This window comes from Paroedura picta, chromosome 2 (assembly GCF_049243985.1).
Source record: "Paroedura picta isolate Pp20150507F chromosome 2, Ppicta_v3.0, whole genome shotgun sequence".
In the NCBI taxonomy this organism is placed as follows: Eukaryota; Metazoa; Chordata; class Lepidosauria; order Squamata; family Gekkonidae; genus Paroedura; species Paroedura picta.
This window is the reverse complement of record NC_135370.1, coordinates 63,831,023-64,407,738: the sequence shown is the minus strand read 5'-3', so window position 1 is coordinate 64,407,738 and position 576,716 is coordinate 63,831,023. Positions and strand designations below refer to the sequence as shown.

The 576,716-nt window shown below is 42.7% G+C and overlaps 6 protein-coding genes, 2 long non-coding RNA genes and 1 pseudogene across 15 annotated transcripts in view; 4 read left to right on the top strand and 5 right to left on the bottom strand.

Moving 5' to 3' along the window:
- ADCY5 (adenylate cyclase 5) overlaps window positions 1-193,065 on the bottom strand; it is a 285,163-nt gene extending 92,098 nt beyond the window's left edge. For 2 of the 3 annotated variants that reach the window (XM_077320440.1, XM_077320441.1), the window contains exons 1-3: window positions 190,539-193,064; window positions 35,313-35,462; window positions 26,578-26,699 (exon numbers count right to left, since the gene is read on the bottom strand). In XM_077320440.1, the coding sequence (XP_077176555.1) occupies window positions 26,578-26,699; window positions 35,313-35,462; window positions 190,539-191,618 (1,352 nt within the window). In that variant the 5' untranslated portion in view covers window positions 191,619-193,064. Of the gene's footprint in view, window positions 1-26,577; window positions 26,700-35,312; window positions 35,463-190,538 lie in introns of all 3 variants that reach the window. The other variant, XM_077320443.1, reaches the window with a different exon arrangement.
- On the top strand, window positions 145,027-171,318 carry LOC143829481 (uncharacterized). Its single transcript, XR_013228163.1, has 4 exons — window positions 145,027-145,219; window positions 151,660-151,825; window positions 169,609-169,739; window positions 170,765-171,318. It is a non-coding gene; the product is annotated as an uncharacterized LOC143829481 (long non-coding RNA).
- Window positions 193,066-203,427: 10,362 nt separating the features above from the next.
- HACD2 (3-hydroxyacyl-CoA dehydratase 2) lies at window positions 203,428-251,276 on the bottom strand. The gene is made up of 7 exons (XM_077320439.1): window positions 250,938-251,276; window positions 236,858-236,975; window positions 233,597-233,615; window positions 229,324-229,412; window positions 218,803-218,924; window positions 217,805-217,983; window positions 203,428-210,670 (listed from the first exon to the last, which is right to left on the bottom strand). Exons 1-7 carry the CDS (start codon window positions 251,090-251,092, stop codon window positions 210,588-210,590), a joined length of 765 nt encoding a protein of 254 aa, XP_077176554.1. The 5' UTR covers window positions 251,093-251,276; the 3' UTR covers window positions 203,428-210,587.
- LOC143829478 (ras-related protein Rab-13 pseudogene) lies at window positions 241,867-243,215 on the top strand (annotated as a pseudogene).
- A 5,389-nt stretch (window positions 251,277-256,665) lies between the features above and the next one.
- On the bottom strand, window positions 256,666-497,010 carry MYLK (myosin light chain kinase). 4 transcript variants are annotated; one of them, XM_077320437.1, is made up of 32 exons: window positions 496,712-497,010; window positions 430,096-430,268; window positions 403,504-403,711; window positions 400,989-401,037; window positions 398,520-398,685; window positions 396,050-396,215; window positions 389,575-389,611; window positions 388,438-389,000; window positions 387,524-387,727; window positions 386,216-386,350; window positions 379,164-379,316; window positions 362,485-362,625; window positions 361,700-361,897; window positions 356,349-356,595; window positions 348,715-348,795; window positions 347,300-348,333; window positions 329,042-329,158; window positions 324,012-324,083; window positions 308,489-308,539; window positions 307,398-307,525; window positions 303,166-303,319; window positions 295,198-295,500; window positions 292,731-292,781; window positions 292,554-292,647; window positions 290,414-290,617; window positions 281,743-281,960; window positions 277,203-277,326; window positions 266,484-266,636; window positions 265,123-265,246; window positions 264,424-264,553; window positions 262,210-262,341; window positions 256,666-259,080 (listed from the first exon to the last, which is right to left on the bottom strand). In XM_077320437.1, the coding sequence occupies exons 2-32, from the start codon at window positions 430,258-430,260 to the stop codon at window positions 258,830-258,832; spliced, it is 5,853 nt and encodes a 1,950-aa protein (XP_077176552.1). In that variant the 5' UTR covers window positions 430,261-430,268; window positions 496,712-497,010; the 3' UTR covers window positions 256,666-258,829. The 4 variants fall into 4 exon arrangements, with proteins under 4 accessions (XP_077176552.1, XP_077176553.1, XP_077176551.1 ...); XM_077320438.1 differs by lacking the exon at window positions 496,712-497,010 and adding an exon at window positions 435,335-435,487; XM_077320436.1 differs by lacking the exon at window positions 496,712-497,010 and having other exon boundaries at window positions 292,554-292,644.
- Window positions 497,011-518,358: 21,348 nt separating this feature from the next.
- LOC143829467 (tetraspanin-6-like) lies at window positions 518,359-530,301 on the top strand. The gene is made up of 7 exons (XM_077320432.1): window positions 518,359-518,522; window positions 520,691-520,879; window positions 523,522-523,596; window positions 525,397-525,492; window positions 526,864-527,013; window positions 527,611-527,694; window positions 530,106-530,301. Exons 1-7 carry the CDS (start codon window positions 518,448-518,450, stop codon window positions 530,172-530,174), a joined length of 738 nt encoding a protein of 245 aa, XP_077176547.1. The 5' UTR covers window positions 518,359-518,447; the 3' UTR covers window positions 530,175-530,301.
- A 6,270-nt stretch (window positions 530,302-536,571) lies between these two features.
- CCDC14 (coiled-coil domain containing 14) lies at window positions 536,572-556,268 on the bottom strand. 3 transcript variants are annotated; one of them, XM_077320430.1, is made up of 13 exons: window positions 556,232-556,266; window positions 552,849-552,907; window positions 552,359-552,434; window positions 549,486-549,558; window positions 549,260-549,400; window positions 548,188-548,433; window positions 547,987-548,081; window positions 545,925-546,507; window positions 544,380-544,521; window positions 543,378-543,457; window positions 541,423-541,641; window positions 541,204-541,336; window positions 536,572-537,791 (listed from the first exon to the last, which is right to left on the bottom strand). In XM_077320430.1, the coding sequence occupies exons 5-13, from the start codon at window positions 549,378-549,380 to the stop codon at window positions 536,834-536,836; spliced, it is 2,577 nt and encodes an 858-aa protein (XP_077176545.1). In that variant the 5' UTR covers window positions 549,381-549,400; window positions 549,486-549,558; window positions 552,359-552,434; window positions 552,849-552,907; window positions 556,232-556,266; the 3' UTR covers window positions 536,572-536,833. The 3 variants fall into 3 exon arrangements, with proteins under 3 accessions (XP_077176545.1, XP_077176544.1, XP_077176546.1); XM_077320429.1 differs by lacking the exon at window positions 556,232-556,266 and adding an exon at window positions 556,042-556,112; XM_077320431.1 differs by lacking the exon at window positions 549,486-549,558 and having other exon boundaries at window positions 556,232-556,268.
- Window positions 556,269-557,974: 1,706 nt separating this feature from the next.
- LOC143829473 (uncharacterized) lies at window positions 557,975-562,129 on the top strand. The gene is made up of 3 exons (XR_013228161.1): window positions 557,975-558,112; window positions 561,776-561,906; window positions 562,037-562,129. It is a non-coding gene; the product is annotated as an uncharacterized LOC143829473 (long non-coding RNA).
- Window positions 562,130-562,136: 7 nt separating this feature from the next.
- On the bottom strand, window positions 562,137-576,511 carry LOC143829468 (ropporin-1). The gene is made up of 6 exons (XM_077320433.1): window positions 576,360-576,511; window positions 575,065-575,191; window positions 572,551-572,668; window positions 568,284-568,445; window positions 563,945-564,120; window positions 562,137-562,501 (listed from the first exon to the last, which is right to left on the bottom strand). The coding sequence occupies exons 2-6, from the start codon at window positions 575,178-575,180 to the stop codon at window positions 562,435-562,437; spliced, it is 639 nt and encodes a 212-aa protein (XP_077176548.1). The 5' UTR covers window positions 575,181-575,191; window positions 576,360-576,511; the 3' UTR covers window positions 562,137-562,434.
- Between the last annotated feature and the right edge of the window lie 205 nt (window positions 576,512-576,716).

The window sequence follows — 576,716 nt, the reverse complement described above, 5'->3', positions numbered from 1 at the left end:
ATAGGGTTGGGTGCTTCACCGTCCAAATCAGCCGTTCATGCCTGAAGCAGCCAGTACTGCGGCACGGGAGGGGTGGCACCGATGCCGGAGCACCAGTCGGCGGCGCCTCCCCCCCCCCCGCCCCATGGCACTGGCTGCTTTGGGCACGAACGACCACTTTGGACGCCAAAGCGCCCAATCTTAATGGGGAACCGTAGTCTATTCCTGGCAAATAGCTATCCAGTACATGTTTGGAAAGCTCCAGCTAAAGCTTTCTACCCTTCCTTTTTAAAGGGGTATTAGACAGATTCATGGAGAATAAGTTTATTGGTGATTACTAGCCACATTGACCAAAGGGAACTTCGATATTCTGAAGCCACTAAATTTCTGCATCCCAGATTCAGGAGGCAACATCAGGGATAGACTTGGCCTCTATGCCCTGCTTTTGTAGTTCCAGGGGAATGGTTGATCACTAGATGGACTCCTGTTCTGATTCAGCAGGGTTCTTCTTATGTTTTTATGTTCACCTCATTCTCCTAACACACCTCTTTCATGTAAAAATAAAACCTACTCCTCACTTTATGTGTGAATGGAGTCAGGGACAAAGCTTCGAATAGGCACATGTGGTTGCTTCATCATGTCTAGTCTGAGTCTGGCTGCATCCTCATGGTGATAGTTCTGTATGAAGCTCTCATTGCTGCTGCTGCTTATGCAGCAGCATTCACGGTGACCATGCAGCATACAGCAGTTTTCGCTACCTTTTCTGTATTGCTGTACAGCTTTGTATGGCTGTCACTCCTCACCACCACAGGAGCATTTTCCAAAACATATGGTAATGGCTACATTGCTATTTCACAGTAATGTTATAACAACCTAGTGCCAAAGTCTACCAGGTTCTGCTGAATTCAGTGTTTCCCCCCCAACAAAAAAGAGTCTATCCTTTTGTACTGCAGAGATACAAGGTGTTCCTTTACGTTTCCACAATGAAAAGGGCTTTCTTTTAAAAACGGAAGCTGAGAATTACGTTTTAAAACGAAAGCTGAGAATTCAGTGTGATTAGAAGATCATGGGGAAACAGCAGCAAAGCAGGGGAAAACCCAGAATGTGGATGATTAGGCGATGACATAATGTGGATGCTCCAAAACGACATTCCAGCTTGGAAGCCAAATCAGAGCACAACCTCTGTGTAGAAGTAACACCAGAATTTAGCTTTTAGTACAATAAAATACTTTGTTTTAAAAGGTGTGCATTAAAAAAAAAACCTCTCTGTGTTTTCATTTGTGTGTGCCTGAGGCAACAGGAAAATTATTAAAGAATGGGTACAAGCTTTCTGTTTGACACACTGAACTCCTCTAGACCAGTGGTCCGCAACCTTTTTCTTGTTGCGGCCCGCTTCCAAGGGGTGGGGGGAGAGAGCGACCCGCGGCGCCACACATGCGCAGCAGCCCCACACAAACGTGCATGCATGGAGCTGCCGTGCATGCACGTTTGCGCTCTCGGAGGGGGCCACAGACCGGGGGTTGATGACCCCCACTCTAGACCATTAAACAAGTGCATTTTTACAGAATCAGTTTAGATAGCTGGAGACTTCTCAGCTTGTAGAGATGAAAATTTATCAGAACACACCACCAATCTGATTATCTGGCCATGCAAATGAGTATTAAATGAAAGAGAGATGTTTATATGTCAACATCATTAGACTCGTTTTCTAAGTTTGCTCAGATCAGGCACACATTCTTTGCCACAGACATGGGAGCACAAATAACCTTCTTTGAAACAAGAAAGCTGCTTCTAGGATGAACAATAAGACAAGGATTGCTTTGCCCAGGGTTTGTTTCCTCTATCCATGTGATGTTTAGCAGAAGGAGAAAGCAAAATAATTATCAGCTCAAGAATTCACCACCATACGCATCGCTAGAGGCTTCTGTCTGATGATCATGCATTCCAAGCTCATCTTGCCTAAATGAAGGCTGAGAATATCAAAGAAGAAAAACGTCTCAGCTGGACCATGTGCCTATTTGCAAGAATCACAAGAATGGAGGCCCCCAAAGAATAACATGCTTAAGAAAAACAAAAGGGCTGCATTCCATCCTAGCTTCTAAAATGCAGTAATAGCTAAGATTCAAAGAACAAAGCCATGAGCTTCCAAAAACTCTATTTACCCCCCTTGTCACATTTTTGTTTGTTTATTTATGTTATTGATACATTGCCTAGAAGACTCAGTCAGTTATGTTAGCACTTGGACCAGAGCATTCTATCAAAAAGCAAAACGTTAATTTTGAAGTTGCTGGCTATTATAAGAATGAACAACTTTTAATATGCAATTTATGGGTGGGACACTAAAAGTATATTGCAGTGTGCACAATGAGACAACTCCTGCCAAGTGTGATAGCAACTGTCAATTAACAGTGCAATCCTAAGAACACTTTGGCTGGAGAAAACCCCACTGAATGGACCTGAGAAGGATTTCTCTCTAATAGTGCTAAGTTGATGGCTAGCCCAGGGAAGCCCAAGTCTTGTCAGTTCTCAGAAGCTAAACAGGGTCGACCTCAGCTAGTATTTGGATAGGAAATCTTTAAGGAACACTGGGGGTCATGATGTGGAGGCAGGCAATGGCAAAACATCTCCAAACATAGCTTGTCTTGCTGCCAGTCACTCCTAAGATCTCCTGGCTATACTACATACACTCCACATGATAAATAAATAAATATCCTAAGCAGAGTTAAACTCTTCAAAGTCCATTGAAGGGGCATGGCACAATACGTTATTTTAAATGTCACAAAAGGCAAACAAATAGTTCTACCTTGCCCAAAAGTCATCTTCAAAAGTTGACCTTACTCGTATAGAAGCAATTTTTCTGTGCCCTACCAGTATAGAAGTGATTTATCTATTAACATGCCTAAGGTAACATTTAAGTAGCCAACATGTGGTCAGAGGTTGATGCAAGGACCTGCGCTGCAGAATTGTCACTTCCCTTTCAAGGACCCAATTGTTGGATCATATCATTCCAGCTACATGAAAGTTGCTTGCAGAAAAGTAGCTCTCATACCTCTCGGGTGACATTTAAAAGCCTCCCGCAGAGACATGGAACCCTAAGTTTTGTTGTTGTTAGGTGCGAAGTCGTGTCTGACCCATTGCGACCCCATGGACAATGATCCTCCAGGCCTTCCTGTCCTCTACCATTCCCCGGAGTCCATTTAAGTTTGCACCGACAGCTTCAGTGACTCCATCCAGCCACCTCATTCTCTGTCGTCCCCTTCTTCTTTTGCCCTCGATCGTTCCCAGCATTAGGCTCTTCTCCAGGGAGTCCTTCCTTCTCATGATGTGGCCAAAGTATTTGAGTTTCATCTCATGATCTGGCCTTCTAAGGAGCAGTCAGGGCTGATCTCCTCTAGGACTGACCGGTTTGTTCGCCTTGCAGTCCAAGGGACTCGCAAGAGTCTTCTCCAGCACCAGAGTTGAAAAGCCTCAATTCTTTGACGCTCGGCCCTCCTTATGGTCCAACTTTGGTCCAGCCATACATTGCAACTGGGAATACCATAGCCTTGACTAAACGCACTTTTGTTGGCAGGGTGATGTCTCTGCTTTTTAGGATGCTGTCTAGATTTGCCATAGCTTTCCTCCCCAGGAGCAAGCGTCTTTTAATTTCTTTGCTGCAGTCCCCATCTGCAGTGATCTTGGAGCCCAGGAAAATAAAATCTGTCACTATCTCCATTTCTTCCCCATCTATTTGCCCTAAGTTTAAGGGTGTCTATTTCTGGAGAGAGGATTTAATATAACTTCTCATCTTCCAAGAAAGACAGCAGACAGAAAAGCAACCTGCTGATGACCATGGTACAGGCCCAGCAGGAGAACATCAGGAAATCACAAGAAAATACTGGATCATTTCTTTCTGAAATACAATGACCACTGCAGAAGTCAGAAATCTTGAAGATTTTAAAGCAAGCCTTAAAATAGCTCTTTGAGCACTAGGGAGAGATATTCAGTTACATAAAAGGAGCAGGTACACAAACAATATTTGTCACCACTGAGTCCCATGGTGTTCCTTATCACAATGATAAAACAGCTGGACACCAATTGAACAATTTAGCTCAACACAGTGTTACAGAACGACAGAAGTAAAACTGGCTTTATATTATGGCCTTCCCAGTCCTGGCTTCTCACTGTGCTTCCCAAAACAACTTACTGCTGTTATGGTGACAGTTTATATACACAGTATCTGTTGCTCTCACACCAGTGATCTGGATTTTAGGGTTCTATTTAATGCAAAGAAAATGAGAGTATTCCATGTCACTATATGTATTTTTATCATTTTGTATTGATAAACTCTTGGAAACCAGCACTTCAGTACAGGAATAAAATGTGTGTTATAATAGTTTGGACTTGAAAGGAAGATCAATTATGAACCACAGCCTGTGCCGTATCTTGGCTCTTTGTGTATGTAGATTATTCATGCACAAATTATTCATGCACTACACAGTTCAGCTATATGATATACACTGGCACCAACTAATTTATTGTCCTACAATGTGTCTGGTAGTACAGGCAGTTTCCTTAGCTTAGTTATTGCCTCCTTGTGAAGAACGTCACTAGTTATCTTCCAGTATAATTCTGGTATGCAAAAAGCATCTAATCCATAATAAGCCTTTTTATAGATCAGAGTTATACCAGGAAACAACCAGTGACGGTCTCCATGAGGTGTCAGTGACTAAGCTAAGAGAACTGCTTGTGCCACCCACCCCTTATAGCAAACAAAAGAACTGGTGCCAACAACATATACAGTAAGTGCACTGCAGCAATAACCTGGGAAAACAACATTAACTATACCTGCTCCCAAATTTGAAAGGCAATAACAAATCTGTTGGAAGTGTGAACGCTGGAATTATGCAGGATGCGCCAATCAGTTCCCCAAGTTGCAGTTACAGTTTGGGAGACCATTGATTAGTCTACTGTTGCCATTGACGTTTCCTTGGTCCCAGTATGTAGCAAAACGTAGGGAAAACCAGGGATAGCAATGGTATTTTGTATCCCCGTCCAAATCTGTCCAAAGTGCTTCTAACATTCCTGACTTCAGTGACTTAGGCTCAAACCATATGTGTCAGGAGGACATAGAAACTGTGGGGAACTTACTTCCTCAAGCACCAAGGTCTGATTCAAATCATGGTCACAGTGCTAGAGAAGGGATTTAGCCTTTCCCTCCCATGTGTCGTTTTGGGAAGAGCAAACAGCATGAGGGGAGACATGGCCGCCTCACTGACTTGCACTTGACCTCACCAAGATGGGGTTAGTAACAGAAAAATGTTTAGAGAAATTAAAAGGAAGCCAGGTGAAACATATGCCCAGCTAGGTTGTCATTTAGACAGAACCTTGAACAGGTGAGTTGAGGGAAGTAAAGCAACGACGTTAGAGGAACTGAAGCAACCGATAGGCTTAGAACAGTCCTACAGGCAAGTTCACAATTTAGATGGTTCCAGAGGGAAGCCCCCCCTAAAAACAGTGGATGAAACCACCACTTTATTGGATGAGCTTGCGGGGGATTTGGAGGGTGGTTTCCAACTTCCATCCAGAAAGACAGTGTTTGGGGTACCTCGGGGAAAAAATTCAGTAATCTAAGACTAACCCTGCAAATTGGAATATTTCCACATAAAAACAGAAAGAGAGGGATGATGTTATAACTGTCAGCAAGGACAGATTCATGCACTCAACATTACTCAAGAATGTGGAAACAAAACAATAACAAATCACATGCACAATATATTTAAAAAATTAATGTTGATACAAATCTTGTCCAAACACAACCCAGAAAACAAACAAACAAACCCATGGGGCAACACACAGAAGGGAACCCACATCTCTTGCCCTGGGAAGATTGCCATTCTGCCAACGGTTCCACATGCTGAATCACATTATCCCATCATAACTACACAATACCCATAGCAACCACTATCTAGAGCATGATGTATTTCACACACAACAGGCTTTAGTGCTTGTATTTTAATAAAGCTGCCTTTTACAAATTGATAATGTAAAGTGAAGGACCAAATCACATCAGATCTTGTACAAGCTCAGCTACATCTGTTCCAGAAGACCAAAGCCTCCAGAAGTCTGGATTTGCCTACCACAACCTGTTCCATTTTAAATGAAGCACAATAGAGATATTTTGCAAAACAGTACTGCCTGGAAAAAACGGGTAAAGCTTGATGCTGGACAGAAAACAATTCCCACTGAATAACTGGCCTAGTTTCCCCCAAACAATGCACTGAACAAAAATAGAAACTGATTTACATGCTGATGCTAATAGCTTTATTTATAGGGCCATGGAACAACAAAGGCCTGCAAATGCAGCCCTGGCTTAAGAAACTGGACACAATGGAAGCAACTGACAACTTTCTGATGCTCAGAGCTTGGGGAAGTTAGTAGGTTTTTGTTTTTATTTTAGGATAAGACTGGTCTGGCCTGGAACAAACAAACAAAAAAACACACACAAACACACACACACACCAGGACAGAGATTTTCAGACTGGGTTGCCTAAACACTGCCGAGATTTAGGAGGAGAGGAGGGAGATCACAAAGCAGGGCAAGGGGTTGTCCTAGGTCAAATGAAGCTGGACAGGAATGTGGTGTCAGGAACTGGACAGTGATGAAAAGCAAAGCAGGAGAGTTAAATAGATCCTTGCTCTTATATACAGCACAAGGGAACAAGTGCTACATTCAAACTCTCTAACAACAGATCCTTCCTTCCCATAGAATGAGATCCTTGCTGGATGTTTACAAAAAAGACCCAGAGGAGTTCCTACAGGGTCTATATCTTTAAAGCTGATTTCAGGGACACAATTAAATTGAATGAATTATAACTCAGGTCTGGCATCTAACAAATTTTAAACCCGCTTCACCTTTTGGAGTGTGTGTGTGTGTGTCTTCAAAATGGTTTAATTTAATAAAAGAGCTAAGCCTCAGCACTGTGTAGTGACCAATTTTTAAATGTCACGTTTAAATTACATGCTGTCCGTTCCCTACAGAAATAAGTCCTGCAGAATCCAATGGTACTAATTCCCAGGGAAGATGGCAGCCTTCATATATTTGCTTTCAGAGGCTGGCTAGCCCTAGTTAATTTATTCTGAAGTCAATCAAGGATGGCTCATATTGGAAATTGGAAAGGTGAAAGACTCAGGGCTCCTTTGCACACTGAATTTTTAGCATCTTTAAACCGCCCGTGGCGCCACGGGTGCCACGGACTAAATAATTCATTAAGGAGCCTTGAGGTGGGCTTTGTCCGTGATGAGGAAGGGTCCGGATTGGACCCTTCCTCATGACAGACAATCGGAGGGACCAATTGGCAGGCGCGAAGCGCCTGCCGATTGGTCCCTCCGATTCCCAGCCCCAGCAACTGTGAGCCGCGCGCAGCTGCTCCCGGCCTGACGCGGCGAGAGGCGCGAAGTTCGCTCCGCCGGCCGGCAGAAGGCTCCGGAGAGCCTCGGGTGGGTGGGTGGGTGGGTGGGGGGACGGGAAGCCTTCTGTCGCCCGGAGGAGCAGCCTCGCAGCGTCGTAGACACTGCGAGCCTGCTCCGCCGGCCGGCAGAACGCTCCAGAGAGCCTCGGGTTTCAGCTCAAAAGAGACCTATTGGAAATGTCAGAAGGCTCCGGATAATAAAATGGGGGCTAGGAGGACTCGGGCACCCTCGGGTGGGGGGTGGGCCGGGAAGCCTTCTCTCGGCCCACACAGACCCCTTTCGCCATCGCCGTGCCCTTGCCTGAGCCCTCCTAGCACCCATTTTATTACTCTTTAAAATGGGCATATAATCTAGTAAGGGAATAAAACTATAGTCTACCGATGCTAAGACTATGTCCTTATAATGTATTAACCTCCTTGCTGGATCAGACTTTTTTTAGCCTAAGCTGCAGTCTCTATCCATTATTCTTCCTGGCATAGATAAAATCACACTAAAGCAGACTTTGATGTCTTTTACATTATTTTTAAAGTTGGCTTCTTAGTGAATCTGCTTTAAAACAGAATCATTTTGGAAGGTTCTGAAAGCAATTGCTAATATTCATTTTGAATTCTATTGGGTCATTCTTTTCAAATCCAAAGGTTTTTTTTTTTTTTTTGCTATTGGAATTTACTATTTTAAATCAGTTCACATTTTGCTTGTGAGAACAAGCCTTCCAAACATTATAAAGGCATCTACAGGAAAGCAATGAGCCACCCAGGAATAAAGGGAGAAGTGGCATCATCAAGCCATTTCTCTGAATGAATGAGTTCTAGTTCAAGGTACTTGAAAGTGAAGTAGGTGATTAGTTCCAAAAAGAGCTTCAGAACTGCAGACCAAGTGCTAGTTGACATGTTGACCCACACAGAAATAGAATCTAAATTGAACTGGTGAAATCGCACCTTGTGAATACCATCCCATAATGTAAAAGATATAGAAAGCCTTTTCATTTCATAGAATTCTTCTATCAGTTCCAAGTGCACAAAAGTGAATGCATGTCCCAGCCCAGGCTGTTCCAACAAATAAATAAATAAATAAGTCCCTCGTGTGGCTTGTTCAGGGTGCACGTTTGCTCCTTCCACAATTTTTATTCCAAAAATATGTCTATCATGGTCACTTCAGCAGAATAGGAATACTGAGGCAGATGAGAAAAATATACTATTAGTTATTGGCCTATTCAGTCATTGTTCAGGGAGTAATCTCAGCTGGGATCCCTCATGCTTCTTCATCATGGCTGGCCCAAGGGGTTTTGGTGCCCTACACAACTGGCCAGTTGGAATCCCACTTCTCTGCTGTGAGGGTACAGAGCTAGATGGCCACCCAGCCACTGCAAGCATAGCCTGGTAGGTGCCCAGGCAGTGGGAACTGCCCAGCATTCCTCCCTCCCTCCCTTAGGCTGCTGGGGAGGACGGAAAGGCAGCATGAGTGAGCAGCTACCCCAGCAGCCTGTGTGCAACAGCAGTTTGCCATGGGGTCTGTGGCTACACTTTGTCGTGCAGGCATGCATTGCCTGGGGAAGGCAGATCAGCTGCGGCAGTGGCAGCACAACCGTTGCCACGCTGCTTCCTCTCTCCCAGGAAGGCCGGTCATAATGACTGAAGCTGCTGCCCTGTCTGTACAGGCACACACTTTGCTGTCGAGGTGGCAAACCAGCTGCAGGAGCCATGGCAGTCTCTGCTTTCTCTGCCGGGCACCAAGTGGTGGCAATGCACCAGGCTGTTTGCTTCTTCAGGCCATGGCTGAGTTGGTCACTTCCACGGGAAGGGTTCACTTGGCACCCTTCCAGCTGTGTCAAAGACTGGCACCTCAGATGACCAATTAGGTCCCTCTTGTGCAGGGTGAAGTTGTCAGCAAGACAAGTCAAGAATTGATTGGATTTTCATTTTAGCAGAGCTGGTCTTCCAACAGATATTGGGTAATTGAAAGCTCCCATGACCACAAGGTATTAACTCTCTGAGAATTTTGTAATCTGGTCTAGGAGCATCTCATCCAAGTCCTCTGCCTGGTCTGGTGGTCTATAACAGACCCCTACCATAATCCCAGTATTATTTCCTACTCCTTTTTTTTTTACCCAAAGACTCTCAGCTGAACTCTCATGCCCAGACACATGTATTTCCTCACAAGTATATACTTAACATATAGTGCTACTCCTCCCCCCTTCTTTATTTTTCTGACCCTTTTAAATGAGTTGTACCCTTCAATCCTATTATTCCAGTTGTGTGAGTTACTGTTTACTTCTTACTTCTGGTATTCCAGGTGAGTGTACATCTGTATTGCAGACTGAGGGAGTGCTGACATTAATTTGAGACATTCTGACTTACTGACTAGTCCTAATAACAATTAGGAGGCAAAGTTTCTAAAAGGCGCTCTCATTAATTTAAATATTTATTTGGGCTGTACTGTAAAAAGGCCACTCCCCTTTGTTATTCTACATTAATAAGTCTGGAATAATTACAAGCCCCTAGTTCTAAGCTCCCAAGCATTAATATTGATTATACTTTCCTCATGAGTAACAGAAGAGCACAAAGAACTATGCAACACCCCAATTCCTAGTTAAATGGCATGAAAGGGTTAAAAATTCACATTAACTTGGTCTTCAGTTTAATTCCTAAAGAAGATGAGTTGTTTTTTTGTACCCAGCATTTTACTACCCGAAGGAGATTCAAAGCGGCTTACCATCTGCCTACCCTTCCTCTCCCCACAACAGACACCCTGTGAGGTAGGCTGGGCTGAGAGAGTGCTGAGAGAATGATGACTGGCCCAAGGGCACCCAGCTGGCTGCATGTTGAGGAGGGGGGAATCAAACCTGGTTCTCCGGACCAGAGGCCACTGCTTTTAATCACTACACCAGAAATTACAACTTAATCCAAATAGTGTTCTGTAACTTCCACATGCATCTTTTTTTCTTACTCTTTTGTCTAATTTCCTGACTGTCATCATTAAGCCAGCTAACACTCCTTTAGACACTGACCGTGCCTTTCACAGACATCTGTGCAAAGAGTGGCCAGCTAGGTGTGAATTATAACATCACAGAACCTTCTGTAATTGCAGATAGAGATAGACCGCTAAGTGACTGCAAAGTCATAACCACCTGCCGTTTTTGCACCTAGTGATGCTAACTATATTTGTACTAACAAGCAGCTGGGCTTTTGATTTTCTCTGTAGTGCAGGACTGCACACTTGAGAGATTCCAGTCAACAACCAATACCATGCATAGCCGGACTACTGTCTTTAGAGTCCCATCCGCTTACGGATAGCAGTAGCCCAGGCAGGTCACTAACACAGATGTCGCTTTCAAGGAGTGATCAAGCACACAAGTATAAATGGCAAATGCCACTCTGTTGCAAGCTGTATTGGACAGCACAATGTTACATCACACTCCCTCTTCAAGAACACAGACGCCCCCCCCCCACCCTCCTGTAGCCCAATGTTCTTCTTCCCTGTAAATTGCAGAGTTGAGCTAAAGAGGACAAAGTCAGAGCCTTCCTTTCCTTGGTGGGATTATGATCAGAAGCAGTTTATTACAGTAGTGCATGTTGCACATGCTATGGGCCCCACGATTCCAGGAACCCTGCAGTGCTGCATGGTTTGGGGGCCTTCACACTGTGTTTGTTAGGAGTTTCCATACTTATGAAGCTTGTGGACTGCAAGAATGAAAAAGGGGCGATGTGCATGCTCTCCTAGTAGCTGCGCATGCACATTGCTCATTCAGCAAGCGTGTAGACCACAAGCTGCGTAAGTGTGAAGGTTCCCTGAGATACTGGGGCTTTGTGCTTGTGTGTCCCACTAAGGTCCAAGAAGTGTTTTCAGCAAAGTGAAGCTGTCAGTTGCTTCCTAAGTTCCTTCTATCTCTGGCAGGGGAGGCCCACAGTTACTTGCACAGCACAAGTAACAGAACCAGTTACTTGCCTGCTAAGGCCCTGCAAATCCTTAAACCAGGCCTGATTATGATGTATCTTAGCCACAGAAGAGCAGGAAAGAGAAATTCTGTTGTCTTACCTGGCCCAAATGCCTTCAGTAACCTCCCCAGGATCCAGTTTTCAGGATTTTCATATATATCATTGCCAAGACAAGTTTCCCCATCCCATAATTATATATTTTATTTTTTCCTACCTAAATGCAGAAATTTACATTTATCTCTGTTGAAATTCATTGTATTAGTTTTAGCCCAGTTTTCCAGCCTGTCATGACCTGGTATCTTGACTCTGTCTTCTACTGTATTAGCTACCCCTCCAATTTAATATCATCTGTAATTTAATGAGCATTATTCCCTTTTGTTCCATCATCCAAGTCATTTATGAAGATGCTGATCAACACAGGGCCCAGGAGAAATCCCTGAAGCACTTCACTTTTCACTCCTCTCCAAGAGCATGCATGTGGTGCTCAGCAGGATATGCATGGAGCTAGCACAGGGGCAGTCAAACTGTGGCCCTCCAGATGTCCATGGACTACAATTCCCATGAGCCCCTGCCAGCGTTCACTGTCAGGGGCTCATGGGAATTGTAGTCCATGGACATCTGGAGGGCCACAGTTTAACTACTCCTGCTCTAGGGTGTTCCAGTCCAAAGTCAGAGATGCAGTCCAAGGTCGAGGCAAGCAGCTGTCAGGAGCATAATCAGAACACAGCCCAAGGTCAGGGCAGGCAGCAACTGGAAGCATGGTCAGAGGCTGGGCCAAGCATCAGGCAGAGGGTCAAGGCATGGTCCAGAAGCAGTCTAAAGGTCCAACAGGCTAAGGTCAGAGTTTCAGCACAGACTGTGTGGGTTGTGGGCAAAGGTGAACCAGTAGTCAAACAGTGCACCCAGACTGACCCGCAGTTGCAATCTATGGCAATCCCCAAGTCCTGATCCTGGAATGACTTCGAGCAACTGGGTCCCTGCATTCAGTCCTCATCCTGCAAAGCCAGATTTCTAGTCTCCTGAGAAGTCCTCCTGTGCCAAGTATTGACTCACTGACAATGAGTAAGAATTAACAAGTACTCTTAGGGTGTGATCTGTCAACCAGTTACAAATCTACCTAACAGTAATAGGATCCAAACCACATTTTACCAACTTGTCAAAAGAATGTCTTGTGGAACCTTATCGGAAGCCTTACTGAAATCAAGATAAACTGTGTCCATAGCATTCTCCTGATCCAACTCTCTCAGAAAAGGAAAGATGGTTAGTCAGTCATGACTTGTTCTTGAGGAACTTGTGCTGGTTCTTAGTAAGCACAGCCATCCTTTCTAAATGCTCAGGGACTGATTGATGATTTGTTCTTATATCCTTCCTAGTATAGACATTGAGCTGACAGGTTAGTGATCTTCCTTTTCCCTCTTCCTGAAGATGGGGACAGCATTTGCCTGCCTCTAGTGTTCTGGTACCATGCCTGTTCTCCAAGAATTTCTCAAAACTAATGGACAGAGGCACTGAAAGGATCAGCGTTTAATACCCTTGGATGAAATGCATCTGGCTCTATGGACTTCATTTCACTTAGAGATGGTTCTGTGAAGGTTCAAGGGGGTGGCAGGTTACAGTGGATGAGTGATAGGGTTGTGAGTGTCCTACATAGTGCAGGGGATTGGACTAGACGACCCATGAGGTCCCTTCCAACTCTATGATTCTATGATTCAGATGCTAGATGTATAGGTACCACACCATGCCTATCCTAGGCTGCGATTCCCTTCCCTCTCCATGTGTTCTTTTTGTCAGGATGAGAACCAATTCCCTTGCATAAGAAGACTAGGGCAAAGTAAGCATTGAGCGGTCCTGGCTTCTCCACATGACCTGTTTGAATTTCACTTTCCTCTTCCCACAATGGGCCTACTGCTTCCTTATTCTTATATCTGACTCTGAACATAACCAAAAAAAACCCCTTTTTTGTTGTGTTTAGCGTCTCTCACTAGTTTAAGCTCATACAGAACTCTAGCTGTACTAACACTCTCCATAAAAGCACTGGCTGTTTATATTCATCCTAAGTTATAAGAAACTCCCATTCCTCTTTAGCTCCCTTCTTTTTAGAATCACAGAATCATAGAGTTGGAAGGGGCCATATAGGCCATCTAGTCCAACCCCCTGCTCTACGCACGATCAGCCCTAAGCATCCTAAAGCATCCTAGAAAAGTGTGTATCCAACCTTTGCTTGAAGACTGCCATTGAGGGGGAGCTCACCACCTCCTTAGGCAGCCTATTCCACTGCTGAACTACTCTGACTGTGAAACTTTTTTTCCTGATATCAAGCCTATATCGTTGTACTTGTAGTTTAAACCCATTACTGCGTGTCCTCTCCTCTGCAGCCAACGGAAACAGCATCCTGCCCTCCTCCAAGTGACAACCTTTCAAATACTTAAAGAGGGCTATCATGTCCCCTCTCAACCTCCTTTTCTCCAGGCTGAACATTCCCAAGTCCCTCAACCTATCTTCATAGGGCTTGGTCCCTTTTAAGCATTTCTGACTGTGGTATTCTACCCAGCATAACTTTACATTTGTTAAAATTAGCTTTTCTAAAGTCCAACCTATATCTGACTATGTACAGCTTTTCCCTTCCCCAGGATCTTAAATTCCAAAATTACATGGTCACTACAACTCAGGATGCCCAGTATTTTCACCTCATCTACCAGGTCTTCCCTCCTGGTGAGAATCAAGTCCAAGATAGTCCTTGTATCCTTCTCCACTTTCTGGAAAATAAAACACCTTCATGCACAGAAGCCCATGACTGGACTCTGAGCAGGTGGCACACACAGAAACCAGCCTGGAAGAGACTGACTATGGAGTCAGTAGGGCCTCTCAACAAACCTAGGAAGACAGGCCAGGTCTCCATCTTGTTTGGGCTTCACTAGATTTCTTACATTTCCTCCTTGCCCAACTGACTGAGCTAAATGTGCACGATATCTAAATCACGCCCCCCCCCCCAGCCAAAGACCATTAGAGGAAGGAAAGGAATATCCCTTCCAGGTACTAACTGCAACTTCTTTTGTCTCTCTTGCCCAGTGTAATTTCTGCCTAGCAGCACCTCTTATCCCCAAATGTCTTCCCCCAGTCCTTCCTGATAAAACAAAGACAGGGCCATTAGCGACACATTACACCTAGCCAAGGTATTGTTCTACTTGATGAGATTACTCCACACCTCCCACTCTAGTGACCTCACTGTTCAAACCCACCTATCAGGTACTCATAATATCAGAGACCAATCAACAATCACGGACCTCCCAGTGGGCAGTTCTGGGGTTGGCCCGGGAATTTCAAACACTATATCAAGCCTTGCGCACACCCTGTGTGTGTGTGTTTTACCTCCACACACACATCCTGCCCACCCCTGATGTCATGAACCCTGTGTTTTGGCTGCCTAGATCCAAGAAAGGTGCAGTATCTTGAACTTGTCCCCCTGTAGAACTTAGTGTATGTATGGTTTTGCTTATGTGTGTGTTTTGAATGTACCCTGATATTTTCCCCAAATAAATCCCGAGTGTAAGCTTTTGTCTTCTTCATTTAAGAAGGGCTTCTTCCAAGGAAAGGACCCCGTAAAAATTGGTAGTAAAAGATCCTGTGTTACCCCTGCCTCTTGCCATATTCATGATTCCCCAGCAATTTGGGTAACAAAGCTGTCAGCAAGACAAGTCAGGAATTTATTAGATCTTTCATTTTTAGTGGAGTGACTTCCAAAAGATATCCAGGTAACTAAAATCCCCCATGTATACTATGACCTGTCTCTTTGAGAACTTTGTAATTTGGTCTAGGAGTGTCCCATCCAAGTTCCCTGCTTGGGTTGGTGGCCTATAGCAGACCCCTGCCATATCACTATTATTTCTTACCCCTCAACTGACCTTCCATGCTCAGATGCATATATTTCCTCATAAGTATACATATATTTGTCTATCCCTCTTAAACAAGCCGCGACCAGGGCCAGGGCCTTTTTGGTGTAGTGCGGACTTCTAATCTGGCGAGCCAGGTTTGATTCTGCACTCCCCCACATACAACCAGCTGGGTAACCTTGGGCTTGCCATGGCACTGATAAAGCTATTCTGACCGAGCAGTGATATCAGGGCTCTCTCAGCCTCACCCACCTCACAGGGAGTCTGTTGTGGGGAGAGGAAAGGGAAGGTGAATGTAAGCTGTTTTGAGCCTCCTTCGGGGAGAGAAAAGCGGCATGTAAGAACCAACTCTTCTTCTTCTACCTGGTGGAATGAGCTCTTGGAAGGGGTATGGGCCCTGTGGGAGCTTTCGGCATTTCACAGGGCCTGAAAGATGGAACTTTTCCACCAGGTCTATGGTTGAGGCCAGTGCAGAGAAAAGATAGGATGAAGCCCCTAAAGACACTCCACCACGCTCCGTTCCATCAGTGGTGATCAGTAGATGTTCCCCTCCTGCCCTAGTGGGGGGAGTTGTCCCGCTGTGGGGGACCATATGTACAAGTATTTGTTAATGTTAATTTTTAATTTGGATTTAATGGGAATTTTATTGTATTACAGAGTTTTATTTTGTAACCCGCCATGAGTTGGGGTGCCGAGAGCAGCAGGGAACAAATCCCATATCTTTAAACAGCCCGTGGCGCCACGGGCGCCACGGACTAAATAATTAGTTAAGCCCCCTTGAGGTGGGCTTTGTCCGTGATGAGGAAGGGTCCGGGTTGGACCCTTCCTCACGACAATCGGAGGGACCAATCGGCAGGCGCGAAGCGCCTGCCGATTGGTCCCTCCGATTCCCAGCCTGAGCAACTGCGAGCCGCGCGAAGCGCCTCTCGCTGCGTCAGGCCGCCGCCCCAGGGAGCCTGCCTGCCTGCTGCCTACAAAAGCCTGCTGCCGCCGCCGCCACCAACGACACCGACGACCAGCCCGCCGCCGGTGAGTCCTAGCGCCCGCTGCATTTCCCTGCAGCGGGCTTGCTTACTAGTAATAATAATAAATAAATTGTACCCCTCAATCCTAATAATTCATTTGTGTCATCCCACTTTTAGGTCATAGTTTCTTTCTCCTACTTGATTCCCATTCTCCATACATTGGGGTTGAGACATCAGAATCCATGGTTTATGTGCTCTGAATATTTATTTCCTGTTCTTAAGTAATTCTGTATTTCATTAATAGGTCCCTGCCTATGTGTCCTTTCCTGCACATCTCCGGTTACTGGCATCATAATAGACTTTGAATTTTTGTCTCCCAGAGTGTGTTTTTCTGTCAAACTCTCAAAACTGTTAGACATCTTGCTGTAGCCTTCTAATTTAGGGAAATACAGTGTAGTGTAGAGCCAGCATTTTAAGACACGAGTAGTAAGAAAGCCACAGTGTTGCACATCTAGACTCCATAGGGGGTTTCCAAGAAACAAATTATCATTTCAGAAAGCCTCTCCAGGATAATTTCAGGGGAGAAGCTGTGCTGCTGTGCAGTGGAAGATCTTGATTTCAATAGCAAAGAAACATATTTCTAGCAGCTTGATGAAGGAATTTTTGACTTTTAACAACTTGTACCCTGATAATCTTGTGGATCTCTAAGATGCTATTGAGCTAAAACCCAAGTGTTCTCTCTGGGGTATCTTTCCCTTTTTCCATACATGCATACTTTACTACTACTACTACTACTACTACTACTACTACTACTACTACTACTACTACTACTACTACTACTACTACTACTACTACTACTTCGATTTATAGCCTGCCACTCCCCTCAGGCTCATGGCGGGTAACAACATATAAAAACCCATAAAACCCCTAATACATAAAAACATCCTACAAAAACAACTACACCGTCCAACCCAACCAACCCGACAGTGGCGGCATTCCCAGGGAGGCGGCCAGGGAACACTGCATATATAGCCCTGAGAGGGGAAGGGGGGGCCAATCTTACAAGGAGGGGCCGGCCTCAACCATTAATTCATAACAAAAGAAAAATGCAACAATTATAGCTGAACCTGGTTAAACATAAGCATCTACATTCATTATAAACAGCAATACCTGACCTAAACCCATCCAGCCAACTTCATACAATATAATCAAAGCAAAAAAGAAGGATTAGCCTACACAATCTGCAACACACTATGCCCGGTTTAGCACCTAGCTTTGCCAGAGACTTGCTGGGTACCTGGGATACTGGTAATCATCTTTCAGGTCGTCATGTGCAGCAGATTGGAAGGTTATGCTTAGCTTTATGGGTTGCAAATTGTGCTGTCGTACATCACAACCAAGCTGTGAGTGAGGTGGCAAAAGTGTGTGTATGAGGGGGAGATGGAAATATATGCTCTAACTGGGGATGAGACAAAGACTACTTTTCCACCAAGATATTTCTATACTGACAATAATTCTCTGTTTTATAAGAACCAACTCTTCTTCTTCTTTTAAAAACTGTGTGTGTGTGTGTGTGTGTGTATATATATAACAAAAATATTAAGCACTTAAATCATGCATATAAATTATACAGTAACAGAGACACACTTTTCCAATATTAATTAAACACTTGACAGAAAAGAGATGTTCAGTCAGAATCCAATATTAACAAAGGAAAATATTTCTCTTACTATTTTAACCATAATTTCCTATTCTCATTATCGCACAATGCCACATCTTTGTAAGCCTCTCTATATCTTGGAGATCTTTACCATAAAGTTAACTTTAATAACTTCTACATTTCTTTAGCTTGTTTAACCAATCTTCTTTTAATGGTCTAGGTTTCTATTTCCAGACTCTGGCAAAAACCAGCCTTGCTGCTGTCATTAAATATGAAGCAACAATCTGATATTGTTTTGGAACAGATGTCATATATTTAAGTGAAATGAGTTTAATCATTTTTATCACTGAGAAACCTGTAGGGTAGCATTTTTACCTTCCAGGGCATTCAGGAAAGGGACTTCAAAGTTTTATTGCAAAGGAATTTCAGAAACAAACTGGAATGGAAGATTGCTGAATTACAAATTATTACAACACTCAGGACAATGAAACCCCAGGGCTTAAAAGATATGTTGGATTCTTATCTCACGACACATACTAAGTCACTCAGTTCTTACATCTGTTTGTCAACTTTTTAATTATCTGTACAAGGGGCCAAGCTCACTGCATTCAGGAATACAACAGGCGCTAGATTAGGGAGGCGGAGTGGAAGAACTCTGTGGACAGCCCCCCCTCCCCAGGACCTGGAAAGGCTGCAGGCAGCTGTTAGGGCAGGGGTAGTCAACCTGTGGTCCTCCAGATGTTCAGCAAACACTGGCAGGGGCTCATAGGAATTACAGTCCATGAACATCTGGAGGACCACAGGTTGACTATCCCTGTGTTAGGGGACTCACCGGAAGGGGCAGCTCTCACGCAGCAGGGATCTGCAGCCTCCAAGCCTCAGAGGGAAGTGGAAGGAGGAGGGGGTGGTCCGGGGTGGGGGACGGAAAGTGATTGGCTGGCCGTTAGACAGGCAAGCCGGTTGGAGGAGGAGGAGGAGGTACTCAGGGGCAGGACAGACGCCCTGAGTGGGTGTTAAGAGCTGAGTGGCACTTAAGCAATGAGGCAGGCTTCTCCTCCAAGCCCTTCCCAGAAATATTTAGTGGAACAGATGCTAATTTGCTTCTACTCACAGGTTTTACCAACTGCTTTAACCCAATGTGAGCTATAGTTGGCATTCAGGTCCTGATGCATCTTTAATCCAATTAGCCCTTCTTGGCATCTATCCTGTGATATGTAATGCTTGGCAATGTCTGTTTCAGTGTATCTGAAGAAGTGTGCATGCATGTGAAAACTTATACTCAGCATTAAACTTTGTTGGTCTTAACAGTGCCACTGGACTCAAACTTAGTTCTGTTGCTTCAGACCAACATAGCTACCCATCCAAACATATTTTCAGAGAATGACCTTTTATGATCTCAGACCTTTTATGCACAGCGGCAGCCATACCAGGTTGCTGGTGGTTTCTTGTTGCAGGGCAGCATGCCCTGCCATTTATTATGTATTGACAGGGGAAGATTTTCCCTGGCGCACAACTCCTGGGTGGAAAGGTTCCACTGCACTTCACTGCAGCAGTGTGTGTGGGGGGGGGAGAGTCAGAAATTACTTCCACAAAGGTGGGATTTTGTGTCAATGCTCTGTTAACTCTCTCCATCCCATGCATAATTCTATAAACCTCTATCATAACCCCATTAGTTGTCTCTTTTCTAAACTGAAAAGACCCAGACACTTCAGCCTTCCCAAATAGGGAAGGTGCTCCAACCTCCTAATCATCTTGGATACCCTCCTCTGTGTTTTTCCTAGCTCTGCAATATCCTTTTGGAGATACAGTGGCTAGAACTATGCACAGTATTCCAAATTAGATTGCACCACAGATGCACACAGGGGCATTAACAATATTGGCCATTCTGTTCTCAACCACAGCCATCCTCCCTGTGCTGAGAATGTCCGGATCTTCCTGGCCCTGACCACACTGGTGCCAGGGCCTCTGTCACAGTTAAAGTTTTCCGGATAATGCTGGCTTTCCTGATGTATTTCAGCAATACAACATTCTATTGAAAAATGTAAATGTAATGATGTGTTCATTGCTTATGGGAGACTGTGGTGACTGACAAGTTTCCATTGCTGTTGGAAGGATTAAGAGGAAGTGAGCTCATAGAAGCCAATTTCTCTTTCTGCTTCCCAAATTCCTACAGTGCCAAAGTCTCATGCACTTTAGAAAAGAACATGTCTGACATGGCACAAGATGGACATCAGCCAAGCCCCAAGGAAACTCTGATCAATGTTGAGAAAATCCTGCAGTTGGGCTTGGAGGACGCATCATGCAGGATGCATTTCCTCCCAAATTAATTATCCTGTGTCTTGGAGTAACAGTAAATTCATCTAGTCCCTGAACAGACAAGTGTGTGTGTTTGATAATAACAATTCCATTATCTATTTGCCATCAGTCATATAATCCTCCTTTGCCTCTCTAGGAACTCACCACTGCATAATTTTTAGATCCACGGTCCAGAAACCACAAAGTCATAACAAAAGTGATGAAAGCTACTGGTTGTCTAGCTTTTTTCATGTGCACATTTCATTTCAATATATATGTAAAAATTATCACTGCGACCCTTTCCGCACTGGTGGAGCTGCTCTGGGCTGCTGCTGGTTCTTTGTGACAAAGCAGTTTGCCCCGCCACTTCCTTTGTCCCCCACGGTGGACCATTTTTGCCCCCCCCCTATTTCTGCCTCCACAAGAGGCAAAAAGGTTTCGCTGCACTGCTGGTGGGCAGGGGCCTTTTCTTCTGTTTAGGAATGCTGTAGCAATACTGCATTCCTAAACAACAACAAAAAATGTCCCAGGCAGCTCAGCGGTGCACAGCACCATGGAGCCATGCAGGGGATTTGTGCCCCTTCTGGGACACTGTAGTAGGCCCAGGGAGGGGGAAGAGCCCAGCTTGCCCTGGTATAGGCCCTGTTAGTGCCCAGGGCAAAAAAGGGAGCACAGAAATTTCTCTGTTCTGTTGCCATGAGGCAATGGAGGGCCAGGGCCAGGCTTGCGCCAACATCATGTGGAAGTGGGGATTAGTTCCGCTATCAGACAAGTGCTGGCCCGACTTTTAATCATAATGCGGAAAAGGCATGGGTCACAATTTAACAGTGAAGAATAATCAAATATCTAAGGACAATAGATGCTTGTCTGATTTCATGTTTTTCTTTTTTGTCTTTTATTTATCTGGTTTTGCAGTAAAAATTAGGCACTTCTCCAATATGGAAACAGAACTGTATGAACCATTTTTCCCAAGACAGTCTGATTATGTAAGATGCTTGAGAATAAGCCAATTGTACCCCTTATCCTGAACTCATAACACAAAGAAAAACCTCATCTCTGTACCCAGCACACACTGCTGTCGAAGTACAGGAATGTCAGAATTCTCCCGTTGCTAACTAATCTTTGTTGGTCTTAAAGGTGCTATTGGGCTCAATTTTTGTTGTGCTACTTCAGACCAACACGGTTACCCACTTGAATCTAATTTCAGGTTGCGAAAGTCGCAATGCTGCCATTAGGAAAATGAGTGGTAAGTACGGAGGCTGGAGCCTGGGAGGTGGGAATTATGTTATCACTGACCTCTGGTCTGAGGGGAGAGATACAAAGCAGTTGCCCAGACCAGCAACATTCCAGATCATGACTTATACAAAATTGTGGTAAGAAGCACTTTCAAAAAAGCTTCCAGGTCAGGACTGCTTCTGTGATAGGGCTGCCAATCTCTAGGCAGAGCTCTTAATTTTCCTTCAGTTACAGGCTAGTCTCCAGACTACAGTTTCCTGGAGAAAATGGCAGCTTCAGAGAGTGTCCTCTATGACACCACATCCCTGCTGATTCAGTCCCCTTCTCTCCCCAAACCCACCCTTCCTAGGTTCCAGTCCCCAAACTCCAGTAATTTCTCAATCTGGAGTTGGAAAGTCTATATCTGGGCCTGAGAAATAAGGGAAAAGAAGAACAGATCACACCACAAGCCTGCAGATGAGGGATGTCATTTTGAAATGTTCCCCTATGCAAAATCAGCTTCCGGTGGGAAAACCAGCACAGCAAACAAATAGAACTTAGCACCTTCCTTCCTGATGTGCTAGCCTTCTACTTGCAAGGAGAAGTTTGTGCAAAAACCTTCAAAGCACGCATCGTGCATCCACAGACTGAAGTGTTACAATCTGTTCTGCCCTCTTAGGAGTCTGCTACCTCATTCTCCCCCATGGGTCTGAACCACACACACACATCCCATCCTGACTTACAGGATGCTGTACCAGGCCTGACAGGAATCGACTAAACACATGACAGAATGGTAGAGTGCAGACGGTCCCCCTTCACACTTTAACATTCCTCAGCTTAGGTGTGCTGGGGACGGTTTCCAGTAGAAAGAGATAAAGGCTGATACAGTAGTGAAAAATCAGATATACTGATTCTCAGACAGATTGGACTACTGTGCTCAAATCACTTAAAAAGAAGAAAGTAAACTACAAATTGGTATGTTTTGGTACATTAAACAAATAACGTTGGGAAGCTATGCATATATTTTGTTTGCAGAGGTGACAGGCATAACTGCTGTATTTCTGGAAATGGTAGTGAACTTAAGACTGTTCAGGTGGTCTCCTTAACAACCCACAACAGTAGGTTTACCTTGATGGGGTTTATTTCTCAACAAACCTTTAAAAGCTCAAGTGTCTTTCTTACCACGCCTGGATACTATCTCCAAAAGGAACAACACAGTAAGATAGTTTAGAGAGGAATGTAAATGGTAACCAACCTTTGTTTTTCATCCCAACGGCTTCTCTCTTTGATGACTATATTTGACCCATTCCAGATACCATTCAGGGATTATTGTGGCAAGGGGTGACCATAAATAGAAACACTGAACATTTTAAATTTCAACTTGGAAAGGATTAGGTAAACCTCACAGCCTTATCATATATTAGTGTCTTTATGTCTGCTGTAAACTTTTACAGGATGAAAAACTGACTCCTCCAGTGGCACGATTCATGTTGTTTACTTAGAAAAGTGGACTGCTGGATCCTGAAAATTCTGTTTCTCACTTGGGTTTCTGACAATGACCTTTATGTTTCACACAGAGACGTGGGAAAGAAACATTTATGCTGCAAAGTTATTTTTATTCCAAATGTACTTTCTCTTTCAGAGATACTTATTGTGAGTGGGAGTAACCCTTCAATAAACGGTGATCACTCACATCACAAGTGTGTGTATAAATTGATTGCCACCTCTCCACACACAGACTGTGGAACAGAGTGGACCAGAAATCTTTGTGTCAAACAAGATAAGAAAACATCAGTCACAGGCAAATTAGCCCCAGAAGAGGGAAGAGGCATACTGAGGGGGCAGCAACTTGAAAGAGACTCAGCAACACAACAGAAAGGAAAGTGCAGGAGGGATTGGAAGCCTGGCAGGTTTGCAAAGAGGCCGCTTTGTATAGATGAGGACCGAGTGACATCTTCGTGACAGCAGGCAGCTCTAGAAAAAGAGGCCTCTCTTAACAGGCCTCTCTTAGGATCAGCTATGAAACAAAGCAGCCAAATGCAGACTGCGTAAGCATCAGAGAAGGGCAGGGCAGGGACAGTCACTGGAGAGGGACGAAAAGGCGGCGAACGAACAGTATTTATTTAGATATTTATACACTCCTTTCTCCCTCTGTGGAGGCCCAAATAGTTTACAACACTGTTCTCCCCTCCTCCATTTCATCCTCACAACAACAATCCTGTGAAATAGATTGGGCTGAGAGGAAGCAACCGCCCCAAGGTCACACACAGAGGTTCCACCTCAGAGTAAAGATCTGAACCTGGGCTTCCCCAGATCCTAGTCTGATCCTAACCACTTCACCATGCAGGTTTCACCGTTTATTGTTTTCCTTCTCTTCTACTCACTTCCATTTCAAACGTCACTAACATGATGTCAGGTTCCATGAAGAATGCCAGGGATAGGTGGCCCATCACAGTGAAGACCTGCCAGTCAGCTTTGAATGGTTTAACACATTCCGTATATGGTGACGGGCAATCATGGCCTGCCTTTCTACCCAGAACGTAGAGCAGGAGTGCAGAAGCTCACAGTGAGGTACAGTAAGTACTTTTAGATGTCACAATACAGCACTATTCACCACAGGGAGTTTTGTTTTGGTGGGATTCCCATGGCAACTGTACTCAGCACATTTATATAGCTTGTGTTGTTTACTCTGCTGCCTAGATCCCTATTTTCAAAACTATGTTTTAGGTAGAAAAAATGGAAATGGTGAAGCATAAGGAAATTGAGACTACATGACCTTGTATTCTGAGAGACTCACACAGGGCCGTGTGTGACTCCTAAACGGCACCTGCTATTCAAATATTTCCACACTTTGTCTGTATACAAGGGTGACACTCTTGCTTTTATTTTAACAAAAAAACAAACAAAACATCCAGGCACTGCAAGGACTGTTTAGCTCTGTGTCCAATATCTCAGTCTGCACTTGCACAATTCTACAGATGCGACAAATTTACGCAACTCTCTACATACTCCTTCACTCATGGTTGGGAAAGAGTGTAAATTGGCTGCACAAGATGTCTACGGGTCATGCCCATATGTGGTCTCTATTGAACAAACTGAATTTTCACTAACAAATAAGCCTATGTACAGACCTTCTTACAACCGTGTTCATGGAAAATGAAAAACCTAGGGTAAGGTTTTCGCAATTTACAGTGTGAGAAGAGATCTTAGTCAGCCAAGCACAAGCGATATACACCCTTCAGACAATAGAGCCATGTGAAAATAAATTATTTACCACTTTCCTTCTAAAGTACTACTGCTTGGAAAGCTCATAGAATAATTAAGACATAACAATAAGCCTTCCCCAATACTTAACAACATCAGAATCCGAACTATTATTTGAATATAACAAAAATGTCCTCAGACTAAATTATGTCATCACTCAGCTTTCTTCTTTCTCTTGTGACAACATTATCATATTGAACTGCTCTCCTTTCTTCTTGGTACATTGGCCTCCTTTTAGAGCTGGTTAATTTGTATACACGATATTCACAAACAGGAGTTCAGTCCAGTCCAACATTAGAGAATCTGCTCTGATCCTGGAAGCCTTATTTCAAATAGTGTCACATAGATAAAAAGACTGTGTCATCAACACAGGTTGTTTCTAATTTTAAAATGCCAGCTGCAGTTATGTGGTATAATACTTGGATTTCAGTTGATTAATTTTCAATTAATTTGATGAGATTGAACCAGTCTACATTTAAATAGGCTATGAAGTGATGTGTTACTACATTGGGACTGAGCCATTTAGAGGCTAGGTCACTGGTTTCAGTCCTTTGTAGATGGCAAATCAAGCTGATCAGATTAATCATGCATGGAATCGCCACAACCACGGCAGGGAAATCCTGCATAGATAATTTTTCAAATCCCATGACTGTCAGGGGAGTCATAAGGGTTAAAGTGATTTTCCACTTCTCTGAAATGCACATTTGAGCTCTCTCTTCTAAAGTGGTTGAATTGGATGAAGAAAGCCAATAATTAGTACATTTAAATGAAATGTACACACCCTTAAATCCACTGATCAGCTAATACTAATTGTTATAAATTTTATCAGATTACATATATAGTTCCAAAAATATAAACAGTCAAATTAAATTAACACGTAAATTATGAACACAGCAAGTAATAATTAAACACATGAGCAAAATGGAAAACCAAAATTATAACAAAGGCAGGGTTGCCAGGTCGTTCTTGGAAACCGGTGAGGGATGGGAGGCCCACCCAATGTACAGCAACATGTCCCTATTACTGACCATGTTACCAGGAAGTGCTATCATCATGTCCAGGTGATGCTCAGGTACTTGGGCCAAAGCTCTATGGCCAACTAGGCTTCTAGGCTCAAGTTTTGCCCAATGCCAGAGTATTGCCCCAACGTCCATAATGTGGCAATGTCACTTCCTGGTCATGTAGGCAGCAATGTGGACAGGGCACTGCACATGGGACAGACCTCCCTCTTTTGGGAGGTAACTTTCCCCCCCTCCATTGGCCAGCTGATAGCCAGTGGAGAGGTGAGGCTTGGCAGCAGGGGAACCTGCCTCAACCAAGGGGTCTGGCAACCCTGTAAGAAGGAAGGCACAAGGCCAACACATTCAGTGAGAGGATCCCATAATTCCACATGGAGAAGGCTCTTAAACTTTTAGATAGAGGTACCACAAGAAGGGTTATTCATGAGTTCTTAGCTGATAGACAAGGTTAATGTAGAAGAAAGAAAACTTGGGGCACAGGTTCACAACTTCCCTCCAAGATGACTTTTGACAAGTCACATCCAAAATAGTGAATCACTTTTGTACTTTGCACCCAAATGCAAAAGGACTAGGTGCAAAGGGTGAAGGCCAGAATCTGGCCTGTTGATTTAGCTTACCTCCATCCATCTGTCCAAATAAATGCATTAGTTCTCTTTCTTTGAATGTAACTTGAGATTTTATTTCCTGCTTGAAGGAGATAAACCTGTATTATTCCAAAAATGTATTTCTCTACCCTTAGTACTGCTTCCATCCCATTTTCAAGCATAAACAGCTCAAGGAAAAACATTTCAGAGGTACATATTTTGCTTATCTCTTTCCTCTGTTGTTGTAGTAGGTTTTTTACACAAAAAGACAATGTGAGTGTGATATGGGTGAATTCCACTTCTCTCAGTCTGTACTTACCTGACATTATCATGCTTCTGGATGTAAATTTTATGAAACATCATATCTTCTTTTTTGGCATTAATGTCGGCTTTCATCTCCATGGCAACGTGACGAGGAAGTACAGAGAGCAGGAGGCGCTCCTGTAGTGTGAGACAGATGAATTAATTAAAATACTTGCTATCTATTTAATAACACAAATGCACATCTCTTTGCATCTCATGTGAGAGAAAAGAAGCCATTAATTCTGAGATACATGGGCACAACCCACAATGTTTCCCAGGATCTTCTTTCACTCCATAATAAAACAGCAGAGGGTATCAAAGCCAAACAGATGTCTTTCAGAGTTTCAATTTAACTTCAATTCATAATAGCGGACATCTGCAATGTAGCTGTTCTGTTAGAGGTTGGCCACACAGAATGGATGCATATTGTCACTTTGTTCCTTGCAATTTCATGCCACATCGAGACTTACACTAGGATGATATCAGTTGCAAACCTCAATGTATCAGTGTGCTTAGGTCCAAACTAGGCATCACTATGGCTTCCAACCTCATTTTACAGGATAACCTAGCCATTTTAATCCTATGCGATCTTGTTTACCCTTGTTCATTTTCAAGAGGTTCTGGGGTAGAAACAAAATTGCATGTTGCTATTCTAGCACAGCAGGTTATGGCCCATGGCTGTCATAACAACAACACAAACTCAGAGTCCTGCTTAGAAACTCAGCAGTTTATTGAGGAGACTACAAACGGCTGCTGGATGGCTCAGGCAGAGTCGCCTGAAACTCAACCCCTCCAAGATGGAGGTCCTGTGGCTGGGAAGAAGAGGGCAGCACCAGGAAGCATGTCTCCCATATCTGGAGGGTGTGCAATTAACACCTGCACCAGTTGCCAGGAATTTGGGGGTGACATTTGATGCCTCCCTTTCTATGGATGCTCAGGTCACTAAAGTAGCTCGGACAGCTTTTTTCCATCTTCGCCAGGCCCGGCTGCTAGCGCCCTACCTGTCCTCAGAACACTTGGTCACAGTGATTGATGCAACAGTCATTTCCAGACTAGACTTCTGTAATTCGCTCTACATGGGCTGGCCCTTGTCTTTGATCTGGAAGTTATAGCTGGTACAGAATGCGGCTGCTAAGATCCTCACTGGGACGTCTTGGAGGGCCCATATTCAGCCGGTGCTACATCATCTGCACTGGTTACCAGTCTGTTTCCAAGTCAAGTTCAAGGTATTGGTATTAACCTTTAAGGCCATAGGCGGCCTGGGTCCCACTTACCTGCAGGACTGCTTGGTTGCTTACGACCCCCGCAGAGCCCTTCGCTCTGCAGGTATGAATCTACTGGTTGTCCCGGACCCACGGGACGTTCTCCTGGCCTCGACCCAGGCCAGGGCCTGTTCGGTCCTGGTCCCAATCTGATGGAATGAGCACCCGGAAGAGCTGAGGGCCCTGCCGGAGTTATCAGCTTTCCACTGCAAGAAGGAGTTCTTCCGCCAGGCATTTGGTTGAGGCCAGGGCAGTTCCCCGGTGTTCCAAATGAGGATCAGTAGCTATTAGATCTGCTCCCACTCTCACCAAAAGTTATCTGGCCCACCAGGCTGAACAAGGGGGAAGGGATTGGAGTTGTGATCACTGCTGCCTTTGTGATGTTAAGCTTGGGAAGATTTTATTGGGGGTTTTATTGTGTTTTAATGTTTTATGATATAAACCGCCGTGAGCCCATTCGGGGAGCGGAGGTCTATAAATCGAATAATAAATAAATAAATAGGACGCTTCATTGCTAAAGCTAAAAACATACAAAAGCTTCCCCCACCCCACCCCTGTGCCATTTCTTTCTACAGTCTGTGATCTTGGAGAATGCACCTTCTTATCTTCAAAGGTATGCAGAGTTTGCATCTTGACACCTAGAGGCAGGAAAGGACAGCCATAACATTCAGAAGAACATGACAGGAGCCCAACTGACCCAGGAGTCTGGGAAACAAAGAGGGGGTCAGAGATGGGAGGGAACCTTTTGAAAGCTCCTTAGAGGATCATGGGGCTCTGGTCAAGACAGTCAGGGCATGAGCAAAAGGCAACCTCGACAGTTCCCCTGCTGCTTTTCCCAGAACCTGGTATTCAGAGGTTCCACTGAAATCATGGCTGATAGGAGATGGACCCAACCTGGATGGTGCAGGCCAGCCAGATATTAACAAACCCTGGATGCTAAGCAGGGTCAGCCCTGGTTAGTACTTGGATGGGGGACTACCAAGGAAGTCTAGGGACACTACACAGAGGCAGGCAATGGCAAACGACTGTTTGTCTCTTGCCTTGAAAAACCTATGGGGTCAATGTAAGTTGGCTATGACTTGCCAGCATTTTACATACAGTGTTTGAGAAGCTACAATGGAGCATGTAGGAGTTTGGTGGAGCTGATGCACGATGTGGTAAGATGGGTGAGACTTGTGGTAAGCCAAGGAGCGGAGGGAGAAGTTCATGTTGCTTTTCCTTGCAGACTCATCAGGAGGCAAAAAGCCACAATGGAGCAAAGGGAAAATACAAGAGGGATTTCCCTGTGAGAAGGGCTGCAAATGTGAGATTTACCATCCCGCGTGTGTAAGCAGGAAGCCACTCACATTTTACCCCTTTGTGTGGAAATGGCCCTAGTTTTAGAGGCACAAACTTCCCCATCTTCTATTTTACAACTTAGAATAGATGCAAAAGCAATTCCTCTAACTCACTGACATAGTCAAATGGACTGACTGGAATCCTATAACCCTTTCCCCACAGCTCATTAATTTGTATATAGAGGACTAGAGATTAAAGTAAAATTGGGGCTAAGAAATGGCAGGATCTGAGGATACCTGCACACAGTACTGTAAAAGAAATCCTTAAGTACTCTGGTTATTAAATTTCCCCCCGTGTTTTTAAGCAATTTTTGAACTCATACATCTCTCTTTCTGCACATGGATGATAGTGATCTTTTCAGAAAACAGAGAAAGGAAACTGAGAATAATTTCTGTAAATATTATCTCATTTTTTAGCATAGTGGATTTAACTTTCACAATTTGCTTGCTGTTTTAGGGTGCATGAGGAGTAGGTATTATTTGCCCACCACTTTAAACGATAACCACATGCAGCCTCCATTTATCTTTCAATGTCACTAATTATCCGTAAACTCTAATTTGGAAATTACTTACTCTTACTTTGCTAATATTAGTGGGGTGCCACATCTAACAATTGCCCTTAAAACCCACATATATGTTTCTAAAAAGTCAGAATGGACAGAAGTACACTAATGCAGTGGTCGCCAACCTTTTTATCACCGGGGACTGGTCAACGCTTGACAATTTTACTGAGGTCTGGAGGGGTGGTAGTCTTTTGCTGAGGGATGTTGCCACCGCCACCTGAGCCCCTGCTCCTGAGGCCCTGCTCCATGGTTTTCTGCCGGCACCCATTACTTCCCACCGCCTGCTGGGGGGGGGGCGCTGCCAGCAGCAACTGTGCAGTGCCGTGCCAAGGGGGAGCCCCAGCCATGGCAGCTGCTGGAGAGCACCAAAGGTGAGCCATCAACAGAGTGGCAGGGCAGCCCCCGAGGCAGCAGCCAGGGAGGAGGACGATGAGGAGCTGCAGCCCAGTACCGAATGATCCATGGACCGGTACTAGTTCCCGGACTGGGGGTTGGGGACCACTGCACTAATGTATAAAAGTATGCATACTTACATGATTTTTCACATTTTCCCTTTCTGTTTGAAAACACATCTTTTATAGATGGCCAGTTAGACATCCATTTGAGACCCTTCACTAATATGCAACCAAATGTAATAACAAGATTGCAAAATAACAACATGGAAGTTATATGGTTTGGAAAGTTTAGTGTCTGTACAGGAATTGTGTTACCAACTTTAGATGAGATTGTTCTGTCATTAGCGGATTCTCAAAGAGCTTGGGGGAGCCCTTGGATCCAATACTGCATATGAGGAAACAAGTCCGTGTTGTGTCGAGCAGGCTTTCTCACTTTTCACTCTGACTTGAAAACTCCACCCCTTTTTGGATACAGCCAATCCATGCTTTGGAATCATGCAACTAGATCACTACAATGCAGGGGCAGACCAGACAGACAAAATGGCTCTCAGAAAGGGCCACATTCACTCATTGGAAAGAGGACAAGGACCAGTCATGCAAGGCTTCCATCACCTTCCGCCTCACTGAAAACTGCCTTCTGCCAGCACAGTCAAGTGTGATTGCTGATGACCCCAGTCAGGCAAGCATGAGCCAGCAGGCCCAGGTGTCTGGGAGCCACCATGCCATGCCGCCTACCTCTACCTATGACCAGCATTTTTATTGGATAACTCACTTCTTAGGCAGAAGAGGGAGTGGCTTAAGAGAGGCAGACACCCAGAATCAGGGCAAAACAGTTCCTGCTGCAATGTCCTCTATATAGGGCTGCCTTTTCATATGACTCAGAAACTGCAATTGGCTCAGAATGCAGTAGCACATTTGTTGGCAAGGCTTGGTCAGTACTTAATATGGCAACACTGGATCAAATGCATTCAGTCAAATGCTCTGGTTACCAATTTGTTTCCAGGTCCAGTTCAAAGGGCTGGTCTTAATCTTTAAAGATTTACTTGAAGAACCATCTCTCCCATATGAGCCTGGGCAGCTCTATAATCTTCTAACTAAGGCTGGCATTCAATTCAGTGTCTAAGGAAATTGGATAATCTGAAGCCAGGCAGGAAGTTTTCTGTTGCAGCTCCATCTCTTTGGAATGAACTGCCAAATATTGTCAGAGCTATTCCATCCCATTCACAGGGCCATTCCGCACCGGGATCCATGTAGCAAATTGTTTGCTGAACGAAAAATCGCCATTTTAAATAGTGGAATTTGTCGTTATGCATACCTGCCTTTGTAGTGGAATCCAGTTGCGTTTCTATCGTTTCCCACAGGCTTCCGGTCTCGGCAAAAATCGCTAGAAAGGAAGCGATATTGCTGAGCTGTGTCCCGCCCCTGGCCGTCAAGCAGCCAATGGGCGGCCGTTATCATGCTCCCAAACAGCCCCTTTCTCTTTAAGGAAGGTTTAAAAAAAACACACACACACACCCGTTGCAACGAATATGCATTGATTCGTTGCAACGGAGAGACCCATCCAGCTAGCAGGTGATGTTTGAGCTGCCGTTTCATTGTTGCCACGCTCCCCCCGAGTGAAAAAAAAAATCTCCCCCCCTCACGGGTGCGATTTTCGGCCGAAAACAGTGTGAAAAATAAAGTGAAAATAAACCAGCAAATGGGCCTCTGCGATGCTTGTGCTTGGTGACTTTAAACAGAGGGACTGCAGCCGGGGAAGCTTTGCTGGGTAAATGAAGGCCTGCTGGTGCGTTGATCTCCGCTTGCTCGGAGAAAAAAAATGGCGATCGCTTCACCGGAAGATCAGAGGAGAGAGCCAGGGGGAGGGACTTTGCAGAAACCGCAACAATGGTAACTCACAGAACTTTCAAGTTAGTGTTGCAGATTGGTTGCAGGAGTGTAGTGCTTTCCGGAGGGTGAATCCACTTTTTGGGATTTCCCTGAAAGCGCTACAACGAAGCGCTTTTTGCGGATCGGTTTCAGGAGTGTTGCAGATTGTCAACGACATTGTGCATAACGGCAAAACTGTAGCGATTTCAATTAGTAACCATTGTGCTATTTTGGACGAATGCGGAACGGCCCACAGTTTAGGAAAACTGATAGAACTTTTTAGAAAAGAAAATTGAGTGAATGTTGCTTTTACACTGGCTCTTTTAGGAGAAGGTGATATTTTAATTATTTACAGTACATGCTTTTTTTACAGCTGGAAGCAGCACTGAATACGTAACAAAGTAATATAGTAATCTGTTACACAGAATATCATAAAAATGCAAAAACAACAATCACCACCACCCAGAAAAACCCAACACTTGAATAGGTATATCAGAATCAGAAGAGCTCAGAATGGTAGAATTGAAATTCCAGAGATTACATAAGAAAGAGGTGATTATACTGTTCCTGTTCACATTAGATGTGGGGGCCAAAAAAGGCATGCAGGGAGAACCTCATTTAACTTTCCTCCACTATTTTGTCTTTGCCTCCCATGAAGGCCCTGTAACAGATTGCTTAAAAAAAAAAGCTTAAAAGTGCTTTGCGGATAAAGGACTGTGAAGGGTTAATTCTTCACAGAGCCAGAGAGTGCTAAGTGACAGGCTGCTCCAAGAAATCTGATTCATGAGCATCAGTTGAGCAGAAAACGATTTCTGAACTGGATGCTAAGTAGAACAAAGTGATTTCCGCCCTAGCTGAGAAGTGTCAAGTACTGACAGTGTCTGAATCCAGGTCTGATTGAGAGCAGAGAACTGGAGGAAGTTGGAAAGAGTAGTAGGTAGTTAGGCAAAGATTCCCATTCAGGCCAGAAAAGGAAATAGATGTTCAAGTGAGAGAAGAAAGACAAAATAGGGAGTTAGCTCTGAAAAATGGAGAGACCCCTGGTCTGGTATAGTTAAAAACTGCCTTGTGAAACCTTAAGAGTCAGATAAAACTCAAGTACTGATGTATTTATAAAATGGGTCTGGGTAATAGATTGTTCTAGTGTACTGGAGTGTTTGGGAAACACTAGAACAAAAGCCTATCATCTTAAAGGTCACTGTGAATAGCTTATGAAACTCTCAATAGCCTGAAACATATGACCTAAAGTCTCTCTATATACTGATTCATATTGAGTTATCTCTGAAATTTTACCCTTGATTTCACCTGACCTTTCCTTTCTATGTTGAATAAAATATTTTATTAATTTGGAGTTTCAAAACACCTTGAGTACAGTTTAAATTAAAAGGGGCTCTTGATCTTTCCCTCAGTCCTGGGCTGAGCTAACAGCCCAAATAACTTACAAGATGGGACTTTTTCAGGGTAGCTCAATCAGAAAGGGAAAGAAAAATGGAGGGAAAATATTGCCTCTGGGGGAGGGAAGGGGATAGGGGCTTCATTCCCCCATAGCCTCTCTCCCTTCCTACCGCCTTTTCTTCTCTCTACCCATCAGCCAACGTATCTTTAATTTTTCCTTCAGTTTCTCCTATCTTCCTCCCCCTGGAAGCAGATGTGCAGTGCTAGTTGCTGGGCCAAGTCCGCATACATGATGGGAAACATACAATGACTTGAAAAGGGCACTTCATTCCCCCCTGTATCTCCCCTCCCCACACTATTTTGTCTTTCTCTTCTCCTGGCAACCCCATATCCTCACGTTTCCTTGCATCCTTCTCTCCTTCTAACCTACTCAATAACCTACTTTTTATTTGCATCCCACCTCCGACCTCCAGTTGGGGTCTGGAGATTTCCCAGAATTACAACTGATCTTGAGACAATAGAGTTAAGTTTCCCTGGAGAAAATGTCTTCTTCAGAGGGTAAGCTCTATGGCAGGCTTTCTCTATCAGGGTTTCGTGATGGCCCTTGAAGGGTTTCCCAAATATATAAATTTATTGGGTGGTATGACCATATATGGTCATGTTGACACCCCACCCCAAATGGCCACTGACGGGCCTGGAGGGGATGGGAAGGAGAGGGGGCCCAGGTGGGCATATACACAGCGATGCTTCCCATCCCTATTCTGTATGATTGTGCCATTTCTGGGGTTTCTCAAAGGCTGAAGAATGTTTCAGGAGGTTCTCAAGGGTAAAAACGTTGGGAAAAGACTGGTCTATCTTATCCCTTAGAGCCTCTTGTGGCACAGAGTGGTAAGGCAGCCGTCTGAAAGCTTTGCCCATGAGGCTGAGAGTTCGATCCCAGCAGCCGGCTCAAGGTTGACTCAGCCTTCCATCCTTCCGAGGTCGGTAAAATGAGTACCCAGCTTGCTGCGGGGTAAACAGTAATGACTGGGGAAGGCACTGGCAAACCACCCCGTATTGAGTCTTCCATGAAAACGCTAGTGGGCCAGCTGCACCCTGATTGGCCCTGCCCCTACAGCTCCCGCCCTCCCTCACCAAGCCCTCACCCCTTCCCTCACAGACGTGCCTGGCTGTTAGAGCCAGGCATGTCTGTGACTCCGCCGCTCCACGGCCTTGCAGGGCCCCAGGTAAGAGGCCTGGCTGCTGGGGAGTGGGGGGGGGGGGAGAACTTCCTAAAGGCCTGGAAAGCACACCCAGGGCCTCGCAGAGGCATGCTTGCCAGGCCCCCAGGAAGCGCTCTCTCTTCCAGATCCTAGTCTGTAACTACTACACCATACCAGCTTCTGTGAGACAGCATCTGTGGAACAGTCGCCAGCAGCTAGACCCAGGTGAGTCATGCAAGTCAGGTGGTAGCAAATTGCATGGTTATTGCTACTCCACCTGGCTTTAGCCAGTCTTCCTTCAAAGGACAAAACAGTTCTGTAAACAGCCCTGCCCATTCTTCCTGCCTTTTACTTACAGAAGAAAAGGTTTGGACGCTAGGAATAGCCATTGAAGTCATAGGGCATTTGTTTCTTAAAGCTACAGGTGCTGGTTCTATTATTTGGAAGGGGGGGTTAACCCCCCAATTAATATTTCAGATTTGTCTGGGGTTTTTCTCAGGCTTGGGCTTTGCTTGGGTAGTAATCAGCTCTGCTGTACAGACTGGTTCAGTGGTAGGACAGCACAGGTCTTGAGAATCCACTAGTTTCCATATGCTAGCATCAAATTACAGTATAGATAACTCAACTCCTGTTCATATAATGAAAGCTAATAATAACCCATTTACAATATTCAAGCAAAAACAAATTTCAATAATATTTCTACATGTATTATTGTGTTGTTGTTTTACCTGCTGCTGGTTTTCTCTCTGAGAATGTAACCGAGCTTGGATGCACTCCCTGGTCTCCTGAAACGCCTGTCTTTGGGACACTTCGGCTGGATAGTGTGTACATACTCCTACAATGTTTGTACAGGTGAAAATGAGGATGTTGGATACCAGCTGCAATTGGGATGAAGAAAGGGAGAGAAAGACAGAAATTGTTACATGCCTGAAACCAGAATAACAATACTATGAGATCAAACATGCTCTCCACTCAACTATATATAGTTCTTATACTTTTCCGACTCACGTGGATACTATAATAAGAACATGTCATATTTTGCATGCCTTTCTACTTTTGAGGTAACACCATCTCACAGCAGAGTATCATTCATACTTCTTTCTGTGGACTGAAGAATTTCTTTCCTTTCATAAATTTATATGCCACTTCTCAAGATCTGCTCAAGACAACTCGCAATAATAAAGCAACTATACAATAAAAATAATGATAAAATTATCCAAACCAATACTATCAAAAAATACCAATAAAAGCATCATTGAAAGTAATCCAAGGCACAAAAGCACATAAAACACAGAACAGTATAAAATAATATTAATAAAACAGTTTTTGGGGTAGCAGTAGGCCATAAAATAGCTAAGAAAAATTGAACCCTTTAATTCAAAGTTTATGTAAAGGCCTGATATTTTGGCCTGATACCTAAAGGAAAGTAGATGCCTAGGAAGTTTCAATGGTTATAGCACTCCAAAGGCAAGGTACCATCACCAAAAACGCACTGTCTCTGCAGGTTGAGAGCCCAGAGCTTGAGATGAAGAGTTCAAATGGCATGCTGGGAAGAGTGTGGGAAGAGGTATCTCTAAGTATCTGAGGCACAAGCTATTTAGGGCCTGGTACATAACAACCAGCACTCTGAATGATGCCCAGAAACCAAACAGATTCTTCAACACAGCGGTGATATGATCCCTGTATCCGGTCTCTAGCAATAACCTGGCTGCTGCATAGTTAGGGTTGTCCAAGTTGGGAAATATCTGGAAATTTGGAGGGTGGAACCTGAGAATTGCAGGATTTGTGGAGGGGAGGGACTTCATTGGGGTACAGTGCCACAGAATCTACCTTCCAAAGCAGCCATTTTCAACAAAACATGTGGTCAGATCACACTTTTTGCAGAACAGCTGACTGTCATTGGAGCATTAATTTCTTGCCTCACCCTTACCATGGCAGCCCAAATATTCCCCCAAATGCTGCTTCTTCAGGGCGCAATTTGGCTGCAGTCGGATGGGGAGGAAAGAAAATCACACTCCACAGACAGAAATCCTTCCATCTGGGGAAAAGGAGTCAAGCCCTTATGTTTCACTTAGCATATTTCCATAACAGGAAAACTGCTCCAAGGGATTCCATATGACTGAAGGTCTGTTCACATAACAAGTGTCTCATCCAAACTGATGCTTTTCCTTTTTGAAACTAATATTTTGCAAACATGGACAAAGCACATTTGTTATTTTTTCCACTCTGCTAAAATCAAAGTTGGTAAGCAGTAGTATCATCGAAGATACAATTTAAATGTTGCCACCCCTTCCTACTTAATCTCTTGCTATACAATTCTGTTTCAACTCAGAGGATTCCCCATAATAAAGTCTAGTTGGGGCCCTCACTTCTGCAGAACTGTTTCAACAACAAAAAAGACATTTTTGTAAACTTGAAAGTGAACTTTCAGGACCTGCGGAGCAAAGGGTTTTTTTGCACATCCACAAATAGAGTTTTATTTCATTATTGAGCTATCTCTCCATGAACTAAGCATCTCACCCCCACAAAACATCCAGTATTTCAATACACAATTAAGTCTGAACTTGTTTTTAAGTTGTTCTAGTGTAATACATGAGTACATTCAACTGTTTAAAGATAGAGTGTCAAGATTACTTCAAATAGATTAGTATCCTGAAGGCAACTGCTTTTATTTAAAGAATGTTTTCTTTCATTCTTCTTCTGGAGAACCTTAGAAGTGCATTCAGGTTGATCCATTGGTATATCAATAGACATTTATTTCATAGAAAGCCATTACCACCTTGTGCGGCTCTCGAGGCTTGGCTCTGGTACGCCAGGCAGCCCCCTCTCCCACCCACCCTGCACCAGCTAGAGTCCTGTCAATGCCCAGGCAAGCCTCGAGGGCCAGCTGGGCAGCGGTAGGCAGGCCCCTTGGCCACCCACCCCCGTACTGGGGCCACTGAAGCTGACTTCCATCCCTGCCGAAGTCCAGTGGCCAAATGGTGGCCACTGGCTTTGCCAGGTTTGTGGAGGGTAGGTCTGAGGGTGGCTGGCCAATCAGAAGGCACACCTTGCTGTGCGTCTTCTGATTCTCCTGGGGCCAGAATCGCAGGATGAAAAGGGCCCAGACAGCCTTTGCCCAGGAGGCTATTTCCAAAATATTAAATGGAACAAAAAGTGTTTTTTGTACACACACACACACACACACACACTGGCAGTCTTCAAGCAAAGGTTGGATACACACTTTCCTTGGATGCTTTAGGATGCTTAGGGCTGATCCTGCGTTGAGCAGGGGGTTGGACTAGATGGCCTGTATGGCCCCTTCCAACTCTATGGTTCTATAATTTATGATCTTTAAACCGCCCGTGGCGCCGTGGGCACCACGGACTAAATAACTGGTTAAGGGCTTCTAAGGTGGGATTTGTCCGTGATGGGGAAGGGTCCGGATTGGACCCTTCCTCAGGACAGACAATTGGAGGGACCAATCGGCAGGCGCGAAGCGCCTGCCGATTGGTCCCTCCCATTCCCAGCCCCAGCAACTGCGAGCCGCGCACAACTGCGGCTCGCAGTTGCTCCCAGCCTGATGCGGCGAGAGGCACAAAGCGCCTCTCGCTGCATCAGGCCGCCGCCCGAGGGAGCTTCCGGCAGTTGCGCGGAGCGCAGCTGCCGGGGCCTCCCTGCCTGGCCGCCTGACGCAGCCGAAAGACCGCCGCCCAGGGCAGCCCCCGCCCCATCAGGATGCTGTCGAACAGAGACCGCCGCCCGGGACAGCCCCCCCGCCTCAGACCACCGCTGCCGGAAATCTACAAATTTTAAAAGATAAAAATGGGGGCCCTCTAGTTGTTGAGGGGTTCAGAACTGCTGGCCCAGTTTAAATAAGGGATCACTGCTTATATATCTCAGGAAGTTTCTAAAAGACTGAAGTATGACACTGCTGTTCTGCTCCATAGGATCTGAAGTGCTGCAAGATCCTATCTTGTCTCCATAGCTACACACTTAGAACAGCGGTTCTCAACCTCTCTGATACCGCAACCCCAACTGCAGCAGTGGTGGGGTCGGCAGCGGTGCACACACACGTGGGCAGTGTGTGTGTACATGCGAGCGTGCGCATACATGCACACAATGGTCAGGCAGTGTGGAGGCGGCCACTGCAATGGCTCTGCTGCTGCCGGCCATCTGCTGCTGCCCACCGCCGCCTGCCACCACTGCCCCACCACCGCCTGCCGCTGCTGCCAGTCGTTGCCGCTTGTGGCTGCCACTGCTGCCCACCGCTGCCCCGGCCACTGCGGTGGTGGCAACCAAACTTGGGACCCCGAAAAGGGGGCCAGGCGACCCCAAATGGGGTCGCAACCCCTAGGTTGAGAACCACTGAGAGATCATAGAAAGCACTCAACACACTGACTAACTCCTGCCACCGATGATTAATGGGTGCACTTTATGTGCCTCTCTCTTAAGAGAAAAAGGCTTTTATATGATTTTACTGTTTATGTGATATTTATAAACTGTTGTAAGCAGCCCAGAGCCCTCTGAGAAAAGGCAGCATACAAATGCAAACATAAATAAATAAAAAGTTTTTCCTCCTCAGATCTCAGTGATAAAGTAAAATTTCTGGAGCCAGTAAGAGTCAATCCAGGTACAACTTATGTTAAAGGTAGGTGATCCTACTGAATTAGGAATAGCTAATTGTGAGGCAAACCAAACTAGTTTCTCTCAAGGGTTAACACGATTATTAAAGGACCACCTGGCATGCAGGTGTTTGTAATTTGGGCCTTCCTATTGGTACCATATTTATATCTTTCAGGGTTGGATTAAAAAATGAGTTGATGGGTTAATTATGAGAACCTGTGTTGGTCATATGGCTAGAAGGGAGGAAGAAATTAGGAGTGATTGCTAACAGTCTCTGGAAAGTTCCATCAAGGGAGACCTATGTGTGGAGCATTAAGATCACCTGATCTCTGAGGCCAAAAGACTACAAGTGGGGTACAGACCACAGAAAAGCTATGCTAATGTTATGCTTATGCTCTGCTAGTATGCTTTGATATGTTATGCTACATCATACAGTGCTCTAGGCCAGTGGTCCCCAACCCCCGGTCTGTAGACCGGTACCAGTCCGTAGATCAGTTGGTACCGGGCCACAGCTCCTCCTTGTCCTCCTCCCTGGCTGCTGCCCTGCCACTCTGCCACCGGCTCACCTTTGGTGCTCTCCAGCGGCCGCCATGGCTGGGGCTCCCCCTTGGCGTGGCACTGTGCAGCTGCTGCTGGCCGTGCCCCCCAGCAGGCAGCGTGAAGTCAGGGGCACTGGCAGGAAAGCAAGTGGAGCAGGGGTTCAGGCAGCGGCAACGTCCCTCGGCAAAAGACTACCACCCCCCAGGCCTCAGTAAAATTGTCAAGCATTGACCGGTCCCCGGTGATAAAAAGGTTGGGGATCACTGCTCTAGGTTACAGCTTGGACGCTTATTATACCAGAAAGCTTTTTAATTTCTTTGCTGCAAAGCAATAGAGACTGTAATGCATAGTAATATCCCTTTTTTAGACAGTTCAATTAACCTATAGCTTTATTTGTGTGCATTCTAACTCAAAGACATACAGGATTGAGTAGTCCTCAGGTGAAAAGCTGGGGGACCCAGGCTTAGGTTTTTCACAGTAATATATCTGTCCTGGACAGATAGAGCTACCATTCCTGAAAATGTAAAGTTTGCAGCTTGGAGGTACTCCTGTTCCTAATACTACTGCTTGATGTTCAAGTAGTATCCTTGGCTGGGAAAACTTTTTCAAACCTTGTTTGACATACTAGTTCTTCTCTTGGGTACAGGGATGTCAGCATCATAATGATGGTACCATCAAGACAGTAGTAGCACCTCTGAAAAGCCCTTAAAAGTGCAACTAATCAGAAATATTGGCAGCCCAGTAGTTTCCAGGTTCAGTTCAAAATGCTTGTTATAGTCTACAGATTCCTTAGCTGTCTTGGCTGACAGCATCTCATTTGAAAAGCATCTCATTTTATATGTGCCCCAAGGGCATAAACTCATTGGTAGAAATCTTGTTGGGTTTTCTCTGCCATCAAAAGCTTAGTAGTTCATTTCTAAAACCAGGGCCTTATTCACAATGGGCTCCTCTTTCAGGAACTGCCTAACAAGCAGGTTGAACCAGCTGATTTTCACTTGCAAAATCATAGGCAAGGTAAGCTACAGTGATTTATTAATTATCACTCTGGATTGCTCCTCTTTGGCTCCATTCTTCATAGATCAACATTCCTGTTCTGGATTTTAAATGTGATTTTAATTGTGGTTTTGTTGTACCTTAATTTGTTGAGTTGTCAAAAGCTCCTTTGGGAGCCATCTGGCTGAGGTCTGAGGTAATACTTGAAGAAATAAAGGTGTGTTCCTAGTTATAACTGTTTGAAAAACCCAGAAATAACCCTAATTGCAAAACTAGGTCTCACGGTTTAAAAGGAAGATGTCTGTCCCAAATTAAAATTTTAGACTAGACAAGTGAAAAGTTCAGGTGTACAGTATCTGGAAGGCAGATGAGAGACCTTTTCCAAACAAAAGAAAGACACTTGCTTTTATAGTAGTTCTAGCTCAACCCCAACTAATATTTCCAGACTTCATAACAGTAGCATATTGATAGTATAACAAACCTATATGACCTTTATTCTCACATCGAACAAAATACACTGGTTGTTAACCTCCTAAGAAATAGCATTTGTACCAGCTCTAAGCATCATTATCACCATCACCAGTGCTCTATTGCTTTTAAACACAAAGCCTACAGGCATATAATATCATAAATATTGCATAATTGTCTTGGTATTTAAGATGTAATTAAATCTGCAGAAGACACTAAATTGGGAGGGGTAGCAAACACATCAGAAGACAGCATCAGGATACAGGATGATCCTGACAGGCTGGAAATGAATTTCAATAGAGGGTGCTTAGGGGGACGTCCTGACACTATGTGTCTCAGTGTTAGTTGTCAGCCACTGGCTTCTATTGCATATTGGCTGTCAGATCCAACAAAATACTGATTTATACATTTACAGTGCAAACATAAGAACATGTTCCTGGGATTAAACCCCATCTAATAGACTTTCTCAGTAGATCTCCTTATGGTTACTTTCTGCAGATACTGCTAAACATCGGCCATTGATGTTTAGAAATTGTGAAAGGAAAATGCAGAATATAAAATATTTGTAAAATGATCAGATATCCAAATATTTGCTATTTCAGTTCTAATCCAAATAAGTAAAGATGTGGGGATTTTTAATAGGAATTCTTTGGAAGAATACATCTCCATCACATTTAGTTTAGCTTTTCCAAGGGAATTTTTTTTCCCTTTCAAGAGCTGTCCACAGTGTTAATTTGTCCCTCTAAACACTAAAAGGCTTGGGTAACAGTCTCGTGTTATGGTAATTTCAGGGGAAAGCCTGGTAGAACCACCACAAACACCAGCTTGCGTCAAGATGCTATGCCAGTGTGCTATATTTGTATTTCATTATTTAAACACCAGATGCCATTCAACAGAGAACTAAATGCAGAAGATATGTTAAAGAAGGGATGCTTTCAAAATGACCTTTCAAAATGACACAAAACCTGTGTCATGAATGACTGTGTATGATATTAATCTAGGGGAACTGGTGAAGAGGGAGTAGGGATAATAATTTTTTTAAACATTAGATGAATATTTTGCCTATCAGATTACAGACATATTTTCCTGCTGTTTCAGTGTTTTGCTACATTTCATTTTATGTAAAACAAATGTAGGCCAAAAAAAAAATCTTTCTCAAGCTAGACAGAGTTACAGGTAGTTCTAAATAAAAGGGCCAAATTAGATATAATGGTGTCCCCATGTTTTAATCCCAAAAAGGCAGATGTGCTAGTGGTGAGTAGAAGGTCAACTTTCTACTCTTGAATTTACAATAGCTTTCTCTGCTTCTTTGGTTTCTTCAGCTTTGGTTGATAACAGCTCCTCATACAGTTGATTGCACCTTACTCACCAATGTGGTGATCCAGCATACTTGACTTTGATCTTACCACTAATTCTAAGAAGTCCCAGTAATACAGCCACCATGGTAGTTTGGTAGCTTTCCAAGAAGACCTTCTGCAAACACAGAAAGTTTAAGCTTGTATCATTGTTAGAACTGTAGCTTCATTAGGCTGTACTGAAAAGCTTCATAAAGCCTAGTGATAAATAAAGTTTCATAAAGCCTAGGGAGCACTGAAGTATATAGATTTAACTAGCAAGAAAGCCCATTGCAACCAGGAATGCAGTGGGCGCTAGGATCCAGGGGACACCGACAGGTGCAGATCTCTCTCACACACACAGCAGGAGCCATAGGAGGTAATCAGGGCTCCTTCTTAGCAGGGAAGCCAGGGTCTTTGCAGTTTGGGGCAGTTTGGGGCTAGTTTGCAGTTTGTCTCTGTCTCTCTCTCTCTCCCCCTCGCAGCAGGAGCCATAGCAGGTAACCGGAGTCATCTGCGGTTTGATAGGGCTCTCTGTGTGTCTCTCTCAGGCAGGCGTCTGAGACCAAAGTGGCTAGTGTCCAGGGAAGGAGGGCAAGAGCTGGAGAGGGAGGGCCAATCAGGGTGTGGCCAGCTTTGCTGGCTGCACCCTGATTGGCCCTGTTCCATCTCAGACAGCCAGGACACTCTCTACCCCCAGGGCTGTTTCACAAATATTAAGAGGAACAATGGATAAGGATAACAACCCAAGGACAAATGAAGAGTCATTCTCAGATAGTACAAGAAAACAAGATCTTAGATTGGCTCACGCATCAACAATTAGTTTCAAGATTAAAATCAGAAATGGGGGAATTGAAGTCTACTCAGTAAACTTACTAAGTTCGAAACACTAATTAAAATGCAAAAAAAAAATTGTTAGCCCGGATTTATAAATATCTGTTAAAAATGGAAACAGAAAACAAACAAGTAAAAATCTACATGATTAAGTGGATGCAAAATTTTGGACAAAAATATTTAGAGGAATAGGAACAACTCTGGAGGAGAAACATCAAGATAACAAAGAGTCAACTGTTAAGGAAGGGATGGTTCAAAATATTTTATAGATGGTATATCACCCCTAAGGTGCTGGGTAAAATGCCCCCAAATGTAGATAGCAGATGCTGGAGGTGTCAAAAGACAGTAGGATCGTACTATCATATGTGTTGGAGGTGTGAAATTGCTCAAAAAAATTGGGTGAAGGTACACACACACACACAAAATGAAATGTATGTTTCCAATGAATGCTAAATATATGTTGTTATGTTTCTTCCCCCCAACCTACCTAAGCAGCTACAAGAAATATTCTTTTATGCAACAGCTGCCGCAATTGTAGTGACAAGATGGAGACAATCATCCCTACCAGGACCAGACAAATGGATAGACAAACTGACCACACTTGGATCAACAGCGAAACTGACGAGCATTTTAAATGAAGAGTCATCAGAACAGTTTCAGCAGCACTGGAAATGTCTACTAAAGTGCTAAGATACATAAAGAACAATGTGTTGTAACTAAAGGATGAGCCTGTAAAGGAAAAAATCATGAACCTCCTCCTACCTTTCCCCTTCTGTACCTGACATTCTATCCCTGTGTTTTTCTCTACCTTCTTTTCATATTAAAAATAAAACAAATATTAAAAAATAAAGCCTAGTGACAATTGACACTTTACAGAAACTTAAGAACCAAGAAACACCATATAAATAACATAGCCATGAATTATTGTCTAAACCGGTGGACCCCAACCGCCAGGCCTCGGCTCCCACCCCCCCTGCAGTACGAAACTTCCCAGGGCGCAAGCAAAAAGTGGCCGATTAGCTTGCAGCCCAGCAAGCTTCTTTTTGTGTGGGGGGGAGAGGGAAGCAGGGCCACACATGTGCATTTGTGCCACACACGGCCACAAACGGCATGCGCAGTGTAAGTGGTCAGGTGATCGCCCTCCCTACTGCCGCCGGTCCGCAGCCTTAAAAAGGTTGCGGACCACTAGTCTAATCCATGTATCCAAGTATCCAATTTTTGCCAAATTTTATCTGCCTTTCATTCTGTATAATTAATTTCCTTAGGTATGAATGTAGCTGGTTTAGGGTAGTATTTTGCACCAAGGATTCCAGCTGTAAAGTTGTTTGATGTGTGGGAATGTATTATCTCTCTCATGGCCTGGCTAAGAAAAATGGTATTTGGAGTGTTTTGCATTAAAATAAATGAATGTGGGGAGCCAGGGGAATGGAGGTTAAGAAGATGCAACGGTTCCTAGGTGTTTAGTCTTAGCAAAGGTTAAGAGATGTTAGCATCATTGTATCCTCAATAAAGAGATTTTCTTCAACAAGACAGTGCAGGGATAGTTGCAGAACAATCCAACAAGCACACCCAGAACAGTCTGACTTGAAAAGTAAATGATTCTGCAAAACAGCTCCACTGACATTTCATCCATAGTTAGATTTTGCCAGTCCTCTGTAGTGCTTGTTGATGTTGCTGAAGTCATTAGACAGTCATGATACAAAGCAACTAATTATGAATGTGCCTCAAAGCACTTTGCTTCTGGAAAGCCGGATGTGCACAAGCCATTCCAAATAATCATCGTGGATGACATTGTCAACAAAGATTCATACAAATTGCTTTGCAATAGTTAGTGGCTTGTACAAACCTCATGTCCTTGAGGAGTTTCATTAGTTTTCTGCTTGCTGCAATTACAAACTCCACATGCTCTCTTTTTCAACACAGGGGAACAGCTGTCTGCCACTGAGTTCTGCTTGCAATGACTCATGCACTATAGAAGAGCTCACAACTTCTCTACCATAATCAGCCTCTCTAATTAATAAAAGGGAGATTTTTCAATATAGTTACAATTATAGAAAATTACTAGGTATAGGACATTTTTCCTCCTCATAAGCCAGTTTCCCACAAATGACACTGCCCATCTTTTTTTTTTAAATGTTGTAAATTCATAATAGAGATGCAGAGCATGGGTAAAGGTACAAATATTCCTCACTACTGTTCATTTTGACTGCTATATTATTCTCTCATGGGAGGAGTACAACAAAACACAGTCTGGGGCACACAAGGAACTGTGGGGCTATGGAGCACTGACATTCAGCTTGTCTCAAGATTTTCTGTCCTCAACAGGCCAGTTTTATGGTTTTCTTTCCCTTTTATTTTAACTAACTTTTTTGGTACATCTGCACACTTCCCTCGCTACTGGCTTCTCATGTTGGATTTTGTTTCCAGTTTAAATTAGTTTGTATTTACCTTTGTATGGCTGCTAACTACATCTCTAAAATGCGGCTAGGAATAATTCACCAGAGGCTCACAAGATTCTGTCAGGAGATTCTAATGCAACAAATGAACAGATGGCAACTATTCTGGGATAATTGCCACATAAGCATTGTGTATACACAAGTCCCCAGTGTGTAACGTTAAACTTAAAATAATACAATTGAAAGGAAAATTACATTTGTTTAGAAATCATAAACATGTAAAGAGTATCTGACAAATGAGGGGGGAACTTTTATCAAATTAGTGTAGTTTCTCTTCCACCCCACATAGTTCCCTTGTGTTTTCTTGATATGTAGTCTGTTTGCCCTGTTGTGTGTAAATCAATAGCCATCATGCTGTGGCATGCCATTTTCTTCTCAGTCATCTGCTACTTTTTATTAGCCCATTATGCCTCTAGTTCTCCTTCTGTATTATAGAGCAGTGGTCCCCAACCCGGGCTGCAGCTCCTCCTCATCCTCCTTCCTGGCTGCTGCCTCGGGGGCTGCCTTGCCACTGTGCCGCTGGCTCACCTTTGGTGCTCTCCGGGGGCTGCCATGGCTGGGGCTCCCTCTCGGCGTGGTACTGCATAGCTGCTGCTAGCAGTGCTGCCAAGCAGGCGGCAGGAAGTCAGGGCGCTGGTGGGAAAGCAAATGGAGCAGGGGCTAAGGCGGTGGCGTCCCTTGGCAAAAGACTACCCCCCCACACCAGGCCTCAGTAAAAAAGCGTTGACTGGTCCCCGGTGATAAAAAAAGTTGGGGAACACTGTTATAGAGTACTTTGTATAATTTGAAGTGTGCATGGGTCTCATCTGCATAGGGTTACCAATCTCCAGGTAGTGTTTCGAGACCTACTATGGCAACTGATCACCAGGGAATGGAATCAATTTACGAGGAGAAAATTACAGACTAAGCTGGAGGGTGGACTCTATGGCATTGTACTCTGCTGAAATCCCTCCCCTCCTCATACTATACCCTTCAGGCTCCAATTCCTCAAATCTCCAGATAGTCCTTACTTGGAGCTATTGAACCATCTGAACTCCACTGGGTAAGGTCATTTCTGCCAATGTGAATTTCTTTTCTGCCAATGTGAATTTCTTTTCTGCCAATGTGAATGGCTTTTTTGCATCCACAGAAATATTTGTAGTCAAGTACAAAAAGATGTTAGTTGTTTACTTGGGCATTCTATCCTTGCGGGTGGCAGAACAAGCTTATAAATTTTCCAAGAGCTCCTAGGATTATGAATTTACTTAATCACATTGCTGCTTCTCAGGCTACTGTTCATTGTTCCATTATTGCAAAAGGCAGCTCAAATTCAGTGAAATCTTCAGTGCAATTGCTTTTAATTTAAGTAAGGAAGGTTGTGTTGTGGTGCTCAAGTAGTTTTAATGAATGTTCTCAAACACAATAAAAATTAAAACCCATTATCCCAATCTTCATTAACAGACATAGGTAAGGTATATCATTGCCTAAACAGGATATTTTTTAGATATCCCTCCCCACCTCTACACACATACCCGGCACATGCACAAATATTTTGACTGTCCAAGCAACATACAACTTGTCTTTCTTCGTAAGCCTTTGTTGGTAGAGGGAGAGGTGAGGATTCCATGAATTTGAATTCTCCTAATTGAGATTAGACACTGAGTTTCTGATGAAATTTGACTTACTTACTTAAGCATCTAGTAGCTGTTCCCTAGGGACAGAAGGGGATCTGATATGTCTTTGTCTGAGAGCCAGTTTGGTGCAGTGGTTAGGAGTGCGGACTTCTAATCTGGCATGCCGGGTTCGATTCTGCATTCCCCCACATGCAACCAGCTGGGTGATCTTGGGCTCGTCACGGCACTGATAAAGCTGTTCTGACCGAGCAGTGATATCAGGGCTCTCTCAGCCTCACCCATCCCCAGGGTGTCTGTTGTGGGGAGAGGAATGGGAAGGTGACTGTAAGCCGCTTTGAGCCTCCTTCGGGTAGGGGAAAGCGGCATATAAGAACCAACTCTTCTTCTTCTTCTTCTTCTTCTTCTTCTTCTTCTTCTTCTTCTTCTTCTTCTTCTTCTTCTTCTTCTTCTTCTTTGTGGGCTGTTCCAGCATCTCCAGGAGGAAAAGTTCCTTCCCTAATAAAAAGAACTTAAGACAAGACAATACTATGTTTCTGGCTAGTGATGTGATGTCTAGAAACAGTATTTGTCACACCTGTTGATCACTGCCAACATTCAAAAACTTTCACTGAGGTGCTGGGGGACTTATCCAATAAGGCATGGCAAGCTTCCTAAAGGAAGTTGCAGACATAAGTACATAATTGAAAGGAGAACCATAGACAGAGATGCTTTAGTATCAAAACTGTATGGGCAACTGATATCAAAAGCCTCCTTTCCTGGGAGTATAAGGCAATGTTCCAATTGCTGTAAGCAAGGAAGATCATGTGGGGATCTGTTGAGATTAATTCCTGAGGGGGCAAATGGACAGGGCAAGTCTTCTAAACAAACCAGTACATCACGTTCACTAAGACTCACTATGGACACCTTGTTCCCCTTTATATTGGTTTGACCTACAACATTTGTTCATAGGTACCATTGTAATGACTGGGGAAGGCACTGGCAAACCACCCTGTATTGAGTCTGCCATGAAAACGCTAGAAGGCGTCACCCCAAGGGTCGGACATGACTCGGTGCTTGCACAGGGGATACCTTTACCTTTTTTACCTTTACCATTGTCTAAAATAGGAAGTGCTCAGCCACAGACTTTTGAATGCATATTTAGAGCGCATTTTCTACAAGATCATCATATTCCCGGTGAGCACGTTCTATACTTTCTGCAGATTGTGTAAAATGGAGAAGTTCAGGAAAGGATTTTTAAAAAGGAATACTAGCATTTCAAAGTCTGTGAAATGTGTAGGCAGTTGTCCACATTATTGTACAAACTGTAGTTTTTGTTTACTAATTTTGAATCTCAGTAAGAAAGCCAGACTGTAAAGGAAATAGGTAAGTAAATGATACAGAAAGTAGACTGAATGCGCTAACTGATACTTGTAAATAGACAGCCTTCTTTGGTTAATGGTATGCCAGTTCAAAACAGTGTCCCCTTTCTTACCACCAGACATGTTATCTGGTGAAAAGTATATTGATTTGTAATATCTTCTTGCACTTTCTAATATCAGAATTATATGTAAAAACTTAAGATTCTGTGACAGCAGAGTATAGTCTTAAATATGGCTAGATGGGCACACTACCATCATCAGTATGAGTAACTTTCTCATTACTGTCAGAAATGAAAGCATATATACTGACTAGGCATCTGCAAAAAAACACACAAACAGTATTTTTGGTATATCGGACCTGAAAAATATTAGGGCCGTTCCGCATTCGTCCAAAATAGCACAATGGTTAATTGAAATCGCTACAGTTTTGCCGTTATGCACAACGTCGTTGACAATCTGCAACACTCCTGAAACCGATCTGCAAAAAGCACTTCGTTGTAGCGCTTTCAGGGAAATCCCAAAAAGTGGATTCACCCTCTGGAAAGCGCTACACTCCTGCAACCAATCTGCAACACTAGTGGGAAAGTTCTGTGAGTTACCATTGTTGCGGTTTCTGCAAAGTCCCTCCCCCTGGCTCTCTCCTCTGATCTTCCAGCAAAGCGATCGCCATTTTTCTTTCTCCAAGCGATCGGAGATCAACGCACCAGCGAGCCTTCGTTTACCCAGCGAGGCTTCCCTGGCTGCAGCCCCTCTGTTTAAAGTCACCAAGCACAAGCATCGCAGAGGCCCGTTTGCTGGTTTATTTTCACTTTATTTTTCACACTGTTTTCGGCCAAAAATCGCGCCCGTGAGGGGGGGGGATTTTTTTTTCACTCGGGGGGAGCGTGGCAACGATGAAACGGCAGCTCAAACATCACCTGCTAGCTGGATGGGTCTCCCCGTTGCAACAAATCAATGCATATTCGTTGCAATTGGTGTGTTTTTTTTTTAAACCTTCCTTAAAGGCTTTTTTGCCACCTCTAATCAGTCCTTCCTGTTGCCATTTCTCCTCTTACTAGGGTGGAAGAGAAAAGTGGGAAGGTTTGGCCCATGGTAAGCCCATGATGAGTTGGAGCCAAAGCTTAAGATGGAGTTGTGAGCTTAGTCTGCAATTGATTTAAGGTTGGGGCCCTTGAATATATCTTACAAACTTTCACTCCTAACTTTGGTAACATCATTAGTCATTAGACATTAATCATAAAAAATAAAAAAATAAAAATGGATGTATATCCTGACGCGATGACACATGTTTCAGTAGTAACAGGATGGACTTTGCATGTGTGACAGATACTAAACACATGTTCAGGATTCCAGAATTAACTCTGGTTGTTTTAAATAAGAAGATAAGACAGAGGGCTGTCATCTCTCTCTTGCAAACTTTTGTAAACACTTCTGAAACCTTAGTGTGTTAATGATACTCTATTTTGCTGGAAAAATTAGAGGAGGAGTACATTTTTCTATCATAACGTGATTAATATATCACCAAGTGGTTTTACACTGACCCTGAATAAACAAAAGTTAAAAGCACTGAAAGATTTGTAGAGCAATGCATTTTCCAACAATTTATTTAATTTTATAAGGTTAAATGCTTGAAATTACTGGGTTTAATTTGAGTTTAAGATGCATGTATCCAGATGTCTTAACTCCTCCCTGAAGTAGCAAACAAACTCTGTTAGGTCTGCACAGACCATTCTGATATATCACCAGATTGCTTTTTTTCACCAAGTCTATGTGCTTTCCATACATCCCAGAAAACATGAAAGCATATGCCAAGGAGATATTAAAAATTGGGAAATTTCAAAAGATTAATGGTGTTTCGGAGCTATTACTAAAATAACTCACTTGTTAGTCAAATAGCCAAGCTATTCATCAAACTTCACTAATCAACCCTACTGCTTGTTTGTTCTAGGGAAAAATGTATTTTAAAATAACAATAAACTAAGGGCATTTCCGCATGCGATAAATATACTGAAATGTTTGCCGAATGCAGGCAGCATATTCTGGATGCTTCACATGACATTGCCTACATCTGGCATCTTGGCAGCAGCCAGCTCGCTACGTTTTCCATTTTAAAGTGCGAGTTCGGGAATACCAAAAAGTGGTATTTTAGGTTGGATTCACCAACCTAAAAAGTGCAATTCACCAGTGGACAACCAGCAAAAGGAACATATGGTGGGTAAAATGCACGATAGTCAGCTGTGCTATGTCCTGCCCTTGCATCCACCCTTCCCCCTCCATTTCCTGCTCAGCGGAGGAGGCAGGGTACGGGTGATGGGTTGATGGTGTATGTGTGTGAAGCACCCCTGACTAATTTTCCCAGATTGAGACCGTTTACGCACTGGAGGTTTCATGCCGGGCTGCAGGCTGGAGTTTTAGTCATGGCAGGTTGCCCCACCTCTTCCTGCACCCACATGGGGGAGCATTTGGCCCAGTGTACCTCATCCATCCCAGATTTGTGTTCCTGCATGGAAGCTGGGGCAGTGAAGTTCCCAGTGCATAAATGGTCTGATTGGGGAGTTAGCTGGGGGGTGGCTGGGAGCTCGCCGGAAGCCTTTTGGCTGTTTTAAATTATGGGTGGGGGGGATCTGCCTCTGCCTCCCTCCCCATTCCCTCCACTTGATGTCTGTAGAAGAAGAAGAAGAAGAAGAAGAAGAAGAAGAAGAAGAAGAAGAAGAAGAAGGAGAGTCAGTTCTTATATGCCACTTTTCTCTACCTGAGGTTCAAAGCGGCTTACAGTCGCCTTCCCTTTCCTCTCTCCACAACAGACACCCTGTGAGGTAGGTAAGACTGAGAGAGCCGATATCACTGCTCGGTCAAAACAGTTTTATCAGTGCCGTGGCAAGCCCAAGGTCACCCAGCTGGTTGCATGTGGGGGAGTGCAGAATTGAACCCGGCATGCCAGATTAGAAGTCAGCACTCCTAGCCACTACACCAAACTGGCTCTGTGTGTGTGTCCAAGGGAGCCCCCGGCAGTCGCGCAAAGCGCGGCTGCCGGGGGCGCCTCTCGCCGCATCAGGATGCCGCCCGACGGAGCCCCCGGCAGTCGTGCGAAGCAGTCGCCGCCGAGAGAACGCCGACCAAGCCAGCCACTGCCCATCAGACCGCTGCCGCTGAAACACCGACACCGAAGAAACACAGCCAACAACAGTAAGTGCCTAGCGCCCGCTGCATTTAGCTGCAGCGGGCTTGATTACTAGTTCAACATAAAAATATTAAAAATCTTGGAATGATTGATTATCCGTCCAAAAACCTGATGATTCTTAGTTCGAATGAGCTGGATGTCATGAACTTCAGCTAGTCCTGTACAGTAGTCCTGTATTGCAGACTACTGTTCCTTCAGTTGCTCTATAGGAAGGGAAAATCTTTTACCGTATTTGCCGGCGTATAAGACGACTGGGCGTATAAGACGACCCCTCAACATTTCCACTCAAAATACAGTACTATGGGCCACTATGGGCAGCTATGTCTATCCCAACTGAAGTGCACCCGGCATATAAAACGACCCCCCCCCCCACTTGGAGGCATGTTTTTCAGGGGGGGAAAGTAGTCTTATACGCCAGCAAATACTGTATTTAATTTCCTTCTTCAGCTGGACATAGAGGAATCTGAAATTATCAACTGAAACAAAACAGGAGCTATTGATGTCTTGAACCAAAATTTAATGACAGACTGATGAATAATAATAGTAAATAATTGATAAATGATAGGTTTGGGAGCCTCAGTTCTAATCATAAGGTGGAGGAGGAGATATGTCACAGAATATCAAAATGGTTTCTAAATAATTTGATTTGAAGAAAATCAAGACATTCTATATAATAGCATACTATACTGGAGCACACCCTGTGTCTTCATTTATGGATGAAATAAAATTCAAAATGAGATATATTCTATGAATTAAAGATGTCACACTCAATCTGGGAATTTGGTAAATAGCATATTACAAATGTAGGCCTACAGAAGAGAGCAATAAAAATGATTAAGAGAAGGGAACATCTTCCCTGTGAAGAATGGTTTAAGAGGTTAGGGCTTTTAAAGAAATGACAACTGAGGCCCTTCCTTCCATACCCAGTGGTGCTAATCACCACTGTGGGATGGTAGGTGAATTTCCTCCAGGCCAGACTGGATTCTGGAGATTTTTTGGGGGTGGGGGAATCACTTGGGCATGACATTATGGTCACTGTGAGTAGACAGGTAGTTTTTGTGCCTTTCTAATCTGTTTAGATCTGTATTGAGCCTTGCCAATGATACTTTAAGAAGTCTTCAAGTTCCTGAAGAAACAGGCTCTCAAATCCCTATTTTAGCTGTTTTAATGATTCCTCTCAGTTTTGAGAAATCTGTCCATTAAAATGTTTGACAATTATGGAAAGTTCCAATCGCTAATAATTCTGTTAAAACAAAAGCTGAAATGTATATAATTTTAACGAGAACCTAATCAATCAAGGGAAGATTTCCATTTTCATGTGAAATATTTGTCTAAAGGAGTTACATACATGTGGCATGTAGCAGCTTACTGACTCAGGAATTCACATCAACAATTGTATGTTGATTTCAAGTGCTATTTTTGGTCTATGGCATTTGGTATATAGTAGATTCCAAAGTGGCCTGAGAGAATGGGGAATATCTAGCTTTCTCTATCCCATAGTTTTCCTTTAAAAATATTGACTTCTATTGCATGTTGTAAGAAGCTTGAAGTCACTTATGGGCCATGGAACCATGATAGAAAGGTTCAAAGAATCATAGAAAATAATAGAGTTGGAAGGTACCTCATGGGTCATCTAGTCCAACCCTGCACTATGCAGGACACTCACATCCCAATTGTTCATCTACTGTAACCTGCTACCCCTTTGCCTTTGCCACCTCCCGAGGTAGCCTGTTCCACTGAGAAACCAATCTGTCAGGAACTTCTTCCAGATGTTTAGATGGAATTTCTTTTGAATTAATTTCATCCCAGTGGTTCTGGTCTGTCCCTCCAGGCCAAGAGAGAACAATTCTTCTCCATCCTCTATATCAGTGGCCCCCAACCCCCGGGCCGTGGCCTGGCAAGGCCTCGGTGCCGGGCCGCGGCTGAAGCGGCCAATTAGCTTGCGGCCCGGCAAGCTTCTCACTGCGGTGGGGGGGTAGAGAAGCTTGTGGCCTGGAGGGGCGGGGAGAGGGAGCCGCGGCTGCCAGCATGCCGCCGGACGCAAACGCACATGCGTCTCCCCACACTCCGGTGCAGCGGTCCGTGGCCTGCAAAACGTTGCGGACCGCTGCTCTATATGGTACCCTTTTAAATACTTGAAGATGGTTATCAGATCCCCTCTCAGTCATCTCCTCTCTAGGCTAAACAGACCAAGCTCCCACAACCTTTCTTCATACATCTTGGTCCCAAACCCCTCACCATCTTTGTTGCCCTCCTCTGGACACGTTCCAGTTTGTCAACATTCCTTTTCAACTGGGGTGCCCAAAACTGCACACAGTACTCCAAGTGAGGCTGAACCAGAGTAAAACGGTACCATCACCTCCCGTGATCTGGACAAGATACTCCGTTTGATACACCCCCAAATCCCATTTGTCTTTTTAGCCACTGAGTTACACTGCAGACTCATGTTCAATATATGGTCTACTAAGACTCCTAGATCCTTTTCGCACAGGCTACTGCCAAGACAAGTCTCCCCCATCTTATATTGGTGTATTTGGTTTTTCCTACCTAAATGCAGAACTTTACATTTGTCTGTATTGAACTTCATTTTATTCAGTTTAGCCCACTTCTCGAGCCTATCAAGATCATCCTGTATTCTGTTGCTGTCTTCAGTTGTGTTTGCTACCCGTCCCAGTTTAGTATCGTCTGTAAATTTAATAAGTATCCCGTCTAATCCCTCATCCAGATAATTTATAAATATGTTGAACAACACAGGCCCCAGGACAGATCCTTGGGGTGCTCCACTTGTCACTCTTTTCCAAGAAGATGCTGAACCATTAACAAGTACCCTCTGGCTACAATTTGTCAACCACTTATTGATCCACCTGTTGTTATTTAAAAAAAATCTTTACACTATGCAGTCTTGATTAATGTTTGTAACAATGACATATATGACAAGTTGGGGCCTGCAAGACTCGGGGGGGGGGATCCCATCTCCCATGCACATAATCTCACCAAGCACAAGGCAGCCCTCAAGCTCTACAGCAGCTATTGTTGGGTTCAATGTGGATCCCTGCTGCAAGGACTAGCACATCCTCCGTACTCTCCCTCAGTTGCACTGTACCCATGCCTGATTCAGTTCTTGGGTTGCATTTCTGTTGGCACCAGTCTGTGGGGCTGCTGCAGCTAGGCTCAGGAGAATCTCTAGTCTCTCTGGCAGTCACTGCTGGACCTGGTGAAGCCCACCTATACACCACCTATGCCGGATCTAGCATTGCTCCTGGGCTTTGGCAGTGGCAAGCCCAGCAAAGCTCCTGAGCTGTGAGGCCATCCCTGCTGAAACCAGTGTGGATCCCTGAGGCTGCACATCCGCTGACCGCATGAGGTAAGTGCATTCTCTGAACAAGTTATTTTATTTTTCAGGGGATTTAACCTCCCCTCCCCAGGGGGGAATTTTTAAAATTTTCAGATTTTCCTGCAAATCCAGGGAGTGCACAACTTTTAAGAAAAATATGTTTAGCCACTTTTTGCCCTGATCCACAGATCTAGCTATCAGCAGATGGGGCCAAACAAGGCTAATAGTGCATGGATGTTTAGGTCCTGCTAAGAGATGCCTGTCCATAGAGTTTTCATGGCAAAGATACTGGAGTGGTTTGCCATTTCCTTCTCCATTGGATCACCTTTTGTCAGAGCTCTTTGCTATGCCCTGAGGATCATTGCCCATGGGGTCGCGATGGGTCAGACATGACTTTGCACCTAACAACAACAACAAGAGATGCCTACATGAATGACTTCCTGGGTAAATAATATATTTATATTAGTATACACAATATAAAGTTGGGGCAAATGTAAAATTTCTATACCAAATGTGGCACTTCAACAAACCAGGGAGATTAACTGTATGTAAATACTGCAGTACAAAATCATCTCTAACTCCTAGCGGAGCGGATTAAATAATCGGCTAAGGGCTCCGAAGGTGGGCCCTGTCCGTGATGAGGAAGGGTGCCCATAGGCCCCTTCCCCAGGACTGACACTTGGAGGGCCCAATCAGCAGGCTCGTGATTGGTCCCTTGCCGATGGACTAACTAATCAGGAGGCGCAAAGCGCCTCCCGAACTGCCCCCCTTCCACCTGCCGCCGCCATTGCCTCACTGCCATGCGGACCGGACGGCCGCTCTCTTTTGGCGCGCCCTCCGACCGCCCGCTGCCGCGCCCCTGCCACTGCCTCCCCCAACCTTGGCCTTCGACCACAACGGCAGGAGTGCCCCGCAACGTCACCCGCCGCGCCGGTGGATAGAGAATGGATAGGGCAAGAGATGCTACCATGTATTAAAATCCCAAGTAATAAAACCAATCACCCTCTGAACAGGCAACCCTTTCTGTGGCCTTGGTGAATGCCAATGGACAAGCCTGGCCTTTTCTATCCGCTCAGTTGGCTCCTCTTAGCTTGTAGCTCTTGCTCGATTTATTTGTGGCACCAATATGCTAATGTTAACCGACAGCTACTATTAAAGTGTCACAAGCGCTGTGTATACAATAACCCAGCTGGAGCTGCTATTGCAGTGGCAGCTGGAATTCAGCAGCAGACCACTCTTCCTAATCACAGGCAGTCTGGGGAGAAGATCTTCACAGATACATCTGCCACAAGAGTTCTCCTTTATCTTTCCTCATCTCAGTAAGATCTGTCAGGAAAAAATTAAAATAAAATAAATAAATATTGACCTTTCAGTATGCCCGAGTTTTAAAATCTCCTTGATTTCTTGGGGAAGGGAGAGGAATGGGAGGCGATTGTAAGCTGCTTTGAGACTCCTTTGGGCTGTGAAAAGCAGGGTATCCAACCTTCTTGGGTCTTGTGGGATTGATCTCTTGTTCTTCCTTTTTTGTTTCTCTCTATTTTGTTATACTGGTTATCATAATAAATGTTTGTCTCTACTTGCAGATCATTGGAACAGTGCATTTAGACGTCTGATTCTATTTCTGTCATATTTTACTTTTGTTTTTTGTCTATCTTTAGCAATTTTAGGAGTTTAATCTGTTACCCATCAAGGATTTTCTTTTTTATTATTTTTTAGCTTCAGAAATACTATTTGCACATTCTTCATTGATATCTCATGTTTCAATTCAGTTGTTCCAGTTCACATTCACTTGAACCTAATAATACAAATCCGTTCTTTACATGGCCTTTATACTCTTCAGGGATGTTGTTAAGATTATATTTTGCCACTATTTATGTTTTGGCTTTTTTCTTCGGCTTTTTTCCAGTTTTCACTATTAACCATTCATGGTCTGTACCACAACTGGTGCCTCATCTTGTTTTAGCAGAGAGAACAGAGGTTCACTATCTTCTGTTTCCGAGTATGTAATCTATTTGATTTCTATATTGATTATCTGGTGATGTACACGTATATGTTCACCTGTTTGGTTGCCTGAAACCCGTTTGCAATCAACAGCCGGTTGCCTTCATGGAATTTTATGTGTTGCTCTCCTGCTTCATAGTATGCTCCTAGCCCAAATTTTCTCACAGTGTTTGATTTCAGCTGGTTTCCTGCTTTTGCATGCCAGTCACCTATGATTATCAGCACATCTTGTTTAGATGTGTAATCGGTCTCTTCCAAGACACTTGCATAAAAGCTTTCAATTTCTTTTTTAGCATCTGTGCTTGGGGCATAAACTTGAATGATGGTTATGTTGATAAGCCTTCTATGAAGTCTGATTAATCTTGTGTGGTCAGACTTTCCATTATAGTCTCTGACTGCTTGTGCTACATCTCCCATCAGTATTAGATGAACTCTATTTCTTCTGTTTTTTGTCATTCTCCAGGTAAAACACTTTATAATTTTCTGACTGAAAATGTCCTAATCCAGTGCACTTTAGTCACTCACTCCCAGGATTGCAAAACTTAAATGTTCCATTTCTGCATTGAGCAGGGGGTTGGACTAGATGGCCTGTATGGCCCTTCCAACTCTATGATTCTATGATTCTATGATTTCTCATTTTATACTTCCATGCTTACTTTGATTCATACTTCTCATATTCCTAGCATATACGTTGAACATCTCTGGATTTTCCTTTTACATCCATTCATGCTAACAACAATGCCCTTTCAGTTTTAATCTAGCTGCATCTTTAAGAATAGGACTGCTCTGTTCTTCTCCTGTTGCGGATTGAATGCTCTCTGACCTGAATGTCTTGTATTCCGACACTATATCTATTTTTGTTTGGATTGTCCCATTCTCAAGGTATGTGAGAATCAGAAGTGGTTTACCATTGCCTTCTTCTGTACAGTAGTAACCAGGGTTAGCTGAAGTGTTATTGCCATTGTCGATCACAGCTTCTGAACGAACCCCAAATGCAGCAACAGGGGAGGGGGAACGTGAAGGAGAAGGCCATTTTGGTAGGCCTTCATTAAGCCCTAACACTTTGCCAACAGGAATTCTGCAATGCAAAAAATATTAAATGTTGAATACAAATATATTCCAATAGGGGTTGTTTTATTGTATTTCATGGACAGTGTTTTAGAGATTTTTTTGTGTAGTGAAGGGCGAGTTGGGGAGAGAACATTTTCTGTTTTTTTGTTTGTGTGACATAATCACTTTTTTACATTCTGTATTTTCTTCTCTATTATGTTTATTGTGAATATAAAAAAACTTTAAAGAGACTGCATAGTGCAGGGTTGGACTAGATGACCCATGAGGTACCTTCCAACTCTATTATTTTCTATGATTCTTTGAACCTTTCTATCATGGTTCCATGGCCCATAAGTGACTTCAAGCTTCTTACAACATGCAATAGAAGTCAATATTTTTAAAGGAAAACTATGGGATAGAGAAAGCTAGATATTCCCCATTCTCTCAGGCCACTTTGGAATCTACTATATACCAAATGCCATAGACCAAAAATAGCACTTGAAATCAACATACAATTGTTGATGTGAATTCCTGAGTCAGTAAGCTGCTACATGCCACATGTATGTAACTCCTTTAGACAAATATTTCACATGAAAATGGAAATCTTCCCTTGATTGATTAGGTTCTCGTTAAAATTATATACATTTCAGCTTTTGTTTTAACAGAATTATTAGCGATTGGAACTTTCCATAATTGTCAAACATTTTAATGGACAGATTTCTCAAAACTGAGAGGAATCATTAAAACAGCTAAAATAGGGATTTGAGAGCCTGTTTCTTCAGGAACTTGAAGACTTCTTAAAGTATCATTGGCAAGGCTCAATACAGATCTAAACAGATTAGAAAGGCACAAAAACTACCTGTCTACTCACAGTGACCATAATGTCATGCCCAAGTGATTCCCCCACCCCCAAAAAATCTCCAGAATCCAGTCTGGCCTGGAGGAAATTCACCTACCATCCCACAGTGGTGATTAGCACCACTGGGTATGGAAGGAAGGGCCTCAGTTGTCATTTCTTTAAAAGCCCTAACCTCTTAAACCATTCTTCACAGGGAAGATGTTCCCTTCTCTTAATCATTTTTATTGCTCTCTTCTGTAGGCCTACATTTGTAATATGCTATTTACCAAATTCCCAGATTGAGTGTGACATCTTTAATTCATAGAATATATCTCATTTTGAATTTTATTTCATCCATAAATGAAGACACAGGGTGTGCTCCAGTATAGTATGCTATTATATAGAATGTCTTGATTTTCTTCAAATCAAATTATTTAGAAACCATTTTGATATTCTGTGACATATCTCCTCCTCCACCTTATGATTAGAACTGAGGCTCCCAAACCTATCATTTATCAATTATTTACTATTATTATTCATCAGTCTGTCATTAAATTTTGGTTCAAGACATCAATAGCTCCTGTTTTGTTTCAGTTGATAATTTCAGATTCCTCTATGTCCAGCTGAAGAAGGAAATTAAATACAGTATTTGCTGGCGTATAAGACTACTTTCCCCCCCTGAAAAACATGCCTCCAAGTGGGGGGGGGGGGTCGTTTTATATGCCGGGTGCACTTCAGTTGGGATAGACATAGCTGCCCATAGTGGCCCATAGTACTGTATTTTGAGTGGAAATGTTGAGGGGTCGTCTTATACGCCCAGTCGTCTTATACGCCGGCAAATACGGTAAAAGATTTTCCCTTCCTATAGAGCAACTGAAGGAACAGTAGTCTGCAATACAGGACTACTGTACAGGACTAGCTGAAGTTCATGACATCCAGCTCATTCGAACTAAGAATCATCAGGTTTTTGGACGGATAATCAATCATTCCAAGATTTTTAATATTTTTATGTTGAACTAGTAATCAAGCCCGCTGCAGCTAAATGCAGCGGGCGCTAGGCACTTACTGTTGTTGGCTGTGTTTCTTCGGTGTCGGTGTTTCAGCGGCAGCGGTCTGATGGGCAGTGGCTGGCTTGGTCGGCGTTCTCTCGGCGGCGACTGCTTCGCACGACTGCCGGGGGCTCCGTCGGGCGGCATCCTGATGCGGCCCGACGGAGCCCCCGGCAGTCGTGCGAAGCAGTCGCCGCCGAGAGAACGCCGACCAAGCCAGCCACTGCCCATCAGACCGCTGCCGCTGAAACACCGACACCGAAGAAACACAGCCAACAACAGTAAGTGCCTAGCGCCCGCTGCATTTAGCTGCAGCGGGCTTGATTACTAGTTCAACATAAAAATATTAAAAATCTTGGAATGATTGATTATCCGTCCAAAAACCTGATGATTCTTAGTTCGAATGAGCTGGATGTCATGAACTTCAGCTAGTCCTGTACAGTAGTCCTGTATTGCAGACTACTGTTCCTTCAGTTGCTCTATAGGAAGGGAAAATCTTTTACCGTATTTGCCGGCGTATAAGACGACTGGGCGTATAAGACGACCCCTCAACATTTCCACTCAAAATACAGTACTATGGGCCACTATGGGCAGCTATGTCTATCCCAACTGAAGTGCACCCGGCATATAAAACGACCCCCCCCCCCCACTTGGAGGCATGTTTTTCAGGGGGGGAAAGTAGTCTTATACGCCAGCAAATACTGTATTTAATTTCCTTCTTCAGCTGGACATAGAGGAATCTGAAATTATCAACTGAAACAAAACAGGAGCTATTGATGTCTTGAACCAAAATTTAATGACAGACTGATGAATAATAATAGTAAATAATTGATAAATGATAGGTTTGGGAGCCTCAGTTCTAATCATAAGGTGGAGGAGGAGATATGTCACAGAATATCAAAATGGTTTCTAAATAATTTGATTTGAAGAAAATCAAGACATTCTATATAATAGCATACTATACTGGAGCACACCCTGTGTCTTCATTTATGGATGAAATAAAATTCAAAATGAGATATATTCTATGAATTAAAGATGTCACACTCAATCTGGGAATTTGGTAAATAGCATATTACAAATGTAGGCCTACAGAAGAGAGCAATAAAAATGATTAAGAGAAGGGAACATCTTCCCTGTGAAGAATGGTTTAAGAGGTTAGGGCTTTTAAAGAAATGACAACTGAGGCCCTTCCTTCCATACCCAGTGGTGCTAATCACCACTGTGGGATGGTAGGTGAATTTCCTCCAGGCCAGACTGGATTCTGGAGATTTTTTGGGGGTGGGGGAATCACTTGGGCATGACATTATGGTCACTGTGAGTAGACAGGTAGTTTTTGTGCCTTTCTAATCTGTTTAGATCTGTATTGAGCCTTGCCAATGATACTTTAAGAAGTCTTCAAGTTCCTGAAGAAACAGGCTCTCAAATCCCTATTTTAGCTGTTTTAATGATTCCTCTCAGTTTTGAGAAATCTGTCCATTAAAATGTTTGACAATTATGGAAAGTTCCAATCGCTAATAATTCTGTTAAAACAAAAGCTGAAATGTATATAATTTTAACGAGAACCTAATCAATCAAGGGAAGATTTCCATTTTCATGTGAAATATTTGTCTAAAGGAGTTACATACATGTGGCATGTAGCAGCTTACTGACTCAGGAATTCACATCAACAATTGTATGTTGATTTCAAGTGCTATTTTTGGTCTATGGCATTTGGTATATAGTAGATTCCAAAGTGGCCTGAGAGAATGGGGAATATCTAGCTTTCTCTATCCCATAGTTTTCCTTTAAAAATATTGACTTCTATTGCATGTTGTAAGAAGCTTGAAGTCACTTATGGGCCATGGAACCATGATAGAAAGGTTCAAAGAATCATAGAAAATAATAGAGTTGGAAGGTACCTCATGGGTCATCTAGTCCAACCCTGCACTATGCAGGACACTCACATCCCAATTGTTCATCTACTGTAACCTGCTACCCCTTTGCCTTTGCCACCTCCCGAGGTAGCCTGTTCCACTGAGAAACCAATCTGTCAGGAACTTCTTCCAGATGTTTAGATGGAATTTCTTTTGAATTAATTTCATCCCAGTGGTTCTGGTCTGTCCCTCCAGGCCAAGAGAGAACAATTCTTCTCCATCCTCTATATCAGTGGCCCCCAACCCCCGGGCCGTGGCCTGGCAAGGCCTCGGTGCCGGGCCGCGGCTGAAGCGGCCAATTAGCTTGCGGCCCGGCAAGCTTCTCACTGCGGTGGGGGGGTAGAGAAGCTTGTGGCCTGGAGGGGCGGGGAGAGGGAGCCGCGGCTGCCAGCATGCCGCCGGACGCAAACGCACATGCGTCTCCCCACACTCCGGTGCAGCGGTCCGTGGCCTGCAAAACGTTGCGGACCGCTGCTCTATATGGTACCCTTTTAAATACTTGAAGATGGTTATCAGATCCCCTCTCAGTCATCTCCTCTCTAGGCTAAACAGACCAAGCTCCCACAACCTTTCTTCATACATCTTGGTCCCAAACCCCTCACCATCTTTGTTGCCCTCCTCTGGACACGTTCCAGTTTGTCAACATTCCTTTTCAACTGGGGTGCCCAAAACTGCACACAGTACTCCAAGTGAGGCTGAACCAGAGTAAAACGGTACCATCACCTCCCGTGATCTGGACAAGATACTCCGTTTGATACACCCCCAAATCCCATTTGTCTTTTTAGCCACTGAGTTACACTGCAGACTCATGTTCAATATATGGTCTACTAAGACTCCTAGATCCTTTTCGCACAGGCTACTGCCAAGACAAGTCTCCCCCATCTTATATTGGTGTATTTGGTTTTTCCTACCTAAATGCAGAACTTTACATTTGTCTGTATTGAACTTCATTTTATTCAGTTTAGCCCACTTCTCGAGCCTATCAAGATCATCCTGTATTCTGTTGCTGTCTTCAGTTGTGTTTGCTACCCGTCCCAGTTTAGTATCGTCTGTAAATTTAATAAGTATCCCGTCTAATCCCTCATCCAGATAATTTATAAATATGTTGAACAACACAGGCCCCAGGACAGATCCTTGGGGTGCTCCACTTGTCACTCTTTTCCAAGAAGATGCTGAACCATTAACAAGTACCCTCTGGCTACAATTTGTCAACCACTTATTGATCCACCTGTTGTTATTTAAAAAAAATCTTTACACTATGCAGTCTTGATTAATGTTTGTAACAATGACATATATGACAAGTTGGGGCCTGCAAGACTCGGGGGGGGGGATCCCATCTCCCATGCACATAATCTCACCAAGCACAAGGCAGCCCTCAAGCTCTACAGCAGCTATTGTTGGGTTCAATGTGGATCCCTGCTGCAAGGACTAGCACATCCTCCGTACTCTCCCTCAGTTGCACTGTACCCATGCCTGATTCAGTTCTTGGGTTGCATTTCTGTTGGCACCAGTCTGTGGGGCTGCTGCAGCTAGGCTCAGGAGAATCTCTAGTCTCTCTGGCAGTCACTGCTGGACCTGGTGAAGCCCACCTATACACCACCTATGCCGGATCTAGCATTGCTCCTGGGCTTTGGCAGTGGCAAGCCCAGCAAAGCTCCTGAGCTGTGAGGCCATCCCTGCTGAAACCAGTGTGGATCCCTGAGGCTGCACATCCGCTGACCGCATGAGGTAAGTGCATTCTCTGAACAAGTTATTTTATTTTTCAGGGGATTTAACCTCCCCTCCCCAGGGGGGAATTTTTAAAATTTTCAGATTTTCCTGCAAATCCAGGGAGTGCACAACTTTTAAGAAAAATATGTTTAGCCACTTTTTGCCCTGATCCACAGATCTAGCTATCAGCAGATGGGGCCAAACAAGGCTAATAGTGCATGGATGTTTAGGTCCTGCTAAGAGATGCCTGTCCATAGAGTTTTCATGGCAAAGATACTGGAGTGGTTTGCCATTTCCTTCTCCATTGGATCACCTTTTGTCAGAGCTCTTTGCTATGCCCTGAGGATCATTGCCCATGGGGTCGCGATGGGTCAGACATGACTTTGCACCTAACAACAACAACAAGAGATGCCTACATGAATGACTTCCTGGGTAAATAATATATTTATATTAGTATACACAATATAAAGTTGGGGCAAATGTAAAATTTCTATACCAAATGTGGCACTTCAACAAACCAGGGAGATTAACTGTATGTAAATACTGCAGTACAAAATCATCTCTAACTCCTAGCGGAGCGGATTAAATAATCGGCTAAGGGCTCCGAAGGTGGGCCCTGTCCGTGATGAGGAAGGGTGCCCATAGGCCCCTTCCCCAGGACTGACACTTGGAGGGCCCAATCAGCAGGCTCGTGATTGGTCCCTTGCCGATGGACTAACTAATCAGGAGGCGCAAAGCGCCTCCCGAACTGCCCCCCTTCCACCTGCCGCCGCCATTGCCTCACTGCCATGCGGACCGGACGGCCGCTCTCTTTTGGCGCGCCCTCCGACCGCCCGCTGCCGCGCCCCTGCCACTGCCTCCCCCAACCTTGGCCTTCGACCACAACGGCAGGAGTGCCCCGCAACGTCACCCGCCGCGCCGGTGGATAGAGAATGGATAGGGCAAGAGATGCTACCATGTATTAAAATCCCAAGTAATAAAACCAATCACCCTCTGAACAGGCAACCCTTTCTGTGGCCTTGGTGAATGCCAATGGACAAGCCTGGCCTTTTCTATCCGCTCAGTTGGCTCCTCTTAGCTTGTAGCTCTTGCTCGATTTATTTGTGGCACCAATATGCTAATGTTAACCGACAGCTACTATTAAAGTGTCACAAGCGCTGTGTATACAATAACCCAGCTGGAGCTGCTATTGCAGTGGCAGCTGGAATTCAGCAGCAGACCACTCTTCCTAATCACAGGCAGTCTGGGGAGAAGATCTTCACAGATACATCTGCCACAAGAGTTCTCCTTTATCTTTCCTCATCTCAGTAAGATCTGTCAGGAAAAAATTAAAATAAAATAAATAAATATTGACCTTTCAGTATGCCCGAGTTTTAAAATCTCCTTGATTTCTTGGGGAAGGGAGAGGAATGGGAGGCGATTGTAAGCTGCTTTGAGACTCCTTTGGGCTGTGAAAAGCAGGGTATCCAACCTTCTTGGGTCTTGTGGGATTGATCTCTTGTTCTTCCTTTTTTGTTTCTCTCTATTTTGTTATACTGGTTATCATAATAAATGTTTGTCTCTACTTGCAGATCATTGGAACAGTGCATTTAGACGTCTGATTCTATTTCTGTCATATTTTACTTTTGTTTTTTGTCTATCTTTAGCAATTTTAGGAGTTTAATCTGTTACCCATCAAGGATTTTCTTTTTTATTATTTTTTAGCTTCAGAAATACTATTTGCACATTCTTCATTGATATCTCATGTTTCAATTCAGTTGTTCCAGTTCACATTCACTTGAACCTAATAATACAAATCCGTTCTTTACATGGCCTTTATACTCTTCAGGGATGTTGTTAAGATTATATTTTGCCACTATTTATGTTTTGGCTTTTTTCTTCGGCTTTTTTCCAGTTTTCACTATTAACCATTCATGGTCTGTACCACAACTGGTGCCTCATCTTGTTTTAGCAGAGAGAACAGAGGTTCACTATCTTCTGTTTCCGAGTATGTAATCTATTTGATTTCTATATTGATTATCTGGTGATGTACACGTATATGTTCACCTGTTTGGTTGCCTGAAACCCGTTTGCAATCAACAGCCGGTTGCCTTCATGGAATTTTATGTGTTGCTCTCCTGCTTCATAGTATGCTCCTAGCCCAAATTTTCTCACAGTGTTTGATTTCAGCTGGTTTCCTGCTTTTGCATGCCAGTCACCTATGATTATCAGCACATCTTGTTTAGATGTGTAATCGGTCTCTTCCAAGACACTTGCATAAAAGCTTTCAATTTCTTTTTTAGCATCTGTGCTTGGGGCATAAACTTGAATGATGGTTATGTTGATAAGCCTTCTATGAAGTCTGATTAATCTTGTGTGGTCAGACTTTCCATTATAGTCTCTGACTGCTTGTGCTACATCTCCCATCAGTATTAGATGAACTCTATTTCTTCTGTTTTTTGTCATTCTCCAGGTAAAACACTTTATAATTTTCTGACTGAAAATGTCCTAATCCAGTGCACTTTAGTCACTCACTCCCAGGATTGCAAAACTTAAATGTTCCATTTCTGCATTGAGCAGGGGGTTGGACTAGATGGCCTGTATGGCCCTTCCAACTCTATGATTCTATGATTCTATGATTTCTCATTTTATACTTCCATGCTTACTTTGATTCATACTTCTCATATTCCTAGCATATACGTTGAACATCTCTGGATTTTCCTTTTACATCCATTCATGCTAACAACAATGCCCTTTCAGTTTTAATCTAGCTGCATCTTTAAGAATAGGACTGCTCTGTTCTTCTCCTGTTGCGGATTGAATGCTCTCTGACCTGAATGTCTTGTATTCCGACACTATATCTATTTTTGTTTGGATTGTCCCATTCTCAAGGTATGTGAGAATCAGAAGTGGTTTACCATTGCCTTCTTCTGTACAGTAGTAACCAGGGTTAGCTGAAGTGTTATTGCCATTGTCGATCACAGCTTCTGAACGAACCCCAAATGCAGCAACAGGGGAGGGGGAACGTGAAGGAGAAGGCCATTTTGGTAGGCCTTCATTAAGCCCTAACACTTTGCCAACAGGAATTCTGCAATGCAAAAAATATTAAATGTTGAATACAAATATATTCCAATAGGGGTTGTTTTATTGTATTTCATGGACAGTGTTTTAGAGATTTTTTTGTGTAGTGAAGGGCGAGTTGGGGAGAGAACATTTTCTGTTTTTTTGTTTGTGTGACATAATCACTTTTTTACATTCTGTATTTTCTTCTCTATTATGTTTATTGTGAATATAAAAAAACTTTAAAGAGACTGCAAAAGACAGCTCCTAAAACAGCCGAATGGCAGGAAGCAAGCTGCTCCCTGTTGCTCAACAGCTTTTTTGACCTTTCTGCAAACCACCTTGAAGGGGAATGCAGCCTCTTTCAATGGGGTTTGCGGGGCTACAAATCACAAACTGGTTTGTTTTGTGAACACATCACCTCTTTTGGTTCATGGTTCAGTCAGAAACTACAAAATGAACCACATTTTTCTGGTTTGCACTTCTCTAATCTCAGGTCTCTCTCTCACTCTCACCCTATCTCATAGGGTTCTTGTTTAAGAATACAGTGGAGGAGAATAGAATGTTGTAAGACACCTTGGGCTTCCAGCTGGGAAGCCAGGTTAGTTTGTAACATCTGATGAAGTAAATTATGTCAGAATAAATTACATAGGTTTTAAAGTGTCTATGGATTCCTGTTTAGCTATAGATATGTATGCATTTTTTTCAAAAGCATGCCACCAATATAATCCTTTGACAGCCAATAATTGCAAAAAAAATATCTGGAGACAAGAAATGTATCTAAAGACAATAGAAAAAATATTTGTTCATTTTACATTGGGGAAAAATCTAGTAAGCCTAATAACCACGTATTGTAGGCACAGTTTTCATATTACTTCAGGTATATGGTCCAGAACTTTTCCATGTTCGAGTAATTCCATCCTAAGCAACTTCCAAGCAATATAATATATTGCTAACCAAACAAATCAACAGCTAAGCTTATTGATGTGAACATGAGGGTAGAATATGGCAATTTCTGAATTCTTTTAACATTCTCTATTCTACTTTTGTTATGGTATAATTAATTTAAATAATTAAAGAAAGATGAAGTGCTTATTTTCCAGTATGGACCATATACCAGTGTGTTAGGGGTGTTTTAAATTGTTACCAAGATAATCTAATTGACCTGCATTTTGGATTTAATTTATAAAATACATTAACTACATGTGAACCAGTTAATGTTGTGAGCTGTTCAAGTAATTTCTGGTCAAGACATTAATAAAAAGACTGCTAGTTAATCAGTTAAAATAAAGATTCTTGATATTTTTTAAAAGCCCCTCAGTATAGGAGTCTTTTTGAGATAGAGGACATCAAGATGATATAAGAGTTTATAAACAAAAGTTGCCACTCTGTTATTTTAAAAATAACCTTACATAGTGAACCCAATGGAGGCTAAAATTGGCCTCTAAGGACCTCAACATGCACCTTCCATCTTAACACCGCCCGTGGCGCCGCGAGCGCCATGGACTAAATAAAAGGGTAAGGGGTTCTGGGGCGGGATGTGTCCGGGATGAGGAAGGGTCCGGATTGGCTGCCGGGGGCTCCCTGCCCGGCGGCCTGACGCGGCGAGAGGTGTGAAGCGCCTCTCGCCACATCAGGCCGCCACCCGAGGGAGCCCCCGACAGTCCCGAGACGTCCCGTCCGCACTGGAGGGAAGGAGGCGAGCTCCCACGAAAGTTCCCGAAGCTTCCCGAAGCACTTTGCTTTCCCTTTCGCCCACGTCCAGCTGTGTCTGCAACCGTGTTCGCCTGGGCAGCAGATCGGTGGCGCCTCCGTAGTGCCGCTGGCCAGAGGAATCTGCTGGGATCTGGCAGTCGCACAGAGCGCGACTGCCGGGGGCACCCTCAAGCGGCCGCCTGATGAGGCGAGAGGCGCAAAGCGCCTCTCGCCGCGTCAGGCCGCCACCCGAGGGAGCCGCCGCCGACAGACCGCTGCCCGGGACAGACTGTAAGTACCTAGCGCCTGCTGTATTGCTCATACAGCGGGCTTGCTTACTAGTTTACCTATAAAATTGTTTCCTACTGATTAGCCAACTAAAGAACCCCTAGTGCCAGTTTAGTATGTGAAGAAAGATAGCAGTTAATTGTTGAGAAATTAATCTGATAGCTACATCTGAACTCTATAGAAAAACAAATATTGAAGTTTCTTTATGCAGCATTTAGAATCTTTGATGTATCTGTGCTTTGGCATGGAACCCCTCAAGGGAAAAGAAAGATGAACAGTATTGAAAACAAAACCCAAAATGAGACATGGTTTTCTTTATAGTTGTGAAAAACTGCACAGAGAACAGCAATATATTTATTCAAGAAGAAAGACTACATTCCTTTGTTTAAATACAGCGAAAGCTACACAGAGAAGCCTGGTTAATACAACATTCTGGCTGCAGCAGAACTGTATGTTTTAAATCTAAGTAGGAATTCTACGAAATTTGGCTGCAAACCTGTATCTAGTAATATATGCATGTTAAATCATGTTAATCTCAAAAGAATATAATGCATATAACATCATAGGACTGTAGTGTTTACTTGGAAAAAAATCAGTAAATTTAGAGGTTTAAGTTTGAAATAAATCAAAAGAACAACAGTGCAGACCCACAGCTAACAATTCAGGATAATTGCAGAGTAGAAGCTCTGTTAGCAAAATAAAAGTCCAATGGCACCTTAAAGACCAACGAAATGAGCTTTTGTGAGTCAGAGTTTACTTTTTCAGATATGTGGAAAGACAGTATTTTTGTGGATACTCAGAAGGAAGTTGACAGACAGTCTACAAAACACATGCTCCCCCTTAAAGGCCCTCCCTGGAGCCAAATAAGTCCTTCCCGTTAGGCAATTTGTCAGCACCAGTGTGAAATGCAGTTAAGGCTGACTATGATTTTCCTTAAACTAGGATCTGAAATCCCCTTAAACAACAGACAGATAATATTAGTACCCAAACCTCAGATCCCTGCAGGGGCATTATGACCCTGGCAGTTTTATTTTTGGCTCTTTCCTACTGTTTCCTGGAATGGAATCTGCCTGTGCAGACCTGCACACGGAGCTGACATTTCTATTCCTGGTCAGTTAGCACCAGTTCAGTTCCATTCAAAAGCACTGCCAAGTGTCAACAGGCACCCAAGCAAAAGAATTCCTCTCCGTCTCCTTTTATACTACCTAGATTCAACATGAACATAATCTGATAGCAAATTATATAATAAACCAAGCTCTATAGGCTCCCAAAGTTACCAGGGTCAGCAAAATCTGATCCTACCAGTTGTCTCCCCCATCAATTTATTTTGCCCAGATGTGTATCATTTTACACATATTTACATATGCCTGCCTATTTACCCTGTTTGGTGAGATCTGTATCATGTCCTTGATAATCAGTTTTTGATTTCACCATCTTGAAAACCATCAGTGGCTGGCACATGATTTGTTAACCGGTGTGATCGGAAGAGAAACGTTAGCAGGAAGCCAGAGCTACACCTGCTCTGCAAAGAAAAGATACATAATATGCTGTGGATATGTGAATAATAATATGAGTTGAAAAGATTTGCATACCATTTCCTACAAATTAATGTAGTTTAAAAAAATATTCTTAGACGCACCAAACTTGCATCTTAATCTATAGTAGGTTTGCCATTTCTATATTCACTCATCACAGAGTTAGGATTTCATGGTAAGAATACATACATACTTTTCTCTACAGTCCCCAATTTTTTCCTTTGTGGGGGCCATGTTTGACATCCAGGAGGTCCCAAATTCAATACACCTTGGATTTCACATTGCTCCTTCTGCCAGCCAGGCAGAAAGTAGGGTTCCCATCATCCAGATAAGGCTGGGGGGTTTCTTAGAATTACAGCTAATTTCCAGATGATAGAAATCAGTTCGACTGGAGGAAATGGCTACTTTACAGGGCAGACTGAATTCCTTCCTTTTCCCAGACACCACCTTCCCCAAGTTCCACCCCCAAATACCCAGGAATTACCCAACACAGAGCTGGCAAGGTTAGTATCTTTTGCCATGAATCCTAATATAAAACTCCCAGCAGATAAGCTATAGCAATAAGAAATTCATCTAACCTACTTTACCAAGCAATTTACTGAGCACTAACTAAGAAGAAGGGTGAGTAATTTCCAGGGTCCCAGTAACATTATGTCACCAACTGTTTGAAGTGCAAAGCAACCAGGCATTTGAAGTGCAAAGCAACCAGCATAAACTGGTCGTCTGTACTATGCTTGAATCATCCTGTCTTAATCAGCTGTCAAATTAGTTGCATGAATTCAAATCCAGAGCTTTAAGAATCTACATCACATATTGTATTAATTTATTTCTCTAGCCCAGAACAAGTAGATAACATTCTTCCCAAAGTCATGTGCAAGGGCTCATAGTTGAAAGCAAAATGGCTGATGGCCAACCATCAATCACGGAAGGAGATAAGAACTTTATTACCCAGGCAGATTCCATTCCATAATGGAATCCACACAGAACAAGGCATTCCAGAACGTTTAGTTTGTTGTGTTGTTCCTGCAAAGCATAAACATACAGAATGATTTTCGGGTCTCTTCCTGTGTGTTCTGAACCCGTCAGCTGTGCTGGCCTTCATCGGCAGCCTGTGGTGAACAGAAACAACCCCAGTGCTAGAGTCTTTGGAAGAAAAAGGAGGGAGGTCAGCATGCACAACAGAAGAAAAAACAGGAGAGTTCCATTTAAAATGCCAAAACATGGATGCACTTTCATTCCAAGACCTGGCTTTATAAACAAACAGATTTACATTGCAATCTCAATTAAAGGAAACCATCACAGAATATTTCAAGAGCCTTACATGGAAATATTATATACAGGAATGCAGGCTAAAGCTCACCCCAAGGGATAAAAGAGAAATCCAATAGCTGTCAGGGGAACCAACAAAGGTAATATGGATGTTTTGCTCTGTTAAGTGCTTGCTTACACAACCAGAGCCTCTGGAGGCCTCATGTAAAGTGACAATCTGCACTGAGCCTGTACATAGTTCACATATATACACACCAACTTAGTGGCTTGGTAGCTGGAAATAATGTTGTCAGATGTAACTAAAGACAGGGAGCCTGTACCTTTAACTATAGTGGAGAAAGTGCTGCATGACAAGGTGAGAACAGCACCACAATGATTTCCCTGGAACAATCCCTTCATGCCTTGCAAAATGATAATGGCTACTGTCATAAACCAAGCAACTAAGGTTGGCTGCAGTGGGGGCATCCCACTTACATGTTATAAAGCCCAGCTATGTCAGTGGGATTCAGCAAATGTAAACAAGCAAATCAAAGAACTGTGTCTCAGATGGAGGAAGAAGAGTTGATTTTTATACCCCACCTTTCTCAATCTAAGAACAAGGGGTCTCTCAGGAAGACTCTGGCAAACATAGTAAGATCCTGTGTATGACTGAAAGGAAGGAGATACTACTGAATGACAACCTTGTTGTGCAAGCTTGACCAATGGTTCCCAAACTTTTTCAGACCCCCCAGCCCTTGGCTCCATAAACTCATTCTCAGCACTTCCTACTCTGCTCTATAAAATTAATACTCAAAAAAGGGGTTTTGGGCAACCCACTAAGGAAGATAATAACAATAAAAATCAGAACACTAACAATGACTTGCACATTTATTCAAAATCTAATTAAATGCTTTTCATTTAATTTATTCAGCAAAATTAATGAACTTGATCCAGTGATGCCAGCTTTTCAAAGTCTGATAGCCATTTAGCAAGATTCTCAAAGACCACGTTTACTTTCTGTATCACTGTTCAGCTAATTCTTAATGCGATGGATGGGCTTGATGACTTGATACCAGTTTCCCAATCTCCGGTTTAGTGACTTAGCAGAAGTTTTAAATCACCACGTTTAGTAATCTGGAGTAATTTCCTAAGAAAATAATTTGCTTGGACAGTAGAAAAGAGCAAGAATCCAGTAGCGCCTTAAAGGCCAATTATGCATGGTGACCGGTAAGCTGGACCTCTGTCAGTATCTCTCAGTAGGGCAACATGCCCTACCATTTCTCATGTACGCAGGGGGGATGAAATCCCCCCGGTACACACAGTCCGCCCTGGAGATGTGTGTGCACATGCACAACTCTGGGGCTCAAAGGTCCCACTGCACCTTGCAGCAGCAGCAGGGGGGGAGGGGAGTGGGGGGTCCCACCACAGGATGGTGGGATAGCAGCATGCCGCTATCCCACCATCATGGGGGGGGGTAGAAACACCCCATTTGGCTCTGCATCACTGCAAAGCCGAAAGAGGCGTTTTGTGTCCCTGCAGGGACACCATAGGTATGTGGGGGACTATGCACAACTCAGGCCTGACCTCTATTGGCCTCTGTGGCAAGAAAGCCATCTGAAGCCCTAAAGTGGGCCGAGACCGGGAGGGGGCCTGGATGATGCCAATGTTGTGCATAAGTGGGGATTAGCTGCACTGTCATGCAGGCACCAGCCTATCCTTCCCTGCCCGTGTATAATCAGTCAAAGACTAACAAAAATGTCCAGCACTGAGACCGTTTATGCACTGGGAACTTCACAAATCGGGGGCAGATGAGGTGTACCAGGCAAAATGCTCCCCCATGTGGGTGCAGGAAGAGATGGGACAACCTCCCATGGCTAAAACTCCAGCCTGCAGTCCAGCATGACGCCTCCAGTGCATAAACAGTCTGTATGAGCTTTCATGAGTCACTGCTGCTTCTTCAGGTACCTGGAGATTCTGAAGAAGTGAGCAGTAATGTATAGTTCCTTTTAATCAATGTCTGAGTAGAATTTAAAAGGAAGCATTTGCTGAACACGTTGCTACATCTTGAGCGCACATGAAGAACGCAGGTAATAGTTATGTTAGTGCTAAGCAAAAATGGCAACCTCACCACTGGTTTGGCACAGGTTGTGCACAGAGGATCAAGCAACAATGATCACGTTCAGCAATTTGCAACAGTGTCTGTATTATTCTCCCTATTGTTGCAAGCATTTTTAGGGTTGCCAAATCCTTATAAGGGAATAAATGTTGCATGTGAATTTTGTAAATAAACTTTAGGGTGGAGCCTGGGGGAGGACAGATTTTGGGGGAGGGGAGGGGAGGAACCTCAGCAGAGAATAATGCCACCCAAAGGCCACCATCCAAACAGCCATTTCCCCTGAGAGAACTGATCTCTACAATGTGAAAATCAGTTATAATTCCAGCTCTCTAAGCCCCACCTGGAGATGGGCAACCATAACTTGTACAATGGGGACAAGGATATAGTTTGCAGTGGATATGGCTTCCATAAAGTGGAGGTTGCCATTCTAAAGAGCGTACTCTGCAGTAAGGTGCTCATTCCAGCCAACAGGAGAGAACGAAGAGTGGCACTGTACATCTTGTTGTTGTTTGAAATGCCATTCTTCATAAGGGAAGGTGTGTTTTACTTGGAGTTGCAGCAACATGTGCATGCAGATATGTGTATATGCATACATTCCATGGAAGATAACATTTCTCAAGGCTTCAGGTACCTACAAAACTGTAAAAAAAAAAAAAGATCTACCCATATTTTTGACAAGATCATGAGGAACTTGACTAACTCTAGAGGGAGATCTCTCCTTTGATGTCTCCATCTGCAATCACAACAGAGTTCCCATCTGGTGCCAGGTAACAGCTGGCTGGGTTGGCCCGGTCCTGTTTTATTTCTCTGGCAAGCATCATTTCTCTTGTGACTGAGCTAGAACTTGAACAAATGTTGTTTACACAATTACTTGATTAAGGCCTGTGAGGAAACAGTGTAGGAAAACTTTAAATGCTGTGAAAGCTGGCAGTTGCCAGAATACTGAAACTGTGCTTTACAATCCCACATTCCCATAGCAACTGCTAAGCATTACATTTATCAGAGAAAACTTATCTTGCTGCACTTACATTTAGCATATGCCAGTAATCTTTCTCTACTCAGTGTTCTTCAGCTACATTGCAGTGGTTTGAATTGAAAAGCCAAAGTAACCTACTAATCAGAATTGCATATAAGTTACCTTTTCAGATGGCAGGTAGGCCATATGTGTGTGTGTATATTCTATACAATGCCCAATTCTCCCTGATATGCTACTTTTCTACAAGATTTTCAAGCAGGAAAGCATTCAAACACATCATCTGTTCAATCTGAGATACAAGAATTGCAACATACAACCCGCTCTTGATCAGCAAAATTTGAAAATATTATTTTAAAACAAATTGATGCAAGAAATGTGTCCAATACAAAAACTATTAAAACTGTCCTGGGCCATCGCAGACGATCCTGAAAAAGCTAAAGATACCATTGAAAATAGGCTCAACTGCCTCTTTCTTTAACCAAGGCAAATGAAAGGCTGACTGACAGGGTTTGAAGTTAGATCATGACCTGTTAGCAGTCAGACCCCTCTTCTCGCAAAGTTTATAACTTAGAGAGGCAGAAACACCCTTCTTAAAATAGTGCAAGGCACTGCCTGGACTAAAATGGAGCAAAATGGATGCCATCCAGATAAGAGCCTGGGAAAATATTTTGTAAGGTGAGTCAGAGTGGCTGATTGGTTAATGAGCCCCTCCATACCCCGAGAGATACATAAGGGTAGGGCAATGAGTCTCCCAAACCTATTAACTCACCCTTAGACTAATCTAATCCATTTTGACCTTACTTCCTCTGCACCCACTTACCTTAATTAAGTGACAGTTAATCAACTCTCAGTTCTATTCACCAAGCCCATTAGCTCTCCTGTCTGGTACCTGCAGGGTCATCAAGCCTCTCCCAAATAATTGTCTACCTCAGGAAAGCTGATCAAATTATAGTTTGTTGGGTGAATACGTCAGCTTGCCCCAAGGTGTATTTTGCTCTATATCAAGAGCTCCTAGCCACCTGGGAAGTGTATGTGTGTGTGTGTTCTTGGAAATCACACTCCCAATCCTTTGGATCTTCTCTCCTTCTCCTGATGAAAAGCTGGTTGTTTTGCGGCAGCCTCTACTTCTTCCCTCCAAAACTGATAATCATAGCCCTCCCCAGATATTTCCCCTTTCTACCCTTCCTTTCCTTTCTCTGTGTTTATTGTGTGTTTTAATAAACCCTTTTCCAGCTGAACATCTACCTGGTTTATTTTAAGAGTTCTCATAAGAGAAAAATAAAATAAAATAAATAAGTGGAGAATCCCAGTTATCCCCTTTCACTTTCTCTCCTTTATGCTAATTTCCCCAACTAATTAGTAGACCACCTGTCAACCTCGGGATAGGGTCTGGTGTTCTCCCAGGATTAAAGCGACTGATCTCCAGACAATAGGATCAGTCCTCCTAGTGGATATAACAGCGGTGGAAGGTGAACTCTATGGCAGGGAGTAACATTATCAAAACATCTCAAGCCAAAATTTAGGATATGCGTCACCTTAGACAAGACAACAGAAGTTATAGTATGATGTACACATAAAGGATACAGAACTCTATCCTAAATTCAATGAGATCTCTGTGCTTGATGGCCCTCAGACAGCTCCTTCATGATTTATTTCCAGAAATTTCCCAATCCAGATGTGTCAACTTTAGAAATGGGTAGGCAGGTCAAAAACAGGGGAAGACACTACCTTGGTTCAGTATGTTTATTAGATAAGCAGAAAAAACAAGATCAGTACAACTTTTCTTAGTTCTGCATGAAACTCTCAGACTTAACGTTGACAGATTTTAAATATACAAGAGAGAAGCACCAGGGTGATTCAAGAATAAAAGAGTTTTTATTACGAAGAGATACAAGCTTTGTATAGAAAGAGATAGAAGAGTTAGATTCCTGCAGTGATTCTTCTGCTGTGGAGGCAAGCAGGGAGGAAGTGTGTTCAAAGGAGCAGGAAGTCTCCATTTGAGACCATCAGGACATAGGAGGAGACTATTTGACAAATATCAGGCAGTTCCTAATCTAACTATGCTAAATACATACTTCCTCCAATGTCTCCTACAGGATATTCTCCTTATGTTGTTAAATCAAACCCACTAGAGATCTAGTTTATTTTAACACTTAAAACAGGGTTTTTAAATAGCAAACATCCCACATCTTCAGTACAGGGATAATAATACTACCCTATTTTACAGAGCTCATATCAGGATCACAATAAAACAATGTCTGCACATATAATATAAATTATTATTAGTAGTATTCACTCTATCTTGTCACTTATTAGCAGTCAGTATCATTGTATAAACTGACAAATTTATCTGCAGTATTTTATTTATACCTTGATAATACAAAACCTATAAAAGGATACCTTTTCATTACTGAATTTACTTTAATTGGTTTTTGAATTTGTTCCCAGATTCTTATTAAAAAAGTCTACACTTGCCAGCTGCTTCAAGTTGAATAGTAATGTAATAATAATCAAAACATCATGAGCAGGAACTGCTATGAAACATGATTTTCATTATCTCTCTCAAAATTCAGTCCCTAATACCTATAAAAATAAAACCTAAAAATAAACTGGATAAAACAAAAAGCCAGGAGGTGAGCAGGCAGCTGTTGCTAGCTTGATGCTATCTTGTAACCCTTCTCTATACCAATGTATCACAAATCCTTTTATCTCCTAACAAGGGCAGACCAAGTACCTTGCGTGTACATACCTTTCAGGTGAGTTCATTTTACACTATAAAAGTTTTGCATTGGGCATCCTTACACAACACATTTAGAATCATAGAGTTGGAAAGGATCCTAAAGGCCATCTAGTCCAACTCCCTGCTCAAAGCATCCAAGATAAGTATCTGTCCAACTGCTGCTTAAACACTGCAATTATCTTTCTCAAGGAACTCTCAGAACTGTAGTACTCCATGGAGGGGCAAGGGATTCTTAAAACAAGATGCATAACCAGACACTCCTCAACAAACTACAATTTCCAGCATCAATTATGCAGAAGTCATAAGATGGAATAAAACTAATATAAACTTGCAGGCGTAACCAAAATACTGAGGACTACACAGGAAGCCCTTCATAGCCTTGGACCCTTATATCTGTGGGACTGACCCTATGCTTTGCCATGACAAATTTGCTCATCTGATCATGGCCTTGTGCAGGGGCTACCCTGTATATGGAAGAAATCAACAATTGCCCACACTAGTATTTTCCCTGTTCTCTCCTGGCTTTCCACCAACTACACAAAACTGAATTATTCAAGAGGATGTTTTTACACTTGTAGTGGAACTGTACTGTAACTAGGGTTGCCTGACCAAGTCTGGTAACAAGCAGGAGGCCCGGGAGGGTGGGGGGTGGGGAGAGGGCATGGGTTACTTCTAGGTAACCATTATGTCATTTCCAGGTAATCACAGATTTTCCAGTAATTTTTAGAATTTCCCATTGTCACTTTTGTGTTCTACCTACAAGTAGACCTACAAGTCAGCACAGAGGTAGTTGGTATGTGTGTGTTTTAATTCCTCCCACCACCACTTGGAGCAGAGTCAGGCAATTGCATGGATCAATGGGAGCAACCATAACTGCAACAAAATGGTTCATAAAGATGCTCAGATATAGCAGCAGGGACTGTAACTACACTACTGTGTATAGTCCATGCTGCCTGTTGCTGATCCTGCTATGTAATTTCTATATCATTTAACACCCAGCTTGGTGTAGTGGTTAGCAGTGCGGATTTATAATCTGTCGAGATGGGTTTGATTCCGCGCTCCCCCATGCGCTCACTGTGGCACTGATCAAGCTGTTCTGACCGAGCAGTGATATCAGGGCTCTCTCAGCCTCACCCACCTCACAGGGTGTCTGTTGTGGGGACAGGAAAGAAGGCGAATATAAGCCATGTTGAGACTCCTTTAGGTAGAGAAAAGGCATATAAGAACCAACTCTTCTGCTGCTGCTGTTCCTTTGTTGCAGCTCTTTTCAGTTTTCTGCTTGATTTTGAATCTCTGTGATCCAAACCCTATTCAGACTGCCTGCCCCGGGTAAGGATTTGGATGCTGTCCTCCTTGAGCAGCTCGATAGAATATCTGGGCCACAGGACTTAGTAATTATGGGTGATTTCAATTTCCCTTATGTGTGCTGGGAAACAAACTCTGCTAAGCACCCAGGGAGCACTGAAGTACTTTCTGGAGAGCTTGTGGAACGTTTGTCCTCTTGGGGGACTGGAGATGTGTCAGAAGACAGGAGGAGAGCAAATATCCCAATCTTCAAAAAAGGGAGGAGAGATGACCTGGGAAACTACAGGTCAGTGAGTTTGATCTCAGTTGCAGGGAAGATAATGGAGCAGATTTTAAAAGGGGCAACCTGCAAATACCTGAAGGACAATTTGTTGATCAGGGGAAGTCAGTACAGATTTGTCTCCAACAGATCCTGTCAGACCAACCTGTTTTCCTTCTTTGACCATGTGATGGTCTTACTGGATTATGGAAACTCAGTTGATGTTGTTTACCTGGATTTCAGTAAGGCTTCTCACAAGGTTCCTCATGATGATCTGATGGGTAAACTGGAAGGCTGCAGACTGGATTTTTAGATGGTTAGGGGGATAGGGAACTAGTTAAAAAACCCTCACTCAAATAGTTGTTGTCAATGGTATTTCATCAGAGTGGAGGGAGGTGAGCAGTGGGATGCCACAGAGCTCGCTACTGTGATCAGTACTTTTTGAAATTTGTATCAATTAATCCTCCAGAGCTTGTGCACCACAGATACAAAAACGCTGTTTTTTTGGCGTACGGTTAAAATGGCCAGCTAAAACCTCCGTGGGCATCGTTTCAAATCGGAGTGATGTGAAAGCTGCTCTGTGTTTGTGGTTAGTAATCTTAATTAGGTAAGAGGATCTATGGTGGTCATATTTAAACTGATTGTACCATGTTTGCTGAGTTGATTTTCAAAATTTGCATTCTGTCTAGCTGGGCATCACTTTTGAAAATCCAGTCTCTAAGGTGAGAGTTATTAGCTGATGGATTTAGGAGGTCATCGGGGATGGAGTAACGTGCACGAAGGCTATTAATAAGGCTATGCCGGGCTGGGTCCTTTGATAACATTATATTAAAGGACTGATGACTAAATTTGTTTGAGTTGGCTAACCTAAGGTTTTTCCACAATTTTACTCGGGCACTAAGAGAAGGCAAGCCCATTTCTGCCCTCATCAAAACAGCCGGAGTTCCCCTAGGTAGAGCTAGAATTCGCCTTAAAAAAATATTTTGAAAAGATTCTAGCCTAAGTATGATGTTTTCCTTCCATCCCCAGACCTCTACTCCATACAATAGATGGGGGATTACCTTACACTTGTATAATTTGAGGGCTGGATCAATGAGGAAGCCACCTTTTGTATAGTAAAACTTCAGAATAGTGCCCACTAAGCATGTTGCAGAGGCTCTTATGGTGTCCAGATGACGTTTCCAATTCAGGCTCTCACTAAATGTGATACCCAGATATTTAAATGAATTGCACTGGCTAACAGAATTTCCAGTTTAAACCTATAATTAAAGGTCCTATACTCTTCTACCAACAGGTACCGCTTCCTGCCCCCTCCAAATATCAACCTTTCAAATATTTAAAGAGAACAATCAAGTTTCCTCTTAATCTCCTCTTTTCCAGACTGAACATTCCCAAGTCTCTCAGCCTTTCCATGTAGAGCTGCATCCCCAGACCATCCTTATCACTCTCCTCTGCACCTTCACAGTTTTGTCCATATCCTTTTTGAAGTGAAGCCTCCAGATCTGCATGTAGTACTTCAGATGTGGTCTGACCAAACTGGTATACAGCAGGGCTATGACATCTTGCAATTTTGATGTCATTCCTCTTTTGATACAGCCCAATATTGCATTCTTGTTCTAATTTTCCCACTTTCCCAGCATGTTCAGATCTCATTGAATTTATTTATTTTATTTATTTATTTTTCAATTTATACCCGGGCCCTCCCAGCAATGCCGGCTTGTTCTATTTCTATCTTTTCTATCTCTATCTTTTTGGGTGTTTGCTAGTCCTCCCAATTTGGTGTCATCTGCATATTTAATGAAGATTCACCCCACCCCCTCATCCGGATAATTGATAAAAATGCTGAAAAGTACCAGACCCAGTATCAAGCCCTGTGGCACCCTATTGTGCCAAAAATTGTGCAAAACAAAACAATGGCCCACAGACTAGAAACACTCAATTTATATTCCTGTTTCAAAAACAGAGATGTCAAAGATTGCAGCAACTATCATATAACTCCATTAATATCTCATGCAAGTAAAGTGATACTAAAATCTTACAACAAATATTGTTAGTTTTGTTGCCATATATAAAAGGAGAAATGCTGGATGTTCAAACTGGATTCAAAAAAGGTAGACACACCAGAGATCATATTTCAAATTTATGCTGGTTACGAGAGCATTTCAGAAGAAAATAAATTTGAATTTCATGGATCCCAGCAAAGCTTTCAACTATGTGGATCACAGCATCTGACTATTTTGATATGCAACCTGTAAGTGGGTGATAGAATATGGAGAAACGGAATGATTTCCAGTTGGCAAAGGTGTCAGACATGGATGCATATGATCTCCCAATCTCTTCAATACAGAACAAATCATAAGGAAAACTGTATTAGATATACATGAAGATTGAGTGAAAATTGGTGAAAAGATGCTGTCACATTATTGGCACATAATAGAGAAGACTAATGAAATTTAAATCAAAAAGTACCAAATCAGGACTACATCTGAACATCAAAAAGACAGAAATGATGACATGACGTTAAGGTTGACAATGAAGAAACATAGATTGTTAAAGATTTTCTTATTCCTTGGTTCCATAATCAACCCAAATGTAGACTGCAACCAAAAAATCAGAAGGAGATTGGGAAGGGCAGCCATAAAGGAGCTGGATTATTAAGAGTAGGGATAGGGATGTATTGCTGATGACCAAGAAAGTTAATTCATGCCATAGTATTACTCATTATGTATAGGTATGAAAGTTGGACGATGAAGAACGCTGACAAGAGGAAAGTTGATTCCTCTGATATATGATGTGGGAGGAAAGTTTTATGGATGCCATGGACAACCAAAAAGACAACTAAATGGGTTCTAGATTAAACCAAGCCTGAACTCTCCTAGAACTTAAAATGACTAAAGTGAGGCTATCATACTTTGATTAAATGTTGAGTTCAGTGGCATCTTTAAGTCCAACAAAGTTTTACTCTAATTTTGAGCTTTCACTTCCTCAGATACTTTGATCACATTATGAGAAGGCAAGAGTCCCTGGAAAAGACAATAATGCTAGGAAAAGTTGAAGGCAGAAGGAAAAAAGGAAAACCCAACGTGAGATGGACTGAGTCAATAAAAGAAACCACAGCCATCAGTTTGCAAAACCTGAGCAAGGCTGTTAAAGATAGGACATTTTAAAGGACATTAATTCATAGAGTTGCCCTGAGTCAGAAGTGATGCAATGGAAACATAACACATGCAATTCTAACAACACCCTATTATTCCATTTATTACAGACAGGGAAGGGTTGGTTAAGGCTTGGTTAAGGCCAACTGATAGAAAAATGATAGCAGTGAAATTTGAACCGCAGATTTTGCAATTTGGAGCTCAGTCACTAAGCTAGAGGGGTTTTTTTTTTCTAATTTGCTTATTGTCTCCACCACTTTTCTCTCCATGGAGACACAAAGCAACTTGTTTTCAGCTCCTCCGTTTTATCATCACAACAACACTGTACAATAGGTTAGGCTGAGAGAGTGGGACTGACCCAAGGCCCCCCAGCAAGCTTCCATGGCAGAGTGAGGATTCAAACCTGTGTCTCCCAGATTCTAATCCAACACTCTACCTACTACACCATCCTGGCTCTCGCATCACATTGGCTTTACTACTTTTCAATAGAATGTCTTCATGAGAATATGCACTTTATTTATGGGACAAATTGCTACAACATATTGTGATCACTACCTGTTTTAATGACAGTCTCAGTCATAAAGGCTAGAGTTGGCAGTCGTTATAATCCTTGATTGCTAAAAATGGAACTGCCATATAATACTAGGCAATTCACTACATGTCATGGAAGAACAATGATGGAATGGCTATCATCATGACATACTTGTGAACAGGCCTGTAGCCAGAAAAAATGTATTGTGGGACAAATTACTACAGTGAAGGTGAGCATATCATTATCTATTTATTTTACTATGAATGAACCATGATGTAGTGCAAAGTCTCTACAAGGGATCATCATCATCATTCTACATAAAAGGTTAAACGATAATCCATTTTGTTTAAAACCAAATATTCCTTTCCTTTATTTACACATGACGAACAGCGTCTTGTAAAAGCATGAAGATCCCCACCCCCATATTGTCCCACTTCCACTTTCCTGGGTTGCAGAGTACCAAACGGGAATCCCCCCCCCTCATTCACCCATACTGCTGGGCATGAAATGAATTTGTCCACTGCTTTTTACTACCTGAAGTAGTCTCAAAGCGGTTTACAATCGCCTTCCCTTCCTCTCCCCAAAACAGAAATCCTGAGAAGTAGGTGAGGCTGAAAGAACTCTGAGAGAACTGTGATTGACCCAAGGTCATCCAGCTGACTGCCAGGGAGGAGTGCGGAAACAAGCCCAGTTCTCCTGATTAGAGGCTGCTGCTCATAACTAATACTTTGCTAACAGAGATTGGCTCTAATGCTCTAATGCTTTGCTAACAGAGATCACAGAAGTAGGTGCATGTTCTTGGATGAGTGGCCCCTTTGATTCACAACAGCATCTTACATTGAACTCGCCTATTTTGCACCATTAGCCTTGACCCTGTTTTACCATACTTACTTTTTTAATTGTACAAGTCTGAATTCTCCCTATAAGCTAAAATGACTAAAATATTGTACTCTGCTTCAACAATAATGCTAGGGAAAATTGAAGGCAGCATGAAAAGAGCAAGAGCCAACATAAGATGGATCGACTTGATCAAGGCAGCCACTGCCTTCAGTTTGCAAGGCCTGAGCAAAACTGTTAACAATTGGGCAATTGGGAGGTTTTTAATTCAGAGGTTCATCATATGTTAGAAGTGACTTGACGGCACTTCACACACACACCACGTTTTAAATAGGTAGACCACATATAATTTATAGAAAGTATGATTCCTTTATAATTTATGTGATTTATATCATTGGCTCCATGTTATACTGAAACTTCAAAGACACTATTTGAATTCCAATGGTGCCTTATATGGTTGCATCAAAATACAATTCAAATACACAACTCTTAGAAGAAATATTCTAATTTTCTGCATCTATCATTGTCCCTGAGGCAGACTTGTTTATTAAGGAATTATGTGAAGTTAAGCTTTAGTATCATAGCTAAAAGTCTAAGGGTTACAACTGCTGCATAATGAATCTTAAACTGAATCAATTATCTTGAGGGAACATTGGCCAAAAGTCAGGTAGACACCACCAAATAAGGAAAACCAAATTCCATAGCTGAGTAGATTAGCCCTAGAAAAACGATTTAGGCAACAAACCAGATTTTGTTTGTTTGTTATTTACTGCATATGTGTCTTGTAGCCAGGAGATCCTAGGATTGTCTGGCAGTCAGGGAAGACATGTTTGGAGGTAGTTTGCCATTGCCTGCCTCTGTGTCATGACCCTCATGTTCCTTGGAGGTCTTCCATTTACATACTAGCTGATTTTGTTGAACCTGCTTAGTTTCCGAGATCTGACGAGATCAGAATTGTTTCGCCTCACCAGATTGCTTTAGGATGCTTAGGGCTAATCCTGCGTTGAGCAGGGGGTTGGACTAGATGGCCTGTATGGCCCCTTCCAACTCTATGATTCTATGATTAGGAAACTCCAAATTTGAAAGGGGGATATTATTGGAAACTGAGGTGTATCAAAAGCATCCCCACACATAGTATATTAAAGTAGTCCATATGTATTTTTAATTATTTCAGATGTTAACATGATGGAATACCACCTTAAATAATTTCAAATTTCTTAAGCAGAAGAATTTCTGAAATTGGACTTACTTTGGTTATTGTAATTACTAGCTTCAAAGCTCATTCCTAAGAATGGGCCTTGAAAGGGTCCCCTGTCCCGGCCCCCGGCCAGGCAGTTTAAGGTGGCTTTGGGGTAGGTGAGAGCTGGCGAGCTCGTTAGCAGGGCCAGGACAGAGCTCCTTAGCAGGCAGTCAGCAAGCCAGGAGGCCCTCATTAGCAGGGCCAGCCTAGCAGGACAAGAGGCCCTCATAAGCAGGCCCAGCCTAGCAGGCCAAGAGGCCCTTGTTAGCAGGCCCTGCTTAGCAGGCTGGGAGGCCCTCGTTAGTGTTAGCAGGTCCTCCACCACCACCCTTCACCCAAGACCCTCTCCCCTTACCTGCTGCTGGCTCCAGCACTGAGGTGCGTCTGAGAGCAAAGAGGCTAGAGTCCAGGGACAGGGTTGGAGCTGCAGGGACAGGGCCGATCAAGACAAAGCTGGCTGCACCCTGATTGGCCTTATTCCAACTTGGACAGCCGGACATGTTCCACCCCCCAGGCTGTTTCACAAATATATAGAGGAACCATGGATATGGATGTTCTAATATTTTCCCTCCCAATTTTTTATACAGAGGTGAAAGGCAGGAGAGAAAGATTGGCTTTAAATGTCCTAATTGGTGTAGAAATTTCATAATAATAATATAATAATAGATGATTTATTTTTATTGAGGAGCAAGGAATCATTAGTTAATTTTTTTTTAAACATCAACACAGGAAGTCATTTATGGTCTATGCCTAATCTTTGGAGTTACATAATCCAGTTCAGCTGATGCTCATAGGACCTAGCCTCCAGAAAAGCATAGTTAATTAAATTTCATCAACCTTGTGCTCAGAGCAACTCAACTGCCTTGGGAAAATTTTATAACAGGTCTAAGAAAACAAAACTATCAGTCCTTAGTATTTCTTGTTCTTTTATTACATATTGTGCTAAAGATGCCTAAATAATGTATTCAAGGACCTCCTTAAAATGGAAGAAAAACATTTCTTCATTTGGATGGAAAAATATTGCAACAAACTGAATTGAGAGGGCTATAAAATATACTAAAAATAAAATTGTTGTCTCGACAGGATGAGGGTGAGTGGGTTGGAGGGCTTCCTTTCTTTTTGCAGATTGAGACTCAAGTGCAATGTGTTACCAAAAGCCCCTACAGTTTCATAGGATAAAGTACAGTAAAGGGGTACACCGGAAGACACTAATGGAATGAGTGGAATTCTAAACCTGCTCCCTAACCCTGTCGAGAATGAAGCTGGCTCATATCTGTGTAGCTACACCCATTTATCTGCAGAAGCCCTTCCTGGGTTCCATTTCTTGGATACACCAGAGAGTGACAGACTTCTGGAATGGACAAATGAAAGGGACAGGAAATTAGATCCTAGCAGGTGAGGCCCCCCCCATCAATGGAAAATTCTGCAGGTAATAATCATGGTACACATCAGCACTTGTAAAGGAACCTTTGTATATAAAAGACACAGAATGAGAGTGACTGTGCATAATTCCCTCTCACACAACTCCTGAAGGACAACGCTCGCCATGTAATCTCATGTCATCATATTTCAATCTGTACCTGTTTTCAGTGTAAAGGAACAATACTTTAGCAACTGGATTAAATTCATATACAGGTCAGTACAAGCTTTAATTGCCTTCTGCACTGCAATTAATGATGTCAATTACTCGCCAAAATGTTGCACTGGTTCTAGCATTCATTGCCTTTTTCCTGAAGAAACTGCAGCTTCCTTCCAAACTGATATGGTGCACTGAAGAGCTTAGTCTTTTCTTTCCCTATGCCAGTGGTCCCCAACCTGCGGGCTGCGGCCCGGTGCCGGGCCGCGAAGGCCATGGCACCAGGCCGCGGCTCCCTCTCCCCGCCCCCCCACAGTAAAAAACTTCCTGGGCCGCAAGCTTGCGGCCCGGGAAGCTTCTTACTGCGAGAGGGCGGAGAGAGGGAATCAGGGCCGTGTCGCGCATGCGATTTCGGCCGTGCATGGCGCATTCGCGCATACGTGGCCCGGCTGCGCCTGCACGATGCGCGGGCGGGGCAGTTGCCCTGCCGGTCCCCAGCCTCAGAAAGGTTGGGGACCACTGCCCTATGCTATGGACAATATAAAGGGTTTAAAATTCACCCTCTGGATGTATATAGCAGTGGTCGTGCATGGCGCATTCGCGCATGCGCAGCCGGGCCGCGCACGTGCGACACGGCCCTGATTCCCTCTCTCCGCCCTCCCGCAGTAAGAAGCTTCCCGGGCCGCAAGCTTGCGGCCCAAGAAGTTTTTTACTGCAGGGGGGGCGGGGAGAAGGAGCCTGGCGCCATGGCATTCGTGGCCCGGCACCGGGCCACAGCCCGCAGGTTGGGGACCACTGGTATATAGTATAATCCCTATTCAGATTGTACCATTCAGAATGCCAGGAGATCCTATTGCAAGTGCTTCAGTTGGAAAATAAATAAATTAGAGGGAGATTTGCCTAAAATCCTTCTCCTGATATGTCAGCTTTCCATGTGCAAAGGCTTTTTCACATCAGGGAACCCCATGATATCCCTGATCCAAAATCTAAATGGTACACTCTGACAGAACTGAAGTGTTTATATGTGAATCTGCTTCCACGTTCACAGTCACCTTGTTCTTGCAACAAGGAATTACTGGTCTATTGGTCATGCAAAAAAGAGTTGTTGAATTCAGATGACTGGCTAACTTCTGTGGAGTGAATGTGCACCATGGTCATGCCTAGTTTTCAGAATTATGTCATCAGCATCATCACTAACCTCTCCTGATTTGCTTCAAAATCAGAGCAGCCACTACTATTTATCTTCATCCAATTAACAAAAGCTGACTGTCAAAAAATGGCAACAGTGTAAAAGAGTGATAAATTATCTGACATCAGAAAACATCAAAAGTAATTCTCCCCCTTCCTTCTTTGAGTTTTAAAGCTCAAGTAGGGATGCCAGTCCCCAGCTGGGATCTGGGGATCTCCTGGAATCATATCTCAGGCTTTCCCTGGGGTTTCTTGACAGCCTTGGAAGGGTTTCACTGAGTGGGATGTAATTAATTTTAAATATATTTTTAAATTGTTAAAAATTTATCGTGAGATGACCATATATGGTCATGGTGACCTGCCAATAGCCAATGATGGGCCTGGAATTGGTGGGAAGGGGAGGGGCCCCAGGAGGGCATGTACACAGCTATGCTTCTCAACCATATTCTGCACAATTGCCCCACTTCTGGGGTTTCTTGAGGTCAGAAGAATGTTTCAGGGGTTTCTCAATTGTAAATTGAGTCTGACCTCTGTTGTGGGGAAGATAATGGAGCAGATATTAAAGGGAGCGATCTGCAAACATCTGGAGGACAATTTGGTGATCCAAGGAAGTCAGCATGGATTTGTCTCCAACAGGTCCTGCCAGACCAACCTAGTTTCCTTTTTTGACCAAGTAACAGGTTTGCTGGATCGGGGAAATTTGGTTGATGTCATTTACTTGGATTTTAGTAAAGCTTTTGACAAGGTTCCCCATGATGTTCTGATGGATAAGTTGAAGGACTGCAATCTGGATTTTCAGATCGTTAGGTGGATAGGGAATTGGTTAGAGAACCGCACTCAAAGAGTTGTTGTCGTCAATGGTGTTTCATCAGACTGGAGAGAGGTGAGTAGCGGGGTACCTCAGGGTTCGGTGCTCGGCCCGGTACTTTTTAACATATTTATTAATGATCTAGATGAGGGGGTGGAGGGACTAATCATCAAGTTTGCAGATGACACCAAATTGGGAGGACTGGCAAATACTCCGGAAGATAGAGACAGAGTTCAACGAGATCTGAACACAATGGAAAAATGGGCAAATGAGAACAAGATGCAATTTAATAAAGATAAGTGTAAAGTTCTGCATCTGGGTCAGAAAAATGAAAAGCATGCCTACTGGATGGGGGATACGCTTCTAGGTAGCACTGTGTGTGAACGAGACCTTGGGGTACTTGTGGATTGTAAACTAAACATGAGCAGGCAGTGTGATGCAGCGGTAAAAAAGGCAAATGCCATTTTGGGCTGTATCAACAGAGGCATCACATCAAAATCACAAGATGTCATAGTCCCATTGTATACGGCACTGGTCAGACCACACCTGGAGTACTGTGTGCAGTTCTGGAGGCCTCACTTCAAGAAGGACATCGATAAAATTGAAAGGGTACAGAGGAGAGCGACGAAGATGATCTGGGGCCAAGGGACCAAGCCCTATGAAGATAGGTTGAGGGACTTGGGAATGTTCAGCCTGGAGAAAAGGAGGTTGAGAGGGGACATGATAGCCCTCTTTAAGTATTTGAAAGGTTGTCACTTGGAGGAGGGCAGGATGCTGTTTCTGCTGGCTGCAGAGGAAAGGACACGCAGTAATGGGTTTAAACTTCAAGTACAACGATGTAGACTAAATATCAGGAAAAAGTTTTTCTCAGTCAGAGTCGTTCAGCAGTGGAATAGGCTGCCTAAGGAGGTGGTGAGCGCCCCCTCACTGGAAGTCTTCAAGCAAAGGTTGGATACACACTTTTCTTGGATGCTTTAGGATGCTTAGGGCTAATCCTGCGTTGAGCAGGGGGTTGGACTAGATGGCCTGTATGGCCCCTTCCAACTCTATGATTCTATGATTCTATGTAAAAAGGTTGAGAAATACTGCCCTAGTCTTATAATTTGCTGTATCCAGTTTCCAGAAGTAGCAGTTGTGGAAACTGGATAGAATACTGCAGGAAGCATCAGTTTGATGGCCACTGATTGGAACATTACTGCAGATTCAAGGCTCTCCAGGGCCCTTTGCATCTTGGTTATCTCTACAAAGTGAGTGCACCATAATATATGAGAATATATCTACATTCATCTGCTCTTCCATGCATCCTGGTAGTTTTCATTAATGATAACAAGAAGAAGAGTTGGCTTTTATACTCTGTTTTTCACAACCCGAAGGAGTTCCAAATGGAGATCCTGAGAGGTAGATAAGGCTAAGAGAGCTCTGAGAGAACTATATCCAAAGTTATCCAGCTGGCTTCTTGTGGAAGAGTGAGGAATAAAACCCAGTTCTCCAGATCAGAGGCTGCCACTCTTAACCACTGGCAATTTTTGATAAGCTTTGAACATGTGATGATGCATTCTATTTTTCCCCCAGTGCATATCACTGAACCTACATTTCATGCTTGTTAGCTTTTCATACGCTGCTTCCTACATAACAGATCATTCTTGCACTATTATTTGGAGAAAGAAGAAATCTGTGTGCCTAGGATACAACCGCCCTTTAAAAAGTCATTCAATTCCCATTGTGACAGACAAGCTTTCAAATAGACAAATGCCAGATGGAAAATATGTCCATGCTTAGTAAATGTTTTAGGAATATAAAACAATGTCTTCAGTTTTAAAACATTCCCTTTAATATTTCCGTACATGAATCATGGCTTCTTTTAATAACAATTCCAATTATAAATTGGGAATGAAAGGCGGGGGGGGGGGAAGCTGAACAAATTTCTGATGGTGGAAAAAAAGAAAAGATGCCATTCTAAATGCCAGAACACCTTTTAATCTGTGGATTGATATTACTCTGAGACAAGAAAAAAAAGATGCATTCTTTTCTGTCTCTACTACTGCTGATAGCAAATGTGATAGGCACTGTACTGTACAGAGAAACAACAAGGCCCATGTTTTGATCACTGGATGTCACCTGGCAGAAAGCTAATGAAGCCCTCGTGAGATAAGTGGGCTGCACGGTATGGTTAGAAGGCACTTAAGAAGAAGAGAAGGATTTTTGTACCCAGATTTTACTAACCAACGGAGTCTCAAAGTGGCTTACAATCGCCCTTGCTTCCTCTCTCCAGAAAAGACACACTGTGAGTTAGATGGAGCTGAGAGGGGGCTGAGAGAGCTCTGAGGGAAGCTGCTATGTGAGAAGAACCCTAACAGGACTGTGACTAGCCCAAGATCAGCCAACTGGCTGCATGTGAAGGAGTGGGGAATCAAGCCCAATTCTCCAAATTAGAGACCTCTGCTCTTAATCACTGCACCAAACAGAACCTTGCCGAAGTTAAGCAGGTCTGGGACTCATCTATACTTGGCTGAAAGGCCTCTTGGGAACCTTATGCATGTCGCATACATTTCCATTATGGAAGTAAAGATTAAAAAGCTGAGACTTACAGAATGTAAGTGGAAGCTGCTTGCAGAGGCAGATCTTTACCCAGTTTCCCCCAGCAGCCTCCTAAGTAGGGGGACAGTCTTGGGGAAAACATGTCATGCACCGGGGGACTCCACTGAAGGGGGGAGATCAGGCAAAGATTTCCCTCTTTCATGAGCAGAATTGCATGATGGGGGTGATTTTACCCCAGTATCCTCCCTTCCTCCATGTCTCAGAGTATTTCCTCTAAGAGGCTGTCCAGTTCCCCACCGTTAGCTTTTCAGGGGTCAAAGAGGGCTGAAGAGGGAGCAAGAGAAAATCCGTTCAAGGGATTATCACCCAGAAAGAAGAGGCCAAAAACTCACAGCCCCTGTTCATATAGTTTGGAGTGGTAGATAAATTCCTATCACCTTGCTACCCTTCTCCTTTTGATCTAATTCTATTCGTTGGGATGGGGAGGGATTATGGATTTAATCAGGGTTGCCGAAAACAGGTTGGGAAATGCCTGGGGCTTGGGAAAGGTGGAATTTGATGAGGGGAAGGACATCAGAAGAGTGTAATGCTATAAAGTTCATTCTAAAGCAGTCATTTCCCCAGGGCAACTGATCTCTGTCGTCCGGAGATGAGTTGTGATTCTGGGAGATCTCCAGAATACTCCTGGAGGTTGGCAGCCCTTGTAACTTATATTGTATTGTTTATTCCTGTACCGTAGGAGTCCCCAACACTTTTTGCACCTGAAGTAAAAGACTCATTGCTAGGGTTGTGTGCGGCAGCGTCCGAATCGGCTGTTCCAGGCTGACACAGCCAGTGCCATGCTGTGGGGGGGGAGGGGAGGCGCAGGTGCCAGGCACCGCACCTGCGTGTATGCGCCGAGTTATGCACCGGTGCCCACGCCTCTCCTTCCCCCCCTTGTGGCGCAGTGCTGGCTGCGTCGGCCTGGAATGGCCGATTCGGATGCCGCCACGCACAGCCCTACCACTAGGCCACCTAACAGAGAGAGGCAAGGTAGCTGAGCAGAGGAGAATTCATTCTGAGGGAGTTTTGCGATTTGTAGGGCCCCAGTGATTGATGTTCCGATGCAGCAAATAACCTTAAATAATTTTCACTAATCCTGACGTTTTGTGATAATACATTCCCACACAAATAAGTCCATTCAAAAGTACATTCATAACAATCCAATAACACCCATTTACTTCAACAGGATACAATGTCAGAAGAGGACCAGAAGCTTATCTTTTGTCAGATAAACAGAATAGTGTGTTAGATTCCTGAATAGAAACAAAGACAGTAGGGCTTACCCAGCCAATCTAGCAAAGAAGAGAAACAAATCTTTATGTAGAAATGCACTGAATTTCCTTATAGGGGCAAAAAATGTCTCGAACCGTCAAATTATATCAATTTTATGTCCTGTAGAAGAGAAAGATCTCTCTCTCTCTCTTTCTCTCTCTCTCTCTCGATCTGTGTGTGTGTGTGCGTGTGCGTGTGCTTGCATGCATGAAAGCATGCTAACAAATGCAGGGTGTATGAATATCAGATTTTAAATGCTTATTACAGAGAACTCCAGCTAAATAAAGCTTTTGTCCTAATAGAAGTTTCTCTTCCCTCACAGCAAGAAGCTTCAAGGAATGTGTGGAAAGAAAACACTCTGAAATAATTGCTTTGTTTGAACAAATCTCTTACATCGATTCCAATTAATGGTTTCAAAAAGCACTGATATGAGCTAGACAAAAGGTGGAGAGTTCTCTAGTCAAGGGAAGCAAATTATTGCATTTGTTCTGCAGAATCCAGCTTCTTCAATAGTGCACGCAGGACTCTGTTTTCCAGTAAGTCTTTTTAAACAGTCAGCAGGCAAGTTATGTTACACACTTCTGAGGGGCTTGCAGTGGCACAGAGACACTGCAGCTACTTGACAGTAATTAATTAATTTACAATTACATTTATAGGCCCTTAAGTTGGCTTACTGTATTATTTAAAAACAAACATTGTTACCAACAAGATCCCATTTAAAAATAAATAAATCAGTATACAAATTTAAAATACAGTACCAATTAGGCAAGAATAAAATCTCTTACTACAGAAAACTTCAAATGAGTAGCTGTGTTGCTCTGAAGTAGCACAATAAAATCAGAGTCCAGTAGCACCTTTAAGACCAACAAAGATTGATTCAAGGCGTGAGCTTTCGAGTGCAAGCACTCTTCCTCAGACTATGATCTTAGAATCATAGAATCATAGAGTTGGAAGGGGCCATACAGGCCATCTAGTCCAACCCCCTGCTCAATGCAGGATCAGCCCTAACCATCCTAAAGCATCCAAGATGCTTATTCACTGTCATGTAAGAAGATCATTGTCTGACGAAGGGTGCTTGCACTCGAAAGCTCACGCCTTGAATCAATCTTTGTTGGTCTTTGTTGGTCCTTACTGGACTCTGATTTTATTGTACAGAAAACTTCGAAGAGATGAATTTGTGCCATCTGCCTAAAACTTCCTACTGTATTAGCCTGGGTGATTGCCTTTGGGAGACAGTTTCACAGTTTGTGTGCCACGACAGGAAAGCCTTGTCTCTTTTTAGTGGTGGCACCCAAAATAATCTCTTTCTACTGTATTTTAATTCATCGTATGGAAAGAAGTCTATTTGGAAGAAAGTGCTCCCTTAAGCTAACCAGATCTAGGTTTATTATAATTCAGACAAAACATTCCAAACATATATGAGCACTGGGAAGATTAAATTAGAAACACGGATCACTGTGGTAAAGTGTTTAGGGAACTACATTGCAATCTAAGAGCTGCATCAAGTTCAGTCGTTCTGTGAGGGCTGCAGGATGATCTCAGACAATAGATTGATAAAGTTTCAAATTTTCCACAAGTGTGCAAGATGGTATCCACTAGGAACACTGGCTTACACCTTAGCCCTACAGAACTGCTGAGGAGATCAGAGCAGACTGAGCACTGAAATCTGTTGCCTTTGGAGTTTTGGGCACATTGAGCCAAATGGCCCAATTGCTTCATTTCAAGTATTAATTAATTAATTAGATTTTGGGGTAGAAATCCATGGCGGGGTACAATATATAAGATCCCCATTCCAAAGACAGAACTGAACAGACAACATGAGCTAGGATGAAATAAAACAAGATTGGCAGCGTAATCCCCCTTCCATCCCAACAGCCATCCACCCCCCAGGGTTGGGGTATGCTAGATTTTGCCACATAGCCCAAGGAGGGGCCCCAATGTTCCTAGCCCTGGCCTCCACCAAAGGCCTGGTGAAAGATTGCCGTTTTGCAGGCCCTGCAGCACTCTAATATCTCCACCAGGGCCCTTGGCTCTCCTGGGAGCTCATTCCACCAGGTAAGGGTCAGGGCCTGGACCGAAAAGTAGTGCCTGTTGCTGGTGCCTGGCCTTGGGAGGCTGCAGAGGGCCCAACTGCCATGAGGCCAAGTCTTAGATTTAAGCAGTGAGGAGCCAGGACCAGTAAGGAGTCAATGATGTAGTAGTGTAGCAGAGGCTGCCAGACTTGCTTGCTGCCATTAAAATCTACAATGCTAAAATAATTCCTCAGATTCTTTATGGAATCCCAATATGGATGGATGCGTTTAATAATAAATTGGAAAACATCCAATCTTCCTTTTCCGGACATCTAGTAGGAGTCGCAAACTGTGTGGCAAATCATACACTGGTCACAGAACTTGACCAGTAGAGTCAAGAAGCCAGGGCTTGGTTTCAGTCCTTTAAATATTGGTTAAATTCATTTTCATGATCAACCAGGTAGTTTGTTAATTAACTTTCTGAGTGACCCTTATTCTCTCAACTGGTTAAGTAAAATGTCAAAGAAACTTCAAATTATGGGTCTAGACATCTCAACCCTCAACATGCAAGATGAAAGGGTCATACTAAAATCAATATCGCAGAGACTAGAAGATCAGGATACTCAAGTTTTAGGCTTCTCTAATAACAGTGTATGTTCTCCCAGTTTCTGGAATATTCCTTTAACATACAAATCCATGCCCATGTATCTCCAAATTGTAGAGGCACACCCGTTAAGAAGAGCATTTCTATTAGCTCGCTTAAACATCTTTCCCTCAAATTTCATGCGAGGTAGATTTTTGAAGATCCCTCCTCAGGAGAGATACTGTTTGCATGGGTGTAGTGTCCCCGACATGTTGTACCACATACTTTTGGTGTGTCTTAAGTTTTATTTATGTCGTCGCCATTTAGCTAATTATATGAAGAAATTGAAATTCAGCTGTGTTGATGAGAAACAGAAGACAGGGCTGAGGTCTCGCTGTTTGGGACCACAAGGATTTGATAACTATTAGAAGGGATAGCTATTAGAGGGGATCTGATAGCCATCTTCAAGTATTTCAAAGGTTGCTGAAGCAGAGTTGTTTTCTCTTGCCCCGGAGGGACAGACCAGAACAAATGAGATGAAATTAATTCAAAAGAAATTCCGTCTAAACATCCGGAAGAAGTTCCTGACAGCCAGAGCGGTTTCTCAGTGGAACAGGCTTCCTCGGGAGGTGGTGGGTTTTCCATCTTTGGAAATTTTTAAACAGAGGCTAGATAGCCATTTGACGGAGATGCTGATTCTGTGAAGATTCAAGAGGGTGGCAGGTTACAGTGGATGAGCAATTGGGATGTGAGTGTCCTGCATAGTGCAGGGGGTTGGACTAGATCAGTGGTCCCCAACCACCGGGCCGTGGCCCCATGCTGGGCCGCAAAGGCCCTGACACGGGGCCGCGGCTCCCTCTCCCCGCCCCCTCCCATAGTAAGAAACTTCCCAGGCCGCAAGCTTGCGGCCCAGCAAGCTTCTTACTGTGGGAGGGGGGAGAGGGAAACAGGGCCGTGCAAATGCAATGTGCACGTGCCATGCGTGGCCAAAATGCGCATGTGCGAAAGTGCAGCGCATGCACGTTTTCTGCCACGCATGGCACATGCGCACATGCGTGGCCGCGCATGTGCACATGCGTGGCCGGGCAATCGCCCTCCCTGCTGCTGCCGGTCCCCAGCCTTAAAAAGGTTGGGGACCACTAGACTAGATGACTCAAGGTGTGCCTTCCAACTCTATGATTTACCCAAATAGCCTCTTCCTTTCTTTTTTGGAAAGCAAGAGGGAAATTTAACAAATTGTATTTCTGGGTGACTTTTAGAGTATGCAATTGTGCAGGAAAAATAAAAAATAAAATGCCTTCAAAACAATAATTATCACTTGGTTAGGCTCAATGATGAGTTCTGATCTCTATTCAGTGAGCCTCAGTGTGAATCCTTCTCCTCTTCTCTAGTCATTTCATCATGCCTCAGAGAACCAAGGCAAGGCTCTGCAAAATGTATCCCAAGTCTGAGAAACGAGTATGCTGCACCATACTTGATAAGTCAAAATCAGTAAGATGCTTTGTGCAGAAGGCTACAGCAAGCCAGCATGGATCCTTAAGTACTGGTACAATGTGTGGCCAATCCCTTTGAGATACATGCATGTGAATTCTGTATAAGGTTCAGACTCAGTGGCTGAGACCTAATGGAGTGTTTTCCATGCATGCTAGGATTTCTGCTTTAACAGGCTCTTTATTTTCAGGGATATCTGTAACAGAAATCCCACTCAATGAGTTTTAACTAATCTGACCCAGACTTTATTTTGATGTCTATATTAATAGGAGTATGTGATTGTGGGGATTTATGAATTATGTGTAAACGTGACTGAGGCACAGAAGGCAGGATTACAAAAGAACAAATGGATTTATTTAGTTCCTAGGCAGTCTTTAACCCTTGTGTTTAACCGAAGCTGCTGTCTGGATAGTACAACAGCAATGTAGCTTCACAGCTTTCTGTTGAGGCAACTCTTTTCTTTGAGCTTTTCTGCATAGATTCCTTTCAGTGGTTTTGGCTCCATGTTACTTCACTTTATCCCCCTGAGTTCTGAATTTATTTTTGTGCCATTAATTTTCACTTCTTTTATTACAACCAGCCAGCCAGCCAGCCAACCAATCCTTTCAGACAGATTTTCATGAACTCTATCTATCAAAACTCTTTACTACCAACAACTGCAATTCAAGAAGATTGGTTTCAATTGGGGGACAGATGTGGCCACAATCTGGCTATTTGTCAGAACCAACAAATATGTCCGGAGATCCAACCACAGAACTCTACATAGTTTCACTCTTTGGCCTTGGTTGGTCATCAAAGTTTGGTTATCCTCAGCATCTGACTGATTGCCATTTTGCCATTTTTGAGGTCAAGCAGATTTTTTTTCCACATGAAACTCAACAGAGAAAGAATGGACCTTGTTTTTTGGCATATTAGTTTACCATCTGCATTACTTTCAGTAATCATCTACATGTTATACTTGCTCTGTGAAGACAACTTCAAACAGCCTTTGGCAAAAAGTCTGCCATGGCTGTAGCTGTTACACTGGTTTGTAAGCCTCTATACCCCTAAGACAAAGTTTTGCTGCAGCAGATTCCCTCCCTAATTTGTCAAAGGTGTTTAGAATTCAGTTACAGTATTATCCCCTGCCCTTGGATAAATGAAAGCTGGTTCCCAGGATATAAAGAACAAACAAGAACAATTCACACCTTGGTTGTCTGTAATGTTTGATGTGTGGTTCAGAGATCTCACCTGTAAAATCCATAAACTACAGAATTAAACTTCAATATCTTAAAAGCCCCATAAAGATGAAGGGAAAACATGGATGGAGTATTCCTTCTTAAGTACACATCTAAGTAAAGAATGAATGCTACCTGTCATCAGACAGATGTACAGGTCAAGGGCCCATGATTGGCTACATTTTGGTCTTGAGGGTACACTCTGTAACAAACCTGAGCGTTCCTTGTGTAATGTGTACAATGGCCCCATTTATGTATTATGCATATCCTATACTCCATGTTTAGGATAACTACAAACTTGTGTGTATTAAAACAACCCTCCATTCCACATTAGTATAAATATTACAAAGCAAATTTATTTGGGTAGGAACATTCCTTCAATAATCCTGTCTTTCTCTAAATACACCACATGTGTTTAGTTTTGAGCATGTGCACAATGTGTACCGAATCGGTATGACAGAAACAAATGTTTCCTCAACATTGTTCAACCAATAAACATCTCTTCAAATTTGCTTTTAATCTTAGACACACCTGTCCCATCTGTTTTAGCTGCCTAAACAGCTCTCTGCAATTACATCTCTCCTTAAAACTATTTTTGAACAGTGCACAGCTGCAAATGTGATAGAAAGATGTCTAATTCTTCCACCTCAAATATGTGAAAAAATGCTTTTAAATACTATTTTAAAGAACTTGCTGCAGATGTCAGACACAAGAAAGACCCTCATTTTGTCAAATAGCATTCCAGATTTTCCAGCAGCTGGTCATATATAAACAAAGATTTCAATATAGGCATTATGGCTGCCCATGTTCAGCTTGCCTGCTGCCTGTCCTATCACCAGGATGCATACTCCTACTCATTGGTGAGAGAATCCAAAACATCTGCCAAAACAGAACAGGAAAAAACCCTCCACCAACTTCTAGAACATCTCTAGAAGCCCTTCTCCATCTACTGAGAGCCCAAAGGGGAGGTTTTGGGAGGCAACCTTGATCTCCTCCTAACATAGGGACCTTAAGTTACAGACAGAAAAGAAGATTTGGGATATACTTGAAACCTGTTCTTGGAAACAAATCCCTTGGGAACTGGGATCCCAAGGACCCGTCAACTATCTCACTGGGAAAAGTGCTTGCATGTTAGGACTAAAAGATGGTGAACAAAGCCTGTACAGATCAGTAGAGTTCTGCAGTGGTCTTGATGTGCCAATTATTTACTCAGTCTGGTTCTAAGTCCGAAAAACTGAAGCCCAAACGCTAGTCTCAACATAAGATGGCTGCCAACTATGTCCTCCATTTCTGTAACATCAATACATGATGTATTGGCATTTCCCTGCTTTCCTCCTCCTTCGCAAGCACTAGCCAATGATATGGAATGCAAAGAAATGATAAGTATCACATCTAATGTCACCTTTAGCTCACTGTTACCTTGTGATGTAGAGAGGAAATGTTGGTCAGTAACCATTATGATTTATGGCAAAGGGGATGAAAAGGAACCACCAAGAGTACAAGATTAAACAGATTTACATCCTTTTAAGCCCACAAGTAAAAAAGAGAGAGAGAGAGAGAAAAACTAATTTGTGACAAGAACAAGTTAACAGATATGTGATGAAGAAGTTTTGCCAGAAACAAGTGGGGTTACAAAATTCCTTTATTATAAACTCTCTTCTGATGAGATCTTCTTTTTGCTTTGCAGGAGGATACTGACCGCCTAATGAGGACACTGACAACCATAATTTGGCATAAGATATTTGACCACAACCTTTATTCAACATTGACTGTGGCAAGCATGAGAAGAGAATTTGCCCTCTTGTGGTCAGCCGACTACAAGGCAGCCTGCCCCTGCAGCCTGCCCCTCAATGGGTTGCATTGGCTACCCAGCCCAAAATCCTGGACATAATGGCAGGCTGAAAAAGGAGGGAGGCAACATGGAGTGACCCCTTTGGGCATCAGCCTCTGTTGGGTTCTCCTGCCCCCCGGAAATGATAGCCTTCCACTAGGATCTGCATCCGCACAGCCCCTTAAGGGCCCCCCAAATCTAGGGGAGGCCAGCATGCAAGCTTGACCACCCCAAACGTGATCCTTCCCATGCTCCACTTCCACCGGCTGTGACAATTAAACAATAATACAACCCCAACGTCTGACAAACAACCCAACAATTCATAAACAGGGAGAGATGGTGAATTAAGTGTCTTCGGGCACCCTAAGGGGGAAAAGAGGCCAAGCAATGTCAGGCCATCCTTTTAACAGATGCCTGGCTCGGCCATCACCATGCCAACGGACGTGCTGACCAAAGGATGTCGGTGCTGGGAGTTTTCTCCCACCAGCCAGGTCCCTGTCAGCATTCCTCCCCCACAGTGGCAATGACCCCTTTAGATAAGTCTTGGGGGATTATATTTCATGTCTTTGGATAACTTCATTTACCAAATGACAGACATCCTAGTTTTAATGATGTTTTTGAAATCATGTAGCTTTGCTTCCTGAAACCAGTCCTGACTTTAACTAATGGGTCCTGGAGACCTCAGCGAGACCTCAGCCCTGTCTTCTGTTTCTCATCAACACTGGACCTGTCTTGTAGCCATATTTCTCACCATCCTTTCTTGCACGTTACAGGCTATCTTCCTCGAGCTCTTTTATTCTGACTGGTGCCAAAGACAAAGCTAGGAGAGAAGGTGATCAGGAGGACCTGACCCCTGTACTTTTAATTGTTGCACAGCCAATTTTGACAGATGGGGTTTCTTATGCAGGGTTGAAAATGTTGTAATTGTCAAATACACAACTCTTAAAAGGCACAGGAGATTTGGCCTTCTTACAGTCTTGTCACCCAGAAATAATCTTTCAGCCCATTTCATATTTCACTATGATGTGAATTCTTGATTTTATTTTTAAAAAACCTGTCTCAAGAGGGTAAATATAACTTCCAATATTACATTTCATATGGGATTACTTCTCAAAAAAAAAAAAAGGACAGGCTTAGCTCAGAGTGAACCTTCAGTTCTTAACCTTCTCCAGCATTACAGTTTCTTGATAATTCCATCATAATACTAAAGTAAACACTCACACACAGAGGACACAGAGGTGCCTTTTTAAAGCTGAAGTACCCAAGCGAGTAAACAAGCAGGTATAATAAAGCACAAAAGAAAGCCACGGCTTCCTTATTTTTTGTTTGAATATTATTTTTAACACTGTCTCAAAGGCTGGTTTTGCCTACAAGGCTTTTCTACCTGCTGTGAAATGTCTAAACATTTACGTTCCCATGAAGGCATATGTCACTTTATCAGATGCACACTGGAAGATGAAAAGGCTTCAGTGGAGATCAAGAAAAAGACATGCTCTGGGGGACAAGATGTGGTTCATGCTAAAGAGTCAGTTTGTACATTGGAAAAGCTTCACAGGGCTGAGGGTTGGGAATGAGTCTCTTGTCAGTCATCAGTGGAAGCTGGAAAGAGGCCTAAGCCACACAACACTTCTTCAGGGGCAGTCTTAGCTATCCTGGGGTCTCAGCCAAAACTTGAGAATGGGGCCCCAAAATGTGTGCCCAGAAAGACGGGAGAGCCCAAAAAGGCATCCGCTCCAGCCCTCCTCTGGGTTGGATGCCTTCTTCATGGCACAGTCTGGAGCTTGGCTGAGCTGGTGATGATATCTTCTCTCTGATCAGCTTGATCTCCCACACACACCTACACAGCTTGTGGAGTAAGGGGCTCAGCTAAATGGCCAACCAGCTGCCTCCAATGTGTTCGTCTTAGGCAGTCAGTAAGGACAGCTGCCTCAAATGCTTTGGGCTTAACATCACTCCAGGTCATCTTATTTTGGTTCTTCTTTGAATGTATAGACCAACTTTGATTACAAATGGAATAAGAAAACAAATACCCATAGAAGTCAGAAGAACATAAGCTTCCGTGTTAAGAAATTCAAGCTACAACTAAAGTTAGGCCAAGAAACTCTTGGACATCATTAACACCATCAGGCCTAGCCACACAGAACAATTCTCTGTAGAGGCAGGGTATACAGTTCTCTGTATTCACATTTTGTGTTTATTAAACTAATGAAAGTGTAGGTTATCTGCCATTCTTCTACTGAAGCGATTAAGATATGCTTTACACATATCTTGTTTATTACATTACCATCCTTTTAGATGTTTGCCAACTCCCACTCACAGGACGGTCTTATGGGTTTTCAGTTCCATTATACTTTTCAGATGAAGCTGGCCTTTGTGTACAAAAACTCATGCTACAAGATGCATATTTAATTGGTGTTAGCAGTCATGTGATACTTTAAAAACAAACACAACTATTGTAGTATGAGTTCCCACAAACATGAGTCAAGTTTCTGAGATATATGTGGAAGGAAATGGAACTGCAGTCCCATGGGGCCCACCTCAAGAAAGATCTCTGCAGCAACAGGCATCAGTTGGGAGGACTAATTCTGATGTTCCTGTGGCAAACAAAGTATGTGCAATATGCAATACCCAAAGCTGATTTCAATCACCACCTTTCTTCTTACTGTGAATACAGGTACCAACCAATGCTCCAGTTCCATCTACATTGCTGAGGGAGTCCCAAGCCACTGAGAACTGCAACCAGTTATTGTATGAAGAAATTAATCAAAGCATTTCTAGAATCAGGCCTTAATATTTGGCATGCTTATTCAGATTGTGTCGCTTGAGGTGGAGGGAGTCCAAACAATGTTCTTCAGAAGTTTAATAAATAAATCTGAGTTTTATAATTAAATTAGTAAGTCATTGAAATGCAAATATTACTTTTATCCTGACCAAACTTTGACCCTAGCTATCATTACCTCATACTGGGATATTTATAGAATTCTTAAATCTGGTTTTAAAAACTCTTCAAGATTGTTAACAGTAGTTCAGATTGAAGAATGATTTGACAATGAAGAACAGGAGAAGGAAAACATACTGGAAATTTATACTTATTTGTACAGGAAAGATTAAATGTCTAATTTAAATGATTCCAAATAGAACACTGTCAAAAAGAAGCTTCTGTCTCCTATAAAAGAATCAGAAATTTTTCCAATGTAACTTTTGCTGGAGTATTTGCCAAGGAAATCTCTACAATTATGCCACAGCTGACGTGATTCAAATTAAACTGCAACAATAATTAAAAGCATTGATTTCTAAAATTAAATAATAAACAATAAAGTTCAATGATTCAAAATTCAGTAATGTAAAGTATTGATTTTGACTACAACTGAGTGAACATCTTTGTGGTCAATGAAAAGCCACTCAAACTCTCAAAACAAAATTCAGTTGGCATTTTTTAAAGTTCATGCAACTTACAAGAGGCATACATACAAAGATGCCAGTCTGTTCCTTGACATTTTCTGCCAAACCAAGTAACAAACTTCACCTTTTTTGAAGTGGGACAGTGACCTGCTGTGAAGATGGCCCTGACTGAGGCCATCTTGCCTGTAGTTACTGTCCTGAATCTTTCCGAGCATGAGAATTATGAGAATTGTGGTTATCAGAAGGCCAAGAAGACTCCACCTTGTTAAGGCTTTTGTGTAGGTCTACTACTTCTTTGTTTCTGGTGTTGTGTGAGAGATTTTGATGGCTTTAGCAGGTTCCTAATTCACCACATCCACTGGATCCCTAACTGGAACCTTCTCTGACCTAGATAGATAAGGCAAGCCAGATTCCATCAGATCTTGGAAGCTAAACTGGGCCAATTCTGGTTACTATCTGGGTGGGACACCTCCAAGGATTTGAGTGTTAATTCCTCCATGGAACACTAGAGGTCATGATGTGGAAGCAGGAAATGAGAAACTACCTCTGAACAACACTTGCTTGGCTGCCAAATAATCCATACATACCATACAATCAATCAATCAATAGTTCTTCATTTAGGTAAGAAAAATAATATGCCTCACTAAAGATCTGGGGGACTTAGTAGACCAGACACTGAACATGAGTCAGCAGTGTGACTCAGTGGCTAAAAAGGCAAACAGGATTTGGGGTTTGTATTAAAAGAATTATAGTGTCCAGATCACGTCAAGTGATGTTACCACTTTACTCTGCTCTGGTAAGACCTCACTTGGAGTACTGTATTCAGTTTTGGGCACCAGAACTGAAGAAAGATGCAGATGAAGAAGGTCCAGAGGAGAGCTACAAAGATGGTGAGAGGTTTGGAGACCAAGTTGTATGAGGAAAGGGTGAGGGAGCTTGGTCTGTTTAGCTTGGAGAGAAGATGACTAAGAGGTGATATGATAACCATCTTCAAATACTTGAAAGGCTGTCATATAGAAGATGGAGCAGGGCCGTTTTCCGTTGCCCCAGAAGATCAGACCAGAACCACTGGGTTGAAATTAATTCAAAATAATTTTCAGCTAAACATTTGGAAGAAGTTCCAGACAGTTAGAGTGGTTTCTCAGTGGAACAGGCTTCCTCAGGAATAAAGGCTAGATAGTCATCAGATAGAAATTTTGATTATATGAACTTAGGCAGATTGTGAGTGGGTGGGCAGGAAGGGATGTTCCAATGTTTACCCTTTCTTGCACAACCAAGGAATTTCTAATTGCCACTGTGGGTTGGTAGGTGAATTTCCAGGCCAGGCCAGGCTGGATTCTGCAGATTTTTGGTAGGGGATCACTTGGGCATGAAATTGAGGTCACTGTGGGTATGCAGGTACTTGTGAATATCCTGCATTTTGCAGGGGGTTGGACTAGATGACCCTGGATTCCAATGCCATGATTCTATGATTGTATAGTGAGTATAGGGGCCCTCTCCGGAGATTCTGGGCTTCCTCAAATCTTTGGTGTAGTGAGGGACTGTGGGGTAATCTTCCTACTGCCTGGTGTCCCTATCCAATGGCAGACCCCCTTGACAGAAGGAACCATGACTCAGGAACTATGTCCCCAAAGAGAACTGTCTCATTCCACCTCTTGTTTAGCATTCAGATATCAGCTACCACTTTTGTTTCAAAGGGTTTTCTTGCTCACTTTGTCTCTCTATAGAATTGACTCTGTTTAGAAATTCTTTACCTACTTTAATTGTTTTTAGTTGTTTTTATTTCTAGCTTAAATCTTGTGTAGGATTTAATATTATGCTACTGACTTTTGGGGCCCAATGGGTGAAGAATGCATTTCATAAATATTTAAAATTAGAAGCATTGTTAACATAGTTTTATATATAAAAACATTAACAAACAAATGGAAAACAATTCAACAAATGGAAAACAACTTTAAAAAACCTAAAAGATGTAAATGTATGTAGTAACTATATGTATATCTATGTTTTTTTCAAATGGAGTGTATCTCCTACTTTAAGAAACGTGTATACCAAATGCAGATTGTCACAGATTATGACTGCATAAGAAAGTATTTCAGTGTATATTCACAAGCAAAGGATTCATAGTTCATCACAGCTTCGCAACAAAGCAAAACAGAGACTTACGCAACTGATACAGGAAATGAAGTTGTGGACTGCACATTTGTTACCGCACACCAGTACTAGTTATGTAGGAACTAGTCACATTTCAGTCCTGTCACATTTCAAACAACCCAAAGAAGATATATTTAAAAGAGATACGGGAAGCAGTCGGCATATATGTGTAGGACAGGAAGCTAACTGATGTTAGGTTGTCAAGCTAATGTCCTCCAAAAGTCCCCGGCAAATATATTTGTTATCTGACTGGAGAGTGCAGTTGTTCCATTAGCAGTGAATTGATTCTCATACTTGCCAATTAGCTAATGGAGAAGTATTTTTCTCCTCCTTGTAAAATCTTGTTTGGGACACATTTCCGAGAGAGGGATTGTGCAACACAATGTTGACAGGTAGAGGTAAAATTTTCAATGCTTGTCCCAAATATGTGTGATTAAAGGGAATAAAAATATACCAAATATAATACTAGTCAAATGCTTGCTTTAGCCAAGTCAAAAACCAGTTCTGCCTCTTTATGGCAAGGTACACAAGCTTTCTATGTCAAGGCCAAAATAGTCTGGCAGCCTGCATTAATATGGGAAGCACTCTACAGTCTGGGCAGTCCATATGAATGGCCTTTATTTATTTTAAATATTTCTATGCTGCCTCAGCACCCTATTCAGGGTCCTTATGACAGCAAGCATTCAAACATTTCACATGTCAAAAAGCATCTGAAATACAACTATACATAAAATATTTAAAACACAACCAGGGAGGTGGGATAAGAGTTGGTGAAGGAACACCAAACAACACAAAAAGGTCTTTACCCACTGGCAGAAGACAACAACAGATGGAAACTGACGCATCTTCCTGTGGAAGTTTACATGTAGAGCCTGGTGGTAGATAACTGTCTGTCCCCCCACCTCCCACATCACTCAGGTAACCTATAAACTGTGTACAGATCTAAAATAATGAGGCACACCCAACAACTCAAGGGAAAACTTATGGTCAATATTCAAAAGCTCCAAGGCAATATTCAAAAACACCAAGACACAAAGAAATTTATGTGAGAAGATGAAATAACCATACCATAATTATTCTGACTGCAGACGCATTAGAAAAAACACAAAACTTTTAAAACATGGATTTTTTAGATTTATTCATTGGCACAGAGTCCCAGCAAAGACTTTACAAAATACAATTATCTAGCTTCTGGCATAATTAAAAAGGAAACAATTGTGCATAGCAATTTCTTGGCATGGCATGGTGAACATACAATGAGTATGGATAGTCAGATTTGGTTTAGACAGCTTGTGGAGCTATGTTTGTTTTCTGTATGTTCATTTCCCCTGTTTTGCAGAGCAAAGCAGAAGAACCAGACATGCTGAAAACAAGACTTAAGCAATGGTAGACGGAGCATTTTTACCTTGCTGAAAATAGCTTTGACAGCATGTGTTCCTTTACATTTTTCTAATTTTTCATCTGTCAAATCTTAGGCAGCTTTAATTGCATTAGTCTCTGATTCTGTAATCCATCTTTATTACATTTATTTGTTTTCTTCATTAACACCACTGCCTTTCTTTTCAATGGAAACCCAAAGCAGGCCAATTTAGCAATCTTAAAAAAGGTTTCTGGGGGATCTGGGAAACTACAGGCCAGTTAGTTTAATCTCTGACTGAGTCATTTGATAGAAAACATTACTAAAGACAAAATTGTCAAGTATATAGAAGGGCAAACCCTGAAGAAAAACCCTACATGCCTTCTGGAAACGTACGTCCTGTCTCACTCACATGTTAGGGTTCTTTGGAAGTCTACATGAATATATAGACAGGAATGAGCCGGTAGATATTGTTTATTTGGATTTCCCTCATGAAAGACTCCTTATGCCATGGCATAAGAGGGCATGTCATCTCACTGAATGGAAATCGATTAAAAAACAGGAAGCAAAGAGTAGGAACAAACCTCCAGTTCTCACTATGGAGGAATATGAGCAACATAGTCCCACAGGAATCTGTAGAAGAAGAGCTTTTTAAAATATAATCTGCCTTTCACAAACACATTTCCCTTCCTCTCCCCAAAACAGACACCCTGTGAGGTAGGTGGAGTTGAGAGAGACTGCTCTCCAAGAACAGCCCTAAGAGAACTGTAACTAGCCCAAGGTCACCAGATGCAGCTCCAGATTAGAGTGGATGACATCAAATAATTTAGTGCCGGGTCCCCCAACCCCCGGGCTACGGCCCGGTACTGGGCCATGAAAACCCTCGATACGGGGCCGCAGTGGGGGGGGGGAGAGGCACAGCCCTCAGCGTGCCAGTGGGCGCGCCTCCCTCCCCCTCACAGCGCAGCTATCTCTCCCCCCTGCACGGCACTCAAGCCTACCCACGCTGCAGGGGGAGGCATAGGTGCAAATGCGCAGGTGTGGCAGCTCCGTGCCTGCGCATTTGCTATGGGCAGCTTCTGTGAAAAAGGTAAAGTCCATGCTGGCCATAAAAAGAATAAACTGCTGCTATCATAATGCCCTTATAAAAATCTAAAAGGAGAGTAGACAAAGTTGTGGAGTAGCTGCTGAGGAGCTTGGGTGGGATGCTGCTTCAGCATGGCTTCCTATGGTAGTTGATTGGCCACTGTGTGGAAAGAATGCTGGAGTGGATGGACCTCTGGTCTGATCTAGCAGGGCTCTTCTTATTCACGCCTCCATTTTATACAGCATCAATCAATCAATCAATCAATCAAACTTTATTACAGTCGTTCAGACCAAGTTATATGAAGTCATTACATAAGAGACCAAAAGAATATGGTCATTTAATATAATACAATTTAAAACAGATCATAAAATAGATCTTAAAACGATACTACTTTAGAGCATCAGATTTTTATGGTGGCGGCACAACACCTAGCCAGCTGAGTTGTCGCCTGGGGGGACTCATCACTTAGCAGCCTCTTTGCTCGATCTACAACATGATGTTCTGGCAACTTTTTAAGAAGTGGTCCAATCAAGTTGCTACGAATGTCTACATAAGCAGGGCAGTGGAACAATATATGCTCTCTTGTATCAATTTTGCCACTCCCACAAAAACATTGTCTCAGTGTAAGGGAAATATTCGGAGCGAGGGTAAATGCCCTTCTTTGTTTACTTATTACCAGCTGAGACAGATAAGTGGCAGGGGCCAGAACATATCTTGTTTTAACTGAGGCCAAAAAAGGGAGCTTTACTCAGGTGAGTCAGGTTAGCCTGAGATTGTGTGACCAGCCTAAGGTCACTACGCTTATGCAAAAGAGTAGGAATCTGAAAATAAGTTTACTAGATTCTAGTCTGACACATTTATGCTGGTTTACTGCATCTATTATTTGTATGATACCATTTTAGTGCATTATTCTCTAATTTTGTATGACACCAAGGGGAGTGTCAGTCAGAGAAAGCAATTAGCCCTCAATTTCAGAGAGGCCCAGGTCACTTCTAGTCTTGGAAGCCCCTAACTATAATTGTTTTTAATGGTTACATGTGACAACAAAATACACTTCCCAAATAGGAGTAAGACATAATTTGTTTAGAAAATACTTTTCTAGCCTCTTTCTGACCCCCCCCCCCCGCCCCAGCTTGAAGGGCAGATCAAATATCCCTTTCTGTCCTTTCCACCCCAACTGGCCCCATTAACCTAACATCCTTGGCTCTCACAACTGATTACAACAAAAGAAAATGGATGGAAATCTGGAATTATAAGTGCAAAATCTTAAAGACAATACTCCCCCCTAGGCCTATTGACTTAAATTTATTTCAGAATGGAATTGTTTATCTTTATCTTCAGGATTGTTTATCTTTCACAGTTTTCTAAAATTCTGATTAGAGCACCCAAATTAGATCAGGGTTATGGGCACTGAGGAATGGCACAGTTCCTGAGGTAGACAATATGGAACAAAAGTTCTCACGTCTTGAGATCAAGGAAATTGGGCAATGCTGAACTTTGTATGACCCTTTAAAAGTGCAATAAAATCAGAGTCCAGTAGCACCTTTAACAACAAAAATTTGTTCAAGGTGTGAGCTTTCAAGTGCAAGCACCCTTTGTCAGACTATGATCTTCTTTCATGACAGGGAATATATAACAAAAATCAATTCTGTTACATCTGTGTCACAACCAAATACAGCCAATGATAATCCTTTGTCAAAACAGCCAATCAGTCCCCTAGAATTCAGTGTACTTTACAGAGAGAAACCAAAATGCTGCTATTAGAGATCAAAGGCTATCACCTCTCCATATGTTGCTTGCTCCATACAACTGTGAGACATTCCTTCCACGGAATTGCTGGTCACTTCCCAAGGACAGGGAGTCAAACTCAAAATTCCATTACAATGCCATATCTTATAGTCATATTATCTTTAAAGCGGCTCCTGATTGGGCCCTCCGAGTGTCCATCCAGGGCCAAGCAGCCAATGGGGAGGCGCGCAAAGTGCCTTCCTATTGGCCCCTCACCAGGACAGACCAAAATTCCATTCACCCAGCCCAGTCTGGCTGCCAGTCTGCTCCTGACCACCAAAGGGAGAGGAGGTCAGCAGGGCTGCCAAGGGGGATGAGAACAGAGGCTGCATCAGCCCTTTTCAGCCCAAGGCTGCCCTAACTGTCATGTCCAACTGCAAATTGCCTCAGAGTCCTGACAGAGCTGGCAGGAGGCTGCAGAGTGCTCCCCCTCCCCCCTTCAGGCCTGCTGGGAAGGAGCCTCTGACAGGCCCTGACTGAGGGAAGGAGGCCTTTCCAAGAGCAACGCAGGGGAGCCTGAGGGCCTTCCTTTTGAGGGGGGGGGACTTTCCCCTTCTGGCAAACAGTTGCCTGACAGGGAGGCCACAGAAAAGCCCCTTCTCACTTAAAATACTGCTCTGGCCGGGGGTTAGACACAGCCAAGCCATGTGTCTTTCTTCTTTGCAACTCTCTGCAGATTTGAGGCCACTGCACAGCGTTATTCTGCTCTTTTGTCTCCTGTTTCATCTGCACAACAACCCTGTGCAGTAGGCCTCAAGTCTTTCAGTTCAACAACAACCTGTGTGGGAAGCCTTAAATGTTTCTTCTCTACCACAACCCTGTCCAAAGTAGCCCTTTCTGCCTGGGGAGCTGATCTTTATACTCTGCAGGTGAGCTGCAATTCCAGGAGCTCTCCAGGCCACACCTGTAGGTTGGCTACCCCTGGGTTGGAAATATTCCTGGAGGTTTGGAGGTGGGACTTCAAAATCGTACAATGCCTCAGAGTCCAGCCTTCAAATGAGCCATTTTTGCCTGCAGTTGGTAGGGAGTGGTGCAGGAGTGTCCCTCCTGGCCTATGGGTTATGGCCAGCCCTTATCAGCAACTGTTTGTATTCTGGGGCGCAGACAGGCAGACCAGCATCAGTCCTGTGAGTCTGGAAAGTGCAGGAAGATCTAAATAAATATTTACAGCCTGAAACTGTAAATAGAGAACAAGTAAATGTCTGGAGACATATAGTAATTGAAATGACTTATTGGCCTGGCAAATAACCTTGGCCTGGCAAAAAAAAAAAAACAGTATAAAAAACCTTACTAAGGTCAAGACTGCTGTGCACAGACAGTCTTCCTCTTAGGGTTGCCAGCTTTCCTGTGAGGCTCGCTACCTCTCCTCCCTCATGTGGAGTCTGCTATGGGGAGAGAAAGGGAAGACGATTGGAAAATGCTTTGAGACACCTGAGGCCTGCTGGGTCACTGCGGCCCATTCCCAGTTCTCTCAGATCTCTCACAACTCCACATACCTCACAGGTTGACTACTGTGGAGAGACGAATGGAAAAGGTGTTTGTAAACCGCTTTCAGACTCCTTTGGGTAGTAAGCAATAGGGTACAAAAATCCATTCTTCTAAGGAGCAACCATGAAAGAAGCATGTGGGCACATAACATTTTACCAACAGTGAAAACATGGGAGACAGAAGGAACAGGGTGGACACCTGTGTACTCTGACTACCCCATGTGTAATAGGTCAGAGGGGCATTTCGGTGAATGTGGCCTAATTCACACAAGAAGGGAAATGACGCAGAACTGGGAGGAATTGGTTGCCATGTAATCTTCCCCTAAGAAGAGTCTCCAGTCTGATTTTCCCTTCACATATCTGAGGACATGGCTCTGGAAAGCTCATCTGTAACCACTATGCCATAATTCCCAAAGGTCAGTCCTCTCCCACACTCAACGAACATTCCACACCACAGGTTCTTGACACCCATATCTGTGAGTCTGGAAAGTGCAACACAACACACACATTCAACCCTATGCCCTTACAGACTGGACCACTCCACCCTTTCCTCTTCCCACTGCCAAGCTCTAGTGCCCGTTGTATTTTTGGAGACAACGGGCTTTGCCCCTAGTCACAAATAAAATACATAGTGAGGAATATGGATACACAAATTGAACAAGGTTAGCATGAATAGTGAGATAAAAAGCCTTTGTCTCTATTGAGTCCTGGGTATGTCATAGTATTGAGTTTTGTAATAACAGTCACAAAATCCCAATTAAAATAAATTGTGAGGAATGTGGATGCACAAGTTACATAAGGTTAGCATGCATAGTGAGATAAAAAACCATAAGGAGTTAGAGCTGGGTATCATCAGCGTACTGATGGCAACCCAGCCCGAAGCCCAAAACCAGCTGTGCCAGAGGGTGCATATAGATTTTAAAAAATGTGGGGGGAGTACTGCTCCCTGCAGCATCCCACAGGGGAGTGCAAAGGGGCCAGACAGTTTTTCCCCCACCACCACCACCCTCTGTGTCTGGCACTGGAGAAAGGAGACCAGCGACTGTACACAGTTTATGTATAAACACGTGATATGAGCAGTCGCAAGAGGCATTATTCAACTGACCACGGTGAACTACTGACACACTTTGCTGTTGCTATTGATTTTACATTTCCCTATTGATTGCACTACTCCAATGGAGGAATGCAGAATCCTAAAATAGAACCTAGGTCTCTCAAAACTGCCTTACAGATTTGCACATGTTCTATTTCCAGATCCCACTGATTTCCATATGGGAGAGCCACAAGGTTAGCCAAATATTCTACCACCTTTCAGCTTATCTTAAATTGCTGTGAATAGGGCAAAGCAGATAATCACATAAACCCTAGAAAATGCAAGGAAGGAGACAAAGAAACTTGAAGTCAGTGGAAGGTAATTCACAACATGTTGTGGGGCCTTGGACTGGGGTCTGCTAGGCTGCCATGCCATGAACACAACCACCCTTTAACAGCTCTAATTTAGCTAACAAGAAGAAATTCAGGTTCATTGTTGAGTGCCCTCAAGGACAAGCCCAATTTACCCAGCATAATCCCTCTCTTAACTAGCTGTCACAAGCAATAAAGCTTCCCAATGAGCAACTTGTTCAGAACACATCAGAAAACCTCTTTCCCATCACGTATTTAAAATACATTCACTGCAATTATGCGGCTACACATTTTCTTTTTAGTTTAAATTACTGCTATGCTCTAAGGCACGGGAGTCCTCAAACTTGCTGAACCAGTGAGCCCTTTTGGAGTTTTTAAAAAGGTAGCTAGCATTTGACCGCTGTGGGGGCAGGGTCAATCACAAACTGGCTTCCACAGAAGGGCCAATCAAAAAGTGACAGCCCATCACAAAAGTGGGAGGATCCACACCAAGATTCCTGATTCCAAAATGTTGGTGGCAAAGGTAGACCAGTGAGCCAGAGGGCATATGTTTCCAGACACCTACCCACATGCATGAAAGAGAAGCTACAAACTTCCTCTGTCCCCTTATTCCCACTATTCCGACATTCACTAAACAACTCAGGCCAGGGTTGACATGTAACTTGTTTGCTTGCTCTCCAAAGCCTGCATCTGAGGTGATATTCTAGCTTAAATATTCCAGAGAAAAATCGCTTTGCACTGTTTATTTGCCAATTTGGTGTAGTGAGGACTGCATGCTGGGTTCAATTCTGCACTCTGCCACATGCAGCCAGCTGGGTGACCTTTGGCTCGCCACAGCACTGATAAAGCTGTTCTGACTAAACAGTGATATCAGGGCTCTCTCAGCCTCAACCACCTCACAGGGTGTCTGTCTGTTGTGGGGAGAGGAAAGGAAAGGAAAGGCGACTGTAAGCTGCTTTGAGCCTCCTTCAGGTAGACAAAAGTGGCATATAAGAGCCAACTCTTCTTCTTCTTCAAGAAGATGGAACAACTATTTTTCTCTGCTTTTGTACTCACAATCACTGACAAAGCAGAGTTAGCACATGCATGTTGATCCTCCAATTACTATAACACAGAGTGATAAGCTACATATGTGGAAATGCCTTCTCAGTTTTGGTAGCTTTTCTTTCAAAGGTGCCCAAAGTCAAGGGATAGAGATCTTTCTGCTTGGCCACAGTATGCAATAAATAAAAGCTTCAGCAAATAACTCCCTAGTAAATGAATTGACCAAGAAACTCATTAGGAGTCACAGCCAGCAAACAAAAAACTTGCCTGCAGCATTTCATAGCCACAAACATGTAGCTTTAGGCTTGTTCAGCTGGAAGTGGGAATTGAAACAGAACTCTTACACATGGCAACCACATCCACAGAGGAAAATGTGCTTTCCCCTTTCAGCAGATGTTCAGAACCTCAGACAAACATGAAAGGAAACAATGGCATTCCAGCAATGCATGGGAGAAATGATCAGGAGCAGAGGTTTATGTACCCAGATTATTATGTTACATTCAGGTTTTGCCATTGGTATACAAAGTAGCCTGGTAACAAAGACATTTCCTACACATACTATGATATCTTAATCTTACCTCCCTCCAGTGAAAAAGATTAGAAGGTGATTTGCATGCCTGTGTTCCATGCTAGAGACACACAGTCAGTTTCTCACTTATAATTGATGTTTTGGAGGGAACTGATCTATCAGCTCTGGACAGGATTATCATTGAAATGCTAGGTTGAAAATTTTACCCTTGGACCAGAATTTATTGATGCAGAAACGAGTTGATGCAGTTGCTAAGAATATTGTCTTTCATTGGCATTTGATTGGTAAATTATTCTTCCTTCTGGACTTGGTAGGCCCTGCCATTCTGATTCATGCTCTATAAATCACAAGCTTCAACTAGAGCATACTGTGCGACCCCCTTTCTTAATCAAATCTCTCCCACTGAAGACTTATGTCTAAGGAATTTATGTAGAGGAAGACATTGGACTTCAACATATAGTGGAATGGAGAAATACAGAAATTCAGAAGTATTTGACATGGGCCCTGAAGAGAAGGGAAGTATGGAGAAAGAATGTAAACTTGGCCCTTGGTGTGGGAGTTGTTGGCGGACCATCTCACTAAATGGGGAGATATGGGCCAGTTATCATCACAGTAGGGTAGATACACTGCACATGCTAGTGGAGAGTGGAGGAGGAAAGATGGCTTGGGCCTGTCCCGCGGTGCATGTGGGCCTTTCATATCCTGCACTCTATAACACAGGGGTCACTGGGAATCATTTAGAAGTGGTCCCAAAGCTCTGGCTGAAATCTGGGACCCAATCTAGGACTGTGAGCTGATCTAAAAGTTGTGAATGAGGTCCACCTCTAATCCTCGAGGATGGGCCCAAGAGTATGTTTGAGGCAGACGCAGATATGGTGGCTTTTGATGGGGAGGAGCTAGAGGATCTCCAGTCCCCATTCCACAAATCTGCAGAGTCAGGTTCCTCCTCCAGAAAGTGCTGCTCCTTGGGTTGCTCAAGGAATCACTCATATTTGGAGTCTGGAAAAAGACTACGCATCTGTGATGAGGAACACTCCTGTGCATCCTCGCCTGCCACACCGCCCAAAGTAGAACCTGCAGGACTAACTCTGGGAGGGAATAGTCAACCATGGAGGGCTCCTCCATTTTTGGCACTGGACAAGCCTACACTAGGAAGTGTGCTTCACAATCTGCACCCTAACCCTCACTCGAGCCTGACCATGTATTTGCACTCTATCACTCATCTTTGGGGGGGGGAACAGAAAGGGAGTTTGATCTATGGGAAAGACAGCAATCACTCTCAAACTCTCAGTCAGGCCTGGCAGATAAGTCAGAGTAGGCATGAGACCTACTCAGGGTTTTTTGGGGGGTGAGGGAATAACAGCGGGGTGCCTATTACAGGTCACAACCAACCCTTGCAGGGGATGCCTCAATTGTAGTTGGATATAAAACAAGGGAAAGCCCCAAAGCACGGGAAAATCAAAAATTGTGATTAGTCAGGTAAATGACCCTGGGAGGGAGGGGAAAGTGGCAAATTAGATCTCTCCCAAACACCCCCCAAATTACCTCTTGACACCTATGACAGGACTTGCTGTCAGACTACAGAATGTCAAAGGGGGCAATGAGCATGCAGGTAGAAATGAAGGAGGGCTGTGCAATGGATGTCCTCCAAAGGCAGGACTACAGCCACAAATTGTTAAAAAGTGAGACTACTCAGGAAAACCCAACCTGGTCTGGGGGGGGGACACACACACAAAAGGGGATCCCAAACTGATTGCACCCTGACGCAGCAAAAGCAGTAATGTATGACTGGCTTCAAAGTGTGTCAATGGGGCGTGAGCAGGGGAAAGAAGGTGGAAAAGAGAAAATGAAAACTTGACTGGTAAAGGTGACCCTTTAAGGTAGTCCCATGTGTTATCTGGGGGGGGGGAGGAGGAAAAAACTCCATAATGGCATAGCGCTAAAAATAATCTGTGATTTTTGCAGTGTAAACTGTGGCTATCAATAGAAAAAGTGATCTTATGGTGAATTTGGGGTGAATCGATGCAAAAACCCTGAGGATTCATGAGGATCCAACCTTTGGAACCATGTTTTTGCTCCATGGTGTGGCCAAGAAGGTGTGGCTCTGTGATTTTTGTGGTATATGCTGTGGCTATTGATAGAATAGATGATCTTTCGGTGAGTTCTGGGTGACTGGAGACAAGAACACTGAGGATCCGTGAGGATCCATGCTTTGGAGCCATGTTCTTGTTCTATGGCATGGCCAGGAAGGCATGGATATGTGAACACACCCTGATGTGGAAGAAACAGTAATGTCTGACTGGCCTCCAAGTGTGTCAATGGAATGTGAGAAAGAGGGTGAAGAGGAACAAAAACTGTGCTCTATGAGAAAGCCACAGAAAATTAGTATAGGTGATAAGGTAGACCAACAAGTGATTGGGACGAGGGGGGAGGGGGAAGAAGGAAGGAAAAGAAATCTGAAAGACAGCAAACTCATTTGGCTATTCAGTGACAGCCACCCAAAATATCCAGACCAGATGAGAGGGTTGAAGCCACAGCCAGGACCACCCACCCACCCACCACACACATATAGACTAAAGGAAACTACTGAGACCAAACTGTGCCTCAGAGTCAGAGTGTTGGGGGGAGGGGAGAAACAGGATTTATTGGTGGTCTTTCAACCTACTCTCAGAAAGAAAAGTCAACGTTAAATAGGGTATCAAATTAACACTCAGGGAAAACACCACCTACATATGAAACGTGTCCCAGAAATGAAACTCTGGGTTATCTGCTTAAATGCTGAAAGTCAATAAACCGATTTGGCTGTGCAGCACCCAGACGAGATGAAATGCAATGGGCAAAGCCACAGCCAGGGAGGGACCCCCCACCCTTCACACACACACCTTCCCAAGTGATGGGAAAACCAGAAATAACATGTTTCCTCAAAGAAAAGTAAGGTAGAAATCTGGATTTGTGGGATCCTTCATCCCACTTTAAGAGACAAAATTAGGGTATTTAAACCAGAAGAGGTTTAAAAGGAAAACCCTTAAAGAACACCATGTTAAAAAAAAATATTTCCCCCTGCACCCAGACAGAATGTGTGTCTCTTCAAAGACAGAAAATAAAAGACATCTGCCTACACCCAGTGGAAAAGTCTAGCCACAGGCACAGCAAGGCTCCCATTAAAAGTCAATCCGGCTCCAAGTGGGGTGGGTCGGGGGCTCTGAATGCCAGCCAGAAATGAGCAGCCAAAGACCCACGAGTAAGGCTGAAGATGCTCCTTTTCTCTAGAACCACTCTATCTATCCCACAAAATTCTCTCCCTCCAAATAGCGACGTGACTCTCTCTCTCTCTCTCTCTCTCCCCGCTACCCAGTCCCACTGACAGCAAAGGAATGCAATGCTCTCTCATGTGGCCCCAGGCTCTCTATATACCCAGGCTCTCCCATTGAAACCAAAGGAACACTACTCCTGGCTAAAGAAGATGTCAATCAAGCTAGACAGGAAAACATTGGAGTAGCCACAGAAACAAAAAGACAACCCTCCCAAGCCCTGTCTAGGCCGGAAGACAGATTTCCGTGCACTTCACACGCTCAAGATGTGTGTGCCAAGGGAGGAAATTCTGCCTGTGAAAAAACCCACAAACACACACAGAAGGGTTGTGCACAGTCATTGGGGCTGTGGCCATACAAGCCCGGTTCACAACCCACAGACTACCCCATTTCATTGGTTTGCAGAGACCTGTGGGTTGGCTTGTGTCCATCTGTAAATGGAAGTTCCCGAAAGACATAGCACTCCACCCAGTACCTGGCATGCAGATCATTAGCCAAGGCCTCTTAAAACGTTATCAGAACCGAATCTTTCTGTACTTAGCACTTTCTTTACATAGAAGACCTATTCTATAACATTTCTCACTTAAAAGGTTTTTGGTTCAGACTAACTGATCATTTGGATGGTTGAATCTCCTACCAAAACCCCTGCTCAGAAAGCTGACCAAGATTGCCCCCAGACAAAGCCTCCTTCGCATCTGGAAACCACCCAATTTCCTTATTTGGAAATATTCCCCAGACTCTAGTCCACCATTGCCCTACCTTTCAACCTACACAGTAAGCCTATTCGCTCACTTTGCAAGACTGGAAAGAAGACACATCTGCCATTTTAGTGAATGGAGGCCATATACATGCACAACAAGCAAGAAATCATATACTCTTAATATATAGCGGAGTATGAAGTAGAATTTAAGGTGCCAGGGTGAAGAAACAATTACTGAATTCCAGCTACTAGCGCTACAGAAATCGTCCTTTAAACTGAATGCTGCCCACAGTCAATACCATCTGGTTAACGGGTAACTTTTATGTACTTATGACAATTTCCAGTGGGTTCTGGCATGTTAAATTGGTCTTGGGAAGGTCTCAGCCCATGTGCATATATAATCTCTGAACTACCTGGCTGAAACAAACAAAACCAGCAAAGTCACAATTGGCACTGAATACATGTTAAAGCACTCCCAATAACTGCTGAAATGCTGAAATGACCAACCAATGTTTAAAGAGTCTTAAAATTACATTTTCTTCTTCTACATTATACAAATGGAGTTTATACAAATGAAGTTTCACTGATAATACCTAACACTCTGTAAGCATTCTCTTGTAGGACTGGCTCAATACAGGTACCAAGGAAAAAGAGGAGAAAGAACTTAACCCCAAGAAATGAATCAAGGAACCAAAATGGTTAAAAGAATATGAGCCTGTAGACTACTGTTATGTTTATAATGAAAACACATGTATTTATTTACAAAGAAGGTTAAAAACATTAAAAGGCTGCAATTATAGACTCACATATTTAAAAAATCCAGTAGCAAACTGATGATCCAAAGGCCTAGACCAGTCACATTTCAGCGCTACCACCCTTTTCAGTTGTCAAGCAAATAAAAGCATTCATAAAATGTGAACAACGTAGGCTATAGATATACATTATATTCTATCAAATAATGAAAAGAACACCATAGGGTTTGTTGCCATATACACTGTGATCCAGGGTTAGGTAGGCATTGTAGACGCCTTTACATCTCTCACTATAGACCCTAGTCAGATACAGTGGTAGTAAGATGGTGACTTTATGCACGCCTTCCTTGCAGGGTCCAGATCACGAATGATCAAATAGCTTGCGGAGTCAATCACATGTATTGCACACAATACATACAATACATGCAATTGGCTCCACAACATATGCGTGGCACAAGATCTTGGGGGGAGGGATCCCAGGTGGGCATGTACACAGTATGCTCTGTGACTGTATTATGTATGATCGCACAAATCTGGGGTTTCTTAAAGCTTGAAGAATGTTTCATGGGATTCTCAACAGTAAAAAAGTTGAGAAAGGCTGAATTATATGTTTGGGGGAAATGAATGTTAGAGAGAATAAAACCAATTCCGTGGTGGCAGCTACTGCTGAAACTATATTACTTTAATCAGCTCTCTAATCAGGACCCCCACTTTCCCCCTCCCCGCCTACTTTCTAAAACCATTTGTTGGGCACCAGAGAAGGGTCCCCATGCATTACATAAAACAAGATATATTAAGTTACTGTTAAGTGACGTGCACTGAACTGCAGACTGTTTTCACATTAACATACAGCAGAGAAGTCAGTCATTTCTTTGCTGTTGTGCTGGGAAGTGCCACCCTCTCCTCTGGCAGAAGGCAGTGCTTTCTTCACACATATCAAAGGTTGTATCTGTCAGCTGCATGGCTAAACAAGCAACAAAACTTTTCAACCCAGTAAGAACAGAACAGCGTGGATTTTTGCTCTTGGATCTTCGGGTTGTTTTTTATGAGCAACAGAAGGAGATATGCCAATTGGCAAAGAAGAGAAGCAAATAAAATAAATTATCACAGCCTTGTGACAACATCAAGACTAATGGCATAAGCTTTTGTGAGTTCCTGCATCCCAAGAAGTGCTTTCTGGCTCACCAAAATGTATGTCACAATAATTTTGTTAGTCTTCAAGGTGCTACAAGACTCTTTGGTTTGGATCTTATAACATCACTCACCATGGACCTCTCTCCAACCACTGAGAGGCTTTCCTCTGCTGCCGCACTGATTTCCTTTGCTGCTAGTACTTCCAGGTGCATAAGAGCTCCATGGAAAACACTGAACTCACGCATGCAGAAGTGCCAAGAGCAGTGGAAATGAGCACTGCTGCAGAGGAAAGTTGGTACAGCAGCTGGAAAAAAACATAAGGAGAATGTAATCTGATCTAAGATTTTGTTTCACAGCAGACTAACACAGCTATCTCCTCTTGAATGAGGGTTTTTACTACCCTGCAGGATGAGAACAGCTTCCAGCACTTGTGCAGGCATTCCTAAAACATACACTGGCTTAACTATAGCAGTAACTGAGTCTCCTGAAAGGGCACACTGGAAATTGGTTCTTCTCTCCCCGAAGGAGCCTCAAAGAGGCTTACATTCACCTTCCCTTTCCTCTCCCCACAACAGACACCCTGTGAGCTGGGTGAGGCTGAGAGAGGCCTGATATTACTGCTCGGTCAGAACAGCTTCATCAGTGCTGTGCAAGACCAAGGACACCCAGCTGGCTGCATGTGGAGGAGGAATGGGAAATCAAATCCGTCTTGCCAGATTAGAAGTGGCCGCTCCTAACTACTACCCAATACTGTCTCTCTGGGAGGGGGTGGCATTTAATATCTCAAGCAGGCACCTCTTTCTTGTTGTTGTTAGGTGCAAAGTCGTGTCCGACCCACCGCAACCCCATGGACAATGATCCTCCAGGCCTTCCTGTCCTCTACTATTCCCCGGAGTCCATTTAAACTCGCACCTACTGCAGCAGTGACTCCATCCAGCCACCTCATTCTCTGTTGTCCCCTTCTTCTTTTGCCCTCGATTGCTCCCAGCATTAGGAGCATTGCTCCCAGCATTAGGAGTCCTTCCTTCTCATGAGGTGGCCAAGGTATTTGAGTTTCAACTTCAGGATCTGGTCTTCTAAGGAGCAGTCAGGGCTGATCTCCTCTAGGACTGACCGGTTTGTTCGCCTTGCAGTCCAAGGGACTTGCAAGAGTCTTCTCCAGCACCAGAGTTCAAAAGCCTCAATTCTTTGATGCTTGGCCTTCCTTATGGTCCAACTTTCACAGCCATACATTGCAGCTGGGAATACCATAGCCTTGACTAAACGAATTTTTGTTGGCAGGGTGATGTCTCTGCTTTTTAGGATGCTGTCTAGATTTGCCATAGCTTTCCTCCCCAGGAGCAAGCGTCTTTTAATTTCTTTGCTGCAGTCCCCATCTGCAGTGATCTTGGAGCACAGGAAAATAAAATCTGTCACTACCTCCATTTCTTCCCCATCTATTTGCCAGGAATTGAGGGGGCCGGATGCCATGTTATTTGTAGACTGGTAAGGCACCTCTTACCAGTCTACAAATATAATACCTCCTAAGTTTCCTTCTATGCATTTGTGCACATAGGGCAACCAATATCCAACAATGTTTCTAATAGGTTCCCAGTACTAAACAACAGCTAGTAACCTCTGTGTTACTCTCCTTAGCAACTAGTCAAATAGATCATTATATTCTGCTTGCCTGTCCATTTATCCTCTTCACGGCTGAAATAGAAGGAAGACTTCTTGAATCTCACACCCACCAGGTCCTATGGAATGCGACTGATGTAATGTACATAGATGTTTTAATTATTATAACTGGATTTTAAATGACTGATGGTTTTAACACATGCTGTTACCTGCCCTGAGCTGTCCAGAAAGGGCAGGATACAAAAATACAGTTTATTATTTATTATTATCCACAGCCTCAAACTGACACAAAATTCTTTAGTACCTGGCCTATTACAGCAAGCTATCAAATTGCTGCTACATTCCACTGAAGAGGTGGGTGAAATGACTCATTCGTTTTATATATAGACCTGTTATTCAAACGCTAACTAATTCCTTTCTCTTCCCTTTCTCTGAAAACCATCTCTCAGCCTATGCTTATACACTTGTACTTCCTTTTAAAAATTGGTAGCTCAAGAGAGTTTTTTAGGCTGAAATGCTATTTTTTAAAATCTTGACAGACTGTACAATAACAGAATATGGTGCCATCTTTACAGGTACCCCAAACAAACATCTATTGAAAAGAACAGGTTCACACTACACAATGAATCTGTCCACACTTCAGAATTGAAGTGTCCAGTTCCGCTGCGGTGAACATAGTTTTCAATGCTTCCTGTCACTTTCCTTCACATGCTGTTCTGACCATGGGGAAATTCATATGATTTTTTTATGTACAGGAAAGATACAGTAAGGTCAATCAACGTGGTGAGGAAAAATGTACTTATTTAGTTGGAAACTTTGTATGTAACTTATTCAGAGTCCGGCTCATGGTAGGACCACTATGGTATAGTATCTACTCAAATACAAGACTAATTTATTTCACAGATATGCCATAAAAAAGAGGAGTCATCTTAAACACAAGTCATCAGAATGTCCAATAATAATATTTTAAGGGTTGCTTTACATTCTACCATATGCGGCTGGCCTCACCGCTGAGAAAGAAGGGAGAAGGAATGCTGAAGATCACCTCCAGCCACAACCTCCCCTATTGGAATTTTAGTTGGGGACATGAATTATGATGTTTTAAAACTTTGACCTTCATATCTGTATTTATGTTGTTATCTGCCCTGATCATCGGAAGGGCGGGATTAAAATTTAAAATTATTGTTATCATCAATCATCATCATCATCATCATCATCATCATCATCATCATCATCATTGTCGTTGTTGTTGTTGTTGTTTTTATTAATCCTTTTGTGTAAATATGGTAGATGATTTTTTCAAAAGAGAAGGGCATTTGATGTCAGGAAGCTATATTAATCACCCCCTTCAAAGTACTGGACACCTGAGAAACAGTGGGGTATTACTATCAGTTTCATGCTCTACTGAAGGAGCTTCTCAGACCTGACTGCCAATTATAGAATCATAGAATAATAGAGTTGGAAGGGTCATCTAGTCCAACCCCCTGCACCATGCAGGACACTCACATCCCTATCGCTCATCTACTGTAACCTGCCACCCCTTTGTGCCTTCACAGAATCAGCCTCTCTGTCAGATGGCTATACAGCCTCTGTTTAAAAATTATCAGATCCCCTCTCAGTCGTCTCCTCTCCAGGCTAAACAGACCAAGCTCCCCCAACCTTTCTTCATAAGTCTTGTTCTCCAAACCCCTCACCATTTGTGTTGCCCTCTTCTGGACACACTCCAGTTTGTCATCATCCCTCTTCAACTGGGGTGCCCAAAACTGAACACAGGGCCCCAGTGAGGCCGAGCCAAGTCATACTTTAGCCACCAAGTCATACGGTTGACTCGAGTCTACTAAAACTCCTAGATCCTTTTCGTACATGCTACCCCCAAGACAAGTCTCCCCCATCCTATATTGGTGTATTTGGTTTTTTCTACCTAAATGCAAAACTATACATTTGTCCCTATTGAACTTTTGTCCCTATTGAACTTCATTTTATTCAGTTTAGCCTACTTCTCGTGCCTATCAAGATCTTCCAATATTCTGATTTTGTCTTCAGTTGTGTTTCCTACCCCTCCCAGTTTAGTATCATGTGCAAATTTAATAAGTATCTCCTCTAAACCTTCATCCAAATAATGTATAAATATGTAGAACTATACAAGCCCCAGGACAGATCCCTGGGGAACTCCACTTGTCACTCTTCCTCCACTTGTCACTTATGGAGACAGAAAGCTAGATTGGCCAGATTTCTTGTTTAAACCTGCAAGCTGTTTTAAATGCTCCCAATGAGTTCACAGATCCTGGATAATGTTTGCAAACTAGAATCTTCTAGGCCAATTTGAAGCCTTCTCACATCAGGCACTTTTTTGTCTTGGAAATATTGACAGCAATAGAGAGGTGAGGGTTAGGGATGGGTGATTCAATTTGGATAATACAAAATTAGCACTGATTCGAGTACTTCAGACTTATCTGAGCTTAACCACAAATCCCATCAGTTTTAATCAGTTGAATCAGAGAACCCTGAATCTATTGGGGCTTGATTTGACTAAAGAGATTTGGCTGAAGAGCCACCAAACAGCTGTTTGGGGTGCTCTTTAAATGTCCTCCCCTAACCCTTCCCTGGCAGTGTAGAGCCATCTCACTGTTGCTTGGGAGGGGGGCTAGGGAAAGGAAGAATGCACCAAACAGCTGACTCAGGTATTTGGCCGGCTCTTTAAATCCCCCCCACCCCTCACAGGTAGCACAAAGCTGATTCTGCACTCCCCGGGAGGGGACTGGGGAAGGAAGAGGTGGCTATTAACCCCCCAACAACTTTCTCTGGCAGTGCAGAGCCAATTCTGTGCTGCCCAGGAGAAGGCTGGGGAAGGAAGAGCTGGCTCTGCACTCTGTGCTTCTCAGAAGAGGACTGAGGGAGAAAGAGCCAGTTGCCAGCTCACATTGGGGAAGGGAGTCATGGGAAACTCTGTGCTCTGTCTCCCTGAACCTTAAGGAGCCTGTTGCTGGCTCACAACAGTGGAGGGAGGCACAACAGAGAAGGCAGGACCAGAGGAGGCATTTAAAAGGCACACCGAACAGCTGACCATATTTTGTCTAGTGCACATGTCTAGCTGAAGGTTAATGACAGAATAAGTCTGTTGAGAAACAAGATATGACTCACACATCCAAAATGGTCATGTCAACTGGATTTCAAGGCCATACCCAGTCTGGGCCCTGTGTATCAAAGGGACCACCTATATGTCCCCCAGGAGGCACTTTGCTTCTCAATAGCTAATCACCTGGTAATCCCCGGCCCAAAAAAGGTCCGGTTGGCCTCAGCCCCTGTCTGGTGGAATGAGCTTCCCAACAACATCAGGGCCCTAATGGAACTAAATCACTTCCATAGGGCCTGCAAGACAGAGCTCTTCCACCAGGCTAATGGCTGAGGTCAGTTTGACACGTAAATGTGCAAACAATAAAGGGCCTCCCATGCTGCAAACCAACAGCTCACTGCCAGCCCCTAATAGTAGAACCAATTGGGGGAGATCACCAATTGTATGGAAGATTAATGCTCAATTATTTTATTTGTTTTAATGTTTTACTGATCACTGGCTGTGCCAATGTAAAAATAAACAAACAAATAAATACTAAATGCATGCTGTGCTTCCATGGTACAAGCTATTCTGAATCAACAGTCAGTTACAGCTGGCTTGTGTGTATCTAGCCAGTGGTCTACATGGACCCATGCACATAAGTTACAGTATTTACCCTTATGCCGGGTAAAATCAAACGTCAAGAAGCAGGAGAATGCATGTTCCCCATTATTCCCTTACCCATTAATCATGAATTACTTTTTTGAAGGGTTCTCCCTCAGTTGCCATGTCTCCTCAAGCAACAACCCCCCAGGCTTCAGATGGAAGGCAATGTGGTCAGCATTTGTCAAGGGCAAACTTTGATCTGCGGTGAACATCCCTGAGCTAACTTCTGGCCTCATAAGTTAGCCATAATGAAAATAAACTGTGCTCTCATGAAATGCCCTTCTAGAAGACTCCCTGATAACATACAGCCAGGAAACTCACTGTGGCTGTCTTAACTGGTACGAGCAAGGGACATAATGTGCACCCCAGGGATTTACTATCCAAACTGCTATTTTTAAACTCTTTTGAGTATGGTCACTGGAGCAGGTTCCCATCTGTGTAACTTTGTTCAGGTTTGCCCCTTCTTTCTTCCATTTGCAATCCAAAAACTGGAAATAAATGAATTCCCATTTTACCCAAATCCTTCTCCATAAAAAATGTAGTCAACGCCTTCCAGAGTTTCTATATTTGTCATAACCTTGCTGTTTCTAGGAATTACTAGGACAAGGTATTAGGGAAGGCTGCCCACCAGCTACTTCCTTTGTATTTCCTAACTGACTTTCCCCCTACTTTCTATTGTGGCAAAATTAAAAGGCATGTCTTAGTCATGCATTCTTTTTTTTTTTACTTTCATTTTTGCCTGGAGTGCGTAGATGTTGAATAACTGTCACCTCCTATCAAGAGCTAAATTCTTCATGAAGTGATGGTTCGTTTGCCTTGCCTACTCCAAAACAGAAATGGGCAAGTCCTTTGAGTGTATTGCCATTCCGTGCCTAGATACTCATGAAATCAATGAGACGTCTTCATGCATGCCAGATAGCAGAATTTCACTGTTTGCCAGTTTGGGCACGGATACAGAAGGGCAACATGATTTTTTGTTAATGCATTTGTTAGATCAAATAGCTACTACCGCTCCTCTCTGTTTAATTTAAGCAGACTTACGAGAGTAAATGCGTCCCAATGTTTAGCCAGAATTGTTTAGCCACAACTAAAGAGCACAGCAGGAATCAGCCAGTCAGAAGTTTGGTTCTGGTTGTTGTGAGTGCATTCCAAGGCATTTTTGCCCATAGCAGAGAATGCATGTCTAAACCCCTTCCTCTTCTCATGGAGGATTTGGGGGGGTCCCCCTCCCACTGCACACCTCTCCATGGCTGTACTGTTCCTGGGGGTCCCCCATTTGAGATCATTTTGGGCTGCAGTAGGAAGTGACAGTTCATTACACAGATGGAAATCATTTCTGTCAGCAGAAATATTTCACAGTCTTAGAATACATGTCTTCACCCTCATAGTGCCTTCTGATTTTTGCTCTTCCTTGGACATCTGACCACCTAATGCCATCAGGCATCCTCGTTAAAAGGATAACTGTCAAACAAGCAGGCATGGGTTCTTACATCCCGTAACGTCAGAACATTTTTTGTGATGTTTTGATATATAAATTTTGTGCATGTTTTTTATTTCTGTTCTGGTGTGATTTAAAATACAGACCTCTAGAGTAAGAAAGAGGGATAATAGATGGGTGACTGAAATGTGTTACAAATGGATGGTAGCTTTATCTTAGGATGGAGAGTTGACTGGTTAGTTTTGAGAGGTTTTGTGTGAGAGACAGCAGGCAGAGAGTGCGTTTGAGGTGCCAAAGGGCTCAGCAAGCTGGAGAAGCAGCCCACCACTGAAGCTCACATGCAGAATGCACCTGCCCTTTGCCGCCCTAAGGTACCACGAAGCCTCAGCAGTAGGCTGGAGAGCCTCGGCTTCTCACGGGTTTGACTTCTTGAGGCAGCATCGCATTCCAGGAGGTGAGTGTGCTGTGTGCCCTTGGTCCGCCTCGTGAGTGCTTTTTGGCCCCTGCTGCCAGCCAGCCTGCAACACAGCCAAGGCACCCAGGACCTGTGAACACTGGGAGAAAGGTAGCAGGTCAGTTGGTCCAGGCTCCTCCTTCACTCCCCATGCCAGTCCTGCCATGGCTCTTCTTCCATGCCATGGCGGCCCTCATGGAGGAGAAGCTGAAGGCAGCAGTGCAGGCAAGTGGCACCTGCCTTCATCTCAGGCCTCCTGCCGATTGCAGTTTGGTTTGCCAGGACTGCATCGTCATTGTCCCCAGCAGCAGCCAGACAGTCCCTGTAGCTTTCACTGTTCCTAATATTTTTTAAAGTCCTTCATGTTACAAGCAGCAGTGTTGCAATGCGATAACATAGCATCATTATTTAAAAAAAAAACACCTGGGAGAAGGGTGGGTGACCAAGGACACATTATGATGAAATGAAGGACACAATTAAAAGAAAGGTGCAAGCAAGCAACATTTTGCATTAAAAACCTTTTGGAAAGGGGAAGAGAGCAAATCATCATGGGAGCCTGCCTGCTTCCAACAATGCTGAAAACATACAGCAAATTACAGCCCAGAACATGAGGGGAGGAAATCCCAAATGCAGAAAGCAAAGTGTCAACTCCCAGCATCCAATCGAAATTCAAAGTGAGGCCAAAACAAGATATGTCTCCTAATGCAGAAATGGTCTGAGTATGATGCTGCAAAGAATAAGAGAAACCTGTGTTCTGTTTGTAGTTTATGAGCTTAAGTGGCAAGTGAGCAAAATAAGTCTGTGTGGAAGTTATTATTCTAAGTGGTAAGTTAAAAAAATTAAGCTTTATGCAAGTTATTATCCTAAGGGGCAGGTTAGAAAAATAAGCTTTTGTGGCTAGATCTATTTAAAGAACTTTAGAGAAATAAGAACTGTGCCGCTATTCTGAACCATTATATACCGATCTGAAACTATTAGCCTTGTGACATTATACTGAAACTGTTGTGCTGATATAAATAAACTCTATTTTTGTTCAAGAGAAACAAATGCTTTATTTAAAGCAAGGATGTAATTTACATACTACATTTCGAAATTAAAACTTCTGGCTTGGAAGAGCCCATAAAATTTCTGGATCTTCTCTCTCTTTTTCCATCCCCTTTTGCATTTGTATAGATATTATTCCCCCTTTTCTCTTCTCACCCATAAAACTGAAGGAAAGAACCTAATATTGTGGGCCAAGTGGGATAACCTATATACTCACGTATAAGCCTAGTTTTTCATCACCTTTTTAACACTGAAAGAGCCCTTCTTGGTTTATACATGGGTATATACGGTAATTGTAATAAAAGTCTGTTCCAGCTAGCCAGTCGTTGCTCTGGCAGCTTGTAGTACATCAACAGTTTGATTGAGGGACTCTGATTTTTGTTTTCCTTTTGCCTTCACTTCTTCCTCTTAATCACTTCTTCCAAACTATTATTTTGGTTTCTGTGGGTGAAAAACAGGATACAAAAACCAGCTATTCATCCTCTTGACTTTTCTGTATTTTTTTTTTGGGGGGGGGGCTGGATGGGAGAGCCCATGATGATGGAGCATTTCCCACATATAAGTTTGGCCAGATTTTGTGGTAAAATTAGGTGCCTCGGCTTATATGTGGGTGAGCTTACATGCGAGTATATGCGGTATATGTTCTTCTATAGTTATGACACTCACGCTATGGAAAAAAGAAAATGCCCTTCATAAGAAAATGCCCTCTGATTGCATTGGTTAGCTCTTACCAGTTGACATAACAGTGTGGCTATTTATTGCAGAAATGTTCAAGATCACCTCTTAATAAAAAGTGATAATCAACAGCAGTGACAGAGGTTAACTAGACCATGAAAGCTAATATTTGTTTACTACTAATAGCTAATGGCCACATACTTCCCTCAGAAGAGCTGGAGGTCTCTGACTGCCTTGCCTATGAAAAACAGGGTATTGTTAAGACAAAATAATCTTCTGACCACAGCATTTATTTTTAAGTTAATATGTTATAATTTTCTCACACAATCCATGTGAAATCAACATTTATTTATGTGAAATTAAAAAACAAAACATTTTCCGTACAAGTATTTCCTTTCAAAGGATAAGTTTAAATAAAAAAATAGACTACCAGATACCCTTTTCCCAGATCATTTAAGTCCTAAATAATATTAGATCATTGAAGTCCTAAATAATATTAATAAATATTTCTTAAGAGAACACAGAGCTAAGGTTATCCTGCCTTTTAAATATTTTGATCTAGCAATCCTAGATTTTAACTTTTAAAATCACCACCTCTGCAGAACTATATTCCTTAGTTTTCTTTTCGGTTCCGAAATGTGTGGAGAACACCCATGGAAGGTAGGGTTGCCAGTTCTGCGCTGGGAAATACCTGAAGATTTGGGGGTGGAGCCTGAGGAAGGCAGGGGTTGGGCAAAGGAGGGATTGGAGAATGTCATGGTCTACCTTCCAAAGTAGCCATTTTCTCCAGCTGAATGGATCAGTTGTAATAGTGGGAGAGGTTGGTAACCCTAGAGATGGGTGAGAGAATCAGCTGTGTTTTTGTACACTGGGACCTTCACAAATAAGGGCTTACAAATTCTAAACTACCAAGTAACATCAGACTGCCATAGCCCAATTACAGCTATTCTACAAGTGGTAAAGCAGGTATGGCATATTGCTCAACAAGTGAGCCAAGCCACATACTACTAATCAAGATATATGCACAATGTATACTGAAAAATCACGCTTCCAGAAAACATCTTCTGATATTACATGTCGGGAACACTGACACTAAAATATTTTTTTATGAGAGTCAGTTAATCTACAGAGGAAGGGATCCATTGTATATGCTACACAACACTTACTGGACTTTGCTGGTATGAAGCTAAGAAACAGAACTTTCCTTGCAAATGGGTTGTCAAACAAGTATTAACCATAAATCTACAAAACAAACATTCTAATAAAAAATCATCTCATTTGCAACTTCAGCTTTCTGAGAGATGGAAGAAATGATCTTGAATGATTCTGTGTGACTGGGTTTCTTTGTGTGCCCTTTATGGTTGCTATATCAATTGTCCAAAAAAAGAAATCACTTTGAAGATGATAGCTTTAAAATAGCGCAAGTATTGTGGGACAGGGGAGGGGCTTTCCATTATGTTTCCAGTGTTTGGAAATGGAATAAAAATTATTGCAGGAGATTTTTTTTTAATTTTAACTTTGGACATAGCAACAAAATAAAAAGATAGCTTTATGCAAGGCTATGAATAGAGCTGGGCAGAACTGTTAAGAATAAGCAGAAACAGAAAAAACATTTTTGGCTAAAAATATTCCCCTTCTTACCTTACATGTTGATTTCAGCCTGCATTCCTTCTATAATGCAATTCTACTATACAACCACAAATGATGTATAATCTGCCAGAATGTTCACCAAGAGCCTTCTCACTAAAACTTCGGCAAACCTGTAGCTCTACTCACCCTGTCCTAGTAACATTTGGAAATGTTTGATTCACCATGGTAGTATCCCTTTAATTGCATCATTCTCCCCCCCCCCCAAGTTATAGAGGCAATCTTCTTTTATAAATCCTGGCCAGGGATGCTGGGGGGGGGGGTGTTGGGTGGACATCATCTGAGCGTGGAATTGGTGGGTGGACAGGTAGTTGTGAATTTCCTGCATTCTGCAGGGGGTTCAACTAGATGACCCTGGAAGTCCCTTACAACTCTATGATTCTATGAATCTACAAAGATAATGAACCCACAGTATTTTTAAGAACACCAGATTTGTTTCCATCTGCTGACTATAAACAACAAAGAAGATAATTGAATGTGATAAATTATTAATTTGCCACCTCTGATCTCCCCCCTGTAATAGTGTAATGATGAACAGCAATAGTAAAAGACGATAAAAACATGGCATCTGGCCCTCTCAATTCCTGGCAAATAGATGGGGAAGAAATGGAGATAGTGACAGATTTTATTTTCCTGGGCTCCAAGATCACTGCAGATGGGGACTGCAGCAAAGAAATTAAAAGACGCTTGCTCCTAGGGAGGAAAGCTATGGCAAATCTAGTCAGCATCCTAAAAAGCAGAGACATCACTCTGCCAACAAAAGTGCGTTTAGTCAAGGCTATGGTCTCCCCCAGTTGCAATGTATGGCTGCGAAAATTGGACCATAAGGAAGGCCAAGTGTCAAAGAATTGAGGCTTTTGAACTCTGGTGCTGGAGAAGACTCTTGCGAGTCCCTTGGACTACAAGGCGAACAAACTGGTCAGTCTTAGAGGAGATCAGCCCAGACTGCTCCTTAGAAGGCCAGATCCTGAAGATGAAACTCAAATACTTTGGCCACCCCATAAGAAGGAAGGACTCCCTGGAGAAGAGCCTAATGCTGGGAGCGATTGAGGGCAAAAGAAGAAGGGGACGACAGAGAATGAGGTGGCTGGATGGAGTCACTGAAGCAGTAGGTGCAAACTTAAATGGACTCCGGGGAATGGTGGAAGACAGGAAGGCCTGGAGGATCATTGTCCATGGGGTCGCGATGGGTCGGACACGACTTCGCACCTAACAACAACAAAATGCAAGAAATAAAACTTTATTTCAATCACATCCACCCATCTTTGTTAAAGAGCAAGAGACAGTTGTCTGAAAAGAGCTAATGATGACTGTTTAAAAGAATAGTCTACCTATACTTGATACTCCTGTTTCCCGTGGCACCGTTACAAGGCACCAGAGTGGGGGAAAATGCTGCAAAGGAAGAAGAGCAGCTGTCTGGAAGCTACAGCTGCTTGCAATAATGAATGCATGGTCAGAGGAATACTTGCCTCCAAAGGCAATATAAATATCTGTTCAAATGTACAGCATGTCAAGTCAGAAAATTGATTATACATATGCTGGAAAGAGAAGAGAAGTTGTAATAGTCAAGCAGAAATACAGAATAAAAAGAATGTTATGAAAGAAGCAGAAAGACCAGGAAATAGTTTGACAGCAACATTGCTCTGTTTACCACCATCACTGTGACTGTAATGCAGGTAAGCCGACATGTTACATACAAGGCTCATACAGGGTGGTAAAGAATACTTTTAACACAAAGGGGACATTATCAAACATCTGCTTCTTCCATTGTAAAACCACTTGCGGTAGTCTGATCTGATTCTCGTTTTATGCCACTATGGCTCAGACAGTAGCTTGCACTGTAACGGCTACAGGCGAAGGGGGTGTAATTGGCTAGCATCACAGAAGGCCTGTGGCTTGGAGCTAAAACATCTGTTTTGCATGCAGGATATCTCAGGTTCAATCCTTAACATCTCCAGTTAAAAGGATCAGATAGGAAGCAATGTAGCTGAAACTCAACCCCTCCAAGACTGAAGTCCTGTGGCTGGGTGGGAAGGGGCAGGAGCAGGCAGCGTGTAGGCAGTGTAGAGCAATTTACTCTGCAGGTATGAACCTACTGGTTGTTCTGTGCCCCCAGGAAATCTGCCTGGCCTCGAGCAGGGCCAGGGCCTTTTCGGCCTTGGCCCCAACCTGGTAGAATGAGCTCTCAGGAGAGCTAAGGACCCTGATGGAGATGTCAAGATTCTGCAGGGCTTGCAAGACGGAGATCTTCCACCAGGCGTTAGCTTGAGGCCAGGAAAAGGGTGCCTGGAGTTTCAATCTGGGGTCCCTCCCTATGGTTGGTTGCTATGGAAGATCTCATAATGTGATAACTGTGGTAGGCAATGGTGGCAGACTCAGCAGAGCTTTGGTGCTCTTTTGTGCTGTTTCTGCCATCTTGCTGTTACTATTGTTTTAATATTATGTTGTTTTAACTGGGGCTGGGGATGTTTTATTGTTGATATTGATTCTTGTTTTTATTGTTTTATTGTGAGCTGCCTCGGGCCGACAGTTGCCTGGAGAGGCAGGGAATGAATTAATGAATGAATGAATGAATGAATGAATGAATGAATGAATGAATGAATGAATGAATGAATGAATGAATGAAAGACCTCTAGTCATAGTAGGCCTGTGGTCCCCAGCCTTTAGAATTTGAATGCATGACAGTGGGTGCAACCACAACATGACTGTCACGGGAGGTAGAGATAATCACAGGAGGCAGACACAGACCCAGAATGTTAGAATGTCAGGAAGTGAAGTTATGCATAATTCTAAAAATAATTATTCAGCAATAGTGCTTTAACAGAATGCCTTTTAAAATGAACATAACATATCTCAAAATATTTTCTTTGCATACACACAGCTTCCTTTCAATAAAGATCCTCATGCTTTGATGGCAGCTGCTGCCCAAGTGACATTTTCTCACACCTGCACAGCTAAACTGCTCCCCAATGGCCAATCAGAAGTCCAGCCTACATCCTCAAAATGCTTGGTGGGTGCCAGGAAATGTCTCTGCAGACCTCAAGACATTCATGGATCCCTGGGAACAGGCTGTATTGACCATGCTAGATCAATAGTCTGATTCACTATAAAGCAATATTATGTGTTCATTTATCCCATCCTAGCAAGTAGGGGAGAAAGGAGCTAGCCCCTAGAATGTGATCAATAGATGAGAATTACCACAGGCTCTGTGAAATAATCTCCTGTGTAGCTCAGGTATTTCCTCAGAGCCTTATGTGACTACTCCTTCAGGGTAGAGGGCAGGAGAAATTCTAAGGGTAAACTGCTTTAGCACTTGCTTTTAGATTACTGAACTAGTAATTATTGAGAGTGTAGGTGAGAGAATAATAACAGGAAGCCAGATATATATGTTTCCAAGCCAATGGGCCTCTATATCTGTTTCCAAGGGCATAGAGAACCATCCCCCAAATATAACAAGAATACCCTCTTCTCTCAACACTGCAAAGTACCGCAGGGATGGCCAAACTGTGGCTCCCCAGTTATCCACAGACTCCATGGATATCTGGAGGGTCACAGTTTGGCTTCCCCTGATCAGGCTCCCCCTGATTCTGCACTTACTTTGTTTTTTCCATTGTGGATCCTGCTGAATTCAGATCAATTTGAACTTGGGTCTTCCTCCCCCCTCCCCCCCCCGGATTGACATAGAAAGTATTCTGCACTTGATTGGGGGAGCTCGGAGCAGGGAGGAGAGCCAAGCACAGCAGAAGTCTTTCTTTCTTTTCTTGAGCGAGGGGAGAGGATTGGAGACAGCAGAGGAGGGGGGAATAAAGAGGAGGAGGGAATAAATCCAAGAAGCAAATCTCTGCTGATAGAAGTTAGGGCTTCTAGAGCGCAGTCATGTTAAAACAAGCTTTACAACCAGGTACCAGAAAGTCTTTGAACTGATGCCTTGGCCACTCAGGGAAGACTGCTTTGCTATGAGACACAGAGAAGGAAGTTAATTCGGAAAAAGCAGAAATCTGTACACTTATTGATGGCTATTTTTCAAATATTGAGGGTTATATCCACTTCTGGATATTGTGGGGGAAAGGTAGGGTTACTCTGGCTCAATCATGCTTGTTGCAGGGGGAAAATGTAAAGCGCCCAAATCAAAATGGAAATCGAATTCAGTGTAGATGGGAGGGATTTATTTGGGTACAAAGTGAGTACAAAGCCCCGTGCAGACTACACCCTAGCATTACCCTTAGACTGTCTAATGCTCATGTGCTAACAGCAGACCAGCTGGGAACAGAAAAGGGAGGCCACTCATAATAGGACAGGGATGGGTGATTGTTTTCTCCAAGGCCAAGTTGCTCATAGCCCCTCTGTAGCTTCTAACACGGGCATGTTTTACTACTACTCCTTGAATCAGAAAGCACTTGATAATACATAGACACATTTGTAACTGCAGTCTCAATCCATTATTTTGAAAAACAGAACACAGCTATGAATTTTTATTTTCAGACACCAGTTCAAAAATAAAGTTATTCACACAGTCTGACATTTATGTACACACTCTCACATACACTATGGAATTGGTTGTCTGGATGAGGAGGAAGCAAATCAATTGATATGCATATAATCTTTCCTCTGTGTTTTCAGAAGGCATCCAGGGAAAGTTTGGATTCAGGTAGGCGGACAGCTTCTCAAAAGTGATACTTTTTAGAACTAGAAAGAGGTTTTTTTTTTAAAGTTTGCTGTTGCCCACTTATTTGCTATCATTTCTCCAAAGCAGATTGCACAGTGGTGCATTAGGCTTTTGCACACAACAGCATATAAAAACAAAGCTTTCATATCTCAAACAAATGTAAAAAAAAAAATAGCATGCAGAATGGCGATTTTTTTGTTATTGTTCCAAAGAAAAATTTGATGCTCCACAATATATTAGATGCCATGTTTGCCTTATGGAATTGGATTCAGCATTTATCACATTATTTCACATATTTTAAAATTGTTATTTACATAATAGGGAATAAGCTATTCTCAAACACTGAGATTTTCAGAAGCCATTATAAACTCAGTTAATTAACCAGCTACTTTGAACAATCATTTCATTTTATTCCCCCATGTTAAAGAGGCTGTTGAAATGCATTAAGTCTTCTGAGTAGAAAAAAGCAAAGGCATCTTCTTCAGCTCATGCAAATATTAAATGGCTGAACTCCGAGCAAAAGGTCACAAATGCATTTCTACATTTCATATTACAATCATTTTAACATCCAAGAACACTGGATTTTAACACTGATTCTGGCTGGGAGAGAAAAGGTATATAAATGGGAAAGGGGAAATGATGTCCATGTTGCATTTCAATGTGCTGTGTAGCTAGAAGGATGCTTTCAGCTTAAATGTAACACGTCTTAATTCATACACCTCCCACTCTCCTTCCAAAAAGTTGCCACCACTGCACTGAATGCAAACGATAAAACTGCTGGGATTAAGTCTCTGTGTAGCATCACCTTTGGTTGCCAGGCAACAGTTACAGCTTAATTTGTACTATGATTTGAAATAGACAAATCCCACCACAATGTCCAACTTTGCCATTATCCGTAAAATTATATAGCTAATGAATAAGTTTTGCTTGCTCCATGTGAAACCAAATATTCTTTTTAGAACAAAATGATTGCTATCAAATCAAATCAAATTAATATTTATTTACGGTCATTCAGACCAAAATTCAAATACATGCAATTAAAAACTAAATTTTTAAATTTAATTAAAAAACTAAATTTAATAAGAGAAAAAACAGTAATAATAGTATAAAAATTTTAAAGGATCTGGTGACATAAAAACTTTAAGATGTTAGATTCAATATTTTAAACATAGTTTAAGTTGCCAGTGACAATTGGCTCTTTGTACTTTTGAAATTGGAACAGAGAGAAATGTTCTGATCCACATACATAGTACGCAATTTCATGGCGGCAGTGCAAAATATAGCTGTGCAGAGAGTTATTTGCCTGTCTTCATCTTGAACTAGCACTTTAACTTTCTCCTCTGGGGAAGATCTTGGGTAGGTGTTCAAAATTGGCTGAATGAAGTTACATCTGATGGTATCATAGATGGGGCAGAACAGAAGCACATGTTCGTCTGACTCTATCCATCCGCTGGCACAAGGACAGAGTCGCTGAGCAAGGTGTGTGTGTGTGTGTGTGTTTGTAACGCCCCTCCAGCACAGCTGTAGGTAGAGCTGAGCATCTCACTTGGGCAAAGCCCCTTCTGTGGGTGTTAAGTTCTAGGTCTGACAGTTATGGGGCTGGAACAAGAAGAAGAAGAAGAGTTGGTTCTTATATGCCACTTTTCCTTACCTGAAGGAGGCTCAAAGCGGCTTACAGTCGCCCTCCCTTTCCTCTCCCCACAACAGACCCCCTGTGGGGTGGGTGAGGCTGAGAGAGCCCTGATTTCACTGCTCGATCAGAACAGTTTTGGTCACCCAGATGGCTGCATGTAGGGGAATGCAGAATCAAACCCGGCATGCCAGATTAGAAGTCCGCACTCCTAACCACTACACCAAACTGGCTTGTATTGGATCCTATCTGGACACAGAAACTCTCATGTTTTGGCTAGATTGCTTTGTCAACTAACATCCTTGGCCCTTTGTTTAATTATGGATTTAGCTTGATCATGGTGTAAGTTGGCTAGCTGTTGTTCCATAAAGTCAAGCTGTGATACTTTGTGCTTCACAGTATTTAGCCAAATTGACTGAAAGTTGTCTCTTAATATCAAAGCAGACAATTGCTTCGGGTTGTAGGTTAGCTTCAGCCACTAGAGGATCAATAAAGTATAGATCTTATCTTCCACACTTTGCATACTTGTTTCCAATCTCACCACCAGTGGGAATTTGAAATGCACTTTGGGAGAAGGATGATCTTCCTTAGAGATGTTGACTGCACCCTTTCCAGTAACATAACACTAGATGTTGGGGCTACTGAAAAGGAGCCATATAGCAGCTGAGAAAGTCTCTTGGCTCTGCAGAGCTCTAGACCAGCTGGCACAAAATATTTTCCCTCAGTTTGATAGAATTTGACAATGTTGTTATCCGATCTTTGGGCTTGCTCAGCAGCATATTGAAAGTCACCAGTCCTGTACTATCTTTTTGTGGCATAGTTGAGCCAACAAAAATAATTTGTATCAAGTATTGGCATAGGTTTCTAGTCTTACATTGTTAACCCTCCACATCACACCAAATGGAGGAGAATTCCAGAGTCCTGCTCCCCCCAAAAACACAAGAAAAAGATCCCAAAGAATTAAACCCTCTATCAAATTTCAAATATTCAATACAAAATGAATTGGAGAATCCCAATGACAAGTACAACTGATTTTGTAACCCAGATTATATTAAACCGATACTTGTACTTTATGTATAAGTATCATCAAGTCACGACCCTATTACCTTTTCATTAGAACAAGATGTAACAAAGAGCTATTATGCTTATTGAGAAGACTTCCCCAGCCCATTAAATATAAGCTGTATAAACACTCAAGCTTTCAAACGATTTTTAAAATGTCAGAGAGCACTTATGCATATAGCATCCATACTCTTGAAAAACTAACATAAAACTCTTAGTAGTGGTAACGCATACAATTTGAGGTTCTTGCAAACAATCCACTGTTTTGGGTATAATCCTTCATAGAATCATAGAGTTGGAAGGGATCTCCTGGGTCATCTAGTCCAACCCCCTGCACTGTGCAGGACACTCACAACCCTATTGCTCATCCACTATAACCTGCCACCCCCTTGAATCTTCACAGAATCAGCATATCCACCAGATGGTTATCCAGCCTCTGTTTAAAAATTTCCAAAGATGGAGAACCCACCACCTCCCGAGGAAGCCTGTTCCACTGAGAAACCGCTCTAATTGTCAGGAACTTCTTCCTGATGTTTTTTTTAATTAATTTCATCCCATTGGTTCCGGTCCGTCCCTTTGGGGCAAGAGAGAACAACTCTGCTCCATCCTCTACATCAGTGGTCCCCAACCTTTTTATCACCAGGGACCACTCAACGCCAGGGACCACTCACCGGGGACCACTCAACACCTTTTACTGAGGCCCGGTGGGGGGGGGTAGTTTACTCCTCTACTCTCAACCACTGCCCTAGCGCTCTCTGATCGCTATGGTAATGTTTAAACATCCCTTCAAAATAAGATACAGACACGCCACAACAATGAAGTGTGTTGTAAAGGGCTGGGGGGGGGAGGAGGCGTCCTTCGGGGCCCACCTCCAATTAATCGAAGGACCACATGTGGTCTGCGGCCCACAGGTTGGGGATCGCTACTTTACATCAGTGGTCCCCAACTTTTTTTATCACCGGGGACCAGTCAACACTTGACAATTTTACTGAGGCCTGGGGGGGTAGTCTATTGCCAAGGGACGTCATCACTGCCTGAGCCCCTGCTCCACTTGCTTTCCCACCGGCACCCCTGACCTCCTGCCACCCACTGTGGGGTGCTGCCAGCAGCAACTGTGCAGTGCCACACCAAGGGGAAGCCCCAGCCATGGCGGCCGCCGGAGAGCATCAAAGGTAAGCTGGCAGCAGAGTGGCAGGGCAGCCCCTGAGGCAGCAGCCGGGGAGGAGGACAAGGAGGGGCCACGGCCTGGTACCAACTAATCCACTGACCGGGACCGGTCTCCAGACCGGGGGTTGGGGACCGCTGCTCTACATGCTGCCCTACATACATACAACCTTTCTTCATATGTCTTGGTCTCCAAACCCCTCACCATCTTTGCTGCCCTCCTCTGGACATGCTCCAGCTTGTCTACATCCCTCTTCAATTGTGGCGCCCAAAACTGAACACAGTACTCCAAGTGAGGCCAAACCAGAACAGAGAAAAGCGGTCCCATCACCTCCCGTGATCTGGACACAATACTCCATTTGATACAGCCCCAAATCCCATTTCACTGAGAATACACAGAAATTACAAACCAAAAGTCCTCACAGGACCCCATTTTTTTTTGCTCCTAACCCTCTAGAGGACGGGAAGGCAATGCAAAGAGTGCTATTATGGAGACACTGGAATGGATCACACCCAACATTTCTTCTGATGGAAAAGGAGAATTACAGCTTATCTCCAGTCTATAAAGATCATATTCCCTGGAAAGAATAGATGCTTTAGTGGCTGGGCTCTATGGCACTGTACACCACTGTGGTACCCGTCTTAATCATCCCCAAATCTCCTGGAGTTTCCCAAACTGGATCTGGCAACTCATATCCTTCCATCCCCAGCCAAGGAAGAGACCTGGCAGCTCTAAATGATGAGAAGCATCCAAGAACACTCAAAAGAACACCTGCTTCGACAAAGAAGAGTTGATTTTTATACTCTGTTTTTTACTGCTCGAAGGAGTCTCAACATAGTTTACCATCAACTTCCCTTCCTCCCCCCACAACAGACACACTGTCAGGTATGGGGGCTGAGAGAGCTCTGACAGAACTACTCTATAGGTACAGCTCAAACAGAACTGTGATTGGCCCGAGGTCATCCAGCTGGCTGCATGTGGAAGAGCGGGGAATCAAACCCATCACTCCAGATTACAGGTTACCACTCTTAACCTCTACACCATGCTACACCACACCATTCTAAATTCTATGTCACCTCTCTCCCAAAGGACTCAGTTAACAGCAATAAAAACAAAAGGTGCATAAACAACAAAATTGAAAAAATATGACTCAACATTAAAAAACAAACTAAAAATACAGAGGATTTTTGAGATCATGTGTATCTAATTTTTTCCAATGTTTCTCCAGATGTATCTAATTTTATTAAAACTGTTATTTTATTTAAACTGCAACAGTTTGTGCATCCACATTCTTGCATTGCTCCTTGGGAAATGTGGTCTGTATGTATGCAGGAGGAGGGACTGTATTGCCTTGGTAACCATGCAATGTTCTGCTGCAGATGCTTCATCACGATGCTTTGATCCATGACTGGTTGCTGGAATGGCCTAATATTTATCATCATTTTCCCACAGAATGGATTGCTTAGTGAAGGAGCGGGAGAAAGCAGCAGCACCTCTGGCAAGAAGGTCAGTGCCACCTGTGAGACAGTTGGTAGCTATCATCATCAATTTAGAAGGGGTGCTCATTGCCATGGCTCACTTATTGCAGTTTCCTCTCCGTCCGCCTCCCCAGCTGTTTGTGCAGTTGCAAAAAGCACCATGTACACTCAAAATACATCTTGTTCCAAATTTTGTGTGCCTTGCCTCTGACCTTGGGGTATATATGACTTGGCCAACTATCCAGTAAATTCTGGGAATTTGCCAACCAGCTAGCTATCGGCCCGGTGTCTTGTGATATGATGAATGATGAATGCCATTAACAGTGCAGAAAAAAACTGCACATGCACTGAAATACATCTCATTTAATTATTAGCAAGTTGAGAGTACAGGGGATGCAGTCAAGGGTAGGCATTATGAGCTGTGGGATTGCCAGTCCCAAGGAGGGGGTTAGATTTCTCCCAGAATTCCAAGTAGTCTCCAGAGCACAGAGACCAGTTCGCCTGGAGGAAATGGCAGTTTCAGAGACTGGATGCCATCCCATCATATCCCTGCTGACTCCCCTCCCCAGTCTGTCCTCTCTTGGTACTGTCCCCAAATCTCCAGAAATTCCTGAAGCTGGGGTCAGCTATATATATTCTATGTAAATGTTGTACAATATATTATGTAAACAGCCCAGAGCCGCATGGAAAGGCCGTATAAAACTCTAAATAAATAAAATAAAGGCAGCATTATTAGTTTTTAATTTTATTAATTCCCCCACCTCTCCAGGGTTCTGATAGGGCAGGGAAGGGTTCCCCAACATAGTTCCCCAAGTTTTTCCTGGTGATAAGCGTTTTTAGAAAGTGGATAGGATGAGGCAGAACTCCAGGCCTTCAGACTGCCTACTGGAGATCTCATTGATTGGGCAGATTAAAACATTGTTTTCACAGCAAATTAAAACTATAGCAGATTAAAACAACATTGTTTCCACAGTGTAGGTTTTACTTCATTTGGACTTTCTCTGTGTATGCCTGTAGCTCTGCAGTGGACATTTTGTACTTGGCCCTGCCTCCTACGAGGCCATTTTGTAGCTGCACCCACTGCCCTGTATCCAAATTCCAAAGATGCCCACAAGCTCAAAAAGTTCAGGGATCCTTGGGGTAAAATAATATGGCAGGGAGTTTAAAATCACTGGTTTGCCATGAAATGTGTCCGCACCTGTTAATTTTTACCAGTAAGAATTTGGCTGCCAAATTAATCCTGTTTGTCTTTTAATGTCTGGTTTTCCTAATACATGATTTCCAACTCCACTTTCCCATCAGAATGCTACAGCAGACACTGGGAGGGCAGTAGCAAGGAAGGAAATATTTAATCTCTCCTTTGCCTATTAATCCTTATCTACAAACTTTCTCACCCTTTAGTCAGGTTTTTGTTTCATCCCTCAACCAAGGACACATTTGCACAAAATTGCCACACATGGGTATAATGATTGAGAGCAGTAATGTGTCAAGTCAATATCTAGTCTGGCCCATAATCAATGACCTTCTAGACAGAGAATCAAAGGTAGGTAGAACACCACTGTTGGTAATCAACAAGAACAAGAACAAGAACCCAGCTAGCTTTAGTATCTAAGCCTGTAGGAGTCAATCACTGGTGTTTCCAAAATAGTGATAGGTCATGAATCTCCTTCAGGAGACTGAAAACAGACTCCCAAAAGATGTGAAGGAGGTCACGAGCAGTCTCTATTTTTAGCAGAATTCTGTTTTTTTTTCTATGTTGAAACCACTTCTGATTTTGCTGGGCTCATTATACAAACAAACGGGAAGAGGATAAGAGTTCTCTTATTTCTCATGCAATTTTGGAGAGAGAAAAATCAGTAAATATAGTTGCACATTTGTTATTCATTATACAGTAAATATATATATATATATATATATATATATATATATATATATATATATATATATATATATATATATATATATATATATATATATATATATATAAACATCTGTATCCCGCTAACATTATAGAGGGGAACTATCAGACATGCTACATAATTCACACAGTTTATGTGACTATCTACTCAGCCATAAAGTACATAGTTTAGTTTGAATTTTGATGTTCCTCTCCCCCCATTGGTTGATACATACACATACCCAGTAAGAATGGGTAATGCAGTTTGGATAAGTGGAGAAGTGCCCAAATCAATTCTGATTTGGGCACTTTTCAGACTGATCTGAGCTGAAATGACCATCCCTGCACTTCAAATGGCAGAATTAGTGATGGCTTAATTATGACTCAGTGATTCAGCCAGTTTAAAGGAAGGAGGTGTGGTGTGTGGGGGGGAGAGACAGCATGCCAATCAGCTGATGTGTTATCATCAGCTTTTTATTGGGCCCTTTAAATGCCTCCCCCTGCTTTCTGAGACAGTGGAGATTCTCTCGGCTGCCAGTGGAGGAGGGAGAGTCACATGCAGAGGAAACAATTTGGACCATTTGAGATTCAGTCGGGCAGTTTGGGTAATTTGGATTCGGCATGAATCGATTCTGGCTGATTCTGAAACAATCTGATTTTTCCCCCCATACATGTGCCTGTTCTCAAGCACTGTGATTTCTGCCATGAGTTCATAATGTATCCTGTGGTTTTTGCTTTGAGTCAAATTGCACAATGGATACTGTGATCATACAATTGTTGAAGCCATAAGTTTGGGAATCATAGCAAAGGTGGGGAACACTCCCTTGCTGTCTCCTGCTCCTTCCAAAATCTATCAGACAGCAAACTTTTCACTCTCTACTCAGGGAGGTAAATGCTATTCACAACTATTCTCTAAGACACCCAGTTGGCTATATAGTGGCTAAGTTTCTGATTTTTTCTAAAGTGTAAATCTCTACTCTGGCATGGAAATTTCTGGATAAACTTGGGCCATTCACATGATATCAGTCTATCCTACCTCAAAGGACTGTGATGGGGATAGTGGAGGAGACGAGAACATTGCATGTTGCTTTGGGTCCCCTCTGGGGAAAAATAAGAGTATATTATATATATACTTCTATTCTCTTCAGTGATGGAAGGTGATCAGCAACAGTGCTCAGATGGTGAAGATTCACAGCTGTCCCAAGAATAATATAACAAGTGAATGCTACTTGGGGTGCTGTTCTGGTTCCTGAGATTGCCCAGCAGGAGCCTATTATAATTAACCACATTCTTTGAAATGCAGGTTAGTGGCCCTTCAGAAGGCTTACAACAAACGAGAAATCCATCAGTTTGTTTCATGAACAACAGTCACACAAGTTTAACCTTGATATTGAATAACTTTGTGGATTCTATTTCTGTCCAGCTGTGGTAATTTAAATTTGTACCCAAGAGGAACAGCTAGGTGGTGAGCATGCGATATTGATAACTAGATTATGTGATTTACTTAAGAATTTCCATTAGAAGTAATATCTTTACATATCCATTTTAATTTGTAATTTAGGTGGGGTTTGAAGAGCAAAAAGCCTATATTAAAAAATGCAAACAAACAATTAATTATTTAGTCCTCTCCAAGATGCTTTTTTCTTAGCACAGCATTTTTGAATGTTTAAATATACCCAGGTCAAATAAAATCACAGCATGTCATACTAAACGTCCTTACCTTAAGTGATGGGCCAATTGTAAACAGTAATTAAAAATCTAAGCCAAAACTAGGGTTCTTGTTTCTAGAGTCACCTGCCTCCATGATCTCCCCTGCCCCCCATTCACAATCTTATCATCACAGGGTAAGCTAGGCTGAGTGCTAATGATCTATTGAGCTAAATGGCAAGGAGAGAGACTTGAGATCCAGTGTAGTAGACTGGTTAAACATTGGGACTAGAAAAATACATTTGCATCATAACAACTGCTAAATTTAGGAAATATAATGCAGTGATAGCAAAAAATCATGTTAGCTGAATTCCTGTTTGTCATGCAACTGTTAAAGGTTTAGTAGCTGACACAGAAAAAGATTAGTAACCAGAAAAATGGAATACAAATTAAACTAAGCACATTTTCACACAGGCTTGCAGCCCTGGGTTCAGTGATCTTGGGAAGTGGGATTGTTTCCTGTTTCTCCTCTTGATTGTTCCATTCATCCTCATCCTGAACTGCCCCCTCCAGTTTTTCTCTAATCTTTCTTGAACCTGCTTTGCTGCAAACTGCTGAAAAATATTACAGTAAAGTTTGGATGGTTGCCATGTGGGTAGGACTAAGACATGGCAGACGTTTCCTTCTCCCACCACAGGGGCCATGTTAAAAATCTGCAGTTGAATATTGTTACATTGATATAACATTATAGCAACATGTGTAATCAGATCCCTGTATTCTCAGCTTTCTTTTTAAAGAGAAATGGGTCTCTTGTCCTTCCAGTGTAGCGATAAAAGGGGGAAATCACATCTCTGTAATGAAAGGGGGAATAATCTTAATTTTTTTTAAACGGAAGCTGGGAATTTAGAGAAACTGTTGCATGTACTAGTATAATATAACAGTATTCAATTGCTGCTTTAAAAAATATTGAAAAAGTCACAGTGGCCCAGAGGAGGTGGTAATGACTGCTCCTGGGGGACTGGGGCAGGCAAACTGTACAATTCATGGCACGTGGAAGCCCTGCTGCTGTTGTACAGTTTCAGTAGCTACACTGGCAAACAGAAATCATACTAGCTCATTGCCTTGTGGAAACAACCTAATATTTTAGGTGCTACCCAAAGTCAACAATTTATTATTGTACAGATACAGACTAAGAAAAGCACAACTCAGCAGATAACAAGGAATCTTCATTTGGCAGATATTTAGGTCTTAGGAGCTCCCTTGTTGGCTCAGACAGTATATTTATGTGCAGCACAAGTCTTGAAAAGTACTCCCTATACAAAATTACAAGTTTTACAGTATTTTACAGCACTGAGCCGAGTCTCTTAGACAAGATCTTGTCCACTGTTCAATCAACAAAGCTTTCTCATATCAACCACTTGGTTAAAATGGAACTGTAAGCAGTGGCAGTTGGGGAGGGAGGGAAGCAAGTGTATAGGTTAACATCCAGCAAGAGTTAATTCAATCACTGTGTGAAGGCTCCCTCGGGGTTAGGAACTTCCTTGGGAGGTAAAGCCTGCTCAAGAAGGTCAAGAGAGCCAGGGAGTGGGTGGAGTAGGAAAACAGGGGAGTAAAAGGCCAGATAAGGAGGAGAGATAACTGGCTGTCAAGGGCAGGAAACCAAACAGTGAGGTCTAGGGAGGTAATATTCCTAATCAGAACAGAAGTCTCTTGTGGCCTACCTACTGCAAAGCAACTCTGTGGCAAGGGGGCAGTAGCTAGAGGAATTGGGTAGAGAAATTGATCCTGGCTGTGTATTTATTAAATTTCTAGATTGCCACTCTTGGCCAGGCCAGCTCATGGCAGTTTCCAAAAAATATAAAACCAATTAAAACCCCAGTACATTATAACAGATCTTTGTCGGTGGTTGCTGCAAATGATAGCAGGGACCCAATCTTACTAACCCCAGTCTCCAGTCTAGCTTCAACCAAATGCCTGGTGGAAGAGCTCCATCTTACAGGCCCTGCAGAACCCAGATAGCTCCGGCAGGGCCCTCAGCTCTTCTGGGAGCTCGTTCCACCATGGAGGGGCCAGGACTGAAAAAGCCCTGGGCCTGGTTGAGGCCAGGTGTGCTTCCCGGGAGCCCTAGACAACCAGCAAATTCATACCCACAGAGCGAAGAGTCCTGTGGGGAGCATAAGGAGATAAGCGGTCCCGCAGATAGGTAGGATCCGGGCTGCATATAGCCTTAAAGGTCAAAACCAGAACCTTGAACTAGATCTGGAAGCTAACCAGCAATCAATGCAGCTGCCACAGCATCAGCTAAACATGGGTTCTCCATGATGACCTAGTGAGGACCCTTGCAGATGCATTCCGTACCAGTTGCAATTTCCAGGTCATGGACAAGGGTAGGCCTGTGTAGAGTGAGTTAGAGAAGTCTATTCTAGAAGTGACCGTTGCATGGATCACAGTGGCAAAATGTTCTGGGGACAGGTAGGAAACTAGTAGCCGTGTTTGGTGTAGATGGGAAAACGCCATCTGAGAACGCCATCATTGTGATCTGAGCCTCCTCCATTGACAGAAAGGCTTGGCAAATAGCTATAGCAAATTAGCTGTAACTAACTATTTGTAGCTAAATGATACTTCAGGACCTTGGGCAGAGAAGGATCTTTCCCAGCTCCTGCCACTTGAGATAATCTAATGAGGACTACATCTGGAAATTGGTGAGAAGAAAATGTTTTCTACTACTGAGAAAGATGCTCCTCTAAATAGGGTTACTAAATATCAGGTAGGGCCTGGAGATCTCCTGGAATTATAACTGATTTCCGGACTGCACACATCAGTTCCCCTGAAGAAAACGGTTAGCTTGAGGTTACCTTAGAGTGTAGACTCTACAAAATCATACCCTTCTTTCCCAAAACCCCACCCTCCCCAGGCTCCACCCCAAAATCTCTAGGGATTTCATAACCCATATTTGGCAATCCTATCCTTAAAGCATATGATCTGTTGGTGAGTTACAGCTTACTTTGTCAAGAAGGTAGCATAATATCTAAACAAACAATAATGTACCTGTGCATATCATTTAAAGTAAGTATTGAGGGCACTTCAGGACTATGTTGCTTTGAATCCTGATTCCAACAACCAGATTCCAACAGTTATGAATATTTCTCTGTCTTTAGCATCAATCTAATATTTATGTGAATTTAGGCAGATTGTAAATGGGTGGGGAGAAGGGACTGTGGTGTTGTTTGGCTCTCGTGGCCCTTCCTTGCATTCCTAGGAACATACTGATCACCACTTTGGGGTCAAGAGGCGAACTTCCTCCAGACCAGACTGGCCAAGGATTCCAGGGAGAGATTAGGGGGGCATAATCTGGGCATGGCATTGGGGTCACTGTGGGTAGGCAGATGGTTGCGATGACCCTGGAAATAACTTCCAGCTCTATGATTCTAACTTCCACAATCCCCATCGACCACCACTCGTGTCCCGGGGCAGCAATTCATCTCAAAAAATTTTTGTCCCTTCCTCACAGCTATCTTTGCATTCCTCATTACCTCAGGAAAAGGAAGCTGTTTCTTAAATCAGAATGAGAGGCTGTTGGGAAAAACAGTCCCTAATGTCAGAATTCCCGTCGCTATAGTCAGGTACTACATTACCTGATTTAAGTTTTTCGCACTGACAGCCATTTTGTTTTATAAATCTGTTCCATCAAACACAGTAATTTTTGCAATGGGGCATTTTACTCTCTTCCTGAATCATTCTATAATCTGGAATCCTGAATGGAATAGGCTCGTCTAAAGCAGCCTTTCTCAACTTTTTTACATCTGAAAAACCCCTGAAAATTCTTCAGGTTTCAAGAAACCCCAGAAGTGGCATGATCATGCAGAATATTGGGAAGCATATCTGTGTACATGTCCACTTGGCACTCTTCCCCTCCCCACACCCTCCAGGCCCATCTTTAGCCATTTTGGGAGGCAGGATGGGTCAACATGACTATGTATGGTTATAACCCCCAATAAATGTTTAACAAATTTTTAAAATATATAAAAATTAATTAACTCCTACTCATTCGGAAAAACCTTCCAGGGCAGTGAAGAAACCCCAGGGTTAATATACTAGGGAGACAAATCAGCAGGTTTGCAAAAGATCATATTTTAGGGATTGTCAGATGAGGAGGTTCTAAGTTTTTTTCATCTCACATAGTACAAACAGCTCTTCCATTTACAAACATACACCCAAATCTCTGCTTACTAACTCAGAAGTACATTTCACCACCACTTCTTCCAATACATTAAAAAACATACTCATTTCATCTTCATTTTCTGGGAAATTAGACTGCCTGGGGATTTCTGTACCCTTTAAATGTAGCATCATGCCAGTCAAATGCAAACTGAATATTCCAGCCCCTTCATATGACATCGCCCACATCTAGCGTTTGGCCCGCTGACTGCTCTCCATTGGATATAATGGAGGGATGGGAGCACCCTCTTCGGGAGCCCCTAGACGTGGAACCCTTAGACCAATCATTTTGAAATTTGGAGGGAAGTGAGGAAAGAACCTCCTGGAGCTGTATCTCAAACTCCCACCCCCCAGGCCCTGAGAAAGGCAGGAATGCTGACATTCCTATTATAGTCTATGGCGCCATAGAATTCCATGGACGCCAAAGCCAATGTGGCTGAATCGGGCCCTTCCTGCACAAGCCTACTCGTGATCCCATAAGAGGTGGCAGTCAAAAGCACTATGCATATATGATTCTATGCACAGGCATTGCAATGGAGAAATATGATTTTTTTTAAAAATAGTAGGCATTGTAGGACCGCTAAACTGTTGGAGAAAGGGGATTCATTGCCTGAACTGATTGACAGGCTGAAGCGCAATGCATATAAGGAGCATTGCTCTCTTCCACCTCTTCCAGCAGCAGGTAAGGAGAGTAAGATGCGCAAAAAGAAGGCAAGCAAAGGCGACAGCAAAAAGATGAGGAGGGCCGGGAAGGGGCCACAATATAATGTCGTGCTTTGCCATTCCATGGGAGTGATGCTATTTTTGCTAATGAGCTCCCTCTTTTGCAAATAAATAATACTCTGATTCAAAGACTAAATACAGAGGGATCAAGTAGAGTTCAATCTGCCTATATTTCTAAAAATGCCTGGGAGGGTATAATCTGAGCCCACCACCTCAATTCAAGGACAATTTATATACACAAACTCTAGCCAAGCTCTTTCCACCCATTTCTCTCTCTTTGTGGCTATGTGCTTGGATAGCCCGACCTCTACATTGCTTTGTCTATTCCAGCAAGATCCACACATATGATAACCCCATGCAGAATCCCAATTTTGCCAGCTGCATCCCTACAATTCCTCCTTCTCATATACTTGGTTAAATCAGAAATTACCTCCTATGTATCCGAGTTTTGTGCCAATCCCAAAGAGTCTAAATCTACTACAGTGTGAGGGAATTTTTCAGCTAGTTAAGTTAAAAATATTCCCTTTAAATGCCATAAAACACTTTCCATCTAGCTGGAACAAGGTCAGGATACAAAAGAACACCATGATCCCAAGAGAAGCAGTTCAAGTGTATGAACTCCAGCAGGGGGTGTACAGAACAGGATTAGATGCAGTGCAATTGAAATGGCCATGAGGAATCACAAAGAGATGGACTTAGTTATGTTAGGATAACCTCTGTTCCAGAAGATTCAAAATGGGGGAGGCAAGCAATGGAAAAATGCCTGAAAAGTCTCCTGTAGATTAAGTATGTGATAAGAAGATAGGCACCAGATAGAACCAAATGAGGCGTCATAAATGTTACTATGTTGAAATGTGCAGAGGAGGCAGACTAGTGCAGGAATTTAACTGACCAAGGGGAGTGTCATCAATGTACAATTGCAATCCACTACACTGTGTCACTTTCCTGGGGGAGTCTTGAGTGCCCAATAGAGTGAGGAAGAGAGAAGTGAGGCCCTTCTGTGTTTCCTCAGGAGCCATTTGGCAGTATGTTCTTTCCTACAGTGTCAAGAGCAATGTGACTCCAACTCTCCTGAGGAGTACTTTGTGGGCTGATGGGATGGGGAAAAAAGAGCTACCAACTACCTCTAGGCACGGCACAGAATGGCTTCCCTTTTGTTGCTTGTGCCTCAGGGTAGGGATTTATCTGAAAGAGGTGTGTAAATTACTGAGGACAACTGGCAACTGATCTGCATTCTGCTGCCCATATGAGTGGGGGTGTAGGATTGTGGTCTAGATTATTTAGGGACAAATATTATTCATCAAATCTATTATCCCTCATGTAGATTATTTAACTCACAAACACAGGCATGTTTACAGACACACATCTACCAGATATCCAGTTCAATACCTGAGTGAAAGGTGATACCCTCCATTGGTCCATTCATTGGAGCGACAAAGATTAAAATTACACACAGTTCATTATGTTTTATGCCTTCAAAGAAATATCTCTTGGCTTACATTCTTGACCTTCCAAGTTTAAAGGTGTAATCAATCTTTTTTTCCCCAAATGCTTGCCAGTGCCCATGTTATCTGTTTGGATAAGTCAAAAGTCTCTCTGTTCTGTGAAAGTGTATAGCTTCATTATTTATATTTTAGCAAGGAGATCTAGAGCATCTTCGGAACAGGTTATTATTAAATATATATGTTCTCACTGGCCCTTTTTTGCGTGTAAAGTCATCCAGGACATTAAACCTTACTCCTTCTGCAAGGGGTTCCAGAGATATTGATCAGAATAATGCAGAAGCTTACTTCTTTTATAGTCACCTCAAAAGCTCTCAGTAGCATACAACTAGGCATTATTATATAAAAGGCCTTTAGCAGTAAAACACCCAGTCCCAAACATTTAAAATGTTGAAAAACAAAAGCACTGTTTGAATTATGGAGAAAATGGTAGGGAAGGCCTTAATGAAATCTACAAACTTTACTTCTTGATCCCTCAATTTTACCTTCTTCCAGTGATTGTCATAAACTATATCCCAGAGTGGTCCCTTTAGAATGCTGGTCATCTCTACCATTACCAGGGGGGGGGGGAGTACAGATGCCCCACAGAGTAACTTCTGTATTCCTATATACTACTGTCTTTGGTTTGAGGCACAGCAGAGAAAGGAGGTTGGGTTCAGAGGATCTTTGCCCCCATATGACAGTTCTTGTGTCCCATCAATTAAATCAAACAAAAAAAACCCCACTAGAAGTCTTTAAACAAAGGCAAATTGTTTCTCTGCTAACATCTGAAGCTCACAGAGCTGCTTATGTGAAAGGCTCCGCAGCGTTCTCCGTACCCGTCACGTCATCCACTGTTACTATGCAATCCATAATACACTCGCTTGCCCTTCCCAGAAGTGTACATAGCAATCTACTTATCACACAGCCCACACAAAGTTTCCATTAGAAACAGTTGGAAAAATTTGTGGAAAAAGATTACTCAGAACAAAAGTAGGAAGAGAATCGTACTGATTTTTCCCCTTCAAGGCATGGGACCACATCAGTGTAGTAATTCAAAAAACACAAAGTCCTATTTCACATGTTCTTGCATCAGAAATAAAGTAAATGATATTTAATTATTTGTTTAAAGGGACTCTATAATTTTTTTTAAAGCCACTCTACAAAGGCAGAATGAATGTATACTTTTCAAGTAGCTCCAGTGGCTATCTTGGCCAGGAATGAAGCACATATGAATTCACTTATGCAAGCATATCCATTTGCATTGTGGCAGCCCCTTAGGACTAGTTTACACAAACACGCTGCGATAACCTCTTTCTTTTTATGTAGAAATGCGATAAATACATACACCGGTTTGAATTTGGGAAGCGAAAATGTGGCAGATTAATTCCTATGGACTGGCCGACCAGAGTGAATGTAGCGGGCACCTTCCCTGACCACATTCAAGAGTGGAAGAACATTCTGTTGCAGAGGGCATCTAGTGGATGTTAAAGCGTGCATCAGCTTTTAACTGTGTGGTAATTCTGGTTTTAATTTGACTGACTGTTCTGCTCCATTAAATCTCAGATATATCCAAGCCCCAACTGAGCATCTTTTTTGAAAGCTAAATATTATAGGAGGGCTAGCAAGGTGCTCAGCCTTACCCTCTGTGATCTTGGAAGGCTGCTTTAAGAAAGTTCCAGGAGCTGAAAGACTCTGTGCCTCCAGATACATCGACTGGACATGCTGCCTCGTAAGTTTTTACACATTTTGGCTTCCATCTCTTCTGGCTCTCTTTCTGCTGTGCTTACCCTCTCCAAGAAGTTAAGCTGTTGCACACCTACTGCTGGGTCTAACCATAAGAGTACAATAATCTCACAGCAATGCTTAAAAGCAGTTGATTTTTTGAAAGAGATGTTTGATTTTTATTTCTTTTCTTGTACTTTCTGTTGTTTCTTATATTAAGGTAAAGTAAAGGTATCCCTTGTGCAAGCACCGGGTCATATCTGACCCTTGGGGTGACACCCTCTAGCGTTTTCTTGGCAGACTCAATACAGGGTGGTTTTGCCATTGCCTTTCCCAGTCATTACTGTTTCTTATATTAGTACATCTTAAATTTTATTTATATAGTCAGTCAAGTGGTAATAATCTTAGACTGAAGCAAGTAAAGCAGAATGTCAAGTAAGTAGCAACTCTTTCCTCTCTTCTCAGTCCAGAGTAACTAATCATGTAAAGCAGTACTTGTGCAACTGGTGCACCTTTTCATGCAGCGAACCAGCCACATCACATGGCTTGTTAGGTGTTTGACAAATGCCCCTGTTTTTACAGTTCCAGTCAAGCGACACAAAACTGCAGAGTTACTGAAGCCTTGTTTGGCCAGTCTGCACAACTGGTAGGGTGCATTTGGCTTCATGGGTCACCCGTTATGAAAGCTTGGTGTCAAAGCCGTGCACAAGTGGGGGGTTGGGGGGTTTAACCCCCCCCCAAAGATGAAATAAAAGAAATAATGCAAAAAGCTAATCAGATCAATGAAAACCTAATAACAATGTTATAAGATAGAAAAATAAAATAAAAAGTGTTTAAAAATTCAAGAAAAAGTGAGAAAGAACTAATAAAGAAGTTTCACAAAGGTTCTGGAATATATTGTAACACACACATCCTTTAAAAATCCTGTCCATGGTCCTGCTTGGTGTATATAATAAAGTAACACACTGAGAAAACCCAAAAGAACATAATGTGTAAATTGAATCTTCACAAAGAGAAGCCATGCAGATGCCTTGCTCTGTGTCAGATACGCAAGTAAACTTGTAACTGAATGCTGCTCTCTTGAATAGCAAGTCACGAAAAGTATCCCACCTCAGATTTTTCTTTATTCATACCAAATTCATACAATTTGTGCTACCAGAATGTGGATGCCACATAAATTCTCCAGTAGACCATCACTTTATATCATGAGATTTATAGTGGCTGCTAAATATGAGCAGCCTGAATTCTAAGCCAGTCGGCATCTATTAAGCCAAACATGCTATAAATTGGTTGTTTGGCCATTAATTACCTCAAAGCCTGTCAGTATACAGGTCCCAATCAAACTTTAGAGATTTTGGCCCAGGCATTTAGGTTTTCATTGCAATTCTGCAAGGCTCATCTTTCACTTGAAACAAAGGTTTCTAACAGAGATGTGAGAACAGTGCTCTGTTCAAATTGTAATTTGCTTGCAAATTGCAGGCAGCACCTTTGAACACTTGAATAAAATGGCTGCTTTTTACTGACCACTCAAAATTGCTCCAAACAGCTCATAAAATCTGGCTCCCTGTTCCAAGCAAAACTGATACCACTTAATCACTGGAACAAGCTAGTCAAATAATAGGCCAAATAAACTGAAGTCTTTATTCCAGGAATATTCATTGCAGAAGCACGAAACAGTCATTTTGAGACAGAATAGGAAAGTGGCAAATGCCATATTCATTATGAGATTTCCATGGAAACTCATCATATTCCATTCAACACAATATGATGCTAAAACAGGCTGATTTGTGAGAGATAATGCTTTCTTTAAGAAAAATAGATGCACTTCTATAACAGGCAACATTGTGTACAAAAGCAAAGAAATGTATTGCATATATCTGAGAGCCTGTAGTTTGGTAACATGAAAGAAAGCAGTCAAAGAACAGGGAACAAGCTATAAAATCAGTGATGCTTACTCCTAGAGAGGAACTAAAATGAAGAAGTGTCCTTAAAACATTGATCACTCTTATCAAAGTCCTTGCCACACTGTTATTCACACCCAAAGTACTACATCGTAAGTAAAGCAGCACAGATTTTCTCTCACAAGGAAAGACCCTGCTATTGTTATGACAGTTTCTATTTCATGACTACAGGGATCACGTTTCCCTTTTGGATGCCATTAAAGGTATTTGTATTGTATTGTATTGATCACGTTTCACCAACACAAGATAAACTGAAGGCAGGGGAATGGATTTCCATCCGTCTGCCTTGCATTATTCAGTCTGTGTTCAACCACCTCACAGTCTTCTGAAACGGGGGGGGGGGGGGGGATGTTGGACCAACACAGGAGGAGGGAGGTGAAAAAGTTGTGCTAAATCAGGCTTTCTCAATAAGGGTTTCTTGATGGCCCTGGAAGGGTTTCCTGAATGGGTGGCAAAATGGCCGGTGACAGACAAGGACAGAGTAGGAAGGGGGGGGGGGCCTAGATAGACGTGGACCTAGCTGTGCTCCCCAACCATATTATACACAATTGTGCCACTATTGGGGTTTGTGAAGCCTGAAGAATGTTTCGGGGGTTTCTCAATGCTAAAAAAGTTGACAAACGCTGCACTAAGTGGATAGAAATTCTTCTGTCCACAGAAATGCTCCATTAGATCTGAGCCCTGTAATCTGTGCTGAGTTTCTTGCAAAAGAAAAGGCAAGATATAAAATGAGGTGAATAAACTTTAGCAGCCTCATCTCAACTCATGGTTGCTAAATTCTGTTTAGCAGGAAGGGAGGGAGGGAAGATGGCATGATGCATTCTGATCTCACCACATCTCAGAAGCTACGCAAGGTACTTGGATGGAAGGTGACCAATGCAAGAAGGCCATGGCAAACCACCCCTGCTTACCACTTGCCTTGAAATTCCCTTGCTGGAGTTGCCACAAGTCAGTTGTGACTTGATGACACTAACATACATATTTACAAGGACAAAGTAATTCAGTTTAAAATTAGTATCTTTTTGCATTTCCAGGGCATCATAATACCAACTGAATCAACAATGACAAAGCATAAATATGGAAGAGGCACTGCCAATTTCAACTGTGTAGTAGGTTTTTCTCAACAATGTTTTCTATGGATGTCAAAGAAATATTAGCTTAAAAAAAAGAAATTACAAGCAATATATGGCAGTAATTTTGCTTTATGGCTTCTGAGCAAATATGAAAGCAGCTACTCCTACTAAAGGACACAAAGTTATTTAAGGTACTGGCAGGTTTCACAATATATAGCTTTGACCTTTTCCATTCTCAATTGTTTTTTCCAGTGACTAAAGGGATTTGTTTTATGATCATAATTTAGCAAGCCTTGGCAGACATACAGAATCTCTTGGTGGCATCTTTCCCTAACAACTTCAGTTACAATCATAAATCTAAGTCACATTTGTCCAATGGCTGGTCAGCGGAGTGACAAAATTTAAGTCATAACTACAGTCCTTATTCTACAATCTGGTGATTTGTTGTAAAGAAACCATTGTTATGACTTGCATTAGTCTTCTTGTCACTTGAGTAACAATTCAGACACAAATGTAACCAAGAAACATAAATGAAGTGCAGTATAACCAGACACTGATACTTTATTTTCAGCTAAAAAAATATGAAACTGGGATGGTCTGATCTCCTGCATCTCCAAAACTGCCCCACAAAGCACATAAGATGAATCATTCTAAGCTGCCAGGTATTACAACTGTAAAAGGAACAATGCTCATATGGCGTATGGCGTATGTAAGAAGGTGAGCAGGTTCTGGTCTGTACTGTCACTGCTCTCACAACTTTTTACACATGATCTGGCGGTATTAGCATAGGCATTCACTTTACCCACTGAGTGAGGCCTGTTGTATAGGACCATGTGCATTCTTTTCCCAACACCTTTCAGCTGTTGCTTTCCAAACTGCTTACACAAGATATGGAATTCATTCACTACCATTCTGTGAATAAATACAGCAAGAGAAAGAAACTATTTTTGACTCATAACTAGGGTTGCTAGCTCTGGGTGGGGAAATACCTGGAGATTTAAGGGGTGGAGCCAGGAGTGGGTAGAATTTGGGGTGGGGGAGGGGCATCCCTACCCACGACTATTCTGGAACTCTGCCTCACATGGCAATAATTGTGTTTAGACAGAAATCACACATTAATCGAGAAAATAATCAGCAGCTTCCGTGAACATAAACATCTGATCATATCCCCTTCCAGACAATCTTCTATTGCCTTCTTCTGTTCCTTAGTACAAAAGACAATGACACAATTCAAATCGAACAACTAGAATATTGTTTGGCCATTAGGCCCAAGATCCAGGCTCATGGGCACCCTCTTCCCCATCTCCTGCCCTCATTCATTCAAATTCCCTTCCTCTTTCCTGGCAACATATTGTTTGATATTACATCTGGACTAGCAAAATACAGTTTGTGGTTGTCCTTCAAAGTAGAATCAGAAACTGAACTAACTGTAATTTCCATTTCTGGCTTAAAGGCTGAGTACAAAGAGTCTACCTGTTCAGATGTAAGGTGTAAAATATAAGTTGCTATGAATAGGTGAGCATAAAAGCCTTGAACCACAAAAAAGGTGGGATATGTTTTCATTAATAAAGTCACAAAAAAACAAATAGTGCACATAGGCCTAAGGATCAACCACAAACCAAGTCCATGAACATACAGGTAACACTTGTTCCCACACGTATTGCAATGGGCTCCCCACCTCCTCTTTTTTATGTATTGTAATGGTACACTAATTTGAAATAGCAATTACAACAATAATTTGAAAACAAAACATGATTCCATTGTTACCAGAGAGAGTGGAGAGTCAAAGGATGATGACAGTCAAGTAGGACCCACCCTATTCTGGCACTTAAGCCAGAAGCAGAAGAATGAAAGTGCACAGTATAAGCTTAATTAAAATGCAAATGAATTTTGAAGTTAGAAAACAGAAAACTGTTGGAGCTCAGTCCACAAAGGAAGCAACAGGTATAGCCATACCAGCAATTTACACAATGTGGTAGATATGAGGTTCTGGTTTCCATCCTTCCTCCACAAAGTGACCCAACTAGCTGCTGACTTGAGGACCTGATGAATAAGTATAAACCAGCTTTTCATCATTAAGAAGTTACAAAGCTGCACTGAAGCAACCCATTTCTCACTCCTGCAAAAATTCTGAGTGGGCCCAAACATCTGTTTTGTTGCTCATTCTTTAACTTCCCTTTGCTCAGGCATTGCATTCTCATCCCCTGTGGCCTGATTATTATTTTATTATACATCTCCGTGATAATAAGGGCCATAACTGGAGCCAAGAAAATGTTTCCCACAGTCACTGGCCTATGGAGACATTAATTCTAATTAGGCATCCCAGGAGGTTACCGTGAGCCACCACTAAACATTCATCTAAGCAATTTTAAAAATAGGCAGCTTTGGATGATCTCAACACTAGTGCAAGAGCAAAGAAAGACATTGGCCTTGTTATCACTGTGGATTACTCAGTGCCAGTGCTTGGGAAGAATACACTCAAAGTTAGGGGTCCAGTCAAAATTTCTCAGGGCTGTACTACAGATACCGAACTGTCTCTCTAATTTATGGATTCAACTAGAGACAGGCTTCCCAAAACTCAAAGCCAAAATTGCTTTTGCATCCATCTCTCTTTGGCTAAAGGCACACTGGGTATCTGTAGGGTTATTACCCTCAATTCTACGTGATAATTTCAAATCAAAGTAGCTTTGGGCTGCTGAGAGGGAAATTAAAAGACTTGGTTTTTCTTCTCTAACATTACTTAGAATGGAAAAAGACCAGTCAAAACCAGCAATTAAAAAAAGGATTGATAACTCGGAATGCCAAATAGATCTCGCATGCTCCCCTGACTGTTCTGCTCCATTAAATACCAGTTATATTCAAACCACAACTATCTTTTTTTTAAAGCTAAATATTTAAGCTAGCAAGGTGCTCGGCCATACCCTCTGTGATCATGGAAGGATGCTTTAAGAAAGTTCCAAGACCTGAAATACTCTTCCATTGTAATTCTGGGGAGGTCAAGTTCCATGTTTTCTTCAGGCGTCCTTTTTTTTACATCAACAAGGACCAGCTTCATCTTCCCTCTACTCAGGGATACCCCCAGTTATACCCCCAGTTGAAGCAAATATCAAATTCCTCCTATGAAGCCACACGGGTGGCTAAATACTGTGCTCATGCATTCAGTATATGTGAAAGACAGAAAGTTATATAAATGGTGATATAGAAGAGACATTATCAAATTTTAAGAATCCTTCATTTTGTTTTGTTTCTTTATAAAGAATGCTTGTTTTTTATTGTATATGTCAATCAACTTGTCTGGCTGAAGTGCTGTATTAATTAAATAGATGATAGATAGATAGATAGATAGATAGATAGATAGATAGATAGATAGATAGATAGATAGATAGATAGATAGATAGATAGATAGATAGATAGATGATAGATAGATAGATAGATAGATAGATAGATAGATAGATAGATAGATAGATAGATAGATAGATAGATAGATAGATAGATAGATAGATAGATAGATAGACAGACAGACAGACAGACAGACAGACAGACAGACAGACAAATAAATAAATAAATAAATACAAATACACTCTAAGTTAGTGTGAATGGGAAAGCTTAGTTGGTCTAACAATGGGTGCCCAAGCTAGCAAAAACCTTTGTTGTTCAGGATCATCATCTTCTGACTTCTTAGATTTCATCCCAGATTACCTGAAGATGGTTCTAAAGGATGGCTTGATGATGGCCAGTTGGTCATCCTTGCCTCAGGAAAAGGTTCAGTTCATTCTACTGAAAGGCAAGCACAGGAGGCCATAACTATATTCAGTAATAGCTTAACATGGTGGTAACTCCAAGGCTGCTGCCTCCAGCTTCTACCCCAACTGCAGCCAGCGTAGTGTCATGGTTAAGTGTGGCAACTTCTAATCTGGCAAGCCAGGCTTGATTCCCCTCTCCTCCACATGCAGCCAGCTGGGTGATCTTGTGCTCGTCACAGTCCTGTTAGAGCTGTTCTGACCAAGCAGTCCTGTCAGAGTCTCTCTCAGCCTCACCTACCTTACAGGATGTCTGTTGTGAGGAGAGGAAGGGAAGGCAATTGTAAAATGTTTTGAGACTCCTTCAGGCAGTGAAAAGTGGGCTATAAAAAACTACTACTACCACCACTGTACTCTCTGCACTGCAAACTAAGGAGCTGGAGCAAATAATGTTCCTTCCCTCTAACCAGTGGTACTCAATCTGGGGGTTGCGACCCCTTCGGGGGTCAAACGATCCTTTCACAGGGCAAGCAGCAGGGCGAGCAGCTTGGCCAGGGGGAGTGGGGGTTGCCGCCACTGTTGCCGCTCCTCATGAAGGCGCCTGCCAATTTATATATAATTTATAACCAATTTATATACAATCATGAACAATGGATCTTCACACCACTGGTCAATTTCAGTTTAATTACCGCGAAAGAACAATTGCATAATTTTATGGTTGGGGGTCACCACCACATGAGGAACTGTATTAAAGGGTCGCGGCATTACGAAGGTTGAGAACCACTAAACTCCTCAAACATCTTTAAATGTAACATGGCAACCCACAAGGTGTGAAAGACAACACTAAAACTAAGATTCCAAGTGCTGAAGTAACAGCAGCAAGTAAGTGAAGGGTTAAAATTACTCACTAAGAGAGAAAGCTTGAGTGACAAGCATCTCCAAGCACTCTCACTGGCCAGCTACATCTGAGAGGGAATTGATATAGTAGTTGTGAGCTGGAGAGAGATTATTCTGATTCTGGCTCAGAGAGAGAGCATTGTGATATAATCTGCCTGTGCCTGTGAATATCTGCTCTGTGGAGAAGAATTTTAGTCAAAGAAAAGATTTGTTACTAAAAACTGAAAGCAGATCTCTACAAAGTTTGGAGAACTGGAACAGAAATTTGACTGAGGGAATTTGGACTGTGAGGTGGTATTCCTAATTGGGGCCAAAGGAGAGGGAGAATTCTTCTAAGGAGACGAGGATCCCTGGCCAGTTATAAACAGGAAATCAACTGTGAGGATTTCCTTAGACTTGTGTGAGAAAAATAGTGCTTCAGACTCCTTAGAAGTCAGAGGGTAACAGGTACTTTGAGGAACTAGCAGAATGGTACCCACCTTCTAAAGACCTCCCTCTTATAGGGTGTTCAAACTAACAGTCCACCATGGAGGCACTATGCCACCCTGGACATACGTAGTATCCATGTAGTATCCATGTGTGTGACTGACTACATGCTATGCATGGTCTGTACGTATTTCAGATATTGGATCAAACTGTTTAACAGCAGTAGGCTACAGGCAACCACAGTGTTGTCATTGCTTAGATGGATAGTGATTCCATTTACTCAGAGTCTTTGCCCCCTTCAGTGAGTCATATGAACTGGCCCTGATTCTCCCTCACCCTGGCTATCCATATCACGTGACAACGGCACATTTTAATATGAATAAGAAACTATGTTAACTCACTTGTTGTCTGTGGCTGTTCAGTTCCAGTACAGACAAACCTGTGACCTGAGTTAGCAATCCAAGCAGACCCATAAACAGAAAGACAGACTAAGTGGTCAGGAAAAAGCCTAGCACAAAAGATTCCCTGAGGCGGGTTCAGTGTTCCTATTTAAGGAGACGCATGCACCTTATACAGTTTCAGCATTCCATGTGTGAAGAGTTGTCATTCTTTTGACAATACCTAGGCAACTGTCACAAGGAATGGCTTTCAACAGACTGATATGAGCCACCAAGGCAGGGAAGCTGCTTGAAGCCTGATAAAAGGTATCCAAAGCCACTCTTGTCATTTAAATTAGCTCAGTCAACTAAGACTCAGTGACATAGGCAGGAAATAATAACTGCAGCATTATGTTGTTTTTTCTTACAGTCCTATTCTCTTCCCATCCCACAGTGTCTCCTTCACCCACTAGAGTAACAGAATGTATATATAATGCAAATTCTGTTTACTAAGCTTAAATTTCCCCATCACTCACATGACAGAGAGGTTAGCGGCTCAGTGAATTCTCCTCACACGCAGCCTGTTGCTATTTGGAATGCACAAGAGGACCTGAGATAACCCACAGGCTGGTTCAAGACCTCAATTGAGAAAAAATGATTGATTATTAAATTCTAATAGGATGCATCTTTTCTGGCAGGAAAGAAATCTCACTCTGCTAGTCCATAACTGCAGCAGGCTGGTTTTAGTAGCAGTAGCGCTGAAGAGAAAGCATTTGGATTGCTGTTCAAACATAGTAAAATGATAAGGTCATATCGTCCCAAATTTGCTGAAACTTGGAGCCAATGAAAATCAGAGCAAGGACTAAAAGCAGGGAAGTTTTTAAGAGAACAGATATGGAAGAAGGGCAGAAGCAGGAAATATAGAAGCGTTTGCTTTATTTTGGCTCTTATTCAGTTTTTGCTTTAGGCCAGGGGTAGTCAAACTGCGGCCCTCCAGATGTCCATGGACTACAATTCCCAGAAGCCCCTGCCAGCATTTGCTGGCAGGGGCTTCTGGGAATTGTAGTCCATGGACATCTGGAGGGCCGCAGTTTGACTACTCCTGCTTTAGGCTCTCCAACTACAGCTACCCAAAGGACTGTTTTGTTCTGATCTAGAAAATGCAATTGCAGCATCTAAAATGTACAGACAAACCACAACAAAACCACAACATGTATTAGTCATGATGGCAGCCCTATATTATTATGGATATAAAAGTGGTCAAGAAATCACTGCACAGATGAAACAGAAATTTTTGGAATTCCATATCAGCAGAGATATGCATATCCTGAACAGACCCTGTTGCTTCAAAATTCCCTCAAAAAGTTAAAGAACAAAGCTGCAGCTAGAGTTCCCCATCAGTATGCAGACGTTTCAGGTAGAAGGAACCCAGAAGGTTAGCTGTTTCACTTACAGAGGAGTAGTCCTGAGTCGGGCTTGCAGATAACAGAGAGAATGAAAAGTGCTCAGGAGACTTTCAGACCCTATTGAGACAGCCTTTGGTAACTAGTTGCTAAAGGATTTTTTGCAATTTCAGACACAACTTTTAGCAACTGACTGCTAATGAATTCTATTTATCTTTTCATACAAAGGCACTTGCAACAAGTTAGCACAGCATGGTTGAGCCGCTTTGCTTGAGGTTCGCGACATTGTACAAGAGGTAGCAACTAAAACCATCCCAAAGAAAAAGAAATTCAAGAAATCAAAATGGCTGTCTGAAGAAGCTTTACAAATAGCTAAGGAGAGAAGGGAAGTGAAAGGCAAGGGAGAAAGAGAAAGATACACCCAACTGAATGCAGAATTCCAGAGAAAAGCTAGAAGAGATAAGAATGCCTTCTTAAATGAACAGTGCAAACAAATAGAAGAAAACAATAGAATGGGGAGGACCAGAGGTCTTTTCAAGAAAATTGGAGATATGAAGAGAACGTTTCATGCAAAGATGGGTATGATAAGGGACCAAAATGGTAGGGACCTCACAGAAGCAGAAGAGATTTTAAAAAGTGGCAAAATTATACAGAAGTACAAGAGCGAGCTTAAGATCCCTGATGACCACAATGGGGTAGTTACTGACCTGGAGCCAGACATCCTGGAATGTGAAGTCAAATGGGCCTTAGGAAGTCTGAACAACAATAAAGCTAGTGGAGGTGACAGCATTCCAGCTGAACTATTCAAAATCTTAAAGGACGATGCAGTAAAAGTGCTACACTCAATATGCCAGCAAATTTGGAAAACTCAACAATGGCCACAGGATTGGAAAAGGTCAGTTTACATTCCAATCCCAAAGAAGAGCAATGCCAAAGAATGTTCAAACTACCGCACCATTGCACTCATTTCTCATGCTAGCAAAGTTATGCTCAAAATCCTACAAGCTAGGCTCCATCAATATGTAGACTGAGAACTTCCAGAAGTACAGGCAGGATTTTGAAGATGCAGAGGAACTAGAGATCAAATTGCCAACATACGCTGGATCACGGAGAAAGCTAGGGAGTTCCAGAAGAACTTCTGCTTCATTGACTATGCTAAAGCCTTTGATTGTGTGGAGCACAACAAATTTTGGCAAATTCTTAAAGAGATGGGAATACCAGAGCATCTTATTTGTCTCTTGAGAAATTTATATGCAGGTCAAGAAGCAACAGTGAGAACTGAACATGGAATCACTGATTGGTTCAAAATTGAGAAATGAGTTCGGCAAGGCTGTATACTGTCACCTTGCCTATTTAACTTGTATGCGGAGCACATCATGAGAAAGGCGGGATTAGAGGAGTCACAAAGTGGGATCAAGATTGCAGGGAGAAATATCAACAACCTCAGATATGCAGATGATACCACTCTAATGGCAGAAAGTGAAGAGGAACTAAAGAGCCTCTTGATGCAGGTGAAGGAGGAGAGTGCAAAAGTTGGCTTGAAACTCAACATCAAGAAAACAAAGATCATGGTATCCGGCCCTCTCAATTCCTGGCAAATAGATGGGGAAGAAATGGAGATAGTGACAGATTTTATTTTCCTGGGCTCCAAGATCACTGCAGATGGGGACTGCAGCAAATAAATTAAAAGTCGTTTGCTCCTGGGGAGGAAAGCTATGGCAAATCTAGACAGCATCCTAAAAAGCAAAGACATAACTCTGCCAACAAAAGTGCATTTAGTCAAGGCTATGGTATTCCCAGTTGCAATGTATGGCTGTGAAAGTTGGACCATAAGGAAGGCCGAGCGTCAAAGAATTGAGGCTTTTGAACTCTGGTGCTGGAGAAGACTCTTGCGAGTCCCTTGGACTGCAAGGCGAACAAACCGGTCAGTCCTAGAGGAGATCAGCCCTGCCTGCTCCTTAGAAGGCCAGATCCTGAAGATGAAACTCAAATACTTTGGCCACCTCATGAGAAGGAAGGACTCCCTGGAGAAGAGCCTAATGCTGGGAGCGATCGAGGGCAAAAGAAGAAGGGGACGACAGAGAATGAGGTGGCTGGATGGAGTGACTGAAGCAGTCGGTACAAACTTAAATGGACTCCGGGGAATGGTAGAGGACAAGAAGGCCTGGAGGATAATTGTCCATGGGGTCATGATGGGTCGGACACGACTTCGCACCTAACAATAACAACAAAACCGCTTGGATCCATTTTCACCTCTTCTTGCTTCTGAATCACAGTTGTGTGCTGTTTAAAATAGCGCCACTCTCCCCCACCCTTTTTCACCATTTCTTGATTTTTTAATGTTCAAAATTTAGTGCTATAGTGTTAGATAAGAATAGCATTTCAGTGCTACAGCAGAAACACTGAAATGCCCCAGCAGCACTGAGATACATTGAGATTGCAGCTGTTGTTACATGGAGACAGGAGGAGAGAAGGAGCTCATTGGCCAGCGGGTACTCAGGTCAACAGTGATTAGTGTAACAGGAGTTGCTAACCACAAATGTCTATAGCAAATATCCTGATGTTCAACCAGCCATGCGGCCCATGAATGCCCAGATGTGATTGGTTGGTGACTTATTACCAAGAGAATTGCAGGTATGTATCTCAGGGAGTCAAGCTTCTTCTCTTTGTGAGTTGAAGGGTGGTGAGTGTTTTATATGGATATCTGGGAGGTTATTGGCTAAATGGAGACTAAAATGCATAGACAGTCAATAGCACCAAAACCACAATGTGCATTAGTCATGATGGCTGCTCTGTGTTCTGGATATGGAAACAGCACGGCAGCAAAGGTCATGAAATCTCGGCACAACTGAAACAGAAAATTTCAGAATTCTGTTTCTGCAAGAAAGTAAATATCACAAGGAGATCCTGTTCTTTCAAAATTATGTTAAAATATTTAAAGAACTAAGCTAGAGCTAGAGTTCCCTATCAGTATGTAGGAACTCCAGGTAGGAGGAGAAACTCAACAATTCTCAACTTAGAACTTTAAAAAAAAGTTTGAGGAAGATCACATGGTTAAAAAGGATGGGTGGGGGGAGTGTTTGAAATGGCCAGATCACTTCAGAGATGGCTCATTAACTGAATAAAAGTTGCTTTATAAAACCACCACACCTTTTTTTACAAGGTACTTCTAGGTCAGAGTCACATTTCCACCTGACAAATACAAGATTCTAGCAACTCCAGGCACTGGCTCAAAACCATAGATTATTAACTTTTACTACTGGAGAAACATGGTAGCTGTTGAATGAACCTCTAAGGATTGCGTCTCTTTTTTTAAAAAAGGAAAATGCCAGATTCTGCCAGATTAAGAGCCCATATGGAACCTAAACTCCTCATAAAAATTATTTGTGAACTCGTAAGACCACTGTAACTACATACACAGCCCCTCTGACTTCTGTGTGGATAACACAGAGGTAGACAGTACTGAAGGATGTCATACTTGGCCCTAATCCCTATGGCAGTGCATTATTTACAAAGTTGTTCTCTAGAAGCACTGAATATTAGTTTCATGTAGGAAATTATGACCTGCAGCAAGCATTCATAAAGTACCTGGTCTCTCTCTTGCACACACACAATAGTTAAGTGACAGTCCAGGGTTTAACAGATTATAGCCACAGGCCTTATTCCTATATTCATATATTTACTATAATTAGTAATTAGGTCATCTTAAAAAAAAACTCACCTTTTAAACTAGAAAATTGGTCTTGGCATGACCTCAGCAATAGATCTTGGTAAGATCCAAAATATAGATGGGCATTTTCAAGGGAAAGATTTAATGCTCCCTTGTCAGTTTTTCAGGGTAGATTCTCACAAATCCCTATGCAGTGGAGACTTTGTCTCTGCTTGATAGATGCAATAGAGACAATTGCCCCCCCTTTTTTTTACTGCCCCTTCATGTTAAATAGAGGAAGGTGCTAATCAGGCCCCTCCTCATGCATTTTCACTCTTTAGAAGTCTTCTTTCATCATGCTGAGAGTCTTCTATTGAAATATTTTTGGGATGATGGGCACAACAGAGTCTCATACGCTGTAGCAAAGTTCTGTCATATAGTGATCCATAAATGCAACTCATTTCTAACACTGAGTAATTGCTAACAATGTAGTTTTTATTGCCTGGTTTCTATTTTATATTTACATTTACTACACTACACTCTTTGAAAGTTATTTCATCATATGCATAGCTGATTAGACTGCAAAATCTTTAATGTATGTTTTATCAGATTTAACGTTTACTTGTATAGAACTTGCACAGCTTAATTGTCAAATGTGTTTTTTATTTGTATGTTGGAAATTTGCCTGTCAATAACTGCATTAAACTGATTGACACTTTTTAAATCAAGTTCACGGTCAAACCAGGCAAAAATAACATTTTAGAAAGCCCCAGTCATTATCAAGCTGATCCCTACTTTGTTAGAAAGGCAGAGGACAGACAAACTTCTGCTAAATCCTGGTTTCAAAGCTGCAGTCTGAAGGATTAAACTGCCACAAGAAGCAAGTTGCAAGAAGCATAAATTCTAATTGCTTCAGACAACACATGGGATGATACTCAGATCAGTTTAATTAAGGCAATGAGGGAAACAATGTTGTAAATCTACAGAAAATCAGGACTCATCTCACATGATCTGGCAGTTCAAAGCTATAATGCTGTCCCTACTAGGAAAAGGAATTTAAAACAGTCATTTTTAAAGGAATAGAGGAAAGGTGAAAACAGAACTGGACTCTAGTAAAACTGCAGAGCTGCGTTCCACTAAAGGTGTCTTTAAGCAGAAGCACAAACCCAGGCAAACACCGGATTTAGTAATCCCTGGAAGGTCATTTGTTCTAGGAATAAATATTTGCAAGGGAACATTTTTTTTCTTTTTGCCTTAATTGTCGGAATAAAGGTACTCTGACTCTAGTGGGATCTGAAAAAAAATTTTTGTCTTTTGGCTCCCTTGTCATGTAGAACATACATGTGCTAAATTGGGTCTTAATAAGAGATGAAGTTTTCTGAATTCATATTTAAACAAAGGTCCTACTTATGGCACTTTTTCATACCAATGGTGGCTGCCACTAAAAATGTTACAAAAGTAATTCCATCTTGGATAATGTTGGCACCAGCTTTTCCTCTGCCACTATTTCAAGGAAAGAAGTCCCTATAAAAAGCTGTAAGTACACTCCGCCATTTAACAATGGCTTCATGCCAAAGCCGATCTCTTGGGGAACATGAATCCTGGGAAACTTGGGGGCAGAGAATAAAGTAAATGGAATGTCACTTCAAGGCATTGTTTTAGAAAGAACGTCAAGGAAGTTCATGTACTATAGTAATTGGGTTGGGTTATCAATAGCCATATTTCATTGCAAAGAATGCTCTCTGGACAAAGAAATGAAAGATTGAGATCAGATATGCAAAACACATTGTGGTTTGCTTTCATTCTAAACAGAACTATGTGATTCACTTCATGATGTGGGGAAATGCAGCAAGATTAACAAAAAATAATGTTTTCTTGATCAGCTAGGCTAGAAAACAGGAGTGTTTTTCTGTTTGTTTGGATAAGCGGGAGGCGAGTGCCCAAATGCCAGATATCAAAAAGAATATCATGCATAGATTTTGGGAATCAATTCAAAGACTTTTCAAATGTGTTTTATGTTCCATGAACATCTTATTTTTATGAGATGGCAGTAAAGGTTTGATTCTGGATGTCTCTTTATCCATGGAAGCCCAGATTACAAATGTTGCTTGCCAGGCGTTTTACCATCCTTGCCAGGCAACACCTGACCTAGCCACAGTGATCCATGCAACAGTAACCTCCAAGCTAGATTTCTGAAACTTGCTCTACATAAGGCTGCCCTTGAAGATGTTCAAGAATCTCCAACTGGTCCAGAATGCAGCAGCTCAGGTCCTCATCAGGACCCAGTGGAGAGCATACATTATTTTTATTTTTATTTTATTATTTGATTTATAGACCGCCATTCCCCAATTAGGTCTCACAGCAGTTTACAGCATAAAATAATTAAAATACAATAAAATCCCCCATAAAATCCCCAAATTACACATATATCACACATCATACAGTGACAATAATCACAGTTCTGATCCCAATTTCCCTATGTTCAGGATGATGGGAAAATAACATTTAAGCATTTAGAGAGAGTGGGCACCAATCCGGTAGATCTAATATAATGATCCTGATGTTAGAGATCTCAGCATTGGAGGGAATCCTCAGATGGACTACAGGGAAAACTGCCCTCTCTCCCAGTTGCACTGGTTCAAGATTGGACACTGAATCAGATTCAAAGGTTTGACTCTTACTTTCAAAACCCAAACAGTTTGGGACCCCTGTATTTGTGGGATCGCCTCTTCCGCTTTGCCCCCAAAAGAATACTGAAATCGAGCAACCAAAATCTGCATAGGTTCTCTGGCCCTAAAGAAGTAAAACTGGCTTCAAATAGGTCCAGGGTGTTGAAGAAGAAGAAGAAGAAGAAGAAGAAGAAGAAGAAGAGTTGGTTCTTATATGCCGCTTTTCCCTACCCGAAGGAGGCTCAAAGCGGCTTACAGTCGCCTTCCCATTCCTCTCCCCACAACAGACACCCTGTGGGGTGGGTGAGGCTGAGAGAGCCCTGATGTCACTGCCCAGTCAGAACAGCTTTATCAGTGCCGTGGCAAGCCCAAGGTCACCCAGCTGGCTGCATGTGGGGGAGTGCAGAATCGAACCCGGCATGCCAGATTAGAAGTCCGCACTCCTAACCACTACACCAAACTGGCTCTATATTGAATAACTTGTTATTTATGTATTATATCGTTGTTTTTATCTGATGTTACCTGCCCTGAGTTGATTAGAGAAGGGCAGGATATTATTATTATTATTTTAGATAAAGTTAAAAATAGTTAAATACCTACCTTTTGTTGTCATTATATTCTGGCCCCTCCATATGATGTCACCAGCATGTAATGTCTGGGCAGTAAACGGCTGGCTACATCCTCCATTTTAAAACGCTAGTTGATGAACCCCGAAAAGTGATTCACCAACCTATGTAGCACTACCTAGTGGAGAGCAACCAGCAAGCAACCAGTGGAGGGAAGTTATGGAGGCTAAAACACATGAAAGGCACACCCACCTCCCTTTCCCAGGGCAGGGAACATCTTTTTAAAAATGTCTGAAATCTTGGAACAACAAATAGGCAGACAAGTGTGCAGGCAATGCCAGAATTTTCCCCAAACATTGTAGCACAAAGCATACGTTTCTTAATCTCCTCCCCCCCCCCAAAAAAAAATCGGGACCAAGATTAATTTTTTTAATTAACAAGACTCGTGATTCAAGAAGGGGAACTGTTCAAAAAGCATTATGCATCTATGATATCCATTCGGCTGGCGTAACACTATTTTTACAGGTGTGTGGAAATGACCCAGGTATTGTCAGGAGGAGAAGCTTGTTGAAGATTTCTTTTGCTTGCCTGGTGCTATTCCCTGATCATTCAGGTGGTTCTACACTCTCCATTTTGCCCTTGATGCCTGATCCTGAAAAACCAAGGGAAAGTGTGACCTAATATAGCTGAGCAGTCTGATGCACGTGGTATACATTTGGGGGGGGGGGAGGGTAGATAGTTACCGCTTTCCTAATGGGAGAGAATTACTTTCACATGGTATTAGTGGCCCTGAAAGGAAGAGAAGGCTTCTGGTTTGCTGTTACTGGAACAAGAGTGTGGGAAATTCCCAAGTTGATGTGCTGTCAGTGAATCAGACAACATTGGCTTAAATCCAAGTTCTTTGGGATACCTGGTTTGCTGACTGGTTGTAAAAACAAGTATTTAAATAAGAAGAAACAATTAAAAAGTAGGAACTACCTATAAATAATTTCTTCCTGGATATCTAAAGAAGAATGCTCTTTATTGCAGGAATAGTTTTTGCCATAAACTGCTAAAGCAGTTATTTATGCCTGGCACAAGCAGTATCTGGAGACCAGAAAGGGCTGATGCTTCCCTGCTGTTCCGGCTCTTTGTACACAGGGGACGGAGGCACAGAAACGGTAAAAATGATTTGCTGAGATTTGCACAACCACATGGCTATACTGCCCATTCTTTCGACCTTGCTTTTCCAGCACTTGCCTTTCCCTATTGTGCCCATTAGTCAACATGTTGGCAGAGGATAAACACTTGTCCCAGAGAACTATAAATCACAGCTTCTGAGATTTGATTCCCACTTGCAGACCCAGCCTGCAGTTATGTCCCTTTGGTTCTAATTTCTCTCCCAGTGAATTGCAAATCCAAGAAGGAAAGCTACTTACTGACAAGCTGGACATTTAGGGACTCCAGAAGAGGCTTTGAAAATTGAGGGGAAGTCCATGAGTCAATGGCCAAGCATAGACTTTTCATGTACATTCCATGTACAGTTGATCAGAGTAGGTTTCTATAAATGTTTGGTATGAATTACCTTTTTTTCCCCGTCCAACAAATGCATGTGATGAAGAAACACAAGCAGGCACCTGCTATTTTAAAAATCATGGGAGAAATGGGGGGAATGCTCACAGGAAGTGTGTCCACCACCACAGCTTCTCCACATATAGACCTTAAAGCAGCATATAGGTATTCCTCCTTTTCTGTACCCACAGTTGTTTCAGCTGAAAAGTTCTGCTCCTCATTTGGAAAGGAAAATGCATACCTATAAACAAGTGTCTTCTGAGCCAAATTATCCTGCTTTAGATCCCAGATCATAGTGAAATATCTAGCAAGGCTTTGGTTTCTCTTAACTTAACTTTCATCCCAGCTCAGAGTAGAGACCACAGTACAGTGGTCTCTGCTTCCAGTAATAAGAAGTCTCATGAGGGAAACACACAGGTACACTGGGTGGTCACTGCCAGCTTGGAGGACAGGAGGGGAGTGGGTGCTTCAATCCAACAATATTTCTCTGCAACATTTTCCTACCCAGACCTTCCCCCCACTTGTTGTGCACTCAACATGTTACACCTGAAACCCACTACAAGAAATGGAATTTCCTGGCTTGGGTACATTTTGGGAGAATGTTAATTTTGTTTGCTTGTTGTTTTTTTCAAAGCATTAATATACTTGCCCCAAGAGAACATACCCAGGAATGGTACAGATAAACACCGGCAAAACAGTAAAGAAAATTAGACGAAATAGAGGAAGTCCTAAAAGGAGAGGTCCACAGTGACTATGAACTATGTCCACAGTGACTATGAACTAGTCTCCATTTCAAGAAGAACCAGAAAGAATTGCTGGAATGCACTCAAAAAACATCGGCAAAGGCAAGAGAAGTTAGCAATGATGAAAGATCAGGTCATCATACTAAATTGCTCTCCGTGCAAGAAAGATATCTACCAATTCGGAATCTTTGGGTGTTCCTATTGTATTTTAAAGTAGCCACAGGGAGATGGGGACATGTTTGAGTGTGTAAGAGAAATGCTCAAGATCAGGGACTATTTTAAAATTAAACCAAAACATGAAGGCCAGTCCTGCTCCTTTCTCATTTTACTGCATTGTATTTTCTTTGAAAGCTGTTCTTCTTGGCCAAGCTCTGACACTAGTCAGCAGTGGTGGTGGGGAAATGAAGCTCAGGGAGGCAAGGCACTGGAAGATGCAGGGTTTACCTCCTTTCATATTTTCCAAAAATAAAACAGATTCTCCTATCACCTGTGGGATGATCCCAGGACCGTTTGCCCCTGGACGCTCCCCGGGACACATGTAAGTGCCCAGGGGGTGGGGGATTCCATTCCCGTTGGCCCGGGCCAATGGGAGCCAGCCGGGGGAGGGGTGTGTCTAAAGAATACTAGGAGCTGTGGCATCTTTGTTCTGATGGCATGCACACTAGTTTAAATTTTAAAATCCCTGTATTTACCCTAAGCTCTTTTGAAAAAAGATGGGATACAAGTATAATAAAGCCTAACAGATCCATATTCCAGATATCTCATCCATTTGGTGATCCACCTCTCACATAATGGTGAGTCCTGACCTGGTTTGGGAGGAATGGCTGTTGTAGCACAGTCAGCGGTGACTATAGGAAGGAGAGTGGTAGCAGCACATATGGCAGCACCACATTAAGCACTAGGCAAATTAAATTAGTGTCTTCAAAATAGCTCCTTCCTTTGAGACTGACTTCCAATTATACCCATTTAGAGATAAAGAGAGAAAGGCATTAAGAAGCCCCAATACACCTGGCGTTATTTCTGCTAGCAGTACTAATTGCCACACTGGGATAGTAAATAGCTCTCAAGCACAGTGCATTACAGAATGACTCTAACCCTAGGCAGAAATCAAAGCTGGAGTGGTAACACTAGTCTGATAATGCTGGTCTAATCTTAATGTTGCCTAGGAACTCAATCTGGAGGTCCTCTATCCAAGCAACATCTGTAGCAATATGTTCTTAGTAAAAGGGGCCAGCCAGAGAGAGGGAACAGCTTCTAAACACCAAATTGCCCATGGCATTCAAGGGAATCTTTTTCTCATTAATCTTCAACAATAGTCACCAAAGTTTAAAAGGTAACTCTTTGCATTGTTGTTGGAAGAAACAAAGCACGTAGCTGAACGTTTGCCAGTTAACATCTTTACTTATAGGTCAATGGTGTTTAAGATTTTTAGGAGGTGGTTGGATGACCACCTGTCAAGAGCATGTGGTTTTTAAGTTCCCTAGGAAAAGGTGTGTGTGTGGGGGGGGGAGCTGGACTGGCTGACCCTCTGTAGTCTTTTCCAACTCTGTGATTCTGAATATCTGATCCCCAATAATGAACACCAATGTTATATTAATGGGAATGGTTAAACAGAACCAGAAAAGGGGCAAAATATATATATTCTAAAATTCCAGGAATTTGTGTCATCAGTTCAGTTCCTATTGTGGTGACAGATAGGAAAATATAGGGATAGACCCCAGGATGTGAGAGAAGAGATTACCTGTTTTGTATGTCAGTAGTCCATTATTATGGCAACAGATCTTGTACCAGTGATACTCAGTGGCTCAGGAGCTACATATAGCTCTTCGACATCTCTTGTTGTTCTGTGCATTGTTCCCCTGTATGTCATCTGCCCTATGATTCAGGGAAATGGGCACGGTTCTTGTCCAGTAAAGCTTATGATCAATAGGTGGTCCCTACCTCATAAGAGCCGTTGCGAGAAGATCAAATCGGCTGCAAAATCTCCCTGGGGTGTTAATCCCATGCCAGAAATGGGAATAAATGTGGCATACTGTGACTTGTACCACTGTCTGATACAGATCAACCAGGGTGTGTGTGTATGAAGTATACTCATTACAAACTAGTCAAGGAATGAGAACTATAAAGAGGAAACAAGCAGAAATTAACATTCTGGCAAATCTACAGACTAACGGGAAGGGGGGGGATTTACACAGTCCAATTATATTTTAGGGCAGTTTTGACTACATTCACTTACTTACTTACTTACAGTCGCCTTCCCATTCCTCTCCCCACAACAGACACCCTGTGGGGTGGGTGAGGCTGAGAGAGCCCTGATATTACTACTTGGTCAGAACAGCTTTATCAGTGCTGTGGCGAGCCCAAGGATGCCCAGCTGGTTGCATGTGAGGGAGCACAGAATCAAATCCAGTTTGCCAGATTATGAGTCTGCACTCCGAACCATTACACCAAGCTGGTAAACACATTTTGTATTTTTCTAGTGATAAAGTTCACTAGAGTTAAACCCAGGGAAAACAACATCCAAGTAGGATGATAATACCCAGAGTTACAGCTCACCTCCAAAACCAGAGATCAGCTCCCCTGGAGAAAATGGATGCTTTGGAGGGTGGCATTGAACCCCAATGAGGTCTCTGTCCTCTCCAGGAACTATCCAAAAATTCCAGGATTTTTCCAACTTGGATCCGGCAACCCTAACTCTCATTCCCCACTGGTGGCCAGGGGGGACCTGGCAACCCTAGTTATAACTGCCATGTGGACCTTTTGAAGAAGAATGTGCAAGGTAAAAGTCAATCATTTCTACCTATAAATTGTGCAATTGACTGTACAAGAGATTGCTGCACCCATGATTTATGGTGAAGACAGTGTGTCTGCTCTTCTGTGCATCTGAGGAAGTCCACATGCTATGTGTTGCTTACATCCACATGCCTGCAGAAAATGCTGCAATGACCAGCCCAGTGAAGCCTGAGAAGCGCTCCTGTCATGAGCCTGTTGAAGGAAACTCGCTCCTGTTTCAATAACAGCTATCTGTCATCTTCCCATTCCTCAACAACAAACACTGTGCAAACTCAATTTGCAGTGCAATGCATGCATATAAAATCTCAGGGGAAAAATCCTCAACACATTCATGCAACTGGAAAAGTACCAGGTAGATTTTAATAGCTAACTGTTTCAAGACTGCAGAACTTTGAAATCCCCAAAGGCCAAGGGGAGCCTGCTTCACTGATCTCAATCCCTTCTCCTGCTTGTTTCAGGCTCTGCAGAGCTTCAAGTGCTTATTTACTTATTATGTTTCTCCTTTCATCCACAGTTCTTTAGGACAATTACATTAAACTACTATTTGTCATAATAGTAGTAAAATATGATAAGTCAACACCAGCATCTCCTGTCCTCCTTAGCTCCCCACCCACCAGGTCCAGTGGGGACATAGATGCACCTTGTAAAGATCCTCACACCAGGCTGGTGAAGGAGAGTAATGGGGCAGAAATGCCAAAAAGCTTGTGGTCCCACTTCCTCTCTGTATTGGCTGAGGTTTGTGGTCTCAGTGTCGATTGGCTGAGGCTTGTGATCTCACTTCCTGTCTCAGTGTTGATTGGATAATGCTTGTGAGCTCACTTCCTCTCTCAGAGTTCATTGGCTGAGGCTTGCAATATCACCTCCTGCCTCGGTGTTGATTGGCTGAGGCTTCCAGTCTCACTTCCTGTTCATTGGCTGAGGCTTGTGGTCTCACTTCCTGCTGCGGTGTTGATTGGCTGAGGAAGAGGGAGACCATTTAGGGATGCCCAATAGAGCCTAGAGCAGTGGTCCCCAACCTGCGGGCCACGGCCCGGTGCCGGGCCGCGAAGGCCATGGCGCCGGGCCGCAGCTCCCTCTCCCCGCCCCCCCACAGTAAAAAACTTCCCAGGCCGCAAGCTTGCGGCCCGGGAAGCTTCTTACTGCGGGAGGGCGGGGAGAGGGAATCAGGGCCGGCTGCGCCCGTGTGGGCGCGGCCTGATGTGCGGGCGCGGCCCACGAGTGTGGCCTGTTGCGTGGGTGCGGCCCGCGGTGCGGCCCGCGAGTGCGGCCTGATGCGTGGGCGCAGCCCGATGCGTGGGCGTGGCCCGCGGGCGCGGACGATGCGTGGGCGTGGCCCAGATGCCCTCGCCCAGATGCCCTGCCGGTTCCCAACCTCAGAAAGGTTGGGGACCACTGGCCTAGAGATCTCCCAGATTTACCCCAATGAACTCCTTCCTTTACCTAAACACTGCTGTCCTAAGTCTCCACACCAAATCTCCAAGAATGCCACAGGTCTGGCTAGGGACTTCAAATGGTCTGAAGGAAGATGCTAGTGAAATGGACAGCTGACCCAGCCCAGAAAGTACAGAACAGCCCGCACCTCCCTCTGTCTGAGGCTAAGGCAAGGCACTTCAGCCAAGCTGGGCCCTGGTACCTGATAGCTCACATCTAGGGTCCTACAGTATTGAACAGAGTCAAACTAGTAATTAATGACAAGGTTTTAAAATGGGATATGTTCACAATAGTTTACACCCATCAACAGATATGTAACTGTGAGATTATATATTTTTAATCAGTTGAAATTTCCAGGCTGTTTTCAAGGCATTCCAACAGGAAGTAATTTATAGCAGTAATGGCGGATGGTTTAATATACTCACATGAAATGTTGTTTTGTCGTTGCTATATATTTTTAAACCAAGCATCCTTGTTCACAAGATACAAATACTTCCACTAAATATAGTTTTTTAAAACAGGAAAATATTTGACAAATTAAACAACAACAACAACAACAAAATTGGTTCTTTCCCTTCAAAAAGAGGTACATGGTGGTCCACGCAGTTCTGATCACCAATGTTTCCCATGAGTGGATTTATCAAGATTTTTATTAGTACATACTTACAATGATCATGCTCAGGAGATTACAAACCCCTGCCCTTTAGTAGCCACACATGCACATGTGCTTAAATGAAAGAAGTAGAAATTATTTATTTTTCCATTTTTAAAGCCCTCCAAATCTAAACCATTACCACTCCTAAAACAAAATAACAGAATGTAGCCCCACCTTTGAGATAAGAACAAAGAATCAGTATCTTTTAGAGATGACACACGTGCAGGGAACAAATTTCTGACAAGTTATTCCCTAAGAGAAACATACAACAAGGCACCTACACAGATATGTGAGGGCTCGGTTTTATCATTACTTCCTCTGAATCATGGGTAGTCAACCTGTGGTCCTCCAGATGTTCATGGACTACAATTCCCATGAGCCCCTGACAGCGGTTGCTGGCAGGGGCTCATGGGAATTGTAGTCCATGAACATCTGAAGGACTACAGGTTGACTACCCCTGCTCTGAATTACTGCAATAGCCAGAAAGGCACAGAGTGTATAGTAACCTAAAACGGAAAGACAATGGCTATGTAGATTAACAGCATGGACCCCTGCAAGGGATTGTAAATCTCTACATAAAATACCATTTACCACTGATCAACAGAAATCCGTCTCAGTGGAAAAACCACACACCTGCATACTTAAATCCTGTGTTTAGTTTGAGGTTTTATTGAACTTGGCGGAGGGGGGGATGGGGACATATTTACATCAGCATGACTGCCTCCTTGCTTTTAACAGAGGAAATTGCGTCTCACTGCTATTAGAAACTCTTCATGCATGGAGTGAGAAGAGGGAATGGAACATTATTTCCTAGAAAACATTATATAAAGTGAGTTTTACAAGACAACTATACACACAAGTTAACGATGCCCTCCAGTAACGCAGACTAGCAATGCTTTATGTTCAAGTTTTATAGCAATAGGTTGGCTGTACTAATTAATGCCTTGTGTTTCATTACTAATGTGGTTCACCAGCTTTAACAAGAAGACAAATACTATGGGGGAAATGCCTGAATCCTTCAAACCAGTCAGCTGAAAAGAGCCAGTCAGAGATCAAAGACCCAGGAAATTGGCAAAAAGCTGTTTGCCTTAAAGGGTTAGTACAGGATTAAACAGGGTTAATGCTGGGTGAGACCTGCACAGTTTGTGGCATTCTAAGCAGTGACCTGGAAATCTCAGCCTTGTCAGATCTCAGCAACAAAGCAGGGTCAACCCTGACTAGTATTTGGATGGGAGACCTCCAAGGGATACCAGGATCATGACACAGAGGTTGTTGTTGTTGTTGTTAGGTGCGAAGTCGTGTCCGTTATCATGCTCCCGAAAAGCCCCTTTCCCTTTAAGGCAGGTTTAAAAAAAAATACACATTGCAACGAATCTGCGTTGATTCGGTGCAACGGAGAGACCAATCTAGCTAGCAGGTGGCGTTTGAGCTGCCGTTTCATTGTTGCCACGCTCCCCCTGAGTGAAAAAAAAATACACGGCCATGATTTTCGGCCAAAAATAAAGGGAAAATAAAGGGAAAAATAAAGGGAAAATAAACCAGCAAACGGGGCTGTGTGGTGCTTGGTGACTTAAAACAGCTCTGGAGAGGGACTGCAGCCAGGGAAGCTTCGCTGCATAACGAAGGCTCGCCGGTGCGTTGATCTCCACTTGCTCCAAGAAAAAAAATGGCGATCGCTTTGCTGGAAGATCAGAGGAGTAAGCTGGGGGAGGGACTTTGCAGAAACCGCAACAATGGTAATGCACAGAACTTTTCCGCTAGTGTTGCAGATTGGTTGCAAGAGTGTAGCGCTTTCCGGATGGTGAATCCACTTTTTGGGATTTCCCTGAAAGCGCTACAATGAAGTGCTTTTTGCGGATCGGTTTCAGGAGTGTGGCAGATTGTCTACGACGTTGTGCATAACTGCATTTTTGTAGCGATTTCAATTTGCCAAACTCCTGCTACAAAGAATCTGTGCGGAATGGCCCCTAGTGTCCTTTGGAGAAACTCCATCCAAATACTATCCAGGGACGGCCCTGCTTAACTTCTGAGATCTGATGGGAATGAAATGATACCCGAGGAAGGAAAATCCATGGAAGAACATCACATCCTACACTGCTAAAAAAAGCAGGGAGGATCAGCATGAGAAATGAGGTTTCCCACTTGCAGTGGCCATGCTCTGCACTTCCTTCCTCTTCTTCTTTGTTGGCACTTGCTATTGTTTAAATCTATCAGAAATTTCTTTAAAATTGCTATCTATAGTGCTCAGCCATTGTAAATGTAAATGGATGTTTTGTCCATTACAAATATACTGAAGATGCTGATAAACAAAACATATCTACTCTGCAGCACAAGTACCCAAGCATATCTTAGCAATTTATACTCTGCATCAAATAAACAAAATATGTTGAACAAATTAGTCTCTAGGCCATTCAAGGAAGACACTCCACCCCATGACTACTTAACATTGACAAATTCTGCAGATCCTCTGGCATATTTCCTAGATCAGGGGTAGTCAACCTGTGGTCCTCCAGATGTCCATGGACTACAATTCCCATGAGCCCCTGCCAGCATTTGCTGGCAGGGGCTCATGGAAATTGTAGTCCATGAACATCTGGAGGACCGCAGGTTGACTACCCCTGTCCTAGATGACTGTCCACAACTATGTGTGCTCAAAAATGTCTTTTTAGAGGGGGTGGGGTGGATAAAGGGGGGAATCAGATGCCAGCAAATTATAAACTACACCTATGTAATCCAGTGGATGGTAAGAACTAGCGGAGTTTTCCCTCTTTTGCAGATGGATGGTAGAACTGGTTTGCCTTGACTCAGCTTCTTATCATGTAACGTATCACAGCAAACAAGTTTGCATGCTGGGTAACCTGGGTAAAACAGTGGAAGGCAAAACATTGTGTACATGGCACATTCATGCATCTCACCACTGGATGCTGCATGCATGTGTGACCAGCCCCAGAAGTGCCCTACCCCAACAAATGACAAACATGCGTATGAAACTCTGCAGAGAATGGGATGCCATGCAGAGCCATGGAAGAGAAACAGTTCCACCTGTGGCCAGTAGCTTGCTTCTCAAACACATCCCTATTATTAATGCCAAGCAGAGGTTCCAGTCTGCAGCCTCCGGTATTTGACTCTCAACTGCATGCCAAGAACAGATAACAGCAAACACTGAGAAACTGCTGTTGCATTGACCAAGGCAAGAATAAAAATAACTTACCACAACAGGCAGACTACAAAAAGATAACATTTGCTCCCAATTACAGAGTAAAATAAGAAGTCAACTGATGATTTGTTAGCTTATCCCATTTTGGCAGGGGTCAAAAGTTCACACTGCAGTTCCATAAAGCTTTTTCCCATCCTGCCAGTGGACTTTCCTGATGCCAGACTTGACTGCCCCATCTTGTATACTGTTCACTGAATTGCTGCACAAGGTACTGTACTACTGTTTCTTCATGTAATTGTTCACAATAATGTGGAGTAATTAAATGCCACTTTTTTGTGTATGTGAACCAGGCCTATCTAAGTCTTCAAAGGAGTTTGAAAAACAGAGATTAAAAATTGCTTTAGGATGGTCACAAGCAACTCAATCCAGATTTGTTAAAATTCTGTTTCCAAGTTTACTCTCTTAAAATAATGTTATAGGCATTTTTGCAGTGGTGAACCAAACTTCAAAAATACATCATAAAGCTCTTACACAGGAGAATAAACTTTCTTGCAAGACATGCCTGAAAGTTACAGTAATTTAAATTTTGCATAATTACTACTACAGACTATTTCTAGAGTGCTTTAAAGCTTAAGCACTGTACAATAGTTAAAACAAATCCTGCCTGAAGGCTTACCATCTAATGTAGACAGACAATAACAATGAGGGAGAACGATAAAAAGCCAGCCAGTTCGCTAATGGCCAAAAGGTAGTCAAAACAGCTCCTGTCTGTTAATCAAGAACACCTCCCAACAGCATATGACAAAAAGGAAGAGGAGGATAGGAGACTCCATGTTTCATGAATGCTACTCATTGGCTGCAATTTCTCATTTTATTTTGTGCATTGTAGTAAGACAGGGAAATTGTTTTAAATGCAGAGACCAGCCTCTACATCTTTTAGTGGAAGGCGAACTTCCCAATAGGTTTCACACTAGGAGAAAAAATCCACTTGCATAAACATCCCTTGACTAAGGGCTTTCAAACTATAAACACAGTAAATGTCAAGAGAATCTATACAGAAAAGATTGTCCATTTGGACTGGCTGAGAAATGTGTGCATTCTTTAGTGAGTTCCACAGTATGCGTGCTCAAGTTTCCAGTTTTAGATTCTGCAAGACTACGGAACGCACAAATAGTATTCCATTTGCAGCCAGCATATTCTGAGCACAAGATATCCTGTGATGTGCTGTTTTTCAGCAAGGCAAAATTAAAAGAAACCCTTAAGATTATTTTGAGTCTAAATAAACCCTTTATAAAGAGAAGTTTCAACACAGCATACATTACTCCAGACACAGAATGCCTTTCCTTTGTAAAGCCTTAATAAATCTGCAGCGTTTCAGTTTTTGAAACTTTAACTGGGTCAGGTTTTTTTGTAGATCTGATAATATGACTGGGGGGTGGGTGGGAAACTGTTTAGTTCAAATATAATAAAACAATTACCAGAGGTACTTGTAAGATTAACTTGGTCAACTTCACTAAAGAATGAAAGAAGCAGACTGAGATTAATCACAATGCTATGAGCCAGTGAACTGATAACAGGTTATAAGCTATTGCATCCATTATTATTTAATATTAATTATTGTATATAATCTTATGTATGTGTGTGTGAGAGAGAGAGAGAGGGAGGGAGGGAAGGAGAGGGGGGGAGAGATTTAATTTTTAACTTGGAACCAAGAGCATTGGCCAGAAGATTACCCATTATATTGAAATGTAACTAAACAAATAAAGCATATTATAATGCCAGTCATAAAATGCATTAACAGGATTAGTAAACGTTTATGTGGAGTTGCCTTCTAAACAACAAGGGTGGGTAAGTGCCATAAGAAGGAAGAATCCCTTACTCCTGCATTTACTATGGGTTTAATGTCATTGTTTCATCCCAGTGCAATTGACCAAACAGGCCACACCACCACCTACCCAAGGGCATTCTTAATTTCACCAAATTTGACAGCACTTGACCAAAGTAGTTTGGCAACTGACAATATTTGACTGGCCAGCATTGATCAGTATTCCAGCCCCACTTAATAATCTGAGACTCCAGTGTGTATGGAATTAGGTTTGCCAGATCAACATTTCTAAAATAGGGCATACCCATGAAGCTTCATTTTCTGTTTTGTAGAGCTGACTTTCCCCCTTTGTGTATGTGAGAGAAGAGAACTTACATTGTGACATACCCTACAGCATAAAGAGATAATTCCTTCAAGCAAGTGTTGATATAAATAGAAGTAATAAGAACAGATTTCTGGCTCCCCGACTCACATATTTCAGGATAAGTGGCTATATAACTTACAATCAGTAGCAAAATTTGCATAAAATCTGACTGAGTCAGAGCAGTAACAAGGCACTTGCCTCAGGCACACAAAGCTGAAGGGCACAGGAAAATATATATATATAATGTGCATCTATTATCCTAAACCACCATACCAGGCCACATTTCTAAAAATTCAAACGGAACCAACCAAGCAGGAACAGCTGGACCATTAATTCAAAAGGGGCAGTGGCTGCCTTCATAGTGAAAGTAAAGCCTTACTGAACTGACTACCAGTCCTGGGTTTGCAGGTTGTCCTCCAGAGACTGTGTGGTGTAGGTAGGGGTTTAGAGTGGCAGACTCTTTTCTGGAGAACCCCCTCCTCTAGAATGAAGTCCGCTGGGTGACCTTAGGACAGTCAGTTTTCTCAGGACTATCTTGGCTCTACCTACCTCACAAGATGACCATTGTGAGGAAAGGAAGGGAAGGTTAGCCACTTTGAGATTCTCTAGGGTCGGGAACAGCACAGTATAAAAACCAACTCTTCTTCCGTCTAGTCTGCTTGTATTTCTGGACCTCAGCCAAATTCTCCCCTACAGCTATAGGGTGTTTCTCCCATTTTTCTTATAGATACAAGCACTTTGCTGGACCAAATAAATCAATCAATCCCATAGCTGGCTAATGCAAAACAATAAAAGAGGGTGAGACATAAGGAAAAATTTGCAGGCTTGCTCAATGGATTCTTAGGGAATTTATTGACCAATCAGAGACTCACAATAGTAGCAGAACCTGCTGCCCAGTCTCCCCTTGTAGCAGTGGGAAGGAAGTGAAGGCTAAGTCAATGGGTGTGGTTTTGCTTTGCTATTAAGTCATGGCTTTGGCTTTCTTTTTCCAAAAAAACCCCCAATATTTTACATTTCTCTTGTGCACACAGTGCAATCGGATTTCTTTTCATGCATTCCTTTTGCTTCTTGGCATGGATGCCCTACCTTTATTTATTTGTTTGTTTGTTTTATATGTATTGACATTCAAACCCCATAAAACCCCAATACGTAAACCCATAATGGCAGCAAAAAATCTAGCACAACAATCTACAGTTAGAATTTTTTGCTGCTAAGCATCATGTGAGTTTGTGGCACAGTAGGACTATAAGTTTGTTACCTGCCTATGTGATGGTAGGCTTCTTTAAACAGATATAAACGTAGGCAAAGTATTCAAAACATTACACAATTTGCAAAGCTTTTTTTTAAAAGGAAACTTACTTCTCTGGTTGGAATAATGCTGGAAGAATGTGTAGGATCCTTGCAGTGCATTGTTGTAAACAGTTACTTCAGTCAAAATCCATTGGTTTAGGGGATTATATCAAATTAATTCTGCATAGGATTGCACTGGCAGATAGGATTCCCCCTGCATTGGACTCTTTTTGACTTTTCCAGCCAGTGATATGTTTATTTACTTGGAAGTAAACTAAGTAGAACAGATTTTGTTCCCAAGTCAGCATACATCGAATTGCAATCTGTGCAGCTTTTAAACATTAACAATGCTTGTTACTCTTAGGTACATAAAGGAAATTAAATACAAAACTGAGAGCTAAGTCTAATTGGGTACTATTACCAAGTAGTTGGAGGGCTGGTTGGGGATAGAAGTGATTGGAAGGGATGGTGGAGACCACCTCATTTTTCCATTATAAGTCATCAAGTATGACAGTACAAAAAAAGATAGATTCAAGTGAGTAGGGTTAGTCTGAAGCAGCACAACAAAACAAAATCAGAGTCCAGTAGCACCTTTAAGACCAACAAAGATTTATTCATATAAAGATCTTAAAAATACAAAACAACAACAACCAACCAGGTAAGAGACTCTCCTTAGTTTTATCGTCATGTTATCTGTTAAGAAGCTAATTACTGTGCTTGTATGTTTTTAGCACGGGGGTCACCAACCCCCAGTCCGCGGCCCAGAAGGTCATGGTACCGGGCCACCGGCAGCCACGCCTGCCTCCTCCCCCCCAGCAAGAAGCTCACCAGGCCGCTTCTTGCTTGCGGCCTGGCGAGCTTCTCGCTGTGAGAAGGGGGAGAAGAGGTAGGTGTGACCGGCGGCATGCTGGCGACGCGAACATGCATGCACGTTAGCACCCCCTGCTGCACAAACGTGCATGCATTGCAACTGCGCATGCGTGTTTGCGCGCAGCTGCAGCACATGCGCAGCGCCCGGGCCGCCGGCTCTCCCCCACCCCCAGAGGCGGTCCTCAACCACAAAAAGGTTGGGGACCGCTGTTTTAGCATACAAAAGACAAGGATGGAGACAAAATCAGGGTCAATTTGCTCTGCCTCTGCCCACAATTTATTTTCAGTTTTGTAGTCCCACTGGGCACTAGCCATCACTGCAACTAGGCACTGCTAATTTGAAACTTTGCGTGGTATCATATAGGCTCATGTTTCCAAGCTGCTGGCTGCTGCACTCTGTCTGAGCACAAGGGTGGTTGCTTCGCGGCATTAGACGAAATATGAAAGAGAAACAGGTAAGATCCTACACGTCATCATTGCTAGTGGCTAATGTTCATTCCTGGCAAATAGATGGGGAAGAAATGGAGGTAATGACAGATTTTATTTTCCTGGGCTCCAAGATCACTGCAGATGGGGACTGCAGCAAAGAAATCAAAAGACACCTGCTCCTGGGGAAGAAAGCTATGGCAAATGGGCTAGACTCGGCACTGATAAAGCTGCTCTGACTGAGCAGTGATATCAGGGCTCTCTCAGCCTCACCCACCTCACAGGGTGTCTGTTGTGGGGAGAGGAAAGGGAAGGCGACTATAAGCTGCTTTGAGCCTCCTTCGCGTAGAGAAAAGTGGTGTATAAGAACCAACTCTTCTTCTTCTTCTTCAAATCTAGACAGCATCCTAAAAAGCAGAGACATCACCCTGCCCACAAAAGTGTGTCTGGCAAAGGCTATGTTCTTCCCAGTTGCAATTTATGGCTGTGAAGGTTAGACCATAAGGAAGGCCAAGCATCAAAGAATTGAGGCTTTTGAACTCTGGTGCTGGAGAAGACTCTTGCGAGTTCCTTGGACTGCAAAGTAGTCAGTCCTAGAGGAGATCTGCCTTGACTGCTCTTTAAAAGGCCAGATCCTGAAGATAAAACTCAGATACTTCAGCCACTTCATGAGAAGGAAGGACTCCCAGGAGAAGAGCCTAATGCTGGGAGCGATTGAGGGATAAAGAAGAAGAGGACGACAGAGAATAAGGTGGTTGGCTGGAGTCATTGAAGCAGTTACTTAAATGGACTCTGGGGAATGGACAGGAAGGCCTGGAGGATCATTGTCCATGGGGTCGCGATGGGTCAGACACAACTTCACAACTAATAACATAACAACCATGTTCATAAGCTTGGTTGTCTTAATAAATAAAAAGATATTTATTTTCAATGTTAAAGGTAAAGGTATCCCCTGTGCAAGCACCGAGTCATGTCTGACCCTTGGGGTGACGCCCTCTAGCGTTTTCATGGCAGACTCAATACGGGGTGGTTTGCCAGTGCCTTCCCCAGTCATTACCGTTTACGCCCCAGCAGCAAGCTGGGTACTCATTTTACCGACCTCGGAAGGATGGAAGGCTGAGTCAACCTTGAGCCGGCTGCTGAGATTGAACTCCCAGCCCCATGGGCAAAGCTTTCAGACGGCTGCCTTACCAGTCTGCGCCACAAGGGGCTCTTCATTTTCAATGTTAATGTCATTGAAAATACAAAAATCCAATTGGAAAAAATGGTCATACTTGATGTAGTTTAATTTTGTATTTTTTTTAACAATAGGAAGTACTATTATATTTGTTGACTGCCATTCCCAATCTGGCAGTTTACATCAGGCTTCTAATAAAACACAATACCAACCAATCCTAATCCATTCAACATTCTTCCCTCCTGCCGAACTCAAAGGGACCCACCAACTCCATGCCACAGGGGAGGGGTGTTCAGAGGAGGAACCCAACGGATGTTCTTCATCACCCAAATGCCTGGTGGAAGAGTTCCATATTGCAGGCCCTGTGGAACTGTGATAGCTCCGACAGGGCCATTAGCTCTTCCAGGAGCTTATTCCACCAGGCAGGGCTAGGACCAAGATGGCCCTGGCCCTGGTCAAGGCCAGGCATACTTTTTGTGGGTCGGGGATCACCAATCTATTCAGATTCACAAAGCTTATGAATTACTTAGCACTGTCAACTCCGGGAAATTCCTGGAGATTTTGAGACTGGCGCTTGGGGAAGGGAGGGTATCTGAAGGGGGTGGACTCCAGTAGGGTATAATACCACTGAGTCAATTCTCCAAAGCAGCCACTTTCTACAAGGGAACTGATCTCTGTCCTCCAGATACCAATTGTAATTCCAGGAGATTTCCAGGCCCCACTTAGATCAGTATACAGTTGTGTCAAATTGTGTTGTTATTATACCTGTTGTTTATGTATCTAGCTTTTAATAAAACTCCAATGAAAGCATAGGAGGACACAATTTTATATTCTTTCCTCAGTTGCAAAATTATGGCTCAGGGATGAGTGATCACTAAGGCTCCAGAGTGCAGCTTAGCTGCTATATTACAGCCTAAAATTTTATTTATATGCTTCATTTAAACCCTGACTTTCTCCCCAATGAGGACCTGAATCAGCTTATATCATTCTCCACTTCTTCACCCACCATGTAACGACGGCAGAGCAAGGATTCGAATCTGGATCCCCCAGATCTTAGTCTGACACTCTAATTCAAGTGTACTCACATCACAGCTCACAAAGAGCCATATTCACAGTTGCCATCAACCCCAAAAAACAGTCTTACTTCTATGCCTGTCCTGCAACTCAAAGGCCGATTCCACACCAACGGCACCACTCCAGGGTGCTGCCTGTGAATCGCTGCAGAGCTGCATGCTCTGCAGCTTTCTGTGTCCCCATGCAGGACACATTTCAGTGCCAGATCAGCACCTTTTCTGCCACTGTAATGTATCTCCCAGGTGATGCAGCTGCGGCAGTCAGGTTCTGCTGCAGGGGGTGGGGATAAAAGTTCTGGTCTGCCCCATAGTGCCACGAAGTGCTGAGAAGCTGACCAGGGCATTTTATGTCCCCTCCCAGCCTCCATAGGGCTCTTCCTGTCCACATGGGTCTGCCACGAGTCAGACCCTGTTGGCCCACGCAGCGCAAAAAGGGAACACTGATTCTCCCACATTCCCTTACCGCACACCAAATGACAGCCCGATTCAGGGCCCGGGTGGAACGGAGGAAACGTCATGTGGACCACGGGAATTATCCCCACGTCCATACTGAAGCTGCCCTGGCCTTTTCTGCCCATGAAGAATCACCCAAAGGAATACTTGCTCTTACATTTCAAGGTGTGAACAACTTGCCAGCCACCATTTGCTCTGGGCAAGGACCTTGCTCCCTTTCTTGAATCATGGGGCAGGCGTCACAATGGGGAATGAAACTCAAAAGAACCAGAGTTAAAATCTGAAAGAAACATGTGCCTCCCAAGCTACTAAATATCACCGCTCTAACCACTGCACCACACTGGACCTTATTCAACAAGAAGCTTTTCAGTTAATTAGTCCCTTAAATTCTACTAAGAATATCACTGGATCAGTGTGCAAGTGTATTCTTTCAAGAAACAACAACTCACAAACATATATATGATGGAAGCTATTAAGGAGTTGTGGAAAAGGGAACAATTAGATCCAACCCTCAAGATTCTATAGACTAGTGATCCCCAACCTGTGGGCCGCAGACCACATGTGGTCCTTCGACTAATTGGAGGTGGGCCCCGAAGGACGCCTTCTCCCCCCCCTGGCCCTTTACTCTATCCCCCCCAGCCCTTTACAACACACTTCATTGTTGTGGCGTGTCTGTATCTTATTTTGAAGGGATGTTTAAACATTACCATAGCGATCAGAGAGCATTAGGACAGTGGTTGAGAGTAGAGGAGTAAACTACCCCCCCACCGGGCCTCAGTAAAAGGCGTTGAGTGGTCCCCGGTGAGTGGTCCCCGGCGTTGAGTGGTCCCTGGTGATAAAAAGGTTGGGGACCACTGGATTCAAGCTAGTTAATATCTGCTTTCTCCCACTTTTTCCCTTTAACCAAAACCTTGATCACTTATTACAAGGAATGCAGGTACATCTGTTTATAATAGCCAGTCTGCCACATTCACTCTGCACCTGAAACCAGAGACCAATACTTGAATAAATGTGAGGTTCATGTTTCACATTCAGTTATTATTATTACTAAATTTATTTTCTGCCCTATCTTGTTAGACTCAGGGCGGATTACAGAGCTTACACTTGTAACATAAGAACTACCCAATACACAAACACACACACACACACACACATAATCAAGTGTACATTCTACATAAATTGTATGTGCATTAATGGTTACAGGGCTCAAATCTCAGCTGCTCTCAGCAGTCATGCAGCGTGCCTGGTCCTCATCTGGCCTTTGGCATCTTTTTCTTTTGAATTGTTCATTTATTCTTCCCCAACCAACCAAAAACCTCCCTGCATGGCGAATGGCATACATTTCCTGCTTTCATACTTGCCGTGTGCTGTTCAATTTACTAGATCCAGTGATCTACATCCACTGTGAAAAGGAATGAGTGGATTGTTGTTGCATCCCCAATAAAGCTGGTTAAAATCATATTGCTGGGGTCAAATATGTTTAATCAATGCAATTGTGTTGTTCTCAGACATCAAGGATCAAAAGAGTTAAAAGAGTTTTGTTGTGACATAGACATTCGTAAAAGGTCTAAATAGCTGGGAGCTTCCCATGGATCAGTTATAAAACACAGACACACGATAGTATAGCTGTTTCCAAACCATGCTCTCAGGACACTGCTGGAAAATGAAAACATTAGAATTTTTTTAAAAGGAGGCAGGAAAAACAAAACATAATTTTTGTGACTCCCAGGCATCTTCATGTCCAGGTCAGTGAACATCTAATATTAGCTTAACACCAGTTTCAAGTGGAGAGAAATACACATGGTTATACCACAGAAACAATTGTCAATGTCTAGTATGCGTATAGAGGTAGCACTTTTTAAAAAGTCCTCCAGACTCTGAGTGGGGTTGGTCTTTCAAGATTTGTGCCCAGATATTTTAGTGCTGCACCAAAAATAATCTTACCGCACAAAAAAATTGAAACAACAGAACTAGAACACATGAAGCTATGGACCAACATCATACATTGGGTTCTATTAAAACTCCCTCTTGACCAGCAGCTATATGAGTAAGAATAAAAGGAAAATGAGAGATGTTACTCCAATTTTATTCAAAGAGAAATTCAAAACAAATTTAGAGGTTCCTCTACAGGATTGGAAGATCCAAGAGAAGCCAAAAGAGCTGCTTGCTAAGATTACTTCTCAAGAGGTTCTGTACATTAATATTGTTTATAACAATTTATCCACATTTGGAAGGTCATGATGAATTTAGAGCATCAATCCAATTATGGAACAACAATTCTTGATGCAAAACAAGGCTGAAAATAGCAGCAGCTAAAAGACATGAAAACACTTGAATTTAGTTGGCTTTCATGCTTCCCCACGCCAAATCAGAAAAAAAAAACACATAAAAAAGAAGTATATGCATCCGTGGGGTAGTGTTGAAGAAAAATTAGATTTCCATGGTAACAAGCTACAGACTAGGTAACAAAAGCCTGTTAGTAGCTGTGAAGCAGTTGCCAGCAGAAATTTTAGAATCAGATGGCTGTAAACATGATCTTATCATCATCTGGGAGAACAACAGGTATATATATACTCAAGGGACTCCAGAACGCCTTGAGCATAAAAAGGGTCTGAAACAATCTGTAATAATTTGAACTGAACTAAACCTATATTAACGTAATGACACCAAGGAAGGATTGTGTTTTCCAGAAGAGCTGTAGGATACTGCTGCCCAATATAATACTTTCCCAATTATCAAAGTACACTAGGAATTTCCAAGATGGAGGGACTCCACAACTAAAAGAGACAAGGAGGACAGCCTGTCATTTAACCACAATACAGTCCTAAACAAAGAGTGATACTCTTAGTTATGCTCAGAAGATGTCCACGGAAGACAATGGGCTTGTTGTTGTTGTTAGATGCGAAGTCGTGTCCGACCCATCACGACCCCATGGACAATGGTCCTCCAGGCCTTCCTGTCCTCTACCATTTCTCAAAGTCCATTTAAGTTTGCACAATGGGCTTAGAAGGGTGCAACTCTGTTTAACTGCACTGTAGCTTGGTTATGCCACTTTATCCATAAAGATACTAACGAGAGAGGGATGGGATCATCTACCCAAATGATAATCCATTAATGCCTTAATTACTTAATCCAATGATACTCAAAGGATGAATCTATATGTCATGGATATATAACCATGTATGGATATGTAACCATGCCTGTATTGGATTCTGTTCACACAGAGGAATTTTCTTGTCCTGGTCAGAGGATAAAACAGGTTATATTCCAAACAAAGAAAACCACTAGTTGGTTCTTATTAAAATGCCTGTGAACTAATGTCTTTACCTGTACCTATTTACTTCCTGTGCCAATCTATTAAAGGTGTATAATACACTGGAGACTTAACCAACACAGGATGTCCATGTTTCAGGAGAAATTTCACAAAATCACAGGTTTGAGTACCTACAAGGCTACACATGTCAGTATGTAAGGGTGATGCCCATGGACCCAACAAGAGAGCTATGCATGATACATCAAAGCCATACAACTCACAATACTCCCTTGAGTTAACAAATTCCCAGGTGTTGTTTTTTATTACTGTACATGTAATGTATCACAACAAGTAGATACCTACTAACTTTGTGGAATGAATACTAACACATAAGGAAAGACCATTTTAAATGCCAAAACATGCCCAGAAAGGTTAAGCAAGTTGTTATTTAACCAAGCAGAAAGCTAAAATTGTTATAAATGTTGAAACAAAGTTTTTTGATTGCATAAATTGTATAATAGTAAGTCTTTATTCCCTCTTAGACACTCCTAAAGTAGGATAACTGTGGCATAACGGCATCCAATTCAATGTTTTAGTACACACAGTAATAAGCAAAGATTACTGTCCTAATTCACTTCCATCTTCTTGAACAAATGGTTATCAAATGAGCTTATGACCCTTATCAAGACCTACAAGTGTTTGCATACAGATCTTCAACAGAAAGAAACTAGTTTACTCCTAGCACATTGATGAACGCTTTCCTGTTCTACGCATCAAGTATGACTCCTGAACATTTTCCAATACCAACGCTAGCTTACTTACTAGGTGAAGCATCAGGAAATCAAACTCAGAAGACTGCCAGGAACATCAACAATCTCATCCAAAATTTCAGCCTTACCTGTTTGAATAAGAACTTGTCTTCTGCATTAATCTTAAGAGAAATGGCCAGGTGGATGGCAGACAACACCACCCCACTGATGACTGTGGCCCTCATCCTGACGGGCAACAAGGTGTAGATACTGTAGATAAAAAAGATGGTCCACCAGATGCCCTCCGAGGCACTCCTGGGCTGCATCAGCAAGCAGCCCACTACTTGCACGGCCAGCACCACCAAAATGACAGAGTAGCACATGAGCCACATGTGGTCCTGGTGGAAATCGTTCCGGTTGCAGATGGCTCCCAGGGCCACCATCACCAAGATAGCCAGGGACAGCACCACCACATAGGGCACTTGGTAGTGGCCGTGGACAGTGTGGAAAAGCAGCATGACCAGACACACTAAGACCAACACAGCCATCAACATGGTCAGACTGCTTTGGTTGAGCCGGAAAAAATACCGCTGGTAGAGGTGCTCTAGCTTCTCCGACTGGAACTTCTTGGATCGGAAGATCTGCAGGAGGCTGCCACAGCAGCTGCCCATGGAGAAGCCTTCAGAGCTCCCTTCATCATCCAACTGCTCTTCTTCCTCCTCCAGCTCATCAATCTTGGCCTTGATCCGCTTCTCCTCCAGCCCCAGCTCCACAGAACGTGGGCGTACCTCCCCGTGCTCCCCACCATAGCGCCTGGGGCTTCTGGAAAGCGAGGGATCCCCTGCACAGCGGGAGCGCTGGCTCTGGTCCCCCCCATGATCCTGCCAGGCAGACTTGGACCTGAAGCTCGTCATCCTGCAGCCACTTACCCCCCTGTTCCTGCTGCTTGGTGGCTCATAGTCCTCCTCACTTCGCCACCTGCTTGCCATACGGGAAGACTTCTTGATAGAGGCCCTGGTAGGAAGAGGGTAGGAATAGCCATTGGCTCGAGATACAGCCTCCCCCCAGGCAGACCGGTGCGGCTCTGCACCTCCGCCTCTGGGTGCAGCAGGGGCTCCAAACCCCGGAGGGCTCACGCTGTTGGAGCGGGACATACCCTGCAGAGGCACAGGAGGGGGAGGAAACAGAGGACAAGCTACAAAAGCAGCAAGAGGGAGAGACTCAGTCATGAGAATTCCTGCTCATGGCCAGGAGCAGCCTGACCCTCCCAGCCACATCTCATGCCCTACAAGGAAGAGACACACGGAACTTCCAAAACTTCTGCCAAAGCGGTCCTGACAGAGCCCAAATAAAGTTCCAAGGGACAGGCAAAGCAAAGCCCTTTGATGCTGGCTGGCAGATCAGTCCTCCGGTTTCCCTCTTCTCCAGGGGCTGGCCAGCAGAGACACTCTGTCCCCAGGATGCAGATCGTCACACGCCGGGCCAGAGCAACTCAGAAACGTGAGGATTCCCCTGCTGTCACTGTTGTCCCCTGGGCTTTGGTCATTCCCTTGCGCATCAGTCACACAGAGCCACAGCCCGGCTGGCACGCAGAGGGCAAACACTGCGGGAGGAGAAGGCACCTGGGTCCCCCGCCCCCTTCCTTCGGCATCTGGCCGCAAAGTCGCACCGTCCAGTCGAGGCGGAACTTGGCGGGGTCTCGAAGCAGAAGCCACCTGGAGCCGGCCGGCCTCCCGTTCCCTGCCGGCGCTCAGGGGACTCTTCGGGCCGCCCAAGGCTGGCCGGCGAGGAAAGGACTGGAGAGGCGGCACGTCGCGGCGCCTCAGCCCGCTCGCCACGCAGAGGAGCACACACTCGGCATGCCGCGCTTGCCACCGGGGGCATCTCCGGGGGACGGGTCATCTGCACAGCTGCTGCCGAGGGCCGCCCCCGCGCCGGGGCCGGAGCCGCTGGGAAGCCGCCGGGCTCATCCTTGCCCCCCCTCCGCGCCCCCGGCTCCTATTCCAGGAAGGTGCCCGGCAGACGGGGCTGCGCGGCAGAGCGAGGGGTGGCGGGCGGGGCCCCCCTGGGGGCTTCTCGAGCCCGCTGCAGCCTCCTGGACCGGCCGCCGCGGAGGGGAGGCTCGCGCCTCAGAGCGGAGCCCAGCGTGGCCGAGGCATCTTCGCGCGAGCCAGAGGGGTGGGCTTGCTGAGGCTGCCGGGACAGCAAGCGCCGCTTTGCCCTTGGGATGGCAACCGCGGCGGGGAGGGGGAGGGGGCTGGACCCTTCGAATAGGAGCAGCAACACTAATCGTCTGTGAGGCCCGTCCCTCCACGCCTCTGTCCGCAGGGAGCCGAGCCGCGCGGGAGGGAAGAGCCCGGGGGCGAGGCGGCGAGGCGAGGCGCGTTCCCCGCTGCAGGCGCTCCGGTTCAGCCGCCCGCTCCTGCAGCCGCGCGAAGGCCAGGCGCGGCGGGCGCTGTCTGGGATGCCGCCGCGGGGTCGCCCATCCGCAGCCGCGGTCTGCGGGAAAACACAGGGAAGGCGCGCCGCCGCGTTCCCTCCCCTGGCCGCCAAGCCCGCCGGACTGCCGCCTGCGCGGGGAGACCAGGGGCGGGCAGGGCTCGCCGAGGCGGCTGCGTCTCCGCACGCTCCTCTAGCGCGGCTCTGGGCAGCCCGCACCTTTCAAACCAGCCTTTGTACGGCCCCTCTTCAAGCAAAGCTACTGATCGGCCTGGCCCCGCCCTGCGCCAGGAGCGATTGGTCCTTTCGCCGCTGCCGCTCTCTGCCATTGGACGGGCCCGCTCCCCGACCCGAGAAATCGGCTGCTCGCCCAATGGAGGGTCCCGGCTGGGGAGAAGGAGGCGGTGACGGTGGAAGCCGCGGCCGCAGCCGGCATCTGTCTCCCTCCTGGCCCAAAATTGCTTACAGGACTTTTAACTCGTTCCGGCGTCTGACGCCCGTAGAGCTTATCGGGCCAGGAGGCCAGTGGTCACTTGTCTCTCTCAGCTTTCCGGGGGGGGGGGAGTAAAAGGCGGATCTGCACGGATCCTCATGGATCTGCCACTTTTTGAAACTAAACTCGAACAAATCTTATATCAAATCGCATGTGGAAGACAGGACTATAGATTGGACCACCCAAAAAGAAATGGATCCATAATTCTAGGGCACTACAGCAGCCCCAAAACGTGGATTCGAGGCACGAATCCTCATGAATTCACATGATTTTTTTTACACTGAAATGAAATAAAACCACCTACATATTGTAAGAGCCTCTTGTGGCGCAGAGTGGTAAGACAGCCGCCTTAAAGCTTTGCCCATGAGGCTGGGAGTTCAATCCCAGCAGCCGGCTCAAGGTTGACTCAGCCTTTCATCCTTCCGAGGTCGGTAAAATGAGTACCCAGCTTGCTGCTGGGGGGTAAACGGTCATGACTGGGGAAGGCACTGGCAAACCACCCCGTATTGAGTCTGCCATGAAAACGCTGGAGGGCGTCACCCCAAGGGTCAGACATGACTCCGTGCTTGCACAGGGGATACCTTTACCTTTACATGTTGTAATGTATACCGTGTCTTAGACTAGAGGCATGCATCCACAGCATCATGGGGCCACAGTGGTGCACAAACGTGGTTGAAATACAGGGATCCTCATGATTTTTGGCATTAGACATCCCAAACGCACCATCAAATCACCTATTATATCAATAGCCACAGCATACGTCACAAAAATCACAGATCCACACCTGTGAGGCCATGCCACAGAGCAAAGATATGGTTCCAAGGCATGGCTCATCATGGATCCTCAGGGTTTTTGCATCTAGTTCCCCCAAAATCACCATCAAATCATATAGCATGCTCATGGCTACAGCTTCCAACAGAGAAATCATGGGTCCTGTTCTGTTTGTGGATCAGCCAAGGACCAAGCTCTAGTTCCAAGGCAGGATCCAAGCAGACATGTAATTGACCAATGTGCCACTAGATCCCATCTGCTGGATCCAATCAGTTTAAACCTGTAATGAACCAATAGCGTGCATTGGTGGGAAGATCCATTGTCTGTGTTCTGTATATAAACTGGGATTTTCTGGGGGTTAGTAGTCTTGTTGTCGGGATCACTAGCAACTTGTACCAAACTGAGATCACAATTTAAAAAGCTGTTTGTATACCCTGTGTCCTGGCTTCCTCCAAACCCATGGATCTAACAGACACCACTACAGAGCAAAAACATAATTTCAAAGCACAGATCCTCACGGATCCTTGGGAGTTTGGTTTCGGGTCACCCCAAACCCACAAAAATCAACAGAAACAACGTTTCAAAGTATTCCACTTTCCACTCTCCATAGGAGTCTCAAAATGTCTTTTGATCACCTACCCTTCCTCTCCTCACATCAGACAGAACAGACAGGTGGTGCTGAGAGAGCTCTTAGAGAACTGTGACCCAGCTGGCTGCGTGTGAAGGAGAGGAGAATCAAACCACTGCATCAAGCTGACTTTCCTGAAGAAATCACAAGCAGTTCAAATTTTTGTTGTGTTTCTAACAGAGTATTCTTTCCCAAACAAATGGCCTTTCCTAGTCTCAACAGCACACTCTATGTACTATAAACATCAAGCACTGTAGTGCTCATTTTTCATCATGTGGTAGGTTAAGGTTATACTATAAAAACTGCAAGGTACAGAAGGTCATTATGAACATTTTCTGTTGCCATTCAGCCTCTTCCTGAAAACAACAACGGTCTCTCTTTTGTTTGGAAATCCAAGGTATCAGGGAGATCAATCTTAATTTGTATGTTCTGCTAAGCAAATAACTTTGTAGATTCTCAACTCTAACTAAAAAACCTAATCAAAATGAAAAGCAGTAGTAATAATTGATGCTGTAGCCATAACACTGCATAAGAGGCTAGTTATAGGGTGGTTGCAGTCAGGGGCACCATAAGCCACTATGGGCCCCCCAACAAAGATTCCATCTGGGTTATACACATGACCTTGATTAAAACCAGATATAATTTAAATTAATCACTTGGCTTCCTGATACCATGAATAGAATACTTGTTCAGTAGATATGAAACAGTGGAGGAAAGGGGACTGAATTATTTAATAATATCTTTAACTTAATTTAGGAGATATATATATACAGATTGAAGTAGGATATGGTACAAAAAAATTGGAGCATAAACAGAAATACTCCCCAGCCAAGGATCCTAGCTAGCATACTACAAATTAAATACAGATAAAACACAAATTATCTGGGAATAAGCCCCCTTGGAAGCATCAATCCATCTCAGAAAGTATTAAAGTGGGAGAGAGGGACTTTGAAACATTATTACTGACCCAAGACAAAAAGCCAGCTCACACCAATGTAAACATACTTTATGGGAAAGGGAAATTGGAGTGAGATGAAAAGCCCATTAACCTCAAACCCAGAGAGTGGTGTTATTTTTTATGGTGGCACAAGAGTCCTTCAGGTTTTGCTACCACAGACTAACACAGCTACTACTCTAGAAGCTGTTTCTACTACTGTTGACCTTCACAACTACTTATTCAGTTTGTGCCAAGATTTCACTAGGGGTTAACCAAATAATTGTTTTTGACACAGGCTGAGCCCTGGAAGAAAAATACTTCTGGGCATGCACAGAATGCCTTCCCCCTCAGCAATGGTAAACCACAGCCTCCTTTCATCCCACAATCCTTAGTAATTCAGTGGCATTTAAAAATGCAGTGGAAGCAGTGGAATCACTGAATATTTTTTAAACACTCTGTAAAAGAATGTAACTGAGTGTGCTGGAGCTTTCATAAGAATAAAATGAGAAGCTGGCTGGATGAAATCTAAGTTCTGTCCAGTCCAAAATCTTATTTCTCACACTGCCCAGTTGGATGCTTCTGGGAATCCCACCAGCAGGGAATAAAGACAACATCTACTCCCTCATAGTTGCCCCCAACAACCTCTGAACACAGAGATTCTATTCTGGCACCATAACTAATGGCCATTGATAGATGGGTCTAATCCCCTATGAACGTTTTCTGAAAGTCTAGTCACATATTTAAATGATAGTAATTGTCCATTCATAGTATTTAATGCAGGGAAGCAGGGAAGGAACAAGCACGACTTTGATAGGTTCATGTGTTTAGCCCTGAATGCCCTGTTGGTCTGGAGCAGCAGCAGAATTGGTTTTTATACCACACTTTTCACTGCCTGAAGGAGTCTCAAAGCAGTCTACAATCACCTTCCCTCCTCTCCCCACAACAGGCACCTTGTGGCGTAGGTGAGGCTGAGAGAGGTTCTGACAGGGCTGCCCCATCAGAACAGCACTATCAGGGCTGTGACAAGCCCAAGGTCACCTAGCTAGCTGCATGTAGAGTAATGGGAAGTCAAATCCAGTTTGCCAGATTAGAGACCGCCACCCCTAACCATTATAACATGCTGTCTCTCAACAAAGTTTTATTCAACTTTCACTGTATCTGAACAAGTGTGCATGTACACAAAAACGTATACCTTGGATAAAACTTCCTTTGTCTTAAAGGTGCCACTAGACTCAAATTTTGTTCTGCTTTGATAGATCATTGGGAAATACTCAGTTGTTCATAGTATTTACAAACATCTGCTGTTCTACTCTTATGTACATTTCAACTTCCCTGACAGGATAAGGATGAGAAGGAATGATGCCAAAACTTTTGTGTGCGTGTGTGGAGGGTTTTTCCCCTTACTCCACTGTTGGCATGACAACATCTCAAGGTAGGCCAGTGTTTGCCACAGCCTCACCATAGTAAAGTGATGACTTTACATGGGTTCTCTGCCTTGGTTTCAGCACTGTTTGGAGTTCTCTTCCTGTTTCTGCACAGCACAGTGTAACATCTGTATACCTCCCAGGGTTATGCTGGCTTTTCCCCAATCTCTCAAATCTCTCAAACCTAAGCTTTGCTTCAATTTCAGTGAAAAATCATAGCGAAGCTTGGATAGCTGCTGTGTAGGTAGGTAAATTCAAAATTTCCCACCCACATGGCAGCCATTTCCCACATAGCAGCAATTTCCTCCCCACTTCCATCACAGGAGGGCTTAAATATTTTCCAAACAGCACTAGTATACCATCTATATGTGTGCTAGCTACTGAATTCCCCGATTTTATAAAAGTAGTTGGTCTCTATCCTCTTCAGTTGCTGAGACATAAGGAGAATGGCACATCACCATGGAAAAGGTTAGAGACTTACCTTTACAAATATTTAAGCTGGGATTTCAGAGAACCTGATATACAAGGGCCACCATCATTTTATTCCCTCTCCACCAGAGGCCGTGTTGGGGGTCTCTATAGAACTTGACAATCCTAAAATTGAAAGGGGAGGGAAATATCCTAGATCTAGACTTGTTGTTGTTGTTGTTATGTGCGAAGTCGTGTCCGACCCATCGCGACCCCATGGACAATGATCCTCCAGGCCTTCCTGTCCTTTACCATTCCCCGGAGTCCATTTAAGTTTGCACCTACTGCTTCACTGACTCCATCCAGCCACCTCATTCTCTGTCGTCCCCTTCTTCTTTTGCCCTCGATTGCTCCCAGCATTAGGCTCTTCACCAGGGAGTCCTTCCTTCTCATGAGGTGGCCAAAGTATTTGAGTTTCATCTTCAGGATCTGGCCTTCTAAAGAGCAGTCAGGGTTGATCTCCTCTAGGACTGACCGGTTTGTTCGCCTTGCAGTCCAAGGGACTCGCAAGAGTCTTCTCCAGCACCAGAGTTCAAAAGCCTCAATTCTTTGACGCTCGGCCTTCCTTATGGTCCAACTTTCGCAGCCATACATTGCAACTGGGAAGACCATAGCCTTGACTAAACGCACTTTTGTTGGCAGGGTGATGTCTCTGCTTTTTAGGATGCTGTCTAGATTTGCCATAGCTTTCCTCCCCAGGAGCAAGCGTCTTTTAATTTCTTTGCTGCAGTCCCCATCTGCAGTGATCTTGGAGCCCAGGAAAATAAAATCTGTCACTATCTCCATTTCTTCCCCATCTATTTGCCAGGAATTGAGAGGGCCGGATGTCATGATCTTTGTTTTCTTGATGTTGAGTTTCAAGCCAACTTTTGCACTCTCCTCCTTCACCCGCATCAACAGGCTCTTTAGTTCCTCTTCACTTTCTGCCATTAGAGTGGTATCATCTGCATATCTGAGGTTGTTGATATTTCTCCCTGCAATCTTGATCCCAATTTGTGACTCCTCTAAACCCGCATTTCTCATGATGTGCTCTGCATACAAGTTAAATAGGCAAGGCGACAGTATACAGCCTTGCCGAAAGATCTAGACTACAGACCTGTAAAATATTTGAAATAACTGAATGGAAGAACAGATTTCTGCCTCATAGCACCAGCATGTCCGAATGGATCAAAAGGCTTTCTAGTCTATCTTCTCCACATGTGGAACACCACTATTGTCTCTTGTCATGCCCCACTCAGGAAGAACTTTGGGCGAATCTCTGCTTTGATTGTAATCAAAATATGAAATAAAATCCAGCAGCAGCACATTAGTCTTAATTTGATGGGCTGCGATGTATGATTAGATTGCAACATGATCTAAGATGGGTCACAGAAGCAACATTCAGGCCTCTTTATAGGGTGGAGGAAGGAAAAAATTGGACAGATTAAAAGTGAGCGAAAGAGTAAGTAACAGAAGAGTTGGTTCTTATATGCCGCTTTCCCCCACCCGAAGGAGGCTCAAAGCGGCTTACAGTCGCCTTCCCATTCCTCTCGCCACAACAGACACCCTGTGGGGTGGGTGAGGCTGAGAGAGCGCTGATATCACTGCCTGGTCAGAACAGTTTAATCAGTGCCGTGGCAAGCCCAAGGTCACCCAGCTGGCTGCATGTGGGGGAATGAAGAATCGAACCTGGCTTGCCAGATTAGAAATCCGCACTCCTAACCACTACACCAAACTGGCTCTCAGATTAGTAGAGATGAAAATAACACCACACAAAACATTGAGAGTCCAGTGTTGCAAACTGGAGTAAAAATGATCCCTGGCCTTAGAAATATTAAAAGCAATCGTCTTAGAACACCAAGTGGGTCTTACAGGTTGATCACAAGATCTATTGGAGCCCAAATTTACAAATCTTCAGGAGACTACTTGGTAAAAGTTTTTCAGAAAAGCATGTTAAGGCAATGGTGGGGGGTTTGTTTGTGTTTTTTAAAAAACATTTTAACTGTTTTGGAACAATTATAAGAATAGTAATTTGGCTCTGGCCATTAGTCTGTTCTGATGATGGACTACACCAGCCTTTCTCAACTTTCTTACCATTGAGAAACCCCTGAAACGTTCTTCAGGCTTTGAGAAAGCCCAGAAGTGGCACAATCATGCAGAATACAGGTAGAAGGCATAACTATGTATATGCTCACCCAAAGCCCTTCCCCTTCCTCCCTCCTCCAGGTCCAACTTTGGCCATTTTGGGAGGGGGGGTCAACATAACCATATATCACCCAATAAATGTCCAATAATTGAAAAATATATTAAAAATTAACTAACTTCCACCATTTGGGAAACCCTTCCAAGGTCATCAAGAAACCTCAGGGTTTCATCAAAGCCTGGTTGAGAAAGCCTGGGCTACACTTCTTGTAAGAAAAGAAAAAAGGATTCTTGCCTTATGTGGAACACATCCATATAAGAGAGTGGCTGGCAGAGACTCCCCCCCCCCCCACACATCCCTTAGCTCTCCCCCTTACCTCTTGCTTGTAAACTATAGACACACACACACACACGGAGGCCCCCTCCCCCTCTCCTTACTTCTTGCGGCCTTGTTCGGCAGACCTCCGCTGCCACAGCTGGGCGACCTATGGCTGGATGCTGTAGGGCTCCTTTGGGCCTCTTGTGGCTGAGCTGGCCTGCTCTGCTACCATGGCTGCCCTGGACTCTGTAGGCACCGCCTCCATGGCTAGGCTGACCTGCTCTGTTACTGTGGGTACCCCAGACTCTGCAGATGCCACTGCGTCTGAGCAACCTCCTTGGCTGCTGCCCCCACCACTGACCGCCTCAGTGAGGGCTGCCACTCAGGGTCTTCTGGCACGCTCAGTGGGCAGGACTTACGGGCTTACTTCCATTTCACTGAGCATGCTAGAAGCTGTGTTCCACATTAAAAAGGCAGTTTATATACAGCAAAAGAAAGAAGGGTCAGAATAATGGAAGTGCATGTGTGCTCTATCCTTTTATACTTGATAGGAGAAATAATGATACAATAAGATAACTCAACAAGCCTGCAAGTCTGTTAGCTCCTATCTACTTAAATTATCCTCTGCACAATTCAGGTCAGGACACATATATTAGAAATGTCATACTTCAGGACAACTCCTTTAATGAGTTTTTTACAGCACCCTTAGAGGTAGGTCTCCTGGGCAGAGACCCTCCATCCTCTGTAGCCACTGTGGCTGTCCACTCCTGCTTTGCTATGTGGTCTGTCTGCTACCACATTATGCAGGCCACCAGCCTTTATGATTCTGAATGCATACCCCAATGAGGATGACATAGCATGTTCTCAGGGATAAACAAACCACACTTTTAAAAGCTAGTTAAGATACCGGATGGGGCAATTCTGAAGATAACCAATGCAGCTTGACCTTCAAAATTAAGGGGTACAACTCTGAAACAGATGGAAAACATAAGCCAATAGGCTATTACAACTGCAGTCAGTGCATCCCAGCTGAATGCATTTTTGGCTATGTTTTTGTAAAATGGGAAATTTTGAAAATGTCATCTCTGTAGGTGGCAGCTCTAACAACACCCGTACACTGCATAAGGGCATGGGATAATTATTTATGCATTTTGAAATATCTATACGTCTGTGGGGGTGAACCCCACCGAAAAAATCTTTGTTTTAATTCATTTTGACATCACCTCATTTCAATCACAGGCACCGAAAGCAGCTGGGCGAATTTTCAGGAGCACAAATACATAAGGAAGAGCAAGTCACCCAAGACCCTGCTTCAACAGATGTACTAAGCTGAATGGTTTCTCATATAATCAGTTGGGTCTGGTGCAAATACTGTTTTCAGCATGAATGATAAATAGCAGATGAAATTCTGAAGAAGTGAGCAGTAACTCAAAAGCAGTAACTCAAATTTTGATAGTCTTCCAGGTGCTACTGCCTGAAAATAGTTTTCTATTGCCACAGGCAGTTTTACAATGGCTACCCATTTTGACCAAATAGCGCTGTTGAAGGATAACACAGTGTAGCCATTAGCAATTAGGGTTCTGTGCTTCTGTGTCTGAAGCGGCCATTCCAGGCCGAAGCAGACAGTGCCGCGGTGCAGAGGGGGAAGGGGTGGCATTGGCACTCGTGTGCCAATTGGCGCACATACATAGGTGTGTGCCACTGGCATCTCTCCCCGCACCGCTGGTTGCTTCGGCCTGGAATGGCTGCTTCGGACGCTGAAGCGCACAACCCTAATTAGCATGTTGGACTAGGATCTTGAATCCCCAGTTTGAAACCCCATTTTGCTATATAAACTTTCTCTGGTTAACCTTGAGCTACTCTCAACAGCTGTGAGATAGAGGGAGGATAAAACAGAGGATAAGAAAATGTAAGTTGACTGGATATCCTATTTGGAAGGTGGAATATAAATGAATAAATAAGCCTACACAATTAGCTGTAATACCAACATGTTGGTTGTCCCCAGCCTGAAGGAACTGCATCTGACGTAAACCAGGGTCAAGGCCTTCTTGATCATGACCCCAGCCTGGTGGAATGAGCTGCCAATTGAGATCCTGATGGAAATACCAAGGTTCTGCATGGCCTGCAAAATGGTATTCTTCCATCAGGCCTTCTTGAGGTCAGAACAAACTAGCACCTAATAAAATCTACAGGCCTCCTTATTAATCTCCAGGTTATTCCCTCTGAGTTAGAGCCCGATTAAAATATCATTACCATACTATCCATAAAACAGATCAGGAGACAGACTGATGAGCCAATGTAATGGGGCACCTAGTTTTAATATTTTAACTGCGATTTTATGAACAATGTACATGTGACATATGTTGTATACTGACCCTAGTCTATGTGTGGGGAGGGGAGATAGAGTAAAATAAAATAAATTAGATTCACTTTTTAAACTCTGTGTACATATAGTGGAACAAAGGCTTGAGACTTCATTTTGAAAAAAATGTCTCCATTATCAAGTCATACTCACAGAGAAAACCATGTGGGCATCCATATGCAATACTTAATACCTCCCAAACTGGTAATCTAGTTCTACTATTCTAGTACTTCAAGGTGTGTGCAGTTCCCCCTAGGATAAACAATTCACCTACTCTAAGATAAACAGCTCACCATCAACCCGTCTTTCTGGTACAATTATAACCTGACCTATCCTTATGTACTGTTACTTCATGCAGAGCCACAAAGGAACTTGGTCCCTAGATGATATTTTATATTAGCTCACTGTACAACTTAGAACATGCCTGAGAATTTTCATCAGTATACAGGAGTTCCTTGGCAGAAACACTGGTGTGGAAAGGAATTTCTGAAGGTGGAAAGTTTGAAAGAAACTGACTTATACAATGCACCACCCTAACCAAACATTAGAGGGCAGTACAGTACAGAGGAAGTGATTAAAACTGCTATGACTTTACTCAATGCATTACTGATTTAAAGATAGGCATGTTATGGTTGAACACATGCAACAAGCCCACAGCTCTAACCAAAATTAAAAAGCTACCTTGGGAGATATGTCTTGAGGAGGACTGCTGCAGTGCACAATATGTCTGCACAGAGTCTCTTCCCAGAGTCCTAAACCAAATTGCTCCTCAGGATATCCTTTTGGAATGGTGGGGTGGGGAGAGAAACACAGCTGGCCTGGTGGTGGAATGGACAATTTTGAGCTGACAAGTGGCTTCAGTTACCACCTAAAGAAATAAAATAACACTTGGCTGTGGTTTGATAGCTTGCTGAGTTTCATTCTTAGTGTTAATCCTAATCTTAGTCTTAATCCTAATAATGTATTTTGGACAACTGAGTGGATACCAGACACACAAAGCTGGTCTCTAGAGAGGCAACATACACATTTGCTACACTGCTGTTTCTCAACAGAACAGATAGCAATACAAACACATAAACTGTTAAAGGTTTTTTTAATTGGTTTGGGAAATTTACATCGTAAACCACTGGATTAGTTATCATTCTAAAAATTGCAGTGTGTTAATACCAGTTATTTTAAATTTATCTATTAGGATTGAAAGCCATTTTAAAAAGCAAAAAGAAATGGACAGTCTATACAAAACCCACTGAAAACACCTTCATGCCAACAGTTCTAGGAATTAAGCAAGTATCCATCCATACAAATATCCTTACATTAACACATTATTCCATTCTGGGCTCTTGTAGAATATTTTAGCTAGTGCTTAATGATTGTTAATACTCGAAATCCAGGCATATGCAACTAATTAATTTCACAATGCAATTTGGAAATATTATTTACTCTGCAAACCATTTAATTACATCACCAGATACAGATACCTTTTAAACATGCTTTAAAGTCTTTCAGGGTCCTAAGTTATACAAGATTTCAAAATGCCCAAAAACATGTACATTATTGTAAATTCTGTAAACCAGAGTTATAAAAATTATACAATTATATATTTAACAACATAGAAAAATTACAAAAGACTACCAATTTAGCCAAATGCTATCACTTGATATGCATTAAAAATCCAGTTGTATACCAATGAATATTTTACCTCAAAAATTATAATAGCTTTGCTTGGCTGGACCACACAAAAAACAACCTTTCCAGTAAATGAAGTTACTTGACAGTACCATGAACATGGTCATTTCCCCCACAATCTCTTATTTTAGAACAGTTTGTAGTTTTCCAAGTGAAACATCTCTCTCTTCATTCCAAACTAAGATAATGCAAAAGTTAATATACTAAACTATGTTTTAAATACAATTATGTACATCACAGAAACCATCATCATATAAGTAAACAGTTTCTGTTGTAACTTTGCCATACGTGCAGAAGAGAAGTTGAAACCTCATGAATAATTGTTTAGGTTACAGGGGAAGAATGAACTCATATGAAGTATATCCAGAATGCATACATCAAATAACATACCTTCTGTATCATGCCTTCTGTGTCAAACAAAAACTATGGAAGTTACATTAAGAACAAAGAGTACTAAATCCTGACACTGCAGCCATGAGCTGGATTCTAAAGATTGTCTTGAAGTTGAGTCTAAGGCAGATTTGAAGACAAGATTTACTTGATTTAATACCCATTTTGTCCACTGAAATTGAAAATAGAAATTTTAAACCAAAAACAAAGTTTAACCTTTGGGAATATTTCCTGTGATAGATAAGGGGTATTCATATACATGTGCCTTTGTTATTAACAACTAGGGGGTTCCCTTGACAACGGAAACATGAACTGAATATTGTTAAGCCAATGACAAAGTTGATAGAATAGAATCTTCCTATTCATAACACACTGGATATGTCCCAAGGCGTCTAGAAAGCTTGCTGCACATGGAGGCTGCTGTGTGTATTAGCAGTTGTCCTTCAATTCACAAGCAGGAAAACACACAGGAAAATCAACACTGCATACTCAGATCATTCATTGACTCACCCAATTAAAATGTAGTAGCTGTTATTTACAATGGCACATCTTTGCTAAAAAGAGTAAGAATTGCAGCTTATCTTTGACCTAAGGTAGCAGTAAACTAATCTTAAACTAATCTTAATGTTCTATTATATAGTCTGGAAGGCTTGTAATCTATTGACTTATTGACTTATATAGTCCCCTTCATTTCAAAGTTGAGAGAAGCTAAACTGCTGAAAAGGAACAGTGTGCTAAAATCACACTTTAGACAATTAAAACCTCTTCAGCTACAAAGAACCCATGATTTAGAGTCAAACAAGATGTTAAATTCTGATGCACCAGAATCTCTCTTTTTTGTAATGAAAAGTAGCCTTAGTAGGCTGCATATTTGATGGAATGCTCATCAGAGGGAGAAATGATTGCTTAATTCTCCCCCCCCCCACCACTGAAGTTATTTTTCCAGGCAAAATCACCCCCCTCCCCCATGCTGCTTTTCTCTTCGCGGGTGAAAAGTTGGATTCCTTGACAAGTAAGACTTTAATAAGAAAAAGACTCTGGGGAAATGATATTTCCCCATTTTGCTTCCAATGGAATCCATATGTTGCTGCTTTTCAATAAAATATTAGCCACTTGAACTGTTATATAGATTCAGTGAAACACCCAGCTAAGTCTTCAAACAGGATTTTTAATCAAAGCAACAGTCCTTTACTGTTTTCATCACCATTTGCCTAGATGTTTATTCAACAATCTGTCAGTTACTGGCTGGGTATGCCCTCTATAACTGATAGTCCTGTGAAAAGCCTGCTGAACATACAAAATCACTGTTATCAGAATATGAGTTCTGTGATTCCCACCAATATCATGGATGTAAATTTCCAACAGTGGAAATTGGGGAACAGTTAATAGCAGTTCCTTTAAAGCAATGCTATTTGAAGACAAAGGGCAATACTGGAGCAGAGACCGATATACAGACACAATCCAGAAATAAGGCATGGGTTCCGTCTTTGGTGACGTTGTGCATCTGCAATTGTAGAGGGAGGCTGATGAAGAGCAGCGTTAATTCAGAATGCACCAAGGAATTCAATATGGTTTAAATATCCACTCATAATTAAAAGAATCAGTGCCAATAACTTGAAATTCTTCCTCAACACAGCTGTAGAAAGAAAGAGTCTAATAGACTTAGAAGCAATCAGCCTTCAAGTCATGCCTTCCCTCAGCCAGATCTCCTTCATACACATCAGGGGAATTGTCATTCAATGAAGAGAGTATATTTTAAGGAAGAACATGCTTTAGTAGATTGTTCATGATACATGTACTTCTTCCTCCCCCACCTTCTGCAACAACTGAAAATAATCTTCAATGAATTATGGGATCTGAATGCTGTTGAACTAAATTGAGTTAGGTTCCTTCCTTTCTCAGAATGGATATTCAACTATGGCTGAGAATCCTGGCTACTAGAAGGAACCAAATGCCAGTTTCCACACGTCCATTACAGTTTGGTAACCAGTCTTCAACAATTGCCACGCCGGGGACAGAAGGAGAAAACTGAAAGCGTGACTATTAACCAGGTTTGTGCCAGTCACAAACAAATTGAAATTGGTTTCTGATTGCTGACCTTGCTGAACTTTCAAACAGTCTGAAATCTGAAATGTAACTTTAAATCTTAAGGTCTTCAGTTGCAATGCATGGTTTCAGTAAAAAGAGTGATGGAATTACTTAAGACAGTATAGCCATGTTCATGCTTTAAAAACTACCTTAACTTTTCATGGCATTCTAGAACCAATGGAATAAAGAAAAGAGCAACTGTGTAGCTTCATAGCTCTTGTTCCACATCCATCAGGAATTACATCATTTTTTTTCTAGCCTGCAAAAGTGCACTGGAGGCTATGATCACATTTTTGCCATGTTCTTGGTATACAGTGGAGTGGCTAAGAAGGTGCTATATTAGCCTCTGCATGGTCAGGATGGGTCAGAGAAAAGCTGTTGCTCTAAGATTAGCAAATGGAATGGACAGTCTAAAGCAAACTCTAAGCAAACAATCTATGGGGGGGGATCTGAAAACAGTAACTGAAAAATGACAAGTTAATTTCAAGCTGACTTGCAAGGCCTTCCTATAAGACCAGGAAAAACTAATGAAGGACATTAAGATTATACATACACTGAGCAGGTCAAAGTTACTTTCGCATTTCATGGAATAATTGTGTGTTTGAGCAGTGACAAAAAGGTACCTTCTATATAATAGCAGAGCTGCTTTCCTGTTGTTTAAAGGAACAGAACCATGTAGGCAGGCCTGTCATACTCAATTATCACCTTGTCCCAATCTCAAATTAAATGGCACAAGGAGGAACTGCACATTTGGTGCTGCCCATATAGTTCCAGTCTTTATGCATTACAGCAGTGCTATGGAGTGAAATCATACTATAGGGGCTCTCATACCACTGCTGTAATGAACAGGGAAGGGATACTTCATTCCTTATATCTAATTATGGACAATATTTCCAGAATACTGAAGCACCCCAGTGACTACAGGTAAAAAAAAACCCTGTAATTCACACATGCCTATCAATGGACAAAGCCATATTCATACTGGGGCTAGTCTTGCCATGACTTTTTCTATATACAGATCACCTCAGTGTATGGAAAAGTCATGTGATGATCACCAGTAAGAATACTGGGTTCACCAGGAACAGAGATCAAATGGTTTACAGTTTTTGCCTCTACAATCTGGGAAGGCAGCATTGGGGCTAATCAAAAGCCAGACAGTAGCAGATTGCTGAAAATGGGAGGACAAGAACTGGAGTCAAAAGTATTAAAATCCAGTGGGTGCTTGAAACAAAGGGAGGAATAGAGTCAATCAAAACTACTAGAAAGAGAACAATCTTTATGGTTTCAAGAAGTTCTCAAAACTATTTTTAAACTGAACCTTCACAAGCACTGACAAAGGTACAGTAGGGCAAGAAAAAAAATAACACAATGACCGGAGTGAGCTGTTGTACAAAAATGAAAGGAGGCTGCGACTAAGTAGCTACCATGAAAACAGGAGGACTCTACAGAGACTGCTTTATACTCTCAAAACATCTGCTTTACATAGCACACTTTTAAGTGTACACTCACACTATTCAAAAGGGCACCTAAAAATGTCACACTCATATATGACAAATGTGTGTATCCTTCTACATATGTAATAAGGGAATAGTATGCTTAAAAGCCTTCTGGCTGCAGCTAAATACATACTTGCCATGAATATGTGTCACAACTATTATAGAGAGACTGGGAATTTAGTGTAGCCAAAGCATGCTACATAGTGGATTTGGCCAGTGGGTAGTGCAGATGGTGGAAACTTGGTCATAGTATTTGGCTAAGGCAACGGAGTTCTATAGTTTCTCCTTGCTCCTGCTAGAAGGGTGTATGTAGAGTGAAAGGAAAACACCACGTATCCCAGCCTGAAGCCCTTATAAATTGTGTTAAGTGCGGCTGTACCTCTACATGTTCTTGATGGGCTCATGAGTGCTACAAGGTCATAGCTGTTAAGATTTGCCACAGCATATTTGGTGAGGTCATGCTTTTTAAATTTTATAAAAACACCCAATACAGAGACCAAGAAGACAATGAACCCTCCCTTTTGAAGTCAAAAGCACTTGGCATGAAGGATGCCAAGATTCCTTATCTATTCGCAGGGATAAAATAAAAAAGGCAAAGGCAGGTAGGGCTATGTTGTTAGACAAGAATGAAGGGGTACAAATGCACTGGAACAATTAATTAAATTGACAGATCCCGCTCTTGGGATGCAGCCCTCATATAGGCATGAGGTAGATGCAGCTGGGATAGGCAAGTGCTGATAGCCAGCTTTCCATGCAGTTGTCCACCAGCATCTATGAATATATTGTAACCTATCTGTTCCAGGGGACACACAGATGATATTTTTGTCCATTTGGTCTCGGGGTTGGTAGGTTAAGCTAAAAGGGAGGAATGCAAAAAATCTTTCCTGAAGATTTACTGCATGTCTTGCCATGAAAACCTACAGCCTGGAAGGGCAGTGCCACATAACCAAGCTGTGGAGGATGACTAATCAAAGACACCTGCAATAAAGGATTGAACATTCAACAGTTGCCCATGCATTTTCTTTTAAAACTGCCACATGAATGTTCCATCGTATATTTTGTACTTTGGTTTACGGAGCACCCCCTCATGACCACTGATTGAGTACAACTATGGTAAAAAAAAAGATACAATGAGATACAGTGTTTGAATAGTACAATGGGAGATTCGGGGAGGGAAGAATATGACTGTAACTGGCCTCAGAGGAGCAGAGCGCACCCTGCAAAATGATCAAAAGAAATTCAGTGAGCACAATGGGACTTTCTCTGGCAAAAGAACAAAAAGAACTGGGAGGGCAATAGAATGAGCAAGTAGAAGGCTAGGTACATTTCTAGAAAGTACACCACTGAACACAGAGGTCCATAGTGAATAGGTACAGTAGACACTGCTTACAAAAGAAAAAAAAATACAAAATTCTTCTATTTTAGTACAACAGTAAGGTTTTCCTACCTTAAAACAGTAGGCAACCTTGGCCATTTTAACAACGTTGGTAAACAAGGAGTCAATAAGAAATAATTAGCATTTCCTCCTAGACTGTTCTAAAAAGTTTATTTAATCAAAATCACATCTCTTGCCTGATGCTGTTATAAAAGTGCAGTTCTTTGAATGAGTAAACTTTTGAAGTCAATAGGATTAGTACTGCATTCAGGAACAAATTAATGGTGCTGTTAAAATATTCTCAAAACTCTAAATAAATTCACTGTAGGAAAAGACTGCTTATAAGACCTGTTCATATGCTGAACATTAAACCTTTAAATGTCTGTTTATACTCACAGAATTTCACAAAACATACATATTATATTTGAACAGTTAATTCAAAGCCATAAAAAAGTTCCCAAATGATATTTTTCTACACCAACTACAAATTTGGTTTGTATGTGTGAATTTCAATAAACCTGGGCCTCTATTTAGGAAAAAGAAGTCAAAATCAGCAACAGTGTATTCAAGTTTGAGGTAATATAAAACTGTTGCACCTATGGAACACACATTCTTGTACAACACTGCACTACTTTTAAGGCCCCACTGCAAAAAATTCAGTTGTGCAGATTATGCAACCAGTTGCTGAAGTCACTGAAATGCATTGTCTATAGGAGGACTGTGCCTTGAATTCCAAGGAGCATCCTTTCATCCACCAACAAAGAGTCAGCCAAGTCTTTCGTGGGACTCCGCTAGTGGGACTCAGACAAACTAATAAACCAAATCGGACACTATAGCTACAACAATGTACATGAACATCTGACATACAATCAAGCATTAAATAATAAAATAATCCCAATTTAAGCACTGTACTTTATCTCTCATATCATAAAAATAAACAGGCTATAATGGAAGTTTTTAGCAAATAAATTAAAGGTAAATTAACGATAAATATATCTGAATTTCACCATATATGGACATGCTGAAAATGCAACTTCATGGGCTGATGATCTTGTCAAGGAAGTTATCAGTGCTGTAAGATATTTCTTGAGAAGTTTACCAAACTTTTTATTTTGATTTCTTGATTTAATACTCTACCGTTGATAAAACTTCAGAAAGTTTGCTTGTTTTGAGGTTTGTGCATAGTTCTGAACACCACAAGTTATTCTGCTTTCTTCTGTTCTTCAGCAGGTGAAAGTACTTTTCTTCTCTGATGTAGCATGTGAAAATACAGCTGAGGGAAGACTGAAAGCAGAACAGAATCATGTAAGCATTCTGTCTGTCCATAATACAATGAGGCCTTTTAAGGTTTCTCTCACACATGCACTCAAAAGTCCAAAATGCCAAATATACTAGCAATTTCACCAAAGTTTCAATTCCTTGCTTGGAATATAACCCTTCATGGTTTATAATGTCTGCCTTCAATATCAAGTGACCCCTAAAACTGAGTTGTACTTCAGTTCAAATCACAATCCAAGGTGGAAAAGAACTTCTCTCGCTTCCACACATCCACTCAATACACCGCTATACAGAAACACCCCAGATACTAAAGAGCTATGTCTAATAAAGTCATAGCTGCTTTTGTTCTAGGCATCAGGAGTCTCTTCCTCATATTACTAGCACTTCACAAGTTAAAAGGTATAACTTCCTGTGGTGTCATAGCTATTACAGGTGCGTTTAGAACGCAGGAAAATTACATTCTTCAGTGTAATTCATAAGTGCTTTTTAAACCCTTTAAACACACAAAAAATTAATTATTGTTTTAATGATGTTGTTTACCCACCCTAAGCCATAATGGAAGGGCTAGAAAAACAAAGAGTTGTTTATTTATTTAAAAGACTTGAGCCTGGGGACTTTATTCAATAGTAAAACATATCTTTGGAATGCCCTACCAAAAAAACAACAAGCTAGATTATTAGATGAGTTACTCTGAGCCTCAGGAACTCTCTTCAATTTCAGGATGAATACTACAGTTTTATCTGAACAATAAGCAGTACAGTCATAGATGATCAACCTAACCCAAATTTAGTGGGGAAAATAAGCATGGTTTAAATTTTCAAGAGTTTTAAGAGATTGGCAAACTTCATTCTTCTGAAAATCAAGGTTGGGGAATAGTTAGTGTATCAAAATGTAATTTAATTCATATGCTGGTCAACATTAATGGTTCCACATTTAATTTAATTCTAAAATTATTTTGATTCTTCACATTGCAATTATATGGTACTTGCTTAAATAAAACAAGTCTGCACAAATGCACCCGCTACCCCAATGTCCAGAGGCAGAAAGCCATAGAAAACAGAAGTAGGATTTTGTTGTTCAAATGATACATTGGTTCTTTCTAGGATGGCTGTCTGAAGATACAAAACCAGAACAATGTAGTAAACCAGAAAAATGTAATAAAGCTATCAGTTGCTTTCTAAACTGATTTATTTCACTCAAATCACAAAAAATGTACAGCTCCTGTTAATTATTGTGTAACTAGTTATTGTTTCTAACCAAACTACATAATGTAAAGTATGCATGGTTCCTTGGATTCAAGAAGGCACTAGAATAAAATACAAATAAGACAATCTATGAATGATTCTATAACAATAAGGGAGGTGTTGAAAGCTATAAAGAAAATGAAACCGGACCAGATAGTTTACCAGAACTATAAATGCTTCAAGGGTTAACTTGTACAACCACTACAGCATACAGGGGATGTTACTTTACAGAGTGGGATGATACTAGAGTCATGGAAAGAGGCTAAATTAACACTAATACTCAAGGAGCTTGACAAAGAAACTAGAGACCAATATCTTTAAATAGGACAGGGTCCTATTAAATAAAAGAGTAAGGCCACCTGGGGAGGAGTTAGGGCGGGCCCTGTCCAGGATAAAAACTCAGAGGGCCCAATCAGGAGCCGCGAAGTGGCTCCTGATTGGGCCCTCCAAGTGTCCATCCAGGGCAAAGCAGCAAATGGGGAGGCGCGCAAAGTGCCTTCCTATTGGCCCCTCACCAGGACAAACCAAAATTCCATTCACCCAGCCCAGTCCGGCTGCCAGTCTGCTCCAGACCACCAAAGGGAGAGGAGGTCAGTAGGGCTGCCAAGGGGGATGAGAACAGAGGCTGCGCCAGCCCTTTTCACCCCAAGGCTGTCCTAACTGCCATGTCCAACTGCAAATTGCCTCAGAACCCTGACAGAGCTGGCCGGAGGCTGCAGAGTGCTCCCCTCCCCCCCTTCAGGCCTGCTGCGAAGGAACCTCTGACAGGCCCTGACTGAGGGGAGGGAGGCCTTTCCAAGAGCAACGCAGGGGAGCCTGAGGGCCTTCCTTTTGAGGGGGGGACTTTCCCCTTCTGCCAAACAGTTGCCTGACAGGGAGGCCACAGAAAAGCCCCTTCTCACTTAAAATACTGCTCTGCCCGGAGGTTAGACACAGCCAAGCCATGTGTCTTTCTTCTTTGCAACTCTCTCCAGATTTGAGGCCACTGCACAGCGTTATTCTGCAGAGGAAGCTGGCTCTTTTGTCTCCTGTTTCATCTGCACAACAACCCTGTGCAGTAGGCCTCAAGTCTTTCAGTTCAACAACAACCTGTGTGGGAAGCCTTAAATGTTTCTTCTCTACCACAACTCTGTCCAGAGTAGCCGTTTCTGCCTGGGGAGCTGATCTTTATACTCTGCAGGTGAGCTGTAATTCCAGGAGCTCTCCAGGCCACACCTGTAGGTTGGCTACCCCTGGGTTGGAAATATTCCTGGAGGTTTGGAGGTGGGACTTCAAAATCATACAATGCCTCAGAGTCCAGCCTTCAAATGAGCCATTTTTGCCTGCAGTTGGGAGGGAGTGGTGCAGGAGTGTCCCTCCTGGCCTATGGGTTATGGCCAGCCCTCATCAGCAACTGTTTGTATTCTGGGGCGCAGACAGGCAGACCAGCATCAGTCCTGTGAGTCTGGAAAGTGCAGGAAGATCTAAATAAGTGTTTACAGCCTGAAACTAAATAGAGAACAAGTAAATGTCTGGAGACACATCGTAACTGAAATAGTAACTGGCAAATAACCTTGGCCTGGCAAATAAAAAAACAGTATTAAAAACCTTACTAAGGTCAAGACTGCTGTGCACAGACAGTCTTCCTCTTAGGGTTGCCAGCTTCTCTGTGAGGCTCGCTACCCCACCTCCCTCATGGGGAGTCTGCTATGGGGAGAGAAGGGGAAGACGATTGGAAAATGCTTTGAGACACCTGAGGCCTGCTGGGTCACTGCGGCCCATTCCCAGTTCTCTCAGATATCTCACAACCCTACATACCTCACAGGTTGACTATTGTGGAGAGACACATGGAAAAGGTGTTTGTAAACCGCTTTGAGACTCCTTTGGGTAGTAAGCAATAGGGTACAAAAATCCGTTCTTCTAAGGAGCAACCATGAAAGAAGCATGTGGGCACATAACATTTTACCAACAGTGAAAATATGGGAGACAGAAGGAACAGGGTGGACACCTGTGTACAGTGACTACCCTATGTGTATTAGGGCAGAGGGGCATTTCGGTGTCTGTGGCCTAATTCACACAAGAAGGGAAATGACGCAGAACTGGGGGGAATTGGTTGCCATGTAATCTTCCCCTAAGAAGAGTCTCCAGTCTGATTTTCCCTTCACATATCTGAGGACATGGCTCTGGAAAGCTCATCTGTAACCACTATGCCACAATTCCCAAAGGTCAGTCCTCTCCCATAATCAACGAACATTCCACACCACAGGTTCTTGACACCCATATCTCCACACCCATGGCCTCATTTGCCACCATGCCAACCACAACCTCCCACACAACACACATGACAACCCCATGCCCTTACAGACTGGACAACTCCTCCCCTTCCTCTTCCCACTGCCAAGCTCTAGCGCCCGTTGTATTCTTGGAGACAACGGGCTTTGCCCCTAGTATAATTATAAAAAGACTATAAACGGTTCACAATTTTAGCAGAAAGGCTGCCATTATTTTTTCAAGAATTTATCTATTAAGATAGTGGTTCTCAACTGCTCTTACCTTGCAACCCCAAATGTGGCGGCGGGGTCACAGCGGGCGCACGCGCACCGGCTGCATGCACATGCATGCCAGCAGTATGCACACACAGCAGGGACCTTTGGAATATCTCTGCCACCGCCCGCTGCCGCTGCTTGCCATTGCCGCCACAGCAACCAACCTGGGGACCCCCAAGAAGGGACCAGGTGACCCCTTCTTGCGAACCCTAGGCTGAGAACCACTGCATTAAGATCAATGTGGTTTTTTTAACCTAAAAGATTGTTAAATGATATTAGCGCCATACTTGACATTTTTGAGTAGTTAAATATAATGAAAAGCACAACAAAAATTGAGTCCAACAGCACAGCTGTCCCGTAGATCAGTCAGTACCGAGACTGTAGATCAGTCAGTACCAGGCTGCGGCTCCTCCTCGTCCTTCTCAGCTGCTGCCTCGGGGGCTGCCCTACCACTCGGCTGCCGGCTCACCTTTGGTGCTCTCCAGCGGCCGCCATGGCTGGGGCTTCCCCTCGGAGTGGCACTGCGCAGCTGCTGCTGGCAGTGCCCCCCAGTTGGCGGCGGGAAGTCAGGGGCGCTGGCAGGAGAGCAAGCGTAGCAGGGGCTCAGGTGGCGGCGACATCCCTCAGCAAAAGACTACCCCCCCAGGCCTCAGTAAAATTGTCAAGCGTTGACCGATCCCTGGTGGTAAAAAGTTGGGGACCACCGTAATAGCACCTTTAAGACCAACAAAGATTTATTCAAGGTGTGAGCTTTCGCGTGTATGCACTTTTCCTCAGACTAAATGAAACAAGCATACAGATATAAGGCAAAAGTAAATTATGGCAAATTAGTAAACTGTCATAATATCCAAACTAAGTCATATTATGCCACGTAATTCTTTGCTAAAACAGCTAATCAATGCTTTTGAGTTTAGTTGTAGTTCACAAAAACACTGGAGAAATAATACTGTCCACGTTAGTAATGAATGGCAGACATTTTCCCAGTTTGTTAAAACAAATAATTAAGTCTAGTTGCTTACCCCATTCATTTTTGTGAACTACAACTATACTCAAAAGGGCTGATTAGCTGAGAAAATTTCTTAAATTTCTGAATCTGAGAACATTTCTTAAAAGGGGTGAAGTTGATTTATATTTCACAGACAGAGCAGGTAACAGTAAATGCAAACTTAAATAAACCATGTGAGATTCAAAAAGGGACTACATGAGGTTGCCCTTTGTCACATCTCCTGTTAATTTTAACTCTGGATATTTTGAATAGAGATATAAGACATGAGAGGATTGGAGGTACCAAGATTTAAAAAGAGGCAGATAACTTGTTATTGACCTTGAAAGATCATTTAAAGCAGAGGTCCGCAACCTTTTTCAGGTTGTGGCCCGTTGCCAAGGGGTGGGGGGAGAGGGCAACCTGGGCCCATGCGCTCCCAAAAGGGCACAAATGCGCATGTGCGGTGGCTCTGCGCATGTGTGCATGTGTGAAACTGCCGCATGTGCACGTTTGCATCCCCACTGGGTGCAAACGCGCATGTACGGCAGGTCTGTGCATGCGTTTGAGCCGCTGGCATGCTGGCGGCCACACTTCCTTCTCCACCCCCCTCCCGCAGATGAAAACAGTGCCTTTCCAAATGAAACCAAATTTGTATACTCTAAAAGCAACCTGTGCTCTCCTTAAACTGGCCTCTGTCAGCCTGGAAAACAGTGACTTAGAAATAGCATACTGGAACAAATCATTAAACAGTCTGTCCTTGAGCAGCTTCTCCACCCCCCTCCCGCAGCAAGAAGCTTGCCCGGCCACAAGCTAATCGGCTGCTTTGGCGGTCAATTTGCTTGCGGCCTGGCGAGCTTCTCGCTGCGGGGGGCGGCAGGGAAAGGGAGCTGCGGCCGGCTGCCGAAGCTCTCACGGCCCGGCACCAGTTCGCAGACCGGGGGTTGGGAACCACTGATTTAAAGGGAACAGAACTAATGGTGGCTAAATGGAAAGAATTTGGTTCAGGAGCAGGATTGAAAATTAATAAACAGAAGACAATGATATTAACTTAAAATGAACATACAAGAGCAAATGGACTTGATGAAAAGAGCTGGTTTTGAAGTTGAAAAGAAGGTTGAATTCTTTAGGCAAAGTGTTGATGTATTTGATTGTATCTTATTTCAAAATAATTATGTTAAAATGGAATGACATTAAAAAGGATTTTTAATTGGAATAAATTACAATTGTCTATGCTATGAAGAATATGGCGATTAAAATGAATGTTTTACCTAGAATATTGTTTTTATTTCAGACATCTGATGCACCTTTTAAACAATGGCAGGAGGATATTTCTAAATTTATTTGGCAAGGGAACCAATCTTACATTAAATACAAAATGTCTGCAAAATATTGATGAACATGCTAGAATTTGCAGAGATGGCTAAATTCACTTCTTTGATTAAGGAATAAAACAGTAACTATATTCATTGCTAACTGGAAGCCCCTTACTCACTTTCTGCATAAAAGGGGGAGGGGGGGAGAAAGGATGCTTTGTGTTTTTGAGAAGAAATTTATAAAGAACAAAAAAAATTGTAGTAATTTTGTAATAAAATTAAAGAAAGTTAATCTTGTTATAATTTTGGATTAACTGGCAATTGTTTACATCCCTGCCGCTGAGAAACATTACACTGGTATCTTTAAACCTTTTTAAACTTGCTTCTTCTGAACTTTTATCCTTTTGTCATAAAATTTCTAATAAAAGTGTCTTTAGAAAGAAAGATCAATCTATATATTTTTATCCTATCCTTCTTTCACGAATTTCAAGGACTTTATACACTTCATAAAACTACATTTCTATCATATAGTGTCAACTGTAGATAAGCTTGCCATCATTATGTTTTACTGTATATGCAACAAGCTTATTTTAAAGGCTTTTCATTAGTAATACAGGGGCTGAATGTAAAACCCAAACTTAAAAACAATTCCTCTACTATATTACATCAAGGAACTACCGAAGCTGAAACCTCACAACTTTGTATGTAATTTCTTAACGATCTTTAAGAATAGATTTAACATTCTTCAAACTACCAAACTACCATAAACTCCCTCTGCCTAAAGGACAATAAGATGAAGAGAATCTTCCACAAGTTATAGGGGCAAGTCTGTACAGCTGCATGATAGTTGGGCAATTGGACCATATCAGGATTGTATTTATGTGCCCTATTCAGCCCTCAGTCAAGAGAAAGCACTTGTATTCACTGCTAATTTTCATTTCTGAAACCCAACTAATGTTTAACAGTGGTTAATGCAAGACAACTGAAAAAGGATGAACTACTGATACATTTTAAGCTTCTTTTACATATTATGACTCACACTACAAAAGAATGCAACTGAGAAGTGCACTTACGTGGAATATAGGACATCATAATCAGGATCAGGAATGTGTAATAATCAAATGAGAAGTTGTATTTGTTAGGTAAACTAATGGAATACAAGCCGGACTGTCTGACAATGGGCAGAGCTGCATATATTGTGAGCAGTTCACCTGACACTCCCATTGGATACAGTACAATGAACAATGTGTACCTAAAAACAAAAACATTTAGACAGGTTTAATATTCAGAGACAAGGCTGAAATTGGGGTTTTCATAATTATCTTAACATGACCTGATTATATTTAATTACTCAGGAGCCTTATAAAACATTTAACCAAAGTCAAGCTTGCGAGATGAAAACAGTGCCTTTCCAGATGAAACCAAATTTGTATACTCTAAAAGCAACCTGTGCTCTCCTTAAACTGGCCTCTGTCAGCCTGGAAAACAGTGACTTAGAAATAGCATACTGGAACAAATCATTAAACAGACTGTCCTTGAGCAGCTGGAACACAGCTGGAGCTGTGATTTCTAAGACCCAGCATGGATATCACAACAACTAGTCATGTCAGACCAACCTTATCTCTTATTTCGAGAAAGTGACTACCTTGCTGGATCAGGAGAATGCTGTGGACATAGTTTATCTGGATTTCAGTAAAGCTTTTGATAGGGTTCCACATGATATTTTTGTTGACAAGTTGGTAAAATGCAGTATGGATACTAATTCTGTCAGGTGGATCGATAACAAGTTGACATATTGTACCCCACCTGCTCCTCCCCATCATAAGCTGGGCTCTCTCTCTCTTGGGGGAATGGTGGCTCGGCAGGGCTCTCCACCTCTCTGCCACCCTGAGTTAGAGAATGCTCATCTCACGCAACATTTATGAAGATTACTAACCTGAGCAATAAGTCACAATGTTATATTTGCCAGCACACATTTTCTTTCTCTTTCTCTTCCCATTAGAAAAACTAAACATATTATCATGAAGTACCAACTTGGCAATCAGGAACTGTTGAAATCCAGAATCCTTACCTGGCCCATTTTATGATGTACGGAAGGTGGTTTAGTAAACTGAAGGTATAAAAGGAATAACGTATAATCTCGGTGATCGTCCAAGCAACAACAAAAAGAAGGACACTGTCTTCACTTTGCACCTATTGAAGAGAAATATATCACATCCTTAAATAAAGTTTTCTTTTAAAACAAAATCTTTCCCCCCAAGAAATTAATGTATTTAAAAGAGATTGCTTTATTGCATTCAGTAAAAAGAGTTATGAACTCTATGGGAAAATCTGTACTAATATATGAATACATAACCAAACAAGTTCTGCTCATATTTCTATAACAGATTGCATTAGTTTGCATCTCAAGGACAATACACCCAAAGTCATGAGAGAATTTAAAAGGAACATTCCGAACCAGATTCCCATCTATACAGACAATGTTCTTAATAGCTGCTCGATAGGGAAGGCATATAAGAAGGGTTTTTCCATGACAAGTTTTTGGCAGCTGATGTTCTCTTCAAATGTTAAAAGCAGTAGTTGACCACATGGACCTTGGATGGGGGCCAGTTCCATGGTCAGGACTCATGTGATCACACTTCATCCATGTGGCTGGGTAATTCAAAGAGTATTCCAGCTGCACAGGATATCCCAAAGAAAGAGTGGCTCTCACATGCTAAATAAGCCCCTATGCCATGCTGTTATACAATAATTCTCACAGCCCCAAAAATATACTCTGGTTTCTCTTCAAATCACACAGTCCGTAGAGGGCAGCAAGTTATACGACTTACACACCCAAATCATAAGTTCTAAAGGAGAGTAAAATTCTATTTGATGGTGCTGAAGGAATAGGAAGGACTGGCTGAAAGATCAGGTGTGGTTCCATTTGAACAGAATTAAAGTCCTGCTTGCATAAGCAATGGGGGAAAGGCTTGGGAAAGCACATGAAAAGAAGCAAAGTAGCAATAACCTAACCAAATGCTATTCTCCAGCCTCAAACTGTAAGTGCTCCCATGAACCAACACCACCTCTAGCCAAAAACTAATTAAGAACAAATGTTGATTGTCCGCATAACTAACTCAGACCAAGACCAAATGCTCACATTAGCTCTTCTAAATGCAAAGCTGGCACAAGAATATCTATGTTTGGCAGTGGAAAAAACTAGTTTGTAATGCACATGACTGCCCAATCAAAGATAAATTGGCATTGGACTACAAGAAAGCTACATTACGAGTGCCGCTAACAGTTGCCTTATATCAGTTTTTAAAGCACAAAAGCATATTCCAGTGCCCTGCTTTGATTGTGCACCCTACGAGATTAAATTAATACGTTAAAAATCCAGATTTCAAGAACATGTTTATGAATTTTTACTGTCTAACGCAGGGGTAGTCAAACTGCGGCCCTCCAGTTGTCCATGGACTACAATTCCCAGGAGCCCCCTGCCAGCGAATGCTGGTCTAACTTTTTTTACTACTATTGCTATTGCATCATTGTCCATTACTGTTGGTATTAAAAATACTTTATCAAAAGTACAAAGTTGTCATTATTAATATTAGTCTAACCACTGGCTTTATTTATTTATTTATTTATTTATTTATTTATTTATTATTTTTATATACCCCCTTCCCTTGTGGCTCAGGGAGGTTTACCTGGAACATAGGAGACCATCATAATTCATAATAACACCAACTGAACAAAAGTGGCAGCAACGTTAATATTAACTATGTCTTCAGAGGTTGGTCAGTTCAGGGGGATGAGAGGGCCCTGTAGATGGTGTTGATTCGGTTGACCTCAACCAAATGCCTGGTGGAAGAGCTCCATTTTGTAGGCCCAGTGGAACTGTGCAAGCTCTGACAGGATCCTGATCTCTTCTGGGACCTCATTCCACCAGGTGGGGTACAAGACAGAGAAAAACCTGGCCCTGGTTGAGGTCAGATATACTTCTTTGGGGCAAGGGATCACCAGCCAGTTGGAAGTAGCAGAGCGTAAAGCTCTTAGGAAAGTATAGACAGCGAGGCGGTCCCTCAGGTACACTGGGCCCAGACTGCATTTGGCCTTAAGTCTCATAATGAATATTCTGGTATTGCATCACATTTTGTCTCCTGGTTTATGCCTGTGAAATGGGATGTGCTTCTATATTTATGTACGTATTTAATTTCTATACCACCCCTCCCTGCAAGTGAACTTGGGCAATTTACAATAATAGTAAAACAGCTAATAATGTTTATATGTTAAGATTGTGAAATTCTGGTGTGTGCATATACACACACACATTTTGTTTTATTGTTAAATAGGGGCAAAGCCCGTTGTCTCCAAGAATACAACGGGCGCTAGAGCTTGGCAGTGGGAAGAGGAAGGGGATGAGTTGTCCAGTCTGTAAGGGCATGGGGTTGTCATGTGTGTTGTGTGGGAGGTTGTGGTGGCATGCTGGCAAATGAGGCCATGGGTGTGGAGATATTGGTGTCAAGAACCTGTGGTGTGGAATGTTCGTTGATTGTGGGAGAGGACTGACCTTTGGGAATTGTGGCATAGTGGTTACAGATGAGCTTTCCAGAGCCATGTCCTCAGATATGTGAAGGGAAAATCAGACTGAAGACTCTTCTTAGGGGAAGATTACATGGCAACCAATTCCCCCCAGTTCTGCATCATTTCCCTTCTTGTGTGAATTAGGCCACATTCACCGAAATGCCCCTCTGCCCTAATACACATAGGGTAGTCTCAGTGCACAGTTGTCCACCCTGTTCCTTCTGTCTCCCATATTTTCACTGTTGGTAAAATGTTATGTGCCCACATGCTTCTTTCATGGTTGCTCCTTAGAAGAACGTATTTTTGTACCCTATTGCTTACTACCCAAAGGAGTCTCAAAGCGGTTTACAAACACCTTTTCCATTTGTCTCTCCACAATAGTCAACCTGTGAGGTATGTAGGGTTGTGAGAGATCTGAGAGATCCCTTCTCTCCCCATAGCAGACTCCCCATGAGGGAGGTGGGGTAGCGAGCCTCACAGAGAAGCTGGCAACCCTAAGAGGAAGACTGTCTGTGCACAGCAATCTTGACCTTAGTAAGGTTTTTTATACTGTTTTTTTTATTTGCCAGGCCAAGGTTATTTGCCAGTTACTATTTCAGTTACGATGTGTCTCCAGACATTTACTTGTTCTCTATTTACAGTTTCAGGCTGTAAATATTTATTTAGATCTTCCTGCACTTTCCAGACTCACAGGACTGATGCTGGTCTGCCTGTCTGCGCCCCAGAATACAAACAGTTGCTGATGAGGGCTGGCCATAACCCATAGGCCAGGAGGGACACTCCTGCACCACTCCCTACCAACTGCAGGCAAAAATGGCTCATTTGAAGGCTGGACTCTGAGGCATTGTACGATTTTGAAGTCCCAGCTCCAAACATCCAGGAATATTTCCAACCCAGGAGTAGCCAACCTACAGCTGTGGCCTGGAGAGCTCCTGGAATTACAGCTCACCTGCAGAGTATAAAGATCAGCTCCCCAGGCAGAAAGGGCTACTTTGGACAGGGTTGTGGTAGAGAAGAAACATTTAAGGCTTCCCACACAGGTTGTTGTTGAATTGAAAGACTTGAGGCCTACTGCACAGAGTTGTTGTGCAGATGAAACAGGAGACAAAAGAGCCAGTGACCTCTGCAGAATAACACTGTGCAGTGGCCTCAAATCTGCAGAGAGTTGCAAAGAAGAAAGACACATGGCTTGGCTGTGTCTAAACTCCGGGCAGAGCAGTATTTTAAGTGAGAAGGGGCTTTTCTGTGGCCTCCCTGTCAGGCAACTGTTTGGCAGAAGGGGAAAGTCCCCCCCTCAAAAGTCCCCCCCCCTCAGGCTCCCCTGCGTTGCTCTTGGAAAGGCCTCCCTCCCCTCAGTCAGGGCCTGTCAGAGGCTCCTTCGCAGCAGGTCTGAAGGGGGGGAGGGGGAGCACTCTGCAGCCTCCTGCCAGCTCTGTCAGGGTTCTGAGGCAATTTGCAGTTGGTCTTGACAGTTAGGACAGCTTTGGGGCAAAAAGGGCTGTCGCAGCCTCTGTTCTCATCCCCCTTGGCAGCCCTACTGACCTCCTCTCCCTTTGGTGGTCAGGAGCAGATTGGCAGCCAGACTGGGCTGGGTGAATGGAATTTTGGTCTGTCCTGGTGAGGGGCCAATAGGAAGGCACTTTGCGCGCCTCCCCATTGGCTGCTTGGCCCTGGATGGACACTCAGAGGGCCCAATCAGGAGCTGCTTCGCGGCTCCTGATTGGGCCCTCTGAGTTTTTATCCTGGACAGGGCCCGCCCTAACTCCTCCCCAGGTGGCCTTACTCTTTTATTTAATAGGACCCTGTCCTATTTAAAGATAATGTATTGGTTTTTAAGCAGTAGCTCTGCACTACCATAACAGTGATCACATTTTGTTAGAAATATATTTCATGGTCCCCCTTCAAGGATCGCTGCCTTGTTGTGGCAAGGGGGCTTGCGTAGTTCAGTGAAGCTATGAGCTATACCGTGCAGGGCCACCCAAGACGGACAGGTTATAGCTGAGAGCTCTGACAAAGGGTGATCCACTGGAGAAGGAAATGGGAAACAACTCCAGTATCTTTGCCATGAAAACCCAATGGACAAGTTCAAAAGGCATAACGATATGACGCTGGAAGATGAGCCCCTCAGGTCGGAAGGTGTCCAATATGCTACTGGGGATGAGCAGACGGCTAGTACGAGTAGCGCCAGAATGAATGAAGCGGCTGGGCCAAAGCCGAAAGGACGCTCAGTTGTGGAAGTAACTGGTGGCGAAAAGACAGTCCGATGCTGTAAAGATTTTTATTCCATAGGAACCTGGAACGTCAGATCCATGAATCAAGGCAAGCTGGATGTGGTTAAACAAGAAATGAGAAGACTGAACATCGACATTTTAGGAATCAGTGAACTAAAATGGACAGGAATGGGTGAATTTAATTCAGATGACCATCAGGTATACTACTGTGGACAAGAATCTCGCAGAAGAAATGGAGTAGCCTTCATAATCAATAAGAGAGTAGGAAAAGCAGTCTTGGGATACAATCCCCAAAATGACAGAATGATCTCAGTTCGAATCCAAGGCAAACCATTCAACATCACAGTGATCCAGGTCTACGCCCCAACCACTGCTGCTGAAGAGGATGAAGTTGATCAGTTCTATGAAGCCCTACAACACCTTCTAGAAGCAACGCCCAAAAATGATGTGCTTATCATCATGGGGGATTGGAATGCTAAAGTAGGAAGCCAAAAGATAACCGGGATAACAGGCAAGTTTGGCCTTGGAGTACAAAATGAAGCAGGACACAGGCTGGTAGAATTTTGTCAAGAGAATACAATGGTCATAGCAAACACTCTTTTCCAGCAACCCAAGAGACGACTCTACACATGGACATCACCAGACGGTCAACACAGAAATCAGATTATGACTATGTGCTCTGCAGCCAAAGATGGAAAAGTTCTATCCAGTCAATAAAAACAAGACCAGGAGCTGATTGTAGTTCAGATCATGAGCTTCTTGTTGCAAAATTTAGGCTTAAATTGAAGAAAGTAGGGAAAAGCACTAGGCCACTCAGGTATGAACTAAATCATATCCCCGACGAATACACAGTGGAGGTGACAAATAGATTTAAGGAATTAGATCTGATAGACAGAGTGCCTGAAGAACTATGGACGGAGGTTCGCAACATTGTACAAGAGGTAGCAACTAAAACCATCCCAAAGAAAAAGAAATGCAAGAAATCAAAATGGCTGTCTGAGGAAGCTTTACAAATAGCTAAGGAGAGAAGGGAAGTGAAAGGCAAGGGAGAAAGAGAAAGATACACCCAATTGAATGCAGAATTCCAGAGAAAAGCTAGAAGAGATAAGAATGCCTTCTTAAATGAACAGTGCAAACAAATAGAAGAAAACAATAGAATCGGGAGGACCAGAGATCTTTTCAAGAAAATTGGAGATATGAAGAGAACGTTTCATGCAAAGATGGGTATGATAAGGGACCAAAATTGTAGGGACCTCACAGAAGCAGAAGAGATTAAACAAAGGTGGCAAAATTATACAGAAGAACTATACAAGAGCGAGCTTAACATCCCTGATGACCACAATGGGGTAGTTACTGACCTGGAGCCAGACATCCTGGAATGTGAAGTCAAATGGGCCTTAGGAAGTCTGAGCAACAATAAAGCTAGTGGTAGTGACAGCATTCCAGTTGAACTATTCAAAATCTTAAAGGACGATGCAGTAAAAGTGCTACACTCAATATGCCAGCAAATTTGGAAAACTCAACAATGGCCACAGGATTGGAAAAGGTCAGTTTACATTCCAATCCCAAAGAAGGGCAATGCCAAAGAATGTTCAAACTACCGCACCATTGCACTAATTTCTCATGCTAGCAAAGTTATGCTCAAAATCCTACAAGCTAGGCTCCAGCAATATGTGGACCGAGAACTTCCAGAAGTACAGGCAGGATTTCGAAGAGGCAGAGGAACTAGAGATCAAATTGCCAACATACGCTGGATCATGGAGAAAGCTAGGGAGTACCAGAAGAATGTCTACTTCTGCTTCATTGACTATGCTAAAGCCTTTGATTGTGTGGAGCACAACAAATTGTGGCAAGTTCTTAAAGAGATGGGAATACCAGAGCATCTTATTTGTCTCTTGAGAAATTTATATGCAGGTCAAGAAGCAACAGTGAGAACTGAACATGGAATCACTGACTGGTTCAAAATTGAGAAAGGAGTTCGGCAAGGCTGTATACTGTCGCCTTGCCTATTTAACTTGTATGCAGAGCACATCATGAGAAATGCGGGATTAGAGGAGTCACAAATTGGGATCAAGATTGCAGGGAGAAATATCAACAACCTCAGATATGCAGATGATACCACTCTAATGGCAGAAAGTGAAGAGGAACTAAAGAGCCTGTTGATGCGGGTGAAGGAGGAGAGTGCAAAGGTTGGCTTGAAACTCAACATCAAGAAAACAAAGATCATGGCATCCGGCCCTCTCAATTCCTGGCAAATAGAAGGGGAAGAAATGGAGATAGTGACAGATTTTATTTTCCTGGGCTCCAAGATCACTGCAGATGGGGACTGCAGCAAAGAAATTAAAAGACGCTTGCTCCTGGGGAGGAAAGCTATGGCAAATCTAAACAGCATCCTAAAAAGCAGAGATATCACCCTGCCAACAAAAGTGCGTTTAGTCAAGGCTATGGTCTTCCCAGTTGCAATGTATGGCTGCGAAAGTTGGACCATAAGGAAGGCCGAGCGTCAAAGAATTGAGGCTTTTGAACTCTGGTGCTGGAGAAGACTCTTGCGAGTCCCTTGGACTGCAAGGCGAACAAACCGGTCAGTCCTAGAGGAGATCAGCCCTGACTGCTCTTTAGAAGGCCAGATCCTGAAGATGAAACTCAAATATTTTGGCCACCTCATGAGAAGGAAGGACTCCCTGGAGAAGAGCCTAATGCTGGGAACGATCGAGGGCAAAAGAAGAAGGGGACAACAGAGAATGAGGTGGCTGGATGGAGTCACTGAAGCAGTAGGTGCAAACTTAAATGGACTCCGGGGAATGGTAGAAGACATGAAGGCCTGGAGGATCATTGTCCATGGGGTCGCGATGGGTCGGACACGACTTCGCACATAACAACAACAAATATTTCATGGTAACTTATTGAAACCTATTGTTCACGTCTGCATTGCTGCACTACCCACAGTAATTTATTTTATAAAATGCCAGCTATTCTTGGTATTCTGGAAAATGCAATAGGCCTCCTTTTTCCAAATAATTGAATCTACAAGCAAAATGAACTAACAAGAATAATCTTGGAAGTCAAAGCCAGAAGTCTACAGCTTGAACTGAGGTTTGCAACATTATACAATATGGAATCAGTTTAATGCTTTTATATGTCTTGTCCTTGCAACTTCACCTGATAGTGTAAACAAGAAGGATCAAGATCTTATAGATGCAGGCAGATATTTCTGCAATCCATATGATATTGCTCCTCAATTTTATATCTCAAAAATGTCTTGAGGATTATGGATTATGTGTTCACTATCATAAACCAACCAGAGCTGCAAGGGAGGGCGATGTATAAATGCAAATAAATAATTAAAAATAAATAAAACCAACATTGTTGGAGGGAATAATTAACAGTGACCAAGATTTTTAAAAGTGTCCTTGAGAGAGCCAGCTCTATACTGGCACCCAGAGAAAAATATTTTGAAACCAAACTATGAAAACGATTCTGTTATTTTGATTTTTACTAAATGAGGTTATTTTCCTTAGGCTTGCCCTTTCTTGGATAACCCAGGCTAGCCCAATCTCATTGGATCTCAGAAGCTAAGCAGGGCCAGCTACAGCTAGTATTTGGAGACCTCCAAGGAACCCCAGCCCCGTGACACAAGGCAAGCAATGGCAAACCACCTCTGAATGCCCCTTGTCATGAAAGCCCTACTGGGTTGCTGTAAGTCAGCTGTGACTTGATGGCACCCCCCCCAAAAAAAAAAAAAACCACCAAAACCCTCTCATGAGAAGCATGCAGATATTGCATTCTGATAGTTTGACACCAGACAGCCAATCAAAAAGGTAACCTGGTCATTTGTTACTAACCAAGATAATATTTTGCTTCTTTTAAAAATTGGCCATGTCAGGATTACTGGTTGCATTAACATCTCATGGGCAGAACTTTCACACTTCTAAGCAAGAGTGTTAACATATGTCATTAATAAAAAGGGTTGTTGGAAGTGACATGGCACATGACACACATACATCATTAATATAGATGAGAATCAAATCAAGCACACACATGGTATGGAATTACTTTGGCAATATATATTAAGTAACCTGATTTGCAAGAAATCTACCCTTTCCTCCTCTACAGAAAATAAGAGGGCTGCATGGATAGTGAACCTCCCTGATATTGCAGTAGTGTATCAAGGAACAAAAAGGCCACAACATGCAAACAGCTAACAATCTGATTACCTCAGATAAAAGAGCAAGTGCATTACTGAAACATTACTCAACCATCTCATGCAACTTCCAATTACAAGTAGACACCAGGCCTCAGAAATGCACAAGAGAAGATGTGTCAAGGGCAAAACTTACATTTCAAATACCAACACAAGCAACCACTTGATTAGAGTTGAATGAATTAATATAATACAGCTAATCAGATCCACTAGAGATCTGTACAAGCAGAACACAGTTTTAAGTTTCTCCTTAAAGAGCTTGGAAAGCATAAAAGAATTAACAAGAAGATCAAGCACACTACTCATGCACCTATACACCATTTCTTACAAAATCCATAACAGCTGAACTTGCTCTGGGAGTTCAGGGATGCAGATAACCCTTCAGAAAAAGAAAGCAAGACAATTTCATAACACAGAGAGGATAATTATCTTATTTATTTCTTATATTTCTATATCGCCTTCCCATGAGGCTCAGGAAACAAAGGAACACTTGGATACTTGCTAACTACTAGGCATTGAGTAATTGTTACTGCATGGTTAATGCCTAAATTATTGTTCCTAAATAATTTAGGAGTTGCCTAAATTATCCCAAGTTGCCTAAATTATTGTTCAATAATGTAATTCAAAAAGAGCCTCTTGTGGTGCAGAGTGGTAAGGCAGCAGACATGCAGTCTGAAGCTCTGCCCATGAGGCTGGTAGTTCAATCCCAGCAGCCGGATCAAGGTTGACTCAGCCTTCCATCCTTCCGAGGTCGGTAAAATGAGTACCCAGCTTGCTGGGGGGTAAACGGTAATAACTGGGGAAGGGAATGGCAAACCACCCCGTATTGAGTCTGCCATGAAAACGCTAGAGGGCGTCACCCCAAGGGTCAGACATGACCTGGTGCTTGCACATGGGATACCTTTACCTTTTAATGTAATTCAAATTACATTACTAATGCAAGAATATTACATTCTTGGTGGACACAAACATATTGCCAGTTTGGAAAATAAAGACTATCTAGCAGTGTTATAACTCCTTTGAGCCAACAGAAGTTACAACCCTGCTACCTGTACAATAGCAAATAGTATTTAGAGACAGATACAGAAATGTATCAATATTGCTTTAAAAAAGAGGGAGCTTTGAAATATTTTCTGCTTTAGCAATGTATAAAACAGACCAATTCAGCTGGGATCACTGATTTGTAATCCCTTCATCAAAGGAAAATTGCTAAACTGAATCCAGAAATATGATCTCTTGCTTTCAAAAAGTCCAACAAACTTCATTTCAGAGGTGTTAAATGACTATGTGAAAGATGAATATCAGTAAGAAGTGAGCACATTAAGACTGCTCCAAGTCCAGGGCCCAGAAAAGAGGAGATACTACCTGGTAAGTATAAGCTGATATGGGTTATTTGATTGAATACAGCCTATTCACACCCTCATCATTAGTATCCATTCCCGATGGATTCTTTCTTTCCAATTACAGTGCAAATGTGCATGAAGGTGTAGAACAGCTGAGTGTAATCTGATGTCACATAAATGCTGTGACAATAGGTCCAGCAAAAATGAGCACAAGTTCAAGAAACTGGATATTTCGCTCTTTTTACACTTACCTCTTTTACACTATGAGTTATGGCCCATGTCAGAAAAACTCTTGACATCACCTGGAAAGCAGTCAGGACAACAGAAGAGGGAACAATTCCTGAAAGATATTTAGCAATTAGTACATTTTAGTCACAGAAGTTCTGGTATATCTTATGTGATGTGCAGAGTCTTCTGACAATTTTTACAGCATTTACTTTAAAAAACAGTCCTAAGGTTTCTCCTAACCTCATCCCTGAAGACACCAGCAATGATTGTCACTAAAAATACAATTAGCCTAACATTTGCTTGGGTAGTTACTTAAATGCCCAGAGCTTCAAAACCATTGCAGAGTATAAAACAAAACAAATCCCTATCATCAAAGCAATTCTAGTATAGCTCTTATTTATGATCCTGCCAAGCAGTAATGAGATTTCTACACATTGTGCTGAACTTTTAATCAACTCCTGCATACAAGTGAGTACAATCAAGCCCATAGCAATGCTCATTAGGGCTTCCTATAACAAATGTTTTCAGCTATTAAAGGCTCCATTTCACAGGCTTTTGACATAACAACGCATTATTAGATGGAAAATTCAAGATGCAGAATTTAAATTACATATAAATTAAAAAAGGAAAATAAAATTTGATAGGTTCTAAGGGAAAGATCAGAGTTGCATGCAAGAATTACAAAGCAGGCAGCTTTTCACTCCACAGAGAAAACAAAAGCATGGAAACAACTGGTGACTAACATTTTTCAAAGACACGCTTGGTCTAACTGATAAATATATTTCATTGTCTTAGAATTGCTAAGAAAGTCAGTTAATTTTCGTTCAACTGAAAAGCTCTTCTATGAAAAAAGACTCGTACAAAGTTACCTAGACAACCTGCACTCAGCCCCAGCCACATTCTTCTCATTTCTTCCCCTCATCTCTGCTTTAAAAAATAAAGCAAAAACGCCTTTGCGTATACAAAGGACTATAAAGGTTCTCCCATGGAGAGGGGGAGTCTACAAATCTTTGGGGTTACTCAGAATCCGTTGGGCACAAATGGAAAGCAGTTGGGATCTTAAGCAACTCTTCTCCCCAACTGCACAGCCTACAGAGAAGAGTTACTGCTCACCTCATACTGAAGATGGTCTCAGATTCTAGACCTGATTCTCAGGTTCTTAGGAAATGGCAAACTTTAATTAGGAACCAAATTTAGCATGAAGGAATTGGCTGACAGCCATTCAGGCACAAGATTTTAATGCGCTATGAAGGTATGCCTGAAATACATTCTCAATTAACGTATGCCTGAGATAAGTGTACTGTAGATGCATATATATAAATAAATCTCTATAGAGAGTCTTGTTTTTATATCCTTTAAAAATGTGGCTGGGGTAGGATGGGGGCATTTGATGATAATGTCACATACTTGGTGAGTGATAGTAGTTTTAAGGTTAAGAACCACTGGTCTGACTGATCACCATATTTGAAGCTTTACTCAAGATGTTGCAGTGATCTTAGGAGTTGTATGCCTATACTTTGCTTGTAACATATTCTGACCCAAAATGGTTTGGTTGTGTTGTGGGGTAAGTGGAAAGACTGCCTTTCAAAATCACCTTTCAGTCTCTTACAGCTCTAATTAAAAAACAACAAGAAAAAGAAAAGAACAAATGTAAGAAAGTAAACTTCCTATACACTGACAATTCTGTATTAATTCAAATACCATAGCAATTGATTGCTGTTAAATAAATGTCTAGGGTAAAAGGGCTCATGTTGTTACAAAATACCTCAAATTACTGGCTTTGTTGGCTGGTTATTTCCTTAGTGCCTCTTCCTACAACCACTAGAGATTTCTTTTTATCAAATATGTTACTATTTCTATCTGAAACACAGGTTTTTCAAATTACAAATCTTTATTGCATTTTCAATCCCTTCAACCATAGGTTGGTGTGATTACAGATAAAACCAAAACAGAGCAAATAAGTAAAACCATAAAAGCGTAGATTATTTTAAAACATATGTGAGAATAGCAACATTTTCAACGTAATATTACTACAGCAATGAATGTCAGATTCAACAAGAGATCCCAATATATCATGCCTAGATTCAATAAACAAAAGACTGTATCATGTGGGATGGTTTCTATTGTTCCAAACCCACAAGAAAAATGTATTTCAACCCAGGGAATACCTTTAAGCCTTTCTGTGTATTTGGCTGTTGGGAGTAAATTACATCTTACCAAAATCATTTCAAAAAATAGTGTCCAAATAGTGACTGCAAAGGATGTTGTAGGGACACAGCAATATTACACAGGAGAACACTTACTGTATGAATCAGTAACTACCCCAAACCAACCATGTGATCAAATTGCTACTGTTACTGTTTAATATATAATCATAATAATTAGATTATCATCTAACTAGGGGCAAAGCCCGTTGTCTCCAAGAATACAACGGGCGCTAGAGCTTGGCAGTGGGAAGAGGAAGGGGAGGAGCTGTCCAGTCTGTAAGGGCATGGGGTTGAATGGGTGTGTTGTGTGGGAGGTTGTGGTGGCATGGTGGCAAATGAGGGCATGGGTGTGGAGATATGGGTGTCAAGAACCTGTGGTGTGGAATGTTCGTTGATTGTGTCAGGGCCTGTCAGGGGCTCCTTCGCAGCAGGCCTAAAGGGGGGGGGGCTCCTGCCAGCTCTGTCAGGGTTCTGAGGCAATTTACAGTTGGACATGGCAGTTAGGACAGCCTTGGGGCGAAAAGGGCTGGCACAGCCTCTGTTCTCATCCCCCTTGGCAGCCCTATTGACCTCCTCTCCCTGCGGTGGTCAGGAGCAGACTGGCAGCCAGACTGGGCTGGGTGAATGGAATTTTGGTCTGTCCTGGTGAGGGGCCAATAGGAAGTAACTTTGCACACCTCCCCATTGGCTGCTTGGCCCTGGATGGACACTCGGAGGGCCCAATCAGGAGCCGCTTCGCGGCTCCTGACTGGGCCCTCTGAGTCTTTATCCTGGACAGGGCCCGCCCTAACTCCTCCCCAGGTGGCCTTACTCTTTTATTTAATAGGACCCTGTCCTATTTAAAGATAAAAATACAGTTCACACAATTTGTCAGAGAAGGCATTACCACTTATGAGATATATTACTTGATTTAGGTGTTCTAATACGAATATTTTTAAACACATCTTAACAGCATTATTTCCATGCGCTTGACTGTAAGGCGCACAGTCCAATTTCTAATCTAATTACTGAGTTGGGAGACACAACTGGGAATTCTCAAGATGGTGTGGAAGAAGCTAGCTTGCAGCCTGTGAAGATCTTTAGCTATTACATGCTGCCATAATTGTGCCCCAAACAGAGTTGCAGGTGAGATTTCAGAATAGCATCATTTGAACAAGGCTGGAAAAGACTATCCAGCTTTTATAAAATTCCTTCAAGGATATGGTCAGAAGCTAAAAGCTATTTATGATGTTTTAGCTGATTTTTCCATGTCATTAGAACATCAAAATGGATGTCCAGATATTTCAAAGAATGAACTTGTTTAAACTCCATTCTTTGCAAACTCCAAGGCTGCCGCGTTTTCTAAGGTCTCCAAACACATTTGTGCTCCATTTCATAATAATTAATAAATTAACTGAATTGCCTTCTTAAACCCTGCCTTATCAATGACAGCAGTAAAATATCATCAGTAGAAAGCATTATGTTAATTTGATGACCCCCTAAAGAAAGAGCCAATAAATTCACTTTTCACAAGAGACTCAGATGATTTAATTAGAGAGTAAAAAGGTTTGGAGCCAAAATGCAAGCTTTCCACTCCATTTACAACAAGTATACTGTTAAAAGATCACATGCTTTTGTAGGTTGTCTCGCAATTGTTATCATAGTAACAAATGCCAATTTTAAGTCAAAAAAGGCAGCATATAGTCAATTCATCTTTTAAGAATTTCTCAGCTAAAAATTATCCTATTATACATTTTATTATTTAAAGGGACAATGTGGAAAATCTGGAGGAACTATGAAAAGAAACTCCTAGGAAATATATTATCTTAAAAGAGTAAAATGCTTCTTAAGCAGAGGTTTTTCACACTTTAATATCTATCTATATATATTAAAGAGTTCAAAATGTTGAGGAAAAAAAATGTAGATCGGGTATTTTTCTTCTAGAAAATGAAGGTCCTTATACTTTCAAATTTCACATATATGCCAAACAGTACAATGATATATGCTGCTTTAATTAAAACATTTTATATTGTTCAAATAGAAAAGGAAGTTTAAGTTTTATATTCCAATTTTTCAAAAAAGATATCAAATGCTGAATTCCAAAACTTACCTATCGCACAGTGCAAAATCTAAAACAAAAAGAACATTTACATTAGCAAAAAACAGAATTCCAAACAACACTTCAAAATCATTGTAATTATATCATTATATTTTTATTATTACAAATGTGGTCTTTGACATGGCATTAGTACATGTCATTTTTATCACATGACTCTCTCACCTATACAGAACTTTCATCCCATCTAGACTTCAGTACACTTAAAATGAAGTAACTCTTTTAACAACTGTACAGTTATGACTATCACCAATTAATCCTAGAAGGGTTCCCAGAGGCAGACCCCAACAAGCCTTCCATAAATTATTGCAACCCACCCTGCCCCCCTATGACAAGAACAGTGAATGATGGAACAGGGAGATCCAATATGAATGACTCTAGAAGCTAAGCCTTTGTATTTTGCCCCAGTTACCTCCTCTAAACTTGTTTCCTTCCCCCCTTTCCATTGAAAGCATTGGAGGATGGGGCTCCTTTTGTGGCCCAGCAATTTGGACTCCCTGGTCCAATCTTTTTGAAACTTGGAAGGTTTTTGAGGAGAGGCATTAGCAGCTATGCTACAAATCTACCTCAATAAGCAGCCCTCCCCCAGAGAGCCCTAGATCAATTCTCCATTAATACCCCAAGGCAGTGGTCCCCAACCAGCGGGCCGCGGCTCCCTCTCCCCGCCCCCCCCCGCTGTAAAAAACTTCCCAGGCCACAAGCTTGCGGCCCGGGAAGCTTCTTACTGCGGGAGGGTGGGGAGAGGGAATCAGGGCCGGGCCACGCCCGCGCATCGGGCTGCGCCTGCGGGCCGCAAATGCGTGAATGTGCCATGTGCGGCTGAAATCGGCCACGCATGGCGCATGCGCGCCCCTTGTGGGCGCGGCCCAATACGGGTGCGGCCCGATGCGCAGCCGCGGCCCGATGCCCTGCCGGTCCCCAGCCTCAGAAAGGTTGGGGACCACTGCCCCAAGGGAACATCTGTAAACTACTCAAGGAGCGGTATAAATAAAACAGTAAGGCTAAGGGGGGGTGGGCTGAGTCCAGGATAGAAACAGGGGCCAACGATTGGCCCCTTGGCCCCGGACTGACAAGAATTCCAGTCGGTCGGGTGAGGGGCCAATCCGATTGGGCCCTCACCCTGACAGACCAGCTTCGCGCCTCCCTGATCCAGCCAGCCCAGCCAAGGGCAATCTGGAGACATCACTGCCAGTCTGCTCCTGACAGGGAGAGGAGGGTCAGTAGGGCTGCCAAGGGGGATGAGAACAGAGGCTTGGACAGGATGCACTTGCCCTTTTCACCCCAAGGCTTTTCAACTGCAAATTGCCTCAGAACACTGACAGAGCTGGCAGGAGGCTGATGAGTGCGCTCCCTCCCTTCAGGCCTGCTGCAAAGGCAGGCCCTGACTGAGGGGAGGGAGGCATTTTCCTTCAGAGAGCAACACAGGGGAGCCTCAGGGCATGGGGGTGGGCATTCCTTTTGAGGGGGGAGGATTTCTCCTTCTGCCAAACGGCTGACAGAGAGGCTACAGAAAAGCCCTTTCTCAGTTAAAATACTGCTCTGGCCGGGGGTTAGACCCAGCTGTAATTCCAGGCTCTCCAGGCCCCACCTGGAGGTTGGCTAACCCTGGGTTGGAAATATTCCTTGAGTTTTGGGGGTGGGACTTCAAAATCGTACAATACCTCTGAGTCCAGCCTTCGAGGAGGCCACAGGTATGCTTCTGGGCCCGGCGGGGGAGGGGGGGGAAAGAAGCCTTCCTCCCGGCCCCAAAAGCATACCTAGCGCCCGTTGTATTTACAAGTACAATGGGCTTGGTCCCTAGTTGACTATAATGTTCTCCATAGGTATAATGGAGATGAACAAAAATCAGGATTGCCAGATTTTGGGACATATTTATATTTTGAAGACGAAGAAGAGGAGTTGGTTCTTATATGCTGCTTTTCTCTACCCGAAGGAGGCAAAGTGGCTTACACTCACCTTCCCTTTCCTCTCCCCACAACAGACACCCTGTGGGGTAGGTGAGGCTGAGAGAGCCCTGATTTTACTGCTCGATCAGAACAGTTTTGGTCACCCAGCTGGCTGCATGTAGGGGAGTGCAGAATCGAACCTGGCATGCCAGATTAGAAGTCCACATTCCTAACCACTACACCAAATTGGGGTTCAATATACCCAATCCTGAAAAATACAGTTTGTTTTTTTTGCACACTCCTACTTAGTATCTTATCTCCTCTCATGGATAATTTTGGAAAGGAGTAAAAATAATGTCCAAACACGCTCATTATGTTGATTTAGTAACTGCAGTAGCAGAGATTTGCAGGCAGGGACTGAACCAGGGGATTCTCTAGCCATAAACATTTACCATTCACGCCAAACATTAAATTTATATATTTATTCATTATACCCTGGTTCCAACTGCCTCCTTCTCCAAATGAGAAAAAAGGAGAGGAATAATAAATTCATTCAGAATAATTTAGCTGAATGAGTTGTTTAATGGGTTATTTCTGCAGATGGAACTTCAAAACAGCCTGGTTTAAAATCCTAATTTTATTGTGCAATGTTAACATTTTTCACACATCTCTTCTGACAGAACATTTTTAAATGGCAGAGAATATTCTACTACTGTGGCAGCATCATTCACAAATTGACTGGCATTTGTGAACAATCCAATCCAGTTGCAAACAACTGCAAACTGCTATAATCCATTGTATGCAATACCCAATGATATGTACAGACAATGTTTAATGCAACATGAGTTAATTATTGATTGTAATAAAAGACCAATGGCAGAGCATTAGTGTCATGCCATCTCCCACTCTGATCAACTCAAGTTTGATTAGTTCTTCTTTCACTGGTTGGTCATCTGACCCCTATGCCATGTTGCTGCTTTCAGGAATACCTTTGAAGCTCCCCAGCATTCTCTCTCATCCTTGGGAGCCCAGCCCTCGCTGGATTTATGGTGGGGGATGCAGACTTCTAACCTCTGGCCTTCAGTTCCCAGGAAAATGTATGGGAACTTCTCTTTCCCATGCATTGTCTCTAGAGCCACCCCTCAATTGATATAAGCTCTGTTTCCTCTTTGTTCCCTGTCTTTGCCACTTGCTCTGCTCTATGTAACTCCTGAAGATGTTTGCTCTGCTGTTATTCTCTTATTAAAGACTTTACTACTTTTGACTGAATGGGGTCTACGTGGTCTTGGCTACAAAGGGATTTATCTGCAGGGTGCCTTCCTGTGATTCCTGACAATTAGTGTTTAAAAATACATAATCTTTCACCTACCTCAACCAAAGCTCCAGTTTGGAAGAACTTCAATGGTTTCTCTACTGAATAGTAAAGGTTGTGGTAGCTACCCGTGGCAAGATATGCTCTTACTAAACCAACTGCTATAACTAGCCATCTGGGGAAAAAAGAACAGAAAGGAGACAGTGAAGCGTCATGTTGGCAAAACCTACTCCAAAACAGTAGTTAATACCATGCTCTGGTGTTTTCCACATGGGAATGGGCTTGTGTGGTATTTGTGTTACCGTTGCAGTTGCCAATACTGTGCAGAAGTACCAGGGCTTCCTCATGGTAGTGTCCCCACATTTTACCTGTCCTTGGCCATAGGAGGCCTTTTCTTGCGGCTTTTCAAAAGTTGGCAAGTAACATAGAACTAATGCTTATAACAGTGAAATATTCACTTCCTGAGCTGTGCAGTAAAGGTTTAATAAAAGGACCTTTACAACAAAGCATTCAACATTTTACTTCCCTTTACAGGTATCCATAACAAAAAGGATTAACAGTTAACTGCTAACTAGTGAATGACCAAAAGTATTAGCTTGGAGCAATATTATTTGCTACACTAGCTTCAAAACCGTTCCTAAGAATGGGCCTTGAAAGAGTCCCCTCCCCTGGCCAGGTGGCCTTGGGCAGCAGCTCGCAGCCAGATCAAGTGGGGCGGGTGGGCCGACAGAACTCCTTAGTTGTCAGCTAGACAGCTCCTTAGCAGTCCTTAACGAGCAGTCAGCAGGCCAGGAGGCCCTTGTCAGCAGGCCCAGAGGCCCTCCACCATGATCCTTTGCCCAGGGCCTTTCCCCTTACCTGCTGTGGCTCCAGGCACTGAGGCGTCTGAGAGCAAAGAGACTAGAGTTGAGGGACAGACGGCGGGAGCTGCAGGGGCAGGGCCAACCTGGGCAAAGCTGGCTGCACCCTGATTGGCCCTATTCCAACTTGGGACAGCCAGACACATTCCACCCCCTAGGCTGTTTCATAAATATATAGAGGAACAACAATGGATAAGGATGGCCAGCATATCCCACGAAACCTGTGAACTGCACAGACACAATTGGCTTGGATGTAAGAAGCAAACACAGTCTTCTCATATGGATTTTTCACTATCACAGCCATTAGCTGTGTGTTGTTGTTGTTGTTTTTTTACTAAGGACAAAAGACATACAGTTGGCCAATGCTGGAGAGGAGGGCAAAGGGAATAATGATAACAGTTACATCTGCACCACCAGTAAAGGAACAGCTTCGACATTAGCGACATTGAGTGATATTAAGTTCTGATTAACTGATTATCCAGGAATGCCGCATATTCAGAAGCATTGCATGATACCTGTTCACAATAAAATGGCACTTGCACTATTCTAAAATTGCTAAGGATCACTTGACTTATTAAATTGGGACAGACTGTGCAGCAGCACTGGCTGGTTACAAGTACACAGGGAGATGCCAACAAGCATCTAACTAGACTTTATATTCCCCCTTCAAGGATCGCTGCCTTGTTGTGGCAAGGGGGCTTGCGTAGTTCAGTGAAGCTATGAGCTATACCGTGCAGGGCCACCCAAGACGGACAGGTCATAGCTGAGAGCTCTGACAAAAGGTGATCCACTGGAGAAGGAAATGGCAAACCACTCCAGTATCTTTGCCATGAAAACTCTATGGACAGTTCCAATAGGCATAACGATATGACGCCGGAAGATGAGCCCCTCAGGTCGGAAGGTGTCCAATATGCTACTGGGGATGAGCAGACGGCTAGTACGAGTAGCGCCAGAATGAATGAAGCGACTGGGCCAAAGCCGAAAGGACGCTCAGTTGTGGAAGTAACTGGTGGCGAAAAGACAGTCCGATGCTGTAAAGATTTTTATTCCATAGGAACCTGGAACGTCAGATCCATGAATCAAGGCAAGCTGGACGTGGTCAAACAAGAAATGACAAGACTGAACATCGACATTTTAGGAATCAGTGAACTAAAATGGACAGGAATGGGTGAATTTAATTCAATGACCATCAGGTATACTACTGTGGACAAGAATCTCGTAGAAGAAATGGAGTAGCCTTCATAATCAATAAGAGAGTAGGAAAAGCAGTCTTGGGATACAATCCCCAAAATGACAGAATGATCTCAGTTCGAATCCAAGGCAAACCATTCAACATCACAGTGATCCAGGTCTATGCCCCAACCACTGCTGCTGAAGAGGATGAAGTTGATCAGTTCTATGAAGCCCTACAACACCTTCTAGAAGAAACGCCAAAAAATGATGTGCTTATCATCATGGGGGATTGGAATGCTAAAGTAGGAAGCCAAAAGATAACCGGGATAACAGGCAAGTTTGGCCTTGGAGTACAAAATGAAGCAGGGCACAGGCTGGTAGAATTTTGTCAAGAGAATACAATGGTAATAGCAAACACTCTTTTCCAACAACCCAAGAGACGACTCTACACATGGACATCACCAGACGGTCAACACAGAAATCAGATTGACTATGTGCTCTGCAGCCAAAGATGGAAAAGTTCTATCCAGTCAATAAAAACAAGACCAGGAGCTGATTGTGGTTCAGATCATGAGCTTCTTGTTGCAAAATTTAGGCTTAAATTGAAGAAAGTAGGGAAAAGCACTAGGCCACTCAGGTATGAACTAAATCATATCCCCGACGAATACACAGTAGAGGTGACAAATAGATTTAAGGAATTAGATCTGATAGACAGAGTGCCTGAAGAACTATGGACGGAGGTTCGCAACATTGTACAAGAGGTAGCAACTAAAACCATCCCAAAGAAAAAGAAATGCAAGAAATCAAAATGGCTGTCTGAGGAAGCTTTACAAATAGCTAAGGAGAGAAGGGAAGTGAAAGGCAAGGGAGAAAGAGAAAGATACACCCAATTGAATGCAGAATTCCAGAGAAAAGCTAGAAGAGATAAGAATGCCTTCTTAAATGAACAGTGCAAACAAATAGAAGAAAACAATAGAATGGGGAGGACCAGAGATCTTTTCAAGAAAATTGGAGATATGAAGAGAACGTTTCATGCAAAATTGGGTATGATAAGGGACCAAAATGGTAGGGACCTCACAGAAGCAGAAGAGATTAAACAAAGGTGGCAAAATTATACAGAAGAACTATACAAGAGCGAGCATAACATCCCTGATGACCACAGTGGGGTAGTTACTGACCTGGAGCCAGACATCCTGGAATGTGAAGTCAAATGGGCCTTAGGAAGTCTGAGCAACAATAAAGCTAGTGGTGGTGACAGCATTCCAGTTGAACTATTCAAAATCTTAAAGGACGATGCAGTAAAAGTGCTACACTCAATATGCCAGCAAATTTGGAAAACTCAACAATGGCCACAGGATTGGAAAAGGTCAGTTTACATTCCAATCCCAAAGAAGGGCAATGCCAAAGAATGTTCAAACTACCGCACCATTGCACTCATTTCTCATGCTAGCAAAGTTATGCTCAAAATCCTACAAGCTAGGCTCCAGCAATATGTGGACCGAGAACTTGCAGAAGTACAGGCAGGATTTCGAAGAGGCAGAGGAACTAGAGATCAAATTGCCAACATACGCTGGATCATGGAGAAAGCTAGGGAGTACCAGAAGAACGTCTACTTCTGCTTCATTGACTATGCTAAAGCCTTTGATTGTGTGGAGCACAACAAATTGTGGCAAGTTCTTAAAGAGATGGGAATACCAGAGCATCTTATTTGTCTCTTGAGAAATTTATATGCAGGTCAAGAAGCAACAGTGAGAACTGAACATGGAATCACTGACTGGTTCAAAATTGAGAAAGGAGTTCGGCAAGGCTGTATACTGTCGCCTTGCCTATTTAACTTGTATGCAGAGCACATCATGAGAAATGCGGGATTAGAGGAGTCACAAATTGGGATCAAGATTGCAGGGAGAAATATCAACAACCTCAGATATGCAGATGATACCACTCTAATGGCAGAAAGTGAAGAGGAACTAAAGAGCCTGTTGATGCGGGTGAAGGAGGAGAGTGCAAAAGTTGGCTTGAAACTCAACATCAAGAAAACAAAGATCATGGCATCCGGCCCTCTCAATTCCTGGCAAATAGATGGGGAAGAAATGGAGATAGTGACAGATTTTATTTTCCTGGGCTCCAAGATCACTGCAGATGGGGACTGCAGCAAAGAAATTAAAAGACGCTTGCTCCTAGGGAGGAAAGCTATGGCAAATCTAGACAGCATCCTAAAAAGCAGAGACATCACCCTGCCAACAAAAGTGCGTTTAGTCAAGGCTATGGTATTCCCAGTTGCAATGTATGGCTGCGAGAGTTGGACCATAAGGAAGGCTGAGCGTCAAAGAATTGAGGCTTTTGAACTCTGGTGCTGGAGAAGACTCTTGCGAGTCCCTTGGACTGCAAGGCGAACAAACCTGTCAGTCCTAGAGGAGATCAACCCTGACTGCTCTTTAGAAGGCCAGATCCTGAAGATGAAACTCAAATACTTTGGCCACCTCATGAGAAGGAAGGATTCCCTGGAGAAGAGCCTAATGCTGGGAGCGATCGAGGGCAAAAGAAGAAGGGGACGACAGAGAATGAGGTGGCTGGATGGAGTCACTGAAGCAGTAGGTGCAAACTTAAATGGACTCCGGGGAATGGTAGAGGACAGGAAGGCCTGGAGGATCATTGTCCATGGGGTCGCGATGGGTCGGACACGACTTCGCACATAACAACAACAACAAGACTTTATATTGCCGTAGGGTTGCAACAGATATTATAACCTCATTTGCTAGCAATGATTAAAGAAAAGAGAGTGTGATTTTTGGAATGTGCCAAACCAACTTCAGATTTATCACTTCACAATTTGATGTCATTCCCTTTCTTTAAGAATATTTTCCCCTGAATTTAATTTTTTTAAATATCTTGTTAAATACAAATGTAAGATTTCTAAAGGTGGGGTCACCCTGACCAGCTACAATATGTGTTCTTCCCTTTCTTTAAGAATATTTTCCCCTGGCAGGGGCGGAGGCGGAGCCAGAGCCAGCTCTGGGCGCTCCCAGCTTTCGGGCCCCGCAGTCCCCTCGCCAGGCCAGCCGTGCCAGGAAGCGGGGCCTCGCCATGGCCAAGTCCTACGACCACCTCTTCAAGCTACTGCTGATCGGGGACAGCGGTGTGGGCAAGACCTGCCTCATCATCCGCTTCGCTGAGGACAACTTCAGTGGCACCTACATCAGCACCATCGGGATTGATTTTAAAATCCGGACGGTGGAGATTGGGGGTAAGAGGATCAAGCTGCAGGTCTGGGACACGGCTGGGCAGGAACGCTTCAAAACCATCACCACGGCGTACTACAGGGGAGCCATGGGGATTATCCTCGTATATGATATCACCGACGACAAATCCTTTGAGAACATCCAGAACTGGATGAAGAGCATCAAGGAGAACGCTTCTGCTGGCGTCGAGCGCCTATTGCTGGGGAACAAGTGTGACATGGAAGCCAAGCGCAAAGTGCCCCGGGATCGAGCAGAAAAGCTGTCCAAGGAGCATGGGATCTGGTTCTTCGAGACGAGTGCCAAATCCAGTTTGAACGTGGAAGAGGCCTTCAACACTCTGGCCCGGGATATCCTTCGGAAAACGAGCAAGAAATCAGGTCCAATCAACAAGGGGCGAGTGGAACTGAAAGGATCACAGAAAAGCACCAGCAGCAGATGTTCCTTGGTGTAGCAGCCGGCTGCTCAGAAGCTGCTGTTTGCTACTCTACGGCACCTAGGGGCTTGGCATCGGGCACACGTGTGCCAGTTACTCCCTTCCATTCCAAACGCCTCCAGGTTCTCCCCGGGACAGCAAAGGAGGCTAATTTTTTGCTTAACAAAACCTCAGAGCTTGCCACCCAGTTTAGGGCTGGATCTGAGATACTGGCAGATACTCCAAGTCTGGGACTCCCTCCCTTCAACATTCCCTTCTGCTTCCTCAATATGCCTGCAAATGAATATTGAGGGGGTTGTGCGAACTAGGATCGAGATCGATCCTAAAATGTGGGGGAATCAGCCAGGGGAAACCAGCCACCACAGGGTCAGAACATAGGGGGCTGCAAGTGAACCCCCGGGATGGTCCTCTCTTGTCCCCTGAGCCTGCTTATCTGCTTCTTAGCAGGGTGCCTTCATACCACAGTGCTATCGGGAGAATTTGTTCACACTACAGTTAGGCTGTGTCCTGCACAGTCCATAGGAAAGACTTTGACCTGCTTCTGGATCCTTCAGGGGAGAGGACCAAACTGACTTCTTCCTAGAAAGTCTCTCCAACAGGATCCTCAAACATGTGCCTTGGAATCCTCAGACAATGTAACTGCAGACGTGTCGTCTCTTGCTCTCCTTTTGTAATTCGTTGACAGTATTAAATATTTGCAGTTAAAAAAAGAAAAATAATATTTTCCCCTGAATTTAATGTTTTTAAATATCTTGTTAAATACAAATGTAAGATTGCTAAAGGTGGGGTTACCCTGACCAGCTACAATATGTGTGACTTCATGATAACAATGCATCTTAAGAGCAAGAGTTAAATCCAGTGGCCAACAAGATTTCCAGGGTGTACGTTTTTGAGGCCCAAAGCCCCCTTCACGAGACACATTTCAGGTGGAACAGGATCTAAGTTGAAACAAGACAACATTTGACCACATAGTAAAGCTAGGAAAGGAAGCATTTTTATCAAGGGAATTCTCCTGTTGTTTTTTTTTTTTTGTCTAAACCGTTAACTGCTGCAGGGCTCCCAATTCATATCAATTCCAAAGTCTAGAAGGGCAAAATCCTTTGCAGATTTTAGATTCTCCCCATAGCCTCCCTATTTACCCTACAGAAAGAAACCGGCAGGCACTATGTTGGTGCCAAGTAAGTGTGAAGGTCTTTCCTCCCCTGGCTGTTTTCTTTTCCTTTCCTTTTTTTGGGCTATCAAGTTACAGCTGACTTATGGTGATCTAAGGTTACCAGCTCTGCAATGGGAAATACCTGAAGACTTTGGGGATGGAGCCAGGAGAGAATGGGATTTGGGGTGGGGAGCAGTTTCAGGACAGTATAATGCTATGGAGTCCAACCTCCAAAACAGCCATTTTCTCCAGAGGAACTGATCTCTGTCATCTGGAGATGAAGTATAATTCCAGGGGATTCCCAAGTCCTACCTGACAACTGGCATGGGGTTTTCAAAGGCAAAAGATAAACAGAAGTGGTTTGCAGTTGCCTGCCTGTATGTTGTGACCCAGGACTTTGCTGGTGGTCTCCCATTCAAATATTAACCAGAGCCAATCCTGCTTAGCTTTTACAATCGGGCTAATCTGGGCTATCCAGGTCAAGGTCTCAGGCTGCTAGTACAAAAACATGGAACCTTCATGAAGACACAAAGTGCTGGAAATCAAGGCTGACATTTCTACACACTAAACAGCAGTGAAGGAGTGTGACTTGTGCCTCCCCTCAAAATGTGGTGGTCAGAGAGAAATCTTTCTCTATACAAGTCCTCTACTTGCCATTATACAGCCCAAACTACTTTTATGCAGCCAGAGTTCCAAATTCCCATCCTTGCCCTGAGTTCCAATTTCCTATCTTTGCCCTGTCAAATTAGGAAGAAAACGATGTTGGGTTCATATGCTATGCCCACACACATAACTTTTCCACCTAATACCCCTTTACACCAAATCCCTTTACCTCAAACTGGTGGTTTGAAGCTGTGTGTGAAATGCACTTTTTAAGCCATGTATCTAACATGTAAATATATCCAATTATGTTAGCAAATATATATATATCACACAAGTATATTGGACAGAGAGGTTGGCTGATACGCCTTGCTGAATGTAATACTGGCAGCCAGACAGAGTTCTTGGATATGCAATATGCAAAATAGCCTTAAAAATATCTTTTGAGCAGTTTTACAAGGCAAAAATGCATGTTACAGCTTAGTACTTAGTCATGGAATTTGAACTGTACAAGACACAAAGAAAGAGTGCTTGGACTGGAAAGCTTATGCCTTGAATAAATCTTTGTTGGTCTTAAAGGTGCTACTTGACTCTGTTTTTATTTTGCTACTTCAGACCAACACGGCTACCCATTTGAATCTAAGTCACAAAGAGCTGCATAAACAACCTCACACTCTCCCCACCCCCTTTGAAGCAAACGTATGGCACTCCAATTCTAATTGAGATGGTGGGGGAGGGGGTAAATACATCAGGCCTTGCAGTCTCAAGTGCTCTTTTAAGGGGAGGGGGGTGGAATACTGGAAATCTCATTCAGGAAACTGTGAGAACTTGCGTAGAGCAAAAATTGAGTTCCAAATTCCCATCCTTGCCCTGAGTTCCTATAGGAAAAAATTCCTATCCTTGCCCTGTCAAATTAGGAAGAGAATGGATGTCGGATTCATATGCTATCCCACACACATAACTTGTCCATCTAATACCCCTTTTCACCAAATCCCTTTACCTCAAACTGGTGGTTTGAAGCTGTGTGTGAAATGCACTTTTTAAGCCATGTATCTAACATGATGCTGTTTACCCTTAAGACAAACAAAATTTTATTCTATGTGTGAGTTTTCCTGTGTATGCACACTTCCTCAGATAATGAAATAAGAATCAGAGTGCAAATATAATGAGAATAAATTAGCAGTAAATTAGTAAACAGCATCATGAAGATACCCAACAAAGAAGCAGAATAATGAAGAACAAAACTGAGTTCCTCAGTCTAACCCAGGGGTAGTCAAACTGCGGCCCTCCAGATGTCCATGGACTACAATTCCCACAAGCCCCTGCCAGCATTCGCTGTTCCTAGCCCCATCCTATAAAAATCATAGGATTGAGAAACCTGTAGGAGAACATTTCAGCCTTACGGGACATTCAATGAGGGATCTCAAAGTAGCTGTTTTATTACAAAGAAACTTCAAGACCAGAAGGGAAAGGGAAATTACTGAATTTTTACAACGGAATCCCCAGGAATCAACAGAGATATTGGTTTCTTACCTCACTACATATGCTAACCTTATTCAGCATTTATATCTCCATTGCTTACAGTCCTCTCTTCATTTTATTTAATTTGGGACAATGGGACTGTAATGCTATGTAATAAGGTATGCAATGTAACTCAGAATCCAACTCTTGGATCTTAGGACAGGAGACTGAACTCTAAACAGTTTGTCATTTGTGGGGATGCTTCCATGCTTGGGTGGAGAACGGATGGGGCTACCAACAGGTCTCTTTTAATTACTTCTGTTCACAACCGGGAAAGCATCTGCTATTAATCATTAACCTTAACATTTTTCCCCCTTATGCTTTTGTGAATGGCAATCAAACCCCAAAGACTAAGAAACCCAGTTTTGTTCTCCATTACGCTGCATATTTGTTGGACAGCTTCATGATGCTGTTTACTAATTTATTGCTAACCGATTCTGTCCTTATATTTGCACTCTGATTATTCCTATTTCATTGTCTGAGGAAGTGTGCATGCACACAAAAGCTCACACCTAGAATAAAACTTAGTTGGTGCTACTGGACTCAAATCTTGTTATCCTACTTTAGATGAACACAGCTACACCTGAGTCAGCTGGGTAGTCTAACCTTCAGTCACAGCCTACTGTTGATAATCTTGAGCTCAGTGATCTTATTTAGCAAACATTCCCAGTCAAAAGATGAGAATAGGTCTCTTCCCCCCTCCTGCCCAGGATTGTGATCTGAAGTTAAAACTTTCATGTTGCCAGCTAGCTAGGAATTGGTGGTGGTGGAAAGTGCTGTCAAGTCGAAGTTTATTTAAAGAAACCTTGCCAATTCACTGTTTATTTAAGGAACCTCTGCAGCATTTTCTATTAACACAAAATATTATATATTTACATTTCCTGAGAATGAGTAAACACAGATGCAGAATGAGAATTCCAGTGGATGGGGCAGAGGGGACAATGCCTGAGTGGTTACTGGAAAGAGAGAGTGGAAAGCAGTAACATATTTTGCTAAATGAAGAAGGCTCAAGTATATTAGACTTCTCATTTGCAAGAAGTTACAAGATATTGATAATTTTAATTGCCTTGTCCTGGATTTTTCTCAACACTACAATACTGTTTTTGACATTAAGATAAAAGGATCATACACATATGAAAAACAAATCCCAACTTCAAATATATACTTGATTATTGAATTGGCTGGGACTCTCCAGGAACCATGATTGATAGCTCAACACAAATACCAAGTCAGTGTACAGTGGCACTGTGAAATGGAAAATTCCTTGTTACAGAACCTTAGGAAAGGGGCTGAAAAATTAGACGGCCAGTACTGCAATGCCCTTCATAAAAGTACAGCACAGCTAATTTTGAAATACTTTCTATATTTTGCTCACTGCATCTCAGAAATGATATGCTGCTGGGAAATGTGCCAAATGCACAACCAAAATGTCCAGCCTCTTCTGTACAAGGGAAGGCTCTTGTACAAGCACTCTTTAGTTTGTGGGGGTAGAGGCTGATAGGGGTGCACATGACATTAAAATTACTGAGATTTTTTTCTTCTTTTTCAGAACTCAACAGATGCATAATTTACCCCACAGACAGCAGAGCCCATATGTTATAATGACACTATAATTTAAAGGGAAATTCGACCAACTCAAAGAGATCTGGTCTAACAACAGATATCACCCATGATACTAATACTGAATCTGTGTTTGGAAGAAATGAACCTTTGAATATCAGCTGCTGCAGAGCACACAATAGGGGAAGGGCTTGTGGGCATCACAGAATTCCTGACTAACCACTTGAGGAAATGGTGGAAAAGCTGAAATCTTTATCACTGGCAGAAGGATTCCCTTTTTGTGACATCAGCATGCAGATGAAGCTACATGAATACAGGGCCAATTTAAGGCCAACCCTTAAACTTAGTATCAAACCTAGTAATGTTCAATATGTACACTATAGGTATGGGACTAGGCATTTGGCTGAGGCCATGGGCTGTACTTTGCCATATATACAGGCCCCTTTTGTAGTCCTATTCCTGGAATCCTGTCCAGGTAGTTTGACTCATCTGAGACAGGCTAGAATTAGAATACCATTGATAGTGTGCCTGACATGTAAAGGCACAACTTACAGACGAAGCAAATGTTTCAGTATCTGTATTAAATGTTTAACAGCCATTTTTTTAGATATTGCATTTTATGTGTATTTAGTTTGAGACACATTTTTATAAGTTGTACGCCTCCCTGAGACCTCATTGGAGAAGGATGGCCTAACAGCCAATTAAAATAAACAAAAAATAATAGTTCTGAAGTATTTTTTGAAATCAATATCCACAGAACAAATCCAAGCAGTGATACACACACCACTGCACTGTATTCAGTGGCTGGTATATTAGTCTTTTTAAAGAATGACCAACACATGAAAACACCACAAGCCACAGCAGGTTTAAATGACAAAACTTGTGACTCTCACTCTGCGGGTGAAAATTTACTGGTTGTTCCCGGCCCCAGGGAAGTGCGCCTAGCCTCAACCAGGGCCAGAGTCTTTTCAGTCCTGGCCTCTACCTGGTGGAACGAGGTTCCCGGGTGAGCTGCGGGCCCTGAGGGATCTTTCAGCGTTCCGCAGGGCTTGTAAAACGGAGCTCTTCCACCAGGTCTATGGTTGAGGCTGGGGTCGGGAAGGTAGATCGACACCCCCCCCCGGGGTTTGAGTAGTATGCCTTTAGACCTCCTTCTCCACCCCTCTAGTAGTGGGGGTCGGGAGTGGGTTTTCCGCCATGATGGGTTCTTTTGATGTCTTTTAATGGGAGTTTTAATGGGGATTTTATAAGACATTGTAACTCGCCACAAGCTGGTTAGGGAATGGTGGGGAATAAACATAATAATAATAATAATAATAATAATAATAATAATAATAATAATAATAATCTATATTTTTTCCCAATTAGAGCTGATTTGTACATAATTACAGTTAACTCTACTTTCTGCATTTTATGATCATTTGACCCATGATCATTTATGATCATTTGCTTGGTTGGTTGTGTCTCCCCATCCCTCCCCCTAACATAAAGTGAAGGTAAAGTGATGATTCACTCAGTGTATATAAAGACTGTAGTCCAAAAAAGCTTATACTGGAATAAAACTCACCAATATTTTTAAGATGGCATAAGAATCTGTTGAGTTTTTTTTTTTTTTTTTTGCAACAGATTACCATAGCCACCCTTCAACTAAGATTACATCAGATATCATGGCCTGGTTTCTTCATTACTGTCTTCAAACAGCATTATTTCCTGAAATTACAAAAGTAATTCCAGAGTCCAGAAATAAATAATTATTCAGTCATATTATGCAAACAGAGACATTATACAATACGTACACTGGCCAACTACTACCACACCAGCAAGATGCATACAAGGATTATCAAAGTTCATAAGAAAACCTGTTTCCACATTGTTGGTTACACAAGGTTTACAAATACTTGCTTTGTGCAGCCTATGTTACCTGCAGACTCGGTGCCCTCACCTTCTGCTATCAATCTGATTATCAAGGCATGAGTCGAAGGTTTAAGTGGATTAAATCACAGCAGCAAATAAGCAGACATGTCCTCCTTATCCCAGCAGAGTTCAAGATTGTCAGCTCTGTTGTCATCTGCCAGCACTCTTGGCTACAGTATGTAGTAAAGGGAAGGAAAGGAAATGGGACCTCAAGAGATAGCTGCAGTGAGACTGCTGCTTTTCTAGAATGGAAAATTGCTGAGTTGCAAGTTAGTAAAACACTCAGAACAATGGAATCCCCAAGACTTATCAGGGATATTGGCTTCTTATCTCACTACATATGCTAGCCTCATTCAGCCCTCACATCTGTAGTCTCACTTGTCCCCCCAGAAGAGCCATACATCCTCTTTGTTTCATTTCTTATTTGGAATTGGAATAATAGGTTAGTATATTGTATATAGGTTAGTATATTGTATAATGAATAGCAGAATGGAATGTAATTTAGAATGGTAGATTAGAATGTATTTCTCTGGTCTGGAGACAGGGGAGGTAGCTCTATGCAAGCCAGTCGTCCCACTTCAAAGAAGATATTTGAGAGAAGACAGACGGAGCATAATAAAGTTAATTACTCTCAGCAGCTCACAATTAAAGTTACCGCCCATCAATCCACAATTTTGATATATATCCTTCACGAATCCCCCTCCCCATTAAGCCCAAAGAAACTGTAGCCATATAAAGTAAGCTTGTTATTCCTGTTTGGTCCTTGATTCTGCTAAGCATTTTCCTTATGATGCATGCTAATTTACAAATTACCCTGTACCTATATGTAAAGGTAAAGGTATCCCCTGTGCAAGCACTGGGTCATGTCTGACCCTTGGGGTGACGCCCTCTAGTGTTTTCATGGCAGACTCAATGCAAGGTGGTTTGCCCAGTGCCTTCCCCAGTCATTACCGTTTACCCCCCAGCAAGCTGGGTACTCATTTTACCGACCTCGGAAGGATGGAAGGCTGAGTCAACCTTGAGGCGGCTGCTGGGACTGAACTCCCAGCCTCATGGGCAAGGCTTTCAGGCGGCTGCCTTACAACTCTGCGCCACAAGAGGCTCTTAATGTACCTATATGTACAGATTGTTAATTTCCAGTTAATCTTACCTGAAGAAGCATACACAAAAGCTTATCCTTCAAATCTTTGTGGGTCTCAAAGGTGCCCCTGGATTCAAACTTTGTGACACATAAGTTTATGGCAGAAACCACAATTACATGAATTGGTAGTGACTGTAGGGAAACGTTTCCAATTATCAGAGGCCATCGAAGAAGTCAAGGGGCAAGAGCATGGCAGGAAGCTCCCTGCGGGCACCAGCCTGCCGCGCGGTGCCCCCAAGCCCCGTCTCGTCCCCTGCTGTTTTCTTATCTCCCACTGTGGCCCAAGTGAAGCTTGAAAAGACGCCCCCACCAGCACAGAAAAAGGAACAAATAAGGGGTTTGTGTAAGGAAGAGAAGCCCCCCAGACAGTCCCTATGACACGGAGAAGAGGCGGGAAACAAGCACGTCCCGACCCCGGCGAGAGGCGGAGAAGAGGCCGCCGTGGCCCGCCGCCCCCCCCCCACCCGGCCCCCGCCGCCCCCCCCCCACCCGGCCCCCGCCGCCCCCCCCCCCCACCCGGCCCCCGCCGCCGCCGCTGCTCACCCGGCCGTCATGACCACGTTGTAAATGACCAGGTAGGCCGTGGCCACGGGGCCAGGCCCTTTCCGCCGCCGGGGGGCCGCCTGCGCCTGCTGGCTGCCGGTGCCGTAGCCGTTATCTGCCCGACGGCTGCCGTTGCTGCTCGAGGAGGCCGCCATGGCCCTTCGCTGGCTTCCCCACGAGCGAGAGCAGCCGACGATCCCCGCCTCCTTCTCCCCAGAGATCCCGAGTGGCCGCGCTAACACCACGACGACGACGACGACGAGGCGGGCGAGGCGGGGAGCGGCAGCGACGGAAGCCTCGGAGAGGTGGCGGGGCCGCCGCGCACCCTCACGGCCGCCTCGGCTCCACAGCGGGAGCGGCTCCCCGCCCTCGCCCGCCCACTAGCTCGGAGGGGATTGGCCTGCCCCGTGAGTAGAGGCGGCCTCTGCGGAGGCTACGTCAGGCGAGCAACGTGAGGCGCCACTCCCCCTCGCAGCCGCCGGGAGAGCGGGAATGGCCACCCCGCGAGATCACACCCGTCCTCTGTCTGTTGACGACGCGGCAACCTGGAGCTTCTAAAACCAAAAGCCACAACGACACTGACAGCGCTGGGCGCGCCCATTAAGCTGCTTCAGGTTCGGAAATTGCTGAAGAGTCTGTGGTGGAGCCCGAGGAGGGCCGAAGTTGGGGAGCGGAGGCACTTCAGTGTGGGGAGAATGCCACAGAGCAGGGCTGGACAAACTGTGTGCAATGGCCCTGGCAGGGGCTCATGGGAATTGTAGTCCATGGATGTCTGGAGACCCATCCCCCCCAGGCACCCATGTTATCCAGGGCGACTGATCTGTGTAGTCTGGAGATGAGCTGTCATTCTGGGGGATTCCCAGGCACCCCTTGGCATCCCTGATCTCAGGTGATGGGAAAGACTTTTCGCTGCCTGGATCCCAGGAGACCCGTGGCTAATCATAGTCCACAATATCAGGGTAGATGGACTAATGGCTTGATTTGGACGTAGCGTAAGAATGTTGGAGGCAGTATAGTGTGCTGGTTAGCATGTTGGACTAGGCTATTGGAGACCCAGGTTCAGATCCAAGCTCCGCCTAATCACTGAGAGATCCTGGGTCGGTCACTCTCAGGCTTCCCTATCGCACAGGGCTGTTGTTGTGAGGATAAACTGGAGGAGGGGAGAACAAAGTTATGAACCATTTTGGGCCCCCACGGGGGAGAAAAGCTAGGCAGAAAGATTTAAGTATAGTAGACAGAAGTATGCAAATAAATGTTATACAGGCATACCAATTTCTTTTATTTGCATATTTCCTCAATAAAGATATTGAGTTTGGATTGAGGTAGATTGTTCATCTGAAGCAGCTGAACAAAGTTTGAGTCCTGCGCATGCACACAGAAACTTGGTAGGTTAGACTGAGGCCCATTCCGCACCAGGATCAATGTGGTTTCGGAAAGAAAAAACGCAATTTTAAATAGTGGAATTCGTCATTATGCATACCTGCCTTTGTAGTGGAATCCAGTTGCGTTTCAATTGTTTCCCACAGGTTTCTGGTCTTGGCAAAAATCGCTAGGAAGGAAGCGATATTTGCCGAGCTTTGTCCCGCCCCTGGCCGTCAATCAAACGAGCAGCCAATGGGCGGCCGTTATCATGCTCCCGAAAAGCCCCTTTCCCTTTAAGGCAGATTAAAAAAAACAAACACAACATGTTGCAACGAATCTGCATTGATTCGTTGCAACTGAGAGACCCATCTAGCTGGCAGGTGGTGTGTGAGCTGCCGTTTCATCGTTGCCACACTCCCCTGAGTGAAAAAAAATCCCCCCCCCCCACCATGCACAGGCACGATTTTCGGCTGAAAATTAAGGGAACTAGCAAACGGGGCTTGTGTTGTGCTTGGTGACTTGAGGCGAGCTTTAAAGCAGCTCTGTGTAGGGACTGCAGCCGGAGAAGCCTCGCTGGGTGAATGAAGGCTCGCCGGTTTGTTGCTCTCCGCTCGCTCAGAGAAAAAAAAATGGTGATCGCTTTGCCGGAAGATCATAGGAGGGAGCCAGGGGGAGGGACTTTGCTGAAACCGCAACAATGGTAACGCACAAAACTTTTTCGCTAGTGTTGCAGATTGGTTGCAAGAGTGTAGCGCTTTCTAGAGGGTGAATCCACTTTTTGGGATTACCCTGGAAGCGCCACAACGAAGCGCTTCTAGCGGGACTGTTTCAGGAGAGTAGCAGATTGTGTACGACGTTATGCATAACTGCATTTTAGTAGCGATTACAATTTGCCACACTCCTGCTACAATGAATCTGTGCAGAATGGGCCTGAGAATGTGTGGGTGGCCCAAAGTCAACCCAGCAAGCTTCCATAGCAGAGTGGAGAGCCTCAGACGGCATCACCTTAGAATTTTAATTAAGTCTGCAAAGAGACACGTTGTTCTCAAAGTTGCTGGCCTGTTAACTATTATTATTAAAACCTGTTATTATTCCTGCCTTGAAATGGACTGTGTTGAGAGGGAAGTTGTATTGCAGGAAGAGTATTTCTTAATGAGGTGGTGTAGTACCAGACACTGATCAATAGTAGATTGACCCTCTCTAAAGCCAGTTTGTTCCTCTACAAGGATGTTTTCCTGTTCCATCCAGTCCTGAAATTTGGACTGAAGATACCTTGCATACCTTGCATCCCTAAGGTATGTGGGGCCCACACCGCGAGGGGCCTTAAAGGTAAGAGCCAATACCTTAAACCGGATCCGGGCAGCAACCGGTAACCAATGCAGCTGCCTCAGCACAGGCGGGATATGGGCCCTCCAAGATGTCCCAGTGAGGACCCTTGCAGCTGCATTTTGCACCAGCTGCAACTTCCGGATCAAGCCTAAGGGCAGGCCCGCATAGAATGAGTTACAGAAATCTATTCTGGAGGTGACTGTCGCATGGATCACTGTGGCCAGATGTTCAGAGGACACATAGGGCGCTAGTAGCCTAGCCTGGCGAAGCTGGAAGAATGCCTCACTGGCTACCTCCTTGACCTGGGCCTCCAATGTCAGCGAGGCATCCAAGGTCACTCCCAGATTCCTGGCCTGGGATGCGATGGCCAGTTGTGTCCCTGCCAAGGTGGGTAAGCATGCTTCCAGTCCTGCCCCTCTACTACCCAGCCACAGGACCTCCATCCTGGAGGGGTTGTGTTTCAGGCGACTCTGCTCGAGCCATCCAGCCATGGCTTCCAAACATCTGGCAAATGATTCTGGGGGAGAGTCCGGGTGGCCGACCATCAGGAGGTACAGTTGGGTGTCATTTGCATACTTATGACAACACAGATTGTAGCTCTGCACCAGCTGGGTCAGAGGGCGCATAAAGATGTTGAAAACCTCCTTTTGCTCTTCCATACTTCCCTGGTTCTGCCCCAATTGAAAATGAGAGAAATCCATATAGCAGCAGATAATCTGCAGTTCAAGTTTCCTGGATCAGTATATTATAACGAACAAGGAAACTGATGAAGTGTGGGTCCTTAATAGTTGAGCTCCATCCAGCAGTGTTCCAGGATCAAAGGGTGACTCTTCACTGGTCAATTGATTGTCAATTGGTCAAATTACAAGGTGGAGACTGGGGGCCATTCTGCTTTCGGCCCTGGCGCAATGGCACGGTGGTAGCTGCCGCCGTGCATAATCAGTCAGAGAGAAGAAAGGGTGAGAGAGGGATAGATAGATGTAGAAAGAGATAGAAAAGGGAGAGAGAGGAGAGAGAAAGTGGGGAAGAACTGCTGCAGCATCTCCCAGCCCTCTCACCTGCATTCACCGGTGGGCCAAAAAGCCCTCCTGCAACCTCTGCAAGGCTGCAGCAGGGCTTTTTTCGGCCCAGGGGGGAGTGCAGCCACACTCGCCTTGGGGGGGGGGCAGGCACTCTAGGGGCCGGCCCAATCAGGGAGCGCCTACCTTTGCTGGGCATGTCCTTATTGGCCTACAAAGCGTGTCCTGCCAGAAATAAAGTCTGGACATGCTCTGCCCACCATGGCTCTGCGCGTTTATATATAAGAGCCACTAAGTGTTAAGGATACATTCGATAGAATCCCAGAGCATCCAGGTTAATTTATACCTCCTTACTGTTCACAGGCACAAACTGTTCAATCACGTATAGCTTTGCCAGGTTCTGTGCTGCAGCCATGAAAAGTTGGGAGAAGATGACTAAAACCTAACTGACCCAGAGAGCTGTGATCAGAATAATTCCCTGTATTTCCTATATGTATAATCTAATTTATATTTTGTTTTGCCTTTTGAACTTGTCCATTGGGTTTTCATGGCAAAGATACTGGAGTGGTTTGCCATTTCCTTCTAGAGGCGATCAGCCATGACTGCTCCTGAGAAGGCCAGATCCTGAAGATGAAACTCAAATACTTTGGCCACCTCATGAGAAGGAAGGACTCCCTGGAGAAGAGCCTAATGCTGGGAATGATTGAGGGCAAAAGAAGGGGACGACAGAGAATGAGGTGGCTGGATGGAGTCACTGAAGCAGTAGGTGCAAACTTAAATGGACTCTGGGGAATGTTAGAGGACACGAAGGCCTGGAAGATCATTGTCCATGGGGTCACAATGGGTCGGACACGACTTCGCACCTAACAGCAACAAATTTATATTTTAGCAGTTTTATGGTCTAATCTATTTTATATGATTTTGCATTAGCAAATCTGTGTTTTTAGCTGTATTATGTTTTGCAACTGATTGATTGCTAATTCTTACTTGCTGGTCTATGGCAGGAACAAAGATCTGTTTGTCTGTCAGACCTGCTACTTATTATGGTAAGCAAGGTTTCTTAATCAGGGTAAACTACTTGAATGTATATAGCAGAATGCTCTCACCCACTTTGAACCGTTGGTTCCCCATCACAAATTGCACAGAGCTGATTTTTTTAGTGGGAACGTAACTAAGCTTTCGAAATTATTTGAAACCATACACCGTATGGTTGACATCACAAAACCAGTGTATTGATTGGACACTGACTTTTAAAGACAAGTCAGGTATGATGTGCTGATAATAATTAATAATTACATAATAATTACATGCATTATAGAAGTTAATCCGGTAAAGCAGGTAGCATCCAAAGGCAGTTGTGTATCTTTGGGGAGAAAAAGATGTTCCAAGTGGAATTTCTGTAGTTTATACAACCTGCCTTACCTTGTCTACTGACAAGGGAAAGAGAAAAGCATGCATATGTAGGTGAGGAAATGCTGCATATAAGCTAATCAGCTTTCTTATTGTGGCAATATACATGGTGTAATTGGCAGGTGCATTCATCCTACATGATTACATAATGTTGAAAGAACCAAGTTGCTGGGTAAGTCTTGACAAACTAGGATTGTCAGTTCCCAGTTGGGCCCTGGGTATCTGCCAATTTGGCACCTTTCCTCCCATCTCTAGGCTTTAAGAAACCGGGAGACCACCTCCACCACACAGGCAAGAAGCCTGAAAAAAAAATGCAATGTTTCTATGTCACCCAGAAGTGACATAGGAACCTTGGTGAAATCAGGGGAGGGGAAGCTGTGGCTTTGGGTCAAGGCTCTATGGGAAAAAGCTAATTCTAGCATAGAATTTTGCCCCCAAACCAGAATGTAGTGACCAACATCACTAAAGTCTATAAGTCATTTCCAGGTGATGTAGAAATGTCACTTTTCCCCAGGATTCTTTCCTCCCTGCTCCCAGTAAGTCCCCTCCCCATCCCCTGCTGGCTGGTTCACCAGGTCTATGACAAACTGGAGGTTGTGTTACAGTGCTTTGTGGTATTTGTTTATTGAGAAATTGTGAGTAACTACAGCTGTAGTGTTCTCATATCTTGCAATTCTTATGGTTCAAGAAACCCAAAAAACATGTATATTTTTAATTAAGGGATAAAAAAATACACCCCATCATTTTCTTAACACATTTAAAAACATGCGTGAAAATCACACTAAATCGTTTTCTGTGGCCACTTGATTGTGTTTTACTTTAACAAAAGTTCTTTATCCACATAGGAAGGAGAAGACATGCTGAAAATCTCAACCTAGCAAAAAGCAGCAAAAGCGGTTATAAAAACCCACAGCAACTGTGAGCGAGCTCCATATATGGACTTTTGAATTGCTCCTTTCAAACAGGCAGAGGAGCAAATAATATAGAACAATAAAGATTATGAAATATAAACCATTTTAAAGATGATACTGTATAAATCTGTATTAAAGTACACTTATATTCCCCCTTAAGGAGCTAAAGCTTTGTTGTGTGCGTTCTTCAAAGAGACAAACATTAAATTCTTAAAACTCTCTGTTTACACACAAAGTGGAAAAAGCCACACAATTGGAACAATGCGCAAATAGTATACTCAATGGTCTATGCACGTTTTATGGCCTCTTAATTGCTGATAATTGTGAAAGAAAAGCAAAGCTGATAATCTGAATATGTTAATCAGTAACAGGGAGAAAAGAGTTTTCATCACTGATCATGGGTTGTAATTTTTTTTTAAGGTGTTGGCCTCACAGATATTGAGTTCAACTCTGGCTCCTTGGAAGATGCAGAGAAGCTCATAATCTAGGCTCCCTTTCCTTGACTACTCCAGTTTCCAGCTAATCATCATCAGATATAAATCTATGTAATAGTCAAATAATTAAAATGGGCATTAAACTTGAGCTGCACCCACTAAGGTTGCATAACAGTACACTGTGTGACGCAAGCATATTTGAAATAATCCCATTTTATTTTATTCGCAGAAGCAGAGTTACAAAGCTTACTCTCCACATTCAAGCTTTGTTTCCCAGGAGGAGAAAAGAATCAGTAATCGAGTAAAACAGATTAGGGAAGAATTTCATGGCCATTTCTGTCCACAGCAGCTGAGAAGGGGAACAGTAGCCTATCGTGTCAGCCAATTATGAGGAAGTCAGGATATGACAGACCACCAGCACGGCTGGGATTCGGATTCTGCCACATCCAAAATAGTGCACATTTTAGATTTTCATTTGTTTGCAAAATTCTGCATGTGCCAGATAATAGAGAGGCTATTTCCTATTGTTGCTGGAGGCAAAAATGAACATGAGAACAAGCCCTTATAAGACTCAATTGATTAAAGTGCAGAAGGGAAGAACCATTGCCAAGTCATGGCAGAAAAATTGGCAACTGGTTACGGTCCTCAAAGCAGTCAAGATGGAATGCTTAGTTTTAAGATGGATTAGTATCCTTTAGTCCAATGAGATAACTATATTTGCTTAAACTGGTTAAATCTACAAGTCATAGTGTTCTTAGGAAGAATGTTTTAAATATGAAAATAGCAAGCAGCTGGGGGAAAAGACTTCACTTGATATTATGCATGAACATGCTACTGGATAGGTACTTGCTGCTTGACAAGAGATGTAAATTAGATTCCAAAGACACAATTGGCCAGGAGGATTTTGAGCAAACAACCTAAGGTGTGCATGGTAGCTTATATTTATTTCAGAGGGGGCCTTTTTCAGGAGATCTTTCTTATGTTCTCATTCATGCAATCTCCACTGACTTCATCAGCGTCAGTGCGAGTTGCATAACACATAGGTGTGGAGGATTGCATCCCAGGTGTTGCAAGTCCTCCATGGTTGTCTTATTGGTTAACAGAACAGCTGTTCACTCCCCCTTATCTTATCAGTGAGCTCAGCAAAGAAGCTGATGACAGGTTAAAATTGCATGTTAGGTTTCCACATTAGGTGTTCATGCTGATAGTTTGGGCTCTGCAACTGATGCTTTTAACTTAAACTAACTCCAAGCACAATAGCCACCTAAAGTGCTTGCTAATTCAAGTTAATGCCCATAAATAAAAACAAAGGTATCAGCTGATTGTGCTGATGAAGACGAACCAAAAACCCATAATGCCACGCTGCGTGAGCCTTACAGAAAGTCTTTTACCAGATGGTTTTTCAACTCTGCCATTCAAATTTTCATTTATTCTTCTTCCTCCTCTTCCTCCTCCTCTTCTCCTTCCTTCCCCATTGTTTCTACAAGGAGTTCTGCAGTGCAGGTGACTTCCCCAAGGCTGTTGACTGCCTTGCAGGTGTATTTGGCATCATCATCCCCACAAACTTCTGAAATGGTTAAAGAGCAGTTTCCATCTTCATCATAGTCTATCTGGAAGTGCCGGGACTCTTTGATAGACTGGTCATCTTTGTACCAAATCACCTCAGGGTCAGGGTAGCCTGGGATGAGAAAAGCAGGTGGTGTAAGTCAATCTGCTCAGATAATTGATACACGTAGGCCTACCATGTGTTCATCTGTGATCAAATGGAGTGAAGCAGCGGTGGGGGAGAGCCAGCATGGTGTAGTGCAGCCTTTCTCAACTTTTTTTTACTGTTGATAACCCCCTGAAATATTCTTCAGGCTTTGAGAAACTGCAGACCTGGCATGATCATGCAGAATATGGTTGGGAAGCACAGTTGTATACATGCCCACCCAAGGCTCCTCCCCTTCCCCACCCTTCCAGGCCCATCATTGGCCATTCGGGGAGGGGAGGGGCAGGTCGACATAACCATATATGGTCATATTACCTGATAAATGCTTAACAATTTTAACATTCCTGACCCAGGGATCACCAACCTCCAGCTGCGGCTTGGAAATCTACTGGAATTGGACTATAGAGAGATCAGTTCCCCAAGGAAAAATAGCTGTTTTGGAGGGGGGACTCTACTACAATGACCATTCATCTCCGGGTTCCTGATGGAAGGGCTTGCTTGGGAGGTGGGAACTCTGTGGCAGAGAGGTTGCAGGATGAGAGATCTTGGGACCTGGGGATTTGCTGGAATTGCAGGTCATTAGTCCCCCTGGAGAAAAGCTCTGGCTTTGGAGTCCATGGAGGTGCAGGGATGCCAGGGTCCAGGTGGGAAACAAAGAGAAATGCTGGGTGGCAGTATTTGCCAAAAACAATAAACACAAAATAATTCATAAACTTGTCACAGTTTCTTCCTTTAATGAAAATATTCAATTGTTAGCAAAATTTGCTTAAAGAACTGAACATTCTCAGTCAGTACGTTCTTCAGTATCAGAGTAATATCAGTAAGAACATACAGAGGGTTTCTCAATTACTGCCTCTGACAGCTTTTCTCAACTTCTTTACCATTGAGAAACTCCTGAAATATTTTTCAGGCTTTGAGAAACCACAAAAATGGGATCTCCAAGTCCCAGCTGGAGGCTAGCATCCTCGACATTGGGGGGGGGGGGGACCTGGAGAACCCACAGCATGAAAGCTCCTCTCCAAACTGCAGAGATCAGTTCCCCTGGAGGAAAGGGCTGCTTGGGATGGGGACAGAGGGCTGTGTTGCACTTCCCTCTACACAAACATACAGAAATAGAGAGAAGGAACACAGAAGACAAAGGCATTTCTCCCTTCTGAAATTGCGAACTTTAACCACACAATCACCTTTCCACATAAGAAATACCTGAGTGTCTCCCTCCTTGGTTTGCTGAGAAACCATTGGCCAGGAGGTCCAAACTTAAAAGGAAAAGAATCCCGTAACAGTCAATGAGCAAGTCAAAAAAGGCTTACACCATCCTCCTGCAAGAGCTTCTTCTGCCTGTGCTCTAAGCTACATATCTTTCAGGCAATGGCAATTTGTACAGCTTGGTGGAGTGGTTAAGAGCAGCAGCTTCTAATGTGTGAGCTGGATTTTATTCCCTGATCCTCCACATGCTGGGTGACCTTGGGCTTCACAGTCCTGTTAGAAACTGTTCTCCAGAGCAATTTCTCTCAGAGCTCTCACCTACCTCACAGGGTGTCTGTTGTGGGGAGAGGAAGGGAAGACTATTATAAGCCACTTTGAGACTCCTTTGGGCAGTGAAAAGCAGGCTTTAAAAACCAACTTTTCTTCTACTGGGAAACAGTGTATCCCCCCCCCCCCCCCACCACATGTCCCCATGGCCTCGTGGTGCTTATGTGCCCCCTCTACACTTTCTCCATCTTCCAAGCCATTTGTCTCAAATTTGCTTTGTTGTGATGGGCTTGTATAGACTGCAGCAATACCAAGGTGGTATCCATATGGAAGGGGAAAGTCTAAATCTTCCCAGTCCCACCTACCTCAGCATTATTTTCCCTGTTGCAATTGTGATGTCTACTCCCAAAGCATTCCTTCCTTTTCAGCTTACAAATTGCAAACCTCACTTGACTTGAGCCAGCAGGGGGCTGTTTCTGGGCCCTCTACAGCTCCCCCCCCTCCAGAAGGCACACAGAGGCTATGCTAGCAGGTGGCTCATTGCCCCCCCCCCCATCCTCCAAACTGAAAGAGGTCAGGGCAACTTACTGGCAACAGGACATGCTCTGAGGCCAACTCCTCTTCCACTCAGCAAACTTCTGAAATTAGCAAGAAGCTAGCAAGAAGAGCTGATGCCTTATTTCCTGGCTGAAAGCTCCCTCCTGATTGGGGCTAAACTATCCTGGCTGAGGGCCTTGACTTACTCATGAGTAAACATTTCCAGAGTAGAGACTTATCCTGGCTGTCTGCATGTAATTTGATCTGACTGGCCCAAACTGGCAGAGTATGATTTGAACTGATTGGCCCTCTCATTGGCAGAGTGCAATTTGAACCGATTGGCCCACATTGGCAGAGTGCTCTCTCCCTATTGGTGGCATACACCAAGGGAGGACCAATCAGGTAGGGAGTGAGTTGGCTGCACACAAGTTCAACTTTATAATGTTTAGTGATGGGGCAACCTAGGGCCAGAAAACATACCTTGGCACTTTGTTCAGTGAAGAAGCATACACAGATCCTCAATGTTCAGCAGTTTTAAAGAATGTATTCAGTGTAGTGCATTTATACTTTACCTCATTTACACTGTACAACTATAAAACTATCAGGATAAAGTAAGAAAAAGTTTTTTTAAAGGCTTTTTAATGGTAGCTTTCTACTACTAAAAAACGTGTATGTCTTTAAAACAACTCATGTTACAGCTACAAGAAAATTTCCCATGGGATTTGTTGTAATTATTTTGCAATAGTAACTGCAGTTAGCCTAGATATGTGTATGTCTAGTGCTCCTGCTGGTCCCCCAATAGTGTGCAGATTCAGCGTGTCTTCTGGTTTGGTACTTGGCCTCCCAAATGATATCAGTGAAATTCCTTTGAATACACACATATGATTCTCTGCTTCTGTTAACTTGGATTAAGTTACCAATTAAAGTAAATCACCAGCTAGTGCCTCAATGAGGAATATCTCATAGCAATGTATCTTCAGTGGGGTGTACAAAATAGCAGGAATCAGGCAGATGGGATGAAAGTCACTTAAGGGTGAAAATAAAACAAGAAAGTAACAAAAGGTCATATGGACAGCTGAAAGGTACCTTCAATTTTGCAGTCAAATCTAGCAGCGCTGCCTTCCACAACTTCTATATCTTGGATTGTTTTAGAGAAATATGGCTTCGTATGGGGCCTTTCTTCATCTACTGCTTCCAGGAGAGTGTTAGCAGCTTCGTCTATGGGAAGTAAACAAACATCTGTAAAATCTTCTAGAGAAAAATCTTCCTTTACTCCAGTAATTCTATAAAAGTGAGAATAGCATGGTGTAGCATTAAGAGTGTCAGATTAGTGCCTGAACATTCAGACTCGACTCTCCTCTTGTGCCAAGGAGACTTGGGCCAAACACACACTCTCAGCGTAACCGACCTCACAGGGTTGTTGTGAGGGTAAAAAGAGGAGAATGACAGAAACCACTTTGGTTCCCCACTTTAAAACCTTTAAAACTAGTCTTATTTGATGGCACTGGGTTGGGGGGATCTATCCCTTCACACTGCTGCCGTGCATTTTAGGCTGGGCTTATACCTGCAGGGTGACTTACCATGACCTGGTTGACATATAGAGGATCTGCATTCAGCAATGGCATGATAACTCTTTGCACAGTCAGGAGTTATGTGTCAAGCTGGGTTGAACCGAACAGCCAGTTAGGTGTGGAAAATTGCTGTGCACAAGCAGGAGAAACTAAGGGGTGGATTGATCGTGAATCTGGGTTTGGGGAGGGCATACACCTTTACATAACCTCTGGCCAGGGATAGGCCAAGTCAAGAAAGAGGTGGCAAAGTAAATATCACTGTAGGTTGTGGGGGATATGGCATCCGGATAATGAATAAAAACTCAAACTAGACAAACTATCTTCATTAAAATTGTTATTACAACCCATCCAAATGGAGAAACAATAACACTAGTCAGTAATATTAGGAATTCTCGGGATTTGTCTGTTCCTCTGGCACCTGCCTCAGAAGGCCAGGGAGAGGGAAGAGAAAGCGACTGAATAGATCTGTAACTGTAAGGCACATTATCCAAATGGCTAAGTGAAGTCCTGCTGCCAAACAGGATCCATTGGTAGGGATTTCTAAAATGATTATACTGCTGGCTCCCTGGCTGCTTCTGTATACGCATGGCTCCTGCTTGCTTCTTATTTGTCCTGTGGTGTTGTGCCCTCTTGGGAATAGGAGAACACTTCAACAGTTCCCTCAGACACCATCTGCCATCTGTCAATAATGTGGACACCTTACAACCAACAGCACAGAGAGATTATCACATCGCAGTGGGCACTACTTCAGTTTGGTGTAGTGCGGACTTCTAATCTGGCAAGCCGGGTTCAATTCTGCGCTCCCCCACATGCATGCATGGTACATGTAGGGTAAGGTAGCCAGGAGATCTGAGGACTGCCTGGTGCAGAAACCAGGCAAGGAGGGTGTTCAGAGGTGGTTCTCCATTGCCTGCCTCCAAGTCATGACCCCTAGTGTTCCTTGGAGGAACTCCATCCAAATCCTTGGAGATCCCAAACCAAATACTCCCAATCAAATACCTGCTTAGTTTTTGAGAACTGATGGGATGAGGCTTGCCTGGGTTATCCATGTCAGGGTTGACCTTAAGAAAGACACTCCACCTGCCCTGTGGCACATGCTTGGTAGTTTTAGGTTTATTATTAGCTGGACAGAGTATGCGAAGTCTGCTTTTTTTGGTTTGTTTAGTTGAATGCTTCTTGCTTCCTGCTCTGTTTATAGAATGGTGACATTTTCTCCTCTTTATCTATAATCTGACAGGGAGTATCTCCTAAATTTGGAATACAGTCCCTGAGAATTTCATCCTAATGGATGCGGGTAAAAATGTGGAACTAGAAATTTGTTTCCTGTTAAAAACATGGGAATAAAAATGAACTGAATAACTTAAAATGAACTGCTGTGCCAATAGGTTTGTTTAAACCTAGGTCTAAAAACAAGGGAAAAAATTGGGGGGGGGAGTAAGTTGTACACATCAGCTTGGATCCAACAATGCACAAGAGAAAACACAGATTTAAATCTGTTGTGCTTGCAAGGGATCTTCAGCAACATCTTGGTGTATATGATAATACCCAGAAATTGGTTGTCTAAGACTGTGTGTGTTAATGCAAGTGGGAGATACATTGATTGTGGTCTTTCCTTTATATTTTCACTTATGCCAGAGTACTAGCACAAGCAGAAATTCTATGCTGGATCCAATGCATTATGTACTGAGAATTTAATATGTTGTATTTCAAGACATTAGATTTCACATACCTTCAGCTTCTGTCTTTTCCGTATTAACAGGGCTGGTTGGAGAGCTTGAAGAGGATTTCCTTCCACTTAGGCCAGAAATCATTGCCATAGAGGACAGTCTTCCTATGGCACGGACAGCGTTGCCTGTTTTCTACAGTATAACACAGAAATGTCTAGTGAATCTGCTTTCTCATTTCCTCAATGGCTAAGTGTTTGTAGGCTAAAAAGTGCACTAACTGAGAAATGACACAGTCATTCCAGGCCAAGCACCACAGCTTCTGGTATTCTATAGACAGGTCCCTAGAGATGGGGAGGGGGATGTAAATGGAGGAGCTAATGTCCCAGTAACGATTTCCCACAGCCTTCATGCTAAGCAAGCAACAAGCTTGTGCAAGTGCACACATTTCAGGCTTGAAAGGGCAAGAACAGAATGCACGATGAAATTAGCTAAGGACAGCCATAAGACAGCATAGTGGCAAAATGTTATGTAATAAAGAGGAAATGTTTTGCTTGCATTTCTGTTATTATTTGCTCATAATATTGGCCCTTTCCTCTCCCTTCTTGGTGACTCAGGAAAGGGGTTCACAATATGGTGATGACACAGTGCAAGATCCTCATTTGCTAGACACAAATGAGTCTTCTTTCCTTGTCTTCAAGGACTTTCCTGGAACAAACAGGACCTGAGCAACAATAGTGGGGATCTGCAACACAAGTTCTTACCTGCCATTTCCTTCTGGCCATGTACTTTTTCATCCTATCTTTGGACAATTTTTTAGCTTCCATGTGTTTGGTGTCTTTTTGTAGCCAAGGATGCTGAAGGCATCGTGTGCAATCCAAACGGTCCCTGCAAGTTTAGAAAGGGGGGGGGAGGGAGTTAGGACTGCAATGTTTACTAACAGCGTTTCTCTAATGGCACAATGGAAAAAATCAGCCTATTTGTTTTTGCAAACAGCACTTTCAGTACTGGGCCTAAACAAGGAAGCGCTTTGTTATGAAAAAAATACCCATTGTTCATTAACTAAAACACTGCAAATCAGATCTAGCCAGGGATTTTGCCACTCATGTTACTGCCTGGCTGCTCACCTTTCCTATCCCAGACTGCTATAACCTGATTCAAACCTGGCTCAGAGGTAGAGGGGAAAAAACCAATCTCAGGATGCATTAATGATTCTTGTTTCGCTTGGAAGCAGAATATCTTTGATTGCAAGTAAAACAAACTGGCATTTGACAGGCAAAACCAATGCAAGGCATTCTATCATTCTTTTTGTTCTCTAGCCTGAACTGCTAATTTGCAAGACATGTGGAAGTAAAACCAAATTATCTTATGGCTACCCATAGGAACTGAAATACTTGCACTACTCCCAGGGATCAGCCGTTCCCATGGGTGGCACATCTATCTGCTTGTTTACCACACTATGTCACCCAAAAATAATCAAAAAGTGATGAAACAGCATTTGCACATGACTTAACATTTGGCCTAATATACAAGAACACCAATTACTTAATGAATCAGCCAACATACATAGACCAACAAGACATTCCTTCTTTAAAGAGAGCAGCCAAGGTCATTAAATCGCTCACAACATAATCCTTCATGCAAACTCCACTCTTTTGCTAACATCTATGGTAATGAACATGGATTATATTATTTATGCAAGTCACTTAAAGCTACTAAAGCTGTAAACCATGATTTCATAATAGCTACTCATAGAAACTACCTTCCCCTATGATTCTGCAAGTTTTGAAGAATACATTTATTAATTAGGAGTGTGATGCTGCACTTCTGTTTTCTGAATTATACGTGGAACAAATTTTGCTATTACTGCTACAGAATTACTGCTACTTCTGAGTGCTCAAGGAAAAAGTTGATCACAGAAGTGCAGCTTTTCCACCAAGATGCCATGCGTTAACTGAAACATCCATGTCGTGCAAGTATATACAGATACAGAATTGCCATAATAATGGGGCACTTGTGGAAATGGAGAGGCACTTATACATAAGAGGGTATCCTACTAGGCAGCTGGGAGTCATGCATCCCTAACAGCAGCCATGTGCAACGCTGAATATAAAGGCATCTTTACTTCATGTCTTTCTTTAGAAGGTTACTGATGAAGTCCTTGGCATCATCGGAGATCTCATCAAAAGCTTCATCATCAAAATCCCAGGTGGCAGAAGTAACGTTGGCTAAGGTTTCATTGTCATTGTCACCCATGAAAGGAGAAAGTCCGCTGACCCTGAGAATGCAAAGACATTCCAAAGCAGCATATGAACATTTGTACGTTGTTTTCAAATGTATATATCTAAAGGTCATATGTATAACTGAGATAAAGATTGTTGTCCTGTCTTCTATGAAAGTATGATACATTTTTTTTGTGTGAAAGTGCCTTTTGTCAGATTTTGTTGTGTGGTTGTGTTTCCGAGACAAGAGATACCCTACGTGAACTATCTACAGTATTTTGTAACCAGCCATTTTGTTTTTTCTGCCAGTGGCTTTCCTTTTTTAAAAAAAAAAACTGAAACAGTTTTTTGATATAATTCCCACTACATGGGAGTGGCAGGCTACAAATCGAATAAATAAATAATAATAACAATATATATCAATACGGCACCAAACTTAGAGAGAAGAACAAACAACAGCAAAAGACAGATTGTGCAGAAATAGTTGGTACCAGTACAAATTCAAAATCCAATCCAAATACTCTGCATACAGCTTAAACTGAGCTTAAAAGTGCCCCTTCAAAACAACCCCGCCTTGTCTTTACAACATTAAGGACTGAACCTGATTCAGAACTGGATATCTCCATGTGAAAGTATCCAAATCCACAGTCCCAACCGAAATGCATGAACTAGTCACCAAATACTCTCTATTACAAGATGCTGTTATGGGAACCATAAAAATTTGTTTTAAGATTGGGAAATAGGATGCAACATTTAAGTAGTGTACAGTTTCCCATAGGATGTAAGAACATAATGCGAAAAGTTCTTATTCTATGTTGGTTTCAAGCTTCTGTCAAACTGTGTACAAAAAAGAACTATATCATTCAGCCACTAGAGGGAGCCAAACACCTGAAATATTCTTTTGAATTAAAAAAAATCCCAAAGTTATATATGAACCTTTCATCCTTATTTAACATTACTCCCATTTCACACTTCTCACAACATAAAATCATAATGTAAAGTACAATAAAATATATGGATGTTGTTGTTATTAGTTGCGAAGTCGTGTCCGACCCATCGCTACCCCATGGACAATGATCCTCCAGGCCTACTGAGATTCCATCAAATGAAAATCACATCTAGGAGAAAATATAGATAAAATATAAAATAATTAAATGCAAGATTATTAAGTGGAAGATTCCAGTCCATAATTGCCTGGCTCTTCTGCTTACCGGTGAAGGAGGAGAGAAGAGGTGGGAGGGTTATACTAGCCCCATTGGTATTTTAATTTGGGGCTTTCACAGAGAGGTCAATGTAATTCAAATGTTGTTTTAGGCTTCAGCCTTAGGCCTGGTGGGACAGCTCTATTTTACAAGCCCTCCAGAACGGTTCAAGGTCCTGCAGGGCTCTGATCTCATTTGGAAAAACGCTCCACCAGACCAGGGCCAGGGCTAAAAAGATCTTATGTATGTTTTCCACTGAGTCCCTCATAATGCTGCATTCTGGACCAGTTGGAGTTTCTGAAGCAGTTTCAAGGGTGGGGCTGGTCTCAGATCCAGAGAGACTATATAGATCCTCAAAACAAAACAAAAAAAGTGCATGGAATGCAATCCCAACATTCCCTTGCCCCCTTCTCTTGTTTCCTCTGCTGGTTTTTTGTTTGCACAGGGAAAAGATGTTTCCCTCTGTATGCTACCATATTTCAAGATGGCAGAAATGGATACCTTGATATTTAAAATTCAGAAGGATGCTCAAGTTGATGTCAAAATATATGTTTATATGATTGATAAAGCCAAATATACTCTTTTATTAGTTGTGGAGAAATAAATCTCAGCCTATCATCCATTTCAGCATTTCTGGACCACACTCTGATGAGATATTTTTCCACATTTGACATTTCTTCCTGTCACAGACTAGCAATCTTGTCAAATAATTCCTGAACAATCCCAAGAGGCACTGGTTATGGCAAATGGGATAGTTATTGTTGACAAGGTTATTGTAAAACCATACTTGAAAAATGAGAGGGTTGAGGTTAAGGAAGTAGCAGTACCAAAGAGGCTGATCTTCACATAGTATCCCATGAAAACTGGGCAATCGAGCATGGTACAAAGTGTGTGGTGATACTATCAAATGATACCGATGCGGTGGTCCTACTTCTGGAGTCTGTGTTTACCTTTTGTAGCAAAGATTTCATTAAACTTTGAGTCAGATTCAGGACTTGAGAAAAACAGTGTCTCATTCCCTCACATCATATTCTCACCAAGCTTTGGCTGGATTTATGCAATATTATATTGTAAAATGCCCCATTCTAACTGGTGAGGATGTTTTAAGCAAAACTGGGTCCAAATCAGAGGCAATGAGAGCAAAGCCTCTTATTGTGAACACTTTGGGGAGACTGACCGTCTGTCAAGGGAAGAAATTTCGAACGTGAAAAAAAAACCCTCCTCTGTGCTTCTTAACAGAAATGACAAATGCATGAGGCACTTATTCATATTAGGGTCACGCGGGGGAGAGGGTGCTAATCCTTCTCTGTACAGTTTAGCCAACTGAAACTGCTCCTTCTCACACACAAATTTGGAAGGGAAAAAATCCCAAGCACAAGCCATCTTTTCCCAGTTTTGCTTCATTTTAATTATAGCAATTGTTCATGCATGTGTGTGAGAGAAGTAACTGATGAAATCATGTGTGAATTAAGTGTTAAATCTCCGCTCCCCATGTAGGCTTGATCCAAATTGTAGGCTCAAGGATCTTTCATTTCTAATGGGGAAAAAATGCTGGAAAGCAAGTGCCTCATGTGGTTGGACCCCTAACAAATCCAAGACAGGTTGGTAACTATTTTGTTGCTAGTCAGCCTGTCAGCAGATATGCCTCGTTCATTGGGGGGGGGGGGGAACAAGCTTGAATCTTAAGAATTGAATGGGGCTCATCAAATAGGGCTTTTCCGCTTCTCTTCAAACGCCCCCCCCCCCAAAAAAATCTCCCATGTCTTCTAAGAATTAGGAAACCACCCAGAACAGTTTCATAGCTGGGTGTCCAAAGCAGCTGCCTCTCTCCTAAGCCAGTCTGTTGCAGTCAAGTAGCCAACAAAGAACAGCCTGAAGCTTAATCCAGACAAGATGCTGGTTGATCTTTGAGGGGTGTGTGCTGCCCACCCTTCATGGGCTATATTTGTCCCTGCTGGCCTAAGTAAAGAGCTTGGGAGAAGTTTGAGATCCAGGTCTTTTACTGATCAAAAAAGTGTCTTCTATCAGATTCTTCTAGTTTTGAGGCTGCCTCCTGCTGATAGCCAGCAAATCAGGATAGATTGGCCCATGCTACATCTCAAAGCTATTGCAACAAGCTGTACATGGGGCTACCTATGAAGACAATGCAGAAATGTCAATTAGTACAAAATGTAGCAGCCTGCTTACTAGCTGAGGCTTTGCACATATTATACCTATTTTGAGATATCAGCACTGGTTGCTTGGTTTCTCAAGTTCAATTTAAAGTGCTTGTTGTCCTAGAAAAAATTCTAGGACCAACATACTTACAAAACCATCTTTCCCAGTATCAAACTGTGCAAGGTACAACCTGTGCACTCCTCATCTATTGGCTATCCCCCTCCTCTAGGACAGTTAGGATAGGCACTGCTAGACGCAGAGCTTCATCAGTGGTTGCTCCTATTTTATAGAAAACCTTTTTGGAGCTGGTGAGAAGCCTTCTACTTCGTTGAGTTGCTGCAAACTGTGGTTGCCTGAATTAGTCAGGAAGGCTGCTGCTTAACATCTGTCTGTCTGTCTGTCTGTCTGTCTGTCATATTTATATGCCACCCTCCCCAAAGGCTCAGAGCAGTTCACATAAAACAGAAACAATACAGATAGTTATATATACTTAAATATACAACATATTTACTTACATATATTGATTAGTTTGTATGGAATACCAATTCTATACTGTTTTTTATTATCATTCAAACCATACTGAGCCTGATTTCGGAGAAAGGTTCGTCCAAATGTTCTAAATAAATGGACGAATAAGCATAGGGCTACAGAGAGTAAGAGGAAGAACTAGAAGAAATAAGACCCCTCTATTTGTTGGAACACAAGTATTTTCTGTTCATGCCAGGCTACGGTTGGATCCTAACCACAGAATTTAAGAAAGATGATAATTATACATTACAATCTCCCTCAGCTATTGTGGCTTGGAAGCAATAGGGGTTTCAGGTCATACATGACCTTGGCTGTTCCCATAGGGAGATTTCTCTCTGCCTTTGCTTCCAGACTGGATCACTTCTTTAGAGGCTCAGAAAGATGTAGTGCTCTACTCTTTCTATGTCCAGCTTGTCCTTGTTCACTGTATGCTTAATTGTGTGGGCTTTTTTTTTTTTTTTTAAGGATGCAGCATGTTGGCATATTGTGCATTGTGTGCATTGTCCTGCTGTGAAAGTGACATCTACAGTGGCACCATTTTCCTGCTGTGAGCTCCTCTCCCCCCCCCACACAGGTGCCATTTTCTCAAAATATTTTTTGTCCTGCTGGGCCAGGCTTTTTGCAGGCTTAGTTTTTTTTAAAGTTCTTAATGTGCTATAGTGCTATAATGATCCATTGCTACTTATTTGCTTTTGTGTTACTTTTTCTGAACTACGTTTATTTTCAACAAGGTCTGCATCAATTTTCAGTGCAGAGATTTGAGGTGAAAATTCAAACCAGCTGGAGAGATACTATTTATATGTCAATATTGTATTATAGTGCTATAACTATTGCCACTTATCCAGGACAGGTTTTATGTAACTGTTATAGCATACATGTAAAGAACAGATCAATAAAGGTTGGTGAGCTGTCACAGTGGTTGTGATAACCATGCTCCTGACAGCTAATTCACAGTTATCATGGAGCAGTTTTAAAAACTGTTGTCACCTCTGCATTTGAAGCAGTGATGAAAACAAAACAGAGACTATTTGCCATGTGTAGCCAGTCCTTGCTAGAAGAAATAACTTGCATACTATCATATCTGTGACCAACTGGATTGTTCTCACTTGGCTTTATTGTTGAATTTTTAAACAAAGAGTTGTGAGTAGAAAGGTAAACATTGCATCTCTGGGGTTAGACCATCTTAAAACATACTTCCTTTAAAAAGCCTCCATATTTCAGAACTGCAAGAAAGCCCAACAAACTATTAAAGTGCCTTTTTACTCTCACTCTCCCCACTTGAGGAACAATTTAAGCTAATCCTCTTTAAGCAAAGGAAGCCAAGTCTGAAAGACCTACTAGTATCTTACCTGAAAACACTGCAACTGAAACAGGTTAAGTTAGTACTGTGGATCATTTGAGAACAACTTCTGCACACAAATTCCAAATTCCATTTCAAAAATGTGTAAACTAAACTCTGTCCATTCAGAGCATACTATTGTCCTAAAAGGTCACAACAATGTTCCATAGCATAAGACACAAAAAGCCAGTTTGTTGATTGGCCTTGAAAACTGTTCTGAGGAAAGCTATGTTTCTTTTCTTTTTTAATTAAGAAGAATAGGAACAGGGAGTTCTGGAAGGGAGGCTGCTGGCACTTCATAAAGTTTATCCCCAGAATGTCTCTGTCTTTATCACAGATCTTCTTGATCCCATACTCCAAACTCTGCTTTATTTAACAGCCATGTAAAGTAACAACGCAGCAATATTTTGACAAATTGTGGAAACAATTTCTTTTCTGCAAAGCTAAAGCCAAAGTGACAAAGAAGAGCAGCGTCCGCTACGGAGAAAGAAATGTGGACTTGGAGCTATGAAGTTATGACTGAAGCAAGCATCAAGCTGTTTACTGGAAAGATTTTTCCAGCTACATAAACCAGGCATTTCCCTGGCAAGACAACCCTTAGGCACAGTTTAGAAATCTCTTACAATTTCCATTTTTATAGAGGCCGGTCAAATTAGTTTTTCCCTGTCAACAATGCTAGGGTAACATTTACATGGGATGCTTTACAACTAGGATTCCAGGCAGTAGATAAAATAGCCTGGTGTGCTAACTTACTGGCTCCCTTCTTTAAGATAGCATTCTGACATGCAGGGCATACCCAGATGGCACTTTTTAATGTTTTAGCTTGGTGCTATAGCACACAACCAGAAGTATCTCTTAGAATAGGTTTTAAGGTTGAGGACCGCCTCCAGGGGTGGTGAAGAGCCGGTGGCCCGGGCACCGCACATGCACATTAGCGCCCCTGGTGGGGAAAACGCGCATGCACAGCAGCTCTGCGCATGCACATTTTCACCACCAGGGGGCGCTAACGCGCATGCACGTTTGTGCCCACCGGTGTGCCGGCGGCTGCGCCTGCATCTTCCCCCACTGCTCTCAGTGCAGAAAACTAGCCGGGCAGTGAGTGAAGCGGCCGCTTTGGCAACCGCTTCTCTCTCAGCCTGGTGAGCTTCTCTCTGCGGGGGGGGGGGGAGAGGCAGACATGGCGGCCTGTCACTGAGGCCTTTGCGGCCCACTAGTGGGCCGAGGACCACAGGTTGACTACCCCTGTCTTAGAACACTCCACAGTCACAGCAGGAAGTCTGCTGTGTCAGTTGTGCATCATGCATTGGAACTCTGCCGGGACAGGCTAAGCACGGACATGTCTGAAAAGTAGAAACTAGAAGCACCGACTACACCGAATCACCAAAATTAGGGTTACCTCCAAGTCTATATGGATACTCTACTAAATGGGAAGTAAGTAGTGCACATTTATGCATGTATATTCACAGATAATCAAAGAGACCTCACTTATCCAGTCTCGTTTAAAATTATTTTTCAGTGATGCCCAATCCTTGGAATTTGAAGTCTTAGCCTTTCAGGGCACACTGAAGGATCAGCTGCACCATAGCCCATGCTGAGTGAAGCTTCCATTCTAATATGTCTACAATAGGTTGGTATAAGTTTTCACAAGACTTTGGGTTTAATCCAGCCTTTTAACATCTTTTGAATATGGAGGAATGCCTGATTTTTAGGCTTCGAGGAACTGTTCTAAGGAAGTGATGGAAGTGATTTCAGCTGGCCACCCCCCCAAGAAGTGACATGTCACTGGAAATGACATCACCCAGACACAACTGATCTGCCTTGCTAGGACTGAAAACTTCCAGGTGACCACATGGACAAGAAGAGGCACACCGTGAAAGGCAATCAAACGAGTGAACTGAGTGCAGGCAAAGAAAATATGCAACTCTGCAATAAATTTAAGATATTAGAAAAACAATATACCCAGGTTGACTTGAAGTGAGAGAAGCCTTGGCTGGCAAAGGTTTGAATGGCCAGGGCTCCTCCCCTTCCCACTCCCTCCAAGCCCATCATTGGCCACTTCGGAAGGAGGCAGGTCAACTTGCCGATATATGAAGAAAAATTTTGAATTTACAAAAATAAATTAAAAAATAATAATAATATAAATTTCCCCCATGCTGTGGCACACCTCGAGGACTCCTGCAGTACACTGATGTGCCATGGTACACAGGTTGAGAATACCTGGTCTAATCACTGCAAAGTATGCACAAAGACTGTATTACAAACTCAACCTTTCACAATGTAGCCTTTTGCTGATATGTCAATGATTGCTCTAGATCGGTGGTCCCCAACCACCGGGCCGTGTCTCCCTCTCCCTGCCCCCCGCAGTGAGAAACTTCCCAGACCGCAAGCAAATGGGTTGCGAAAGCGGCCAATTAGCTTGCGGCCCGGCAAGCTTCTTTTTGTGGGTGGGGGAGACAGGGAAGCAGGGCCGACGGCGCTAACATGTCACGCATGCGTGTTTGCAGCAACGCATGGTGATGTGCGCATGCATGCATGTACAGACCTGCCACGCATGCGCATTTGCACATGCAAGGCTGCCGGATCGCCCTCCCCACCACCACTGGTCCGCAGCCTTAGAAAGGTTGCGGACCACTGCTCTAGATCACCATCTATAGAGGATATTTTTAGCTGGGAAAAACTGGGAAAAACTCTACAGATTCATTTCTGAGAGCCATTGTATTTACTAGATTGGAACCTAAACACTACAAGTAAGGCTTTCCAATCTTCTGCTTCCAACTGTACCCTTGTCTTCACCCCAAAATGGAATGCCTAAGACCCAGTGGACTTTCAACAACTGTGTGGGGTACAATATAGGGATCTGCAGTGCAATAGAGCTATTCGTGGAAATCTTTCACAAGTAGAAGACAACTTATGATCCTATGTTATATAAACAAAGAAATGCTGCCAGAGCTTTTATATCAATTGCACCACCATATAACGGCCATCTAAAAGGATAAGAGAAATAAAACCATTCCAGGCTACTCCACATTACCATATTCCTACCAGAAGGTCAGGCTACAGCAGGAGATAAGTGAATCAGTGATTTGCTTGCTGCGAAACTTCCTAGGTTGATCTTGGTCCAACCATTCTGTCTCAGGGGTTCTTTCTGTTGGTTCTGGCCTCATACTGCTTTGATTTTATCCCCTAATTTCAGCATGCATGTTTGTGCTTTTATTATTATTATTATTATTATTATTATTATTATTATTATTATTATTATTATTATTATTATTATTATATTTATTCCCCACCACTCCCTTGCAGCTCATGGCGGGTTACAACATCCTAAAATCCCCATTAAAACTTCATTAAAACAATAATTACATTCCCAGCATTACTAACATGGCAAGATCGGCAAGTCAACTTCCCCCCCTCCCACTACTGGCGGGTGGAGAGGGGATCCTGATGGTGATTATTTCAGACCCTGATGGTGTTTACTTCGGTCCTAATCCCAAATCCCGGGCGGGGGGCATTGGTCTATATTGTTAGCCTTGGCCTCAACCATAAACTTGGCGGAAGAGCTCCGTCTTGCAGGCCCTGCGGAATGATGAAAGATCCCGCAGGGCCCGCAGCTCTCCTGGGAGCTCATTCCACCAGGTCGGGGCCAGGACCGAAAAGGCCCTGGCCCTGGTCGAGGCCAGGGGTGCTTCCCTAGGGCCGGGAACGATTTTCACTTCAGTCCTACCACTTTTGGAAGGAGGGTGGGATAAAAATAAATAAAGTTGCCCTGTCTGAAGTAGAGTATTTATATCCAAACATTTTACTTGTAGCTTGCAGGACATTCACTGGTAATGCACATAGTATGCAGTAGAACAGTGGTCCCCAACCTTTATTAGGCTGGGGACCGGCAGGGCATCAGGCCGCGCCTGCGGGGACCGCGCCCACGCGGGCCACGCCCACGCTTCTGGCCGCGCCCGCGGGCTGCGCCCGCGCATCGAGCCGCGGCCGGCCGCGCCCGCGCATCGGGCCGCGCCCGCGAGCCACGCCCGCGGATCGGGGCGCGCCCGCGGGTCGGGGCCCGCGGGCGCGGCTTGCATGGGCGCAACCCGGCCCTGATTCCCTCTTCCCGCCCTCCTGCAGTAAGTAGCTTCCCGGGCCGCAAGCTTGCGGCCTGGGAAGTTTTTTACTGCGGGGGGGGCGGGGAGAGGGAGCTGTGGCCCGGCGTCATGGCCTTCGCGGCCCGGTGCCGGGCCGCGGCCCGCAGGTTGAGGACCACTGCAGTAGAAGATTAAAGATTATGAACCACTGATTTAAACAGAATTACAAAATTAAAAACAGGTTGTACTCCCTTGTACTGACAATGCTTACAAACAAAACCTTGCAACAGCAACAGAGACAATTTCCATTGTGCAACAATGCAAATTCAAAACTCTGACAAGGCGTGCTCCCCTGAACTGAATAAAAAATGATGTAACTGGGATCCAACATAAAGATAAATACTGCTGAACATCTGAACTAGGAAGAAAAGGTATACAAGGACATTTACAAAAATAGCAGAAAATATACTCTGGAAGACCAAAGGGGGGAAAAAAGCAGTATGTTATTGTGCAGTAAGTAGCTTTCATAAAGCAGACTGGGGGGGGGGGACCATGTTGTATAATCAGAACATGACAGATATATGTGATAAAAATAATTTAAAACATAAAATGGCAAAATGAAGCAAAATTCCAATAACAGAATATGCTTTGTAAACAACTGTAAATTGTTAGCAAAAATGGGAGCATGCAAGGGCCAGTAAAGTGAAAAGGCATAAATGTAAACAGAAACAAAAATGAAAGGGCTGTAAAGACCTTTTAAAAAATACTCTAGTATAATGCCTACATGAAAATTAAATATCTCAATTCTGTGTTTGGACTATGTCCTTCTACATACTTGTATTATCAGGGAGCCAAAATTTCCTTTTGCAAAAATTCTTCATTTCACAACATCAGCCAGAAAAGCCACTTGTCTCCCCTGTGTTTCTACAGTACCTTATTTCGATCTAATACAGCAGTGAATGGATACACTCCAGGAACAAACTATAGAACACCAATGAATCTCTCTGAAGAATATGTTGAAATACCATAAGTAGAACAAGGGAATATATGACACACTCTGGATCATAAGCAAGGCATTACCATATCAACAGGTCTAGGGTCCAGCAAAGTATGCTTGTTATATTCTGGGAAATATCAAACTACGGAACAAAGAACAGGAGTGGGAGAAGGTCAAGGAGATGAAAGAATCCAGAATGAAATAGGTCTTCTAAATAAGCCTGGATTTCTTCAGGAAATTAATGAATTCTGAATTGCAACCAATATTCTTTACATCAATGGGACGGAGAAATTCTGGAGATTTGGCTGAGCTAAAGTACTTACAAAATATAGCAGATGACTCCTATGCTCCACATGTCTGTTGCATATCCAATAGGCTCATAGTTTATAACTTCTGGCGCCACAAATTCTGGTGTTCCAAAAAGGACTTTCAGAGAACCTGCACTTTCTGTTAAAAATGCAGAAGGAAGAGTTTAGAAAACAACCTTCTAGTAACATTTACCTTCCCTAAAACACTCACAGGTAATTTGGGGGAAATTATACAATCTCAACTTGTCAAACAAAGTCAACCAAGAATTTTCACTTTTGGTTGTCCATGTCTAAACCCAGCATACTAGTTTCAACTCCTCATTGGCACATTTTTGGCAGGGAATTGCAAAGGCAACTGAAGAAAAATAATTTTAGCTATGACCAGGGACAGAAACTAGGCCTGGGTTGAATCTGCAGTGGAGTTTTTATCCTCTTCAGGCCCAAATAAACCCTCCCCTCTGCACCTTATTCAATTTCCATTTTGATTTTGGGCGCTTTACGTTTTCCTTCTGCAACATCCATTATCGAGTCTGCAGTGACACTACCTTTTCTTCACAATATCCAGGAGTGGATATAGCTCGCTACATCTGGGAAAAGCACTCTGAAATCCCCAGTATTACAAGTATAGATGTCACAGTTTTGGCAGATTAACTTTCTTCCCCTTCTCCAGGCCTCCAATGCTAATGTAGTGCGGAAGTCTGTTGCTGATTGGTCAGGGTGTCAATTCAAAGACTGCAGGAAAACTGGGGTTCCCGGTTGCCATTCCCTTGCAAGTTTAATTTTTGCCCTCATTTTTGGGATTGTTTTTAAGTGACTGCACTCCCAAAGCCCACTCCTCTATAAAAAGAGATTTGCCTTTTCAAGTTTCTCCCCCCCTTCTCTCCTGACACTGATGCAGGTGGAAGAAAATTAAAAATAAACAAGCAGCCTCGTGTTCCATTTGCCCCGTCCACAGCTTGCTCTAGCTGAGTCGGGAGACAAAAGGCAGGGAATAAAGCACTTTCTAGCTTTTTGTTCCTTCAGTGCTGGCTGGAGCTTCACATAACCACTGCTCTCCCCCCACCCACCCCCCTTCAAGTGGGAAGGAGACAGGAAAACGGCAATTGGGACAAGATACAGTGCAGAAGACAACGTCTTAGTGGAGGGCTAGAAAAAGGAGGGCTGCAGATCTGTTAGAACAGTGGTCCCCAACCCCCAGTCCGGGGACCGGTAGCAGTCTGTGGATCAGTCGGTACCGGGCTGCGGCTCCTCCTCATCCTCCTCCGTTGCTGCTGCCTCAGGGGCTGCCCTGCAACTCTGCTGCTGGCTCACCTTTGGTGCTCTCTGGCGGCCGCCATGGTTGGGGCTCCCCCTCAGCATGGCACTGTGCAACTGCTGCTGGCAGTGCCCCTCAGTGGGCGGCAAGAAGTCAGGGGTGCCGGCAGGAAAGCAAGTGGAGCAGGCAGCGGTGGCGACGTCCCTCGGCAAAAGACTACCCCCGCCCGGGCCTCAGTAAAATTGTCAAGCATTGACCGGTCCCCGGAGATAAAAAGGTTGGGGACCACTGTGTTAGAAGATCCGGCTTCAAATCGATTAGAGTTTGTCAGGCTCAAGAATGGGGAAAAAATATGAGTGCAGAAATGGTCCTACTCTAAAGAACAACTTTCAACATACTAATGCAGAAAGTGAATTCACATATCTACTAGGAGTAGGCCCAAAGGTAAAAGTAAAGGTATCCCTTGTGCAAGCACCAAGTCATGTCTGACCCTTGGGGTGACGCCCTCCAGCAGTTTCACGGCAGACTCAATACGGGGTGGTTTGCCATTCCCTTCCCCAGTCATTACCATTTTACCCCCCAGCAAGCTGGGTACTCATTTTACCAACCTCAGAGAATAGAAGGCTGAGTCAACCTTGAGCCGGCTGCTGAGATGGAACTCCCAGCCTCATGGGCAGAGCTTTCAGACTGCATGTCTGCTTCCTTACCACCCTGTGCCACAAGAGGCTCTAGGAGTAGGCCTACAGTGGTATATGTGTACATGCTTCAGTACAGAGCTGTGTGCCCTTGAGTTAAAGTTTCTACTAGTCTATCTAAAACTGATCAAGGAGCTTTGTACCCAAAGCACATTTCTATTTGAGGGTATGGTTGACTGTGAGACAAAGCCTGAGCTTCTGAATTTTACTTCCAGGATGAGCCTGATTACAAAAGTCAGTGTACCCGTTTTTTATTCCAAGGTTTGATAGATTATTTAAATGATGTTGTAACGGGTACAGTGAATCATTTTGTGAGAATTCACATGTCAGAACTGTCAGAGTTTTGGGAAAGTGGTCCTTTGAGAATGCTATGCAAAACAAATCCCCCCAAAGGGGGGGGGATTCTTTGAATAAGCCACCCTACACAAGGAAACAGTCACATATTCTCCATGTAAGAGTTCTAAACATACCAAAAAAGGTCAGGAAAATATCCTGCATCTCTGTTTTCCCCAACAACTAATTACCTGCAGAAACTGAGCACAAAAGGGTCACTGATCTTTACTAATTTAAATTAGAAACAAAGCTTTGGAAGATTATCTGTACTAGATTTGTATTTGTTACAATGCTATTAAAAGAAAAATAAAGATTTTAACTTTGCATAACTAAGAAGCACATGGAATATGGGTGGCTTTGTAACATTTCTAGTTTAAGTATGATTTTGGTATACATAAGGGAGGACTGGCCATTAAGGCCACCACAGGAAGTCCAGGGGTGGCCCTTCAGAGAACTCCCCTCCCAGGGGACTCCAACTTCAGAGTGGTCCTGTGCAAGGTGGGTAGGAGACACGGTCATCACGACCTGCTTGTACGCCATAAGCCAGTACCCCCCCCCCACACACACAGACATTAGACAGCACTGCAGCCCTCCACCATATCATAGAATCATAGAGTTGGAAGGGGCCATACAGGCCATCTAGTCCAACCCCCTGTTCAACGCAGGATCAGCCCTAACCATCCTAAAGCATCCAAGAAAGGTGTGTATCCAACCTTTGCTTGAAGACTGCCAGTGAGGGGGAGCTCACCACCTCCTTAGGCAGCCTATTCCCCTGCTGAACTACTCTGACTGTGAAAATTTTTTTCCTGATATCTAGCCTATATTGTTGTACTTGAAGTTTAAACCCATTACTGCGTGTCCTGTCCTCTGCAGCCAAAAGAAACAGCATCCTGCCCTCCTCCAAATGACAACCTTTCAAATAGTTAAAGAGGGCTATCATGTCCCCTCTCAACCTCCTTTTCTCCAGACTGCACATTCCCAAGTCCCTCAACCTATCTTCATAGGGCTTGGTCCCTTGGCCCCAGATCATCCTCGTCGCTCTCCTCTGTACCCTTTCAATTTTATCTACGTCCTTCTTGAAGTGAGGCCTCCAGGTGGGTGGAGGCAAGCCAGATAGGAGTAATAGTGAGCCTGTTCCTTTCCTTCTCCCTGTTGGTTGGGGGAGGGGCTGCAGCAGATCAGGGGCTTGGGGCCCTTGTCCAGGGCCAATTTTGCCTCCTAGTCTGTCCTGATACAGAAGAAGACTCACAATGTCTACTCTAAACTGATTACAGGTTTGCATTTTTTGGGGGGGGGGAAACATTACAGTACTGTATCACTGGACGTTATATACATTTTGGCCATGTCCACAAGGATTCTATCTCCCTTGTTCAATGCTATTGGAGATGTGTGTGTTCCCCCCCCCTCCCCATAGTTTCCTGGTGCGTTCATGTATCTGTCAGCGTTTCCCCAATTTTTCTGGCATCTCACACCTGCTTTGCTGCAAAGTTTTGGGGAAGACTGAAGTAAAGCTGGATTGCTACCCTGTGACTAACAGCTACTTCCCAGACACTGTGTCTGCTGTGGCCACCAGGGAGCCTTTTTGTTTGTTTTTTAAACTGAATATCATCATATTGATATAAACATAATTGATATAAACATTACAACAATATGCATAATGGGTTTTCTGAATTCTCAGATTTTATTTTTTGAAGCAATTTTTTAGCCTTTTCAGTGAGTAAATACAAAGGGTAAGGTATATCACCATAAGAAATGATGATAAGAGACACACTTAAAAAATCAACTGGAAATTCAGATAACCTGTTAGGCATACTGTTATAAGAATACTAGGGACAAAGTCACAGGCATATTAGCAATAGGGATATCTCCATGTGGAAACCATCTTAATGACCTCCATGGTCATTCATTATAATAGTTTTGCAATTTTCTGTAGCCTGTAATGCTAATATGTAGAAAATATACATACAATTACTGCCACAGATACATTTTGAATAATGCCTATGACATTATGGGAAATGACCTTTCTTACCCCCCATGCCCAGAGCAGTTCTAAATGAGCCAAGCTCTTGTAGTAGAGCATAGCAGGGGCTGATCCTGCAAGTATGTGTGACTGGGGCCACTAAGGGCTTTGCAGATGATAACCAAAACCGTGAACTGAACCTGGTAATTGATCAATAGTCAATGAAGTATCAGCAGAATGTACCAATCAGAGTTTCTGAGTTGTCATTAAGCATATATTCTCTATAAAATAACTAGACCAAGGAGACATTACCTAATCTTCGTGCAAGTCCAAAGTCAATCAGCTTGATTTTTGTACCAGTCTTGTTGACACACATTATGTTTTCTGGCTTCAAATCCAAATGTACAATGCCCTGCTTATGAATGTACTGTACACCTTCTGAGATTTGCTTCATGTACTTAATACACTCTCTCTCTGTTAGTTCAAAGTCCTCATCAATGATTCTCTCAAACAGTTCCCCTCCAGAAACACTAGGAAAAAAAATCAGAAAAAAAACCTTTGTAAGTACATTGGCAAACACAGTGCTTAGTAAATTTGCCATGTAGATGAAGATAACACAGACATGTTAAATTCTCTAATTCTTACATAGAAGGTGAGTGGATGGGGGAGGCATAAAATAACAGTATTCTTTAATGTCTCTGTGTATGCATACCCACACATATACACACTCATTCCTTTGTCCAAGTATTCACCCCATCATTTCTTTACCCTACCCCAGTCCATTGTACTCACCCATTCCATAAGAAGAGGCTAGTCAGTTTTCTGTACAAAGCACACATGCCCTTAATAATTTTGACATAGATATTGGGTTTTCTAGATACTGATTTATTGTTATAAGGTTCCAAGCCAGATACAAAGAAACTTAAAAACTCAGAAAAACAGTACAGTTATGACGAAATATTATAAACCTGTAAGCTCTCATGCAAAAAAGGAATTAAAAATAATATTAAACAGGGATGGTTTAAAAGAAAAATTAAATTGCCAAATAACAAGCTTCCAGTACTAACATGTTTGACGGTACTTGTAAGCTTCAGCACAATATTTAGCTACCTGTTTTCAGTGTTTTCTCTGAGAGGAGCATTTTGATTTTTCCTTCCTCTGTTGCTCCAAGAAGCCAAAACAAAAGATGAGCAATGATCTTGCTGCGGTGTACCACAGAGTGGGCACTTAAAGAAAACATGTCCAAGGGTCTCTAATACCCTTAATCCACATATGCATGCTCTCTCAGCCTTCAGAATCTTTTTATATCACCTCTGTAACACTACAGATGGCAAGGCAGAACACCTCCTATGATTCTTGATTTCCATAAAGGACAGATATGCTGCTGGCTTTTGAAAAACAATTCTGCTTGGCGATGCCATAAACTCAGGGGATCTAGGCAAATCTAATTGTTGCTCTATATCATTTAACCATTGTTTTGTTTAATAGTTTGCCTTGCCTGATCTTTGCTTGGCTTGGTTTTCTAGATAGAGAATCACCATTTCTTTTTTGCACAAATACTCATATCACTGACTAGAATATTAGACATATCACTGCCCATATTTGACAAAAATCAATGAACAGGCTACTCTGAGAGATAACATAACTTGGTAGATGTCAACTTAAAAACCCCAAACTTTTCTTAAGTACAAGAAACAGATTATTATTTTTATTATTGTTATTTATTAAATTTCTATACTTTCCTCCCAAATCCAGCTCAGGGCATTGTATTCAATGATTGATTTCAAGCGATAAGGAAAGGATACAGCAGTTCCAGATCTATGATATACAAATTAAAACTACAATGCTTAGATTTAATTTTGTTCAAACAAAATCTAAAAATCACAAATCTGGACAAAAGTAAACCAAATTAAAAAAAAAATCAACACAGTATGATCCAAATTCCACCTCCACATGTGGAAAGTGTCTTCTATTCATGGCAGTGCTATTCAAGCTACAGTGTTGCATGAGAGAAATAAAAATAAAAAATCCTCAAGCATTTATTCTCTACAGTCAAGAGAATATGCCCCCCCCCTCTACATTTTCTGCAGTACATCTGTATTCATACTGATTCTGACTTTGGTACCAAGAGGAGAAATACTCACAAAAAAAACAGAATATGCATCAGGTGATTGGTAATATTAATTCACTCCCAAATAAATGTTAAAAATGAAGCAAAACCTCCTACTGTGAGTGATGAAAATAAGTGGGGAAATTGAATGAAATAAAGGTTGTTGTTTATTCATTCACTGCCATGCCCTAAAGCCTCTCTCCTCTGACTCCTCATGTCTTTCCTCTTGTGGATAAATACAAAACAAAAGCAAAAACTAAACCTCTACAGATGATGGACATCTTTTAGTTCTAGGCACCAAATTTCCTTTCACTTAGCTCCTTTAAAAAGCAGTCTGAATAAAAGAAGAAGAAGAATAGTTGGTTCTTATATGCCGCTTTTCCCTACCCAAAGGAGGCTCAAAGCAGCTTACAGTCGCCTTCCCTTTCCTCTCCCCACAACAGACACCCTGTGAGGTGGGTGAGGCTGAGAGAGCCCTGATATCACTGCCTGGTCAGAACAGCTTTATCAGTGCCGTGGCGAGCCCAAGGTCACCCAGCTGGCTGCATGTGGGGGGAGTGCAGAATAGAACCTGGCTTGCCAGATTAGAAGTCCACACTCCTAACCACCACACCAAACTGGCTCTCTGTTTAAGAACTACAAGCTAGTGTTTTATTCTTTGCAGTAAGAGAACTATACCAGAAATGTAGTATGCTGAACTTTTGTCAGGCTTTAAACAAAGGAAAAACATGGAAAAAGATTTATAGTGTATTAATACAAACACAATGTAACATGCAGAAAGAGCAGCTTTCTATATAAAATCTGTTTTAGATAGATGCTGCGCACTCTAAACATGGCTGAATATTTGTCAACATTTAATCTTAATGCCAAATGTAATTTTGCATTTCCATCACAGAATAAACAATAGGAAAAAATGGTCTTTTCAACTGTCTAATAGAGATGATTACAACTCTCACTTATAAAGCTAAAATAAAACCATCTGTAACTTTTGACTTTTTGTTCACAGGAAGTACTCAATCAAAATAGCTACTGGATTTGCTTGCTGAAAATATATCTCAGTTCTTGTGCAAGAGAACAAATTATACCTCCATGACAATTCTGTATCACAATCACTGCCAAGATTTTTCTCTATAATAGTAGCCATTGATGCTATGGCAGGAAAGGGCGCAAAAGTAGCTTGGATGGGAGCACACTGTCTTCCAATAGTAAAACAGATATATGGGCTATCTTCCAAGGTAACCTTTACCACCTATGATCACATGTACAAGGCGGCAAGGACAGAGCCTACCGGTGCATGGTCTGTTCAAGCACATGATACTTTGCCTGCATTTTGGCCAACACATGTAAGTGAAGGGGACTGAAGCATGCTATTTGGTTGTGAGCAAAGAATGTTCTGTATATCTTTCCCTGTATGCATGTTGGGGGCACAGTGGTTCCCAATATGGAAACACAGTAGGCCCATGGGAAGTCACTTTGCCTCCCAAACCTAGAGATTTTGGTCAATTCTCTATTTTGCAAGTTTCAGCACACAGGAAGACTTGACTACATCTCCAAATGATAACATTTCACAATGATGAAAAAATGCTATGCCACGCACTTCTGTGCTTTAAAACTTCTTCTGAAGAAAATGCTTGAAACAGACTGAGAATTTGCACCCTGCAGACTTTGTCTCCTGTGTCTTCTCTGGTTTTTGTGCTTCCTTCCCCTGTTTTAGGCATTTACAGAGTAGTCCACAGACATATAAGCTGGCTTCATGAGAATTTTTTAATAAAGTCTCTTTTAAGGAGCTGCTTTGTTTTGTTGCACAGCATGCACAAAAGTGTTCTGAATTACAAGATATTACTTTAAATAATTGTGGATGAGATCAAGAAGGTTGTGATGCATCTAACAAAGTTCTAATAGGCAGTCAGAAGATGACAACCTGGGAATTCCACATACACCATTCTGACCACCTCCGGAGAAAATCATGACACTCTGCAGATGAAAAATATGTGAAAGAACCATGACTGCAGATGAGCTTAGCTCAACATTCAGCACATACCTTGAGACATATACAACCATAAAACTGATTAAGATCTAAAACTAACACGACTGAATTGCTTGATTTTTATTCCTTTTTGGAACAGGGAAGGATTCGGAAGTAGAAGAAATTAATGTTATGCAAGATAGTGCAGAATCCAAAACACCTAATGAATTCTCCTATTTTCTATTAGTACTGCCAGTTTCCAATTCCAAGCTAAATAATGTGTGTGTGTATGTGTGTGTATACACACACATGCAATTACTAACTTGATCAAGTTTTATATCTAAACAAACACTATGCATTGTCTTGCTTAGAACGTATTACTTTTTGCTCCGGTAATCAAAACAGCAAGACTATCCCTTTCCCCTCTGCCAGTGTATCAAAACAAAAAACAGCTGTCCTTCTGGTCAAACGTTTTGAAGAAGAAAGAAAATGGGCTTTTTTTAAAGCAGCTGTTACTACAAAAATGATCACATGAAAAAGAGAATAATAAGTTATGCAATTTATCTGGGTTCTGGTACATAAACTCCAGTCCAGCAACTCTCAACATGTGCATGGGGGGGGGGGGGGTTTGAGTGCCTTGTTTTTAAGCAGCAGTTGCCTCACACAGCATCAGAAGCTGTTTCTGACATTCTCCAGAGTACAATAAGCAGCTTTAAATGTATGCAAGTGGTAGCTGAAAGATGCATTACATTTTCCCTTAACTCCATGATAGCTTGGAAAAATAAGAGTTTGGAATATGGAGAAAGTGCACTGATGGCTATTGGCCTGATGGTGGCAGAAGAGAGTACTTCTGTTTGTGGAGAGAATAATTCTGGGATAATGCTGGCCTTTTATGATCAGCAGCTTGAAAACTGGGCCAGCTGAACAAATTTCTGATCTCTAATTGGGAAACCTTCAATGGGAATCTTTCAACAAACCCCCGCCCCTCTGCCTACTGCCATGCGGCTGGGAAGCAGTGGGAAAATGCTGAGCAAACCAGGAAAATGGCTGACAACACACCATACTGGCACAACAGCCCAGAATTTTGAATGAATCCTAAAGTATTGTGATGATGCAGTTATGTCACTTCCTGGTCTTTGGGGGAAGTGACACCACACCACTTGAATGACATCATCCCCTCCCCTCACCCATTCTCTCACCCAGAGCTTGCCAGATGATGGCTGGAAAACCTAACCCCAAAGGTGAAGAAGGGTGCCTGTGCTGCAGACAGACCCAGTGTGGGCACATATGGGCTTATAAATATCCAGAAAGAATGGACAACTGCAAATAATCACTTGTGGATTAAAAAAAATAGTATACAACAATCAATACAAGCAGCAGAGGAAAAAAAACAGTTGCTAGTCTTAATCAGATACATATTCCATGTTTTTCAGGTTGTATATGTAGTCCTAGAATGTGCTACCAGACCCTTCCTGTAGTCACAGTTTGGTACATGCAATATATATTTCTTGTTTGTTTAGTAAAATATTTATAAACCATATTACAGACCCAAGTGGATTCTCAGGACAGCATAAACAATAAAAATAAAACACCAAAAAGTTATAGATGTGAGCTAATTTAGTTTATCATGTTGAAGGGTTGCCAACATACAGATGGTGCCTGGAGATTTCCTGGAATGATAACCAAAAAGGCTGAGATGAAAAAATTAAACTAGGAATTTGTCATGTACAAATTATACCTTGCTTACACTAAGATGTTCACCCATGGAATACATGGTGATAATTAGCTAATTATTTGCATGTTGTACCTGAGCACTCCATCTGAACTTTGAGTATTGTGGACTGGGCATGTGAAATATTGCACATTTTGAAGAGTTGCCCATGTGAAACCTTCAGAATATTTATCACCACTTAATACAAGGGTCCCCAACCTGAGACCCGCAGACTGCATGCAGCCCCCGACCTTTTTCTGTGCCAACCTGCTTGTCTGCTGCTATCACCCTCAGTAGGTTAATAATTTTGTTACATTTTGGTTTAAGATCTGACCCTCTGGCACTGGGCACGCTAATGCAGCCTCCATGTGCCAAAAGGCTGGGGATCCCTGGTCTTATATGTATAAGAAGAGTTTCAGATCCATTCTGCATATATTGAGTTTTATATATATCTTTATTTATTGTATGGAGTGCTCTGTTTGAACCACTGTGAAAGTTGAAACATGTTTGGTTTTTATATTAGGATACAATTTATACATTTTAACCTGTATTCACATGTTTGGACATTGGTCTGTATACTAGGCATAAATAGTTATATGCAGAACCATATGAATGTGTTTTTAAATGACATTTTAACACTTTGGATTGTATAATTAAATATATATTATTGTCTTTATATTCCCACTGCACACTTAGCCATATTCTAGTTTAATTTTTTTTGTCTCAATCTTTTGGGTTACCTTTGTTTCCTTTCTTCCCTTTTTTTGTCATACTGTTCTTCTGGAATTACAACTGATACCCAGACTACAGAGATCAGTTCCCCTGGAAAAAACGGCTTATATGTATTGGGATATTTGGTTAATATAGAAGAGTTTGCCCAGTCATAGAAGGATGATACTTACGATAAATCCCTGAGAAGAATATTGCAAAAAACTTACATTTATCAAAGTAGATCTAGTTCACATTCAGGTTGCAACTGAAAGGAGGGAGAGAAACCTAATCTAAATAGTACTTTATCACAAATGGCCAGCTAATCCAGTATCATGTGTGTGGGAATATGAAGGCATTGTCTCTATGGGAGAGATCCATAGAAACATGTGTCTCCATAGAATGTCATGTGCATTCTCTCACTGCAGAAAGTGAGAGGAAAAAGCAGACGAGAAAGGGGGGATTAGGGGTCAGTTTACTGGTTAAAACAAAGACAGTGATCCAATTCAAAGAGAACCCCTATACACACTTAGAGTGATGTAATGCCCCCAATGTCCAGGCATGCTGAGTTGCACTCAAATCCTCCCTCTTGACTCTGTATGCTGTCAGAGTTCACAATGTTACAGTTGTCACGCAGGCCTTGGAATCTGTCTTGTGACAGCAATTTGGTAAATATGCTCACTGTTATTTTCTCAATGGGACAGTTGTGTAGGTTGACAACTCTTTGTCCCTGGACAACCTTGACATACTGGTTCCTGATTACAATGTGTTTTGTCCACATGCTGTTCCTTTCTGAAAAGGGTAAGTACAGAGACACTGGGATACCAATATGGTAAAGACAAATGTACAAAAATGACTTTTACAGAGTCTTCAAATTTCCATTCTTCTTTATTCTTTCATATAAATCCCAACACGTTTCACTCTTTGGCTTTATCAAGAGACTTCAATTTTCATATTTTGAAAAACAACTTCAGTATAAAGAAGTAATCTCCTAACAGAGAGTAAGTCAGTTTCAACAATTGCTATCCGTAGCTAAGGGCATTTCAGACAACTCTTTGTCCCTGGACAGCCTTGACATGCTGGTCCCTGATTACAATGTGTTTTGCCCACATGCTGTTCCTTTCTGAAAGACAGAGGGCTATACAACTCTGGTTATCCTCTTAGCAGCTGAACTGGCAAATATTCCTTCATATCAAAATCCTTCAGTAGCATTATAAGCCACCCTGATTCTCTGCACAATTTGGAAGCAGATACACATTCTGTTTCAGTAGATGAGTGGGCAACAATTTCTTACTTATGACTTCCCCAATTTATAGCACCACCCCCATGGAAAAATACATAAGCATTGGTGGATCTTAGGTTTGATCTTTCTCCAGTCTAGTTTGCATCTGCATATCCCAATAGTATGAGATTATTCATTGCTGGCAGTCTCAGTTTAAAGTGTGTAGAATCCTTTTAGTACCTCATCACCCTTTTGACTGCAGTCCAACCCAATGAGTCTCTCCCAAGGCCCCATCTTGTACAATCTCGTCTTTGACCATCCATTTTTATTCCATACAGTGTACCTCTTAGCAGGATAGGCACAGCATCAGGGTGTTCCAGCCTGACGTCCAAGGTGAAGGCAAGCTGTAGTCAGGAGCATAGTCAGAATACCATCCAAGGTTTAGACAGGCAGCAGTCAGAAGCAGAGTCAGAATCCAATCCAAGATCAGGGTAGGCAGCAATCAGGACTGTGGTTAGAGGCTGGGCCGAATGTTGAGGCAGGCAAAGGGTCAAGGCATGGTCAGGAGGTAGATCCAACAGGCGAAGGTCAGGGTTTCAGGGAAGACTGGGTGGGCACTGTGCAAAGGTGAACTAATATTAGCACACATTGCACCCACATTGACCTGCTGTTGCACACTACTTATATAGGGCATGACGATCCCCAAGCCCTGTTCCTGGGATTACTTTTAGCAACTGGAGCCCTGCGTTCAGCCTTCATCTTGTGAACATCTCCCTTCTTCTTCCAGTTCCCTGCAATAGCAAGCCTGTAGATGAGCACTACATCTTCCATCTTTAAATTCTTGTCTTTGCTCTCCTTTGCTCTAATGGTGGATGTGTTTCAGGTGAGCTGGGCACTTGCTTTTCTGGCAGTGATGATGGCTCAGATGTGGAAGATCCAAATAAATCCAAATCAATCAGGCCTCCAGGCCTACCAAAACATGTCACTTGTTAAATGCTAACACAAAGTAACCATAAAACTGGTGAAGAAGTCATATTCAATAATGGTTCTTGGCCGATGATATATCATCAATATGTATGTTTAGCAAAAGACTCAAAGAAAATGTGAATAAAATCTCACTATTTGAACATATCATGCATACAGAATGCAATACCTGAATTTCAAAAGAATATCCCATCAGTAAAGCAGAATTTTCATTTGTTAGAAAATATAACAGATATATGAATGCACCATTACTTTTCCTACTACTGTCTGGTTTATACTTACAGTTCCAAGACCATGACAATGTTAGCTTTCTCTTCAAAGGCATCTACACACTGGACAAGTTTGGGATGATGCAGACAGTTCATAATGCTGATCTCTTGCCTTATGTTTTCTTTATCCTTAGCTGAATAGGCTTTAAAAAATTTCCCTGCCCAAACTTTTCCCGTTTTCTTCTCAACAAGTCTGAAGACTTGTCCAAATTTTCCTCTGTAAAATACAGAACCATGTCCATTAAATGCTCGTAAAGCTTTGAGGTTAGCACCCCATGACTATTGCATGTACTTTTTCATGTGCTTAACTGATTCATTTGAATCTTTTAGTCACATGACTGAAACTAGACTTAAAAGGTGGCTGCTCCTGAGACTGATACAATTACACACCCAAACCTCAGCACTTTACACTAAGGAAATAGATCTTAATGAAAATGCAGTCTGGATCTGTGATAGACTAGCTGCATTATAGCAGGCATGGAGGGACTCTTTAAAGCAGTGGTCCCTAACCCCCGGTCCGGGGACTGGTACCGGTCTGTGGATTGGTTGGTACTGGGCCGCGGCTCCTTCTCATCCTCCTCCCCGGCTGCTGCCTCAAGGGATGCCCTGCCACTCTGCCACCGGTTCACCTTTGGTGCTTTCCAGCGGCCGCCATGGCTGGGGCTTCCCCTTGGTGTGGCACTGCGCAGCTGCTGCTGGCAGTGCCCCCCAGTGGGTGGCGAGAAGTCAGGGGCGCCAGTGGGAAAGCAAGTGGAGCAGGGGCTCAGCTGATGGTGGCGACATCCCTCGGCAAAAGACTACCCCCCTCCCCCGGGACTCAGTAAAATTGTCAAGCGTTAACCGGTCCCCGGTGATAAAAAGGTTGGGGACCACTGCTTTAAAGGACAAGATAAATCATGATTAAGAAAACAGATATGCAATGTGTAGTAAATGAGTTGATCAGATTCACCAATTAAACTGTTAATTCAATTAAAAAGATGCCCCCGATGAATTAGGTACAAGATTTTAAAAATCTGATGTGAGGCATTCTCTCGAGTTTGAGAGAGACTGTCTCTTCTAGTTGATGCCAGATGGAACATGAGCATGCAATAATATAATAACCAGTCCTCCCCCACCCCCTCAAAACAATTTTTTTCAGCATATAATTCAGTCCATCTAATAGAGTTTACATTAATTCATTAACCAGATTTCTTGAATGGGGAAATAAAGTTATAGGAAAGCAAATGTGTTCATACTGTCTCTGGTGAAATTCTATGGATAATCAAGTGGTCTTTAATAAATAAATCATAACTTCAAAGAAAATCATCTGAGGATATTAAATACTATTGGTGGTCCCAATTAGGCTCAAATTCAGTGGGACTGTGATCATGTTTTCTACTGTATCTTAGAAATTCTGTAGATGTGAACATTACTGCAATGGGTCTGCATCTTTGTAAAGGAAACAGACTGGCATTACTGCTCTAGTAAAGAGCTGCTTTATTTGAGAAGTCACAGATGGACAAATCTTATGAAGAACAGTCTTGATTGCAACACAACGAAGAAGAGGCATGATCTATATACTAAGCAATTAACAGGTAAGATACATAAACATATGCAGTTTGCCAATGACCTTTCCAAATAGGGTGCCACGTCCCCCCAGCCACTAGTGAGGGATGAGGGGATAAGGTTGCCAGATCTAGGTTGGCAAACTCCTGGGAATTTGGGAATGGAGCCTAGGGAGGACAGGGACCTCAGTGAGGTACAGTGCCATCCTCCAAAGCATCCATTTTCTCCAGGGGAACTGATCTCTGTAGTTTGTAGATGAGCTGTAATTCCAGGGGATCCCCAGGTCCCATCTGGAGGCTGGCATCCCTATTTCCTAAACAATACCATTAGTGTGATCTGGGATAACAGCCCCTGTCAATTGGGGCCCTTTGTCTAACTCAGTGTAGCAAACTCAAAACCTAAACAGTTACCAGTATACCTGGTAATTGAGGGGGAGGTTTATAGTTTAAAAACAAACCATGTTCTCCAAAAGTCATAGCAGGCTGTGTGGGTTTCCTCTCAATGTAGGGTCAGGACAACATTGTCTATAAAAATACACCAGTCTTGCTTATAATTTCATTAAAATGTACCACTTCAACAATGGAAAGGGAGGGGCATATTGCACTTACGATCCCAATCTTTCTTCAACATCATAGAACTCTGAAACCTTTTGCTCCGTGTTAATTGTCACTGTCCGATAGTCAACTTCAGTTTCTTTTTCTTCTAGGAGTTTACAGAAAAAACATCAGATCATGAAACAACCCCAAAACTACAAAGATTGTATGGTGAAACTGAAAATGTCATACCTTCATCAGACCCTTCAGCTTCTTCCTCCTCCTCCTCTCCTTCTTTTGGGCCTATAACCAAACAGATAATCACAATGACTCAAATTGCTTATCGAGTTACTTTCTGCCATATGTCCATTCCATTCTACTACAAAACCATCATGGACTATCATATCAGAACTTAATCCATTTTCGCACCTATGCAGGCAGTTTCCTCTAACGTTTTCAACCTGGTAGTCCTCATCCAACTCTTGCATTACTGCACTTGAAACCACATAAACATATAAGACCTCATCATATTTTTACCAAAGGTAATCCGGCAGCAGAGTGGCAGGGCAGCCCCTGAGGCAGCAGCCGGGGAGGAAGACAAGGAGGAGCCATGGCCCAGTACCGACTGATCCACGGACCGGTCCCAGTCCCCGGACCGGGGGTTGAGGACCGCTGCACTAAAGGAAATAGCCCCAGGAAAATGATTTCAGGTTCAAAAATGTATAGAATGTACACCCGTAAGCTACACACATCACATTTAAAGGGAACTCATTCGGTAAGCAGTCTCATTGGCTGCAAACTGTCTGGAAATGTATCCATTCATGAACTGCCATGAACTTGCTTGAAAGTTTGTGCTAGTTGACCTTCCATGAACTTCAGCTTGAAAACTGGGGACCAGCCAAATTCATCATGAACTTCAGCTTATTTGCTGGCTCATTCCCATCCCTAGTCCCAGATTCATTTCCTGGTATCTCAAATGAAAATGACCAGGTAATAGGTTATGTGAAAAGCCTTTATCTGAGGCCCTGGAAAACTACTGCCAGTCTGGTAGATGATACTGACAATGGCCAAAGACCAGTATAAGGCAGCTTCATATGTAGATATGCCAAAATCACTAATAATTTCAAACAGCATAGTGCACTTCGCAAAACTGCAATGCAGAACCTAAAGAGCCTCAAAATGCCAGATGGGCCTGTACTGGGGTACGGTATTCAAATTTATCACAGATGTATTTCCTCATTGTGCTCATTTGTCTTAGAAAACTGCAGACTTTGTGAGAACTCAAGTTAGTAAGTCCCTAAGGTGGTTTGATGAAAAAAGACATAACAGCACAGAAAAATTATGCTGGGAAAGGGATTGTGTCATCCAGCTGCTGCTGCTATTTTTGTGACTTTCTTCTTTCAGTGGGAAGACTACTGTTTCTTTTCAGCCCAAATTAAGAAAGGAGCATTTTGGTCTCCAGTTCACTGCTTCACCCATAAAATCCACTATGAACACAAGCCAGAGAAACTGCATAGGAGCTGAAGTTACTCGAATTCTATAGCTCTGAATTATTGCAGTGTTATCTTGCTCCATTGTTTTTACTCAAAGATAACATTTAGGGGCTCAATTAAACCTACAAAGCACTCTGTATAGAATGTACTTAAAAACAGGAAGAGGGAATTGGAACACATAATCCCTTCCCCACAGACTAGACGAAAGATGGCATGGCAGGAAGCAAAAGAGCTGAAGCTGGACTTTTCAGTGGGATAAATGAAAACACAGGTAGGAAGTCAGTCACCCAGCCTTTTACTCCTTGTTTGGAATATATGCAGGAGCTCCAGGATCTCATAGGAAAAAGCAACCTTCCCCACAACCAGTGTTAATAGTACCTTCTCATCAGGGGGTACATGATTGAGGTTTATAAAATTACGCATGGAATGGAAAGTTTCTCCCTCTCCCCAAAATACTAGAACTTGAAGGCAGCCAATGAAGCTGATGGACAATAGATTCAGGATGGATAAAAGGAGATACTTCTTTATACAGAGAGTGCAGTGATAGCCACAGGCACAGATGGCTTTAAAAGAGGATTATTTATTTATTTGATTTCTATACCGCCGCTTGCTGTAGCCTCGTGGCGGTTTACACATCAAATACTAAAACAATAAAACCCCAATAAAATCCCCATTAAAATAACAATCACAATGGCGACCATAATCTCTCGTAATCCCTCTTTGTTCAGGGTGGGGCAGATTCTTAGACAGATTCTTAGAGGATGGGTCTATTAGTGGCTACTAGCCATGGTGACTAGCCATGGTGACTCCATATTCAGAGCAATAACCTTTGTATCTCAGTGCCAGGAGGCAATAATGGGGGATAAACTTTAGAATCTTCATGATATGTCTCAAGGTGAATTCACTGCAACAATAGAGTGCCCTTCATACATGCATACACATGACAACTGTCATAATGAGAACTTTTTATATAACGTTTTTTCCTCAAAGGGTTTCATACATGTATCAGCTGCCCTGACAACAGGCTGGTAACACAGAGACACAGATTCATAGAAAGTCCAGATCTTCCAGTGTCACCTGGAGACAAAATTCCATGTACAAATTGCATTTTCATGTGCATACATCGAACTTGGACTCTGTCCTCAAATTAAACTGAATCCTCAACAACCCATAACTCTATCTACACAAATATGTTAAACTGTATCTTCCATGTGGCAGAAACTTGCCTTCTTTCTTCTCTCCTACTTTCACCAAATCCGATTCTTGGCTCGGCTCGCTTATCCCATAGACATTAGCAGCTCTCACCCGGAATTTGTATTCCCTGTCAGCCAGCAGATCCTGGACATTGTAAGAAGTGCTACGGCATGTTGTGAGGTCTGTCCATTTCTTGTCCACTGTGTTCCAAATTTCCACAGTGTAAGACTGCACTGCACTTCCACCATCATAAGAAGAGCCATACCATGAGATGGTAAGTGAAGAACTCCTAATATCTGATGCACAAGGCCTTCCTGCTGGGGGGTCAGGTTTATCTGCAAAGAAGGAAAAGCACAAAGAAATATGCTGCCTCTTTATTAAAATATGTCTTCTCTTATTTCACTTTCTCAGAGACATGCATGTCTGCTCATTCCCTCATGGCTCCAAGATTTTATCAGTCCAGACTCAAGGACATCTATCATTTTAAACATACATTCAACAGTGTAATAACATTGTAATAACAATGTGAAGAAGCTAGAAACAGGAAATGATCAAAAAAATGATAGCTCCTCACCAGTTGTTGACTATTACCACTGTTCAGTATAATATTACCTTCTACCTCTCCACATGTAATAATCTCCCAGAATAAATACTCAGAATTACATGTGAACATTTTAAATCAAGAGCTCTCAATGACTTCTTACTTGCAGGGCTTACTGAAACATGTACCTTCTTTGGATACTCCCTCGTGACTTGCTCACAGCTAGAAAAGTATTTTAAACACCAAAGGGCCAAAATGACATTGAGAGGAATAACATGGTACAAAATGGAAAGAAATAATGTTTGTAAACATTAGAACAAAGTTTGAGCCCAGTGGCACCTATAATACCAGCAAAGTTTAATTCTAGGTATAAGCTTTCATGTGCAAGCACGTAAACCAAGATGTTTGCTGTAGCAGTAGAAAAGAGCAAGAGTCCAGAAATGTGTTAAAGACTAATAAAATTTGTGGCAGGGTATTAGCTTTCATGAGCCATTGCTCACTTCTTCAGATATGGATCTGATGAAGTATCTGATGAAATATACATGCGCATGAAAACTTATAAGCAGAATTAAACTTTGTTCATCTTAAAGGTGCCACTGGACTCAAAATTTGTTCTATTGTTTCAGATCAACGTGGCAACCCACTTAGATTTATTCCTAGATACTGGCGTTGAGTTTTAACAGCCCCTGCGATCAAGATCTCTCAAGCCCTGTTGAACTAGAGTTACCTGTCTGAGCCAGGCAACTGGTGGGAAGGCTGGGAGTGGGAAGTGAGATGTCAGTGGCATTGCTGCGTCACTCCCTGCATTGTGCAGGGGGCTGGACTAGATGATCCTGGAGGTCCCTTCCAACTCTAAGATTCTACAACCCAGAAGTAACAAAGGGTAACTCTAGGTTTTACCATAGAGTTCCTGGCAGTTCCTAGTGTTATGCTACCTGCAATCCAGAAGTAATGTTACTTTTAAAATTTCTCTTCCACAGCTGTTCCAAGTAGTGGTGGCCAATGGAGCTTGCCAGTGGGAGGCCTGGCAAGAATACACTGAACCCTAAGGGAGGTGCAGTGTGCCTGTATGCTTTGCTCAGAGCAACAGCTTATGCATACGTAGAAGTGTGTACATGTGCATTGGTAACACAGCTAATGAATGTCAGACAATACCGTGTCAAGCAAAGGCCAAGGATTTTTGCCCACTGCAACATGGCTTTCAAGTATCATTTACTTACTAGAAAATAAGCCTGCTGTTGTTTAAATACAGAGGGCACTAGGTGTTAGTCGGGGACCCCCCCGCGGCGCGGCCTACCTCACCCAGCGGAGTCCGAGTGGGTCTGTGTGCGGGGCGGGGCAGGGGGTGGCGGGCTCTAGGGGCTCTGGCGGCAATCGCAGCCCCGCCGCCACCGCCGATCGCGGCCCTGCCTCTGCCGCGGATTGCAGTCCCGCCGCCAATCGCAGCTCTTCCGCCGCCGCCGATCACGGCTCCATCGCGCTGGCGGCTCTGCTGCTGCTGCCAGCTCCGCTGCCACTGGCAGGTCTGTCGCTTCGCGCCTCCCGATTAGTCAGTCCGGCGGCAAGGGACCAATTGCGAGCCACACTGCATGTGGCTCACAATTGGTCCCTTGCCGCCAGACTGACAATCGAAGGACCCAATCGGTAGGCGCTTCGTGCCTGCCGATTGGCCCCTTCAATTTTCAGTCCGGGGGAAGGGGCCTATCGGCACCCTTCCTCATCCCGGACAGGGCCTGCCCTCGGGGCCCTTACTGCTTTATTTAATCTGCTCCGCTAGGAGCGGTTAAAGATTTCCCCACAAGACAGAATGGCAGGCATTCACTTATATAATTAAAAAGTTAAAGGAGTACACATGAAGCAGCCTTATACCAAGGCCTATTTAACTTTATCCCATTAAAAGACTTTAAATCAGGGTTATAGTGCGAGTGTGGCAAAATGGGCTCTAAATGTTGCATTCGTTAGGCTGTAAGAACACTGAACATCTTCAAGAATCCTTACACAGATGCCAGTACTTTCAGCAATTTCTAGAATACAGAATAGCCTATCATGCATTGATTACATCCTTAATGGACAGCTGTGTCATACTCATCCCAATATTTCGTTTTTATATTTCATTTTTATATTTCATTCCACCTTACGTAATCATTTCCTGTGCTAACGTCCAAACCCAAATCACAATGTGAAACAGGAAGGATCAACAAAATAAATTGGCATACCTAGCCAATTAAAACATTCAGAAACGGGCAGTGCCACACCAACAGGCATGCAGAGAATCATATGTTTGGATGTACCGTATTTGCCGGCGTATAAGATGACCCCCCCAACATTTCCACTCAAGAGTTTGTTACATTACATTACAGTACTATGGGCCACTCTGGGCAGCTATGTCTATCCCAACTGAAGTGCACTCGGCGTATAGGACGACCCCCCCACTTGGAGGTATGTTTTTCAGGGGGGGAAAGTAGTCTTATACACCAGCAAATACTGTACTTCCTTGTTTTCATTTTAGTTGTTGTTTTATAGGACATATCTTTAAACCGCTCAGGGAGCGGTAACATATTTTGTTAAGGGGGCTGTGAGTGGAGAGTGGGCGGGGCAGTCCGGGTGTGGGCCTAATCAGAAGGTGTAAAGTGCCTTCCAATTGGGCCCTCACCTGGACAGGCCAGAGTTCTAGCCAGTATGGAGGCGCGGAGTGCCTCCAAACTCACCCCCCCCCACAGGAAGTGCAGGCTCTTCCTCACCAACACTCCGATGACAGGACCTCCAGTGAGGAGGGGAGGGCGCCGGCCATGTCTTCCCCGTGGCCCGCCAAGCACAGGCAGCGGGTGTGCTTGGTGGGTTGCGGGGAAGCCGCAGACTCGCTGGGAGGGAGGGGACCGGGGATGGCTCCCCTGAGGCCCGCCAAGCACACCCGCCGCCCTTTCAAGGCAGCAGGTGTGCTTGGCGGGCCACAGGGAAGCCATGGCCTCGCCAGTGTGGAGGGGGCCATGGGTGGCTTCCCTGCAGCCACCAAGCACATCCACAGCCTCCCTGGGGCGCTGGGTGTGCTTGGCACTAGGGAGGGGCTCTCAAAGCCCATTATTACTAACGGGCTTTGAAGCTAATCTTTAACCGCTCCTGCCAATAGGCCCCTTCCTCATGACTGACAATCGGAGGGCCTCCGATTGTCAATCCGGCAGCAAGGGACCAATCGTGAGCCACGCGCAGTACGGCTCGCGATTGGTCCCTTGCCGCCAGACTGACGAATCAGGAGGCGCTTCGCGATCTGCCCCCATTGACTGCACTCACGGCGGCCTCGCCACCGCCATTCCTTTGCCCGCCACCCACCAGCCAGCTCCCCACCACCCTCTGCATGCAGCCACCCCAGCGCCCTCTAGCGTTTTCATGGCAGACTCAATACAGGGTGGTTTGCCAGTGCCTTCCCCAGTCATTACCATTTACCCCCCAGCAAGCTGGGTACTCATTTTACCCACCTCGGAAGGATGGAAGGCTGAGTCAACCTTGAGCAGGCTGCTGGCTGCTGGGATCGATCTCCCAACCTCATGGACATCGCTTTAGACTGCATTTCTGCGACTTACCACTCTGCGCCACAAGGATATATCCCCTTAAAAGCACTTACACTGTTCGTGAACTTCCTAATATTAGTTGCTCTTACACAGACTTCCACACTGAAGGAAGACAGCAACAGACATTCTCATGCCATAATGACCATGGTTCTGAGCAGACGGATAGATCTTTAACAGCTCAAAGAATTGGCCATGCCTTTTTTAAAGATATAATTTCCTGTTAAAATCTTCCTACCCATATTAGGGAGAAAGCTGGGTTTGATGTGTGCATCAAAATAAAATCAGACTTTGAACTGGGGGTGCTTGTCTAACATGAGCATTCTGCAATTGCTATACCACTCAATTCCTCGTTAGTTTGAACTGGAAATCAAGTGGCAGGGCAGGAAATTATATAATAGTTCTGGAGACCTGTGAGTTAGCTAGTAAGATTTCTCTTTTGCATAATGTATGTTTCAACTACCTATCTTGTGACTAGTTGTATTAGCTACTGTTCTTTTGGCTAAGACCATCAAAGTACAAACTGCCACAGTAACTCACAAAAGGTCTTACTTTTTATGGACTCTATGGAAAATGAAATAGCTGCTTTAGGAATTAAATACATCCTTAAGGTGGCTTTCTTCATCTTAGAATGACAGTTACCTTAGCTTCTCTTTTTAATTCGAGTTATCATATTACTGTTCCATGCTATTATTAGCTATTGCGATATTTGTCTGCCAGATGAAGAGCAGACGTAAAGTAACAATTAATTCCTTTCCATGGGCTAGCCTGTTTAGCCAGAGAAGGTATTTAATATACTGCTGAAGCCAGTTGGACGATGTCCATGCCGACATTACTGGCAAAGACTGCACTTGAGATTCATCTGTGGGAGAAAAATGAAACCATAAAAGGCCATAACTGAACTCTGTTACCGCTCTCAGGGCTTGGGGGTCACTGCAAACTGCTCTGCTTTCATTGGGAAAAAAACACTCTGCAGCTTATATTTCCAAGACAGCAGAAGACTGTAATTTAAAGGCATTATTCCATATGGATGTTAATGAATTCTATCTTTAGTATAAACATAGATGGAGAAAAGGAGGAGTGGGGAAGTCTTTTATTTTTTTTAATAAAAAAAAGCTTGGGAGGCATCTTGATATAGCCAACAGATTCTACAGTCAGTGAACTTTCCTCTTAAAAAATCAGGACTTTCCACTCAGCATTCTGCCTTCAGTATTCCTTTGGATCCATCATGTATAATTCTATGTATCATTTTGAAGCTCCATGCTGACCCTGGCATTTCATTTCTTTTTAAAACTGTGTTGTAACAAGGCTCTTTTTGATCTCTTGCACCATTAAAAATTGGCCACATTATTTTCAGCACAAAAGCTGAAGGCCTGAAACATGATCTTTATAAAACCAAGCTTCAAGTTCTTTGAATTCTGGGGAAATATCGGTATCTATCAGAAAAATATATGAAGAATGAGAATATGCTTTGAAACGCATATACCAGTTAAGGGATTCTAAGCCTCCTAACTACAGACAGCACATTAAAATAGTGGATTACCAAGTTTCATTTAATTTTTTAAAAAACATTATAATTTAATTTTGTCAGACATGCTTTAGCCATTTATTGGCACTTTCTGCTTCCATTTTATCCTCTAATGCTTATTATTGAAATTAACTTAGCATCTTTTTAAAAAAGCTAAACATTCCTTCAATACTAAAACTTTCCTCGCAGCATCAGTCCATCCCAACAACAAATATTGTCTCCTGAGACAATCATAGGTCCTGAGGGGGGGGGTACAGTGGACAAACTAGTCCAAATATCAAAACAGCTGTGTATGGAAGACCTTTGACACTGGAACAGCCTTTGTTCTCTGCTTGATGTATTGTGATCAGCTCAGCTCCTGGATTAGCATGGAGGCTCAGTGGATCTTTAACTTATTTTATTTATTTATTTAGATTTAGATTTATATACCATTGTTCCCAAGTAGGCTCCCGGAGGTTTACAAACAACAAAAGAATAAAAAAACAATAAAACCCCATAATTTCCCTTAATATTACGACAACTGCTACTACTACTACTACTACTACTACTGCTGCTGCTTCTACTACTACGGTGGCAGGCGAAAAATCCACTATCTATCTCATCCCCTCGTCCAGCCAGGGACCAACCTTCCTGCTGTTCTGCTAGTGGGAGTGAGGTATCAGATCAATCAGAAAAGACATGGGGGAATCCCAAATCGAATATCAGGACCCTGCCCTGGCCTCAACCGTATGCCTAGTGGAAGAGCTCCATCTTGCATGCCCTGCGGAAAGTTGACAGCTTGTAGACATTGCCAGGCCATGGCAAGAAGTATTACTCCTCTGGTGTGGCCCACTGGCACTGAAGACATATCCTGAAGGGAGTCTCAAAGGACTTTGCAATCACTTTCCCCTAGTCCCCCTACAAAAGATACCCTGTGAAGTAGGTGGGGCTGAGATGAACTGTGACTGACCCAAGATCACCCAACTGGCTGTATGTGCAGAATCAAACCCAGTTCTCCAGATTAGAGGCTATGCTCTTAACCACTAAACCAAGATGGCTCTCAATTACTAATAGATTGCTTGAGTAACTAATTGATTGCTTGATTGACTTCAAATGTTTGACTTACAACTTCAGCAAAATGATTGCTTGATTGACTTACAACTTCAGCAAAATGCAGCCTAAACATACGGACTTGAGCAACACTTCTGATAGCAGTACGAATAGCCTTAAGATATTGAACAGCTTACCTCTTCTTATCCACAAAACAACTGCTCTTCTAAAAAGCATTGTTCAGGCTCAAGGGCACTCTGTGATTCTGGGGCCCTGGACAAAAGTCCAGGATGGGCCCCCAGAATCACTACCCCGCTATCACTGCCACTGCCTGCTGACAAGGAAAGGGTGGCCCTTGCCTCCTGTGACTTGGGAAGAAGCCAGCATTGCCACTACAAGCCAGAGACCTGAGCCCCAGGGCATGTGGAAGTGACTATAGGGGCCCTTCTTTTCCCCCTCCTTGGAAACAGGCAGCAGAGGGCAGCTGGGGTCTGGGGTACCTGCTGCCCATTGGCTAAAATCACCCATGCTATTTATATATTTGTTCAATTATTACTTGGTGTAATAACCTGGAGCAATTACTCTGGTGTAGTGGTCAACAGTGATAGTCTCTAATCTGGAGAGCCAGGTTTGATTCCCTGCTTCTCCACATGCAGTCAGCTGGGTGACATTGGCCTAGTCACAGTCCTGTTTGATCTGTTATCTCGGAGCAGTTCTATCAGAGTTCTCCCAGCCCCACCTACCTCACAGGATGTCTGTTGTGGGGAGAGGAAGGGAAGGTCATTGTAAGTCATTTTGAGACTCCTTTGGGTAGTGAACAGCAGGGTATAAAAACAAACTCTTCTTCTACTACTTAAGTAGCAGTTTAGATTTCTATGAATTTATATATGCTGAACGGCCCAAGCTAGCATGATTTTGCCAAATATCAAAAGCTAAGTAGAGTTGACCCTGGTTTAGTTCTTAGATGGGAGACCAACAAGTTCAAGGTTACTATGTGGAGGTAGGCAATTTCTCTGTTTGTCTCTTGCCTTGGAAACCCTACAGGATCACCATAAATCAGCTGCAACTTGACAGAACTTTCTATCAGCACCAACAAGAATTCTGACTCCTTTAATCTCATCAACTTTTGTTGCCAGAAACATGGCAAACTATTGATTGTTTTTCTCTGAGAGGAATAATTTTGATTAAAGATAACTAAGCTTTAGCTGGAGCTCCAAGAGTCTTTGTCCTCCATGCCTGTCTGTTCTTTCAGCGTCTATGATCCCAGCGATTTGAGGCCCAACACAATGAGAAAATGGCACGTTTACAACAATCATAAACTGTAATCTAATATACTTACCTACAATGGTAAGGTTAACCTGGGCTTGTCTGCTGCCCTGTTTGTTTTCCACCACCAATGTATAACATCCACAGTGTTCCTGCTTTGTGGAGGTAATAGTTAGCTTACTGCTGTTCTCAGCATTCTCAACTTTGATGTGCTCATTCTCTTGGATCTGTCAAATCAAAAGGGAGAGAACAAGAGAGGCATTCTGAAAAATATAATGCTAAGTAGGAGTTGCAATACAGAACTTAACAACAGACAAAAATTATGTCTGGATGGGCTGACCTGCCTCTTTTGCCCCTGTTGTTATCCTCCCTCTACTAGCTCTTATGATTATTTCTGTTTCTTATGACTATTTCCAGCAGCTTGGATCCCCAATCAATAAGCTATCATCTCAGTACATACTGTCTGTCACACACACCCAGAAAGAATTGACATTAACAGTTGCAGACCTATTTATTTAAACCTTGCATTGATGGTGTCTCCTTAATTTTGTACACTTATTCAAATAAGTATGATTTCTGCTATAGTCACACATTTTTTTTCCACAATGTTATTTTCACATCCCTCAGCTGTAGGACTCAGGAGCAAGCTCTGGACTCGTACACCACCTCTGATCTCCTTTCCCTATGTAACGGTCAAACCCAAACTGGGAAATCCCACCTCTGTTTGACCATGTGAGTTCTCTTTCCCTTGCATATTAAGGAAAAGCCATCTTGGTGCAGTGGTTAAGGTCTCTCATCAGGAGAGCTCTGTTTGATTCCCCACTAGCTTTTTGGAGTTATGATCTATCAGACCTTGTTTATTCAATTACCTTAAAATAAAGATCACAACAGCAACTCTGATGTTTTCTCAGATAAGATTAAAAAGGTAAAGGTATCCCCTGTGCAAGCACCGAGTCATGTCTGACCCTTGGGGTGACGCCCTCTAGCGTTTTCTTGGCAGACTCAATACGGGGTGGTTTGCCAGTGCCTTCCCCAGTCATTACCATTTACCCCCCAGCAAGCTGGGTACTCATTTTACCGACCTCGGAAGGATGGAAGGCTGAGTCAACCTCGAGCCGGCTGCTGGCATTGAACTCCCAACCTCATGGGCAGACAGATTCAGACAGCATATCGCTGCCTTACCACTCTGCGCCACAAGAGGCTCTTCAGATAAGATTACCAAGTTATTCAATCATACTTTTTCTGAGCGTGGCACAAACTAGTATCGTTTTCCCACACACTTGTTCAATCCTTGCCTTCAATCTCAGGAGTCAAGAAAAAACTCTTTTCTTTTTAGAAACACATTATAGAAGAGAACTTTGCAGCCCAGTCAGTGACTCCTGGGCTTCATAACCCATTGCCCCATACTTAATCCTTACCCCAAGGCCTTCAGCTTCACTATTTCAAATGGGAAACCACCACAGTAGGAAAGCACATAGCCACCACATTAAGTGTTGTTCATATATGAAACAGAAATTGCTGTGGAGGCACTCATGCTTTCCATCATAAAGTATGGATGGCAGACATTATTATCATCATCAATTAAATTTATTTCCTGCCACTCATGGCAAGCTGTCTCATGGTGGGTTACATAATATTCTAACAATACATGTGTACATGTGCCAGACAGCCACAGCCTGAGCAGCATACCCAGAAAATTGTTGAGCCCTTGTAGATGCTGTGCAAACCATGGAAGTGAAACTGCTAACATTTCATGACAGGCCAGTATTAATTCCACATTAAAAGATGCTAAAAAACGTAGTCTATATACTATCAGCTGTTGACTGCTGTTGATCTGCAAATGCTTCACATTCCCAAAGTGGAAAGAGCAAATAAATCACATGGACAAAGATACAGATCTATTCAATTTCAAAGGGCACCAAATTCAGTTTGGCAGCACAAGTCTGCAAGTGTGTTGTATATTTTGAACTCCCTCAGTCTCTCCAGAGCCAAGATGACAGCCACAGCACAGAATGTGAAGAATATTTAAAACTGGATTTTGACAACAATTAGGCAATAAAGACCCTGAAGAAGACAGATGCTTCAAGAGCTGCAAGAAGCAGCACAGTGTGTACTAAATGGGAAAACAGACAGCAGTGTCCGTGACCTCCTTCCTACCCCATTTCCTGTTAGGTAAGAGTTTCTCCAGTTCATCCACTGAGTTTCATTAAAATGAAGATGATTTAGTCTGACTTTTCCTGCTGTACATCTTAAAACACAGAAGGTCTATTGCAAAGACTATTTTGGCAAAACAGCACTAAAACTAACTCGAGATAGCTGATCCTGCAGGACTGCTAATCAAAACAAAGTATACTGGAAAGGAAGATATCTTTAAATCTTAGCTGTTCCCTTTTCCTTAAAAAAAACAGGGGGGGACTCCCCCCATGCTAGTCTTTTCAGTCTCTCACCAATCATAGTCAAGCCTCAGTCCAAACACAATTCTGAGGAATAGAAGAAGCCCAAATATCTACTGTAAGCACTGTTCCCAGGCAATAATCATGCAACTGGACCATCTATGCAGTCAGTTTCCATAGGATAAATTCATCTTGTGTGGCCTTTTACTGAGTGATTGTGAAAGCACCCAGCATGATGGTAAGGCAACCAGAACCTGGGAAACTCTGAAAAGTGGCTTGGAATATAAATGAAAAGTAGCAGTCTTGCAGCCAGCCGGAAATGACTGCTAGGGCAGTAAAGCTAGAGAATCACTGGGAGCGCCACACAGCAAAATGCATCAAGTATATTGGAAATGATCAGTTAGCACTAACAGGAAATGTCCAAGCAAAAAAGAAAGCATCCTAATGTATTGCCTTCAAGGGGTTGGCATTCTCCTCTGCTTAATTTCTGGCATTGGTCTGATAAGCTCTCTGCTTTTAAAGGCATGGAAACCCAGTACCCAGTACAGGAACAATTTATTTTTATCATTCCTCTTCTTCTGTCTCCAGCTGCTATCTCATATTTGGGCCTGAATTCTGCTCAGTCACTGAGAAGCAAAGAGACTATTCCATACTGCATAAGCGCTACATTGTCAGGAAAGAAAACTAGTGTCTAAACCAGCCTTTTTCAACCTTTTGACTGTGGAGGAGCCCCTAAATTTTTTCCAGACTTCGAGGACCACCAGAAGTTGTCAGTTTGGTCACCCCCTGCCATGCCTCCAGAAGTGACATCACTATTTGCACCTTTAGTGCTCCTTTTGCCCCCCCCCCACCGTCTTTACTACTACTCTGGGGGCTCTGCCTCATGTAGACTGGAAAGAAGAGTAGGAGCTGTGGAGACAGCCTGGACCCCCCCCCCTCCATATCATGCCATTTCAGAACTCCAAAGGACCCCCAGGGGAATCCCTGGTCTAAACACTTACCTATTCTGATCAAAAACAACTGCCCCAAAAGGCAGTTACAGTGACTTTTCTACATTCAAAAGGGGGTACAAGAGAACTGAGCAGCAGGAAGAAATTAAGCATATTTGTTGAACATAATGGAATCAGAAAAATAACAAAGAGAAATTATAAAAATGAAATGGTGAATTTAAATACCCACCCACCTTCCAAGGGAGTAGCTATTGACAAGCAAAGCACTGAATGGAGCAAACGTTCTCTTCTCTTTGATTTTAGATGTGAAATTTTAAAAATACACGTCTGGTTCATAATCTGAGGCAAGGTAAAAAACACTGTTGTCCAATATCTGAAGACCATCTTTGCCAGCCTTCACACTGCCCTAGGATGGGACGAAAAGTATTGGGCATGGCTGATACTTCTCATGGACAGGAAGGAATGGGAAGAGCTTACCAGCAAAACCATACTTTTCTCAAGAGTATTATTATTATTATTATTATTATTATTATTATTATTATTATTATGTATTGCTAATATGCTGTGACATTCTTGTGTGAGGCACTTTATAGAGCTTCATAAAGAGAGCTAAAGACTCTGCTCTGCTAATGACTCCAAGGAAAAGAAACAGCCCATGTCAAAAAATATCTGTTAAGGCATCAAAGACCTTTTCTTGTGAGCCCTTCGAAATGCATGACTACAAAAAGCCCCTGGAGACTAACACTGGTGCCCATTGACACTGCTTCACCACCAATGAATTTGCTGCAAGCATTTTGGGTGTATCAGGTGTCCTTGTTCAAACAGACGAGTAAGTAATATTAGTCTTTTTAAATGTATCTGGCTGCAAGATCTGTCTATATACACAATCCCTACTCCTCCAGGACTCCAATCATTTTGATGCAATCCATGTTTCAAATCACGCACAGGGAGGGCTCTGTTACCTGCTTCCGGAATTTCATCCAGGTACATGTCAATGGTGCAGTTCCTGTGACTTTACATAATAGCTCCACTGATTCTCCAGCCCGAACTTTTTGGTCTTCTGGGAACTGAACAATCTGAGGGGGAAGAGCTGACAGAAAAGTTTCCTTTAGAGCTAGGGTCTCAACTGTGCAATCTGTAACTAGGGGAGATACAAGCTTGCCCTCAGCCTGCTATTTCAATTTTTATACTTTGATTGGCTTAGAACATGCACTCAATCCATCTCCTCTGCTAATCAATATGACACCATATCTCTGTTGCGGCAGGCCTGAAAACATCTTGATTTATTAAATATAATAATAAATAAATTTGATGTGGCCCCATTTCTACATAAGGGAAGATATATCTAACTCAACGTTCTGTGCTGATAACTTCAAATTATCATGTAAACATATGCAAGCAGTTACATTAAACAAGCATTAGCAATCCACCATTTTTCAGAGCCCAATCCCAAAGATGGCAAACACCTAACAAAAATTGATAACTCTTTTCACAGATCAGGAAATGCTCAACTGCATACCTGCTTGATTTGAATGCAGCTCACCAGCTAATATTAGTGGAAACTTCCTGCTTCTGTTTGCCTCAGATAGCAAAAGCAAGGTGAGGTATCAAATGTGTCCTGGGGGTGGCTCTCAAACCATACAGGTTTAGTTCAGTATAAGGGCACTTCTTGCATGGTTTGAAATCAGTCAACATACAATACGTTCCCAATTCGGGCAGCCACGTATTTAGGATGACAGAAATGTCTTCAATAGCTCTTCATTCTTTCTTGACTTAGGCAGATTTACTTAGAGGGAGCCTGATACTCTCTGTTTCACAGAACTACATTATCCTTTTAAAGTGCTGAGTGAAGAAATCCAAAATATTGTAGCACACTAATACTGGGAAACTGAAAAACCTCTACAGATATCCTCTGGATGAAAGAAAAAATAAGAGGTGAGAAATGCTGTCCTGAGACACCACTTACCCCAAGTGACAGCCTTTCCAAGTAACTGCCAATAAAAAGGTGTTTGTCCTTTATATTTCTATTAGCAATTAACAATTCAGTCAATACCTGCTTTGGGTGGGGTCTTTGGAGCTGGTTTCTTCTTCACAGTTGCCTCACCTAATGAGAAAAAAAAACCAATTAGGAAATAAGCAGTTGGCTTAATTTGTGTATCTGTGAGTAAAAAACTTTTGTTCGTTTAGAAAACATGTACATTCCTGGTTCTGCTTAATCATGCACATTTTGACTGAGAGCCAGTTTGGTGTAGTGGTTAGGAGTGCGGACTTCTAATCTGGCATGCCAGGTTCGATTCTGCACTCCCCCACATGCAACCAGCTGGGTGACCTTGGGCTCGCCACGGCACTGATAAAACTGTTCTGACTGAGCAGGAATATCAGCGCTCTCTCAGCCTCACCCACCCCACAGGGTGTCTGTTGTGGGGAGAGGAATGGGAAGGCAACTGTAAGCCGCTTTGAGCCTCCTTCGGGTAGGGAAAAGCGGCATATAAGAACCAACTCTTCTTCTTCTGATTACGAGATGCTGCTGAGAGATTATCCCAGTGCTGGTTCTAAAACAAAACGTTTAAAATGCAAAGTTTTGCAAACCCTTGTCTAAGGTGGCTGGCCATTCCCTAGCATTCATCTCCTTTTGAAAACTTTGAATGGTTGCTGCTCTTTTCAAAATCTGTGAAAAAGGTTGTAAAAGCAGGGGATTAGGAGTCCTTCCTCTTTTCTGCCATTTATTGGTAATTTCCACCACCAAGAGAAATTCCTATTGCTGCATCAACAGCTTAAGTGTATCTCAGATTTTCAAGTTGTTCAATATATATGTGAGCACTACCAACATGGGTTTGGAAAATGTCAACTAACACATATGCTGAATCCGGTTGTGCATCATATCTCTCTCACACAAAAGACAGTCACAGAACTAGACCTCTGCCTAAAGTTTCTGCTTCAATAATCTGTGTGTGGGGGGAACCTCGTGCAACTATAGCCAAAACATGATATATTTTACTGGGAATAGAAGGCAGAACAATATCAACACATGACAACTACCAACAATGGGCCATGTTTCTCCTTTCTCCACCAGGACACGTGACAAAGGGATGCTAATATTCATTTGGCTGCATGATTCCCACAAAATCTACTCTTCTCCTAAAGCTTTGTTAACTTTTTCTACAAAATCTTATGTGGCATTCATTGCCTAATATCTCCTGGAGCATGTATATGTTTGCGTCAGTCCCAGAATGCATTTGTTTTTTATGGGTAGTGTTGGAGTAGATTAGTCCCTCACCCAATTTAATGAATCAATTCTTTGGAAGTAAGATTTTTATATATAAAAATTGACTGAAATTTACATATCATCATAGGCTGGCATCACAGCAGTACAAGTTCATAAAAGTCACAGTAAAACCACCATGTGAAAAAGTGCAACGGCTGAAGGCTATCTGAAAAGAAGCCTAGTAACAGGTAAAATTAACCAAGTTTCTTTAATTGAGATTGTGCACACCCTTTATGAAGCAAATTGTACTCTCTTGTTACCATTCACCATGTTTAGAGTGTGGCATTTACCCACAAGGGATAAGTGTCACGCATGTAGTTTCTTCTACAAAAGCAATATCCATCTGTACACAGCCCGTGGCGCCACGGGCGCCACGGACTGTATAAAGGAGTAAGGGGTAGTGGGGAGGAGTTAGGGCGGGACCGGTCCGGGATAAAAACTCGGAGGGGCCAATCAGGAGCCGCAAAGCGGCTCCTGATTAGCCCCTCCAAGTGTCCATCCCGCCCGAAGCAGGCAATGGGGAGCCGCGCGAAGCGCGGCTCCCCATTCCCTGCTTCACTCGCACAGTGACAGGTGAGTGCTTCGGGGGCCGTTCGCCATTTGGGGAGGGTGGGGGTGGTGGGAGCCGGCCTTCTCTCGGCCTCCGAAGTGCCCTCGCGGCAGCGAGGGCGCTCCGGAGGCAGAGAGAACGCCGTTCGCCGCTGGGGGAGGGTCGGGGTGGTGGGAGCCGGCCTTCTGTCGGCCCCGGCAGCGGCCTCGCCCGGCGAGCCCGCTCCCGGGGCCGACAGGACACCGTGGGAGCCTTTGGGGAGGGTGGGGGGGCAGGAGCCTCCTTTCCCAGCCCCCCTTTTCCCTCCGGCTTCTGCCGGGGCTGAGCTCTCCCTCGCACCCGCGAGGGAGATCTCCGCCCCAACAGAAGCCTCCTTTCCCAGCCCCCCTTTTCCCTCCGGCTTCTGCCGGGGACGGGCTCTCCCCCCCAGCCCATCTAGCGCCCATTTTATTGCAAATTAAAATGGGCTTGAAATCTAGTGTAAGAAATAAGTCAGGAAATTAACAGCTATTGTTTTAACATGCAGTTAAGCCCCCCTATGGTTTAATACAGTAGAGTAGCACAGTTATTCCTAAGGAGTCAAAGGTAGCACAGGTAAAGGCTAAGAAAGGGTAGAGGTATCTGTTTTATCTGGCCGCAGTGCTGTATTAAAATAAATTTGAATTTGAAAGGGTAGAGATATATACACTTGCTCCTGCCTGGTAACAAAAAGTACAGTAGCTATAAGAGGCTCAGGAAATGCTATAAAAAAGAGGTAATGTTTATGGGAGAATCTTGAAAAATGAAGGTGAGGCTGTTTGATAGAATCAAAGGCCTGCTCTCTTTTAAGCAGAGGCCATGTTCTAGAGAAGATACTAGTTACACATTTTTAAAATGCTCATCTTGTGACAGCACGAAAAAAACCCTCATGCTACATTTTACATTCTGCTAAGATTAAAAAGGATTTTGAAAGTTTGGCATGAAAGTTTTACATGCACTGAGAGTGCCCATACAAACTACTTCTAAATGATTGCTTTCATTTTGATCATCTCGATCATCCTGTAAGGCAATAATGAGAATACCACCACATGTCAGGTACAGATATATGGTAAAATATGTGAAAAATACATAAATTTCTTATCAGCAACTACTCAGAGTTCTGGCATGGTTCTGTATTACTTCCAAACTTCTACCATGGCCGAAATGTAGGCATGATTCTGTTCTGAAGCCAGAAGTGCTGAATGGACAGCTGCTGTCCCCATGGACCACAAGGCCTTCCTGCCTGTTGCCATTCCACCTGTAGTATATGTCATAAGTACCATTGCTGGCAGTTGGCAAGTCAGCTTCCCAGGTAAGATAAAGTGGCAGCCTGGAGAAAGACTCCTCTGACCTACTGATATATTATCATTCAGAACAGAAAAACTAGTGCAAGCAGTGAAAGCAGGACCAGATCAATACAAATGGTTGCCTGTAAATACAAACAAGAAAATACTTATTCAGGCCAATGGTATAAAAGGTAGATCAGCAGACTGTGAAATCTAGGATTTGAGTTCAAATGTCAAGATGTTTGGAGAGTAGAAGGAAAGAGAAGGGAGACCACATACATTGCTTTGAGCAACTTCAAGGAGGGACAAGACTAAAAATATTTATTGTAACAAAAATGCAAATGCACATATTAAAGGATCAATACACATTTATTATTGCTTTAAAGAAAAGTAGCTCTAAGAGACAGGAGTACATCAGTTTACCTAACCACAGACTGCACCTTTCTCCAAACTCCACCCCAACAATTTTTTCCCCTCCCTGCTACTTAAAGTTAAAATAGATTCAGGTAAGTAGCTGAAGACAAATTTGGTCTTACTAGTGCCACTGGACTCAAACTTTGTTCTAGAGTTAAGACTGTTCACCTGAGCTACGGAAAAGGCCATGGGCCTAATTCTACCAGCCCATTTCTTCAACAGCTACCAACTCCACAGAATTTTAATGCGATACCAAACTTGCAAAAATCCCACAATTTAGGTAAGAGGGGATAAAAAATGTTGGAAGGGAAAAATATTTTCAGCATAAAAGTACATTCAGGAAATTCATATATTGTCCCCTAATCTCATCGAAAACCATAAAGAATGTTACCAATGAGTTGAATTACCAGCAAGAATGATGTTGTTATGAAGCTTCAAGCAAGCAACCACAACTTTTAATGACTTCAGCAGCAGGAGTCAATGTCCTTCTCATCATTATGCCATAACAAGGCTTTTCAAAACAGAAGCTTATAGCTAAGCTTTTAAATCTCCACACTTAGGCTCTTTAATAAGCAGCTTAATATTTTAAAATGCTAGCCATCTAGCAGCTCCAACTTTAACTGTACATGCCAAACAACAAATATTTTGAGGAACATCAATCCCTTCTTCAGGAAACATTAATTCAGTCAAAGAACTGTTCATTTCAAGTTTCTATTTCTGAGACTGAATTATTTTTTTCATGAAGGGTCATGCATTATTTGCTGGTTCATGCAGCTGATCATTCTTAAATTGAAAACAATGATCACTGTGCATCTTTGCAATGGGAGAGGCAGGTCAAGGTCTCACAAAAAGCCTCAGCGAACATTAGCCAAGGGGATTTTTTGTTTTGCTCATCCTCTGCTCCTACTGTCTTCCGTAAACTCTTGTAACAGTTGCCACCCTACAAAGAACTCACTTATTCTCAATGCCAAACAACACCACTCCATAAGAACTTTCAAACAAGATTAGCTGTGGGATTTTTTGGAGTTCTATAGGGCAGTGATCCCCAACCCCTGGTTCAGGGTCCGGGACCGGTCCGTGGATCAGTCGGTACCGGGCCATGGCTCCTCCTCGTCCTCCTCCCCGGATGCTGCCTTGGGGGCTGCCCTGTCACTTTGCTGCCAGCTCACCTTTGGTGCTCTCCAGCGGCCACCATTGCTGAGTGAACAAAGTGACAGAAGAAATGGAAGCAGAGAAGGAGAAATGCACTGCCTTAAATAATTTCTGTCTCTTTTCTCACAGGCTCCCAAGTGAAGGTGAAAGGCACAAGTTCCACTATGGCAAGTCAAATGATAGCAGAGCATGTCTGACTGGGTAGGTGATGGGGTGGGGGGAACAGTGACCTACCTAATTGCCTCCCTTCTCTGGCATTTATTTTATTTCACTTATCTATAGCCCCTCTCTTTCACTGAGACTCAAGGTGGATTATAGAGTAAGGCAAGAAAGGAAAATGGAATTGTACAGCAGAAGACGTTTAATGAACAACACAACATGCCAGGAAATAAAAAGCTGACAGGCAATGAGAGACACATTAGATGATCTTAAGTGTTAGTATGGGAAACTGCTCCAGATATGGACAAAAACCTTCTGTTTCCTCAAGATCTCAGGAGTAAAAGCTTATAAACTAAAAGTTATCATAAACCTCAAAGAAAGGGGCATTGATGAAGATGGGGAAAACAAACCAACAAAGCTTTGCATAGTTAGTTGCAATAAAAGTAATAAGAAAGGATGATAAAACCCACAGCTACATATACAACAAAAATTAAATCAGATTAAAGTGAACCGACCATATTTTAAGTAAATCTGTCCAAAAGAAAACCAGAATAAATGTGGAAGTTTTACCAGAAGGCTGAAGACCTGCAGGATAGTTTTGACTGTACATGTTTATTTTGGGGAGTAATTTTGAAACCAGCATGGAAAAGAGCAAAGAAAAGGGAGAGAAAGAGAAACATTACAGTAGCATAGAGCCCATGTGGCTTCAACTACCCAGATAAGCGCTCATCCACTTCTATGTACGGTAATCAATAATAATCACCCTTTCCTTCCGTCTGTCCCTAGACAGCTATGCAGAATGTGCTATAAACAGAGTCCTCATGGAAAATTTTGCTCTTTGCCAGTATGAACTCAGTCACAGGTTGTCAGATCAGCATAAACTATAAAGTATAATAACCTGGCAGCGACTCAAGTAGCATACCTGGCATAATCTTAACTGAGTGCCATGGAGGAACGGCTTGCCCAGCTAGAAAAACAAATCTCTACTGTTTATACATACTATTGGCAACTGGATTTTCACTTACCCATTGAGAAAAGTTACAAACTTTATACTTAAATGGTAAAGCTCTATATACAGATCTTTCCAGCAGGAAATGCTGTGGATTATTTGTTTATCAAATCTGGACATTTGACTAGTGGGTGAGGTTTAAAAGAAAAATTTCTGGGGCATATGAGTAGGGAGTGATGGAACACAGATGAAGAGGCAGTGATATGAAGATCGCCAGTGACAGAACACAAAATAATCAAGGTGAATGAAATGATCTAGAATCAAATTTTAAACATTATTTTCCAGTCAATTTAGGACAACAGTAAATGCAGGACCAGGACCCCTCAGACATGCTCCTACTTGCCTTTCACTTCTGGGAAAACCTGGAGGTGATATCACGTTTCTCTAGGAGTCACTGGAAACTCTATGGTAAAAACATACAGTTTCTAGCAATTCCTAGAGATATGGGATGTCACTTTTAGGTTTTCTCTCTAAGTAATGTCACATTACACCCCATGCTGGCATTTTAAAATAACATTTCTCCTGCCACCACTTGGGTAGCCAACAATGAGGGGGGCCAGCAGGAAATTTGACTGCCGGAGGCCTAGCAATTGTACCAACACAGTTACCACTACTACTATCAATTTGGGAACCAGGAAACCTGTTGGGGAGGCTGGAGCAGTTAGGGAAGCACTTTCTAGCTGGTCAGTGGTACATCTGATCTTTAAACTTTAAAAGGTTATTTTAATGAGGCCAGGGTGGTAAACTGCATGGAGCTTTTATTCCAATCCCAGGTCGATTCAGTCCCTGCCGTCTACACTAAATGCGATTTCCGTTTGGATTTTGGGCGATTTAAATTTTCCTTCTGCAGCAAGAAGGATTGATCCGGAGTGACCCTACCTTTATTGTGCGATATCTTAAGAGTGCTTTTAATCCTCAATATCTGGATTGGGAAAGAAAGCGGTAGAGAACGTCTGATAGGCTACACTTGGTCATGTGACATGCTTGCCTTAAAGGAGAAGCCCCTAATTTCTCCCAACTTCTGTCGGTCCTGGATTTTTTCTACCTTCTCTGACTTTTTAGATCCTCTCCCCCCCACTCCAAGAAAGAAAGAGGCTCCCTGCTTGGCTCCTCTCCCCCCGCCTTCAAGAAAAGAAACAAAGAGGCTTGGCTCCCCTCCTCCCTTCTGAACTATCCTAACCACATGCAGAATACTTTCCTGTTTCAATGGTGGGGGGAGAGGAAGACCCGAGTTCAAATCGATCTGAATTCAACAGGATTGACAATGGAATAAACAAAGTAAGTGCAGACTCTGCCCAGGTCTACAAGTGCTTTTACCATTATTCTAGAGCACTCCCTAGTTGGTCAGCAGTGCATCTGTCCTTTAAGCTTTATTTATTTGTTTGTTTATTAAAAAAATTATTGACTGCTTCTCCCAGGCCAGCTCGTGGCAGTTTACAATAAAACCCCAATAAAACAACAACAAAATGCTGAGCAGCATAGTCTAGTCTATTCCCTTCCATCTTACTAGTTCACTCCTAATACATACCACCAACCAACCTTGGAGAAGAATCTCTCCTGTCCTAGATGGTCAGGACGTCTGGAGGGCCTCTAGAGGGGGGACCCAGATTTTCTGTAGCCTGGTCTCAACCCAATGCCTGGTGCAGAACTGTGATCGTTCTGACATGGCCTTCAGCTCTTCTGGGAGCTCATACCATTAGGTCGGGGCCAGGACCAAACAGGCCCTGATCCTGGTTGAGGCCAGGAGCACCTCCTGTGGGCCAGGAACCACCAACAGATCCAATTTGCAGAGCAAAGTGCCCTGTATGGGGCATAAGACAACAGGCAGTCCCTTAGATATGCAGGGCACAGTCCATTGGGTTGGTGTGAAGAGCCAGCAGCAGACTGTTGATATGATTATTTGGCTTGTGGCAGATAACTGTTCCCTGTTCATGAAGTGCTTTATATTTTTTCCCCACTCTGAAGAGAATGAAACGTGATCAAGAGCTTCTGACATATTTACTCTTATAACATACTCTTATGCTGATGCTGTAATGCACCATTCTGTTCAAGAAAGCAAGATCAACGCTAGGAAATCAAATCTGGGGAAATAATGAAGGAGCTTTCCAGAGATTTTCTTCTGGACATTGTCACTTGTGACATTTATTAACAGCTCACAGTGGGAAAACAGAATAATTTAGCCAAGACTTGTTTGACATAAATTCAGACAGGTTTCATACAGTAGTAAGCCTGAAGATTTATTTCCTTAAGGATCTCGGGTACTACAAAATAGTGTTCATTTGACAGAGAGAAAAATAACATTACACAATGAACTGTTTGAAACATTTGGAAGTGTTTTCCTTGACCACACAGAGAAAGTGTTTCCTTTTATTGTATACAGGGATTTTCAAATGTCCCTGCAAAAATGCTTTCCCATGTATGATTAGGTCAAGAAAAGACCGGGGGTGGGGGGTGGGGAGAGGAAGTCCATATTATTACTATTAGAGTTACTGAAACTTCTTTTAAAAGTTGCCCTTAGGCCAAATAAGCACAAGCCTAATATTTACAACAATACATAGTCACCAAGAGTACATAGGGATCCCAATATGTGGCATTCTAACAAAACCCTGGCTACCCAAGTCTCAGAGGCCACTGGCACAAGAGGCATGGTGGCTGGCTGAGCCCCTAAGGGCACAGGTGGGTAGGTTTGGCTAATGCTGTGCCGGCTACCTAAGTCCTGGAGGGCAACAGTGGGAGCCAGCTCCTTCTCTTGTTTTTCCTCTGTCAGTGGGGTTTGGATATGGGTGGACAGGGCCCCTCAAGCCTAGGATACCTGCCCCATATGTTCCACAGCTCAGGCTGCCCTTGATCAGTGTTGGAATGCAGGTACTGGGGTAATTGTCTTTTATTATGCTAAATGGAGCTGGAACCACATGGAACTTGCATGAATTTGCAGACAGGTGAATACTATCCATGTTCCAGTTGTTACAAACTGACTTTAAAGAAACATATTAGACATATCTATTTATTTTAGCTTCATTTCTCCCCAAATCTGAACATTGGAAAGCCCCATTAACTGCTTATTGATGAGCTGACCGACATGAAGACTGCCAAATGTACATGACAAACTCCTGCAACTCTGAGAAGCAAGAAGATCAATCTCATGATTGATAAGAAGAGCTCAGACCAACATGCTGTTTTGTGATACTGGGAAGATGTCATGGTTATAGCTCTTTGCAGTCCGCTAGGTGCAAAACAATAAATGAGGGGGGAAATAAGTCATGCCTCTGACTCTGTCTCTTAGGAGTGACATGTTGTCCAAAAGAAATGTAGAAAAGTCCAGGAGGAAGGCAGGATTTGCAACAGATTTCCTTTATGAGCAGCTTTTCTTTGCAAGCCAGAAATTTGTCCTCATACTTGGAGAATGTCTTGAGGCATCCAAAGGCCTATTGTCATCCTGCCCTTCCCTGGTTGAAAGGCTCACAAGCCTGTGAGAATCCCACCTCTTCAGGATCTTTGGGTAGGTAGCTATGAAACTTCATCAACTTGCTTGTTAAGAAACTGAGCTGAAACTAGGAGGACAGAAGGATAGCAGAGTGGTAATTCATAGCTTGCTGTTTATATACCACCAACCCCTGAGGCTCAGGGCGGTTCACATTACATGAAGAGGAATGGAACAATACATCAAACTCAGTAGCTATGTCCGAATGAATTGTTGTTGTTGTAGTTAGGTGTGAAGTCGTGGCCGACCCATCGTGGCCCCATAGACAATGATCCTCCAGGCCTTCCTGTCCTCTACCATTCCCTGGAGTCCATTTAAGTTTGCACCAACTGCTTCAGTGACTCCATCCAACCCCCTCATTCTCTGTCATCCCCTTCTTCTTTTTAGGATGCTGTCTAGATTTGCCATAGCTTTCCTCCCCAGGAGCAAGCGTCTTTTAATTTCTTTGCTGCAGTCCCCATCTGCAGTGATCTTGGAGCCGAACTATCTCCATTTCTTCCCCATCTATTTGCCAGGAACTGAGAGGGCCGGATGCCATGATCTTCGTTTTCTTGATGTTGAGTTTCAAGGCAACTTTTGCACTCTCCTCCTTCACCCACATCAACAGGCTCTTTAGTTCCTCCTCGCTCTCTGCCATTAGAGTGGTATCATCTGCATATCTGAGGTTGTTGATATTTCTCCCTGCAATCTTGATCCCATTTGTGACTCCTCTAATCCCGCCTTTCTCATGATGTGCTCCGCATACAAGTTAAATAGGCAAGGCAACAGTATACACCCGTGCCGAAATCCTTTCTCAATTTTGAACAAATCAGTGATTTGAATGGATAGTAACAATAATAACGGAACAATAAACAGGAAGAACAACAATCTAGCATAATAATAGTCTAACAGACCCATGGCTGATCAGTTCAGGCATATGGATTCATGTTAGGGAGGTTCAGGGGCCCAGGGGATGTTAGTTTTCGTTGACTTCAAACAAATGCCTGGCAGAAATGCTTCAAACAAATGCCTGGCTCTGTCAGGGTCCTGATCTCCTCAGGGAGCTCGTTCCACCAGGTGGGGGCCAGGTCACAGAAGGCTCTGGCCCTGGTTGAGGTCAAGCAACCTTCCTTGGGGCCAGGGATCACCAGCCAGTTGGAGGTGGTGGAACACAAAGTTCTTTGAGGGGTGTAGGCAGAGAGGCAGTCCCTCGGGTACACTGGGCCCCAGCCACGTATGGCTTTAAAGGTGACTACCAAAACCTTAAGCCTGATCCAGAATTCAACTGGTAACCAGTGCAGCTCTTGGAGAATGGGCTGAACATGGGACCCCCATGGTGTTGCTGTGAGGACCCTGGCCGCTGCATTCTGGACCAGCTGTAGTTTCTGGATCAAGGTTAAGGGGAGGCCTGCATCGAGCAAGTTGCAGAAGTCCAGTCTAGAAGTGACTGTCATGTGAATCACTGTGGCTAAGTGTTCCAGGGCCAAGTAAGGTGCTAGTAGTTTGGCTTGGCAAAGGTGGTAGAATGCCAGCCATGATACTCATGTGACCAGTGCCTCCATTAAGAGGGAAACATCTAAGATCATGCCTAGGTTTCTGGTGGAGTGAGCTGCTGATAGCTGCATACCATCTAGGTTGGGCAGGTGAGCTTTCTTGCTTGGACCATTCTTGCCCAGCCATAGGATCTCTGTCTTTGATGGACTGAGCTTCAGATGACTCTGCTTGAGCCATCTTATCACTGCTTCCAAGCTACTGGCTAATGCTTCTGGGGGAGAATCAGGGCGATCATCCATCAGGAGGAAGAGTTTGGGGCCAAAAATAACTGCATATTGGTGACATCCCAGCCCAAACTTCTTTACCAGTTGGGCAAGAGAGCGCATGAAGATGTTAAACAGGATTGGTGAGAGGACCGTTAAACATTTAGACTGCTTAATTTGCATAAAATTTGTACTCATGTTTGCATCCTTTTGTTTCAAGGGTTGTACTTTAATAACGCCTTTCAATAAACCTTTAATTCGTATCAGTAACACTTTGGAGTCTGTGTTTTCTGCTAATAATTTTGTACCCACGAGGATGAGAACCCTGAGTAAAAGAAATGTTGTGGTCAGCCAGGACTCAGGAATGAAGAGGACTCCACAGAGAATGAATGGTCCAGCATGGCCAGATAAGAGGCAGCAGAAGCTGACAAACAAGGGATCACTTTGGCATGACATTGGGGTCACTGTGGGTGGGCAGGTAGTTGTGAGTTCCTGCATTGTGCAGGGGATTGGACTAGATGACTCTGAGATGACCCAACTCTATGATTCTAAGAGAAGATGTAAGTATGCCAAGATTTAACAAACAAGAGCTTGTATAGAGTCACCTCCATTCCCCCAGCCCTGATCTAGCTGATGAAAGCCAGCTGTGTGTTCCAGATCTTCAGGATCACCTGCACCATTAGAGAGGCAAAGGTGCAGGCTTAGAGGAAAGCTGCAGGCTAAGTGGAAAAATGTTCACCTTATGGCTACCTGCTGAAAGTGATGATAAGTTGTTGCAGAATTGAGTTTGAGCAGCTGGTGGTTAATTATAAAATATCTCAAGAGACATTGTGGTGTGTATGGATGCAGCGTAAGCTATAGGCTGACACCTCCTTGCTTGAATCTAGAAAACCTTGACTTCTTGAATCAGACTCCTATATTTGCCTGACCTTTGGAACCCTGAATCTTGGACTGAAATGACTTTGTATCCTTCCTCAGCTTTGGTTATTTGAAAGAGCTATGAAGATTGCTGCAATCTGATACCACTACATGGCCAGACCATTACAAGAAGCTTCTTCAGGGAACTGGATTAACATCCAAGACTGGGAATTTCCTTGAGCTATAACACAGGGAATGGAATGTTCTCTGAAGTCTCAAAATTCAGCTACTGAGGTCTTTTGTACAATTCCTTCTAAGGTCCTGCACTTTGATAAAAAACAAACAATTCTGAGGCTTACCCACAAGCAAACTGAAAAGTTTCAACAGTAGTGAATGAAAAAGCAAAATTATACAGGTCTACATTTTGCCAAGAGCCTTGTAAAGAACTTTCAAATAAGAAACTCTTATTTTTTAAAAAGTAAGTTGCATATTGAGACTTGATGTTTATATAAACTGCAGAAACAGAAAACATCAGGGTTTTAAGTGGTGTGACTGCATAAACACGAATAAATCTATCTCTGTATGAAATTCTCTGCTACATATATAAGCCCTGAGGAGTAAAGTTTTAATAAGGTTAGCACTCATAAAACTGTGCAAACTTAAAGAAAATTATTTAAATAAAACTGGTTTTATTGCTCATTTTCATCAGATCATAGTTGAAATTAACATTAAATTAAATTTGGAAGAGATGGAAAGAATTATATCAAGGTATGATATTAAGGTATTCCTTTCAGACTAAACCTGGAATTCATTTCCCTGGATGAAAATTATGATTCGAAGATTTTCTGATGCATACTCCAAATATAGTTATTATTGTTTATTATATACTGTTATTTGTATTGTTTCTGTTTGATGTAAACCGCCCTGAGCCTTCGAGGAGGGTGGTATATAAATATAATAAATAAAATATTCTTCTATACTCCTATAGGAACAGACCACAGTAATATTTCTTGTGGTTAGGAATACCCCACAATATAAGAGGATTATAAATTTAAGGATGCAGGAGAGGCTGTCTAGCTGGTAGAGTCTGGGAGCAAAAACCAGGAGTAAGTGCTGCTGGAAAACTGTAGAACCAAATTGTATAAATGCATTAATTTCCTTCATAAGAGGCTGGGACTAAGTCAGTGGTCCTCAACCTGGGGGCCGGGACCCCTTTGGGGGTCCAATGACCCTTTCACAGGGGTCGCAGCAGGGCAAGCAGCTTGGCCAGGGGGGGCGCCATCCACACAACAGCCTTGTGTGTAGATCAGGGGGGGCGCCATCCACACAACAGCCTTGTGTGTAGATCAAGATAGTGTTTGTCTGTCTGAGGCAGCAGAAAAGAGTGAGATCGGCATGGTGAGACAAGAGGCAGAACTGAACTGAGAAATCCTGGAAAGAAACCAATTTATATACAATCATGAACAATGGATCTTCATGCCATTGGTCAGTTTCTTTTTAAGTTCTGTGAAAGAACACTGGCATCATTTTATGGTTGGTGGACACCACAACATGAGGAACTGAATTAAGGGGTCACAGCATTAGGAAGGTTGAGAACCACTGGACTAAGTTGTTTTGAAAACCAGAAGATCTTTTAATGACGTACCTGGGTTATTCTTGGCAGTTGAATGATCAATGACCCCTTTTTGCCCCCTTGGCTGTGGGTGGGTTGGGTTACGCTGTGTTAGTTTTTCCGCCACTTGGTTTCCCTGTGTTTTGGATTTTTAGGTATTTTGGAGAATTTTTGATGTATTAGGGGGTACCCTAATTGGGGGTTTTATATATGTTGCAACCTGCCATGAGCCTCTTGGGAGTGGCGGGCTAGAAATCAAGTAGTAGTAGTAGTAGTAGTAGTAGTAGTAGTAGTAGTAAAAAAGCAACTCAGGTAAAATCTATACTTTGTATGTATGTAGGTGAATACTCATATTTTGGAAATTGTGCATAGGCAAGATCAGGACCAGCACACTTGTGCCTGCTCCCATCTAGGCACACTGTTGTTAGCTTACATAAGTCATCTAAAGATGTTCTGCAGAACACCATCTTTCAAGAATGGTCTGTGATGAAGAAAAGGGAAACAGTGTGGAACTTTGCAGCATTTTTAAAGGTCAGGTACAGATCCGTATGTAACAAGCATAGATCAATATTCCTTCAGTATTGTGAGTGTATCACTATTATTTGTGTATCACTATTATTTATGTTCATGACCAAGTCTTATTTATTTATTTATATTTATATATATATATCGCCCTCCCCGAAGGCTCAGATGGGTCTTCAGACTATTGAGTATATTTAGCAAATGGTTTCCATCCTTCAATATTTACAATGCTGTAAGTGCCAATGCTTTTTTTTCTTACAGTCATGAATCATGGTCATATTTCTCTTTTCTCCCTGGAAAATGGATTTTGTAGGCTCTTTTAAATACAATACTTCAATTAGTGGAATTTTCTTTTCCCACTTTCTTTAGAGAGGCAGAAGAATTATGGCTTCACTGCCCTCTGCTCTCTCAGCAAATAATGAATATCTCAGTGTCACCTTCTGACTAGCTATGGTTACATTTTCAACAGACTATGAGACAAGTGTTGGGACTTTTGGATTAGACTTGGTCCTAGATCCCCCCAGATAAATGCAGCTGCAGAGTAACAGAGCATTTCCAGTTATTGGTTTCCTATTGGATGAAGCACAAATCCAGACTCACCATGCTCTGAGGTTTAAAAGGAATAATTTTTACTGGAAAGATTACGCTTCAATATACATTATATTCATCTTACTGAATCAGTGCACAAAAGCTTAAAAGCAGTTACAAAGAAAACACATTGCAAGCCCCTATGGCTAGGCTACAGGCAGGATTATATGTCCTCACATCAGCAGATGGAGAGAGTTCCATGGAGAATTTCATCCTCTTGGCTAGCAGGAGAAGTTTCTCATCCTGCAGAAGTAGGAAGTGGACCATCTTAAACAGAGGGATCTATCAGCCATGTGCTTAGAAAATTCCAGTCTTCATGGTTGCAGTCCCAACAGTCACCATTTGTTACCACTAGTGAGCACATAGGTGCAGCTTAGCTGTTTGACAGCTTAACAGCAACAACCCTTTAGGGTTCATCTCACCAAATTACTAGCTGATTGCAATTCCAACAACAAGAAAAAGAGCTTGTGCTACTTTAGCAGCAACACCCATACTATCAAAGACATAGGCATGAGCTGTAATCAGTTATGACCTTTTTTCCGTTATTTATTTATTATTATACTTATTAACCACCTACTCTTAGCCAATTTACACCAAATTCACACATTAATTTAGCACACACACCCAGGAGCAATAATTTCTCAGTTGAAGAGCCATATATCTACAAGACAACCATCTCTCTGCAATATGCTCTTCCAAAGTAACTGAACTCTTTGGAACGAGTCTGTTGGCAGTACCATCTTGTAGGCAAGTGAGATCAGCTTCACTTGTACCAAAGCATGGTAACAGCAGTCTTCTTGAATGTGTAGTGATTATGCTAATAGCAGCCTTTTTGAATGAATCAGGAAGACCCCCTATTGAGTTTTTATCATGGTTTCAGATTAACAGTAAGGCTGAACTTTTAAAACTTGAATTAAACCACTTACTCTCTGTTGCAAATACAGGAGGAATGGAACTCTTTGGCTTTTTGCTCTTCTTTTCAGTTGGCTTTAAGATCTCTACAAAAGGAAAAAAAGAACATGTTTGAAGCTGCTAGAGTTAAATAGAGACAGATCCCCCCAGTTGCCTTCAATTTAATTCTTATTGCTCTTGAAAACTCATGTCCCAACAAGTTGTAACAAGTTTACAGTAACTAACAAGTTTACAGAATCTAACAACTCCAAAACTTTTTGGAATTCAATTGCTGGTCGGTTTGGCTCTAACTCTGATTGCCCTTCTTCTAATATCTCACCCCAAATCTGGACTGACCATTATTGTGCTATCTTTAATGTTCCATCCACAGCCCTAACTAAGAACTCAGATACAGTACCATCTAGTATCCCCAACTGGCCTCCGGTGAGTTCCAATGAAATCTTGGAGTTAATTGATGAATTAAAAGTATGTAAATCCCCTGGACCAGCCTTCCTGCTGAGATCCTGAAAAATTTCTCTTCCTGGTGGTCCCTCCCCCTTGCCAACCTGTTTACTCTTATAGATCACTTTGGAATAATTCCAGATTCATGGCTCAATTCAATCATCATCCCAATTTTTAAAAAAGGTAATCCAAGCCTTCCTGAAAATTTTCGCCCAATTAGTCTTCTTTCTATAGTGGGCAAACTTTATGCAAAACACCTCGAACGGCAGCTTAGTACATGGATGCATTCTTCAGGAATTATTGGCCCAGAACAAATTGGTTTTTCCAAGGGAAAATCCACTTTAGAACATTGTTTGCTTTTAGCTTCTTTAGCCACAAAATACATGAGTCTCAGAACAAAAAAACTATTCGTTGCATTCATGGATCTGAAAAATGCCTTTGACTCAGTCCCAAGGGAGGCCCTTTGGGAAAAACTGAAGCATCTTAATATTGACCCACGCTTACTGTTTCTACTCAGGAAACTCCATACCGGCACTGCACGTCAAGTTAAATATTCTGCTCAGGGCCACTTAACTGCCAAAGTGCCTGTTACGAAAGGAGTGAAACAAGGCTGTGTTCTTGCCCCACATCTTTTTAATTTGTATTTGTCTGACTTGGTCCAGAATTTTGATCAGATCAATGGGCACCCTCCAAAGGCTGGCTCACGTGCAATACCCCTGTTATTATATGCAGATGACACAGCCATCCTCTCGTACTCAAGAGTTGGTCTTATAAGATTTCTTAAGTGTTTTTACTCATATTGTCAGCGCAACTCTTTACTGATCAATTTCTCGAAATCTAAAATTCTAGTTTTTTCTAAGAGTTGGACTCCAAGGAAATGGATGTTGGGTAGCAAGACAATTGACCGAGTAAAAATTTTTAGTTACTTAGGCATTACATTCAATTATAACCTTAAATGGTCTATCCACCGGGACCGGTCTTTGAATTTAGCTAAGTGTTCCTCAGCTCAAATTAAATGTTTTTATTTTTTGGAAGGCAACCAATTTGTCCCAGCGGCCATAAGAATCTTTAATGCTAAAACTTTATCCCAGTTGTTTTATGGTATTCCAATTTGGGCAAAGGCTTTCAATAGGAAGATAGAAGGGAGTCAGGGAACCTTCTTTCGCCAAATTCTTGGTGCTCCCATGTGTGTGCCCTATAGTGTGCTGTGTGCTGAGCTTGGTCAACATTTTTTAGAAACCAAGGCTTGGCTGATAATTTTTAAATTTTGGCTTAAAATACTTTTCAGAGTGGAGTCGCATGGCTTACTCTTTTACTTAAAGATGGACCCACAATGCAGCTCATGGTTTCTCAGTATTGAAGCTAAAATTATAGAACTAGGATTTTCAACAGACTTTTTTCTTATGTTTAATGAGTCTGAAATTTTTAAATTTTTGAAACAAAGATTAGTGTCAGCCGAACAGTCCATAATGTTTCCAGCATAACCCTATGTATGTTCTTCTGCTTCTCTGGGGATTCGATTAAATCGAGGGGAAATTGTTAATTATTTTTATAATCTTACTAATCCAGCCCTTCGTAGAGTTTTCATGCTGGCAAGAATGAGTTGTCTTCCCTCAAGCATCCTTGCAGGAAGATACCAGCATGTCCCAAGGAGGGAAAGATTGTGTCCGTGTTCTGCGAACTGTCCCGATTCAACCTCACATATTATTTTAGATTGTGAACTTCATGTGAGTCTTCGCAGAAAACTTCTGGATCCTCTACTTTGTCCCAGAGGTCTAGTAAATAATGAAGCCACACTCCAGTTTCTGCTTAACGATCTTTCTGCAGAGACCACATTGCGTGTAGCTGAATTTTTAATGGCTGTTTATCAAGCTAGAATTAAGATGTTTAAATCAGTTGATTTTACTGTATTTTAGTCTATAATATTAGCTTATTTTACTCTGTTATAATTTTACCCTGCTTGGATGTATATATATATACAGTAACCCCGGCAAGTATTTTGGGGCAAGTGAAAATCAGAAATTGTTTGTTATTGCCCTGTTCTGCAGAGCCTTCCTTCATGATCCCCACATCCAAGTACTGACCCTGCTTTACCTTCTGACATATGATGAGACTGGACTATACTATAACATTCCTTACCCCCACGTTGGCTTGAGTGATAATTTTAAAAGGTTTATTTCATACAATTACTCAAGACAAATTCTGAAGGAAAGAATAAAAGTAGCACTCTCTGCTGCTGTTATCTTATGTTATACCGACTGGGATAGGGGAGGGATGTTGTTTCCACCATCTGTTGGAGTTTTCAGAGTACTATTACTTTATTGGGGATTAATTGAGGGTTTTTTATGGAAATTGTATTTTATCTTTTAACTTTTTGTAAGCCACCATGGGCCGACTTTGTCAGGAGGGGCAGGGTATAACTTAATTTATAAATAAATAAATAGGAATCCTATAATGTATCAACAGAATACGTCAGAAAATATAACACAGTTTGACTTTGATTAATCTGATTAAGTTTGTTTGGCCATCTGTAGTTAAAAAAGAGGGATCAGAATTAAAAGTCAGAAAAATAGCCCTTTACCCTTCAGTAAATGTTGAAAGAACGAAATGTTTCAGTTTGATCATGCAACTGTGAGAGGGCAGGTTACAAGCTGTTCCAGTGAAGATGGAAACTACAGCTGAGACAGACAACAGTATTTTCAGAGAACTAAGAGAAGTCTGACGGAAGGATTGCACTTTGTGGGATGTACACTCATCCCACGGGTAAACAGATTTGCAAGGCACTTTGTTCTTTCAAAAAGCTTTTTAACTAGTGGTGGAATTGGCCTAGCATTGCATATACACCATGGCAAACTCTCTCTATTAAGTTGTAAACTTTAACCTATCTCAGCCATCTGATTTCCATTAAATCTCCAAGACTCCAGAGGCTGCCGACAGTATAAGGGCTAGATTGTACACATGCAAAGTGCAGAATTGTACTCCATGGAACTTTAAGTTTTAAATGTTACAATATTTGGTCCTTAATTCAGTGGAGCTGCTGTGTCTTCTGAATAATGGATCTGGAGGGCATGCCTGTGGAGTGGGGAGTGATCAGGAGGATCGACAAGCTTGGACAAGCTTGGAGAGGCGAGGATATGCTGTAGCTGTCACCGCATTCCTTGGGCCTTGGATCCGGTGCTCATAGGTAGCTGTGCTCAGCAAGTGTTAGATAGGTGGGTAGATGGTGGTGTAGGTGAGCAGGTAGATGGTTAGGTAAGCAGGTAGAATATTGGTTAAATAGGCAGGTAGGTAGGTGGGAAGTCAGAGCACCTGACCCAGGACCCAGGGAGCATGTTGGGAGCTACACCCCATCCAGGCCCCTCCAAGCTTGTGGACCCTCAGGATCATATGTATGGTCACACATGGCCACCGTGGGGGCTCCCGATGCCCATTTCAGTTATCATCCTTTAAGTTCATAGGAAACCTTGCTCCTCTCTAAAACTATGAGACGGGAAGGTAGGTAGATAGATGGCCACCTCCCAGGGCCAAAGGGAAGAAAGCTGGACACTTGATAAGATCCAGAAACCATGTCCACAATGAAATAATATAGTTGGGGGGCTCCACAGTGAATTTCACATGCATAGCGCCCCAGGAAACAGCTAAAAAGTTAACAAATTCAAGCGAACCCAAAGGTTCATGAACATGGGGTGCAAGTTCGGAGTTTGTGACTTCCCCCCGACGAGCTGGGCGATCTTGAGGCTGGGTGACCATGAGGCTGGGCAAGTGGCTTGCGCGTGGCCTCTGGAGGCGGGCACTTCAGGGGCCGGCCCAATCTGGATGCGCCCAGCAATTGGCCCACTGGAGGGGAAGTGCCGGCCAGACAGCAGGCACTTCCTGTGTCCCGGACAGTGCCGCTGAGATGAACATTTCACAAATATTTAGAGGAACTGTGTTGTTGTTTTACTGGTTGTACAAGATTATACACTCAGGGTTATATGATGCATGTGTATAGATATATATTACATAAATTGTTTCATTTGGCCCCATACCTCCAGACACAGAAACCCCTATAGCTGTATTAAATAAACTGTTACAATAGCACTGAAAGGGTTTGAAAATAATTTCAGAAGTAATGTTTTGATGACCTGAGTCTGCAACGTCTTAATTTATACTCAGCAAAACTGATACAGCACTTCACTGTTTAGCTTAGGGATTGAATTACTACATTTTCATAGAAAGCACGTAGAAAGTGGAGAAAACATTTTTTTCACAGTTGTACAAATAAGAATCAGATTGAAAAGAACTGGAACATGGCACCAATGGAGCCCGAATATCTTAAGTTGAAGGGTGTGAAGGGAAGGTAGTTGAGATCTTCAGTAAAACATAATCCAGATAAGTACAAAACAGAACTCCAGTGGCACCTTAATGACTAACATCATATAGCTTTTGTGTGTCAAAGCTCACTTTTCTTTCATTACATCTGAGGAAGTGAACTCTGACTAAAACTCATGTTGGAATAAATGCTACTAGTCTTTAAGTTGCCACCAGACTTCCGTTTTGTTTTCCTTCTATAGACTAATATGACTACTCCTCTGAAATTTCCAAACCAGGCCACCCCACTTACCTTCCACCAGTACACTGCAAGCACATTCTGCTCTTCCTGAAGCATTCTCAGCTATGCATTTATACTGACCCTCATCTTCAGGAAAGACCTTGTCAATGGTTAGGGAACACAAGGATCCTAAACAAAAGTGGGGAGGGAGGAAAGAAAAAAGAGAGATGAAATATTACAAAGGGTCACTCACTAGGCCTTATAGATTACAGAAATACTGCCTTTTATTTTTACATTAGCAAGCCTATATTAGCGTAAATCATATTTTTAAAAGTACCTCTTAAGCCTTACTTTCCAACTTAGGATAACTTGACATATTCATACATTGTAAAGTCTTAATAGAAATGCCTCAGCCTACATGGAAGCATATTTATATCAACCAGAATCCTTCCCAGGTTAAATCCTCCTCTGAATCACCTCCAAGACCTTTGGGAGTGGACACCAGTGGCATGAGAAAGAACAATGTTGCTAATCCCTCCAACAGGAAATATGGGAGTGAAATTTTACTGGAGCACTATAGGATGCAACCACATGGAAGCAGTTGCTCCTGTATTTTCAGAGCTGCCACACAGCTACACAACTGGTAGAATTATGCACTGAGCTCCTGCTATACTATACAGTGCAGGTGCCTATGTTCTAATGCTCACGAATAAGCCTTCTGAACATAAAAAGGAAGATGAAGAGGACTTTAGGCAAGACATACCAGTATACTTTCTTCAGAAAGCTTTTCTTAAAAAATAAATATACCAAAAGAACAGCTCTACGTCACAATTCTTTTCACTGTGAATTCTGGCCCTTTGGTAGCATTTTGTGACTCCTGGATGTGCCCAGATGGATACTGCCTTTTGCTGTCTTGTGACCCTTGCCAGGGTACTTCCCATGACTCAGAATGAGAGCAGGACACTCCTGTCACTCTCTGTCTTCCTGGTAGAGGGCATGTTATGGCCCTGCTACTGGATTGCTCCCTGTGCTCTGGAGCCTTCTTTTATATCCAGGTCCCCTCTCTTTGACAGGAAAGCAACTGCTGGCTCCACTTCTTCCTTTTCTAACCTGTTTTCCAATTTATCATCTCTCCTGACCATCTGCGCCTCTCTTTTATTCTCAGCTATGTCTTGGCACTGGCCTCATCCTATGGGCCACGCTCATCCCATCAGACTTTCAGTATCTGGGACTATGTTGGCTGCCAGCTACATCCCTGTCCAGGCTAGTCACTTGATGTTGACCAGTCTTCCTGTTTGCAGCCCCACCTTGCACCTTGCAGCCCCACCCCAGCTGGCCTTCTTCCAGGTCTTTGATGGCTCTGCCAACTGTCTCCAGGGCCCTGGAGTGAGTCACTCCTCCAGGCGGAAGGTAGCTTGGTGGGATGGTGAGGAAGTCCTTGACACATGTCACCATCACTGGAGGCTCACGGCTGCAGTAGTGAAACTATAGCCACTCATGATCAATTCAAATGCTTGCATTAACATAGAATCATAGAGTTGGAAGGTACCTCTAGGGTCATCTAGTCCAATCCTCTGCAAAATGCAGGAACTCACAACTACCTGCTCACCCATGGTGATCCCAGTTTCATGCCCAAGTGATCCCCCTGCCAAAAATCTCCAGAATCCAGTTTGGCCAGAAAGGAATTCACCTACCATCTCACACTGGCGATCAGCAATTATCTGGGTATGCAAAGAAGGGCCACAAGAGGCAAACACTGGCACATCCCTTCCTGCCCACCCACTCACAATCTGCCTAGGTTCATAAAATCAGCATTTCTGTCAGATGACTGTCTAGCCTCTGCTTAAAAATTTCCAAAGGAGAACTCACCACCTCCAGAGGAAACCTGTTCCACTGAGGAACTGCTCTAACTGCCAGGAACATCTTCCAGATCTTTAGCTGAAAATTCTTTTGAATTAATTTCAACTCATTAGTTCTGGACCAACCCTCTGGGGCAACAGAAGACAACTCTGCTCCATCTTCTATATGACCGATTATGCACTGGAGGTTTCATGCTGTGCTGCAGGCTGGACTTTTAGTCATAGCAGGTTGCAACACCTCTTCCTGCACCCACATGGGGGAGCAGTTGGCCTGGTGTACCTCATCCACCCCCGATTTGTGCTCCTGCACAGGAGCTGGGGCAGTGAAGTTTCCAGTGCATAAATGGTCTATGACAGCCCTTCAAGTATTTGAAGATGGTTATCATATCACCTTTTAGTTGCCTTCTCTCCAAGCTAAACAGAGCAAGCTCCCTCAACCTTTCCCCATACAAATTCATCTCCAAACCCCTCACCATCTTTGTAGCCCCTCCTCTGGACATGCTCCAGTTTCTCTACATCTTTCTTCAATTGTGGTGCCCAAAACAGAACATATTACTCTAAGTGAAGTCTAACCGGAGCGGAGCAAAATGGTAATATCAGCTTGCATGATCTGGATTCTATACTTCTTTTAATAAAGACCAACGTTCCATTTGCCTTTTTAGCTACTGGGTCACGCTGCTGATTCATGTTCAGAATATGGTCTACTAAGACCCCCATATCCTTTTCACATGCCAAATCAAGTCTCACCCATCCTATAGTGATGCATTTGATTTTTCCTACCTAAATGTAGAACTTTACATTTTTCACTATTAAAATTCATTTTTGTCCAGTTTTTTTAGCCTGTCAAGATCATCCTGTACCCTGATTTATCTTCTGGTGTGATTAATGGAGAACTCCAGTTGCCACCTGGAGATTTGCAACCCTACTTGTGACTCACCATGCCTTAAGACAGATGCATCAGACAAAAGGTTTTTTTAGAGACCTTTTAAAATCTAAAAAAATGTGACTTCATTTTTATATTGGGAGTTCAATTTTCACTGAATAGATAATTCAACTGTAAGATGCATACAAGTTACACTTAGTAAGTGACTTTATAAGGCTGATAAGAAAGTGGTAGAACTCATATCCTTGAATCTACTCAGACTTGATACAACCCCAGCTCCTCTGGTCACACTTTTTGTAGTCCTTGTTACTCCAACATGAGTATGTGCATGCTTAATGAGATGCATAACACAGTGAAACAGGTAGATAGGACTACAACAATTACACACGTTTAAAACTTGGATAAAACAAGCTATTAAAATCACAAGAACGCAGGAAGCTACCTTATACTGAACCACAGCAATAGTCTACTAATTCTGAGTACTGACCATTCTGAATCATGTTGCTTATAAAGCAATAGTACATATACAATAAAATAATTGATGTCTTTAGATTTTAAGCTTTTGGAGTCAGAGTATTCAGTATTTCTTCTAAAAAAATAACTAAAAATGCAAAAACAAAAAACTATCAGACTGAATACCAGCCATTTCTAAAAAGCTTTTACATTCTGTGACCTATGCAAATAGCTTCATTCCCTGTTCTGGGAGGTCAAATGTCTCCCAACAAATATTTGGTATTTCCTTTGCAAAAGTCCTTGCTGAGATTATTTTCTCATAGCTCTGAGAGAGTGCTTGTCTGATGACTCCAAGTTAGAATTTTGAATCTTGGCACCTTAAAAAACAAAATCCCACCAGATTATGACCTGTTTTTATATAGATGTCAGCCAATTAATATCGTGTTGTAAAGCTTACATGTCTGTGTGAAGGAAACCCAGCAATGACTGAAGTCAGCTATACTTAGTGTGATCAATATGTTTATGGCTGAAAATGTACTGGGAATATCTGTGCTGTGGGATCCAGTTTTCCAGAGAGTGTAAGAAAGCATATGATTCAGTGTTTCAAAAAGTGCTCCCTGGAGTTTAGGGCTTATGTTTGGTTTAACCAAAATAGCACATAATTGGCAAAAGATCTCTGGATTTTTTGCCAGCTTGACAGCTAATGGCCTTCAAAACAAATATGTAAAGTATTAAAAACAGGGTGAGTCTTCTGTTTTACGTCCTCATTGTGGTCAGCAATAACAGGCTTCCCTCCTTCCCAGCTACCAAACTCAGACGCTGTAGCTTGCGCAGTTTTTAAAGAATGCAAATTCTGAAAAAAGGATTCTGCAATCTGAAAACCAAATGGGTACAGAAGTAAACAGAGAATTTCGGGTAAAGTGTCTGGATTGTCTTTATGGCCTATTCATACACTTCTTTTTTCAAGTTAACATTTAGTGTTTATATTTCTACCTTGTAATGTGTATTGCAGCCATACATCGATTTTAGATACACCTTCGGTTGGCCAGCCTGAGACCAACTCCCATCTGGCTTCTTGCAAACTGCTTCCCTCAGCAGCCATTTAGGGTTGCCAGGCCCCCTCTGCCATTAGCAGGACATGTAGAGTAGGGCTGCCAGCTCCAGGTCGGGAAACTCCTGGAGATTTGGGGATGGAGGGCACGGACCTCAGTGGGGTACAATGTCCTAGACCACTCTCAAAAACATCAATTTTCTTCTGAGGAACAGATCTCAGTAGTCTGGAGATAAGCAGTAATTCCAGGGGATACCCAAGGTCTCACCTAGAGGCTCTTATCCCTACAGCCATTCGACTATGTTGCATCAGAAAGCCAGAAAGACCCTCTAGAAAATCTTGCCTGAGATGAACTTTCATTTGGCTCCTCCTCTCTGAAAGAACTGTCTCCTGCAATAGCCACTCTACTAGGCAAGGTCAGGGAACAGTTATGCAAGTTAATGAACTGCATTTTACTTATGATCTTCCACAGATTGCAACCCTACTGGTAAGTACAGTAGTTTATTCCATATAATTTCTACTGCAGTGTGGGAAGTAGCCCCAAGAAGTGTTCCTCGCTAGGAATCCCCACCTACTTTTTATACTGAGACAGATAAAGAACAGGGGTATTAATCTTCTGCTCATTTCTGAAGTCTTGGAATATGGGAAGAAAAATATTTTTAATAGTAAGTCAAAGAAGTCCAAATCTCTATGTTGCCAGGCTTTAGAGAATGAGTTTAGAGAATGAGTTTTTTGCAATTAATTTGACAATGCCATGTTTCAAACTGACAGACTTCTAAATATAGTGTACTTCTACTCAGTATCATAATAGATCATTCGTCTATCTCAATGAGAGACAAACTAGGAAGAAACAGGAACACAACTGGATTCTATGCACAGGCACTAAGGATTCTTTTAAACCTAAAAATGTCTAGTCCTCAAGGTAGCAGAAATTATACAGGTATTTTCCAGACTGCATCTGCCTTCCAAATTTTCATCTGTGTTATAGCAGTTCAAATAAGCGCACAATTGATGAGATCAATACACACACGTTTTCTTTGTTTTTTCCCTGTCAATCTATTCACATTCACATTGTGGATTGGTTTTGCGTCCCCCGCCCCCCGGCTTTTTTGCACATGTGCTGAAGTATTGCTGAGAAATACCCTTATGAGGACATTCCCCACCCACCATACCTTAAAATCATACTGGGGTACATGTCTCCTTTTTAGTCAGATCTCAGAATCTAAGCAGGGCTTACCCTAGCTAATATTTGGATGGAGTTCCTCTAAAGAACACTAAAGGTCATAATGTGGAGGCAGGCAATGACAAACTATCTCCGAACGGCCCTTGTTTGGCAGCCAGACAATCCTCGGATCTCCTGGCTATGCTACATACGCCATATGATAAATCAAAAAGCCTTTTTAGTTGTGTCTTTTCCTGCATTTGAGCATTCTTTGGCTCCTCCCCAAAATGTTGAACTTCTTTCCCTTACTTGCATCAGTACCCAGTTCACAACAGTGTGTTTCCTGCGTGTTTTCAGGGTAGCTGTGCTAGACCAGGGGTAGTCAAACTGTGGCCCTCCAAATGTCCATGGACTACAATTCCCAGGAGCCCCCTGCCAGCGAATGTTGGCAGGGGGCTCCTGGGAATTGTAGTCCATGGACATCTGGAGGGCCGCAGTTTGACTACCCCTGTGCTAGACTCCGCTTGCATGTAAATGAAGGAATGGTAAGGATGGTAATGATTGGCTGTTGGTGTCAGGCCTCCCAATGGGACTGAACTTTTTTTTCAGCAGAGGCGCCCTCCAGTACTGAAATGTTGAAATTCTAGCATGCAAATTAAGAACAAATCACTGCCCAAACCTGCCCAGAAGGGGTGGGTTTGGGTGGCAATCCACAAGATGGAAAAAACTGTCCACATTTCAAACAAGTGGCTATGCTGTGAATTCATTCTGCAAGGGGGAGGGGAGTACGGGAAAAGCTAGTTTCTGCAAGAATAAGGAAAAAAAGAGAAACCCAGGACAGCATGGGGATGTTAATGAAGTTGTCTGGTAAAAACAACAATGGCAACATGGGGAATGAAAATGCAACATTAAGGCAATCTGGAAAACGCAACAAAAAACAAAACAAAAAAATATAAATATAAATAAACAAGTAAATAAGATGAGCTTCAGTTGCTATGGATTTTTATTTCTTTGATGTACTATTTAAAAGCCAGTGCCATTTCATATGGGCACACAAGAATGAACATAACTACCGAACTGTATTACTGGTAATGTATATTACAAAATGAATTCTGACTCCCTATTTTGGAAACCTACAGTTTACAACTGCTAACAACTGGAAACCCTGAAGAGAGAGAGAAAAATGTGTCAGGGTTTATGAAATTACAACATAGTAAATAATGTGCTGCGAAAGATATACACAATTTCTGAATAACATTTATTTACTGGAAAAGGGGGAGAAATACATCCCATATAATCAGTAAAGCTTTATTAGTGTCCTGTTTTCTGTTGCCTTTAATAGGTAAGGAAGGAATGGTGACAGAAACCATCCATAGTTCATGAGGAAAAATTTCAGCCCAGAACCACAACCTAGCAATTTCAGCCTTCTTCACTTTCTGAAGATTAAAGGAGTTCCAACAAGGGATTTGAGAAAACATGCTACAAGATAACATAATCTCAAAATACTGTTCTTGCCTTTTTCACTAACACTAGACTAGGCCTGCTTTCCTTTCAGCTGGATCCATTTTATATATATATCAACCTATTACATTTCATATTCATCACTGTTACCAAACTGAGGACAGTGGGGTGAAACCACCAAATGGACACATTTGCTCTGGCTACCTGCATGGTTAACACTTATCCCAAGCATTATGTCATCTTCCTATTCAGATTTAGGTGTTTTCCACACAGAGCTTGTATAGATTCTCAGTTGATGATCCAGCTGCCAACACAACAGTGCAGTGATGGGGCTTCCACATAGCATTCCACATGCATTCTCCTTGCCCCACTCTCTTCCAGCTGCTATTACACATATGGACCCCAATTTCTTTTACTTTCAGCTGACGTAATGTTATAGCATTACAGTAGTGCAACTATCTCTTGGGTTTTCAACATACCCAGATTTCTTTTAAATCTTTTTGTTGTGGAAATACAACTGATAGTGTAAGGGACCACTATCACATTGTAGGAAATTTGTTAATTTTAATAGCACCCTGATTTGTGCAACCTTTTCCATTTTGTAAGAATTTAAACAGCCAGTTGTTATGAGTCCAATGATTATATCCACAAGTTAGACTTTCCTGAACACAGGCTGGACTTCATTCTCTCTTCCAGGAAGCAAACTGCTAAACGATGCATGACTCTTAAGCTAAGAGTGGACATAAAACCAGTATGAAACCCAACACTGAAATTTGCCCCTTCATCCCTCAACAATACACCTGTGCCTGCATCTGATGGGTTCATTTCCAACCTGACTGTTTGGAATAAGAGCACACATCAGCAATTAGCAAGTCAAAAATAATTTTAAACTATCTTCTCCCTTCTGTACCAAGCTTTTTAAAAGCTGAAGACAACCAGGCAGGGGTAGTTTCAAAGCTTATTACATGCTGTTCTTACACAGGCAGAAATGATAGCACCACAGGGCACAAAAATAATGCAGGCATCCCTCCTACCACAGCCAGGAAAGGAGGAGGATAAGGAGGAGGACTGGCATACAGTGATATGCAGGGCTCAGCTGCTGACCTGTGACAAGCCTGATAGATATTGAACAGTAGTTCAATATATATGGAAAAGTGGTAAGGTTGCCAACTTCAAGGGGCTGCCCTAGAGGGTGGATCTATTGTTGTTGTTGTTGTTGAATTTATTGCTATCAGCAAAGCTGTCTCGTGGCAGGTCACATAAGATAAAAACCTGACAAATATAAGATCATGGCTTTCTCAAGAACAAGTAATGTCAGACTAACCTTATCTCTTTTTTTTTTTTTGAGAAAGTTACTACCTTGCTAGATCGGGAATGCTGTGGACATAGTTTACCTTGATTTTAGTAAGGATTCTGTTAAGGTTCCACATTATATTCTTACTGACAAGTTGGTAAAATGTGGTATGGTTTCTATTATTATTAGGTGGATCAAGAATTGGTTGACAGATTGTGCCAAAAGAGTGCTTATATATAGTTCATCATCTTTTTGCAGAGGAGTGATGAGTGGAGTGCCTCAGGGATCTGTCCTGTGCCCTTTGTTGTTCAACATATTCATAAACGATTTGGATGAAGGAATAGAGGGGGAACACTAAATTTGCAGATGACATTTAACTGGGAGGGTTAGCAAACACACCAGAAGACAGAATCAGAATACAAGATTACCTTGACAGGTTAGAAAACTAGGCTAAAATGAATTTCAATAGTGATAAATGTAAAGTTATGAATCTAGAGAGGAAAAATCATATGCATCACTATAGGATGGATGAGACTTGTCTTGGAAGTAGTATGTGTGAAAAGGATCTGGGGGGTCTTAATAGACCAGACACTGAACGTAAGCAGCGTGACTTGGTAGCTAAAAAGGCAAATGTGATTTTAGGCTGTATTAAAAGTACAGTGTCCAGATCACATGAGGTAATGTTTGGAAGCAATGAAGAAATGGATCAAGCAGAGTAGTCTGAAGCTCAACCATGAAAGATGGAGGTCTTGTGGTTGGGCAGGAAGGGACCATGGGAGGAAGCACGTCTACCCACTCTGGACGGTGTACAGCTCTCAGCAATGCACTCCACCAGGAACCTGGGTGTGATCCTGGATGCTTCCTTTACAATGGAAGCCCAGGTCAAAAAGGTAGTGCAGCTGGCATTTTACCACTTCCACCAAGCCAAGCTACTAGCACTCTACCTGGACCCAGAACACCTAGCCATAGTGATCCATGCGATGGTCACCTCTAGACTGGACTTCTGCAAATCGCTCTACGCTTATCCTTGATCCAGAAACTACAACTGGGGCAGAATGCTGCGGCCAGGATTCTCATTAAAACATCATGGAGATTCAACATCCGGCCGGAACGCCAACAACTTGGCTGGCTCCCAGTTGAATTCCGGATTAAGCTTAAGGTTTTGGTAATTGCCTTAAGGCCATATGCAGTTTGGGCCCAGTGTATTTGAGAGACCGCCTCCCTGCCTATATGCCCAAAAGAGTCTTATGCTTCACCACCTCCAACTGACTGTGGATCTCTGGCCCCAGAGAAGTGTGTTGGACCTGAACAAGGACCAGAGCATTCTCGGTCCTGGCCCCCACCTGGTGGAACGAGCTCCCTGGGGAAATCAGAGCCCTGCCTGAACTTCCACAGTTCCCCAGGGAGCTCCTCCACCAGGCATTCACTTGAGGATGACTGACTCGGAACATCTGCTGGTCCCCCCTCAGACACCCTGCCATGACTGAACAATTTCATCTTCCCAGTGTTGTTATTATTCATGTTGTGTTGTAATTGTTACTGATAGATTGTGGTGTTACTGATAGACTTGGTGCATGCACAGGGGTTACTTTTACTTTTATATTCAGACACAAATAACTAAATTTCCCTTCAGACGAACATCTAATTTCCTGCAGAAGCTAATACTTTTCCTTCTTGAGCAAAGCAAGAACTAAAGCACACAGTGACCATGTGAGCAAATACACAGCAAGTGATATGCTGCAACAGGAGCTAGAACCCAATCTGATGAAAATATTAATATTAAAAATACTTATCCAAGTTTACATATCTAAAAAGTAAAGGTAAAGGTATCCTCTGTGCAAGCATGGGGTCATGTCTGACCCTTGGGGTGATGCCCTCTAGCGTTTTCTTGGCAGACTCAATACGGGGTGGTTTGCCAGTGCCTTCCCCAGTCATTACCATTTACCCCCCAGCAAGCTGGATACTCATTTTACCGACCTCGGAAGTATGGAAGGCTGAGTCAACCTTGAGCCGGCTGCTGGGATTGAACCCCCAGCCTCATGGGCAGAGATTACAGACTGCATGTCTGCTGCCTTACCACTCTGCGCCACAAGAGGCTCTCATTACATATCTATAATACTGTAAACAAGTCACTAAGATGGTGACTTGTCCGAGGTATGTTGTTTTCCTCTTTAAAGGACATCATATTCATGCAGATGATGCAAGGAATCTTTGGTTATTAGAAGTTCAGTTCCACCAGCACCGCCTCAGTTATCCAGATAAAGATGGGGAGACGTAACAAATCAAAGTCAACAGACTTCTTTGGGGTTATGGCGTTTTCTTTGTCTTGTATCATATGATCACACAATTCAAATGTGGCTCTAGAACAAAAATCAGCATCTCAGGTTTGGCATTCCTGGTTATTGATAAGGAACTATCTAGATGGATTTAGCTTCTAATGAAAATAAAGCTCCTTTTAGTGGAGCTTTTATCACAGATACAAAGATCTGCTATCTGGAGGCAAATAGATGGTGGGAGCCATATTCTTATTTCCACCTTCACAGTGAATGGAAATAATCTAAACAACATTGAAAGGAGGCAGTTAAATGCAAGACTGTGTTTTAAAAGAGATAATAAATGGAGAAAATGAAGTGCAATATAAGAACATAATATGGAAGCAAGATGGAAGCAAAATACTCAAGGATAATGGAGATCTGGTTTTTTGCATCTGTCTTCATTAAGGATATATTGATACTCAGTGCTAAAATTATTTTTCAAGTCTAAGATCAAATCAAATGGACTGCAAAAATGATTTCAGCGGTGACTAATATATTTAACATCTTTGCCTCTTATTGACGAATTATGCATGGTGGCGGCAGCCGTGTTGTGCCACCATGGTTCCGTGCCACTTCCTGTGTATACACAAGGGACGAATTTCCCAGCACACATGGCATGCCAGATTCCAGGGCAGCCAGATTCTGCCATACCACCCTCTGCAGCAGGGGTGGTGGGGGCAGGGAGTGTCCCTGCACGGCAATGCTATCCCACCATTGTGGGGTTCATCAAATGTCCTGCTTGACTCAGTGACACCGTGAAGCTGAACAGGGTATAGGAGGGGGAGGAGCCAGGCCTAGATGGCCTGGGTCTTCTCTGTACACATGGGTCCAGCCCAGCATGAGCGCTGATGGCGTCCGCGTTAACAAAGGAAATGTTGAAAGATCAGCATTCCCTTAACGTGGGGCATCAGAGGCCCTAAAGCGGTCCAACGCTAGGAGGGGGCCAGGCTAATGGCGATGTGGTGTGTCTGCGAGGATTTGTCCCACTGACATGTTAGTGCTGGCCCAGCTTATTCCTCCTGTGCATAATCAATCACTGAGCTCAGGAATATTCAGACTCTGCCTTCCTGACCACAAAGAGCTTAGAATATGAATTACATAACCCACAATTACTATTTTAAATTACCAGATAGTTTTTTTAAAAGATGGATGTCTGACAGAATAAAATAAGACAGATGTCCCATAGACCTATCCATATAACAATAACTAATTACAGCAGATTGTTTAAAACAATCATACTAGGACAGCCACATTAAGCTTTTAAGAATATAAGAAGAGTCCTGCTGGAAATAATCCAGCATCCTATCTCACACTGTGCCCAACTAGTTCCTCTGGAAGTTTAACAACAGGGCATAGAGAACTTTTCCTGATGTTGCCTCCTGGCCCTGAGATTCTGAATGTGGAGGTTCCCCTCAGTCACCATGACTAATAGCCATTGATAGACTTATCCTCCATTAATCTATCTAATCCCCTTTTAAAGCTGTTCATTCCTGTGGTCATCACTACATCCTCTGGCAGTGCATTCCACATTTTAATCACCCTCAGTATAAAGTAGTTTAAAAGCAATGCAAAAAAAGGTTTTAAAAGCAACATACAAAATGCATATAAAATAGAAATATAGCATAGGATGCCTGTCAAAGAATAGGATGGACAAAATTATTTATTGAAAGATTGTAAATTTTTAAGATTATTTATTACCAGTTTGATGAGATGTGAAAGTGAAGTTGTGGGCTACAAAGTAGAGAAAGGATGTTTACACTCAAGTCTTCCTGAATATTTATTTACTTCATTTATAGTCTGTCTTTCTTTAACAGACGGATTGTAAAATACAGAAAACTATTCAAACAGACAGCGTATCTAATAAACAATGCAATAGGACTAAAATTACAGCAGTTGCAAAAATTGAACACACAACCAAAAACATTCTAAAGCCATGATGCAAAGCAAGGTGGCATATGCAATAAACATTGCAATAAACTAAGATCACATAGCCTCAAAATAGTGACCTCCCCAGATAATCCAATATACTATTCTGTTCCCTGTACAAAAATGTCCTCCTTACCATTTCTGTACAGTGTGTTCTGGAGCAGCATCACTGATACTGTATCATTCTATGACACATCAGAGCTGCAAGGAATAGCTGCAGACCCAAGTCAAAGATCTAGGGCGTTTCTGCACATTGGGCATTACCGCGTGAAGCTTGCTGTATGGCAAAGTACGTGAAACCTGGCTCAGCCTGTTACTATCTCAGAATGGATTTGGAGACTCATTTGATTGAATCAATACCATAAACAGCTTTCTCCACAACACCTAGTTTTCTGCGTGCCTGGGATATTGTTACCTTGTAGAACAGCACTCATGACAGTCTTTACTTGGAGTCTAGATAGGGCAGAATTCCTCCTAAATTGTATTTTTGTCATTTATTCCCCACCTTTCTCCCTGATAGGGACCCAAAGTGCCAAGTTTATAGCCTGGGAAAGCAGCTGGACCTGGACCTCTTGCTCAGTAAGTAAACTGCAGTAATTAAGTAATTAAGACATTAAGTAATGTCCAGGAGTACTTTCTACCAGGTAGTCAGTTACAGCATTTCTTGGGCAGAAAAGATCTTGCCACCATAGTTTATGTCCTGGTAACAGCTAGATGAAATTACTGCAATGTCTATATGTAGGATTCAGGTGAGTAGCTGTGTTGGTCTGAAGAGCAAATTTTGAGTCTTTAAGACCAACAAAGTTTAATTCTGGGTGTAAACTCTCATATGCATGCACACAGAAACATGCTAAGGGATCCAAGAAGCCTATTTGCATGAACAGAGAACTTCAGGAGGAGTTAAGGAAGAAAAAGGAAATGTTCAAAAAATGGAAGGAAGGACAGACTTCTAAAGAAGAGTATCTGCAGATTACTAGGCACTGTAGGTCAGCCATCAGAGGCCAGAACGGGGAGTGAGCGGAGATTGGTGAGGAATGCAAATTATAACAAGAAAAGCTTCTTCAGTTATGTAAGAAGCAAGCATAATGAAAATGAGGGTGAAGATGGAGTGAGTCTGACAGAGGGCAGAGAGAAAGCAGAAAGTCTAAATACCTATTTTGCCTCTACATTTCCCCAAAAGAATATGGGCACATCTAGGATCAATCACAAGCAATTCTTAAGTTCAGTGGTTTGCAGATGGTCCATGTGGTTCAGCTACCATTTTAATGTTAGGCTTCTGGAAATGCCAAAAAGGTGTGTGCCCCCCCCCCCGAACTTTGATCACTATACCATTAAAGGGAAAATGTTTTGAACACTTTAGCCTTCTCATCCTAGTATCTCTCTCTCTCTTTCCATTTTATGTCAATTTCATTCTGCACTAATGATCCCTCCTTTACTTTGTTTGTATGCAGCACTCATTTTTTTTTGTACTGGGATGCAGCCCTTTGCCTTCTCTTTAGTTGCCCTTTCAAGTCAATACCAGCAGGAACTAAATCTCATGCAGCTCCTTTAAATGTCCCCTCATCATTTAACTTTTTTAAATTCAGCTTTCTGAGACTAGTAATAGTCTCATATTCCTACACTCATGCTGCTTGTCCCCTCGAATTAAAAATGTAAAAACATGGGGGAAATGGAGCTTGTATACCTTTGAAGAAGGGAGGATAGCAGAAGATGCAAAGGGGGTGGAATGACCTCAATCTGGGCAGTGAAATGGATCTTTGAGATGTGGCAAAAGGGGAGGTGAGAAATCTGAGGGAATCTGTATTCTTTTGAATTACCTTCAGCTTGGAAATGAAACAAGGGAAAAACTGGCACAAAAGTACTTGCAGAAAATATGGGGAAACAATGACCAGAAAGTGAACTGAGAGCTGAAAGGAGAAAATCAATGCAGAATGAGAAAGATGAAACAACAGCCATGCATGGTGAAAGCAAGGGAAAGCACTCATGCATAATGCTGTTATATTGTTCCCACCAGAAACTGAAGACTTACTTCATTTTGTTTTACATCCTCTTATGGACCCTCCTTCCCATTTGTTTTAATTTGCTTAAAGGTTATCTTAAAGTTGATTTTAATATCTTTTTAATTGTTAACAAACAATTGAGGGCACTAACTGGGCAGAAATATGAGTTAGAAATATTTTAAATTAAACAAAAAGAGAGAAAATGTTATCCCATTCATCCTTCAAGGAGCATAAAGAAGTGTTCTACAACCCAGTAAGGCACATTAGGCCAAAAGAGAGTGACTGGTCATGAAGATACATTATGCACGGCTGCAGCCACACCGGGCTGCTGCCACGGAGGAGGAATCCCCTAGAGTATGCGGGCTGCCCCAGAATAGTAAGGGTGCACACACACGCATGTGCACAATGCAGGGGCTGGAAAGCCCAACTCATTGCCTGGAGGCAGTGACAGCAAGGAGGTGAGTGGGGGGAGGTGGAGCTCCCACCACACAATGGCAGGGAGTGGCATGCCACTCTCCCACCAAGGTGGAGGTGGGGACTCCCCAGTTGGCTCCGCAAAGCCAAGAGGGGCATGCAGTGTCCCTCCTGGGGACACTGTAGATTGAGGGAAGGGCCGGGCCGAAAGGCTTGGCTCTTCCGCTTATGTATGGGGCTGGCCCAACCCAGCCCCCGCAGCATCCCAGGATTCCACGTTCCCTTGTTATGGATCTTTCGGAGTTATACGCCCGGCCAGGACTGGGATAGCTGCAGGACGGTGCATAATCGGAGCTGCCCTGCTGCCACCATCCTGGATTATCAGCCTTGTGCATAATCGGTCCTAGAGAGTTTAATGCTCAAGTGACATCCAGAATCTGTGTCTCTGACCACTATACTATCCTAGCTCTCCCTGGCACATGCAGTCATAATAGGGGGAAAACTGGACTCCCTGGGTGACCTTGAATCAGTCATTTCCTTTTGGTTTTATCTCTACCACATAGAAATGGACTATAACAATCCAGAATGATGCCCACCAATGGAATGAAGTGGCTAGAGGAGAAACAGGATTGGGGAAGAATGGGATGAGAAGTAACCATGGGGCCTGCAAGGGAGGGAGTAGGTTGGATGAGCAGTGAAGGGGAGGGAATACTGGGTGGAGAGCTGGGTGAAGAGACAAGAAAGCTCAGGAGGATGGTGACTGAGAAAGGGAAAAGTACTGAGGAAGCAGAGATGAAGCTGAGGAAGTGTAGGCAGGAAGAGGATCTATCCTTCCCTCTGAGTCCTTGTGGACCATACTACCCAATGAACTGTGTATCATACTCACCAGATATGGTCATCCTTAGAGAGTCCCTGCCTAAAGGAATTCAGCAAGTAGATAGGGCTTTTGGTGGTAGCGCTCTTGTCATGTGACACTATCCTTAAAGAAATTTAACTGACACGTTCCTTGCAGAACTTAAGATGCCTGTTTACAATGGTTTTATTGTGTAAACATTTTAGTCAAGTTACTGCTTCTGAGGTTCTGTCATCTGCATTTTTGGTATCTGCTGTTTCTGAGCACTTTTATCAGTGGAAGAGAATGCTCCTGCCTCCCCAATACTGATTTCAGTCCATTAATCTCCTTGAAATGCTGTTCATCAGATCCAACCTACTGTTTTCATTTTTATTTAAAAAATAATATAAGATGTCTTACAAAAAATGTGAGATATAAATGATGGGTTGGATCCTGTCAAATAGATTTACACTCAAGATGCTGGGCAATACCTCCCCTCCTATGGCAACCTCCCAGCTGCCTCCTACATGTTGCTTCTGGAAGGCTGTCCCCAGGAGCAGTATCTTAGAGGGCATTTGAAACTGCTCTGTGAGGAGGAAGGTGTGCTTTCGTGCACACAATGTAGACAGGAGCCAAAACAATATAAACACACTGTGAAAAACACAGAATATTTAAAGAACCATTACAGTTACATCAAGAACAGCAATTAGCCCAGGAATAAACTGCTTGTCATGTCTCCCTGATTACTAAACTGCATTCAAGGAAAAGTGAACTCTTGGGTGACTGGTAACCAACCAAATGGAGAGCTGCCATAACTCTTTGTGCAGAAATACTTGTACCCATGGAAACATTAATCTAGACCCAACCCCTAGTGTCCCTTTTGTTCCCATCACACAAGCACCATTTGGTTCAACAATGCTTCAGTAGAGCTATTTGGGAAACATAACTAAGCCCAAATCTAGCAATAAATTTCTTGAAAAATGCTCCCCCTGACCTTGAAGTTTTGCCCCACTTCTTTGTACAAATGTTCTATAATGAGGAAAAAGGAGCCATATTACATACATTTTCAGAAACATAACATTACTATGCGCTCTGCGAGTGAGTATCTTCTGGTCGTTCCCGGCCCACGTCTAGGCTCGACCAGGGCCAGGGCCTTTTCGGTCCTGGCCCCCACCTGGTGGAATGAGCTCCTGGGAGAGCTGCGGGCCCTGCGGGACCTTTCAACGTACCGCAGGGCCTGCAAGACGGAGCTCTTCCGCCAGGTCTATGGTTGAGGCTGGGGCTGCTGGGGTACATCGACTGCTCTCCCCCGGGCTTCTTCTTGAACATCGTTGACCTCCTTCTCCCCCACCCCCCCTTTTTTAGGAAGGGGGGTAGGAAGGGGATCTTATTATTGTGCCGCCATGTTGTGACATTTTAAAGTCTTTTAATGGGAGTTTTAATGGGGTTTTAAGACACTGTAACCCGCCACGAGCCATTTGGGAGTGGCGGGAAATAAATCGAAATAATAATAATAATAATAATAACAATAATAATAATAATAATAATAATAATAATAATAATAATAATAATAATAACAACAACAACAACAATATTATTATTATTATCTTAAATGTGTATAATACTTTCAAGCCTGACACCACTACCCACACTCAGGAGTTGAATCATGCTATCAAGAAAGTTTCAGGATTGCACTTTAATTAACCCAGGCTTAACTGAGACCATGGTACTAATTTAAAAAAAAACTTCTCCTTTAATGTCTTGCATAGCTTAATTACTAAGGATGTTCTGATTTGTCAAATCTAATTCATGTTTTCCAGGTATCTCTGACACTCCCCACCTCTTACTGAATCTGACACAATTTATCTGCATGGACTAAACGAGTAGAATCGTTTGTTACAAGAGGGGGCCTTGCTCCTCTGCACGAAGCGGTACTACATCACCTTCTGGCCATCACTGACTATGATTTCAATGAGAACAGGAGCGTCCCTTTCAAAAGGCACATTCTGAATTCTAACATATTGGCAGCGTAAGAGGAAGCAATTTGTCAGCTTTGATGAAATGCTACAGACACAAACACACCTTGAAATCCTGCAGAAATCTGTAAGGCATCATGATCATTAATGCTGCTATTACTAAAAATTAAAATAGCTGAGCAGAATCTACTAAGTGGTATGTTATTACAGTAAAATTCAGAGGATTCTTAACTGGGCTAGAGTTTTAATACATTTTCCTAACTCTATACATTTCACTTTTCCAACTCACTCTGGTTTCTTTCTCTGCTCACATTTTGAAGATTCATCAAAAACCAACCTAAAATTTTCATTTAGGTGGGACTTAGACCTGCTAAAATTGATTCCTAAACTAAAATCTGTTATTACTGACTAGGTTAAAATTGAAATCCTACTAGATGTAGATCTTGGTTTTTCAGACTGTTTCAACCAACATTTAAAATAATATTTAACATGATGCCAACTTACTATAAATATACATCTGCCATCCATGAGAAGCAATCCATCAGACATCATCATGTTTAATAATACTGTTATTTGCTTTCTGATTTGCAGCATGCAATAGCAGGCAAAATTGGAAGTAATTACAGGGATCCTATCATATATATATATAAATAAAGAGGTTAACGATAAGTAACAGTATGTCATGAAGTTGTTTCATGAGTTACCTTCTTGTGAGAGGACAATGAATTTTGATGATTTGATGACTTTTCCATCAAGAGACCAGGTGACAGAAGCAAGTGGATCTGCAGAAACCCAGCATTGCAAGACTAATTTTTCACCCTCTGCTACATGGATATCCTTTAGCTTTTCTGTAAATGATGGTGCTGTTCTCTTAGGCTCTGCTTTGTTATCCTCTATTTTTTCTTCGGTTATTCCTCCATCTACTAGTGAGCAATCTTCAAAGTTAATATCATTCTTATCCACTTTCTCCACTGTTTTGGAATTCAGCATTTCAGAGCTGGCATTTGCAGTCTGGACTTCAGAGTTGGGGCTAGCATTCAGCATTTTAGATTTTGAGTTGGCAGTATCTGAAGTTGTGCTGGAATTCGGTGTTTTGGTGGTTGTGTTGTTGTTATCTAGTGTCTTGGACACTGGCAGTGTCTTAGCATTGGTGCTGGAATCTGGTGCTTTGGGCTTGGTGCTGGGTTTCTCCACTTCAAAGCTGGAGTTAGTATTCTGGGCTTGGGCACTGGGACCACCATTTTCAGTTGGTGCCTTTTTCTTCGCACCAAGAACAGATCTAAAATCAGGCGTGGCTGGCTTAGAGGCTGGTGCCTTTTCTGACACAGGTGGTTTGGGTGCACCCTTCTTAGCCAACACTGCACGAAAGTCTACCTGTTGAGGAGTATGAACTTTCCTTTCCTCTTCCGACAAGGTCTTGGGTTTGACCTGCCGCTGCAGGTTAGCACGGAAGTCCATTTGTTCAGCTGGAATTTCCTTCAGCTCCTCCTCAGAAAAGCTTTTGGTGCTGACTTTCTTTGCCAAAATGTCACGGAAGTCAATTTGTTCAGCCTCCTGTTGTCTCAGTTTTTCCTCTGTGCTCTCTCGGGTTTCCACTCGCCTTTTGAGAACCCCTCGGACGTCGTCCTGCTCTTCCTCAACTTGCTGGGCTTCTCCAGTACTCCTCCTGAAGCCACCAGTGCTCCTAAATGTTAGTGTTTCATGATCATTAGCATCTCTTCGTTCTGTCTGCCTTCCACTGCAAGCAGAGAAGGGTTGGGTGTAAGGGGGAGGGGGAGGGGGAGAGAAAAAGAGCGAGCACAGAGCTGGTTTAAAATATCCAGGAACCACCTCAGAGCCAGAACAAAATATGTTTATAGAAGGAAAGGTTGATTGGAAGAGCATGCTCCATTAGTTTATTGCATCAGTGATGACTTCAGGAACCATATAAGGGTACAAAAAAAAAGTACTCTCTTCACACTGGCTTGGTACTCTATGCTTTAGCTGTATGATGAAAACAATTCGTTGGATCACATTGGGGGATTAGGCTGAACTGCAGCCAACCTGGGTCTAGAAGGGAAGAAATTAGCTGAGCAAAAAATAGCACCCACTCATGTAAGTCCCTGGGAACTGTACTTACTCTCTGAATATTTCTCCTCTGGCAACTGTAGTTTCTCTTAGCATCAAAGACACCTGACAGCTGCATTCTCCAACCTCGTTTCTGAAAAAGTTAGACAAAATTTTCCTTATTATGTCTCTCTGTGTCTTCTGGAAACTGAAGGAAAACAATAAGGATCTCTCTCTCTCTCTCTCTCTCTCTCAAACACACACACACACACAGAAAATGTCATGTTCTATCACTGAGTCACAGAAGATAAACGATTTGCTTATCACTGGCTAATGAGAAATAATTCCCCCACAAAATATTTTCTCCCTGTTTTTGGTGTAATTCATATAGTCTGTGAAAACCATGCAAACATTGCTAACATACTTTAAAACTAAAGAGAAAGAAAAGCCCTCCCAAAATAAGTAAACTGAAGAAAAACAAATCTAAGAATTTGAAAACCTAAGCAGAAGGGAGGGGGATGGGACTGCTTTCCAGCGTTTAAAATCTTTCCAGTGCTATCCCAGTGTTTGTTTATACAAGTCCAAGCTTTTAACTTTCCTAATGCTGAGATATTAAAAGCAGGGTCTCTCTTCCCCTTCCCTGCCCCCCCCCCTCTTTGCCTTCCCCTGCCAAACAGCACAATCAATCCTCATGGATTGTTTCAGCTTGTACATGTTTATATTAAAAAATACATAAAAGTGTCACCATATATGGTGCTGAGCACTTATTCTTCCTTTTGCAGAGGAATGCCAGAGATGGCTTTTTGGAAATGACTCCCATTAAAAGAAGTAATTAAAATACTTTTCCTTCTTCCTGTGTGTCCCCTCCCCCTTGTTATTCTTCACAGTAGATGCATCTTCAAATGTTATATCCTCCTTCAGAGATGGCAAACACACACAGTCAGATTTCATGGCTGTGGGCAATTATATAAGTATTGCTACCACATTCTAAGGAGTTCTTCATTTTAAAAAATGGATTGACTCTTTGCCAGTAGGTAAGGGTGGAGGAGATATATTATCAGAGGATGGATTTTTCAGGGTTTCCTGGTTTAAGCTCAACCTTATGACTAGAATAGAAAGATTTCTTTTTTTAATTTTGAAAGATTTATATCTCTGGAAACATTCTCAGGACACTGGATGTAGAAATAGGAGCATGTGAACCTCCTGAGGTATTCTTTTTTAATGAGACTTATTCTACTCTCAAAAGTGGCTGGGATTTCAATCCATCATTAAATCAGGGATACAAAACTAAAAGAACCCAGAAGGTCATTTAATTTTATCCGTGAATTGAACCATAGCGTTCTATGCTCAGCCTACCTAATGGATTAGAGTAAGACCACAGCATCTAAAATGGTAAGCCAGAGGACAGGAACTCTGGCTCAGATTTGATCTTTTGATGTAAGCCACCCCAAGAACCTCAAGGGTTCAGAGATGGAACATAAATATCTTTTTTAAAAACCCACACAGAAATGATTTAACATGGAGGATCTTGTTAAATCTATTCTTTCTCCCAAACCACCATGGCAGAGATTATACTGGAATATAACTTACATAAACAAAAGAGCAAGGATGTTCAGTTTGGGTAACTCACACTGTAGGCCTCTGAACCTCAGTTTGACTCTCCGAAGGATCCTAAAGTGGCTTACACTATGGATCTAAGGCCTCTTTCAACCAAAGCAAACATCATGATCTTTATGCACACCACTGGATAGAATGCTTTTGTTGCCACCATGCCCAAGTGTTAGTTAACAGCATAATATATAACACAATTTCAGGCATGCAGAATGGGATGCAATCTGGTGCACTGGGAAGTTAAAAGCAATGCAAGAGCCACTGAACTCGGACCTGGCCAGCATCACCAGCGATGAGTATCAGCTCATCCATTGCCTGTTGGTGGTGGTGCAGGAAGTGGCAACTCACCACTGATCCCTCTGGTCAGGTCTGAGCTGCATATTCCCTGCAGCACTGGCAGGCCTTCTGAGGCTTGGCTCAGCTCCTTCCTGGCTGCCAGCATGCCTTCAGAGGAGACTAGGAATTTTCCCTGTCGGTTAAATAGCTGGTCCATACCAGCAGCAAACAGCCTTAAAAACTATTGTAATCACATTATAAGCAAAGGAGGAGCTGTTGTGATCCTGAATGAGTTTGACTTATATGTACAAGACTGAGAAACAGTTCTCCAGTAACGTGTTAAACACAGGATACTCTCCTCAGGTTCTACTGAAAAACACCAGAACAAATGGGATAAGCTAACTAATGCTTATATACATGGATATGCCCCAGAAGTCATGGTCAGAAACAAATCTATTTCAGGACTTCAGGTAGCAGATAGATTGTTTAAAAATCACAAAGCTTGCATACTTTCTGACCTTCATCCCATCCCCAGATATGCAGGGAAGGAGGTCAAGGCTGTTATCCCAACTCTGACGCTGATATTGTGCAATGCCAGGTCAATTAGTAACACATTTGCTACTCTTCAAATATATTGTGTGGAGTATGTGGTAGACTTGGCTTGCATGACCAAAACCTGGACTAATGAGGGTGAATCTGTTGCCTTAAAAGAACTTGCCTCTACAGGTCTTTCAGTCCTTCATAATAACGGACCTCAGGCTGGGGGCAAGTGGCCATACTGGTTTGTGAGGCTTACTCCTACAGGAAGGGCCCAACACCAAAGAACCCAGGAATTAAGTGCGTTGACCTGTGGGATTCAGCTGAGGGACTGACCATCAGGCTGGTGTACTGCCCACCTTCTGCACTGGCAGATACCCAGTCATGCCTGCTTGAGGAGGTGGCATTGAAGTATCTTAAATTGATTATTTTGGGAGACTTCAATATCCACATAGACCAGCCTGCCTTGGGGCATGGCCTGGACCTAGTGTCAGCCATGGAGACACTAGCACTTTTCCAGGTTGTTACCAGCTCCATCCACCAAACAGACCACACCCTGGATTTAATCTTTGCTGCAGGGGTCGGATTGGCTCTGGTAGTGATTAATGCTGTGCCATGGTCAGACCACTTTGCCCTGAAGGCCAAACTCAAGGCCCCACCTCCCCCGTGTATAGGTGGAGAGTCTACGCAGAGTCTAGGTTCCCAGCTTGACACACTGACCGCCCAGACCATATATATGTCATAAACTAGTAGTTTGACCCTAAGCTTAGACTAGCCCACACAACAGGTCAATTTTCTGGATACCACAATACAACTACATGATGGACTCATCAGCAAAACCTTATGTTAAAAAATTACACATATATAAGTGCCACCAATTACCACCTTGAGCACAATACACAATCTATCTTCAACAACCAAGCATGATTACAATCACATTTGCTCCACTTCCTCATCATCCAGTATGATTAGGGCAACCAGCTCTTTATTGGGAAATATGTGGAGATTTAGGTGATGGAGCCTGGGGAGGGTGGAGTTTGATGAGAGGCCTCAGCAGTGTTTAATGCCATAGAGCCCAGACTTCTAAGCAGCCATTTTCTCTATAGAAACTGATTGTGCTTGTCAGAGATCAACTATAATAGAAGAAAGTTCCCAGGTGCCACCTGGAGTTTGGCAACCTTAAGTGTGCCCTGCATCTATGTACATCTAACAACTTTTTTTCTTTCCTGTGCACACTGATGGGTTATATAGATAGATTCCTACAAGGACAAACAACCTTCCCTGGCCTAATTCTGGTCAGGAAAACAGAATGGCGGTCCTTTTTCTACCCACATTGCAGTCTCAGTTCACATTGGAGAAGTACTGTACCAAATGGATCCTGCTTTCATGTCTATTATCTGCTTCCCAGTTATATAATCACTCTATCCTGGAATGATTTAGTAGCTTGTCACCTGCAACTTCACTGAGCAGTATGAAGCTCTCCTCCAGCCAAAGGGGCTTTCCTCCAGTTGAAGCACTTTGTCCTCCAGTGAAAATATAACGTAAATGGAGAAAGGCTTTTTAGACCAGAGGGAATTTCTCTCTCTTACGATGGTTTTCATAAAACTAAATTGTACAATTTCAAGTCTTCAACAAAAAGGCATTGAAACTCCCTGGCAGATAGTTTACAAATTTTGCAGTGCAGATGTTATGTTGTGCCAAACAATACAGTTTTTTTAAGCAGTTGTTGGTAATTTTCAATTCAAGCATAACATTTCTTTTGGCAACACAACCAGTCTTATGAATGCTTAATGCCTCAAAAGAAAAAGTTGCCGATTATTTTCAATATGCAAAAGAATGCAAATCAATGTACTTATCCAGATATGCAGTTAAGTCAGCTAGTTGCAGATCAGCTGAATGCGTTCAGAGAAAAGAACCTGGGGAGCATTTCGATAACAGGAGGAATTCTGCAAGACAGGCATGCAGGCTCAGGCTTCCCATAGCTTATAGTTTCTAGAAACTGAAGCGAGGTTTGGTGATCTGTCAAGCAACTATGATCTTGCCTGTTTCCAGAGTCCATGTCAGCTACCAGTAGTTCTTTCATCAGTTAGCATTTGGTTCTCTAGAATAACTTTTTTATTTATTTAACATTTATTTATTATATCTATATACCACCCTTCCTTGCCGCTCAGGGCGGTTTCATTGGGAAAAAGTACAATGCAACTTTAGAAAATGGAAATAAGTACAGTGCAACACAGCCATGTTAAGTAATTACAACAATAGCAACAGTTCCAACAACATTTCTGTATAGTCCCATAGGTTAGTCGAGTTGGGTTCTGTTCATAGGGAGGGGGGATCTGGGGGGCCCAGCAGAGGATGGTGGTTCAGTCAACCTCAGCCAAATGCCTGGCGGAGGAGCTCCATTTTGCAGATCCTGCAGAATTGTGATAGCTCAGGCAGGGCCCTGATCTCTTCAGGGAGCTCATTCAACCAGGTGGGGACCAGAATGAAGAAGGCTCTGGTCCTGGTTGAAGTCAGACATGGCTTTTTAGTGCCAGGGACCACCAGCCAGTTGGAAGTAGCTGAGCATATTGCTCTTTGGGGGATATAAGCAGTGAGGCGGTCCCTCAGGTACACTAGACCTAGATCATGTATGACCTTAAAGGTGATTACCAAAACCTTAAGTCTGATCTGGCATTCAACTGATAGCTCATACAGCTGTTGGAGAGCAGGCTGGATGTGGGACCCCCACACTGCTCCTGTGATGATACTGGATGTTGCATTCTGGACCAGCTGCAGTTTCCAGATCAAGATTAAGTGTAAGCCTCTGTAGAAAGAGTTACAGAAGTCCAGTCTAGAGGTGACTGTCGAATGGATTCTGAACACAAATTAGATGGTCATTCTAAGCTGAGTTTAGTTGCTAAATGGAGATAAGGTGTGGTGTTTCTTTTTTTGTGGGAGTGTTAATTTCTAACAACGATCATGCATCTTAACATGAACAGAAATTTTAAAAAATGGTGGCAAGGTGCAGAGGGAACAAAATGGGAGGTGGAGAAGCAGGTAGGCAGGCTTACAGGTCCACGAAAGCATGTTGAGAGTGGGGAAAGAAGAAGACACGTTGAATACCGACCATGCACATTGGATTACTGTGAATTCCCTCCCCAAGAGGGCAGGAAATCCAGTTTTTCGGAACTCAAAATCTTTCCTCCTAATCTGTGCCTGAGGAGCCCAATTTTAGTGTGAAACCATGGAAATTCCACAGAGCTAAAAGAGTGCTAACGCAAAATTTTAAGTCACTGCGGAAATGATCCAGGATATAACTGGCTAAGAATCCTAATTTATGCCCCCTACTAGAATGACCAGCAATCAGACATCACACTAAAACAAAGTCTAATCAACCTTGAGTTGTAAACCATGCTTTAGTATGACATCAGTTGAGACCAAGGCTCAACTCATTGTAAACTTAACAGTTGCTTAATCAGTCATACCAAATCCAGCCCTACTCTGAAACCTATTTTCTGACTAACCTATGACTACAACCTAATCAACAGAATGGGATTTATTTTCCACTAATGTGCATACATACCATCAGGCTGTGCAGAAAACATTTTTTTTAATTCTTCAAACTGGACTAAAAAGGTAGCACAGGCAACCATTTATTTTAAAAGTGTTCTCAGGCCAAAAAATGTTATGTAGATTAAACAAAATTTAATAAAGGCCAAAATATTAACCATATAAGGCATCATGTGCAAGTTCAGTAAATACCGTGTAACGATATTATCAGTAAGTAGTTGTATAACTATGTTTATTAAGACCATACCAGGGAATATGGTTTTATATTTGATCAGCCCTGAAGGAAGAAATCTGAACATGTTTTTAACCAGTCAAAAACATTACAGTCGACACGATGTTTCAAGTGTATCCTTTAAAGAAGTACATTCAAATCCTACAAAAATAATAAGTGAACATACAGGCAGACAAATGTGTTCTGCAAGACCAGGGGTAGTCAAACTGCGGCCCTCCAGATGTCCATGGACTGCTGGCAGGGGCTCATGGGAATTGTAGTCCATGGACATCTGGAGGGCCGCAGTTTGACTACCCCTGTGCAAGACTATAAATACGTGGTACTAGAAATGGTTGTGCAAGTGATAGAAAAAGAAAAATATGGGGGGGGGGAACAGAATAGGACCCATAATTTACAATTGTTCAAATAATTTGTCAAAAAGTGAATCCTTTTATTTATGATGGTGATGGTGATGAGTCATAAATATACATAACGGCTTCTTGTGCTATTGATTTTAAGATAGGGCTCCACATTTCACCAAAACGTTTGTTTTTCTCTTCAGACCTAAAATGAGCCTATGAAGTCTGAAAAATCAGAGAGAGAGAGAGAGAGAGAGAGAGAGGGGATCCTAAAGCTGCTTTATCTATCCACTGGAGAGAATATAGAGTCACTGTATCTTTCTTCCTATGGAGTAAAAGGGGTAAAAAAATCTCTACCAGAGTGATTTTGTCTTGACAAATAATAGAACAGGGAAAGATTTAGCAGCCCATCTTTATCTTTCTTTACTTGGTCTGACCTCTCAGCCCACACAGGTGATATTGGCTTTGAAACAAAGCATGGTTTAAAAAACAAAAACAAACATCCATGTAAAGATTACTGAAAACAGCCAGTCACTCAGAAGGACATCAAAAGAAAGAAATGTAAGTGCTTAAATCAGAGTAAAGCTGAGCCTAGTACCTGTGCTGATCTGTACATAAAACATGTTAGAGTTAGTTATCACTGTGTGTAATCTCAGCGTATTTTATATATTTAGTGTTATTAATATCTTGCCTTACTCACCAAGGGGGACACAAAGCAGCTTACATCGTTCTCCTTTCCTCTGTTTTATCCTCACAACAACCCTGTGAGACACATTAGGCTGACAGTGTCCAAGCTTCCATGGCAGATAGGGGATTCAAATCTAAATTTCCCAGACTCTAGCCCAGCATTTTAACCACTGCACCACACTGGTTAACGTACATGCCCTTCAGGAAACCAGAAGCAATTTACAATATACAGAAGGGCACTACATCAGTATAGAAGCCAAGAACAGAAGGGGGCAAATATACATTTTATTTACATCTATAGAGATCCTATATATATATAGGATCTCTATAGATGTAAATAAAATGTATATTTGCCCCATATATATAGTGATGAGCAACTGAAAGAAAGCACTAATTCTATTCACAGAAATCACATTTAGGATTGCAAAATTTGATTCAAAGATTGCACCATATCTGCTGTTGCTATCAACATACTTGAGTTGTATTTCATATTGCCCAGCATGACGGGGCTGCACATTCCTTATAATCAATGTGAAGATATCTTCACTCTGCAGAAATTCCCAGTCTGTTCCTGGGGTCACCTCCTGCCCCTCTTTGAACCAGTGAACTGTAGGGAAAGGATCTCCAGCAATGGCACAAGAAATAAGGATGTTCTGCCCAACAACTGCCGTCACCGATTTTGGCTTGCTAATGAACCATGGCTGAATGCCATCTTGAGGTTCTGCAACACAAAGAGAAACAGAAGACATAACTTAATTAACCCTAGAATTGCTCTAAAAGTTTTTATACTAGTTTAACTTAAGACTCTTCTCATAGGTATGTACTATGCATCCTATACGTGTTCCCTAAAACAGACAGAGCTGTCTTTTGAGCATCCTATCTATGGATCTATTTTAATGAAAACACCACTTCAAGATCCAAGAAGTATACATGCTGCTGCTGTTTCCTAAAACCAGTCATTGATCTACTGCCAAGCCACACCTCTATCCTAAATGAGATGAGGCAGTATGCAGTTGAGATAGAATACATCTTTCAAAAAGCCACTGGACTTCTGGCTTTCACCCGCAATATCTTTATTGACATAAAGCAGATTAGCGAAATAAAGACTTCTGGTTTATTTTCCTGATAAGTTCTATGCGGCAAACTTTAATTGGCTGGAATTTCCTAATTTTCCAAGTCCAGTATATATACAAATCATATAACCCAGTGGTCCGCAACCTTTTCCAGGTTACGGACTGGTGGGGGGCAGGGCGGTCCGGGCACCGCGCATGCGCGGCAGACCATGTGCAAATGCGCATGCATGGCAGGTTTGCGCATGCACGTTTGCAGCCCCACCAGGAACGCAAACTCACATGTGCAGACCTGCTGCGCATGTGCACATGCGTGAAAGTGCCATGCATGCACATTTCCAACCCCACCAGGTGCAAACTCGCATGCGCGGACCTGCCGTGCATGCGTGTTTGTGCCAGCGGTCGCGCTTCCCTCTCCTCCCCCTCCCGCAGAAAGAAGCTTGCCGGGCTGCAAGCTAATCGGCCGCTTTGGCGGCCGATTTGCTTGCAGCCTGGGAAGTTTCTCACTGCAGGGGGGGGTGGCGGGGAGAGGGAGCTGCGGCCCGGTGCCAAGGCCTTTGGTAGGGGACCACTGATATAACCCATCCAAATAAGCATTCTTTTTTTTATTCTCAAGTCCGATTATCCAAGCACAGTTCTCAATCTTCCACTCAGAATAATAAATTCAGCAGTTTAACATCTGACCTCCACTGGAATTCTTGAGGGAATTTCCTATTATAATAACAGCGTTATTATTTAATAATCAACAGTTCATTAATAATTACCTGTGAAGAATGGACACATACCAGTTTACTAATATGAGCATTATGATTTTTTATTACATGCTCGTACATGTAATGAAACGATATAGGCTAGAAATCAGACAAAAAATTTTCACAGTCAGTGGAATAGGCTGCCTAAGGAGGTGGTGAGCTCCCCCTCACTGGCAGTCTTCAAGCAAAGGTTGGATGCACACTTTTCTTGGATGCTTTGGGCTGATCCTGCGTTGAGCAGGGAGTTGGACTAGATGGCCTGTATGGCCCCTTCCAACCCTATGATTCTGTTATACATATCTTTTGTTACCATACTTTCAATCAACAACATTCTTACAGGCCCTTTTTAACTCCTTTGCTTCCTCCATATGGCAGCAAAGGACATTTAGCTTTCATTTAGCCCAGTGGTCCCCAACCCACGGGCCGTGAAGGCCTTGGCGCCGGGCCACGGCTCCCTCTCCCCGCCACCCCTGCAGTAAAACACTTCCCAGGCCGCAAGCTTGCGGCCCGGGAAGCTTCTTACTGCGGGAGGGGGGGGGAGAGCGAATCAGGGCCGCACCCACGCATTGCGCATGCGTGGCTGGGCCACCCATGTGCACATGCGCAGCCGAAATCGCGCATGTGCGAAAGTGCCGTGCTTGCGCATGCGTGACCCGGCCGTGCATGCGCGACATGCGCGGGTGGGCGGTTGCCCTGCCGGTCCCCAGCCTCAAAAAGATTGGGGACCACTGATTTAGCCCATTTTACAACTACAAATATTCATGATAATCACCAACCATTTTCTTTGGTAGTTAAGGCTCACTTTACTTTTTAATCAGTCATTTTAAGTCAGTAAAAAATAATTTTAAGGTTGCTATCAAATGTATTCCTCTAAGAACCTATCCTTGACATTTGGAGAGTTCCCTGAGGGGCTTAATGAAGCTGTGGTCCATCCTTTGCTGAAAAAAACCATCCGAGGATACATGGGACCCCACCAGCTACCGCCCTGTTTTGCATCTTGTGTTTCTAGGGAAGGTGGTAGAGCGGGCCACGGCAGACCAGCTCCTGGTGCTCTTGGAGAAAACTTTGGCCCATGATCCATACCAGTCAGGCTTCCGTCCTGGCCATGGGGTGGAGACCGCGCTGGTTGCTTTGACGGACGACATCCGGCACAAGCTGGATCGAGGCGGTTCCACCATTCTCGTGCTGTTAGACCTGTCGGCTGTATTTGATGTGGTCGACCATGAGTTATTGGTTCACCGCCTCGCTGGGACCAGAATTAGGGGGACCGCGCTGCAATGGCTGGCCTCCTTTCTCCGGAACCGGACCCAGAGAGTTGTAGTGGGGGATGAATTATTGTATCCCTGCGGGCTCCCTTGTGGAGTTCCGCAGGGGGCGGTACTCTCCCCTATGCTTTTTAACATTTATATGTGCCCTCTGGCCCAGCTGGACCGGGAGTATGGGCTGGGATGTCACCAGTATGAGGATGACACCAAGCTCTAACTCCTAATAGACGGCTGACCGGACTCCCCTCCGAGATACATTCGCCAGTTGTTTAGAAGCAGTGGCTGGATGACTCAGGCAGAGTCACCTGAAACTCAACCCCTCCAAGATGGAGGTCCTGTGGCTGGGAAGAAGATGACAGTATCAGGAAGTGCTCCTCCCATGCCTGGATGGTGTACAATTAACATCTGCACCAGTGGCCAGGAATTTGGGAGTGACCTTTGATGCCTCCCTTTCTATGGAAGCTCAGGTCACGAAAGTAGCCCAGACAGCTCTTTTTCATCTTCACCAAGCCCGGCTACTAGCACCCTACCTGTCTTCGGAATACCTGGCCACTGTGATCCATGCAACAGTCACTTGCAGACTAGACTACTGTAACTCACTCTACGCAGGCCTGCCCTTGACTTTGATCCAAAAATTACAGCTGGTACAGAATGCAGCAACTAGTGTCCTCACTAGGACACCTTGGCGGGCCTATATTCAGCAGGTACTTCATCATCTGCATTGGTTACCAGTCTGATCCTGGGTCAAGTTTAAGATGCTGGTATTAACCTTTAAGGCTATATGCGGCCTGAGTCCTGCTTACCTGCGGGACCACTTGGTTGCTTATGCCCCCCGGAGGGCTCTTCGCTCTGTGGGTATGAATCTACTGGTTGTCCTGGGCCCCTGAGATGTTCGCCTGGCCTTGACCCGGTCTAGGACCTTTTCGGTCCTGGTCCCCATCTGGTAGAATGAGCTCCCGGGAATAGCTGAGGGCCCTGTCGGAGTTACCAGCTTTCCGCAGGGCCTGCAAGACGGAGATCTTCTGCCAGGTGTATGGTTGAGGCCAGGGCAGAATCCCGTGTTCCAATTTTATCTTGGACCCCCAAGATCCATCAGCCCATCTCCCTCTCTCATGGAACTGATGGAGACCTCTGACTGAACAATGGGGGGGGGGAGTCAGAAATTTTAGATCGCTATCATTGTTGTATTTGTAAAATGGGAATTATGGGGGTTTTATTGTGATTTTATTGTTTTAGTGTGAACCGCCGTGACACCTTTTGGGGGAACTGCGGTATACAAATCCAAGAATTAAATAAATGAATAAATGAATAAATGAATAAATGAATAAATGAATAAATGAATAAATGAATAAATGAATAAATGAATAAATGAATAAATTTAACACCTTTCAGCAAGGTGATAATTATAAATGGAATTGTTATATTACCAGTAGAGGTGTAAGGATTACTAAGGATACATAAGCCATCGACGAAGACAGTTATACCCGAAAACAAGGTGTATTGGATCTAGTTCTGGCATGATTAAAAATGGAATAAACTTTTGCCATAGCAGACAGCTTGATATTTCTTCATTCACCTAGATTTCTGGCTGATTGATCTTCTCTCTAGTGTGCTGAGGAAACTGTACTGTTAACATTATTTTGTTTTGTATTTTTAATTTATTTTTTTTCTTTTTACCCTAGGACTTTGTTTCACTCTATGTTTTATTAATGACAATTTTTAATTTAAAATTATAAAATTGAAGCTTATGATAATTTGATGAGTTCTCTACCTAGCAACTAATATAGCTAATTAACTATCAAAGTACCTACCCCCCAACATAATCCAGTCATCATTTCTTTCACGGCCCGTTAAGTATGGCAGGTACCTCTTTCAGTGGCATGGAAGAAGGAGGGGGGATCTGAGAGGGGTCTGAGAGGGGTGGAGGGAGGTCTGGCTTCATCCATACGCCTGGTGGACCCCTTCCCACAGACCCTGTGGCCCAGGTTATGAGCTGGCTCAGATTATGAGCCCCATTCTGAGGGAATCTAATCTAATAAATAAATAAATTGGATCACTCAAAGCATCTTTTCAAAGGCCTTAACTTATACACATTTATTGAAGTATTCCATTTAGGTAATGATGAACACAGCACCCTGAAGTTACCATAACCAAAAACCTACATTTAGAGTAGAATCCTTAGCAGAGTTACCTCCTTCTGAATCAACACGCATAGAAGATTGTAAACTGTGCCTAGTACTGCACTGTTAATAAGCCCAGCATGAAGTTTCTTTCTGTAGTTGTTGTAAGTTGTTCCATTAAATACATGCAACTTTGTATAATTGTATTCATCAGCATTGTCTTTTTTGTTCATAAATGGATTGCACCTTATTCTTAAAAGTTCTCTATCAACACTCCATTAATTTTGAACTGTTTAAAAAAGCCAAATATTTCGTTTTCCCAGTTTCCATAAGCCATACAACCTTTATAAATATGCTGATTTTTAACCCTTCCTTATTTGTTTGCTGCACATGAGATCATAGTATGCATGCAGAATAAGATGCAGAGTGTGGGGGAAGTCACATATCCTGCAGAAAGTTGTACAGAATCTGAAATTGTGGGGAAAGTCAGAATTTTCTGTTTCCCTTTCCCAAGTCCAACAAGTCACTCACTCAGTAAGCAAGCACAGTGAAATGCCTTCCTGTGAAACTGTAGCGTGTGCTGTAAAACAATAAGAACTTTTTAAAAAGTCAGTATACCTTGTACAGTCAGTGTCGCTTGGGTCCGAGCTTCTCCTAAGTCATTCCAGGCCTCACAGGTATATTTTCCTGTATCTTCAGGGAATATCTCTTGGATATACAGGCTGTATTCATTGCCTTTTTTCTCAAAGTGAAAGTCCTCTGTTTCCTGGATTTCTTTCCCATTGTGTAGCCAAATTATTTCAGGAGGTGGGTTAGCTGAGCCACAACAAAAACACAAGGCACTGAGATAAACCATAAGCAACAAGGGAAACAGCTCGTGAGCCAATTACAGTGCTAACTGAAGGCATGAGATAAGAAAAAACAAGTTGCTTTAACTTCCTTTTGCCAAAGGGCTGTTTATCTATTTGGGTTTTTAAAAATAAAACAATGCTCAGCTGGATTCTGCTTTAAATTACATTAACATGATACTGGCTCTTTGATGATTTAATTTCCCCCCTCTTTCGGGTATTTGTTCCTTTGTTCATTTTCACATAGGGTTGCCAAACCCCAGGTGAAAACTGGAGATCTCCTGGAATTACAGCTGATCTCCAGACTACAGAAATCTGTTCCCCTGGATAAAATGGACACTACAGCCCTTCCCTTGCATGAACCAAAGAGCCTTTCCCTTGGGCAAGAAGTGGACTGGACTGTTATATGAGAGCAATTAAAAAGCAGAAATGGGAAGAGGGTGAAGAGACTAAAGCTCAGGACCCTCAGGAAGATACTGTTTGATTGCGGAGGTAATTCAGCAGTGTTCAACCTTGGGCAGGTGAGCTTGAACTATCAGCAAGTATGGATTTTACCTGAAACTTCTACTGTCATGATTACTTGGCTACCATCCATCACCTTGAGATCAGTTAGACCTTTAAGGAAGATTGGAGGGAAGGTTGTGCTGGCTGGAGAAGGAAGATCCTGTTCCAATTGGTTTCCATTCTTCTTTTCTGCTTGAATGAATAACACAACTGTTTCTAACCATGAAATCTTATATACAAAGTTTAATATGTTCTTTCATGTGAGCAAAGCTAATAGCCAAATTTCAAATGGAAAAAGTATTCAACAATATTATCAAGCCACTCAGAACAGTGAAAGAGTTCACAGTTATCTCACTGGCTCTTCCCAACTATGCCGACTGCTCTGAAAATTATCTTCTTAAAAAATATTTGTGGCACCACACACGTAGAACCTTATGAGGGAATTTTTTTGCTGTATGAGATTAAAGGGTAGCCTGTGCAACATACCTTGGGACCACCTCCACAGAAAAGATCAACAGAAAAGCAAAGACAAATGAGCTACCTAAAAGGGGGGAGGAGGAAATGGATGTGATCTATGCCTGTGTACCAAAATCCTGCTCACACATGTAAAGCATGACTGTATAAAAAACCACAGCATGTGAATAGACACCATCAACAGGTAGTACGACGATTTTGGGACAGCAGTACCCATCACTACTAGGTAAAAAAGCACTACACCGTATCCTATTTTTCTATTACGCACGCACAAAAAACGTAGCCTACAAGACTTCTTTTTGCCACCAAAGGTATATAAATTAATGTATTTCTCATACACAAAAGTTGCTATCATAAACATGTACACCCTTTGATTTTCACAATTTCATCTTAGAAAGGACAGAGCATTAGTGAACATATAAAGCTGACTTATCATCATCATCATCATCATCATCATCATCATCATTATCAGTAAACCATATAAAACCGAACTGACTGCTCATCCAGTATCTGATTGGCTCTCATCCTGGAAAGGCCTGCCTAAGTAGTTTATATGCAATCACAGGAGGTAGCCCTCAGTCAGGAAGGGCTTAATAAGGAATCAGCTTTCCACCTCCAACTTCCTGCCGATTTCAGAAATCTGCTGCATGGAACAGGAACCAGCCTCTTTAAACCTGGAGGACATGGGGGAGGGGGGCTGGGGCTGTCTCTGCAAGCCTTCTGGATGTGGGAGGCTGTTGAAGACCCAGAAACGGCTCCCTGCCAGCCTTCTGAGATCCAGGGTGCCGAGGAAATGTCTCTGCCCTGGGAATGTTTACTCATGAGTAAGTGATGGTCCTCAAAGGAATGGCGTGTCCTGGTAGTTTATCCCCAATCAGGAAGCAGCCCTTAGTCAGGATGAGCATAACAAGGGATTAGCTCTCGACATCCAATTTCGTGCTGGTTTCAGATGTTTGCTGGATGGAAGAAGAGCCAGTCTCAGAGCATGCCCTGCTGCCAGTAAGTTGTCCTGGCCAGCTGACAGCTTTCAACTTGGAGGACGTGGGGGGAGGGGGAGCTGGAACAGCCTCTGCAAGCCTTCTGTAGGTGGGGGGCTGTAAAAGGCCCAGAAATGGCTCCCTGATAGCCCTCTGGGATCCACTGTACATCAAAGAGGGCATAGAATCAAACAAGTCAGAAAATGCAAGGGGAGTTAACTCCCAAACAGAAGATAGATGAGTGAAAATACCGGGCCCTAAGGGTTATTTAAAAGCATGGGTGTACTATTGCTGATATAATCAAACCATTGAGGCTGATCTTCAGAAGGAGAAGGAAATAAAGGAGATGACTAAAGCAGATAATGTTATTATACTGCGAGACTTCAACTACCTGCACATTGACTGGGTAAACAGTGATAAACATTGAGACAAAAAAAATTCCCAATTTCAAATATAGGCTAAAGGTATCTGAACTTCCTGAGAGGGAAAAAAGCTCTTGGGGTTATAGTGGACAGCTCAATGGAAGTGTCAACTCAGTGTTAGGGGGGCTATTACTGATCTCTCTCTCTCTCTCTCTCTCTCTCCCTGTGTGTGTGTGTGTGTGTGTGTGTGAGAGAGAGAGAGAGAGAGAGTGTGTAGGAGGCTATTACTATCATTTCTAAAATGAAAATTTCTGTGCTGGGAAGAACTTTCTGTTATGATGGGCACTGCACATCTTGCTGCTGAGTTGGCTGTAGGCATGTCAACTGAAGCAAAAATTGGATGCTCACAACCAGAAGTGACACAGCTGGCCAGATCCAGTGGTCTCTGGACTCAGACCAAGGGAGGATATAACTTCTTCCCTTGGACTCTTTGGAGGCACAGGGTTGTCATGAGTGGAGCCGAATAGCCAAGTAAAAGCCATTTTCTCTCCCCAAGCATGATAGTTTCCTCCATGTTTACATGGAGCTGCCTTATACTGAATTGCACCATTCGTCCATCAAAGTCAATATTGTCTACTCAGACAGGCAGCAGCTCTCCTGGGTCTCAGGCTGAAGTCTTTCATTCAACATAAGTCAATGTTCCTGTTTGAAATAGAAGAATAGCACTTCTCTGTGTGACTGAGGGACATTCCACATTTTTATAGGTCTCTGCATTGTTTTTAACTAATATAAAGGCCAATTATTATTACTGTTGTACAAAATACTTCCTAAATCTCAACTCACATATTTCAAAAATCCTAAAAAACATGGTTCACATTGAGAGATGCATTGTGCCAAAAGAAACCCAGGGAACTGCAGGCTGAGAATCTATTTATAGTCTCTATTAGTGAGGAAGAAACTTCTGTGCAGCTGGTATGTATATAGACTTGACTGTAGCTGAACCTGGCTCTTTCACATGCAAATTCTGTCCAGAAAATTACTCAATGGTTATCACAAAAACAAAGATATCACAGTATCTCAGCCAAAACCTAGGGTGATTTAACTGATTGAAGTCTGTGTACATTTCAAATATTTCTTATTTCCTCCAAGTTTGTGTTTTTGGGGTTATATTGACATCATATTATTTCTCAGCAAATCAACATAGTTTTACATGATTAAATTTGACCTCTCTTTACAGAGGTGTCTTTGCAACCACAATAGCTAGCTTAATCCACCCAAGGTGAGAAGGGAATAGAGAGTTGCTGAAATAACCAAAGCATCATGGGCCACTGTTGTACTCAAGAATGGCAGCTGTTCTATTTTTCACATTCAGCTTTACTATTGGTATCACAGTCATTCTGAGCTTCTTTGTTCTCAAGATTCCAATACATTCTAAAGCACTGTAAAACTAGACTTTCAACTTCTACTGAATCTACTGCAGGGAGTTATTGGGGAAAGGGCATACACAAAAATAAACTCTTCTTACTATACTCTAACTATTGACCCATCCTAAAATAGCAATTCATTCTAAAATTGCTTTCTTTTCAGAAGGCGGAAAGAGAAGCAACGACTTCCATATGTCTAATGTGCATACGCTTGAATTTATACAGCATGCATATACTCAACTTTAGGAAGGAATTGAAAACATCTTACAAACTAACAGCAAGTTAACGGAAAAGTCACCAGGTGTCTGTCCATCAGACACACAAATGATTTCCAAGTATATATGATGGGAATAGTCATCTTTAGATTCTAAAGAAAGTTTAGTGGTAATAGAAAAATCAGTTTGCCTGGACATCTTAAAATAAGGCGGCCAGCTAATGCCTAATCCAAATCCTTTGCAGAGGCACACACTCAGCGTTGACCATTTATGGTGATTAAAATATTGTTTTGGCTCAGTCTAATAAATCAACTCAACTGTAGAAAAAGCTTTAACTCACAAAGTGCTGACTTGTTAAGTTTAAAGTTAAAATACATAAAGATGCCCAAGAAAATCACAAAACAGCATCTAATCCAGTTTTCACAGGTTGCACACACCACAGAGCATACCTCCTTTCTGGCATGGGTCCAATCTCTACTTTTGACCCCAACTTTAACACTGTCGGCTACAGAAAAAGAAAGGAGTTCTCACAGAAGTGAAACATGATATGTGAGATCATCCATTTGCTGCTTTTTCCACTTCAAAGAATTCTTCTCTCCATTTAAAGCCTACAGCCAGTAGCTAAAATTGTTTAACTTACAAATCTTGTTAATGTCAGAACACCAATATTATCCTTCCCTTCATTATTCCCTATATTCACTTCTCAATTTTTACACCTGAAGGCAATATACGATGATGATGATGATTATCCTTTATCCTCCCCATGGAGGCTCAAGGTGGGTCACATAAAATCAATCCCCTAAAAACAGTAATAAGAACAATAAAACATAGTACACTAATCACAACAAGGCAAGACAAGAATGGCAGCCAGGTTCATGCAAACTAACCCAATTTCCATAACCCCACATAAAGGAAGAAAAAAGGGGGGCTGATGGCACACACAACCGCCACATTTGTGAGGTGGGGGCGGATCTCCCTTGCTGACTGGCCTCAACCAAAAGCCTGGCGGAGTTCCCGCAGGGCCCGCAGCTCTTCCAGGAGCTCATTCCATCAGGTCGGGGCTAGGACCAAAAAGGCCCTGGCCCTAGTCAACGCCAAGTGAGCTTCCTTGGGGCCGGGAATGACCAATAGATTAGCCGCCGCATGATCTCAACTATATGCTACAGAAGATGGAGCAGAGTTGTTCTCTCTTGACCTGGAGGGACGGACCAGAACCAATGGGATGAAATGAATTCCAAAGAAATTCCGCCTAAACATCCGGAAGAATTTCCTGACAGAGCGGTTTCTAAGTGGAACAGGCTTCCTCGGGAGGTGGCTTCCTCGGGTTCTCCATCTTTGGAAATTTTTAAACAGAGGCTAGATAGCGATCTGACGGAGAGGCTGATTCTGTGAAGGCTCAAAGGGGTGGCAGGTTACAATGGATGAGTGATAGGGATGTGAGTGTCCTGCATAGTGCAGATGACCCAGGAGGTCACTTCTAACTCTATGATTATAAGTAAACTAGTAAAAAAGCCCATTGTATGAAGAAGACAATGGGCGCTAGCAGGTGGGGACCAGAGTGAGCGGCAGGCGAGGGACAGAGCGAGGGACAGGCTACCTGAAAGAGGAGGCGGGAGTCCCAGGTGTGGTGCGCTGGGCTGTGGCGGCTCCTCTGCATTTTTTTGTTCTTCTGCGGCTTTCCCGGCGGCTCCATTGTGTTCTGGGGCCATGAGGGCAGGGAGCACCCAGTAGCTGTGCTGTGGGCGGCTGCCGGGGCTCCCAGGGCGCCGGCTTGAAGCGGCGAAAGGCTCCTACAGGGTTTTTTTTCTGCTGGCTCTCGGCTTGGAGCTGCGAAAGGCTCCTACAGGGTTTTTTTTTCTGCTGGCTCTCGGCTTGGGGCTGCGAAAGGCTCCTACAGGGTTTTTTTTTCTGCTGGCTCTCGGCTTGGGGCTGCGAAAGGCTCCTACAGGGTTTTTTTTTCTGCTGGCTCTCGGCTTGGGGCTGCGAAAGGCTCCTACAGGGTTAATGTTTTTCTGCTGGCTCTCGGCTTGGGGCTGCGAAAGGCTCCTACAGGGTTAATGTTTTTCTGCTGGCTCTCGTGGGCGTGCCGGCTTGGAGCTGCGAAAGGCTCCTACAGGGTTTTTTTTCTGCTGGCTCTCGGCTTGGGGCTGCGAAAGGCTCCTACAGGGTTTTTTTTCTGCTGGCTCTCGGCTTGGAGCTGCGAAAGGCTCCTACAGGGTTTTTTTTTCTGCTGGCTCTCGGCTTGGGGCTGCAAAAGGCTCCTACAGGGTTTTTTTTTCTGCTGGCTCTCGGCTTGGGGCTGCGAAAGGCTCCTACAAGGTTTTTTTTCTGCTGGCTCTCGGCTTGGAGCTGCGAAAGGCTCCTACAGGGTTTTTTTTTCTGCTGGCTCTCGGCTTGGGGCTGCGAAAGGCTCCTACAGGGTTTTTTTTTCTGCTGGCTCTCGGCTTGGGGCTGCGAAAGGCTCCTACAGGGTTAATGTTTTTCTGCTGGCTCTCGGCTTGGGGCTGCGAAAGGCTCCTACAGGGTTAATGTTTTTCTGCTGGCTCTCGTGGGCGTGCCGGCTTGGAGCTGCGAAAGGCTCCTACAGGGTTTTTTTTCTGCTGGCTCTCGGCTTGGGGCTGCGAAAGGCTCCTACAGGGTTTTTTTTCTGCTGGCTCTCGGCTTGGGGCTGCGAAAGGCTCCTACAGGGTTAATGTTTTTCTGCTGGCTCTCGTGGGCGTGCCGGCTTGGGGCTGCGAAAGGCTCCTACAGGGTTTTTTTTTCTGCTGGCTCTCGGCTTGGGGCTGCGAAAGGCTCCTACAGGGTTAATGTTTTTTCTGCTGGCTCTCGTGGGCGTGCCGGCTTGGAGCTGCGAAAGGCTCCTACAGGGTTTTTTTTCTGCTGGCTCTCGGCTTGGGGCTGCGAAAGGCTCCTACAGGGTTTTTTTTCTGCTGGCTCTCGGCTTGGAGCTGCGAAAGGCTCCTACAGGGTTTTTTTTCTGCTGGCTCTCGGCTTGGGGCTGCGAAAGGCTCCTACAGGGTTTTTTTTCTGCTGGCTCTCGGCTTGGAGCTGCGAAAGGCTCCTACAGGGTTAATGTTTTTCTGCTGGCTCTCGTGGGCGTGCCGGCTTGGGGCTGCGAAAGGCTCCTACAGGGTTTTTTTTTCTGCTGGCTCTCGGCTTGGGGCTGCGAAAGGCTCCTACAGGGTTTTTTTTCCTGCTGGCTCTCGGCTTGGGGCTGCGAAAGGCTCCTACAGGGTTAATGTTTTTCTGCTGGCTCTCGTGGGCGTGCCGGCTTGGAGCTGCGAAAGGCTCCTACAGGGTTTTTTTTCTGCTGGCTCTCGGCTTGGAGCTGCGAAAGGCTCCTACAGGGTTTTTTTTTCTGCTGGCTCTCGGCTTGGGGCTGCGAAAGGCTCCTACAGGGTTTTTTTTCTGCTGGCTCTCGGCTTGGGGCTGCGAAAGGCTCCTACAGGGTTTTTTTTTCTGCTGGCTCTCGGCTTGGGGCTGCGAAAGGCTCCTACAGGGTTAATGTTTTTCTGCTGGCTCTCGGCTTGGGGCTGCGAAAGGCTCCTACAGGGTTAATGTTTTTCTGCTGGCTCTCGTGGGCGTGCCGGCTTGGAGCTGCGAAAGGCTCCTACAGGGTTTTTTTTCTGCTGGCTCTCGGCTTGGGGCTGCGAAAGGCTCCTACAGGGTTTTTTTTCTGCTGGCTCTCGGCTTGGGGCTGCGAAAGGCTCCTACAGGGTTAATGTTTTTCTGCTGGCTCTCGTGGGCGTGCCGGCTTGGGGCTGCGAAAGGCTCCTACAGGGTTTTTTTTTCTGCTGGCTCTCGGCTTGGGGCTGCGAAAGGCTCCTACAGGGTTAATGTTTTTCTGCTGGCTCTCGTGGGCGTGCCGGCTTGGAGCTGCGAAAGGCTCCTACAGGGTTTTTTTTTCTGCTGGCTCTCGGCTTGGGGCTGCGAAAGGCTCCTACAGGGTTTTTTTCTGCTGGCTCTCGGCTTGGAGCTGCGAAAGGCTCCTACAGGGTTTTTTTTCTGCTGGCTCTCGGCTTGGGGCTGCGAAAGGCTCCTACAGGGTTTTTTTTCTGCTGGCTCTCGGCTTGGAGCTGCGAAAGGCTCCTACAGGGTTAATGTTTTTCTGCTGGCTCTCGTGGGCGTGCCGGCTTGGGGCTGCGAAAGGCTCCTACAGGGTTTTTTTTTCTGCTGGCTCTCGGCTTGGGGCTGCGAAAGGCTCCTACAGGGTTTTTTTTCCTGCTGGCTCTCGGCTTGGGGCTGCGAAAGGCTCCTACAGGGTTAATGTTTTTCTGCTGGCTCTCGTGGGCGTGCCGGCTTGGAGCTGCGAAAGGCTCCTACAGGGTTTTTTTTTCTGCTGGCTCTCGGCTTGGGGCTGCGAAAGGCTCCTACAGGGTTTTTTTTTCTGCTGGCTCTCGGCTTGGGGCTGCGAAAGGCTCCTACAGGGTTTTTTTTCTGCTGGCTCTCGGCTTGGAGCTGCGAAAGGCTCCTACAGGGTTTTTTTTTCTGCTGGCTCTCGGCTTGGGGCTGCGAAAGGCTCCTACAGGGTTAATGTTTTTCTGCTGGCTCTCGTGGGCGTGCCGGCTTGGGGCTGCGAAAGGCTCCTACAGGGTTTTTTTTTCTGCTGGCTCTCGGCTTGGGGCTGCGAAAGGCTCCTACAGGGTTTTTTTTCCTGCTGGCTCTCGGCTTGGGGCTGCGAAAGGCTCCTACAGGGTTAATGTTTTTCTGCTGGCTCTCGTGGGCGTGCCGGCTTGGAGCTGCGAAAGGCTCCTACAGGGTTTTTTTTTCTGCTGGCTCTCGGCTTGGGGCTGCGAAAGGCTCCTACAGGTTTTTTTTTCTGCTGGCTCTCGGCTTGGAGCTGCGAAAGGCTCCTACAGGGTTTTTTTTTCTGCTGGCTCTCGGCTTGGGGCTGCGAAAGGCTCCTACAGGGTTTTTTTTTCTGCTGGCTCTCGGCTTGGGGCTGCGAAAGGCTCCTACAGGGTTTTTTTTCTGCTGGCTCTCGGCTTGGGGCTGCGAAAGGCTCCTACAGGGTTTTTTTTTCTGCTGGCTCTCGGCTTGGGGCTGCGAAAGGCTCCTACAGGGTTTTTTTTTCTGCTGGCTCTCGGCTTGGGGCTGCGAAAGGCTCCTACAGGGTTAATGTTTTTCTGCTGGCTCTCGGCTTGGGGCTGCGAAAGGCTCCTACAGGGTTAATGTTTTTCTGCTGGCTCTCGTGGGCATGCCGGCTTGGAGCTGCGAAAGGCTCCTACAGGGTTTTTTTTCTGCTGGCTCTCGGCTTGGGGCTGCGAAAGGCTCCTACAGGGTTTTTTTTCTGCTGGCTCTCGGCTTGGGGCTGCGAAAGGCTCCTACAGGGTTAATGTTTTTCTGCTGGCTCTCGTGGGCGTGCCGGCTTGGGGCTGCGAAAGGCTCCTACAGGGTTTTTTTTTCTGCTGGCTCTCGGCTTGGGGCTGCAAAAGGCTCCTACAGGGTTAATGTTTTTCTGCTGGCTCTCGTGGGCGTGCCGGCTTGGAGCTGCGAAAGGCTCCTACAGGGTTTTTTTTTCTGCTGGCTCTCGGCTTGGGGCTGCGAAAGGCTCCTACAGGGTTATTTTTTCTGCTGGCTCTCGGCTTGGAGTTGCGAAAGGCTCCTACAGGGTTTTTTTTCTGCTGGCTCTCGGCTTGGGGCTGCGAAAGGCTCCTACAGGGTTTTTTTTCTGCTGGCTCTCGGCTTGGAGCTGCGAAAGGCTCCTACAGGGTTAATGTTTTTCTGCTGGCTCTCGTGGGCGTGCCGGCTTGGGGCTGCGAAAGGCTCCTACAGGGTTTTTTCTTCTGCTGGCTCTCGGCTTGGGGCTGCGAAAGGCTCCTACAGGGTTTTTTTTCCTGCTGGCTCTCGGCTTGGGGCTGCGAAAGGCTCCTACAGGGTTAATGTTTTTCTGCTGGCTCTCGTGGGCGTGCCGGCTTGGAGCTGCGAAAGGCTCCTACAGGGTTTTTTTTCTGCTGGCTCTCGGCTTGGAGCTGCGAAAGGCTCCTACAGGGTTTTTTTTTCTGCTGGCTCTCGGCTTGGGGCTGCGAAAGGCTCCTACAGGGTTTTTTTTCTGCTGGCTCTCGGCTTGGGGCTGCGAAAGGCTCCTACAGGGTTTTTTTTTCTGCTGGCTCTCGGCTTGGGGCTGCGAAAGGCTCCTACAGGGTTAATGTTTTTCTGCTGGCTCTCGTGGGCGTGCCGGCTTGGGGCTGCGAAAGGCTCCTACAGGGTTTTTTTTTCTGCTGGCTCTCGGCTTGGGGCTGCGAAAGGCTCCTACAGGGTTTTTTTTCCTGCTGGCTCTCGGCTTGGGGCTGCGAAAGGCTCCTACAGGGTTAATGTTTTTCTGCTGGCTCTCGTGGGCGTGCCGGCTTGGAGCTGCGAAAGGCTCCTACAGGGTTTTTTTTTCTGCTGGCTCTCGGCTTGGGGCTGCGAAAGGCTCCTACAGGGTTTTTTTTCTGCTGGCTCTCGGCTTGGAGCTGCGAAAGGCTCCTACAGGGTTTTTTTTTCTGCTGGCTCTCGGCTTGGGGCTGCGAAAGGCTCCTACAGGGTTTTTTTTTCTGCTGGCTCTCGGCTTGGGGCTGCGAAAGGCTCCTACAGGGTTTTTTTTCTGCTGGCTCTCGGCTTGGAGCTGCGAAAGGCTCCTACAGGGGTTTTTTTTCTGCTGGCTCTCGGCTTGGGGCTGCGAAAGGCTCCTACAGGGTTTTTTTTTCTGCTGGCTCTCGGCTTGGGGCTGCGAAAGGCTCCTACAGGGTTAATGTTTTTCTGCTGGCTCTCGGCTTGGGGCTGCGAAAGGCTCCTACAGGGTTAATGTTTTTCTGCTGGCTCTCGTGGGCGTGCCGGCTTGGAGCTGCGAAAGGCTCCTACAGGGTTTTTTTTCTGCTGGCTCTCGGCTTGGGGCTGCGAAAGGCTCCTACAGGGTTTTTTTTCTGCTGGCTCTCGGCTTGGGGCTGCGAAAGGCTCCTACAGGGTTAATGTTTTTCTGCTGGCTCTCGTGGGCGTGCCGGCTTGGGGCTGCGAAAGGCTCCTACAGGGTTTTTTTTTCTGCTGGCTCTCGGCTTGGGGCTGCGAAAGGCTCCTACAGGGTTTTTTTTCCTGCTGGCTCTCGGCTTGGGGCTGCGAAAGGCTCCTACAGGGTTAATGTTTTTCTGCTGGCTCTCGTGGGCGTGCCGGCTTGGAGCTGCGAAAGGCTCCTACAGGGTTTTTTTTTCTGCTGGCTCTCGGCTTGGGGCTGCGAAAGGCTCCTACAGGGTTTTTTTTCTGCTGGCTCTCGGCTTGGAGCTGCGAAAGGCTCCTACAGGGTTTTTTTTCTGCTGGCTCTCGGCTTGGGGCTGCGAAAGGCTCCTACAGGGTTTTTTTTCTGCTGGCTCTCGGCTTGGGGCTGCGAAAGGCTCCTACAGGGTTAATGTTTTTCTGCTGGCTCTCGTGGGCGTGCCGGCTTGGGGCTGCGAAAGGCTCCTACAGGGTTTTTTTTTCTGCTGGCTCTCGGCTTGGGGCTGCGAAAGGCTCCTACAGGGTTTTTTTTCCTGCTGGCTCTCGGCTTGGGGCTGCGAAAGGCTCCTACAGGGTTAATGTTTTTCTGCTGGCTCTCGTGGGCGTGCCGGCTTGGAGCTGCGAAAGGCTCCTACAGGGTTTTTTTTTCTGCTGGCTCTCGGCTTGGGGCTGCGAAAGGCTCCTACAGGGTTTTTTTTCTGCTGGCTCTCGGCTTGGAGCTGCGAAAGGCTCCTACAGGGTTTTTTTTTCTGCTGGCTCTCGGCTTGGGGCTGCGAAAGGCTCCTACAGGGTTTTTTTTTCTGCTGGCTCTCGGCTTGGGGCTGCGAAAGGCTCCTACAGGGTTTTTTTTCTGCTGGCTCTCGGCTTGGAGCTGCGAAAGGCTCCTACAGGGTTTTTTTTTCTGCTGGCTCTCGGCTTGGGGCTGCGAAAGGCTCCTACAGGGTTTTTTTTTCTGCTGGCTCTCGGCTTGGGGCTGCGAAAGGCTCCTACAGGGTTAATGTTTTTCTGCTGGCTCTCGGCTTGGGGCTGCGAAAGGCTCCTACAGGGTTAATGTTTTTCTGCTGGCTCTCGTGGGCGTGCCGGCTTGGAGCTGCGAAAGGCTCCTACAGGGTTTTTTTTCTGCTGGCTCTCGGCTTGGGGCTGCGAAAGGCTCCTACAGGGTTTTTTTTTCTGCTGGCTCTCGGCTTGGGGCTGCGAAAGGCTCCTACAGGGTTAATGTTTTTCTGCTGGCTCTCGTGGGCATGCCGGCTTGGGGCTGCGAAAGGCTCCTACAGGGTTTTTTTTTCTGCTGGCTCTCGGCTTGGGGCTGCAAAAGGCTCCTACAGGGTTAATGTTTTTCTGCTGGCTCTCGTGGGCGTGCCGGCTTGGAGCTGCGAAAGGCTCCTACAGGGTTTTTTTTTCTGCTGGCTCTCGGCTTGGGGCTGCGAAAGGCTCCTACAGGGTTTTTTTTTCTGCTGGCTCTCGGCTTGGAGTTGCGAAAGGCTCCTACAGGGTTTTTTTTCTGCTGGCTCTCGGCTTGGGGCTGCGAAAGGCTCCTACAGGGTTTTTTTTCTGCTGGCTCTCGGCTTGGAGCTGCGAAAGGCTCCTACAGGGTTAATGTTTTTCTGCTGGCTCTCGTGGGCGTGCCGGCTTGGGGCTGCGAAAGGCTCCTACAGGGTTTTTTCTTCTGCTGGCTCTCGGCTTGGGGCTGCGAAAGGCTCCTACAGGGTTTTTTTTCCTGCTGGCTCTCGGCTTGGGGCTGCGAAAGGCTCCTACAGGGTTAATGTTTTTCTGCTGGCTCTCGTGGGCATGCCGGCTTGGAGCTGCGAAAGGCTCCTACAGGGTTTTTTTTCTGCTGGCTCTCGGCTTGGAGCTGCGAAAGGCTCCTACAGGGTTTTTTTTTCTGCTGGCTCTCGGCTTGGGGCTGCGAAAGGCTCCTACAGGGTTTTTTTTCTGCTGGCTCTCGGCTTGGGGCTGCGAAAGGCTCCTACAGGGTTTTTTTTTCTGCTGGCTCTCGGCTTGGGGCTGCGAAAGGCTCCTACAGGGTTAATGTTTTTCTGCTGGCTCTCGTGGGCGTGCCGGCTTGGAGCTGCGAAAGGCTCCTACAGGGGTGTTTTTTTTTTCTCTTCAGCTTCTCGACGGCTGGAGTCTCGTCAGGCCGGGAGCAACTGCGAGCCGCGCTGCGCGCGGCTCGCAGTTGCTGGGGCTGGGAATCGGAGGGACCAATCGGCAGGCGCTTCGCGCCTGCCGCTTGGTCCCTCCGGTTGTCTGTCATGAGGAAGGGTCCAATCTGGACCCTTCCTCATCCCGGACACATCCCGCCCCAGAACCCCTTACTGTTTTATTTAGTCCGTGGCGCCCGCGGCGCCACGGGCGGTGTACAGATGGCGCCCGCGGCGCCACGGGCGGTGTACAGATGGCGCCCGCGGCGCCACGGGCGGTGTACAGATGGCGCCCGCGGCGCCACGGGCGGTGTACAGATGTGGATATATTCAAAGGTACCCTAACTGGAATTAATTGGTTCTGGGTTTTTTATTTAAGTGACAGGATCTTTAATAAAGACTCGGAAGTGCCTCTCTCCAATTATGCATAAGTTGACATTAGGAGAAATGCAAGCAATCCAAGAATGGTCATACCAGTTACCCTAGTCCTACCTCCTGAGATTAACGAAGAGAAATGCCGAGAGAAATAGAGATCCAGCACACTTTTTCTTTTGTACATAGCTGAGATGGGCATAATGTGGGCCTGGACAATGGCACTGAATGACAGAGCTGATGCTGCTACTTGAAGCTGCTACTTGCCTTCTTGGGTCAAAAGTGCACAACGCTGCCTACATGTTTCTCTCTGCACTCCTTACATGTCACTCAGAAGGAGAAGGGCATCTGAGGTGAGTTAAATGACACAGTGGGAAAAGTCAATTCCTTCTACACTTCCCTTTACCATACCTAATCTAAACTGGGACTTTGGCAGATGTCATTTGAGAATGAACTGATAATATGCTGGAGATAAATAACAGATATTCCATTATTTCATCTGGTTTGATCCTCAGAAATCTTTTCTGCATGCTTGCATAATCAACTTGTCATAATTTTATCATGAGAGTGTTCAACTGTACAGAAGATGTTATCCATAGCAGGTGTTGCCTTATTTTAAAGGGAACAATGTGTTCCATTAAAACCAGGCATAGTTTTTCTTTTCACATCAGCACTGCAAAACTGCATCCCCGGATCTTCTCCTTCTGCTTTGTTTGAACTCCTAAGGACACAGAAAGTCTGGCTCCTTCTAGAACATGGATCATCATTAGAGACAAGTACTTAAATGATCTTACAATTTCCCCTTAAGTTGAACTTTTTGTCATTCATGTTCTGGAAGCTCAAGAGGAGGGGAGTCTTGCATTTTTGTCTGTTATGCAAAATCCTGCAAGGGACTGGCCCTCTGTAGTAATAATAATCGAAAATGAAAAAGTAATTTACTAGCTCTTCACCAAGCTCCTGCAATTATGCTGCTTTCTGTTTAGACATATGAAACTGCTCATGCTGATAGCATCCTGCCAAGGAAACATCATTTTTAACAGGTTTTGTGAAGGGAAAGAATAGCCTGGGTAGAGGCACCAGTCAGGTGGCTGAAAAGTAGGAAATCCTTAGCTTGCATGAAACATGATTCAGAGCAATGATGTAATAGAATTGTTATGATGCTTCTGTACCTGAATAGCTGAAATCTTTTCCTATTGTTAAACAAGATTATTTTTGAACAAGTTGAACATTTTTTATCTTGTAGGATTTCTGACTGGTGATTTTTGTTTTAGTAACTTTGTAATATTACACCCCATATCTAATGCTAAAAAGTTTATGATGGAAGTGATGAATAGTCAAACAGTTCTTTGCTACTTCTTGGAATCACACAAATTAATACACAATGTATGTAAAATGCTCCTCACCCTCGTTATGTTAGGAAAGTAAACCACATCAATCAAGCTTTTCCACCTGCTCTTGTCACAACTCCCTCCTCACTGGAACATCCATTCAATGTGGCATTTGTCCATGATTCCTCACCTAGCCTTTTTGGTGATCAAAGGGTGAACAAGAAATAAGAAGGTCCAACTGAAAAACTGGGATGATACAACCCAAGGGTTGTATACATAACAGTGTTCTGAGTCAATGCATAAAAACCCAGACTCCAGCCTGGTGAAGAGCATGCTAGACTTGGACAAGGGACAACTGGGTCCAAGTATTTGATCCGTCATAAACACCTGACATGAAGACTTAAGTATTCACAGCCTCCCAATCTAACCCTTTACAGAGATTTGTAGAACAAGGTAAAATGGAACATCAGCATGCATGCTATGCGGTGATCTTCACACAATGCAATATTTGAATTTGAACACAAAACACAGATGGACATATAAGTCCTTTCATCATCCATGCCCCCATCAAATGGTTGCTCATGTAGAGCAGACCGAATCCATAAGACATCTAAAAGCCAAGAACAAATCCATATTGTCTTATATCTTGTGGTATCATACACCACAGTGAAAATTGCAGCCTTTCACCAGACTGCAATGGATAGATGGCTCCCACCTGACTGGGTCCCTAATCCACAGTATAATTCAGGTCAGAAAAGTGAGCCAGGCTTGAGGTTGTCCACTCAGCTGCCAAACTAGGGGCACATAACAAGAATTCAGTATAGAACAGATGTGTAATGCAGAAAAGTTCATATTCTTGGAAGCAACAAAATAAAAGAGGGGGCACTTAACACACAAGCAATATTTATATTCAGGTGACAGCAGGTCTTCTTTTCTGCTGATAATATGCTTTCAGTGTTAAAACCACTGGAATTTACAAAAGCAGAGTTCCATTTTTTATTGCTTTTTTCCATTTGTTTTACAGGCTGCTTGAAGGGGCCTTTTACAAGACAGGTTCTTGGTTTAGTTCAGTATCTATTATTCTTTAAAAAAGAAGAAGGAAAAGTTACATGGACTTTCAAGAGCAAAGTGGATGCCACTTTAAAGGCACTTAAAGGCAGGTAAACTTCCCAAATTTATCTTACAAGACAGTGCAGTTGCTTTTTCATAATTGGTTTGCATGATGACTCAGCCAAGCAAGAGAACACAGACAGCAATTAGATAGCACTATGAGTCTGTACAGAGCTGGTATAATAAAATGAAAAGACCAAAAGGATGCAAAAATGTTGACACGTTAATATTTGTGGCAATTTGGAAGAAACTGAAAATAATCCTACATGATAACAGTCAAAGTGATAATCTTCACTGTACAGTAATAGGATCAACACAATCCAGACTCAAATATGGCACATTAAGCTAAGGATGCTTTTACTTGTCACTTTAAAATTATCATCCAAGCTGGGAGGATCAGGACTCCTGGCCACCCCTTTCACTCCTGAGGCCTCACCTCTGTATCTTCCACAGCCCCAGGACATGAGCGCTGTGGGGACAATTTACGATAGGGCACAACCCTCCAGAGGAGTAGCTGCTTGCCAAGCTCCCTCTACTGACCCTGGGACACTTCCCTTGCCCTGGGCTAGTGTTTCCAAGATGGGGCAGCTCGATGTGGTTAGAGGGCCATGGACATCTTCAAAGTTATCAAAGATTTATTAAAAGAACAATGTTCAAAAGGATATCTGTAGCACACTACAGAGTTAAGTAAAAGAGGCAAAACCCTTCTGTCCCTCTGCTAAAACATACCCTGTCTGATGTTAAATACAAGGTAGGCACCCTCGCTTAAAAGGTTCTAAGTTCTCATTGCATCATCAGATCACTTAGCAGCCATATGGTCCAAGATAGCTGCTCACTTCTTCTTCTAAGAGCAAGCTCCTTCTATGATAGTCAGCCAATGAAAGACTCCTTCTTCCTCTGGTCAGCAATGTAAATACCTCCCTGTTCCCTCCCACAGGAAGCCTCTTTCTCTTAGGGAAGTATGGGAATAAGAACTTCTCACCCCTAACTCCAGATGTCTGTCTCCTGGCCAGGCCAATTAACATCTGAAAGGAGGTGAGCAAGAGATTAGTCACCCCTCCCTGCTCCCCACAACATCACAGAGGAAAAAGACAGTGTCCTTTTGGAATAGCAAAGGGGGACATTTCACCACAGCCTGCATCTGCATCATGACCCAGGTGTTCTTTGGAGGTCTCCCATCCAAATACTAGTCAGGGCTGACCCTGCTTAGCCTCTTGGATCTGACAAGGTCTGGCTGGTCTGGGCTATCCAGGTCACACTGGAAACAAAAAACGGCAAAGCTAATACTTATAGTTCCAATCATATTCAGTTTCTTCTAAACTGTGGATGAGCTGGGTAATAACTTTCAAAACACTCACCTTTGACAGTAACTTGAGCACTGCAAGATGCCGTTCCAGCTCCGTTTTCTGCCAAACAAGTGTAAACACCATCGTCTTCTGGTAAGGCATCTTGAACAGTAAGCTTTGCAATCCCATCTTCAAAAATGGAATGGGCATAATGAATTGGTCGATCTAGAGGACCAGGCGGAGAAAAAACAAATTGCTGAATAATACAGTTTGAAGCATTTAATTATATTATAAATTTATCATTCTTAATGTTATAACATCACAGTAAAAGGATAAATTCTGCCTCTAGACACATATACATTATTTACCTTGAGATGGAATAGAAAAAAGTTTCTCATAAAAATGTATTTTTTTGTGCTACATACTTATTCTGTCTAGCTTTTTACACCCTTTTGCTGAAGCATTCATAAGATTCCCCCAATTAATATTTATGCTGAAATTCTTAGTAAGTGGAAATACAAAAAGGTATAAAAATACAAATCTAAACGCATCCAGAGGGTCACATGAACTTAATATCCAGTCCCCTCGTACAAATTAGTTTACCATATTTCACCTTTGTTTGCTAGATGTTTGTGTGCAGAGGTCTAACCCATAAAGGTCTAATTTAAATATGCTGGCAGCCAAAAACCTGTGCAATCCTGAACATGTTCAGCATCTCATTTAAATTATACTATAAAAAACAAAAATGTCTGCTCGTCTTTAAAGGTGTTACTTAACACTAGAATGTCTACCCAACCAGAATTTGAATTCAGGCATCCACTTTCCCTCTATGTGACCACTAATACATTAAAAATACCATATAAAACTTCTGGCTGAAATTCAACATTTCTGGCTGATAATAGAATTCTCGTTTTATCCTGCTTTCTCTACCTTGATCTTACCCAATTCTGACAATATCTGTAAAGTTTTCTAAATAAGCTTACTTATATAAAGTTTTGCAGGATACCTAAACTTTTCTGCTTGACAGACCCTTCCTACTTTTAGTTTTGACCATGATGTTAAAGTAATCCAGATCTGATCTTTGCTTGAACACTAATCTTTTACTTATTTTTAATAATTTACTATGCGTTCGCTATAAAATGTAACTTTGTATATTCTCAATAGAAACTGTCAATATCATGAAGAAGAGTTGGTTCTCATATGCCGCTTTTCTTTAACCAAAGGAGTCTCAGAACAGCTTACAGTTGCCTTCCCTTTCCTCTCCTCACAACAGACACCCTGTGAGGTGAGTGAGGCTGAGAGAGCCCTGAGATTACTGCTCAGTCAGAACAGTTTTATCAGTGCCGTGGCGAGCCCAAGGTCACCCAGCTGCCTGCATGTGGGGGAGCGCAGAATCATACCCGGCTTGCCAGATTAGAAGTCCGCACTCCTAACCACTACACCAAGCTGGCTCTCATGCACAAATGATACCATGCACAAATAAATTAGCAGGAGAGGGATATAAAGACCTGTTACAGTATGTCAGAATTCACAAGCCTGGTCGAGCCAAAATGGCTGGAGAGGCAGTTCTACCCTGATGGTGCCAGTAAAGTCTTGATCCTACAGTGCTGGTAATCTTCATTCTTGCATATCTACCTTTGTCCCATAGCCTTGACTGTGTGAACTTGCTGGAGTGAACTGTATGTATTTGGGCATTAACCCTGCAACATATATTACCTGTTCCTTGGTAAAACATGACTAAGCCTTTGTTTTCTGGATAAAACCTGGACATCAATTTGCCTGGCACAAGCTCAGGCTACTTGTCAGATGCCATCTCTGCACCATGGAATCTACATTATAAACTATAGTCTCTAACTATTCCATGTCTGGCGACCAGTGGATCAGAGTTTTACCCGATATGGAAGCATTCTAATTTATAAATTCCAGTCCTCAAGCAAACGGCCTGTATCATCTTACTAAAGCTGTAAACCGTATGCACACCATTTTGCCATGAACATCATAAAGCATGCTTGGAGTTAACTGCTGTAGATCAGGAATGCAACTTTCTCCTTTATTTGGTTACAGATAGCTATCCTATTCTGCACCGTATCCTTCTGTGAAAGTGAAAAGCAGATTGTTTGCATTCATAGGGATAACACAGTGAGCCAACTTGATCCTTAAGAAAAATCATGTTCTAGAAGGTGTATGTTGAAAAGCGGGGGGAAACACTGGCATTCAACAACAGTTTATAATCCACTTGTCTGCTTTCAAGTGATGTATAAACAGCTATGTATCACAATCAGAACTGAGAGAGATGAGTTAATTGTAAGCTGGGAATGGAGGCAACATGTTTATGTCTTACAGATAATACACAGTGTCCCAACTGTTTACTTCATAGTTACATGTTTCTTACACTTCTGTTAATCAACATTACCTCTGCCTGCTGGTTACAAATGAAGTTCAGGTTTTCATTTTAGCATCTAAAGCCCTAAATGGTTTTAAAGCTAGGTATGCAAGGCATAACCTCCTTTATCCCAGTAAAGCCAGAATAATTGTGCTTATGCTGAAAGAAGAGTTGATTTTTATATGCTGCCTTTCTCAACCAGGAGTCTCAAAGCAGCTTACAATCACCTTCCCTCTCCTCTCCCCACAACAGACATCCTGTGAGGTGAGTGAAGCTGAGAGAGCCCTGATATTACTGCTCGGTCAGAACAGCTTTATCAGTGCTGTGGTAAGCCCAAGGTCACCATGTGGGGGCTGCATGTGGGGGAGCAGGGAATCAAACCTGGCTTGCCAGACTAGAAGCTGCCACTCCTAACCACCAAGCTGGCTCTGACAATCAAGGAGCAACTGAAGGGTATAGCCCTAGTAAGTCTCCATAGGAATTCAGCAAAAGTATCAAGGGGAGTCAAGGGTCAAACAAGGAGTCTCCAAGGCCTAAGAAGCTACAATCATGGAGAGACCATGACTTAGTTGTAGAGCATTTGCTTGGCATGCAGAAGTTCCCAAGTTCACTTCCCAGCATCTCCAATTAAAAGGACCACCTAATAGGTGAAGTGAAAGACCTCTGCCTGAGATCCTGGAGAGCCTGTACCAGTCTGAATAGACAATACTGACTTTGATAGAGCAAGGATCTGATTTAGTATATGGGAACTTCATGTGTTCACATGCTCAATATAGTTAGAAATAGATTTCCATGAGATCTGGCAGTTTGGAATTTCCTTCCTTTCAAAATTGGTAAATTCCAGTGTTGGGAAATCAGAGTGCCATTTCAGGCAATGAGAGATAATCTGTAAAACCAGAAACATCACAATTACCCAAATCAACAGAAGTTGTTTATATTAAGGATTTCAGGCCACCTACAACACTGCCTTATTAAATGCAAGTCAAGAGGATGACTTCTTTGACCAGAACACCAAAACACAGAAAATAATGTATCATTCAAATGAACACATTTGAGTTCAACACTTTATATGTAAAGAGTTGTCTGTGACTAAAATTGCTGGGTCATGGATTAAGGATTCCAATTCATAAAATGTTAGCTATAGGTAGCAGAGTACTTGTGAAAGGTATGTTGCAGGTCTCCTTATTTATTGGTGGTAAGTCACTTTCTTCACTACATCAGAGAAGTCCACAAAACCTAGACAGGTAAATTGCATTCTCACAGTTTTCTCACCCCTGTGGGTGAGAGTTTTGCCATTTAAAAAATAAAAGCTGAAACTGCCATATTTTTATTGCATTTAACCAATTGGGTTATGATGTCCATACCGCACAGTATGATCACAGCCATGAATATCTCTATTCACCCATCTGTGTTGCAGGAGTGGATCAGTCCACTCTGGCTGCCAGTCCAGTAGTGGAAAGAGGATCAATCTAACCTAGTCTCACCACTTAGCTTGACTCTCTTCCATTCCATTTTCTCTGCTATTCATTTTTGATTACCCCAAAATATGGGACCGAAATTATATCCGAAGATATCTGAGAAGTCAGTAACCAACTCTCTTATTAATCAGGTTTCCCGAGAATCAGCAGTGCTTACTAAATTTAACATCCTAAACAGGATGTGGAACCCAAACCACAATCTTTTGCTCATGTTACAAGCATTCCTGAATAATAAGAAAATCCACATGGGACAATTTAATTTAATCTCAGCTTCCTTATGTTACAAAATATTTAAAGCTAAAAATTTCAACTCACTGCTTCCCAGTGCTATATGTTTCAAAGAATGTGAATTCAATACAACTCTTATTGGGCAAGTTTCTCAGAATTTCTTATTTAAAAAATTAAATGACTGTATTGAAGCTGTGATGACTGAAATGTATGAATTCAGAATCTTTTGATACACCAATTTGTATGTAAGAGTTTCAGAGAACTTTACATTAAGCTTATACATTACCTAACACAACTATAGAAAGACTCACTTGGGCTCAATGTCTAGAAATGAGATGAGTCAGGAGAAAGGCAGCTGAGGGAAAGGGAATCCAAAGGGGAAATAACAGTTCAGTATCCCTTCCCAGTTGCCACTTATAATTGTCCCCATTTTGGTGGTAGCCCACACTTATACACAATTCTGCTACAGCCACATATACACAGGAAGTTGCTTTGTATCTAATCATATTGTTTGTATAAGTATACCCAGGAACGATTCAAGTGGGTAGCCGTGTTGGTCTGACGTAGCACAACAAAAATAGAGTCCAATAACACCTTTAAGACCAACAAAGATTTATTCAAGGTGTGAGCTTTCGAGTGCAAGCACTCTTCCTCAGACTAAAAAGGAACATCTACTGTCTGGCAATAGAACTTCAAGGTCTCAGACTAAGTTCTAGCCCAACTAACAGAGAGCATTTTAACTGGAGTGAACATGGGGTTATTAAAATGTTATTACCCAGATGCAACCAGCTGGGTGACCTTGGGCTCGCTACGGCACTGATAAAGCTGTTCTGACCGAGCAGTGATATCGGGGATCTCTCAGCCTCACCCACCTCACAGGGTATCTGTTGTGGGAAGTGGAAAGGGAAGGCGAATGTAAGCCGCTTTGAGCCTCCTTCAGGTAGGGAAAAGCGGCATATAAGAACCAACTCTTCTTCTTCTTCTTCTTCTTCTTCTTCTTCTTCTTCTTCTTCTTCTTCTTCTTCTTCTTCTTCTATCTGCAACCTGAAGTTACATTTCTTTAAATTTATACATTTCTTTAAATATGTTCACCAAATATGTGGTGCTTAATCTTTAGAATTCTTAAACTGTTCTCTCGGTGGCAAGAAGCATGCTAGCAAGGCAGCATTTGGACAAATATGAGTGAAACGCATAAAATCTCAAATTAACAGAACTGAAACATAAATCCTAACAAATATCTATTTGGGACTCTGGTCCCATGAATAGAAACCTTTATTTCACGTGAGCATGGGTTTACAATCTTGCTTATTTAGGATAGGAAGTAGGGAGAAACAGATGTGAGGGAAGAGTGCCAGATTCATCTTCACAAATTAGTAATATGCACCTACAAACAGAAAATTTAAACCATGCTTCCTGAAGTCTGTATGTTGCAATTCACCCTGCTCTTAAAAGGAGAATCACAAATCAGCTTTGTCATGAATGGCCCCTACTGGGCACTTTTCAGAATTGCAGAAAAGCAGCTATCTTTCCTCTACACACAGGATTCTTCATTAAAAATTATCCATAATTTAATTTATTTATAATTCAACTTATTAATTACATTCCAAGGTGCCAATGGACTCATGTTTTATTTCATTATTACACATTGATATGGCTGCCCTCTGGGCTTGGTAGAAGTTGTACCTAATTGCCCTCAGTGATGTCCTGGTGAACTTCTCACAGATAGTTCAGACACAGTGAATTTATAAAAACAAACAAACTGGAAACATGGCCTGAAGTGTTCTTAATTCGCATATTACTAAATTTTTATTATGCCATTTCTTCAGGGAGCTCAGTGGCACATACCCCTTCTCCCCTTACGGCCCATGTCAGGATGTGAATGGGTCAAGTCAACTATGTCACAGTGAGAACTTGAGCCTGTGTCTCCATGGCGCTTTAACCACTTACACCATGCTACCTGTCTCTATTCACGTAGTTTCAGTACCAAAGGAATATCCAAACTATATATACAATTATAATCTTTCATTAATAACCCTCCTTTTGACTCACTCTAATAATAATCACATTTTTTCCTGCCACTATAAAGACCATCTATCATGCTGTTACATCCAGTTCATTCATATTCATTCCATTTTACAACAGAAATGACTAGCATAACTGATACATTAAAAAAAACACAAACGGGATACATATACATGAAGGAAGAAGAGGGGGACATGCAAACACATGAAAGGAAAATTCAGAAAGAACAGGAAACAGTCAGTGGTTTAGGTATGCCAGCAGCAACGGTTTAGTCAAAGCATTCTAAAACTGAATTGAGTTTACAGAATGTTTTAAGAACCTGGATCACAGGAACATTGTCTGATGCTTATTTATTATTTTATTTATATTCCACTTTTTCTGTGATTGGGGATCCAAAGCAGCTTTTCACGTTGTTCTCCCTTATTCCACTTAATCCTCACAGCAACAACCTTGTGCAGGTAGGTTAGGCTCGGTGATTGGAGATTTGCTATTTTATGAAGTGTCTAATCCGCCCTGAGTTTCTGAAGACAGGGCAGAATATAAATTCTGTCATAAATAAACAAATACATAGAAGAAGAAGAAGAAGAAGAAGAAGAAGAAGAAGAAGAAGAAGAAGAAGAAGAAGAAGAAGAAGAAGAAGAAGAAGAAGAGTTGGTTCTTATATGCCGCTTTTCCCTACCCGAAGGAGGCTCAAAGCGGCTTACAGTCACCTTCACTTTCCTCTCCCCACAACAGACACCCTGTGAGGTGGGTGAGGCTGAGAGAGCCCTGATATTACTGCTCAGTTAGAACAATACTATCAGTGCCCTGGCAAGCCCAAGGTCACCCAGCTGGTTGCTTGTGGGGGAGTGCAGAATCAAACTGGGCTTGCCAGATTAGAAGTCTGCACTAAACCAAGCTGAAGGTCACCTGGTGGGCTTCCATGGCAGGGTGTGGATTAAAAATAAGTCCAGTCTGGCACTCTAACCACTGCACCATGCCAGCCCCCATGTATGCTTTTTTCCCTTCCTTACCTTTGAGGAGCCAAGTAATCTGGGGCACAGGTGTTCCTTCAACTGAGCACTGAAGCACAAAGTCCTGCCCCTCACATACACTGCATGATTTCAAAACACTGGAAAAGCGGGGAGCAACCTCCTTCACTTTAGGCCCTGCAAACCAAAGCAAAACCATACACCATAAACAGAGTGCTAGCAAACAGTGGCATAGGAGTACACTTGTACCAGATCATAAAATTGATTCCCATAGTAATGTGGAATTGCATGAAGGAAGAATAAGGAAACATGATTCTTAAATGGGCAATGTAAAACAAGGTGTTTAATTATTGTGACTAAAAACTTTGTTAACAAAATTTTATGCCAGGACACCATCTGGAACTTTATAAACTACTATAACCATAACCGAGTATGTATAACAACCAAACTTCAGGCGCATGTGACATTAGCCGAACAGTCTGTTTTCCAATGTAATGCTTGCTGTGGCAGGGAGGTTTTACAGTAAGAGGGGGTGGGATTCTTCCCTTGGCAGCCTCTTTGCTTCTAAAAAGCCATCCTCTCAGTCATTTCAACATCCACACACAGATTTTATTCTGAGCCCTACAAATCTTACGTTTGTTTGGAGGGGGGTGATTTTTTTAGCCAACTGCCTTGAGCATTTTGAATACAAGCAGGGTACATATTTTTTAATACAATAAAGAAAACAGAAATAAAATTCATTCAAAGAGCTGGAGCCCATTCAAAGAGCTGGATCCTACCAACTTTTTTTCTCAGACTCACCCAACTCCCCTCCTTACTACAGCTCCCATCCCACACTGCTTTTGACTATGCATGTCCCATGATAGTCAGAACAGCTTTGCAGTGGTCAAAGTGGGCTCCCACCTCCTTCTCTCACTCGCAGAAAAGCAGGCTGGATCTATGCGACTGAATTTGGGTTTAAGAATGTTATGATCAGCATGGGGACTCTAGACAAGGCCAAAATATGGCATAGAAATGAAAATAAAATAATTAAAATGAAATACTTGCTGCAATTTAAACATCAAGTCTGCATGACATGATCATAAATGCACACTCACAGTGACATCCTAAGCAGTCTTGCAATCTTCTAATCCTGTGGACTACAAAAAACTTAGAAGGATACAAAATCTGTTTATGATGATATTGACAGTCTATTTCCTAAAATATGCAAGTCTTAAACTGCTCAATGACCAAAATCAATATCTTGCTATATCCCCAGACAAGCTTATTTCAAGAGGCCTCTCTGGTTATACGTTAACTGAAGCTTCCAAGAGATCATCAGTTCAAAGTATGCAACTATAACATACTTACGTCTTACAGTTAATATCCACTTGGTTGAAGCCTGACCTCTAGCATTTGATGCTGTGCAACAGTAAGACCCAGTGTTTTCCAAGATGGTTTTTTTCAGGCACAAACAGTGGATCCCATCTTCTTCATATATCTGAACGCTATCTCCGGCTTCCACTTGGGTTCCCTCTTTGAACCATTCCACATTGGCCTTGGGCTTCCCTGAAACTATTTTGTCACAGGCAGATTATTATGAAAGAAGTCTCAAATTTTCAACTATGTTTTCATTATTATCAGTTTTCCCGAACTTTTGCCTTTGAAAAGAAGGCAACTATAACAACCCAGGTATAGATTACAGAACAAATACATGGGTCCTCCACTGTTAAACAGACTAACAGTGTAACCTTAAGAAGACCTGCTTGTGGGTTAGCCTTACTGAATAGCTAAGCAGGATTTTAAGTAGACTAGTTTAGGACTGTACAGTTTAATGGCAGAAAAGAATCTGGGAGACCAGCATTCAAATTTTTATTCTGCTATGAAATTTGCTGAATGACCTTAAGCCAGTCAAACTCTCAGTCTAACCCATTTCACGTGGGTATTCGGAAAATAAAATAGGGAAAGTCTAATTAACAACATATCATCCACTTGAGTTCATAGGAAGAAGTGTGAAATAAAAGTATACTAGATAGAAAGAAATCATAGGTGTGATAGAAAAGTGGGAAATGGGAAGAGAAGTATAGACTGGCCTGGTATCTGTTGGACTGGCTTACAAGATGTTTGGTTTAGTTACACAGAAGAGCACTGAAAACATGAATGCCTCCACAACTTTTGTTATTAAGTGATACTATCCATTCTATGAAACTTGCACAATATTTCCTTATTTTTGCATAGTGTAAATCAGGTCTAATCAATTTCTCCCCACCCCTTCATGAATTTACCTTTGCATTTGAATGTAACGGCTTCTCCTTCTAGTATTTCTTGGCTTTCTGGGCGACTCTCAAACTGCGGAGGTATTCCCAGAGGCTCCCTCTTTAATTCTGCTGTACTTTTCTTTAGTTCAACATTGTCTTCCAGTTCCTTAGTCCTCAAACCACCCAGCTTCATAGTAGAAGGAACTTGCCTGCCAGCTGTCATGAATTGCTTTGTTCCTTTCTCCTCTTCCTGTTTCAAGGAAGTTGTGCTTGGTCCCACCTTTGGTCCTGTTGGTACTTTTATAGGTTGTAGGGTTATGGTGCTTGATGTTTTCTGCAGCACTAGATAGCCCCTCCTTTCTTCTTTGGGTGACTGTACATTGAGTTCATTTGTCTGCTCTAAACTACTCTGTTTGGTTTCTTCAGATGAAATGAGGGAATTCTCTTTCTTCAGAGCTGCCCTGTCTTTGGGTTTGAGCAAAAGTTCTGTGGTAGTGGATTTGATGTCTTTAGCAAACCCATTGCTAGTGGCCTTCCTGAATGATGGTGTTTCAGTCACTTTGGTTGTAACAGATGATTTTGTTGATGTGCTAAAGCAAGGGGAGGGGGAAACAAAATTATATTTCTAGTGAACTCCCCCCCCCATGCCAAAATTCCTGGTAAATGTTAAAAAGCCAATTTTAAGCATGACTCACAGGACTGTAACATATTCTAATATATCTACTTCTACCACCACCCTTTTTAAAGGCAACTTTGAAACAACAAATTTCTTATTAAGTTCAAAGACAGAAGTTTGGCAGAGGTATATGAAGGATACAGATATGCATCTTAGTACCACATGGCCAGCTGCCTGGCCCTGTGCTTCTGCCCATTCAGAGCAAATATTATAGTTTATGGCAAGTGTCAGTCAAAAGCAAATTTCATCCAATATGTCCTTATTCTTCAAGCAGCCTCCTCATGCATACCACATGATCAAACAATATATCATAGGTGGCCCTGCTCTAACTAACTGGAACCCCACTAGAAATCATCTTTCCGTGATCTTATTTAACTTGTACAGAATACACTCATTTGTTGACATGCAGAATGCTGCTGAAGATTCAAGAGATGTATTTGTAAAGGGGAATATTAATATGAAAAGGAAGTATAATTGAAGAAACATACCTCAGGAGATGAGTGAACACCTCTCTCTTATCAGAACCTAAAATAATTAAACATTACAAGATATTATAAAACGAATATTAAAGGACCTGGCAAACCATACTGTTAAGGTGAATTTTTTTTAAATGAATGAATTTTCAGCATGCCTCTCATTAAATCCACTTATTCTTGTGCCAGTAGAACACAAGTTACTTCCAGCTCTAAGCAGCAGCCCGAGTGATGAGACAGTAATGTAGTTATATCTGCATATGGGGGCACAAGGACCAAAGTAAAATCTAGATGAGAGTATTTTAGTGAGTTACAAAAAAAAAACAACTAGAAAATGTATCAGTTCAAGGAAGTCCATTTTCACCTTTGGGCAATTTCCCATTTTAATGAGATCATGCTAGGGGTCTTTTGCATCACAGTACAATCTGTCATAAAGAGCCCAAAAATGAAATATTTTCATGGTATCTGTTCCACATAATATATTTCTAGTAAGAGCTTGGAGGAGGAGCATGTCTTATGGCTTAAGTGCCACTCAGCACTTAACATCCACTCAGGGTGGCTGTCCCGCCCCTTAGTGCCTCCTCCTCCAACCGTCTGTCCAGCAGCCAGCCAATCACCTTCTGTCTTCCACCCCTGAGCACCACCTCCTCCTCCTTCCACTTCCCTCCCTCGGAGTCTGTAGATATCTGCTGCGTGAGAGCTAACCCTGCCGGTGAGTTCCCTAACAGCTGCCTGCAGCCTTTCCAGGTCCTGCCTGGGGGGAGGGAGAGGCCATCCACAGAGTTCTTCTACCCCACCCCAGTCTAGAACCTGTTGTATTCCTGAATGCAATGGGCTTGGTCGCTAGGAGAATTAATGATGCTGGATCTAGTTATTACACTCTTACTGAGATTTCACACAAGTCCTTCAAGCTAAGTAGTTTCAACAACAACAAGCACTATGTGAAGATGCTTTCATGGTTATTATGGAAAGTGTGATTGGTGGCAGTTTACAAATAGGTTTATTTAGTTATGCTTTGCGGAGCCGCACCATTATGAAAAAAAGTTTCCTTTAAAGCAATACTAAGCAATACTACATGCCCAAGAAACATCAAAATAAGGCCAATATCCTCTGTGTTGCTCTCGGCAAAACAGCTGGCTTCTACTCTGGAAAGTCTTAGCACAACCTGGCATAAACCAAGAATGATCGGTAAAACACGGGACTAAGGAATATAGAATGGGCCAGAGGCCTCACATTTACTTATGCGGCAAGACGTCCCTAAATAATGCTGCATCACACAGTAGTTCTGGAATAGACTCACATTTTACAAGAAGTTTTATCCCAAAAAAAATCTGAGATTTCTATATGAATTCTACCTAGGATGAAATTGGGAAAGATTGCTAATGGCGTTTCTCTTATTCGGTGGCAGGCTCTCTCTTAAGGTTATAAAATAATTTCCAAAAGTCATCTCTCACCATATATTAACTTTGGTTTTGACTACCATGTATGAAAATTACACATTATTTGCTTTAGTGGGCATTTATTTAGCAGCAAAAATGAAAACAGAGAGATCACAACCTTCTCCTTTATGCCCTATGGTTGTGCCATGTCATGAAGTGGGGCACCGTAACTGAGAGAGAAAAAATAATGTTTTAGACATGCTGGTGTGGTTTTATGCTCTATTACCGTGCTGTTCCCTTGGAACAATGTACTGCTCTTAACTTGGTTGCTGTCTTATTCTGTGTGTCCATGTCCTGCTTTCTTGCTTTTGACTGCATTTGAAAAACACAAGCTTGCCATCTCAAATGAAAAGCAAAGCCTTTTATGGTTGTAGTATTCTGGTGCTTTCATCCCCATCTCAGATAAAGAGGCCCTAGCTCTTGTATTTGGTACTTCATTCTGTTTAGTTCTTCATTTCATAAGAGGTGTCATGGGGTTTTAGAAGAAAATGCAAATTCTACGGAACAAATACATCTGACCTTTACAACTAAGGACAGACTGTTTCCCAAGATTACACAGAAGTTATTTCAATGTATATTGAACACACATAGAGAAATGAAGTCCACTTACATCAGACCATTGGTCCATCAAGGTCAATATTGTCTACTTAAAATGGCAACAGCTCTCCAGAGCCCCAGGCTGATTTCTTTTATATCACCTACTACCTGATCTTTTAAGGTGGTCTATGATGTGGTTGACTATGAGATTTTGGCCTACTACCTTGCTGGGGCCAGGATTAGGGGGACAGCACTAAAGCAGCTAGTCTCCTTTCTCCGGAACCGAACACAGTGGGTTGCAGTGGGGGAAGAGTTGTCGGCCCCTTTCAGGCTCCCATGTGGAGTATCTCAGGGGGCGATACTCTCCCCTACACTTTTCAACATCTATATGCGCCCTCTAGCCCCGCTGGTCTGGGGCTACAGGCTGGGTTGCCATCAATATGCAGATGACACCCAGCTCTACTTCCTAATGGACAGCCAGCCGGACTCCCCCCAGATACATTTGCCAGATATTTAGAAGCATGAATGGCTCAGGCAGAGTCTCCTGACACTCAACCCCTCCAAGGCAGAGGTCCTGTGACTGGGTAGAAGGGGGCAGGATCTGGAAGCACGTCTCCCATGCCTGGATGGGGTGCAATTAACACCGGCACCAGAAGCCAGGAACTTGGGTGTGATATTTGATGCCTCCCTTTCCATGGAGGCTCAGGTCACGAAAGTAGCCCGAACGGCATTTTTTCATCTGCAGCAAGCGCGGCTACTAGCGCCCTACCTGCCCTCCGAACACTTGGTGACAGTGATCCATGTGATGGTCACTTCCAGACTAGACTACTGTAACTCGCTCTATGTGGGCCTACCCTTGGTTTTGACCCGGAAAGTGCAGCTGGTACAGAACGCGGCTGCAAGGGTGCTCACTGGAACATCCTGGAGGGCCCATATTCAACCGGTGCTATGCCATCTGCACTGGTTACCAGTCTGCTTCCGTATCAAGTTTAAGGTTCTGGTTTTAACCTTTAAGGCTATACATGCCCTGGGTCTGGCTTTTCTGCGAGACTGCTTATCTACTTATGCCCCCTGCAGGGCTCTTCGCTCTATGTTTATGAATTTACTGGTGGTCCCGGGCCCCTGGAACATACACCTGGCCTCGACCAGGGCCAGGGCTTTTTCAGCCCTGGCCCCAACCTGCTGGAACGAACTCCCAGAAGAGCTACGGGCCCTGCAGGATTTGTCAGCTTTCCACAGGGCCTGCAAGACGGAGCTCTTTCGCCAGGCATATGGTTGAGGCCAGGGCGGCTCCCAGTGTTTTCAGCTGTGGATCTCTAGCTGAAACCAACTAAGTCCCTCGTGCCCAGATAGAGAGTAATAGACCTTTGCTGGATGGGGGGAGGGGAGTGGGTTATATATTTATTATCCGCCACCATGATATTGTGTTTAATTATGTTTTAAATGGGTTTTATGGGATTTTATTGTTTTTTATGAATTCTGTAAACCGCCGTGAGACATTTGAGAGCAGCGGTATATAAATATTAAATAAATGAATAAATGAATGAACAAACAAACTAGGGATGCCAGGAATTGAAACTGGAATCTCCTGCATCCCCAGCAGATGCTATACCACTGAGCCATAGCCCCTCTCCAACTCCTCAAGCACAAGGAGCTGCACATCAACCAAACATTTAGAAACACTTGTGTTTGAGATCCACAAGTGTTTTTGCATCATCTAATTGTGTAGGCCTTATGATATTAAACATGTAACCAAGACTTTTTAGCTTATGCTCCATGCACTACACAGCAAACTTGAGTAAACACAGCAAACTTTGAGCACAGAGAAAAACGACAGCCAAACTGTAGTGTCATGTAACATTTGCCCAACAGTCCCTAAGTTCTGTCTGACTTTGAGGCAAATCAATTCTGAGGTTGAGCAATGGAATTAAGTCTTGACTAAGCCACAGTTATACTGGTGTGTGTGTGTAGGGGGGGGGGGAGCTATAAAATTCACTGTAGACCGGTTGTATGATTAGGCCATTCAGAAGAGAGACATAGTTCCTGTACCTGTAGTGGTATAAAAGTCACAAATGTACAACAAGCCAGACCTATTGAAATTCTCTACTACACAACTTCTCAACAAAATTAGGCATTCTGTACTGCACTTACATTCTTATAGTGCTTACTTTACAGGAAAAAAAAACTTTCTTTGGGTGCCCCAAACACAAAGAACAAAATATAATGCAAAAGAATATTCACCCTTCAGCAGCAATATGAGCACCCAAGTCTGCAAGAAATAATGACCTGATCCAGCAATACTTAATAGAAGACATTTCTACTAGTATCAGACAGCTTCCCAATTAACTTTCCCCCTCTTCCCACCTGCTATACTGCCACGTACCACTAGAATAGATTCAAGCGGGTAGCCATGTTGGTCTGAAGTAGCACAACAAAATCAGAGTCCAGTGTCACCTTTAAGACCAACCAAGATTTCTTCAAGGTGTGAGCTTTCCAGTGCTGAGGAAGAGTGCTTGCACTCGAAAGCTCATGCCTTGAATAAATCTTTGTTGGTCTTAAAGGTGACGCTGGACTCTGATTTTGTTGTGGCATATACCACAGAATAAATGTGACCTGTCCTGACCCCCAGCTGTGAATTTTTGGAAGCTGCACTTGGGAAAAAGGATGAAATCACAGTTCCATGAGTGGGCCTTCTCTTGGGAAAAATGTTCTGCTGTTGAAAAGGGTTACTGTCAGAAGAAATAAAACAAGCTGCATCTTAACAAAAAGAGAATCAGATAAGACACAAGAGGGATTTAAAAAACTTCAGTCAGTGTTATAAATGAAGCATTACTACATGACCCTATCATCTTAAGAGGCACATTTGAGCGCCTTCCCAGTGGAAAAATAAGTCGGGGGGGGGGGGCTGCCTCCTGGAAGACATTTATCTATACAAGAAGTCTGCATGATTTGCTTAAAAATAACAGTAATTCCAATTGCATAACACTTCACAGCATTATTATCTGATTTTGATGGGTCATGAAAAGAATTACAAATGAGCTCTTGGAGCTATAAAATGAATTAATGAAGACAAATAAGCTGAACATAAAAAACTCCTTGGTCCAAAAGACTCTGCAAGACAACAAACTCCTAAATGGGAACCTAACCAGCATTTAAAATACAAAGAAGAGACAGCCTGCCCACCATTCTTCCATTTGCAAGAGGTGAAGCAGCCTGCGCCTTATCTCTCCAAGATGGACCTAGCCAGAGTGATCCATGCAATAGTCACCCCTAGATTAGACTTCTGCAACTTGCCCTATGCAGGGGTGTCCTTGAGACTGTTCCGGAATCTCCAACTGGTTCAAAATGCGGCTACACAAGTCCTGACAGGGACACAATGGAAAGCACGCATAACACTTGTGCCTTGCTCAGCTGCAATATCTCCAGGTTGGAGACCGAATCAGGTTCAGGTTAACCTTTAAAGCCGTAAATGGTCTGGGACCAATGTATCTGCAAGACTGCCTCTCCCCTCACAATTCCCCAAGGGTTTAAAGATGTTTGGATCAACATCTGCTCAGGGTCCTCAGCCTGAAGAGGTGAAACTGACCTTGGACAGTTTGGGCCTTGGCCCCAGCCTGGTGGAATGCGCTCCCGGGAGAAATCCGGAAACTGTGGGACCTAAATCAGTTCCACAGGGCCTGTAAAATGGAGTTGTTTCACCAAGTCAAGGCCTAAAATAACATTCACCAAGGAGGCTGGCCTTACCGCTTGGAGGAGGTGAGTCAGAAGATTGATTCCTGTCTGGGAATTTTCCATTAGGTGTATTGTAACAATTTAAAACATTTTTATTTTTTAATCTTGTATGTTGTTTTTATTGTTGTTACCTAGAAGGGCAGGTTATAAATAAATTATCACTACTACTAACTATTATTATTATTGCCGTATATTAAATCCCATGCATACTGTCCTGGGCTCCATGTAGTGATATAATTTACATAGCTACATAAATAGATGATCATTATATATATGTTAGGTAGCTACATAAATAAAATAAGTAGATAACCATTATACAGTAATGGTTTATGTAGCCAAGGAGCTATTGCCATTTTTGTCCGAAGAACTGAGGAAAGGTTTTTTTTGTTTTTTGATTCTTTAAGATATTGAAAACAATATGCCTTTCTGCTTATCTGGAAGTGTAGGTGAGGGAGAAATTGACATATTGAGCTAAATTATATTCAAAATCACAAATGCATAATTTTCACAGTTGTTAAAACGTTTTTAAGATTAAGATCCAAGAATTCTAAAATAACGACAAAAGCCTCTCGAGACTTTTGGCCAGATATTTTCATTAGATTAAAATGCAACTTTAAAAAAAACTGAATTGTGTTCATGGATCTACTTTGGAAATATCATTCAAAGCAAAGCAAATGAGGGAAAGGAGAAAGAGGACTAGTGGGGAAGAATTGGCTCAACTCTTGGAAAGTTTTTAGCTGGCATGCCTGCATCCTTTCCCTTTTAGTCTGTTTTAACCATACCTTGAACCATCAGCTCTGCCGACACAGAAGCCTTCCCAGCAGTGTTCATCACAGTGCAAGTGTAAATCCCAGCATCAGCCAGCTGAATATTCTGGATCTCCAAAAACTGGATACCTCCTTTCTCAAACACATTGAAACGATCATTTTGCTGCACCTGAATATCACCCTGCACACAGCATGAAAAAAGTTATAGATTTACTTTTTGCTAATCGCATCAGCTTCTAACAAATTAACATTTTACCCTCTTTACTGTTTTCTCTGCTTTATATAATTCAGTCTAGCAAGATGTACTGAAAATATTTATTTATTTAATTTTTTATACCGTCCCTTCCATACGGCTCTGGGCGGTTTACATAGAATGTCATAGGGTAGTTACACAGAACATCATAACAAATATAAGAAACATATCAACTATATTTCAACTGGAACAGTAACTTTGACAGAACCCTTAGATAGGTCACATTATTTAGTCATGGAAGGGAGTGCCTGAAGGGGGACCAGCAGATGATGTTGGGTAGGTTGGCCTCAACCAAATGCCTGGTGGAAGAGTTCCCTTTTGCAGGCCCTGCAGAATTGTGGGAGTTTGGGCAGGGCCCTGATCTCTTCAGACAGCTCGTTCCATAAGGTGGGAGCCAGGACAGAGAAGGATCTGGACCTTGTTGAGGTCCGATGAGCTTCTTTGAGGCCAGGAATCACCAGCCAGTTGGAGGTGGTGGAGCATAAGGATCTTCTGGGGGTATAAGCAGGGAGGCAGTGTCTCAGGTACACTGGGCCTAGACTGCATATGGCCTTGAACGGAAGTACCAAAACCTGAAGCTTAATCCAGATTTCAACTGGGAGAGAGCTGAGTTGTTAGAGTACAGGCAGATGTGGGATCTCCATGGTGTATTAGTGAGAATCCTGGCTATGTTCTGCACCAGTTGTAGTTTCTGCATAGAGCAAGAGGGCACATAAAGATATTAAATAGGATAGCAGAGAGGACATCTATTTGTGGGACTCCACATGTGAGCTGGTGACAAGGAGATCAGCCCTTTGAGGGCTGTCCCCCGTATACTGGTGTTGGAAAGGTGGTGAGCGAAGAGCTCATGATCAACTGTGTCGAATGCTGCTGACAGGTCTAATAGTACCAGCAGCGTTGTCCTGCCTTGATCCATCTGGCGGCGGAGGTTGTCCATTAGGGCGACTATCCCTGTCTCTACCCCATAGCCGGTGCAAAATCAGTACCTATAGTATTAGAAGCTCTCACACTATGGAATACTTTCATCAAGTCTCTTGTAGGGTTCCTCAGGGAGCAGTTTTCTCCCCCACATTGTTCAGTATCTTTATGCGCATTCTGCCCCAGCTGGTTCGGAGCTCTAGGCCGGGTTGTCACCGATATGCAGATGACACCCAGCTCTATCTCCTGATGGACAGCTGTCCAGATTCCCACCTCAGATAAATTTGCCAGATGCTTGGAAGCTGTAATGGATGGTTAGAGTATAGTTACCTGAAACTCAACTCCTCCAAGATGGAAGTCCTGTGGCTTGGCAGGAAAATGGAAGATCAGGAAGTGTATCTACCCACCTTGGCTGCAGTGCAGCTTAACATCTCTCATTCAACCAGGAATCTGGGGGTGAGCCTGGATGCTTCCCTTTCCATGGTCATGGGAATAGCACACACAATGTTTTCCCACTTTCACCAGGCAAAGCTACTAGCGCCCTATCTGTCCTCCTGTGGTTGTCCCCCTGAAGCAAAGGTCTGCTGTACCTGGGGGAGGAGGGAGTTTTCACCCTCAATGGGTTTTTTAGGGATTGTTTTATGCTGGAGGATTTTATTATGGGGGAGTTTTGTTACCTGCCATGAGCCACTTCATGTGAGTGGCAAGATAAACAAACAAATAATCAAACAAATCCAGCCTCCATTCCTGATAAAGAAGATGTACTTGGAGTCACGTGAATTGCCACCCATAGAACTAAATCAGTCTCATTCTGCATGTTGAAAAAGACAGGACAAGCAGGGTCCCATAGCAGGTGGAACTATCATTTTCAGTCTTAGAGATCATTTGTTTCTTGCCCTGGACTTCCAGTTTGGATGCAGATCCTCCAGTCAGACATCACCAAACATCCAGCTTTCCCAGCCACATCTGAAACTTAGTTTTCTGGGCATCTATTCCATTTTGATATGTGGCTACAGTTTCCTAGAGTTAAGGTGGCTAGGATTATTGTATGTGTCAGTTTTTGGCTTGTCCCACATTCATATGGAAGACATGAAAACATGCTGTTCTACCATCATAAATATAATATGTCTTTTGAGTACTTTAATTCGATAATTTATATGGAATGGCTATCAAACATCTCACCACTCTCTCACCACTATATATATATTAATAATGTCAATATTCCAATGTAAAAATAAATAAAAGAGCAATGCATAAAGAAACCTCCAATGTCATTTGCTTTAGCACAGACCAATGAGGACAACATAAACATACCTTGGACCAGGTCACTTGAGGCTGAGGACGGCCTGTTATCTTACAGGAGAATTTCCCAGTCTGCCCCTCTCGTACAATGACGCGATTGGGTTTTGTAGCAAATTTGGGTGGACATTCACTCCAGATGCTTGGCCGTTGCTCCACAGGTGGAACAGAAAGTCTGCCACTAGACAGGAAACAATCATTGTCAGTGTTTGATAACATTATACCATTTTAAAGACCTTCACCACCTGAACCATGCTTCACTTTACAACTTTTTTCATTTACTGAGACAGACATGGTGGTTGACAATACAGTGCTCCTCTCTGAACTTTTTCTTGCATATTTTGTACCAAGGTGCTGAGATTCAATGCATACAAATCTGAAGGGTGGACATGTATAATATTTGGAACATGTCCTTTGAAAATACAAGAAAGTCCTGACCCCGTTTTTTCCCAACCAATATTTCAGAGTATTTCAAAGGAGTATATGTCAAATTTTACACAGGAGTTTTAGCCAGACCAGCCACAATATGGATGTATTTTGCTATTTATTTCTACATACAAATACAACATTAACAGTTTATGCTAGTGGGGCACTGTAAAATGATCATAATATATTTTCACAGCATACTGGAAAGTGCTCCCTAATTGAAGGATACAATGAAGATGTACATATGAAGATTACTGCCACAGGTTTCTTGAATACTATTTTGCTACACACCTTCATTCAAAATACATGCAACCACAAACACACAAGCATGCTCTTTGACAGCTCTGGTGGATCATATGTAATACCCAAAAGCTTAGATAAGAGCAAGTAATGTATTTATTGTCCAGATCCCCCCCAATTATTCTACAACACTATGGAATCACTATCAATGACCTGATTTCCATCTTATAATCATGCAGACCTGTATATACAAAGTACTCTGTAGAAATTTGAAAATCTATGGGTCAGCTACTCAGCTGATGAAAAATAAATATGTATTACTATTAGTTTTTAGTATTCAGATTCCACCCATCTTAACTGGTCCCTTGCAAAAGATGAAGGATGAAAAATGAGGATTTTAATCCATACATCTGCAACAATAAATGAGAATCTTCCACTTCCAGTATTCCTCTATTGAACAATGCCCTTTTCAGTAAATGTTTCATTGTAACAAATAGGCACAAACATTAAATAAAACAAATTCATTCTGAGCAGAGATGGGCCACTCCTCTTGCACTTAGAATCATAATGGAAATACTCAATGCAATACTTTCTGCATAAATTTAACATATATCGCCACAAACAGATCACATGACAGGTTATGGTCAAGCGATACAGTGAATGACTAGTGGGATTACAACATTTGAATCATGAATCTGTCATTCTGTGGCTTGGCTCACATTCTAGTTTAGGAATCAATTTCTAACATATTGAGAAGGGTTTCGTCTTGCCAACCGATGCAACTATGTAAGTACTTACTCCACACCTCTCAAGAACCAGAGAACATTTAAAAATCACATGGTAAATTTAGGAATTACAGGAGTAGAAGACTTGAAATTGGGGCTTGGAGCTTGTTTTTGCACCATTATGTTTTAACATTTTAGGATGTTTGGACTAGGAACATTCAGAACAGGTCAATCTGTTTCCAAAGTCTAAAAATGCTGCTGTATGCATGATAGTTAAACTAACAACTTTAAATAACATTTTGCAATATTCAGGGATTTCTTCACAATGCTTGGATTTAACAATACTTTAAGCCTGGTTGTGGGTCTGAAAATGCCTTGGTCCTCTTGCACCAAGAGATGCACTGAGGCATGAAATCCTGATAATTCTCCTGTTTTAAGTAAATAAATCAGTGTTGGCCCATCTCTGTTTATACTGATGAAAGTCAAAGAATGAGCTACTTTCAGTCAGAAAAACCCTCAAATACACGGCAATACTGTTGTAAGATTCAATCCATGCAAGCTTATGTTGGGCAATATCCACTTCACAACAGCAGGCATAATGGAGCAGTGTAGCAATCCAGTCACACACTAATAGGAGATAACGAATGGTGACAAATTTCAAGCTGAGGATAGGCATACCAAGACATTTGGAAGCCATGTGCATTTCATACAATAGCTTACCCATAAGCAAACAAGTTGTGGCCATCTTTTTCTGCTTCTGCAACATATCAGGACACTAAGAGGTGAGAAACCACATACACCTCAGCTCAAGGACCAGCCACTGTGCTATGAAACTACTATACAAGGAGTAACGGGTGTGGGTATAAGATTAGCACAGTGGAAAGACAAACCTTGTAGTTTAATAGCTTTTAAGAAAAATGTACTTTAAACCTTGAATCAGACATTATGGAAAAGAATGTTAAAGATAGCAAACTATACCACTGTTTTTTGTTTGTTATTAATGGGAAAAGGGTGATTTCAAAAGTTGGCTATATTTCAAAAAGCTATAGGTAGATTTCTATTCTATAAATGTGGGAAACATTAGAATTCTCACCCAGAACTTTTGGCAGCAAAAGGCAGATTGTACTTCTTCGAAACATTTCCTGTACACAAAAAATAGGAAGCTAGTTAGAAAACAAAACAATAATTGCAACCTACCAAAACAATGGTCTTGGTTTGTATCCTACATGTTGTATTAGCAAAGTTTAAAGTCTTCCTCAAGCCTATGGACCATTCCTTCATTTTTAGTGGCTCTTTCATCAAAGGAAATTGAAGGAACGGCTCAGAGTTCAATAAGCAGAGAAGGAACCTACATGCACTTGGTTTTGTGCTTACAAAAAAAAACCCTTCATCTTTTCATTCATTCATATTTAAAGTCATAATAATAAGAAACCAAAATCACTTCTACATTAATCCCTTGTCCTTTTCAGTGGTCCCCAACCTTTTTATCACTGGGGACCAGTCAACGCTTGACAATTGTAGGGATGACGCTAACGCCTGAGTCCCTGCTCTGCTTGCTTTCTCGCCAGCGCCCCTGACTTCTCGCTGCCCACTGGGGGGCACTGCCAGCAGCAGCTGCAGAATGCCACGCCGAGGAGGAGCCCCAGCCATGGCAGCCCCCGGAGAGCACCAAAGGTGAGCAGGCGGCAGAGTGGCAGGGCAGTCCCTGAGGCAGCAGCTGGGGAGGAGGATAAGGAGGAGTCACAGCCCGGTACCAACTGATTCACGGACCGGTAGCGGTCCCCAGATCGGGGGTTGGAGACAGCTGCTTAAGATTACCAGCATGCAAAGTCTGTTCAGCTTTGTTTACCACTATACAGTATGGAGAAGCCAGAGAATATTGGGCTCATTTGATTATCTAATATGTTGAATCATAGCATGAGAGGAAACACTGCTTAAGAGAAAGCTTGCCATGTCCTTTGAGATATCTAAACACTCTCAGCAGGCCAGTCAAAGTTAAAGCTATTTTGAATTCAAGTCATCTGCCTCCATTTATTCCCCCTCCCCAATATGCTTTCTATTATCCAAAGACAGATGGTCTGCTTTATATTATGCCCAGAAACAAGACACCTGGTCTACATTATACACTGTAAGTTTAGCACCATCTACTGGACATATGTAAGCTTTCTTGCAAGTAAACAGAGGAGCAATACAAAGTTCTCTGCAGAACAGATCTGTAGAAGGAAAGCACTAAACCAGAAAGCTTCAACAAACAGCAAGAATCTGACCATAATCAAGGACAGCAGTTTAGAATTTGGGCAGTGAAGCAGATAAACAAGCCACTGCCATAAGATAACTAGGAGGTCTTGAACATCTCTACATCAGTCTCTCTGACTGTAATATGACACTCCTATTATTCACTTACAGTATTTTTCTCCCACTAGAGTCAGGACTCAAGAAAAATAACAACAATCAATATATAGTACAAAAACTCACAAACTGGCGGTAGAGAGCGTCACCCCCCGCCGTAGATGAGGATGCGGAGAGCAAATGAGTAGATTACGCCATCGCTGTTACAATTACTGTAAATCATTGGTTTTTATTGTCATTTTATGGTTTTAGGGGACGGGGTTATGTAAGCCGCCTCGAGCCTTCGGGGGGAGGCGGGGTATAAATATAAATATAATAATATAATATAATAATAATAATTATTATTATTATTATCTATTAAAATATAAAATTAACACAGATAAGCCAGAGGCCATATGTATAATCTTCAAGCTCCCCTCCAAAATATCTCTTAAGTAGCCCCATTTTATAGTTGTCTGTTTCACTCTTTCCAGGAGGCTATTCCATAATGCAGCAGGGCAGCAATGAAAATATATTAATGTACCTCATGTGGTTGTTGTAAGAAATAAATGTAGACGCTCCCTTGTGCATTCTGAAGTGCCAAGCAAATTCTTATATATATTATCTATAAACTAAATGAAGGTTTCACAAACAAAATGTGCTTGAGGAACCTGCATTATTAGCATAGTAAACTGCAGATTCATTTACACTGCAGAAACAAGGGGAGACAACATACCCAAGTACTTAGGGACACAGGGATGGTGATCCAGCATCATCCAGTTCTATCATCTTCCAAACAAATTCCAACACACAGGCAGGTGCAATATCAGCAAACTTCATTTGCTCTCCTTCCAAACAATTTTAGCAATTTCTACTTTCCTTTTTCTCTTTGAGACCCATTATGCACGGGGGTTTTAGCGCACATTCGGGGTGGAATGGCAGCGACTAAAATCACGGATAACGCACGGAGCCGGCTGCAACCGGCTGCAGCTTCGGTGCATGCCGCCGAAAAAGCCGCGTCAGTGAAACGCGGAAGAAAGCGCAGCTTCCGGGTGACCGGGGCGCAACCAGAAGCGGCGCCCGGATCGGCGCGTGCATAATCGGTTACTCTGGGTTTTGCCGCCATCGCGCCCCACCCCGTGTATAACCGGTATGCGTCGCGTCTTCCCCCTCCGCGTTTTCCATGTGACCCGAAATCGCCGTTTCGGCGGCCGTGCATAATGGGCCTGAGTGAAGCAAGCAGTAAACAATCCACAGCACTGGACTACCATCACTCATACCTTCCACTGTTAGCTCCACTGTCACTTGGCGAACACCACTGCTGTTTGTGGCTTCACATGTATATGGACCACAGTCATCTTCCTGCACTCCTTTGATCACCAGGCTGAAAATCCCTCGAACACTGCAGTCCATTAGCCAGCGCTCTCCTCTGGCCATGAGATGTCCATTTTTGTACCATGTGACCTGAGGTTCTGGGTTGCCTCTGACCTAGTAAGAGTGTTTAGGGCAGGGAGGTGGGAAAAAGACAGGGAAGGAAGAAATAAACACAGTGAGTGATTTTATCTGGAAGAAATGCAGGATACTTAAGCAAGCCAGTGGAAAGTATTTTCTGAAGCAGTATCTGTTAAATACATACAAATTGTTGGGAGCCAAAGGACAAAAAAAAAAATCAAACAAAAGAAGAGAATCCATTGGATATATCAAGCTGTTAAATGCAGTTCCAACAGAACCCGCCCAGACAAAACTTTTTCTACCTGCTGAAAAGTTTTAAGAATGTAGATGAGAAATTTGGAAAAGCAGATTCAGAAGGCCAAACTATTACAACATATTGCAACATAAAATAGCAAAGTCCTATGACATTTTGAAGACTATTAAATTTCACAAATCTGAGGGTTTTTTCCCCAGTAAATGCAACTAATAAAGAAGGTGCTAAATGTAATACACCATGTAAACTGGTCACTGGTAAGGATTAAAGAAAGTTGTCTATGATTACTTTCTCTCATGGAAATCCATGTCCATCAACAGTAGCACTGACTTACAAAGTGCCTCAAGTGGACTTGTAACGATGTGTGCACATTGTTTAATTCCATCTATATCTTACTGCCCCTAAGGGTACCCAGGGCCACTCATAATATATAAAAATACCCACAGTATACCCAAAACACATACACTTAGAAGCAGCAGCAAACAGGTCAATTAAAAATTGGTAAAAGCAGTAAATAAAAAATGAAAGAAGTAAAAGTAGTTACCAGATTAAAACAAAGCAATGTAACAACAAAACCTAGCAACCCATTCATTAAAAAACAAAAAAACAATTAACATAGACCTCAAAGATGCTGTTGAATAAAAATGTCATTAATCATTCAAGAAAGCCAGAATAAAGTAGTGAGAATATTTTGCTCAGTGACAATGTAAGGAAAGATTTGTTCAATTACTATTACTATAGTTACTGTAAATATACCATAAATACTGTAAATATACCATAATAATGTAAAGATATATATTAACTGGTATAATTTAAGATGCTGCAAGACTTCTTTTCAAAAGTGATAATAAGGATTGGAGCCAAGGGTTACTTTTTGCTAACTGAGGAATGTTCCTCTGGAAAACGTCCTCCACCCTCCAGTTAGCCACTTAGGATGGAGAAAGTCTTCAAACTTTGTTGACTGGTGTGGTAGGATACAGACCAGTGAGAATTTAGAAAAGCAGTACTATGTATTGGTAATAACAGTCTTCCCACACTTGCTATCTAAGCTAATATAACACCTGCTGAATTACTAGGAATTTTGTTATTCCTTTATGTCAATGAGCATATATACTTGAAGCAATAGAGGACACACTTCATGCATCCGTTGAAGTGGGCTTTAGCTCACACAACCGTACACCACTTCTTCTTTCTTTCTTTCTTTTTACAAGAGACTAAACACAGATGCCCTTCTGGAACATGTTGCCATCAAGAAAACACAGTTACTCAAGAATTGTCTATAACAGAGTATCGCATTTTATCAAACAATTTGTTGTACCAAAGGAGGCTGCCTTGGAAATAAAACCATACCACTGCACAGGTGAATTTCTTAATATTTTAACTAATATGTAAATTAGTATTCAAAACAATTTTCCACCAGATGGTACCCTTTGGCAGTTATTATGTAGCACAGATTCAAATCCAATTTCCATCTTCTGAATGCTCCCACATGCCTTTAGATCACACTAATCTCCCCCATTATTCACAACACGTATATCAGGCTGTTACTTAGAATTTGATTTTCATTTCATGTAAAAAAGGGGGGGCTGGGGAAAAATAGTTCTATGGCTGAATCCTGGTTTGTGTCAAGCACCGTCTGCAAAGAATAACCTCGGCTACAAAGCTGGTCATAAAAAACTGGTAGATGAGTTGTGATACTGATTGAGATGCTTCAGCATTCTGAACACATTCCACCAAAAGTTAATTTGGTGGACATACTTAGCAGAGTGTGTTACAATCTTTATTTCTACATTCTGGAGACAAGAGAAGAATTTGCCTATATAATTAGGCAGTTCCAGAATTACAGGGACTGGCAACCACCTAAAGTTTTAGATCACTCAAGGGATAGCATCAACCTATAAATCTCTAGACACCCACTGGCAGGTAATGAACAAGGATTTATGAATCATCATTCAGAATAGTTCTCCAAACCCTTGCTCTCTTTATTTATTAATCAGAAATTACGCAGGGCCTGCAAAACAGCTCTTCTGCTAAGAGATCGTTTGAGGCTGGGAAAGGCCTCCGGGGTATGTGCCCGGGTCTCCTTCTCCCTCCAAGCTTCCTTTTCTTCTTGCACAGTATTAGACTATGCTGGGGGCTTATACCATATTATTATGACTACCAGCCACTTTTAACCATCCACACCAAGTTCGGTGCTCCAAGGCACAGGATGGGATTTAATTTTAGTCAGCTGGATAGTGTCATCTTTTGTGGATGTGATTGGTTTTTAAGGGGTTTTTACCATATGTTTTACTGGTTATTATGTGCCTCATCTTTTTTTGTAAACTGCCACGAGCCAGTTCTCTGGGAGAGTCCGGTATAGAAGTTTAAACATACATGCATGCATGCATAAATGTCCATGGAAAGAGTCATGAGATTTAACACCTCATTCAAGAATGGGAATAACAAGATAATTAATTTGGTGACAAGTCTTCTTAGGCATTGCTATTAATATTACAGTAAAGCAGTAACTTGGGCCTTACCATATCATGTGCTGTGTCAAAAGTAGCAAAGTGGGTAGATAAAAATGTGCAACCCTGGCAGAGGTATTTGCAGGACAGGGAACTTATTATCAGACTACTGAGTGTGGCTTTATTGGTCAGGCCAGGTTAGTGGAACAGGTCCCAACCCATTAGTCCTTTCCCTTTCTTGATACTATTCCACAATATGTTAGGAGTATTTCCTTTTATGTGAAATGGAATGTATCATTCTAGCATTATCATATTTCCCTTCACTCCAATTGGACCTTGTTGTGTAATTCTTTTTTATTTACTATTAGTGAACTGGACTCCTTTACCTATCCTTTAGCTCTCTTAAGTATAACTTTATCTCATTACCCCCCCATGTGTTTCTGTTTTGCAAATCTCTAATTTGGGAGAAGATAGCAGGAGTTTTTCCATGTCCAAAAGGATGACAAAATGTTACCTACAAGCATGAAAAATGGGATGCTGATTGATGCTGCATGACAATTAACTTTTATAAACATTTTTATTCTGGTTTTTTGTTTCTTTTTAGATTTATCAATACAATGTTGACGAAGTAGAATAAGGAAAAGAGAAGCTGGAGTTTAGAATGCACTAGAAATGGCAACAGCCCTTGCTTTGAAAAAGATGTATCTCTGCCATAAAATTGTCAAGCGATTCTAAACAAACTGCCAGTTTGATGCCAATGGACCAATTCCAGAACTGCAGCAGATTTTTAAAAATATATATATTCTTTTTATATATTTTTTCCTCTGGCAACATTTCCAGCTTTGCAGAAACATCTGCCCTTAATAACACACCCACAAAACCTGAAGGATTTATCTGTTTAACTAATGCTCTGTAGTATAAGACTATAACATTAATTTACAGCACTGTCTATTATTTATATGGGTACCATATATCCTGAGGACAAAAACAAATAATTATGTTTCACTAAAAAATCCTGAACAAATATGGTCATCCAAAAGAATGCAAAACTTTTAATATTACATGCCTCTGAAAACCAATTTCTAATGCTGATGCTTTTTAAAACTCCAATTTGCCCATGCATCTGGCAGACATGACAGCCACCAGGACTGCCACCTTCATAGACAGCAATCCTAGTGACATGGTGGTCATAGGTTCAAAGGGTTACCCTGTCAAAGCTATAAGTACTATGGGGAGAGACCATAAAGGGTTTTGGCGGGAACATATTCATTAGTCATTTCAGGAAGTATTGGGCTAATTTGTGAATAAAGATATAAGGGCCCTGGTCTTTAGTATAGCTTGCAGCCAGGGCTGCTAAATGCATTTAACTGATGCCACCAACAGCCCACCTTTTGCTAGTGACAGTAAATATTCCAATATTTCCCCATTGGGCAGGAGAAGGGGCAAATCCCTCTATCCCTGCCCCAAGCCTCAACATTTGCCCATTTTAGGTTGTACACATATCTAGTGAAATGTTTCCTGGAATGAACGAGGACCTCCCTTATACCACCTGTAAGGTGTTTCTGTCTGGCATGATCTTCCACACTGCCAGATGGAGCCAAGGAATCTCTATTAGATCTGGGGTTGTGAAATTGATTAGAATCTGAACAAATGGTAAGTCAATTACTTGGTCCCTCACCAGTTTTAGTAGGCGCATGAATTAGTGTTGGTGTGGTCAGTTTGTAGCAACCAGTATTTTGTGTGACTGGTCCAGGTGGAGCTTCTGGATTACTGCTGGTAGCAGGGGAAAGGGATAGGACACATAGAAGAGGTATACTGCCCAAGTAAATGGGAAGGCATCCCCCAAGGACTCCTGTCCCCTCCCTGCTAGGGAGCAAAACCTTGGGACTTTTGTGGAGCTGGCAGTAGTAAACAGGCCTACCTCAGGAAACCCCATGCACTCAAGAACCATTCTAGGTATAGAAGGTTGAAGATCCACTTGTAGGATACACTCTCTCCCATGCTCAATCTGATGGCATGACGGTAAAGAAAATGATTGCAACCTTCTGATTGATAGTGCAGTTATTAGAAATTGACTCTAGTTCTGCTTACTGGTCTGTCCTGGTATGTTATAGCTGGAGTCAAATTGTCCTTATCTCAAGTATCAAGCAATTCTAAATAAGGCTGGAGGAATGGAAGAAGTGTGTGCCACTATTGCATACGTAAACAATTAGAGGGGGGGGGGATCATGCAAGCAGCTTTTTGTTAGAAGCTTATGGAGGGCTGGCCCAGGGGTTGTAGGGTGTTCCTGGGAAGTAGAGACCCCAGGCTATTGGCTTATCCTGCAAGGGGCATCATCTTTCCCAGTCTCCAAGCAAAGGGTATTTAACACAATGTAATCCTATTGTTCTCTGTGCAGATTTGAGAACTCCCCTGTGTCTATACTTCTTCTGCAGTAAAAATATTTAAAAGGTTTCTCTCTCAGTGTGATTAATTGGGGTTGGGCAAAAGAACCCTAATTAGGCCACTGGGCTATCAAATCTTTTAGCCTCCACATTTAGCCAGCCTGCTATACAAACAGCTTTGAGATCTGCCCCTACCAGTCTCACTACTCTCCATGTCTTGAGGGCGTCATAAAATATGACCAAAGTGTTGTCCATCTGTACCAACACACGTTTCCCAACAACCACATCTCCAAATTCAGTTAGGACAAAATATATGGCTGAGTTCTAAGAGATTAATACAACAATCCCTCTGCCAGGTGCTCCCAAGGTCCTTGCATGGATTTACCATTACAATGATCACCCTAGCCTGATAGGGATGCATCTGTGATTACTGTTGTTTGCAGGTCCCGTACTCCAAAAGCTGAGTCTTCCAAGTACCAAAGGGAAAGGAAAACTTCCAGTGGGAAGTATGTCTGTAGGGGTTAAAATGTCTTAAAAACCAACCCTGCAGGTCTCTCATATGCCACCTGACAAGTGGAATGACTGTCATTGTTGAAGCCATTTTGCTCAGTAGGCGTTGAAAACAATGGACCATTTGCCACCAGTTCTAAAGTGGTTGTCCAATCATGGAACCAATGGCCCCCATTCAGTGGGAGGAAAGCTCTGGCTTTCCTGGGATCAAAGAGGGTGCCAATAAACTTGGCCATTTGGGCTAGTACTAGTCTGGATTTATCCAAATTCACTGTAAGGCCTAACTCTGAGCAAACTGCGAGGATTCTAGTCCCCTGAGCCTAAGTAACTGTATCCTCAGGGGTAGCATTGAAGTATTCTCTGAGCTCACTTCTGAAACTTGGTACAGTACATCCTCTAAGTCAGTGGTTCTCAACCTGGGGGTCAGGACCCCTTTGGGGGTCAAACAACCCTTTCAAAGGGGTCATGGCAGAGTGAGCTGCTTGGCCGGGGAGGGGGGCCACTGCCACTGTTGCTTCTCAGGACTAACACTATTCTTGGGAGTTTCATTGATCAGTGTGTACATAGAAACACTATTTGTTACGATGGAGATTTGGGAACAATGCATCAACCAGAAAAGTCGTCAGCCTACTCCTTCTGACAGAGGATTTATTGGATTGAGTTGTAGGGACCTGTATGAGACCCATTTCAGATTCCAATCCTCAAGTTATGGATTTCTCTATTCCACATCTGTTCTGGCATACCCCAAAATTATGATAAGCTTTCATTCTTCTCAGCTTTAAGTCGCTCTTTCATTGGACCCCTATTCCCCTAATTGGTCTACCTATTATATTAAATGTTTGAAATCTCTGCGCATACCAACCAAGAGAAGTAGAATCAATCGAGCATACATTTTTAAAATTGTGCTTTTTAAATAAGATCCACAAAGGAATCCTTCACCCACTGCTGGAAGGTTTCCCTGGTTGTTCAAATAAAATCAGACTTGAGTATCTTTTGTCTGACATAAACCATCAAACTACATGCCAGGTGGCTAGATTTTGTGCCCAGGTCTGCAGATTCAAGAAAAATGTGGAATTTCTTTATGTCGGAAGATTGTATGAGACACCTTATACTGCAACTGGTAAGAATTTTAAAACATTAATATATTTTCTCTTTGTATTTATTTTGATTTAATTCCCATTATCCATCAGTGTTTTTGTATAGATTTACTTTGACTGAGACTGCCCTTGAAAATATGTCTGTATTGTGACTGGATCTGATCACAGACTGCAATAATTATTCGATTAAAATGTTTGAAATCACTGAATGTAGAATGCAATCGTATACCCTCCACTCTTCACTTTCTGCTCCCCTGCACTCCTACATAAAGTCTGCCCACAAGATCTACTTAATTACCCAAGGTAACTCATGAATGAATGGAGAAGATACAGAAGGATATGGGTAGTAGTAAAAATACAGACATATTTTTTAAAACCCATGCAGACAGCACAGTGAACCGCTACTTTGGCTTTCCCAACAAATACAAAAACATTACAAAGATGAACAAAGAAGCTCCAACTAACTTCAACATTTACGCTATTTCCAACAGAGAAATATTTATGACCTATCTACAAAAGACATGGTCTATTAGCAGAAAAGCAGACATCAGCTGTAAATCTTATGGTCGTCAATTATCTTACTGTTGCTCATACTTCTTTAGAAGAAACTAGAAGGTTCCTTGCAAGCTGACTCCACCATTAGTCATCACAGCATACTATCTGGATCCATGCATTATGATTTAAATGACTGCACAAAGTTTTAACTATATCTTCTGTGTTAACGTGGAAGTTTAGAGCAATATTATATATTTGTCAAATGATAGGATAGAGATGACATTTGTATTAGATTATTAGATATTAAAGAATTATAAGACAGATGATTAATGTGAATGTGTTCATAACATTGTTATGAAATGGAGCCAAATGCAGGACTGACATGATTCAAATTCAAAATATTTTATTTATGTACAAATAAATATATTTTATTTATGTGTATTATGTGCAAGAAAACCTTCCTTTGGCATAATTTATCCCACCATTTCTTAGTACTTTTGCCTCAGTTGACAACCTTTGTTCACCTTCTTTTCCCTACAACCTTCTTTTAATCTCCTAATCCAAATATCTAGTCCTATTTGTGGTGTGCCACTTGAGGAAGAAAAAAGTTGGTTTTTATACCCCACTTTTCATTACCTGAAGGAGTCTCAAAGCGGCTTACAATCGCCTTCCTTTCCACTGCCCACAGCAGACACGCTGTGAGGTAGGTGAGGCTGAAAGTGCTCTGAGAGAAACTGGTCTGTGAGAACAGCTCTAACAGGACTATGAGTAATCCAAGGTCACCCAACTAGCTACATGTGGAGGAGAGGGAAATCAAACCCAATTAGAAGCCACTGATCTTAACCACTACACCAAGCTATTACACTAGACCAGTGGTCCCCAACATTTTTTGGGCCAGGGACTGGGGGGGAGAGGGAGGCACGGGGACTGGGGGGAGAAGGAGGCACGGGTACGCGGGCAGGCACAAATGCACAGGCGCGGAGCTGCTGCGCCGGTGCGTTTATGTCCACTGGTGTGCCCGCACCTCCCTCCCGCAGCAAGGCATTCACTGCGCCGGGAGCGCTGCACCGCGGGGGGGGAGGTGCGCCCACTGGCGTGCCCACAACTCCCTTCCCCCCGCCGTGGCCCGGTACTGGTCCGCATCCTGGGGGTTGAGGAACACTGCACTAGACTACACTTTCAGGAACCCCATGGCCTAGAATCTGGCAAGAGGGGGTGCACCAATACATCACTGCTGGGAATACCTGGAATCTTGGAATCACCATAAGCTCTACAGTAAACTCCTAGAGTTATCTGATGTCACGTCCATATTTTCCCTAGAAGTGACACTGTAGTGTAGACAACATTAACTTCTACAAAACACCATCACTGCCCCATCAGTTAGAGTGGAAGAAGCAACAAGGGATATTAGCAGAAGGCCTCCTGCCATAGTGTAGAAGCCTGAGAGCCCTAGCTTCACTTAGGGTATCATAGCCATTCTCATGGCAATTTGAGGTGGATCATACTGCACTAGAAGTGGCTTCCTAAACTAATAGGTTTTACCTGTGAATCTCCTATTTCATGCAGTTCATAGAAGGGACTCACACACATTAATTTTTAAAACATTTTTGGCACCTTACAACTTCTAATGTTGTAAAAAGTTCAAATTTAGTCCATGAACAATTTTGTTTTGATAAGGATATTACCAATGTGTCAGTGTCAGTTTGAGGCACATGCAACATTCAGTATGACATGAACTGAAAGCATTTGAGGCTTTATGATTTATTTTTGAGGAAACCAGATCAGACACTTGCAAGCCTTTGGCTTCAAGCCATATAGAAGTCTTCCCATCCAGGTTACAGTTTTGTTCTGGGAAATATCACCTTTTACCATCACTTAAACCACTAACTTTTGTTACTGCTGGGAAATTATAATTCTCCTTCCTGTAAATGCAACCAACACTGTAGAGAAAGAGAAGTGAGCTAATGTGGTATAAGTAGCCAGATTCTAGTCTGATTCTGCACTTACTTTGTTTATGCTGTTGTGGATCCCGCTGTTTTGAAATCAATTTGAACTCGGGTCTTCCTCTAACCCCGTCCCCCCAATTGAAACAGAAAGTGTTCTGCACTTGATTGGGGAAGCTCAGAGTGGGGAGGGGTGCCAAGCGCAAGAGGAGTCTCTTTCTTTTCCTGAATAGGGGGGGGGGGAGGACTGGAGACAGCAGAGGAGGGGTAATAAATCCAAGAGGTAAATATCTGCTGAGAGAAGTTAGGGCTTCTGGAGTGCAGTCACTTTAAGAGAAGTCTTGCAACCGAGAACTTTGAACTGAGCCCTTTGTTACCAGGGTCGGAGAAATGAGTTAATTCGCAAAAAGCAAGAAGCTGCACGCTTCCTGATGCTGGTTTTTCTAATATTGAGGCTTATATCCACTCCAGGATATCGTGGGGGAAAGGTAGGGTCATCATGAATCAATCATGAATGCTGCAGAGGGAAAAATTAAAGCACCCAAAATCAAAATGGAAATCGAATTCAGTGTAGACTGCAGGGATTCGAATTGGGAGAGGGTAAAAAAATCTTGTGCAGACTACACCCTGGATTGGACCAGAAGATCTGGAATCAAATTCCCATATAGCCATGAATATCACTATGTGTTCTTACTCAAGTCACACTCTCTCTAACATATCTCAAATGGTTGTTATTAGAATTGAATTAGACGACCACATGCATGTCACCCTCTCCTCTATACTAGAAAGTTATATTATGGTAAGGGGCTGTGGCTGTCAAGCCAAGAAACTCACAACAAGCTTCTTTATTAAAGAAAGCATTTATTGAGAAGTTACTTCGTACACCTAAGCTAAAGAAGTCAAATCTGCCTGAGGACAGATTTGCCTCCCCTTATCAATACAGTTCTCCCGCATAAAACTTGAAAGTTCCCAGGGGAGGGGGAGAGGGGGCACCAGGTGCCATAAACCATAGTGTTACAACTCACACGTCCTTGGTCGTCTCCGGACAAGATAAGATGTTATGGTTACAAAAGGCAGACCCAGCCGGGAGATTCAAAAGACAAATAATTCACAGCTCCCTGTGATAACAGGATGCAGCAACATAGTTTCGGTTTCAAGCATGCAAGCATAATATATGGGCCTTGGGTTACATAGGGCCCCAAGCACAAAGCAGAGAAGAGACAAGATAAACAAAATGGAGAAACTCATGCTAACTCATGGCAGGGTTCAGCAGCAATCCTGACAGTGGCTCAGCAGCAGAGCATCTGTTTGTCATGCAGAAGATCCCAGGTTCAATACCTGGCATCTTCAGTTAAAGAGATCAGGTCATATGATGAGAAAACTGGCTGAGACTCTGGAGTACTGCTGTCAGTCTGAGTAGACAATACTGTCTGTGATGAACCAAGGGACAAATTTAGGACAAGGCAACTTCATGTAACTTAGGGGACAAATGGGATAAGGTAAGAAATCTTGATGTGCAGCATCATTACTGATAATACAATTCATGCCACTTCCATCACTTGTATGTTAGGACTGGTTGTCAAGAATGACATTATTTGCTTTAATTATTTAAGTTATTTAATTTAATTATTTAATTATTTAAGATAAGTCTGACGGACAAAAGAAAAACTTTCTGAATTATACCCCAATTTTTTTTTTAATGGGGTTATAATTTTTCGCCACTTCCCTTTTTCTTTATCTGGGTAATACTTTTTGTTCCTCAGTTTTCTGTGTTCCATCCTTTAATTCAAATATATATAGATATGTGCTGACTGAATATAGGGAACTGAGGAACCAACCGAAATCCTTCATTTATATGTCTGATAATGACACATGAGAGGTTGATGATAATTCAGAACAAATAAACTACTTCATTTCACTTCTACGGGGAAACGGTAAGTCAGTGGTCCCCAACCTTTATGAGGCTGGGGACCGGCAGGGCATCGGGCCGCGCCCGCGAGGACCGCGCCCGCATGGGCCACGCCCATGCGGCGGGCCGCGCCCGCGGATCGGGCCGCACCCGCGGGCACGGCCCGCACAGGCGCAGCCCGGCCCTGATTCCCTCTCCCCGCCCTCTCGCAGTAAGAAGCTTCCCGGGCCGCAAGCTTGCGGCCTGGGAAGTTTTTTACTGCGGGGGGGGCGGGGAGAGGGAGCCGCGGCCCGGCGCCATGGCCTTCACGGCCCGGCACCGGGCTGCGGGCCGCAGGTTGGGGACCACTGCGGTAAGTTATGTCTCAGGATTAAACTGGACAAGTCAACAGGCAGTAAGAATAAGGTAAATTGGTTTAATTATATACAACATCAACAGATTTAGAAGTTGGTTTTTATACCCCACTTTTCGCTTCCTGAATGAGTCTCAAAGTGGCTTACAATCTCCTTCCCTTCTTCTTGCCTCCCCTTTGCCTAAAATAGGAACGATCCATTAAGTCATTGTAAGAGTTATAGTAAGAGCATTCCAATATCATATGAGTCAGGGACTCAACCTTTTAAAATCACATTGACAAAGCCTATCCAAATAAGGCAGGTTAGAATAAGACTGCCGAAGGGGCAACATTTAAGCATGTGAACATAAATGCTCTGCAAATAGTGAGGAAGTGTAAAATATCTAATTTAAGCTGGGATAATTGGGGATGGAAAGTTGCCAAAGGAAAAATCTAGGCCGTTTATGAAATTCTTAATAATTAATAGAGATTCTTTTCCCCAAGTCTTAATATATCATCCTTTGCAAGGCCAAGGCTATTTCTAATTTTTGCATCCAGTGAGAGTAAAACTGATCTTGGCTGAGCTCATAATGCAGGCCATTCTTTGTTGAAAAGGTAATCTTTAATCTTTTTTTGAATGCTTGCAGACGTGCTTTGTCTTAAATAAAGCCCTAGTTCAGTTCTAACCTAGGGTGACCAGATTGTCCCACTTTTGGAGGGACATCTGTGGGCACCTGGCAATTTGTACTTATGTTGAAATTTAAAAATATATATTACAATACTATTTTTGCATTCTATGCATTCTATGAAACTTTTTGTTGCTCCGTATAGACCTAATTTTTAATCAAGAACCCCCCCGGTCAATGGTGTCCCGCTTTACCAATGTTATAATCTGGTCACCTTATTCTAACCTTAAAGTTAGAAATTCTCACTGGCTCTTAAACTCCTGATAGAGATCACACACACACACACCATTTACTAGGATCTATTTCCCTCAGGGAAGGACTATTGGGCTCACTTCCCTAATTCAGGATCCTCCTCAATCCTTTCATTCTGCTTAATTAAACTCGCTGCCACTCTCAAGCATCGCTCTTAACTGCTGCTTCTAACTGCAGAATTCCATTTGAACCCCTTGTCAGTATTGGTTCTCAGACTTGGTTAAAGCATTAGCCATTCACTGTCCATTATAGCGCATTCCTTGACGTGACGAGGGGGCGAACTAGCCCAATGCAGAGGCATGACAAACAGTAAAATAGAATAAAAGGAACTGTTTTATTTTAATGTTTGTAAATTTGTATTTTATATTTTGTAAAGGCCTATGGCTATCTTTAAACAGCCCCGCGGCGCGGAGCGCCGTGGACTGAATAAAGGAGTAAGGGCTGTGTGGGAGGAGTTAGGGCAGGCCATGTCCGGGATAAAAACTCGGAGGGGCCAATCAGGAGCCGCAAAGCGAAGTGTCCATCCCGGCCCAAGCAGCCAATGGGGAGCCGTGCAAATCTGGCCAGCTGCTCCAGACAACCACGGGTGGGGGGTGGGCCGCGCCGCCTTCTCCTGACCTCCGGAGCAGCCTCGCCACGTCGCAGACATGGCGAGGCCGCTCCGGCGCCCGGGAGAAGGTTCCAGAGAGACACGGGTGGGGGGTAGGCCGCGCCACCTACTCCCGGGCGCCAGAGCGGCCTTGCCGCATCACAGAAGTGGCGAGGCCGCTCCGGCGCCCGGGAGAAGGTTCCAGAGAGCCACGGGTGGGGGGTAGGCCGCGCCGCCAGAGCCCTGCACGCCTATGATCGCGCCATGCCCCCATCGACTGGCCGCTCGCCGACTTGCCCGCTCGTCTACTCCTGCGACCTGGGTGACCTGCACCACGCCACAGCCCCTTGGACCTCGCCTCCTCGCTGTGCCACCAACACCGCCTCCAGACAAAGGTAGCCAGCGCCATGGGGGGAAGCCGACTCCCACGTCCCGACCCAGCCGCCCTGCCCCGCAGCCCCATGGACCTCGCCGCTCGCCGACTCGCCCGCTCACCGGCTCCCACGGCCATGCCGACCCCACCGGCTCCGAATCCCTGCTATCGCCCGCTGCATTAAAGCTGCAGTGGGCTTATTTACTAGTATACAAATAAATGTATCTATCTATCACTCTCCATTACAGGGGCAAACAGGCTTTCCACCTCCTCTGGCCCATATTTGGTGAAGTAATCCTGCTGATACTTTGAAATCAGACTTCACAAGTGTAATACCAAGAGAGAGATACATTTCCATTCCTCTAGAACAGGCTTTCTCAAACAAGGTTTTGTGAAATCCTGGGGTTTCTTGATGGCCCTGGAAGGGTGTCTTGAATGAGCGGGTGTTAATTAATTTTTAAAGATTTTTTTTACAATTTGTTAAACATTTATTGGGTGATATGACCACGTATGATCTTGTTGACCTGCCCCCCTCCCAATAGGGGTCCTGGGTGAGCATGTACACATCTATGCTTCCCAGCCATATTTTGCATGACTGCACTATTTCTGGCATTTCTCGAAGCCTGAAAAATACTTCAAGGGTTTCTTAACAGTAAAAAAGTTGAAAAAAGGCTGCTCCAGAACTATGCAAACTTACTTGGTTTTGATTTTCAATGTTATGCCGCAAACAGTTGGAAGAATGCATTATTTCATAATAGGCCAACCCCTCAAAATAACACCTTTCTAACAAAATGTAGAGCTGCTACATTTAATCCAACAGGTCACTACCACCTCAGACTAAATAGTGGACAGGAATTAATTTTTGGTGAATAGCCATGATACAGCATTGCAAGCAATACCTGTCCTTCTATTTATTCCCTCATATAAGCAGTCTGTACAACTAAGAATTTTATTTAGACAACACAATTGATTTCATATGAATTTTTTTAAATTCCCATTTCAACATTACAAAGTCTTTGACATGAAATTTAAGTACTTCGATGTCCTGACCTAGGAAGCCAAGCCAAGCCTGATCCCATCAGATTTCAGACGCTAAGCTGGGTCAACCCTGGCTACTCCTTGGAGCTCTCCCATTCAAATAACCTAAATGTCATTATGTGGAGGCTGGCAGTGGCAAATCACCTCTTGCCTGGCTGCCAGACAATCCTGGGTGTAAGGTACACAAAGTTTTTATTCCAATCCCAAGTCAATTCAATCCCTGCCATCTCCACTGAATGCGATTTCCATTTTGATTTTGGCCAATTTTAATTTTCCCTCTGGAACAAGCATGATTGATCTGGAGTGACCCTACCTTTTCCTCGCAATATCCAAGAGTGGCTTTAACCCTCAATATTTTAAAAATCGGATTGAAAAACCATGAGTAATCATGCAGATCGCTGGAGGTCCGTGTTAGAGAAGCCCTGATTGGCCAAGGCTGCCCAGGTGACAAGCTAACTTTAAAGGGGAAGCACCTAATTTTCTCTCCGGTAGAGATTTGCATCTTGGATTTTTTCTCCCTTCTCTGCTGTCTGCAATCCTCTCCCCCCTCCCCCTGTAAGAAAAGAAAGAAAAGAAAGCTGTGCTTGGCTCCTCCAAACCTCTCCCCCCCTTCAAGAAAACAAAGAAAGAGGCTCCGTTTGCCTCCCCCCTCTCCTTCTGAGCCTCCCTAAACTCATGCAAAACACTTTTCTGTTTCAATGGGGAAGGGGGGGAAAGAGGAAGACCCGAGTTCAAATCTATCAGAATTCAACAAGACTGACAATGGAATAAACAAAGTAAGTGCAGATTCAGTTCTAGAATCTCCTGGCTATACTACACATTTGCTATATGATAATAACAATAGTACTTTTTATGAAAACCTTGAATTTTTCTTGTATTCTGCTACTTCACACAACTTAGGAGAAACCCTGCATAGCATACTATTTTCAGCAGCATGTCTTGGATATACTTACTTTACCAAACTATTTCTACGCTTGCTGTTCTTTCCTTTTCTCCTTTAAAAAGCATTTGCACAAACTGATATGGATTGTAGCTACAAAGCACAAACAGTACCCAGTTGCACTAGCTCTGGGTGGCAACATACATCAGAATGTACTTTGCTGTTTAGATTAGTGCAGTATTGCCGGACCCCACGCATTCAAACATGCATGTGCATTCAGGCTTGATTTTGCCCCTTTCCTACCTACCTCATGCACACTAATTTTTCTTCCTTAAAAACAAACTGAACAGATTGAACACAATGACTTGGATCGAACAGCAGCACTTGTCAGAAACAGATTTTCCATCTGTGGAGGAAGAGAGAGAGGCTTTTTTTTTACTAAGGCTGTACAACTCCACATTCCAGCTCCAATGGAGGGAGAAGGGGATGTGACCAGATATTTCCATTAGAGTGCGAATATGGGACAGAACTGAATTTAAATTCTTGTCTTGCTCTAAGGCTACTGCAAGAACAGACATTTTACCAGGATGAAAAGATAACAGCCCCTACCCCTCCTTCCCATCCCTGGTCTCATACCGACACGGTAGTGAAGATCTATGTAACACATGAGATTTTGCTATGGCCTTCAGTCCTGACTTGTTTTCCATAACTCTAGCATACCCTGCCTGCACAGTATATTCTTTTCTGTAATCATAGACTCATAGAATAACAGTTGGAAGGGACCTCATGGGTCATCTAGGCCAACCCCCTGCACTATGCAGGGCACTCACAACCCTATTGCTCATCCACTGTAACCTGCCACCCCCTTGAACCTTCACAGAATCAGCCTCTCCGTCAGATGGCTATCCAGACTCTGTTTAAAAATTTCCAAAGATGGAGAACCCACCACCTCCTGAGGAAGCCTGTTCCACTGAGGAATAGTCAGGAACTTCTTCTGGATGTTTAGACGGAATTTCTTTTGCCTTAATTTCATCCCATTGGTTCTGGTCTGTCCCTCCAGGGAAAGAGAGAACACCTCCGCTCCATCTGGCAGCCTTTAAATACTTAAAGATGGTTAATCAGATCCCCTCTCAGTCATCTCCTCTCCAGGCTAAACAGACCAAGCTTCCCCAGTCCTTCCTCATACGTTTTGGTCTCCAAACCCCTCACCATCTTTGTCGCCCTCTTCTGGAGATGGTCCAATTTGTCTACATCCCTCTTCAATGGTGGTGCCCAAAACTGAACACAGTACTCCATGTGAAGACAGGGTTGAGCTCAGTTCCTTAGTGTTAAGACTCAAATGTCTCAGTAACTATTGTTGTTAGCTGCGAAGTCATGTCCGACCCATCGCGACCCCTTGGACAATGATCCTCCAGGCCTTCCTGTCCTCTACCATTCCCCAGAGTCCATTTAAGTTTGCACCTACTGCTTCAGTGACTCCATCCAGCCACCTCATTCTCTGTCGTCCCATTCTTCTTTTGCCCTCGATCGCTCCCAGCATTAGGCTCTTCTCCAGGGAGTCCTTCTCCATCTGCAGTGATCTTGGAGCCCAGGAAAATAAAATCTGTCACTATCTCCATTTCTTCCCCATCTTTTTGCCAGGAATTGAGAGGGCCGGCTGCCATGATCTTTGTTTTCTTGATGTTGAGTTTCAAGCCAACTTTTGCACTCTCCTCCGTCACCCGCATCAAAAAGCTCTTTAGTTCCTCTTCACTTTCTGCCATTAGAGTGGTATCATCTGCATATCTGAGGTTGTTGATATTTCTCCCTGCAATCTTGATCCCAATTTGTGATTCCTCTAATCCCGCCTTTCTCATGATGTGCTCGGCATACAAGTTAAATAGGCAAGGCGACGGTATACAGCCTTGCCGAACTCCTCAATAACTATACACTGGTGGAAAAGTAGCTACATTTATGCTACATTTATGCAGCTTCATTCAAAAGTAGCTACATTTATGCAGATCACAGCATACATAAAATCCTGGATAAATGATCTATAGCAATGATATTTAACAACCAACTACACACACATTCAGCAATTAATTTGATTCATATAGTCACAGGCAATATAATTTCACAACTCACTTCAAACATTATTCTTTTATTGTAAACCGCTGTGAGACTTTGAGCAGCGGTATATAAGTTAAAGTATAAATAAATAAAGTTCTTGTAGGTTACTGCTTGGTTTAGCTATAATTACTACTTCTGGTTGAAGCAGCAATGCACATCTGTACATACAGTTTATGCATCTGTAAAAATGTTGCATGTACAACAACGTATATTTTATTCTGAGGAGAATCCCCTCTGTCATAATTCGCTGCTTGAATCTAAAACTTTCTCAAGTGCTATTTTAATTATTATAGATCAAAAACAAAACTAGCACGACAGAGTTGTCTAAGTGCATATTTAACATTAGTTCCAAGTGAAACCTGTGTAACTTTAAGGGCTTCCAGAAGCCCCTGAAAATTTCCACATGTACATCCTATTAAGTTTCTGAAAACACCTACAAGTAGGTACTTCAGTAAACACTATTTTCAAGCATCAGCACAGCAAATAATCAAGCAGCTGCTTTAAGGGCTCATCAATCAGTTGAGGAACTGCCAGTAAAACCTTGATATGCTCAAGTATTCATTTCAGGAACAGCCTCTGGCACAGGAAAAGAGATTCCTGAAAAACAAGGACAGTCTTTCATTGTGTTGCAAAACCCATGGGGGAGGTGGAACAAGGACAATAATCAGAAGCAGCTTACTCCTTTCAGCTTCTAAAAAGAGGGGCTGATTTGCTGAACTGACGCTGCTGTTGACCAAAAAGGACAACACTGTAGGTTTCTCTCTTCTTCTTCTTCTTCTTCTTCTTCTTCTTCTTCTTCTTCTTCTTCTTCTTCTTCTTTGCTCAGCATAAAAGATGAGAGAAAGATGCTTATTACAAAGCTGAGATTTGTATTAGTTTACAATAATAGCTGAGCTACTTTAAAAGACTATTAGTCTGTCAAGAGTATACTTTGGACTGTAACATATTACAGACAAAGCTTCTAGTATGCCTTTTATTATCTTTTTTCTCTTCACCTTCCCCTTTAAAACATCTAGCCAAAAGTAGAGTGCTGTGACGTTTGAAACTACTTCTTGGTTGTGAAGATATTGTGCTACTGTTACTTTTAGATTCCTCCCCCCCCCCCCGCCTCACCTGAGCAGGCATACAGTTATGTTGCTCTGGGTAAGTTTCAACTGAATGATAGCTTTTAGTAAATTTCCACTAGTGTGGCATATCTAGTCACCGCTGATGCTGATCAAAAGATGTGGCTAACCCATGTAAATCTGTGTTTCTAATAGTTGGCAGGTTGGAGACCACTGTCCTGTTTATAGCAGCTCACTTTAGATATCTCAGTGGTGAGGCACATATGCTACAAAGAGTATGAAATGTGTACTTCACTATCACAACCCAGTGACTCTATCATTCTACTTGCCTTTTATTGGAGCACTAGCAAGGATGAATATCCAACTCTTCCTTGTCTTTGTGACTTCCCTATACAGTAATGATCATTGGGCCTATGAGTGTGGATAGGAACATATTGTTCCAGGACAGTAACCAAGAACACTGGCTGTGATTATCATGAATACCGAGAACATAGAGGGGCCCTGGATCGTGAGTATTTAAAACAGTTATGCCTCAGTAAGGCTGTGTTCATGAACTAGGTTATTGTGTTCTAACTGGTTCTAACTGTGTTCTAACTGGTTATTGCAAAGCATTTCCAGTAGGGTGCTGTGCCTCTATGCCTGATGAAAATTTATATATGGAAAGCCAAAGACATACATTTTCCTGTGTTGTTGTTGTTGTTTTTTTAAGGAGAACCTGCTTCTTTTCATATTTGAACATATTCACAGTCATTTCATAGGACATTGCCTCTAAAAGTGTTTCCAGTGCCTGGTTATTTTTAATGCACACACAAACACAGCATTCTGCAAAAAGTTTGGCAATTTCTTTCAGATAAAGGATTCTTCTTCTGCTGACCTGGGCTAATGAGGTCACTTCAACATGCAATTTTTTTCTATTTCAAGTCATTCCTCAAAAACAATTATCATGCATATTTTGTCCTTCACCCATAGAAATGAATAAATACAGGTCTAACACTGCAGGATTTTTACCCATTTCCTTCTAAAATACGAATATATAGGATCTTTAAAATATTAGCCTCATATCCTGCCTAGGCGTCTCAAGGGATTTGTTCTTTCTGATAAGATAAATTCCAGCATGGACAGGCTTTTTGAAGAAAATCTCCTGTCTAGCCATTTTTAGCATTTTTTAAACCCAAGTCTAGCTTCATATTTACATTGCACAATTAAGCGAAATAACAGAAACAATCCATCTACAAAACTATAGCTTATTTTTCCTATAATTGAAAGCTCAAGTATGGTTCAGAAGACATCATGAGAGTTACGCCTCAGCAAATGTTGTAATTCAAGTTACAAGTCACTGTGCTGAAACACATTGTGTCAAATACTCATATGGAAGAATCCTGGGTTCAAAATTCCATTTCACACATTCAGTAGTCTAGAAAAGCTTGCTCCTCAGTCCATAATGGGAGCACCAAAATTATCACAAAGTATTGGGAAATCTATGCTATTACATCCATAAGCATATTTCTGGAAATGCAAGTTCCACTAACATCAAAGAGTCTATCTTCTGTGGACAAAGTTTAGGATCCCTACCCACAAGCCAGGAAAGATTCTACCATGTTAGTACTCTAATCCAGGGATAGTCAACCTGTGGTCCTCCAGATGTTCATGGACTACAATTCCCATGATCCCCTCCCAGCAAATGTTGTGGAGGACCACAGGTTGACTACCCCCGCCTAATCTATATCAGGCTATGCTTTATACAGCCTGTAACATGAAGTAAATAAAGTTATCCTTAAGTACTTATAACTGGTAGACAAGTTGCTTAACCCCATTTATGATAAATTGAAATTTAACATTTTTGTTGCAATTAAAGCTACAGTCCTCTGCATACAACAGAAGTGGGTCTTTTCTTCATAGTAATAGTAGATAATTTTAGCTGCTGACCAAAAATAGATGATACAGTAATGTTGGGAAATGATAATAAAATTTAGAATGATCTTGACCAATCTGTTTGATTAAGCCCTATCTTATTCCAGATTCTTCAACATTAACAGCAACAGAAACAGACTTTCTCCTTAAGAGAACTGGAGACAAACTTCACTTTTATAGTCTAAGAATTAACCATCCTCAGAAGAGCTACTCTGTGTATTTTTGCACAATTCAATGATATGGAAAATCATCTGATTGGAAGGAGGCAAGCCCAGGGCAGTAGCACATCCAGAAGTACAATGGATGATACCCTGGAGATCAGGCTATTCAGCTCCATTTTTACATTATGGGTGATTGAATTACATTTGCATTTAACATGGAGACGATGCAGAACTAATCCAGGGCTGACAGGATGGAGGTTAAGTATAAAGTCGAACAGTAGCTGCACTGGTCCATGGCAAAATCCAAAAACTAAAGTCACTTAATACCATTCATTAGGACCAACCCAAATGACACAGAACAATGTGCAAGCTGTTAACTTTTAATTAATACAAGGTGATGCCCCACAACCCACCCTGTTGGACTCCCCCTGGCTGGGATGTCACACTCAGAGTTGGGGCAGGGCCCCCACTCAGCTGTCTATGAATGGGGGGAGGGGACTTCCTCATCAGAGTTCTCTTCCACATCACTTGTTTGGGGGGACTCCATGGGTGCTGCTGCTACTGCCAAGCTGGCACCTGTCCAGGTCCCCTGCTACCACTTCCCTCTTCTTCTCCAGCTGGATTCTGCTCCTCTTTTCTCTTCCTCCACTGCCTTCCTATCTCTTGTATCAATCTCTCTGTCCACTCTTGTCTCCTTTCCTCCTCTATTCTTACCACACGGTGCCTTTCTCTGTGCTTCCATTTATCTCCCTCTCATGTGTTCTGCTTCTGTCCTTTCTGTCTCTTTTGCCTCCCTTGGCTGGCCCATCTGCCTGCCCCTCAGCCCTTCCCTTCTCCCACTGGCCTCCCACACCTAAAAACAAGTAATGCAAGCCTAATGGGGAAGGTCATTCCAAGCCTAATGGGGAAGGCCATTCACCATTGAAAAAGCCCTGTCTCTGGCTGCCATCTGCCTCATCCCTGCAGGCAGGAGCTGTGACCAGTTGTTTCAAGTTCTACCCTGCAGGAGCTCAGCCTGGTGGACTGGAATGTTGGAAAGAAAAATGTAACAACTGACCATGTGACAGTGTTGGAGTTGGCTGAATTTTGGTGGAAGAAGGGTTATGAGGTCTACTGATTAGGCAGGTAGACTCTTGGGGTTTAGAGAGATTTTGAAGATAGGGAGAGTTTGGACGCTATTCCTGTCAGAAACAGTCAAAATTTAAAAGCCTTTGTGTCCCATGTTATAAATCTGAATCAGTCAAACAAGCTCGCTGCTTTTTAAACTGTTGTTTTCTTGGGCCCAGCTCTCCAGAGACTTTTACTCTAATACTAAGCGAGCTTTAGAAAAGAAAAACAAAGAGAAAATCCAACCCAATTGACCACTGAAATAAACTAATTTCTTAGTGATTTTCATCAAGCCTAGTATGTGGATCCTTCAAGACTATAATACCGTTATAATGGACTAGAAACTAAGTGGTCCGAAAAACCTGAATTAGAGAAATAAAAGCATAGAGAAAAACCAGAAGAAGTTTGGAGGGTGTAAAATTTAAACCCCTAGTTTCTAGGTCTGAAGTGCCCTCACAGGGACCCAGAGAACAAGGCTCAGTAGAAGAATTGTAGGTGATGGACAAGACTGTATACGTAGTGATGCTTCAAGTACCCTGTCTCAAATAATTTAGTCTTGAAGATAAACCAGCACTATGAATTGTGCTGGAAACAAGTGGCCAGCCAGTGCAGCTCTTTCAGAAGTGGGGTAGTAGGATCCCTGCCTCCCTCCTTGACAATAGCCTGGCTGCTACACTTTGAACTAATGGAAGCTTCTGAACCATTTTCAAAGGCAGCTCCAAAGCCCCTCTGGTTTTTGCCTTCAAAGAGACCGGTGTGACCTATCTGGTGTTACAGAAGCATTTGATCTTCTGCTGGCTTCTGAATTTTCAATCAGATGCTTCAATTTTTTTGTCCGTTTGTTCCTTCTTCCCAGAAGGCCAAGAATACAATATAACACCAGTGTCACTCCAAATCAGAATCATACAGAAGCGGAAGATACCACAAAGGGCCATCCAGTCCGTCCCCCCATCTACTCAAGGACTTTAAAAGCACACAGTCCTGACAAATGCTTATCCAATCTCCTCCTAAAAATTTCCAATGAGGGAGATTACACCACCTTCCAAGGCAGCATATTTCATCTTCAAACAATCCTCGTCAGAAAATGCTTTCAAATAGTTAAGTGGAACTTCCTTTCCCATAATTTGAATCCCTTGCTTCTAGTCTTTCTAAAGCTGCAGTAAACAAGCTGGTCCCCTTTTCAACATGCCTTTTATGCAGTTATATACAGCTATCATATCAGCTCATATATGTACCCAACTCTCTCAACCTTTCCTCATAAGGCATTGATTCCAGCCTCTCAAATCTGCATACTGACTCAGAATTTTAAACCAAATGCTGACAAAAAGGTGTCCTAAAATCATGGCCTGAGACCTCCCCCCACATTTGTAACATGTACCTTTCCATCAACTTCACGTAGAACTATTCATCAGGAACTCAAAAACTTGCTGTCTTTTACATTTTCATTTGGTTCTAATACAAAGATTGTGTGGCTTTTGTTTTTCAAGTTTAAAGCAATAAATCAACCTGGTGATGTGCCTGCACTACTGTGAGTTAGACAGCATCGGGGGGGGGGGGAGAGAATGGAAGTACTTTCCCCAAGTGTGTGGCTCGCAGCCTCAGGCTCAAAATGAGGAAGCGAGGCATAGGACCAGAATCTGTGAACGCAAGTCTAAAATTAAACACAAACAAGGGAGTAGGGGGTAGTATCTGGGGGGGGGACCAACAGGTTGTCCATACTTCTGGTTTCTCTGCCACCTTGTCAGGAAAGGAGCTGCAACAAGACGGTAGGCTAAGGCAGGAGGAGTCTCCTATCAGGACACTGGCAAACGCGTGGTTTCCCATTGTGGGTCTACAAGTAGGAGGTGGCGAATATTGTCCACCTCGTGTGGAAACAGTCTCAGTACTTCATTCCATGCAGCAGGATATAAAAATAGCAATTTGTCTGAAAAGCAGACTATTTGATTATTTGTTGGAAGGTTTTATTCTAATTCTAGGGGGAAATAATCTTGTAATCCAGACTTTATGAAAAGTTGTTCTTCAGATTTTTCTCTCTGCAGGAACATCTGCTGCAAATAAACATGCTCTGCTTTAACTAATCATGGAATCTGCCAAAATACAGATCATTTCAATAAAATACCTGCAACTTGAGTTTCTATTTGTCAAATCTAGCACATTCAAATAGTCTTCAGACAATTATGAAAAAGTCCTGATTTATGAGGGGGTTTATGCTTTGCAAGAGCAAATTCACTGAACAGTTTGTACAAAACTTTGTGTAACAATCACGATCTGGAATAGCACAAAAAATCAGAGTCCAGAAGCACCTTTGAGACCAACAAAGATTTATTCAAGGCGTGAGCTTTCGAGTGCAAGCTCTCTTCGTCAGACTATGAACTACTATCATGACAGTTGGAATATAAAGCAAAAGTTAATTCTGTTAAATTAGTAAATTGTGTCACAACATCCCAATACAGCCTCATTCATTCATTCATTCATTCATTCATTCATTCATTCATTCATTCATTCATTCATTCATTCATTCATTCATTCATTCGATTTGTATGACCTCTGCTCTCAGAAGCTGGCTCACAGCAATTCACAATGTTTCAATATAAATCAGTACATTAAAACCATTAAAATTCCCCATTAAAACCCCATAAACAATGACTCAGTCACAATGATAATTCTTTGCTAAAACTGCCAATCAGTCCCCTCAAATTCACCTGTAGTTCACAAAAACATAGGAGAAATAAAACTGTCTATCAGGGCTAGGTGTTCTGGAGCCAAATAGGGTGCTAGTAGTTTGGTTTGGAAAGATTGAAAAACTCCAGCCATGCTAGTCGTGATTTGTGATGGTAAGGGAGGTATTGAAGATCATGCCCAGATTCCTGGCTGAATGTGCAGATGCAAGCTGTGCCCCATCCTGGCTGGGTAATCATGTTTCCTTGTATGGACCTTTCCTACTCAGGCACAGGACCTCTGTCTCTGAAGGTTGAGATTCAGGTGACTTGGCTTAATCCATCCTATCACTGCTTCCAGACATCTGGTAAATGACCCCAGAGATGAATATGGGTGGCTGTCCATCAGGGGACATCAGCATATTCATGGCACTCCAGTCCAAATATGCTTCGCTATCCATAAGCACTTCCATCCTCCCAGTGAACATGGCGTTGAGCATGGTGTACTGCTTGGTGAGGGTCTGTACCATGGTGTAATGGAGGGGCCCTCCCATATTCAGCTTCACATACTTGCTGCTGTGGTTCAGAGGCTTGAGGACAAAGATTGAACTTGCTACCCCAACCCCTGCCATCCTGCCACTGCAGGGTTGGGACTAGAGGAGCACAAGTCTCAGGGGTAGGGGTGGGGTGGGCTCAGCCCAAGCCCTTGCCCTTTCGCCCCACCTGGATCCAGAGGTCAGCAACCAGCCTCATACATCGAAGCCATAAATATCTGTAATTTACAGATACGATACACAACATAATGAAACAAATATTCCAAAATAAAAAATCTTATTCTATGCTGCTATATTGTAGCCTGATTCAGCTTTTTTTTTTGGGGGGGGGGATGCATCTGTGGAAAATAATACATAAAGTAATTTCAGAAAGTCTTTAAAACATGTAGTAATGCCCCTCTGCTTCCAAAGCACTTTGGATAACTGTTTTGTTGAACATGACAATACCTCTCTTGTTGTATTTGGCTGTCCTGATCTTTCTCACTCTGTTGAAATCTGCTCTTAACACCAACAGTAACACAGGGACTGGAATTTTGAGATATCAGCATTGTATCACATGAAGTTACAAGCAAATTCTAAGATTACCAAGTATTATCTTTCCAGCCTAGACAATGGTCCAAAGATTCACAACACCAGCTCTACTGGCAATTTTTAAGCTAACTGAAATAAACAGAAACCAGCAGAAACCTGACAGAAATTTCTTCTTTAAAGTATATAAATCTTTAAAGTACATACAGTCTGAACTAGGTGTTAATTGTCCATAAGATGGAGGACATGGAAGAGCAGCAGAAAACAATTGGGAACAGAGAAAAATAGGTAGTATATTCAGACAGATATCAATGCAAAGAAAATATGTTTAAATGCGTAAACACACCCAGATGCTCGGCCCTCTAGCATACCTCTGTTTCATCTAAAACTGAAAACACACACAAAAAAACAACTCTATATGATTTACCAGCGCTTGTATGCCCCCAGGATTTCTTCCTGCTCTTCTCTATATACCATCCTGCACCACTTTCAGTGAGGCAGACTACTGGGAGGGCTGGTGTGACTGGTGGCATATAGAAATGTGGGGTGAAGGTTGGATTCCCCTACAAGACTCAAAAACCCACCTGCAAAGATTTGACTCCCCAACTGCTCAGTCACTTGTGGCCTAGAATAGCGATCCCCAACCTGTGGGCCGCAGACCATATATGGTCCTTCGACTAATTGGAGGTGGGCCCCGAAGGACGCCTTCTCCCCCCCCCCCGGCCCTTTACTTCATCCCCCCCAGCCCTTTACAACACACTTCATTATTGTGGCGTGTCTGTATCTTATTTTGAAGGGATGTTTAAACATGACCATAGCGATCAAAAAGCGCTAGGGCAGTGGTTGAGAGTAAAGGAGTAAACTACCCCCCCCCCACCGGGCCGCAGTAAAAGGCGTTGAGTGGTCCCCGGCGTTGAGTGGTCCCCGGTGATAAAAAGGTTGGGGACCACTGGGCTCGAAAGTATAGAGGGAGAAGGCCAAAGGGCTGAAGGACTGTGTCAATACATTCATTTCTGAACACGACCACAAACCCCTCATGTTATGCTAATAGGAGGAAACACAGACATGTGGTGACCAATGAAGGAAGAGAAGAGTCTATTTGACTACCCTTTGCTAGTTTCTAGTTAGGCACTGCTTACCTTTCCTTCAAATCTGGCTGTGCCTCCAAGTGGCACTCGGATATTTCTTGGAGGTAGAGTAAATACTGGTGCTTCTGTTAGAGCAGGAGACCTTAAGGAAGAGTGGTCTAGTGTTAAGGTGGCTTTGGAGATCCTAGTAGATGTCACCAGTTTCACGTCCCCCATATCAAGAGCTTCAAAAGCAAGAAAAAAAATGGGAGAAATATCAGTTTCTTCTTCTATGACAACAAATAAAATATTAAGCAAAAGTCAAAATTCATTTCTGTTGATTTTACTGGTAAAACTAAATATGCATAAGACTGGGATGGAGGATCTTTCAGGCACTTGAAGGACTCCAGAAAATTTGTTGCCTATGCTTTACAAATTCATATTTTCTGACTACTGGTTCTGATCCAAGAAGATTCCGAAGCATTAAAAAACACACACACCAAAATCTGTTTTACTAGATGTAACACAAGTAAATATATGAACATCATGAATACCAGTGTCCATTCCATATTAACATAAATTATTTGAAAAAAACATTCTTCTATCTCCAGTCCATATGACACTTATCAAAATTAATAAGAGCATTCAACTTGTGTACAACAACAAAATATGAAAGGCACAGGACAAAGAATAATTGATCTGGAAACTTTTTGGGCAAAAAGAAGAGGTGACTTTATAAGAACAAGGAGAAAAAAACACATACCAAAACCACCCATGCTCTTTGCATATGTGGAAAAAGATGCAGGAACAGATAGAAAAAAACTGTCAAATAGTGAACAACAAGAAAAACCCAGCAAGCTGAAAATGGACCATACTGTTCTTTTCTAATCAGTTAAAGTACCTCAAGAGGTATTTGGAACAGTAATAAATAATTATAACAGTCTAGACAAAGACTGTGGTTTTTAAATGGTCTCACTCAGTTTTATATGGGTTTCCTGGACAGCACAAAGAATTATCTGTACTATAAACAGATTTGTAACAGCGGTCCTCACAATGAGGAAGGGTAATGTACTGAAAGCCTAAAGTTTTGTTCTCCAGTTTACTTAGTACAGACTGGTTTTTAGAAATTATACCACCAATCAAGATCCATCTGTGCAACTGCACATAGAATGATTTTTCTCTCCTACTGGTTGACAATATTGTATGAAATTGATAAAATTAGTGCTTTTCTAAATAGCCCAGTGAAAAGTTCAATATCTCTTTGAGAGACTGCTCTTTTTAAAAGCTTAAAAGTCCTTTACAAACAGCTGAAGGAATGTGAAGACTTAATTCTTCACACAAATAGAGGGCCTTGGGTGACAGGCTGCTCCAAGCAAATTGATTGGTTACCATCTGCTAAGCAGAGAAAGACAAGAGAGCTGCATGCAAAGGAGTCAATGAGATTTCTGCTTTGACTGAGTTGAGTAATGGCAATCAGATTTCTGCCTTGACTGGAGACAGTCTCATTTCAGTATTAGCACAGACAGAGAATTGGGGGACAGTTTGCAAGGAAGTTTGGGAAGTAGATGGAGACTCCCATTCGGGACAAAGAAAGGGGACAGATCTTCAAGAGAGAAAATAATATTCCCTACCAAGTCAAACAGGAAGTTAGCTCTGAAGAGTACAGAGAATCCTGGTATTGTGTGGTGAGAAACTGCCTTTAGAGGCCTTAAGAGTCAGTTTAAGACTCAGGACAAGTACTGGTGTTTCAAGAGAAGGGGTTTGGGTACTGAAAAGAGTGTATCAGTCTTCTGAAAATCAAGAGTTAAAATGGCTAAAATGGCTATCCAACAGTAACTACAGATAGAAGAATATCTACCTCCAATTTAAAAAATAATGCCCTGCCTGAAACTGACCAATAAGAAGAAACTTCTCATAAATAAATAAAGAAAAAAGGTGGGGAAATTCTGATGGCATTGCTATGCTTGTGAATGACCTTCACCTTGCGAGCAAAGAAAGTGGGAAAACTGAAGCAATAGTACTATAAAAACATGGAGATACAGGGAACAGTAAATGGACCAAGCACTGAAGGGAAGAAAATCCATGCAGCAGGAGAAAGAAAGCATGATGTGAAGTGAGAGTGAGCTGGCATATAGAAGGGAAAAAATACACCCAATAGGAATCCACAATGAAAGCAAAGGAAAACATGAGTGCAAAAAAGGCCCTAGACACCTCTACAATTTTTGCCACATACCTGGTTTGTTCCTATATCTTGTGTCCAACAGTACAGAAAACTGATGTATAGATATAATCACTGGCCCAGAAAATATGTAACTCTTAATCATGGTTTGGCAATCAGGCATAATTCTGACACTCTGCCTCTCCAGTCTCAGAACACATTAATTCTCTTGTCAGTATTAACATCTGTACTGGCATTAGCAATCAATAGTAACCAAGTACCAGCCTATCAAGTATTTCAAATTCAAATTCAAACCCAAGTTATGATGTGAACATAGTTAACATTAAACCTAGTCAATACACAAATAAAGTTTTTTCTTACACACACAAAAGCCCAGGCAATCAGCTCTTTGATAATACGTATGTTTGGATTTTATTCAGATATGTAGCTATGTTGGTCTGAAGCAGCAGAACACTAGGAATCTAGTGACTCCTTTAAGACCAGTGAGGTTTTATTCAAGGTATACTTCATCAGGTATCTAACGAAGTGTGTATGTATACAAAAGCTTGAATTAGCCACTTTGATGATAACAAAAGGGATAGCATCAACCAATAAATATTAATACATTACTCATCTAAGCCAAAACAAAATTTACAAGAAGTTGATTCAGCAATTTGTTTGAGATGAATCCAGAGAAGGAGCAATGTAGAATATAGTGTACAATATCTTCAACCTCATTAAGGCCACTAGGGCAAGGTGTTTCAATAATATTTTTTAAAAATCTGCCCTGTAAATAGTCATACAGCAAAAGTTTGCCATCTGGTAATACATAAGGTAACATCTCCCAGAGATGGGAAATCCTTTATACTATTCTGTATAAAGTTGTAAATTATTCAATTGAACTTTTAGTAGTATAACAATTAACAGAAAAGTTGGGATCACTGACCGCACTGCTATTTACTATAGCCCCAGAAATGTAAAAGGAAAAGCAAGTGTCTCCCCTGCATCATCAGCTAACATTGTAAAATAGTAAAGTCACTGATATAAAAGTGAATAATTAACTTTGTGCAATCCTGTAGTTATAACAGACATTGCTAGGTAAACATGGATTTGTTGGGGAAATCCACTAAAATGTTGGTTAACAAAACTGTGCTTATACCTTCACTTGAGAAATAAATTTTCCTTTCTTTTTTCTCCAGCAAAATGAATTTGTGATCACTATTAGATTCTGTTCCAGATGTGTTCCCTGGAAAAGGAAGTGGATCCACTTGATTTTTTCTAGTCTTATGTTCTCATTGGTGCAGTTACTTCCAAAAGTCACTACAAGAGAGCTAAATATTAACTAGACTTTTGAGTCTTATAAAGATTCAAAACCCAGAGAGGGAACCTGTAGTTGTATTCACTCTTCCTTTCCATCTGAATGGACATGTTGTTAATTTGTATGGAAATGTAAGATCCCCCCCCCACCCATGGTATCCCATGGGGGGAAAAACCTAATTTTTGGATATGGTTAAATCTATTTATTAGGATTTTTGTGGATTCTACAGTAAAAAAAATAATTATATTTATTAATATATTTTTATTATTTATTATATTTATTAAATCAATTGCTTTCATTCCTGGGAATAAATAGTTTTTGTTTGTATTTTGAACAAATTATAATGTTGTTAATTGGGTTTGCCTGTGTATTTTATAAAGTTTATATCTCTGGTAGCTGGCATTGCACTTTACAGCACACATGGCTTGCCCCAACCCGACAAAGCAGCAGTTCTGTCACATACAGCCCTCTTAACAAATGAATTCACCACATCGGACATAGAAGAATACATTTAAGGATGGCATGTATTCCTGCATACATCTTTCCCAAGTCAGATACCCTTAAAGAAGCAGAAGACTTGTCTAATAAGTCTGATCCAGAGTTCAACAGATCTCTGGAAATATCCTGTTACTTTTTACAATCTCTTTTGTAACAGATGGAGAATTCCTAAACAGTTGCTTCTTATACCAGGACATCCACATTTCCTGTTTTATTGTACACCAGCCTGAGCGATATGGGAGGGCAGTATATAAATTATTGTTAATATTATTACTATTATTATTATTATATGCTTTCCTGCTTGATTGGAGCCCCAAAGCAGCTTTCCATATTGCTTAATCCTTACAACAACCTTGTGAGGGTAGGTTAGATTGTGACAGATCCAAGGTCACCTGGTGGGCTTCTATGGTAGCCCAGGGTATTTGAAACTGGCCATCTTAGTCTGACACTCTTAGCCATTGTGTTGCACACTTAAAGTAACATCCAAAATAAAGATCACTTTTGTGACTACTACCAAGAGCAAGCAGCTGAAAACATACACTATTGATTTCAAAACGTCTATTTTTAAAAAAACCTTTTTAAAAATCTTCAGTCCCTCTAAACATTACTTTTAGAGTAACTGCAATACTTTTCAATTGTCTCATGGCTGATCAATGCCTGACAGGTTTTTTACTGCCTCTGCTTCCATCACATCAGTCAATATTGTGTATCTATAATTCAAAAAACTTGTTGTGCCATCTTAAGCAGGACTCTAAATAAGGTGTAACCCCATTTAGGATTGTGCTGTTAAATTATTCAACAATTTTGGTAAAAACACTATACTTTTGCTGTCAACCAAGTAAACCAACTTCAAACTCAGTACATTTTTGTACCTGCTTATTTTGTACTGTGACATAGGGGGAAAAAATCAGGACCCTGTTATGCTCTCTCGCAAGCTCTGTAAATGCATTATTCTATTCATATGGACACGCTTACAATGGCGTTATTATATCCCTCCCCAGGCATTGAGATTACACTGTCTTCAAGCAAAGTTCATCGTTGCAGATGCAACACAGTGGCAGTTACAAACACTCATGTCTCAACATAATGATACCGTCAGCCAGCATTTAAAGTATCTATTTCTCTTGCTTAATCCTTTCTTTTTAAAAAGCCACAAATCCTTACAAATTCTCACAGTATGAACCATAATCTCTCTAATACCAAGACAGACTTAACATTTCAAGCATTTTCTCTTGGGAAACCCCTTTCCTCCACCACCTTGACCTCTTCTTCTGTCACTCAATAAAGTTCAAAGTGCAAAAATAAAAAAAAGATTATACTTGTCTTGCTGCTCTCACCATAAATTTCTCATAGAAGGCAAAGATATGCCAACAGTATCCTTCTTAGCTCTTAATTGCACTGGCTTTCCGCTGTCCGGGTCAAAAAGAGAAGTGAAAGAGCGAGCAAAATGCAGTCAGAGTTCATAAGCTTAAAAAAAATATTCCATTTGACTTCATTCCAGACGTGTTGCAATTCTGCACTTTACAGATTTTAACCATGTCCTGCCATCTAGAATGACCTCTGAGCAATAGCAGCTAAAACATAGTCTGCAGGGAGCAGAGGTTAGTCCCTGAATGGCAGGCATGTCATATTACTATTTGTAAAGATTAGCTACTTTAAAAAAAGTAAAAAATATTATAAGAGGCAATGGCAGCCCACTGCAAGGATCACTTAGCTTAGGGCAAATGCTTCTCTAGGAAACTTTATAGAGGAGATATCAGAAATTTAATTCAATACATTCTCAACTGATTTGCATCATTCTCAACTGCTAAGTAGCCCTAGAAACAGATCTTGAAAACAAAAGGTGGACACTTCAGTGACTGGAAGAAGGTTACTATTTCCTTTTAAATCGCTTCTTAGCATAGTAACCTGCCAAACAATTAACAGCTGCCCTATTTTCTATAAGGCCAAATAACAGCCACCTGGTGTGGTGCATTGTCTGTGGAAGCAAGCCCCATTGCACGGCTCAGCTGGGATTAGTAGTAAAGAAAAGCTCATCTGGTAAAATACGTGTTTTGCTTCCTACAAATGCAAGCAAAATACTCTCTTTCTTGATTACAACTAAAAGTCATCAAGGTAACAAGCAGAAGGCCATTTTAGCCTGCTGAACAAAAATTGTTCTCTGAGTAGGGATCTTTGCAGACTGGATCTTTTCCACTTCCCCTGGGTAGGCCTTCTTCAGCCTCCTGCTCTATGTGCAAAGAGGATCCCCAGGAAAAGCATGGGATGTGGGCAACGGGTGCAGTTTGAAAGCCAAGTCCTGTCTCTGCATAAGTGGAAGTGCTTTCTGTTCATGCAAGCTCCAGTTTTGATCCAACCTGCTAAGACATGAACTGCTTTAAAGGCTGAAGAAGTCATGATTTATTTATTGCCTCTGATGCATGAAGTGTTATCTTCTGCTGATAGTTATACAAAGAAGGTGCTGCTTGTACTATTAGAACTTTCAACAGCATTTGACGCAGTCAACCATGAGCTTCTAGCTTACCGCCTCACCGATGCCGGAATACGGGGGAAAGCCCTTCAATGGCTGATCTCCTTTCTCTGGGGTTGCGGAAGAAGAAGAGTTGGTTTTTATATGTCACTTTGCTCTACCCAAAAGAGTCTCAAAGCGGCTTACAGTCGCCCTCCCTTTCCTCTCCCCACAACAAACACCCTGTGAGGTGGGTGAGGCTAAGAGAGTCCTGATATTACTGCTCGGTCAGAATATCCTTATCAGTTGTCCTGGCGAACCAAAGGTTACCCAGCTGGCTGCATGTGGAGGAGTGCAGAATCAAACCTGGCTCACCAGATTAGAAGTCCACCAACCTACAAGGTCCACCAACATACATCCATGAGGAGCAGTCCTCTCGCCAATGCTGTTTAACATCTTCATGTGCCCTCTTGTCCAACTGGTACGAAAGTTTGGACTGGGATGTCACCAATATGCAGATGACACCCAGCTTGTCCTCCTGATGGATGACTGCCCTGATTCTCCCCCAGAAGCATTTGCCAGCTGACTGGAAGCAGTGATGAGGTGGCTCAAGCAGAGTCATCTGAAGCTCAGTCCTTCAAAGACAGAGGTCCTATAGCTGGGCGGGAAAGGTCAAAGTGAGGAAGTACGTCTGCCCAACCTTTATGGTATGCAGCTATTAGTGGCTCACTCCACCAGGAACCTGGGCATGATCCTAGAAAAGGCCCCCGACCACCTACAAATCAGGTTCTTTAGTTTTTTAGTACCACATGAACAAAAAATATTATTCAAAATCACAATTTCACAATTATATCTTTCATTGGCTATTCGTAATTATAATATATGTTCTTAATTTAAAATAATATAATAATGAAATACATAGATACATCTATTAAATCTTCACTTTAGAATACATTTTACTCTCTTTTTGAATAAAGATATACTCCATCCTTGTCTTAACTAATTTATTCAACATAACCAATAGTAATACTTTCATTTACCTTATTACTTTAAAGATAATTTACAAATGGTTCCCAGTTTATTATAAAACTATCTAGCATTTGGTCTCTCATTAATGTTGTTAACTTATCTAATTCTGCATACTCCTTAACCTTATCTAACCATTCATTTACACTTGATATTTTTTCATTTTTCCAGTACTGAGCATAAATTATTCTTGCTGCTGAGATCATGTAAAGTAATAATATTCTCCTTGTTTTTGCTATTTCAGGATCCAAAATATTGAATAAATATAATTCTGGTTTAAATTTCAAGTGTAGCTTAGTTATTTTCCAAGTATCTTGATGAATCTGTACCCAAAACTTTTTGCCTCTGAACATGTCCACCAAAGGTGGTACTTTTTTTTGTAGATTTTGAACAATAATACCGGAGTCAAATAACATCTATAAAGCATTTTGTTGCCTTTAAATGCCCCCCTCTCCAAATCAGAAATCATTCAGGTTTTTAAAACAATGCATCACCCCAACTGCATAATAACGTGAAACTGTAATAAAAGATAAAAATTGAGTGGGGATACAAAAAGATGGTGCCATTCCCCCCTATATACACCAACCTCGGAGGTTACCCTTATTTTCCCAACCCAACCATGGTTCCCCACGGTGCAGGTTGGGATTGGGGAGGCAAGGGAACATCAGTGCTCTGGCAGCCGATCAGAGCCCTGCCACAGGCGGCAGCTGCATCTTGGATTGAGGGAGGAGTACTGTAATCCTCTTGCTTCCCTGATCCCAGCCACAGCCGTTCCCCGTGGTGCAGGCTGGGACTGGGAAGGCAAGGGGACCTCAAGTGCTGTGTTAGCAGATTCGAACCCACACCACAGGAGGCAGCTGCAGCTTTATATGGTAGGCCAAAATATTTCTGTTCACCAAGGCTTTTGAATAAGGGGTTCAATTTTTAACATCTTTTTGCCTGGAAACTGATGTGTTAAGCTGTTTAGAGTGGTTTATAATTAATTTTTTATAGTGGACTGGGTTTTTTAAACACTAGATTATAATTAATATCTTTTAATGTTTTGTTTTTATTATTTTGTAACTCATCTTGGGCAAGTTCATGGACAAACTCATGGACAAGTTCACAGACATTAAAATGTAAATAAACAATAACAGCTAGCACAAACTCAGCAGGTAAAGCTTTATTTATCTACTGCTTTCACTTATTAAATCTCTGCTAGTCCCCCAACAGAATGCATAAGAGCCCTGGAAGAAAGACAATGTGCTAATGCATTTCTTGTCAGTCCTCTTCCCTCTCTAAATATATATATATTCCTAGTTATCTGTACATACTGCCATCCTGGCTTTTTCACCACCCCCACTCCCAACAGTAAATAAGTAAATCTCCTTACATTATTCAGAGACATAATTTACATTTGTATGGAATGCAATTTTGACCTTTACTTTTATCTCAGAATATACAGAACTCTGGACAGCTTTCTCCAAAGCCAGGCTTAGATGAATTTCAGATGTCCTCTTTCCACCGTTTACACTCACCAATGCCACTGCAGGCATAGGAATCACAGCTCGATTTGCCTTTCCTTTTCCTGACTCACTCAGTCCTGCCAAGGAACTTCCCACTAGTGTCTCATTGAATAACAAGTCACACTTCAGCGATTTCCTTATCCAGGGCAGATAAACAAGAAGCAGCTGTAGTGAAGGTGCTATAACTTACTCAAGGCTTGCCCCGTACAAACTTATGGCTTCCATCTGCTCTATTTATTATTCATTATTTCTCCTATGACCTTAAAACAATCTAATATCAGGAAATTACACAAGTGAAGTTTTTCCTACCATGGTCTCTCTCCATGTCCAGAAATACTAAAAATACTAAATTTCTGCATACTAAGCTACTGCTAAACAACTGATCCCAGAATCTAAAAACCCACAAGTACAAATTATAAAATACATTTACACTGTAGGCTTTACACCTGTGCAGAGCTATGATCCAGGAACTTCTAGAGCTAGATTTTAGGCACCAAAAATCCTCACCTTTAGACGTGCATATGCACAAAGACCACAAAGAACCAAAAGCAGAGGATTTGGAATTACAAGTGAAGCTCCACAAGGATTTGTGGGAGATGGAGAAATCTCATCCCCAACTTTGGCTCCCATTTCTACCCTCCGAATTTATGTTTTCCTCCCTCTCCACCCCCTACTCTCATCAACCACTTAATGTGGAATTTTTTTTGCAAGGTCATAAATTACTTGAGAAGCGGTAACCTTGATATATAAAGATACATTTATTAGCATTCCTGGAAACACTGCTATATCTAGCTTTGTGGAAATATCTGAATTTACCCAAGAAACATCTCCCCTATTGTTACCCATGGCAGCAGACCTCTCTGCTGGACTGGAATGGCACCCTAGTGCCTCCATAGTCAAGACACTCTTGGTATCCATTCTGGCAAAGGCAAGCCAGGCCAACGGCACAAGGCACTCTAAAGAGACCAACAGTGGCCACGTTACGTCCAACTGACCTTGCTAATGAACTCTGCCTTCCTGCCCTGACTAGGCAGCACAAACCAATCTTCAATCAAGACAAAGAACATCCTCTTCCCTTACATTCCTCCTCCTCCCAACTATTGTATTGCTAAAGTGGCAACTGGCAGGCTTCTTTAAAATGCTTTGTTCACCCCAGAAACCCCCTTCCTGTCCCCACTATCACACCAGTTTTACTACTCTCATCAACTACAGATTAGAATTTCAACTCAGGTCCAGAACCTTCCAGAGGCTTCCCATTAGTCAATCTAGCTCAGTATTGTCTGCTGACCATCACTGGTTAACTAAGGCAGGAAAAAAGTCTTTTCCAACACCTGAAATGCAAGGGCATTTCCACACACTAGTAAAAACAGTGTCACAGCCTCGGAATGGCAAAGCATGACACTATATCGCTCCCCCACCCCCCAGCCCTCCTCACCTTTATGAGGTCTCGCCTTTGTCTGCCTACTTTTTGCTCATTGTACCCTCCTCACCTGCTGCTGGAAGAGGTGGAAGAGAAAAAAGTGCCTTATATCCAGTGCCTAGGCACCTGCTCTTTAGAAGGCCAGATCCTGAAGATGAAATTCAAATACTTTGGCCACCTCATGAGAAGGAAGGACTCCCTGGAGAAGAGCCTAATGCTGGGAGCGATCGAGGGCAAAAGAAGAAGGGGACGACAGAGAATGAGGTGGCTGGATGGAGTCACTGAAGCAGTAGGTGCAAACTTAAATGGACTCCGGGGAATGGTAGAGGACAGGAAGGCCTGGAGGATCATTGTCCATGGGGTTGCGATGGGTCGGACACGACTTCGCACATAACAACAACAACAAGGCACCATAGATGAATAGTGCTTTTGCCTCCTGTTTCATCTGCACAACAGCCCTGTGCAGAATCATAGATGAATAGTGCTTTTAAATGCCACCTCTTATGGAATCACGGGCTTGTGTAGGAAGGGCCCAATTCAGCCGCTTTGGCACCCATGGAAGTCAATGGTGTCATAGACCAGGGGTCATCAACCCCCGGTCCGCGGCCCGGTGGCAGGCCGCAAAGGCCACAGTACCGGGCCGCGCCAGCCACGCCTGCCTTCCCCCGCCGGCAGCAAGAAGGAAGGGAAGAGGCAGGCGCAGCCGCCGGCATGGCGGTGACGCAAACGCACATGCGCGCTGTTGTCGCGCATGCCCGTTAGCGCCACCAGGTGGTGAAAACACGTGTGCGCGGCAATTGCGCGTGCGCATTTTCGCAGCACCCGGGCCATCGGCTCTTCCCTCACTCCGGAGGCGGTCCCTGACCTGAGAAAGGTTGGGGACCGCTACCATAGACTATAATGAGAATGTCAGCATTCCTTCATTTACCAGGGCCTCGGTGGGTTTGGGTCTGAGGTACAACCTCCAAACTTCCAGGGTCACTCCAGGAAGTTCTTCTCTGACGCCCCTCCACATTTCAAAATGATTGGTCCAAGGGGTCCACATCTAGGGGCACCTGAAGAGGGTGCCCCCATCCCTCCATTATATCCAATGGTCTCTCCATTGTGTACTCCTCAGGCTTAGAAGAGGGAGGAAGAAGATTGACCTATGGGAAGTGTGGCATGGTTGTGGTGTGTATCGATTAGAGCAGGATCTCACGGTAGACAACATTCTTTGTCAAAATGTGGTCAGATTGTGGTAGGAGCACTCCCTGCTCTGGTCCAGGAGTAACATGGACCCTGAGAGCTGTGATACGTCTGACTTGTGACATGGTGACATATAGTTGGATTGAATGGGGTGAAGGTCTGGAGGATTAGGTAGGGGAAAGGTGACATAGGATGGGTGGAGAGAAGGGCGACATGGAAGAGGGTTAATGGGGAATATGAGATGGCAGTGGGTGCAGTGGGGGGGGTGGGGGTAGCAGCCAAATGGAAGCAGGCTAACCGGGAGTCAGGATATGGATGAGTGGGCAGGCAGGTGGGTGGGAGGTAGAGTCATCTGGGTGCAGAGGAATGGGGGGGTGTGGGTGGGCAAGAAGGGGAGTTTTACAGGTAAGGGGGGGGGAGTGAACGGCTTGTCCGGATCTTGCAGTGTGACTCTGATGCATTGTACCATTTTGAAGTCCCATCTGCAAACCTCAAGGGGAATTTCCAACCCAGGGGTAACCAACCTCCAGGTGGGGCCTGGAGAGCACCTGGAATTATAGCTCATCCCCAGGCAGAAAGGGCTGCTTTGGAGGTTGGACGCAGGTTGTTGTGGAGTTGAAACACTTGAGGCCTGCTGCACAGGGCTGTTGTGCAGATGAAACAGGAGGCAAAAGAACTTCTGCAACAGCATCCATTTTCATCTGCACAACAACTCTGTGTGGTAGGCCTCAAATCTACATAGATTCTCCTAGAAGAAATACACGTCTTGGCAGCAGCGAGGCTAGCCACAGCAGTATTTTACATGAGATGGGGGTTTTCTGTGGCCTCCCTGTCAGCCAACTGTCTCCTTTCAGCAGAAGGGGAAAGCTTTTAACTCTCAAAAGGAAAGCACAAGTACTGCCACAGACTCCTCTGCATTGCTCTCAGAAATGCCTCCCTCACCTCAGTCAGGGGCTGTTAGAGGCTTCCTTCACAGCAGGCCTGAAGGGAGGGGGGAGGACTTTGGGCAATGGACTCAACGAACTTAAAGAACTGTGAGGAGACAGGAGTAGGACATGCACAGTGATTGGGCAGCCATTGGGCAGACAGCCAATCAGGCTGGAGGAGGACACAGCCAGAAGCTGTACAGGTGACCAGATTGGCCAGTAAACAGTGAGGCCAAACTCCTCCCACCACTCTCTTACTGTTTTATTTATATGGTACAGACACAGATGTTAATAAATGTGTTACTATAAGAACATAAGACAAATCAAATCAATAGTCCATCTAGTCCGGTGTTGTATCTCACACTGGATGACCAACAATAGGACACAGAGGTCAAGGCAACCCCCTGATGTTGGTTCTGGGATTCAGAGGCATAGTGCTTCTGAATGTGAAGGTTCTCCTCAGTCATCATGGTTAATAGTCATTGACAGACCTTCTCCATGAATCTATATAATCTCCTTTTAAAACTGTTTATTCCTGTGGCCGTCACTACATCTTCTGGCAGCAAATTCCACATTTTAATCACACTTTCTGTAAAGTAGTATTTCTTTTTGAGTTGGGGAAGGGTGAGTCCTTGATTTATTACTTCCTAATCTGCTGCCTCAGATAAAGCAGCTAAGGAAGTTGCGATTCTTCAGATTTATCAGTAATTACTTAAACACACTTGGTTATATTTTATAAAGAAGCATTTAGATTTTTAAGGTCATTTATATAGAATTGAGCAGTTTAATCACCCTAACACTTACCGTTAATTTACACAGAGAACAGATTCGCCAGTGTATTAATAAATCTAGGCTTGGCAGAGAAGCTTAAACTGGCAGAACTTATTATTTTGTCTGCAAAGGAAGGTTTTCAGCACATGTGTCTTTCTTCACTTGCAGTATTAAGAACTGTGTGTTTGTCACTGGGATAAAAGATTTACTAAAACAGCATACTTTGAATGATTCAGTGGTAGTCAGTGTTATATGTTCATATTAATTGCTCTTCAGTCTTTTCTCATTGAATGCAGTCACATTTTGCTTTCTTTGCCTTTTAAGCCTCTGGTGACAGTATTAAAACTCTGGTGGTAAATTGTACACCACATAATTTTGTGCATAAATAACAATGCTAAAATGTCCAGAATTGCTGAAAAGAGCATTGATGACTTGCAACGTTACCTCCCTCTCCCTTGTTCTCAGGCACGAGAATTACTTTTTAAAAAATGGCGAACTTCCTGGAGCAATTAATAGGTGGACACGTGTCCAGACAGGGAAACGATTTCCGAGATTCAGCTCCTCTTCTCTGATTTGCCTGACCAGCAGCTTTTTAAAAGTAGTTTTAACCCATTTTTAACAATCATAATGAGTGCAGAACCTTTCCCCTGTCCATTTCATGGAGTCTCTCTATCCAAATGTTGTTGTTTTTTTTTGCAAGAGTCTATATCAGAGCTCTGGTGAAGTTCCTGGCCATGTGGAACCAAGATGTGAGCAGGGAGCTCTACACATTCCAACCACACATACTCCTCCCAATATTAAAAATGGATCTCCATCATTCTCTTTCTATGCCATAGGAGCAGATCAGTGTTTAACCATGCTGTTCTGCTGCCATTTCTCTTGTTTTGTCCTGGCAATGTACACAATGCCTACAATAGTCTAGGTCCAGTTCTGTACTACATCATATCTGCCTTTGTATTGTGCTCTTCCCCCTCCCACACGAAAAACAGATATCTTCATAACTGTAGGGGAAGAGGCTAAACAAAATACAACTTTCTCTAAAAGGAAACATAGCCAGTTAGAAACCTCCCTCTCTGAAAAATATGATTCTAGATCTCAGTCCAGATTCCTTGACATCAGTAACTATTTTGTCATTATATCAAGGGGATGGAGACTGGACCCCTGGCTGCAGAAAACCAACGCTACCACTTGCAGGGGAGAGAATGTCTTGAATTTTAATCACATAGCCATAGAATTTGTATTTGTCTAATATCATTTTCTTTACTCACCTCCACATGCCATTACCCAGTTCATCTTGAAGAGAACTCCAGAGTATAAGAATATTGCGACATCTGAGGTGTGTTTTGGAAAGAGGAAAGTTTTGAAGAAACTTGAAGTCCTAAGTGGTATCGCCTGCCAATAATCCTTGTAAGGTACATAGATTCAAGGTAAGTCAGTACTGGCACATACCAGCGTAGAAGAAATATATCTTCCTTTTACAACCTGAAATTTGCCACTAAATGTAGCCCTGGCTGGTTTCAGGCCTTGCAGTCAACAGCCATAAGCTCTGTAAACTGCTTTAATAATAGCTCTACTAAGCTCTTAAATAGCACTCTCCATCCCAGGGTCTTAAAGCCCTTTACACACATTAATGGATTAAGTTGCTCAGCATACATGAACAGCAAGCAACAGGAAGGCATTCTACCCCCACCCCCACCCCATTTCAAAGATGCAGAAATCAAGGGCTAGCCGAGCTCTGATATCTGACTGTTCCAACACAAAGCATGTGCATGCATGCATACCCTCTCGTGTAGACCATTCACAGGCAAGGCTAGCAAGGAGATGGTCATGAGCTGTAACGGAGAAAGGGACCCAAGGATACAGGGAGAGTACCCAGGCAAGGCAGGGAATGCATGTCCTGGGTCAGCCATGGAAGAAGGGAAAGCAGGCAATTGGACAGGAGGGGTGCTCACCAAGGCTGGTATGGCTGATGGTGCAAGGTCCCAAGGAGGCCACCTCAAAGCTGGCCTGGCCTAGGGATGCCAATCTCCAGGAGTCATTTCCAGACTACAGACAGAGTCAGGCATACCAAACATACTTTAAAGCACAGCTTTCATTAGAACAGAAAGGAAACAGTAGGGTGAGGTGGGTGGACATGATGAATACAAAATTGTAAGTGGCAAAAGAATGGGAGGAAAGAAGTGAGAGGCCCTTCCTGGCACAGTCTGCTTAGGAAGTGGGAAAGATATTAAGTTAACATGAAATGTGTAGAATAGGCAAGTTGAACTGGCATGCTGGCCTATGCTAGAGAAAGCAAGTCCTGGACAGGATATGACCATTCCTGCAGAGAGAATAAAATAAACCTATCTTTTGCAATGATTACAAGTGTTTCAAAGCCTCAGACACAGTAGATTTGAAACAAATATTCTAGAAAAAACAAATTAAACCAAAACCACCGATATTTCTTTACACAATTTGGTGCTAACAAGCCATTTTTCCCTACCCAAAGGTTATCTTTGGATACAAGAAATGGCATTGGAGAAACAGCCCTGTATGAAGTGACCAATGTTTGGGAACATAACTGCATCTTGGAGAAATTCCACAAAATTGTTTCCGATATCCAAAAGGACTGTTTCAAACAGCACTCCCAAAGTGTAGAGTCTACATACCAGACGGCAGGTTTCAAGTTTACGTTTGCTTTCCATTGTGTGTAGAATGCCATTTATGGCTGTCTTGCCGTTATATCTGCCTACTGCAATAAACGGGGCTATCTATTGCAGACAAACTATATGCAACTAATAATAAAAATATATTTCCATATAATAATATGGATACTGTGGCCCCTGATGACTCACTTCTTAAAACAGGAGGTGACTGGCACTGAGTCACCTGCCCAGTAACTGCTGATGAAAACAGACTGCCTGTTTCCCATTGGTTGAATGTTCTCTACTCAAAATGTCACAGGAGCTGTGCTGCCTTCCAGAAGCCGCTCCAAGTCCAGTACAAGGGGCCCTACTGAGACCACGCTCCCAAAGCTCAGTAGGAGCTTCTTCCTTCCTGCCGTGGACAGCTCCAGCTTCCAGGCCCCTTTGGAGTACATGAGCTGTCGACTGGGAAGTGCAGCAAGCAAGAATCCTTGAGACCCAGCTTCTCCTTCCGGCCAGCCCAGACCCCACCCAGGCTGAATGCCTCAACCAAGCCAGCAGGAGCAAGGCCAGGCCCTTTAGAGCTGGGGAACTCACAGCAGAGCCCAAAGAACTGTGGCTGGCTCTTCACCCATGGGAGAGGCTGGCCTCCATTGCAGCCCCCCTGCACCTGCTGCAGGCCCAGCAAGCAGGAGCCACTCACCAACAGATGTGTGCCATTGAGACAACCTCAGCAGCTCAGTGGCTCCAAGGCACACAATGGGTTCCTTAAAGTAGGCTTACTCCCAGGCAGGTGTGAGGACCCTGCCAGGAACTCTACCTTCTGTTCGGTGGCCCGCCCTGGCCTTGCCTCCTCACAAGCATACTTGATATGCCAGAGTGCACGCCATGCCCCAGCCTCCCTCTGCTCAGCTCCAGCTGAGTGGCAGTAATGGGGCCACGGCATGGGCATGCCAGGCCCATGAGTGCTGCTGGGCTAGGAGTGGGGATACAGGGCACAGGGGGAGGCCTGGAAGTGCCTCAGAGCACTCCCTCTCCTGTTTCAGGATGAGAGGAGGCCAAGGAGGCTTCCCCTCAGTGCTAATGCATCCAGGATGGCTCCTAAGCGTGTGCAGAGCTCTTTCTGACAGCCTGGCCTACTTCACAGGAATGTGGTGAGGAGGGTGCAGGTATGTCTTCCTGAGATCTCTGGAATGGGAGGGGGAGTAGAGACAGTTATAATTGATAGTGTTTGAAACTAGTGGCATCTTTAAGATCAGAGAACTAATTCTCAGGATAAACCTTTTGGGGATTTCAACCTCCAGGTGGGACTTGGAGATCCGAAACTCTGTAGGCACCACCCCCAAAGTCTCCAAGTTTTTCCCAACCTGGAGCTGGAAAAGCTATTTCATGTGCATACCCCCTAAATCTGTCTTAATAGATAATGACTCCAGGGGATGTGATCTCTGTTGCCTGGAGATGAGCAGTGATTCAGAACCTGATAAATATTTATCTGTAAACCGCGGTATAAATAAAAGGCTAAGGGAGGTGGCGGTGGGCCGAGTCTGGGATCGAAATCTGCAGATTGGCCCCTTGGCCCTGGACTGACAAGCGGAGGGGCCATTTGGAAGGTGCTTTGCACCTTCCGATTGGCCCCTCTGATTGTCAGTCCAGGGCCAAGGGGCCAATTGGAAGGTGTACACAGTGCACCTTCCAACTGGCCCCTTGGCCCGGGACTTACCGACAAATGCAGCCCATAGTGCGGGGGAGGCGGCGGCGGCGGCACTCACATGGCGGCCCTTTGCTGCTCCTGCTGCTGCTGTGGCAGCCAACCAGCTTGGGCTAGAAGTTATCCAGGGAGCTGGTAATGACGATGCCTCGAGCGGAACGCGAGCCAGCAGCCACAGGCAGCTGAGGCGATAAGGGGCCCGTTGCACAAGCCTCGGAACGCCGCGGCTGATATCTGGCTGCCTAGCCCAAAGTGATGCGTCTGGCCCAGCAGCCAGGTCAGTTCCTCCCCAGCAGCCAGGGCAGCTCCACTCGGAACGCAGAGGGATACATCTGGCTGGCCAGTGCAAGATAGTGCGTCTGGCCCAGCAGCCAGGTCAGATCCTCCCCCCGCCCAAGCCTGCACTCTGCTGCCGCTTCTTCTCCCCCTCCACGTCCACACAGAACTCTTCCCCCACCAGCCCCCCGGATCGCCGCCCCTCACCTAACCTATGGACCCTTCACCTCGCCCCCACCCTCCTAACCTCCTTGTCCCGTCCCCTTTCAAAGCCCATTTATTTTAAATGGGCTTTGAAACTCTTAATAAAGCAGTAAGAGGGGTTGGAGTAGGCTGAGTCCGTGATCAAAACTCATGGAGTGGCCCCTTACCCACGGACTGACATGCAGAGAGGCCAATTGCGCCTCCTGATTAGCCTCTCCACTTGTCAGTCCACCCTCCATGGCCCAATCGGAAGCATGCCTTCCAATTCCGGCCTTGCACCCGGCCTTGGCACGGAGCAACCATTCGGCCAGCAATTGGCCCGACTTCGCTGCTGCGCTGCCTGCCTCAACCACCACCCCCCAGATGCCGCCGCTCTCTGGGACCGCGTCCCCACCCGTCACAACGACCCACCATTCGCCCGGGGATCGGCCCGGAATCGCCGCCACACCGTTCGCACACCTCCAGCGGTGCCCCCAGAATGGCGCCGCTCACTGGGTCCACATCTCTGCCCCCCTTGCAGGCCCACCATTCGCCTATGCCCTGCCCCCAACTTGCCACCGTGGAATGCCGCCAGCAGGACTCCGCAGGTAGTCATGGGGAGCCACGTGTGGGTCCCTGCCCTCCCCATTGCCTTCCCTCTCCCCTCCGACAGTGCCCCAGCTTCGGCGGCTGCGCTAATGTGCAGCCCTTCGCCGCGGCCCGCGGGGGGCCTCACCTGCCCCCGCCCCTTCCAGCCCCCTCCTAGAGCCCAATGCATTTCAGAGTGCAATGGGCTATATTTCTAGTAAATGTATAATATCGTTACCATAAGTTGCTCTTTATATTTCTGAAGGGGCCATCTGGGCGGCCCTGTTATAATGTATACAAGCAGCCTCCGGAGGGGCAAGTTTCTCCTTTGCATGTCTTTCAATTTTGGCACAGTAGGGCTCCTGTATATAAGTAAATGGCTGGGCAAGCTGATTGAGTGGCTGACAGAAAGAAGGGTCAGCAAGAGAGAGAATAGGCCAGAGAGCTAAATAAAAGGCCTTAAGTTGAAGCGAGGCTGACTTTTGAAACACCACACAAGTAAGGTCCACATGACAGAAAGAGGCAATAATGTAGGACTCAGATATTCTAAATGTTGGCTTAGCAAAGAGAATGCAATATTCAACATATGACTAATTCCTGGGATACAAATTACAATGCCTCTTACCAGAATGGGCACTGTAGGAAAACAAAGACATCATAATCAAGTGGGCTTTGTCCAATGTTGCTTATATTAGGCAAAGTTAGGTTCATACATTGCCAGAATGCATGTTACCACCTTGCCAAAATGACAACAAAATGAAAGTGAGCCCAATGGGAATACTTTCCACTGACTTTCAATAGTTTTTGGATCAGAACCTTGGAGGGGATTAATCATTCTTCATTAAGCATGTGTTGTGATATTCTACAGAGAGGCACCAGGCATAATATTTTCAACATCTGTGGAAATCAGACACTGTTTGGAAGGTGTTCTTCTTACACCTAATCAAGTTTTGACCGAACTCTTTGCAAACCCGTCCCTCTTCAATTTCAGACCAACTATGGAGCCAATACTTTAAGAGCTATGTTATTTCACAAATAGTCTCAATCATTAACAGACATACTGGGTAAAATGACAGGGGAAAAGACATTCTTCAGAACCGTTTCCCATAATTTAGTTTCATAACATAGGGAGGAGGGCAAGTGTGCCTCAGCATATAAGACTATTCTTTATTCCTTGTACAGCACAAAAGAAACCAAATGACTACAAACATAAATGGCAATTAACATATAAATGGAATTAAAAAAAATACTTCCAAACAATGCCAACAAATTGAAGGGAACCAAACCAATGATAACAATATATTAAACAAAAAAGGAACAAAAATGGTGATATCAGGCCATCCTTCCAGACATATATCCAGATTCTTGCACAATACTAATATTTACATGAATAACTAGAATATCTTATTCTCAAAAAAGAATTATGTTCTGTGAAAGTAAATGTTTGCAATGTGAAAATGAAACATGTTCCCCAATTTAAATTCAGAAGAGGTATATTTCAGTTTAACTATAATCTTTTTCCATCTGCCTTGATGGATTGTTTTGTGATACCATAATCAGCAGTAACATTAGTACCACATTTAGCAAAGACTCAAATCCAACTGGAATCCCAAAAGAATTCTGCATGATATGCTTAAAATGAAACATGTCATCTACAACCCAACTATTTTTGACTACAGATTTTCAAAGGGTTAAAAAAAAAGAATCTTTCCAAGTTATTTATTTATTCCATTTACTCTTTATAGTCTTTTCTCGCTCAGACTCAAGGTGGATTACAAGATATAAAACAATGCAATCAGACAGCATAAAATTGCAACTGAAATTTAACTAGGGCCCGTTCTGCATGCACAGAATGCTATCCATGATCTCTACACCTTTCTGTTCCCCCCAATTTGTTTTCTGTGGAAATATTCTGCATATTCTGCATTCCAGTGTGAAGAATCAAGGTTAGTTTGTCGTAGGGGCAGACCCTTGCATTTGACATTGATTGCACGATTCCTTAGCGGCAAGCTGGGCGTATGCATTGACATGTTGAGGAAGCTCTTCAATCTACTGGGCTGTGTTATCTTTACTAACTTCTGATGGTCAACTGAGCACATTGCCAGATTTTGTAAAGAGCTTTTCCATTCTACTCTGGAGATCCTTCAACTATCATCCCCGAGGCAGCCATTTGTGATAGGATTAATGCAGATGTATTAATGCATTAAGGCATTGAGTGACAATGGTTTAATTCAGAGGACATGGCTACCGAAGATGGACGGGCCATTTTCACAAAGGGGCAACTTACATGGAATAGCAGAGCACAGAGGAAGAGAGAGGGAAGCTGTTGTGTCTGTCTGCAGAAAAAGTCATTTGGGACACATTCTTCCTTCGGGGATGCACACACAGACCACAACCCAACACACAATGAAACCTCCTCCCCTCACTACTCTTCATTTAAAACTTTCAAAAAATATTTTGTCTTTTCCCCTATGGGTTATGGAATGTTTAATGCTCCTGGAGCAACCTGTATTGTAGCCACAGGAGGAAAGAGGGGTGGGAATATGAGTCTGCAGAAAAGAAGCTGAAGCCTGCTGAACAAGCAAGTTGTCTCTCCACCCCCACCCGGAAGAGAGAGCCTCTGTATAAGCGGAGAACTGAAATGGGTCACTTGCCATGTTTTACTTTGTAATTAGAAAAAAATAGAAGTCTCACAGTGCACAACAAAGACAGTTGGAGAAGGTAGAAAGATAGATGGACATATTTCACAATGACCTATTATGCATGACGGCAGATACTACCGTTCTGTTGTGTCAGCACAAAAAGCCCCGCTGTTTCCCACATATGCCTGGGGAAGGGCTCCCACAGTACATGCTGGTTGCCCCGACACAATAGCCCTGCACATACAACACAGGGCTGGAAGTGCCAGGAGCACTTCACTGCTATGGCAGTGGCGGCAGGAGATGTCAGGGGCATGGTGCCCCGACTGCATGATGGTGGGGAGCAGCATGCTGCTTTTCCACCATGGCGGAGGTGGGAGATGCCCCTGTCTGCTCCGTGGAGCCGGCAGGGGTGAGAGACGTCCCTGCAGGGATGCCATCGGTTGGGGGAAGAGCCGGGCCTGAAAGCCCGGCTACTCCAATTATGCACAGAGCTAGCCCGACCTAGCCCTCACATGCTCCTGTGGCGGATCCCGGCCCATGGAAGAATCCACGTTGTCTTAACATGGATCTTCCGAGGGCTTGGGTTGGGCCAGGGCTCGGATGGTGGCAACATTGTGCATAATCAGGGATTTTCCCCAAAGCCCTGTCGCCGCCATCACGAGCATTCCAGCCCGTACATAATCGGTCAATGTGGGGGGGGGGGGTTCAGGATATTTCTATGTTAGAACACTACAGCTTCAGGGTGAATAATTAGGAAGAATCTTAATATAGCCACCTAAAAACCAGGGGGAAAGTGAATAGAATGCATGCTGAGCATGGAAAGGTGGGGGGAAATTGGGCTAGCCCTGGGCACTACAACAAAAAACAAGGGACAACTGCATGGAAAGCAGGGTAGGATGCAGAATAGAAAAAAATAGGCAGGAATGCACAGCAAACCCCCTGAAAATACCCAGTGCATGAAAGGCCTGGGATATCTCTAAAAGAAACGCCTACATGTGTAAGAATTCTAACTGAATATTGTTCAAGTTACCTTTGCTTCTGCAACCCAACACAGGCCATTTTCTAAACATCTCCTTAAATAACAACACATTTCCTCAAACAAGTCAATAACATAATTTTGGTCCTGTTTGCCAGGAATGGAAATGCTAGAAATGTTTTTCAAAATCTAAACTGAAAATGCTCCCTATTGCAAAATAATATTCATCAATAATAAACATACAGATCTTCAGTAGAGATCCTGAAGCAGCATGTTTTAATTTTATAGAGGTCAAAGTATTATTATTATTATTATATATGAGACTGCATGAATTTACAAAGTGAGGCAAGTGTACAGCTGCTTGGCCCAGACTGGGAATGTTCCTACTAATATGCCTCTTCGGGATCTTCTGTTGTTCTTTTTTTCTTTTCCCTGAATTCTCTTTTTATCTTAATCATATTTTAAAAGCAGGGAAAGCCTGTTTTAACCAATAACAATGTGAAGAACAAAGTTTCAAAGCCCCTTTTTTTTGTTGTATCACATATGTGTGGCAAATGTGACATAGGAGCCATATAGAATTACTGGTGGACAGAATATCAGCCTAAATCTACCCTTCACAGGAACTAAGTGCCACAATTTGACATTAAAGTGAAAGAGCAGCATATTTGAATGTCTGTTTCAACAAGGTTTTGTTGTTGTTGTTGTTGTTGTTGTTGTTTGTTTCTTAAGATCAAATAGTCTGAATGAAAATAGCTGGCCACATTTCAGTTCCCACCTTTTATCTCCTGAACAGTACAGCTTTTCCAATCAGTTTCTACTTTGCTTTCTGGATAGAATATAATCCCATTGACAACTTCTTTATGGCTGTCTTTCAGTTGTCTGGCAGGCTGCTTCATGAATAAAAAGGGATATTTAACCACACAACACAAATATGTTTGTCTTGTTCCCCCTACCCATATTCACACACACACAATCCAAGAGTACTTGTGACACCTGCTGAATTGAAATAATTTACTACTACTGTTAAAAGCTTTAAGCTAGTTGTTAAATTGTACACATCCTTCCTGTTTGGAATACATAATCAGTGACATGAGTTGAAGCACTTTGTAATTGGATGTTTTATTTTATATTTTTGTATTCATGTTACAAATTAAAATGAGCACCTTTACAGAACCGAGTATGTCAAGAAGGAGAGGAGAGACAAAAAGGAAGTAAAAAGTTGTGACATTCGGCTGCTTTCACTTGGCAATGATTCTGAACATACCTTTCATGACTACCACAAATGCAGAGGCATTTTCTGTTGCAATATATAACATCCACCTGGCAGTTCAAATGAAAGGATGAGCATCAACTCCAATAAAATGACATCATTCCATAGACTTCTGGCACTTGATGGTATATGAAAAGCTGTTGAATGCTGGTTGACAAAAGAAAGGAACGGTTCCAAATACTAAAGAAAGCACCAACACTTATTAATTATTTTCCTATCACTGTGGAAAAAGACAAATTTTACAGAATACAGCCTAAGTTTTGCACCTGTAATTCCTTTCCAAGTATGGTGTAATGCATTAGTATTTCCATAATTCTGATTAAATATTAATAAATATGTTTGAAACTAATCATTCTGAAGAGAAAGAACTTGACTGAATGATAAATTCAGATAGTTAGGGTTGTTTGGCTTGCTGTGATACCACTTTTCTTGTCTTGTTTGGTGTTCCCTCACTAATTCTTCCCCCATTTGTGTTTTATAGTATATTTCCCTTTTTAAGTGTTTATATTAATTTTATTTGTTTTAAATATTATATGCATGTATGTGTATTTTAATCTCTCAGATTTTTTGTTTTAATATTATCCACTTGGGAAACACAGAATGGGGCAAAAAAGTGGCGTAGAAGCAATTTTTTTTTATTGTAATGAATTTTTTTTATTTTCATAAAGATAGAAATATAGGATGCAACACGAGTTATTGATACAAAAAGCAGTAAATAAAATATAATCATCATTTGAAAATATACCACCCCACATTGACTCCACAGTGATATAAACTTTTGCCCAAAACTCTAAGAGCCATGAGTCTAAGAGCCATCCACATTTCCACTACATTTAAAAAAAAAAGGCCTGTTTAGATATACAAAAGAAAAGTTATTATTAATCAACTTACTTGAGAGATCGTAGACCTCACGTTAACTGCTTGATACAATCTAAGAGCTATCCTGGCAGATATTTCTAGGTTTAAGTTAGATGCTTAACATTAAACATTTCTTATGCATAGAAGCAATTTAAATAAAAATAAATCGTCAGATGTATTAGAGTGGCACATGTGTAAGATATGTGGAATTAGATTCCAAGTTAAGCACTGGTTGCCAATGGATTATGCTTCATGAAATGCTTGTGTCTGCTTCTACAGGAGCACAGCAAAGAAAAATAGGTAATTTGCAACTGCTAATATCCATTTGGAATTGTACAAAACCAGAGAATGCTTGCAAGTGTGTGTTGGATAAACATGGAGGGAAAGTGTGTACGGCAGAAGTATAATCTACAGTAGAGGTTCCTAAAGTGAGATGTATGCCCCCCCCCAGAGAGGTGGCAAGACCCAGGGGCATGGTGCGGCATTTGGGGGCAGCAGCCTGACTCTTTCAGCTTTGGCTGTGTTTTCTTCGTGAGAGATGTTCCAAAATACCACATCTTTTTGCTTTCATTTGTGTGTAATCACAACAGAGAGGCTACTTTTATATAATCATAGATATACGCATAAAAGAAACATCTGTTATGATTTGTAAACTGCAGTGAACAAAAATATACCTGTTCTAAGGATAAGAATACAATTCTGATAAGTATATGAAGTCCCCATGGCTCATGTATAGGCAACAAGAAAAGAACTGAGGGAAGGAAGGGGGCCCCCTCCTAGGAACTCACAAACATTTGGGCAGGGAAATACTTCTTTGGTTCCTTCAGCTGTAGATAAACAGAGAGGTAAGAGTTCTCAAGTAATCCTCCAGTAGTTGGCCTGCACAAGTTCAGTCCAGAAGTGAGATTGAACAGAAGGCCGAAAATGAAAAAAAATACAAACCAATACTAAAGGCACAAAATGCATGTGGCAGTCAGAGGATAAACCAAAGCAGTATGGGGCAAGAATCAGTGGAAAACACTCAAGCAGAAAATCACCAAGCTTTTAAAACTAACTAACCCCATGACTACAGTAATTTTTATGTTTAAGGAAACTTAATTGTCTCTGTTCTACAAAAGCACAATTTGGCATTGCACAGATTATTTAAAATAACTTATTACTTAAGAGTTGGATATTACTAGAGAAGCTAGTCAGTTAGTAAGTTTTTACACAGGTGATTTTTAATTTCTTCAAATTATGACTGACACAATTAACAACATTTGGTGTTCCATCGCTCCATATGAAGTAAATAATGAGATCCTAAGACAAAATTCCCTATAAATTATAATTCTCCCCACAACTTGCATAAAACACACTGGCATGCCAACAATAGTACTAGTTCTTTTCAGGAACTCTTAACAAAACTAAGAAATAGAGGGTGTTTATAATTTTAATATGCACATGGAGAGGTATGATTGAAAAGAAAAAGTATTGATAACTGCCTCTGATAGAACTTTGAGAATTTCCTTGTGTGAGTATTAATTGCTATGTTGTGAGAACAAGACATAACCAGATACACCTCTGTGCTTAACTAGGAGCCATTTACTGAAACTTTGTGGGAAATTGAAGGAAAAATTTAAGATGGGTTCATCTCACAACAAAGCTCCCTTCTCTTTGGCCCTGCCCTGTGCTGTCAAAATGAAAAGCAGCAGCTAGATATTTTGAAAAGCTACATGTAATTTGCTGATTCCTCATGTTGTGAAACCAACAATGCAATGTGGCACAATAAAGTGTATCTATCACCCTCATTGTTTGTTTACTGTATCTAATGAAAAAAGCTCATGCCTCAGCATAACCTGTGGAGGTTCCCAAGACCCTTATCAGCTACACTTTAACAGCAAGTATAAGAAAAATGTTTATCATAAATACACAGCCTTACAAGGTCATGTATCAGAGATATGTTCTCTCTATAGTCACAATTCAAACTCACAATTATAGGGCCACAAGTGTCAAAACTACAGTGATGCTGTGGTCAGAGTTGTAGACTGGGATTGGGGAGATGGGATAAAATGGAGGATGAAAACAGGATAGTACATCCTTGGTGCCACTCAACCTAGAGTTGACTCACTGGTTTCCAGCAATGAAGCAGCAAGTTTTCAAGCTGGTGATCTAGAAGCTGGATAATTCAGAGGGTGGAAGTGCTGTTAACACACCTGCAGTTTCCCTGCTACCTTACAGCAATGGTACATTTATGCAGATTTTGGAGGTTTCCTGGATGTTCCCCAAACTTTCCAAAACCTGCTTTATTGTAAAGTTTTGAGGAAATCACAGCAAAGCTAGGATGGCTACTGTGTGTCTGGGGAAATTCTTATTCAGCCTACATGGAAGTCATTTTCCCTGGAAACCTACATGGAAGTCATTTTCCCTGTCAGTGGCCATTTCCTTCCCCTATCATCAGGAAACTTTTCAGTTTTATTTGGCAACTGAATATCATTATAATGTTATAACAATCTGTGTCTCGGGTTCTCTGAATTCCCACATTCATTTAAAAAATGAAATTACTTTGGAGTTATAAGAGGAGGGACAATGAAGGGGGTTACAGACTGACCTTTCAAATATGAAAATGAAATGAATTCACAAAACCTGTTACACAAATCACTGTAACAATATTCAATTGCAGATTTAAAAAAAAAACAAATAAAGAACACTCTGTGGTAAGGGAGGTGAATAGGATGGCCACTGCCATAGATTGGGATAGGGAAACTGCAGGTAACCAGCCATGCAGAAGCCCCATTACCTCTGTGTAGTGTCATCAGTCACAGGAGCAACTAGGTAACTATAGAAGCCTGCCCCTGGATACAGAAAACACTTTTATCTCACCTGAATGTTCCAACAGGTGAGAAATATCAATCTTATATGTGAAACCTACAAAACTGTGCATCTTCCTAGTCACACCATGTGCAAAGGTACTTTGACTGCTATGTTTCCCAAAACATCATACAGTACAACAGGGTTGTAAAAGATTACAGCCATGCAGGAGACAATGAGGGGAAACCTGGGTGTAAACTGCATGGAGCTTTTATTCCAATCAAAAGTCGATTCAGACCCTGCCGTCTACACAGAATGGGATTTCCATTTTAATTTTGTGCGATGTAAATTTTCCTTCTGCAACAAGCAGGATTGATGCGGAGTGACCCAACCTTTATTGTGCAATATCTTAAAAGTGCTTTTAACCCTCAATATCTTACGAATCAGATTGAGAAAGCAGGCTGTTTTTAATCTGGGCTCTGCTCCGTTGTAGAGAACCCCTGATTGGCCAAAGCTGCTCATGTGACAAGCTTGTCTTAAAGGAGAAGCCCCTAATTTCTCTCAACTTCTGTCGGTCTTGGATTTTTTTCTCCCTCCTCTGCCCTCTTCAATCCTCTCCCCCACCCCCAAGAAAAGAAAGAGGCTCCCGCTCTGTTTGGCTCCTCTCCCCCCTCCTTCAAGAAAAGAAAGAAAGAGGCTGTGCTTGGCTCCACCCCTCCCCCCTTCTGAGCTACCCTAACCACATGCAAAACACTTTTCTGTTTCAATGGGGAGGGGGGGGAAGAGGAAGACCCAAGTTCAAATCGATCTGAATTCAACAGGATTGACAATGGAATAAACAAAGTAAGTGCAGACTCTCCCCTAAAAAGTGGACAATTAGGAGATGAAGTCACATGGATGTTCTGAAAAGTCTTTTCCAGTGCAGACATAAAACAGAAGCAAACCCTTATGCAGAAACAGACATCAATTTGGGAAGGGTCAGAACAAGCCCTGTTTGGAATGTTTTTCTAAGAAGCAACACATATAACTTCTTTTAAAAACTTGGATGCTGAATAATTATACTAATGCAATGACGTTCAAGCTTTGTATCCTCCGCAACACATTCCTGATATACAGCTACCCCCATTGAGAGTGATCAGAATGGCTAATGGCACTGATAAAACCTTTTGAAGAAAGCTTGAACAGTCCAAACCATTTCTCCTGCTGACCCAGCACTTTTTCCTCGCAGTTCAGAGTTGTAAAAGTTGCAGGACACCAAGGTACACAGAGCATTCAGAGACCCCACAGAAGGCACATCAGAGTCATGTTGTTTCAGAATAAGATCCTCAGGTCATATCCACTGGAAATGTCGGAGGTCACTACATGAAAAAGGCCAACTATCCTCCCATAAAAGACACAGACCAGACAAAAGAAATCGTATGCTTTCAAATGGAACAATGTGCACACAGGCAAGAATTATCTTTGTCTGATCAGGATTTTTAGACACAGATCAAACAGTTTATAAAACCCTTTGATGGAAATTTAATTCTTTTAAAATATGCACAAGGTAATTGAGAACACATTTTAGAATACTTGAGGGATCATAAAAACAGTATATCAGCAGCCACACTGAACAAATAGCATTAATTTTTTTTTTTACTGCTGCCTAAAAACAACCTCCTGGACTTTCTCCACCATACATGAATCTCATCTCTAATAAGACCCTGCTCCAGATCAATGGAAAAAGCCCTGTTTCAAGTGCCATCCCTTTGTAGAAAAAACATCTGCTAAAGTAAGAGCTTTTTTCTTTATCATCATCACCAGGACTCCCTTTTTAAGACAACTCACCCATGTTGTCTTCTAAAAGAAGATACAAGAGCTTTCTCTGTTAAGCAAGTGTTTAATTTTCTTCCAAGTCATATGTGGTTTAGGGGATGGCTGTCATCAATATGCCGACAATACACAGGCAGTGGAGGTCCTCAATCGCTGCCTGGCTGCTATGGGTAAGTAACTAAGAGTGAAGAAACTGAAACCACACCCAGGAAAGACTGAAGTAATACTAGTTGGGGAAATGGAGGTCTTGAAGAGCACTATCCTTACCACTGGGGTTCAGCTGGATCATGCAGACTCAGTGTGGGGTTATACTGGATCCAACATTTCCACTAGAGAAACAAAATGAAGCTGCAAAAATGTCTTCTTTCAATTCAGCCTAGCCCAGAAGTTGGCTTGCTACGTTGATATAGATGATCTGGCCTCCTGAATCCATTCCACGGTAACATTGAAACCAGATTACTGTAATGCACTTTACATAGGTCTCCCCTCAAGGTCTATTTAGACTCCAGTTTAATTACCTTTAATTAGCAAATTGCAGTCTGAAGTTTTCTGTTTGGTATGAAGGAATGAAATTCTTAGCCTAAGCAGCCCTTGGAGATGATAATTTAGTGGCTTCTAGCATCATGAAACTCCTCACAAACAATTTCTCAAATGACCATAATTCCACAGAGCATGAAGAGAGTAATACACTTTAAAACTTTTTACATAGCAAAGCAAAAACAGTAGCCATTATTCATCCCCTTTCTATTTAATCCAAATGCATTTTACTGCCATTTTTGGAACTAGGTTATTATATTTATGATCAAGAAGAAATATATGCCCAATAAGATTTAGCTGGTCACCTCAACAATGACCATGTATCACTGGGGTAAACTTCAACTCACTGAAATGGAAATTGTACTGAACTCTGTATTTGATTGTGGGCATTATCTTATAGCCTAGTTCAGTCATTATTTCTGAAGGGCACAAGTAGCTCTGGGCTAAAGTTTACTTACATCTTGCGGTGTTAGCAGCTACATGTGGTGTTAGCAGCTACAAGCAGATCATACTTCTTATTCATATGACCATAAACTACAAAACTAGTTGCTTGTTCTTTGTCATGGTTTGGCACATATCACAGAACACAACAGATCAGTTACAAACATTGACAACTAGTACCAATACTTTCAGGAAGTGAAATATATCTTAAGCTGGGAAAAAGGCAATTAGCAAGGGGAATAAAAGGCATGAGCATAAGAAAGTGGACTAAAAAACCATCAAAGACAGGATGAGATGGGGAAACTAAGAGCCTGGGGCAGATGGGTTTTTCATAGGAGGAAAATGTGACGTCTGAATTTAACATATCAATGAAAAACAACTGCAAAATATTTGGTCACAAACTGGCTTCAACCTTATTCCCTTACCCTATTGACAAATAAGGCAAGATTACTGTAGAATCACAGAGTTTCATCAGACTTCACATATTAAAGACTCCCACCTCCCAAAAAATAAGGCTTTTATTATGTTTTGAGAGATGCTCGGATTTCAGAAGGGCATTTTTCATCATACGTTGTTCATCATATCCTGCCACACAATCATCCCACTATGGGGTTTTATTGAAGGAGGGGGATTGCCAATCCAGACCTTTGACCAGTTTCCCATACAACTGTCCGACTGTGCTTTGAAGAGCCAGGTTTGACTGGTTGAAGAATGGCCCCTTTTTGCCTTGTGCATTCAAGAGCTAATCCTGCACAAACAGCAGCCCATCACCAGAGTGAATAAAAAAATGCTGGGAAGAGAACATTTCTTTGACCTCTTGACCCTTCCACTGTGGTTCTATCTCTGGTATTTTTCTAATAGAATAAAAGTTCTCTGCTGCACTGATCAGGCTCAGAGACTAAACATAACATCTAGTGTGGCTTTGCTTCAAATAAAAATATATATTCATTCCGTCTTCCTGCTGTCTGCTTGCGGTGCCAGTGCCAAGTCTGGGCAAGAAGACAAAACTTAAGTACACAAAAGAATGCATTAGACATAGAATCCAGGAGTTCAAAAGCATCAAGTGGGCCAGTGGGAAATGGATGACTGACTCAAATAGAAACATTTAATGAAAGTTCTATGCAGCTAGTCTGTCTGTCTGTCTGTCTGTCTCTCTCTCTCTCTCTACCTACTCTGCTATAGCCAACAGCATGGGTCATCCACCACACATGCAGACTCTTCAACAGCAAAGCTCTTTAAATATTCCTCTGCATTCATGGCTGGAGATTTTGGGGTGAAGCTTGGAGTGGGCATATGTTGGGGCATGGAGGGACCTCAATGGGGTATCCTACCTCCAAAGAAGCCATTTTCTCCAAGGGAACTGATATGTTATCTGGAGATCAATTGTAATTTTGAAGGATCTCCAGACCCTACCTGGAGGCTGGTAACCCTAGCTGGGAACCAAAAAGATGGATCCATCCACCAAGTTTAGAACCTTCCTTCTCTGTTCCAGTATCATGATCAACTACACCAAGTCACTTTTATATGGCCACCCTTCCATGTAGCAGTCTCTCACATGTGTTTTACCTTCCAATTCTCTGGGGACTCCAAAATAAGACCAAGTCAATTCTTCCCCACCACATGAATAATCCTACGGAATGTAATGAGAAAGATCAAATGAACAGGACATACCAATATACAGATGGACTGTGAGCTTTATGAACTTGCAATAATAACAACAATATGAATAGTGACTGGATGCTAAAGAAGATCAGTAGCTAAACATTTGACTGGGAAATTTGGCAAGTATGGTTTATCATATCATATAGAGCTTAAAGGGAAAAAAGCTGACCACCTGAAATACCATTGTACACATTCCTAAATGTACTTAAGCCTGTTTTCTTTTGCATCTCTTTTACCTCCAAATTTCCCCCTCTTATTCAAGGAATAACTGCTTCAAACTTCCATGCATCCCGAGAGAACCTAAATAGCTCTTTCCTCCAGTCTAGTACAAGAAAAGTTCAACTGTGCTATCACTTAATGAAGACCTCCAAACAAGGATGAAACTGGGATGAACATCCAGGGAGTCCAGCTTCTTGACCTTTGTACCTTGGGAGGGATCTTGCATTGACGCTTAGAGAATTCAACACAATTACAGGCCCAAATCCAAATGTGATTCTTACTTTGTGACCTTTGCCTGGTTTCTCCTGATTACATTGACAGACATGGAGTCGAAATAGTTTTGCTTGGGCCATGACAGCAATTGCTTTCACTTTTCTCAATAACAAATTGCCACCTCATAATTGGGCACTGGCTCTAAGAAGATATATAAAAAGACTTTAATGCTTTACATTAAGGCTTTCTTGGCTGCATTGTAGCTCAACTTATAACACACTCTGAGTAACAAAGGTGAAGGTTTCTTGATTTAAATTTACTCTCAAATTAAAAGGCAAATTGAACTCTTTAGAGTTTTCATTTTTTTTCTGAAAGAAACTGATTTGACAAAGTGATAATTAAAACTTCATGTCTCAAAGATTATCAGTAAGGACATTTTAATGACAAAGCCAAAAAAAATTTTAAATGTTAAAAATGAAAAAAAATCAATTTCTGGAATTCCATAGAATTTGAATGAAATTTTACTTTGATTCCATCATATAATCCAGTGGTCCGCAACCTATTCTAGGGTGCGGACCGCCGGCGGCGGGGAGGGCGATCGCCCGGCTGCGCATGCCATGCATGCGTGGCACTCCCGCGCATGTGCGCATGCACGGCCGAGTCGCACGTGCACACATGTGGCATGCGCGGCGCAAGCACACCCATGCAGCACTCCCGTGCATGCATGCATGTGCAGGAGTGCCGCAAATGCGTGTTTGCAGCCGCGCATGGCCACCGATATAAACAGCTTTGTGCATGGACTAGATCCAGATCAAATACATGAAAATGTTTGGAGAGTTGAAAAACTAATTTTAACTGAAAATTAACAAGGCAAAGGATGTCTTTCATTTTTTTTAAGTTTTAAAAATATTTTATCCCTTATGATGTGATTTTTCACCTTCCAATTGTAAGGAAATCTCTGGAGCCTAATTTGGGTCTCTATGATTCCAGGAGTGAAGTGGTCTGAAAGCTCTGCTCTGGAATCAGCCCCTTCCCTCTCTCTGTGTGTGTACAGTTTAACCCTTCTTCTCTGCCTCTCTCCTGTGGTGATTGCATTTACTGTTGAAAAGTTAACTTGAAGAAATCTACATGTAAATAATTAATAAACTAAGCTTCAGCTTTCTCAGTTATAAATACGTGTGTTGTATATGTATTCATCATTCACTTTGAAAAAACTGCAGACTCTATTACACTAAAGGAAGAAGTTGGAATATTGTGCATCTGGTGACTGCTGGGTTATTAGCCCAAGAGAACAGTCAGTCTCTCCCATCTCTAACACCAACCACATTTTTATCTACCTCTCAAGGGAAAGCAGAAATGGTTCTCCCCTTCTCCAATTTATCCTCATATCACCCCTATGAGACAGGTTGCAAGGGAAGGACTGGATCACACACAGGGAGCACCATGGTCAAATGAGGATTTGAACAGGAATTTCCGCAGTCCTAAAAACTCTCTTTGCAGTGCATGCAAACAGAGATCAGGAAGAGTTGTAGAGAATAAGGTAACCCAGCAGGTCCCGCTTTTCTTCCCCAGCATGGCAAACTGCCAAAAGACCCTCTTTACAAAACTATTAAGGGTACAGCAGTGTTGTCCTTCGTTGCATTCATCATGTTCTTTATTCAGTAACAGAAATCACATTGTTCCATTTATCAAAAACAACAGGTTCAGAAGTAGATGAATTCCAGCTGTTTTCATTTCTGAGACAGTTCAGTACTGGATACAATGGAGGAAATGAGTAAAAGTAACTGTAATAAAAGGACTAAAAATCTGATGCCAATGTTTAAAAATTAGAAATTTTTTTCAGCTCTTATTATGCAACCTTTTCCTATATACATATATAAAAGCATTCTCCTTTCAGAATGACAATTGTCAGGAATTATTGTTAGGCCGCTTCGACAAAACACACACACACACACAAGATTCTGGTTAGACCTTAAAGACTAACATTTATTGAGGCACACATTTTTATGTGACTGAGAGCACTTTAACTGGAGACTGCTTTTTCAGATTCCTGAAGTGTCCTGAATCTGTCAAGTGTGCAAACTTAGACAAGTAAATATGGTAGTCTTTAAGGAGCCAGAAAACTCTTTGTTATTATACATCCTCCTCAAAACAGTGAAGGGTCAATAAGCCAATTGTAACTGGAAACAGCTTCATGTAAACATCGAAGAAGCCAGAACTGACATTAATGTTCAGTGTAGGTCATTAACATAGCCTGACGGTAAGTACTTGATGGCAGCAGAAGAAAATGACCATTGGTTACTTACAGAGAAAGGTCCTCATCTGAGAACAGGAAGACATCTTGGTGGGGTAATTCCCACCATTCACTCAGGAAGGTAGGAACTACTTTTCTTACTCTTCCTGTCTCCTTGGTGGACATCTCTCTTCCTTCAGTTTGGGTACTCTGAAAGCTATAACCTGAAGAATAGCTGTAATAGATCTACTGCAGTATAACTGTAGATAATAAGCATGCAACATCTGACTTGCAACGGGTAAAGACTAAATATTAAGGGTTTGAAGAAAATAGGAATGGGGAAGAATCTGAAACAAAGTATATTATAGTACATCTAAGCACAGAATGATAGAAAACTAATGTCCCATAGATAACAATGAAAGGGGTAGAATGCCAGATTCTTCCTTGGATTGCCTAGGATTAGAGCAAAGAATAGTTGGTTGATTTCCAGGGAATTCTGGAAGGTGGAGTTCACCTTGGGACAAAACGGTGGGTATGTCTTGAATACTACCTTGTCCTTATGAAAGTTGCAAGATTCTGACTTAATGGACAGTGCCCCAATCTCAGATACTCTTTGGCCACCTCAGTGTAGTTGGGCAGAGCATATAATATGTATTAATAAATGCAGTAAATTGTTGGTTAGCCATAGATCTAGCCCACTTTGCCTTCATCTGTTTCTCAAGAATTCTGACAGAGGGAATGCCTTTTAAATGGTCTTTGGTCGAATAGCTTGGTGCTGCTTACATTACCAACTTGTGAGGATTCTCTGGAACAACTGGGACCCAATGATATTTGATTGCCTGCTTGGCTGGTAGAAGCCTTCGGCTATTTGGTACCAGTGCCTTAGGAGCATAGTGAAGCCCTTTTTGGGGATCATTTGCCTGCCATAATCACTGTTTCACAGTTTTTTTTTGGCACAGGGGCTTTTAAGTTGTTAACTGAAAGAAATCCGTCTGTGTGTTCCAATTCAGCCAAATTACCAAGTGTCTGTCTTAGAATGCTGCTGGCAGTTCTTTCAAGATCATCGCTGCACTTGTTAGAAAGCCTTATTGCTCTCCCCTCAGAAGTTGCTAGTCATAGGCAGGACAGAGGGGAGAAATAGAATATATGTTAGACTAGAGGAGAATTGAGATGCAGAAGGTGGAAATATTAGAAAGAATGAGTGGAAAAGGAAAACTGAAAGTAGATAACCTATTTAGCTAGCTGCTCTCCTTATAGAGGCAGGAAGAAAACTGAAAGAAGAGTGACTCTCACTAAGGAGACAAGAAGAGGAAGAAAAGTAATTCCTGCCTCCCTGTGTAAATGGAAGAAATTGATACACCAAGGGGGCCTCTGCATCAGAGGGAGAACAAAGCCATGCTTCTTGCAGAAACCCCTTCCACTGGAGATCATCTCTTAAGTTCTTTTAACAATGCTGGGGCCTCTGGAACAATCACTATTTCATGGTGAGAGAAAAGCACTATATTAAACAGCTTCATTCCTTTTAGCTCAATTAACCCCAGCCAAGCAACAACAAAAAATGGAACAGGAGCTGTGGCTACTACTCCCCATAGCACTTTTCCCACCATGAACTCAGGAAAAGGTTCTCATACTTTGCCTCTTTTCAGCTCAACTGGACTAAAAGAAAGCCAAGCATAAGTACCACGGAGAACTCCTTCCTATCAGAAAATAGAAGACTGTCCCAAAGGTCCCTGAAACACTCAAAGACTATTTCTCGGAATGGCAGAATGCCCAAATCAGTGGCTCAATGACTGTTTCATGCTTTTTTTCAATCACTCCTGCAGTGATAAAGAGGCACAAAAGAGTCCATGTTCTGCTCCTACTGGTAGAGCCACAATATGGGCTAAAGAAAAGAAGTGAAGAGAAAAGAGGAGGATATATGAATGTAGCCATCCCTACATGAAGATAATCATCATCTTCTATAATTTCTGTAGTCTTCCAAACTGGAAATGAAAGTAACAATTCACAAGCAAACCAATACTAATTTCCATATTTATCATGGAATACATTTAAAAAAATAAAATGGTTGAGACCAAAAGTAAATAAAATTTTATGGGCTTCTCTTCTTCATCCCAATACTGAACAAATGGTTGAGATGTGGGATAATTGGAACATTATGGGATATTTATTGTTTTTACTGCTTTTATTGCATTTTAACCAGAAATTTAATAGGTTGCAAACTGCCTCAAGCCTATCTGTAGAGTGGGGCCATCTAAAAATTCAATAAATAAATCCTATTTTGTATTCCATGTAGCTCTGATAATTTTATGTATAAAATCAAAGTACAATGTAATATTTAAACTGACTTGGTTTTGCATACTGAGAAAAGTAACCTTTTGTAGTAAAGTGCCTGCCTTCTTTATCACATCCATATAATGTAAGACCTAAACATCACGGTTCTTCCCCAAGATTGTTATTTTCTATAGGAATGGTATTCATGCTCTTCTAAAGCCTCTGTTTGAACAATGTTGCTATGGAAACAGATCAGAGATGCCCTCTACCTTTATCAGTGCTTCTCTATTTAAATGCTCTTCTTAATTTTTCAACAAAGCCATTCAGTGAACCTCAACTAATCCAAGATTCTGTTCAGATTCTCTTTTCTTTCCACTGCCTTCAAAATACACTTTCCCACCATTGGTCTCAGAGTTCTAATGCATAATAACCTGATTCTTTGTCTCTTTAAGTCTTACTTCAGGATCTTTGGTGCTATATTTATTGCTCTGCAATTAAAACTGGAATTATTTTCAAAGTAAATCACATTTTTTCCAACAGCTGTCCTTTGAAGTTCTATTCTTTAAATTCCTGGAGACAAGTCTTTACCTCTCATTAATGTCTCATCTTTATCTCTAATATCTGAAATTGTAATGTTCAATAGCAAATTTATATTGTACTAGATTTCAAGCCCATTTTAATTTGAAATAAAATGGGCGCTAGATGGGCTGGGGGGGAGAGCCCGTCCCCGGCAGAAGCCGGAGGGAAAAGGGGGGTGGGGTAAGGAGGCTTCTGTCGGTGCGGAGATCTCCCTCGCGGTTGCGAGGGAGAGCTCAGCCCCGGCAGAAGCCGGAGGGAAAAGGGGGGCTGGGAAAGGAGGCTTCTGTCGGGGCGGAGATCTGCCGCGAGGGCACTCCGGAGGCCGAGAGAAGGCCGGCTCCCACCACCCCCACCCTCCCCCAGCGGCGAACGGCGTTCTCTTGGCCTCCGGAGAGCCCTCGCTGCCGCGAGGGCGCTCCAGAGGCCAAGAGAAGGCCAGCTCCCACCACCCCCACCCTCCCCCAGCGGCGAACGGCGTTCTCTCGGCCTCCGGAGCACCCTCGCTGCCGCGAGGGCGCTCCGGAGGCCGAGAGAAGGCCGGCTCCCACCACCCCCACCCTCCCCCAGCGGCGAACGGCGTTCTCTCGGCCTCCGGAGCGCCCTCGCTGCCCCGAGGGCGCTCCGGAGGCCGAGAGAAGGCCGGCTCCCACCACCCCCACCCTCCCCAAACGGCGAACGGCCCCCGAAGTGCTCACCTGTCGCTGTGCGGGTGAAGCAGGGAATGGGGAGCCGCGCTTCGCGCGGCTCCCCATTGCCTGCTTCGGGCGGGATGGACACTTGGAGGGGCCAATCAGCTTCGCGGCTCCTGATTGGCCCCTCCGAGTTTTTATCCCGGACCGGTCCCGCCCTAACTCCTCCCCACTACCCCTTACTCCTTTATACAGTCCGTGGCGCCCGTGGCGCCACGGGCTGTTTACAGATTGTGTGCATAATAGTTACATTTAAGACACCAATTGAATGGTTTGGCGTGATGGGACTAAACAAGTTTTGAGTCAAGTAGCACCTTTAAGAACAACAAAGTTTTATTCAAGGTATGACCTTTCATGTGCACAAACACTTGTAATATCACACAAGATGAGAGCTCAAAGCTTGTTTGGTCAGCTTGTTTTGAGCTGCATATCAGTGGCCCAGTCACTTTAGCATTACAACAGGGGAACCATACCCGGCTTGGAAGGATCCACTGGAATTTTCTGAAGTTAGCTGACTGAAAGGTCCAATGAGTTCTTACTGTATGTACAGAGCTGCTACCTCCATATGAACAACTAAATGCATGTGTAAAGACAGCACTATTGTTGATGGATTCTGGGATCAGATCTCTGTCCATGTTTAACCTTGTACTTTACCTTCTTCTCCAACTGTATTATTGATTTTTGACTTTTCATTAGGTGTTGATCAGATTTTTGTTGAACTCCAGAGAGCCTCCCTCAGATTCAGATTTCTGGCCTGAGCTAACATTGTTTCCTCCATATACTACAGACCTGCCAACTGTTTCTAACCCTCAGATCACCTGACCTATACCCAATTTAAAATTATATTTTGAAGTGATAGTTTTGACTTGGTAAAAAGACTTTAAATAATCAAAGACTTTTGCATTTAGAGGGAGATAGCTTGACTTTTGGTTGGCACGCTTGTATTTGGTATGGTATAGAAAAAAATAGAAACATTTTGGGCAACATATTTTGAAATTTGCTTTGCACAGTGTGCTGTTGAAATATAGTTAATTGGTAAGATTGTTATTGTTATCACCTTACTAAGCACCGTTTAGAAGTCATACACACACAAAAATTGGTGCACATAGAATGGTTTGTTAGTATAAGCTTTTATGGACAGTAAAATTAGATATGATTTAAAACCTTTGGAAATGTTAGGGAATGAGGGTACATTGAATAATTGGTGGTGCTGTCAAAATTAAGGATCGGTTTGTTAGAGATAAGAATTTTATTTAATTATTCATTTAATTTATATACTGCCCCTAAATGTGACATCAAATTCAACAAAATTTTAATTGGAAATCAACCTGACAACCTTATTATCCCAATGTATGGATAACAAGGACCATCTGATAAGCAGGATTTACAAAGAATGTTTAAAATTACATACAGACGATTATTTTTTAAATTATGATTAATTGGGCTAGAAATGTTGGCCATAATATTCAGTTACAGAATTGGCAACACACTTGTGAGAAAAGTCTAAAGTTTTCTGCCAACTATTCTATGAAGGAAAAATTTTATAACATGCACTGGAGATGGTACTTAATCCCTCTTTTCCTTTTGTATCCCTTTTATATCATCACATTTTCTAAAATAAATAAATATGTATATCCTCCATCTATCTATAAATCTAATAGACTCCTCCTCAAATCCCCACTCTGCCAAATAAATTTGTCAGGTGACCTTGGGTCACTCACACATCCTCAGCCACCTATCTCACAAAGAATTGTGTTAATGAAAAAGAGGACAATATTAAAATGTAAGCTGTTTTGGATTCCCAGTGGGGAGAAAGGTGGGTAACAGATCCATATTTTTAAAAAAACAAAAACAGATCAGCAACCCTCGTTTAGAACCCTGCCCTTTCTGTGTCCGTGGGAGGTGGACATCCATGCACTTTTTGTGTTGAGCTGCTTTGTAAAAAAAAAAAATGTTTCTTCATATCATGATAACATCAGGGGAAAGCATAGCAGCAGCACACACAAAAAAAGAAAGAGTAGAGAAATACAAGAAAAAAGGATAGCACTGAACTAATAATTTATCCTGCAAATTTATCTTAAACAAACTGTAACTTAATTTTCAGTAGATATGTTCAGGACTGTACTATAATGAGGAAAAATTTAATGAGGGAGAGCAAGGAAATAAAGCAACCAACATCTTGGGATCGGCACTGACACATACATAACTGTATATCCAACTGTATAGGACACATCCAACTGTATATCCACATACATAACTGTATATTTGGTTATAGATTTCTAGGTTAAATATATATAGTTTGCCTATTATAGGCAAACTATAAAAAATATATAGTTTGCTTATAATGAGTATCTGTTTCAACACTTACAGCAGCATACGTATATATCTCACTCTGACCAATTATGTACAGCAGTAGCTATGCCAGGCTGCCTCCATTCTGTTGCTGCAGGGCAAAAAGCCTGGCCATTCCCCATGAATGCACAGGGGAGGGTCTCCCCTGGTGCACACTGGCTGCGCCAGTGCAATGGCCCCACGTTGCACTGGGAGTGTTCCACTGCTGGGGCAGCGGCAGAAGCGGGGGGGGGATCAGGGGCATGGGCCCCACACTGCACAATGGTGGGGGGCAGCATGCTGCTTTCCCACCATGGTGGGGGTGGGGGGACACCTCTATCAGCTCTGCAGAACCTGATCTGGAAACAGATTGGTAACCAATGTAGTTGTTTCAGTAGTGGCTAGACATGGGTCCTCCAAGATGATATCATGTTGGTCCTAGAGGCCACATTTTGCACCAATTGCATTTTCCAGCTCAGGGACAAGGGCAGGCCTGCGTAGAGCAAGTTACAGAAGTTTAACCTGGAAGTGACTGTTGCATGGATCACTGTGGCCAAGTGTTCCAAAGACAGGTAAGGCACTAATAGCTGCGTTTGGCACTGATGAAGAAACACCATCCGGTGTTTTGTGACCTGGGCCTCCATGGATAATGAGGCATCCAAGGTCACAGCCAAATTCTTAGCTTGGAGCACAGATATCATTTCCACCCGTCTAATCATGGGAGACACTTCTTGATCCTACCCCTTCCTACTCAACCACAGGACCTCCATTTGGGAGGGTGACTCTTCCTGATCCATCCAGCCACTGCTTCCAAACAATTGGCAGATAATTCTGGGGCCATCAGAAGATAGAGCTGGGTGCCATTTGCATACTGGTGACACCGCAGCCTGTAACTCCATGCCAACTGGGCAAGAGGGCACATATAGATATTAAAAAATGTAGGAGAGAGCACTGCTCCATGTGGCACACCACCTGGCCGTGCAAAGGAATCAGAAAAACTCTCCCCTACCGCAACCTTCTATGACCTGTTCTTAAGCAAGGACGTCAGTCACTTAAGGGCCGTTCCCTCTATCCCTGTGTCAGCGAGGATAGTCTGCAAGCATAGACACGATTATCTGCTCCTTTGAATATTCAATTCAGGGAAATCTAATTCCATTAGAAATACTATTTCTAAGCACTTGCACCTCATTAATAATATAGAAGGGTGCTGTAATATACCTCTGCTTGCTTGGAGATGGGGACACAATATAAAGGAACTACTTACCCCAAGAGAAATCAAGAAGGATACATCTTTAAGTGGTCTGCCGAAGTGTAACTTCCAATGTAGCATGTGCAGAGTGTGTAAATTTATGTTACCAGTTCAGGAATTTACCAGCCTGTCTAATGGTTTTAAGATATCAGTAAAGTCTTTTATAAACTGTTTGACATGTAATGTTGTATATGCAATAAAATGTCTATGTCAGTTACTATATGTGGGAATTTCATCAAGAGCATTGAAAGTGAGAATATTGGAGCATTTATCCCGCTCGAGACACTCTGTGAGGGAAGCTCCCCACGGCCCATTTTGAAGCCCATAGGCATGTTCTGGAGGATTTAAGATTTTTTTGGAATTGAGCAATTGACCAGATCTGCCTATTAACATACCAATATGGAATGGTTATTATTACAAAGAGAGAGCTTTTACATTTTTGCTCTGGATACCCTGGGGTCTAATGGTCTCAATGCAGCTTGGGATTTGTCGTGTTTCTTGTGAGTGGGCACTTCAAATGGCAATGTGGAGTGCACCTGCCATGGGAGGCTTGTGTATTTAGGAATGATTCAGCAGAATTTTAGTGGGGGCCCATGAGAGGTTGCAAAAAGGATCTTTCACTTATCTTAGGAGCCAATGGATATTATGAGGTAAAACTATAAACTTAAAAGATTGTAAAACGTAAATGATTTTGTAATATGAAATTGGTTTATATTGAATTAATAGTAAATTGTATCTATGTTATACAGTTGAGAGAACATCTTTTTGAGACACACTGGAATATATAAGAGTGGAAATTACATAGGTGGGATTTTTTAGTATTTTGAATATTTAGAAAAGATTATGTTGCAGTATATGCTGATGTATACTAACTGTGATATATTTATGACTAGATTATATGACACTGAAAATTGCTGGGGAACAAATTACTGACAAAGGATTGTGAATTTGAAAGTGGGACACTGTATAACAATAAACATAACTTATTTAATATTGCTTTATTGACTGCAAACAAGAAGGCCATAAATTACTGTTGCCATCTTCTTCTGAAAGGGCTTTTGTGCTTCTAAAATCCACACAGTTATTGCAGAAATCCTAAGGACATTTTCTTGATAATATTCTCCATTGTGTAATATGAGACCTACTTCTGACATCCACAATTTTACATTCAATAACAAGGAGATGCAGTGACATGAAACGTCTGCTAGTATTAAAAACAGAAGAGCTCTGCTGGGGAATAAGATGCCAACACCATGCCGTTTTAAATATATAATTTTGACTTATTAGCAAGTTGTATTATGCAAGCAAATCAGCTGAAGTGGTACATGAATTCCATACGGCAATTGTGTTGCCCATAGTGCAGAATATAGAAACCAAAGTACAAATTACACTGTCACATTTTGGTAATACATATGAACAAAAGGTATTGTGATTTTTCCCTTTAAGAATCTGTTCGTTTTAGAGATCTAGACTTAAAAATATTGATCTTTGAACATCCGTGCTGGCAGCTGTAGTAGTGCTGCTGCTGCATTCCAGCAGGTTGACATAATGCAGTGATTTAACTGTGCTTAATTAAAAAGGACACATCTGGTTACAGCTGTTCCAGTAAAATTCTTGAACTATGAGAAATTGACTGGTAAGGGGGGAGGGTGATGGACAATTACCAGGGTATGATTTATTTAGAATTTAACTAGGAAAGGATAGATACATTATTATTTAAATATTTGAAGTTGTAGATAAGATCTGAAAACTGATCTTGTGTGTTTGCAGAATTATTATTGGATTAAAAACATGAAGTAATGAACAAATTTCACAAATCAGATAATGTAATCCAGATTTCAGCCTGGTGTGTTAATGGACATTGATTGATCCTTGTGTAATTCTGTGTGGGCAGCATAAGAGCTGCTCTGTGTATTAGAAATTTGCAATGTATGTTTAAGGTTGTAGTCAAAGAATTGGCTAGTTGGTTGGAATTGATATACAAAATTCAGCCCCCTCACTTTACTTTTGGGCTCATATGGCCAACTTAGAGTTTACACATCACAATAATGCAGTGGTCACAGTAGACAAAATTTTACATCAGGTAAGGGTAGCAGTCATTTCCTTTAGCCTCCCTGTCACTTAGTGGTAAAATTAAGTAATTTAAGCCCCTGTCCTTAGTGGTCTTATTGTGTTTCTCATCAGTATAGCCTCCAGCACACTAATCAGTATTTTGGCTTGCTAGTCTGTGAACACCGATTTGAGAATAAATCCAAAGGAACTAATGGGAACTTAATCCTTATCCAAGGTTTCTCTATATATTTGGAAAATGCCCCTGTGGGAGGAGCATGTTTGCAGTGTCTGGACTTGAATACGGTCCAAACAGGGTATGGCCAGCACAGCTAGCCGCATCCTGATTGGCCCAGCCCTTACCTCCCTCACAGGGTGCCTTTTATGGGGAGATGAAGGGAAGGCAATTTTAAACTGCTTAGAGACACCTAAGGCCTGCTGGGTGACTGTGGTCCATTCCCAGTTTTCTCAGACCTCTCACAGCCCCACATCCCTCACAGGTTCTCTATTGTGGGGAGATGAAGGTGTTTGTAAACCACTTTGTGAGCCTTTTTGGTAGTAAACAACAGGGTACAAAAATCCAGGTATTCTTCTTCTTCTAAGGGGCAACAGTGAAAGAAGCATGTGGGCACATAATATTGTATCAACAGTAAAACAATGGAGACATATGGAGCAGGGCCACAGAACTGGGAGGAATTGCTTGCCATGTAATCTCCCCCTAAGACGAGTTTCCATTCTGATTCTGAAAGCTCAACTGTAACCAATATGCCAAAATTCCCAAAGGTCAGTCCTCTCCCACACTCAACTAACATTCCCAACCACAGGTTCTTGACACACATCTCTCCACACCCACACCCTCATTTGTCACTATGCCACCACAACCCCCCCCCCCACACACACACAAAACATACATATTCAACCTCATGCCCTTACAGACTGGATAATCCCTTCCCAATGCCAAGCTCTATCTTAATCACTCTCTTCCTTTTTACTTCCCTCTCTCTTGGCTATTTTCCCCCTCCCCCTGCTAGTGCCCGTTGTATCAGCTACAATGAGCTTTAATTCTAGTTATGAATAATACTAGTAATGTTTGAGTGTAGAAACTGAGAGTATTAATTTGCTGATGGTCCTGGGAGGAATGCCTGGCCTTAACCAGGGCTAGGGCTTTTTGAGTCCTGGCTCCTACCTGGTGGAATGAGTTCCCAGAAGAACTGCAGGCCCTGACAGAGCTTTTGAAGTTCTACAGGGCCTGCAAAACGGGACTCTTCCACCAGGGGTTTGGTTGGGGCTGGATGGAGACCCTGGGGTACACAATGGCCCTGGGGCCACAGTGATCCACGCAACGGTCACCTCTAGGCTGGACTTCTGTAACTCACTCTACGCTGGCCTACCCTTATCCCTGATCCAGAAACTGCAACTAGTCCAGAACGCGGCTGCCAGGGTCCTCACAGCAACACCCTGGAGGTCCCACATCCGGCCCATCCTCCAGCAGCTGTGCTGGCTCCCAGTTGAATTCTGGATCAGACTTAAGGTGTTGGTTATCACCTTTAAGGCCATACACGGTCTGGGCCCAGTATACCTGAGGGACCGCCTCTCCACCTACACTCCTCAGAGAGCCTTGCGCTCTACTACATCCAACCTACTGGTGGTCCCTGGCCCCAAGGAAGTCCGCTTGACCTCAACCAGGGCCAGAGCTTTCTCCATTCTGGCCCCCACCTGGTGGAACGAGCTCCCAGAGGAGATCAGGATCCTGACAGAACCTAAACAGTTCCACAGGGCCTGCAAAAGGGAGCTCCTCCACCAGGCATTTGGTTGACATCGTCCAAACCACCGCTTCCAGTTGGCCCTCAAGCTCCCCCCCCTCTACGACCAACACAATTTCTATTTTATGGTGTTATTGTTATGATCTTGTTAAGTTTTTATTGTTATAATATTACTGCTGTTACTGTTACCTGTTACCATGTGTTAATTGTATCCTTCCCTGTTTTCTGTAAACTGACCTGAGCCCTCGGGGAGGGCGGTATATAAATATAATAAATAAATAAAATATATGATCGGGTCATCTCCCAGGTCTGGATGAAGGACATTATCCCCTATCCTCTTCCATCTGTGGTGCTATGACCCTACCTGGGAATAGGTTTTTACTACCAGCATCTTAATTATTTTTTAATTTATGTATTATTAGATTGTTGTTAATTTCTTTAATACCAACTGCATTGTTGTTTTAATTGTTGTTATAGGGATTTTGTAAGGGGTACGATTTTAGGGGGAATTTATTGTATGTTGGGAATGTTGAAATATTTGGAAATTTTATGGAATATTTTATATGTGAACCGCCGCAAGCCAGCTTGCTGGGAGCAGCGGTATACAAATATAATTAATTAAAATAAATAAATGATTTAGTAACAATCACTCCCTTGACTTCCATCTAGCTCAGTTTCTTGTCTTTGAAATAATTGGGGTTGTGCAACACCTCTTCTATAAAGAAGCCAATAAACAGTCACTAGCTATGTCAGTCCTGCAATTTAGCATGAATTCTCCTTATGTTGGAGAAATTGACCAAATGGGAGATTTTCTTTAAAATGCTTGGGATAAAAATTTGTATAGTGTAAAAGAATATTTCTGTCCATTTGTTTTCTATACGTGGACACGCTTAACCTCCCTGACTCATCTAATGTCACTAATGTGTCCAAGAATACAATCTGATTTCCACTCTTAATAACAGAAAATTTTATACTATTGTGTTATGCATTAATACATTCAGAAAAAGAGGGGAAACTGCTCTGGTTTGCATACATTTTTTAAATGTCATCAAAAAAAATTTTTTTAAACCCGATATTTAAATAATTTTTTTTTTTTTAGGGTTACAAGGCCACATCTCCTCTAACTGTCTCGTATAGAGGTTGGACACTGCTGGGGCAACAGCACTGCTCATAATAATATCCAATAAACCTAACAAAAATGTGTTGGAGGCTTCTGGTCTACTCTCGTGTCCAACAAATTTTCCACTGCTGCTTTCGCCTCTCCATCTCCATGGGGTATACTGTGTAAAGAGCATTTACATCCATGACTACTAGTAATGCATTCTCTGGTACAATCAAAGGTTCTATAGTATTTATAGAATGTGTCCTGTAAAAAGGTATTAGATCTAGGCATACACTTCTGAATATGAAAGTCCAAGAATTTCGACAATGGCTCTAAAATGAGTTACATTGGGATACTATTGCGCAGCCCGAGTTTGGTCTAACATTTTTATGAATTTTAGGTAAGATATTTGGAATTTTTGGAAACTTATTCTCTAAATACTCTTTGTAATATAGTTCAATCCCAAACCTTCATATCTATTTTCTCATAGCCAATGGGTTTGTAATATTTTTAATCAGTTAACTGTCTCCTAATTTCACCAATGCATTCCTCTCTGTCCATGATTATGATACCTCCTCCTTTAACTTCTAGATTTATAGCAATCTTCTTGTCTGTTTGTTATTCCTGAACTGCACCAAACTCCTGTTTAGTCAAATTTAAGGCTGGATTTTATTATCATTTTCAATTTTCTTAATGTCTCTAAGGACGACCTTTTCAAATGTCATGAACAGGCACCTCACTCATAGGACTAAATGAAGATTGTGTTCTAAATGAAGTAGATTCCACCAGGCTAGGACATCTAATAGTATTTCTTTCTTACTTTAAATAGGTCTACTCCTGTTCTAAATGCATTATATTTGTATGTTTGAACAACTCCCAGATTTTTACTTAGAATATTCATTTCAGCGGTTGTTGAGATTAATGGTGCATCACACTGTCATATTTAGCTTACAGTCCACAGATATCTCAAGTTCTCATTCACACACACACACATTCTCAGGAAAGTGTCCTTAGGATTTCTGAAACCACTGTTCAGATTTTAGAGGCACAAAAATATTTTCAGAAGATGGCAACAGTAATTTATGGCCTTCTTGTTTGCAGGACAAATAATACCGAAATCATAATATCTTTTAGCAACATATGTTAAGGACTTGGAAACCATAAGCTAGGCAATGAGAAATCCAATTGCCAAGACAAGCAGGATGGGGTGGCCAGGTTGCCTGCTGCTGCAGCCCTACACTCCTGTGCCCCAATGCCATGCAGTGCAGCAAGTGGAAGCAAAATAGGAGAAAGCAGGTATTGGGTGATATGCTAGGAATTCCTTCAATCTCTATACAGTTTACCACAGAGACTGGAAAAACTCCTAGAGAGCTGCTCTACATGGTGACATCATTTGAGGGGTTTTCACCCAGAAGTGCTGCTGCTGCATCAAGTGTTATTTCCCCTCCAACATCTGACCCCACACATCCACTAGGACAGCCAGATTTACGACTTGCAAAACTAGAGCAGGGCCACATTATGCACATTTGCTGGAAGCAAGCCCAACTGAATATTTAGGCATTACCTTTGAAGTAGTGTGCAAAAGATCCTACTGTAAATGCTTCTAAGTTCTCTCAAACTTCTTTTTTAAAATTATTCACATCCTGAGATACTTTTTTTTATAACCATTAGATAAAATCAATACTAACAATCCAGCAAATGCTTAATTCATCCGTATTTCACACAAAAGTTAGTCACAGAAAGGTACAGTGGTTAGAGTGAAAGACTCTGGGAAGCCCAGGCTTGAATCCCTACTCTGCTGCAAAAGGTTGCTGAGTGACCATGAGCTACTCACATACCCTCAGCCTAATCTACTTCTCAAAGCTGTTGTGATATGGTAATGGAAAACAATATAAACTGATTTGAATCACCATTGGAGAGAAAAGTGGGGAATAAATGAAGTAAATAATATGCTAAATTTTCATCATACTGATCCTCATTTCAGTCTACAACTCAAGTTTCTTAGAATTTTCCTTACAATTCTTACAAGTCCTAGAATTTTTTCTAAAGAAAAAAGACTGCAACTTTTTCTGAGTTTAAATGAAAACTGATTTTTTCACATTTTCCTTTGGCAAAAATGGGCTTTTAAAAAATCAGCTCTGATCTGTGGCTTTTTAAAAATAGACCATTTTGCATTTCTGCACTCTACTGCCACATGTTTTACAGAAGCTGGTAAGACAGCAAATATCCTACAGAAAAATGATGGGGTATTACATCTTGGTTTCTGAGGATTAAGAGAGCTCTCATTTGTGATCTAAAATTATGCCGTTACATTGTTTTCTAACATATACTGGAAGTCTACAGAAATTACATAGTCACCACAAAACTACTGGTTCACTGCATGGTGACTATGAATGGTATTGATTTGCTGAAACAAACTTTACATAAATAGATCCACTTTATTACCTAAGCTACATCCCACTGTCAACCTGCCTGCTAAAAGAAATTCTAGGTCCTGTATCAGCAACACTATAAAATACAACCACTCGGGCATGTTAAACAAATTATCGCCAGAGTCTGAAGGCTGCAGGTATATTTAAGAAACACATAGAGCAGGAGGAAAGGAGGGGGGAGAGAGAGAAGAGGGAAAGGGAAGACAGGCTGACTGACAGATGAGTCTATACTGGAATAATCAGTAACCAAGACTGAGCCAAAGAATCTACTTTGATTTTTAAAAAGACATAGGTTTGCCAAAGCAGAACCTGTAGATCTCCTAGAATTATAGCTGATCCACAGACTACCAAGATCAGTTCCTTTTCTATCATAGGTAGGCACTGTGTGTAAAGAATGGCCCTTCGCTCAGCTTGGTGGGAAAGGTGAACCCCTAAGCACTAACCAAAGGATGGATACTTGCCAATAGCTATACAGCTTTCCCTTTCAGAATCTCAGGTGTGCATTTCCTCCACTCATGCAGCCCCTTGTAGCTGCTATGGATTAAATATGGCCTTAAGCCAGAGAGACCTCAGCCATGCCAGCTGAATCTGACAGATGGATCATGTGAGTAGGTTAGGAAAAGAAGTTAAGTTTATTTCCATCAGGGAATTCTGTTGCTTTTCCTTGTCTGTTCCACTTTTTTCCAACAGTCTGGCCAAACCCATTGCTTTTCACTTTCGCAGTGCACATATGAAGCTTAAATTCCAACCCAGTGACTGACACATCTCAGTCTTCCACTTAAAGCCAAGAGTCACTCTGCCTTGCCATTCTGGGGTGAAACAACAGATCACTTTGCACTAACAAGACCCCAGTCATCTTTATCTTGATTTTGATGAAAGTTTCTGAACATTTTTCTTATCTTTAAACCAACCACCAGCAACTTGTATGCCTTTTGCTATGTTTCTTTCTTTCTTTCTCTTTTTTCTGTTCTTCAAAAGTTTTAAAACTCTGCCCAGATGTTTAATGTCTCAGATTTGTCTCACTGAGCCAGGCACCATTCTTGAAATATAGGAGGTGCTGCAAGGGAAATCAAGAAGAAGGGTGCCAATGGAAGCAAGAGGGATTCTCTGTACTTCCCCACATTAAGAACCTTCATAAGTGGAATGGCGACACTGGTAACTGTACAAGGACTGCTCAGGGGTGGGGGGTCAAACAGACAGGCCACAGGGCGTGAAGGTACAGTAGTCTGTGAGCTATTCCACACCAACCTCCTTCCACTGAAGGAGTTAACTCTGCATAAGCATGGGCTGCAAGAAAATTAGAAGTGGCTAAAGATAGCTTTTTCTCCATACAAATATCTATTTGTCCCATGATAACCTTCAAAGCCTCTTTAACATTAGCAGAAGTGGGATGAATATAGATTGTAAGCACCAATTCTCTTTGCCATTCTGAAAAATAACTGTCACAGTATTAAGATATTAATTACCTACTATTCTACTACTGTTGGAACAGCTGGATTATGGAATCACTCCCAGCTCTCCAGCTGGCTAGCATTATGCCTCCAGCCATTGTTGGATGCCGAACAGCCTAGTGCTATCATACGGAGTGCTTACTTTCTCCTGAACCTTGAGTTGTCAGGAAGATCTTGAGCAGCTGGCCCACTTATCTGTCTGTAGCATAGGTTGATTCCATAGTTTAGGAAGGAAGGGGAAGACATACAGCTTGTAGGTTTGCCAGCTTTAGGTTGGAAAATACCTGGGGGTTTCGGGGGTGGGGCCAGGAGCGGGTGGAATTTAGGGTAGGAAGTGACCTCAACCGTGTATAATACTATGGAATCCACCCTCTAAAGCAGTCCTTTTCTGCAGCAGAACTGATCTGTCGCCTGGAGATGAGCTGTGAAACAGGGGGATTACCAGGTCCCATCTAGGGATTCCTGGCATTCCTGCCATGGTGCCTTCAGTGGAGGTGGGGCTTGGTTTGTGTGGATTCCTCCAGATAGGGGATGAGGTAGAGCAATAATCTTACATAGCCAGCAAATATGGTTAACCAGAACCACCCAACCCAACCACCCTCATGAGTGCCAGATAACAGCTTTTACTGTAATGTTAACAAAATAAAAGAAATCAGAATGTCCTGTGAACATCTTGTGTATGTTTGTTAGCAAAATCTATTAAGGCTGAAGAGAAGGACAAGAAGGATCAAACTTTTCTATCTAAACACTGCAAAAATCTTCCCTGGTAATTAAAACGCAGGGATTAACATGAATTCTTTGCATATATTTCTAGCTCTGCTGTTTTTATAGAATGAGCAATAAAAACACTGAAAACATTTAATTGTATACTTTGACATGTAGCTTCAGTCTCCCCCCCTAATAACTGTTGTCATTATCTAATTTCTGGCAGATTAATACATATTTTTCTTTGTCCGGCACCTAAACTTCCATGATGTTCAAAATGTCACCTAGAACTGTGTCAGTTCCGCTTCCTTCCCGTTCTCAGGGTGTTCCATAAGCATCACTTACCCCACAGTAAACATTTCATAATGGATTGTATGTTAACAAAAAGCTTTGCTTCCTAGAAATCTAGGCTCAACAGATGTACATTCCTCTTGAGAGATGTTTGCTTTAGGTTGCCTTAAAAAAAAAGAAATCCAGTCATGGCAAGAACAAGTTTTGATTTGGGGATTAAAATATGTGCCAAGGACTTGGCTCCATTGTTTCTCTAGCAAACTTCTATTCAATATCCTTTTATCACCATACAAACCTAACAGAAAAGCTTGCAATGTAATATGCAGTAACAGAATAACAGAAGTGGAAGTGTCAGCAACCTAGCTGTGGGTGGGGACATTGGCTTGTTATCTCCTGTACAGTGTGCAGTAATGAAAATTCAAAAAAGGTGACATGTGTCTATTTCCAAATTTCAGGGAGTTATTTCCCACACTACATTGAATTAAATCTGATGGTTAAAAGACACATGGCAGGTCTTTTTTATTTCACAATTTTATAAGGGGTGCATGAAGCTTAAGATTGGCATATGGCACAGAATGGCAATGCTGGAAAAGGAATGTCTCACAATCTACATCTTACATCCCATGGGTGGGGGAATACCGTTGCAGCTTCTGCATCTTTCTTTCCACAGGGCTAACAACTTGGGGCAGGAGGGGAGAGAAAACAGTATGAGAAAATAAAAGCTAACAAGCACTTGCCCTTCCATACGTAAACCGCCCTGAGCCTCAGGGGAGGGCAGTATATAAATACAAAAATAAATAAATAAATAAATTTTACTTAAGCATTCAGGGTGCCATGAGCATTCAAACCAGAAATGATTCCAAATGATCTGGAAGTTTTCTCCATGCCAAATGTTTCCCTTAAGGATACCATAAACTGTTACAGGCTTAAGCGGGCCAATTTTTCTACCCACCCCTATTTTCCTTCCACCTTACTCTTACTGAGACACAACTGGTTTCATCATTATTGGCTTCCTAGAGGACAATGCATTTTGTCCTTATCAAACCACTGGCAGAGGGAGAGGGTAGTTCTTTTAATTTATAATATTTTATTGCATATTTGGGGAGAGCCCACAGAAACCCCAATTTGCTCATGGCGGTCCAGATTTTGCTAACAAATGTACACAGTATGGCCCTACTTTGTCCTGCTAACAGGAGAATCAAGCTTGCTATCAGAAAAACTGATTTCATTAAATGTTATCAATTTTAAAAAATTCATTGGACTACTTGTAGGTTTGGGCTATTTTTTGACACTAGACCTGCATCCTAGTTTGCTTCCTGCAGTCTGCAAACACACTAAACAATTATAGTGAATGGTGAATAAACACCCTTTAGAGCAGTGGTCCCCAACCTTTTTGAGGCTGGGGACCGGCAGGGCAACTGCCCATCCGCGCCTGCAGTGCATGCGCGCCCGTGCCTGCACCCACACACATGTGCCATGCGCGACCGAAATTGCGCATGCGCGGCACTTTCGCACATGTGCGCATGCGCGAAAGTGCCATGCATGTGCAATTTCGACTGTGCATGCACAATGCGCGGGCGCGGCCCTGATTCCCTCTCCCCCCTCCCACAGTAAGAAGCTTCCCGGGCCGCAAGCTTGCGGCGTGGGAAGTTTTTTACTGCGGGGGGGGGCGGGGAGAGGGAGCCGCGGCCCGGTGCCAAGGACTTTGTGGCCCGGCACTGGGCCACGGGCCGCGGGCTGGGGACCACTGCTTTAGAGCAGTGGCCTTCAACTAAAACCTTAATCATTAGTATTGCCATGTGCTGCTAGAGGCAGGAAATCTCCTGCAGGACAATTTTTTTTAATTGCCATCAGCAATGATGGGATGCAATGTTGCAGTGATTCCTAGAGAAGTGTGACATCACTTCTGGGGTAAGAGACTAAAGACATGGTGGACTTGCTCTCATCTTCTGGATTAACTCGGAAGCAATATAACACCATTGCTGACAGCTGTCCCCAAGCCCCGGTCTCCTGCTAGTTACCATGACAGAGAATACAACAAACAAAAACTGGGGTACACAGTGAATGGAAAACACCAGAAAAAGACAGCTGTGTAATTGTGATTCTGAACCTATAGTAAATAATGCTTCCAAAAGTGCAAAATAGTCATTTATAAAGTATCATAAAGACAATAATAGCCAAACAATATCGTACATTTCTGTATAATAATACAATTCAACAAGTGTGATACAAAAAATAATTCAGGCAACAATTCAACAGGTTAGTTCCAACTAAAGTCCAAACAATTATCTGTTAGTCCCCCATTTCGCAAGGTGGCTTCTACAATGGACCTAAGAGAAGTAATAATATTAACGAGTTCCTCAAGGGAATAAATTGACTTAGAAGATTGCTCCAAAAAATGATTCTTGCATCAGTGGTGCTTTTTCAAGCTGCTCTATGGACCCCAAAGGACGACAGGCCTGACAATTCCATCAAGGCCCTGCATTGCCACACTGCACGGGTTCCTATAGAACAATCTTTTTACTGCTTTTTAACCAGCTCACATTGACAGTAAGTACCTTATATCTTCATTCTCATGTGTAGTCACTGAGAGGCACAGCAGCAGAATGCCACTTTGCAGTAGCAAGGACTTCATTTTAGCAAAGGTGGGCCAAGAGACCCTTCCTTCCCACAAGGTACTCCCTAGGCTTCTCCTCCACCCCTGCCAGACAGGCCTTCTATGTCATACTTGCAGCATTCAGACCCATCTCCCTGAGAAAATGGATCTTCTGCAGGCAGGTAGGCTTCACTCTCAAACAGGGTTGTCTAGTAGTGGTATGGGATGTCTAGCAGTGGTATGTGTAGCCAGGTTGAACTCTGCCAGGCAGGGTTAGTTTTTACAGGGAGGTGAAAGAAACCCTAAGCCTGAGCTAGGTTGTTCATCACTAAGGTATACCTCCCAGCACTTTGTTTTCTTCTCTCTGGCTCCCTTAGAACTGACCCTGGCCAGTTAGGTCATAACTCTGGTTCATCTTCTTCCTATCATAGGATTGTGGTGTCACATGACTTTCTGTCACATAGTTGCAGCTCACTGAGTCCCATGCTGCCACCTAGAAATGAAAGCCAAGCCTGGTAAGGCTGAAAAGTGAAAAACACTGCTCTGGATCAAACTATACCTCTTGTCACAGGAAATAAATTGAATTATTACAGGATTAGTATGTTTCCCCATAAACTAACATTTTTACCATTCCCTCTTTGTTTTAGATTAAGCAAGCATTTGTTAAGAATACATTACAGCATGTTCACACCAGCATTCACCCATGACAAAAACAACTGTCAATGAGAAATTTATGCAGAAGAAGAGCCTAAAGTTATAGTGCTTGATTTTGCCGTAAAGGCTTAAGGCTTTTCCTGCTGTGACAGTAAAAAGGACTTTTTAAACCCTGCTTCTTTTTTGTACTTGCCAGCAGCAGGCTGGGTGAAGATCTGAGGAATGGTCAAGAGGGAAGAAAGGAAGTCTTTCCCAGCTCTTCTCCCAATGTAACAGCCATTCATCCTAGCTCCTTAAACTCCAGTTAACTGGGTAGGGCCAGGATGCAGGTCCCCAGATTCACTTTGTTCCACTGGCAAGTTAAAAGTATTTCCCTAACCAAAAAAAAGAAAAAAGTATCACCATGCATCCTTCTTCCTCAAGAGATATCCAACTTGTTAGCAACTCTTCACACAAAATCAAATCCTCAATGCAAAGTGTTCTATTGTCCAAGAAATAACTACCATAGTGCTGAACAAATATTTGAGCAGCAAATCAAAATAACCCAATGGCAACCCAGTTGCAGAGAATGGCTTGAGGCTACCAAATGAAAGAACAGGGCAATACCAGTCAGACAAGTTTGCCTCTACAAATATAATCAGACTGAGTTGTCAGACTATGGAGAAATTCAGTAATATTCAAGATCAATCCTTCATAAGCAAATGTTATTCTCTGTGCTATAAATTGGACCACTCTTGGGAAAAGTAGGGATTTCCTGAAGTATGCAGAAAATAACCACTGGTAAAATTAAAATAATGAAAGGAGAAGGCTTTGTGATGATCACAGTCTATGTGGATTGCCCTTCAGGAGCCACAGCTAAATGAAAAAAGACAAAATTGGGGGTGGGGGGGGTGAGGAAAGAAAGACAATTAGCTTCCCAACTATTTTTGAGTACTCAGGAGGAGAGTTCAGAAGCTTAATAGCTTCCTGCTCACCAAGCCCCAACACAGCTCTAGATTCCATGTGATACAAGCAGAAGACTAGTCATCTAGCCTTAGAGCTCAGTAGCATTATACTGCAAGAGAGCATTTGCCAATATTGAGGTCACCCACACCCACATCCGCGCGCGCGCACACACAAACAATTACTATAATAGCAAATTGATACCTGAAGTTAAAGGGACAAAAGTACAAGCTCATTTTAGGCATCTAAGACTCGGCATGGGTTTCACAAGAACAAGTCATGTCAGACCAACCTTATCTCTTTTTTCGAGAAAGTGACTACCTTGCTGGATCAGGGGAATTCTGTGGACATAGTTTATCTGGATTTCAGTAAAGCTTTTGATAAGGTTCCATATGATATTCTTGTTCACAAGTTTGTAAAATGCGGTATGGATCCTAATTCTGTCAGGTGGGTCAATACTGGTTGACAAATCGTACCCAGAGGGTACTTGTTAATGTTTCAGCATCTTCTTGCAAAAAAATGACAAGTGGAGTACCCCAAGGATCTGTCCTGGGGCCTGTGTTGTTGAACATATTTATAAATGATTTGGATGATGGATTAGAGGGGATACTTATTAAATTTGCAGATGATACTAAACTGGGAGGGGTAGCAAACACAACTGAAGACAGCGACAGAATACAGGATGATCTTGATAGGCTCGAGAAGTGGGCTAAACTGAATAAAATGAAGTTCAATGAGGACAAATGTAAAGTTCTGCAAACCAAATACACCAACATAGGATGGGGGAGACTTGTCTTGGCAGTAGCATGTGCGAAAAGGATCTAGTAGTCTTAGTAGACCATACATTGAACATGAGTTAGCAGTATGACTCAGTGGCTAAAAAGGCAAATGGGATTTTGGGCTGTATCAAATGGAGTATCATGTCCAGATCACGGGGAGGTGATGGTACCGCTTTACTCTGCTCTGCTTCAGCCTCACTTGGAGTATTGTGTTTAGTTTTGGGCACCACAGTTGACAAACTGGAACATGTCCAGAGGAGGGCAACAAAGATGGTGAGGGGTTTGGAGACCAAGACATATGAAGAAAGATTAGGGGAGCTTGGTCTGTTTAGCCTAGAGAGGAGACAACTTAGAGGTGATCTGATAACCATTTACAATTATTTAAAAAGAAGCCATAGGGAGGATGAAGCAGAATTGTTCTCTCTTGCCCCAGAGGGACAGACCAGAACGAATGGGATGAAATTAATTCAAAAGAAATTCCATTTAACATCCAGAAGAAATTCCTGACAGTTAGAGCAGTTTCTCAGTGGAACAGGCTTCCTAGGGAGGTGGTGGGTCCTCCATCTTTGGAAATTTTTAAACAGAGGCTAGATAGCCATCTGACGGAGAGGCTGATTCTGTGAAGGCAAAGGGGTGGCAGGTGACAGTAGATGAGCAATTGGGATGTGAGTGTCCTGCATAGTGCAGGACACTATGAGGACTAGAGGACCCATGAAGTCCCTTCTAACTCTATGATTCTATCTGAGCACCCATTCTGATTTTCATATGCTTAACAGAAAGTTAGAATATAGTCTATATACATACCACTCTACCTGAATAGGGCTTTCTCTCTCTCTCTTCCTGAAACTGAATCTCTCAATTACATAGGGCAATAGTAAGGCACCACAGACTTCAGTGGCACCCCATAAAGACTGCATGCATGCCTTTAGAACACATCTCCTACTCCTCCAAAATCCTAGTGGTTTTCTATGGCAGTTGCACTGGGTTTTTTCAGGAAAGGGCTCCCCAACATTCAGAAGTTTGAAAACAATCCAACTATCTTGGTAAAGGTAAAGGTAAAGGTATCCCCTGTGCAAGCACCGAGTCATGTCTGACCCTTGGGGTGACGCCCTCTAGCATTTTCATGGCAGACTCAATACAGGGTGGTTTGCCAGTGCCTTCCCCAGTCATGACCGTTTACCCCCCAGCAGCAAGCTGGGTACTCATTTTACCGACCTCGGAAGGATGGAAGGCTGAGTCAACCTTGAGCCGGCTGCTGGGATCGAACTCCCAACCTCATGAGCAAAGCTTTCAGGCGGCTGCCTTACCACTCTGCGCCACAAGAGGCTCATAACTATCTTGGTAAGCATGAGTAATTATATTACCTCTTTGCCCCAGGAATTAAGCAGATACCTAGGAGCACCCCTGAGCCATGCTCCTGGCTTCAAAAACACCAACTGGGTGCATGGCATAACCAGTGGTGGCACTGGCTGCCAGGGTCTGCTTACTCAGCCTGCCTTCTATTCCTCTCCACCTCCTCCCTTGTGAAAAAGAGAGGAAGACATATTTATTATACCTCTGATATAATGAAAAGGCAAAAAAAAACGTATTAATACAAGTAGAGATGCTATGGCAATCCACCATGTTCAGTTTCCAATCTATTTATTTCCCACCACTATCGACAAGCGGGAGTCTGGTGGCACCCTAAACATGAACAAAATTGGGCTGTTCAGGCTGTTGCACTGGAGAGTGATCAGCCATCCTCCCCCATCTCCTGGCGCCCACTTCTCCTTGCTGCAAATGGTAGGAAATGGCACTGAGGAAGAGGAGGGGGATTTGGGTGGGGAAGAGCCTCTGATTGGTCCTCAGTAGGGGAGGGACCTCCCACAAAAAGCCAAACAAAGGGTCGGCACATTGTCAGCAGCATGGTAAGCTTTTTATGTATAAGAAGATAAAATTCAAATCTAGAGACCATTCATCGACTATGCAAATAGAAAGGCCAGGTCTCCACTTCTGTGTGACTTCCTGACCCCCACCAGTTCTTCCCATTGGGCTTTAGCTTGGCAGCAACAGAAAATTTCCAGGGAAAATGGAGGGAGGGGTGATCAGCATTAGGCTGACACCATTACATTACTACATTGCTGGTGTCATCACGTTGTTACTGGTAAGGCCCCTCCCTCAGGTGATTCTCTCATGGGTTGCTAGCCTTGAGATGATACCCTTATATACAAATCTAGTTATCAAGATGTAAAAAAATTCCAAGTCTATGGCATATCCATATGCTTTTCCTATATAAAGTTGGCCACTGCTGTACTTCATAATCTCAGGGGACAGGGAAGAACATGCATATTTAGTATGTGAAACAAGAAGAAGATTGAGACCATTTGTGATTGATCTGAATTGATTTGGATCAAATTGATTTGTCCAAATAACTTATAATGTAGTTTTGATACAGCCTAATCTATGGGGATTTCCCCCTTTCTGTCTTGTCCAGGCTCATGGATGGGGGTTGACACAGAGACACCAAGCTTGCAGATTTGCTGCAGGAGCCTCTCTTCGAAAAAACCGCCAAGATGCAAAAAGATTGGACCAGGGAGTCCAATTCTAGGGGGCATCCCCATCCGATCTCCTTTATTTCCTATGATGAGACAAAAACAACATCTCTGGTCCCTTCTCGACAAAGGAAATAAAAAAGGTCTGATTGGGATAGCATATTTGGGCGCCCCTAGCATTGCCCCCCCTGGTCTAATCTTCTTGCAACTTGGGGGTTCTTTTGAAGAGAGGCCCCCGTAATGAGGCTCCAAATTTAGTGCCTTTACCTCAGACCCACATCACCCAGAGCCTGGGAAAGACAAAAAGGGAAACTTTTCATCTTTCTTTTCCCTTTCACATTTAAATGGCCACTTGCTTGAATCGTCAATTTGACCATTTAAACTTATTGGGAAATGGCACTTTGTCCAGGAATCAGCCAATTCATGCCCAAATCAAGGCTGATTCGGGTACTTTTTAGCCAGATCAAATTGCACATGCCTATGTGCAAAAATTATCCAAGACACTCCATGGAAAATTCCACAGAATAAATGAACAATATCCTTACAACCATAAAACAAGCAAATAAATAAAAATGTCTTCACAATTAATCAGAAGTAGGAAACCATCCAAGCAGTGGATGAGCTGTTACACATCAAAATTTTGAAATGATTATTGATGAGGAAATGGGAAACTGCAGATGTTAAACAAATTATTTGCATCAGTCCCACTTAGGAAGGGGTCAGACAAATATCCATGCTTAAAGCACTTTCTGGGATGAGAGCAAAGGATCATGTTCTAAGCTAAATAACAAATTAAGCATACAAGGTATTAGTTCCAGACAACATACTTGTGAGTGTTCTCAGCGAATTCGAATGTGAGTTGCTGAGCTCTCAACAAAAATATGCAGCTAATCACTAAAAATTAGACTCCTTATTCAAAGATTGGAAGATAGCCAACTTAACACCATTTTTTTTAAAGAGACTTGTGGAAAAACAGGAAATTACAGGCTTCTTAAACGAAGATCAGTCCTACAAGCACAAGTGTTAAGTATCATTAAAGCCAGAATGGTTAAGCATGTGTAAGTACAAATCTTACTAGCACATGATGTGTTGAATGGCCACCTGCTTAGAAGACTTTAAAGGAGATAAGAAAGTGAACAGGCCCATCCATAATTGCCAATTAGAATAAAGGTAAAGGTATCCCCTGTGCAAGCACTGAGTCATGTCTGACCCTTGGGTGACGCCCTCTGGCGTTTTCTTGGCAGACTCAATACGGGGTGGTTTGCCAGTGCCTTCCCCAGTCATTACCGTTTACCCCCCAGCAAGCAAGCTGGGTACTCATTTTACCGACCTCGGAAGGATGGAAGGCTGAGTCAACCTTGAGCCGGCTGCTGGGATTGAACTCCCAGCCTCATGGGCAAAGCTTTCAGACGGCTGCCTTACCACTCTGCGCCACAAGAGGCTCTGCCAATTAGAATATTCACATTCAAAAGAGATATATTTTTGAAAAGCAATTGCTAAGGCGCAAACAATGGGAGAGGGTAGCTAACTTCCAGTTATGCTCTTCCCAGAAAAATATTGATGACCACAGCTGAACATAAGATGCCAATACCTTTCATCTGATACAATAGGGTGGTAATTATTTTAAATTTAAAACAATCACCAGTACTATAACAGAGACAAAAATGAGATATCCTGCTTCTGATGAAGGGGATATGATGTTGGGAGTGAAGGGGAGAAAGTGTGAAAAAACAATGGCCTGTTTCAATCTAGGAAAAGGCAGATAGCCAGGAAGTGTAGCAAGAAGCACAGAAACATGTTCTACATTGATTCAGCCCATGACATTGGTAGGTTTTGTCATATTTGCAAGAATCTTAGGCCTCTTTAAAGGGAAAGTTCTAGCTTGTAGACTTTTGTTGTTATTTTAACTCAATATAGCTGGTGGCCACAATCAACTCCTTAGATAGGCACTACTGAAATCCTTAAGAACCTCTGTATGCTGGACTGCAGCTAGAATCTTGAAGTCAGGGTCCCTGCTCCAGTACCAGCATATTTAATATATATGATCATACCCCCCAATATTGAGATTTTTTTTTGGCTGCCCGATGAAATGCTACTATGACTCCAGAAATGAAAGGCCGCTATTTAGAAATCCTTTTCAGAATGGAGCTGGTTTGTGTAACACAGGGAAGATAGGTACTTTGGCTCACTGAGTTTTCTAAGACTCAAACTTCAATGAGAAGAGAAAAAGATGCTATTGAAGAAGAATGAGCTTTTAATGTAAATCAAGATCTATCTTTTCTATTACAGAATGTGGACCCACATATTTCCAGGGCCAATTCTGCACACAATAGATAATCCACTTTCAATGCACTTTAGAACTAGATTTTCCTGTTCTGCACAGGAAAATCCAGCTGCCAAAGCACATTGAAAGTGCATTATCCTATGTGTGTGGAATGAGCCCAGGTTACAGGCATTGCATCTCTTTGCAATTCAACAGAAAATTTTGTTTGTTGTTGGGTTTGATTCTAGACTGCCACTCTCAGCCCAGCTGGCTTGTGGTGGTTTACATAAAAATATAAAACACATATAAAACCCCCAATACAATCGATAGCAGCACAATTAATAGTCTAGAACCATGGTCCCCAACCCCTGGTTCAAGGACCAGTACCGTTCTGTGGATCAGTCAGTACTGGGCCACGGCTTCTCCTCGTCCTCCTCCCCGGCTGCTGCCTTGGGGGCTACCCGGAGAACGCTCAGTGGGGTCCGCAGCAGATGGGTCCAGGGCCCGAGGCACAGTGCCCTGCCAGGACGTGCGGGGGGCAGCGGCAGTAGACTCAGTAGTCTACTCAGTAGTTCCTTAAGCAGCACGTTAGCAAGACTAGAAAACAGGAGTACATCTATTTCTGGTCCTGATATCTGCTCTGCAAAAGCTATTTTGAAATGATCTGTATTTTATATGAAGGGGAGAACAAAGCAGAGCAAAACCTCACCAGGCCTCATTACTTTAAATAATTTCTCAGTCTGTATTAATTGATTTTATGTCATTCCACACAGGCTTTGCCCAGGGCATGAAGGCCAACCTAGTTAAATAAGCATGTATGCTATTATGAGAATTAATGTGTCAAAACATTCCCGAGTGCATTGATTTACACAACTCCATTCATGATCACCTGCTGAGAAGCAATTTCCCCAAACTAATAATGTTGTATATCTCACTCTCTTCAACACTTCCTCATATATGAGTGATGCAGATAAGATTAAGCCATAGCAGCTATGATTGTTCCATGAGACACAGACTGTAATTAAATAGCCCAGAAACCAGAATTTATTTTTACTGAAAATAAGCAGGCGCAGAAGGGTTCATCAAACAGCATTATTTTAAAATCCATAAGATCGCATTTAAAGGTATTTTAAATTGTACAATTTAAATATGATCTTAACATTTACTGTAATTCTTTAATGACTTTTTAAAATAGATCTGAGTTTTCTGCCAATGGACCAGAGCTTGTTCATATGACTATATATCCAACGCAATGCAACCTGAACGTGCTTAAAAATATGCCACCATTACCAAGCAGCAGCACCTATATCAGGTTTCATATGAAACATGACCTGCATAATATTACCTGAGAACCAGTTTGGTGCAGAAGTTAAGTGTACCGGACTAGGATCTGGGAGACCCAGGTTCAAATCTCTATTCTGTCATGGAAGCTTGCTGGGTAATCTTGGGCCAATGACACATGAACCCAACCTAGCTCACAGGGTCGTTGTGAGGATAAAATGCTGGAGAGAAGAAAGATGTCACTTACTTTGGGTCCCCAATGGGAAGAAAGGCAGAGTTATAAAGTCAACAAATAAACACATCTGTAAATATTTAGGAAAGAATTATGTAGCTTCCAGAGCTGTTCAGGCTCTTGCAAACAGAGTTACTAACTTATTACCAAACTCTGCCCCTGTGCCTTTAAAATATGTTTGTTCTGCAGGCATTAGCAGATGACGATGCTTAACTCCATGCTGCAAAATATTCATTTGCTGATTTTTGAAGATTAAGGTACTGTCAATTGCAGAGGAGCAGGCTATCCTTTTTCCTGGTCAGTAAGAAGGATGAAGGGTATGATTGTGCTGTGACCAAAAATAATTTACAAAATGCATCCCAAGCATGCAATCTGTTGAACTGGAATAATGCCTAGATATGACATTTTAAAGACTTACATGCCCCTTAAAGTGGGCATGTATGAGATAGAGGTTTATAGAATTATGCAGACCAACAAGGCTACTCAGGTGAAGAGAGTTGACAAATTTCTCTCTCTCCTCACAAAAATATTAGAATTTAAGAACACCGAATAACACTGATGGGCAAGAGGATTTGAGACAGAAAAAAGGATATATTTCTTTATACTGAGTGATTTAAATGTGGAATTCGCTGCCAGAGAATGCAGTGATGGCTACAGGCATAAACAGCTTTAAAAGAGGGTTGGGTAGCTTAATGAAGGGTAGTTCTATCAGGGGCTACTAGGGGAAACTCCATGTTCAGAGGCACTAAACCACAATCCCAGAGTTGGGAGGGAACATTAAGGGCCATTCTGCACATAAAAAAAATACCGTTACGCCAGTGCAATGGCGTAACACTATAAAAAAGCACACCTCCAGCCATTCCTCATCTCCTGGCTCTCTCGCTCTCCTCTGCCGCCTTCTCACACTTCTTGGCACTCTGCACGCCTGCTTGAAATGGCAGAGGAGAGGAATGCGCATACACATGACTCTCCTCCACCTATCAATCAAGCCAGCAGCCAATCACCTTTCACCTTGTTTTAAAGGGACCACAATGCAAGCTATTTTTTAAAGTAAAACTTCTCCATCGCTATGCTTATGCATCTAATCATAGATGCATAGTGCTTACTTTAGTGCCAACCTTTTTGAAATTATGAGCCTTGAAACTTTAAAAAAAAAGTAACCTTATTCCCAATTTTTGGGGGGAAGGATAGAGAGGCATGCTTTGTGTGTTAACTGGTGGGGGGGGGTTCTTGCTCTTCTGGGACGATTTAATACGTATTCATTGCTCCAGGCAGTATGCTTCAAAAAAAGAAAAAGAAAAGCCCTGTTCCCAGGAGAAGGGAGAGAGAGGTGGTTGTGAGGGTGGGTGCTGGAGGGGGGGATAGAGCTACTTCTGTTCCACCCTCTTCCTTAGTGTGTGTTTGCTGGTTGCTCTCCTCTCACTTGCGCTACATGGCTTTAACTAGCGCTTTAAAACAGAGGATGTAGCTGCCGGTTTGCTGCTGGGACACTTGATGCCGACAACGTCGTATAAAATACCAAAAATATGGCATCAGCAAAAGGTAAGCCTTTCACTATATTTTCTGGGTGCAGAATGGCCCTAAGAGAAGGTCTCAGCTTCTATGTCCTGTTGTTGCCCCTCTAGAGCAGCCATTCTCAATGAGTAGCATATGGCTCCTGGGGCACGGTGGTTTGGCACTTTTGAAGTGGGTCATAGACTGAAAAATGTGAAACGAGCCCAAACATTTTAGGGGGGAAGCTGGTAACGGAACCGATGAAATACCCTTTATGTCACATATGATGTCATTAATTGCTAAAGTTCAACCTTTGTCAAGGGAAAGAAATCATGTAATCCATTCTTTTGTGTGTACTTGAATTAATGCATTCAAGAAAAATGCATTAACATGGCGGGCCTGTTCCGAGGCCCACAGGGAAGATGGGGACTCGGCAGGGAGGGGGCAGGGGGTCTGCACACAGGGGGGCCGGGGGGGCAGGGGCCACCACAAGCAGGGAAGGGGGCAGGTGGGTCCCTTCACAGGGCAGGGTCTCCGGGGGGGTTCAGGGGCCGCTGCTGCGGGGGGCCCCTTTTAAAGCCCACTCTTATGAGCAGGCTTTGAAGCCTAGTACATACATAAGTACGCATGCATGTAATTTGCCTTCTGACAACATTTTGGATCTCCTATCTCAGCTGAAGGTCTCTTTTCTACTTCCTTTGGCATACTACACAGAATTCAGCCAAGAGGAGGGGATGGAGCTGAAATTGTCTCCAGTTCCTTAAACTGGCAGCTCTCCATCCATTTGGTACCTTTGTCCTGTGCCAACAGATAAACTTTGTACTGCTGACGCCCCATAGTAGCTGGGGGGCACCCAAATGTTCTGGGCAGATGCATATTGAAGCAGGAGCCTGCCCTATTTGTCAGGTGAGCAACAGCCATGTCTGCTGGCTGAGCAGTTTGTGGTTAATTAAGATCAACCCTACAAGGTAGGTCACTTGGAAGTTGACTTCTACAATCAAATTGTCGCTAAAACAGGCCAAGATACTGGGTGTGGACAGTGTGATGTATCAGAGAGCCAGTTCTGTAGTGATTAAAAGTGACAGACTACTGTGTGGGATGCCCAGGTTCAGATTCCCCACTTGTGTCTTGGAAGCCTGCCAGGTGACCATGGGCTGGTCACATTCTCTCATCCTAACCTAATTCACAGGGATGTTGTGAGGGTAAAATGGAGAAAATGAGAACTATGTAGGCTACTTTGGAAGATGGGGGTACAAATTAAATAAAAATAAACATTATATATAGCTGGTTAGTGCACAGGTACTCTTATAATAGCCACAGCTTGCTACAGAAGAACATAAGAGCCCTGCTGAATCTGAGAAGTGGTCCCCAGTTCAGCATCCTGTTTTTACATAGTATTCCAGTCCTGTCATGTACATGAAGGCAGGTTTTGTACGAAATCAGAATTTTTAGCTTTGGAAGGTGAGGCAGACTGAAAACCTGCCTTTAACAGTGAATCCTCTTTCAAAATCCTTCCAGTTATCCTAGGAAAAAAAACCTCTAAATAATTAAAAAAAACACATCAAGGACTAAAACATTTGTAGTGAATCATGAGCATCAGAAAGACGTGGCAAAAGAATCAAGGTTCATCTAAACTAAAATTTTGTTTTAGCTGAAAAATTATGCATGTCATGGCAAGAAATTTGCGAGGTGATGGATCTGGCTATTGGGTTCCTCCGGGTTTTATATCCTTAATGTAAGTGGATAACATCAATGAACTTAGCACTGCACCTTGAGAAAAAGAGAGCAACTGAAAGGGATTGGTTGTTCCCACATTGAAGATGGAACCAGAAGATACTTTGATAAGAAGAAATGGTAACATCGCCAGAAGTTACCCAGCAAGATGAGGAAGCCAAACGGAGCAGTGACCTTCATCCCAGAGATTAATTACAAAAGCCAGGGACCGCGAGCCTCCGAATAACAAAAGTAGCTTCTTGCACGGCACGCTAACCACAATCCCTTTCGTTTTGTTCGTTCCCGTCACCTCAGCGACTGGCTTCAAACAAGTCCCTTCCGAATGCGCTAATTCCCTTCGCTCCATTATCAATTAATAGAAAGTCACTGCTCCAAGGCAACCTGCACCTCGCACACGCTCAGTCACTTCCATCACCAAGGCTGGAACACGCTGAAGCAAACACAAGCCCTTTCGTGCACGCCTGGCCAAGTGAGCCCCGGTTCTCGGCATTCACACACCTACGGGAAGAAAGTGCCAGAAGCGGGGGAAGGGGGCTTTTCCCAAGTAGACTCAAGAGGGGCCGGGGGAGGGGAATCCTGCTGAGAGAGGGAACTAGCTCGGGATTCTCCGCCGTCCGTTCAGAGCAGACCCCAGGAGGCGGTATTGAAACAAATCCGATAAGATCCTATTCACGCTTACTGAGCAGTATTAGTTCGCAGTTCAGTGGGTCTTATTCCTTAGTAGACATGCATAAAGTTCCACTTTATTTTACCACGCAGACCAGACCCCTTTGCAAAATAATTTTTAAAAACAAACAACACTACCGTCTTCAACGTGTTCTCCTCAAACTAACAGGAAAGCTGCCGCATCTTCCTCACAGAAATTTGCAGTTATCGCGCTCTTAAAAGTAATCTCCCATCTTCCCTTATCTATAAAATTTCCAGAGGTCCATCATTTTCAACACTTCCGTTGTTAGAGGCAACGAAAGGGGGACGAGGAACTCACCACAGTCGCGTTGAGCGCGCGGTTCAGAGAAGCCTTCTGGGGGCGAGCCGGAGTTAGAAACTCCCGCCGGATCTCAGTCCGTCTCCTCTCTCGCAGGCGGCCCCATCCAACCGAGTTCTTCTTTTTAAATTCCTCAGACTGCCCCTTTAGAAACTGTGGCTCGCTTAATGCCTGGGAGCCTTATTTGGAAATGTTTTGCAGGAACTTAGGGGCAGGCGAGACGACGGGTTTTGTGCTGTGCATGCGGCTGGGGGCGTAAAGCGGAGGGGGGGAAGGGTGGGGAGAGAGAGAGAGAGACCCTTTCAGAGGCAGCCGGCCGGTCTCCTGCACCGACTACTTGCAGTTTTGACAACAAACGCTGGTGACCTGCAGCCTGAGGGGGAGGGAGTGAAAGCCGGAACGGGTTTGGGATTGGATGGAATGGGGGGGGGGGGGGGATCAGTGCAGCTGCCTAGCCTGATAGACAGCTAGACCTCGCGGGAAAGATCACACTACCTACAGCCAGAGATCCTTAGAGCCGGCAGACTTCGCCAGACATCAAAGAAAGGCATTGGCGACTTAACCTGGTATGCTGTGGAAAATGGAAGCCTAAAGGTCGTCTTCCTGACTCTTAAAAAACAAAACACTTGAGCATCAAAGGTGTAATTCATTTGTGGTATTCCTTGCCACATTGTTTTGTGATGATCCCTAATTTGACTGGCTTTAAAATGAATGGGTTTGTAAAGGTAAAGGTATCCCCTGTGCAAGCACCAGGTCATGTCTGACCCTTGGGGTGACGCCCTCTAGCGTTTTCATGGCAGACTCAATACGGGGTGGTTTGCCAGTGCCTTCCCCAGTCATTACCATTTACCCCCCAGGAAGCTGGGTTCCTTATTTTACCTACCTCGGAAGGATGGAAGGCTGAGTCAACCTTGAGCCGGCTGCTGGGATCAAACTCCCAGCCTCATGGGCAGAGGTTCAGACTGCATGTCTGCTGCCTTACCACTCTGCCCCACAAGAGGCTCTTTGAATGGGTTTAGATTGGTGTTAATTGTGTTTAGGGTTGCACAGCAAGGCAATAGAATCACAGTGTTCAGAGGCAGTAATCCTGTGAATACCAGGGAGGGGGCAGCAACCAGGGTGTGGATTTCTCTGGCCTGTAGACAGAGGAATCTGGTTGGCCCGAACCCTATAAAATAAAAAGCACTTGGTGTTATCCAGCAAGCCATGTTCTCATGCCTTTTGCATTATCTCAGTGGCATGCAGCAGTTAATCACAAAAAGAGGGAAAATATTTCACCTGAATGTCTTATTTTTAAGGCCACATTACAGCAACAGCCTTCAATTCTTTCAGATATAGGTTCCACCTTCACTTGCAACATGAGGCCCAACCCACCACCCACACATTATGTTTTTATTATATTGAGAGTTAATGTGGCACAGCAGCTAAGAATCAGAAGTCCCGCCTTAAACTTTTACTGCTAAATTTTTACCTCTACTTACTGTAGACAAACCATTTGCTCATAGTTCCACACCCTCCCAGGATATATGATAATTAGCACTGATCTGCCTTCAAGAATAGCTGTAAGAATTACATTTATATAATATCTGTAAAGTACTTTGAATGGTGAAAGCACTATTAAATGCTAAGTATTGCTCTAACTGCCCACATGTTGATGAAAAAAGCAACTAAAAGGGGCCATCCACAGACAGGTCACTAATAGAGAATTCTGCAGGTATTAAGAAAAATATGGACTTGTGTCTTAAGGGGGAAGACCAAAAATGCTCCAGAAGGGATAGATGTCAAGAGTACTAGATGACAGTTAAAGGGGAAATGGCAGGGAAAGTCACCCTATTCAAGCTCCTCAGTGCTTAGAAAATCCTGGCTTTGAGGGATCAGATGAGATTTACAAATTGTTCCTCTCTCCTGGGGCTTCTCACAGGTCCCAAGCTTATTATTGTTATTATCTGGAAATTCAGATCTGTCCTCTCTTTTTGTCTTCCCTCAACTATTCTTGCCAAAACATATCACAGACCCAAATTACAGGGCATAACCCAGTTGTGGGACATGACGCACAGACAGACAACAAATCTATTCAGAAATGCAAAGTCATTTATAGCAAGTCCAGCTGAGTTCAATTGACAACTTATTTGGGAGAAAGCATGCACATGATTTCAGGAGAATTCAAGTTGTAGGAGATCGATTTTTGTCCTCCACCCTGGATTAACAGAAAAACCAGTACTCCTACCAGATGCTAGTTCTTTGGGGAGGGGCTCTGCTAAACAACCACAAATGTTGACCGTGCAACCACATACACTATATGGGAAGGCCAGGTGATTATACTATTACAGATAGAAATAAATATCCAAATTAATCTGGTACTGAAATCATTTTATGTTTCACTGCCACAAACACAACAATAGAATAACTGAACAGCCATGTGGCAGCTCAGGACAGAGAAAATATATCCTGCAAGCTATATTCATGGCTAAAAACTGATATTGCATATGTCAAAGGACATTTCTGGCCTAACTATATATTTTAAAATGTGTGTGGAGTGATGGTGTAACTAAAATCAGAAAAAGAAATCCATATAACCATATCACATATGGTAGTTTCATATCATTATATATATATATATATATATATATATATATATATATATATATATATATATATATATATATATATATATACACACACATATACATATATATATATATATATACATATATACACATATACATATATATATATATACACATATACATATACACATACATACATACATACATACATACATACATACATACATACATACATACATACATACATATATACACATACTTGTAGTGGGCCTCATTTTCCCCTTCCTCACTATTTCCTCCCTGAAAGCCCTAATTCCTTCCTCTTGTCTTTTCCATCCATCTGATTTCTGTCCTCATCCTCAGTTTTTACTTTTACCCAGACAAAGTCTGGCCCAGTCACATAATGTTGGCTGTATTGGAACCATCTATAATGGTGGCACATCTCTTGTAGCTGTTGTGGGGCCTATCCTTAGTGAGTCCTCCTTATTCAGAGGATACAATGGGAGAAAGACAGGATTTTTGCAAGGCAGTTTTGACCTCCAAGTGCTCCCCAGGGCTTTGTTTTACAGAAATGAAGGCTTAGGAGACTCAGCAATAATACTGCAGATGCCTAGCAACCTCCAAAATGGCCACTGACAGTTCAGTGAGCATCATACGGGCATAGTTCCTACTCTTTGGGAAAGTTTTAGTCTTTTTTTTTAAGATTCTGCTGTCCCTAGCTTTGTTTTTTGGATATGTCAATCATAACTTCTGTAGTACCGTGCAGAATAAGCTATAATAATGTATTATTGTGATGAGGTGGATTAGTTTTGAAAAGCTTTAATAAAACCAGGAAAGATTTTAATTCAGTATCTTCTGGTTTAACCACAGTTTACAGTGTCTTCCAATAGATGTCAAGCTATGGTCCCATCAGAGCATATACATAAGATAAGTTACAACACCTTCTGATCCAAAAAAAATCTGTTATTGATGACCACCACAATGAGAAATAGTAATAAGACTTGACTTGATATAATGGCACAGGTTCTGCATTCACAAGACTACTTCATGTTCCATGTTTAACGACATACCTAAAATATTTTATGTGTAGACTCAAAAAATATTGGAGGAAGTCTGTTGCCTTCCCACAGAGATGTATGCATGAGAAAGATTTTTTTTCATGCCCCCTTTTCACCATCAGAATTGGATGATACATTAAAGTGCTTATTTATACCCTTATTGAGGCATGTTGTGGTACAAAAATGAAGAAATACCTTCAAACAATTTAGACCAATAATAACAGTTTTCAATTAAATAGCAGGATTCAGCATCAGTATCACCATATAAAGAGGAAAATGCTAAATTTATTAAAACCATTATAAGTAACCATTCAATGAAAGATTAAGACTGGTAAGCAAAATGTCTGAGAACAATAGGGAAATATATACGGCAAACTACGTAGACTAGAGAATCTGAAACAGGAAACTAAAGCCAGAGAAATTAAGTACAGGGGCAGAAAATTGTATCAAATGAGTCAAACCACCAGCAAAATCAATACATCCAACAGAATTAAGGTTATACAGCAAAATCTTTGAAAGGGACAGCTGTAACAAAACCAAAATAAAATATCTAGAACAAAAATAAGTGGTTAGAATCAGATTAAAACAAACAAGATGATAACAAATACAGTAAACAGTCCAACAGCTCAGCAGTAACAGATCTTTCTAAAATATACCATATCTGGCCAGCCACCCACTAAAAAAACCTAATTAAAAGGCCCATGTAAATAGATATCTAAAATTTCTGTATGGCAGTTATACTATGACTGATGTTCCACTGATAGGAACTCAAAAGTTGAGCTGAACAATAAAAATAATGTAAAACTTGTTAATTATTTATTATAGTGCACAATTAAAAACAGAATAAAAACTTCTTAAAAACTATACCGAACTAACAGCATATAGAACCAAGGACCAAATGCGTTTCGACCCTTCCGGATCTTCCTCAGTGGTCAAGATTATGATAATACACTCTATATAGAAATATACCTATATAGAACTCTCTATAATGTATAGCTGAATGGTCGAGCGGGATCTATAATGTGTAAATTTTATCCTTTTTGGAGATCAATTCCTATGTTATGTCCCTAAAGGCACCACTCTTCGCTATCATTAAATTCTGTACTCAGAGTATAATCTCATGTGCGTCAGAAAAAGCTATTCCACTGATGCCAATGCCCTATCTACTGTTGCCACTCACCTTGCTTTAGAAGGTAGAATCACACACAACAGGTCTTGAGATGTTGATCTTCATCTGCACATATAGGCATTGTGGTTCCAAGCTATTTAAAGCTTTAAAGGTAAGAACCAGGCTTGAGTTGAGGATGAAAGCAAATTGACAGTGAGCATAAACAGCATTCTTCACTGTGGCATACATGCATTTGACTGCTGTGGTCATCAAGAACATAATCTGAGCAGAATGGTTTTGGGTCCCCATAAATCCTCTGTGATACAGAGGTTGAACTGGGAGTGCTTGAAAGTTGGAGTCTGGAGAATGGGGGTGATGACTTCCATGATGTACATTGTGCAGACACAGAGCTCTCTAAGCCCCTACAAAATGCAATACCTTATCAAGGAGATAATCCCTACCTCCATACTAAGATTAGAGCAATGTTTACATGAGCATGCAGTTTTTAAAAAGCTGGATGTGTAAACAGGAGATAAACCACTAATAATATGTCACTGGTGGCCTGCTTGTTTTGTATAAACACAAGTTATCATTAATTTGTGGGTTAATAGAAACTTTAGGGAAGGACCTATAATCCTACCAAAATTGCTTTGTTCTCTTCTGCTGACGTGGCCGATGTGTTACTGAAGAAGATGCTGATGATGTTATCCGTTCAGTCGTGTCCGACCCTCAGCGATTTTATAGGAAAGTTTTTTTTTGTTAATTACTGTTTTTTTTAGTTGGTTCATGGTCATCCCTGTATTGGCTTTGATCATGTCGAGCCAGTGGATCCTTTGGTGACCATGTTTCCTTTTGCTGCTGACCATGCCGAGCAGTGGTTCTCAACCTGGGGGTCGGGAGCCCTTTGGGGGGTTGAACGATCCTTTCACAGAGGTCGCGGCAGGGCAAGCAGCTTGGCTGGAGGGGGGGAACACCACCCACACAACAGCCTTGCAGGGTAGATCGAGATATAGCATTCATCTGCCTGGAGCAGTGGGAAAGAGTGAGATAGGCATGGTGGGATAATAGGCAGAACTGAACTAAGAAACCCTGGGGAAAAAAACAATTTATATACAATCATGAACAATGGATCTCCACACCATTGGTCAGTTTTGGTTTAATTTCAGTGAAAGAACACTGGCATAATTTTATGGTTAGGGATCACCACAACATGAGGAACTGTATTAAAGGATTGCGGCATTAGGAAGGTTGAGAACTGCTGTTCTAACGAGTTTGATCACAGGATGTGTCCAAATTAAGTGAGCTTTAGCTGTAGTATCTTGCTTTCTAATGACATAGTTGGTTTGCTCATCTCTAAAACTATCTTGTTGGTAACTTTGGCTGTCCATGGTATTCGCAGGTTTGTCAAAACGTCTGGAGAAAAATGTCCTGTTGTCCCTTTCATAGAGGTTTAACCTATGTGAATGAGCGGACTGCAAAGTTTTTCACTGCATTAAGATAACAACATCACCTGGTAGATAACATCCATTAAGCCCCGTTCAAAGGGAATTTTCCCCCTCCAGGGTGTTGGCAACCCTGTCTGGTACATGTACTCAAAATGGGCTTCATCCAATGTGTTGCACCCACCTTACTATGGAGAGAAGATTCTGCTGAAAGTGCTACTACCTGGAGCCACTTCGGGTAAAAGCCCACTCTCATCAGCATATTTGTTTCACAGTTCAGGACTGACAAATGCTGCTGCAATCTGCTCACATTCATTTCTGAATTCTTATATGTAAGTAACTCAGTAAGAGAGGATTCAGAATGAGCACACTGAATTTAGTTTGCAAGATGGTTTTTATCGTCACACATTTCATTTGTAATTCTACAGACATGTTTCAGAACTATTCCTACTGTTGTAAAAGTAATTATTTTTATGCTAATTCTTGGATATAGGCCACCAAAATCCAGTTTCTGATACAGAACATTATTGCATCACACACTAACAGGTCAAGAGTCATATTATAGTCATGGCTCTCGAACCCAACAAGACTAAGTGAAACTTAGGTATGTTGCATCCTACTGCATTTTTCCAGCAGTATATTCTGTGGCAATTTTGTAGCACTTTGATACAGTCAACTAGAGAGAGAGAGAGAGAGAATTTATTTCATAGGCTGCCTTTCTCACTTGGAATCAAGGTAGATTACACAGACTGGTTTTAGTTCATAACCAGTTGCTATTTTATCTTAGAAACACAAGAGGAGCTAGTCTTGAAAATAGACAGCTTAGTAAACAATGCCTGGTTCAGCATATAATTTGTGTTGCACTGTTCACACTACCCAGTAGGATAGTGGGAGGACTAAGAAAACTTAGGCTGAATTGTAGTTTGGGTCACATTTTTGTATAGCTGAGAGGCATGCCCCTAGCTTATCGTAGTTCATTACCGCAATGTGGAAACCACAGGATATGGAAGGAAGATCAGCTATGGACAGTAATATATGATGTTGCTCTTAACTGTTCACTTGATGTTTTTTAAATGGTAAACATCTTTCAGGCAGCTATTACAAACTCATGTTTAAAAAGAAAGATCTGGATGGGTTTAAGCCTTGTTAGGACATATTCTTGGCCTAACATTTATACTTACAGCTTTCAAAGCTTAAAGATTACAACCCCCTTAGAGAATTTTTGAAGCAGCTTCTGTAAGAAACAAAAAAAGATAAAGTTACCAAGTGGATGTATTTAGAGAAACAGGAGATTGAAATTGAACTGTAAATACTCCTGTTCAGAGATGATTATCAAGAGATTGGAACCAGAACTGCCTTAGAATGTGCTGCAGTAAAATCTAGCTATGGTCATGAAAGAGGGAGAAAGGAAATGGGAAGAAAATCTTTACCTGCTGTCATCAGCAGGAACAAGGTAGTGACCTATAGCCATTAGTTGTCCTGCCAACCAAAAATTTGAACACTTTCTTTAATTTCCCTAATCAGCAGCCACCACATTCCGAGAAGGGTAAGAGGAAAAGCCTCTGTTGTGATATATTTAGGAAAGACTTACCAGCTTGGTGTAGTGGTTAAGAGATCCAGGTTTGATTGGGCGATGGGCGCATTTTAGCCCGCCTGCAGAGATTTATGGATCCCGTTGGATTCTGGAATACTCTGCAGGACCCAATGCCTCCTGGTGACTCATTAGCAGTCCCACCTCTTGGCTGCCTCTCGCCGTCCTCTCCGCCCTTGCCTCAAGCAGGCTCCCTGGTATACTAGGGAGTTTTAGAAGAGGAAGAGGGAAGTGAGACGAGTAGAGCGAGTGTGGAGGAAAACTCACAATGAAACTGCAAGAATATCCTATCACATCCTTATGAGGGCATATAGGATGGCAGTGAAAGTAGCAAAATATGAGTTTTTTGCCATGGAATTTTGTCCGTGAGCTCTCACCAGGCACAATTGTTTAGGGTAGTTTGGTCTCTTCCTGCCCTCAAGGAGGGGTGCCAAAATTCTAGTAAATTGGAACTTAGCTGTGAGGCATTAGCGAGCTTTTTTATGGATAAAATCTTATCGCTCCGTCAAGATCCACGGGACACAGGCAGCTACCGCGTAGTCTCACATCTTCCATCTCTGGGTAAGGTAGTTGAATGGGCTGCCGCAGACCAGCTCCTGGCATTCTTGGGGGAAACTTTGGCACTCAACCCATACCAATCGGGCTTTCATCCTGGCCACAGGGTGGAAACGGTGCTGGTCACACTGACGGATGATCTCTGGCTCAGCTGGATAGGGGCGGTTCAGCTATTCTTGTGATGTCAGCCACCTTTCACATGGTCAGCCACAAGATCTTGGCCCACCGCCTCACTAGGACAGGGATAAATGGGACAGCCCTTCAGTGGCTGCTCTCCTTCCTATAGGACCAAACACAAAGGGTTGCAGTGGGAGAAGAGCTGTTGTGTCCCTTTTGGCTCCCATGTGGAGTGCCAAAGGAGGTGGTTACCAGTTGCGGCCCTGATCAAGTTCCAGGTTCTGGTTTTGACCTTCAAGGCCCTTGGCATTCTAGGACCCACATATCTGATTGACCACCTGTTGCCCTATGCCCCCTGCAGGGCCTTGTACTCTGTGGGTACAAACTTGTTGGTGGTTCCCAGCCCTCGGAAGGGTCATCTGGCCTCGACTATGGCCAGGACATTTTCAGTCCTGGCCCTGACATGGTGGAATGAGCTCCCGGAAGAGCTGAGGACCCTGCAGGAGCTTTTCATATTCTGCAGGGCCTGTAAGATGGAGCTCTTCCACCAGGTCTTTGGTTGAGGACAGGGCACAGAAGATCTGAGGTGCCCCTCCATATTAAACATCTAAGACAAGCAACGGCAGCCCTGGATGTTTCCTGAAGCATCGGGGAGGGGGGTGGAGTTGAGGGTTTATTATTTTTTGTTGCTGGGATTTGACTTTAAGGGGGGGTTGATAATATGTTTAATTTTTATGTGGGGTTTTATCTTTTATGTTACCGGCTGCGAGATGGCTCGCCAATAGCAGCGGGAAAGAAATCCAAACATAAAAATAAATAAATTCTTCACTCCTCTTCCACATGCAGCCAGCTGGATGACCTTGGGCCAGTCACAGCTCTCAGTTGCTGTCTGTTGCTGAGCGATAAAGGTAGGTGATTGCCTTCCCTACCTGCGAGGCTTCTTTCTATTTACTCATGTTCTGAGGGGGGAGGGTTAGTGGGCAGAAGATGAGACAGAAGCCAGGAGAGCAGCAGGATGGGGGTGGTGGGCGGAGGAAGGCAAAAGGTCAGAGCACTGATTATGATGGGGGACAAACAAATGCAGCATTGACTGTGGGGAGCAGGTAAAGCAGCAAAATGATGATAGCATGTCTCCAACACGCGACAAGAGGGCAGATCAACAAAGAGGAGTGAAAGATGAGGTGGGGGACAAGCATGGCTTCACCCATGCAGGAGGCTGGCTGACATGGGGAAGTTCGGCCCCTGAGCCTACTGCTGTCAAGGGCCCCAAAATTGGCCAGGCCAGAGTTGCCAGCATCTGACTGGGAGATTCCAGGATATTTGTGAGTGGATCCTCAATAGAGTATAATTTATTTATTTGTTTGATGCCTTAGAGTCCACCTTCCAAAGCAGCCATTTTCTCCAGGGGAACTGATCGATGTTGCCTGTAATTCCAGGGAATTCCCAGATCCCACCTGGATGCTGGCTAAACTTCAGTGGGGTGCAATGCCACAGAGTCCCTTTTCAAAACAGGCTTTTCCACCTGGGGAGCTGATCTTTATAGTCTGGAAATCTCCAGATCCCACTTGGAGGTTGGCAACCTCAGGGTTGGAAATGTTCCTTGGGATTTGGAGAGTGGGGCCTCAGTGTCCACCCTCCAAAGCAGCCATTTTCACCTGGGTATCTGATATTTATTTTTCAATATATACCCAACCCCTTCCAGCAAACCAGTTCGAGGTTGCTCATAGACTGGAACTGAGCAGCCATGGCAGTGACAAAGGTCAGTCTGCTGGCAGAGTGGAGTGGCTAAGTCCCACCTGGAGGATTGCCCCTGGGCAGCTCTTCTCAACAACAGTTTTCTAGAACCCATTGCATTGCTTTTGGAACAATGGGTTTTATTGCTAGTTACAATAATCATAAAATACCAACAATTGTTAGCAGAGCTGGCTGTGTGTTAGCAAAATGGAGAAGCCCCTTTAGAATAAAGTCCACATGAAGCATGTTGCTTTGCAAGAGAAACTGATGTTAAGGAAATCCATACTGTGACAGGAAAGGCATATTCTAGTTATCTGTCAGGCTGGATAGAGGGAGATCTTGAGAGCACATGTTGCTCACACAGAGGAAGGAGAAGAGAGAGAGCCGATGAGCGGAAAGGCTGGAATTAATGGAAGCAGCCAGAACGAGTCCCACTGAAATTAGCATTTCTGAGTAAACCAATGTAGCCCTCTACTAAAGTTTGAGAGAAAAGGTATTTGATAAGCGAGTCCTAAGGTCCTTTGGAGGGGAAGCATTCTGTTGAGGGGAGGTGATAAAAACCATCCTCCCTGATAGGAAGCAGAGGCTAGTGGGCTGGAGGTACCGCGACTTTATTTTTGTCACACATACACGTCCTTCCATCAACAAACCCAGATCCCATAATTTCTTCTCCCAACTCGGGTGGTGGGTCACACAGAGGCAGAAGAAGAACTGACTAGAGCAGTGGTCCCCAACCTTTTTATCACCAGGGACCACTCAATGCCGGGGACCACTCACCGGGGACCACTCAACGCCTTTTACTGAGGCCCGGTGGGGGGGGTAGTTTACTCCTCCACTCTCAACCTCTCTGATCGCTATGGTAATGTTTAAACATCCCTTCAAAATAAGATACAGACACGCCACAACAATTAAGTGTGTTGTAAAGGGCTGGGGGGATGAAGTAAAGGGCCGGGGGGGAGGCGTCCTTCAGGGCCCACCTCCAATTAGTCGAAGGACCACATGTGGTCCGCGGCCCACAGGTTGGGGATTGCTAGACTAGAGGACATATAAAGAGGAATCTGACTTGTCCATGTTACTAGCTGTACTATCCTGTCTCTCCCCCCACACACACACAAAGTTTGAACCCAGTGGCACCTTTAAGGCCAACAAAGTTTTATTCAAAATATAAGCTTTTGTGTGCATGCACACTTTGTCAGTATGAATCAATAAGATGTCAAATACACTGTGTCATATCCAAGAAAGATCCATAATCTTCTGTGTGATGAGTCTCCTCTCTGCCATGTTTAGCTAAAAAACAAACTGAAGTAACAAAAACAGTAAAATTAGATTGTGCATCTTGAGTTGTGTATGCAACTTAGTGGGCCTTCTGTAAAAGGAATATGTGTTTCAAATCTGTGATTAAGATTGGTCTTTTCCATGATATTGTTTGCTTCCTTTAAAAAATAAACCAAAGACTTTTTATTTGCAAAGTTACAAGGAGTTTCAGTGTGATTAGTAATGATTTTAACTCAGTTTCTGTCAATGGATTAAATTGTGGTTTTGAATCCCAGTTTGTGGACAAAAGTGTTAAAAGTTCCCAAATTCTAGATCAATCACCTCCTCCCAAACCAGTCTTCAATCTCAGTTCCTTAAATGACAAGACAATGGAAAAGGAAAGGAATGCACAGATTACAATGTCACAAATAAATTCTGTTTGGTTCATGAAATCTGAAATCAGGCCCTGTCTGCACTTGTTATGACAGGTTTCACCAATTTTCTTATTATTAGTTTTACAGAGGCAACCTAGAATCACTTTAACTCCATCTTTAAATAAGCAAGAATATGCCTCAAAGAGCAATATTCCTGAAACAGTACATAAGTGAAGATATATATGAATAGTTTTCTTTCTGTAGTACAAAGAAGTTTGATCCAAGATACATAGTTAAACATATGAGTCCTGTAAAACTTCTGGTAACTGACATCTTGATTCATTTTATATTCACTCTACTCATGTAAGAAAAAATTATCAGCTGCTGCTATTTATTTACAAGCAGGGAGCATGCAAGGACTTGTAGGGAGCATCTATTCTTTCTTTCCCAAAAGCTCCCCCCCCCAAGCCTCTTCCGTACATTTGTATGGGTCCCAAAGCAGGTTACATCATTATTATCTGTTTTATCCTCACAACAGTCCTATAAAATAGATTAGGCTGAAACTGTTTCCACAGCTGAAAACAGCACAGTAGTCGCCTTAATGAAATCACAAGCACTTTCTTCATGTGCATACCCAATTGCACTCCCTGTTTGCTGTGCAGTTTGTGAATGTTGATCAAAACAGATTCCTCCCCCTCCCCTGGGAGAGAATTCGCATTCAGCCAGTGAGGAAGCTCAGGAGACAAGTTGGCTTCCTCTGCTGTTTCCTGCCTCAAAGGATGACACATCAACTCCCACCAATAATCTGCCTCTCCTCCCCTCTGTATTTTAAAATTTATTTTGAACATGATCACATTACAACACTATTCTGCAGTAGCATAAGCACCTGCTTTCTGGGGATGCACCAGAAAGTGTAAAATCGACCCTACACATCCCCAATTCCCCCTCCAGCATCTAAACGCACCTTATGATTTCAGGCACAATGGAGCACTTTGTAAATTTCATGAAGGAAGACATTTGTGTAATGAAGAAGAAGAAGAAGAGTTGGTTCTTATATGCCGCTTTTCCCTACCCGAAGGAGGCTCAAAGCGGCTTACAGTCGCCTTCCCATTCCTCCCCCCACAACAGACACCCTGTGGGGTGGGTGAGGCTGAGAGAGCCCTGATATCACTGCCCAGTCAGAACAGTTTTATCAGTGCCGTGGCGAGCCCAAGGTCACCCAGCTGGTTGCATGTGGGGGAGCGCAGAATCGAACCTGGCATGCCAGATTACAAGTCCGCACTCCTAACCACTACACCAAACTGGCAGTCGATTGCGTTGTTTTCCAGCATGCATGGCCACTGAGCAAAAATCAACACAAGGACCCCCTCCCTCTTGCTTGGGTGATTTGAGTGCCATGGGAATCAAGGAATGGGGGTGCATTTTAATTTTTTTCTTTATTTTGATTGTGTTGCAGCACAAGCTTGTTACTCCAGCCACACTCATTTTACTTCCCTGCTCGCCTGGGCTGAGCAATGGGCTGTAGCCGAAGAACCACACTGAGGGACAAGGCATGTCACTGAACTCTGCTGCCCTTCGCTGCTCTGACCTGGGCCCCTTCTGCATGATGGAAAAACTGTTTTATTTGGCTCCGTAAATTCAGAGTCTGCATTCAGAATTCAATGCAGTGAGAATGTACCGGCAAATCACAGTTTTGGAAACAGTCTTTTGAGTGTGTGACCGAACTAAGGCCACCCAGTGAGATTCCCAGATGGAGTGGTAATTTGATCCCAGATCTTAATTTGAAACTCTAATCAGGGCACTGCATTGATTGTTGTGTGGCTGCTGCTGTTGAATAGTAGGGAGCAGTTGAGCCTGGATAAGTAACAGAAGATGTAGCAAGTGGTTACTTGTGGGCCTGGCCCTTATGAGTCCTCCCTCAAAGGCCAAAACAGCCCTGTTTTGTGCTGAGAGAAACAAAGACTTTAATGCTATTAATTCTGCTACAGTTGCCAAGCAGTGGTCACAGAGGGGGTTTGCTTCTTGAACCTATAGTCAGTGCTGCCATTATGTTGGGTTTTCTGCAAAACCTTTTCTCAGGTCTATAGAAAGATCTATCTGATCTGTCAATTGCCCCAGTCTCCTGATTTAAATAAGCATAGATGGGACCATGTTGAGAATTCGATATAGTGACAAGTGGAGATCCACAAGAAGCTAGCAGAAAGGAGGTATCCCCCTTGCCTTTGTTTCCTTCCCTGTTGCCCACCATCCTCTCCCTTTATTTCTCCTCTTACCTCTCCTTTGTCACTCCACCACCAGGCTGCTCCCATGTCTTGGGCCTCTGATCCTCTTCCTGTGGTCTTCCTCCAGCACTGCCATCTTAGTGCTGCAGGGGCAGCAATAACTCCTGCACCACTTTCCTGCTAATCTTCAGTCCTGCCACCTTGGCAGGACTCAAGGGGTAGCAGATTTCCTACCTCAGAGGCAAAGTTGGTTGGGGATTCCAAGGGATACTCTTGCACCCATCCCTAATGTTACTGCCTCAGCATGGGAGAAAGAGTCAATGGGTCTTCCACCCTTCTTTGTCCACCTCCAATTTTAGCACGGCTGAGAATACAGGGCTGATGGGTTATGTACCTCCTCTTCTGCCCTTCTCTTTCTCCCTCACCTTACCTTTCTTTGCATGCCCCCTGTTCTCTGTTTGTTTTTAATGTCATTTTTTTTACTTTTAGGATTTTTCAGCAAACCTGCCCCCCCATTGTAGAAAAATCTTGTTTCTCCCTTCATTGCCCCCAGCTTATAAAGACTGATCTAAGGTCACTCAACAAGCTTCTGTGGCAGAGTGGCATTTGAACCTTGATCCTAGTCCAGTACTGTAACTGTGAGAGTGTACTAGCTGGGGCTTTGAAATCACCATCCCTCTTCTATTAGTGGAACCTCTTGCTACCAGAACCCACCTGGCAGAAGAGACAGGAATGGCCATTTGCCCAGTTCCCCCTAGTTGCTGCAGCCTTCCTTGCCTTGTGTTTCTTTGCCTATGGAAGCCCCATGACACCATTCATGCCATTTTGGAGGGAAGGTCACAAGGGGCTGTTGTGAATGATCTACTTTACCCTTGATGGTTCATAGGAACTAACAATCAACTATATGAAATGTATCTATATTGTGTGTTTTATCGGTTTCACACATGCTTCCACTGAAATAAGTGCGACTGTAATGTCCTTAAATTTCACTGGTTTGTGCCACAAATGTACATATCAGACTTTTATTCCGAGACCCACATTGGCTCTTTCTGGTATAGCTTACTGGAATAGATACTGAAATTAATGCACCCAGCAATTTTTGCACCACAAATTCCAAAATATATTAAGATGGTCTGGAAATCCAGAGTGCCTCTTTCTCTTATTTAACTGGCAATAGAAAGACTTTGCAATGGCACCACACACACAATCTTTTATTTATTGTGGAAACACTTTAATCTTAAACGAAACCAATTATCTAAGCAGCTGGAGTTGGAAATCTGAACAATGGAATGGTGACATTCCTGGATTTGCATGTAATATGCTTAACTGGAAATAAAGACAGCATCTAAGGGTAAAGTTCCAAGAATATTATTCCAGACACAAAAAACTTTCTACAATGAATACAGTAAAAATAAAACCAACAAAGCTGGTGTTTGTAGAAACACTGAGAATTAAAGCTGCAGTCCTAAAAACATTTTTCCCAGAGTAAGACTGACTAAAAAGGGCTTACTTCTAAGTAGACTTGCCAAGTCACATATTGCTTGCAAACAGGCAGTCTGAACTATCTTTCCATGGAAACTCCCAGATATAAGAAGAAGAAGAGTTGGTTCTTATATGCTACTTTTCTCTACCCAAAGGAGCCTCAAAGCAGCTTACAATCACTTTCCCTTTCCTCTCCCCACAACAGACACACTGTGAGGTGGGTGAGACTGAGAGAGCCCTGATATCACTGCTCAGTCAGAACAGCTTTATCAGTGCTGTGGCGAGCCCAAGGTCACCCAGCTGGCTGCATGTGGGAGCTTCCAGCTCACCAGATTAGACGTTGGTGCTCCTAATCACTACACCAGGCTGGCTCTTACTTGCACCACTGTGTCACTCCATCCTTATCAACTGCATGAGTAAACAACAATATCTCATTAAACTATATATAAAATCTGTAAACGACCACATAGTGCACCAACATCACGGTGCTGGAGTAACCTTATAAGGTTGCCAACTTCCAGGAGAGGGTTGAGGTTTCTCAGATTTAAAACTGAGGACTACTTCAGAGGTGAATACTGTGGCGTTATATACTGCTCTTCTCCTCCAACCCTGCCCTTCTCAGGCTATACTTCCTGCAACATCCAGGAATTCTCCAACCTAGAATTGGCAACCCTATCAACAGTCCTGGAGAAACAAATCCCTGTCCCTTTAATAAAGGCTTCGTGTATGGAGATCAGCAGCTGAAACTGTTCATGGTGTGGCAACTGTTCAGGGTATCATTCATTAAGTCTCCATTAAAGGAGACTTTTCTCTTTTCTCCAGGCAGCTGACAACCTGGGTCTTCTGTTGAGCCCTAGACCTGGGAGAGGGCCTCAAGCTGTTGTAACAAGGATTGTCCAATTTTCTGATGCTTGCCAGCAAGAAAACTCTGAACTTCAACACTTTTGTGCTGACTGGAATTCTCAAAGCTTCAATACATATATTTTAAAAATCCCGACAGCTTCAGCCCTGCCAAACAGACCTGCCAGCATCTGATGGCTATTATTGCTTTGTTCACCTATGTAAAGGCCAAGCCATCTGTTAGGACACTGGTGAAATACTGGGAGTTAATCCACTCTCAGGGGCAGGAACCTACAGAGACTGTTGATGTTAATTTGCACTGGCAAGACAGTCTTATTATTCCATGCAGGTGCTTATGTTGCTGTTAAAATCAGCTTTGATGCAGCTCCAGCACCAGCTGTTGGCTGGGGAAAGAGAGCAGCTAAATTGACATATATTGCACCTCTTTTTAAGTAGTACATGCAGCATAGAACCACTATGGTCAATCTTACCTTGGTTTTAGAATCATTACTTAAAATTGTGGCTGGTTTTCTTGTTCCTGAAAGCAGTCCAAGTATAACTGTCAGTGAAATATTGAGTGGCAAGAAGTTCCAGGTGGAGTACTTACCAAGTTTAGTATCCTTTGGATAATATTGCATGGGTTACTTACAAATGTTTTGGTAAATTTTACCTCATCCTTATCCATGGTTCCTCTGTATATTTGTGAAATAGCCTGGGAGGGGGGTTGGAATGTGTCCAGCTGTCCAAGTTTGAATAGGGCCAATCAGGGTGCAGCCAGCCAGGGTGCAGCAATCAGGGTGCAGCCTGATTGGCCCTGCCCTTACAGCTCCCACTCTCCCTCCCTGGACACTAGCCATGCTCCTCTCTGACAAGCCAGAGAGAGACAGACAGAGCCCTGCCAGACTGAACACAAACCCTCATTCCCTCCTATCACTCCTGCTGCAAGGGAGGCAGAGAGAGACACACAGAGAGCTGCCCCAAGCTGCTGACCAACCCTGCTTCCCTCCTAAGAACGAGCCCTAATTACCTGCTATGCTCCTGCTGTGAGAGACAGGCAGATAGAAAGAGAGATCTGCACCTCCCAGTGCCCCCTGGGTCCTAGCACCCATTGCATTTCTGGTTGTAATAGGCTTTCTTACTAGTTTATAAATATGCAAGCAAAGCACAGGTAGTCAAAGAGGCATCAAGCATCATCTCACATCAGATTACCTGAATGCAGAGCACTTCATTAGTGAGTGTGTATCTACCCCCTTGTTCCCTCCATCCTTTATTTATAGGGATGGGCACAAACCAGGAAAATGCAGTTCAGTTCGTGGTATGCATGGCTCATGAACCATGGACCATTACAAACCTTCTGATACTAGATGAACCAATAGTGATAAATGAGAATGTGCCCCAGGCATGTTATAAATATCAAACTTGCACAGGATCTCCAATTGACTATCCTCTACTTACCCTCCATGTTTTGTGAAAATTGGATTCATGGGATCCCAATTATGGCCCCCAAAGAAGGTGCCCTAAGCAAAGTACTTTCTAGAGAAATGACAAGTGCACATTCAGGAGTATGTAGAATGGGCCCTGTGCACACTAGAGACACCACACTCACAGTAGATCTCTGGCTGACTCTCTTCTTCCTGTCCTCGAAGTTTGATGGGAATTGTATTTACAGGGTCTGTTACATCCCCCTGAAGAACTTGCCCCATCCTCTATTCTTCCCAAAGGCAACAGAAGCCCAGCAAAACAGAATCAAAGTCTTGGAGAATCTCTGCAATAGAAATGGAAGACAGGGGGCATTTTTGAAAACAGAATTAGTACCATTGTAACCCAGCAAGACTAAGGTCAAGCCAGGAAAGTGCCATGGAGGAAATGTTAGACACAGGTTCAAAAGTGTAGAATGGACTCCCTGCAAATTACATGCATCAAACGCACAGGGAAACTCCCCCTGCTTCCCAGTCCTCTACAATCTCTCCAAGTTGGGGGTGGATTATATTTCTGGGATCCCTCTTACAGACAGCCCAGGAACAAGCTAATGACATCAAACTCACAGGAAAACTTCAACTGGTCAGACACACACCCCTGAAAAGACACTGGAAACAAGGCAACATCCCCCCTTACATTGACAGCCCTCCCAAATCTCCAAAGGCGGGTTCTGAAGGACAGTATCATGGACCAGCCATGATGAAGAGGACTCCTTAGAGCAGTGGTCCCCAACCTTTCTGTGGCTGGGGACCAGCAGGGTAACTGCCCCACCCGCACATCGCGCATGCCCATGTGCAGGGAGAAGGGCGAGCACGGTCCTAAGCGAATGAGGTGAGCAAGGACATATTCCCCCCCTCCCCCATGCCGCGAGCCTGGCCCCGATCCCCGGCCGCCGGGGGCCCGTCCCGCTGGAGAACATGGCTGCTCAGAAAGGCCTCCTCCTTCCGACCCCACTGCCCAAGGCTCCGGGCTCCCTCTGGGCCCGCTTACCTGTCCCGGGGCTCCCGCGCAAGAGGAGGTCGCGGAGCTTGCTGCCGCCTGCCGTCCCTCCTGCTCCAGCGGCGGCGCTGACGTTGGTACAGAGTCCCTTGCCATCGAGGAGCGCCTGCAGGGGCTTGGGCTCGTCGCCGGGTGGGTGGCAGCTGAGTCCGGCGCCACAGCGCTCGGTGTAGACGCCGCAGGGGCAGCCCTCGGCCAGGGTGCACGTCAGGCAGCAGCCGCAGCCGGGCTCCCGCACGGGCTCTGCGCACTCGGGTGCCAGCACCACCGGCCCCACCACCAGCGCCAGCTGGCTCGGCGGCGCCGCCGCCGCCCACAGCAGCACGCACAGCAGCGCCCACGCCATCGCCCACCCGCCCAGCACCAGCGCCAGCGCAAAAGCGCTGCGTGTGCGGGCGCGGCCCTGATTCCTTCTCCCCGCCCTCCCGCAGCAAGCTTGCGGCCTGGGAAGTTTTTTACTGCGGGGGGCGGGGAGAGGGATCTGCGGCCAGGCGCCATGTCCTTTGCGGCCCGCAGGTTGGGGACCACTGCCTTAGAGGAAGGAGCAGCCAGCAGACCTGATCCAGATCCACAGCCAGTAACAGAGAGACAATACAGAACCAGGTCCCGGCCCCTCCATTAAACCTGCTAAATGGTTTTATAGCATAGAAGCTGAGACAAAATGAAGGCAATATTTAAATGATAAGCTCAGAACTGAAAGCAACTTTCAAACTACTCTCCACTTACAGTTTCAAAGACAGCCCCTGACAGAAACTAACCGAGTAGCTCGGGCCAATCAACAGCACACAAAAAAAGAAAGAAAAGAATCTCAGGAGGACAAACGTGCAGAGATCAGGAACCGGATGCAAAAAGGTATGTGGATTAAAGGGATATGGGCTTCAGTTCACTGAGAATAAAAATTAAAGCTACAAATGCAGAAAGCACCCAGGTTGCATCTGGCCAGATTGCAAGTTGGCCTGTGTACATGATCCCTGAATAAAAGACAGTATGCTCTCCTGAATGCAGAGCTCCTGCAATGGAAGTGTAATCTCTGAAAAGAAGCATGGAGGCTATAGGCCAACAGCTGTGGCCAGAGGGAACAGCAAGTGGAAAAGGCTGGAGAGAAGGCACAGCATCCTGGCACCTCTGCTTCAAAGAACCCAACCAGGGAGAAACTTCACTGCTGGTTGTCAGTGGAGATCTGAGAGGTCAGCAGCAGCAGGCATGCCAGGTGCAAAGGATTTGGCAGAGGTGACAATGAGAGAGTACCTTAAGTCAGTGGTCCCCAACCCCCGGTCCGGGGACCGGTACCCATCCGTGGATCAGTTGATACCGGGCCGTGGCTCCTCCCTCCTCAACAGTTGCTGCCTTGGGGGCTGCCCTGCCACTCTGCCACCAGCTCATCTTTGGTGCTCTCCAGCAGTCACCATGGCTGGGGCTCCCCCTTGGCGTGGCACTGTACAGCTGCTGTTGGCAGCGCCCCCCGCAGGCGGCGGGAAGTCAGGGGCACCAGCAGGAAAGCAAGCGGAAGAGGGGCTCAGGCGGTGCCAACGTCCCTCGGCAAAAGACTACCTCCCCGGTCCTCAGTAAAATTGTCAAGCGTTGACCGGTCCCCAGTGATAAAAAGGTTGGGGACCACTGCCTTAAGTCACTGGAACCTACCAACATAGGTCCCCTGGAATTCAGGTTATATAAGGCTGTCGTCTGGCCTAACCTCTTTTGCATGGTCAGGAGCCCCGAGTCCATCTAACACTCAAATCCCAGAATGAGAGAGAAGTTCACAATCAAAATGTGGGTCCTCAGTAGCTAAGCCCCTCTGCTTGGTGTGAATAGAGAGACAGGGTGGCTCAGAGCTTTGCGTCTACCTAACACAAAAATCACTGCAGAGGACAGGAGTTCACAGTCAGGAAGGAATGTGGTCTATTAGTTTGCTTTTAGCAAGTTCCCTGCCTCTCTGTGTAAGTGACAACAGCTGTGATATCACAAGTATAATTCCACTGGTCAACAACACATATCTTTCAAGATGGAATCAGGTGGGTAGCTGTTTTGGTCTGAAGAAACAGAACTAAGTTTGAATTTAGTAGTACCTTTAATACCAACATAAAACTCTGTTGGTCTTAAAGGTGTCACTGGACTCAAGTATCTCTTTCAAGATAGGAAAATGTCCAATAAGGTTATTTTTTCTGTAATGAAGAACTGCAGTTCTGAAACAAGCTATATATTGACTATAATTAACTACAGTTCAGCCAAAGTGGGATCACACATAGGTCAAAGTAATCTGGCTGGTTAAAGGCTGACTTTATCATAACTACAGTACATGGAATCAGAGTTTCAGACATCCTAAGTTTTGCACCATGAGGCCCAGGCATTTTTGTTTTTGTTTTTTGTTTTTTTAAGTGAAGTTTCCAGAATGTAAAGAATTCGCTCCCATGGTAAAACTCAGGGGCTCCCAAAACAGCCCTGCATATTAAAAAAAAAAAAAAGGAATGGAACTACATTGGGCCTTGTATATATATTTCTTATCTATAAAACAAAGCCAAAAATACCCAGGATTGGACATTTCCTAATCTTGCTCTACAATATGTGGGTATCTCTTACAAGGAGCTTAACTCAACTTTTCTTACAATTAATGTAAGCTAACAATCAATTGTAAAACAGCAAAATTAACAGTCTGTCACCACTAGGTCACCAGTAGTTCAAAATATTAGGATCTATTTTAAAATTAGTTGTTTGGGGATCAAAGTGATCTGGAGTGATTCTTTATTCCAGAAAAGTTACAACAGAATAACATTTTTAAAATTTAAATCTGTTCCACTTTACCTTTGCTATAAAAAGGAGCATTTGCTTGAGACTGGTAACAAGTGTGATAATTAGAAGTGGTAATTGGAGTAACTATATCCAGTCTCATTGGTGGCTCCAGGAGGAACAGGAAAAGATGAAGGAAACAGAGAGCAATAATAAAGAAAAGTTAATAAAACTTGGCTTATGGCTGCTTATATTACTTTATTGGGTAAGTATTTTTTAAATTCAAATGCTCTTAGGGTTTGCTTTGGGTTTAACAAGCCAGGGCTGCATTTAGTGGTTTTTGCATAACTTTTAAAATGCTGATGTTGTTACTGTTGATGACTTTGACTTATTCTCTTTTTACTGTAGGTAGTCTTTCTATGTGTTTTATTAGGTGGATGGCTGTGTTGGTCTTAAACAGTAGAACAAACTTTGGGTCCAGTGGGACCTTTAAGACCCATACAGTTTAATTCTGGTTATAAGCTTTTTTGTTTATGCACACTTTACATCCAGAATTAAATTTTGTTGGTTTGAGAGATGCCTCCAGATGCAGACTTTGTTCTCTGTGTTGTATTGATTATAGATTGTTTTATTGATATGGCAAACCACCCTAAGCTCTGTGACGAAGAGGAGCAGAATCTAACTCTAACAATAAATAAAATGTTCAAAAGTGAGCATGGACTTGTATGTGTAGTATACTGCAAGTACAATGGGTTCCTCAGTGTGATATTCATGGAAAGAATAGGAAGAAAAAGGAATAAAATGAAAACATAAAATATGAAAACATGAATATATAAGCCTCAACACAATAAACTGTGAGCTTGCAGGCTTCCATATGCTGGAATGTTTACTGCTCTGGCAAATTTAAACTGGGATCTTGTCTGCTCCTTCAGAATAGGTACATACCTGTCTCTTTCTGTTTAAATACTCTGAACATCTAATATTGATACTAAATGGTAAGTTATTTTAAATAGTCTTATGATATCTATTGGCAAAGCCATTTGCTATGTGGTGTATGGGGCTCCTATCTAAACAACTCAAACTTAGATTTCCTTGAAGTTCTAGCTGTAAGCATCTTTAAGACAGTGCTAAGTATCCCTACTTAAAAGATCAGGAATATGTTCCTGCTAAATACTTATAGGGGGCAGGCCATGAGGCCTCTTAAAAATAATTTCCTTTTAGAAAAGGTAGTGTAGGGCCAAGGACACTCCACCTTGGCTCACTCATTCTAATTTACTGAAAGGAAAATGTCCCTCCTTAAAATGTCATACAAAAGAAACTTCTAGTATATAAGGTTGCTCACACCTAATAGGGAAATACCTGGCCATGTTGGGGTGGGTGGGGTTTGAGGAGGGGCCTCAGTGGGGTAGAAAGCTGTAGAGTCTACTCTCCAAAGCAGCCATTTTCTCCAGAGGAATAGATCTTGGTCGTCTAGAGGTCAGCTGTAATAGTGGGAAATCGCCGGTGCCACCTAGAGGTTGGCAACTCTTAAGTATTGGAATTTAAGATGTCCTTCACCCCACCCTATGATAGCATACCTGGGGAAAAACTGGTCTTGCATTACAACAAATGCTGTACCTCATGAAGCCAAATGGATAAGGGAGAATCATGTATGGGATTTTTCTGTACTTTTACTACGGTTGGTTAAACATGCATGAGGTGCAGCTTTTCCTCTGTATTTCCAAACTGAGAAATTTTAAACTAGTACATGTCAGTTTGGTGGACTGTGGCTTCTAATCTGGCAAGCCGGGTTTGATTCCCCAATCTTCCACATGCAGTCAGCTGAGTGATAGGCTTGTCACAGTCTGTTCTCTTTGCAGAGCAGTCCTGTCAGAGCTCTCTCACCCTCATCTACCTCACAGGGTGTCCGTTTTGAGGAGAGGAAGGGAAGGCAGTTGTAAGCTGCTTTGAGACTCCATCTGGTAGTGAAAAGCAGGGTGTAAAAAAAACATTCTTCATAATGAAAATGCTAAAGCGGAGGAGTCTTGTTGGTGTCCGTGGAAGGTTGTTAATTCACAGCAAGAGATCTCTTCTACCTCTGTAGTAGGCAGATGGCTCTTGAATCCTTGCCAGTCAATATATTATATTATACCATGCATATGAGGAGACTGCATCCTCCCAATACAAGCTTACCTTTTTATCTGAAAGGGACAGTGCGTATGTTTTCGGACACTTGATCTGATGTGCTTTTAGAAAAAGGACACTTGTCTCCAGGCCTGTTGGTAACCTAGCACTGAACCAGGATGATCAAGGACCAAGACAACATATTCCAATATGGCATACTTGGCTTTCTTCTTGAGGTGCTTTTCATATTTGATGTAGTGTGTTTCTGCTATTACCCAAAATACTGTTTCACAGCTTATGTTAGTAACTGTCAGCTCTTAAATATTCTAGGTTTCTGGAATTGTGCTAATGTGCATAGGTGTGTCAATTCAAGTGAAAATTCATGATACTTTTGTGGTGGTAAATGAAAGTGCTTCAGGAGTTCCTGTGATCATCATGACCGTTGGAACAATAATAATCCTTGTATCTACTTTTGGGGCAGTTGCCCTGCAGAAGCACAACTCGAAGATGATCAAACTGGTGAGTAAATATGCTTCCATAAATGTCTATTTTAAAATAAAACTTCAGATGTATCCAAGAACAGCTGTTGGATATGGCTGGATCTTTTGTGCCTTCTTCTTTATGGCCATAAGACAATTAATTTGGGAGAACGTAGAGCAGAGTCTTCTTAAGGCAAAGCCACATGTGTACATGGGGGGAGGGGGTTAAGCCTGATGGTAAGTCAATGTTAAGGTGACCAGATTGTCCGACTTTTGGAGGGACATCTGGGGGTATCTGGCAAATTACAATACTATTTTTCGTTCTATGCTTCTATGAAACTTTTTGTTGCTCCATATGGACCAAATTTTTAATCAAGAACCTCCCCCCCTCCCAGTCAATGGTGTTCCGCTTTACCAATGTTAAAATCTGGTCACCTTAGTCAATGTATCTACATCATCTTTCGTCAGTTCAGAAAGTTGCCCAAAATAATTGAAAAGCTTTTTTTAAGGTTGAAAAGTGCCTTGAGTAGCATATGTTTAGATTAAAACTGCAGGTTGAAACTAGATTAGCCCATTAAATATATAAAATTGCTTTATGCTGAGCTAGACCCTGTAGTCCATGTAGTGCTAAGTATTGGAAGTTGTTTTGATGTTACAGTCTGTATAACGTTCCATGTAAGTGATATAATGTTCAGTGTAAACCTCCCAGAGCTGCAAAGAGATGGGTGGTATAGAAATCTAAATAAATAAAACAAAACAAATTGTCTACTTAGTCTAGCAATGGCTCTTCAAATTCTCAGGCAGATGGAGGCTTTACCAGCACTTGTTCAAGCCAAGGACTGCCTGTGTGAACTGGCATACCAAGAAGTTATGTGCCTGTGTTGGGAAAGCCAGTCTTCCACTTCCAGTACTATCTTATCACGGTCTTTCTTCAATTGATTGTAATGAGGTTTTTGGAGAGGACAGTTATAAGGATGCAATAACTCCATGTAAAGAACCATAAATGTGTTTTTCTTTGATTAAGCAATGTAAATCAGCATCACATGGCAGCAATTTACCTTGTAAAGCTACCTTCTTGCACCTTCCCTTCCATTACTGAGCAACTAAACTAAACTCCACTCAAGTATCTGGCCTCTAGAACAGGACAAATATTTTCCAAGGGCATCACATTAACATTTCATAGTATTCTTGGTGATGAAAAGAGGGACAAACTAGAGAGGAAACTCCCTTAGAGATCAAGAGGTGCTCCTGATAAGAAAGAAGAAGAGCTCTCTGTGTGTTATGCCCTGCTTTTCACCACATGAAGGAGTTCCAAAGTGGCTTAAAAACACACTTCCCTTCCACTCCCCTGGGGAAAGGTGGGGCTGAGAGCTCTAAGAGAACTGGTCTATGATAACAGCTCTGAGTGAACTGTGATTAGTCCAAGGTCAACCAGCTGGCTGCTTATGGAGGAGTGGGGATTAGAGTCTGCTGCTCTTTAACCGCTACACCACCGTGGCTCTCAATGGAAAGCCCTGAGGCATGGCTAGAAGCAAAACAGTGTGTCAGAAGCTCTAAGAAATTTAATTCAGGAAATGCAAGGCAAGAGTTGGTGAAGGCTAACAATCTTGAAGACAGCCAAGCAGACAACTATTAGCAGCAGCATTATGTAGTGGTTAAGAGGGACAGCTTCTGATCTGGCAAGCTTCTGACCTTTGAAGAAGGCCCTATAAGGGCTGAAACGTGTTAGTCTATTGGTTGGCAATAGTGCATGGCATACTGGTTTGCAAAAGCCTATGGGCTGGATATATGTTTTTAAAGTTGTTTTTATAAATTGTACACAATAAAACTAATATAATTTTAACACTTATACATTCAACCTTTGAAGGTCCTAACTGTTACCAGTTGGGTTTTTATAGTCTCAGTAGAGAAGTTCCTCTGGAGAACATGGTGTCACATCCCAGCTGAACTCCCACTTCCACAAACCTCTGGGGATTTCTCAACTCAAGACTTGGCATCTCTATTTGATGAGCCCTCAGAAATATTATTATTATTTTTTATTATTATATTTATATTTATACCCCGCCTCCCCCCGAAGGCTCGAGGCGGCTTCATTTGCCTCTTGATTTCAGGGCTATGGGACTGAATGAACGCTGCATATATATCCCAATAAAAAGGATGTTAAGAACATAAGAGAATCCATGTTGGATCAGGACAGTGGCACATCCAACCCAGTACTTTATATCACACAGGGACCAAACCTCAGGTGCCATCAGGAGGTAGACCAGTGGGTCCAGAACTCCAAAAGTCCTCCCACTGTTGCCCCCCCCCCAAAAAATATACCAGGAGTACAGAGCCCCTGTACTGCCCCTGATGTTCTAGAAAGGATAATCTGCCACTACCAAAAGAGATTTTTAACCATATATGGGCCATTTGACTTTTTGACTATTTCCAATCATTACCTCATTCTTTAGAAAGGTTGGGTGCCAAAAGTAATGGATAAATGTTGAATTTGGCTTTGTGGGTCTTTTGAAAGTAAGATTGGCTTCTTAAATGGATTAAAATTAGATGAGGGATGGCTAAGTCTCAGAAAGTGAGGGTGCCAAATATTTTTGTGTAAGCTTCTTAACGCTTATCACGATGGAGTCTTGAGTAATTTTCGTGGCAGGCCATTTGAAGTAACACCTGACTTCCCATTATTAGTTCATAGGCATGCTGCTGGCAGTCTTGCTTGTTGAAACCGCCGTTGTTGTTTCTGCCTACTCCTACAGAAAGAAGGTAAGTGTGTATGTGTGCACACAGAAATAACTTCTATTTGTTTTCCCAACTCTGTGGTCTTGCCAGAAAGTCTGATCATGAAACTAAATGTCTTCCAACAACTGTGGGCAGCTGATATAAGTAGGATGCTCTCCTGCTTGCCTCCTCTAAACCCAAGTCCAGAGCTCAATGTTCTTTCCCCAGAAAGAAGTCATTCTTCCCTCCCACGTACCCCCAAACTTATTAATGCTGAGAAAATGCAAGCAGATGGGGAACCTCCTGTAAATTATTACAGTATGGTCACTTGTAATTACATCTGTTAGTACAGAAGGTGAATCTTGTATGGTTGGATTTTTCTGTATCCAAGCACGATCCTGTATGTCCCTCTGCAGATAGTTGAGGGAAATGTCATGTGGCTGCAGTAAGCATTGAATAAGATGGCCCCTCTTTACTTCAGCAAACTTCTGAGTCAAAATTCTTCCACTAGTAGTGCCACATTAGAGCCTCCTTGGACAGTGTGGCATTTTGTTCCTGAGAGTCACCGAACTCTTAGCAGAGGCTTTTTAGAGTGCAGATAGGCATGCCAGAAGAAGGTGAGGAAGATGTGTTCTCATTCTGCTCAAGCATGGTAGGATTCAACCCCCTTTTGTACTTCATGCTGGATCTCAGGGTCCACTGTGTCCTGGCCAGGTGGCCTGTTTGCATCAAACATCTGTGTGGTGATATGTTTCCAGATGTTGAACCCTTGGTCATCTAATTTGACCTCCCAAAACTATATTCCCTGCTCAGATAAAACCTTCTAAAATAACAACCCAATTAAATGCTGAAACTTTAAGCCAGAAAACATCTGCAGTTTGCTCATAAATGAAGAATAAAATCTAGGAGGAGACAGTATGGAAATATATACCTTGGCTGTGTTCTCCAATCAATCAAACAGCCAGACTTCTCAAAACAAATGAGTAAAACCAGAAGCCCTGCAAGGAACACAGCCGCCGGCCATGTCTTACCAGGTTTTCCAGCCAAATCAGGGCTATGGAGTAGAGATATACGTGCACTTCTGTGTGATGTTTGACTGTTACAGCTGGTGCCTATTTTCTCTCCAGATGAACTGCAAAAGCTGTTTCCTTCACTTAAGGTGTGTATCCCTGTTTCTAGCTGGGAGTCTGTAGAAAAACTGCATTATTGGCTCAGGACAACTGATGTGCAAAAGTGCAGAATTGACAACTACTTGGAAAAGGAGTCTTGTCACTTTAATGGGAAGTTATCCCAATAGACCATGAAAAAGGTTCAATTGCCCATTTCCAAACATTAAACCTCTGCTCAAGGGACAGGACACTCTTCTCAAGGCAACCCTCAAAAGACATCTGAGAAGCATTCCAATTGCCTGCCTTATTAGTAAAGAGGAAACACTTCTTAAGAGCTGAATTTTGATTGATAACATCTTATTTGGTTTCCATTATTGTCTAATACAGTTCTTGTATATTCAGATACAAGATAGCTTTTGTCCCCATCTCTTTTAATTATTTATATTGATTTTTTTATATAAAATATATAATTTTTGTAACTCTAAAAAACAGATTTGACTGGGGAGTGATATACTGAAGGTCCACTTGAGGAGATCATGGTTAAGTACAGAGCTTTAAAATGCCTTCCAGGCCAACTGTGAAATGAATTAAAATCAAGGAACCAATTTGTATCTAGAAATGGTTCTTTCCTCTTCGTTTTGCTCTGTTACTTTCTTTGGACGTCAATATGTGGAAGCAATATGTGGAGAATCCTGTACTTGGTTACATATTAAGGAAAGTGTGCTTATTAATGCAGCTGCATCAGACTCTGTTGAGGAGCTTCTTAGAGACCTTGGACAAGTACAGCACTGACCTGCCAGTCACTAAAGCAGTGGATGAACTACAGAGGCAGGTAAAGAGCCTTTCCTCTAGCAAGCATTAAGAGCAGCAGTAAAGCAAACATTTTCATAACTAGAATCAAAAGGGAGAATTGGTAAGAAGGGTATCTTCAGTCGTTTTGAAGTGGCAACTACATGTTTTTAAAGAGTGGTCTGGGCTCCCTGAAGCCACACAACTGCTATAGTGAATGGCTGTTAAAAAAAATTAAAATAAAGGAGAGCCTGTTTGGGCTTGGATCATTGCTGTGGGGGAGAGAAGGATTCTGGCTTCCCTCCAGCCACCTACCTATGCCGAAATAACACTGGAAGGACAGGATTAATTTCCCTGTTCTTGCTGCTCCATGTGGAGTATTCTGTGCCAGTCCGCACAGCTGCCATAGGGAACTCTTTAAATATCACTTGTCTAGTTCAGCCCTTTGACCGGTTATTGGCAATAACTGACTGTGTTTAATGTGGCTGCCGCCAGGCCAAGGCACAACACTGTGCCCCTGAAGCAGCAAGCAGTACAGGAATGGATGGGACTGGCAGCCCTCTCACTCTGCTCCACAGACTATAATCTCTTATTTTCCCCCATCATGACTGCACAAAAGTGTAGGCACAATGCAGCCCTGAAAATATCTTCCCCCCCCTCCAAACTCTCTGTAACGCTATAGTGCATTTCAGCAAAGGAATGAAAAAGGGCACATAGCAAGCAAACTGCCCCATGCCATTCTGAAAGTGGAGTTCAGTTCTCTTCTCTCCCCCTCTCTGTGGCCTCAAGTGGAATATCCAGACAGCCACCCCTTTAATCTGGAGAAAAACAAACACATTTCTTCCCAGTTTAAGAGGAAAGTCCCAGCAATGCCACAAATTCTGTACAGAATAAGCACATTGTAATGTGAAAGTTCCCTTTCCATCTACGGGCTTCCTGTTTTCCATGTGGTGGGGAAAAAATCTCTTGGTGGAAGTACCTTAAAATTGGGGTTTCCCCCCAGCTATTGGCCCTGGAGAAGAAGAATCAAACTATTCTTGTTTCTAACTAAATATCAGTGCCCCACCAAGAAATAACTTTATAGACTCACAATCATTGCCTCTCCTCCCCCCACCCCCACCCCCACCCCAAGGCCAATACTTTCTCTGGATTGAAAGTTTTGAAGTTCTGCAAAAACTTTTAAAACTTGTCTGACAAAATGTGAGTTTGGAACCAAAAGCTAGACACACATTTCTTGAGCAGTCACGCCTGGGGGTTCTGTCTTAACTCTTTCAACTCACCAGCCTCGGACAGTTGAACAAAAGGAGATTAGAAAGTGAAGTTTCACTTGCTTTTCTGGAAGAACAGCCTTGTCTACTGAACTTCTTCCTTAAAACTGTTTTTCTTCTCTCTTTTTAAAATCCTTGTACTTTAGTTTCAGTGTTGTGGTGCTGAGAATTATACAGACTGGCTGAACACTACATTTGGATCTGTCTCTTCAGCTGTCCCAACAAGCTGCTGTAAACTAGATGGGAAAAGCTGTGTTGTGGATTTAAGGAAAGAGGGGGCCAACATTAACCAGCAGGTACTTGTATTTTTGTCATAAGGAGGCACATCTTGCCATCTCCTCTTCCAAAAGATGTTCAAGCTGATTGCCAGGTGACTCTTCCTTGATTGCATCATCAGATTTAATAATGGCATTGAAAATCCTGATGCTGGAGCTACTGATCTAACCCTGCTTGACTTGGCAGTTAGTTGGAGGCAGCGCAGATGAGGAATATCTTGAAGCCAAGAGCAGTGAGATGAGAAATCTAGCAGTGTTCTCCCAACTGTGTCGGACTAGTATGAAGTGTCTGGCCTTGGTTTATTGGCAGCAAACTGTACCTTAAAAATGCTAGGTTCTCCCCTCTTGATTTCAGTGCTGAAATCTGCAATACTTGAAATTGGAATATTTAAAGGTAGCAGATAACATGATGGTTATGCAGATAAAGTAATTCAAACTCATTCAGAAGCCCCCCCCCCCAAAGCTCTCGACCAGCCCTCTTATATATAATTATTATAAAAAACACAGGAGCCTTTGCTACTGTGGCTGACTTGCCCCTCGCCATCTCAGCTTGAAGAAACATTTACAATCTATGTTTCATGTTACCCCCCTTTCTTTTGCAACCTCTCTGTCTTTCAGGGATGTGTTGTTAAACTGAGAGGTTGGGTTGAAGAACACCTTATTATGTTTGGAGGGATTGGGCTTTTCATTGGACTTACACAGGTAAGATTTATCTTGTTAACTAAATGTAAGCTTAAGCCTTCTCCGTCCCCAATTAAACTCTGCTAGACTTTGTTCCTTGCATACAGGCTTTGCCTGTGTGCATGCTTCTGTGTGCACACATGCATTAACTTTCAGGTGCAAATGTGATCATTATTGTCTCTGAGTGAACTGGCTCTTACAGGGCAGAAGCAGAACAGTCCCCACTCTTATACAGTTTTGGGACTTAATCTAGGTGCTTGTGCATGTGTGAAATGGTTATGACCCAGCTGAAAACAGATTAAATTAACCTTCCATTCTTCCAATCAAGATTATTAAGATTGATTTCATAGCCCTGCTGGACTAGATTGTAACACAGAGATGATGTAGTGTTGTGGAATACTCAGTTCCTCAAAAAGCTTTGTCATCCAGATTCTGTGATTAAAACCAGCTGGGGATTGAGGCAAATCTTCGAACATAGAAAAACTGTATGGCAGGAAGGACATAAAGCTAAATGCAAAAATGTGGAATAATCTGTGGAAAAACCTGTGAGGTGGGAATCTGAAGGGTAGGTGGCTTCATGATATAGAGAAAATCAAGTAATGAGGGAAGGAAGTGGAAGGAGAATTTTTTGAATTAAAAAAACCCTATCAACTAAAGGGGAAAAAACCCTAAATTATCTAAATAAATTTATTGAAGGACTAGGGAACTAAAGTACGTTATGATTTTTAGGGTTACTTCACAATTCTAGGGGGATAATTACCATATGAAAAAGAGTCAGGTGAAGGAAATATTTCATGTCAGGTTCCAGATACATCTGATGATACACTAGACAAAATGCTTCTATGGTTTCATTAATAGCTCTATGATGGTTAGGGCTGCCACACTTCCCAGTATAGGTGGAGGTTTCCAGCCCTGCTGCCAGGCCCTAATATCCCATCACTGATCAACTGGCCAACAAGGGGTGAACTTACCCCCCCCCCAAAAAAAAGAGCTGTGGCTTTTTTTCTACCGCACTACCAAAGGAGTCTCAAAGCGGCTTACAATTGCCCACCCTTCCTCTCTCCACAACAGGCATCCTGTGGGGTTGAGAGAACTGTAACTAGCCCAAGTGGGGAATCAAGCCTCTAATCTCCAGATTAGAGGCTGCCACTGTTAACCAAACCACCAAGCTGGCTCTCAAGAGGGGGAGATCCATCTGACATGCAGCAACGTGTCCATGTTACTTGCATACATGACCCAGAAATCACATCATGTCCAAGTTGTCAGGGTGACACTGGTATCTGGGCAAAAACCTATGATAGGAACCAAATTTACCACAGTATTTTTGGCCAGATACCAGAGTGTCACCCTGATGTTCCAGAAGTGGTCAGTGATATCAACATACGGTTGTACGTCTGATGAACTGCTCTATTGCTCCCAGTAAGTTGCCCCCATCCTTCACCAGTTGCCAGGAGGGAGCTGGCAACCCTAAAGATGGATCATAGCTTGCTTTGCTAATTGTAGAATTTGATGGAAGAGTCAATATTGTGGTGGTGGATTTATTTCTCTTGGCTGAAGCTTGCCATTTTGTTTCTTCTGTCTTGAGATTAATTCTGAGGGAAAATGGATATCCTGAGAAATGCCCTACCCCTCTAGCAGTGTCACACGTGTATGAATCTGTTGAAAGATTTGGCCTAGAAATATATACAATGTTATCAATATCTGATGATACAAACTGTTTTTCACCTATCATTCTGCCACAGTAATTTCTCCCTCCAGGGAGCTATTTAGCAATTATAGCTTGTTAGACTGAATCCACAGAAGAGGAAAGTAGTGTTCAGGCTACAGTCTTTAAATTTTTAAGGAAGTACAAAACCTTTACATTATCTGTGTTGGGACAATACACACACCAAGAATACTTGTGTGAAATCTCAAAACTGACCCCAAGACTACCAGATCCAAATAAGGCAGTTTTGTATTGTATGTGGTCTTACATGACTTTGTGCTCTGGAAACATAGCTTGTGGTTGCTTCCTACATTGTACGTGTGTCATATAGCAGAGTTTACACCAATTCTGATTGCTGAAAGAGGAAGAAATACAGATGAAGCCACTTCCCTTCTACTATATCAACATGTGTCAAGAGCCACATAATACATACTGTTGTTTAATGGGGTAGGCAAACATGGAATTTCACTTCTGGATTTGAGGGCCTGGAAATGTCCGTATGTGTTTGGATTTAAATGATGAATTTAAGAACTAATGAACTCTGTCTTGTATAGCTGAAAGCTTCACTGCAGGTACAGGTTTCAATCCCAAATTTCATCAGAGTCATGATAGCCTAATCACACTTAAGTCAATAATAATGCAACACACTCACACAAGTATAGGGACAAAATGAGATGTGAAGCCAAATCTAACATTTCCTGTGTATTTTCTCCCTCTCTCTGGTCAGCTCACTGGGATTCTACTTTGCTATATGCTGCTGAGAATGCTGAAAGAAAACTATGAAAGTATTCAGTAAATTTCAGAAGCTGATAGGAATTTTATAGCTGGAATTTATATTGTTCATTATTTGTAAGGCTTACAGTGCAGTGACAAAACATTTACATTACTTGAATGAATTATCATAAAAATTGCAAAGTACAAAATTCTTCTTGCTTGTCATTATTGGAATCTTGGTCTTCCTCCAAAGAGCTCAGCACAGCATACATGATTCTCCCCTCCATTTTATTCTAATAGCAACCTTATGAGGTGGGTTAAACTGGCCTAAGGGCATCCAGTGGTCTTAATGACAGAGTAGGAATTTGAATCCAGATCCTCCCCAGTCTACCATACTTGATCCATGTTAGTGTATATTCAGGCCAAATTTTAGGTCTCAGTCAGCATTGTTGGTGCAACTGATGATTGCTCACTATATTTGGATAAGGGTAATTCATTGTTATGGTAGTTAGACTTCTTGTTTGACTGCATCAAATGGTACTATTGGAATTTGTCAGTGTCTAATTGTTGAGGTAAAAAGGAGTAGCCTTCCATTGATTCTGTTACTTTCTTGTCAGTGGGGAAAGAATTTCTACAGAAGTAGAATCGGCTAGTTAAGAACTGCTGTGTAAGTTATCCAAAGCAGTGGTCTCCAACCTCCAGTCCGGGGACCAGTACTGGTTCGTGGATCAGTTAGTACCGGGCCACGGCTCCTCCTCCCCGGCTGCTGCCTTGGGGGCTGCCCTGCAACTCTGCCAACAGCTCACCTTTGGTGTTCTCCAGCGGCCGCCGTGGCTGAGGGAAGGGGCTTGGGAAAGCAAGCGGAGCAGGGGGTCAGGTGGCGGCAGCAATGTCCCTCGGCAAAAGACTACCCCCCCGGGCCTCAGTAAAATTGTCAAGCGTTGACCAGTCCCCTGTGATAAGAAGGTTGGGGACCACTGATCCAAAGAATCTATTATACCCAAAAGCTCTTCAATTTGTACATAAAACCTTTCTTCAGATCTTTTAAGTGGTTTGTCAATGAGTATGCAGAACATACTTCTAAAGCCTCCGGAAGCAGCCATGAAAAGTCCTGGGGCAGGGTCTTGGAGTTGTGGTCAAATGAGTGGATTCTTAATCCTGAAAAGAGGAGGTGTTAATGGTTACCTTATGTTGATCTTCCAGCTTCAGATAAGACTTAACCTTTCTCTGGTATATAATTAGGAGTTTGTGTTTCTAAAGTGATCAAGTAGGATATAAATATTTAAGAACACTTGATACCTGGCCATGTTGAGGTTCATACAAAGACAGCATATACTTTTTCTAAAATTTTTGGTTATGGAGTAGGGACATCAGATTTTTTAAAATGGAGTTAAGGAAGGTATTCTGCTTTTTTACTTCACCCATGGGCCTTGAGGCTTAATAAGAAGTCATGAAGCAGATCATATACCCCATCCCCACTTTTTTCATATTATATATATGCCAGAGTTTTAGGGAAAATTGAACAATTTCTAACATATCTTTAGAAAGAGGCATGGATTTAGTAAATCTTGCCAAGTATACCTATGGTAATATCATGCCATGAGGTGATGTGGCTATGACTGTTTCCACACTAGGGATATCATTCGGATTTGCATTTTAAAAAGTTTAGTTTTTTTGTCCGTTTCCACACTGAAATTTACCTCTTTGGGAGCAGACCCAAATTGCCTCCTCACTTGCCCCACAACAGAGGAATCCCCAGAAAACTAGTTTTCATTTTTTAAAGCAGGGATTAATAGGGTCTAAACCTAGCCATGCACACCTGAGCGTGCCAGTCCCAAGCCCTGGTAAATGGGGAGGGTTAAGACCTGGCGACCTACCTTGTAAAAAAAAATTGCCAAGAAAACCCTATGCAAAGATTTTGCCAAGAAAATCCACCTTTTTCATATGGTGCCCAATGGTGAGTCCCTCAGGCCAGAAGGTACCCAACAAATGACTGGGGAGAAGCAAGGACCTGCAGCAAGTAGCCCTGGATTTTGATATGCCTGGGCAAATCGAGCAGGAACCCCAGGTGCCGATGTTGGCAATGGTGAAAGCAAGAGTCTGCACTTTACAAAGATGTACCAAATAGCAACTTAGAATGTTAGAGCACTGACTCAAGAATTGGAAATTGTCAAAAGAGAAATGGTCAGGTTGAACATAGACATCCTTGGCAACAGTGAATTACATTGGACAGATGATGGTTTCTTTCAATTGGGGGATTTTACCATCTACTATTCAGGACAGAACTCCATAAGAAGGAACAGTGTGACTTTCATTGCAAACTAAAAGATTTCTCAAGTGGAAAGTTTCTTGACAATCAGTGATAAAATTCAAATTTGTGTCAAACAATAAATATCACAGCTGTCTCAAGTATACAATCCAACAACAGAGGTGGAAATTGAAGACTTCTATACTGCCATTCAAGACACTTTAAAACAGGTACACAAGAAGGATGTAATTTACATAATGGGTGACTTCAATGCAAAAGTTGGCACACAAGCAGAGAGAGGCATTACTGGCAACTTCAGACTTGGAGAAGGAAATGATGCAGATGATTGATTATCTGGCACAATTCTGTCATGAAAATTGGTTTCTAATCATGGAACAATTGGTTCAAATAGCATAAACATCTCCTATACATTTGGACATTACCAAATTACACAGGAACCAAACTGATTATATCTTATGCAGCCAACAATGGTCCAAGTTCAATACTTGCTGTCAAAACACTTCCAGGTTCTGATTGTGGTTCAGATCATGAACTGTTACTGGCTAAAATCAAAACAAAACTCTGCAACATCAAGAACATGAAGGTTAAGGAAGTTTGATGTAAATAAAATTTCTGCTTGCATATGTAGTAGAGGTGAAAAATTGATTTCAACTATTGGATGCAACAAAGAAGATGCCTGATGAATAGTGGCAGAAGGTTAATTCAACTCTTGTTGAAAAGACAGTTAAACACATACTGCAAAAGAAGCCAGACAAAATGCTCTCAGATAAAACTATAAGAATAGATGAATGTAGAAAAGCTGCAAAAGTTGCAAGCAAAAGGGAGGAAACAAGAAATTAAAGTACGGATTTTCAAAGGGCAGCAAGAACGGACAGTGAAGCTTACTGGAATCAGAAATACAAGCATTAGATGATTATAAAAAAAGGGACACACAAGAAATGCTTTTGCACAAGAGGTTCCAAATGCCATTTGCTGCTCGCAAAAGCACTGTCAAAGATAAACAAGGGTAGAAACTGGCTGACCAACAGAGCATCAAGAACAGTTGGCAGGAATACACAGAACAGAAATTTGCTCTCTTCACCATGAAAAAAAATAGAAATAGAACTTGAACTGGCCATTCTTGAGAAGGAAGTTGAACAAGCCTTGAATCAATTGCCAAACAACAACTCCCCAGGCACTGACATCATACCCGTGGAGCTTCTGACACGTGTACCATCAAAGCCATTACAACTTGGTGCCAGAAAATCCGGAGAACCAATAACTGGCCAGAGTTAAACAATCTGTATTTATCCCACTACCAAAAAAAAGATGACTCAAAAAATTGCTTCAATTACCATACAATAGCCCTCATTTCTCATGCCTGTAAGATCCTGCTCAAAATCACACAACAATCATGAAGAAAAAATTACCAGATGTTCAAAATGGCTTTCAACAGGGGCATGGCATTTGTAATCATATAGCAAACCTGCAATAGATTTTGGAAAGTCATGGGCTAGCTTTTGATTGTGTAGATCTGTGGTCCGCAATCTTTTTATCACCGGGGACCAGTCAACATTTGACAATTTTACAGAGGCCCGGTTGGGGATAGTCTTTTGCCGAGGGACAGCGCCACCTGAGCCCCTTCTCCGCTTGCTTTCCCACTGGTGCCCCTGACTTCCCGCTGCCTACTGGGGGGTGCTGCCAGCAACAGCTGTGCAGTGCCACGCTGAGGAAGAGCCCCAGCCATGGCAGCCACTGGAGAAGCACCAAAGGTGAGCCGGCAGCAGAGTGGCAGGGCAGCCCCTGAGGCAGCAGCAGCCAGGGAAAAGGACAAGCAGGAGCCGCAGCCTGGTACCGACTGATCCACGGACCGGGACGGGTCCATGAACCAGGGGTTAGGGACCACTCGTGTAGATCACAATTAATTGTGGGAAGCCCTGCAAGCTTTGGGGGTGCCAGTTAATTTGATCAGACTGATGCAATTGCTCTATGCAAACCAAGAAGCCATTGTATGTACCCAATTTGGTGACTCACTGGTTCAAACTAGAAAAAGGAGTCCATCAAGGTTGTATTCTTTCCCTCTTCCTGTTTAACTTGTATGCTGAGATGATTATGAGATTGAACTCAAAAGAATCAAACGCTGGAATTAAGACTGAAGGAATATAATAAACTTTGGTATGCTGATGACGCTACCCTCCTATCAAAAACTAAGGCAAAGAACAGCTGATTAAAAAGGTCAGTGAAGTAAGAAAAATCTGGCCTTTTCTTAAACACTAAAAAGACAAAAATAATGACCACTGCAAAAAAACAGACATGACACAATAACAATTGATGATGAAGAGAACCAATGCATTCAAGAATTCATTTTTCTTGGATTGCAAATTGATGTGTGTGGCAATCGCAGGAGGCAACCTTTGTTAAAAATATCCTCTGTAGATAAAAAGATGCTGCCCAGTTACCATCCAGTGTCTTATCTACCATTTCTGGGGGAGGTAATCGAGTGAGCAGTGGCCAAACAGCTCAAGGTTTTCCTGAATGGATCCTTTTTAGGTGGGCTTTGGGACTGAGCCAGCACTGGTTGCTCTGGTTGACAATCTGTTTACATCTTGATAAAAGCATGTAGATTCTTTTGGATCTACCAGCAGCCTTCACTAGTTGACCATTTGACCCTGATTGACCTTGTCTCTTTGGTGATAAGGAGCATTCTCCTTGGATGGCTCTGTCTGAGACTCTGAGGATCACTTTTGGGATGGGAAGGTCTTCCAAATAAGATGTAAATTGTGGGGTCTCACAGGTTTTTCTTTTTCTCTCTTTCTACACATACACACATCCACTTGCCAGAGGTTTGGCAGATTGTCCAGAGGTTTGGACACTTAATAATCTGATGACACCCAGTTATTCCTCCTGCTGGATAAGCAGCTGGAAGCAGGCCTTTAGGCACTATCCCAGTGTCTGGATGCTCTGGTCCAAAGGAGCAGCTGGCTAAATGCCAGCTTCTGGCATTTTTGGAGGAAACTTCAGCCTTAGACCCATACCGGTTTGGCTTCTGTCCTGGCCATGGAGTGGAGGTGGTGCTGGTTGCTCTGATGGATGATCTCAGATGCCAGGTGGACCGGGGCAGATCGGCCATTCTCGTTTTATTAGATCTATCGGCCGCATTTGATGTGGTTGATCATGAGTTATTGGTATACTGCCTCGGGGACACAGGGATTGGTGAAACAGGTTTGAAATGGCTGACTCCTTTCTTATAAACCCGGTCACAATGTGGTGGGGGACAAGTTGTCAGACCCCTTTGTACTCCCCTTGTGGGGTGCCACAAGGGGCGATTACTCTCCCCCATACTTTTTTACATCTATATGCACCCTCTGGCCCAGCTGGTCCAGAGTTTCAGGCTGGGGCGTCACCAGTATGTGGATGACACCCACCTCTTTGCCAGCTTTTTGAAAGCGGTATCTGGATGGATCAGGCAGTCATCTGAAACTCAACCCCTCCAAGATGGAGGTCCTGTAGCTGGGTAGGGGACAGGATCAGGAAACATGTCCCCCTTGCCTGGACAGAGTTCAACTTACATCTGCACCCATGGCCAGAAACTTGGGCGTGATTTTTGATGTCTCTTTATGGAGGCTCAGGTCACAAAGGTGGCTGATTCAAAATAGGCAAGTTAACAGCTCAGTAGGCTGCAGTATTCTGAAGCAACTGCAGTTTGAGATGCCTTCAAGGGCACCCCGGTAACCCAACTCAAGTTTACAAAAACACAAATGAACATAGTCAACTGAGCCTAAGAAAGGGAACTGCCCCAGGTGTCTTTCATTTGTCACTGCAAATTCTGAGGCTTCTTCCTCAAGACTCCACCTCCCCTTCCCCCCCTTAAGAGTGTGAATAGACACGTGAAACTGCCTTAATACTGAATCAAACCATTGGTCCATCAATGTTACCATTGTCTATTCAAGCACAGGAGTTATCCTGTGACTCTGTCAGAGGTCTTTTACGTTGCCTACAGCCTGGTCCTTCAGCTAGGTATCAAGCTCATGCTAAGCAGACTGCTCCATCACCGTGCTTCAAACAGAAGGGACTTTCCAGATGTAGATCTTCCGTGCCTTAATGACTAATGCCCTGAAATGGGGTTCTTGGGGTAACAACAACAAATATATACACACACAAGCCATCCTTGTTAGAGGAGAGAATTCCAGGCAGCATATGCCAATATAAAAATTAGAAGTCTTCTCTGAGCTAAGTTATATCTTCAAAATCTTTAATGTGAAAAAAATGTTCATAATTAACAATCTATTTACAAGAACAATTTGTTATAAAAATTAAAATAAATTTACTCTTGATCTTATATTTTTCTGCAAATGAAGTAGTTCTTTGCAATAAGGAAAATGAATTTTGTATCAATTCAGAAGACAACCCATTAAAATACCAGAGTGCAAAGATTTTTTTAAAATCTGAGAGCAAGTAAAGCATGCCTTTTCCTCCACTTCATCCATAAGAACTTATTTTGTCAAGTTGTTCTGCAATGTCTTTTGCAGTCTTGCTATGTTAGCATCCAAGGCTGCAAGACCATTTTTAAAGTCCTCTTCATCCTTAGAAGTGAATGTTGAGAAGGAAGATATAGTCCATTCTGATTTTTTTGACAAGTAATCAAAGGTTGAAAAACTTGAGTCAGGAGCAGAAATTCCAATGCCTTTTTTCTGCACATTCCCTTTGCAATGTGAAATGGGAGCATAAAAGAATTTATCAGGCCGAAGTCTGCCTGAATTATCCAAAATCTCTTTAGCAGCTCCGTTTGTTATTTCTTTTGGCTGCGGTTGAGGCCTCTTGCCTTCCAGCTTTGCTGTCATCCCCATATTTTCAGATTTATTTTCCACAGTCTTTTTTAAAGTGCAGCTACCACTGAATTTATCAAATACTTTTGCCTCACCCAACACCCCAAACCTGCTTGACCATTCAGAATCAGCCAATCCCAAATCAGGATCAAAGTTTTTCGGATCTTGGAGAAACATGCCACATCTTTCAGCTGCCACCACCAATCTCTTTGATGGACTGCTGGTCAAGGGAACGTAAATAGTCTCATCCAGCTTGTCTCCTACTACAGTGCCCAAATCACTGTTTGCCTCCATATCAGGCTTTAGAAAGGTGAATGCATTAGTTGGAGTCAGCACTGCTTGTGCCACAGGAGAAGGCTTCTGAGGAGAACATTCAGCTGCCCTGTCATCCATTTGATCGGCTTCTTTCATTTCCGCCTTTGAGTGGGGCTCTGTATTTACCTGAACAGGATCAGTCTCTACATTGTGGAGGTAGTTCATTATGGAAGCACTAAGAGGGTACACGTCAGGCTGCAGTTGTTTTTCATGGATTTCCAAGAGAGCTTTTGACAGGCTCTTTCCTGGTTTGGGTTTACTATCCACAGTGAGGTCTGACAGAAGCTTGGACATGCTGCCCTGCATAGCTCTGTGAAGTAAAATTTAACAGCACATTATCAGTACAAGAGTGGCTAACCTAAGATCACATGTCTGAGATTATGTGTAAGCTCTTATAGGCAACAATTCAGAGGCATCCATTCACTTTCTACCACGCAGTACACAATACTATTATTTAGTTAGGAATATGCTGACCTGTAAAGGAATCTGAAAAAGGGCTGAAAATGAAAAGAGATCATTGAGACATAACCATCCAATTGCTTCCCAAACAACTTTATTAAAAGGTAAACTACCTCCATCAAATAGTTATCGGAAACATTAATTCAAGCAACTTTTTACATTAAAGGGAGCCATTGGGGAAACCATTGATTTCCTAACATTTTCTCTTTCATACCTCAGCATAACTAAGCCCTCCCTTTTTTCTTTTTTTCTAAAGAGAGCTACTCTAAATAGAACTGGATCATAGGTTGGGAGGATGCTAATCAGGTGGGAAAGTCCCATGTTACTGGCCTTGTCTATCTGGCTGCAGTATCTTCTTCTGTATATACACAGACACATGCACTCATACTTGTGTGGGATAAATATTCGCACACAAAAAAGGCAACCCAAGAAATGGCACCTAGCATGGTATTATGTAAATACTGCCATGGACAAGGCTGGCAATGGTTCCTCCTGGGTTTATAGGACAATACAAACTGGCTACACATTTAAAGAAGGTGATAACACCTGTTCCTCCTCTGAAGGATGGCCTCCTCTGAGAAGAATACCACAGAGCAGTGCAGTGTTGCTTTGCACAAAGATGCTAACCTCTCCCAGATATCTTTATACATGTAGGAATCCTTGAACCATCTGTCATTGTAATGGATTTTTAAATGTGATATGTTAGAACTTGATTTTAAAATTATTAAAAGTTTTTCACTGCTTTTCCAGAACACTCAAGGGGCTGTACATGCGCATTAAAAGCCCCAAATCAAAACAGTGAGTAGAACCATGTCAAACAAGTTAAAATTGCCCCCAAAAGAACAGTGTTCCTGAACAGACTTATTCGTCTGTTTGGTGGGGAAGGGGGAACAAAGTGAATCCAGTCCCTTAATAAATACATGGTAACTGTAAGTAACTTTTTAAAAGGGGTTCAGGCACAGCTGCTAGGTAAGAGGCACAACTGTGCAGGCTGTAATCGCTAAGGCATATCATTTCTCCAATTTGTGGTTACTTATGCAGAAGCCTTCTTTTACATGTGATAAACCTCTGACCTGATCAGCTGGTTAGCACAAGTTTAATGACCTTCATATACCCTGCTGACTGCAAATGTTCATGTCTGGTTTCCAGAAAAAGCAAATTTTCAATTCAGACTATGAATCGCCACCGCCCTCTGTTGGTCAAGCACTACAATCACAGAAGTAAATTTCATACATGACTAAATGTATTTGACAAACTCAGCTAATTTAGTAAAGGTGTTCTGTTTGAGGGCAGTTAGTGCAATTAGGGGAGATTTAGACCAGAGATCTGGTTCAAGATTATGACATGGGAATGGAAGTAACTTGGCCTAGTCCCTTCATTTCTATGTATCCCCAATGTCTCTTTTTATGCAGCTTTAAGTGTCATCTTCTTGTGTTAAATCAAATGGGTTCTTGGGATGAAGAAAACCAAGGACTCAGATCCAACAAACAAGTTCCAGAAGCACTATCCCAGTCTTTCTCAACCTTTTTACCATTTAGAAACACCTGAAACATTCTTCAGCCTTTGAGAAACCCCAGAATAGGTATGATCGTGCAGAATATGGTTGGGAAGCCTAACTGTGTACATACCCACCCCCTCCAGGCCTATCATTGGCCATTTTGGGAGGGGGAAGTGGTCGACATGACCATATATGGTAATATCACCTGATACATGTTTAACAAATTTAAAATTATATATAAACACTTAATTAACTCCCACCCATTTGGGAAACCCTTCCAGAACTGTCAAGAAACCACAGTGTTTCATAAAACCTTGATTGAGAAAGCCTGCACATAGTAGAGAGGCTGCAATCTGCCTTCCTTCGCCACTTATTTAGCCTCCCCAAATGCATCTCTGCCCTCACAATATACTTGGAGACCGGCGTTACCCAACTGGCCACTCTAGCTTGGCTCCATATCTTTAAATACAGGCTCCGGCTGAACTTTAGAGCCCAAGCTGGGAGTCTTGTCTACCTTATGCTGTCTGATAAGTTTATATCACCCTGGTTTGTGAAGATTAGAAACAAACTGAAGTCTATAGGCCTGTCTATTGAGCTTTTAGAAAACCTTGAAGAGAACCAAGCTTGCAAAATCATCAGGCAATGCATCCTGGATATCGACTATCAGAACAGCATAGCTGGAGCACACAGAACATGCTCTCCCATCTTTTTTGAAATCTATCCCCCAGCAAGAAGGATCCTGGAGTACTGTACATCTTTAAAATCGCCTTCCTTGAAGTGATTTTTTATGCTAGCAAGGCTGAACCTCCTACCAACAGCACTGACTAAAGGTCGGTATGCTAAAATCCAATATGCCGACAGACTCTGTCCATGTCCTGCAAAGAAACCAGAGTCAGTGGAATATGTTCTCTTTTGTGAGCAACATAACAGCAGAGAACGGCACATATTTCCTCTCATGGGGATGAGCAAGATTCACAGTCTTTCAACAATAGTGCCCTTTCTTTTATTGGATCATAACCCTCAAAATAACCGAAGGCATTGCAAAATTCCTTCACGGGATTTTCTCCAAGTGATCTGGGATCTGAACCACCTTGTCTTTTATAGAGATGTTTTATTATGATTATGCCAATAAAGGTCTTTGATTTGTTTTTGAAAGCCTGCACTAGACAGTCTCTGCTCTGGTGGGTACCAGAGCCTCTAAAATTTCCATTTGACCAAAATCAATGCTTTGCAATAGGCCCTTGTACAAAGATAAATTTTAGAGGGAGAGGATATGCAATGAGACCATGCAGGACTTACAAAACTTGTTCACGGTACCCAAGCCACAAATTGAACAAAGTATTTCTTTCTTTTCTGACATGATCTATCGTGCTATTTATTTATTATTTATTTATCATACTTATATACCACCCTCCCCAGAGGCTCAGGGTGGTTTATATATAACAAGGAACAATACATAAAACGGTCTATGCCTACAAAAGGAATTATTAGGCTTTCTATGCATGACTAAACAAAGCTGCCCGCAAAATAATAGCTCATGTAATAACCTGAGAACAGAATCAAGTGTCAAGTGCTAATACAGTGTACTTAGTTCAACCAAATGACAAGACTATTTGAATTACATGTTTTTCAGTTACAGAAACCAAGTTACAGAAACCAAGTCTGAAGAGTAGATTGCTTTCATCTATCTCAAATAGTAAAATAGGGCCGAAACTGGTTTCTACTACAGTGTGTTTTCATGCTCCTGGGGTGAGAGAAACATTACCTTGTCAATTCATGCAGTCTGTTCAATTCTGCATCCCGCTGACGCAATGTAATACCCAAAATCCGGTTTTCTTTCTCGGCTGCATCTACCTTATACTGGAGACTCTTCATGTTGGCCAGCATCTCATCTGCTTCTAAAATATATATTGGCAAAACTTAACTCATTTAACTTTTATGTTACAAGCATCTTCAGACAAGTCTGCAGCCATAGGATACGTACCCATTTTGTGCTTTGTTGATTCTATATCATTTTGTTGTTTCTTTTCAAGCAGTTCTTGTTCTCTCTCATGGATTATTCTAGTTAATCTTTTTTCTTCTTCCCTTTGGCTTTCGAGGACTTTAAATAGTTCTTCATTTTTATTTTGCAATGACTCAATGCTTTTCACATATTCATTCAATTGACTCTGCAGGGTCCTGTTCAAGGACTGCAGAGAGATAACTATAGAACAGCAACACAAAAAACAAACACAAAACATCACATGAACTGATATTTAGAATTGCCCAGACAAAAATGGTACAATATCCTTGTAAACAGCTATAACTGATTATTGCAACACATTCAACACGCAGTTGCCACTGAAGGCCATTTTAGCAAGTTCACAGAATATAGCAATCCAACCTCTTAAAAGGAACATTAAGCAGCTATTCTACATTGGATACAGAGCCTATCCAATTTCCTTCTAGATCCAATCCAAGATACTGATTTTGATTTATAAAACACTAAGTAATTGTTGCTAGCATACCACAAGGTTTGATTAAAGGTAAAGGTAAAGGTATCCCCTGTGCAAGCACCGAGTCATGTCTGACCCTTGGGGTGACGCCCTCTAGCGTTTTCATGGCAGACTCAATACGGGGTGGTTTGCCAGTGCCTTCCCCAGTCATTACCGTTTACCCCCCAGCAAGCTGGGTACTCATTTTACCGACCTCGGAAGGATGGAAGGCTGAGTCAACCTTGAGCCGGCTGCTGGGATTGAACTCCCAGCCTCATGGGCAAAGCTTTCAGACGGCTGCCTTACCACTCTGCGCCACAAGAGGTTTGATTAGCTAACAGCTAAACCTGTGGACTTGATGCTGTGTACTGCCTGCTTCATGCTAACCTCACATGAACATGTGTGCAGAAATTCAGTAGCAGAAACTGTTTAAATGAGTTAAAGGGTAAGAGAAACCTTGCAATAAATTTGCACAAAGAAACTAAAGCCTAACTTCCCGCATAAGGTATCTGCACATTATGTGCTATACTGCCATTACTTGATGTGAAATTAATTAAGGACTAACAATGCTAAAAAGTGGTGGCCAAATCTTGAATTTCAGCATGAGGGAGCAAGCCTGCACTGAAACATCAGAAACAAATCACAATGTATGTGTAATGTGAACAAATCTGAAACCCTTGATTTGGGTGCTTTAATTTGTGTTTGATTTATACTGATACCAAAGAATTTTAGGCCAGGATTAAAGAGTGTTCTAGAATTCCAATCTGTGTCCAACAAACAAATCCTAATTTGTTGATGTGCCCAAACTTTGCATCAAAACTCAAGGATTTTCTAAACCAAATACTCAATCTTGATTCTACATATATGGAAGAAGGGAGAGAAGGAGTGAGCTAAAAGATTTCAGTCTTGCTCACAAAGTTGGAGAACGGCCCAACAGAGGAGGCTAGCCATTCCATCCACAAAAATGCACTAGAGATATCAAATGAAAGGCAGGATGACAACATAGCTGGATACAAATTAGGCAACTGAACCTTTATAAAGTCTATAGTGAAGAATGATCAGCATCTTAACAAAGCACCAGAGATTAAGAATATCCAGCACAGAGGGAAGATGCTATGAGTACAATGCATACCAGCACAAGCCAAATTCATGGAGAGTTAACTTTTGGTTCAAATTTCACAATGAACTATAGACTTCCCCAGAGAGGTGTAGGAATTCATCACCTACAACTACATAACAGGATTATCAATAGTATCCCTCATGACATTACTGTGACTAGAAGAACAAGGTAAGTTACTTGGTATATTCAAAAATTAACATCATTATATACAAAACCCTCACTTCCACTGTTGTTCAGTAACCATTTGACTTCTCAAATGTCTTCCTTTCAAATGCTGGAGTCCAAGTAGATAAACTAGGATCAAACATTTAAAATTATTATATTTGAGTCTCAAATGACACTTACGTTCCATGTTGTCATCTAGATTGCATTCTTTTTCAGCTCTCTTTTGTTCTTTGAGCTGCTGGTTCAAAATCCTAAGTTGCCTACATGTGAGTTAGGAAAAGAAAATAATTCTTAAATGCAAATCTACAACAAATTGTAAGTAAGAAAAAAGTTTTAAAAACTTTCTTCCCCCTCACTTTTGACTTTGCATATCATGCAACAAAGCTTTGTGTTTTTGTGCACACACACGTTTATAACAACTATCTACTATATATTAATAAATCCTGACTGAAATACAAAGTGCCAGATTCACACAGTTGCAGTGAACAACTTCTGCTCAACTGGATGTTATCGATATTTATCTGCTCAAACGCAACCAAAAGAATTAGTTATGTGTAATTTGAACACCAGTGATGATACTTGGTAAAGTCATACCTATGAACAGTAATCTATTGCCTTGGTATACTGTTAATAAGTAATCTGAATAAAATTGGTCTATGCGGCAGACAAAATGCACACAGCCAGCAAGTTCATAACAAGGCAAAGTGGAGCTAACAACATTCAGCATACTCAATTCTCTTTTGGTTTGGGTGAACGGTTACTGGATTTATACTTTTCAGCTGAGCACGTGCAGAGTTTCTCTCTTTCCCACTGCCTATCTGTATTGTGCTAAGAACCCCTTTCTGACCCAGTGGCCTTCAGGTCATTCAAGTTGATGCTTTAATAAATCTTCACAGGGCTTTTTGAAAGTTCTTCCTGCTACTGCTAAAACTCCTGTTATGTATCTCACTCCTTTTAGATGCCTATTTTGATAAAGCAAAGTTTTTAAAAATACAGAAAAAGAGCCAAAATACATTGAGTTTCTACTTTGGAGAAGTAGGCTGGCAAGGCAAATATAAATGATTTAATTTACAATTGTTGCATGTCTACTCCTGGCAAGTGGATGCTCACCCTTTCAAATACCTGTTCAAAAATGAGCCCATATTCTTAAAGGAGCAGCTCTGTTCTATTCATGGTACTAACCTGCGCAAGTGGGCATTTTCACTTCTGAGAGGCTGAAGAGCAAGTGCTACTTCAGCTTGCACATTTGAACTATCGACGGCTGCAGGCAAGAGAGATATACAGTCTTCCACTTCACCTAGCAGCCTCAAGATTTCTGAATCATCTATATAGAAAAAAAGATGTAATTGACAAGAGTACAGAGACCATGTTACGGTGGAGTTGACTTATTCATGCAACAGAAGGAGGTGGCAATATAGGTTGCCAACTGGCCTGAAGAAAAATGTCCTGTTTTCATAGATGCTCAAGGGGATATTCTTTACCATGTGATATTACCCCCATGCAATGAAAAATTTCATCTTTACCACATTAAGCCTCTATAAATTGGACAGGACATTCTTCTCCAAGCCTTTTGGTAACACTAGCAACCAACTATCAATAGCCTAATTAGCTGCATAGACTTGAGCCCCCGCATGCTGAAATGGAAAATTGGCAACAACACTCATTTAGTTAAAACCAAACTTCGTTGAAATGAATTGGATTTAATTGAATCTAAGCCTAAAGCAGAACAAGAAGACTTAACATGAGATGGATTAACTCAATCAAGGAAGCCACAGACCTCAGTCGGCAATATCTGAGCAGGGCTGTTAAACGAGAGGACATTTTGGAGGACATTAATTCATAAGGTCACCATAAATGGGAAGTGATTTGATGGCACCTCATGCATGCACAAGCCTACTTGCTTTTCATGTAGCCCAGAACGGACTGTACTCGCAAACCTCGCAAGAGTATTAGAACAATAAAATATGCTCAGCCATGGGCGCTCCTTCATGTAATAAGGTGCGATCAAAGTGTATATTACAAAGACTAGTCTCTTCATTATTCATTTGGTTTGCTTGGAGCAAGGTAAGAAAATTCCATTGCCATGCACTTCTTTCTCAGAATATATTTTGATATTGTTCATTACCTGGTAGCCATCCTCATCAAGTTTTAAGGAGGTCTTTGATTCAACCTCCATTACATGTTACAAACTCCTCTAGAACTATGGCTTGTTCTGGGACATAATCATGAAACTACTCAGTTGTGTGTGTCTCTACTGAATGTTTTTAAAATAAAATTGCATGATAAACAATTTACTACTTTCCTCTTCTACCTCTTAAGTTGATCCTATTATAGACACAGAATAGGAAAGCAGTGAATTGTGAATCATGAAATATCAAGAAACAGCAGAAGAGGGAACAGCGACAGCCAGGAAACACACACACACACACACAAAAGTGTTAATTTCATATTGCCTTTTTTGTTTCATTTTGTATTTTTTTAAAATAAAATTTAAAAAGCAAACATATTCGGAATGCAAATACTGAGCATAATTTATTTCTACAAGGATTGCATTGAAGGTCCCAGTATATTTTTGAAATTTCAGGCAAACACTGAAATATAGTTTTGGTAATAAAGAGACAAGCTATGCTATCACACTTGTACACACTCCAGTCAATTGTACCGAATTACAGCAGCATGAAAATATGCAGAGATTTTTCCCACTGCTCCACAGAACCCCAAATGTACCGTGGTCTGTGAGCAGGGCCTTCAGCTCTTTCAAAAAATACTTCACTGTTCTCATTTTTTTAACTGTTTCTTGCAAGCTTCTTTGTTGAGGCTTTAAAACTGCCTTGTCAAAGCTAGTTTGACAACTCGTATCTCTCACTGGTGCCATGTCAACCCCATCCATGCCTTCCTCTTTACTAAGAGTATTCTTGCTATGCTCCTCAGCAGTTTCTTCTTGGGGATTTGAGGACTGGGCTTGAAGTGGTTCAACAGCCTGGCACTTTTCACCAGCTTTCCCACATTTGTTTTCTTTTTCACGTGCCTGCAGCAGAGCCAGATGTGTCTGAATACATCTTATTAAGTCTGTCTCTTTTAGCTGTTGGTCCTGGCTTCCTTGGTCTGACATAGCCTCTCTATTACCCAGTGCTGCAAGGATTGTGGGTCTTGTGGGATCGTTCAGAGCAGTCGGAAGTATGCGAGGCACAGCAGAACATGTAGGAACAGGCTGCACTTTGGAAACAGATGTGGAAGCACTGAAACCCGCTGGTGCAAGAAGGGGTCCCATTTGTGGCACGCTTTGGCTGCAGTTGTCCATGGAAACACCCTGGATCAAATGAATACAAAAAGCCTTTTATTAAAACCCCAACAGATTTACTTGTGAGTAGGTTAAAGTGAAAACAATCAGCGGGTCATACCCATTGTGCTCACAGACCTTACTGTGCTTTAGCAGTTACCTTGTTGACTGAAAAGCTACTGGGGGATAGGTGAACTTTGTAGTCAAAGTATCAAAGGGCGGTTGTGGTTTTAGTGACAAACTGGCAAATCTTTGTCAACTGCTTCTTCCAGCAATCAAAGTGCAGCTGGAAAAATAGGGAGTGGTTACAGAGACAGAGCAAGGAGAGAATAATCTGCCAATAGAAACATGTTCCGCAAGTGGGTTCTCAGATGATTTTAACTTTAACACTACCCAAAGGAGTCTCAGCACAGTTTACGATCACCTTCCCTACCTCTCCCCACAACAGACACCCTGTGAGGTAGGTAAGGTCAAGAGAGCTCTAATAAAACTGTGACTAGCCCAAGATTACTTAGCTGGCTGCATGTGGAGAAGAATCAAACCCAATTCTCCAGATTAGAGGTCACTATTCTTAACCATTACTCCAAGCTGGCCTAAGAAGGGGCAGTGAGGGAAGAGAAAGACAATATATGGGTGACTAACAGGGTGCCTGGGGAATGACTGGGGAAGGCACGGGCAAACCACACCGTATTGAGTCTGACATGAAAACGCTAGAGGGCGTCACCCCAAGGGTCAGACATGACTCAGTGCTGGCACAGGGGATACCTTTATCTTTACCTTTAACAGGGTGTCAACCAACTAAAAACAAGTCAAAAGTTGCAAAGTGTAATATGCAGGTGTGGGTGAACCTTATGTTTCTCGTAAGTCAGAACTGTCTCTTCTCTCCAGGTGAAATTGTTTTGTAAATGTGCTTATCAACAGGAATGAGAGAAGATCTAGAGACACTGGTGAGAAGCAAAATCCATACTAATGATAACTAGCAGTATATTGGAAACATTGCAAGACTGACAACAGAAAATTATTAAAAAGATAAATGTGGGTAGAAATACTAGGCTTGGGTGCTTGAAGGGCAAATTTGGGAGCCAAAAAGTTTCACTCCAATCTCTCCTGGTCTTGAACTCAGTCATACTTAGTGATAAACAAGGGCCAGCATTGTTTACCTCCCTGCACCATCACCACTGGTATGACAATGTTTTTAGAAACTTGATTAGTACATAGAGTTAGGGCTGGTTCCACTCATTGCCATACCATGTTGGATCTGAAACGATATCCATGCTACCCCTCTTCTAGAACCCCAAGTAAATCGGAAAGCTCAGCTGTGACTGCCAATCTGGACCTTCTCCAGTGCCCCTTAAAACTGCATTGGAATACAGATACCCAAAGCACATATTTTACACTGGGTTCAGGAAGAATACAGGCAAATCAAGTTTTTACTAGCAATAACATGTGAGAATAAAACATGACAGTTCTAATTTAACTTCTAATTTAAGGCTTATGTCAGTTACTTACAGACTGCACAGTTGATGGATTAGCTGCATGCTGTGGGGACAAAGCTGGTGTGGAAGTAGGTAAACGGCAATTGAATGCTGCAACAGGCTGACATCCTGCCACCCATAAAGGGCAAAGAGTAAATGTTAATGCAAAGGTCAACTTTAGCAAGCAACAAAGGGACTAATAACCATCCAGTTGAAGCAAGATATTCTCACTTACCATTCTCACGAATGGTGCTAAGTGGTACTTCTGGAATATCAGTGGATATTTGTGGAGACTGGATATTGAGCAGAGACATTTGAGTTTGCACATGCTCACACAACTTCTGGTGAATTACAGGAGAACGTTGGGTGAGAGGTGCTGGAACTGGCTGGACAAGGGGTTGTTGTTCAGTGCTTACAGGTGTTCTGTCTTTTTCAACAGTAGTTTTGCTAACCAAGGCTGTTCTCCTACTTGTTACGGGCACTATGAAAAACAATAGGAGGATTGTTTAGTTTCCTTAAACTCTAATGAAACCAGGTGCAATAATAACCTTATGGAATGTTGCTCTTGTAGTACTATCTCTGAAATGCTTTGATATTTGGAACCTCATTTATAATAATCAATTGCATTACGTAAAGTCAGTAAGCTATATTAATTAACAGCCTCAAAAACTTTATCCTAAAATTTTATGGAGGCTACACAGATACATTAAAGTAGTTTGGCAGATCAAAATGAACATAGGGTCCAAAATACAATTAACCTAGTTTAGTCACACAAATTCTCACCTACTGTTTTCTTATCCTTTCTCTTCCACCAGATTTTATCTTTTTCTCCACTAACCTCCTTATCTTTCCCCCAACTGTATCGCCAGCTTTCTGGCAGTCATTTTGTATTGCTTAGAGCAATTCAACACAAAGATTAATATGCCCCCCCCCCAGCATAATCTGCATATGTGCAGATAACACTGTTACAGTGTGGGTCTGTGTGGGGGAACATTTCAGGACTTAGTCCTGGGTGGTTTTCACTTGGGATTTTTTTTATTTGCATAGGGCTATTAAACAGATAATATTCACAATAGATAATAATCATAATCATTGGCTGAACATACATATCCTAGATGAAAATCTGACCTACTAATACATGTGGCATCTGCTAAGTATTGGCAGTTTAACAACATTTTCATAAATAAAACCAGAGCTTTAAAACTTAAAGGCAGGGAATTGTTATAGAATTTTCTTGGGAATTTTACATGGCTCAAAGCTAGATATTTCTTGATAAAGCATGTTACAATAGTTGTACAAGCACTTACCAATTTCTTTATGTACATGGGTAGAAATAGTAGTCTTCTTTGCACCCCTTTTCCTTGACCCATTCACTTTATTGAGTAGGGGTCTGGAAGTCGTTTTGACACTGCTTGCTTTTCCTGGCATTTGAGGAACAGCTTCTATTCCTAGGATCATTTGAAACAAATGCCATTTACCAACAAATTAAAACATTCCCAATATGGTAACTGAAGTACTCATAAAAATGCTTACGTTCAGACTCATTTTGTAAGATATCCTTGAGCAATGCTGCACAGCGATCAAGACCAATATGAATAGCTGCAACCTAGTTGGGAAAGGTATCAGTAAATAGGCGGACAGTTTTCTTTACTAGAAAATAGATCTTAACTCTGTTGTATCCTGTACATTTCCAGTTTATGTGTACTCCCATCGGAATAAAAACAGTTTTCTCCTCTTTACTATTATGCCAGTGAAGCAACTCCATATATGCTGAACATGCAGAAGGATGAAGCTGGAGGCAAGTTAGAGCATAGATTTGTTGTATATATTTTAGAAGTACCAGCAAACATAAAGTTTGGTAGTTACATGGTACAGCTGGAGGTTGGCTGGGGGGATTTGGGCTAGGCAGAAACTCCTGCCCAAGAACTATTAAAGTCCTGGCCAAACCATCTCTGGCTTCACCTCTGTTGTAGACCTCTTTGCATGTACAGATTTAACACAGAATCTGTTCAGGCCAGAAAACAAAACAAAACAAAAACAAAGTAGAGAACTTTGGCATCTCAAATATTTGGGGAAATATACAGGGACATTCCACACATTGGAAAACATAATGTTACACCAGCACCATGACATAACACTATAAAAAATCGTGCCTCCGGCCATTTTGCACCTTCTGGGTTTCTTGCTTCCCTCTGCCACCTTCTCACACTTCTCATCACTCCACACGCCTGCTTGAAATGGCAGAGGAGAGGAACATGCTACACACAGAACTCATCTCCACATATCAATCAAGCCAGGCAGCCAATTGCCTTTCTCTATGGTTTAAAGCAGTGGTCCCCAACCTTTTTATCACTGGGGACCACTCAACGCCGGGGACCACTCACCGGGGACCACTCAATGCCTTTTACTGAGGCCCGTGGGGGGGGGGTAGTTTACTCCTCTCAACCACTGCCCTAACGCTCTCTGATTGCTACGGTAATGTTTAAACTTCAAAATAAGATACAGACACGCCACAACAATGAACATAAGGAACATTTTATTTTCATGGAAATTTTAACTCATGAGAAGGCGTCCTTCGGGGCCCACCTCCAATTAGTCGAAGGACCACATGTGGTCCGCGGCCCACAGGTTGGGGATCGCTAGTTTAAAGGGTCTGCAATGCAAGGAATTTTTTTAAAGTAAAAGTTCTCTGTTGCAATACCTATGCATCCAGTCATAGATGCATAGTGCTTATTTTACTGCAACCCCCTTCAGATTTATGAGCTTGGAACTTTAATAAAGTAATCTTGTTCCCAATTTTTTTTTGGGGGGGGGGGCGGGTTAGAGAGGCATGGTTTGCGTGTTAACTGGTGGGGAATTTTTTTTTCCCCCTCTGCCGGGACGATTTAATGCCTATTCGTTGCTCCAGGCAGTTTTTTTTTTTTTAAAGCCCTGTCCCCAGGAGAAGGGAGATGGAGGCGGGTGTGATGGCAGGCACTGGAGACAGAGATACAGCTATTTAGGCTCCACACAATTCTTTCGCGTGTGGCTTGCTGGTTGCTCTTCTTTGCTTGTGCTACATATTTTGGGGAATCCACTTTAAGCGATTCCCCAAGTGGCACTTTAAAATGGAGGAAGTTGCTTGAGGTTTGCTGCTGGGACGCTGGATGTTGACATTGTGCAAAATGCCAAAAAAATGGCATCAACAAGAGGTAAGCATTTCACAATATTTTCTGGGTATAGAATGGCCCACAGTATACACTCGGAAGAGTAGCTGATACACAGCATGGCTTGTATGTTAGTAATCTGAGTTCCTCAAATGGTTTTCAATCATCATCAAGACATGGTCAAAGAACAAAAACCCCCACAGAAACTATTGAAGCCATGCCACTGTTACCTGCTACGGCATTTTTCAGGGGGGCATATTAGTAGTGACTTTGCAATAGTCAACAATCTGCACAGAAACTGTAAGGGCAAATTAGGATCTATTCATCAATTGGGGGCTCCCTTGGATAACCCCCCATGGATTACTTCTGAGAGTTTTACATATGAAAGAAATTGCATGGTTGCAGAGATGTTTGTAGTTTCAATTTTATGATATGTTTTTACTAACATTTTTATTAAAGTTTATGTTTTATTGTTGTTAATGGACATGGACTACTGTTGTTCACTGCCCTGAGCTGCTAGAGAGGGCAGTATATATATTAGATTAATAAATAAAATAAATATTCCCATGAGGTCAGGGTGACATGGCTGCAGGACTTTTGATATGTGTAGAACCATTCTAGTGGGTCTCAATCATTTCAGGTCAGGAGATTCTGAAGGTGGTAATAGAGACTGTTCATCTCTCCAAACCCTACTCTTGGCATTTTGTGCCTCCTTCTGTCTAACATCTGACAGCCATATAGAGGTGTATTATTCATTTTATTTATTTATTCAATTTATTATTGGATTTCTATGACCACCCTTCTTGACCCAGCCATCTCATGGCAGTTTGCAGCAAATATGATGTACAAACATAATAAAAACACATTACATTTAAAACATTAAAATATATCAGATCACCATAGCTGCCCGGTGTCAATTGAACTGCTCCCTTCTGGTCCAGGATGGGAGAGGATGTTGGAGGAGGGCCCTAGGTGGTGTTCCATCAGTTCATTGGCCTCAACCTGGCAGAAGAGCTCCATTTTGCATGCCCTTTGGAATCAACATAGTTCCTATAAGGTCTACAGTTCTTCCGGGAGCTCATTCCACCAGGTGGGGCCAGGCTCAAGAAGACCCTGGCCCTGGTTATGGCCAAGCGCACATGTCTTGAGCTAGGGATCACCAGCCTGTTTGTATTGACACAGCGGAGTGCTCTCCAAGGAATGTAGTCAATCATGACAATTCATATTTTTAAATGTCAGGATTTTGTTGAATCTTATTACCTGATCTTCAGAGTCTGTGGAATAGAGAGAGTAGCCAGATTCGACATCAGAGAGTGCTGTTTTTTTCAGAGCTATCCTGAACACAGAAATGTTATGTTAACTCACTTCATTATCCATACACAGAAAACATATGTTTATGTCTTAATATATAGTGGCAAAGATTCCAAAAGCAGTTACACCAGAATAATGCATTTGAAGGTACTTGAAAGACACTTGAAAAAGCACTGGACTATAGCTCCATGCAAACAACGAACATTTTCCAAATTATCTTTGTTTTCTGCAACAAAACTTGATCTGACAGATGTTGCTATGACTCTGATTCATTAGCTTGTCTTAAAATGTTCATTCTCCTGTGGCCTCCCCATTATTCCCGGAGAGAAATCTGGAGAATCTGGCAGTTAAACCAACAGAGTACAATGTATCATCGGGACAATATTAACAATAAGCAGCTCACAGTTTGCACTATTAAAAATAATAAAGAAATTCTTACTGCTTTTTATTGCTTGTTATTTTATTATTTGTTCCTGTCAACCTTCCAGAAGACAGCACCTGTTGATTGCAAATTTGTGTCAGTTTTACAACTGAACTGTAACAGACCAAACAACTCTTTCACATCATGAATCAGACAGCTTTACTTTGAAAATTTACTGTTTTGTACATGAAAAGCCCAGTGCATGTGGACATATAGTTTTAATCATCACTTTAAAATGTCTAGGCAAGACTAGCCCAAACATAAAGTTATTTCAGCAGCACAAAGCATGTCTACACTCCAAGCGATATGCACTAGGAGCACTTAATCCAAGGTGAATTGATTAAAATCAGTTTCATAAGAAAAAGCCCAGCATTGTTTGATCTCCTTAAAGGAATGTAGGAACAAGGTATACATTGAATTTAAATAAAAGCTAGGGGGTTTTTGCTATTTTTTCTACCCAAAGGAATCTCAAAGTGGCTTACAATCACCTTCCCTTCCTCTCCCCACAACAGGTACCCTGTGAGGTAGGAGACGCCAAGAGAACTCTGGCTTGGCCAAGGTCACCCAGCTGGCTGCATATGGAGGTGTGGAGAATCAGAACCAGTTCTCCAGATTACAGGCTGCCATTCTTATTCAATACACAAAGCTGGCTCTTAGTCTTCTTCCTGGTTGTCCATAACCAGTTTGTATTTCAAGGAAGTGATCTTGTTCTTCATCCTCATCCCGTGGATAAAATAAAGCCCTAAGGGCTATTGAGGAGGAGTTAGGGCAGGCTCTCTCCGTGATAAAAACTTGGAGATAAAAACTCAAGTGCCACCCCTCCAAGTGCCACTCAAGGGCCAAGCGGCCAGGGGATTCGCCAGGGCGAAGGCCACACGGCCTTCCGCCATGGTGAGTCCTCCTGCCTTCCCATCGCCCTAGGGAAAGGAGCAGAGATGCCGCGTCTTTGACGCGGCGTCCCTGCTCCTTTGCCGCCCCCCCAACACCATACAGCCGCCACACTCCTACTACCCCCCTCCATCCCCAGACTCCTTCCTGCCTTGCCGCCGCTTCCCGAGACACAAACACCCCCGCACACAAACACTCGGGCACCCACCCGCCGTCAGCTTACTTGCCTAATCTTGCATTAACAATAGCATCCATTAATATTAAATTTTAGTGATCAGGTCTTTGGAAACTTTTCTGTGGCAAATCTGTGTCCTTCATCTCTGAAGTCAGCCAGTCAAGGATCACTTCAAACATCTGACAAAGCAAGCACTAGTTCATGAAAGATTGTGCTAGAAAAAAATTCATTAGTTTTCAAGCTCAGGTCACTAGACTCTTTTTTATATGTGCTGCAATAAACTAACACTAGTACATCTACCTAACAAACTGTTTCGCCATGAGATAGTAAGTAAATTTCCATGCAATTTATCTAGCAGAATTCCATTCATATCTTGGAAACATCGCAGAGCATAATCTGCTCATACAAGAATGATCATATGGATTCCAAGGATGATCCTGATTAGACACATTTGATGAACTGCAACCATTTTCTCCATAGGAACTGATCTCTGTCATCTGGAGATCAGTTGTAATTCTGGGAGCTCTCCAGGCCCTACCTGGAAGTCAGCTGCCCAAATCCTCCCCAGACACTGTCAACTTTTGCCAGTTATCACTGTGATGTTTGTAAGCATTCTGTGCCTCCACAGCAGTTTGTTTAATCAGAGATTTCTCAGTGAAAGGTAGATTATTCTTTTAGTAACAAGTATTGGAAGATCTGAGTTGTGATCAAAAGGCCCACAGTTAATCGAAGTGCCCTTTAGACTAAGATGCCATTTCCCAGAGTGACCTCCTCTGGCACCCCGAGTTTCCTTTTTGACCTCACTAGCAATTTCTTCTTTACTCCCCCCCCCCTTTCAGGACTCCTTTAAGCACCGTTTGGGTTGCTATGGCAATAAAACATTCTCCTCGATTCTGGCTTGTTCCGGGTGACATCAAGTGTAAGTGTGCTGGGGGCTTTGTACACTCCAGACACAGGATTTTTATAGGCTGACATGTTATTTGCAATTCAACAGATCTACGACATGTTCTCCCGGCTATTCATTTATTCAGACAGAACAACCCACAGTTGGGGAGGTTTGGCTATTAATTGCACTTAAGTTGGAGAAAGGCTCCTTAGGTTGGATCTACACGGATATTTCAGATTTTTAACATGACAGGAACAATAGTTTTAACAAGGTACAATGACCTATCCCACTTTTATCTCAGGTAACCAGGTTGTGTAATGTCTCAGAAATCTACATAGCCTGATGGATCATAGGGCATGGCAAGTCAGAAGAAACCAACATGCTCAGTATGGCAATGCCATCTCTGTCATGCGACTTTCCACTTTTGAAAATGAGCATCTGTGCTCCCAGGCAAAGAGAACAGGAGCAGAATCATATGAGTTTCAATTATACTCAATAAAAATATCAATACCAAACAACCACACAGTTACTTTAGACCAAGAAAGAATATATTCATCTCCCAGAATCCAGAGAAGCGTGGTGGGTAATTCTGAGCCAACCCCACATAGTTTAACTGTGTTTTTCCTCAAGATACAATGGAGGAACCGATAATGACAGAAGCTGTTTTGGGGTCCCTACTGCGAAGAAAAGTGAGTTATAATTAGGTATATGCTTTGGTTGAAGAGAAAAGGAATTCCCAAAGGGATCAACGGAAAGCTAGATTTCCTCTTTTCCTAAGCATGGGAGGTTTGTTGCTAGTTAGGTCCCTCTCCTTCAAACTGCTAGTTGTCGTTAACTTGCTGTGCTGCCGAAACACAGACTCCAAAAGCTCTCTTCCGTGGCAGTAATATTAAACGGCAAGGAGTGGGGGGATGATAAAGCCTTAGCCGTGGTCCTTTAAAAGTAAAGGCTGATCAACCTACAGGGAACTCTTCCCAAACAACCACTGATTTCCAGACCACAGAGATTAGTTCCCGGGAAGGAAACGGCAACTCGGCAAAGAAGGCTCTCCACGGCTTGGCATCTCCCCCCTCCCCCCTCCCCCCTCCCCCCTCCCCCCTCCATCTCCAGGCAGTTCCCAAACGAGAGTTGGCAACCCTACGAAGCTGGTCGATTCCCTTGAGTTGCTTTTTACTTAGGCCCCTCTTCAAAAGAGAAACACACTATATCCTCCCCCCCCCCATATCCCGCAGTCCTCTCGGGTATTTCGGCCTGCATTTTACCTTATGGCGCCTCAGGGAGGCCGTCTTCGCCATCCCGCCCCCGCCCAGCAGAAGAAAGGCAGCGCCGCCGCCGCCCCCCCCGCCGCCGCCCCCCCCGCCGCCGCCCCCCCCCTCCCCCTCCTCCCCCCCCCAAAGCAGAGCGAGCCCCCCCCCAACGGCCGCGCTGCAGCCTCCCACAAGCCCCGCCCACCTACGGGCTTTGTTAGGAGACGCCGGCGCCAACCGAAGCGCGAACAGCAGCGGAGGGGGAAGGAACTCCCACTCAAGAAGGCTCCTATTGGTCAAAACCATCCCGAAGGTCAACCAATAGCGGCGGCGGAGGGCTCAGCTGGTTAATTATTCATTTCCGCTAAACGGGGACAGGCTGTTAGTCGAGAGGAAGCTGGTGCTGACAGAACGCCACGCGCGAGGGATGAGTTTCTTGCGTTTGTCACAGTCAGCCGTTCCCTTCATGGAAGCCGCCGCTTGAATTGGCTTCAACCCCCCCCCCCACACACACACACACGTTTTGCACGCTAACAGTTTTGTTGTTGGTATGAGTTTTTACAGGCAAGGCTTTGACCATGAGAGTTTATATCACAGTGGATTACTGGCTTTTAAAGGTATTATTTTGCTGACAAGTTTCAGGCTCTAGGGATGCCAGTCTCCAGCTGGGACCTGGGGATCCCCCGGTTTTACAGGTCATCTCCAGACTAAAGAGATCAGTTTGCCTGGAGAAAATGGCTGCTTTGGAGGGTAGACTCCATAGAATTATCCTCCCCACTCAAAATCCTGTCCACTGCTAGCAGCTAGCTCCACCCACAAAGTCTCCAGGTATTTCCCTATTCAGAGCTGGCAACCTTAATTACAACTGTTTTATGGTGACCCCATGGGTTTCAAGGTTTTCAAGGTAAGTGAACTACAGTGGTGATTTGCCATTGCCTGCCTCCATGACAGTGATATTCCTTGGTAGTCTGTCCAAATTGTGACCAGGCCCAACAAGGTTGGGCTAGCCTGGACTATCCGTGTCAGACTTAAATGCATTTTAAAGTTCTCTTTTAAAGGTCCCAACCCACTGATGCCTTAAAATGAAACAAGAATCCAGTAACACATTAAAATGCATTTCAGTGCAAACGTTTGTGAGTCAGGAGTTCACTTCAACAGATGCATGGAGTGTCCATCCAAAGCAGGAATTTTGGAAAAAGTGAGAAAATTCCTGGATATTTGAGAGTGAAGTATGGGTAGAATATTGGAGGAGAGGGGGCTCAGCAGGATAGTAATGCCACTGAGTTCATCTGCCAAAAGCATACTTGTCTCCAAGGGAACTGATCTGTATCATTTGGAGCAGGGGTAGTCAACCTGTGGTCCTCCAGATGTTCATGGACTACAATTTCCATGAGCCCCCTGCCAGCATTTGCTGGCAGGGGGCTCATGGGAACTGTAGTCCATGAACATCTGGAGGACCACAGGTTGACTACCCCTGATTTGGAAAACACTTTTAATTCCTTCAGGTGGGTAGCTGTATAGATCAGAAACAGTAGAACAGCCCTGTGGTACCTTAAGACCTAAGTTTAATTCTGAGTATAACAAAGAAGTGTGTATACCCACAAAAGCTTATACCCAAAATTAAACTTTGTTCATTTTAGAGGTGCCACTGGACTCAAACTTAGTTTTATTTCCTGGAGAACTCCAAGACTCACCTACAATTTGCAACCATAGCTTCTAGCAACAGAAAAGGGAGGTGCAGTATAGTAACAGTGTGCTCTTTGGGGGAGGAACTTTCTTTAGGTTCTCCTGATCCTTCGTTTAATGCTATTTAGTTCAAAGTTGCAATGCTAAGATTTTTTATACATAGTAATAACCGTTCTAGCATATAAATGTTAAGCTGGTTTCTGAAGCTCAGTGCTCTGCCTACAAAGACAAGAGTAATGTTTCTTTTTTCCAGTAGGATGGCTTCATGGAGATGGTTGTCCTGTCTGCTCTCTGAGAGCTCTCAAATCACAGGATGCTGGGTACAAAAAAAACCTTTTCCTCTCAGCTCGGCATTCAAATGATTACCGCCAACCTTAAGATGACCTTGATATTTGCTGAGGTACTTCAGACAAATAAAACTGCTGAGTAGTAAGAGGGATTTATTCATAGTAATAGTAAGAATGGGGCTATAGGGTACTGCTTCAAAAGTCTTGGAAACAGGAGGTAGTGAAGAGTTGATCCATTAATGAGATTTCAGGGGGGAAAGGTAAACGCTAGATTCTCATGGATCTTCTCAAGTTTTCTTTCCCCCAAATCCAGTATCAGAACACGTCAAAGTCAGAGCCACAGACTGAACCTTAAAAAACATGGATCCAATATTTTGCAGCACAGCAATGGCACAAAAACATAGATCCAAGTCTTATATCCTCAGGAATTCTTATAATTTTGGCATTTGGCAACAAAATAAAACCACTTTCATATTGTGAAAAATGTCTGCATCTATAGTCCACAAAATATCGTGCATCCACTATTGTGGCACAAAAATGTAGTTCGAAATCATTGATCCTCACAGTCACAACCCCCCCCTCCCCAAATGTACCATCAAATCACGTATAATGTCCATTCAAAATATTACACCAGGAAAACCACAGATCCACTGCAAAATGGTGTTATGACAGAAAATTGTTATTCCAAAGAACAGAAACTCATGAATCCTCACAGCCATTCCGCACCAGGATCTATGTTGCAAATTGGTTTCGGAATGAAAAAACGCCATTTTAAATAGTGGAAAAATAAAGGGAAAATAAACCAGCAAACGGGGCTGTGTGGTGCTTGGTGACTTAAAACAGCTCTGGGGAGGGACTGCAGCCGGGGAAACCTTGCTGGGTAAATGAAGGCTCGCCGGTGCGTTGATCTCCGCTTCCTCCGAGAAAACAAAAATGGCGATCGCTTAGCTGGAAGATCAGAGAACCAGGGGGAGGGACTTTGCAGAAACCGCAACAATGGTAACGCACAGAACTTTTCCGCTAGTGTTGCAGATTGATTGCAAGAGTGTAGCGCTTTCCGGAGGGTGAATCCACTTTTTGGGATTTCCCTGAAAGCGCTACAATGAAGTGCTTTTTGCGGATCGGTTTCAGGAGTGTGGCAGATTGTATACGACGTTGTGCATAACCGCATTTTTGTAGCGATTACAATTTGCCACACTCCTGCTACAAAGAATCTGTGCAGAATGGCCCCCAGAATCTTTCCACTGGGTAGCCCCAACCTCACTATCTCATCATACATTGTATTCATGGCCACAGACTGTTTGACAAAAATCAGTCTTCCACGGCTTCATGGCACCACCATAGCGCAAAAAGATGGGTCCAAACCACAGATCCTAATAGTTCCTCAAGATTTTTATGTTTGTTCATACTAGATTCATTATCCAATCATATATTATATCCATGGCCATGGGTTGTGCAACAGAAATGACAAATCCATTGCTTCATGGACACCACCAAACTATATTGTAAGATCAGACATCTCATCAGTGTTCACAGAATGGCCCACAAAAACAACGTATCTAGCATTTCCAGTATTTCCAGGCCCCAACCTGGTGGAATGAGCTCCTGGAAGAGCTAAGGGGCCTGACGGAGCTCTCTGGGTTCTGCAGGGCCTGCAAGATGGAGCTCTCACCAGGTGTTTGGTTGAAGCCAGGGCAGGGACTGGAGTTACCAATCTGTGGATCCCTCCCTGCCTTCTATAATCTGGGCTCGCCCGGGCTAACACCACATAGAGTCATCTATGAAATAACCAGAGACTGGGAGCAGCAGAGCAGTGGGTTCTCAAGGGAGTTATGCCACCATCGACTATAATGGGGTTTTATATGTTTTACATTTTGTAAATTTTTATTCATATCTATATTTCGTAAACTGCCATGAGACGGCTGGGCCAAGAGTGGCGGTCTATAAATCAAATAAATATAAATGTAATGGTTCTGCAGTAGTGGGGAAAACTGCATTAAAATTCATTGATCCTCATGAATTTTACATGGTGGCCCTTTAAAATTTGCTCTGATGTTATATATTACATTAATGTCCATGGAAAGGACAAGAGAAATAGATGTGATTGCCATGGCAAAAAACAACAGCAAAAAAAAAACCCACACACATTTGGAAATGTGTTGTCATTGAGTCTTACAATTTCTACATGGACTCCACAAAAATCAACAATAAATTCACACACTGTTGGTGTCCATGCACTGAACCACAAACATTTGGATTCTATGTTCTGTGGCAAAACAATGGTGCAAAAACATGGATCTAAGATGTAAATCCTCTTGCACTTCTATTATTTCTTTATTGAATATAACAATATAGACCATAGAATCACAGAGGAAATCAACATTAATGCATCACCACACCCAGCACAATCATGGTGCTAGCCCATGCCATGAAACATAGATGCTTTATCAGTTTTACATAAAGCTCCCTACCACAGACCATATTCATTCCCACAGATCTGTGACTTTTTAAAAAGTCACATTTTGGTATCACCATGACACAGAAATTTGTATAAAAACTATTGTTCTTCACTATTTGTATCCAGAATATTCCAAAATACAGTGTATAATGAGAAATCCATTTAACAATCATATGGACTGGTTGGATGATAAATTTGGGGTGACCAAACATAAACATTGTGAGGATTCATGAGGATCCAGTCTTCAGAACCACATTTTTGCATTGTGGTGGTAACACAAAACAATGGATTTGTCAAACCTCTGTTGTAATTTGTGGCAAAGAACACAATATATGATTGGATAGTCAGTTGGACAGATTCTGTCCAATGCACAGATTCTGAGGATCCAATCTTTGGGTCTGTGTTTTTGCAGTGTTGGGGCTCCATGAATCAGTTGATATGTGATTTTTGTTGTGGAAGCTGTGGCTGTGGACAGGTTATGTGATATGATGATATGTGAGGTGACTCAATGCAAAAATCTTGAGGGTCTGTGGGAATCCTTGCTTAGCAACCACATTTTTTGCACTGTGGAAGTGTCATGGAGCAATGAATCTGTGATTGTTCTGCTTTATTCTATGACTTACAACATGATATACAAATCCTGAGGACCCATGAAGATCTGTGCTTTAGAACATTTTTGTGTCATGCTGGTGGTATATCCATGATTTTTTGTGATGTAAGCCATAGCCATGAACCTGATAGGTGACTGGATAATGAAATTGAGTGACCAAAATATAAATCCTGAGAATCCATGAGGATCTGTGCTTCAGAATCACATTTTTGCACTATGCTGGTGCCACAAAGCAATGAGTCCATGGCTTTTGTAGTGTAATCTGCGACTTTGGACACGACGTATGATTTGATGCTAAGTTTGGTATGACTTCTTGTAAAGATCCTGAGGATCTCTACTTCAGAACAATGTTTTTTGTGCCATGGTAGTACCTTGAGGCAATGGATCTGTATTTTTCCTGCTGTAATCTGTGACTAGAGACATATGTTATTTTATCCTGACTTAGGGGGAATCCAACAAAGAAATCCATAAAGATCCATGCTTTGGAACTATGCTTCTACGTGTCACAAAGCAGTAAACAGCTGGTTTTATACCCTTGTTCTCCAGACTAGAGGCCACTGTTCTTAACCACTACACCAAACTGGTGAATGCAAGATTTTTGTGGTGCTGCCTATAGACTAAAACATGATCTACAATACAATGGTGTTTTTATTTTGTTTCAGTGTTAAAGTCACATGAATTCACGAGAATCCATTTAAATTCATCTAGATCACACTTTGACGCAGTCCTGAATTTGAGCCACTTCATAGCTCCACCCTTTGCAGAGTTTCCAGGAAGACCTAAAGGAAATTACCACAGCATGGAGACTTCTAAGCCTTTCTTCCTTCTGTGGCTTGATGGTAGGTGAGTAACACTGAAAACTGGAAATGCAGCTTTGGTGGCATAGATGGGAGGTTTGTTTTGGACCTGAGGCAGCCACCAAGAGGAGGAAAGGCCTGAGGGCTTCAACAAGTTGTCTCTCTTTTCTAGTTCTGCACTGAGTGCCCAAGTACAGCTTCAAGGTTTGTGAAGTTCCCTGCAGTTTCACATGCAACACCAGATCATTGGAAATGCAAAAAGAGGGGAGAAGTGTGGACCTCAAACATATATTTAATTTAATAGTATTGGATACTATTTGCTAGTCTGATGTTTATTTGGGTGAATGTGTATAGACCATCACACCAGATAGCTAACAGTGGACCGTACAATACTGTACTGGCACCCTCTCAATCTATGTTTTCATTTTTCTTATTGGTTGCTTTGCCAAACTGTTTATTAACGGATGTAAAGGAAAAAAGAGACTGAGAGGCGGGCCTATTTGTAACTGTTATTCTGTCCTCTGTTTCGGCTTCTTCTGCTAACAAATTAGTCTGTGATGTATTGAGATCTTATTCCAGCCTGACCCGAGGATTCTGGGTAAAATCATTCACTTTGATCAAGCCATCTGGTCCAATGCTGTGTAGAGAACATAAAAACACGTGTTTGCTCAGTCATCAGAATTTGATCTAAACATTTTGAACTCCTGTAATACTTAACTACAACATCTTACACCTTTCCAAATATCATTCATAGCTCCGAACACTTTGAAATTCAAGTTATACTTGTATAGTCCTTTAAAAAGGAGAATGGGCATTTGAGCAATATAAGATTTTTTAATTAGTTTTTATAATCTCAGATGAGTTTTCACTGTAATAAAAGTCCTTGCCACAAGGTGGCAGCAGTTATACATATCCTAAACAGAGGCCTGCTTTGCACATGATAGTTGTCCAGGAGTGGAGAGTTCAGCTTGGATAAGCCTGAAAATTCTTGAATCAGTGCTGATTTGAGTACTTTTCAGGCTTATCTGAGCCAAATCACAAATCCCATCAGTTTAAATCAGGTGAATCAGAGAGGCCCAAATTTAGTCAGGCTTCGTTCAGCTGATTCGTGATTCAGCTGATTGAGAAAGACCTTGCCAAACAGCTGATCCTGAGAACTTTTAGTGTCTTCTCAGCAGACCCCTCAGAAGCTGAGGAGAGCCCTCTCTCTGCAGCCTCAGAAAGGTCTGCAGGGGAGAAAGACTCCACCAAGCAGTCTGTCCTCAGGATGGTGGGGTCTTTAAATGCTTCTACTGAAGACCATATGAAGCTGTGGAGAGCTAAGAGGATCAGCTGCTTGGTGTGGTCATTTTTTTCTACAGGCCCTTCTGAGGCTGCAGAGCGATGGCACTCCACAGCTTTGGAGGTGTCTTCACTTCTTGATAGGGTCTTTCTTCCCTACCCTGTTGGAACCAGCTGGAGGCTGCGATGGCTGAGGCATGGAGCTGACTTGTCAGCTCCATGCCTGGCCTCCCCAACCCTGCTGTTGCCCTCGCTTTAAATGCCTTCCTAGTACAGCTAAGCAAGTCTTGCCAGCAGCAGTCCCTGGTATTGTGACATGAAAAAGTTGCATAGAGCTCACCAAAGCTGCCAGAGCATCATCCTAATAACAATTGGCAATGGAGGTTGATGAACTGAAAAGGTATTTTTGTACCATAGCTAAATGAGCATGTACCTCAGTTCTTTCCAATTTAAACTAAATTGAACATAAAATTGCTAAATTTTTACTTCATTATACCTTTGAGATTTATATGTTCTATAAGGAGAAAAATAGAAACATTGTAATGAGCATATAAGCAACTGAATCAAAAATCCATGAGATATTATCAGATGTTTAGATGTATGTTAAACTGAACACTGGGATTTTGCCATGACAGTCCTGTGAATTTTGTATGAGCAGTTTTATAAATTGGGCTATATCTATCTTCTTTATTACCTCAAGACACCGAGTAGATTCTTCTAATATCATTTTTCTAGAAGGTTAGCCACTATTGAGTAAATATACCCTGTAGCTTTAACTATATTAAGTAGAATTACTTACATCTCCTGTTCAATGTAATTCAACATTCGGCTGACATGAGATGCTGAAATCTCCCCATCAACTTCAGCAATATAGGTGTAGAGAAACTGGAAAGTACTGAAAGGAATGCGTGCAGGTCCACTGTCATTTTCATTGGACAAAACCTCGCAAATTATCTTCAGAGTTTTTGCAATAGTCTATTAAAAAAAAGAGTATCAAGTTTGGCCTTTAAAAAAGAGCGACTAGTTAGTATGGATTGGATCCAAAGGACTGCAGGAGAAGACTCATAGAATTAACCTTTCCTGCCATTTCTTCTTTTTAACTAATTGTGCTCCCCAAAAATGATTCCTGGGTCTTGAGGGACTCTCAAGAACATTGTGAGGTATAGAATGGCTTCTGCACTGTACAGGGGGAATTGGCAAAACTCTTACCCTACTCATTTTACTAGAGCAGAATAACCCTTCTGTTTATAGAAAAGATCTTTGGATCGAACCCCATGTTTCTAGAAATATGAACAGCTAAACAGGATAGGATAGGCTTCTTAACTTAGCACATGGTCAATGACTGCTTCAGTCCAGAGTTCTGTTTGCTCTGATGGATCCAGCATAAAACAGACTTTCTTCTTTGCTGCAAGGAGTTTTTATCACATCTGTTTCTCCACCCACTTACCAGGTCAACCAGGCCAGAGAAGCAGGTCCTGGAGATCTCCAGGAATCAACCTTCCTGGAGTATTCCTCTAGCATTTAAAACCTCCCGATCTCTGTTCCCTACTTGAAGGCTTGTCCTACCCATTCGCTTTTCATGGTTAAAATTATTAATAGTATATAGATCTGAGATCATTGTTTTGTGACTGTATTAGGGATTGAAACTGAATCATAAAAATTTGTTTTTTATGATTATCCCATGTTATAGGATAAGTATTTCATGATGAGCTTCAGTATGTTGAAATCACAAGGCAGACATGTAGTTTAATTACAGTTATCTTTAATAATGTGCTGAGAATGAAGCCTAGTGGCTGCAGTACAGTTAATTTAGATTAAATCCATTAATTTAAGTGGGCTTTACTCCTAAATATATGCTGCATTATGCTGCATTGTGACAAAAAAAAAATCAGTTGTTATAAGAATATGTATGTCCCCACACAGGGTCAACAGACAAGGGATGGGAGTTTTGTGCTTCCAAGATGCACCTAGAATGATTTAATTCAGGAGGAAAAGGTGTTTAGCACTTCCCATGTTATTTTTCTGACATGAAATGGCATTGGGAAACTACTTTTTGCCCTCTTGGGGATCTTAACATGTACTGATCTGTTACGAATTAAGTTTCCCCACTGGGCAAATAGCAGCTCTTTAGGGCCAGTTCTGATTGGGAAAACAACACAGGGGAAGGTCTAATCCTCCTTTCCTTGTACACTAGAGTTTCAATGAAAATCTAGTGTATGTGTTCTCTAGAAATACAAAACTCCCAGACCACATCTGGTCATATGACCCAGGGACATACCTTAGACAAATGAAGCATTAGGCCTTGGTTGGTTCATTCAAAAAAATTACTACTCCCTCCCTGTTTCCTTTTACTCAACAGAAGTGGTGATTTGTTCTTAGCCTGTGCAAATAATAGAAAGCATTTTAAAATTCTGTAGAATTTTCATCACTGAACATACAAATGCTGCATTAAGAACTCATTAGACAAACATTGTAAATGTGAAAAAAAAATTATGCTGGGGTAAACTCTATGCTCAAGAATCCAGATACTGTGGTAGATTGGGGGGGGGCAGTGGAAGGGAGACAAAGGTTAAGAAGGAGAAACCATACAGAATTGTATTATTCCAGTAAATACGTAGGGATCAAGAAACTAAAAAGCTTATTATGTAAAATCTGACAACCAATTTGGAAGTTACGTATGATTGGCCATATATCTATATGAAAGGGAATCCTCCCTTCCCCACAAATCAAAATCTGTTAGTTCCATCTGCTTTTTATTTTTTGCTCACCTGAAGTCAAAATCTTCTGTGAAATCAGAATTATCTCCACAGCAGCTAACTGTAATGTTACAAATACAAGATTATGACTTCAGATGAAGAATAAACTGCAGGAACAGGTGGATTCACAAACACAAGCAAGCCAGGTTCACAAAAGCTGCCTCTAGTAAAATAGTCTGAGGAGTGTAATAGAGAGGCAGGGAATACTATAGATCCAGGTAAGTTGATTTGACAGATGCTTTACCTAATCTTGTCTGTATTAATACCAATATAATGATCAGTTGAAAAGCAATTACAATGTTGTCACAGCCTTATAGGACTGGTACTTCTATTAATTCACAGCTGTTCTGAGCACAGACCTGATATAACAGCCTTGGAGCTTCTTTCATGCTCTGTAACATAACACCACCCTGATTAGGATGTCCCATTCTTGTCATATCTCAGAGGCTAAGCAGGGTCTGCCATAGTTAGTATTTGGATGGGAGACTACCAAAAAAGCACAAGGGTTACTACACAAAGCTGGGCAATATCAAACCTCTGAGTCTCCTGCCTTGAAATCCAATGTAGTCATCACAAATCAGCTGAGACTTGATGCCCCCTCCCAGATCAGCTGTGTAATCAGCTAATAGCTATGCTGGACTAAGCATACAGTAAACATCGTGGTTTCACTGAATGAAAAAGCTTGCTAATAACAGAAACAGTTAATTCTCATACGTGTGGTTTAGCTAAAACAAGTGGGGAACCCACAGCATTTTTCAGTGGCATTTCATCTCCCCCACCACTATTTACTCTTTCCCTTCCCTGAAAGTCCCCCAAACTTCTCCCCTTTTTCTTTTTTCTCTCTGCTTCTCACTCACTCACTACTCACTCACCAGCCAACCTGCCTTTATCTGTTCATTCATCTAAAAGTTTTTGTCCTTCCCTCCCCTGGCACCCCAGGAAAACATTTGCCAAATTGTGCGCTACTGTAAGCTGGGCACAGCTGCATGGTGGAGAATCCTCACAGATTTGCTAGTGGCACACATCTTCCCTTGTATCCCACTTTCCACACTATTTCCTCTTTTCCTCCTCCTGGCAGCCCTCATCGTCATTTTCATCCACTTCCTTTTAGCTTTTCACCCATCCACCAATTTTAGGCACCCCCCCCACCCATGTTTAGGTATATTTTATTATTAACTTCATTTATACCCAGTATTATTTCAGAATGGGGACGCAAGGTAGTTTACATCATTCTCCTATCCGCCTTTGTATCTGCACAACAACTCTGTAAGGTAGGTTAAGATGAAAATTTGTAACTGGTCCCAAGGCCACCTAGTGTGGCAAAGTGATATTTGAATCCAGGTCTCCCAGACTCTAATATGAAACCTTAACTATATCATAGTAGCCTTTGAGGATTGGCTGCTTCTGAACTGTGCCTAGGAGCTGTGCCTGGGTAAACTATGCTATTTCGGTAGTATCAAGTCATCCAGCTGTTGATGAGTCTAGCCCCAATAAATCTTTCTTCAAAAGCCAAAACAGCCCATACCTTTTACTGACAGAAACCAAAACTTGAAAGCTAGCAATTTTATTGTAATTACTGAGCAACATCCACCAAGATGGCATTCATTTCTTAAAACTACAGGTGCACTTTCTTTTATTTGAGAAGGGGAGGTTAACTGCCAGTGCATTTTTTTTTCAGATTTGGTGCTTCTCTCAAGTTTGTAGAAAGGTTTGTCTTGTCCATTCATGCCCCCAGACTTCAATTTAAGTATCTACAGATGGGGCCATGTTGAGAATTGGATATATTGATGTAAGGTGACCAGATTTTAACATCGGTAAAGTGATGTTGGGTTCTTGAGTAAGGTCATTGATCGGGTGGATTCTTGAGTAAAAATTTGGTCTATATGGAGCAACAAAAAGTTTCATAGAATGCAAAAATAGTATTGTAATATATATCTTTTAATTTCAACATAAGTACAATTTGCCAGGTATCCCCAGATGTCCCTCCAGAAGTGGGACAATCTGGTCACCTTATATTGATGCCTTTAATTAATCTTCTAGTGTTATTAAAAAAATTGCTCAGAATAAATCAAATGCTATCCCCAAATTATCAATCTGTATAGTACTTTTATAATTTGTGAGAGGTTTTGGGGGTTTGTTTTTTTGCTTTTATTTACAATTCATTTGAGGTAAAAAAAAATCCAAACTCTGACACAACACCCTGCCCAACCTTCAGTTTGAAGGGGTGATTTAACCATCTCAGAATATATGGTTTATAAGCTGTGTTTGGAATCAGTCTTGGGTACAAATATAAGTTGTCCGAAGTTAAAATGACACATACATTTAAGGTTAATTATTTAAGGAATACAAGTGTACTTGAAATTGAAGAAAAAAACAACTTACAACTCCGAGAGAACTACAGGCCAGAGCTAAAAACTTGAGCCATTCAATTTCTTCAGTAAAACGCCCAACATTCATGACACTTTCAAAGAGATCTGAAGGGAGATTGAGCACCTTCCACATTTGGGCTAGTTCATCTACATGGACTATCAACCTTCCACCCACCTAGAAAGAAATAATGAATAACAGTATCCATTATAAGAGAAGAACCAATTGCATATTTCTGTTTCTTTTTACAGGTCTGGTTATTCTTATGAACTTCAGTTTCTATCTTAAAAGTTTCAGAGCCAGCAAACATTTTATTAATTCTGTAGAACAGAAAAGCACTCATCTAACTGATATAAAACTGAGCAGATTTGCATACCTGTACCACCCTAGATATGTTCTTGTGAGGAACATGCTGTCTCTGATTATCACTGAATCAAAGCAAAGATGGGATATAGATTATGCAGATTCTAATAGTTTTACCTGTTGTACAGAGTTAGTATTAAGGATCATATTATCTTGCAACTATGATGTCCTCTTTCACTACTGCTTTAAAAAGAAACAGTCAAAATTAGGGCTTTCAAAGTGGAGGGATGGGTAGAAGATCACTGCATATATGGTAACTCATCAAGACACAGGCAGATGTAAGTGTTTGATTCTGAGACTGGAGCCTTGATGTGCTGTAGCCAAACAGCACCAACCCAGCTCAGGCCTTTTGGAATGCATAGCCCCAGGTTAATATCTGTGTTCATCCTTGTACTGACTTGACTTCTACTGAGCTAAAGATGCTGAGGGCACATATATACTCTGCAGCTGAGCCAAGGATTTGTTTTCCATTGCTTCTTATTGACAATTTATGCACTGGGAATTTCAGTGTCTCAGCTTCCATGCAGGAGCACAAATTGGGGGCAGATGAGGCACACCAGGCCAAATGTTCCCCGTACGGGTGCAGGAAGAGGTGGGGCAACCTGCCACAACTAAAACTCCAGTCTGCAGCTTGGAATGAAACCTCCAGTGCATAAACGGTCATTGTGTCTCCCATAGGGATCCAGTAGGATTTTTCTGTTTGGGGCCTGAACTGACTAAAATTTGCCTTACTGAATAATAATAAAATTCTTTACACCAGTGGTCCCCAACCTTTTTTATCACTGGGGACTTGTCAATGCTTGACAATTTTACTGAGGCCCGGGGTAGTCTTTTGCCGAGGGACGTCACTGCTGCCGCCTGAGCCCCTGCTCCGCTTACTTTCTTGCCAGTACCCCTGACTTCCCACCACCCACTGGGTGGCGCTGCCAGCAGCAGCTGTGCAGTGCCACGCCAACGGGGAGTCCCAGCCATGGCGGCCTCCAGAGAGTACCAAAGGTGAGCTGGCGGCAGAGTGGCAGAGCAGCCCCCGAGGCAACAGTCGGGAAGGAGGATGAGGAGGAGCCGGTACGACTGATCCACGGACTGGTCCCAGTCCCCGGACCAGGGGTTCAGGACAGCTGCTTTACACAGGCCAGCTTTTTGGGTGGAGAGAGTGGAAGTGTTGTAAATATTGTTCTTGTAAATAAAATATGTCCTACCACGTTAAAATAGTACTCTGACTCTAATCCAAGTTCTGATTTGGGAGAATGTACTGCTAGGATTTTTTAAAACTTATTTATTTGAATAATTAAATTATATCACATGTGAATTCAGTATGTGTCACACAGATGTGCAGTAAACAACACTTTGAAGATATTGGTATGGATACTGAGTGCTAGGATGTTTCATACAAAATCTGTGTTTTTTTTTTGTAGTGAATGTTATGCACTCTGACTCCAGCTAGATGTGACTTTTTAAAATGAATCAGTTGGGTTTATCTGACTTGATTCTCATTCTTGCAGCTACGGGGAACTAATTTCCCAAGAGCCTAGCATGGGTAGAATGGAGGGTTTAGTTTTCTTTTGCTAATATGAAATAGCCCCAGAGGATTTTATTTGCCCTGTTGGGAGCAATACAACCTTAGGAACTATTTTGGATCAAAAGATAGGTTGAGGGGAGTCAAAAGCCTCTTTTCCCTCTGTACTGGTCCCATTCTGAATTGGGCCACCATGGTATTTTGGCCCAGCTGATGAGTCTGGCCCAGCTGATGTCTACTTTGGGAATGAGTGTTAAACCCTAACCCAGCCTGTTTTTGTTTTGTTTTTTAATGTCATGTCTAATGTGAGCCTAAAAAGTCATGCCTGCTACAATAAAATAATTATTTGGTGTTTTTCAAATTCAACTTCCTGTGATAACAACTTTAGGATAGCTATTTTAAAATGACGTTTGTCTTTAGACTTCGAAGCCAATTTACCATCTTGATTGGTATTCCTAGGTTAGTACTCCTAACAGGAGACTGGCTCCTGCTTCTCTGTTTGAGTTGTGTATTAGATCTACCCATGTATTTATGTATAATATTGTTTCCTCGCATTTCTTATTGGTAGTGATGGGGACATGATAAAATTCTCCTGTGGGAGAGACTGGCAGAGGAATTCATAGATCACAGAAAGATCACAGATCACAGAATCATAGAGTTGGAAGGGGCCATACAGGCCATCTAGTCCAACCCCCCTGCTCAACGCAGGATCAGCCCAAAGCATCCTAAAGCATCCAAGAAAAGTGTGTATCCAACCTTTGCTTGAAGACTGCCAGTGAGGGGGAGCTCACCACCTCCTTAGGCAGCCTATTCCACTGCTGAACTACTCTGACTGTAAAAATTTTTCCCCCTGATATCTAGCCTATATCGTTGTAGTTTAAACCCATTACTGCGTGTCCTCTCCTCTGCAGCCAACGGAAACATCATCCCGCCCTCCTCCAAGTGACAACCTTTCAAATACTTAAAGAGGGCTATCATGTCCCCTCTCAGCCTCCTTTTCTCCAGGCTGAACATTCCCAAGTCCCTCAACCTATCTTCATAGGGCTTGGTCCTTTGGCCCCAGATCATCCTCGTCGCTCTCCTCTGTACCCTTTCAATTTTATCTACGTCCTTCTTGAAGTGAGGCCTCCAGAACTGCACACAGTTTTCCAGGTGTGGTCTGACCAGTGCCGTATAAAATGGGACTATGACATCTTGTGATTTTGATGTGATATGGTTGTATCACATCAACCATATCACGTCATATATGGTTGTAGGTGCAAGCTCTTCTCTGGGGAGTGGTTGACGACTTTAATTGTATTTCCTTTGAGCTCTAGTGCACTTATCTAAAGTTGATAAGCAAGTCTTTGTCCTATACTAATTCTAAGAAATATTGACGAATCAGGGCTGAGGGTTTCATAAAGCAAATTTCCTTCTGCTAATGAGCCATCCCATTTCAAACAGTGCCATTTTCCCCACCCTTTTCTGCTGTGTGATCTTCCTTAAAGGTTATTTTAAAATGTTCCAAGTTGAGTGCTTTAGCGCTAAAACAATATAACAATGGAATTAAGGCATCTCAGTGCTGCCACTATTGCATTGAAGTGCCATATTGGATTAACACTACTACGCTCAACTTAAAAAGTTAAAAAAAAGTTCACAGAAAATCACACAATTAAAAAGCCACCCTGCCTCAATACAACTGTCACCAGAGATCATTTGTCAGGGCGACCAACATAATGTCCACACCATGGCCAGGTCAGAAGCGAGACTGGAAAGGGTCAAGAGCCAAAGTATCTTCCAAGTATGCCAGAAGGTGGTCCACCGCAACCCTTTCAATCACCTTGCCCAGAAATGTTAAGAGTGAGACTGGTCAGTAACTGGCCAGGTCATGCGGGCCCAGAGATGACTTTTTCAGCAGCAGGCAAACCATCACTTCCTTGAACCCTTCCAGGAACTCTCCAAAAGTAAGGGAGAGGTCTCTCATACTAAGACAGGAGGAAAGATAGTTGTGTTTCAGTACTCCTCCAAATGTCCCAATTATTCCTTTGGATAAAGTGGACATCGAGTTTGTGAGAGTAAAACCTTGTTTTGAAAATCATTTTACTCATTTCAAAGAAAACTATTGGTTCCCCCCCCCCTCAATACTCCCCAAAAATTTCCAGTTTCTTTGCTGAACATTTGTTTTAGAAAATTCTCAGAAAAAATGGTGGAAAACTGCTCCCTCACCCTGAGTTTTCCCATTCCCCCCATGTTTTCACATCTATAATTGTATCCTCTTTGTCATCGCACCAAGCGAATGAAGAAACTAAAAGCTTGAATCATGTCAAAAAATGTAGCTATTGTGGTATAAAATAGTTGATAACTATGCATAAAAACATTCAGCCTTATGTACTTGCCCCAAAATGGAAAGGAGATGTTTCTTACTCTCTGGTGTAAGACCTTCAAGAGCTCTGGAGTAAGCTCTGCCCAGTTTGATAAAGGGACCCTTTCTGTTCGCTCTCTTACTGGAGGAAGCTCTCCACGGGCCATGGCACCAAAATAGCTGGACAAAAAGACAAAACAAGTTCTTGTGTTTTTACCCACAGCTGTTAACTGTAAAGATGACAATTGCTTAACAATTTAAATAGAGTTTATTTTAATTTTAAAAATGTATAGTCCGCAAATCAAAGTTCTTAATTGGGTCATAATATAAAAATGCATTAATTAATGGGATAATCATATGCATGCAATCTTGAACTCCTTGGAGAAATCTTGAGCTCCTTGGAGAAACAGGAATGATAGAAACATGCTAATTAAAACCACATCTTGAAAAACTAATCGTAAAGGATAAAAATAACAGACTCTTTAAACAAAAAGGCCTTATCTTTTTTTTTTGCTCAAATACTCTTGCTTTCAGCAAAGACGAAGTTTTCTCTAAGTTATTTGGTTTGCATGGTGCAAGCAACAACAACCATTTTCAAATAATGAATCTATTATTAACAGTTTAGTTAACAGGGTTAGTCAAACTGCAATCCTCCAGATGTCCACGGACTACAATTCCCATGAACCCCTGCCAGCATTTGCTGGCAGGGGCTCATGGGAATTGTAGTCCACTGACATCTGGAAGGCCGCACTTTGACTATCCCTGAAATATTGTAGCATCAATCTGAGAACCATCTCCAATGCTGCAATTTGCACAAAATTCATATTACTTCTGTTGTATTGTTGGATTTAAACATCACAATCATGTTGTTTCCTCATACTTCGCCACAAATTTTAATGGAAACCGTCCTGAGCCTCAGGAGAGGGTGGTGCATAATAAAATAAATAATAAATTAACCCAGAGGTATTCATCTGTCTGGCATGACTATGTCCTTTTGCTATGGTGATTCTTGGCATAAGCATGTTTCTCCCATAAGCAAATGTGGTTTATTGGTCATTCAAATAGAATTGTTCTGTACTGTAGTCGTGGATTAGAGAATCGGACACATTTTCCCACTCTTACTTGATGTCTTATTGCAAGTCTCACAGTGCCATCCTGAGCAGAATTATATTCTTCTAAGCCACACATTTTCTTTAATGGATTTAGAAGGGTGTAACTCTGCTTAAGATGGCACTAACAGTTCATTAGCCTAACCTGTTTCACAAGGTTGTGGAGAAGCTAAAGTACTATTCTTCACTTTTGACTAACATGGAAAACACTTGATATAAAAAATATACTGTCTATCAGAGCCCTGTGGTTGAAATCAGAAAAAGTTGCTTATGTTAAGAGTTTTGACCACTGTACTTGTGACAGTGAAGTTACTCATACTGTGCAATAATACCTTTGAGGCTGTGACCACTGAGCTGGACAAATGCTTAAATTTATATATACTTGTTCATGCTTGCTTCTCTAAATATTCCTGATTGAACTTATAAAGGAACATTTCATGATGCGGGGTGGGGTGGAATAATGATTTTTGTATTTGTCTAAGTCAGCTGTGTCCTGACCCAGACAACCAAAGCTAACCTGATCTTGTTAGATCTAGGAAGCTAAGCAGGATCAGCCATGGTTAGTATTGGGATAAGAGACACTAAGAAAGTCCAGGGTCACTATGCAGACAATGACAAACACCTCTGAATGTCTCTTGCCTTGATAACCCCATGGGGTGGCCATAAGTCAGCTGTGACTTGACAGCAAAAAAAAAAAAAAAAAAAAGTATGAGCCAACTATGCCAACCTGAGGATCTTCTGGCATTATAGCTCATTTCTGGACATCAGCAATCAGTTTCCCTGGAGGGTGGAATTGATGGCTTTGTACCCCACTGAAGTCCCTGTCCTTCCTAGCTCTGTGCCCAAATATCCCAAGAGTTCTGAGCCTGGATCTGGCAACCCTACCCTACTGAGGGCCAAGGGGGATCCGGCAACTTTAGTTTATACAGTTGCAAGATGTTATGATAACCTTGGGGCATCATTGTTTACATTCAAGATAAGGCTCAATTTGTGTTTAATTTCTGCTAAATGTATCCTGTTGGTTGTGGTGGTCAGAAAACTACACTGCCACTATGTGTGTCCTTAAAAAAACAAATGTCGTAAATTTTAACAATTAAAGCTGATTACTTAATGAAAGTTGTGTTAATACGGAATTTTAATGAATAAGGGGTAATGAAGGGCCCATCGTTGTATGAAAACTGTCTTGCAGAAATGAAAACCACATTTTGACAAGCTACATACTTGGAATTCTATAAGCAAAACTATCTCTTAATAATCTTTAAGTATACTGGGATATCCCTGACCTGATCCCATCGAAAACTAAGCAGGGTCAGCCCTGGCCAGTATTGGGATAGGAAATATCCAAGTAATGCCAGGGTTGTGATGTGGAGGCAGGTGATGGGTCACTGTAAGTCAGCTGTGATTTGATGGCACTTTCTACCACATTGGATTTAAGCAAACATATTTTTCTGGAAATAATGAACTTACTCAGAAGACCATTGTATGAGATCTGGAGGCTGAGTCCGAATAGCAGCTTTTGTAAACTGCTTCAGCAAATCTGGAAGCTCTGGAGGGATACATATTTGTTTGTCTGTCTGTGGCATAATTACTCTTCCTGTAAAAAAAATAATAGCCATTTTGCAACTGTATCTGAAAAGACTAGGAAAGGAAATCTAAATTACTCATTGAGCAAAAAGAATTAGCCTGCTGGTGAAATTTCTGTTAGCCAGTAAGATAGTGTTTTAGAAAGTTGAAAAAATCAAGACTAGAATTATAGTGGTACAGAATCACATAGATCTTTCTTAAATAGCTACTACACTTTAACAACTGTGTGTGTTACCTGTGTTTTGTTACCCAACCTGGTGGAATGAGCTCCCAGGAGAGCTAAGGGCCCTAAAGGAGCTATCAGAGTTCTTCAGGGCCTGCAAAATGGAGCTCTTCTTTGGGACTTGTTGGTCTTGAAGGACATATGGCACTTTGAGATTTACCAAAAAAATTACAAAAAATTCAGTGTAATATACCACATCCAGTGTGAAAATGACTGCTTAGTTTCTGTTATAATTATTAGCTGTGATTTGAAACACCTGAGTGTTTGTGTCACAAGAAAGATTCATTTGTACCCCATGGTTTCCTTAAGGATGAAAAACTAGATTCACCTTAAATGAGTCTAGAGCTTTCCAGCTGCTGGAAGAAAAGGTCATGGCCTCACTTCCACCAGGGACTGAAAACAAGGAAAAGTGCTTGTAGGTGGGTTTAAAGAACACACCTGTCCTATTGCTTAAGTATAATATGCAAAAGCCAATAGTTCCTTCATTTCTGTAAGGCATATTATCTTTTAACTTTTACCTACATATTTGCTGTTGATTTAAATAATCCAAAACCCTGCCATCAACTAATTAGGCAGATGGGCATGCATGTAATAGTAATCACACTCTGCCTGAAATATTTGGAAATAAAATATAACTCAAGGAAATGACAAGATCTTAGTGAAGTCAGGGGATTTGCATGACGTGCTGCATGCCAAAGCAGTTTCAAGGCACATTTAATAAGCACTATTGACTCAACCCCCCTGAACATACATTCTAATTACTGGTCTGCCCCACGCCCAATATTCTCTATTAGCTCAACCCATACATTGATAATTGTTGTCATCTCACTTCTTCTCCCTTAAGGACAATTTATCCCTAATCCTTGACAATATTCTCACATCCAGCAGCCTCTTTTGCTGCCAGGGATTAGTGCAGTGGGTTAAGAATTCTGCCCCCATTTTTTTCCTCAATTACCGGAGGCTGAGGAGACTCAGCCTCTTTTTGAAGATTGGCCAGCTGTTGTTTTGGGACGGTCACACCAGGCTGTATCGGGGTCTTCACGCTGCTCGCACCCAAGTTGGGCCCTTGCATTAACTCAGGCCTTTTGTTTAACTGCAGCTCTAGGTATCCTAGTAACCAAAACTCTTACCTCATAAAGGCACTGGTTCTGTCAGACCAATAAGCGCAGGTGTGAGTTTTGAAAAGATCTCAAGGTTCTCAGTAGGGAATTAGAGCTTCAACAGAGAGGGGCAAAGAAGTCTCAAACATGTGAAAGGCAAGTCTCTTGTATAATTTCAGTACTTTTGTGTTGGAGAGAGCCATAGCTGTGTA

Excerpts from the sequence above, each read along its gene's own strand:
- HACD2 (XM_077320439.1), bottom strand. The coding sequence starts at position 251,092 with ATGGCGGCCTCCTCGAGCAGCAACGGCAGCCGTCGGGCAGATAACGGC. Across the intron at positions 217,984-218,802 it reads TACATCATAAAATGGGCCAG|GTACACATTGTTCATTGTAC; the intron begins GTAAGGATTCTG and ends TTTTGTTTTTAG. Across the intron at positions 210,671-217,804 it reads TATGATGTCCTATATTCCAC|TCTTCCCTCAGCTGTATTTT; the intron begins GTAAGTGCACTT and ends TTCTGCTTTCAG.
- MYLK (XM_077320437.1), bottom strand. The coding sequence starts at position 430,260 with ATGGGGGACGTGAAACTGGTGACATCTACTAGGATCTCCAAAGCCACC. Across the intron at positions 379,317-386,215 it reads GATTACTTGGCTCCTCAAAG|ATCGACCAATTCATTATGCC; the intron begins GTAAGGAAGGGA and ends CTGGTCCTCTAG. Across the intron at positions 324,084-329,041 it reads TTGCAGTGTACTGGTGGAAG|AGATCTTAAAGCCAACTGAA; the intron begins GTAAGTGGGGTG and ends TTCCTTTTGTAG.
- LOC143829467 (XM_077320432.1), top strand. The coding sequence starts at position 518,448 with ATGAAGGAAACAGAGAGCAATAATAAAGAAAAGTTAATAAAACTTGGC. Across the intron at positions 518,523-520,690 it reads TGCTTATATTACTTTATTGG|GTTTCTGGAATTGTGCTAAT; the intron begins GTAAGTATTTTT and ends TAAATATTCTAG. Across the intron at positions 520,880-523,521 it reads ACTCGAAGATGATCAAACTG|TTCATAGGCATGCTGCTGGC; the intron begins GTGAGTAAATAT and ends TCCCATTATTAG.
- LOC143829468 (XM_077320433.1), bottom strand. The coding sequence starts at position 575,180 with ATGCCACAGACAGACAAACAAATATGTATCCCTCCAGAGCTTCCAGAT. Across the intron at positions 572,669-575,064 it reads CTCATACAATGGTCTTCTGA|CTATTTTGGTGCCATGGCCC; the intron begins GTAAGTTCATTA and ends CTTTTTGTCCAG. Across the intron at positions 562,502-563,944 it reads AATTACATTGAACAGGAGAT|CATTGGACCAGATGGCTTGA; the intron begins GTAAGTAATTCT and ends TTCTCTACACAG.
- CCDC14 (XM_077320429.1), bottom strand. The coding sequence starts at position 556,074 with ATGGCGAAGACGGCCTCCCTGAGGCGCCATAAG. Across the intron at positions 552,908-556,041 it reads CCTCCCTGAGGCGCCATAAG|GTGCTGTCTTCTGGAAGGTT; the intron begins GTAAAATGCAGG and ends TGCAATCAACAG. Across the intron at positions 546,508-547,986 it reads ATCCATCAACTGTGCAGTCT|GGTGTTTCCATGGACAACTG; the intron begins GTAAGTAACTGA and ends CATTTGATCCAG.